The 447,030-nt window shown below is 37.4% G+C and overlaps 40 protein-coding genes, 2 long non-coding RNA genes, 2 other non-coding genes and 1 pseudogene across 56 annotated transcripts; 21 read left to right on the top strand and 24 right to left on the bottom strand.

Annotated features, from left to right (window-relative positions):
• Window positions 1-33,791: 33,791 nt before the first annotated feature.
• Window positions 33,792-41,136, bottom strand: LOC114525157 (coiled-coil domain-containing protein 6-like). 2 transcript variants are annotated; one of them, XM_028546378.1, is made up of 9 exons: window positions 40,877-41,136; window positions 38,300-38,449; window positions 37,747-37,875; window positions 37,499-37,602; window positions 36,866-37,029; window positions 36,473-36,629; window positions 36,331-36,395; window positions 36,051-36,166; window positions 33,792-35,845 (listed from the first exon to the last, which is right to left on the bottom strand). In XM_028546378.1, the coding sequence occupies exons 1-9, from the start codon at window positions 41,090-41,092 to the stop codon at window positions 35,762-35,764; spliced, it is 1,185 nt and encodes a 394-aa protein (XP_028402179.1). In that variant the 5' UTR covers window positions 41,093-41,136; the 3' UTR covers window positions 33,792-35,761. The 2 variants fall into 2 exon arrangements, with proteins under 2 accessions (XP_028402179.1, XP_028402180.1); XM_028546379.1 differs by having other exon boundaries at window positions 36,051-36,154.
• Window positions 41,137-42,509: 1,373 nt separating this feature from the next.
• On the top strand, window positions 42,510-142,012 carry LOC114525223 (alcohol dehydrogenase class-3-like). Its single transcript, XM_028546450.1, is given in 13 exon segments — window positions 42,510-42,745; window positions 44,350-44,593; window positions 44,953-45,040; window positions 46,449-46,581; window positions 46,728-46,742; window positions 46,744-46,815; window positions 85,920-86,049; window positions 86,731-86,792; window positions 87,122-87,190; window positions 140,358-140,493; window positions 141,031-141,175; window positions 141,354-141,392; window positions 141,981-142,012. Coding segments are annotated over 12 exon segments (1,140 nt in total). The 5' UTR covers window positions 42,510-42,724; the 3' UTR covers window positions 141,379-141,392; window positions 141,981-142,012.
• On the bottom strand, window positions 47,752-66,818 carry LOC114525225 (annotated as a pseudogene).
• LOC114525224 (collagen triple helix repeat-containing protein 1-like) lies at window positions 55,931-57,541 on the bottom strand. The gene is made up of 3 exons (XM_028546451.1): window positions 57,450-57,541; window positions 56,661-56,882; window positions 55,931-56,275 (listed from the first exon to the last, which is right to left on the bottom strand). The coding sequence occupies exons 1-3, from the start codon at window positions 57,528-57,530 to the stop codon at window positions 55,931-55,933; spliced, it is 648 nt and encodes a 215-aa protein (XP_028402252.1). The 5' UTR covers window positions 57,531-57,541.
• On the bottom strand, window positions 88,276-89,350 carry LOC114525228. Its single transcript, XR_003687171.1, has 2 exons — window positions 89,266-89,350; window positions 88,276-88,929 (listed from the first exon to the last, which is right to left on the bottom strand). It is a non-coding gene; the product is annotated as an uncharacterized LOC114525228 (long non-coding RNA).
• On the bottom strand, window positions 119,655-121,690 carry LOC114525229. Its single transcript, XR_003687172.1, has 2 exons — window positions 121,583-121,690; window positions 119,655-120,309 (listed from the first exon to the last, which is right to left on the bottom strand). It is a non-coding gene; the product is annotated as an uncharacterized LOC114525229 (long non-coding RNA).
• LOC114525227 lies at window positions 135,313-136,121 on the bottom strand. Its single transcript, XM_028546452.1, has 2 exons — window positions 136,006-136,121; window positions 135,313-135,844 (listed from the first exon to the last, which is right to left on the bottom strand). Exons 1-2 carry the CDS (start codon window positions 136,058-136,060, stop codon window positions 135,399-135,401), a joined length of 501 nt encoding a protein of 166 aa, XP_028402253.1. The 5' UTR covers window positions 136,061-136,121; the 3' UTR covers window positions 135,313-135,398.
• Window positions 142,013-142,211: 199 nt separating the features above from the next.
• On the bottom strand, window positions 142,212-147,311 carry LOC114525222 (methionine aminopeptidase 1-like). Its single transcript, XM_028546448.1, has 14 exons — window positions 147,046-147,311; window positions 146,881-146,932; window positions 146,605-146,681; window positions 146,239-146,293; window positions 145,749-145,840; window positions 145,504-145,587; window positions 144,863-144,930; window positions 144,094-144,164; window positions 143,875-144,006; window positions 143,581-143,686; window positions 143,287-143,324; window positions 143,111-143,176; window positions 142,947-142,996; window positions 142,212-142,665 (listed from the first exon to the last, which is right to left on the bottom strand). Exons 1-14 carry the CDS (start codon window positions 147,217-147,219, stop codon window positions 142,537-142,539), a joined length of 1,194 nt encoding a protein of 397 aa, XP_028402249.1. The 5' UTR covers window positions 147,220-147,311; the 3' UTR covers window positions 142,212-142,536.
• Window positions 147,312-147,601: 290 nt separating this feature from the next.
• Window positions 147,602-155,076, top strand: LOC114525154 (mitochondrial uncoupling protein 4-like). Its single transcript, XM_028546375.1, is given in 11 exon segments — window positions 147,602-147,820; window positions 148,010-148,129; window positions 148,629-148,691; window positions 148,799-148,883; window positions 149,504-149,626; window positions 150,303-150,415; window positions 153,532-153,616; window positions 153,919-154,010; window positions 154,013-154,032; window positions 154,278-154,337; window positions 154,634-155,076. Coding segments are annotated over 11 exon segments (927 nt in total). The 5' UTR covers window positions 147,602-147,726; the 3' UTR covers window positions 154,706-155,076.
• Window positions 150,659-152,874, bottom strand: LOC114525153. The gene is made up of 2 exons (XM_028546373.1): window positions 152,788-152,874; window positions 150,659-151,927 (listed from the first exon to the last, which is right to left on the bottom strand). Exon 2 carries the CDS (start codon window positions 151,908-151,910, stop codon window positions 150,942-150,944), a length of 969 nt encoding a protein of 322 aa, XP_028402174.1. The 5' UTR covers window positions 151,911-151,927; window positions 152,788-152,874; the 3' UTR covers window positions 150,659-150,941.
• An 85-nt stretch (window positions 155,077-155,161) lies between the features above and the next one.
• On the bottom strand, window positions 155,162-158,175 carry LOC114525155. Its single transcript, XM_028546376.1, has 6 exons — window positions 158,058-158,175; window positions 157,112-157,258; window positions 155,996-156,051; window positions 155,813-155,892; window positions 155,578-155,726; window positions 155,162-155,379 (listed from the first exon to the last, which is right to left on the bottom strand). Exons 1-6 carry the CDS (start codon window positions 158,164-158,166, stop codon window positions 155,336-155,338), a joined length of 585 nt encoding a protein of 194 aa, XP_028402177.1. The 5' UTR covers window positions 158,167-158,175; the 3' UTR covers window positions 155,162-155,335.
• A 5,204-nt stretch (window positions 158,176-163,379) lies between these two features.
• Window positions 163,380-177,222, top strand: LOC114525056 (pumilio homolog 2-like). Of its 2 annotated transcripts, none has more exons than XM_028546265.1 (11): window positions 163,380-163,607; window positions 165,966-166,256; window positions 168,500-168,586; window positions 169,617-169,931; window positions 170,240-170,430; window positions 171,153-171,762; window positions 172,147-173,244; window positions 173,342-173,479; window positions 173,932-174,179; window positions 174,463-174,546; window positions 174,958-177,222. In XM_028546265.1, the coding sequence occupies exons 2-11, from the start codon at window positions 165,975-165,977 to the stop codon at window positions 175,187-175,189; spliced, it is 3,285 nt and encodes a 1,094-aa protein (XP_028402066.1). In that variant the 5' UTR covers window positions 163,380-163,607; window positions 165,966-165,974; the 3' UTR covers window positions 175,190-177,222. The 2 variants fall into 2 exon arrangements, with proteins under 2 accessions (XP_028402066.1, XP_028402065.1); XM_028546264.1 differs by lacking the exon at window positions 163,380-163,607 and adding an exon at window positions 165,585-165,758.
• LOC114525242 lies at window positions 170,677-170,944 on the top strand. Its single transcript, XR_003687175.1, has one exon. It is a non-coding gene; the product is annotated as a small nucleolar RNA SNORA53 (small nucleolar RNA).
• A 192-nt stretch (window positions 177,223-177,414) lies between the features above and the next one.
• Window positions 177,415-181,033, bottom strand: LOC114525171 (ribose-phosphate pyrophosphokinase 4-like). Its single transcript, XM_028546394.1, has 8 exons — window positions 180,759-181,033; window positions 180,120-180,237; window positions 179,771-179,843; window positions 179,248-179,341; window positions 178,920-179,038; window positions 178,317-178,501; window positions 177,898-177,974; window positions 177,415-177,776 (listed from the first exon to the last, which is right to left on the bottom strand). Exons 1-8 carry the CDS (start codon window positions 180,846-180,848, stop codon window positions 177,546-177,548), a joined length of 987 nt encoding a protein of 328 aa, XP_028402195.1. The 5' UTR covers window positions 180,849-181,033; the 3' UTR covers window positions 177,415-177,545.
• A 227-nt stretch (window positions 181,034-181,260) lies between these two features.
• LOC114525147 (probable peptidyl-tRNA hydrolase 2) lies at window positions 181,261-184,654 on the top strand. The gene is made up of 5 exons (XM_028546369.1): window positions 181,261-181,632; window positions 182,437-182,529; window positions 182,741-182,946; window positions 183,029-183,143; window positions 183,547-184,654. Exons 1-5 carry the CDS (start codon window positions 181,471-181,473, stop codon window positions 183,631-183,633), a joined length of 663 nt encoding a protein of 220 aa, XP_028402170.1. The 5' UTR covers window positions 181,261-181,470; the 3' UTR covers window positions 183,634-184,654.
• A 682-nt stretch (window positions 184,655-185,336) lies between these two features.
• LOC114525144 (vinexin-like) lies at window positions 185,337-208,792 on the top strand. 6 transcript variants are annotated; one of them, XM_028546365.1, is made up of 20 exons: window positions 185,337-185,527; window positions 187,711-187,862; window positions 192,572-192,846; window positions 193,357-193,485; window positions 193,878-193,956; window positions 194,572-194,613; window positions 194,858-194,910; window positions 195,772-195,860; window positions 196,155-196,218; window positions 196,415-196,676; window positions 198,450-198,571; window positions 204,768-205,042; window positions 205,549-205,695; window positions 206,024-206,136; window positions 206,269-206,383; window positions 206,638-206,730; window positions 206,834-206,929; window positions 207,341-207,371; window positions 207,679-207,808; window positions 208,413-208,792. In XM_028546365.1, the coding sequence occupies exons 1-20, from the start codon at window positions 185,426-185,428 to the stop codon at window positions 208,579-208,581; spliced, it is 2,538 nt and encodes an 845-aa protein (XP_028402166.1). In that variant the 5' UTR covers window positions 185,337-185,425; the 3' UTR covers window positions 208,582-208,792. The 6 variants fall into 6 exon arrangements, with proteins under 6 accessions (XP_028402166.1, XP_028402163.1, XP_028402162.1 ...); XM_028546362.1 differs by having other exon boundaries at window positions 194,858-195,072; window positions 198,450-198,565; XM_028546361.1 differs by having other exon boundaries at window positions 194,858-195,072.
• Window positions 208,793-210,312: 1,520 nt separating this feature from the next.
• Window positions 210,313-212,685, bottom strand: LOC114525138 (renalase-like). 2 transcript variants are annotated; one of them, XM_028546354.1, is made up of 5 exons: window positions 212,416-212,537; window positions 212,062-212,098; window positions 211,845-211,987; window positions 211,182-211,532; window positions 210,313-210,857 (listed from the first exon to the last, which is right to left on the bottom strand). In XM_028546354.1, the coding sequence occupies exons 1-5, from the start codon at window positions 212,432-212,434 to the stop codon at window positions 210,496-210,498; spliced, it is 912 nt and encodes a 303-aa protein (XP_028402155.1). In that variant the 5' UTR covers window positions 212,435-212,537; the 3' UTR covers window positions 210,313-210,495. The 2 variants fall into 2 exon arrangements, with proteins under 2 accessions (XP_028402155.1, XP_028402154.1); XM_028546353.1 differs by lacking the exon at window positions 212,062-212,098 and having other exon boundaries at window positions 212,416-212,685.
• On the top strand, window positions 212,579-286,056 carry LOC114525137 (WD repeat and FYVE domain-containing protein 3-like). 2 transcript variants are annotated; one of them, XM_028546352.1, is made up of 66 exons: window positions 212,579-212,630; window positions 212,827-213,686; window positions 214,136-214,486; window positions 215,169-215,224; window positions 215,310-215,554; window positions 216,676-216,836; window positions 217,590-217,871; window positions 218,398-218,604; window positions 218,906-219,006; window positions 219,234-219,647; window positions 219,943-220,157; window positions 220,632-221,872; window positions 222,267-222,541; window positions 223,366-223,566; window positions 224,084-224,320; window positions 224,832-224,972; window positions 225,123-225,234; window positions 225,326-225,516; window positions 226,486-226,712; window positions 226,808-226,969; window positions 227,272-227,484; window positions 228,019-228,236; window positions 229,533-229,700; window positions 230,067-230,245; window positions 230,725-230,925; window positions 231,293-231,463; window positions 231,576-231,741; window positions 232,290-232,355; window positions 232,426-232,512; window positions 233,476-233,664; window positions 233,738-233,823; window positions 233,955-234,037; window positions 234,370-234,417; window positions 234,534-234,621; window positions 235,506-235,661; window positions 238,346-238,478; window positions 238,564-238,652; window positions 239,362-239,461; window positions 239,837-239,913; window positions 240,307-240,351; window positions 240,567-240,715; window positions 241,092-241,154; window positions 241,231-241,291; window positions 241,474-241,559; window positions 241,984-242,055; window positions 242,379-242,433; window positions 242,821-242,940; window positions 243,145-243,369; window positions 243,703-243,856; window positions 244,125-244,349; window positions 244,482-244,561; window positions 244,827-244,965; window positions 245,085-245,152; window positions 245,626-245,712; window positions 245,993-246,085; window positions 246,186-246,251; window positions 246,828-246,905; window positions 247,025-247,126; window positions 247,584-247,706; window positions 281,974-282,030; window positions 282,666-282,723; window positions 283,456-283,644; window positions 283,922-284,030; window positions 284,467-284,537; window positions 284,836-284,959; window positions 285,211-286,056. In XM_028546352.1, exons 2-66 carry the CDS (start codon window positions 212,906-212,908, stop codon window positions 285,317-285,319), a joined length of 10,926 nt encoding a protein of 3,641 aa, XP_028402153.1. In that variant the 5' UTR covers window positions 212,579-212,630; window positions 212,827-212,905; the 3' UTR covers window positions 285,320-286,056. The 2 variants fall into 2 exon arrangements, with proteins under 2 accessions (XP_028402153.1, XP_028402152.1); XM_028546351.1 differs by lacking the exon at window positions 212,579-212,630 and having other exon boundaries at window positions 212,778-213,686.
• On the bottom strand, window positions 248,281-250,106 carry LOC114525140 (collagen alpha-4(IV) chain-like). Of its 2 annotated transcripts, none has more exons than XM_028546356.1 (5): window positions 249,971-250,106; window positions 249,711-249,781; window positions 249,496-249,543; window positions 249,159-249,290; window positions 248,281-249,074 (listed from the first exon to the last, which is right to left on the bottom strand). In XM_028546356.1, the coding sequence occupies exons 1-5, from the start codon at window positions 250,057-250,059 to the stop codon at window positions 248,590-248,592; spliced, it is 825 nt and encodes a 274-aa protein (XP_028402157.1). In that variant the 5' UTR covers window positions 250,060-250,106; the 3' UTR covers window positions 248,281-248,589. The 2 variants fall into 2 exon arrangements, with proteins under 2 accessions (XP_028402157.1, XP_028402158.1); XM_028546357.1 differs by having other exon boundaries at window positions 249,711-249,778.
• On the bottom strand, window positions 250,934-255,283 carry LOC114525139 (short-chain collagen C4-like). Its single transcript, XM_028546355.1, has 5 exons — window positions 255,164-255,283; window positions 254,904-254,974; window positions 254,690-254,737; window positions 254,354-254,485; window positions 250,934-251,643 (listed from the first exon to the last, which is right to left on the bottom strand). The coding sequence occupies exons 1-5, from the start codon at window positions 255,250-255,252 to the stop codon at window positions 251,156-251,158; spliced, it is 828 nt and encodes a 275-aa protein (XP_028402156.1). The 5' UTR covers window positions 255,253-255,283; the 3' UTR covers window positions 250,934-251,155.
• Window positions 253,779-258,192, bottom strand: LOC114525141 (short-chain collagen C4-like). 2 transcript variants are annotated; one of them, XM_028546359.1, is made up of 3 exons: window positions 257,921-258,192; window positions 257,710-257,818; window positions 253,779-254,154 (listed from the first exon to the last, which is right to left on the bottom strand). In XM_028546359.1, exons 1-3 carry the CDS (start codon window positions 257,928-257,930, stop codon window positions 253,779-253,781), a joined length of 495 nt encoding a protein of 164 aa, XP_028402160.1. In that variant the 5' UTR covers window positions 257,931-258,192. The 2 variants fall into 2 exon arrangements, with proteins under 2 accessions (XP_028402160.1, XP_028402159.1); XM_028546358.1 differs by lacking the exon at window positions 253,779-254,154 and having other exon boundaries at window positions 257,331-257,818.
• On the bottom strand, window positions 275,917-276,907 carry LOC114525143. The gene is made up of 2 exons (XM_028546360.1): window positions 276,788-276,907; window positions 275,917-276,404 (listed from the first exon to the last, which is right to left on the bottom strand). The coding sequence occupies exon 2, from the start codon at window positions 276,397-276,399 to the stop codon at window positions 275,917-275,919; it is 483 nt and encodes a 160-aa protein (XP_028402161.1). The 5' UTR covers window positions 276,400-276,404; window positions 276,788-276,907.
• Window positions 286,057-289,451: 3,395 nt separating the features above from the next.
• LOC114525080 (short-chain collagen C4-like) lies at window positions 289,452-291,000 on the bottom strand. Its single transcript, XM_028546289.1, has 5 exons — window positions 290,906-291,000; window positions 290,683-290,753; window positions 290,222-290,278; window positions 290,015-290,146; window positions 289,452-289,939 (listed from the first exon to the last, which is right to left on the bottom strand). Exons 1-5 carry the CDS (start codon window positions 290,998-291,000, stop codon window positions 289,452-289,454), a joined length of 843 nt encoding a protein of 280 aa, XP_028402090.1.
• Window positions 291,001-301,685: 10,685 nt separating this feature from the next.
• On the top strand, window positions 301,686-310,563 carry LOC114525079 (myosin-2 heavy chain-like). Its single transcript, XM_028546287.1, has 10 exons — window positions 301,686-301,859; window positions 302,238-302,504; window positions 302,779-303,087; window positions 303,426-303,671; window positions 304,010-304,240; window positions 304,311-305,072; window positions 305,266-305,640; window positions 305,884-306,228; window positions 306,637-307,002; window positions 307,555-310,563. The coding sequence occupies exons 1-10, from the start codon at window positions 301,686-301,688 to the stop codon at window positions 310,561-310,563; spliced, it is 6,084 nt and encodes a 2,027-aa protein (XP_028402088.1).
• A 1,054-nt stretch (window positions 310,564-311,617) lies between these two features.
• Window positions 311,618-315,560, bottom strand: LOC114525065 (QRFP-like peptide receptor). 2 transcript variants are annotated; one of them, XM_028546274.1, is made up of 2 exons: window positions 315,198-315,560; window positions 311,618-313,219 (listed from the first exon to the last, which is right to left on the bottom strand). In XM_028546274.1, the coding sequence occupies exon 2, from the start codon at window positions 313,202-313,204 to the stop codon at window positions 311,774-311,776; it is 1,431 nt and encodes a 476-aa protein (XP_028402075.1). In that variant the 5' UTR covers window positions 313,205-313,219; window positions 315,198-315,560; the 3' UTR covers window positions 311,618-311,773. The 2 variants fall into 2 exon arrangements, with proteins under 2 accessions (XP_028402075.1, XP_028402074.1); XM_028546273.1 differs by having other exon boundaries at window positions 315,302-315,560.
• A 3,208-nt stretch (window positions 315,561-318,768) lies between these two features.
• Trnal-uaa lies at window positions 318,769-318,851 on the top strand. Its single transcript has one exon. It is a non-coding gene; the product is annotated as a tRNA-Leu (tRNA).
• A 361-nt stretch (window positions 318,852-319,212) lies between these two features.
• LOC114525078 (cytidine and dCMP deaminase domain-containing protein 1-like) lies at window positions 319,213-320,699 on the top strand. The gene is given in 2 exon segments (XM_028546286.1): window positions 319,213-319,632; window positions 319,635-320,699. Coding segments are annotated over 2 exon segments (1,485 nt in total).
• Window positions 320,700-322,911: 2,212 nt separating this feature from the next.
• On the top strand, window positions 322,912-326,398 carry LOC114525206 (melanopsin-like). The gene has a single exon (XM_028546426.1). It carries the CDS (start codon window positions 324,584-324,586, stop codon window positions 326,306-326,308), a length of 1,725 nt encoding a protein of 574 aa, XP_028402227.1. The 5' UTR covers window positions 322,912-324,583; the 3' UTR covers window positions 326,309-326,398.
• A 6,756-nt stretch (window positions 326,399-333,154) lies between these two features.
• LOC114525077 (cytidine and dCMP deaminase domain-containing protein 1-like) lies at window positions 333,155-334,603 on the bottom strand. The gene has a single exon (XM_028546285.1). It carries the CDS (start codon window positions 334,601-334,603, stop codon window positions 333,155-333,157), a length of 1,449 nt encoding a protein of 482 aa, XP_028402086.1.
• Window positions 334,604-337,614: 3,011 nt separating this feature from the next.
• LOC114525163 (cytidine and dCMP deaminase domain-containing protein 1-like) lies at window positions 337,615-339,043 on the bottom strand. Its single transcript, XM_028546387.1, has one exon. The coding sequence runs from the start codon at window positions 338,997-338,999 to the stop codon at window positions 337,755-337,757; it is 1,245 nt and encodes a 414-aa protein (XP_028402188.1). The 5' UTR covers window positions 339,000-339,043; the 3' UTR covers window positions 337,615-337,754.
• Window positions 339,044-340,656: 1,613 nt separating this feature from the next.
• LOC114525162 (cytidine and dCMP deaminase domain-containing protein 1-like) lies at window positions 340,657-342,523 on the bottom strand. The gene is made up of 2 exons (XM_028546385.1): window positions 342,401-342,523; window positions 340,657-342,323 (listed from the first exon to the last, which is right to left on the bottom strand). The coding sequence occupies exon 2, from the start codon at window positions 342,306-342,308 to the stop codon at window positions 340,896-340,898; it is 1,413 nt and encodes a 470-aa protein (XP_028402186.1). The 5' UTR covers window positions 342,309-342,323; window positions 342,401-342,523; the 3' UTR covers window positions 340,657-340,895.
• Window positions 342,524-343,785: 1,262 nt separating this feature from the next.
• LOC114525076 (cytidine and dCMP deaminase domain-containing protein 1-like) lies at window positions 343,786-345,174 on the bottom strand. The gene has a single exon (XM_028546284.1). It carries the CDS (start codon window positions 345,172-345,174, stop codon window positions 343,786-343,788), a length of 1,389 nt encoding a protein of 462 aa, XP_028402085.1.
• Window positions 345,175-346,897: 1,723 nt separating this feature from the next.
• Window positions 346,898-348,699, bottom strand: LOC114525075 (cytidine and dCMP deaminase domain-containing protein 1-like). Its single transcript, XM_028546283.1, has one exon. It carries the CDS (start codon window positions 348,697-348,699, stop codon window positions 347,242-347,244), a length of 1,458 nt encoding a protein of 485 aa, XP_028402084.1. The 3' UTR covers window positions 346,898-347,241.
• A 1,402-nt stretch (window positions 348,700-350,101) lies between these two features.
• LOC114525214 (stomatin-like protein 1) lies at window positions 350,102-353,019 on the bottom strand. Its single transcript, XM_028546439.1, has 8 exons — window positions 352,873-353,019; window positions 352,626-352,735; window positions 352,118-352,184; window positions 351,949-352,031; window positions 351,627-351,830; window positions 351,298-351,353; window positions 351,010-351,107; window positions 350,102-350,879 (listed from the first exon to the last, which is right to left on the bottom strand). Exons 1-8 carry the CDS (start codon window positions 352,943-352,945, stop codon window positions 350,356-350,358), a joined length of 1,215 nt encoding a protein of 404 aa, XP_028402240.1. The 5' UTR covers window positions 352,946-353,019; the 3' UTR covers window positions 350,102-350,355.
• LOC114525215 (50S ribosomal protein L1-like) lies at window positions 351,757-355,517 on the top strand. The gene is made up of 8 exons (XM_028546440.1): window positions 351,757-351,843; window positions 353,012-353,339; window positions 353,683-353,760; window positions 354,000-354,068; window positions 354,437-354,548; window positions 354,743-354,843; window positions 354,944-355,025; window positions 355,337-355,517. Coding segments are annotated over exons 1-8 (876 nt in total). The 5' UTR covers window positions 351,757-351,841; the 3' UTR covers window positions 355,441-355,517.
• Window positions 355,518-355,957: 440 nt separating this feature from the next.
• Window positions 355,958-358,221, bottom strand: LOC114525151. The gene is made up of 2 exons (XM_028546372.1): window positions 357,847-358,221; window positions 355,958-357,413 (listed from the first exon to the last, which is right to left on the bottom strand). The coding sequence occupies exon 2, from the start codon at window positions 357,392-357,394 to the stop codon at window positions 356,006-356,008; it is 1,389 nt and encodes a 462-aa protein (XP_028402173.1). The 5' UTR covers window positions 357,395-357,413; window positions 357,847-358,221; the 3' UTR covers window positions 355,958-356,005.
• Window positions 358,222-358,676: 455 nt separating this feature from the next.
• LOC114525159 (mitochondrial import inner membrane translocase subunit tim23-like) lies at window positions 358,677-361,003 on the top strand. Its single transcript, XM_028546381.1, has 5 exons — window positions 358,677-358,862; window positions 359,772-359,833; window positions 359,899-360,077; window positions 360,323-360,492; window positions 360,587-361,003. The coding sequence occupies exons 1-5, from the start codon at window positions 358,790-358,792 to the stop codon at window positions 360,709-360,711; spliced, it is 609 nt and encodes a 202-aa protein (XP_028402182.1). The 5' UTR covers window positions 358,677-358,789; the 3' UTR covers window positions 360,712-361,003.
• A 331-nt stretch (window positions 361,004-361,334) lies between these two features.
• On the top strand, window positions 361,335-364,528 carry LOC114525203 (60S ribosomal protein L34-like). Its single transcript, XM_028546423.1, has 6 exons — window positions 361,335-361,373; window positions 361,506-361,570; window positions 361,663-361,676; window positions 361,937-362,016; window positions 363,101-363,204; window positions 364,403-364,528. Exons 2-6 carry the CDS (start codon window positions 361,506-361,508, stop codon window positions 364,488-364,490), a joined length of 351 nt encoding a protein of 116 aa, XP_028402224.1. The 5' UTR covers window positions 361,335-361,373; the 3' UTR covers window positions 364,491-364,528.
• Window positions 364,529-367,467: 2,939 nt separating this feature from the next.
• On the top strand, window positions 367,468-369,709 carry LOC114525164. Its single transcript, XM_028546388.1, has 2 exons — window positions 367,468-367,640; window positions 369,137-369,709. The coding sequence occupies exons 1-2, from the start codon at window positions 367,586-367,588 to the stop codon at window positions 369,583-369,585; spliced, it is 504 nt and encodes a 167-aa protein (XP_028402189.1). The 5' UTR covers window positions 367,468-367,585; the 3' UTR covers window positions 369,586-369,709.
• A 4,432-nt stretch (window positions 369,710-374,141) lies between these two features.
• LOC114525219 lies at window positions 374,142-375,393 on the top strand. Its single transcript, XM_028546445.1, has 2 exons — window positions 374,142-374,281; window positions 374,850-375,393. The coding sequence occupies exons 1-2, from the start codon at window positions 374,227-374,229 to the stop codon at window positions 375,299-375,301; spliced, it is 507 nt and encodes a 168-aa protein (XP_028402246.1). The 5' UTR covers window positions 374,142-374,226; the 3' UTR covers window positions 375,302-375,393.
• Window positions 375,394-389,001: 13,608 nt separating this feature from the next.
• LOC114525180 lies at window positions 389,002-397,153 on the top strand. The gene is made up of 3 exons (XM_028546403.1): window positions 389,002-389,107; window positions 389,326-389,547; window positions 396,903-397,153. The coding sequence occupies exons 1-3, from the start codon at window positions 389,029-389,031 to the stop codon at window positions 397,136-397,138; spliced, it is 537 nt and encodes a 178-aa protein (XP_028402204.1). The 5' UTR covers window positions 389,002-389,028; the 3' UTR covers window positions 397,139-397,153.
• A 9,640-nt stretch (window positions 397,154-406,793) lies between these two features.
• On the top strand, window positions 406,794-407,849 carry LOC114525181. Its single transcript, XM_028546404.1, has 2 exons — window positions 406,794-406,941; window positions 407,220-407,849. Exons 1-2 carry the CDS (start codon window positions 406,887-406,889, stop codon window positions 407,675-407,677), a joined length of 513 nt encoding a protein of 170 aa, XP_028402205.1. The 5' UTR covers window positions 406,794-406,886; the 3' UTR covers window positions 407,678-407,849.
• A 3,947-nt stretch (window positions 407,850-411,796) lies between these two features.
• LOC114525179 (tyrosinase-like) lies at window positions 411,797-414,133 on the top strand. Its single transcript, XM_028546401.1, has 3 exons — window positions 411,797-412,649; window positions 413,338-413,547; window positions 413,627-414,133. Exons 1-2 carry the CDS (start codon window positions 411,881-411,883, stop codon window positions 413,544-413,546), a joined length of 978 nt encoding a protein of 325 aa, XP_028402202.1. The 5' UTR covers window positions 411,797-411,880; the 3' UTR covers window position 413,547; window positions 413,627-414,133.
• A 10,424-nt stretch (window positions 414,134-424,557) lies between these two features.
• On the top strand, window positions 424,558-425,483 carry LOC114525207. Its single transcript, XM_028546427.1, has 2 exons — window positions 424,558-424,736; window positions 424,996-425,483. The coding sequence occupies exons 1-2, from the start codon at window positions 424,676-424,678 to the stop codon at window positions 425,448-425,450; spliced, it is 516 nt and encodes a 171-aa protein (XP_028402228.1). The 5' UTR covers window positions 424,558-424,675; the 3' UTR covers window positions 425,451-425,483.
• Window positions 425,484-437,286: 11,803 nt separating this feature from the next.
• On the top strand, window positions 437,287-438,186 carry LOC114525074. Its single transcript, XM_028546282.1, has 2 exons — window positions 437,287-437,484; window positions 437,732-438,186. The coding sequence occupies exons 1-2, from the start codon at window positions 437,430-437,432 to the stop codon at window positions 438,184-438,186; spliced, it is 510 nt and encodes a 169-aa protein (XP_028402083.1). The 5' UTR covers window positions 437,287-437,429.
• The last annotated feature ends 8,844 nt before the right edge of the window (window positions 438,187-447,030 follow it).

The following is a 447,030-nucleotide window of genomic DNA, read 5'->3' as shown; positions in this document are numbered from 1 at the left end:
TTTACCAGGAGGGTTGAGCAAAAGCCTACTGCCTGTAAAGACACACAATTTCGATATCATGATTTAAAATAAGGGGAAACATATGCAAACTGTTTGTAAATATTTTATTGATCATATTTAAAATTATGTTCGTAGTCCAAAAGTCATTTTTTTTTCGAATTATTGTCGTAAATGGTGTATGTTTGTTACTGTTGGTGTATTACTGTATTGATACGATGTTCGGTTGTTACTTGCATTTTCCAGGCTTTACTCAACATTATATCTAGTCAAGGCATGCAGTACAGCAATTGTAAATGTTATCAAACATTTGTACAAGCTTTTTATTATCTTCCTATTTGTCAACGCTTATGAAATAATTGTACAAGCTTTTTATTATTTTCTTATTTGTCAACGCTAGTTTGGCAACATTTTGCTGGGACCGTTAGTGGAGAAAAGGTCTTAGAATTTTCAATGACGTTCTCTTTTCTCTAGTGCAGAAATAGTTGTTCTATTTGAGTTAAGTTATTTTAGTTTTTCCTTTGTTGTTTGCTGACTTTGAGAGTTAAGGTTTAAAAAATTATCATACTGAGCATCTCTAAACGTGAGAGGCGTATCTTACAAGGAGAACCTAAATAGTTTCATCTGGATATATTTTTCCACCTGTCCTGCGAAGGCTGCTTTCGTCCAAAACGATTTCTGTACGTGCGTGTTCTTCAGAAATTCACGATTGGGACAAAACTTGTTGACGTAATGACGTTGGTGATATATTTATAGAAACAAGATGTCTTAAAAAACGGAACCACCGATATTAACTGACTTTTATGTAGGATATACGAAATTTAGGGATTGACCTTTTTGTATGATGTACGAAACTTAGGGATATGAAAAAGCAATTCATTAGCTTTCCAATGACACTTATTTAATAACAGAAAGAATTATTCCAACACACCGAAAAAATAGAAAATAGTATTCGAAAACAATATAATTATGAGCTTGATGTGTGAATGCGCTAATAATAATGTCGATTCAATTTCCCTGCAGAGGTTTTCGACCGCCTGTAATGTATTATAATTTCAATTGACGAAACATTGAGTTACAAGTTCGTTCTAAGATTGTTCTTGGAATCGTTATATTATATTTATCTCTTGAAAGAAGACATTTAATATGCAGATTTAAAGCTTCGCATCTCTTGGATAAACTTGCAAAAGTAAACATGGAGACCATGAATAAGATATCTGAGTCACCGAACAGTATCTTAACACGTAAAATTAAGTAGAATACATCTCACAGTATAGCATATTTTATACATATTAGCTAAGAAATGTTTTTCTATTGATATATAAAGAAATCGTAAATTGTTGATAACTTGTTTGATCGATACTGCTAAATTACAAAACCACAGTTCATTACCGTTCATGCAACTATCTATTTGCATTCTGTTTTCTGAATGAGAAGCAGGACAGAACTATAAAATAATCGATCTATAAAAGTTGTCAAGCATTTGTACAGGATTTTTTATTATTTCTTATTTGTCAACGCTAGTCTGACAACCTTTTGCTGGGACCGTTAGTGGAGAAAAAGTGTTAGAATTTTCAGTGACATTCTGTTCTCTCTACTGCAGGGATAATTGTTCTACTCGAGTTAAAATATTTTAGTTTTTCTTCTGTTGTTTGCTGACTTTGAGAGTTGAGGTATAAAATTATCCTACTGGATCTCTAAACGTGAGGGGCGTATCTTACAAGGAGAACCTAATAGTTTATCTGGAATTATTTTTCCACCTGTCCTGCGAAGGCTGCTTTCCTCCAAACGATTTCTGTACCTGCGTGTTCTCAGAAATTCACGATTTAGACATATTATTGTCGTAAATGCTTTATGTGTATTACTGTTGGTGTATTACTGTGTTGATGTTTATTGTTAATTGCATTTTCCAGGCTTTACTCAACATTATATCTAGTCAAGGCATGCAGTACAGCAAATGTTATCAAACATTTGTACGGGCTTTTTATTAACTTCCTATTTGCCAAGGCTTATGAAATAATTGTCCAAGCTTTTTATTATTTTCTTATTTGTCAACGCTAAATTGGCAACATTTTGCTGGGACCATAATTGGAGAAATGGTGTTAGAATTTTCAATAACATTCTCTTTTCTCTACTGCAGAAATACTTGAGTCAAAATATTTTAGTTTTTCCTTTGTTGTTTGCTGACTTTGAGAGTTAAGGTATAAAAAATTATCCTACTGAGCATCTCTTAACGTGAGGGGCGTATCTTACCTCAAGGAGAACCTCAATAACTTGACCTTGAATGATTTTTCCACCTATCCTGCGTATTCTGCTTTCCTCCATTTGGACAAAACATGTTGACGTAATGACGTTGGTGATATATTTATAGAAACAAGATATCTTAAAAAACGGAACCGCCGATATTAACTGATTTTATGTAGGATATATGAAATTTAGGGATATGAAAAAGCAATTAATTGGCTTTCCAATGACACTTATTAAATAACAGAAAGAATTATTCCAACACACCGAAAAAATAGAAAATAGTATTCGAAAACAATATATTATGAGCTTGATGTGTTAATGCGCCAATAATAATGTCGATTCAATTTTTGGCAGAGGTTTTCGACCGGCTGTACGATATATTATAATTTCAATTGACGAAACATTGAATTACAAGTTCGTTCTAAGATTTTTCTTGGAATTGTTATAGTATATTTATCTCTAGAAAAAGGACAGTAACATTTAAAATGCAAATTTAAAGCTTCGCATCTGTTGGATAAACTTGCAAAAGTAAACATGGAGACCATGAATAAGATATCTGAGTCACCGAACAGTATCTTAACACGTAAAATTAAGTAGAATACACCTCACATTATAGCATATTTTATCCATATTAGCTAAGATATGTTTTTCTATTGAGATATAAAGAATCGTAAATTTTTGATAACTTGTTTGATCGATACTGCTAAATTACAAAAGTCCTGCGAAGGCTGCTTTATTTTCTTATTTTTCAACGCTAGTTTGACAACATTTTGCTGGAACCGTTATTTGGAGAAAAGGTCTTAGAATTTTCAATGGCACTCTCTTTTCTCTACTGCAGAAATAGTTCTACTTAATGAGTTAAAATATTTTAGTTTTTCCTGTTGTTTGCTGACTTTGAGAGTTATTGTATAAAAAATATATTGAGCATTTCTAAACGTGAGGGGCGTATCTTACATGCAAGGAGAACCTAAATAGTTTTATCTGGAATTATTTTTCCACCTGTCCTGCGAAGGCTGCTTTCCTCCCGAACGATATTTGTACGTGCGTGCTCTTAGAAATTCACGATTTGGACAAAACTTGTTGACGTAATGACGTTGGTGATATATTTATAGAAACAAGATGTCAAAAAACAGAACCACCGATATTAACCGACTTTAATGTAGGATATATGAAATTTAGACATTGACCTTTATTGTAGGATATACCAAATTTTGGGATATGAAAAAGCAATTCATTAGCATTCCAATGATACTTATTTAATAACAGAGAGAATTATTGCATTCTATGTTCTTTGTATATTCTTGCATTCTTGCTTGCATTCATTCAAACACCTGTATAAGCTGTAATTAATAATTACCATTTATAGTGCATTACATGACGCATCTGGCAATCTTGCTGTCAACGCTCACCGTTCGTTTCCGTGATGGCATACTTCTAAAGGGGCACTTGAGTGTGATCACTCATGGCGAGTGGCCTCGTCTCACGAGGGTTTAAATTTTTCACGATCACTTCATATATACTCATTCTTCGTTTTACATTTCCTGAGGCGAGACTATAGTTGGCGTTCAATCTGATAATGGATGTATTAATCTCGGCGCGGAGCTCTGCGCGTCTTCTCTTGATTACCTGTATTTTTATTTATTCTGGCTCAACAAGGGATAACGTTCAAGAACAAAAATTCCACACATTGAGAAGTAAAAGAGCTAGCGATGGCAAGAATTGTATCAGGAATGACACTGAAGTATTTCCTGGGATTGATTGTAACGTTGACAAAAAATATCCATGTCTTAAAAAGATATGCGGCCGACTGGATTTGCTCCAATCAAAGGCATCGATGTGGGAGTGTGTAAAATATGATAGATCACGCAGTGGTAGACTCGGGTGCTTTCTTGATTTTATGCGTGGATATTGGATGGTTTCTAAATGCCCGTCATACTGGCCTTTGAACGAGCTTAAGAGCAAGTGCGAGAATACGCCATCCAACTTCCCGCATCCCGTACGAGAGGATAATATTCCGGTCGTCGGTGAGAATGGTTTGACATATCGTAATAAATATTGCGCTTTCTGTCATGGGGTGGAAAACTTTACTGCTTGGAGAGTTTTGGTTGAAACACGTTTTCAACCTACGGGGGGATATGACCTGGATTCTCAGATAAAGAATAACTCGTTTTTGGCAATTGTCGTTGTACCCAAGCCGAATCAACCACGGAGAACATGTCTCGGAAGGAATTATGTACACCACTGCAGTATATCGACTACTAAATTCATTTACAATAAATGTACAAAGGGCCGGGTTAAATTCGTGAGAAGTCGCTACAGTTTCTTTAAAAATAAAGCATGTGCGAGGTGCAATGGTGTTTTGTCCTTTTCACCTCTTCGTCGTCCCAAACCATGCATAGTTTTCAGATTTCGGCCATATTCACTCGTTTTCAAATTAAGAAAAGTGAGCGCACTACGGAAAGCGAGCACTGTCGTCGCACAAAGTTGCCCCCCTGGTACAGTCTATGACAGAACTCTAAAGATCTGTCGAAATAAGTTGATGATTCCTTCCAGTCGTAAACTAACCAATGAGTATTTATTTCTATTATGGCTCAAAAAGACTACATATGTGAAAAGATATTTCAAGTTAGCGTTGATTTCTGAATTTTCGCTTACACCCTATCAAGTTTCAAATATTGCTTTTCACAATCAAGGCACAATGAACAATGAGTGCATCGTTGCAACATTTCATCTCACACTGACGCCATTTCAAAACTTAATGATGGATAATAAACGAAACGCTCTATTGAACGTAACAGATGACGAGACAGCATTTTTAAAACTCTTCAACTACAGTGGAAATTTTACCCTTCGTTGGGAAAATAAGAGTTTTGCTGTGGTCAAAATGGCTTCAAAACAACTTTCTTGTTATGGTGAAGTGAAATTTCAATCAGATGAATACGAAATGAATGAGAGCAACACAAGCTTTGTTGTAATAAAGATGGATGTGATGAAAGTATTCTCATTAAGGGATTATACTTTAGTTAAAGAAAATAAAGGCAATATTACTTTGTGTCGTAAACTGGTCGTTCCAGACTGTACAGAGGTGCTTTTGTTCCTTTAAAACGAAACGAATACATGGTTTTTCCCAATTTGTCTGTTTATCACAATGCAACACAAAATATGTTCAATTTTGGCGAATATCTAATCAGTATAAAGAAAAAGAATTGTGACATTTCCAACACAACTCAAAATTATCTTTCAAACATTTCTGTTTGTTTATCGTTTAATAATACTTATAATGGGACCGTAAAAAAGAACAGCACAGCCAAGACAAGTTATGGACTAAAAATTCTGACATTAATTGGTTTCATCGTCTCCATTATTTGCTTAATCCTACTTCTGATAACCTATGGATTGTTCCGAGATAAGAACTGTTCCAGGAATGAATTTAATGAACTTAAGCGTCTCAATGTTGTTGTCAAATCTCATATGGTTGATAGGAACCAGTCATTTCACAGAGACAACAGCGTGTAAAGTTTTCGCGATATTGGAACACTATCTTTTACAAGTATCCTTTCTGGCAATGTCCGTCATTTCATATCATTCACTTCGAGTTTTCTCTCAACCAATTGTCGGAAGACATTCTAATACATCTTCGTCGAGGTTCGTTAAGTATTCGGTAGTCGTATGGCTGAGTCCTTCGATATTTGTCGCAATTTGTGTCGTCTTGGATGAAACAGAAGTATTCCCAGTGGATTATGGTACAAACTGTTGGTTGGGAACTGTCAACAGTATCTTGTATCTATTCTTATTACCCCTGGCTATATCACTACTCTACAACATCTACACGTTTGTCAAAATAGCTCGTTTGTTACTTCGTCATGATGAGACCCGAGATATCTTACAACGCAAGGAAGGAAAACAAAATCTTCTCATCTGCATCAAACTTGCATCGTTGGTGGGTTTTCCCTGGCTGTTTGCGTTCCTTGGTGTCCTGTTTCCCGATGAAATCGCATTTGAATATTTGTTTGTCATCTTGGTTTGTCTGCAAGGATTGTACATCGGAATGGCGTTCTTGTTTAACAAGAAAACTTTGGGTCTTTACAGGAATCGCAAGAACCGAGTTAACATTCCTCGCACTCATTGATCTCCTGAACACTTTGACTGTAGAATATTGCTATTTCCGAAATTTGGATTAAAGAGTATACAATTTTTGATGAAATAAGCATTTCTAAATGTATTGCAAGCTAGTGATTCATGCATTGCATTTATTGTCTTGCTAAGTCTTTAATTTTGTCGAGCCTGTATATTATAAACTGCTAATATATGCTCAACGTAGTTAAAATAGTCCCTATAGATTTCAAGACTAGTTTACCTTTACCTATTTTTCATGCGATTTCCTTTCTCTAATGCATGTGAACGCTATAATTAATCATGATTGCTCCGTGTGGTTATATGAAAATTCATAACATTTCCGTTTTTCCGCACCTTTGAGAGGGCTAGAGCCAAAGGAGGCTATACAGTCAAAATCGCTGCAAGAACCGAAATGCATCGAGATTGGCGGTATTTTCAATAACATCATAATAGTGTAGAAGGAAGCATGCTTAAATAGAACAAAAAAACATTTGTTAGGGGGAAGATTTTGTTAGTTACATTTATACAGTTATTGTAATGTTAAAATTAAAGTAAGTTGTGTTATATTGAGGTTGTGTTATTTTATATATTAAGGATAAAATCATGACATGCATCATACATGTAGTTACACTTATATTTGACAAAAACATTGTTTTGCTGAAACCCGCTTTGCATGAGCAACTACAAATTTAGAGTGTCCCAAAACAAATTTGCTCTGCCAAACATTGACAGATACCTATTTAGACCAGTGCAGTTTAGAAATTTTTATAACATAATGAAAGTCTAATATCACATCACTTATGCTTCAAAATTTTAGATCAAAATGTTGATATGTATGGTTGTTATAGCGCTCAAAAGGCGCTACTAAAATCCTCACTTGTTCACGTTTTGCATGATAGTTTACTAATTTTAAATGAGTAACGTCCCCATTCTATTCGATCACAATTGCGTTTTTTATACGCCCTGTGTATACCCTAATTCTGTCATTTTTATTGCACTACGAATGGAAGTATTTGTATTTTGCATTGTATTCCTTTGTATATGGACGGAAGTGTGTAATTGCATGGATAATAATACACAAGGAAATGTTTCTCGACCCAGATTGGTTGATTTCAGTGCAGTTAATCCCAAACAGTAGTGCAAAAATGGGTAACAGTGCAAAATCCTGTAACAAATATATTCTCAAAGATTTCCTTGCATATCATTAAGACGTAATAGTATAATTTCTCGTGCAATTACGGATAAACACATCGTCCTTCGAACTCGCGCTATTTTGCAGCCTTTAAAAACCCACTCGTGCTTGCACTCGAAATCATACTATTACCTATACTTAGGTCTAGATACATGCGAATTTGTTGACGCCAAGCGAGGCGCCAACATTTGCAAATTCATGCCGCGAAAGTATAACTGCATGCATGACCTAGTCGAACAATTCTCTTGCGATCAACCGGACGTATTTGATCTTTTATTCCTCGCAAGATTGGAATAGGCTACATATTTGTATATGAATATCGATTTCTTTCACTCCAATCTACTTTACGGTCTTATCTTAACTGTCAAGCAACGTTTAACTTATCAATATTCTCTAAACAGATGTTCGGCGCTGCGGTCACAACCATTTATATATGAAAAGCACTAATAATCGGTATTCGGTCATTTAGATAGAAATAGATAGATATTTAAGAGTTACATTGCAGCTAGGAGCTGAATTACGTAATCATCGTTCGGAGCAGGCAAAATCGTGCAGAAATCATCTTATATTCATGTCAGGGCATCTTTACATTAGAGAACAAGTTACAGTTACGGTTACACCATTACGGTTAAATCCGGCTGAGAAATTTTTATTTTGAAGGCCTAAAGATGTTACACTAATTGGTTTGGTGTAATTTATTCAACTGTTCACGAACGGTCTATAATTACGATTATGCAAAACCAAATGTTTTTTCAGTAAATTTGTTTTGCCTCCTGGGCTTAAAGGCTTCCTCGATATATATACATATATATATTTTGAACATTTTGTGTTGCCACAAGGTGAAGCGGGTTTCATGTAGATATGTCGCTAAAATGGGCGATATGTCCTATCTAATTTTAATACGGTCTTATCTGAACTGTGCATGGGGACGCGATTATGTAATTATTATAGGCTCGCAACATGTTTTAAGTTGTATTTTGTCACGATTTCTACAAAACGTTTTCACGAACTTTCTGCTATGCCAATTTAATATTGTCGAAATCCCACTCGACCATCAACTTGCTGCTTGGCATCCGTCTTTTTATTTTTTAGTTCTAACCCATCCAAAATCCCACCCTAATTGTCTTTCGGGGGTTGTTGAGATGTCTCAGCTTTAAATATTCATTCTATAGTTTTTTGCAGTTTTTAGTTTTTTTGTACTTGAAACTAAAAGTGAAGAAAAAATATTGTTTCTCAGTAAAAATAAGTATCAAGAATTTAGGAAAATCTTTAAATTATTCCAGTAAAAGCTTTAACATAAAATAAGCGATCGAAATCAAACTTATCGAATGAAATGTAAAGCAAAGCTTCATTTTTAACGTGTCGTTGTCAACGGGTGTGTTATTAATATGTTATTATTCATTAACATGCAAAACCGTTGGCTGAGTGATCCTTTTAAGATGGCGTTCTTGGTCGGTTTCCTTCAAATCTTTGTATAATCTTTAAATGTAAATGTGAAAATCGATAATTTTATGATGAACCTTCGCGTATCTATGTCTAACGTATCTATATTTCACGTCCCATCCAAGCAACTTTTTATCTTATCAATATATTCTTTAAACAGATGTTCGGTGCCACGATCACAACCCTTATGATAGAAAAAGTACTGATAATCGGTATTCAGACATTTATTTTCGTAAATTCAGTATCTGTGTTTTCGTAAATTTCGTAAGGACTCAATGTTCATGGAAAACGTGTCGAAAAAACGTACATATAACAATATATTATGAGCTTGATGTGTGAATGCGCTAATAATAATGTCGATTCAATTTTCCTGCAGAGGTTTTCGACCGGCTGTAATATATTATAATTTCAATTGACGAAACATTTTACAATTACAAGTTCGTTCTAAGATTGTTCTTGGAATTATTATATTATATTTATCTCATGAAAAAAGACAGTAACATTTAATGTGCAAATTTAAAGCTTGGCATATCTTAAGTAAACTTGCAAACGTAAACATGGAGACCATGAATATGATATCTGAGTCACCGTACAGTATCTGAACACGTAAAATTAAGTAGAATACACCTCACAGTAGAGCAATTTTATCCATATTAGCTAAGATATGTTTTTCTATTGATATATAAAGAAATTGTAAATTGTCGATAACTTGTTTGATCGATACTGCTAAATTAGAAAACCACAGACATAAACTGTAATTAAAAATTACCATTTATAGTGCATTATACATCTGGCAATCTTACTGTCAATGCTCACCGTTTGTATACGTGATGGGCATACTTCTAAAGGGGCACTTGGATGTGATCACTGGCGAGTTGCCTCGTCTCACGAAGGTTTAAATTTTTGTTGTTGTTCGTTCAATTTGATAATGGATGTATTAATCTTGGCGCGGAGCTCTGCGCGTCTTCTCTTGATTACCTGTATATTTATTTATTCTGTCTCAACAAGGGGTAACGTTCAAAAATTCCGCACACTGAGAAGTAAAAGAGCTAGCGATGGCAAGAATTGTATCGGAAATGACACTGAAGTATTTCCTGGGATTGATTGTAACGTTGACAAAAAATATCCATGTCTTAAAAAGATATGCGGCCGACTGGATTTGCTCCAACCGAAGGCATTGATGTGGGAGTGTGTAAAATATGATAAATCACGCAGTGGTAGACTCGGGTGCTTTCTTGATGTTATTCCTGGATATTGGATGGTTTCTAAGTGCCCCTCATACTGGCCTTTGAACGAGCTTAAGAGCAAGTGCGAGAATACGTCATCCAACTTCCCGCATCCCGTACAAGAGGATAATATTCCGGTCGTCGGTGAGAATGGCTTGACATATCGTAATAAATATTGCGCTTTCTGTCATGGGGTGGAAAACTTTACTGCTTGGAGAGTTTTGGTTGAAACACTTGTTCAACCTGCGGAGGGATATGACCTGGATTCTCAGATAAAGAATAACTCGTTTTTGGCAATTGTCGTTGTACCCAAGCCGAATCAACCACAGAGAATATGTCTCGGAATGAATTATGTACACCACTGCAGTATATCGACTACTAAATCCATTTACAATAAATGTACGAAGCGCCCGGTTAAATTCGTGAAAAGTCACAACAGTTTCTTTAAAAATAAAGCATGTGCGAGGTGCAATGGTGTTTTGTCCTTTTCACCTCTTCGTCGTTTTGAACCATGCATATTTTCCAGATTTGGGTCATATTCACTCGTTTTTAAATTAAGAAAAGTGAGCGCACTACGGAAAGAGAGCAATGTAGTCGCACAAAGTTGCCCCCCTGGTACAGTCTATGACAGAACTCTAAAGATCTGTCGAAATAAGTTGATGATTCCTTCCAGTCGTAAACTAACCAATGAGTATTTATTTCTATTATGGCTCAAAAAGACTACATATGTGAAAAGATATTTCAAGTTAGCGTTGATTTCTGAATTTTCGCTTACACCCTATCAAATTTCAAATATTGCTTTTCACAATCAAGGCACAATGAACAATGAGTACATCGTTGCAACATTTCATCTCACACTGACGCCATTTCAAAACTTAATAATGGATAATAAACAAAACGCTCTATTGAACATAACAGATGACGAGAAAGCATTTTTAAAACTCTTCAACTACAATGGAAATTTTACCCTTCGTTGGGAAAATAAGAGTTTTGCTGTGGTCAAAATGGTTTCAAAACAACTTTCTTGTTATGGTGAAGTGAAATTTCAATCAGATGAATACGAAATAAATGAGAGCAACACAAGCTTTGTTGTAATAAAGATGGATGTGATGAAAGTATTCTCATTACGGGATTATACTTTAGTTAAAGAAAATAAAAGCAATATTACTTTGTGTCGTAAACTGGTCGTTCCAGACTGTACAGAAGGTGCTTTTGTTCCTTTAAAACCAAACGAATACGTGGTTTTTCCCAATTTGTCTGTTTATCACAATGCAACACAAAATATGTTCAATTTTGGCGAATATCTAATCAGTATAAAGAAAAAGAATTGTGACATTTCCAACACAACTCAAAATTATCTTTCAAACATTTCTGTTTGTTTATCGTTTAATAATACTTATAATGGGACCGTAAAGAAGAACAGCACAGCCAAGACAAGTTATGGACTAAAAATTCTGACGTTAATTGGTTTCATCGTCTCCATTATTTGCTTAATCCTACTTCTGATAACCTATGGATTGTTCCGAGAATTAAGAACTGTTCCAGGAATGAATTTAATGAACTTAAGCGTCTCAATGTTGTTGTCAAATCTCATATGGTTGATAGGAACCAGTCATTTCACAGGGACAACAGCGTGTAAAGTTTTCGCGATATTGGAACACTATCTTTTACAAGCATCCTTTCTGGCAATGTCCGTCATTTCATATCATTCACTTCGAGTTTTCTCTCAATCAATTGTCGGAAGACATTCTAATAAATCTTCGTCGAGGTTCATTAAGTATTCGGTAGTCGTATGGCTGAGTCCTGCGATATTTGTTGCGATTTGTGTCGTCTTGGATGAAACAGAAGTATTCCCAGTGGATTATGGTACAAACTGTTGGTTGGGAACTGTCAACAGTATCTTGTATCTATTCTTATTACCCCTGGCTATATCACTACTCTACAACATCTACACGTTCGTCAAAATAGCTCGTTTGTTACTTCGTCATGATGAGACCCGAGATATCTTACAACGCAAGGAAGGAAAACAAAATCTTCTCATCTGCATCAAACTTGCATCGTTGGTCGGTTTTCCCTGGCTGTTTGCGTTCCTTGGTGTCCTGTTTCCCGATGAAATAGCCTTTGAATATTTGTTCGTCATCTTTGTTTGTCTGCAAGGATTGTACATCGGAATGGCGTTCTTGTTTAACAAGAAAACTTTGGGTCTTTACAAGAATCGCAAGAACCGAGTTGGCCTTCCTCGCACTCATTGATTTCCTGAACACTTTGACTGTAGAATATTGCTATTTCCGAAATTTACATTAAAGAGTATATAATTTTCTGATGAAATAAGCATTTCTAGACGTATTGCAAGCTAGTGATTCATGCATTTCATTTATTGTCTTGCTAAGTCTTTAATTTTGTCGAGCCTGTATATTATAAACTGCTAAAATATGCTCAACGTAGTTAAAATAGTCCCTATAGATTTCAAGACTAGTTTACCTTTACCTATTTTTCATGCGATTTCCTTTCTCTAAAGCATGTGAACGCTATAATTAATCATGATTGCTCCGTGTGGTTATATGAAAATTCATAACATTTCCATTTTTCCGCACCTTTGAGAGGACTAGAGCCAAAGGAGACTATACAGTCAAAATCGCTGCAAGAACCGAAATGCATCGAAATTGGCGGTGTTTTCAATAATATTATAATATTGTAGAAGGACGCATCACGCATGCTTAAATAGAACAAAAAAACAGCAAGAACATTTGTTAGGGAGAAGATTTTGTTAGTTACATTTATATAGTTATTGTAATGTTAAAATTAAAGTAAGTTGTGTTATATTATAAAAGTTCACACTTAATTATATTAGCATTTTAAAAAGCCTTTTTCATTGGTATATACTGTATCTATGTTTATTATATACACAAGTGCTGGGTATGAGCTACTTGAATGTTATGTTATCCCTTAAATGTAGATCCCATCTTTGCCCCCCTTGTTCCTGCTCGTAAAAGGCAGGGGGGCAGCATCCCCTGTTGCCCCCTATTCTGGCGCTCTGTTTTCCACCTGTGTAGAAAAATAAGCAATTTCAGGGGTTTTTTTTGGAAAGGTGTGCAACTTTGTTGATATATATGTGTGTTTTCTACCACAACTTGTATAATGGAACACGCCATGGTGTTCATAAAAACCCCCCTAATTCTTTGAAAACACACCCTATGTACAGAGAGTGTTAAATCTAGAGAAGCAGGAAACACATGCATATAATGGTGATCTCAGGATGGAGAAAGATATCTTCGTTCTAAGCCACGACATGCGTGGTCCTTGCATATGTCTCCCCTTTCTTTCCCATCCAATAGTTCCGCCAGTTCATATCCAGCACTTGTGTATATATAATAAGTTTCTACCATCTGGGCCGAGTATAGTTTGTAAACTTTTATATACATCGTTCTTGGTCTCGAAACACCAAAGTTATTGCTGAAATTTCTTGTTGGTTAGTGTTATATATGCAGTAAAACAAGATGAATTATATACATCTTTTCCAACACAGCAAAAGGGGCTAAAGCCCGCAGTCGCTTAATATTTTTTTTGCATAAATTTGGTATTAAAAATCATCTGTTTAGTTCGTTCTTATCTTGATGGCGGGTTTTACAGCTGCTGGCTTTTAGTGCTCTTTCTTAAACCCTGAACGCTTAATTGATTGAAATCAATTAAGACGATACAAAATAACTTATCATTTTCATCATTGAAATTTACCAAATGATATCTTAACCGTGCAAGATTCACTCGTTTTAGTTTTCAATGTACGTTGCCACATTTCTTAATGGCATATTTCGTTTATCTTTAGTCTCCCATTATGTTATCAGCGATTTAGTCACCCCTTGTAGTATTAGGTTTGTCATGTGCGATATGTCCTTATAAGTTTTCTTTTTACTTCTTATAACAATTTATTAATTAAAGTATTAGTTAAAAAATTAAACAATTTATTAATTAAAAAATTAAAGTAAGTAGCCTATTCAGTAGATGCATGTTCTCAAAATGTTTAAGATGGAAGTCATGTCCGTATGTAAACAAACGGATTGTTTACATTATTTTGAACTTCTATACGATGTGCTGTCTGAAATACGATGTGCTGTGTGAATACATAATATACATTTATGTATGCTCCCGAGGGAAATAGCGAGTTTTGTTTTCCCAAGAGTCTGAAAACTAACTATTTCCCGAGGTAGTGTACTTTAAGTGTTTTGTTATATAGGAACGAAAACATGCATGTTACACAACAATTTCATTTAAAAAAAAACACTTTGTTATGACAAGAAGCGGGCAACAATTTTTCACTTATTTCCCTGACGGAAACATTGCATTTATTTAAAGTCATGTGATTACGAATGAACCAATCACATTTAAAATACACAGCACCTATACATAATAACAACGTTTAGGTTCACTAATTGGAATGAATATGAACTAGTGTTTTTGAAAGATGCGAAATTTGGGCAAACATTTTATCTCAGCACCTCACATTGTATGAATAGAACCGATGCTCTAAACGGACTTCACTTCAACTTTGACTTCTACAAAAGAATCCTTTTTATCTTTGTCGATCACTGGTTCTACATTACAATGCTTCCCTTTAGTGTATTTTGGACTCTGAACCCCGGCACACTGAGTCACATCCATAATGACGACACAAAATTATTTTATCATTCAGTTTATCATTTAACTTACCAATTAAGTGATATGTTATCGTGTTAGTTTCAAGCACTTCGGTTTTAACTGAAATGGTTCCATGTTTCTTAATAGGCTTACTTTTGCACTTAAGTAATTTCTCTTGCTTCTTCAATTATAATATCAGTAATTAGACGGATTATAGTTTAAGGTTTGTCACGATATGTTCTTTATAAGTTAGTCGCAATGCCGATTTCCAAAGAAAAAAAACAGGAATTTATATGAAATTATACCATAAAATACCAATGTCTGTTTATTCGTTTAATGGTGGTGTGCATGCTGTAGTCATAGAGACAAAAGACACACCAAATCTACGACGCGGACATGAAGTAACGTTGTATAAAATGTTATCTTCATTTCGCAGTTTCACGACAGGAGTAAAAATTATGGCACAAAGTCAGAGCTGTATGTGAAACTATTGAATCGCTATATTCTGTGAAATATTATGTTTTGTCGCAACATTTAACACCATATTTTGCCTCGCTCTGTCTCTAAATCAATATAAGAAAAGTTTATGAATAGAGACTATAAGAAATTCAAGCAATTTTTAATCAAATACACGCCTAAAAACGATCAGGTTGATGCAATATTGATGTGAGCAGGATGCAGCAATGTTGTGCTGCCCACATTCTTCAGAGTTGTTATCAACATTGAACAATATTGTTACACCCGATTCAGTTTCAACAATATTGTTCAATGTTGTTGACAAGTATGAACAATAATGGCAGCACAACATTGTTGCATGCTGTTAAACTGCAGGCTCAGAGTTTTCAGCGGTGTATCCAACCACTTGTTATGAGTTTCGAATGTTGTCGACGTTTGCTAGTTTATCGATTGTGTGGCTGCAATCGGTCCAACTGAAGTATTAATGGATATTTTTGTATCATCGATGTGCATTGATTATTGGTATAAACGAAACGCTAATGGACAAAGATTTTTTTTTTGCTGTCACCAGATGTTCGCGGCTGGGGGCACATGCAACACTCGTTGTCTATAAAAGCATGCACCGACCTTCGGTATATTGAATCATACATTTGCGTACATTCAGCTTAACCGGCTATATATGGATCTTCGGGTGTTATCGAAGAGTCGCGCAGGCTTTTTTCTAGGTATATGTTTATTTATAATCCTACGAAGCTATGAGTCCTCTCGTACAAGCTGTTTTTCCGCCCCATGCACCAAGAATAGGACGATATTTGACAATTCCTCGAGATTTGGTTGTTACTGCGATGAGGCTTGCTACAAGACATTCTTCGATTGCTGTCCTGACTACGAGAAATATTGCGGAAATCAGAATTTATCAGAACCTGGTAATTCCATGTGGAAATGTATCCAGTTCAACATCATGGAAGAGCCCAGCGAGTGTAGCGTATATGGAGCGACTGGTGTTTGGATGATATCTAAATGTCCGGCACACTGGAGTTTTGAAGAGTTAAGGAAAGGATGTGAGAATACTCCGTCGGAATTTTCTGGCCGTATTGATGAAGCTCACCTTCCTGTTGTAGGAGCGAATTTCCTCACGTATCGAAATGAATACTGTGCTTTCTGTAATGGTGTGAAGTATTTTACTTCGTGGAATATTAAAGTTGTAACAGAGTTGTACGTTGAACCTCGCAAAGAATATGACTTAAATACCTGGCTGGAATATATTGACAATGAGACTGAAGGAATGAATATTAAACGTGTTTTATCTGCGACAGGACAGCCACAGAGATTGTGCTTTGGTGAGAATTATATAGAAGATTGTGTTTTAACGGATAACTCATCCGTGTTCAAGGCTTGTATTGAAGGCCCAATTCAGGTGGTCACTCACGACTATCTTAACTTTAAGAACGAGGCCTGTGCACAGTGTAATGGATTTAGGACCAACTCTTTTCATCAAATGATATACTGTCCACAACAACCTAAAGGGTTTACTATTGAACTTAACTTGAGGAAAAAAACAAATGAGAAATCAATAACGTTCGTATCCGCAACCAACTGTCCCTCGGGTACTGTTTTCGACACTAGCCTGCACTTCTGTCGAAAAGAGTTTAATATTTCTTCCGGTAATAGACCAACGGGCGAGTATATGATAGTACTATGGTTTGCAGTAGGCGTAGTTTCGGTCGGACTAACACATGAAATACTTGGCCCAGACTACGACTTCAAGCTGTCTTTAATGTCTTTTTTTTCGCTTGAAAGCAATCAAATTTCAGGAATCCATTTTCACCGCCAAAATTCTTTGTCACCATTGTACCAACTCTACGTTGCAACGTTTCATTTGACATTGACGCCATTTCAGAGCTTAATAATGGCTAACCACCACAAGGCCGCCTTTAATGTGAGAGAAAAGAGTGCTGCATTCTTGAAACTTTTCAACCATGAATCATTTTTTGAACTTACTTTAAATCGAACATTAATTTTTGTGATCAGATTGAGACCCCATCCACTTGCATGCAACGGCGAAGTGAGATTTCAATCGAATTCAATCGATTTCAATCGAAAAGTCGATGAGAAAAACAGCAAATTTGTTGTTGACAAAACCGGAAAAGCATATTCACTGGACGATTACACTCTGGTCAAAGAGAAAGATTACATTACATTATGTCGAAAACTGGTAATTTTGGCCTGTAGAGAAGACGCTTGTGTTTCTTTACAACCAGACGAATACGAGGTTCTTCCAAATTTTTCTGTTTATCAAAATGCCACAGGGAATGTCTTCGGTTTAGGCGAGTACCTGATCTATGGAAAGGAACGAAATTATGGCAATCCAGAAACTTTCAACATATCTAATTCACAAAGAAATCTGACGATAGCCACTGGCCATGGTTTAACGAGAAATAACATTTCTAACGAGACGGCAACAAAATACCAAAATATTAACAATACCACAAGGTATGGTCTACACATTCTGACATTAATTGGCTTTATTGTGTCCGTAGTTCTCTTGATGCTACTTTTGGTAACCTTTGGATTGTTTCGAGAATTAAGAACTGTCCCAGGAATGAATTTAATGAACTTAAGCTTCTCAATGTTGTTGTCAGATCTCATATGGTTGATAAGGGCCCGTCAATCGACTGGAACCACAACGTGCAAAGTTTTTGCGATATTGGAGCACTATCTTTTCCAAGTATCCTTTCTGGCAATGTCCGTCATTTCATATCATTCTTGTCTTGTTTTCTCTCGACTGTCCGACGAAACAAATCTTAACACGTCTTTGCGGAGTTTTATCAGGTATTCTGCTGTCGTGTGGCTGTCTCCTGCGATATTTGTCGCAATCTGTGTCACGTTGGATGAAACTGAAGCATTCCAAGTGGATTATGGTACAAACTGTTGGTTGGGAACTGTAAAGGGTATCTTGTATCTTTTCTTATTACCCCTGGCTATATCACTCCTCTACAACATCTACACGTTCATCAAAACAGCTCGTTTGTTACTTCGTCATGACGAGAGCCGAGATATTTTACAACACAAGGAAGGAAAACAAAATCTTCTCATCTGCATCAAACTTGCATCGTGCGTCGGTTTACCCTGGCTGTTTGCGTTCCTTGGTGTCCTGTTTCCCGATGAAGAAGCATTTGAATATTTGTTGACAGTCTTTGTTTGCTTGCAAGGATGGTACGTAGGAATGGCGTTCTTGTTTAACAACAAAACGCTGAATCTTTACAAAAGTCGATTCAAAAGAGTCGGTCCTTCACTTGATACTCCGCCAACGGTAGAAATGACTCCTGCGAGTGGCCTCGCGATCGACCGGGAAAATGCTGACATCTAAACTGTAGCAGATATTTTAGGAAAATGTAGGCATTGTAGACTTAGAGCATCGGTTGTAGCAATATACGTCTTGCTTACGCTCACTTTTTGCTTTTATAAACAGTAAGGAACTGCTAATGTTTGATAGATTACTTTCATCGTAAAGCTCGATTGTGTTCACTAAAGGCCTTGTTACAGGGTGGTGCAATTTTTCCTGGAACTTACAATGCAATTCTTCTTTTGAGAGATGTAAATTTGGAAACTACCAAACTTCTGCCTTTATTACACTCCACGGCGTTTCTTACACTTACATTTTGAAAACTCTTTACTAATTTACATCTCTTATAATTGCATTGCAGGTTGCAAGAAAAATTGCACCGTGTAACGTTAACATAGCCTTAAAACGTTTGCTGCAATTTCACCCGGTGCAATTTCCATGTTTTTAATCTTGGATAAGCTGCTTATTATATATCAAAAACCATGACCAGCCGACAATTTAAAAAAGTAAAGTAAAAAGCAAATTCCGAATAAACAAGACATCTTGAGAATCAAGATATAATTCAAACAAGACTCAGATTGAGACTGTAAGTTTTTGACTTTATTACAAAGTCATCTTCAGACAGAATGAAATACAATACGTTACAACGCATTTATATACAACACAGCGCTCTCTCTCTCTGTGTCGAAAATTGCCTTGACGCAAGTAAAGGAAATTGCATCTAGTTTGAGCCTATAATTTTCTGTATAACTACACACTGTACATATACTCAATTATCAAAGGAAAAGCCTTATTTTAACTGACACTGCGCATGCTGCGTATATTATGAATGAGATATAGAATTTTATACTATAAATTATCGATATAAAATATATGTATCCAGAAGTGAGAAGCTGTTATATAATCCTTAAGAATGAAATATAGAATTATATAGTATAAGTATAGTATATATATAGAATGAAATATGAGATATAGTATATGTATCCAAAAGTAAGATCGAAACGGTTATATAATCATAAGTATAATAAAATGTTAGCAAAAATGAAATGCGTTTACTTTATCTATTTAACTAGAGTTGTTTAGCATGATAGAAAGGGTCCAAAAATATGAAGATGCCAAAAAGCTGACAATAATTACATAATTGACACTTCTTATCCGTCATCTCTTTTAGTATTTTAAAGTTTATTCTATGCAATTTTTACAATATTTACACGCAGGCTTAGTTTGAAGACGTTACCTTTGAAGCAAAGTTTGAGCAGGTATATTGTGAATATAAAACCAAGAATATGTCGTAAGCATTAACCATCTGTTTACGTGTCGTTTCCAATCCAGGGGCCGGTTGTATGAAAGCCGAATAGCGCTATCCAACGGTAGTGGGTTTTCAATCGCTTTAAAATCGCCCGTTGTTTGCTGAACTTTCAATAAATCTTAATATTACTAAATCGAGAAACCTCTTTAATAATTGTTGGTTCCAAAGATGAAATTTTATCGCTTTTTGAGAATTTTTAAAACGGTTTAAAAAATCACTATCCGGTGGGTAGCGCTATCCAGCTTTCGTACAACCGGCCCAAATTTTCAATGTCGACTTTCAATCAGTTTACAACAGACATATGACAAGAAAAGGGAAAGCATTTTTAATTGAACTACATGCAGGCAACAATATAGATACTGAATTCTTGTATTCTCTTCCAAAATAGCGGATTCCAGATTTATATGGACCAACCTTTTGATTTAGTAAAGAGAAATGAAAACTGACTCCACAGTTATAGAATTAAAAGAAACGAAAAGAGAACTCGGTTGCAAATCTTTTAAAATATGGAGTATTCCTGTTGAAATAATAAATTAATACCATTTTAGGGGAGAAAATCAGTTCACGAGGTATTTGCCTCAAGTAATATGTAACCACAGCATAGGAAACGAGAGTGTTTTGCGATCCTGGCAACATGCAAGTAAATAAAAAAGTGGCCATCGATAAAGTAAATGGTTTATTTGCGTGCATAGAAAGCAATTTGACGCTTTTAAATACAGAGATACAGCGAGATACAGAGATACAGCGAGTAGTAATCACGTTCCATTTAATTGTTGCAAGGTTTTTTAAGCTGTCCTTAAAGTGAGTCCGAGCTAGATATAATCAGATGTTTAATTGTCGATACAATATATTTTTCTTATTATGTATAATGGTCCATTTGGACGACGTATTCATTGCGTGCAGCTAAAAACATTTAATGATTGTGTGTGAATGCCATATTGTGATGACAATACTCTGAGTATAACTGCCTACTGCATGGGCAGTTTCCACCGTGGTCAAGCTGATTTTTCATCTTTTCTGGATAAAAATATAAAAACATTTATACGCTCGAATTTTGACGAACATACGATCCATTATTGCAAGGTTTTTAAACCTATCTTCAATGGAGATAGCTTATCTATCTGCTGTATGAGATATTTATTTGACGCTTTAGAAAAGCAAATATATAAACGGCAATGGTCATCGGTGTTCGCACATTGCTTGCATTCATAAAAGAGGCCTCGGTGATTGATATATATAATTTAATTACCAGTGAAATGTTTTCAAATATTTCTGCAAGTCTTTTTTTAATTACGTGTTTATTTCTCAACGCTGCATCAAAACAACATCATTTTCACGGCAACGAGTCCAAAACCTTGAAACGAATTTACAATCGTGAAAAAAGACACGGGAGTTTGGATTATCGTTCAAGCTGTCGCCTCTCTCCATGTACTGAGAATAGGACAATATATGACACCTCCTCGTATCCTGGTTGCTACTGTGATGAAGCTTGCTATAAAATATTCCATGATTGCTGTCCAGACTACGAGAAATATTGCGGACGACAAGAATCGCCAGGAAATTGGACGGTTTCGTTGTGGAAGTGTGTCGAGTCTTTTCCTGTGGGAATTTGGACCTCATTGTATATTTCAGGAGTGACTGGGTGTTGGATGATCTCTCGATGTCCATTGAACTGGCAGTTACATGAGTTGAGAAGAAGATGTGAGAACGCCCCGTCAAAATTCTCTTACCCTGTCGAAGACTATCTTCCTGTCATTGGAGCGAATTTTTACACGTATCGAAACAAACACTGTGCCTTGTGTAATGGTGTGGACAATTACACTTCGTGGAGTATTGAAGTTGAAACGGAAACGTACATCGTACCTCCTGAGGAACTTGACCTGAATGATAGGCTGAAGTTTATCCAGAGCAACAATGGGACAATTAACTATGTCTTTCCCGGGTTTGGACAAGCGTGGAGATTGTGCTTTGGAACAAATTATATCGATAATTGTGACACGACAAATGTCAGCATGTCCCTGTACAAGACTTGTGTTCAAGGACCGGTTGAAACTGTTACAGACGGTTATGGCAGAAGTGGTGGTTTATTTTTTAAGAACAACGCATGTGCCCGATGTGCTGGTTTTAACATAATTTCTTACAGCTTATTAACATATACTTTATATTATCCCAAAAGTTTTTCCATCATATTCAACTTGGAAAAAGCCAGTGGAGAATCAAGCACTCCAGTCACAACACGGATTATTTGTCCAAGTCGTATGGTGTATGATACAAACTTACTCTTCTGTCGAAAAGGATTTAGTAATTCCTCAAGTAGTGTACTTAAGAACGAGTATTTGATAGTATCATGGTTTAAACGGCCGCCAATACCAATGCATGAGTTAAAAAGGTGTTTTATCCAAGCTTTGATTTCGGACTTTGTGCTTGAGGCCAAGCAAATTTCAAGATTCTATTTTCACGAGCAAACTTCATATGGACGGTACGTTGCAACATTTCATTTAACGTTGACACCATTTCAAAGCTTATTATTGGCCAATCAGCATAAGACCATCTTGAATGTAACAGATGAGAACATTGCATTCCTGAAACTTTTCAACTTTACGGGAACTTTCACCGTGTCGTGTAATGGACACAGTTTCTCTGTGTATAAAATGACATCACAGCGACTTTCTTGTTATGGAGAGGAGACGTTTCAATCACACGAATACAGAATCAACGAAAAAAATAGCAATCTTGTAGTGTTCAAAACAGGGAAGGTTTTCTTTTTTAGGGATTATGCTTTAACTAAAAAAGAAGATGAAAAGATTACATTGTGTCGTAAGCTAGTCCTTTTAGATTGTGCAGGGGCTGCTTACGTACCTTTAAGACCAAACGAATACGAGATGTTACCAAATCTGTCCGTTTATCACAAGGCAACCGAGAAAATATTCAATTTTGGAGAGTATCTAATTACCGAAAACGAAAGGAATATTTTAAATATTTCTAATCAAACTCAAAATTCTACTTCACCTAAAAGTTCAACGATTGCTGTTTGTTTATCGTTCAAGAATAGTTTCAATAAAACTGTGACAAAATACGACACAATCACGACAAGTTATGGACTAAAAATTCTTACATTAATTGGTTTTATTTTCTCTGTAATTTGCCTGACACTACTTCTGGTAACTCACGGATTGTTCCGAGAATTAAGAACTGTTCCAGGAATGAATTTAGTGAACTTAAGTTTATCGATGTTGCTGTCACATGTCATATGGTTGATTGGAACCAGTCATTTTACAAGGAGAGGAATATGCGACGTTTTTGCGATATTGGAACACTACCTTTGCCTGGTGTCTTTTTTGGCAATGTCCGTTATTTCATATCACTCTATTCTCGTTTTCTCTCGACCATTCGATGGAAGACATCTCAACACGTCTTGGCAGAGGTTTGTCAAGTATTCTGCAGTGGTGTGGCTGACTCCAGCGATATTTGTCGCAATTTGTGTCGTCTTGGATGAAACAGAAGTATTCCCAGTGGATTACGGTACAAACTGTTGGTTAGGAACTGTAAAGGGTATCTTGTATCTATTCTTATTACCCCTGGCTATATCACTCCTCTACAACATCTACACGTTCATCAAAACAGCTCGTTTGTTACTTCGTCATGATGAGAGCCGAGATATTTTACAACGCAAGGAAGGAAAACAAAATCTTCTCATCTGCATCAAACTTGCATCGTTGGTCGGTTTTCCCTGGCTGTTTGCGTTCTTTGGTGTCTTGTTTCCCGATGAAGCGGTATTTGAATATTTGTTTGTGGTCTTTGTTTGTCTACAAGGATTGTACATCGGAATGGCGTTCCTATTTACCAAGAAAACCCTGAATCTTTACAAGAATCGCAGGAACCAAGTTGGCCTTCCTCGCACTGTTTTGCCAATGAAGTGACTTCTGAACACTTAACTTTGACTGTAGAATAAAGCTATTGCAGACATTTGGATAAAAACAGTACAATTTTCTGACGATGTAAGCTTTACAATTTGCAAATTGTTATCGGTCTTCTGTAGTCTTTTTCTTGACCGAGTATATACATAATGTACACTGCTATATAAAGCATGCTAAACGTAGTTGAGATAGTTCATGGATTTTAACACTTGAATTAAAGAGTACAACTGACGATGTAGGCATTGTAAATTTATTGCAAATTATTCTTATTAGTCTTGCATGTTTGGTCTTTTTATCGACCGCGTATATATATATATATATATATATATATATATATATATAATTATATATATATATATATATATATATATATTCGGTGAGGGGAAGGAATATTATTGTATGTAGCTAAAGTGGAATTGATCATGGTAAGCAATAGTGATATGTTGTCCTGCTTGTAGCTCCTCATACTATCTCAGTAAATTTATATATATATATTATATATATATATATATATATATATATATATCATGTAGCTACACTGCTATAACATTCTAAACGTAGTTGAGATAATTCATGAATTTCCAAAGTACGTAGTCTATCTTGCAACTTTTCATGCGATTTTCTTTCTTTTATACATTTGAACATTAAGGCGTTTGGAACTGATCGATATCTTGGATTTTAGGCTTAATCAAAATAAATTATGACACCTCCCACTTGAATATATTAACATTTTAAAGGAAACACTAAAACAAATTAAATTATAGATATTAAATTCCATTCTTTAGGAATTCACATCAAAATCAATTCATTTATTTTGATCAAATGCATGCAAGATTTAGGAATAGTCAAAACAATTATAACAGAACCCACTTGAATATATCAACATTAAAGACACACTAAGAACACACAAGTTAAATGATCAATAATCTAATTTTTAAATTCTATTCTTTAGAAATTCAGATCAAAAGCATCGATTTAAGCTTTATATTGAACAAAAGCAAGGATATAGGATTAGTCAAAACAAATTATAACAGAACCCACTTGAATATATTAGCTAACAATAAAGAACACAACACTAAGAACACACAAATTAAATTATAATCTAAATTTTGAAATTCTATTCTTTAGAAATTCAGATCAAAAGCATTGTTGTTTAAACATTTTAAATTTAAAATTTTGCTACAGTAATTTATTTTGATCAACGCTGGATAGCCACCGATGCTTCAAAATACATGACTCGAAAGAATACAACACGTTTGAATGTAGAGTTTAGATGTTTTGAAGATTGTCAAATATTAATTAGCCTTTCATATGAACTGTTGATATTTCACGACCTAAATAAATAAAGATTGTCGCTGTTAGTTTGCACGTAGCCAGCTAAACAAACCCTGATTTAACCTAATATGAAACCGAATGATTAATTTTCCATAGAAATATAGCAAGGACAAAGAGATTTGTCATTTGTAACAAATACTGTATGTATTTGCACGTTTGTCACATATGTTTGTATAATTAAAGTAGATTACACCAACATTGAAAGCAAAACCATATGATATTATACAGCACTAAGAACAATATTCCATGTTAAACCGCTGGAAAATACCACCAGGATGATGAATCTATCGATATTTGAAAGCAGCTCTACACGCTTCCTTTTTTTAATGGCGTGTGTATTCCTTTGCTGTTGTTCAACCCAGCGCCTACGAGGGAACGAATACGCCAAACTTAATCGCTTGTCAACGTTACAAAAGGACACGTATACGTCCCACCACGACAGATCTAGCCGAGAAGTAAAGAATCATGACAAAGAGTGTAGGGGAAATGAGACGGTATTTCATCGTAAGATTGGCTGTTACTACGACGAAGCTTGCTATAAAATTTTCTTCGATTGCTGTCAAGATTATGAACGGAAATGTGGCCCTCAGAAATCGTTCGATGATAGATCCTCGCTGTGGGAATGCATTGCAATGAATCCAAATGCACCAAGCTATTTCCGTGGCTTCAGATTGGTTGGAGTTTGGATGATTTCAAAATGCCCATCGGGCTGGCCTGTGAAACAACCGTGTGAGAATGCTTCTTCGAAATTTTCGTACCCTGTAGAAGATTATCTTCCTGTAGTTGGAGCGAACTCCAGAACATATCGAAATAAACACTGCGCTTTGTGCAATGGAGTGAAAAATTACACTTCGTGGTATATACAGGTTTCAACAAACGTTGTACCTCCCGACGAATTGAACCTTAACGCTAAGTTGAAGTTTATTGAAAAGATCGGCGGATATTTCACGTATACTTCGGCTGGGCGTCTGCCTCGTAGGTACTGCTTTGGAAAACGTTTTATTGACGACTGTAGTTTAGCTCACAAAACTGTTCCTAATGATACGCACAGGGCATGTGTTGATGGGCCAGTTGGAATCCACTTTAGTAACCGCGGTCTTTACGTGTTCAAAAACCGCGCATGCGTGACTTGTAATGGTCATGGCGTCGGGAGAGAGCCGCGTCTAAAGGTAACAGTCGGAGGTGCACAATTCTCGATGGTCTTCAGCCTAAAGAAAGCAAGTGGAATATCAAGTACACAGACAGTGGTCCACGATAGGTGTCCAAGAGGTACGGTTTACGACACTACTCTAAAGTTCTGCCGAGAAGGATATGTTATCAGTTCTTCTGGTAAGCTAACCGGCGAGTATTTGATATTATTGTGGTTTAAGAATCCAGTAAGGACGAAGAATTTCTCAAAGCTGGAAGATAATTTGGAATCCGCGTTGATTTCCGAGTTTTCCTTTCAAAGAAACCAAATTTCAAAAATTGCTTTCCACGAGCAAGACTCATCGAGAATTGGCACACTTGTAGCAACATTCCGCTTGACGTTGAAATCGTTTCAAAGCCTTGTATTGGCGAACCAACACAAATTGAATGCTACGCAAGAAGACACTGCATTTTTAAAGCTTTTCAACCTTACAGCGAGTTTTTCCCTGCATTGGAAAGGGGGTAGTTTATCTGTTATTAAAGTGTTTTCGAAACAGCTTTCATGCCACGGCAAAGGAAAGTTTCAATCAGACGAATACAGAATCGACGAGAAAAAGAGAAATTTTGTTGTTAATAAAACAGGCGAAGTATTTTTGCTGAAAGATTATGTTTTAGTTAAAGAGGATGATGGAAATGTTACAATATGTCAAAAACTGGTTCTGCCTGATTGTCGAGAAGGTGCATACGTGCCTTTAAAGCCAAGCGAATACGTGGTTTTCCCAAATTTAACTGTTTATCACAATGCAACCAAGAATATCTTTGATTTTGGCGAGTATCGAATTACCAAAAACAAGGAATACCTGAACAATTCGAATACAACAGGGAATACCACTCTAGCTGAAGAATTAACCATTGCTGTCTGTTTGTCGTTCAAAGATACTTTCAATACAACCGTGACAATAAACGAGACACTTGGAACAAATAATGCACTTGAAATTCTGACATCAATTAGTTTCATCGTCTCTATGATTTGCCTAATCTTTCTTTTGGTAACCTATGGATTGTTCCAAGAATTAAGAACTGTTCCAGGAATGAATTTGATGAACTTAAGCATCTCAATGTTGTTGTCAGATCTCATCTGGTTGATAGGAACCAGTCATTTCACAGGGACAACAGCGTGTAAAGTTTTCGCGATATTGGAACACTATCTTTTCCAAGTATCCTTTCTGGCAATGTCCGTCATTTCCTATCATTCCTCTCTGGTTTTTTCCCAACCCTTTGTTGGAAGACATGCCAACACATCTTGGCGGAGGTTCATCTCTTATTCTGTGGTCGTGTGGCTGACTCCTGCAATATTTGTCGCAATCTGTGTCATCTTCGATGAAACCGGAGTATTCCCAGTGGATTATGGTACAAACTGTTGGTTGGGAACTGTAAACGCCAAGCTGTATCTATTCTTATTACCCCTGGCTATATCACTTCTCTACAACATCTACACGTTCATCAAAACAGCTTGTTTGTTACTTCGTCATGACGAGAGCCGAGATATTTTACAACGCAAGGAAGGAAAACAAAATCTTCTCATCTGCATCAAACTTGCATCGTTGGTTGGTTTTCCCTGGCTCTTTGCGTTCCTTGGTGTCCTATTTCCCGATGAAATAGCATTTGAATATCTTTTTGTCATATTTGTTTGTCCACAAGGATTGTATATCGGAGCGGCGTTCTTGTTCAATAAGAAAACTTTGGATCTTTACAAGAATCGATGGAACAAGATCATCCTTCCACGTATTACATCATCGCATACAGTTGAAATGAATTCATTCTGAACACTTGGCTTTGGTTGAACAATGCTAGCTTTTGCTAATCTTTTCGTTAGGTAAATCATACCTTAATCCAAAAAACGGTCACTTCAACATCGAATTTTGGCCTTACAGAACTGGGGCCGGTTGCATCAAGAGCCTTTAGCTTAAACGGTGTATAAGTCAAAATTAAATAACATTTCTCTTACATCTCTCTTGAATGATTCAGCTTGAATTTCATTTACTGAATATGTAGTTGTAAACAGTTTCGGTGTATTAATGTTAAAAACATTTAGTTTTCTTGTTGAATAAAACGATAGATTCGCTTTCTACTTTAAACTTAACCATGCACCGTTTAAGCTAAATGGTCTTGATAAAACCAGCCCTTGTAAGTGCAGGACCGTGGGCCTACATATGCAGGGGGGTGGGATCAGTTGGCAGATGTACTATTTAAGTCAGACGGAGTATAAAGTGGTGAATATCATGGTGAATCAAGGTTTATTTTACATTACGGTGATTTATTATACTGTCTGTGTAGTATAGCTGGTTTGCTGTAGCGATATCTATGTCAATAACATTACTGGATCTATATATAGTACATTAACTTGCGACTCTCCAATTCGAGATTATTAAGTTTTTAACGTTTGAAAGTGGAACGGTCAAGTCCGTTTTGCGAATAGTTTCTGCTCATAACTAGTGAGGGCCCTCTGATGTGAAAATTGCCTAAACTTCGCATGTTTCTTTTTTCCTTAACAGAAACTCTAGTTCATATTAATTTAGAAGCGTAACGAACCTGAATAGTGTAATTGTTTGCGTTTACTTATATATAGGCTGAATATTAATGATATGTATATATTATTTGCTGCAAATATAGTCAAGAATTGCTTGTAACTTGCTTCAAAGGTCCAAGGTGAGAATTCGAAGTCCGTCAATCGATGCGGAATATTGCTTAGAATAATTGTGCCAAGTTTCATTCCGATCAAACAAGTAATGCTAGAGCCTTAGGGTTTTTAATATAAGACAAAATAAGAATAAAAGGAAGTGAAAAATAAGACAAAAGGAAGCGAAAAAAACTAGAAATACAGTGAACGAAATTCTATTTAAACAACAGCCTATTTTCTCGCTTTTATCGTTACTATTAACTACCTCTACAATGTTTACATCTTCACAAATTCACATCTTCTTACAAGCCTCATAAAGACTATATTAACTACATCTATAATGTCTACATCTTCACAAGTTCACATCTTCTCGCAAGCCTCATAAAGGCTATATTAACTACATCTACAATGTTTACATCTTCAAAAGTTCACATCTTCTCGCAAGCCTCATCAAGACTATTAACTACATTTACAATATTTAAATCTTCACAAGTTCACATCTTCTTGCAAGCCTCATAAAGACTATCAACTACATCTACAATGTTTTCATTACAACTAAAACTCTTCACGAGTGTTAGTTCATGCTACAGTCTAAATGTCGACAACAGCAAGACCACTGTTTAGCCAATGTATTCAATCAGAATGTAGTCATTTCAGTTGGCGGCGGTATGGTACGAGGAAGGCCAATTTGATTCCAGCGATTCTTGTAGAGATTCAGGGTTTTCTTGTTGAACAGGAATGCCATTCCAATGTATAATCCTTGTAGACAAGCAAAGACCACGAACAAGTATTCAAATACCACTTCTTCGGGAAACAGGACACCAAGGAACGCAAACAGCCAGGGAAAACCAACCAGCGATGCAAGTTTGACGCAGATTAGAAGATTTTGTTTTCCTTTCTTACGTTGTAAAATATCTCGGCTCTCATCATGACGAAGTAACAAATGAGCTGTTTTGATGAACGTGTAGATGTTGTAGAGAAGTGATATAGCCAGGGGTAATAAGAATACATACAAGATACCCTTTACAGTTCCCAACCAACAGTTTGTACCATAATCCACTGGGAATACTTTTGTTTTATCCAAGATGACACAGATTGCCACAAATATCGCTGGAATCAGCCACACGAATGCAGAATACTTGATAAATCTTCGCCAAGACGTGTTGAAATGTCTTCCATCGAATGGTCGAGAAAAAACGAGGAAGGAATGATATGAAATGACGGACATTGCCAGAAATGATCCCAGGAAAAGATAGTGTTCCAATATTGCGAAAACTTTACACGCTGTTGTCCCTGTGAAATGACTGGTCCCTATCAACCATATGAGATCTGACAACAACATCGAGATGCTTAAGTTCATTAAATTCATTCCTGGAACAGTTCTTAATTCTCGGAACAATCCGTAAGTTACCAGAAGTAGTGTCAGACAAATAATGGAGACAATGAAACCAACTAATGTGAGAACTTTTAGTCCATAACTTGTCGTGATTGTGTCGTATTTTGTCACGGTTTTATTGAAACTATTCTTGAACGATAAACAAACAGCAATGGTTGACTTTATACGCCGGGTAGCATTTTCAGTTCTGTTAAAAATGTTGTTGTTTTCGTTTTCAGTAATTACGTAGTCACCAAAATTGAATACTTTCTTTGTCGCGTTGTAATAAAGGGACAAATTTGGGAAGATCACGAATTCGTTTGGTCTTAAAATCACGTAAGCACCTTCTCTACAATCTGGAAAGAGCAGTTTAGGACATAATGTAATATTTCCATCTTCTTTTTTTTTAGTAATATAATCCTCCAACAAAAGTACCTTTCCTGTCTCAATTACAAGAAAATTTCCATTCTTCTCATCGATTTTGTATTCGTGTGATTGAAACTTCTCTCCGCCGTAGCACGAAAGCTGTTTCGAAATAACTTTGTAGACTAGAAAACTTCGATCTTCACATGTTACGCTGAAATTTCCTGTGAAATTGAAAAGTTTCAAGAATGCAGTGTTTTTATCTGTTGTATTAAAGATAGACTTTTGTTGATTAGCCTTTACTAAGGTTTGAAATGGCGTCAATGTTAAGTGAAATGTTGCAACGTGCTTTTTACGTGTTATTCGTCCATATTCTTGCTTTTGGAATGAAAGATTTGCGATTTGGTTGCGCCCAAGCATAAACTCTGAAGTTAAAGCTTGCATGAAACATAGATTTAAATTATCAGGGTCGTAAAAAGGTATTTTGAACCACGATATTATCAAATATTCGTTCGTTAGCCCGCCACGGGAAGAAGTAATGGTAAACGCCTTTCTACAAAAGAGTAAGTTGGTATCGTAGACCGTACCGGGTGAGCACAATCTCCGTGTGATTACTGAGGTACCAGCCAATCCACCCGCTTTTCTCAGATTAAAAACAATCGAGAAGGGAAATGCACCAGAATTGTAAATTAAAAGCAACTGGTAAGACATTAACTGTCGGCCATTACAGCGTGCACATACATCGTTCTTAAAGAATGAACCATAGGCTGCCACTACTTCCACCGGGCCTTTAAGGCAAGCCTTGCGCAAGGACATGTTAACATTTATCGGATCACAATTGCCGATATAATTCTTTCCAAAGCACCATCTTGTAGGTTCCAACTGGGGAAGAATATTCTTAATCATCCCTCCATTTTCCTCTACAAACTTCAGTCTAGCATTAAGGTCGGATTTCTCAGGCGGTACGATGTACGTTTCCGTTTCAACTATGATACTCCACGACGTGTAATCCTTCACCCCATTACACAAGGCACAGTATTTGTTCCGATATGTCCGAAAATTCGCTCCAACAACAGGAAGGTAGTTTTCCACGGGGTAAGAGAATTTCGATGGGGCGTTCTCACATCTTATCCTCGACTCGTTAAATTGCCAGTTTATTGGACATTGAGAAATCATCCATACACCAGTCGCACCCACAATAGTATACCCTTTCCAGGATGTCGCTCTCAAGGACTCGACACATGTCCACAATGAAACCGTCCAATTTCCTGGCGATTGTTGTCGTCCGCAATATTTCTCGTAGTCAGGACAGCAATCATGGAATATTTTATAGCAAGACTCATCGCAGTAGCAACCAGGGTCCGTAGAGGCCTCGAATAATGTCCTATTCTTAGTGCATTGGGAGAGGTGACAGCTTCTACGATAATCAAAAACGCTCTGTCTTTTTTCACGATCGTAAATTTGCTTCAAAGTACTAGACTCGTTTCTCGGTCTTCTTGTGTGATTACAAATCCTTCTCAAAGTATTGAGGCGTTCGGCTTGAACATGTTGAACTGTCAATCCAGCGTTGAAAAGCCAACATGTCATTAAGAAGAAGCTCGCACAATTGTTTGACTTCATTGGCGGATGCGTTCTTGGTAATTCTTTTTCTAAATAAGGCTATATTCTGGAACCACGCAAAGCATACGTTTCAACAAGCGTTTCAACAACACACCTGCACGGTTGACAATTATTCTTTCATTTGAAAGTTAGGTTTACTTAGGCTAAGTGCAGTAAATACGAAATATGCAAATATTTGAAAAAAGTGGCATCATTTAAAAATTGTAATAGTTCTGTTAGGGTAGATAGTTGTTGCACGTTCTCAATTAGTTTTTAATGCCAACGTGAGCAAATTACCTTCCGTATTTTTCTAAAAGCGGTTTATATTAGATAAAACGCGACTCGAAAACATTTAAGTTCAGGCAAAGAACACAGAAGCTACCCATTGTAATGTACACAGTCGTAATATCACAATGCGTGACACGGTTAAGAGAGGGGGGAAGAAACAAATTCATATCCTGAATGCTGAGCTGACGTAGCTGAAATTCCAAATGCGTGTTGTTGGCATAGGAATTTGTTATATGCAAAAAGTTATTTGCAAGACTGCAGCAGTTACTGCTTTATTTTCTTTTCAATTTTCTCATTTTCGAACCGTACAATTCCATGAAATTGAGTAAATTTGCATGAAATTGGCACGCTTGCTCCTGATTGGTTAGACACCCACTCAAACGAACAACCATTGTTTTTTGAGAATCGACAGGGGCAGTGCTTAATATTTAATTATCAATAATATTAAAGGCACCGAAAAAACCCTTTTAAAGTTCAATGTTTAAAGTTCATTCGCTTGGAATTGTTTTTTATTATGTAGAAAAACGATCATGTAAGGTTGAAACTTACAGGTTGAGGCTTTTTTTCATTTCAATTTTCACTCCAAAGTATGGGAGAACATGAAACGAAATGGGGTGACTGTGACGAGCAATGCATGGCGGCCTTTAATTTGGCTTCAAAGACAAAGTGGCGGCGGAGTTATCGACTTATCGTTCCAGTCTTTTTTGAGTTCACTGGGTTTGCGCTAACCGTAGGTTAATTTTAATCTGCTGTTTATCTCCCGCTGCACCAGTGTTCGGTTTAAAACCTTACAAAACGAGACTTTTATTAATTTAGTAAACATTTATGAGAAACATCAACCTCGCAGGCCAGGAGAAACATATTCAACTTTATAAATGATGTAGCGTCAACCTAGGCTAGAGTTGAACTGTCGACCGGCTTACCAAGGCCTAATTCTAATAGTTGCTGTAATTAAAACAGCCTTTTCGAAGTGTCTGTAACAATGGTGGTGTTGGTTCTATCACTTGTATAGCTAAAGGAAAACATAAGAGGTTTTTTATCGCAGAAGTAAACTTAGCATGGAATGCGCACAAAATAGCAGATTATCACGTCAAATGCAAGAAAAAATATACAAAGACAACTAGACAAGCCATAAACGGTTTTGGATTTTAATTTTGTTCATCGGTTTTTTACAATAGAATCATTTTACATCATTTACTTTGACAGAATTATCTCTGCCACTAAACACTATCATCCACACATCGCGAAAACAACTTCCAGAAGCCATATCATATATCTGAGAAGATATTTAATCCTCGACGGATTATTTTGGAAAGCTGATTACAACCAACGCATGCTGTGGCCCGCGAGTTGTTTTCGTGTTGAGCGGAGAAAAAACCGTTCAAGAATTATATTAGCACATCTTTTACGGTTTTTGATCAATTAAACATTTTTGTTCCCATTGGCATTGCTGTCTGCAGGCTACAATGGGTTATATTTTTGCCTCTAGATCGGCTGTTGTTACGTCTTTAATCGATACAATAGACGCAGTCAAGTGATAACGAGGAACTAAGGGCCTCCACAGACTATAGGGATTTAGTTGTCGACAACTATTTGAGATCGACAACTAAAAGTTATCGCCAACTAAAAAACGTAGTCTGTCGCGCAAGTTGTCGGCAACTAAAATCTAAATTATTAGTTGTCGACAATTAAGCAGTTTTCCTTTTCGAAAAGGCAAACTGCGTAGTTGACGGTTATTTCGGTTGCTAAGTCAGTTATATTTGAGCGCCAGTGTGTGGAATCCGTTATCGGACTTATTTAAGACTTTGTGTGAAAAACGGAAGCCAATTTAGTGTAGTTTTTATATTTGCTACATTAAAATCTTAGCAACATTCACTCTGGAACTTTTCTTTGCAACGCTGACTTTGCAACACAAAAAAGACCTAGGCTATAATTACTGCACATATTGCTTACGGTGTTGTAAAAAAATATCTCGACTCATTTTTAGAAAAAAAAAACCGGGTATACATGCAAATGTAGAAGGTAGCGTACACACAAATTCCAAGCGTTTTGAAATGAACGCTACACCAACTTATTCTCAAAAACCACGTATTCTTTAAAAAATCGAATTTTACTACTCAAACACTACGATTAATTAAAGTCGTTTGAAGAATACCGTCCCTAAGTTTTTTTTATCCAAGCTTTTTCAAGTAACCAGGATCAATATGTTTAGATTCTAGATTTCTATTGTGATATGTTCTTCCATTGTGGTGCTATACCAAAAAGTGAGTGCGACCTTTCATGCCCGTTTGCACTTTGCAGTTAAAGCGTTTTTTGCTAAAGCCATCCACAATACTAATATTTACATGTTTTTACTAATTCCTAATGGTTTCAAGGAGCTTTTGCTGAACAATTGGTGCTCGCCGAGGGTGAAAACCATACTATACTACATAGTACATGAAAGGCTACCTCCAATACGCCTTGGAAAATGAAATTCCTGCGTTCAAATTTTGTACATGACGGGCAAGCCATTGGTTTAACCGAAAGCCCCGAGATTACGTTTTCTGGTAGCCTTTCATCTATTGTAGTACAGCGATAAAACTGTTAACATTGGTTACCCTGATCAAAACAGGGTATAACCATTGCTGTCAGGGTTCAAAGCACTAGAGATTCAAAAGAATTCACTTTTCAATGTTTTTCAATGTTAAAAACCCTGTTTAGAACCTTCCTCAATATCTAATTCATGATTCACTGTTTTCATCAACTGGGAACAACTGTTCCGCAAACCATTGAATTGGGTGCTTTTTTAAAAGGGGGTGTGCAATCGCCAATTTGGCTTGCTGATAGGCAGTGATCTGAAAACTAGCAGCTAGTACATGCTGACGTTTGCGACATTTTGATTTGAATCAGCAAAACATGTGTCCGCATTTTCAATTCGGCTTTGGGGAAAGTAAACATGGTCAAAAATCCAATTTCATAAGAGGATACATCTATCCAGTGCTAGTTTTCAGACTGATACCGAAAGGTAACGGGTATATTTATTTTTTTTTGGAGATTTTCAATTCGCGTGAAACCTTTAAAAGGCCGTGCGCCAAACAACATAGACTATTATGGTACACACATTCTTCATCTGTCATACTGTTGTACTTGATGAGCTTGCCCCACTACCACCTGCCGCTGGCTTGCTTGGCTTAGGGCTCACGTGTTTGATATGCCTCTAGAGGATTAAAAAAATGGATTGACGGTTATCCAGAGCGCGGCGACTTCCTTTCTAGCTGGCGAAAGGTGCATTATTACTATTACCAAAAACCTGATTAGGAAAATTGATTATGCAATAGTCACAGGTTATTGAATATTTCTGATGACTTTCCAGGAACAGAAATAGGATTGTAGTATGATAATGATTACATGAAGTATCTCACCCCGGTTGGCGGAGAGGTTCCCATGGTTGGCAGACTTTGCGACGCCAGACTGCTTGTGGACGAGTGGAGACTGGAGCGAGGTGACGAGGAGGAGAAACCAAATGCTAAACAACCAACTAGAACAATATTAAGGTACGTTCATGATAAAATTTTATCTACAAACATCCTTAGTTTTTACGGTGATACATTTTTGTCCAGAAATTAAAGCAATGGAAAATTAATTTTAAAAGAAGTATAAAGTTGATTATGAATTACTTCACCTAAAAATATTCTCACTGACCTGGTGATAAGGACCTCGTCCTTTCGCGATGTCCACTATAGCTTGTGTTGTACTCATTGAAATGTCTAAAAATGATAAAGGTCTATGAGTTGAGGCAATTATTAATTGCAATGGATCTTTCCTCTATAAAGTAGTACAGAACCTCTCATCCTCCATTTCTAAACTGGACTCGCTCTCCGACAACTGTCTTCCTAAGTTTTCTCTTCTTTCTTGTTCCAACAACAACCGTCTTTGAAGACGAATATTTTCTTCCTTGATTTGTCTTTCTTCTTTCTCAAGCGCGGCCATCTTTTCGACATCTGTAAAAAGCATGCAAGGCTCGGTGATCTCTTAATACAACTGGAACGATCCCTCAGACGGGGGGGGAAGGGGTTTGATAAAGCCAGTGCTTTAAAATAGGTTTCTGAATTTTGAGAAGAAATATTCAGTGTGCAAAACTATTCGAAAGATTCAGAAATTATTTGGCTTAAGAAATTTCAAGACTTATACTATTTTGAAAGGTCAGGCGACAGGCATACAGCGGTAGTATACTTACGTTCTTTCTCTGAAGCAAGCAGTTGACCTCGTAGCCTTTTCACTTCGTCTCTGAGGGACTTAATTTTGGAGGTCATTGTTTTAATGGTGATGTCATTTGGATCATCTAGCTCCTTGGGTGAGGGTGGTTCTGATACGGGCTCTTCTAATCTCTCTTGAAGATTTCTTTTCCCAAAAGAGGAAGAAAATTATAGTTTTGGTCAATAACTCAATGTAGCATGACAAGAGTGCACGCCCTGCAGCATCTGACAGTGAAGTTTTAAATTTTGTAAAACGCTTTGCAAACTTTGTCAGAACAACGTGTCTGGTGGAAAGCTGTGAGTTGTACCACAAGCTGATATCCTGGGGGTGCCCCTCTAGAAAATCCCACCCTCCAAATCAGCACCACAAAAGGCTGAATTAAGAAGTAATTTTATATTCTTATTTCTATACCGTTTTTGACATGGTTTCCGCTGGTAGTGGATTCAGACAGTACATTTTTCTTTGATGAAAAACACTTTAAAGTCGTTGGAATTTGAGGAGGTTCCTGACTATTGACTGTACTGCTGATCACTACTATGGTGATATAGTTTGTTTCAAGTCACTCCTAAGCCCAGTCTGCACTAGCAAATAGCCTGGATGTACTTCTCCTTACCTTTTCTGTGATTCCAACCTCTCCATTTTCTTCCAAAGCCTGTTCACAAGAGATTCCTGCTCTTGTTCCAAAGTGTTCTCAAGGTCTACTTTTTCTTTCCTCAACTACAGTATAAACACACAAAACAATTCTGAACTGCTTTGCTTTCAACAGAAATTATTCAACATTATTCAGCAGAAATGTGGAATCAACAATTGTTATATCCTAGTCTAGATGTTAATGATTTATGGACAACACTGGTCACTTACCTGTTCAAGGCAGCTTTGCTTTGAGACAACATCAGCCTCTAGTCTTTCAATCTTCCTCATCAGTGTGTTCACTTGGAATTCTTGTTCTTGCTCAAGAGTTTGTTCCAACTGAAATTTCTCCTGCCTCAACTGAGGAAAAAATTATTCAAAAAAAAACATTCACTTCATTATATCTTTGCTATGTGTATGTAACTTCTCCAGATATTGTATTGGTTTATTGAGAGATTTATCTTACATAAAATTGCAAGAAAAATACTTGTATAGTGTAATACAGTATAGTAACTTTTATGAACAGTAGACGGGTCTGTAGTTTATGGTGGACAAGTGCCAACTGGGGGCCCAGGAGAAATTTATGAGTATGGATTCCTTGCTGGGCCCAATGACAGGCAATAGAAACCCTCAAGATAGAGTACATATTTCTAAGCTAAGGCCTCTTATGAGCACTGGGTACATATTTCTCTCCCACCTGACCCTTAGGCAACTTTAATTGCACATAGATTTTTGATTTGAGAATGCTGTCACATTGAATAGGATGCTTCAGGGAGCAACATACTTGCATCAATTTCCTGGACAAGTCATTTGTCAGGAATTCCTCTTCCTGCTCATAATTCATGGCCAAGGATTCCTTTTCTTTCTTCAACGATTGAATTTTTTTCATCAATGTGTTGGATATGAATTCCTCTTCTTGTTCGGCCTTTGCTTGCTAATGAAGGAATACACCATAATACAAAATGTTTTAATTTACACTCCATTGTACTAAAAACAATTATGTAAACGACTTTGTTATTGTTCCAAAGTGTTCAAAATGAGAATGTTCAAAGTCAGAAATGGCCAAGTAAGAGAGTTCTCAATTACCTGGAGCAAATAGCCAAAATGCTATGTGTTACCAAGGCTAAAAATTCTTAAACTTAAGTGGTATGTACTGTACTTGGTTTCACAAATAGACTCACATGGTGAAAGTAAAAATAGAAACCACTTCAATGGTTAAATGCAAAATACATTTTAGGCTGTTCAAGATGGGCTTGGAAAAGATCAAATAGGCTTTGAAAATGTCATATCTGTCATCTATCACCATGGTTTAGAAACAAATGCAAGAGAATTAGCTGTCAAAAACATGTGTCTAAAGGTCTTTTGCACAGCGTAATTTGTTTATATATAATAGTGGATTGTTATGGTTGATGCTGGTATTGTGCTGAAATTTTGGCAGTTTCTTAATATATGAACAAAGTAAAACATTAACAATTGGCTTCCGGTTAGAAACAGAGTTATTCTAGCAAACAGAGTTATTACTAGCAAACTTCCACAGTGATGCTTGCCCCACATATATATAATTCAAGCATCAATTTATACTGTGCATCTGAAATGAATTAGCCCAACAGGTCATTTTGTGCATAGTTTCCCTGAACTTGTTCAGATTTGGATCAGGATTAATTTGCCATATTGTATTAGTTGCCATGGCAGCTTTGCCCAACAGCAAGTAATTAATGGATTTATTCCGTCATTACTTAAAGGGCTTTTAGATAGTATTGTACTCAGTTGATGGGGACGAACAATGCATGATTAGAAATATGTGGCCTAAAATCAATATTGAATTTATTATTTATAAAATAATTACTAAAATTCCAATGTGATATTGTGCGAAAGTCTAAGCAAAACTAAAGGAACGATCAAATTTTCCATGTTTTCAAGTTGAAAACAATAGAATGAACTTTATTTATATAAGACAGGATACTTGTATAGATGTTCGATATGAAGGAGATAAGAAGCATCTAGGTCTGGACTTGTGCCACGCTCTTCAAGATATCATCAACTGACTCTGATAAGCTATTCTCCAACTTAGTGGGTAACGTTTTTCAAGAGGAATATTGCACATGCTGGTTTGCATGCATGTATAGTCAAAGTAAATTTGGTTACACATGGAATAGGTTAAAAGGTTTCAGTAAAACTGACTGGAAATTGCATTATTTGATGGCATTCATTCATGACTTTTCTTTCATAAACTGCTGAAATTGCCTATTGCAAAATGTTTACAAACAGTGGCATAGACAGTTTGATGATTTTAGTAATCAAACTATGCAAATTTCAATTTATTATCATTACTTATTTCTATATAAATTAATTTTTTTCAAAGTTAATAATAGAATAATGAGACTAAATTGTCCAACTGGCTATTCTGAACAAATACAAATACAGACTGAACCTAGGTTGATGTTTTAACTGTAGTGAATACGATGGCTATAACCCACAGTTGCCAAACTGAAATATGCACCTGTACAAGTAATTAGTAGTTCACGAATACTAAATAGAAGTGTTTCTTCACCTGTTTGAAATTTACACAAAAGCTTTTGACATCCCTGATGAAGGCCCTCATGTCAAAATGGCAAAGAGTTTTTTTACAATATACTATGAACCAAAACTTTATACATAAAGTTCATAAAATATCCAGCCCTTCCGGAACCAAAACCCTTTGCAATGTAAACAATGAAATATCATATATGAAAGAAATTCATCATATTTGAGAGGCCAACTTCATATCTTTATTCATATCAAGCCAGTCTGCTTAAGTTAAATACACTGGAAAAGCAAGTATGTATAGAAGTATGTTGTTGGCTTGGATTTTAGTTATGAGAAAACACAGTGTTCCATTATATGGCTTGCATTTGCTTTTAACGGTTTTGTGGTTATATTCAGAACCGCACAGATTGATATGAACAGCCTTTCATTATCATGCATATCTTCTCAAGTATTTGTCAATCTTTGAAAAGCATTGTTTTTCTGAGCGAGTCGCGTTCAGTTGCTGTAAACATTTTTGGAGTGTTTCCCAGTCGAAAATCACAGACACAACAGAATGCGAACGGAAGAATCCCGTTTCAACCGATGGCAAGGTTTTTTTTCCTCTTGCTTAAAACTGCTGATCAGCAAATATTTGAAACATAATGTTGTTTCAACAGAACTAACGTGCTTCTAATATAACCCCCTTGCATATTTAATGCTATGATCTTCACGAAATTTTAACGATACCTTTGGGGCAACGTATTCAATCGTTAAAGCAAGTTCTGCTATTGAATATTCACTTTATTGTGAAGCCTTTCTAAGCCCTTAAAGGCCAAAGAAAATCCGATATACTTACGATAAACACGCTGGCTTTTCGAAGTGCTTTGTTTTCCTCCGCCAGAGTTTTGCATTTCAGCTTGTACGTCTCGAGTTCTACGGTTAAAACACGCTTTTCTTGTACCAAAGAAGCGATTCTGCTTTTATCCGCCGAGAGACTTTCGTCTGCGCTCATATCGCTGTCGCTAAAGCCAGAAGGCCCTTCTGAAGATTGATTTGGAGAGGAATTCTCCATGTTTTGCTTCTGTCCTTGTGCAAATATAGCTTTTCGTGATCTTGCACGCGCGAGTGACCTCGATCGCGTGCCTGGAAGAAGGGTATAACGGGGTATATGAGGTAGTATAGGGTATAAAACAAATCACGGAAAGGTGGTATTGGTGGATATCATTTGATGCGAATTTTCTATTACAGTGTTGAATAAATTAGCCAACATATTACCATAATCGTTTTCTTTCGTTCAAGCAAACAACTCGGATTTTTGTTTTTTGAAAATCGAGCAACATCCCTAGTGCATGAACGACGCTATCCTGCACGAAAAACATTTGGTATTTTTTCTATATTGTTTTATAAAGTGAAAGAACAATATTTTGAGAATACCGCGAATGCTTTTAAATTGGCCAATCAAATTGCATGTTTCACTGTAGTTATTATGTAAATAATAAATTCGTTTCGTCCAAGGTCGAGTACACCATGTTATTACCATGGAGGGTTATGGACGCCATAACGGAGGCCATGCTGGGCTATGGTGCGCTGTCGGCTGTGAAGTAAAAAAGTAGGCAAATTAGGAAACGTGATACACTTCAAGAGGGGTCACTTACAGTAACTACATGTATGACACTTTATTGACAGCTATAAAGCCTTCCACCAGGCCAATATATTGAATGAAGCGATATATGGATCTGAAATCCAGTGATGTGATTGGTTTGCGAAAAAATTCGCCGCGAAGAAGTAGAATCGCTTCCTAGCCTTTAACTGTTCGTGTGAAAAAAGTCGCCTAGTGGAAAACGGGCTTTATTCTTTTGTATTGGAGCAATTTGTTCCAGATGGTCGCAGTTGAGAGCTCCGAAACAAAAGTAAAATGTCGCTTCGCATATGCCTCCATAGGCCTCCTCAACGCTCCATAGCCCAGGTTATTCTTCCACCATATCCTTCCATAGACCTCCATAGGCCTCTGTTCCCCTCGTTGTAACTGAACATAAAATACACCATACAACCCATAGTGTACATTGCTGTACTATACTTTACATTGTTTGTACCTGGTTTCCCGAATCCCGCGCATTGAACTGTAAACAAACTGAAACGATAACTCAGGAGGGGGAGGGGGGGGGGTGGTGGAAATTGAAGCTAGTGCTTTTTACTTTTTATGAGTTTTGAGCTAAATGTTGAGCCGAATATGAAATTTAAGCTTAAAAAGTTAAATTTCGTGTAGAAATTTCGAGACTTTAGCTTAAAAGGGAAATATCTAAAAAATATTTGAAAATTTTTTCCGGTTACTAATTAATTGTTTTTTTTTTTAATATTTCCTGTGCAGTTTAAGTCTTGAAATTTTCACATAAAATATAACTTTTCGATACCTTCAATTTTACAGATGGCCAACGACTGGCATCAAATATTTCGTGTCAAAACTCAGAAAAACTCTTTTGGCTTCAAGCTGAATAGGGATGTTTGTCAGGAGTTATCGTTCCAGTTGTATAGAGTTCACTGATCCCGCGTTATAAAAATATTGTGCGTGAGAAATATAGTAAACCACGTGTACTGGATTGGAACATCAATCTTTTATTTTAATCATCGTTGCAAACAGTCCTTTATTTGCTCCTTCGAACTGATTCTCTGACGAAAATCTGTTGGTATTTTCATAGATACTAAAATGTCAGCTACCGCAGGAAAGGTAGGCAGCTATTGGGTCTGATTCGGGATGATTTTACAGCAGGATGTAGTCTTGAATTGTATTTGAACGTTGCAATATAACATTTAATGCCGATTGCATAATCCGGCATTTTCATGATAAATGTTTGCCACTTGACTAAATATAGCAATTACAATAACCTGGAGACTGGTTTTGCCTCGGGTTTTGCGACATCTAGTCACATCAGTTTGAAATAAACATTGATTTCAAATACGGGACCGAACATCCGTATAGACAAACTTGAAGTTGGGCGGAAAGCCTCAGAAAATTTTGTTTATTCGGGAGAATTTTTCAGATAGTATTTCTTGACAGATGACTCGTTCGTTACGCAGAGTTTATACACCCATAATCTTGATCAATGTCTGGTACAAATCAAGTTTTCTAAATCCTTTTTTCAGAAGAATACATTCAGACAGGAAGTCTTATAAATAAATGCATGGTTTAGTAGCTAAGGTATTAATTTGTCAGTACACTTTGATATTCCGGCAAACATTGTCTGACAATACAGAGAGAAACAGGACTGTACCAAGCGGGGGGTGCATAATTATGTATTTGTATTTGCTTTGAAAGTTAAAACAAAATCATTGGTCTAAGCAATTGGCCTTAGCCCATATTGTTCACAATTGTTATTATCATTGCACAATATTGTTCAATGTTGTTGACAAATTGGGACAATATGGGCAGCACAACATTGTTCAATGCTGTTAAACTGGGGGCACAGAGTTTTTAGAGTCATGTACATGTAAATTAAATGAAGTGATTAAAATAACCACATTGGAAACTAATGTTCAATGCTGTTAAACTGCGGGCACAGAGTTTTTAGTCATGTGCATTGATTGAAATACCAAAGTGGTTAAAATAATCGCATTAGAAACTAATGTTCAATGCTGTAAAATTGCGGGCACAGAGTTTTTAGTCATGTGCATTGATTGAAATACCAAAGTGGTTAAAATAATCGCATTAGAAACTAATGTTCAATGCTGTAAAACTGCGAGCAAAGAGTGTTTAGTCGTGTTGATTGAATAAAACAGGGGTGGCACCAGGAATTCCCCGACACAGGGGCTAAGGTCCCTGACAGGGAGGCTGGTTGTTATTTAACATGTAATTGTAGGAAGCACAGTTTTTGGTTTATTGCTACAGTCTCTTGCCTTAGATTTGGAGCGTATGTTTTGAAATTTGATTGCTCTAGATCTTTGGAAATTAACATTTCAGAGTCTTATCACAGACTTCTTCATGAAAATTTTTATGCCACAAACCATGTACAATGTAAAATAAAGTTAAATTTTGATACAGTTTATCTGTTTTATTTGGGAGAACTAAGAACAACAGAGGGCAACTCAATATCTCCTGTTCATTCCCGACAAATTGTAAAATTTTCCTCGGCAGGGAGGCTAGAGTTCCCCAACAAGGGGGGCACCACCCTTGGAATGAAATACTAAAGTGATTAAAATAACCACATTGGCAACCAATGTAGGCAAGTTATGCAAGGTGTATAATGAGTTAGAATTCATTAATTAAATGCATGGAATTAAAGTCTATCATGTTGGCACATATTTTTAAAATACATATTTCTCCCATTTTCGCAGGTAATTGAATGCAAAGCAGCTGTGGCCTGGGAAGCAAAACAACCACTTGCGATTGAAACAGTTGAGGTTGCCCCCCCTAAAGCAAAAGAAGTGCGTATTCACCTTGTTGCAACTGGTGTTTGTCACACCGATGCCTATACATGGAGTGGTGCTGATTCTGAGGGACGATTCCCATGTATCCTTGGTCACGAAGGAGGTGGCATTGTGGAGAGTGTTGGAGAAGGAGTGACCTCTCTTAAACCAGGTTGGTGTGGGTGGTAGCATACATGGACGTTTTGTGGGAGGGTGGTGCAGGGAGAGTGATAAACCTCACACTAAGAGGTTGAGAAAGGTTCTGCACATATTCCCCTGCAGTTAACATATTTTACAAACTTATTGCTAAAATGGTGATAAAGAAATACTATACATACAGGGAGAAAATTGGTTTTTATAATGGTGAACTTCATAGCTTTAAATTCATTCAATTGAAATTTCACTCAGCTTGTAGTTTCCACCAATATCCCTGCCAAAGTAAAAATAACAACACCCCCAGGCAGTGGCAGTAAATTAGAATTGAAGCTGTTACATCAAATCACGTAAAATCATGTAAATTCTGTCTTTTAGGCGATCATGTCATTCCCTGCTACATTCCTCAATGTCGTGAATGTAAATATTGTAAAAGTGAGAAAACCAATCTCTGTGTTGCCATCAGGTATGACCAATAATGATTCTACAATTAAGGAATCTGTGGGGATTTGGGGGTAGATTTCTACCACTGGGGTTGGTTGTATAAAGCCCGTTTAGCCTAAATGGCGGATAAGTCAAAATCAAATAACACTCTTACATCTCTCTTGAGCGAGTCAACTTGAATATTACGCACTGAATATGTAGCTGTAAACAGTAACTTTGTATTAAGGTTAAAAACATTTTGTTTGCTTTTTGAATAACACAAGAGACTTGATTTCTATTTTGAACTTATCCGTCGTTTAAGCTATACGGGCTTGATACAACCGGCCCCTGGACTCCATCCAAACTGGTTTCTGGTTTTAAACTAGTTTCAATTTTCAACGAAAGCAATTCAATTCAGGAAAGTTTCATACTTTCCAGGAGGATAAGCAGCAAATAATAAGTCTTTTTAAGTCTTTTAAGCTTTTAAATATCATGAAAATGGCTAAGTATGTTCATAGGCAGCCCAATCACCAATGGCGAATGGTTTTATTTGAAATAAAAATGTACACTTTGATGAAATTCACACATGTCATTTATTCACATGCTAATATGATTTACCTATTTTCTGTTACTTAATATTTACTTAAGTCGCCCCTTGTAAGTAACAAGATTTAAGTATATTAGCATGTAAATAAATGACATATATGTGTGAAATTGATCAAAGTGTACATTTTTACTTCAAATAAAACCATTCGCCATTGGGCTGCCTATGGTATGTTGTAAAAAGTGTACGTGTAGTGTTTGTAAAAAGAACTCATGCCATTAATGGCGGATCTGAATTACTGCTTCGTGAATCGTGAGGTGTATTTTTATACGTTTTTGGTGGGGAAAAAACGAAAGGAAGGAAAATTCTGGAAGAACCATCGACTGCAAGTCACAGTTTATACTTTAAAAGCTGGCCATAGTTTATCAAAAGTCTCGGAAAAAGAACCGAATAGTTTAAAATATTTCTTACTTGTTTTCTCCAAGAATTCAAAGACTTTCTTGACGAAACACAGCAGTCTTTTCCCTAATAATTCTGCCACAATTTCGGCTCTTTTCCGCCCTCAATTTTTCCAAATTCTCCTGCGTTTTTCTTATGACAATTTTAAAAGTTTAGTTTCCCTGTTTTTCCCGCCTTTTTTCGTCGACAAAATTCACCGTGCGTGGGTGGTACAGTCGCAGTTTGTCCAGTTTTTAAAAAAATCCCGGCAAGTTTTTTTTTTAAAAACAAAAGATATGGAAATTTAGGTTTTAGTATTATGAACATAAGATATTATGTATTTTGTCGATGAAATAAAGATGATTATGATGATAATAATTATTATAGTTACACAACGGGTCCAATGAAACCTAATTTCACTCAACCTTCTACCCGGGGTAAATATATTCTTGTAAATATTTTTTGGCAGGGCAACTCAAGGAAAGGGTGTGATGCCTGACGGCACAACAAGATTTAGATGCAAGGGACAAGACGTTTTTCACTTCATGGGTACCAGTACTTTCAGTGAGTACACGGTTCTTCCCGAGATTGCCGTCGCTAAGGTGAGAAATTTCAATACATTTCCGAATTTCCGATACACTCTATGCATCTTCTAACTAGTGAAAACAACTAGTATTGAGGCTATTTTTCGTTGGATTTCCTTGCTATTTTTAGTTGGGTGTTTTGTAAGAATCTTTATTCCCTTTAGATTTCTGAGGCTGCTCCCTTTGGAGAAAGTGTGTTTGCTTGGATGCGGCATTTCAACTGGATATGGTGCTGTTGTTAATACAGCTAAGGTTTGAAATTTCGTTTGTTTGGTGGGTAAATGGGTTCATTGCAGGCCAGGGGGTAGGGGGGGGGGGGGGCAAAATCGACAACTCCAGCTAATCGCGTCGTCGTAGGGCAATGGGAACTACTAGCAACTTGGGCTTCTAGACCGCCAATCTACAAGCTCAACATCAAACTATCACGAGCATTCTTCATTGCGAATTGAAAAATTATTTTGGTTTGTCACGCATGCAACACGTGCCATGCTGCACGTGCTGTGTTTCAGTTTTTTATTTCAGAATCATTCTCATTCAATAAATCAAATGTTTGATTTCTTCCGAGGATATTTCTGAAATTGTTCAGTTTTCCGGCACAGAACAACGAGAATACGTTGTTCATATAGCCAGTGGCATCGCCAGTCCAGAAAAGGCTGCGAGCGAAACAAGGCGGACTATAATTTAAACATTTAACTTTAAAAATGAGAGAAAACAATATTATTTGCAAAAAAAAAACAACTTTTTAAACTTATTATCTAAATACATAATAATATATAGCTACATTCGGTGTATATACCATACTATAGCTATATTATATTCGTAGCTATAAATTCGGTGTAACCATCATCCACCCCTGTGCATTTTCTCAGCGGATTTGAAATAATTTTGTTAGTGGTCTGGGAGATAACTGGGGGTACACGACTCTCCTAGTTCCCCTAAACGTCTACCCAATCTTGATAGCCAAATAATATAAGTGAGTATGTACAAAATAATAATTTTTACAAGATTCAGTAGCTCTTGTACAAGTTCAGGTTTATATAATATACCGTTTCGCGATTTTAAACAAGAACAGCTTTTGTGAAAAAATGACTGTATTTAAAATGGCTCAATTTACTTCCGGTTGGATTTCGCTGCAGTGGAATCGTGCTAAATCGTAGCAAAGCAATTTGTGTAGAAATATGACTATTGATCTGTGCGCGATAATTGAAGTAAATCGATTGTTCAAATTGAAACGCTTTAATTTTATTTTTTCTACAAAATTGCGACTAGTATCTTCGTGTAATATTTGTTATGGTGATGTTTGAAACTCGTACGTATCAGACTATATATTGCTATTCTCCCCGACGAAGTTTTTAATATTAAGTTTGAGGAGGTTGTACTTCTTCAATCACAATACGAGAGACTGATTCCCAACCAGTGTAACCATCTGCGAGAGTCCTGCTTCCACACCTGCCTATCCAGAACCCCACGCGTACATGACCTTTAGGAACCTGGTCACAGTATCCTTCAATATGGCGGTGACGATGAGGGTTGATTTGGCTTGACATAGCATAAAGAAGCCCTTCAATTGTCGCTGGTTTTGCACATTCTGCGCCATCAAATGTAAAATACCAACGATCGCAAGCACTGTCGCCGCGTGAACGTAAATTTCCTTCGTAAAACACACGGAGTGAGGTGTTGTCATATTTCTTGTTGAAAATACAGTTCTATGCACGTGAGAAGAGGTGTTACATTCAAATATTAATATATGTAAAATATTTAATTGTGTAATACGAAATAATGTTCGTACTTGCGTTGGAGATTTTAGCACAGATTTTTTATGTATTATCCAGAATCCGGAAATTTAGTCACAAACTTTATCATTTACCTGTATCAAGCCAGTGTTTTTATGAATCGTCTCTCTTCCAAACACATTGTTTCCAATTTGATTTCACAAGGTCTGCGTAATCGCACCCTTTCTCTCGAAGCTCTCCTTTCTCCCCAGGCTCCCCTTTTGCGCCAGTAAGACCACGTGGTCCTGGCAGGCCGTGAGTTCCTGGAACACCAGGGATACCTGGGATACCCGGAGAATTACAGGTCGTCTGTGAAGGCTAACAATAACGATAGTTTTTAATTTGACTGTATTTGACAAATATGTAGATGACTAAATGTAGATGTAGATGGCTCGTCCATGTAAGACAAACGCAACGTACCGAAGTGATTTTACCCGTTCATATCTATAACGAATCATTCTCACAACAACGTATTCACTATAGATTAAATTTCAAAGATATTAGATTGCTTGTGTTTCTTCACCATATATGGTTCGTTGTTACAAGAAGGGTATTAAGCTGGGTTATGCACGGAATTTTTAGCTATAGCTATTAACATTTTTAGATGGATATATATGTTGTTGGAATTTTGAATCATGCAAAATATATATTGTAGGGCATGCCTTAACAGTAACAACCTAAATTTTTGAAGGACCGACATAAACAAGTCGTAATTCAAGCAATTTCAACAAAGCAGTTTTGTTCAACCAACAGTGCTTTACAATGATAAAGGTCTGTTTACTGAATTGGAAGCTTTGCAAAGATTAATCTATCGTGATGTATCGTCAAGCATTCTCCGAAATACAAGACTAGAAGTTCTAGAATCTTAAGTAAAGCCCCATCAATTATGAATTGTTTTTGCAAAGACTTGATATAGCTACGTTAACTTTCGCTCTTCATTCGCTCATAACTATTTGTTCAGGCAAATCATGAACTATTGCTTCCGTTCTATAGAAAGATAATTTTTTAGGAATGCCCTACCGTGGCCCTGCCTCGGCTTCTGACGACTGTTATTTCAGCCACACAAACAAATAAGAAAATAATCTCTAACTTTTTCTTCATCTTGAAATATTTCGTTGTCATTCCTTGATGAAACTCTTCTTCCAGTGATCTGTCTGCCCTTTGTCCTACCAGTGCATACACTGTCTCATTTTAACGAATTCCAAGTTGTATTACGTCCCAACCCACATATGGTGAGAGTCTTGAGCAGTGGCAATGATGTGCGTCATATATTACCCTTGGCTACTGTGAAATCTTGAACGAGATGAGTGCATCAGAGGCGACCAGAAAGACAATTGTAGAGATTGTATGGTAAACTAAAGCTCTTCCTCAAATGAAAAGCTTTTTTTTTTAATCAACAGACCAATTGAAGAATAAATTCAGCCTAAAATTAAAGACAGTCGCTGTTATGAGGTCTTACTACGCTCGCGGTTTTGAAAAAAGTATCCCAAAAATGGCGGCATATTCGTCATCGTGAGAGAGGCTAATTCTAACTGGTATTACGCTTCGATCAGGCATGGTGGAAAGTACGGAGTGCGGAGTACGGAGTCGGAGTACTGTGGGAGGAATAACTAAAAATGGCAATAAGAGATATATGCATCATATTACCAGGAGTACCATAGGAATTAACGCCTATAAGCCACCTGACACCTCTTATACTTCCTATGTAATAAACACAATTATGTGACTGAAGCAAAAACCCGAAGATCAAAGTCATGCGATGATACTCTATTTTCTGTCGTGATTCTTGGCTTGCTTGGTATTATCGATATCTAGCACCCTCGTGCAATTGTGTGTTGCTTATACTTACTACGAAACGATCTAAACGCTTAAACATCAAAATCGAACGATCAACAGGTGCTGGACGCGTTCCGCTCACCTGGTGAGGACCTTAGGAAGACGTATGCTCATATTACCATTGTCGTCAGCGCTTTTTTATAGAACGCGGTTAAAATGTGCAAAAAATTGTCTTTTCACTTCGATCTGATAGACAAACTCTCAGACCATTATTGACCGCCAAGTGTTCTGATCAAAGAATCTTATATTTCATATCTATAATAGTTTGTTATTTCTTGGCGCGAACTCTTCATTTTGATGGGCTGTCGATAGTTGAAAGAGATTTACACCTGTAATTCTGTTTGGTCTCTTGAATGACAATACTCACTTTCAGTCTAGATCTTCTGCTATTTATATTCAGGCTTATGAAGCTTCGTGAGGCGATACTTCCCAATTCACAACAAGGCATCGCCTTCAAACCAGTATCCGAATCTCCCGGACCACTGTTCTCTCATCCTTTTTTATTCATCCAACAATCGTCTTCGCTATATTGAAGGCTACTGTAACGCTATTATTTAATTAGTGACGGTAGCTTTCGAAATAGCGGCGAAGATCGGGTCGACTTGAAACTATACCGTCGTTTGCTGCGTCAAATGTAAACCTTAATTAATTGAAAACACCGTGTCTTTGAGAATGTTCGTTCGTAAACGTAAAAGCAGTGGTGGCGTGTCACAATTCCATCTTAGTAGAACTTGCAGTGGCTAAAGTTGCGATTATCATCGCATTTTTAGTGGATTTTGTATAAAACCTTGACACATATGAAACTTTAGGCGTGTTGGTGACAGACAATGGGGTAAATTTCGTCATGTCACCCCTATGACTAAAGTAACCTTGAACGAGAAGGGTGCATTGAAGGGCACCAGAAGCCGCGCACGAAAATCACTGAGGATGGACATCATTAAACCCATGAAAGGAGTTAACACATGCAATGATACTTCGATATTTTACTCGTACTCGTCTTGCAATCGTTTCCTATTGATATCTATGGTTCCAATTTTACAAGGCGTCTTGTTATAAAATAAGTGAAAGATTCCTAGAAATGTATCAAATATCAAAAAAAGTTAAAAAGGCATCTATTTAGAAAGGAACATTTATTGATTTATTCATTGATTCTCTGCCTCAACGATCTATATTTATAACTTATTAGGTAACAATTCATGCAGATCAAATTTCACTCTCACATCTATACATTTTGCATAAAAAAACTGAACGATTAGGTCTATATTTTTAATATATAATATAAAATTTGATGTAATGTAATATAATCATTAGTTTGTATTAAGAGCAATCGTTTTAATTGTTTTAATTTCTTGGGACAAATTTTGAGAACATGCACGTCAATGGATAGGTATTTGACAAGTATAGTGCAAGACCTTATTGTGAGGTTATCAATATGCAATTGAGACATAAAAATACAAGTAATAGGCCTCTCATAACGACGCCAAACGTATCTAAAAAGCCACCTATACTTCGTGTAATATCAGTCTTTAATACCTTTTAAATGATTTATTGCTATAAAACTGACTCCTTTATTGATGTAGTTGCATATTTTAAGAGAAAACTCGTGGAGAACTTTGTATATATGACACTTTTACTATATGTATGTGCGGAATGGCCTCATGGTGAGGTTATGAAGATACGATTGGGACAAAAATAATACAAGCAATTCCTTTCATTTCTGACATGGTTTTATTGATATGAGATGGACTCTTCTACTGATGCAATCTCGTATATTTAAAGGCAAATTCCCACGAGATTTGCATATTTAACATTTTATTCTTTTTTTCCGTGTGCAAAAGTCAGACCTTTTTGGGAGGTTATATATATTTGGGAGGGGCTAAAGTTGCGATTATCATCGTATTTTCAGTGGATTTTGTACTAAACCACGGCTGAGTCATATATAATAAAACTTTGGAAATGCTGATGACAGACGATATATGGGGGAAGTCGTCATATTACCCCTATCACTGAAGTATCCCTAAGGGTGCATTACCAGATGCAAAAATATCGTCGAGGATGAACATCCATGAAAGGAGTTAACACATGCAATGATACTTCGATATTTTACTCGTACTCGTCTTACAATCGTTTCCTATCGATATCCTTTGTTCCGATGCAATTCTCATATGATGCTAAATTCAGCAGATAAAACTATACCGACAGTGCCTGAATGGACACGTCGTAGCGCCATATCGTAATTGAAGTGAAAAGGTATATCTATGAAGGCATCACTTTACATCTATTGTTGTCGTCTGCTGATGATGGACCGGATTTGAACTTTATACTACGCATAACATTGAGTTAACCTTTAACGTTAAGGACCATAGAATAGCACCAGCTGAGGCAATACAACAAAAATTATCAAAGTGGCACAATCAGGGGTCAGGTGTTGCGGCATTAAATAGATAAAAAACAACTTGTGGTCGTTTTGAGAATGAATATATTTAACATATACCGACAAGAGTCTCTTAGGCTTAGCAGGAGACCTTTGCGGTTTCTTTGCTTATTTTGATCAGTTGTAATTCGTCACTCCAATCATCGCAATCATAGTTTTTCGTGAGAAAGTTTCTAAGTTTGAGGAGGTGGTACTTCTTCAATCACAATACGAGACACTGATTTATAACCAGTGTCACCATTTCCGAGAGTACCTCCCGGACACCTGCCTATCCAGAACCCCACGCGTACATGACCTTTAGGAACCTGGTCACAGTATCCTTCAATATGGCGGTGACGATAAGGGTTTTCATTGGTTGATGCAAGATAAACAATCCCTTCAATTGTCGCAGGTTTTGTACATTCTGCGCCATCGAATGTAAAATACCATCGATTGCAGACACCACTGCCATAGGATTGTAATGTTCCTTCGTAAAAGACACGCAGTGAGGTGTTGTCATATTTCTTAGTGAAGATACAGTTCTATGAATATGAAGAAATAAGTTGTTTTTTTTGACATTTAATTACTAACCCGGGATCTATATTTGGGTGATAATTCCTGGATTTTGGACATGAGCATACTACCTATATTTGTGTCTCACTTAATCTCGGGCTATTAACTGCTGATCGTTTAATTTCTTGTAAACCTCTTGACCAGTACTTATCTAAATCTATGTTACTAATCCATCCATCCATACGTAATCCCTACTTTCATCATTATCTTAATCGTAGTAATTAAACGTAGTATTACCTGTATCAAACCAGTGTTTTTACCATCCCGCCTTTTCCACACGCACTGTTTCCAATTTGATCTTACCAGATTTACGTAATCGTATCCCTCCGCTCCGTATTTATCTACGTCACAGTTTTGTCTCCCAAGAGGGTTGGTGCACAACTCGAAATCTTTAAATTTGGCTAATTTTCCGATGCGCGATTTAATTTCGTTCACATGATACAGCAATTCATCCAAGAGGAACAAATATACAGTTCTTTTGATGCTGTTCGATTAGTTTAGATTTAATTCGGGTAAGAATATATTTAATACATGTAAATTCTGGTCCTATTTTAATAATATCGCTGCTATTTTGCCGTTTAATCAGATGTGGTCGTGTATGGGCGCGTTGACATGTCGCAGTTTGCACAGGATTGAAGATTTAATATAGCGAGAATTCCAAAGTGTAAGACAAAGCCATTGTATCATGCGGTTTCTTTACATTTTTGAACAATTGAACTTCTATACTTTTTAAAGTACGATGTGCTTCTGAATTTCGCGATCCAACGACATTTAGGTTCGCAAGGCATCTAAATGAGTATGAACTGTATTGTTTATGTTCAGAAGTTTTATATTGAAGACTGGCACGTACGCGGCACGCCAGAACAGGCGTCTTGTTATAAAATAAATGAAAGATTCCTAGAAGTGTATCAGATATCAAATACAGTTAAAAAGGCATCTATTTAGAAAGGAACATTTAAATCGTTCGTTAATTTGAATTCATGCCCTCTATGCCTCAACGATCTATTTAACTTATTAGGTAACAATTCATGCCGATCAAATTTCACTCTCACATCTATACATTTTGCATAAAAAAACTAATTTGTGATTGCTGTAAACTTCACAAAGCTCTTTGCTAAAATGGATTATTTTTGTGTTCTTTTAATAACATAAAATAAACGAGGAAAGTTAAATTGTCAACACTCGGGGAATATTTAAGTCATTATAAGAATGAGGTTTGTAGCAGAAAATATTTTATGTGCGATTAGGTCTATATTTTTAATATATAATGTCAAATTTGATGTAATGTAATATAATCATTAGTTTGTATTAAAGGGAAATAGCAATATATTTTTTTATTTTCTCATTTTAAAGAACTTTGAAAACTGTATTTAATTCTCTTTTACCGTTTTTTTATATGTTGCTTACTTCTACAAATATTTTGATCGAAAGGAATGAAATATCCGCCATCTTGGATAATTTTTGATCTCATTAACGGTAGTTTTGGTGACGTCACAACAGGGGTTGGCCATATAAAAGTATTCGTTGCTGGCCAAATATTGATTGGTAGATGTTTTAAAGGTGTTGAGTGATCTTGATATTTCGAAGAGCATACAGAGTATAGTTTTGAGTGCAAAATGATTGGTGGTTGTCGAGATAGAAGTATTGCGTGACCCATGTTGTGACGTAACTGTATATCTACAAAAATCCAAGATGGCGGATATTTCATTCTTTTCGATCAAAATATTTGTAGAAGTAAGCAAGATATAAAAAAACGGTAAAAGAGAATTAAATATAGTTTTCAAAGCTCTTTCAAATAAGAAAATAAACAAATATATTGCCATTTCCCTTTAAGGTGGCTCGGGACAGTTTTCAAGAATTCCATTGATCATCACTTTGACACGTTCGAACAACGCATTTTTGTGATTTATTCCAGAGATATTCGGGGTTTTATATATTTTGATGTCTCTACTTTTGAATCGTATTAGTTTTAGTAACAGATCGTCCGTTGCTATGGCGACATACGTGTACAAAATTCACTCCAAAATGGCCAATTGCCTCGGATAGTTGGAAAACAAGCACGGTGTCTCCCAATTTTTTTTTCGTTCATTATTTTACTTGGAAGAAAAACTAACAATTGGCAAAATATAAAAAAATTCTATTATGCCAAATTTTTGAAAAATGTAAAAATGAATTTTTTTCAATATTTTTTTTTGCCATTATAGAATTTTTTTATATTTTGCCAATTGTTAGTTTTTCTTCCAAGTAAAATAATGGACGAAAAAAAATTGGGGGTCACCGTGCTTGTTTTCCAACTATCCGAGGCAATTGGCCATTTTGGAGTGAATTTTGTACACGTATGTCGCCATAGCAACGGACGATTTGTTACTAAAACTAATACGATTCAAAAGCAGAAACTTCAAAATATTTAAAAACCTCAATATCTCTAGAATAAATCATAAAAATGTGTTGTTTGAACGTGTCAAAGTGATAACGATGGAATTTTTGAAAACTGTATCGAGCCACCTTAAGAGCAACCGTTTTAATTTCTTGGGACAATTTTTGAGAACACGTCAATGGATAGGCATTTGCAAGACAAGCGTAGTGCAAGTTTAGTGCAGGTTTCATAATATCCAAAGCCCCGTTTACAATACACTCAATTTATTGCCACGGCATAGCTAAAGTGGGTAGCTTTGTTTTGGTAGCTTGAGCATTAATAAAATGGGCACGGGAACCCATTTTAGCCATGCCGTGCCGATAAATTGAGTGTAGTGTAAACGGGGCTTAATTGTTTTCAAGCTTGTGGAGGTGGTACTTCTTCAATCACAATACGAGACACTGCGTTCCAACCAGTATAACCATCTCCGGCTCTACGACCTTCACATTTGCCTATCCAGAACCCCACACGTACATGACCTTTCGGAACCTGATCGCAGTATCCTTCGATATGGCGGTGACGATGAGGGTTTTCATTGGTTCCAACGGAAACAATCCCTTCAATTGTCGCTGGTTTTACACATTCTGCGCCATCAAATGTAAAATACCATCGATTGCAGACCTCACCGCCATAGGATCGGAATGTTCCTTCGTAAAACACACGAAGTGAGGTGTTGTCATATTTCTTGTTAAAGATACAGTTCTATGTGAGAAAAGTGAAAATATGTTACATTAATAAATGTAATAATAGCTATTCGGCAGTATGTAATATTTGTATGTCACAAGCTCCGTCGCAGGGCATTTCCACGTCGAAAGTAAGACCCTGGGTACGAGGTTGCGTATTTCATTGCAAATTTTAGCTTATGATTTTTGAGCCTAATTTTCCCTAAACATAGCCCGTTAAAACTATATAGTCTTCCTACTGTAATATAATGAAAAAATCTTCGGTCAACAATTTTTCAAAACCGTGTTAAATTACGAGATATGTACAACTTCATTCAAAAAGGGGAAAGTTCGTCCTTAACTAATATTTAAAACATAGCAATATTCCGTCAAGCGGGATTATATACTAAACCTCATCGTTTTACCTGTATTAAGCCAGCGTCTTTTTCATCCACCCTCTTCCAAACACATTGTTTCCAATTTGACTTCACAAGATTCACGTAATCGCATCCTTCCGCTCCAGACTCCCCTTTCGCTCCACGTTCTCCTTTTGCACCAGTGAGACCACGTGGTCCGGGCAGGCCATAATTTCCTGGAACACCAGGGATACCTGGGATACCTGGCGAATTACAGCTCGCTTGTAAAGGCTAACAACCAATAAAAATATATGAATCGATGAGAGTAATACAATTCATAAAGAGAAATATCTCGTTTATACTTGCGATTTTTGCTGCGATTTATGTACGATTTTCTTCTTTTGATAGACGAGTAATTAGTTACGAATGCTCTGATGTGTACGAGCTACTATTTAAACATCCGTAACTAATTCACTCGTTCACATCTATCAAAGGGAGAAAATCGCACATGAAATCGCAGCAAATATTTGCAGTGTAACGAGCTCTTAGACGAGTATGCTCATTAATTGGATTATCAAATTCAAATTTGTAATCAAAATATTACGAAGCAATGTTTAATAGCAAATACCTCAAACAATTAGGACATATAATTGCGGTATAATTTGACAATTAAGATTTAACAAACGGTAGTTGCAGGGATGAAGGTCTTGGTTGATGGATAAAATCAAATTTACGTGATGAATCCTCAAGAACCATTGCTCATTTAGCAATCGATAAGAAAAATTCTAAACTCAATTTAATTGCATCCATACTGAGTGTAGCAGCTATTTAAAAATATATTCTTTCAAGAGAACCTACCGCAGGTATAGTTTGACTCTTGACGACTGTTACCTCAGCCACACAAACAAATAAGAAGATAATCACGAACTTCATCTTCATCTTGAACAATGTTATCCAAATGAAACTCTTTTGCCAATGATCAGTCTTTCCTCTGCACTGCCAGTATATATACTGTCTGATTTCAATGAGTTCCAACTCGTATTACACTTCCGACCTATGCATGGTAAGAATGCTTATAGAAATAGTATCGGAGGATGTGCCGAGTGCATGGGATGCTTGTAATTCTTATGTCACACAAGTCACATATATCTCTATTTTTGTATGTTCCGTCTGGCATTGAAATAATGCAAGTAAGACACATATTTATAGAATATATAAATCAAAGAAAATAATTTTTTAATATTCCTGACTTTATTATATAACGGTAAACCTTACATGGTAACTATGGTATTAATCCTGTATTATGTGGTGAAAATAAGATATAATATGAGAAATTCCTTTAATTCCTGATATCATCCTCGTATGGTAGACCTTGTATGGTAACTATGGTATTAATCATGTATTATGTGATGAAAATAAGATATAATATGAGAAATTCTTTTAATTCCTGATATGATTCTCATATGGTAGACCTTGTATGGTAACTATGGTATTAATCATGTATTATGTGATGAAAATAAGATATAATATGAGAAATTCTTTTAATTCCTGATATGATTCTCATATGGTAGACCTTGTATGGTAACTATGGTATTAATCATGTATTATGTGATGAAAATAAGATATAATATGAGAAATTCTTTTAATTCCTGATATGATTCTCATATGGTAGACCTTGTATGGTAACTATGGTATTAATCATGTATTATGTGATGAAAAAAAGATATAATATGAGAAATTCTTTTAATTCCTGATATGATCCTCATACGACGGACTATGTATTAATATAATCTACAAAGGGTCCCAAAAAAAAATCAGCTCTATTAAAATCAAGCCTTTGTTAGAATCTGATTGCCTTAATATTATGATAAACCCAATTGAAATCAAGACGCTTTATTTGAATGCCTCAACCTAATAACTATGCTATTTACACACTACTGCGTTGATCATGCATTCAAATTCCAACAAAAGCTTCATTTCAATAGGGGGGACTTTTTTGGGGACACCCTGTATATTTAAAATCAGACTGACAGTAGGTTATTGTGATTAAAGTATATAAACAGAGCACAACAGCTACCACATGTGGCATGTTATTTCACGAGTTACCACATGTTACTTGAAGGGGCTGCTATACGCTGCCCCTAGTTATATTGGAAAGAAACGAATTTAACTTTATGCACGTAGGCCTAGAGCTTACTTAAAGGTATATATAGGGGGCCACGTTAAAAAATGATTTGACATCCTAACGAATGCGAACGTTACAGTCGTGTCAGTTTTACAAATATAACGCGTTTAAATTTTAATTCCTAACAAGAACATTCTAATCAAATCAAAGTGAAATATTCTGAAGGTCAATTTTAGACGAACTCTCGTCCTCAAGATGTTTAAAAGCAAGCAAACGCGTTGAGGTTTTTTCTTGTATGACATATAATTCTATTATTGTATGTGCAGAATGACCTTATTGTAAGGTTATCAATATGCAATTGAGACATAAAAATACTAGTAATCGGCCTTTCTCATAACGATGCCAAATGTATCTAAAAAGCCACCTATACTTCGTGTAATATCAGTCTTTAATGCCTTTTATATGGTTTATTGCTCTAAAACTGACTCCTATATGGATGTAGTTGCATATTTTAAGAGCAAACTCGTGGAGAACTTTGTATATATGACACTTTATTACTATATGTATGTGCGGAATGACCTCATGGTGAGGTTATGAAGATACGATCGGGACAAAAATAACACAAGCAATTCCTTTCATTTCTGACATGGTTTTATTGATATAAGATGGATTCTTCTACGGATGCAATCTCGTATATTTAAAGGCAAATTCCCACGAGATTTGCATATTTAACATTTTATTCTTTTTTTCCCGTGTGCAAAAGTCAGATCTTATTGAAAGGTTATATAGAGTTAAAATTAGAGCCCCAAAAATAATTGCAGGTTTTCTGATATGAAATTCCTGATATAGTGCGTAAACGACGAACCTTGTATGGTAATGAAAGAAATGCGTTAACTTGAGCAGAAATACGGAACGGTTTTATCCAAACCAGCAGTGCTAATGGATAGCCTTTGCAACATTTGATACATGCTTAACAGCCATATTTACCACAATAAGCCGAAGTAAGATCACTTTCCACTTTATATTCTGTCATTTTCGTAATTTTCACTAATCTTGAAATTCGTATTTTTAAACTACAACTCTTCTTGTTCTTAAATGATTAAGTTTATTAAATTTTAATAACTGTCAACGTTTCAATTTTTGTTTTTTACAAAATTGTGACCAGTATCTTACGTCTAATATTTGTTATGGTGATGTGTGAAACTCGTACTTATCAGACTAGATATTGCTATTCTCCTCGACGAAGTTTTTAATATTAAGTTTGAGGAGGTGGTACTTCTTCAATCACAATACGAGAGACTGAATGCCAACCAGTGTTACCATCTCCAACTCCTTGACTTGCACACCTGCCTATCCGGAATCCCACCCGTACAAGACCTTTAGGAACCTGGTCACAGAAGCCTTCGATATGGCGGGTACGAATAGGGTTGACGTGAGTTAATTTAACATAAACAACTCCTTCAATAGTCGCTGGTTTTGTACATTCTGCACCATCAAATGTAAAGTACCATCGATTGCAGACACTACTGCCATAGGATCGGAGTGTCCCTTCGTAAAACACACGAAGTGAGGTGTTGCCATATTTTTTGTTGAAGACACAGTTCTATATGAAAAAAAGCTAAAATAAGCATTTTTTACAGTTGAACACTAGCGAATAATATCTACTTTAGAACATACCCAACTGAGTTTAATCTATGAAAAATTTACGTTCAATTTTGGCGAAACTGTATCAAATTACCGGGATGTACAAATCTATTCTAAAAAGAAGTATACTTCTTCTTATACTTAAAAAACACTCCATCGTTTGAACTTTCATCACATATAACTGAATAGCTGAGTATACTGTATAGCTTGAAACATTCGTATATATAGCTGAATTTTAAAAGAAAGCATGGCTTTTGACAGGATTTTAAAGCTATGCATACCTGTGGTCCCATAACAACGTTAGGGAGTTTACGATTTCCGACGCCGCCAGCTTGACGACGCGCATGAAAAACAAAGAAACTCGACATGCGAGACAATAGGTATGCATAATGCGTAATTAATTTTCCATAGCTTATTTCAAGCAAAATAATGTGACTAGCGACGTCTCAGATCATAAACTCCCTAATTCTTGGATCCTTAAGGCTGTTTTCCACTTACGCGTTTTTCATACGCACGTTCACGCACGTGAAAGTCTAAATCCTTATACATGTTACCTCTGAAAAAACTAAGTGAATAAATCGAAGGAACTTAGTTTTCTGCATATTTTAGTATGCATTAGTTGACCTAGATGTTAAATAATAAAAATTTAAAAGCATTTTAAATTTTCCGTACGTGTACGTGCGTATAAAAAACGCGTAAGTGGAAAGCAACCTTAAATTTCAAAAATTTGATCGCCTATACTTACTTTAATGCGTAATCGTAGCTTTGCTTTGCACTACCCAATTTAAACGTTATGGTTTTACCTGTATCAAGCCAGTGTCTTTACCATCCTCCCTCTTCCAAACGCATTGTTTCCAATTTGACTTCACAAGATCTGCGTAATCGTATCCTTTTGCTCCAGACTCCCCTTTTGCTCCAGGCTCCCCTTTCTCTCCGGACCCCTCTTTCTCCCCAGGCTCCCCTTTCGCGCCAGTTAGACCACGCGGTCCGGGCAGGCCATGAGTTCCTGGAACACCAGGGATACCGGGGATACCTGGAGGATTACAGCTCGCTTGTAAAGGCTAACAACCAATAAAAATATGTGAATCGATGAGAGTAATGCAATTCATAAAGAGACATGGCTCGTTTACACTTGCGATTTTTGCTGCGATTTTATGTACGATTTTCTCCTTTTGATAGATGTGAACGAGTAATTAGCTACGAATGCTTTGATGTATAAGAGCTCCTATTTAAACATCCGTAACTAATTCACTCGTTCACATCTATCAAAAGGAGAAAATCGCACATAAAATCGCAGCAAAGATTGCAAGTGTAAACGAGCCTTAAGACTGGTATGCTCATTGGATTATCACATGGAAGAATATTCAAATTTGTAATCAAAATATTACGAAGCAAGGTTTAATAGTGATTACCTCAAACAATTAGGAGACATAAATGCGTTATTATTTAACAATTTAAATTTAACAAACGGTAGTTGCAGGGATGAAGGTCTTGGTTGACGGATAAAATCAAATTTACGTGATGAATCCTCAAGTGGATACTGATATTGTTGTTATCGCTACGCCTAACTTTGCAAGAACCATTGCTCATTTAGCGATGGATAAGAAAAATTCTAATTAATTGCATCCATACTGAGTGTAGCAGCTATTTAAAAATATATTCTTTCAAGAGATCGTACGTACCGTGGGTTTAGTTTGGCTTCTGACGACTGTTATCTCAGCCACACAAACAAGAAAATAATCACGAACTTCATCTTGAACAATGTTATCCAAATGAAACTCTTTTGCCAATGATCAGTCTTTCCTCTGCACTGCCAGTATATATACTGTCTGATTTCAATGAGTTGCAACTCGTATTACAATTCCGGTCGACGTATGGTAAGAATCCTTAGAAACAGTATTGACAGATGTGCTGGTGAGATGCTCTGTTCACACGATCCAAATTTTGTTGAATCCATTCCAATGCACTTCTGACGTATGGAATGTAGTCTGTTATTGGTAAAGCAGTACTGCATTTGGCTTCAGGGCACTTGCTGTTCATATACATTGCAAGACAACAGACTATAAAACATCCATTGGAAGTGAATTGGTGTGAACAATTCACATGTTTTTCTATTTTTGTATGCTCCGTCTGACATTAAAATAATGCAATTAAGACACATATTTATAGAATATATAAGTCAGAGAAAGTAATTTTTTAATATTCCTGACTTTATTATATAACGGTATACCTTATATGGTAACTATGGTATTAATCATGTATTATGTGATGAAAATAAGATATAATATGAGAAATTCTTTTAATTCCTGATATGATCCTTATATGATAGACCTTGTATGGTAACTATGGTATTAATCATGTATTTTGTGATGAAAATAAGATATAATATGAGAAATTCCTTTAATTTCTGATGTGATCCTCATATGGTAGACCTTGTATGGTAACTATGGTATTATCATGTATTATGTGATGAAAATAAGATATAATATGAGAAATTCCTTTAATTCCTGATGTGATCCTCATATGGTAGACCTTGTATGGTAATGAGACGACGGACTATGTATTGATATAATCAACAGGGGGTCCCAAAAAAAGTCCCCTCTATTGAAATCAAGCCTTTGTTAGAATCTGATTGCCTTAATATTATGATAAACCCAATTGAAAGCAAGACGCTTTATTTGAATGCCTCAACCTAATAACTATGCTATTTGCACACTACTGCGTTGATCATGCATTCAAATTCCAACAAAAGCTTCATTTCAGTAGGGGGGGACTTTTTTGGGGACACCCGGTATATATCAGACTGACAGCAGGTTATTGTGATTAAAATATAGATATAGCGCAACAGCTACCACATGTGGCATATTATTTAAAGAGTTACCACATGTTACTTGAAGAGGCTGCTATACGCTGCCCCTAGTTATATTGGACGTAGGCCTAGAACTTACTTAAAGGTATATATATAGGGTGCCACGTTAAAAAATGATTTGATATCCTAACAAATGCGAACGTTATAGTCGTGTCAGTTTTAACGCTTTTAAACTTTAGTTCCTAACAAAAACATTCTAATCAAATCAAAGTGAAGTATTTTGAAGGTCAATATTAGGCGAACTCTCGTCCTCAAGATGTTTAAAAGCAAGCAAACACGTTGAGGTTTTTCCATATACGCATGACCTAATTCTATTATTGTATGTGCAGAATGACCTTATTGTGAGGTTATCAATATGCAATTGAGACATAAAAATACAAGTAATAGCTAGACCTTTCTCATAACGACGTCAAAAGTTTCTAAAAAGCTACCTAAACTTCGTATAACATCACTCTTTAATACCCTTTATATGATTAATTGATGTAAAACTGACTTTGTATATATGACACTTTATTACTATATGTATGTGCGGAATGACCTCATGCTGAGGTTATGAAGATACGATTGGGACAAAAATAATACAAGCAATTCCTTTCATTTCTGACATGGTGTTATTGATATGAGATGGTTTTATTGATATGAGATGGAATCTTCTACTGATGCAATCTTGTATATTTAAATTAAATTCCCACGAGATTTGCATATTTAACATTTTATTCTTTTTTTCCGTGTGCAAAAGTCAGACCTTTTAGAGAGGTCTTAGAATTAATTAGAGCCCAAAAATAATCGCAGGTTTTTTCTGATATGAAATTCCTGATATGGTGCGTAAACGACGAACCTTGTATGGTAATGAAAGGAATGCGTTAATTGAGTAGAAATACGTTACGGTTTTATCCGAACCAGCAGTGCTAATGGGTAGCCTTTGCAACATTTGATGCATGATTAACAGCCATATTTACCGCAATAAGCCAAAGTAAGATCACTTTTCACTTTTATGTTCTGTCGTTTTCCTAATTTTCACTAATCTTGAAATTCGTATTTTTAAATTACAACTTTTCTTGTTCGTAAATGATTAAGTTTATTAAGTTTTAATAACCGTCAACGTTTCAAATTTTTTTTTCTTTACAAAATTGTGACCAGTATCCTACGTCTAATATTTGTTATGGTGATGTTTGAAACTCGTACTAGATATTGTTATTCTCCTCGACAAAGTTTAATATTAAGTTTGAGAAGGTGGTACTTCTTCAATCACAATACGAGAGACTGAATGCCAACCAGTATGACCATCTGCGATATTATAACTTCCACACCTGCCTATCCAAAAGCCCACACGTACATGACCTTTAGGAACCTGGTCACAGTAACCTTCGATATGGCGGGTACGAATAGCGTTGGTGTGAGTTGTTTGAACGTAAACAACTCCTTCAATTGTTGCTGGTTTTACACATTCTGCGCCATCAAATGTGAAATACCATCGATTACAGACACCATTGCCACGGGAACGTAAGCTTCCTTCGTAAAACACACGCAGTGAGGTGTTGTCGTATTTTTTGCTGAAGATACAGTTGTATATGAAAAAATTAAAAGGCTAAAATAAGCATTTTTTCACAGTTGAACACTAGCGAATAATGCCCGCTTTAAAACATACCCGACTGAGTTTAATATGTGAAAAATTGACGGTCATTTTTGCGAAACTGTATATCAAATTACAGGGATGTACAAATATATTCTAAAAAGAAGTATACTTATTTTCTTCTTATCCTTTATGAACTGTCATCGTTTGAACTTTCATCACATATAACTGAATAACTGAGTATTGCTGTATAGCTTTAAGCGTTCGTATATATAGCTGAATTTTAAAAGGAAGGCATAGCTTCTAAAATGATTTTAAAGCTATGCCCCCCCCCAATTATCGATGTTGCGGCGTGCCTGACAACGTTCGTGAGTTTACGATTCACGACGCCGCCAGCCTGACGACGCGCATGAAAAACAAAGAAACTCGACTTGCGAGACAATAGGTATGCATAACGTAATTAATTTTCCATAGCTTATTTCAAGCAAAATAATGTGACTAGCGACGTCGCTGATCATAAACTCCCTAACTCTTAGATCCTTAATTTTAAAAATTTGCTCATACGATCGCTTATACTTACTTAAATGCGTCATCGTAGCTTTGCTTTGCACTATCCGATATAAACGTTATGCTTGTACCTGTATTAAGCCAATGTCTTTACCATCCTCCCTGTTCCAAACACATTGTTTCCAATTTGACTTCACCAGGTCTGCGTAATCGTATCCTTTCGCTGCAGAATCCCCTTTTGCTCCAGACTCCCCTTTTGCTCCAGACTCTCCTTTCGCTCCAGGTTCTCCTTTCGCCCCAGGCTCCCCTTTCTCTCCTGGCCCCTCTTTCTCCCCAGTTTCCCCTTTCGCGCCAGTGAGACCACGTGGTCCGGGCAGGGATACCAGGAGAATTACAGGATGTCTGTGAAAGCGAAAAAGTAATAAAAATATTTGATCTGATTAGCGAAATATTCTGGTATGTGATTCTTTGGCCCGATTTATACTAGAGAGATCATCCGTCTCGACGAACTTGGGCTAGCGAAGAATAGTTTGTCTTCTAGTCCGTCTGTTTGTAAACTCGGGCAAACACACGGATCATCCCTCAACGCGAGTTATCCGCATATAGTTCGTCTATTTAGACGAATTTCAATGGGTTGTTCGTCTTGACGCATCATCCGTCTATTAGTATAAATACGGGTTGCGTCCCGTATTATTACTACAAAATACTCCCGTACTACAAAATATTTATCATAAAATGGCTCTTGTTTGTGCGCATTCTTTTCACTACATAAATAACTATTTCGTTTAACGTATTCGACTATTCGTCTACATAGTTCGTCGTGTGTTTATACTCAGACGAATGATTTGGCAGACGGATAATTCGTCTGTTGTATAAATCGGGTTATTGTCGCACATTGATTGCGCGGAATTTTGGAAATTAGATATACAGATGGAAATGAAATTAGAAATTATAATCAGAATATAATATGCGGTTTAATAGTAATATATACCCTAATTTGTTTAGGAGACATACATGTCGCAATTTAGACGAACAACAACTCGTTGCAGAATTCTTCATGAATAATTCAGCTAAAAATTGTTGCAAGCTCAGCTAAAAGTTGTTAAAGGATTTCCATTCAGTGCAAAATGTTGCGCGATCGATTTTTTGCGATCGCTTTCTTTTGAATTGTTTTCATTCAAGCTCATCTAATCGTAATAGTGCCGCTTGGCTGTTTGCATTTCAAAAGAAAGCGATCGCAAAAATCGCACATCATTTTGCACTGAATGGAAATCCGCCTTTATTGTAGATTTTATAATCTCTCAATCATCAATATTGCCGTTCCTCGCTAACTGAAGGATGGATAAATTCTGAATCTAAATGAATTGTTTTAATATACTAATAGCTCTTTCAAAAATAACACTGCGATGACCTACCGCGGGTTTAGTTTGACTTCTGACGACTGTTATCCCAGCCACATAAACAAATAGGATGATAATCAGGAACTTCATCTTGAAATATTGTATTCAATTTCGAATCAGTTGAAACTCTTTTGCCAATGATCTAGCAGGTCTCTGTACTACCAGTATTTATACTGTCTCATTTCAATGAGTCAAAATCGTACTAAACGGATACTACTCTTGTTACCACAATGGAAACAAACGCCTACTTAAAATCGTTTTAATTTTACTCCGAGATAAAAGTAATGCCGCTAAATTTAATACGGAAATACCAAACCTGAGAGAATAAAAGCCAGGAGAGAGTGAAAGACTATTGAAAACAATCAAGGTACATCTTTTGAAAAAACAACAACAAACGTCTCTGATGTCAGTTCACGACATTCCAAAGTGGAATGAAAGTATTACTAAATTTATAAATCACTAAAATCACTATAAATTTAGTATCACTAAATTTACTACGAAATCCAAAAATCCATGAAAAATAAAAACAAATAATGAAATTAAAACAAGTGCATGTCGCTTCACAGGTATTAATCAGAAGTGATTATGATATTTGCATTAAAATTGAGGAGGGTGAGTTGAATGATTAAAAGAAGATGATCTATTAGTATAATTACAAAGGTGATTATTGAAAATGCTTGCTTCTGATTGGTCGAGCGACCTCGGATTATAACGCCATAATAATGCTGATGACAGATGTACGTCTGTATCGCTTCATATCGAATCCTTTGCGTATTTCAACTCGAATAACAGCTTGAGTTTCAACGCCTTACTTAAAATCTTTTCATTGATTAAGAAAAGGACTTGCTCGAATGAATGAAGTGGGTTGATTAAAGGGCACGAGATGACGCCAGGAAACATCATTTGCTGAATACTATTAAACCTATGAAACTAGTTCAGATTTACCATATCTTCACACCCCGAAGTTGGCGCTATTTCTAATTATCTATTGTTTGATTCAAAATACTTTTGAACTAATTAATTGTGGCATTTACTAGCGGATACTTCGTTTTTTCATTGGCGATTGTAATTTGATCATGTTTTTACTTCCACTTCATAATTTAACATCTTTAGTATTTAAATAAAATATCCAAAATAGATAATTGATTAAGAAGACATCCATATTTATATGCCCAATTTAAAAATTTGTCGATTTGATTAAGATACTTTGAGTATTCCCTTCAACGAGCTTAGCGTATTGAAGGGCATAGACACCGCAATCAGTGTGTCCATATACATGTACATTTTTTTCAACCAATGTTCCTCAAATCTAATTAGACTTCCCCCTGCTGGTCTCAATGTGGCATTTATTGAAATCAGGGGGGCTGTTTTTGCCCATCCGACCGGATCTGGTAAAAAACCGTAATAATTTGAAACCATTATACAAACTGAACGACATGCAATTATACTTTGATACATACCTGACAGCCTTTACACTAGCGATAGCTTCAGCTGTGATGCAATGATGTGATGCTAAATTAATTATACCTTAGTGTTGACAATGCATGGAAAGACGCTTCTATTTCCCAACGTTTCTTTGAGAAAAAGTATATCCATGTTTAACTCTCCCCTCCCCACTACTTGTCGTCTGCGCTGCAGTGAAACATAAAAATATTGTGCTTCTATTTCATCAATAAACTTGATTTGTGCTTAATTATTGTACTTCCGTTTCATTTCTTATAAGTGGTCCTTACATGCTAAGTCTTACCTAAACTTAATACTCTCAATAGCGCTTGAACGGACACGTTTACTCGTTGCTGAGCGTCGTGTCCTAATATTAGCCCTATCAATGAGTTGACCTTGAATGCGGAGGGTGTTTTGAAAGTCACTAGATGGCGCAATACTTGACAAAAGCAACATAATTTTTTGTGTGGTTCAAAAGTAGGGAACTGTGCCGACATAGGATTAGTGAGAACTTCACTTCTGTCTGCTTGTAAGACCAAATGGTCTCAGATTACCTGGCATAAACAGTACTCAAATTAAGTTGGCTTGTATAATTAATCTTTTTTTATATTTTCATGAATGCTGAAGTTAATATATTTCAATCAAGATTCTGATATTTTTCTAAATGTTATTAAGCTTGTGCAGGTGGTACTTCTTCAATCACAATACGAGACACTGCGATACCACCAGTATGGGCATCTCCGAGAGTATAGCCTCCACACTTGCCTACCCAGAACCCCACGCGAACATAACCTTTGGCAACCTTGTCGCAGTATCCTTCGATATGGCGAGGACGATGAGGGTTGACTTGATTTGTTTTAACATAAACAATCCCATCAATTTTCGCTGGTTTTGCACATTCTGCGCCATCAAATATAAAATACCATCGATTGCAGACATTACTGCCTATTGAACGGAATGTTCCTTCGTAAAACACACGAAGTGAGGTGTTGTCATATTTCTTGTTGAAAGTACAGTGCTATACGAAGAAAAAGGTGTGAACGGCCTTTAATTCAAGCTGAATCCCAATAATTATTTAATCGCTAAACCCTGACTTAATGCATAATCCTAGGCTTATCCAGCATTAACTAACACAAATCTTAATCGTTTTACCTGTATCAAGCCAGTGTCTTTAGAATCCTCTCTTTGCCAAGTACATTGGTCCCGCGCCAGCGGGACCACGTGGTCCGGGAGGACCAGGGTCACCTGGGGCAACTGGAAAACCTGGGGCACCTGGAACACCAGGGAGACCTGGGATACCTGGGATACCTGGGGCACCTGGGGCACCTGATAAAAAACAGGTCGTCTGTGAAAGCAAAAAAAAAAATAAATTGTTTTGCTTCGATTGGAGCAGTAGTATAATTTAATTCGTTTTATAGTCGTTGCTATCTAAAAGCTATTTTCCACTGTTGCGTTTTTCATACTCACGTACACGCACGTAGAAATCTAAATCCAAATCTAACGCATAATTTGAAATCCAAATCTAAAGTATAAATCTAAATTCAAATATAAAGTATAATTTGAAAGAGCTTGGCGAATAAATCGAAAGAATTTAGTTTTCCCCATATTTTAGTATGCATTTGTTGACCCATTTGTTGAATAATAACAATTTAAAAGTATTTAAAATTTTACGCCCTACACCATCATGTACCGTCCCAGTAGTAAAATGCTGGCTCAATAGGTTAAAGAATCTTCCAAAGAGAGTCCTAACTTCAGTCAAGTTCAATAACTCCGATATTAAATAGCTAAAAAATATCGGTTTTCTCAACAGATCCTACCTTGCGTATAGTTTGACTTCTGACGACCGTTATCTCAGCCACACAAACCAGTAAGAAGATAATCACGAACTTCATCTTGAACAATTGTATTCAATTTCGAATTGAAACTCTCTTGCTGGTGATCTGTCTGACAGTGCCCACTACCAGTAGCTATATATACTGTTCCACATCAATAAATTCCAACTCGTATTACACTTACCCCCGCATATGGGAAGAATTTTTGCAAATAGTAATGACAGATGCTGTTCATATTGCCAGTCATAGTTGAGTTGATCTTGTTATTTCTACTTTGGCTTTGCTATAACAAGCGATAATTGAGAACGATGAATGAAGCTTCCGAAAGTTCTTGAATAGGCACGTTTTTTGTGCCTATGGGTTTCAAGCGAGAATGTATATGAAAAAAAATTTCTTCCTCGAAGAATATTAAATGTGAAGTGGACGAAAAGTGGAGCAACATTCTTCACGATGCTTTGGGAGAAAATAGCGAAAACATGTCACATGGAAAGACTTATGTCCGAAAAGTTATACAATTCTGCATTTCTGCTGTAAGAACCTTCCTACTTCGAACTTGAGGAAGTTTTCTCTTTTTCTTTCATTGACGCCTGGTAGCGACAGACCAGACGTAATCTTCATTTTACCCTCACTGAGTTGATACGTGCAATACGAGACTTGTTTACTAGATGTATTTTGGGCTCTGACGTGTGATGAAGTCATATTACCCTCAGAGTTAATACGTGCAATACGAGACTTGTTTACTAGATGTATTTTGGGCTCTGACGTGTGATAAAGTCATATTACCCTCACTGAGTTAATACGTGCAATACGAGACTTGTTTACTAGTTGTATCTTGGGCTCTGACGTGTGATGAAGTCATATTACCCTCACTGAGTTGATACGTGCAATACGAGACTTGTTTACTAGATGTATTTTGGGCTCTGACGTGTGATAAAGTCATATTACCCTCACTGAGTTAATACGTGCAATTCGAGATTTGTTTACTGGCGGTATCTTGGGCTCTTACGTGTGATGAAGTCATAATTGTTTACAATTTTGTCTCATAGTTGCCCCATACAGCCTTAGGTAAATTAATACGAGTTTTAACCGAACAGTTTAGGTCATAACACAGCAGGGTTTTTATACCAGTGAAACTGGGAGTTCGGAGTAAATTCTTTTGGTAAATTAAGCGATATTATAGAGGGATATACCTTGAACCGTAAGGATTCATTGGAAAGGCACTATATATAAAAATAAATAGAAATCGTTATGACCCAGTAGCATAATCTGATGAAAACCTTTCAATCCATAATGCGCTCATCAAGATCTAAACATGCTATTTATTATATCTCTTATTTTCTGAATTAGCACATGTACTTGGGGATATATCTGGTGCGCAGATACTGATAAATTATATGTACAATTATACACAATTTATACCGTAATACAACAATTATATCTTAGCTATGATGCGATTGTATGCTTCAAAATTTAGTTTTATACAAAGATATTGACAAGGGCAATTAAACGGTATGTTTATTTCCCATAATGCCGAAACGAATCTGCATGATGTTTCGCTAAGCTAGTTCTTACTCTGAAACTATGTCAATATATATTAAGTCAGCATTCAATACTCAACAAGATAGCTTGATAGTTGTGTGTTAAACGACCCCCATTTCGTTTTGTGGTTTGGCTTTTGCTGTTTTGCATAATACCAGAATGCTCTTGCCACTGAACTACAGAGGTAGCTGACAAGAGCAAGCGTTGTTAATGTGTATAGGATGGTGATGCCGGGAATAGGCGAGGGTAAATCAATTGTGATTTTTGGCACTTCACTTGATGCACGTAAATTCTAGGGTTTAAATTGTCTTAATTTCGAGTGGAATTATACACACTTCAAGTTATAATAGCGATATATATATTGTTATGTTCGTATGCATGTATTGTAAGCGAGGTATAAATCGCATGCATATAGATATCATTAATGCACGCGCATGGGAAATTGATAGACTTCAAAACAAGCAATTGACCGCAACACGGAACTCACGTATCACATAATAACCTAAGCGGGCGCGAATGTGCATGGTTCACAGTAGAGCGTAGAACTATAAAAAAATCCCATATTCCTGTAATAAATGTGTCAGGGAAATACGTCATAACTGAGTAAAGTCTCTTGTTTTTTTATTATAAATATATGCGTTACAATTAGACCGTACCATATGTGAGAGGCGGAAATAACTAATTACTCCGGCGTCAGCGACGGAGTTGAAAATTCGCCTAGGTTTTTTTTTGTTTTTGTTTTTTTTATTATTTTTCGTCGTCGCAAGTGTGTTTTGGCGCGAAATATACTAGATTCATCTCTCTCATTTTTCCATCAACTGTTCCTGGCTTGAATTTGAAGTGTGTATAATTCCACTCGAAATTAAGACCCTTTAAACCCTGAAATACGTGCATCGAGTGAAGTGCCAAAAATCACAATTGATTTACCCTCACCTATTCCCGGCATTACCATCCTATACACATTAACTACGCTTGCTCTTGTCAGCTACCTCTGTAGCTCAGTGGCAAGAGCATTGCACCGGCATCGCAAAAGCGTAGTTTCTATTCCTGACGGAGGACCTATAGTTGACTCGTCTTTCTTTCAACTGTTCCTGGCTTAAATTTGAAGTACGTGTGTAGATAATTCCACTCGAAATTAAGACCCTTTAAACCCTATAAATAATTGAATAGGATAATCCCAACGATAAGTTTGCTCTTTTCAACTTATATTCTGTTATATTCTCTTTCATGTCAATTTCTTATAAAACCTACAACTATAGTGTCTTATTGTGCATAGTGTTTCCGTCAAAGTGTCAACCACGTGCAACCCTAACCTTTCCCTGTGCATAAGTTTAACAAGACGCCTGTTCTGGCGTTAACTCCGGCGTGCCGCGCACGTGCAAGTCTTTAATATAAAGCTTCTGAACATAAACAATACAGTTCATACTTATTTAGATGCCTTGCGAACCTAAATGTTGTTCGATCGGGAAATTCAGAAGCATATCGTACTTTAAAAAGTGTTAGAAGTTCAATTGTTCAAAAATGTAAATAAACCGCATGATACGTTCACCTTGTCTTACACTTTGGAATTCGCGCTTATATTTAAGCTTCAATCCTGTGCAAACTGCGACGTGTCAACGCGCCCATACACGACCATATCTTGTTAAACGGCGAAATAGCAGCGATATTATTAAAATAGGACCAGAATCTACTTGTATTAATTATATTCTTACCCCACTGATTAAATCTAAACTTAATCGAACAGCATCAAAAGAACAGTTTATTTGTTCCTCTTGGAGGAATTGCCCTATCATGCAAGCGAAATCAAATCGCGCATCGGAAAATTAGCCAAAGCTGTGCACCACAACTTTTGGGGGACAAAACTTGACATAGATAATTACGGTCACATACACTTTTCAAATACTAGTATATTTCGCACCAAAACACACTTGCGACGACGAAAAATAATAAAAAAAAAACCTAGGCGAATTTTCAACTCCGTCGCTGACGCTGGAGTAATTAGTTATTTCCGTCTCTCACATATGATATGGTCTAACCACGATCTTACAGTTCACGCTCCTTTTACATATTCACGACTAACTACCACAATTTTAACGTATATTTATAACAAGAAAACAAGACAATTTACTCAGTTACGACGTATTTTCCTGACACATTTATTACAGGAATATGGGATGTTTTTATAGTTCTACGCTCCACTGTGAACCACATTAGCACCCGCTGACGTTATTATGTGAAACGTGAGTTCCGTGTTGCGGTCAATTGCTTGTTTTGAAGTCTATTAATTTCCCATGCGCGTGCATTAATGATATCTATGCATGCGATTCATACCTCGCTTATAATACATGTATACGAACATAATATATATCGCTATTATATCTTTTGCTTATGGTGCCTAATTTCAGCAGCAATTGCAGCTCTCCGTTTACCGTAAATAGCTCTCCTATAGTATTTTGACTTCAACAATAAGCTAATGATACGAATAATAGAGAGGTTAAGATACCCCGGTTCCGGTGTACGGGTACGGGTGAATTACACGTACCCGTTTCCGGTAAGACGGGTACGGTTTGCAACTTAAGAATTTTCTTAAATTCCGGGTAAGAACAACACCGGGTAAGAACTGACTATAAAAGTAAATATGTATTATACATTTCCATTGTAAGTCCTACTTAACTTTTATAAAACTATAGTATTTCGTGTGTTTGTTTTGAAAATCAAAAATATCAAGATGGCGTTCATAAATTATGTTTGCAAACCATTTTTGAGAAGCCTGAACAATATGAACATCATATTAATACGTAAAATGTATTTTAAACGTGTTAAAGACACTCACCCGCTTCTCCATTTGTCCTTTATTAAAAAAACTTTGACCACTTTGTCTTTGTAGTTACCCGTTCGTTGTTTACGTGTAGACCGTCGTTTACAACGGGAAAACGGGTAGATATTACGGGTAAATATGCTGACATCAGCGAAAAATGGAAAACAAAATGGCGCTACCCGTACCCGTAAAACGGAACCGGGGTATCTTAACCTCTCTATTACGATTAAAATCCCACAAGTCTTAATGTAGAATAGATGCAAGCTTAAATCATTCAGGTCAGCAATGTCTGTGCGCTTGATCCTATTCAAGAGAAATTCCGGGTCAAAGAGCTGGCTGTGCAACATATGGTTGGTGATTGGTTTTTAGTGCAAAGTTTCTGTGAAACTTTGCAGTATTGTGGTGAGTGGCGAAAATTCACATCAGACAGTCAGACAGTCAGTCAGTCATAGTGTAAACTCCGGGGGGCGGAGTGTTTTTATGCGTATAGTAGCTTTTTGTATATAATCAGTAATTTAAAGTTTTTAAATCAGTTTAACTTGCTTTATTTATTAATTCTCTACATCCCTTTTGCTAAGTTCACCAAAATATTGAGGAATTTTGACGGTTACTGTAAATTTTAAAGCATTGCTTTTCCGCGGTTTGGGTTTTGTTTCAAAGGGATTTGCGCAGATTTACCCCCGGAACACCCGATTTTTTCCTATACGTCGCAACTGCGCATGTGCCGTCGAGCCTTCAACATTATTCACGATGTAAAGAAACGAGGAGCGACGAGCATTGCTTCAAAACATTCCGAGCGTAAAAATCGTGCAATTCTTTGAGAATCTACGCAATTTATCAACTTATGTTATGAATTACGAGCATTCAATTCGACGCAAATATAATTTGGAAGGTTTATTCCATAAATAGAGCTAATAGGTTAGGAAGAAACGACGCTGTGTTGTTTATGTATTGATAGATCTCTTACACGAATGACGAATATATATTATGTCGATATATAGCAAGTCGATACCTCGTATTCTGCATACAGTACATAAATGATACTATACAAAACGGACATTTTGTGCAGTAATCAAATCATTTTGGCGGTATACAGTATTGATTATATGTATATTGTTTTGTATCGATTTAGCTACGCGTCGAAGTATCCACATCATAGACATAATATGCACCGCGGTTTATTTACATTATTTACAACGCAACTATTTTGGCTATTCTTATGAAATGACGATAAATTGTTGCCATCATATAAATGTAGTGAATGTAGTCACAGTTGTTTGACGAAGAAAAGAGACTAAACTGAGAAAATCGCGTCCGGTTTACATGGGCAACTAAAATTATAATTTAATAGTGACAGTATCCGCGGCTAACGTAACTTGAGTACTTTGAATAATTTCCTTTTGATTAATGTTTAACCTAGTTCATTATATTTTTACTGGCATAAGTCAAAATGTTTATGTTGGGAAAACGTGTTGCTTAGGTATTACAGGGCATGAAAACTTTGCACTATCCTTGGATCCCTAGTTACCTGTTTTCCTATTGAAGTTCATACTTTCCCGGCTAAGCAAGTCCGAGCAATAGTCTAATACGTTGATCGAGGGATTTTTAATATTGCTGGCACTTTAATTTTCGTGATCTCTCCTGTTTTGTGCCGGTAAAGATTGCCCTCGGGATTTATTTTAATCCAAAAGATACTAGTTTCGTTAACAATATGTTCTTACTGCGCCCAAGTAGCCTTTCTCACGAGTCACGATGACGTTTTTGGGGTACTTTCAATTTTCTCAAACGGGTTATAGTTATAACAACATGAAAAGTACTTTTTTTAGAATCAACAGATCATTTGAAGAATAACTCCAGCCTAAAATTAAATTAAGACTGTGGCCGTTACGAGCTCTCGCGCTTGCTGTTTTGAAAAAAAGTACCACAAAAATGGCGGCATATTCGTCATCGTGAGAAAGGTTATTGGCTTTAATAATAGTGGTTGAGAAGTTTGAGAAGTCAACCTGGCTTGAAGCAAATCACATATATTTCCGTAGGGTAACCTCGGCAGTAAAATATCACTGGTATCAACGAAGGCCCCAAAGCAGCCTCTTAATCTCCTTACCTCTTTTGTCGTCCGCGCGTTCGCCACAGTGCTATTTATACCATCGTTTCACGTCTCAGATTTCAGAAGGGTCAGCTCGGACATGCGTAGACCTGTCCTCGATGAGCTAAGATTTGTCAACTAGATTTGCATTTGATACTTGAAACTGTCTTTTTATCTTTTATTATAGTTATACATTTGTCGATTATTTTATTACTGCTGGAATATGTGAACTACTTTCTATTTAGATATTGTTATTTTAAGAACATTATTAATATTAAGTTTGAGGAGGTGGTACTTCTTCAATCACAATACGAGACACTGACTGATAACCAGTATTACCATTTCCAGGATCAGAATGGGTCGGACACCTGCCTATCCAGAAGCCCACACGAACACGACCTTTAGGAACCTGGTCACAGTATCCTTCGATATGGCGGGGACGATAAGGGTCGACCTGAGTTGATCGAACATAAACAAGCCCTTCAATAGTCGCTGGTTTTGCACACTCTGCGCCATCAAATTTAAAATACCAACGATTGCAGACATTTCTGCCATAGGATCGTAAACTTCCTTCGTAAAACACACGAAGTGAGGTGTTGTCGTATTTCTTGGTGAAGATACAGTTCTATGTACGAACGAAAGAATTTCACACCATACATTTAGAAATTCTGTGAACAAAATATGTGCATTTCGAGTCTCACTTAAATCTCAAATTCAATTTTGGAATACTAAAATTCGAAATTTACCTGTTGATTCGTATTTAATTTCTTGCATACCTCAAATCCATGCATGTCATTAATCTAACCGTTAATCCCACTTAAATCTTTATCTTAATCGAAGAAATCGTCATCTAAATCGCCTTACCTGTATTAAGCCAGTGTCTCTCCCATCATTTCTCTTCCAAACACATTGTCTCCAATTTGATCTTAGTAGATCGATGTACTCGCATCCTTTCTCTCCAGGTCCCCCTTTTTCTCCGGGCTCACCTGCCTCTCCAGGCTCTCCTTTCACCCCTGCAAGACCACGTGGTCCCGGCAAGCCATGATTGCCTGGAACCCCGGGGATTCCTGGGATACCTGGCGAACCACACGTTGTCTGTGAAGGCTAACAATTAATCAATAGACACAGATTTAATAGGAGTACAGTAGTTGATAGATGATAGTATTCAGATGTAATGTATTCTGAGACTTATTAAAACGAACACAATAATATTTCTCCACAGTAGCGTAGCCAGCCTTTCGATTTGTCCCGCTATGCTAATATTTTGGTGTTCACTGACTGTGAAAACAATAGATTTCTAAAGGTATGAATAATTATAATAACTCGAAATTTACATAGCGGGACAAAATCGTCAGGCTGGCTACGCCACTGTTTCTCGATCATTTTTACAACTCTTTATGTGTGTTACAATATACAATTACTTTTCCGTGTTTGGATGGCCTGATCCAAACACGCGGGAATGCTGCGAGAGTTAACTTAACTCGAAATAACACATTAAATAACAACGACAAGGCCTGAATTTAAATTTATATTCTCTAAAACTTTAAGTTTCCGTGTTTGGATGGCCTGATCCAAACACGGGCTTCGACCAATCAGAACACGCGTTATATACATGTTATTGTATAATTTATTTTCGTATTTCAAATCATTTTCGTATTCAGCGAATTTATTATGGATCAAATCCTAGCGAAAGCTAAAAGATTTTTTGCCTCTCTTCACCATAATTTTATAATGATCATTGTTACAACGTAGCTATTACACGGAATTCTTAATAAGCTATTGATTCTTTCAAGAGATCCTACCGTGGTTTTAGTTTGACTCCTGACGACCGTTACCTCAGCCACACAAACAAATAAGAAGATAATCATGAACTTCATCTTCATCTTGAACAATTTCATCCAATTTCCAATCGAACTCTTCTACCAATGATCCGACTGCATCTATGCTTCCAGTTTAAATACTTCCGATTTCATTTAATTCCAACTCGTATTACACATCTCGCCCCAAAATGATAAGAATATTTAGAACTAGTGATGACAGATGTAGTCTTCATATACCGCTTATACTGAGTTGATCAGACAGAGCGAAGAGGGAAGTCGTATAAGACACCTTACAGAAAGCATAATATAAACAAATAAAAATCTTTAAATCCATGACTTATTCTATAACAAAATCACCTATTGGGTGTGTATTAGTATGCATAAGTTACGCTTACTATAGCGCGTTGTAAGTTGATACATGACTTGTGATTGTGTGATTTGTGTCGCGCTAAAACAGTGCTTAAACAAACGATTAAGCGATACGATGCTATTATATTGTTTGGTTCTAAATTTAGCGCTTAAACGACGATAAAAGCACAATTAGGGACTTTAAGTCTGTTATCCTCTAGGCGAAATTTTGCTTGCGAAGGGGAATTTTTCTTTATTATTTATTAAATTATTTACCAACGGTACTATTTCACAATGGTTAAATAATATATTTACAAAAGTGGAAAGTGATCTTCCAATAGGCCGTGCATTTACGTCTATAGTTAGAAAATAGGATTAAATTATATACAAGTATTAAATAATAGAATATAGTAAAAAATGAAAGTTACAATTCTCATACTAAGACATATTACTAATTATTAAGTTACTTTTGAAACACTTTAAAGATTCAGAGTTTTTTTTATTAGATGTTAATTTGTTCCAAGCCACTGCACCTCTGCACGAAAAAGATTTTTTACCAAAATTTGTATTTGGCATTTTGGCTTAGGTGTTATAAGATTATGCTCGGATTATGATTAGTTTGATAGTCATGCACCGCATTTGTTTTCGTAAAAAGGTCAATGAGATTGTCAGGAACTAAGCTATCTTTTACCTGATACATTGTAGTGTATAATTGGTTATTTCTTTTAACACTTAAATTTGGTATCTGAAGTTCATTAAGTATGTCTACTGACCTATAGTCATAACCACGCTTTGTAATGATACGGACTGCCCTGTTTTGTAAGCGCCGCAGTTTTTTTTGCAACGTAATTCCAAGGCATCCCCATATTTGTGAGCAATAGTCAAAGCGTGGTTGGACCAAGGCTTGATAACTCCTGTTTACTTTCTTCGTAATGAGTTCTAATTGAGAATACCAAGTCAAAGTCTCATCGATTATCAGACCCAGTGATTTAGTGGTGCTAACTCGCTTAATAGGCGTGTTTTCAACTTCAATCAGTAAATCGAAGGCACACTTTTTAATATTATGGCGAGAACCAATTATCATGTACTCAGTTTTGCTCTTATTTAAACTTAAGTTGTTGGCTGACATGCATCCAGTCTGAAATATTGGCCAGGTCAGTGTTTAAGCTTTCTGTAATTGATTTTATGTCTCTACCTGCAGTTCCTATTTGAGTATCATCAGCAAACATATCGCAGTCCACATTTTTTAAGCTGTTGGGAAGATCATTTTAAGAATGTAAATAAGAAACAATAGAGGACCGAGTATTGAGCCCTGCGGAATGCCAGTAATAATTGTGCGTGGCCCAGATAATTTACTATTAACCTGGTAGTACTGGATACGATTCGTTAGATACGACTTAAACCAATCGTTTTTCGATCCAGACCTGCCTGGATCCAAGGGCAAGGCACTCTTGTCATTCCAGGCTCCCCTTTCTCTCCGAACTTCCCTTTTTCGCCAGGATTTCCATCCCCACTCAGTCAACCTTTAATGATTGGGTGCATTAAAAGGCGTTACAGTATGATGCTAAATTAAGCACCTCAACAAATCCTATAATAGCGCTTGAACGGACATATTTACTTCCTAGAAGCACCTCGTGTACTTAAAGCGAAAACTGATGTCCCATCGAGATATATAATCTGCCTATTGTTGTCGTTTGCTGATGACATTAATATTACCTTCATTGCCAAGTTAACCGTGCATATCATAGCCATATATATATATATATATATATAATATATATATTATTATATATATATAATATATATAAATTATATATATATATATATATATATATATATAGTATTATATATTGTATATCATATCATAGCCATATATATATATATAATATATATATTATATATATATATTATATATATAATATATATATAATATATATATATTTAATATATATATATAATATATATATGTAAGCACTTTGCGAATGCCTTGTCTATGCGAGGAAAAAAGAAATGCAAACACTGATCAGCCATGCAAGTCACATGTGAAATTATTTGGAAATGCTGTTGCAAGACCAGATGTTGTCTTCATATTACCCTTGTTTTTACTGCGTTAACTGAAATGACTCTTTTGACACATACTTAGCTTGGTTACTAGCAATATCTAGAACTCTGATGCAATTCAATGCTATATTTAGCACTCGAATTAACCTATTGACACTGCTTGCTTCAACGGATATGCTTATTTCCTGGTGTGTTTGTATGCAGTAGGAAATTATGTCCAAAAAGCTGTAATTGCCTATATGTTACGTTTAACAAATTTAATGACAACAAAGTAAAAACTTTCCAGGCCCGGATGCTTCATCTCAAGGAATCTAATATTGCATATCCTTGAAAATCGTTTTAAAATGGTTTCTGAATTGTCTGCTGCATGGAAAGAGCGCGATTACGCCAAAATGAATAGGCTGTTGACAGTTGCAAAAATTAATATCTAGTGATGAAAGACAAAATTGGATTAGTGCTTGTTGAGGCTCATATACTAATATTGATTGCCATTAAACTTCAGAACGTGGTATATCCTTATTCACAATGCAAAACATGGACTTTCAAGCAGCATATTGACCCTCAGAGACAACTGTTGTCACATTTTGCACTCCATCCAACGATCGTCACCGCCATATTGAAGTCTATTGTACAATCACAGACAATCCTTTTACTCATCGAATGGACAGGTTTTTTCCCAGTGAGCGCTTTGTCTGTGCGAGGAAAAGTTTCGGTGAAATAGCGATTACTGATCAGCCTAGTCACATATGAAATTTTATGGAAATGCTGTTGCAAGACCAGATGTTGTCTTCATATTACCCTTGTTTTTACTGCGTTAACTGAAATGACTGTTTGACACATACTTAGCTCGGTTGCTAGCAATATCTATAGTCATTATCAAAAAGAAAAACAATGAAGTAATTTATAAATAAAAAACGAGTCGCGTGCCTTCATAATGCAATAATATACACGATGGGAGAAGTAGATGGGCGTACCTGAGTGTTACAAATTTCTCCTGTGCAATTCAATGCTATATTTGGTACTCGAATTAACCTATTGACACTGCTTCAACGAATATGTTTATTCCGTGGTGTGTTTGAATTATGTCCAAAAACCTATGTCATGTTTCTATTTCGATTTTAACAACAAACTGGAAACTTTGTAGACCACAATGGTATTCGAAATCCTTGAAAATGTATTCTGAATTCTCGGGTGGAAACTGGAAAAAGCACGAATACGCCAATTTGAATAGGCTGTTGATACTTGCATTTTGCTTTTTTATTTGCGTTTTGCGGGTTAAATTTAGCGCGAAACGAAACTAACACAGTGCTGGAACCATTGACAACCTGAAACCTGAAAATATACCAATAAAAACATGATTCTGGATGCTTTTACTTCCGCTTAGAACTTCGTCGCCGTAACTCACTGCAGATATCTACGTAGGTCAGTGGTCGGGTATTTTAGCATAACTTTTGCTTATATTAATGATGTTATTGTATGAAATATGTTTGTTGTCTTTTGCAAAGATTACGTTTAATCTGATTCGTTTTTTATTTTCACAAAAATGCGACAGGTTTTTATTCACTAGTTACTTAATTGATATATTTTCTTCAGGAGATTATTAAGATTAAGTTTGTGGAGGTGGTACTTCTTCAATCACAATACGAGACACTGCCTTCCGCCAACCAGTATGACCATCCCCGATATTATAACCCACACACTTGCCTATCCAGAACGCCACGCGTACGTGACCTTTAGGAACCTGGTCGCAGTATCCTTCGACATGACGGGGACGATGAGGGTTGATTGGGGTTGTTCCAACATAAACAATCCCTTCAATAGTCGCTGGTTTTACACATTCTGCGCCATCAAATGTAAAATACCAACGATTGCAGACACTACTGCCATAGGATCGGAATGTTCCTTCGTAAAACACACGGAGTGAGGTGTTGTCGTATTTCTTGTTGAAAGTACAGTTCTATTTGGGAAAAAATAATAAAATTGCATATTTTACATTGAATCTGGTGCGGTTTTAAAGGATGAAGACATCTTTTTAAGACTTAACCGAATTTGAAATTCCATCTAATAAGTTTTAAATGGCATTTTATATAAGACACGATTAGATATTTGTTGTGTTGCAAACCAAAATGACGATGTTTAAAAGAAGTCTCATGGGATTTATTCAATTTACTTTTTATTAGCTGCCGTCGTTGACAAAACTTCGTATCCTCTTTAATTCCTACCTGAATCCAAATCTAAATCCTTGGTCTTAATCCTAATCTTCGTGGCATAGACCAGAATAATTCTTATAGTCGTATTACCTGAATCAAGCCGGTGTCTTTGCCATCATCCGTTGTCCAAACACATTGTTTCCAATTTGATTTCGCACAGTCTACGTAATCGAAATCTTTAGCTCCAGGTTCTCTTTTTGATCCAGGCTCCCCAGGCTTTCCCGGAATCCCTATCGGTCCAGGCTTTCCCGGAATTCCTATCGGTCCAGGCTTTCCCGGAATCCCTATCGGTCCAGGCTTTCCCGGAATCCCTATCGGTCCAGACTTTCCCATCTCTCCAGGTTCCCCTTTATCTCCAGACAACCCTTTCGATCCAGACCTTCCTGGACTCCCAGGCGCTCCCGTCATTCCAGGCTCCCCTTTCCCTCCGAACTCCCCTTTTTCGCCAGGATTTCCAGATATCCCCATCCGTCCACGATCCCCTTTCCTTCCAAGCTCTCCTTTCACTCCAGACTCCCCTTTCTCTCCGGACTTCCCTTTTTGGCCAGGTGCTCCATGTATCCCCCTCCCTCCACGTACCCCCGACCAACCACGATCCCCTTTCCTTCCAAGCTCTCCTTTCACTCCAGGCTCGCCTTTCACTCCAGGCTCCCCTTTCTCTCCGGATTTCCCTTTTTGGCCAGGTCCTCCAGGTATCCCCTTCGCTCCAGATATCCCCATCCAGCCACGATCCCCTTTCCTTCCAGGCACCCCTTTCTCTCCGAACTCCCCTTTTTCTCCAGGTAACCCAGGTTTCCCTGGTGTATCATCACATCGATAGTGTGGACAAGGTCTACGATAGTCATATACCTTACTCTAGCAACCAATAAACATGTATTTAATTGTAGTGTCATTGTCAGGTATTTAATCAGATTGTCACGGGTTGGGATAATACTAACCGAATAATTTCTACCGAAATTGTAGCATAGGGAATAGATAAACAGTGTTAGCATATGAACACTGTTGAATGACACGCGAAGAAAGCATTTTAAAAGTTTAATTTAAACAAGCATAGCCCCATCAAAGATAAAATATTCTATTCGTAAGTCTTAAGATAAACGTCTCTTTTGTTGGACTGCAATATGATTATGGTAGACTAATTTGATGGCACTTAAGGCGAGTAGCTGTTTCAATAATATTCTTTCAAAATGTGTTACCTTCACGCTCTCGATCACACAAACAAGTAGAAAGATAATCAGGAACTTTGTCTTCATTTTGAACAATTTCATCAATTTCCAGCCGAGTTTTTCTTTCAAAGACCCGTCTGCCCTCAGGACAACCTGTATATTTATATACGTGTACCATTTGAATGAACTCCATATGATATTACGTTTCGACTCAATCAATGTCATATGAAAATTTCGAAATCCTGCTGATTAACATGTGGTTTTCATCACTGTGTTGACCTTTGAAAAGAAAATAATTTATTGAATGTTACCTTGACGAAAAGAATGCATTGAATGGCGCCACTGTGGCGCATCTCACAAAATCGTCTGACGCTTTTGATCGAACGCATTTGCTCGATTTATGCTAGAGACGGATCATCCGTCTGGACGAACTTGGGCGAGCAAAAGATAGTTCGTCTTCTAGTTCGTCTCGGTGTAAACACGGGAAAACAGACGAATCATCCGTCAACGCGAATTATCCGCATAGTTACGAATTTGAACAGTAGTTCCTCTGGACGTATCCTCACCGGGAGGGGGCGAACTACGAAAAATTCATTATATTTTGGTGTTAATGAAATTTTTACCTGAAAAACTCACTACTTCATATTCGTGCATTTCAAGACTCAAATCTTCAGTGCAAGACACATTTTGTTGAGCATTTATAAACGTTTTTAGCGTAAAGTATTTATAAACGTATATTTATAAACGTCTGTCTGTATTATCAGGCCCCGATGATGGCATCCCAGTGGTTGGTAGCCTGCTGATCAAATAACACTTACTACTGAGTTAACCTTGAACGAGCTGGGGCCGGTTGTATAAAACTCTTAACTACATTTTGAGTAGTTAAATCGTAGTTAACTAGAAAATCATACGACTCTGATTGGCTAATTTTGCCACTAACTATAGTTAAAAGTTAACTACCTTTTTATTCAACCGGCTCCTGGTCTAGGTGCATTAAAGAGCACCGGATATGCTGAAATGAAACAAGTAGTATGGAAAATGTGTTTCGTGTGGATATTATATGGATTTTAAATTTCACAGATTCCACATTTTTTGTTTTCATATTATAGTGAACAGATGTTCTAGCAAAACGTAACGCTAAAACTGTTCTTAGATTTCGGTAAGCCGTCGAATAACCAAAAGGTTGTTCATATTGTCTTGCAAATGAAGAATGCTCGAGCCAGGCATTTACCTTTTCCACACAGCTTCATAAATAACTGGAGTGGAAAATTCTGTCCTTCCGTTCCCCGCGAAGCGCATGCGTATTTCTTGCATGAAAACACTAGATTATAATGTGTGTCTATGCATACTTAAAGTTACTGCTGCGCATCGGTTCTGCTCATAACAATGAGTAGTCTACTTGTTTCAAATTGCTCAAATTTCGCTTGTTTCGTATATATCTGAACATAAACTCTCTCTTTCATTCATTTAGAAGTAGGGCGAACTAAGGCGTCTAAAATGTTCTGAAAACTCTCGATATTCTAGGAAATAGACCCTTTGCACATGACGTCACTGTTAATTGCCATCTGGAGGGCAAATTTAATTTCCAAATGACGTAAATTTGGGTAAAATGCAAAAATATTAACTAGTGAAAAGACTTTGCTTTGTTATAACTGTTTTTGTCTGCCAAATGAACCTTTACCGCTTGCATAACAATTTTTTTTAGTGATGCAAGTTTGTTTCTGTAGGACAAACCCTTAGCTACTATGACGTCAGTGCAATGGGTCTATATACGGATCAATTTACATTACAGACCGTACCGTTCCCTTTGGTGTGCGCCTGCGAGAATTGGCGATCTGGAAACGAAAGATAGTTGCTTATATTGATTGAGACTTTATTTTTGTATAGGTTGAACCGGGCTCCACGGTAGGCGTGTGGGGACTGGGTGCCATCGGCCTCGCTGTCATCATGGGATGTAAGATGATTGGCGCGTCAAGAATTATCGGTGTTGACATCAATCCTGAGAAGTTCTCTATTGGTAAGATTTAGGGATATGTGTGTACGATAATGTACATCGCAGAAATACAAAGTATAAAAAATTGTGACGGTCGGTGACAGAGGAATACGGTATCTTAGACCAGGCTGCTGAATTAAGCATTGCAAAGCAGTAAGTACTAGACTAGTCAGGCTAGTATTAGTAGCAACAGTCAACACTCAGTCAGACTAGCAGTACTACATTGATCAACTGACATTGAGGAAGGTTGAAAGTAAAACACTGAATAAAACATTGCAAAGCCGTAAGTACTAGACTAGTCAGGCTAGTATTAGTAGCAACAGTCAACACTCAGTCAGACTAGCAGTACTGCAATGATCAACTGACATTGAGTGAGGTTGAAAGTAAAACACTGAATGAAATATTGCAAAGCCGTAAGTACTAGACTAGTCAGGCTAGTATTAGTAGCAACAGTTAACACTCAGTCAGACTAGCAGTACTGCAATGATCAACTGACATTGAGGAAGGTTGAAAGTGAAACATTGAATAAAACATTGCAAAGCCGTAAGTACTAGACTAGTCAGGCTATATAACATGATAGTATATTGTTTTGTATCTTCATGCCTTGAAATGAAATGCGATATGTTGTTTTATTCTGCTGAAAATAAATTCATTATTCTCAGAAGTATTTATTTCGAAGTGTATAAGAATGACGTTGTTTTCCAGGTAAAGAGTTTGGTGCCACCGAATGTATTAATCCGTTGGACTACAACAAACCAATTAATGAGGTAATTCAAGAGTTGTTTTCATTTCCACTTTTATTTCAGTCTTATTTCAGTCTTTGTATGAACCTGGACTGAAGGGTCAAAGGCGGGGGGAGGAGGGGTGTAGTGGGGCCAGAGCTGGAAAAGAGACAGCGGAAGAGGTGCATTAAAACGGTTTAAAGGCCTGCTGATTTGTATAACGTCTAAAGTTTCTAAGATCTCGTTAATCCTTAGTTTCTGTGTTCGAAAAGTCGATAGATCAAATATTTTTATCGATCTTTATGTCACAAGATCAATGAATGATATTCTTAAGTTGAAAGCTTTGACAACGGTCATCTTCCTTTCGAAACCAGGTTCTTTCCGAGATGACCGGCGGAGGACTGGACTACACTTTCGAATGTATTGGAAATGTCAAGACCATGGTATGTTACATAGCAGTATACTTGATGTTAGTCGGCATGTATATGTTTTTATCTCTTTCGACATACGGTTCCTTACGGCTGATGGGAGGGTGGGAGTGTTTTTTCTGCCGAGTCTTTTAGACAAAAATTGTTTGTTTGGAAAAATGAATTTAAAAAAGGCATTTTGTCCAGATGTGAATACAAGAGGCGATTGTATGAAATATACTTTTGAAAGTTAAGCTACAGTAAACGAAAAATTTGGGTAATCGCGAATTTTGAAATTAGCTGCGATTTGATTACCCAAAATTTAAATACCATTAAAGTATTTAAATACTCGTAATTTTTATACAATTGGCCTCTGGGATACAGATTTTGTGAAGCAATTCAATGAAATGCCTAAAATATACTGAAAATCGTTTTATATAATAACCACAATCAAACACGCAATTTGATTGGTTCGTAGGCGTGCAGTATGAGACAATCCTGCACGGAAAGTTTACAATGCCGCTTAGCGCGGGAAATTTGACCGTCGTTTCGTTGTAGTTATTTTATAAAGAAAATACTAAATGGTTTTCCGTGCAGGATTGCGTGATACTGCACTTGGGAAATTGCTCGACTTTCGGAAAGCGTGAAAAAGTACTCGAAAACCATTTAGTATTCCTTTATTGACGTTTCGATTGAAGCGTCAGAAGCGTTAAGGCGATCCTGAAAAACACAGCGCGCCCGCGAGTGCGAATGTAATGACATTCGCACTCGCGGGCGCGCTGTGTTTTTCAGGCCCGTCACGATCGCGTGGGCAAATTTTAAGCCGCTTCGCCCGGCGGTAACGCAGAATCGCCTTTAGAAAGATGCGCACGAAAGCGCGTGTTTTGTAGAAGTACGAAACACGTGTTATTAATTAAACAGCTGAAGATCAGGACAAAAGAAATATGCGATGAATGGTGACGATTTGATCGAAGTAGAACCGTCTAGCAAGCTTTGCAAATGGCGAATAGCGAAAAGCTTTTCCCCTGTCATTCAAACAGATACAATATGTGTACGTGCTGAACATCCTCTTACTAAACACCGAGGTCTGATGTTTCACAATACAGATCGAACAAGCGAGGTCAATGTTTTTATATGCTGCTTTTATTATGTCCTTACTGACGACTAATTATTGGTAATATTTGAACAATCACAAGAAATATTACCAGGAAATAAAACTACGATATTTATCATTAATGTTTATCTTCCAATCAAGTATGAAATATGATATGAGAAGCAGATGCGGGCTTACTCAATATTCCAAGGTTCGTCTGCTTGGCGTTTGCCATTGCTGTCACAACCAATAGGGTTACATTGAAATTCCAATAGTGCATTCTTGAACTCCTTGCAATCAATTCCACCACTGCCGTCCTCGTCAACAAAGTTGAGAATGGCGGTCGCGTCTTTTACTGACAAGCTTGTGGTCTTCATGAGCTCATCCAAGCTGATTGATCCATCATCGTCGCGGTCGTACTTTGTGAAATCGCAGGGGAAACCGACTTCGACTTGAACTTTGGGCGGGGAAACAGACCGTTTGCGGCCGCAGTAATGCCAGTCGGTGTGACAAAGCAGCACTTTCGTTGTATAACGCGTATTTGTACAGTTGTCGCAACACGGTGCTGTAACGATCAAGTTTTTTATGCCACACCTTTTATCCCAGCACCATCCCGCAGACCCCATGTGTACTGCAACTAGCATAATCAAAATTACGAGTTCAAGCTTCATCGTTTTTCTCTCTAAGCAAAAAGACAAAAAATCCATTTGTTTACGGAACATATAACGTATACGTGCATGAAAGTAATTTAGAGCATGTGATTAATATGAACCCGTTAACATTCTTTCTTAACCCTGCATGAAATAAAGACCTTGACGCGTAGTAATAACACTGCGTGCATGCATATGGCTTATATGCCGAAAAAATATATATGCAGTGAAGTCATCGCAAAAAATTTAGACGCTACAGCAACCGTCGTGGAAGCAAATTCATTGCTTCTTGTTTTAACTACCAGGAGAAAGAACGTAGAAAATGCAGTACAAAAGTTGCATGAGAACCATTGATAATAACGTCGTACCTTAATCTTTTTACTTGAAGTAGCCAAGATTTGATTTGAAATCTTCGATTTGCTGCGTGTCTTCTGTCTTGAAAATTTTGTGATCATCTCAAGCCAAAGCCACTGTTTTATACTCTAGGATATACGATAATGAAAAAATGAAATGCACACGTGACTTCACTCTGACCAATCAATTCTTAGTATTGAAATTACCAGCAAGGACAAAAGAATGCCTTCCTCTTCAACAGCTTCCTCTTCAAAACTCTTCACTTTATCCTTATTGAGTGTAAATATGCTTTTCCAGAAGAATTCAACTGTTCTTTTTAATCCAAAATCTGCCAGTCAGTTGATTTAAAGTATTTGTTTGATTAAAGTATTTGTGGGATTTTACGTTGTAATGAGAAAGCTGCATATGGCAAATTCCTTGCCTATTTCTGATCTAAATTAAATAATCTAAATAGAATAAATGGACTAAATAAATTGAATTTTCATAAACTTACCTAACTATTTTCATAAATAAATTTTCATAAACTTACCTATTTTCATAAACATACCTTGTTGTGTCATTTTATGAATGTTTGAATCACTAGATTAAATATTCAGCTGAAAATATCGTGTGCTTTCGCATGCATTATAATTGAGAGTAAAAGCGCTTTCCTTTAGCGGTGAAACCGGTCGTACTTTGAATTTTGTAGAGTATTTTAAGAATATAAACAGCATTTTTCTTGCGTTTTTGAAACACTGTGAAGTACAAGCAATCTGACTGTACTAATAAAATACAACTGGACCGATCTGGCCACATAAAGAAAAGCGCATAGTTAGAGACAGAGACGAGAAACATCGAGACAAAGCATAGTTCATAGCTATTTTCGTAAACATACCTATTTTCATAAACATACCTTGTTGTGTCATTTTATGATAATTTTATGAATGTTTAATTTACCGATGCTAATTACTAAATTAGATATATAAGCCTGATACTGCTCGATATAGGTGGTGTGTATACTGCGTATTGCAATTGCATACGTATGTATGAAACGTGTGATGGCTTAAAGTTGAAATAAAAATTTTGAAGTTCGTATGAAACGAAGGGAACGTACATATCTATTTTCAAAAACATACACAACAGTGGGACTCGTTATTTACCAGTAATAAAATTCAGCTATATAGAGGTTATTTAGGGCCCGTTTCAGACGTCGAACTTTTTCATGTAAATGGAATGAAGTTAAACAAAGACTTTAGCTCATTAACATTAGGTTCGGCGCATGGAAAGTTCGACGTCTGAAACAGGCCTAAGAAATGGCATTCCTTAGGCGTTTGAAACATCTGCAAACTAGTCGTTTTTGGCACATGTTGGGTGTTGAAGTAATGAACGATGTGATTATTGCATGGTGTGACGCTTGTGTGGTTTAGACCAATCTTCGTAAACTTCAAGAATATTTTTACTACTTTTCGTTTGATATAAAACATTCTTGATGTGGGCATTGTCTGTAATGCCAAATCACACGATAGTTTCAGTTCAAAATTTAATCTTGTTAAGCACTGTTTACATTCTACCAGACAGGAATTTACATCCGTTATTTGGAAAATCTAGGCTAATCAAAATATCATATGATTTGGTGATAATATCTTTGTTATTTTAGTTATTTCATATTTTTCATGTCCCATCCCTGGCATCACATCCGCGAGAGATTTCATCATTTCGACAAGCATCCACCATTTTCTAAAAAAAATTACATATTTCACCATCTTTCACTTTGGCATAAACAACTCGCCGCCATTTTGAGAATTTCGCATAGGCGTCATAAGGCGTAACAATCCGAGGTCGCTCGACCAATCAGAGGCCAGAGATTTCAATAATGACCTTCGTAATTATACTAAAATATTGTATTCATTTTTCATATGTAATCATCTATACACATAATCATCTATAATATGAGAGAGGGACAATTCCAGATAACAATATACATTTATCATAGTCATCAATCCATGGATTAGATAAACGCTTACCAGTGCATTTGTGGGAACCTAAATCGTCGTATTTTAAACGACGTCCGGCGGAATGCTAAGATCACATCTGTTGAATTTAACCGTCATGTAACTGTCAAAATTAAGTCAATATATTTTGAAATACTAGATTTAAATATTTAGCTGAAAATATCGTGTGCTTTGGCATGCATTGAGAGTAAAAGCGCTTTCCTTTAACGGCGAAACCGGCCGTACTTTGAATTTTGTAGAGTATTTTGAGGATATAAACTGCATTTTTCTTGCTAGGCAGATTTAAAAAGACACATGCTTGAATGCAGGGTTTTTGAAACACTGTGAAGTGCAAGCAATCTGACTGTACTAATAAAATACAACTGGACCGATCTGCATGGCCACATAAAAGAAAGCGCATAGTTATGCCTAGTTTCCATTCAGTCGTTAGCTGTCGTTAGATGTCTTTCCGTGTCTTTGGAATAATCGTGAAAGACCGATAACGAATAATGGGAAGAATCATGTCGTTTCCTGTCTTTTTATGTCGTTGAGATAGGATTTGTTCTATCCGAGCGACACAGTCGTTTTCTGTTTCTCTCAGTCGTTACCGGTCTTTCACGATTATTCTAAAGACACGGAGATACATGTAATGACAGCTAACGACTGAATGGAAAAAGCCACAGACAAAGCATAGTTCAACGCTTTTGAAACCTGCATTTATTGAGGTATACAATTTCTTCGACTACTTGTGATACGAGAGATCGGATAAAATTCATGGGTTCGTATTTCTAAGCTGGTGAAAGTGTCGCGACATTCCGTATATCGTGTCGTCGCGTATCTGCTTTCCACTGTCGCGTTTTTTTACGCACAGAAAAATTGAAATGCCCTAAATTTCTATTGTTTAACATCAAGGTCAACAAATGCAAACTAAAATACGCGGAAAACTAAGTTTTTTCAATTTATTCCCCTAGCTTTTTCGACTATGACATGCATGTATAAGGATTTAGGCATTTTTACTGTCGTTTGAAGTGCAGAAGTCTTCGTATGAATGCCAAAAAATATTTTACCATTAATTTCGAATTGTTTAAATACACGACACAGCATTCGTACGATTTCGTCATCTTTCATGAGAGAAGCTTCATAATTCTTGAAACTATATGTATGCACCTTCATTCTCACATAATAAGCGAGTACACTTGCAATGCAATTCTACTGAGGCATCTAAAGTTGTCAAATACGAACATTTCTTATACGATCTGCTAACGTTTTCTTACCATTTCAAACGCTCTTTGCAAATTAACATCAGTCAAAATTATACTTGCATTGCAAGTTGTAAGGAAAATTGCATAGTGTAACAGCACCTTAACGGAAGTCGAGTCGCCTATTAGCTTACTTAGAAATCAAGAAATTCTCATCACCGTCACACAAATCTTCGCAGATTTCATAAGTATTTTCCTACGAAATCATTTGAGTACATGCATACATACAATAGTTTCAGCTCAAATATTTAATCTAGTTAAGCACTGTTTACACTCCTCAAGGCATACAGAAATCTGCGTGCGAAATTTGGGAAATCGTGACGTATCAAGTGTCGTATGACTTCTCGATAATAGCTAATTTTCATATTTTTGATGTCCCCGACACAAAATTTCATTATTTCAACACGCGACATTTAATCAGTTAGTAGGTTTTTCAAAGACCTAACGTAATACTTTCTGGATTGCGTCGCTGCATGGTATAGCTAAATTAATGTCTTTTGCATGTCTATAATAGTCTAGGTATATATACATAATATTCTTATAACCCGTTTGGCTTAAATGGTGCATAGATAAGTCAAAATTAAATAACACGCATACATCTCTCTTGAATGAGTCAACTTGAATATTATGCATTGAATATGTAGTTGTAAACATTCGAAAGATTTGCTTTCTTTTTTGAACTCAACCACCGTTTAAGCTTGATACAACCGGCCCCTGGCCTTTTGCGAGTTTGAATCAATTCAGACCAGCTTCTCAGAAGTGCTTATCTTTCAACGTAATACCTATTTCAAAATATAAGAATAACAATATTTATATGATTCCAGAAGTAAACTATATGTAAGGTTAATTAGTTAGTTAGATTCGTGAAAATATTATATTCGGATGCTGCAGGCTTGCAAAATACCTAAGGAGTCTCTATTTCGTTAAAATGATAAAATTATGTTAGGTGACTGTCAGGTTGGATGGCAAGAATAAATATTAAACTGACACTAGGCCTATTGTGTGTTTTTGCTTTGGAGATAATGTTCATGATGGTATATTGATGTTTATTGTCATAGAAAAACACGGTAGAATGGTATTGAAGCCAACTGGAATTTGTTAAGTGCAGTTTCGCACCTTATACAATAGAAAAATTTATTTAATTATGTACTGTTTATACAAGAGTACAGGACACTTTGTTTGTTTCTCGGGTTTTTCCGCCACTTATCGTGTCGTGTCGTGTCGTCGTGTGAATGATGTTTATCATGCACTTGTATACCACTGTTTACATTAGGAATGACTTGGTTTTGCAATAAGATATGATATGAATAATTGATTTTAAACTGTTTATATAGTCAACGATGTTTAAGTTTCATCGTGCAATATTCTGCGATATAAAAACAACGTTGTAAACGTCATCCACCATGGAGTAGGAGCCTAACCAACGTCGTTTTGAAGGCAAACGAATTTCAATTGTGTCCACGGCACAAGTACCAGACAGAATGAAAATATTTCGCCGTAAATAATGCGGAAATACACAACTTTATGACGTTGTGGCGTTTCATCACGTCATTCATTTTGTCGTTCGACTAATATACTCTGTTCACACTGAGGCTGTTTGTAAATACATTTTCTTCAGTTACTCGAGTTCTTTCCATTTCGATTTGTTGTTGAACTTGCCCTTAGTGTAGTATTAACACTAGACGACGAAATTTGGACTGCATTATGTCAAAATATAGAGGCATATCGTATAGAAAAGGATAATTAGGTAAGCATTTCCATAGCGCGGGCACCAACAACAACTGGCTTATCATTAAAGAAATTGTCCGTTTCATTGAAAAATTTTAGTGCTCTTATTTGAGGGAAACTATCCTCATGGAAACCTTATGGTAAAATTGAGAACTCTCACTCCATGAATTTGAGTGTGAGTGAGTTTTTAGAATACAGTATAGGATTCTTATATATTCATGCATATCATTATAGCACTCTGTATAATTCCGTTGCAGTCATTATACCTGCTCACGGTGTATCTATAGTTAAGCATTTTTGAAGACTATTAAACAGTTGATTTTTTAATGCAGCTTTTATTGGACCATTATATTTATACTACATTTCCCGGTAATGTACGAACAATCGCAAATCTTCCTGGAAATAAACTATATGATATTTACTATATGCTAATGTTAGGAATGCTATAACCGGTTGAAGTAAGTAAGTTTCAAACCACATTTTTTCCTGTGATTAGCCCCATTCGGAATTGGGACAAATCTCAAAAGCTACCACTTTAAAGGTCCTTTTGCATAAGGTATATAAGTGTTTTTGACGCTCGTTTAAACTTTCCCATGCGTAAGTGATCTGTTTCTAAGACGACATTTTTTATCAGAAAACATTCTCGGAAGGTCTATAGAAGTTTAGGACAGTCTTCATTATTCTTATATGCATGTTTATAATTATAGCACGCTGTGCTGTACATACTGTTGCAGTCTTATAGCTCCACAGTTAGTATAAAACATACATCATTAGCAAAGGGTTTTTGAAGATTATTCAACAGTTGGTGGGAATATCTTAGGCTTAGTCAAAATAAGCACGTCAGCGAACACCGACAGATATAAACTGTTTGATTTCGTCGAACTACGCTTTAAATGCTGGATACAATGCAATTGAAAATGTTGCGGCCCGTTTAGTGATGGGCACATAAGAACAAGTAATGCTTCAGTAGTTTATTGAATTTTCATTGAGGTACATTGAAATTAACTACTCAATATGTGTAATGTTATCATGCAATTAACAACACTAGAACTGAGGAACGTTCACAAAAGTAATGTTTTTTTCACGTACAACTTTTTGGAGCAAATTTTCGAACAACTTATCAACATCCTCCTGCTTCGCGTGTGAACTTAAATGTTGAATTTAAAAATTCGCCACAATCGAGGCTACCATCACCGTTTTTGTCCGTTTTATTAAAATCATCGGCCAATGCTTTCACCGTGGGGTTCATTTTCACCGTCGCATAGAATTCCCTGGCGCTGATGTACTCATGTACTCATAGAAGTACCATGGCATGCCAATTGTCATGTATGTCTTTGGTAAGGAATAGCCAAAGCACCAGCAGATGTGGCAGCACACTCTGACATAGCACCGATGCCAAGGAAAGAAAATGTAATCGCAATATATAAAACACGCCTCAGAGACTACCAAGGCAGCACCCATAAACATCAAAGCAAACAAGGCTAACTTCATTGTTCTTCCTTGTTTCTACACGCAACGAATAAAGAGCGTTAAAGTCGCTTTTATTGAAAAGGTCGTTAAGAATGAATTGGGAAAATACGATCATGTCGAAACTGCTTGATTAAGTGATCGTTTATCGAGTTTCACAGCATTAATGCAAAATCTACTTAACACTAACATGTATCGTTTTCTCCAAAGTTGGACACGACGTTTTAAAAAAGCTGCTAAACAATGCGAAATAACATGTAAAAGATTGAAAATTTACCTTTGAATTGACTTGAGGAGACAAAGATTTGATTGGAGATTTTTAATTTCTTGATCTTCCTTCGAGAGCTGTTCTGCAAAGAATGTTAGAATTTCACACCAAAACTACTGTTATGTACTCTCGGATGATCTGATAGCAAAACGATTTATTGTGCATGTGACTTCAATCTGACCAATCAGATATTACCATTCATAATAACGAAAAAAAACAATGGGATGTCAGACATTTTTAGGCTGGTCCTCGAAGCCAGTAAACATATATTTCTTTCAAGTTGTTTTTTTTTAGAATTCTTTCGTTTGTTTATACGGGCATATTGGCAAAAGTTTTGGCAAATATTGCTTCCTGTCGAACCTCGTATAATCCATTCATTGGCATGTTACTTCGCAATAGTTTTATTGTAAACCTCTTATTGTAAACGATCTGAACAGAGAAATTCCTAGAAACAAACTAATGAATTCCTGGAATTCGTCTTAGGATTAAGTATGTTAGGTTTGAGCCAAATGGATTTTTTTAAAATAATAGAATGGTTGTTTCAGCTTGTTCCTTGAAGTCCTCCTTTTTTATCCTGATTGACAGACACTAAGCATTTCCAGAAAATTCAACTATTCTTTTTTTTTCTTCTTTTTAGCCAATGATAACGCGCGACTTTCCGTAGGAATTTATAGAATGTAATACGATAAGCTAAATTTTCACACCACCTCTAATTTAATATCCTGTGGCTTATTTATGGATTAGATTTTTGCAGCACAGGTTTAGAAAGTAGGAACTTTAATGTGACACAACGAACTACGGGTACGGACTGCGGTTAAAGCTTTGTTTTCAGAGTGCTTAAACAATAAGGCGAGCAAAGACAAATAAGGCGAACAAAATTTGTATATTCCTGCATTTAATGTACATATTATACTTTGAATTATTTATGCGACCTTGACTACGATATAATAAGCGTATTATTCTGTCCACAGTTAAAAGAATATACATGGTTTGGAGACCACATAAAACTACAATACAACTTATTAACTATGTTAAGGAATGTTGAGGTAGATTTATGCAAAAAATTGTTCCTTTCTCATCACACATCTATTGTATTTAGCACAGATAAACCAATAGCAATCTTATAATTAACATATTTTTCAAGTCAAGGTTGATGAGCTTAGCAAGACGAATGCCATTGGTGTTAAATTTGGTTAAAATACAATAGACACGTGACGAGAAAGGAACCATTTTTTGCATAGACCCATGGACAATAACATAGTTAATGAGTTGTATTATTTAGTCTCCAAACCATGTATATTCTATTAACTGTGTTTTGTCGTAGCAGCAGAATAAAGAACGTAGTAACGAAACTAACTACGTGACGTTACTTGAATGTGAATGCACTGGAATATATATAACGTCAGATGAAATAGAAATAAGTTGTATTAATCCATAGCTATATATCACACGCCTACTACTAGCGATGAAATGTTGTGATGTTGAAAACGATCGTTATGCCAAAATACACAATAGATTTAGACCCCGTTTACGCTAAAGCGAAAGTTTCCGGATTCATCACGAAAGCAGAATGTTTTAGTACCAGATTCATGTTGCTGTTTACACACGCAGCAACGAATCCGATAGAAAATGTACTCGGTTTTAAGCCGTATCCGGAAACTTTGAATCCGTAAAAGTTTGTGTAAACTTTGTATCCAGAAACATTTGAATCCGGAAAATTTTCTTGTGTAAACGTTTTGCGCGACGAATCCGAAGAAATTCAAACGTGACGACCAAACAATTCTCCAAGAACAAGTAATGTGAGTGTAAACGGACAAATCCGCATACAGAGAAAACTAAAGTGTAGTGTAAACACTTGACGAATCCGATACATGTGTGTAACAATGAATCCGGAGAAATTTACAAATCCGGAAACTTTCGTTCTAGTGTAAACGGGGTCTTAGTTCCAGTTCGTTAGTTATTCCAGAAGAATTTTCGGGTCCTCGTCTCTCACTCGGCCTATTTCGCCACTTTTCGTATCGTATCGTAACGTTTGTGTGAATGATATCTACCACTTCATAGTACTGTTTTCATTGGAGACGGCGTCGCATTGCAAATAACAGCAAGGTTGAGATTTAAAACGGCGACGCGACGACAACCTTCCGTGAATTATTAATTCTATGATATAAGTACAATAATGAAAGTTAAAGACATCGTCGCTTAAAGAGATTGAAAACGTTTAGACTTTAACCGAACTCTTGACGTTTTGCTGGTTTTCTACATTCATGAGACGCGAGAATCTGTGATTTACTGTGTTGTAAACAGCGAAGACCGTCTAATACTCCCAATGGCAATGACAATAATTCAGTTACTCGATTAATTTGAATGATAAGTTATGTCATACTGCTTCAAGTTAACACATTTTCATGTCCCATCGCAGCACATCCTAGCGATTATATATTACCTGGTATTTGTAATCGCGTTATGATCTAACTAGTGACGTTCTTTTTTGGCTGGAAGACCGTTTGTTCGTTTATTTATCCTCATCCTAGTAAACGAGCTCAATTCACATAAATAGAAAGTGCCTATTAGTTTAGTATAGAAATTAAAGGAAATTCCTGTATTGTATCTCAAAGTGTGCCATTAACAACATATCACACAATTTACTGCAGATTTCGTGATATTAAACAGCCCCGATATCAGTATTGTTTTACTCTGTCGCTAAAACAAACAGTAGTTTCAGCTTGATATTTAATCTGGTAAGAACTGTTTACACATCCCAAAACATGTAAATCCTCTTGAAGAATTTAAAAAATCGGTGGTATCCAAAGGCAAATATCGTAAAAGATAACTCATTTTTCAGTTCCTAACTTCATCTTTCATGTTCCTTTGTTCAATTCACGCATGTTTCATTAACTCAACACCAAACAATTTGTTTAAAAGTATAAATTCGGTGCATTTAAACTAAAGTTTGAAGCATTGTCGTTTTAGCCGTATACGTAAACAAACGCTTTGTTTGCATTTTGAACTTCTATACTTCTCGAAATACCATCGATGAGCTGTCTGAATATCAAACACAATTTCTTTCGCTACGCTTCAATATGAATATGAAATAAAGTTATCGTTCAAAGAACTTTGAAACATGCGAAATTCGAAGTTTGAATGTGAACAACATTATATATGAACGATTTTTGACATCAATTGGCTCTCTTCCATCGTTATGAACAGAACCATGCAATGCGCTGAAAGGACTTGATTTCAATCTTTAAGGCCCCGTTTACACTATACCGGATTCGCTTGTGACGATATCTTCGTTTGCCTTTAAAGGGCAACGGTTAGTAGCCAATGCTTATTAGTTTGATAGATTTGATATATTTACTTTGATCTCCGACAGTAAAATTTTTACTGCCTTTTAAAAGCTACAAAATTTGACCCAGTCCGGAAGCAATCCAGTATAGTGTAAACGGGTCCTAAAGTTTATGTATAAGACGTTTTGTATATGTTGCAGGTTTAGTTCGAAAATCGCTTTGTATAACCACCTCATATAACTTTTCTATAGTTTAAGACTTTACTTTTGTGTTTCAACATACACACGGTGTCAGCTAGGACACAAAATGGGCGAAATACAGTTCTGATGCAATGATCGCCTGTAATTATATGATCGCCTGTATTTGAAAAGTTAACTTACACTCATTGAGTGTTGTGACATTTGAATTTTGTTGTTATAAATAAATGAGGATGCTTTTTTTAATCAATTGAAAGATTTAAGGTAAAACACTGAAAATCAAGCTCTTATTCGAGTGGAAATACCGCCATTGAAACGTTATGAGAATATTGACATCTCCCACTCAATGCTTTTTCATTATAACTAGCGTTTGAATTAAAATAATTGCCACGTTGTTTTAGAATATACTATGAATCCAAACAACTTTGTGAAAAGAAAATGCCACCTATTTTCAAACAACGTGCAACAACACAGCTTTAATATTCCTGTAACTTTGCATGGTGACATCAATCAGTAAATTAGTTTGTAAGTACACCGCGTATAAGTATTTAATACTGCATAAATTTAATATTGCATAAATTTAATACTGCATAAATTTTATATTACATAAATTTAATACTGCATAAATTTAATATTGCATAAATTTAACAAATTAAATTATTAAATTTGCAGTAATAAATACTTACGTGGTGTACCTACAAACTTATTTACTTAACACAGCTTTAGTTTTGCAAAACATTTTCATATTAGTGGGATTCTTTATTTGAAATAAAAACCTAAGTAAAAGTCAGGGGACGTCGACTATTAGCGATCGGATTGATTTCACAACTCAAGGCAAATACCGTCCAAAAATTTCATTGCAGATTGTTATAGCGCCTGCTTTATGATAGACAAGCGAGAACAATTATGATGCTGTGGTTAATATATTTTTATCGCTTAATTGAGATATACATTGAAATGAATTACTCGTTATGTCTAAAATTATGCATTTTCTAATCAACAACGCTATGACTGTGTCTATAATGGTAAATTTAGTTTTATAAAGTGTGGAACGTCCAAAAAAGATTCAGTTCAGTCAATCATTCCAGGTTAAAAACTCATCTTGCATGGGTGTCGTCTTAAGGCCACCTTTTTCACAACCTTTTGGTTCGCATGTGAACTCAAATCTTGAAGATTTGAACTCGTCACAATCGAGGCTGCCATCCTTGTTCGTGTCTGCATCAGCGAAATCTTTGGCCAACCCTGGTTCATTGGGGCCCATTTTCACTCTCGCATAGAATTCTTTTGGACTGATAAGACCATCTTTGTCGGTGTCGTATTCCGAGAAGTTGCATGGCATGCCAACTTCGATGCGTGGCTGTGATATGGACCTCCTACGGCACTGTATGACGACGCACACTCTGACATGGGTAGCTTCCTTCGTAATTGTTACTTGCACGTAAACGCATTTTACACGGCACGGCGGCTTATAAGCTACAAGAGTTGCACCAAAAACCAGCAAAGCAAACAACACCAACTTCATTGTTCTCGCTTGTTCTACACGAAACGAAAGAAACCCGTTAAAAGTTGCTTTCATTGATTAAGTCAAGAAACTGAATGGGAGATGAGCTGGTTACGAATAAAGATATTGTCATCATATTAAAGAGATGAGCATGTCGCAACTGCAGGTCGTGAATATATCGAGATTCACCCGATGCTTTATATATATATATATAAAGTGGGATACATGCAGTCTGATTGAACTGAGGCAGTCCTGTACGTCTTTAAAGCGCATTGCGTTGCTAAATAGTGTATAAGTAACATGACAGTATGAAAATTTACCTTTTGACTTTGATTTAGTACTTCGAGGGCTGTCCTGCAAAGACTGTGGTAATTCCACACCAAAACTCGTGTTATATACTCTCGAATACTATGATACCAAAATGATTTATTGCACGTCTGACTTCGATCTGACCAATGAGATTTATCAATTATATGAAAAAAGGAGTAGAATGTCAGACTAGTTAAAAAAGGAGTAGAATGTCAGATTAGTTTGGTCCTTGAAGCCAGTAAATATCCCGAAGAGTTCGAGTATTTTTTCCTCATCCAAACCTCCAGCCAATTTAAAACAACTGTTTTATTCCCTATTAATTAATATTGGTCGAATGTATTACATTATCCAAATGGTAAACATGCAAAATTCCTAAACTTTAATGTTTTTATTTCCCGTAAAAAATACGTGGGAAACCAAAGTAGGAATTTACAAGCAGACTATGCACTTAAGGCCTGTAGCGATTTATAAGCAAATGCGGAATTGTATATCGATTGTATTCAAATATCGTATGATTTGGCAATAATAAGCTTTTGGTAATTTTGAGCTGAAACTATTGTGTGTTTTGGCATTGCATGTGGACAATGCTAATTAATATGGAAAACATTTACTATAATATCTTACAGACGGATGTTAAAATACTTTTGAAGAATGACGTGAATAATGTTTACTATACCGTAATTACTCGAATAAACGCCTCCCTCGAATAAACGCCGCCCTCGAATTAACGCCGCAGATACAAGCAAAAATATCATTAAACGCCGCCCTCAAATAAACGCCGCAACCTTTTCGTCATTGCGGCGTTTATTCGAAGTATTTATTTATAACCACGGTTCAATTTTCATATATAATGATATAAATAGAAAAGACACATAACTTTTATACGTAGTTTTTTTGGGGACTGATTGTATTGGTTGAATTGGCGTTTAAATTACACAATAAATTCAGAGTTGTTACGAGTTTGCAATAAACGCCTCCCTTGAATAAACGCCGCCCTCGAATAAACGCCGCATCTTATTTGCTAAAAATTTAATAAACGCCGCGGCGTTTATTCGAATAATTACGGTATGCACATTGTTTACATTGGGAAAAGGCTAGATTTCGAAGTATATATACGAAGTATATATACGAATTTCTGACCGTTAGTTAAAATAACGAGTTGTGTAGACTGTTTATGGTTCAAATGCTCGTGTTACATCACGCCATATATCGTCAAAGCGTCGAGTCTGAAAGAACGCCGTGTAAAGGAAATTTCATTTGTATTAGCGCTAGCGAATTCTTTCACAAATGCATTCATCACTTGACGAATCCTAGGGAGCCAGAAATCAGCATAGCAAACCGCGTTATTGTTGTGTAACAAATTCAAGAGGACACAAGTTTGCTTTTAAGACTTTATTGACAAAAATAAATTCAAGTCCTTACAATTACTAACAATAATATTCTCAAATTGAGATACGTTGGCGTGCAGTGAATAACGCTAAGACAGGTATTTCTTGTTTAATGTAAAATTTAGTTGTAAAAAAAGTCTGATGAAAGAATCACTCCAGTTCCCAAGGTTCGTCTTCGTCGTTGCCGCCAGTGCTTCCACATCCATGTGGTTTGCATTCAAATTCAAATCCTGAATTTAAGAACTCATTGCAATCCAGGCTGCCGTCGTTATTTTTGTCCGCATCAGCAAAATCTTTAGCGAGGCCTGGTTCAGTGGGACCCATTTTCACGGTGGTATAGAATTCACTTGTGCTAATAAGACCATCTTTGTTGGCGTCGTAGTCGGCAAATTTGCACGGGAAACCAACTTCGAATTGTTGCTCTAAGGATCGTTTTCCGCAGCCAATCAGGTAGCACAGTCTGAAACGGATAATTTGTAGTCTCCAGGGGCAGCATATGCGACGGTACACGAATCTGTAACGACAGATCCTTCGGCAGGCATGGGAAATCGTGAAGGCGACGCCAAGTAAGAGAAAAGCGATGAAAGCAATCTTCATTTTTCTTAAAAAAACGTAACAAAAATGATACGAAAACGCTGCCTTCGTTCATAGGAAAGGGAGAATATTCATGGCGCTATAGGCAATAATCATTGTACTTCTTTTCTGCTATACAAAGCGTAACGAAATATACTTTTTAACTGTTCGAATAGTTCTTGAGTGAAAACAGAACAACAATAACAAAACTACGGTCAAAAAGTTGCTTTAGTTCATACGAATGGCGAGAATATTCAATAAAACCTTTAGTGCTATTTTCACGGTTAGTTTGTGCAGAGAAAGTCACAAGAATTGAAGACACGTGAAGATATTTCATGCTCTCTCAGGCTGTTTCATGCAACAAAATTATACATTACGATTTTAAAGCTAAATGATCTGTCATTGAAGACATAATAAAGTTAGTAAAATTAGTCCATTACATTCCATTTAAATATCTCTGCTGATAGTGATAAAGAAAAAATCACAGACAATTTACTTAACGTGTAATTTTTAAAGCATTTATAGCAACTTACGATGAACTGAGATAGCGAAATTCGTAGATGTTGTGACGACGATTACACCCAAGCTGTAGCGTTGTTCTTGAAATGACTTCAAACTTTGATATCAGGTCCCCTGGGCGTCCTGCTTTTATAATCAATTCGGCCTCATTAATTCGCCCATAAAATTTACATTCACGTGAGGGAAAGTTACGAAAACGTAAATTGATTTGCTAAAACGGACACTCAAAATAATGGCCATCGTTTAAAACGCTGAAACGCTGGACAAACCTGGATATTCAGTTCAAAATTAAAAACCAAATTTATATACCTTTCTAACATAAATTGAAACTTATATTTTAAAACCATTCACTTTCATGCATATATACGTGTATATAGTTTAATCATTAATCATTGCGAAAATTACAGTCGTAAATTTCTCATTAGTCGCGCGATTAAATAAAATTAATCCTGCATGTGTTTCAATTTCGGCGGAATGCACATAAAAAATACATGCTTCTAGTATTTTCAAGCAGTTGTGATAAATGCGTATGAGAAAAAAAAGGCCGTGTATCACGATCTCTGGCTGGACTATCTTTTTATCATTATATTTTTGTCTAGATAATTCCGTGTACCAAAATATAGTTGCGTGCAAAATGTGCAAGGGGACAATCCCGCGCATAGATTTCAAAAGGTACCGATTAATTCAAGTGCTCCCAAAGTGGGCTGTTTTCAACAAAAGGCGTCAGTTCTTTGTGCTCTTGAAACAACGCTGATGCGGAAATAACAGGACAATTGAGGCTGTGCCTCAGAGCCGACGCGTGCGTTGAATATTGCACACATATATACAAAGTGTTCGCATACCTAAACAAAACAATCCGTGCATGCTGTGCAGCACAACTTCAAATGAGCAGTGCATTGTGTTAGTAACTATAAACGAAATAATTTCCTATTTTTCATCAAGATTCGCTAAATAGGGACGCACCTTTTAAACTTAGCTATATTAATAGCCTTTCGGCATAATTCTTTTAAGATAACAGGCAATTTTTTAACTAAAACCCTTGCAGCCTTTTTGCGTTAGAAAATTAGCGCATATTTGCGTAGAGAGGCATTTTTGAAAAGATGGAAGTGCACCACATTGTACCAAAAAACTTATAACATTCATATTCCATCATGCACATGCGTCTTTATAAAGAAAAGCAGACAAGTGGAACACCCTCATCATTTTTAAATGACTCCACATATATAGTGCACCGTTTTTTTTAACCCGTGTGACGTTTATCGCAGCTCACAATATGCAACAAATGGTAGTCGTTAATGCATGGGAATTGTTCTCTAACAGTAACAGCGTCAGGGGAAATAGAATTTAATATTACATATCGATTTGATCAAATCAGAAAAATAATGGCGCAAATGATAGGTAAAATTAATATAATTGACAGTTTCAAAGCTAAAACAACCGCCTTCCTAGTTCTTGCCAGCTGGTTCCTGGTAACTCCGATATAGCACCTGTGACATTGACGTCAATCCTCGCATGTCTTCTTGCATGATCATGAAACACCATCGAAAGTTATACTGCTTATTGCATCCAGCTTCGTATATATGTGCCTTCTAGGTTTTTTCCATGTAAAGTACAATGTCAATTTTTTTCAATTGATGAACAAATACTGATTTAATGAACTATATATCTGCTTTAGTTAATAGCCCAGGCTACGCTGTTTACAAGAGTAATGAAGTAAATTTAATTATCGATTTGTTTACGTGGGGGAAACACGGCTTTTGAGCGTAAATATAGCTTCAGATTTCCTGGGACGACACTCCAAGTATTTTATATCGTACACGGCTCTCCCGTCAACTTGGGAATAACTAATGGAAGCTTCGTCTAACCGATGTGTTAGAACAACTGCCCAAGTAGACAAAGTAACTCGTCGATGTTTCGACCTGATGGCCAACGACAGAAGAGTTGGTGCGGTGAGTTAGTATGATATTAACTGCCCTGAAGAAGGTCCTTAGGTCGAAATTTCGAGAAGTTTTATTTATCTATTTTGGGCAGTTGTTATATACCACATTTAATGCGAAGTTGTTTGAACACGCGCTGCGTGCGTGGAATGTAACTGATGGAGAATCTGTCAGCCAATCAGTTAGCTTGAAATTTCAAGCGCATGAGTATGCACATTCATGCGCGGTTTGTGTTCATGGGGATCTTGTTATTAAGGTCGGCATCGTGAAGCTTGAAAACGAACCTCAGTTGGTCCATTGTCGATTTAATCAATTTAAAGATGTAGGTTGACATTTCTTTTCTTGCAAATCACGAGTACATTTTGTCCTTAGTGATCATCCTTGAAAATGTCGTCTTCAACGCTGAGGTCCCTAGTTTACACTGTGTAAAAGTAACAATAACACCTGCAGTGAATTTTTCCCCGGGATTACTAAAACCAGAATTCTCTGCAGGCGCCTCGGCTTGATACGTCATTATGCATAAGGTCTATGCGCCACAATACATGCACTTGGACAATATATTTTGAAATAACTCTTGCCAAATATAAGGCTCGTGCATACAGAATGTAGTCGAGGATGCTTCAGCTTGTTCATAGAGAGTAGGATTTTAAACCAGAAACGAGAAAGTTTAATATTGCGACTTGACTAAACCGCGTTGAAATTAGGAAATTAACATTTGAACAGTGGAATAACAACATCATCTGTATAAGAGGTCAAACCAAACATGATCAAATTAGTTTTCTTTCTGGGTACCCACGAAAAATTAGCACAGTTAATTTTATTACCGTGTTTCGCAATTATCTCACTGACATTTCTCATTGTCACACTCTCACAGCACTTGACAAGTCCTCAGGGATCCACAAATAGCGTAATTGCAAACCGCATGATTCTTATATAATAAATTGGCAAGAGACAGAAGTTTCTGCAGAAGTTTGCTTTAAGCATTTTATTGACACTGATGCATATACAATTACTGACATTTATGCTCTAAAAAATAGGTACATTGAAATGAATTACTTAATACGTTTAACATTATGTTGCCGTCAATATAAAGTTCTCGTTTAATGGTAAATTTAAGTTGTAAGAAATATTCTGCGAGGATTAAATCACTCGAGGCTCCAAGATTCATCTTCGGTTTCGTCGTTACCGCCAGTGCTTCCACATCCATGTGGTTTGCATTCAAATTCGAATCCTGAATTTAAGAACTCATCACAATCAAGGCTACCGTCGTTATTTTTGTCCGCCTTAGCAAAATCTTTAGCGAGGCCTGGTTCAGTTGGACCCATTTTCACGGTGGTATAGAATTCACTTGTGCTAATAAGACCATCTTTGTTGGCGTCGTAGTCGGCAAATTTGCACGGGAAACCAACTTCGAATTGTTGCTCTAAGGATCGTTTTCCGCAGCCAATCAGGAAGCACAGTCTGAAACGGATAATTTGTAGTCTCCAGGGACAGCATATGCGACGGAACACGAATCTGTAATGACAGATCCTTCAGCAGGCATCTGAAGTCATGAAGGTGACACCAAGTAAGAGAAAAGCGAGAAAGGCAATCTTCATTTTTCTTTATCTTTCTAAACGAAACGTAACAAAAACAAGGTGAAAACGTTAATATTAATAATAATATTTACAATTTATATAGCGCAAATTCCATTCGGAAATATGATCAAATGCGCAATACGTTAATTGCCTTCGTTCATAAGAAAGGGAGAATATTTAAAGCGAGGAAAACAATCTAAAATATAAATATTTCTTTATCGTTCTATAAATGCTTTCGTTCACAGAATGAAAGGAATACTAAAAGAAGCTCGATTAAGAATTTTCACGGCTTGTTTGTGCATGAAAAATAAACAAGAGTTCAAGACACGCCTGCACTTCGCAACTTCAAAACGAAGCTGCATGTGCTTTGGGAACGTCTTCTTTAAAGCAAAAAATGCTATTTCAATATCCCTGCAATAGTTTATGAAAAAAAAGCGCCGACAATTAACTTGACGTGCGATATTTCTGAAATTTTATCAACTTACGTTGAACTGAGATAACAAATTTCGTTGACGACGAGACGATTACACCAAGGTTGTAACGCTGTTCTTGCAATGACTTCGCAGTTTAAGTTCAGGTGCCCAATGAAGCCTCCTTTTATAATCAATTCCCGCCTCATTTTTATTCGTAATTTAACCTTAATTATTCAATTTACATCAGGGGATGTTAGGAATATTTTGTTTAAAACGGAAACACTTAGATATTGGAGGTCATCGAATTCTCGAGCGTTATATGCATGCCAATAAATCCGATCTATATTTAAAATATTAAAAAAGGAAATTTTCATATAACATTTTCCTTTTTTAAACATTGTAAATTATACATCTAGTTTCCATGTGAAGAGAATCATAGATTTCGTCTTAGCCTAACGGAGAAGAATCGCTGTACAAATTCAGGTGTTGCGCTTTATACCACAACAATCCACAAATGTCCCAGTTATAAAGTTGACTATTTGAAAGTTTTTGTAGAGAGTGATCCGATCATAATGAAAAATCTCGTCCTCGAGACCGCTCTATGATGCATTACAAACAAGTGTTTAACCAGAATCGTGAAATATACAAGAAATACAAATTTTGAGTACTTCATCATTGCAGATATGTCACTTCAGGCGTATAGATGTTAAAAAACAGGTCACTTAATTCAGGCGTAGATGTTAAAAAACAGGTTACCTAAAACTGTTGTATCATGTGCGTTGACTGGTCTATTTTTTATTGAAGTTACTATGTATGAGAACTAATTCTTGCTATACAGAATCATTTTGTTTAACATGTGTAGTGTGCGTAGAAACATGTTTCAAAAAGTCCTGACTCGATCCAGTGGCACTTCTGTTGTGGAATTGAGCCATTTTTCGACAAAAAGCGTCTGTTGTTTGTGTTCACAAAGAGGGTCTCATTTCAGTTTTCCGTGATAACATAGAGGGTGTGCGTAAACGCACAACTTGTAAGTTAATATAAACAACAAACACTACTTATATACTGCATGCATACCGTCTGCATACAGCGAAAAACTTTAAATGCTCCCAAATTTCTATTATTTAACAAATGGGTCAACAAATGCATACTAAAATACGTAGAAAACTAAGTTCTTTCGATTTATTTAAAGCTTTTTCAAAAATGAAATAAAAAATGATTTAGACTTTTTTATACGTACGTCTACGTGCGTACAAAAAACGCGTTTAAACGGAAAGCAGTCCTAATTCATATATGCAGATATAAGCGCAACATTTGTTTGCTAATTTAAGGCGAGCCTTTTTAACTCGGGAAACATTTTAGCCGAACTCCCGACCAAAATGACAAACGCTATTTTCAGTCACACAGCATTTCCATTATAATATTTAGGAAAGCTAGGACATTTTCTATGCCATATTATGATACATCTAAAAATAATTAGCTATAGCTGGTTCATTCAACCCATCCAGTTTGTAAGTTGCACACTGCAGTCTGCGCATTTCCAATGTACCGAATTTTACATAGCTAGAGCCATAACCCATAATTCCCCGCGCGCTCAGAGTTGAAAGTTTATGTTATTGTTTTGAAAAGCGTATTTGAAATATACGTTCCAATACAACCAGAGAGCTGCGTGGTAGCGTCTTTTAACAACTTTGCATCAAATGCGGTATAGAATCTGCCTAAAATAGACAAATGATGAAAATTAATGGTATTTAATTTGGTGCGTAGTATTTCATTATTTTCAGTAATAATTCAATGAATTCCAGAAATATTTTAGTTTTAGTATATCATAAGAACTCAGGTTTTCTTGCTTTTTTTCATAAATTTTTCGATTTTCGAATTTCCCCGAATCGCACGTGGATAAAACTTGCATCGTTAAGACAAAACAACGACGTGCTATTTTGTTTGTTTTGCTTAGAAATTCGAGAATATTTGTGATGTAAAAAATGTGCCAATCCACATGTCTGCATGCATGGACACAATTTCTGAAGGCCGCCACTCAAGTGGTCCTTCTCCATGAAGTGAGCCATTGATTTCACTTCCGTTTTTAACTCTTATTTTGACTTCCCCATGCGTACGTTCAAGTGAATTATTCATGCCATTTTTGGATTTTACATGTTTTTAGTCATTCGAAAGTTGCATGCATGCATGCATTCCGCACTCTTCTCTTTACTAGCATTAACTTTGTTGGGTTACCCTGCAGTCGAAATGGTTATATTTGTATCCAGTCATAAATGTATAGTATTTTCAAATCTATAGTTGTTAGTGAAAAGTTTGAGAAAAATCTAATCACTGGTTCACAATTGTGCATTTCTGTATCGCTATCAAAGCGAAAACTATTGAATAACTTTAAAAAGTTCAATTTGTTTTCTGAGTACGCATTCTGCAATCTTTTGACAGCTTATCATACACATCTGACAGCAGTAAAATGGCCATTTTGAAGCTTAAAGTATGCGTTAGGTTATTAATTCAGACCGTTCGTTTTTGGCATGTGCAAGCTTCAAATCTTCTGCGCAAGTCATATTTTGTTATGCATTTCTAAATCTTTTTCTCGCCAAATTTGAAGTCTAAGTATTAAAACTGGCGATGAAGTATATATATTTTCGCGGTGTCGGATGTACAGAGCTTATTTGAATTTTTATCTAGGTATATACTTTTTGATAAAGGCACATACACTATATACTAGATAGATTGCCATATTTATAGTTGTAATGCTAGGGCTGTGCTATTCGCTTTGCAGTGTACTGAGACAACAATCACTTGTACACTACTTTGATGTCAGCTCAAGCGATGAAGCGATCATATAATAAACAGACACATTTTTACCGTGTGTCACAGCAAGTCTTGAAAGCGTTTTCACTGCATGAATCAAATGCATGTATAATTAATTTGGATGTTCTGGTCAGTTTAAGATGTTTTTCTACTGCATGACTTTCCCCATATCCGAACACTCTCAGCTCTTTATAGTATCCGTCTCCTTTCAGCTCTTTATACTTTGAAGGACTTTGTTGTGTTTTGTGAAAAGCTAGTAAAACTGTTTCTTTATGTTTACTTCATGACGTACCGGGATACTTCCTGCATGTGCGTTGATTGTTTACCAGGAAATTTCATTGAACTCATAAGCACTTGAAAAAACCCAAGTATTAAACAATCGTGCAGTTAAACCTGGTATATTTATAGTGTATTAACTCAGTTTTGCTGGCGAATATTATATTGTGTGAAACTATAGACAATATATTTTGAGGAAATGTTCGTTTAAAAGAATTCTTTCGTGAACATACGAAACTTGCCTCATATACGTCTCGACAATTCAAAGTTTTTAAAAATCTCTTTCTCTCTGAAGATTTAAATATATATATATATATATATATATATATATATATATATATATATATATATATATATATATATATATATATAATAAAATAAAATAAAATCAATGAAATATTACAAAATTTTGAATATATTGTTCGCTACACTCTGTGTTTCACATTTCTTCTGAAACGATCATCAGGCGAATTCGCCATTCAGAAGAAACGTGAAACACAGAGTGTAGCGAACAATATATTCAAAATTTTGTAATATTTCATTGATTTTATTTTAATCGCTCTATTAAATTTTGATATCGAGCACTCTTTCTTCTTGGATACTTTACTTAATTGTATATATATATATATAATATATATATATATATATATATATATATATATATATATATATATATATATATATATATATATATATATAATATATATTAATATAATTATATATATATATATATATATATATATATATATATATATATATATATATATATGAAGACATTATAAGTAAAATTATGTGATGGCATCGTTTGAAAAGGTCAACTAATAGTCTTGTTAACGACTTAGATTAAAGTGTACAATTTTAGACATAAAAACTAAAGAGAATTTCTGATCTAATATCGATGCTTACATTGTCCTATAATACTAACTATATATCGCACCAATATACTTAAAATCGTTCATATAGTAAAACTAAAACTAAACTAAAGTAAAGTTTAAAACTAAAGTTTTCCTACAATCGAGCAGGCATACATAGAAGTTACAAGCTCGTTGACAATCCTACCTGCAGTTAAAACCACATTTTGGTATCTTAAATTTTTAATTATATTGGTAACTATCAGTTTGAGACTTTCCTTTGATCATGGAGCACCTTTGATCGCTGGGCGCGAATGATTTCAATAACTTACATATCATACACCTCATAATATACCCGCCCAACCATACTTACTGAACCGTGCCTAATTCATGCACGCAGAAGTAAGTTTTGACCCAGTATATATATATATATATATATATATAATTATATATATAGTTTTGGTAAGGTGGTCGGTTAAACGCCACGTTGGTCGGTAATAGCGCGCAAGAGTTGGTGAAGAGTATAATTTTGCTCAACTTGCTTAGTTGCGTGCGATAATTTGACAAGTCGTCTCACTCATCTGTTATTAAATCGTTCGTGAAAGTGACAGAACAGATTCGCAAAGTTTTGCATGTGATATCGACGAAAAATCCCGTGTTTCCCGGGAAAATTCCCGTGTTTCTATACAATTATAGAAACACGCTTCTCGACCAATCAGAACGCGCGTACTACAAATGTTATATTATAATTTATTTTAATTCATGCATAATACTAGAATCAAACCTTACACCACCAGAAGGCTATATGCTTTCCTTAGACGTGCCACGTGTTCGCCGGTAAAACTTGGGGGTTGGATCCCACCCCCTAGTTAAGATACGCCACGCCCCGCAACCTCTTCTAAATCAGTGTAGCAAACTATTCCCACTATCTACAATAAATGCACACGAACAAAAATATGCTTAAAGTGGTTTATTGACTAAAACTAATTGTAATTACTAACGATTATAAACTGTTAATTAAGGTAGAATAAAATGATTAACATTATGTTTCGGTGTGAATATTGCTTAGACTAAATTCTCATCTGTGGTACAAAATTTTATTCGTTATGAAGTTAGGACCGTGCGGATATAAATCATGTCCGAAGGGTAAATTAATCCAGTTCCAAAGGCAGATCTTGAACTTCGTCGTTCATGCGGCTCTCTGCACATGCTTTGGGTTTGCAATAAAATTCAAATCCTGATTCCAGGAACTCACTACAATCGAGACCGCCATCTTTGTTTGTGTCGGCGCGATCGAAATCTTTATCCAGTCGTTTTTCACCGGCGTCCATATTCAACTTCGCGTAGAATTCCTCTTTGCTGATGAGACCATCTTTGTTTGTGTCGTACTTGGCAAACTCGCATGGCAAACCAACTTCGACTTCTGGTCCTGATGTTGATCTTTTGCCACCACAATTATAGCGGACACACACTATAACGCGATAAGCAATAACTCTCCCGGGGCAACATACATAGCGGTACCTAATTTCTACACGGCAACGTATAATGCACGCTTCAGAAGCCATGAAAACCAAACCAAAAAATAAGAAAGCAGATAAGCCAAACTTCATTGTTCCTTCTTCTTTCTGAACAAAAAAAAAATCGGACCAAAGTTGAAGGCTCCAAATACATAAGAATCCAAATTACGAAATCCAAAAACGTAGTATATGATACTCATGATATATGAAACTACTATAATATATAAAACGTAGTATATGCATGTATATATAGGTTGTCTCCGAATATGTTCGTCTTCCAAATTTAAGGCCAACACTGTATCTATAAACTGACTTGTCTCGATACTCATGATATGTGAAACTACTATGATATATAAACATAGTATATGCGCGTATATATAGGTTGTCTTCGAATATGTTCGTCTTCTAAATTTAAGGCCAACACTGTATCTATAAACTGACTTGTCTCGATACTCATGATATATGAAACTACTATGATATATAAAACGTAGTATATGTATATATAGGTTATCTCCGAAATATGTTCGTCTTCCAAATTTAAGGCCAAAACTGTATCTATGAACTGACTTGTCTCGAATTGTGGAAAGCCTTGAATATATGAACTCATGCAGTAATTCGAAATTCTTATGTATGCCCTTTTTGCTTTCCATGTAAGTAGCTTGTAGATAACGTATATAAAAACAATTATATTAACTTAACAGACTATTCGTTTACAAATAAGTTTAACTTACCTTTAACTGAGATAAAAAAAATTTGCTGTGTCGATATCTTCCAATTCCAAACGTTGTCTTTAGAAGGACTCCAAGTTTTGATCTAAAGTGGTGTGCATGGTAGCCTTGCTTTTATAATCAACTCCCAGACTTGGCCCCACTTTTTTCGCAAGGAATTTTGGGACAGCAAAAAGAATTTTGCTAAGACGGAAACTTTAACGGAGTGGCCATAATTGTATATTCTTGGACGGTGTGGTTATTTAACAATATAAAAGCTATATTTAATATTAAAACTATTTCTATGACGCAGAGAATTTGAAGGGGGCACAAAGTCGAAAAAGGATAGAAGAAATTTTAATTAATAATCCCTCCTGTAGTTTATTTTCCTTGAAACAATGATCCATATATACATGCAGACAACGCCGGCATTTTCAACAAGCGTCGTCGGTCTCCGAAAGTCGCTTTTTAGCTACTATTAAGTCTAAAAATTAAACTAAAAGTCATTTATCGCTTCCCTTCATTAGCTTCATATCCAAAAGATACCTTGTCACGACGAGCTCTGTTCTCTGTGTTCTAGATCTCGTACAAAAACAACTCAGACACAGGGTTGGAATAATTTTGGCAATGTGCGTAATTGTCTAACGCACATGCCGATTTATTAGGGAGCTTTAGCAGTGACTACGAGTACGACTACGAGTACGACTACGAGTACGAGATTCGTCATTCTCGCGCGTTGTTTGCTTACGGCATCAGTCAAAACTGGTATTCGCCGAGTTTTTTAGTATACGAGTTTTTTGATAAATTTCGTACTCAAACGCCCAACGACTACGAGTTTTGGCTGATGGCGTAAGCAAACAACGCGCGAGAATGACGAATCTCGTACTCGTAGTCGTACTCGTAGTCACTGCTAAAGCTCTCTATTAATTTTTACTTAACAACAAATTAATTATTAATCAACAAACAATAAATTCAATTACTAAGCAATTCGCACAGAAAAGGTGCATGGGGCTAATTTAAACGCCCTACCGAATATACTAATATACCTTTACATTAGGCTCGCGTGAGAAAACGGGGGGGGAGGAGGGCGGGTTTCAAATTCGATCTGTAATGACCTTGTCGAAGCGAGGAGCAGAATGAATTGGCAGCACATTCTGCTCTTTATCTATATTGACCCTCATCTCCGCTCTCCCACGCGTTACCTATATGCATGTCATCAGAATTCTAGGGAAATTACCCGCGTGTCAAACTAAAGTATTTAATCTACTTTAAGTCTCAAGTGCAGGAAGCAATAAATTCTTTATTGGTATGCCAATAGTTCCTTCAGCCCCGAATCTTATTTAAATATCCTGTACTTTTCCAAATCTGAAAATGCAGAAATTTAACAAACGGAATTTTCCAGTTTCGTACCATTTTAAAATTCGGAGTTAGGATTTATATATTGGCAATTTTATATATCTGAACAGCCCTGAAGTTCACTTTTATTTGTAGAATATTGGCTGCGATCGATTTGGACAAAACGTGTGTATTTGCATGCGATTAGGATAAACACCGCTTTACTAATATTTTGGCATCAGACGTCGCCAGATCAGACGTGACGCTTTGCCCAAACTTTAGTCACGATAGCCTAGCTCTCTGTTTGATTTGTATGGCCCATTTATATAGGATGAAGTAGTATAAAAGTAGGATTTTTCCCCTGTCTGAGGAGTATATCAACTTGAGATCAATATGTCTTCTATTTGGTTTACCAGCTTCATATATGATACCTCGTGTTGTTACACACGCAAAGATATATAGACGTGAGTAGCTTTTTAGAAATGATGTCTAGGCCCCTATATATACATTGCAATTCACTCGTCTGCCATGCATCATTCGCATATATTCCCATGGCAAGATTGTGGCGCATATATATGAAATCGAAGCTCCATACATCGTTTATGTATTGACAAAAATAGATTTAAAATCGCACAACGGAAGCTAAATGAAACATTCGCATGTGATGGTTCTAGGGGGAATTAAGTTACGTAACAAGGCCAAGTAATGTGAAATGTAGGCGATCAAAACGACGAGTTTACAATTAAACTAGCTACCGCCAGCGAAAAACGTCAAAAGTCTAAATGAAAATTATTTCAACTTTTATATATGTGGTTAAGTATATAAGTTTAACTCTTCCGTTCTTATAAGATTTTAAAGCGTATACGTTATATATAGACTTCCTCATGTTTTTATATATACTGACTTCCTCATGTTAAACTATTGTATGCGAAGCATGTGTTATACTCGTGTGTAGATCGATATTAAATAAATTCGCAATTCTTGCAATGCATTAAATTGTTTGCTCCTTCATTTGTTTGGGTATTTTGAAGGTTCCTTAAAGAACCTGATTACGCGTTCGTCTACGAGTCGACCCATACAGTTTCATCAATTACGATTAATGAATGAATGACACCAAATGAATGGATGGAACTATTCGGGTGGGTGCGTGAGTGCGCGCATAATATCAGGTTCTTCCAGGAAACTGACAGCGCAAATTTGACTTTTTCAGACGCAGCATCTTCGTATTGCAAATTTAGCTTTCAAGTTCTCATCCCCAAACCTATATCGAATGACACAAGAACAAACCCGGAAAATTCAGAATGATTGGTAAATTCAATTTCCCCCCTTGGTTGCTAAATGTTCAACCACCTAACTAAGATCATCAAAAGTGCACTCTTGCACCTTTTATGCGGATGTTGAAGTTTACCCCGTGGTGAAGCTTATAACTTGTTGTTCTGTTTCAGAACAATGTACCTTCAGCACTTAATGAAGTCTTGAACGTACTAATTGTCTGCAGACATCGTTTATACACAAGCCGATATGAAACTCTATCGTTAGAATAAAAATTACTTATTGGTTTCCGTGTTTGGTAGCCTGATCCAATTGGACACGAGTTATTGCGAGAGTTAGAAAAATGCGCGATTTTTCGAGCTTTTCCTATACTCAAGCAACGTTTCCAGGTGTTCAGATATAATATAATATAATATAATATGTATGCAAATATAATGTCATAATCATTTGTATTTGATGTTTTGTTGTCTGGCTATACTGAGTATGTGAACAATAAGTCTAGTAAGGGAACGCAGTATTGCTTTTAACAATGCTTGCCTGATACAGTGCTGTAAAACAGACCTTTATTCACACGATTGCTCATTAAATGAAGCACGAGGGATTTAATATCACTATAGGGATTGTGTCCTTAAAGGGATATGGCAATAAAAATTATTCCTGTTTTATTGAAAAGAAAGTTTACACTTCTTATGCATATCCAAAATGGCGGATGGAAGATTATTCCATTCGAAAATATCTTCTTCTCAACAAAACATAAATAATTTTTATTGCCATATCCCTCTAAGGACACAATCTCTAGTTATTCCTAAATCCCTCGTGGTATATAAATTTATACTTGCACAGGATGTAATTCCTGTTACATTGGTGAAACCACCCGTCATCTCGCCACAAAGATCAAAGAATACACCTCCATGCACTGACAAAAACTGACACGTCTACAAACACCTACAAAACCCTAACTGCAAATCTAATCACATCCGCTCTGCTTCACTATCCTAGACACTGCTAACACTTCCTTCTATCTCAAACGTAAGGGCCGGGGCTCTGTATATACGCAAACATAAACCAGATCTTACCAAACAGATTCAGGATTTTAATACTATTTTTCAGTTATAATTTTTGTCTGTCGTCTTGTTCTACTTATTATATGCATATCTTGTATCCTACTATTTTGTCAATCATTGTTGTTTAAATAACCGATTCATTCGCACTGAAGATGGTTTAGATATGCAAATAATACATATCAAAATAGCCATAATTTGAAGATTTCAGGTCTTTCAAATTTCAGAAGCAACTATCTCCTTAGGAGATGAGACTTAGAATTTGTGTTTTGTATTTAAACAATATAATGTAACGAAAAAAGCAAGATTGTGGCGCATATATATTGGCATAAAATTACGTCCATCTGCTGTTTAGGCTTTTAATAGCATGCTATTATGAAATCAAAGTTCCATACATTGTCTACGTATTGAGAAAAAAATTTTGAATCGCGCGACGCGGGGATTAAATCAAACATGCGCGGATGTGATGGTTCTACGGGCAAGTTGTATAGACACAAGATTACATAACAAGACCAAGTAATATGAAATGTGGGCGATAAAAACGACGAGTTTTAAATGATTATATGTCATAAATGTGTGGTATTTTCAAATTTATAACTTACTATTGAGAAAATCCTATATCACTGGCTCACAATTGTGCAAAATTTATAATTGGGAAAAATATAATCACTGGTCCACAATTGTGCATTTCTACTGATAAATATATATCGCTATCAAAGTAAAAACTATTGAATAATTCATTTAATTATTGAATAATTAAAATAATTCAATTTTTCTTCTAAATACGCACTCTGCAATCTTTTGACAGCTCATCATACACATCTGACAGCTGTGAAATGGCCATTTTGAGGCTTAAAGTATGCGTAAGGTTGTTAGTTCTGACGTTTTGTATTTACCGTTTGCAAGCTTCAAATTTTTGTGCAAGTCGTATTTTGTTAAGCATTCGTAGTGTCGGATATAGAGAGCTTATTGGAATTTCCATCTAGGTATATACTTTTTGATATAGGCACACGCACTATATAGATAGATTGCTATATTTGTAGTTGTAGTGTTAGAGCTGTGCTATATTCGCTGTGCATGCAGTGCCTAAGAGGTTTTCGTCAGGCCTGTTGTATGTGGAACAACCTAAATTCAATTTTCCGACAGTTCTTTCGAAATAACGGATACAGCGTATGGTACCAACAACAACTTGTACATTACGATGTAAATCCTAGCGGTTTAGCGATTAATATAAACAAAAACATATATTATTAATCACATAGCATGCGGCAAGCGATGCGGATTTTTACCGTGTGTCACAGCAAGTATTGCACGCGTTTTCACTGAGTCAAATGCATGTTTTTAAAATTGATTTTGACGTTCCAGTCTGTTTAAGATGTTTTTTCTACTGACCGCAATTATATCCGAGCACTCTCGGCTCTTCATAATATCCGTCTCCTTTCATCTCTTTATACCATCAAGGTCTTTGTTGTGTTTTATTGAAAAGCGTGTACTGAAACTGTTTCTTTTATGTTTACGTTGAATGTTTTACCAGGAAATTTGATCAAACGCTTGTCACAAACACTTAAAAAACCCAAGTATTGAACAATCATGTAGTTAAACTTGGTATCTATATTAATACAGTTTTACAGGTAAACAATATTGTTTGAATATATTATAGATGATAAATTTGGGGAAATGTGAATATGTGGTTCTTTCGTTTAAAACAGTTCTTTCGTCTTTTAAGAAACTTGCCTCGTATTATTTCGTTTCGACTATATTCAAAGTTTTCAAAAATCTTCGACCTTTCCCTCCGAAGATTTGAATATATATGAAGCCCTTGGTAAAATTATGTGTTGCCATGTAAGCCAACTAATAGTCTTGTTAAATTAAACTTTACAATTTTAAATATAAAAACTAAAGTGGATAGTTTTAACAGTTCTGTTTTAGCAAACATGACCGATATCCATATAATTGTTTAGGCAGTCTATTACCTGCTTTTAATTTGTATATTATACAACGCATTAGTGGGACGGTTAATAAGCGTATTACTGCATACGTATTAATTTTATAATTTTATGAACGGAATGAGGCCAATAGCTGTACCTTTTTACAATTCTACCTTCCCCCCACCCGCAGAAAAGAAATATACGAGTTTCCCTTTAAATAGCCCTTTCAAACGCTGAGGAAACATACCTTTCGTATTAAACAAGAAAAAAGCTATTTTTTATTCATTTTTTTTTGTTAGAACGTTGCTTATTATAACAAGATCATATATGTGAGCATGCATTCACATGGAAAGATACAAGTTTTTTTCATTCAATGTTTTATACGATTCTATAGTCCTAAAGTCCATATAAAGTCCATTCTACTTAGATGTGCTGGATTTCAATTACTCGTCATCCAAAAATTCATCTTCACTTTTATCATTGCATTTTTTGGGTTTGCATTGAAATTCTAAATTTGATGATGTGAACTCGTTGCAGTCGATTCCACCATCTTTGTTCTTGTCCACTGCTTCGAAAAGTTTCTTCCCATCTTCGTGTAGTTCTGTGACTGTCTTGAACTCTTGAAGGCTAATCGATTTGTCGTTGTTGCCGTCGTACTTTTTGAAATCGCAGGGGAAACCAACTTCGACCTCGTTTTGCCGGCCAACGGACCGCTTGCGGCCGCAGTAATGCCAGGCTAAGTAACAGGTTCGTACTTGCAGCTCATGAAGAGTGAGAAGGCAGCATTGTGGGTAGAAATACACCTTCCTTAGGACACACGTTTTTCTATAGCAAAAGCGGCCTGACGCAATTCCTGCTATAGCCAGCATAAACAAAGTGAAGATTGCAAGTTTCATCGTTATTCTTTCGGCTAAGAAAAGATTGGAGGCGACAACGATTTGAATTGTATACCAGGATTAATTAAATCAAAATATAGTTGTACGCGATAGAACTTGATTTTGTTTAAGTCGAATAATGCATGTTGGTAGCCCAAAGGTTACTGTCCGCCTTAAAATGAGTGATAAATTAGATTTCTTGTTTAAATTAGAGTTTAACTTGTCTTGGCTAAGGATTCGTATGTGTGTATAAAACTTTGCCACAAATGAAGCAATTTCCGTCGACGTTATAACATTTACTCAAGTGTAAAATTAAGAAATGTTATGAAATTCCTACACATAGTGAAATTAAATGAATCTCCTTCGTACAAAGCAGTTTTTTTGCAGTATTATAATAACATATATGTTGAAAAGCTAACACTTTACTGGTCTTAAAGTAATGCTAATATGAAATTTCTCTTTGATGGAAGATTCAATAACATATATAGCCTTAAACTCTAGATGGAACGAAATCTAAAATCTCGGAAAATCGAAAGTTATCCATCAACTAAGCTGCAAATTGAAATTCTGTGACAGACTAATATTCTTTTCTATAACTAAACTGATATTTTACAATGGATACCACAAAACGTGAAAACCCTTTACTGAATTTTCAATTTTTTAACAACTTACTTTAAACTGAAATGGCAATAATTTGTGAAGATTTCACCCAAGTTGTAAAGTTGTTCTTTGAAATCCAAAAACGTAGTATATGATACTCATGGTATATGAAACTACTATGATATATAAAACGTAGTATATGTATATATAGGTTGTCTCCGAATATGTTTGTCTTCCAAATTTAAGGCCAACACTGAATCTATAAACTCACTTGTCTCGATACTCATGATATATGAAACTACTATGATATATAAAATGTAGTATATGCATGTATATATACGTTGTTTCCGAATATGTTCGTCTTCCAAATTTAAGGCCAACACTGTATCTATAAACTCACTTGTCTCGATACTCATGATATATGAAACTGCTATGACTATGATATATAAAACGTAGTATATGCATGTATATATACGTTGTTTCCGAATATGTTCGTCTTCCAAATTTAAGGCCAACACTGTATCTATAAACTCACTTGTCTCGAAATGTGGAAAGCCTTGAATATATGAACTCATGCCAGTAATGGGAAATTCCCATATATATATGCATGCCCTTTTTGCTTTCCATGTAAGTAGCTAGTAGATAACGTATATAAAAATAATTATATTAACTTAACAGACTATTCGTTTACAAATAAGTTTAACTTACCTTTAACTGAAATAATAAAATTTGCTGTGTCGATATCTTCCAATTCCAAACGTTGTCTTTAGGACTCAAAGGTTTGATCTAAAGTGGTCTGCACGGTAGCCTTGCTTTTATAATCAACTCCCAGACTTGGCCCCATTTTTTCGAAAGGAATTTTGGGACAGCATAAGGAATTTTGCTAAGACGGAAACTTTAACGGAGTGGCCATAATTGTATTCTCCTGGACGGATGTGGTTATTTAACAATATAAAAGCTATATTTAACATTAAAACTATTTCATTGACGCAGAGAATTTGAAAGGAGCACGAAGCCGAAAAAGGATAGAAGAAAGTTTTAATTAATAATCCCTCCTGTAGTTTATTTTCCTTGTAACAATGATTCATATACAAAGTCGGCATTTTGAACAAGCGCTTTCATTAAGTCTAGAAATTAAACTAAAAGTCATTTAGCCCCGAATCTTATTTAAATATCCTGTACTTCTCTAAATCTGAAAATGCAGAAATTTAACAAACGGAATTTTCCAGTTTCGTACCATTCGGAGTTAGGATTTATATATTGGCAATTTTATATATCTGAACAGCCCTGAAGTTCACTTTTATTTGTATCTGAAGTTCACTTTTATTTGTAGAATATTGGCTGCGATCGATTTGCACAAAACGTATGTATTTGCATGCGATTAGGATAAACACCGCTTTACTAATATTTTTACATCAGACGTCGCTAGATCAGACATCGCGCTTTACGTAAACTTTAGTCGCGATAGTCTAGTTCTCTGTTTGATTTTATGGCCCATTTATATAAAATTAAGAAGTATATAAGTAGGATTTTTTCCCTATCTGAAGAGTATTTCAGCTTGAAATCAACATGTATTCTATTTGGTTTACCAGCTTCAAATATGATACCTCATGTATAGCTTTGTAAAAATGATTTGCATCATTTGCATGTATTCCCATACTTGCACGTATATCAAAACTAAACGCACATATATGACATTAAACCGACTAACGTAAAAATTATGGAAGAATAAACGCGTTTGCAGACGTCATATTTCAACTTTCGCATTCGACGAAACGAGCAGGATTGTGGTGCATATATTGAAATCGAAGCTCCATACATCGTTTATGTATTGACAAAAATAAATTTAAAATCGCGCAACGGGGGTTCAATCGAACATGCGCATGTGATGCTTCTAGGGGCAAGTTACGTAAGTCACACAATACAAGATCAAGTAATATGAAATGTGCGCGATCAAAACGACGAGTTTACAACTAGCTACCACCAGCCAGCAAAAAACGTCAAAAGTCTAAATGAAAATTATTTTAACTTCTATATATGTTGTTAGGTATATTAGTTTAACTCTTCCGTTCTTAAGATTTTAAGCGTACGTTACATCTTATTATATATAGACAACTGACTTCCTCATGTTAAACTATTGTATGCAAAGCTGTGTTATACTCGTGTATAGATCGACATTAAATTAATTCGCAATTGTTGTAATGCATTAATTTGTTTGCTCCTTCATTTGTTTGGGTATTTGGAAGCATAGCTGCGTCTTTACAAGTCAAATTTGCGCTGCCAGTTTTCTGGAAGAACCTGATTATGCGCGCACGCACGCATCCACCCAAATAGTTCCTTTTATTCATTTGGTGTCATTCATTCATCAATCGTAACTGATTAAACTGTCATCCCCAAAAGTCATCCCCAAACCTACAGTAGCGAGGTTCAGATTTGATTATCACTACGACTACCGCAACCTTTGAGGGAATATAAACCAATCAAATGCGATAGGTCAACCAGACTAACCAATCACGAGCTTAATAGATTAGCGAGAGGTAGCGGTAGTGGTAGTCAAATCTGAACCTCGCTAGCATATCGAATGGCACAAGGACAAACCCGGAAAATTCGGAATGATTGGTAAATTTAATTTCCCCCCTTGGTTGCTAAACGTTCAATCACTTAACTATAAGATCATTCAAGATGCACTATTGCACCTTTTTAAAGCTCATATTTGAAGGTAAGGAATTATGCGTGCATGTCATGTCTAACGACAGCAAAATGAAAAAAAATATTTTATGCGGACGGTGCGATGTTGTTTCAACTGACTTTTATATCGAGATGTGTTTCCAAGTATTTTGTATAATTGAAAATCAGCATTACAGGCTATATATACTGGCAATATCGGTACCTACAAGGCTTCGTAATGTGATAAGGGTATATCTTATAACACCGCAGAAATTGGTGTTTATCAAGTTTCGACCTTTCGAAAATTTTATCACTGGGTCACAATTGTGCATTTCTGTATCAGTATCAAAGGGAAGACATGCATGTATAGCCTTATTTTGAAGTGCTCTATAACTATAGAAGTAGACATGCATAGATAAACACACTTAAGTCCATATCACGCACGATTTCGATCAGATTTATCAGTTGAAACACTAACACTACATATATACGTCTTTCCTATATTTACGTTGAATCTAAAACATCTATCGTGTATAAACCAATAGACGATACCAGCTATAGACTATAAATCTTGTTTAAGACAAGAAGAGCGAATTCCACACTACATGCAGAGCAATGTGTCCATGAATGAAAGATAGATACTGCAAATTTCCTAACTTATCTACCACAGTCAAATTTGAATTTGCCCAATTGTAACTTTAGTTCTTTAATCTAAAAAATAGGCAGTTGAGGATCTTTTAGAAGCAAATTAGCTAAAAATAATTTCAGTATATAGCTTTATACCATTTTTAGAACAAAGTCATAGTCTTCGCAAACAATTAATCTTGTTGCGAAACCTTTTATGCGGATGTTCAATTTTACCCCGTGGTGAGGCTTATAATTTGTTGTTCTGCTTCAGAACAATGTACCTTCAGCACTTAATGAAGTCTTGAACGTACTAATTGTCTGCAGACATCGTTTACACAAGCCGATATGAAACTCTACCGTTAGGAACACGAGTTGTTGCGAGAGTTTTTTCGAGTTTTTCCTTATCTCAAGCAACATTTTCAGGTGTTTAGATATAATATAATATAATATGCAGATATATTTATATATAATGTCATAATCATTGAAATTTGATGTTTTGTTGTCTGGCTATACTGTGCATGTATAAACAACAAGTCTAGTAAGGAAACACAGTATTGCTTTTAACAATGCTTGTCTATACATGATACCGTGCTTTAAAACAGACCTTTATTCACACGATTGCTCATTAAATGAAGCGCAAGGGATTTAAGATCACTAGAGATATGGCAATAAAAATTATTTCTGTTTTATTGAAAAGAAGATTTACACTTCTTATAGTGCCGTATATGTGACGTAAGGCATATCAGAGCAAGAATATGCATATCCAAAATAACGGATGGAAGATTATTTCATTCGAAAATCTTCTTTTCAACAAAAATTAAACAATTTTTATTGCCATATCCTTCTAAGGACACAATCCCTAGTGATCTTTACTCCCTCGTGGTATATAAATTTACTTGCGCAGGTTGTAATTCCTGTTACATTGGTGAAACCACCCGTCATCTCGCCACAAAGATCAAAGAACACACCTCCACTGACAAAAACTCACACGTCTACAAACAACTACAAAACCCTAACTGCAAATCTAACTACATCCGCTCTCCTTCACTATCCTAGACACATGCTAACACTTCCTTCTCTCTCAAACTCAAGGAGGTTATGTACATACGCAAACATAAACCAGATCTTAACAAACACGTTCAGCATTTTAATACTATTTTTCAGTTATAATTTTTGTCTGTCGTCTTGTTCTACTTATTATATATCTTGTATCCTGCTATTTTGTCAATCATTGTTGTTTAAATAACCGATTCATTTGCACTGAAGATGGCTTATATACTCAGATCACATGCAAATAATACATATCAAAATAGCCATAATTTGAAGATTTCAGGTCTTTCAGATTTCAGAAGCAACTTATCCCTATCTCCTTAGGAGATGAGACTTATAGAATTTGTGTTTTGTATTTAAACAATATAATGTAACGAAAAAAGCAAGATTGTAGCGCATGCATATATATTGGCATAAAATTATGTCCATCTGCTGTTTAGGCTTCTAACATGCCATTATGAAATCGAAGTTCCATACATTGTCTACGTATTGAGGAAAAAATTTTGAATCGCGCGACGCGGGGATTAAATCAAACATGCGGATGTGATAGTTCTAAGGGGGGCAAGTTGCATAAACACAAGATTACATAACAAGACCAAGTAATATGAAATGTGGGCGATAAAAACGACGAGTTTTAAATGATTATATGCCATAAATGTGTGGTATTTTCAAATATATAACTTACTATTGAGAAAATCCTATTACTGGCTCATAATTGTGCAAAATTTATAACTTACTATTCGGAAAATCTAATCACTGGTCCACAATTGTGCATTTCTACCGATATATATATATATATCGCTATCAAAGAGAAAACTATTGAATTAGTTCAAAAAGTTCAATTTTTCATCTAAATACGCATTGTGCAATCGTTTGACAGCTCATCATACACATCTGACAGCTGTGAAATGGCCATTTTGAGGCTTAAAATATGCGTAAGGTTGTTAGTTCTGACGTTTTGTTTTTACCGTTTGCAAGTCGTATTTTGTTAAGCATTCGTGGTGTCGCGGATATATAGAGAGCTTATTGGAATTTCAATCTAGGTATATACTTTTTGATATATAGGCACATGAACTATATAGATAGATTGCCATATTTATATAGTATAGTTATAGTGTTAGAGCTGTGCTATATATTAGCTGTGCAGCGCCTGAGAGGTTTTCGTCCGGCCTGTTGTATCTGGAACAACCTAAATATAATTTTCCGACAGTTACTTCGTAATGACGGATACAGCGTATGGTACCAACAACAACTTGCTCGTTACTTTGATGTCAACAGCGGTTTAGTGATTAATATAAATAGAAACATATGTTAATCACATATCAGCTAGCGATGCGGATTTTAGTCATTTTCACCTTGTGTCACAGCAAGTATTGCACGAGTTTTTACTGAGTCAAATGCATGTTTAATTAATTTTGACGTTCTAGTATAATTAAACATGCGTTTGACTCAGTAACCTTGCGAAACCTTTTGTGCGGATGTTGAAGTTTACCCCGTGGTGAGGCTTATAATTTGTTGTTCCGTTTCAGAACAATGTACCTTCAGCACTTAATGAAGTCTTGAACGTACTAATTGTCTGCAGACATCGTTTACACAAGCCGATATGAAACTCTACCGTTAGGAACACGAGTTGTTGCGAGAGTTTTTTCGAGTTTTTCCTTATCTCAAGCAACATTTTCAGGTGTTTAGATATAATATAATATAATATGCAGATATATTTATATATAATGTCATAATCATTGAAATTTGATGTTTTGTTGTCTGGCTATACTGTGCATGTATAAACAACAAGTCTAGTAAGGAAACACAGTATTGCTTTTATCAATGCTTGCCTATACATGATACAGTGCTTTAAAACAGACCTTTATTCACACGATTGCTCATTAAATGAAGCGCAAGGGATTTAAGATCACTAGGGATATGGCAATAAAAATTATTTCTGTTTTATTGAAAAGAAGGTTTACACTTCTTATAGTGCCGTATATGTGACGTAAGGCATATCAGAGCAAGAATATGCATATCCAAAATAACGGATGGAAGATTATTTCATTCGAAAATCTTCTTTTCAACAAAAATTAAACAATTTTTATTGCCATATCCCTCTAAGGACACAATCCCTAGTGATCTTTACTCCCTCGTGGTATATAAATTTATACTTGCACAGGATGTAATTCCTGTTACATATGATGAAACTACCCGTCATTTCGCCACAAAGATCAAAGAATACACCTCCATGCACTGACAAAAACTCACACGTCTACAAACACCTACAAAACCCTAACTGCAAACCTAACTACCGCTCTTGCTTCACTATCCTAGACACTGCTAACACTTCCTTCTATCTCAAACGTAAGGGGGCTCTGTACATACGCCAACATAAACCATAGATCTTAACAAACAGGTTCAGGATTTTAATACTATTTTTCAGTTATAATTTTTGTCTGTCGTGTTGTTCTACTTATTATATGCATATCTTGTATCCTGCTATTTTGTCAATCATTGTTGTTTAAATAACCGATTCATTCGCACTGAAGATGGTTTAGATATTCAGGTCGCATGCAAATAATACATATCAAAATAGCCATAATTTGAAGATTTCAGGTCTTTCAGATTTCAGAAGCAACTATCTCCTTAGGAGATGAGACTTAGAATTTGTGTTTTGTATTTAAACAATATAATGTAACGAAAAATGCAAGATTCTGGCGCTTATATATAGGCATAAAATTGTGTCCATCTGCTGTTTAGGCTTCTAACATGCCATTATGAAATTAACAAATAGATTACAATGAACCGTTGTCTGTTCAGTTATAGATACACGGTATGACGTCATATGTGATAAGAACAAAAAAAGTGGCCACGAGCCGCCGGGGGGAGTTTTATATAATAAAACTGAAAAAAATCCAAAATTAATTGAATTATTTGTTTGCAATTTGAAAACAAGAAAATTGCTGTGACGTCATTCCGTGCGTCTGTCCTCTTATAGATCATGGCTCTCGACCAATGAAATTGCTTGAATTCTTTACGTTATTATATACAATCGAAGTTCCATACATTGTCTACGTATTGAGAAAAAAATTTTGAATCGCGCGACGCGGGGATTAAATCAAACATGCGCGGATGTGATGGTTGTAAGGGCAAGTTGCATAAACACAAGATTACATAACAAGACCAAGTAATATGAAATGTGGGCGATAAAAACGACGAGTTTTAAATGATTATATGTCATAAATGTGTGGTATTTTCAAATTTATAACTTACTATTGAGAAAATCCTATATCAATGGTTCACAATTGTGCATTTCTACTGATATATATATATATATCGCTATCAAAGAGAAAACTAATGAATTAGTTCAAAAAAGTTCCATTTTTCCTCTGAATACGCATTCTGCAATCTTTTGACAGTTCATCATACACATCTGACAGCTGTGAAATGGCTATTTTGAAATTTTGAGACTTAAAGTATGCGTAAGGTTGTTAGTTCTGACGTTTTGTATTTACCGTTTGCAAGCTTCAAATTTTCTGTGCAAGTCGTATTTTGTTAAGCATTCGTGGTGTCGGATATAGAGAGCTTATTGGAATTTCTATCTAGGAATACTTTTTGATATAGGCACACGCACTATATAGATAGATTGCTATATTTGTAGTTGTAGTGTTAGAGCTGTGCTATATTCGCTGTGCATGCAGTGCCTGAGAGGTTTTCGTCAGGCCTGTTGTATGTGGAACAACGTAAATTCAATTTTCGGACAGTTCTTTCGAAATAACGGATACAGCGTATAGTACCAACAACAACTTGTACATTACGATGTAAATCCTAGCGGTTTAGCGATTAATATTAACAAAAACATATATTATTAATCACATAGCATGCGGCAAGCGATGCGAATTTTTACCGTGTGTCACAGCAAGTATTGCACGCGTTTTCACTGAGTCAAATGCATGTTTTTAAAATTAATTTGGACGTTCCAGTCAGTTTAAGATGTTTTTTCTACTGACCGCCCTTATATCCGAGCACTCTCGGCTCTTCATAATATCCGTCTCCTTTCATCTCTTTATACCTTCAAGGTCTTTGTTGTGTTTTATTGAAAAGCGTGTACTGAAACTGTTTCTTTTATGTTTACGTTGAATGTTTTACCAGGAAATTTGATCAAACTCTTGTCACAAACACTTGAAAAACCCAAGTGTTGAACAATCATTTAAACCTGGTATCTATATTAATACAGTTTTACAGGTAAACAATATTGTTTGAATACATTGATGATAGATTTGGCGAAATGTGAATATGTGGTTCGTTTCGTTTAAAACAGTTCTTTCGTCTTTTAAGAAACTTGCCTCGTATACTTTTCGACGTACTATATTCAAAGTTTTCAAAAATCTTCGACCTTTCTCTCGGAAGATTTGAATATACATGAAGCCCTTAAAGTGAAATTATATATTGCCATCGGTCGAGAAGGCCAACTATAATAGTCTTGTTGAATTAAAGTTTACAATTTTAAATATAAAAACTAAAGTGGATGGTTTTAACAGTTCTGTTATAACAAACATGACCGTTATCCATATAATTATATAGGTATAGTCTGTTACCTGCTTTTAATTTGTATATTATACAGCGCATTAATGAAACGGTTAATAAGCGTTTTACTGCATGCATATTTATTAATTTTAATTTTATTAACGGAATGGGCCAAATAGCTATACCTTTTTGCAATTCTACCTTCCCCCCACCCGCAGAAAAGAAGTGAATATACGAGTTAATTCCCCTTTAAATAGCCCTTTCAAACGCTGAGGTAACATACCTTTCGTATTAAACAAGAAAAAAGCTATTTTTTATTCAATTTTTTTTATTAGAACTTGGCTTATTGTAACAAGATCATACATGTGAGCATGCATTCACATGGAAAAATACAAGTTTTTTTCATTCAATGTTTTATACGATTCTATAGTCCTAAAGTCCATATAAATTCTACTTAGAAGTGCTGGATTTCAATTACTCGTCATCCAAAAATTCATCCTCATTTTTATCATTGCATTTTTTGGGTTTGCATTGAAATTCTAAATTTGATGATGTGAACTCGTTGCAGTCGATTCCACCATCGTTGTTCTTGTCCGCTGCTTCGAAAAGTTTCTTCCCATCTTCGTGTAGTTCTGTGACTGTCTTGAACTCTTGAAGGCTAATCGATTTGTCATTGTTGCCGTCGTACTTTTTGAAATCGCACGAGAAACCAACTTCGACCTCGTCTTGCAGGCCAACGGACCGCTTGCGGCCACAGAAATGCCAAGCTGAGTAACAGATTCGTACTGGCAGCTTATGAAGACGGCCAAGGCAGCATTGTGGGTAGAAAAACAGCGTCCTTAGGACACACGTTCGTCTATAACAAAAACGGCCTGACGCCATTCCTGCTATAGCCAGCATAAACAAAGTGAAGATTGCAAGTTTCATCGTTATATTCTTTCGGCTAAGAAAAGATAGGAGGCAACGACGATTTGAATTGTATACAAGGATTAATTAAATCAAAATGCAGTTATACGCGATAGAAGTTGAGTTGGTTTAAGTAGAATAATGCATGTTGGTAGCGCAAAGGTTACTGTCCGCCTTAAAATAAGTGTTAAATTAGATTTCTTGTCTAAATTAGAGTCTAACTTGTCTTGGCTAAGGATTCGTATGTGTGTATAAAACTTTGCCACAAATGAAGCGATTTCCGTCGACGTTAAAACAATAAGTCAAACGTAAAAGAAGGCGACGTAAGAAATGTTATGAAATTCCTACTGACATAGTGAAATTAAATCAATCTCCTTCGTACAAAGCAGATTTTTTTGCAGTATTATAAAAACATATATGTTGAAAAGCTAAAACTTTACTGGTCTTAAAGTAATGGTAATATGCAATTTCTCTTTAATGGAAGATTCAATAATATATATAGCGTAAACTCTAGATGAACGAAATCTAAAATCTCGGAAAATCGAAAGTTATCCATCAACTAAGCTGGAAATTAAAATTCTGTAACATACTAATGTTCTTTTCTAATGCTAAACTGATATTTTATAATGGATACCACAAAACGTGAAAACACTTGACCTAATTTTCAATTTTTTAACAACTTACTTCAAACTGAAATGGCAGTAATTTGTGAAGATTTCGCCCAAGTTGTAAAGTTGTTCTTGAAATGCCTTTGCAGCTTGAATTCAGGTGAACTGGGGGCCTTGCTTTTATAATCAGTTTCCCGCCTCATGCATAAATTATCCAAATTCACAAGGAAGTTACAAAATACACAGGAACTCTGACATATTGGTTGTCAGCTGAAATACTCTCACTTTTTGTTATCTCCCATGACAATTCAACATTTTGAAATGAGATTTTTTCTTTGTTTACAATTTTTGACATACAAAGCGGTTTTTAAAATCCAAAATATGCAGCTAAGGCTCGTGTTAACTATATATACGTTGTGAAAACGTGTAGTAAGGGATCTCTGGGTGTTGAAAAGTGGAATATATTGATTTATTTATCCTGCACAATACTGAATACTATTTATTACACTGTATATTGTGACAATCTTTAACGTATCGTAACTTGTATCCTATTGTTTTGGTTTTGTTTTTGACGTTATATTTTACCACACATGTCGAAGATTTTACGTAATTTTATATCAAATAGGACTTTTCAATGATTAATCGATCGTAATGAGTCTTAAAAGTAATAAGGATGACTCTGTAATAAAGTGGAATGTTGTTTTTGAAAGCATGCATGTTTCTACCTTTATTTCATCAAGTTGTCAAAATGTTTTTTAATATTTAATCGTGTGAACGTTACCTTCAGTTCTTTAATGTTTTTTTAAAACAAGCATTTTAGCATTTTTCTCATGTTAACTATAAGACCAATTTTTCGTTAGTCCTAATATTGCCTAACAAGCACTTTTCAAGTGTGGTTATATCATGCGTGGCGAAGCTCTTACACTTAATCATGTTTAAATTACCTTTGCTCTTTGGTCTTAGTGAAGTCACTTGTTCGACCAAATTGTTTCGCACAATTTATCGCGCCGTTTGATTATATCTGCGTGATTAGCAGATTCCGATATATGAAGTAATGAAGCGATAAAAATATCCAAAGCAGAGGCGCATTTGATGCGACTAAGGCTACGTGCACACTGTAACGTTTTCGAGCGTTTTCACCCTCGTTTTCATCCCCAAACGGTTTCAAATACCGTCAATTTACAATAGAAGTTGAAGCTAATTTAACATATTAGGCATATTTTTCCTTGGACCGTGTGGACAGGGCATCAAAACAATAAAACAGACGAAAACGATTCTGAAAACGCTCGAAAACGACGCTCGTTTGTAAACATAGGCTAAAACCTGCATACTTGCCATGGCGTTTACAAAATGGTGGGGTTAAAAGGGTTGTGTTCATGATATGGATACCATCCATTATTAGATTTATTAAAGCAATAAGCAAATGTTAAGAAATAGTCAAAGTTAGAAAACGAAAAAATATTATTAAAGGATTTCAGGTACTTGAAATGCTGCTGTATACAAGAAAGCAACATGTAATAGGTCAGGCGCTACAGCGCTCCCTCTTCTTGTTGCTGAGCAACCAAAAAGTAATCCTTTGTCTTTGTTAGTCATTTTTACATAGAAAGTGATGCTTATTCCTCTTTGTTACGAGCGTGCACGAGTTTTAAGCGGAACTCTAGAGAGGAAAAATAGGAAGTGGTCATAATCTGAACTTTTCTTAAGCAGTTTCAGGAGCCGGTTGTATAAAAAGGTAGTTAACTTTTACCTATATAGTTTGTGGCAGAATTGGCCAATCAGAGTTATGTATTCTCTAGTTAACTACGATTTAACTCAGTACTTAATGTAGTTCAGAGTTTTATACAACCGGCCTCTGGGTTTAAATATACAACCACTAAATTCTCGAATTAAAAAAACACATGAGAAAGATCGACACTATTTACACAAACGACTCACATTACATTTACAAACGATTTACATTAAAACTTAATTTGAATGTTAATTTGATTTTAATTTAAATGTTGACTCGGCTCCACTCGGCTCCACAAAACATAATGTTCTTCGGTCGCGGTAAATAAGTGTTAAATGTTACATGATATCATGCAGTATCAAGAGTGCCGTTGGCGTTGCTATAGCGTTTAAATACGCTCAAAGAGTTTCCAATTTAGGTACACGTGAGAATTCGTTTAGTTTCACAAATAGATTAATGAAGCAGTCGAGTGGCCTCAGCTTAAGAGGCTTTAGGTATTTCTGTAAATAGAACTGTCCCCCCGATAATCAGTTGGTGAAGGGTTTCCGCTTTGAAAGAATCGCAAGTGCGCGCGTGTAATAAAATAGGTCTCTTTTACATCACACTCAATTTATCGACATGCACGTCACAGCTAAGATGGGTACCTGCGGCTGTGCATTTCATCCTAAGCACTAATTGATAAAGGGGGCTACAATAGATACATAGATAGACATAAATAGAGATTCTTATCTATTTTTATAATATAACATTTATAGTACACACGTGCTGATTGGTCGAGAAACGTGCTAGCTATATCCGCGAACTGCGGTGAGACAGAGGTTACTTGATATTGTGTTGTCGTTCTGCGCTGTTCAAACATAACATTTCGTTCGGAAGCGAACATCAACCGCGATCGTATTTTTTCCCTTGCGGTCGTTTGCGGTTTCTATCGGTCGACTGCAACCGAACCGCAACGGCGGCGTCAGGCAGTGGCGTAGCTAGCATTGATAATTAGGGGGCCAAATATTCATATATTCATGGTAATAGACTGCAAAGACAATAGATTTCAAAAGAAATTGATAATGCAGAACATGAATATTTGAATATTGCCCTCCCAATTATCGATGCAGGTTATTTTTGGACATTACTGTATTTAGCGCATTACATTTTGAGAAATATGGTACCTCAAAATGTAAGTGAATTAAGCGTTTACATACAATCTCGATCCTTTTTTCTTTATGGAACATTCTCAACCATATTTAATGTGAAATCTCGTTGCATGTATAGATTGACTAGTTTTTATATCTTTTTAAAGTTTTCTTGCATGAGAAATCCTCTGGCCCAGAAAAATTGCGTTTAATATTCGTTATGCGACCTGCGTAAAGATAACTATCAAAGCCTGCAATTCGAGAGGTGCTTCTGAACGAAGTGAGCCTATTCGTTCAACTTCCAAAGCGTAAAGTGTATTATCGACGCTTATTTAAGTTCCCCTGTAAGTTCAGTGGAGTTTAACTTCCCCCAACAACTTCAATCCATTTTTGGATGAAGTAATTGAAGTTAGCCAATATTTGACTTAGTAACTCTATGAGTTTGTATGACCTTAATTTTCAAAGAACAAGCTGGTGACTTGGCATAACTTACTATATGGAAAATCTATGATGTACTACAACATGCACATCATTATAGTTCCGGTTATAATAATTAATAAATAATAATCTCATAGCTTCAATCACAACAAACAATTTAACATCCAATGTTACTTCACAAAGTTAAAGGTGTATCTTGTACGTAAATAGACTTTACTGTGTGTTCATGAAGCATCTTTGTCCAGAAACGATATTCTGAGTCAGTAAGATTGCAGTCATCATTCGTATTTTGACATGCTTGCGTGAGCCAAATTTCAAAAGCTAAGATTCAAGAGTTTTTCTGCATGAAATGAACCAATTTGACTTCCGACAGGTCAAGTTTATTGCTATCAACAATTTTCAACTCCCCTCTTCAAATGCATTATCCTAGTCTCCGGATGAAGTAATTAAAATGGGCCAATATATATATTTGACTAGTTAAGGTCAACTGCATGCATGATTAATACAAAACTGATCTCATAACGTCGCGTTAATTTTCTGTGATAGCCATTGAGCTTCGTATCTAACTGGAGTGAGAAGGAACCGCAAAAAGTGAAGCCAAAATATTTACTTTTTCTGTCGACTTGGCTGGGTTAAAAATTTGGCTTTAAAAGGTGATTTTTTTGTTGCCTGCAGACAAACTACGATATAAGTTTTATTAACAGGTTTTTAATAGATCAGAATAAAGAAAACTTCAACATTACAATGTTATATATAAGTTCTATGCCTCTAGAAAGAGTTCAACTTTGATTGAACTAAAGAATATAATAATGCGTACAATTTTTCATTTCAAAATCATTTTAATGATGCTAATATAAACGTTAACATCCGGTCAAGTGAAAATACACTCGCATGCAGGCTTTGCCATGATTGTCGCTTTCTGTAAATCCGCTCCAGTCTTCCCCATACCAAATTCTGATTTTGTTGCCTTTCTCGAAATACTGGGGTGCTCCGGTATCGCTGAACACCAGGTTAGGCGATACCCCGGTGTATCTTGGCAATTTGTACCAACCATTGCTGCTTACGGTGGTCACGCGGGTTGATGGGTAGACGATGCGGTTCAAGTCGTCTGTGATGAGCATTGCAAGAGCTGTGACAGTGTTTCCTCCCCAGTATGAGCCTTTCTTTGCCGCGCTGTTTGAAACATAACCTGAAGTGTGAACCAATTTAACTGCACCAACAAATGAACTTGGTCCGTTGTAGGTTAATTCGTGGAAGCTATTATCCCTCGTGCCAACGCAAGCGTGTCCAACATCAAACCATACACCTAAAATATTGAAACAATAATATATTATTCGAAAGTTTTCACGTTTAACTGGTTACAAAAAGAAATACTTTGCAAAATATTTTGTACTTAGAGTGTTCGTTACTTAACACAAATAATATGTCTTTATAAATATTTAATTTTGAAGCCAACTAAAAACCTACCGCACGCACTACTAAGTTGAAGAAAACACAGCAGGAGAAACACTTTATGGAACATTTTTCAGTTGATCAACTCTTCAGCCAATTAATTCTTTAGCGAATTGTTTGGTCCCGTTTCGAACGATAGATGTAAAGTACTGCACAGGTTGCCTGCTAAGACGAGTTTATATAGGATATGGGAGTTATTTCCCATCATTAAATCAAAACAGTTGCTACATGCTTGAACAATGACAATCAGTTTCCGAGTTGTAGGAGGAGCATTCAATGCCCGAGGGGGAAAGGGAGGGACTAACTTTTTTGTCAATATTGAACTCTTTCAACTGACATCATAATATTATATGCTTCCTACTTTATGCCTTTCACGGAGTTTCACCGAATGCTTCCTACTTTAAGGCATTTCTCCATTACCGTTCGCTTCACCCGCGCGGCGAAGTGTCTTTTAAAAATTTGCCCATGGGACCATGACGGGGCTGAAAAACAAAGCGCGCTTCGCCCGCGCGGACGGAGCGGACGTAATAGAGAATTGCCTTTATGCCTTTCACGGCATCTATATAGCTAGCAAGATCATGAAGAACAACTTATAGAACAACTTATAGAATTACATCTTTACATATTCCTTCATCAAGCGTATCTGAATCAGTATCCCTGATAACTCATGCAGTTCAACCATATAATAAACAATTGTTGACCTCGCTTGTTCGATCTGTACTGTGAAATATCAGACCCAGGTTTTTGCATGAACCTCGCTCCTTCGCTCGGTCCATATACTAAAAAGCCTCGCTCTGATATTTCACAGTACAGACCACACACTCGGTCAATAATCAGTTATTCTCGTATACCTTACATAATTATAGATATCATATATTGGATATTTTGCTATTATCGACTCATTTTTTATTTTTCGGGAGCTTTAGCAGTCATAATTCAATTTTTTTCGTGCAGAAAGCCCCTTTTACACTATACACTCGATTTATTGGCACGGTCAAGGACGGCACGTATCCGTGCCAATCCGTGCCAATATCATCCGTGCCAATCCGTGCCAATATCATCCGTGCCAATATCATCCGTGCCTGACCTTTGTTTTTGTAGCCTGACGGCGGTTGTATGAAACTTAACCGGATAGAGCTATAAGCCCCGTTTACACTACACTCAATTTATTGGCACGACACGACATTTGTGCTCGGCCTTTGTTTTGGCAGCCCTAACAGTAATAAAGTTGGGCGCGGGTACCCACTTAGCTGTGCCTTGCCAATAAATCGAGTGTAGTGTAAACAGGGCTTACACCACTGGTACCCATTTTAGCCGTGCCGTGTCAATAAACTCAGTGTATTGTAAACAAAGTTTAAGTTTTGTTTCGCACTTAAATATTTTGACAAATGGTACAAAATGGTAAAAGCCCACATCATTGCGAAGTGGTCGAAGTTTCAGTTTGTTTTCGTGACGATCCGGTATATCGTTTAACTGGATGGATTCTAATTATCGGTATCATATGTATTCGAAGGTTCACGTTTAATTGGTTATTAAAAGGAGTACCTAGCAAAATAATTTGTATTTAACACCAATAAGATGTCGTGTAACAGGTAGTTGCATTCATTCTTATACCTCCGTATGGATATAAATATTTAATTTTGAAACCAATCAAAAACCTACCGCACGCATTACTAAGTTGAAAGAAACATAGCAGGAGAAACACTTTATGAAACATTTTTCACTTAATATCGATTAACTCTTCAGCCAAGGAATTGTTTGGTCCCGTTGCAAACGATGGATGTAAAGTACTGCACAGGTTGCCTGCTAAGATCCGTTTAAGATATGGAGCTTATTTCCCGTCTTTAAATCAAAATACTAGCTGCGTACATCAGCAATGCCAATCAGTTTCCGAGTGAGTTGTTGTAGGAGGACCACTTAATTCTCGAGGGGGATACTGTTTTGTGTATATTGAGCTCTTTCAAGTTTCAACTGACGTCAAGTGCTTCCTACTTTATGTCTTTCGCCGTTTTGAAATTATGGATGTCTCTATATAGCTACCAAGATCATGAAGAACAACTTTTAGAACAACTTATAGAATTATATCTTTACATCCATATTTCTTCATCAAGCGTCTTTCATTCTTTCTTTATCCATTTCATTCCTAACTTTCCTTCTGTTCATTTCCTTTCACTGATGCACGTTTCTTTAAAGCTAGTTGGTTTGTTTTTGTTCGGGATATTTGATCTGCCAGCATCGAACACAGTCATAATTAGACTGATAAGTATACTATGTAGATATGCACACGCTATAAAATTTTAGAAAGGCTATTATAATTTTTTGGTAAAGTTTGTTATGTAATTTGCACTTGAAAACACTGATGATGTGTTATATAACAATGAAAAGATTAAGTAAATCAGTTTGTAGGCACATCACGTATAAGTATTAAATATTTATGTGGCGTACATGCTAGCTACTTTGCCTGCTGCATGGCTAATTTACTTATTGATTTCACCATGCAAACTTACAAGAGTTTTATTAATGAAAATATCCCTCACATATAAAATATGCATATCTACTTCCTTAAGCACGTCAAAAACCCTTGAAGTAAAACCTACATGAAGTACGATGCTCGCTTGTGATTATAATACATCAAATACTTTTATCTAAAATTCATAGAAAGTATTTAATTTTGCTAACTTCTTAAGAATTGTATTCTATTCCTTCATTCTTTCTTTCTTTCTTTTTCCATTTCATTCCTGTCACAATTCGTTTCGACGTCGTTTACCAGCGTTTAAAGTTAAAGCGGGATTTACTTATTCGGAACCTTCTGAAGGTTGTTGAAGAATATTTTAAGCTTCTTTACACAATGTTATGATAATATTTATTTATTTGACTTCGCCAGTAACATGCATTCATGGCAGAGTCACCACAACAGCGGGGCACCGATTACTGTGGACCCTATATAAACTAAGAAGATACAAAACACGCTATGCACAATGCTCTAAAAACATTAAATTAAATATATATACTTATAAATTTTTAGTAAAGTTTGTTAAAAACATTTCAACAGCGTATAATTTGCACTTGAAAACACTGATGATGTGTTATATAACAATGAAAAGATTAAGTAATTTGGTTTGTAGGCACATCACGTATAAGTATTAAATGCAATACTTATGTGGTGTACCTGCTGCATGGCTAATTTACTTATTGATTTCACCATGCAAACTTACAAGAGTTTTATTAATGAAAGTATTCCTCACATATAAGACATGCATATCTACTTCCTTTAGCACGTCAAAAACCCTTGAAGTAAAACCTACATGAAACACGATGCTCGCTTGTGATTATAATACATCAAATAATGTTATCGTAAATTCATAGAAAGTATCTAATTTCGCTAACTTCTTAAGTAGTTAAGTTCTTCCCCGTAAAGTTTTAATCTTTCTGAATTCCTAACTGCTCGCATCAATAAACAGTAATGCAGCATAATTATATGCAGGCTATGTCGATATCATCGTTTTTAAATTGTATTGCCTTGATTTTTATGAGCTTGAGAAGTATATAAATACAAATGGCGTTTCTCGAATCATCATAAAATTCATAATGGCAATATAGCTCGTTGCAGTTAGTTTGTTTTTTGCTTCGTGCCGTAAAATTTTAAATAACCTATTATTTGAATCTTTCAAGTTTGGATTGTTCTCTTTTACAATAAAATTGAAAAGCCGAATTTTAAGAAGAAAAAAGCTTTCTTAGTCAGCTCTACCGACAATTAGTATTTTTAATTCCTGCTGATTTGTGTTTGTATTAATCGAAAACTTTGTTTGGAAGCTGTCAAGTGGGCGGGGAAGTTATCGGTTTCGTTTTGTAATTTGCAACGAATTTCTGAAGTTCAAATCGAACTTTGCGGGCAATTTGACTAAATCGCTATAAAATGGCCACTGTAAAATACGAGGGCAAAGCAATTTCATTGCTGCAAAGAAATATTATTGTAATTGATTTACCCTGGTATTTTATAGTGGCCATTTTATAGCGATTTATTCAAATTCCCCGCAAAGTTCGATTTGAACTTCGGAACTTCGTTGCGAATTACAAAACGGATGTAACAACTTAACAGATTCCAAACATAGTTGGCAACTGGGGCTTCAAAAATTATCTGAAATCAACTGTAAAACCTATAGATAAGGTTAGATATTCAGAGAGCTCATCGTATTTCAAAGAGTATTGAAGTTCAAAATGTAAACAAACCGTTTTTTTACATGCAGACTTGAAATCCACTTTCATTTCCACAGCTATATATTCTAAACTTTAGATTTTGTCTTATGAGTACTGGGTTGGTAAATAATATACATATTAACTATATAATTGTAATTTACTTCATATAGCGTGCCGCTCTGGAGTCCGCTCATCGTGGTTGGGGTACATCTGTAATCATTGGAGTAGCCGCTTCTGGCGCTGAGATTTCTACAAGACCATTCCAGTTGGTCACTGGAAGAGTTTGGAAAGGAACTGCCTTTGGAGGTTTGTATAGACCTTTCTTGTGAATTCGCATGAAATGACAAACCGTCTTAGGTGAGTACTCAGTATACGGACGTTTTCTTCAGCAATTTTCAACGCTTTATCGATAAATCAATATTTCTGTTATATTGATATGTGACAAGTGCAATAAAGTGTTCACGATTATGTGTCGTTGATTCATTTTGTTGCCTTGGAGAAAAAGTGTCGACGAATTGCTCAATTCTTGAAAATTTCAGCTGTAGTAGATTGTTGAAATTCGAGTCTTTTACCAACATTAAAGCTATCGTATTCTCATGCAAGAGATTATACAAAAAATTGTATTGTATTCAATGGTTTTGTCGACTCAAAAGCGATCTATCGTTATGAATGCTAGAAGGCTAAACTTTTTAGAAATTAAAATCCTGTTTAACATAAATTAGAAATACTTCGAGAGAAGATTACATCATTAAGATGGGGAACAACTTTAAAATAGATCTATATTGCCAGCCATGCATAACTCGATGAATCTTTTATAAGTTCTTTAAAAACTCGTGTCTATAGGATGGAAAAGTCGTGATGGCGTCCCTAAGATAGTGGATGACTATATGGCTGGGAAGGTGAAAGTTGATGAGTTCGTTACATCAAACATGACACTGGATCAGATCAACGATGCCTTTGAACTGATGCATCATCCAGTTGGAAGAAAGTAAGTTGACTTGCTGATTCTTATACTCGACCTTGCAAGTTGCAGCAAAGTTGCAAAAATACTGATCTAGCTTTCTATGAAACAAATCTCGACTGCCATAATAATACTTTAACTAAAAGTAATAGCATCTGTATTGGAGCAATATTTTTATATTCCTTGTTTGTTTCTGAATATCTAGCTTGCGAACTGTTATCAAATATTGAGTTTCTGAACACTGGTAAGTGGGTTTATATATTTTTATTGGAGACCTTAGAAAGTGAAGTCTGGATTTGTCCATTAATTCGCCAAAAACAGAAGAGATGGTCGCAAGCTGATCTTAAAAACAGCTTTTTGCAAAATTAAATCAGTTTAAAAATTAAAATGTTGCTCACATCAATTTAGTAAGAACTAGCCAGCTTTCTTTAACGAGCTTTTCCTTTTCCTATACCGGCCTATTTTTGTCTGCAAACAGGAAGTGAATAGTATGTTTCTAAGGCCTAGGTTATACGTCGCATTTTGGTCGCGTCGAATGCAATTCAAACAATAGATAATAAGATGATAATGAAGTCTAATGAGGTTTATCATCTCATTATCTATTGTTTGAATTGCATTCGACGCGACCAAAATGCGACATATAACCTAGGCCTAATAGGAAACCAATGCTCACCTCTGCGATGTGACATATTAAGCATTTCAACATTGCTATTATAACCAATTTAAAAAGATCACTGGTATTTTTGATCGAAATGCCACCATCTTTTTTGTTGTCATTTCCTGGCATATGCTTTTTACAGTGAATTACAATTTAATTTTCCATTCGCTATAGCTCCTGTGTGTTGTCTGCGTAAAGGTTAAAGATAAAAAAAAAACACCTCGTATATTGGTGTCTAGTTTACAATACTTTGTTGATTTACAGTTAAGCTTGTCAATTACATATTTTCTGAAATTTGAAAACGCTCCATAAGTCTGGCACAATTCTTGAAGCGATTTCGCCATCTTTAGGACATGAGCACACGTAACGAGGATTATTTACGGTGTTTAACCGCTGAACCTAACTCTGCGCCTGCGATGTTTCGTGAGTGTAACATGAACTTAGCACTCGTTTGAGGAACCGCGGACAGGCTTATTTGTGGGCTCAATCTTGCCCATGCAAGTTTTTACCGCAATATCCGTATTTGAAACATATTTTTGCGTTTTGCAAAATGACAAAAAAATTCCAACCTCAAGTAAGAAAAATTTATTCAAATTTATTTCCATATCATATCATCAGATGCGTGAACCACCGTATAAGAACACTATAGACAGTCGCGTTTTAATTTTCCTCACTCAATTGACAATTTTTGCGGGAACTTTTTTATCGGATAAAAATGTATCAATATCACTCATGTAGTCCTTGAACTTTGAGTTTCGAAATAAGGCGCCCCATCAGCATCCAATCTCTTAGTGAGTATATCACATCCAGTGTCCGTAACCAGCAATGTTTGTTCAAACTGAGCAGATCTTTTACCATCCTGGAAAAATACAGTAGAAAAAAACATGGTCAAAGCTCATACAAATGGTAGTTAGAAACTAAGTGATGTGTTTTTGTATAAGTTCGAGTTATGCTGTCCTAAAGAATTAACTTTTACGGGCTCCCTTTGCTCTCAGACGTTGTAAAATTTGATCACAAAGTTAGCAAACATTTGTAATTTATATTTTCCTGCCAAAACTGACCGCTCAGAAACCAAATGTTACATTTTGCGCAATGGTGTACTTGGTTGGGCTAGTATAATATTATTGGGAAACGCATTACCTGGGTTACAGCAGTCCAGTTGTCGGGCCATACATCCTCCCGCCACGTGCCTTTGAAAATTAAGTATGTAACATATGAGACTACAATTTCACTAAATCAGGGTACATAAAAGTTAAAACCGCATTTCAAACACTACCACACTCGTAAACGTGATAAAATTTTACCCATGTTTATCATTGGCTCAATCGTGAACACGTGACCTTTTTTCATAACCCCGACCGCTTTGTTTTCTAGAATAGATCAAATATTGTTTTTACAAATGCATAAAACGATTTCAAGAGTAAAAACTATTTCACCCGATAACCATGCAATCCTTCATATGTAAAACGTATGTACTCACTCGAATAATGGGGAACATTGGGTGCTGTGTGGAATAACCTGGAAATTTTTTAAAGAAATTTAATACCTGTGGTAAATACGAGTGGCTAGGAAAATGCAATTTAGATTGTGTACTTAAGGAATACCAAATAGATTTCCATGGTTGAACCTGACTTGAGAAGGCGTAGACAAAAACTGATTTCAATTAAAAACTGTGTCTTAATTATGAAGTGATTCGAACGTGATTTTCAACAAATCAACGATTACGTGGACTAAAAATGATTTTAAACAATAGTTTTAAGTTTAACGGCTGTACCTATGAATGCCATGGCCACAGTAAGTTCTCACGACAGATAGACCATTGTTATTAGCGTGTTTTTGAATAATGTTACCAACTTCTCGATAGCGGACACCAGGTTTCACTAGAAATGTGCAATAAAATTTTAAAGTGGAAGTCAAGTACGTAAAGAAACGGTCTGTTTATATTTTGAATTTTTCTGTGCTTTTAAAATACGATTTGTAGGAGTAATTCTGTTCAATGGGCAGAGAGAATTAAAACTTGATATTTGTTATCAAATATATACATTGAAATGCCGCTTTTCGGCCTCACCTAGTTTAATAGCCTCGTAGAGACACTCGTGGGTAATCTTGACAAGCTTTTTACTCTCCTCGTCAACATCCCCCACAAAAAACGTCTCATTCAGGTCGCCATGGAAACCATTGTGGTACACCGTGATGTCGACTATATACAGAAATTATATCATAAGTCATGAGCTAAAGTTGATAAGAAACATGGCTTCGAACTGTGATATAGTGAATAACTTCATACTGTTTAGAATATCGCCATCGACCAATGCTCGCTTATCTGGAATACCATGACATATAACTTCGTTGATTGACCTAAAAGTTTATTTCAAGTCTAGCCGTGAATGCTATTAAAATTTTTCATGGAATATGACTGATAAAAACTCGCCAGTTTCCATCTACTTTCACTCAGCATGCACGTATATTTATATAGAATACAATATTGAAACTGATTCTGGCCTCTGATTGGTCGAACGACCTCGGATTATTACGTGATAACTTATGCGGATTTTTCAAAATGGCGGCAAATTGTTTATGTCAAAATGACAGATGAAGAAATAGCATAGGCAGCCCAGACATGTTTTCGTTCTCGTGGTGCTCGCGCGAAGCGCCCTGCTCGCGTGTGTACACGAGTCTACTTGGTCTATTAATAGACCAAGTAGACTCGTGTACACGCGCGAGCAGGGCTAATAGACCAAGTAGACTCGTGTACACGCGCGAGCAGGGCGCTTCGCGCGAGCGCCACGAGAACGAAAACATGTCTGGGCTGCCTATGGAAATAGGTTATTCTAACGCAAATACTTATACTTGAAAGTACAAGAAGCGAACAAATTAGGCCTAAAATTATTTCAAGGTAAAAAACTACGTTGTACAACGCCTTTTAACTTTATTTTGGCGAGAGTTCTTGTTTACCAGTCATATTTTAACAAAAACTGGTCTAGCATATGCGAGAGCATATGTGAAAAAGAGCAACAAAGCTCAATTAGCAAAGAAGGAACCTTTGAGATACTTACGTACAACATGATTTAGGAAAGCCGTGATAGTTTAATGGCGATGGATAACAATTTCTTTTGATACAAGCCTATCAGTAAATTGATATTTATTTTAACGAAAAAACCAGCAACGCTTGTTTGGGTGAATCGTTTTTGTAAAATAATTCATTCAAACTATATGATTTAAACTATACTTAACTGAATTGTTAACAATATTAACTCTATCAATAAGCTGTTTGAGAGGGGCTTTTGGGAATCGCATTTTTCGAAGGTAATGTTTCTTGTACAATTCATTATTTCCCCCCCAAAAAAAAACAAAATGGCGGAAAGTTGTTTGAAATGAAATGCAAACAAGAAGACTCAGGGAGGACTAAAAACCGGAAATTTAAACGAAAATACTGGCAAAGGTACATCATGTTGAATCACAGTCTGGCAGAACTATTCCTTAACAAGAAACTATGTCGTTTGCGTTTTGAATTATGCTTTTGAAATCTCGTTGTTAGAAGCGTTTCAAAATGTTTTAAATGATGTTATCATGCTAACAATAAACAAGTAATCATGCGATATTGCTCGTAAATTAGCCACTACTATCGCATTATTACTATACTTAGATTTTAGAGGGTATAATTATGATTAAAAAGCGAACCACATTCCAACCACACCTCGTGAACAACTTTGTCAATTTCATCTGTTGTTATCCCAACTTTGACCATTTTGGCTGCTTCGTCGAGAACCTCACGTCCCAACTATAAGTTAGTTCAGCAGAAAATTATTCATCAACTGCTGAACTGGGGGAGTGTGAAAATGGCACCCCCCACCTCCCATTTAAACATGAAGAATGGGAATGGGAATATACATAAAACTCTTGAACGGAGAAAATTATTCAGCTATAGTCAGAGAAGTATACCTGGCATGCAACACGCATTCCTTTAATCTCCTCTTCATTTAAAATTTTGATCATGGTATTTCCTCGAAGTTCCAATTCACTGATTGGATTTCCTAGCATGTCAACAATAAAACTTGTTATTGTTTGAAGCCCAGTGGTGCTGACAGACTCTTGGCAAATTGCAGAAATTTAAGGAAACTCAATTTTTGGTGGGGGCAGTTTCTGCATTTAAAGGTAGCTGTGAGGCAATCTCCCTTCCCACGAGTTCCTAGACATGCAAGGTTTGAAGCATTGAATAGAAATTATAAGTACAGTATACAGATGTAGCTCAAGACAAAGGTATGCATTTGAATTTGATGGTGCTTGATAGGTTACATACTCTGTATTACCTATAACTCCCTTTACCCATCCAACCACCCCCATCCCATTGGTGATACTTTTGAATCACACACCCCTACCCCACATTCCAAGATCCCACCCCCAACATGACAGACTGGGGCATAGTACAAACCTGTTTCAGCGTAATCTGGACGTTCTATATGAGCAGGAACTTCCCTTTTTGCACTCTTTTTGGAAACAGAAAAATCAAGTTGGCTTAAAGGTTGTGAAATATATAGTTTAGGTCTGTTCACACAATACAATTTTGTTGAATCAAATTCACTTTTGATGTATGGAATGTGGCTTGTTGTTAATAAAGTAGTACTGCAATGGGTTTTATTGATATAAACAGACCCTTATTCGCTTATTGGGTTGAAAAATGAAATCTTGAAGATATAGAAATTTTGTTTCCTTGAGTATCTAAAGAGATTCTCTTTTACTGGATTCACAGGAAACAATTCCTAGGGGACAGTTATATATAGCAATGATTTTTAGGTACCAGTTTAGCTGGACGTAGCTGACCAGTAAATCGATAACCAGGCCACGGATCATATCTATCAGCTGACACTTTATTTCCTTGAAATGTCAAAAATAGAGTTGAAAATTACAAAGCTCCTTGAGAGATGAGTGGGATAAATATATGGTTAGTGGCATGGCAGCCAGTTTATATTGGACTAATTGCAGTGAGGAGCAGGGCTTCAACATCAGTCATATGCATACTAAGATGATACAATCTATCCTATAACAGTCCCTCAAAGGCCTATTCGGATCCTACCAGATTTTTTGTGCTTCTTTTTGTGATCGTTCCACACATTCTTAAAACAATCCTATATAAATGCACGTGAAATATCCCAGCGTTAGATTACATCATTTTATATCTACAAAGTCAGCAAAAAGTAGTGATCTCGTACATTATAAAGTCCAATGGAAGAACCCTTACTTGTGAGCAGAAATAGCTCCCTTGTATGCCTTGTTTTAAACATGTTGGACACTGGAGTTTAGATTGATTTTCGCATCCTTCCCTCGTACAAAAATGCGTCTCTCCTTCGCTCGCCATAATTTGTTTTGGTGTAAGAAATTTGGTATTCAGATTCTCATTGAGATCAGTCGCCATATTTTGCAAACGGTTTTAAAAAATCCTTCCTATAGAGATTCGTTTTCCCAGATTTCCTTACAAATTTCATTCGTAAAGCTTCTTGAATGTAGTTGGGGGAGAATGTACAAAAATGCTTTGCTAATTTGCTTGCTGACTGTGGGGCAATAAATATTATTTATTTGTCAGATTATATGAATTAGGAAATCGGAAATTGTTAGAATTGAATATCATCCACGCAAATAACCATTCACTTTGTGAACCCTTATGGGATTGGAAACTGTTTACAGCATAACTGTAATAAAAAGTTTCAAATAGTATTAATTTATCATCTTGTATTTTCGAAAAACAGCCACATTTTGCACGAATGGCGTTTCAAGGTCAAGGTCAGGAAAATTGCTGAGCAAAAAGCGGATTTCACAAAATGTACGAAGGAAATCCGATCTTTTGAAACAAAGATGGCGGTCAAAAGGAGTGAAAAAATATTAATTTAGTTTTAGTAGAATTTCTTTACCTATTTTCTTTGCAATGACGTCGAAATCTCGACAGGGTAGTGGGCATCGCGACGGCTTTGTATTCAAGTATTGTTTAAGCAGTATTTCAGCGTCGGTTGCCGAATCTGGTAGGTTTTGCAGACAAGTTTTTAATAAAATCTGTGCAATATGTACGTAGACCAACGTACTCTGATATTCGTGCTTAGATAATGTAACTTCATAGATTAAGAAGAATTCTAGCTGTCTTGAGCTTAGATCTTTCAAATTGATTAGATTTTGCAGTAATAATTGTGATTTTTTACTGTTTTCTTTATAAGTTACATTTCCATTGGACATTACCAAAACCCGTCTTCAAATTCAGGGAGAGACTGCCTCGTTGGTTTCTGGAGCTAAACGTCAGCCTTACAGAGGAATGATAAAGACTGCCATTGGCATTGGTATGGGTTGACTTGACATCTAGGGTGTGCTAGTAAAGTTTTAATTGATAGGAGGGGGAAGGGGGGCACCCTGATACACATCACCAGGTATGTGAAATTATGTGAAAACATATAATTTTGCTGGGATGGCTATTTTGGCAAGGTGGCCATTTAAATTATATATTAGAGTGGGTGGTAGGATTTCCTTAATAATCAATTGCTTAGTCCCAGTACCTCATCTGTCACATGGATATCATTTAGTCGCAATATAATGATAAATATCTCTATTAGAGTAAGTTGGGACATAACAGGTATTAACAGCCATTAATGTTTGGGGGAGCCAGAGTTTAAAACATGCCGATAAATTAGGTGTGGCATGGGTTTCGATAAGTTGGCATGGTGTGCCGAAACCAATTAAAACTTTTGATCATTGTTGTGGGAACAATGTTTTACAACAGAAGTTGTCCAGTACCATAGACCCCCATATTCTAACTGCCCTGACTTCATCTTTTCTTTGTAGTAAAGGAAGAAGGATTTCTGTCATTATGGCGAGGCATCACTCCAGCCCTTCTTCGACATTTAGGTATTGAATTGTAAATGATTTGCTGTCAATGGTGGCTTAAATGTTGACAGAAAATGGTAGTAGAGAAATTATGATATTTACTGATCAATTATTTAACACTCGTGTAGTGTATTCCGGTTCACGTATGGGAGCATATGAAGTAATCCGGGAAAAAGTTTTGCTGAGAAACAAAGATGGATCTTTTCCCCTCTGGTAAACCACGTTATATAAATATATGTTATTACGTTACTACGGCAACGGTCTAATACTGCGGGATTCCAGACCGGCAAAGAACCAATCAGCGCACGTCATTTTAGTCACGAGACCGCGTGCCATATAATAAATATAAGTTATTTACCAGATTGGAGGTCCGAATAGGGAAATATTTCCCAAGGTCTCAAAAACAGCCCGAGGCCGAAGGCCGACGGACGTTTTGAGACCGAGGGAAATATTTCTCTATACGGACCGACTAAACTGGTAAATAATAGATTTATTTTTTCTTGCTGCCTGAATTCATATCTTAGCGTTGGCTCTTTGCTTTTAAATCTCGCGCGGTCCGTACGGCCTCACACGGACCGCTCGCGTAGCCAATCAGATTGCCGGAAACGCTAAAATATGAATTCGGACCGCAAGAAAAAAATAATAGCGTGATTATTTACTTTGATGTGCAGTACCCAATGTAGAAAAATGCTTTGTTTACATCTGAAACTGCTATTCATAATAACATATATTTTGATACATTTTCAAAATATTTAGGATCATCTTGACTCGCAAGAGTCTAGATAAATATGTTATAAATTTTCTTGTGCAATTTGCAATGTTTTTGACAACAGGAAAGCGGTTGTTGGCGGTATGAGTTCTGGTGCTATTGGACAGTTTTTGGCCAGTCCAACTGACTTGGTCAAAGTTCAAATGCAGATGGAAGGCCGGAGAATCCTGGAGGGAAAACCACCAAGGTAAGATGTCGTTTTCATTCATTATTTTGATTATGGACTAAATTTTCGACCTAGTTAAAGCCTTGCAAATAGATCGGTTGCTAAGCCTGCCTGTTGACTTAGAAACGTTTTGGGCTATAATCATTCATTTCTTTAAAAATCGATTGTATTTTCAGTCGTTGAACTCTAAACTACTTGCACAGCAGGACTAAGGGGCTGTTTACATGAGCCCAGTTACCCGAGATTCAACGAGGCGTGAGAGGACTTTGATGTATTGAAAAAAGTCTTTATGACACCAAACAAGCACATGCTATTGTTGTGGTGATTATACGACTGCCGCGATTATGTTATCTGCTCATTTCAATATCTCAAAATCATCTTACACGTCGTTGAATCTCGGGTAACCGGGCTCATGTAACCAGCCCCTAAATCGTCACGCTGTCCTTGCCTCTGAATAGATCACAACTGGTGGAGCATGGTAAAATGGCCCCTTCGCCCTATTGCACCCTTGCAAAATACAACGTAACTTGTCGTGTATATCTTGGGTTTTCATTTCAGAAAGAACGCATAATAGCAACAAATATAATTTGTTCTCGAACGCTTGAAAGGTCACAAAACTAAAAATAATTTCCTTTCGGTTGAGTTTCAGTCTTTGATTCATATGCAAAAGTAAAGAGTAAGGCCATTATATTTCTAGATATCGCGGCACGGCTCACGCCTTCTCCAGTATTGTTAAAAACACTGGAGTGACCGGATTATGGAAAGGGTGGCTACCAAACGTCCAGAGGGCGGCGCTTGTAAATTTGGGAGGTACGTTTTGTTGAATATGTTGTAGTTGAGGTATATATCCTCATATATATACTAATGTATCCTTATATGTCTTAACATATCCTAACATATCCTGATACATCCCAATATATCCTTACATAACCTAATATGTTCTGGAATATAGGCAACAGCAGGGAGGGTATAAAATACTTTTGAGGTGTGTGTCGGGAGACGACTCCAACAATAATTTTACATTTGTTAAAAACATATCAATTAATCCGGTCATTAAAAAATATAACTTAAAGGCACCTTCATATTTCTGCGTTCCTTCCAGAGCTTTTCGAAGCCTATTCAGAATTATTTGCAGACTTTTCATGGCTTTCTGAATCTTCGGGCAATTTCGAAGTATCTTTGGTGCTGGTCGAGTTTTTTGTAGCCTCGTCTTCGATGCTTTTTGTAGTACAGTCATGGCTTTCGGGAGTCTTTTGAGCATTTTCTGAAACTTCTTCGGAGAATTTCGAAGTGCCTTCAGAACTTGTGGAGTTCTTTGGCTTCTCTTCAGAGCTTTTTATTGTCCCGTCAGCGCTTCCAGAAACTTTTTGATAAGTTTTCTGAGTTCTTCGGCGCTTTTCGTGGTTTTTTGAACCCCTTCAAAGCCCCTTTCCTCTGAGATTTCAAAAGGTTTTTTGGGATTTTTTTCATCGGAGCTTGTCGAAGTGTCCTCGTGGATATTCGGAGTATCTTCGGGGCTTTTCATGGTTTTTATAACCTCTTCGGAACTATTTCGATTCTCCTCGGAGCTTTTGGAAGCCTCTTCGGAGCTATTTGGGGTAACTTTTTGTGGAGTCCCGGGTTTTTCAACCTCGGGCATGTGTCCACTGACCGCTACCATCAGACCCATTCCCACCACCGCCCCTGGGTCGTCAATTTTATCATTATCTATCATCTGCATTGCCGCGGTCGAGCCCACCCCTGCAGCCCCACCTACGATAACCCCACCGGCAGCGGCCGCCACCCCGTGTGCAGCAGCAAGTCCCCCAGATGCTACAACTGCAGTGACCGTAGCAGCCGTCACGCCAAATCTTTTTCCCGCCTTTCCGCAGGCTTCCGTCAAACGTTCGGCTTTTTCGTCGTCGCCGTCGATTTTGGCGGCAAGCGCGCCAAGTCCGCTACCGATTACGCTGCTCTCGCTGTATGTTTTCCATCGCTCTCGGGCTGATTCGTCATCACCTCCGCCGATCATGTCCCCAAGAGATTCACCACAAACGGCCAACTCGTGGAAGCCCGGAACATCTTTTAAAAGTCCACCTCCTAGGACCGCCTTACCAGTTGCTCGCCCCATGCCTTTCAAGTACTCTTTCGATTTCTCCTCATTCCCCTTTGCCGCTTCAACCGTCGCGGCCACACACGAGCCAATCACGCTCTCCTCGGCATACGTTTTCCATCTTTCCCGCGCTTTTTCTGGATCACCTGTGATGACGTCACCCAACGAGAGGAAACTGGTTCCTAGCTCATGAATCACGGGAAGATTCGCCATTTCGCGGCTTCTATAATCTAAAATTACCAAAAGAGAAGAATTGTAGCAAGGTCGGGATTCAAATCCACATCTCTCTACCTTTCGCTGATCTATGGCGCTCGTGATTGGTCAATCAATTTTACACATATTGAAATTTGGAAATGCTTTCCGACCCTAAAGGCCTAAACAACCCGCTATAAATGAATTATCAAAATTGCCTAGGTTAGTTCAAAAGGCTGGTTTGAAAATGCTCGAAAATAGTCTCGTATAAACTTAACGTAATTCAACGTTTCAAAACTTCAATGTTCGACTGTTCATTTCCTTTGTGTTTTGACTTCAGGCCTGGTTTCCATTGAGTCGTGACTATCGGGACAAACAATTTTCTGTATTGAAATCAGTTACTGTTGACTGCACACACATAGAAACATATAAACTACAGTATCACAAACAAGAAATTAATACTTATGCTAGTCTCACAGTGAAAGATTAACAGATTCTTGCTCGAAAGAGTGACAAAAGTACTCTTTCAGGCAGACATTCACAAATTCACAAATTGTATTTGGCAGTATCACCATACATAAATTCACCAAATTTTATTCTATAAATACATCAAAATTTCGATATTATAAATAATATTTCAGTTGACACTTTCATAAACATCTCAGGAATCCAGTTTCTACATGATTGAAAGATTCAATAACTTATTTCAACAATATAAAACCACTATCAATAAAAACCACAGCTTACGGGACGTAAATATTAGCGAAATGCTGAACAGTAGGTGTCAAATTCAACTGTCAGCTGAGGCTGAGCGTTTGAAACTCGACCGAATAATATATTTTATCACATGCTGTACCGTACACGGAAATACATATCTGAAAATTGAAGTGTTTCTTACCATGAAACGTCTGTCGTTGGTTCAAACAACTGCATGAATATCGTCGTTCAGAAGTGTTATTTTAAGTACGTATAAACACAATTTTATACCGACTGCTGAGCGGAAGTGTTGCGAAATCACTTCGAAATAAAATATGCGTGGTTTTATGTAAACACCGTGCTTGCAACAAGTACAGTCTATAGACGGGAGATTTATGAGTTTTTCCTCGCAAAGAAAATAATTAAGAAATTCAATTTTTAAGTGTGTACTTCATAGAACCCCCTTTTACAAAATAACCATCATAAATGTAACTCTTCTTGACATTTTTTTCATACAAAATGCCAAAATTGGTACGTTTAAGTAATAGTAAACACAATAACACACATAGTAAATGCAACCCGTAATCATTTTACAATGCCTTAGATATCAGTTTTAAAATGCTTTTCTCATAGCTGATATGTATTGAAGTAAACTGTGTAAACAATGATTCATGTTGTAGTCAGATTATCGAGAGATGTTATATGCATTTCTTACAATAAAATCTAAACACCTTATGCAAACTCTTGAATTTTGTCTTAAATTTATGTTTTCGTTTGTGTTCACTGATATTCAGAAATGTGATCTCTAACACGGGCACTCAGCTAAAGTAACCTAAAAATTATTAGTTTAAAAACTGAATAAACTGAAAATTTAAAAACTGAACAGAATAACAAGAGAATTGATGTTATTTGCTTTGGTGAATATTTTGTTTCGACTTTTGTCCAGATCTTACGACGTACGACACAGCAAAACAATTTCTCCTGAGAAACACGAATTTGGGAGATACCTCTGCTACGCATATGCTTTCAAGGTATGTACTGAAGATGGCGGTTTGGAGATTGGCGCCAAGTTGCAGTAGGGAGTTGCATCATGGGGCTGTTTTAGCGCCTAAGAGTACGCGGCCACTTACATATACGATATTTGTCATGCGCACATTCATAAACAGGATTTATTTCACGATAAACTTGTCCGTGACCTTTCGACCAATAGGAATACGAGAAAATAATACAACTATAATAATCGATGTTATGAGGATCATTACGTATGCCCAGCCCAATGTTACAGTCGCAAGTTCTTGTGTGGGCCTCAAGAATTTAATTTATTATTTTTTAGCATCACCGCTGGACTAGTAGCTGCTACCATGGGCACTCCAGCTGACGTCATCAAAACTCGAATCATGAACAATCCCATGGCTTATAGAGGAGTCATGATTGTTTTATAACTGCGGTCAGTATAACTGTAGCGTTTGCGAATTTTTTTTTTGAGCCATTAAATACTTGGTTTCACGGTTAACTATGATCCAGCAGAAAGCGGTCAGTCCCAAATCAATGAGACACAAAAATATTTTTATTATCTGGTGCATGTAAACGATTCATGTTCACAATTTTTACATGCCGCCATCTAACTTCGTAAACACGTCGTAAACACACAAAATATTTCCTCCATGTGCTATACGATTTTCTTTTTTGCAGGTAAGAGAGGAAGGATTTTTCGCTCTCTATAAAGGATTCATACCCACCTGGACACGAATGGTACGTTTTTTCACAATCAAATTTAAAGCTTGCATTCTCATTTATGCTAAACGTAAACAGGCTGCCATATCAGGATTTTAAACTGGAGTTTAGAAACTTTTTTTTTACATTCGAGTTCAAAAAATCTCTGAATTCCTGCAAATTTTTTCGCCCTAAATTTTTCGATTTTAAAGTGAAATTTTAAAATTGTTATATTTTTCTCATACCCAGTTGTTTTCTTACTCGCGCAGTTTGCGTAAACCTGGGAACGGGGATGATATTTTACTCACTTGAGATACAATCTTTATCGTTACCAGGCCCCATGGTCTATGACATTCTGGTTAGTTCACGAACAAATTCGTAAAATTGCTGGAACCTCTGGCTTTTAATACCAAGTAATGAATAATGCAGGTAGAATTATGACAATTATCACATATATTACCCAATGAACCGAAAGGACTGGAAAGGCCGCCAGCCCGCCATCTTTGAAGCAAATTAATTAATGGCCGCCATGAATGACAACAGTTAAAATTACACGTTTTTTGGCCGCACCCAATAATTGGGTAAGATTTTTCCCGGGCAGTTAATACAAAATACACATTTACAGACTACTCATATACATACTTTTCACAGCCTCGTACCCAGCGCGCGGGGGTGCTTGTGGTGGTTTTGTTTACCCACGTGCTCGCTTTTTTTTAGCTGACCTCTATACAATAACTGAATGCAACGTTTTATATTTCACTATTAAAGCGCCTGGGTACGAGGCTGTTCTTTGCATACATTCCACAATCATCAAACTTAAATATGGCGAGCAATTAAAATTTAACACCTCTGTGCGATTTTATTAACTTTGTACAAAACAATTTATCAGTTCCCAATGTGTGATTTCAATTAATCGTATTATTTACAAGTGATGTAATTTAATCTATAATATTTTAATTATGCTGTTAACCATGGATCCAGTGCTGCGATCTTTTCTAATCCAATAGCCTGTTTTCAAATACGTCAATCCAGTTTAGCTACCTTTGGTATACTTTCGGTGGGACTATCAACGAATCTGCAACTGAATGTAATTTTCGGTTAGGAATTCGGGATGAAACTCTTTAATACATTTCCAATACTTAAATTTTAGTCAACTCCCAAAGTTAGGTTTAAATATTTCCGGGGGGTTGCAAAACAATTCTATGGAGGGTTACACCTCCTCATACCTTCTGATACAATCTGAGCTTCACTGATTGATTAAGGTGGTTCATATACTTACAACTCTCTCGAATCAGCCTGGATAAGATTAATCCAGCAAAAGAATATCTTTTTGGTTTTTGGTACTTATCAATTGGCCTCTCAATATCGTGATCGTCATCATCATCGTAATCTTCCTCGTCATCGTCTTCGTCTGTCGACGTGAATGTCCTAGGATACGAAATATCATTATTGCACCGAACCACGTGACCAGTATAGTTGCTATATCCAGTGTATAATAAGATCAGTGACCCTACCATCCTAAATGTGCACGACATCTTGGGCAACCCGCCAACTTCCACGCGTAGCCTGGGAACCAGGAAAATTTCTCATGGGCCTGAAAATTTTCAGTCGCAATTTAGAGAAATTATGTATAAAATTATGTATAAAAAAATTAATGTCAATCCGAAACGCTATGAAACTTTATATCCAAAACTTACATCCCCATGCTCCTGTATGCTTGCTTTAGAAACTGTGATCACGTCAAAATTTATTCCTAAAGAATTTGTTAAAATCAAATTAAAAATTGGATTATATTGCTAGTTTCAGGCTTTTTTCTAATACACGGTCATTTAAACAGCAAACTTTTTCCGGCTTTTCGCTCGAATTACAGAATATGGGTTCCAAAAAAAACGAAAGTCTCTAGTGCTCCCAATGATTGGAATTTTTTTAATTCAACTGGTAAATCATGATTTATCATTCATTGAGATTACGTTATTACGTTATTAGCATTGCCATTGCTCTTGATAAGGTGAAGAAAAAGTTAATGCGTAATCAATCAAATTGAAAATGATCAATTTGAAACGTTTCAGCTCTCCTTGATTCCATATTTTCACTCGAAAAAATGGTTTTTAATTCACCTCTGTAGCTATTACTAGAATGCTAGAGCCAGTTGTATAAAAGGCTAGGTAACTTTTAACTGTAGTTATTGAGGACAGAATTGGCCAATCGGAGTCGTATATTTCTGAGTCAACTGGAATTTAACTATGCGAAATGTACTGATTGATCAATAACACTACAGTACTACATTGGTACTGCATTGTTTTATTTTATAGTCTGTTAACTTGCAAGGTATATGCACAGCAACAGCAAATTAACTAAACTGCTAAAGCCAATGCAGTACTGCATTATCAATAACAAACTACATTCCATACGTCAGAAGTGAATTGAATCCGACAAAGTTGGATCTTGTGAATGGGCCTTTACACTGAATATATAAAGTTCTGTGTAATAATAATCAAAATTTTTATTTCATTTTATCAAAATTATTTTATTTCAATGTTTTCCTCAGTATAAGGAATATACAGTAAGACCCACTTTAGGTTGTACCCTTATTGCATTATTATACTCAATGTTTTCCTGAGTTTTAGGAATAGAATATACAGCAAGACCCACTCAAGGTTATCCCCATGTTACATTACCATACATTGTCTGTCATTACTCTGGCCAGTTAATTGTGAGGTAAGGATGATTCATCACAGGTCCTGTGGTTTTTTGATTTCTTGACCTAACTACACAATTTGAGAGCTTACATGTACTGTATTTGTTTCACAAACCTTCAGGGTTTTTAAAAGTCTGAACCAATGTTCCTTTTGGACCAAGAACTGAAGCATTTTTGTATTTAAGGGCCAGGATGCTTTTTATGTCAACCACTTCACGGCTGTCGACTATATTATGACCACATTGTCGGCATAACAAGACCTCTGAAAAATATTGTAGCCTTCTTGTATTCGATTGCTGAGATAGAGGCAATGTATAGCTGGGTCCAATTGGTTCTACTATAGAATTTCAATATTCCTAATGCTGGACAATTATGTTAATTGTAAGCAGCTGGGCACTGCTAGTAATGGGAGAAAAAACTTTTTAAGTACTAGTCTTGTCATGCATTTATTCGGCCAAAATGGGCCTGGCTTCAGTATACAACTTCATTTACTGCCAGATTACATACTTTTGTAAGTCTAACAATGGTTGCTTAACTTACTACCCAGTGCTATCAGAGGTATGGAAGATCCACACTTGTTATCTGGTAAACTGCAGAATTGGGATTGAGGTAAAATATTATATTATTCAACTTATTCTTGCACAATATGAGTACAATGCTTGACCAATTTAGACAGCAATAATTTGCTAATAAATTCTCAAGCCACCCTGGCTAATGGTCAGTACTCTCAGTAGATCCCATACTCTACAATGCTATTAGTCCTGAGATAATACAGAAATGGCAAAAATTACCATCTTTGTAGAATACCATCACAGGCTATGTGAATTTTTCCCAGGCAGTTGGGCAGATGAATTATATTACTCGTTTAAGTGTCAACCTTTCCTCAAAAGGAGATATTCACGGGGATAAAAGAACGCAGTATTACAAAAATTTAATTGTCTGTTTTGTGTGATCAGTGATCACGATTTAAGACAGCGCATGCGATAAAATTATATTGATAGGTTTTCAGTTTTGTCAAACATGGACGCTCAAAACAATAACATTTCTGTCTAAGTAATTACCAGACTCCTCGCTTTTCTTTCCAAAGCAAACTGGGCCAAAATAGAGAAACAGAAGCACCCAGAGACACTTTGCTTCCAATGTTGACATGACCAAATAAGAACACGTCATTTTGTTGGAACAAAGTCACAGGCAGGGGGATCCCCTTAGAACAAAATGTCGCAAATATCTGTCACAATCTAAATGTCACGCTATTGGTCATAGACCGCCACAGCGGGAAAGGACATTTTCAAATTGCAAATTTCTGCATCGCTATCAAAGAGAAAACTATTGAATAGCCTTAGAAAGTCCGTTTTTATTCTAAATACGCATTCTGCAATCTTTTGACAGCTCATACACATCTGACAGCTGTGAAATGTCCATTTTGAGGCAAATATACTGACACAAGGTTATTAATTCAGAAGATTCGTTTTTGCCATGTGCAAGCTTCAAGGACTTCAAGTGTTTTGTGCGAGACATATTCTGTTGAGTATTTATAAATCTTTTTTCTCACCAAGTTTGAAGTTGTTTGAAACCTAAGTATTGAGAATTGAAGCCCATTTCCGCAGTGTCCCTCGATCGTACCGGCGTCTTCGCCTTTCAAGGCAGTGAAGACACCTTATCGATATAGGTTTTAGGCGCGTCATTATTTCCGAACTGCTATAATCAGAAGTAAATTTGCTCTTTGAAACAAGGAGAAAGCTTGCTACACAAACATGGTTGCGTCATCAGTAGAACGAGTTTCGCGCCAGGCGATTATACCGCTAATAGTCTTTGTGATAAACTGGCATTCATAGTTATGTCATAATATATGTTCTTGTTTACCATGCCGGCAATATTGGCCGAAAACTGAATTCATTCAAATCTTGCAATCGAAAGTCGTCATATAACTAGCGAGCGACAAATTTTGACAGTACATTCGCAATAAAAGAATGAAGTTTTCCGCTATTACCTGCCTATTATGCATCTTATCTGTGAGCCGTGTAGCTAATGGCGAAGGTAGGTTGCTTTTAAGATGGTCCAGCCTGTTTTTCTTGCTCTTTACCCCAAGACTTTCTTTGCCAAAATCTTTTGTTGAAGCCATTGGATAAACGACAAGCGACCGATTCACTCCTTTAAAACTTTTTTGATCAAAGTTGCCGGAAGTTTCAATTGGTATAAATTCCACCGGTTTTTCTACAGAATTTCCAACACTGAATATCATATGAAATAACACAGTTATATAGTCATTTATCCAATTTGAGCTAATCATTGTTCCAATTCCTGCTTCCACGTGAACCTTTCAAAGGGAACTTTTAAATTTGGCATATTCTTAGTGTGATCACAGAAGCTTTGTTACGGGAAAGACGCGCCATGCCTATAAGTATAAGATATTGATGTCCAAGTCTACTATAAAAACAGTATATTGTACTAGTGTATTGTACTAAATGGTGTTAGCAACTACAATCTAGCTGTGATAACTATCAGCGTGTGGAAGGCCAATCTGGTATTTTATCATTGTTCAACAAATGTATTATCTGACATGGTATTGTCAACTCTTCTGGTAATTGGTGAAGGTCCTTAGGTGAAAACGTGAAACGTGAAATATACTTCAACACGGCAAATTTATCATTTTAGCCCGCAAAATACACCGCAATGCCCGCCAAAGTTAATATAATGTTAATTTTGCTTATCGTCATTTTAGAGGGCAGTTCCGAGTCCTCACATCAAAATGAAGTGGAGGCAAGAGTAATAGGAATAACGGACTCAACTGAACCAGCTTCAAAACTCAAAGATGAGAGACGGCGAGTGAAACAGTATTCTGAAAATGGATGTAAGTTTGTTCTGTTAATCAGTTTAGTGAAATTATATTTTGGAGTGCATTGGATCAATAAGAGATGATCCTTACTGGACCTCTAGGAAGAACAGTTTAGAACTGATAGAGATATCCAGTATAAATAAACTTAGTTTTGTTTAGGTTTCCTCCTGTAGTAACACTGGATCAATAAGAGATTATCCTTACTGGACCTCTAGGAAGAACAGTTTAGAACTGATAGAGCTATCCAGTATAAATAAAGTTAGTTTAGTTTAGGTTTCCTTCTGTAGTAACACTAGATCAATAAGACACGATCTTAGATCCTTGGATAAGAGATTTCAATGCTATGAATTTGTTCCTATTAGCCTATAGTTTGTCAGTGGGGCATCAAGGAGTGGTACGAAACAGGATCTTATAAGAGATGCAATTGTATGAAATGGTGAGTTTCACAAAATGGAGATGTTTTTCCCTAGAAATATTATCATATTTGTTTAATGGTCTCCGCTTTGTTTTTAAACCAGTATCTGTGTTCACGGAGGGACCTGGAACTGTTCATTCTTCTTCGACTTTTGTCCTCACTTCGAATTCTGTAAGTATTTTAATGTTATTTACTTTATCACTTTGGCTTTGCAAACACAGGTGATATTCCAAGTTTTCGAATTTGTCCACGACATGCATGATATAATAGTTAAGAACATGCACTCATGTAAACTCTCGCTTGCTAACTGCAGTCAAATCTTAGCATCCTTTGACCGAAAACACTCATGTAACTCTCTTGATCATAACATGATAGTTGAGAAAATGCTTTTGTAAGTTGTAAACTCTCGCTTGCTAACTCTTTATAATTCATCCTCGTGTGACTAGGATGAAACCGTCGCTTACTTACTCCCAACTCTCATTCTCGTTTGAAAAAACACTAAAATTAATGATAGTCGAAAGAGATAATCAATAAGAAACACTCATACGAACTTTACTGCTGCATGCATGGTCGCTCAATTCTCTCGTCTTTAACTATGAAAGCTGAGATAGCTACCTGTATATAAATTAAAAAACGCACAATTTAACTCAAATGTTCTTCATTTATAGATTGCGGAAATGAAATCTACGATCCTGTGACTGAGTTATGCTGTTGTGGTAAGAGATACATGAAGAGAGATCATTTTCAATGTTGTGGGTATTTTTATTACAACACGAAGGCCTCAAAATGCTGCCATTTTTATTCAGTGAAACCTTTGAATGCTTCCTGCCCCAAAAATCAAGTATGACTACTTCTCGTAACGCTTTTATTACTTGTGAACGCGCTATAGACATTCATTCTTTGTGCAAGACAGATTTTGTTGGGTATTTATAACTCTTTTTCTCATCAAGTTTCAATGCAAGCCTAAGTATATTGAGAAGTCTTACCAGTTTCCGCGGTGTCATATGCCAGTGGGACTGACGACTTGTTAAGGCCTGTTTATACTTGTGATTTTTGCTGCGAATTTCTTCTTTTGATAGATGTGAACGAGTAATTAGTTGCAAATGCTCTGGTGTGTAGGAGCTCCAATTTGAACATCAGTAACTAATTCACACGTTCGTATCTATCAAAGAATGCAATATGCCGAGAATGCAATATGCGATTCAAAACCAGATACTTTAATAGATGAACTTATTTTGCCGCGTTTAAAACTAATATTATGGCATATTGTTAAGTCTGTTGACATGATCCAATTTTGTTGGATCCAATTCACTTCTGACGTATGGAATATAGTCGGTTATTGATGCAGCAGTGCTGCATTGCCTTCAGCGCATTTGATAAAAAGGAAAATATATTTCTTTCAAAAAGCACAAAATTTAGCCTTAAAGGCGGGTTACAGTCGGTAATGTAAACAAACACTTTGTTTACATATTGCATCGCTTTATCTCTTAAAATATGAGTATCCTGTCGACCTGTCCTGTCGGAATATTTATTACCATTTCAGTTCACTATATTCCTAAATGAATAAGAGATTGAATTCATGTTCGGAGAAATTCAAAACATACGAAATTTGGGTAATTTCAACGTCATGGAGTGCCCCAATGTTATATGAGCAGAGCCGATGCGTTATTCGTGATATTTTAATGAGTACACTCATAACAACATCACTTCAAGTGTTGCGGGAACATATTGCGGTACATTTAAAAGAGGCGTGCATTTCATTCATATTCACACTACTAGTAAAATACGCTGACCGAGATGTAAGATGCGCTGATGGCTGTCTGGAAATCTACAAACGCTAATCTTCGTGGAATGTCGATTATCATTGACGTGGTTACTCCCGTTTTTACTCAGAAGAATGTTTAGTAAACACACTGCCTTTTTTAAAGTGAATTAAACCCTTTGATAAGGATTAATCTGGATGACAGGCGATGTGAAGAATCTTGTTGTTATGCGACAGTATGCGACGTTTAACGACGTTTTTTTCAATCAAAATTTACAAAAAAGCACGTTGCGTTTTTTTGGTCAAATATATTTTAACTCGTTTGCTGGAAAATAACATTCACGAAGCGATGTAACACCTCCAACCCCCCTTGTTGCTCCGTGAATTTACAGAGGAATTCTAACCGGGAACGGTTTTATTATGTGTTTATTTTCTTGTACTTAAACGTGATTCGCAGCATGATTCGTGAATTCGTGGGCAGAGCCTAAAGTGTCGAAGAGGGTCATGTCAACAATAGCCCAAAATACACCAGAAATCTTCTTAACGTTCCAAACTAAGAGCCACAGTCGCCATAGTAACACTCCTAGAAAAGCGCCATTTGTAAAGGTCTGTTAACACGATCGAGTTTCGTCGTATCCAATTGACTTCTGACATATGAAATGTAGTCTGGTATTGAAAGAGCTATGAGCAGTACCCAGTGAACTCTATACAACTGTTTGTTTACAGTTCAATGGCAGTACCCCATTGCAATTCAGCACACTATGTGTATATTGCAGGTCAAAAGACTATAAAACATCCATCAAGAAGTGAAATAAATGCGACAAAATTAGACCGTGTGAACAATTACAGATGGGAGTTTTATGCATTACATCCTAAAAGTGGTCGCGTACTAGTTTCCGTGCAAGTCCAATTATATCCGGCCACTTACGACTCCTTCCGACGTACTTATGTTTATGTAGATTGTATTGGCCAAAATTGTAGACATCATATGATGGGATATATAATTGTTTTTTTCCGCCTGCCTCGTGACCATAACAACTTCGCTTCGAAATATTAGGCCAAAAAACTTTGTTTTAATAGTATTTTCAAACTCATAACCGACCTTTTTGAACTATTTTAGAAATTATATTTCATGCTCTGGTATGAAGCACACAAACTCGAAAGTTCTAGCATGAATGTCTCACACTATTCTCCGCATTGTCTCGTAGCCATTAAGATTGAAATTTAAACAAAGACCTCTAAATAATTGTTTAATGTTTATTATTGAACTCAAAGAAGAATATTGACGTCACGTCGACGCGTTTCCGGTCTGAACTGCAACGTCAGCACGTGTGATAGTCTGACCTCGGAGCTTGTGACTGAACTGACAACTTTCCCCGTACTTGGCAAACTCTTGGAGGATATTGAAAGTCTAGCAAGATTTTTATTTGAAAGCTGCTTCCACAGAAATTGCTGGTAAATCTGGTCCCCTTGGCTATACTAAAGAATGACACAGTAGCGGAGCAGAAAGATCGATTTCGCTTGGATCAATTTCAAAGCTCGAACATTCTTTTGTGTTGGTAGTTTGAATACAAATTCTTTGTCTCTGTAAATAACAGGTATGATGAACGACCTTTGGTCAAATTTTTGAATATATTTCCAATTTCGCTTGAAGTATGTACGTATTTTCAGCATATTCCTATTTCTATCGCAACATCGCATCGATTACACAATTCTTTAGTTATTTGACTCACTGGCCGTAAAATTTCAACATTTCTGAACTATGATCTCATGGCAAATGCAACTCGAGAATGTCGTCAACATTCCAGTTGAGCAATTAAGGACTGGCTAATGTAACAAAATAAGCAATTAGAAACATTTTGTAAAATTTTGCAATTTCTGACAAATGTTCGAACTTTGTGCGTGTGATTTCGAAATAAAATATATTTTGACGGTGCGAAGTCCCGTGAAATATTGATTGAAAGCCATTATTTATTCGTTGGCATTGCAATTCTTGCGGGTGGTCGAATTATTAAATGTGTTGAGTTTATATATAAACAAACATTTGGTGCCATTCAAATGGATGCTTGTTCTGCTAACACGTAAATAATGCGATTTTCGTTGCTGATTTCACACGTTGCGTGTTTTAAGCGATATTGTTGGATAATTGCACGATATTCGTTAATATCAACGCCTTCCAAATTTGTGTGAAGCTCGGTGTAATGTTGTCTCGGGAATTTGGAAATTTCATACTACAAATTCCTTGCGGTTTTTGTCTTGTGCAGAAAGAGCCATCTTTCTCTTGCATAATGAGCTACGTTTAGCCGGCAAAACCCGCCATTTTTATTATGCGATTACTACACAATTAAATAAGAACTTCGACAATTCTTTGTCGTAAAAATGGTTCAAAACTGATCATGACCGATAGCAATCTTGGCCTTGGGCGAGACCATGATTAAAATTCGGCAGTAAAATTAAATTTCAGTAACCGTTGGCAGTTGGCTGCAAAAGATAACTCCTGATAATTGATGTGAAATAACTGAAATTTTCAATGTGTCTCCAATGAGCGGTCGCGTTAAAGTACTACTTCAAATTTTTCTAAAAATGTATGAAAATATTTGTTTTATATACACTTTCAAAAGTCCGCAGATACAACTTTTTGTGATCATCTGGAAAATTACTCTTTATGTACTTTTTGGCTGGGGATTTCGATCCAATATCGTATCGAATATGAAGCGTGTTCCGACATGTACCACTCTTGACATATAAGATAGTGGCAAAATGTTTTCATCAGTTATGCATTAAAGCGATATTGGCCATAGTTTCTACGTCAACTTTAGGGGCGTAATAGATGCGATTCGTTTCAAACCTCGTGCCGTTTATGGCCATATGAATTCAAGTGGAATGCACTGCTTTGCGAGGCATGTTGTGTAAACAGCCTATTGCCTATTGTTTCACCCGGGCAAGGCTTAAGGGCCAAGGCCTAACCAATTAAACTTTCAAACTTGTCGAGATGAATCTGGGAGAGATATGGGAGATTTTTGGCATAATGTGAACTCACTGAACTTCGCTAAATAAAGCAATGCTTTTGCCTTGAAAATGCCAAAAAAGAAACTTTTGAAGGCTTAGTTTTCAAAAACATTTGAGGGTCAGTTAGCCAGAAATTAAGAATGAAAAACTCTAATTTAGAAATACCAGGGTTTCGTGTGGGCTGTGCCGAAAGAACTATGTCTATGGCAATTTTGAGACGATTTACAAAACTGCTATCAAATGTCCGTGTCCGTGAATAGCGCACAGGTTTTTTTAGGTTTTTGTATGTCAAAGTGGACTTGACCTGCTTCACTAGTTTCGTCATTACTTCTTTCTGCAGTATAATGATGACGGATCAGTAAAAGGTATAAAATAATATATGGCAGATGACGGCTTCTTGAGGGAAACCCCAGAACGGCATGAGAGGTCCCATGGGGGTTTTATTGTGGCAAAATTGTTACATAATATGCATGTCATTGTTCCAACTGAAGTCCCTGTTACAAATTCTTTGAATTTAACTTCCAGTGTCTAAAACAGTTCCACAAACTGTTCACTATTAAATTAAAGTGCTAAATTAAATGTCATTTGATCTTCGAATCTCGACGCAAAGCACGTGCGTTGTTTACGAGAAATATCGAACACTTTGCCCCAACCCCCAAAGCATTATGGTGTGTCTCTGAGTAATTTTATCAAGAGGAAGTCATGCTTTGTGGCCCCTTGATCAAAGAACAATCCATCGTGTAAGTTTCCAATCGTTTGTCTTACAAAAAATCTATGTGTACTTTTTATTTCTGCGGGATTTAAACTCGGGAATGCCGGCTGTATTTCATGCCGAATCGACGGACAGGCGTGTGAAAAGCGAAGGAGTATACGAGCTGTTTTGTCACACCCTCGGGATATGATCAAAAGAACACGTTCGTAACTCAGTGTTGTTGTTTTTGTTTTAGCTTCTTTCGATGAGTTTTGTATGTGTGCTGGGTATGCATGAAGTTGGCTGGGAAGGTGATAGATACACTCCTGTCGAAAAGAATGCAACTTTGGCCAAAACAACAAAGGGAACAGCATCTCCGGTGACTACGAACGGCTATGACCTATCCAACGGTAATGGCGTGAACGGGGACGTGGCTAGCTACCTCTTTGAACGGCAAGGCGTCGCAACGAGCTTCACGAAATCGGTCACGATGGACGAGAATACATTTGCTGGCAAACACTGGGCCGTCAACGAGAAATCGGAAAACGTGAGTCGATTTTTCTTGTCGTAATACATGCCCCTTCTTTGTACACACAAGCGTATTTGTGTTAGACGTTGAGATCTTTGATCGTTTCAAAATATGTATCAAAATAAAACTATTGTCTTGTAAACACGCTACATTTCACTCGGATTACAAGGGAAATAACAAAATCTTATGTTTGCTTAAAGCGGAACGGGAGAGCTTTATCAAAGTAGGCACAACGATATTGGTTTATTCGACTGCGTCTGCATGTGCTGTTCCATAAGATAAATACACGAAGCGTCTTTCAAATAGGTTTTAAACCGTCCTCAACTGTTACCAAATTTGAAACGAATATTCCTGCCGTTTACAATAGCAAACGGACAGCGTGTTGGGGTAGGATCTTAAGCGTTAAAAAGAAATTATTCTAGCATATTTTTGGTGTGACTCGAACTTTTGTTTTCGTTTCAAAATGAAATCGTCGAAAATATGCACGAGTGCTCGAATTAGCCGTGTATTTAAATTGTTGTGGAAATAACATCGTTTAGCAATTATTTGCCCAGTTTGCGGCCGTGGGATTCTTTTGTATAAGTTTAGAATTGCTTCGGTATTCCTACACGACTGCTTTATGCTTAAAAACAGTCGTCTAAAACGGTTCAGCGATTGCTATCAATGTTTGAAGTTCTCCAACAAAGGCAACGTGAGTCTTTGTGAGGCAGCTAATGGCATCCCCCATATGAGCTAATGGCCGAAAATTAGATCAGATTTCTTGTCGAACAGAGCTCGTGAGCGGTGTTTGGGTGTAATCTTCGTTTGGTTCCGTAGTTCCGCTTAACTAGTCAAAACATGACTGAATTGAATTCTCATGCATAATCTGGCCAACATATTATATCACTACAGATCTATTGACATAGCACTCGTAAATTTATCCAGGCAATGCATGGACAACCTGCATATATAAAATTAGAGTTAAGCATGGCTGAAATTGATACCAAGTTAAGCTCCAAGAAAATTTGCACCAATTTTATCTGTGTCAAACCAGGACTTTAGGGGTTGCATGAGATTGGGCCATCATTTCATCCTACATTATAGACCAGCCAATTGATGTGCTTGACCATTTAACAGACATTTTACTAGTTTCACTGGGGTAAAATTATCTAACATTCGATTGAGTATAATACAATTAAAATGGTAAGCGTCCCAAAGTATTGCCCCCCTATCATATACCTTTTCAATTTTAAACTCTGTAAACTTGTTTCATTAGTTACAAAAAAAGGCGATGAATCAATTTATGGCAGTTTATTTTGAGGGTTTCTACTGCCACAAGGTTATTACGTATATCAACATAAAGTTGTTGATTCGTAACAAATACAGTGTTATTTTCAGCAGATTTAAATTCTTTTAATGTTGCCACAGCCTTTTGGCTAAATTACCTTAAAAAAGTACTTGAGGAAGTTTCTTGGATGTTTATGTCATATTGTTTACATTACATAACTAGAACTGCTCAATGAATATGCTGAAGCAAAAAGATTATCCCAAGGGTATTGTCTCCAATCAATCGTTCCATCGTTAATCAACTAATTGACTTGTTTTCACACAGGATTTTCCAAGTTGTTTTCGTTATTATTTTTAGCAACATTTTAAACCATTATCGTGTTTGAAGTGTTGTTACAAAAGGTAGAAATGAGTTTACGAATCCTGCTTTGAAAGTATATTTAGTCATTTTATGAACTTCTAGTCTTATTGTCAATTTTGATATGTTTTTTATACCAATCCTGTACTTACCTGGATGTGTAAGAAGAAATTTCCATGTGTCATGCTGAGGAAACTATTTAAATGTATAGATCTAGTTATAAACATGTATCATACAACATGAAAAGCACAATATTCAAGTATTAATAAGGCTGCAATAAATTAAAAACAAACTTTCAGACAAATGGCATGATTTTAGAAAGTAATAAAGTGTTGGTTCATCTTGTTGGAGGCATTACGTAGGAAGTTCTTATAGAGGAATTGGCTTTGAATTCCCAAAGGAAGGAAATGAGTTTGTAAACATATCTTTTAGCTGTTATTGCTGGCATGCTTGTAATCATGATTGATTACGTCAAACCGTTCGAATATGCTTCATTGTTTACTGCAAGCTGTGCATTGCTGCGCTATTCTTGTGCCGACAAACATATATAAAGTTGTGAGTGCTGTGTGAGACATAAAGTTGTGTATATTTGAAATGGCTCTTGTTTCACATTGATTTTATTTACATTATCCACTAGACAAACAATAATGTTTCTGATCTGGAAGAAAACTTTCAAGGAATGAGTATGAATGATGAGAAGGAGCCAAAAGCCAATATGCAAGAGGTAAGGGAGTTTTACTTTGAAAAATCTCTTTTCTCTTCAAAAACAACAAGCTTGGCAATGTTCATCCAGAGCTTAAGATGGGTGATCAATGTGGCATGATTGAACATGAGTGAATATTTTATAGAATACAGAAAATGTATATCAATGAAGAAAGTTGTATTTGTAGATTTTGGCAACTGCCAGGTGCATGAATATGGTTGGTCTCTGCTAAGGACTGCATTCAATTTCATGAAATATCTTTTTCAATATTAGAAATTTCCTTCTATCCAATGAGGTCTTTTGTAAGCAGATTATAAAACTAACTTTTAGTTTAGTATATAACAAATGTAGAAGTGCACAAAACCTTTTTATTCGCATTTCAAGTTGTTCGATCATGTAACCTGTTCATGTTCTTAGACTAATGGGATACGTAACTTTGTTTGTTATAAAAATAGCCTCTTATGACCTCACATAGCATAATAGCCTTTGAACAAGCCTCATTAGTGATGAATTTAGTCATCATATTCCTATCAACATACATAATATTGAAACTTGATCGGTGAACGTGGCTTGTGCACATGCAGGCTCCCTAAGTCTAGTGTAATCATTCCAAAAAAAAATGAGCATTTTTAGAAAGCTATTTTTTGTGTTATTTGACAAAGGTGAATGTTTATAAAATATTAAACTGAGGATAGTATTTCTATGCAGCAAATAAAATATTGTTTATTCTTCATGACCCAAATATTTAATCAAATAAAGCCTCTGTTTTGAGCTCTTCTGAAGTGTATCAGCTCATCATATTAAACACTGAAAGAAATTGATTATTAGTTATTACTAGTTAGTCCTCCAGTTGTATATAGAGGTCACTGTCGTGCGTGAGATCACGTGTCCAGTAAGCTCTCTATAAGAGGACTGAAAATTAGCTCCAATAATGCGCCCAAATTCCGCCATCTTAGACCTTTGACAACAAAGTTCGTACTCCAGACATAATTGAGCTCAGTGGTTAGGTCACTGATCTTATGTGATTCATGTGATTCACTGGATTCACTAGATTGCGTCAACGGCAAAAAATCTTTGGCCTGAGGGTGACGAAGAGGCTGACGGGAATGGCATGTTCAATGAACCATGGGATTCCAACAATTTGTTGCCGTCCGTACCTCGGGTGACGTCAGAACATGCGATATCGCAGCCAATCAACATGGCTAGACCTGTGAACGGCCGAAACTATAACGGGGTGGACCAGCACGGCGTCTTGTCGCCGCGTTCGACGGACGGCGTGGGTATGAGTGTAGCTGAGTTTGTTCTTGGGTCGTCGCCAGGCGTTGTCGATATTGAAGCACAGTTAACAAAAATGAAAGCTAGGATGGTAAGTCAGGGTTGTGGGATCTCGGTGGTTAAAGTTAGGACGAGGGTTGGGAGGGGGATTGCTTGGCTGGGGAGTTTTGTGTGTTTGGAGTTATGATAGGGCTTTTGGTAGGGTTTAGAGTTAGGGGGTGGTTAGAATGAGGGTTTGTTTGGGTGGGGTTATACGGCAGTTGGAGTTAGAATGTGCTGTTTGGGGGGGTGAGAGTTGGAGGAGGTGGTTATGGAGTTCGATTTAGGATGCCATGGGTAGGTGGGTGGTAAGAGTTAGCAATTCTCAAGCAATTTCATTCATTCTTACCCCACCATTAGAATCTACCGGAGAAAGACGAGAAGGAATTGAAACCAGAGGTCTCCATTGCAAACCAGGCCGAACATTCGAGGTTACCGTTTGAAGATGAGACCGCTGATGAAGTGAGAAGTCTTTTGAAACGTGAACAAAAGAACAAGTCACCTCAGCCGGTACAGAGACCGCCGCCTGATGAAAAACCTCTCAATTTTAGGTAAACTTCTTTAATGTCAACCTGTGAATTCTGTTTATTTTGACTAGAACGTTAAATTTTAAGAAGAATTTAGGATTATTTCTTGTTGCTACCTATTGTTTTTGTTGGCGCGATCAGCAACCGTGAAGGCAAAAACATTAGAAATAGACTGGCACTGGTATTTCTTTTCGCCTCGATGCTGCCGAGTTATCATTCCAGTTTACATAGAGTTCACCGATCTCAACCGAAAACAATCCTATACCCCTCCACACGCTTCCTTAGATCCACTTTCAGAATGTGTTGTCATGGCATATGACGTGCTCGTATGATCACCTGATTTCACGTCATTTTCCATGACGTCATTCAACAGCCTTACGCTGCCTCATTGAAAGTGCATGAGTCATTGGTGTGTGACAGCAACATACCCCCTTTGTGCTCGTCTTTCTGGCTGATGTATTGTTGAACATTTTTGAGATGGTTCATCTCATCGATGGCTTAACTTTTGTTACACCCAGCCGACGGCACAGGGGACATTTAGCGAAATAGAAGCATGTTATTAACACACTTAACTCTGTAATAACTGGAGCGAAAACTGGTGATACGGAGAACATTAAGACATATCTATCAAAGGCTCAATGGCAGTCTATAGTAACTTCTATTGTTTGTGCCGGTACAATACTGCTGGGCTTCTACTGGAAAGCGATTAGCAATGTTCTGAAACATTTCAATGTTGTTTTTTTCAGCCGCACACCTGGAAGCCGGCAGTCCTCTCCGGCAGAGCAACAAGCCTTTGCCGACGCTCAACCAAACCAGGTCCCAACAACAAAACCGTCGACGCCCGTCAAACCACTCGCCAAGCCAGATGCCAACGATCAAATCCTGATGGACCCTTTGGAGAGCAATAATTTCGATAATTTTCCAATGAACTATGGGAACGCACTCCAGAACGACATGGTCGTCAGCGCTTCGTCATATTTCAACGGTCAGCCGGTGCAAATGGTTGCCTCGCAACGATCACAACAGCAGATAGCCATGGCGGCACAACAGCAGCAACAACAACAGCAACAACAACTCGGTATGCAGTCGACGGCATACCCCGGGAATTCGTATTTCATCGCGGCTTCCCCCACCCAAGATCCGTACGGGGGCGTCCCCATGGCTACCGTCCCCAGCCCCGGTCAGGCGCAACAGGTGGTTCACCCACAGTACCAGGCAACCTACAACGCTGTGCCCTGGGGCGTGTACCAGCCATCGAGCACAGGGCAGTTTGCTGTGCAGCAGCAACAAGCGCAGCTCCTCAGAGCCACGCCCAGTTCAGGTCGACCAGCCGGGAGTGAAGTAATACCACAACAGGTAAGCTTACGTTAAGGAGAATCCAGTTTTCTCCTGGGGTGGATTGTACGAAAGCTGGATAGTGCTATCCACCGGATAGTAGTTTTTTAATCGCTCTAAAATTTAGCTCATTGGCTGGATTTAACCTTAGCATCCATAAATTGGGAATTCTCTTTGGTAATTAAGCCCTCTAAGCTTTTGTTTTACTGCTTTTTAAAATGGAATTAAAGTCCGTATGTAAATAAACGGTTTGTTCATATTTTGAACTTCTATACAATGTGATGTGCTGACTGAATAACTATCACTTTTTGGGTTCACTACGTTTCTATATGAATCTAAACTGAAGTTTATGATTAGGAACAGGCAACCCTCGTTGAATTAGATCGATTATCTTTTTGTCTGTAGCAAAACACGCTGTCGCTCGGCAATTATCAGCTGCTTGCAGCCCCAGGAGCCTCGTTGAACATCGGTAATGCGTACTACGATCAGTCGGGGAACGTCGTCGTCGGAACAGCCCAGGGCCTCGCGACTGCGCAGATCGCCAACCAGTCCGTCCGTATGATCCAGCCGTTGATGATCAACGACGTAGGACAAGCGAGTGGCCGCGTTGCCAACGCTCCCAATGGTCTGCGGTTGTTCAGCCAACCCCAGGGTCAGCAGCAGTTGACGGCGATTGGTAACCAAGGATCGTTGGGGTACCTCACGCAAAGCTCCCCGGGCAACGCCATGTCGGGCTTGCAGCTTAGCAACGGGGGCGTGATCAACAACGTCGGAGGGACGTCCGGGAACTTGGGGAGCATTGGAGGTGGTGCTGGTCAACCCGAGGGACTGATGAGCGACCTCGGCCGACGTCAGCCTGTGCCAATGTATGGTGCATCCAGCCCTCTTGGTAGTATATCGGTCAGTTCACAGCCGCAACCCATTGGTATTCCAGAACTACAAACACCACCCTTGAGCAGTGGATTTCACGTTGGTAGCCCTATTGGTAGTGGTATGTCACAGTACATGCCGTCCCCTGCACCTGGCAGTGATCGAAAATACACCAGCGCTTTGAACGGCCTCTCGAGTGCAGGGTTGTACAGCGGTAGTCCACTATCCTCGAGCGCGTTTCGTGGAAGTCGCCTGAAAGAGTCCAGCCGTAGCAGGCTGTTGGAAGACTTCAGAAATAACCGCTTTCCAAATATCCAGCTTCGAGATCTCGCCAACCACATCGTCGAATTCTCGCAGGATCAACACGGATCTCGTTTTATACAGCAGAAACTGGAGCGCGCCTCGCCGAACGAGAAGCAGATGGTCTTTAACGAGATTCTCCCCGCCGCCTACAACCTCATGACGGATGTGTTTGGGAATTACGTCATACAGAAGTTCTTCGAGTTTGGCAACAGAGAACAGAAGCAACATCTCGCGAACTGCATTCAAGGTCACGTGCTGCCCCTGGCGTTGCAGATGTACGGCTGTCGTGTCATCCAGAAAGCCTTGGAGTGTATTCCCGCTGACCAACAGGTACAAGGCTCGTTCAGATTTTTCTTCGTATCTCAGCAAGAATTTCTTCTTTGATTGATTGGTCTTTGTAAATGAGACTCTTTCTTTGTTTCTGCAGAAGGAACTTGTTAGAGAACTGGATGGTTATGTGTTGAAATGCGTAAAGGATCAGAATGGAAATCACGTTGTCCAGAAATGCATTGAATGTGTCGACCCAGTCTACCTGCATTTCGTCATCATTGCTTTCAAGGGACAGGTAGGTGTCCAGTTTCGCATTTGCGGTCTGTAACTCATATCGTATCGTGTCCAGTTTAATATTGCGCTCTGTCGACGCAAGGCTAACGTCTCCATTACGTATGTATCTTTTTGTCATGTTTCAACTCGCAGATACAAAAAAACTATTTTGAATTCAGTTAGGATTTTTGGCACCCGATGTAGGATCATTTCTAAAGGATTTAAGGCCTTAATTTCGAGTGTAAATCATACACGTGTGAAATTTAAGGCAAGGACAGTTAAGGAAAATGTGTCCAATATCGGTCCTCCGGCAGGAATCGAGCCGAACTGAATTCATTATTACAGTCTTGTCATTAACATTAATTATCATTCCAGTTGTTTTATAATTCACTAAACATTACTTCGGCGATCTTGCTATATTTCATTTCGACCAAAAAAACTTTTCATAATTATAATTTTCATTTATTTTCCCAGGTTGTAACGCTATCAACCCATCCTTATGGTTGCCGCGTGATTCAACGTATCCTTGAACATTGCAACCAGGAACAAACCTCCCCGATCCTCGAAGAACTCCACGATAACATCGAGAGACTGGTGCAGGACCAGTATGGCAATTACGTCATTCAACACGTCCTTGAACATGGCACTTACGAAGACAAAAGCAAAATAGTCATGCAACTCAAGGGGAATATTGTACTGCTTAGTCAGCATAAATTTGCAAGGTAAGAATGTCCGGCGATGACCTCGCAAATCAATTTGGCAAATTCTCAGTTGAAAATCTTCGTATAGTAATCCTGGATCGCAGGGATACTTTCACTGGCCTCTATATAGATCAGTGACACATCATCCAATCACAGCACTTACACTCTGGTCGCAACATGGCGGCTAGAAATGTTTTAAATGCTTATACTGGACTCTATATAGATCAGTGTGCATTTGAATCTGAATTCTTTCAAATGATCTTGCAAACAAAACAGAATTGTACTCAACTCAATCTCTTTGCAGCAATGTTGTGGAGAAGTGCATCACGCATGCGTCGCGGCCAGATCGTGCAATTCTTATTGAAGAAGTTTGTAACAGCACCGATGGGTATGTAACAAATTATATGTTGAGAATTCAGGAAATTCCAATTTCAGTATTTTGTTGGATTCCCAAACTCCCTGTGTATCCGTTGAAAAACGAAAAGGTTTCGAAGAAGCACGAGTTATATTTGATTAAAATATTAATATAGTATTGAATTAAGTTGCGAAAGAGAACTAGTAGTTTCCTTCGAGAATAATTCACTGCTTTGCACTGTGGATCATCATCTGTTAGTGGTAGGTAAATGTCTTTGAAACCGATGCTCAATTTTTTCAAACGTGCAATTTTTGGAAAGAACGGAAACACAATGGCGGCTTTTGCTAGAGCTTTGGCGCGAATTTTGAAGTTCAGAATATTTTTTCGCCTAACGAACGCATGGCAATTGTTCGTAGCGTAAAGCAGCTTCTATTTCCTTTGCAGACCACAAAGTGGTTTATTTAGCATGATGAAGGATCAATTTGCAAATTATGTCGTTCAAAAAATGATCGACGTTGCCGAAGCGCCCCAGAGGAAGCTCCTCATTGTGAAAATACGACCATATGTCGCGACCCTAAAGAAATACACGTATGGAAAACACATTTTGGCCAAGCTGGAGAAATATATGATCAAACCCGGCTTGGAGTATTCGCCGTTTGGAAACACGTTGCTATGACAACGTAATCGCCCGGGGGCACCCCCCATCCCTCCCAACCTATATAGGGAGAGTGGGGACCCATTCAAAGAGGTGCCCCCATGTCGGCCAGTGCAAAGCTACTGGCCTTCACTGTGTACAACGCTAACCTGACGAATTTTTACGACATAGCACAGTTTTTATCTCTCGTGTAATGATAATGCTCGTGGTGCCAAATGATGTATAATGCGGTTGTATGTTTGTAACTAGGCAACAGTGTGTATTATTTGTGGGTCGACGATTTTTAAACCTTGATTCAATCTCGCCCCGGCCTTAATAATTTGTATTTAGTGTAAGAATGTTAATATGGCACTACCATCGTTGTATAGCCGTTATATAGATAGTGTGTAGACAAAGTAAAGGTGCAGAAATCTTTGGCCTAAAGTTATCTATGAAGATTTTATACCCCAAAATTATCAGTTAAATTAGCTAGGTTTTCTCCTTTCGTGGCAAAATTCAGAGATTCTAAACATCAAAACAGCAATATTTTTAGAAACAAGCCACAGGGTGCATAAAGACCCGACTTTAAAAATTCCAAGAATTCCACAATAATGTGAATTTCTTGGGAATTATAAACACTATTTCTTTATCATGTTCGTCATAGATTGGACAGGCGTGGAAAGATTTACAAATATCGTTTACTTAAAACCATCACAAATGAAAATTGTATATTACAAACTGTCGAAATTAGATGTTTATAAGTTATAAAAAGCGACTTCTTCAATTAAAAAAAGCCTGCACAAAATTTGCACTGTATTATATTTTTGTAAATGAAAATGCTATTATAAATTGGTTTTAATTATAACTTTCCTTGTTTAATAACTGTGTGAAAAAGAGTAATAACGCCAAAGATTTTTAAACCTTTCGTAATTATTTCCCCTCCCCCCATGGTATAATTTGTAAAAGTGTGTAACAATTATTTAGCAACCAATGAAGTGTGATATGAAAATTTCAATTTGTACAAACGATGTACATTTGTGCATAATTTAGGATTTTTGAGGATATGTAAGGTAATCTATGGACCTCGCTGTACAATATGTATTCAATTGTGTAGACAACAATCTAACTCAACTGCTGCAGAATATTTAAGTCGTCCAACTCACGGGTTATTTTGGGATAAGAATTTTTTCTGACATTTGAAGAACAGCGGAAAAAATTCATTTTGGAAACAGTACGGGGTAACTTAGGGTAATTGAGTCCTGTGAGCTGGATGGTTTAAAAACTTTGCATGTAGCAATAATTTTTTGACTATAATATCGTATATAATCTGTGCATATGTTAATTTGAATAGTTGATAAATATACTGTAAAAGAATGTGAATAGTATGCTTGTCTAAACTTTGTAAACACATTATTGGGAATATTTTAGCCGAATCAAATGCTATTTTTTGTAAAACTTTCATAAATAGTTCCTTGTCGCATTGGAAATTATTTGGAACGAACTGTTCACCTCACACAGGTGAAATTATGCCGTTATTCTTCTGTGAACCTCGGTTGAATAGCCTAAAATACTTTGTTAATCTCAGCAAAGTTTTGCCATCTTCAACAAAACTGTTAATAATTAAATAATTTGATTTGATTTTTCTGGAGAATTAATTTATTTTAATTCCAAGTGTTTTTGTACAATACCCCTAAACTTCCTGGTTGACTAGTATTGACCAATTTTTCGGTTCCAAATCATTTTCCGTGCGATATAATTAATATTGATTCTATTCTATGATTCTAATACAATAATTTAGCATACTTCAGATGGACGTAATTGACACTGGTGACTAATTAAAGTATTCTAATTAAGGACTTGGAATTGTTTCTTCATCCAAGGACCGTCAGTAATTTGTTACAGTTGTGTAGTTCAGGCATCGCGTTCTCGGGGGGTAGATCTCGAGTTTTTTGGTGCCTGTAGGTTTAAGGTAGTGTGTAGCGAATGAAGATAGATAGTTTATCAGTTTTCAATGAAATGTAATATTTCCCGTATATGGGTAATTAATAAAAATCAACTGCAAGTCCTTGTGTATTGTGTGGTATTGTTTAAAAATTAGTAATTACTGTGTAAATTGATCGACATGCATTTCTAGGACCAGTAAGTAGTACGAAGGCTGGGTGGCGCTTTCCGCCAGATAGTAATTTTTTTCAAAAATACTTGAAAAGTAATAAAATTGTAGATATTGATTAACAATGTAAGACAAACATTACTTCAAGAGCAGGAAGGTTCAATTTACATTGTACCAAAACACGGGTAATTTCAGATTTTAGAGCGATCCGGTGGATACCGCTATGCGACCTTCATACACCCACCCGGCCCCTGATTGCAGATTAGCTACACTTATGACCTGTTAGGATTAGCTTTGTTTGAGATCAAAGCCAAGCAATGCCTCTGCAATGCAACTCGTCAGAGATAACAATTGGAAAGGCTTGTGTTGAACTATTTCCTCAGCATAAGGTAGAGAGTCTGTGATGAAAAAATTCTCGAAGGGAACGTCGGATGTTGTGAATCGTTTCCAGGATTCTTGTGGAAACACGCCGTGCGTGACGTAAGCGCTGATTTTCGCCGCTCCGGCTTTTTTAAGAGCCTAAAATTGCAAAAGAAAGTATAATTTTGCAAACTTCGTCAGCTATGAATTTCCTTTTTTTTTCTATAATTCTTCAAAACTAGCAGATATTGTCAACGATTTTTTCGTAATAATAAGATACCTTTGCGCATTCAAGGATGGTGCCTCCTGTTTTGATAAGATCATCTACAATGACAACATGTCGGCAATCTGGTTCGCCTGAAATGCATAGAAACCACGCCTTGATGTGTATATTTTTATAGCGGTATAGCTCATATTAGACATTATTAGACTTTAATATCAAACGATACAAGATTTGCTAACTTATTCGCATATTTTACTCCATGTAAACTATTTTGCACATTTCAAATTTACGCAGCGAAATTTTGCGAACACAAAACTTTTCAGACCAAACTCCGTCGCCGGGCACTCTTCAGGTATTCTGAAACAAGCAAGTTTTGAAAAGTTCTTTATTGCGCAACAGAAGGGTCCATTTCATACGCCTTGCATTAGAAAATAGGGCTGCTTTAAAAAGAGGTCTGAATTCAAGGCCACACCCACCATCTTTAATTTTGACAATTCTTTTGTTTTCTTCTCTCTGTTTGATGCAAATAATAGTTGGATATTCCTCAAACTGTGTGTGAAAACGTTTGAACGCTCCTTCGTCTGGAAACGCGATACTTATCTTCTCTTTATCTGGAAGCGTTTTAAGTTTGGCAAGTAAAAGCGGAATGGCAGTTTCCAACCTGTTTTGAGAAGAATTACTTTTACGTAATAAATCATTGCCCGTAATTAGAAAATATCTATTAACAGATGCTTGAATCAAAGTGCGCTAAAATGGGGGTTAAAAATACTGGTCCTTGACCTTAGGAAAGCCTTGGTAACTGATGATACAAACGAATCAAGTATCATTCAATGTTTCTTAGCAAAACGTATACCTTGATTCAGTTCTTATAGAGGTCAGTTGGGAAAAAGCAAGCGCGCGGGAAACAGCACCCCGGAGAGATTTTTTGAGTTTTGACATTTGATATTTTGATTTCAAACTCAAAGACCCTTTGATTGACAAGTCAAAAAAGCAGAAAAGCAGCTTCGTTGCTAAAAACTTGTTTTATAGTTGTGAGAATCATCACACGAGCTCAAAATATATCTGCTGTCATTTCATACCTTGGTATAACTTCATCTGAAAAATAAAATCTTTCTTGTAAACAGTGTATATCGTAGATAACGACTTGTGCAGGACCTCTAGCTGTTAGCGGGATTGAGGAAATCATTCTTGACAATGTCTAAATGCAGAATTAACTCATAAGCATCTTTCCTTATTCCTTAGTTTTATCGCCGATAGGGTTAAATTGAAGTGTTTGTGAGCCTTACAAAACGAAAACAACGAATGAAAAACAAACAATCTTCGAACTGTGTTTTACATTTTGTTTTGAAGTTGTTGGCTAGTATTGATTTCTCGCTTTCTAAGTTGTGTAGGGATAAGAATTTTAACCTTTGCTGTTGCAATTTGACCCTCTTTATCCACTCTTTCCATCGTTCCAGTTGGAAAATACGGAAGGATGAATGTAAATGATCTTGCGAGATACCTACGGAAGAACACTCTAACTTGTCAAACAAAGCTATCCTGGGGAAGGACGCATTGCAAATAGGCTATGACATTGGGGTAACGGACGGAGGTGGGGCCTTTAGTTATATTAGTTATCGTGGGGGGGGGCTGTTTTTCAGTAATCATACCATCATGTTTCTTTACCTATCCAGGTGTAGACTACACGAATGATGACACTAGTTCCGCAATTCAAAATTCCAGAAAAGTCTCTCCAGTAAGTCTCTAATCTAATTTTAAATGGCATGTTCTGTAAATCCTGAATACAAACTTAATTTATGAGATTAGGTCTGGATTAGATTTAGGATTAACCCTAATCAGCCATAAACCTAATCTAAAACCTAATCCTAATATAATCCATCTAGGAGAGCATAGTATATGGGGGTGGGGGAGGATAGAGTATCCACTTTACCTTGGGATGTTATACACTATGGAAAGTTGCTCAAAAACAACTTCTGGTGAATGGAAACTTCCAAGGAAGATAACTAGAAGAGAAATTATTTTAAAATATGGCAATTTTACAATATTTCAGATGTTTTACTTTCTAACAAGAGATCAGGAGTTATTCCAGTTGATTCTCCTTATTACTTATTAGGCTATATGGCAGATTGTCAGAACATTGATAGAATACACAAATAGTGAAAGAGATACTAAAGTTCTGTTATTCCCAAATTGGCCCTATTGACTAGTGGTTTAAGCTAGGCTGCCTTTAAAAACGACCAGGTCCTGAAATATATGATCCTATTGGATAAGTGTTATACCATCTCTTCCAGCACAGTTTTCTTTGACATTCTCAATGAACAAGTTTGGCCAGCCATCTTCAAATGATTTCCATTGAATGTTGTGCTTGAGACTCACTGTTTCACCTCCTGATTTGCACTATAGTTTTGAATGGATTATGCATGAAAAATGGCAAATTTGATTGCACATGAAATTAATTGCAAAATAAAAGCTGTAGGTTGCCATCATAGATGTCATCATTGTCATGCAATTTGGATAAAATGGTTGCAAACATATATGTGTTATGATAATTTTGATTGATAACAATACTTGAACTTATAACGGAAGGGTATAAGAAAGAGTACGAATGGAGGTTTGGTCAATAGAAGGCCATTGCACCCTCACTCTCGAATACTAGAGTAGAACCACACAATTGTCACAAATCAAGTGTACTGGGCATTGGATCAAACCAATATGCACATAATTAGGGGTGCAATTAGGTAACTGCAATCGGACTTTGCTTTTTAACTTCAAAACATTATTTAACTTACATGTAGTTGATAGAAGTGTAATGGAGAAAACAGTATCTTTAAAAAGTAGGCTCAGTTAAAACATGCCATCTGGCTTCATTTGTAAATGGTCATGAGGCCAGTATTTATATAAGGAATGGGACTACCAACCTGGCAATGTTCTGCAATAGATTTTGCCAATTTTTCCATTGAATTGTGATAGAATAAGACAGAGGGCAATCCCCCTCCGTTTTGCCCCATTTCAACGAGAAGTAAACACAAACGTTTTACGAATTATGATGAATTATTTGTAAAATATGAATTATTTATAACCAAAGCTGCTTAAATCAAATTTCACTTTCACAATTGTAAATTGGAATTTAAAATTGAATAAATGCCCCCCGGTGAGATTATACGAAATTTATCCCACAATGCCCACACCTCTTGGTATCCCACCGCGATCCCCCCACCACACATTGCAAAAAGTTTAGGTGGGGGGGACTTCGTAAGTCGCCCCACCTCCCCACGGAGAAACATTGACAGGAACTTTAGAAAGTGATCCTTGATTACGGGAATTCACAATTCACAATTAATATAAATCATAAAAGAAGTTTTCAGACAACCACGGAATTTTAGTACAAGCGTTAAGGAATTCTCGAATCCAATTTTGAACTTTGTTATCCGAACAATCAAAGAACGTGGCAAAAATTGAAATGCAAAAGTTTGAAACCAAAAGCAAAAATAAATGCGTTTTTAAACCGGTATTTTTCATAAATTACCGGCGAGAGCAGCGCGGCGTTCCGTTGTAAAGCTAGCTTAATGTTGGAGAGTCTTTTGAGAATTTATAAAAGGGTTAAAAAGCGTTTTTAAACGGTTTTGAATCATGGACATTGGCGAGCGAACTCCAGCAGAAGGCATTGAAGGCGATAAGAGTCCTGACCAAGCTAATGCTGCTCTTGGCGCTTCAGGAACGAGTTGGTCTCCGAACGAAGAGTATGTCAAAGCTTTAATAGAAATGGGAGTGTCTCGGAATGCTGCAGAAAAGGTAAATTCAATTCAGTCATAGGCGTGTTTTATGTCTCCATGAACACCACCGCCCTCTGCAGGGTTTTTCTCCCACTTCCCAGAGGCAGAGAGAGGTGTGACTTATATCCAGGGTACTGCAAGGTCGCCTGATGTCATTCCACAGTGGGGAAAAAATTAAAAACTAATTTCACATTTATGCTAACATTTGTTTAGGGCTTCCAATTTGACATTTTTTTCATGAATCATAATTAATTAATTAGTGGAATTTTGGAAATCTTATTGTCCATTGAAGGCACAACATAGTTCACAGTTAAATTTAGCGATGATAAAATTTCCACTTAGGAATGTCAAGTTTTAAGCTGTGAGGAAATGTTTAACGATGCATGTCACACAGTCAACAGACCTTTCTCATAATGACATCAAACACAGGAAAACCTGTTGTTACAGGAAGGTTGATTTGCTTGTTAATTTTGCGGGAACAATTAAACTTTGTGTAACATCAGGCATTCTATGTTTGACATGATTATGAGAAAGATACATTGTAATTAGCCAGAACCCCTGTGGATAGTGGCAAATATTTTGTACCTCTGGATCATCAGACTGTCTTCTTTGAACCTATATTTAACACTTTATATGTTAACTACACTTGTATTTCATCAGTTTTCTGTTCAACACATGTTATCTCTTCAAAAAATCCTATTCTCTGAAACCTGGTTTATGATCTTCCTTTAGTATACTTAAACTCTGAATTTGTGTTGGCATTGCAATCTTGTGGTATATGTTAATGAATGCTGAGGCTTGTATTTTGCTTTAACTTTCAAAGGGTCTGTATTACACTGGTAATGTCTCGGCCGAAATTGCAGCGGAATGGGTGTTTGAAAATATAGATCATCCAGAATTAAACGATCCATTTCAGGTTAGCAACCATACATTACATCGGGGGTACAACTTGTCAAAAGAGAAAAAGTCATACTTTTTATGGGAGATTTGGGTATGACATAGCTTGCAAAATTAGGATGGACTTGTATTTATGAGTTTAAGGAATTGCATTTGGCTATTAAAGTAATTTATTAAAATTTTTAGCAGTCATCTTCAGCTTTTTAACTAATTTTGTGTTCTGTGACCAGGTTGATCATAGCCTGAGTGGTTTCACAACAGTAAGGCCAGACATTCAATCCTCGCATAGAATGGTGTTTGTCGTGAACAGCAGCCTGAAAATGGGTGTGGGTAAAGTTGGCGCACAAGTTGGTCATGCTGCCATTGGATTGTATAGAGAACTTTTGGAATTAAGGGGGCAGATTGCCCCAATGTTGGCCCAATGGGGTGAAGATGGGTAGGTGTGAGATGAGTGAGGATAGTATAATATTTGTACACTAGGATGATGATCTTACAAACTTTGACTTTTCGTTCTGAAGAGAAACAAAAGTTGTGGTAAAAGCAGAAAGTACACAGGCTGTAATGGATATTGAAAACCAAGCTATGAGCAAAGGGCTGCCAACATTTTTGGTGACCGATGCAGGCATGACGCAGGTCAGTGCTAGCTAAACTTTAGTACCTTCCATTTGGAATCTACCTACTGTCGTAAGTCCTATCATGTTTTTATTGTGTATTGGGACACAGGGTTTTTTCCAGAATCATTATACTCACACTTTAGGATTCACTGATCTAGTATTATACTGGATATAGCAACCATACATATATTAGATAGAACAGACTGATGTCCCGACAAAAAGTGAATACTTCTATAGGAATACTTCTTTCTATAATAGGATTATTTGATTGCTTTTTCAATTGGGTCTCTAGATTCAGTTTTGATTGGTATAATTCCCATGTCCACTGTAATTTCAGATCAGTGGCTTAAAATATTACATAATTCACTTTACTGATGTTTTCTCACTTTTCTGTTCTACAATATTTTATTCACCATTTTAAGGTTGCACCAGGCTCGGTGACTGTTCTTGGATTATTTGGAGAAAAATCAGTTTTGGGCAACATCGTAGGACACCTGAAACTCTTGTAATAATACAGCATGTTTGATGCACCGAATGACCACATTGGGACAAAGCTATGGCTGACACTTTTTCACACGAAAGAAAAATGATTAAATGAATGAAAAACTAGCAATAAGTTTTCCCAATGATTAATGAGTGAATATGGAACTTGCTCTGTCTGCAAACAAGGCTTTTATCCTAAAATTTTGGCACAGCTAATGTGAAAATGTGCCTGGTTAATGTGAAAATTGATTCTGGCAATGATTTTCATTAAAAATTAAAAAAGAAAAGAGGCTATTTTGACAAAAGCAACATGGATGCTGACCTTTAAAGAATAAATGTTTATCAATGGAAAGTACTGGTGACAGCTCAATATTATTATGGTTTTTGTTTGGTAATGCACTCAATGGAGTGAATTTGACCAAACTGTGATTTGATTTAGACCTGCATTTTGAGGGCTACAAGTTAAACAGTTTATCAGATACGGTGTATGTAGCAGTGCCTTTATGGTCGTGGCAATCGACGAAAGTTTTTGGAAGTTTGTTTTTGAGGAACGAAGGACTTCAACAACAAAATGTTTTCTCCCACACACTGGCTGAAGAAACTGAAAATGGAGCCTTTGTCTCAGCCCTGAAAAAAGAATCCTCACATTTTCTCTGCACTTGAAACGTTTCCGAAATGCAGAGAAGTGATCGAGTGTTGCGCTGGCTACGGAATACACTTCGTCCCAACAGGACAGAATGAAGCATGTACTGAGGTTTTTTAAAACGGTGCATAAAAAATTGAAAGCAAAATCGAATTCAACACCATGATGAAATGGTGTGTCTTCGTACCGATGAATATAAAACGAATGTTTTTCCGGAGGGTAGAACTCATTTCAGGTTGTAAACTTGTGGCCCTTAAAATAGAGTATCTCCTCAAAAAAGAAAAGATTTATCTCACTTGTTAAGCCAAGTGTTTTGTAAATCACGTCCCATGACAGTATGAAACAATTACAGAGATTTCTGGACTATAGAAAATCGAAAAACACCATCGAATTCAGTCAATTCACCCTAATAATGTGACCATTTTTTCGCGCCAAGCGCTTTTGTTTATTTCCGAAATACAAAGTTCAAGATTTTTTGCATATATAAATCATGTAAAAGTTGATGTGATTTCTGAAAACACCCCTCCATTCGTCGTCAAATAATGCATCTTTTTCATACCAGACACTTTAGTTCATTTCCGACGTGCTAGGAAGTTGCGATGCACTTTATTTGTTTATTTTCAAGGGCCGGAAGGACGCACGTTTACGCATGCGTATTTCAATTGACGTATTAAAGAAGGATAATGGTCATGTCATGTACTTCATATTTGATTACGAGAAAATTGTCTCCAAGAGGGCGCAAACGCTATATTTAAAACCAACCCCTTTCCTTAAATGGACTGAATTGCTTCCTGAATGAATTCAAAATATTGCTAAAATATTGGTTTATGGATTCCTTTTCGGCATTTTTCAATGACGCGGGCGAATTTCCGGGCTTTCTGATTGGCTAATCCTTCTCGCCTGGAATTCCGTGTTATTTGAGAGGTGAAGCAATTAAGTACTTATCCTTGTAATAAGGAATTCTAAATTACTTGGAAAATGCGGTCATCTTTAATACGTACCTTGCTCTTAGGAAATCTTCGGAAAATTAAGGAGCTTTCGGGTTCGCGCCGTAGAATTTTGAGAATGCATCTGAGGACGCTGTTGAAGCATTCCGCCAACGTAACTAACCGAAGCATTGTATACAAAAAGTTGTGAAATTTTTTACCTGGAAAAAGCTCAAATTACAAGAGAACATGGCTTCAGAGACCTTCGAGGTTTCGCTACACGGTGGCTCTCCTTGGGGATTTCGTTTGCAAGGGGGAAAGGAATTCAGGGCTCCTCTTTTAATCGCGAAAGTGAGTATGTTTATAGTTCGGGGTAAAGTGCTTGTCACCACCAAGCGCCATGTTTGGTGTGAATTTACTTTGCCTAAACGTTCCAAAGAACACACGCTGATTCATTTCAAATCTTCCCTGTTCTTTTACGATGCTGCTCGCGTGATCTAACTGCTATCTTGTAATATGAGACCTTTTGAAAGGCATTTTTAAACGCCGTCTAGACGACAATTTATATATATGTACTTTACTAACTATTTTTGTATATGCATTTCACGTCTTCGTCACACCGGCAATTTTTTCAAGAGAGACTTGAACCTTGGGCCATTTTATGTAGAACTTTTTAAACTATTGCCTACTTTTCTCTGATTTAAAGGGTCCGAAACCAAGGTTTAAAGATTTGATAAGCCCCTATATTCACATAAATTTGTAAATACCAAAGCGATTTGGAATGTGGTTTTAAACCAAACAAACATCTATTTCCTTCAATAAAATTGCGGTGAATCGATACGTTTTAGGGTAAGTTCTACTCAGAGTGTTTAAAGTTGAACGAATTTAAGGTCTTGCGGTTTATTCGATCAAATTTGACAATAATTATACAGCGCTTGCCTAAATAGCTTGAATATTAATGTCGAGTAACACACTTACACATAATTGCTTGGAATTTACGAGTATGAAACTATCAATATAGGCCAATGCGATTCATAACAAATTTCCTGATCGACAGAAATGTTTAGCGATATAAATATCCTGTAAAAACTTGGCAATCGCTCGAAACTAGAGTTCCTGTTAAATTCTTTATGGCCATTTATAAACTAACCGCAAAATGACATTAGTAAACATTTGAGATAGTTTAAAGTATTCGTATTTGCAATTCGTCAATGGCATACGATGTCAACAAGATTAATAAAGATAATTTCCTGTCATTTCACGATATTTTTGTGTCTAATTCTATAAAAATATCGCGTCTTACAAGCGCATTCGCCAATCAAAAGTTTGTTTGAAGCAAACTACTTATTGCGAAAATATTCCTTTATAAACACTGGATTACCGTCAAATATTTGCGCTTGTTGTGGTCTTTGGGGGGGAAATCGTTGTTTGCGGGGTAGTGTAATGTTGAATTCACAAATAGGGGGTATTATTTAGCCGATAAAAAGGCAGATTTTTGAGATTTTTCGAAATAATAATATGGAAGTATTGAAAGTCGACGTGAAATCGAATTATTCTAAAATTCAAAAAAGTAGCAATGATGTTGAATTGCTACATTGTTCGTAAATTTAATTGGCCGAGAAGAAACTACATGTAACTATTTACTGGAAAATTGTTTCGAGGTTCCCCTGGGAATATTTTCGCTTAATATGTCAGCATATGTCATTCTTTACCCCACAGTTAAACCTCTTGACCCATTGTTTATAGGGCACAAAATTTCTAAGTGTAGTAAACATGGATTAATGTATGGATCTCCGAGATGTGAACATTTTGTAAGCAAAAATTTTTTGATTCAATTGTTGCCAATATGAATTAAACAATATGGTGCTTTTTGAAGGATGTAACATACTACATAGAATCGCATATTGGTGCAGTTTATGTAAAAAAGCTCCACTTATTGTGAAAATAAGCTGTTGACATTTGATTGGTTGATTTGAATTCAACATGCAATCAGATGCTTGTCTGCAGTCAACTTTTATAGAATATGGGAAAACCATCTGGATTGTTCCACATTTGTTGAATAGTCTTGTGACTGCATGGATGGATCTCAATTTATGATGGATGGTTTTGGCAGTTTGACATGATCTTCCTGAAGTTTAAGCTAGAGTGTCACATTTATCAAGTATATGTCAAACATGAAAAAAACAGAGGACTTTTCAATTGAATTTTTTCACAGGGGTCAAAGATGCCTGTGTGCTAGTGTGGTATACATGTGTAATTTGATGTCAAATAATGCAAATATGTTCTTATCAACTTTGAGAAACATATGGCAAATTGTTCACTAAGGGCCTTCCTGTGAATATATTGACATAATCTCATATATCTGAAAGCATTGGGCCAGTATCTGAAAGCATTGGGCCAGCTGGTGTATGAAAAACAGTTGGATGTTGCAACAATGACATTGAAATTTATTCACAGTGATAAACATATGGTACTTATAATTTATCCCGTTCATAACTGTTTTTAATTGTGGAAATGTCTTATACTTCATGTAGGTAACAGCAGGCAGTAAGGCTGCAAAAAATGGGATAATTGTTGGAGATATACTGATCCGTATTAACAATGAACCCTGCGAGGATATGACGCACAGCAATGCATTGAACTGTGTAAAGAAATCTGGTAAAGATCTTATCCTGACCTTGGAAAGGTAACACCCAAACTTCATTTTTCTAATTGTGTATAAATTGTTAATATCTGAGCAAGTGCATATAAATTTTCCTCTCATGTGGAGAAATTGCTGATGCATGCACTAGCTTTTGCGAAAATTAAAATTACTCAAAAAAATTGGACATTCTTCCATTCAAGAATCATTGTGAGCAAGACCAATTAATCAAATTTCTTGAGAATTTTTTGGCTGAACCATGTGAAACATATTTTCTATGACTTCTAACTGGACCAAATAGGCATGCAAGTCCAGAGAGCTCAAGAAATGATTAAAGGATTTACCTGCAAAGTGACATTTAATCTCTTACATACCATCTCCCAGCTTCTCCAACACTTGCTGAAAGTTTCTGTCATCATAAAGTTTCTGCAGTCATTTGCATGATAGCCCTGGGTACATGGTTGCCTTTTGGTGTCTTCCGGTTACAGAAGACCGAATTGCCCAGCGGTTTATGGTATCTGTTTATGACCAAGGATTTAGGTACTTCCATTCCAATTAACATCCTTTTTTGAGATCTTTTCACACCTCGTATACAAGGTGTGAAACATTATCTCATAAGCTGGCCTACAATGATTGATAGATATTCAGCATTTTTCTAATACCATGGGACTACTAGTATACTAGCTTGTACATATTTTATAATGAAGAGTTGTTACTTGAGACTTAAACGAAATCCGTAAGCACCCATATCAGAAAATCAAAAGGCTTCCAATTTGATAAATATTCCGATGGTTAAGACAAGATGTAGGTTTAATAGGACTTTAATAGGATTAATGGGCTTATTAAGAATTTAAATCTGTAGGCAAAATGATGTTTTCTTGTTTTGAATAACAGTTCGTATATTGTACTCTTGTTATGCTCAAGATGTGTTTGTTTGATTCGGAAATCGTGCTGTAATGGTTAAGTTTATTGTAAGGACTTGTCATAGTGACAAGAAAACAATACATCGAATTCAATATCTCAGTGAAAAACGTTCAAACAAAACAAAGAAATACTGTTTGAATTCTTACTTTAAATTGTCGTGAAAAAACCTTTTGAAGGTCTGTTATCGTAAATCACTTTCTGTTGGGTTTTCTATCTGTTTTTCTTCGGTACATTTGGTTTCTATATCGTCTAAACTTCACTTTAAAAACTAACCGCGGGGAAGCCATTTTGCAAATGGCAAACATAGTATATTAGTTCCCGCCTTTTTTCCCGCCTTTATCAGTTAAAATCTATGCGGCATTAATCGGTTGTGAACATATTGTCATATATATTGAAAAAATATATATTAAAAATTGTTTAAAAGTTATAAGTTTCGGTTTACAATAGCAATTTTTATACAGAAAACTAGAAAATTTGAATTGAAGCTTAAAAACTAAAAAGATAAACATGTACGCACAACTAGTTCATAGGCATAGCATAAAAGCGACTGAAGTGACTGACGTATGCATAATATCATTTTATTGACAGCATGAGCTTTATCAAAATATATCACCGATTCTATGACTATATTGCCCAATTTGGAAAAGACGTAATAAAATTATTCGTCTTTTACACTCTTTTTACGCACTTTAAAAAAGAAATTAAAACTCAGTTAAAGGTTGAAAAATTTCCAGACTATTAAGTTCTGTAGTGGTAGGTTTTACGCTGAAACTCTGAAATATATTGTATGTTCCACCATTCTGAAACTGAATACTTGTCAGCAGTGCTGTGCGGCTCCTATTTATACATACACAACATTCTTTATCCCTCGTGGTGAATTTTCTGAGCTTAATGTGCGTCAAGTGTTTTGGCTACTTCGCTGTTGATAAATTGTGGGAGAGATTAAATGTCACTGTATAGTATTGAATTTTGACGTAGATCTTATCGTCCTTACGACGTATGTGATTTTACACAAGGTCAACGTCGATTGCACTTCTCATGAGGTATAAGCCAATAGGGATACTCTATTGAGCAAACCGAAACAATCACATCCACCAAGAGGAGTAGGCAAGCAAGGCAAACTGATATAATTTCATGCAACTCAAATTTGAGTCTGTGACAAAATGTGACAAAACGAAGTTTCTGAATTTCATTGGAAATTTTCCTTATAAACTTGTGAAAAATTCTTAGCTTGACAGATTAACGAGAGTTTGAGTGAAATATTGTTTATACCTACTCAATATCAAACTATATCAGACTTTTCCATACTCCTATCCTTGGAATATATTACACTCCACGCTTAAGAACAAAGATGGCGGATGGTTATACAAAATACCAATCCCTTTTTCAACAATTTTTGACTGCATGCATTTTGGTAAAATGTGAACACACCATGACATCTTTTAGCGGATTAAGCTAGTCAAGTCATTTCAATTGAATTACAAAACATTTAAAAGGGAATATGATATCTGTGTGACCTTAGGGCTATGCATATTATCCCATATTTGCTGAGTAAAACGTTTAAAAAATTTACGTTTAAATACTGTGTTACAACTCGGGCACTCTGTTTTCTTCAAACTGTAGGCCTTTTCTTCCAGAATTGCATTTCCAGCGTGTATTTTAACATATCCTTAAGTATATTAGGTCTTTTTCTTCCAAATCAGACCACGCAAATATAGAAAGTCGCAGATAGAGTCTGCATGGTTTTGACAGCTACTGTTATTTATCTGATTGTAACATAACACTCGAATATCGTATATCACCAATTGGCGTGTTTATGTCGGGCGTTCGAGTGCATGGCATAACTCGAAACTTCTACCCTGTGCGCAGTACAGACAGTCATAACAAATTGATTGTACAAATATCTATACCGTGGGATGTCTAAACAACAAGTTTTCACATCACAAGTTGTCGTCAGCGTTAACAGGTTCGATAAATTTACACGTTTTTATAGAGAAATATATTTGGGTCACGAAATATAACCTTTTTGTTTACCAAACCTGTGTTTAATCACGATTTTCTCGGCTAAAATTTTGTTTACAATGCAAGCTTCCTTCCTGGTCAATGCACGACTCTCGTATATCGCTGGGGTGTGTGTGTGGCGCTTTTGATAAAAGGTTTACGAGAAATTGTGTCTGTGAGCGCAATTTAATTAAACTGGTGTTTTAGTTCAATGCCGTGGTCATCTGTTGTTTGGCTAATCACTGGGAAGCGTAAAATACCTTTTAAACTTAATCTAGAACTGTGAATAGATTATAATCTACCATCATATTTTGCTCGCGTAGTGATGCTTTTGTTGAAAACGGTTTCAAGAAATGAATTATTCCAACAGTGGAATGAACTTTGATTTCTATATACGCACGAAGATTGAGATCTAACACCAAAAGAGCATCATCGAAATGAGTAAAACTGCAAAATTCGGTTTCGAAATGTTGTTAAACGCGAATAATATAGTCATGCAAAGTTGGCAACTTTCGTATATATTTGTATTGTGCACGGAAAAGATAAATATCAGCTCAAAAATAGTTATTTTTGCGCAGGTAATACATATATGAATGCATCAAAGTTTACGAACTTTTCAGGACAATGCCTTAAACATTTCACAACCTTTTACGAGGAAACATTGCATTTTAAGTTATTCTAAGATGCCCTTTTTAATGTGATGTTGGATTTGACTATTATTATTCTAGTTATATTTGCCTCGATCAAAATTTAGTATACTTTGACTAATAGGCTAAACATGAAAAGCGACCTTCGTGAGCCGAGCGCTCTCGAACGTGTATTCCTGGCCATCTGCCGTTGTGAATCCCTGTCGACACTTAAATATCGTTTACACCTAATTCAAACAGGAAGGTAAACAATATATCATCCGGGTATCGATATGATTTGTGGAGTTTGTGGTTTTTTATCTTGTTCTGATTCTTCGAAATTGCCTCATTTAATTCTCGTCGAATTGGCATAAAAACGGCCTTGAAATAGACAAAAACGTTTAGAAGTTTCGACCTGTGGGCCGTGACTAAAAAACTCAAACTCTCTGATCCTGACGAAGGCTCGTCATAGGCAGAAACGTAGAGACGTCTTCTTGTTTATTTTAAGCAGTTGTTATACCACATTTCATGAAAAGTTGTTTTGAAGACGCTGCCAGACGCTCCCTTAATTAAATTAGGTTCATCTAATGCAGTTGCCCTAAACTCGCTAAAGGTTATCTTTGAAAGTTGATGTAGAATCTTATAACCGCAAGAAATTCTGCTTAATGTTTTAACTCTTTTTATTTGACTTTAATTTCCGGGCAGGATCTTGAGTTTTCCCTCGGAAATCAACTGGACATTTTCCAAAACATGATGGCAACGTGCATATTTTTGTCTGGGTTAGATTGGAAAGCACTGCTAGCCTGATCGCCGGAGTGCTAACTGTTGCCATTAATACCAGCCTGACTAGTCTAGTACTTACTGCTTTGCAATGTTTTATTCATGCATGGAGTGTCTCTCTTTCAAACTTCCTCAATGTCAGTTGATCATTGCAGTTCTGCTAGTCTGACTGAGTGTTGACTGTTGCTACTAATACTAGCCTGACTAGTCTAGTACTTACTGCTTTGCAATGTTTTATTCAGTGTTTTACTTTCAACCTTCCTCAATGTCAATTGATTATTGCAGTTCTGCTAGTCTGACTGAGTGTTGACAGTTGACTGTTGCTACTAATACTAGCCTGACTAGTCTAATACTTACTGCTTTGCAATGTTTTATTCAGTGTTTGTCAATATCAACTTATATCATTACTTCTTAAATTTACAGGCGGCCATTCGATGCCAACGAGGCTTACTCGTACAAATCGTTACCGCGTGGCACTAAAATAACCAATGGAGATGTCTCGAATAATAACAACGTCAACGAATACAAGAGTGTCGAGGGCTATGCAACCCTTCCAAGATCCAAGCAAAGTAAGAACAACCCTGGTGTCGAGGCTGAGTTGAAACAGAGAAACGAGAGGCCTGACTCCCTGGATACCAGGTCTTCGTCAGGAGTCTCATCGAAATATACTGAAGAAGATGATGATTTACTGACAAGAGGTGAGAACTGACGTGTTTCTTCACTTCATTAACCGCACTTGAATACCATGCGTTTCTTCATAGTCCTCAGATTATCCATGCCTCTCTAGGAAGGACAGTTTACTGATACAGCTATGCAGTATATATAAAGAGATTATCCTTACTGAACCTCTAGGAAGAACAATTTAGAACTGATAGAGCTATCCAGTATAAATAAAGTTAGTTTAGTTTAGGTTTCCTCCTGTAGTAACACTGGATCAATAAGAGATGATGCTTACTGGACCTCTAGGAAGAACAGTTCAGAACTGATAGAGCTATCCAGTATGAATAAAGTTAGTTTAGTTTAGGTTTCCTCCTGTAGTAACACTGGATCAATAAGAGATGATGCTTACTGGACCTCTAGGAAGAACAGCTTAGAACTGATAGAGCTATCCAGTATAAATAAAGTTAGTTTAGTTTAGGTTTCCTCTTATAAACTCTGGATTCAACCGACCTTTTGATTCAATTGTCCTCAATTAATTTCTATTGTAGGTTATGGAGTGATGTCGCCATCAAATGAGGATTGGTCGCCAGATTTGATATCAGATGCGGTTCGGACACCTCAACCAATCAGACTGATCTCTATGAACGAGCCTGTTTCAATGCAATATTCAAACACAGGTACAGAATGGAATTACATTCATCACGTTTGTTCATAAACTGTTGATATTATCTGAAGCAAGCTTATATACATTCAAATATATAACAACCAATACACAACATCAATATACAGTGTGTCTCAAAAAAAACGCAACCACTTAAATATGCAAGAATATTAATATTGTTCGGGTTTGCAACATAGTTCAGCTAAAATGACTTTTGGCATTTTAAATAAAGGATTAAGAACCATTTTCAATTCCCAGAGGTGCTTATCTATTGCGTTTTAGAGCTGTATTAATGTTCTTGCATATTTAAGTGGTTGCGTTTTTTTTTGAAACACCTTGTATAACAACCAATATCAAAACACAATTATAGTCGTTACAAGATTTTAATACTTGATTTATTTCACATAGAAACACCACGCGTCAAGTCACCCACGACCATTCACGGTTTCACAGACAAACCCTCGCCCGTGGGTCGTGGAGCCAGAAGGTAAGGGGAGTGACAATCAAACCAGCACAAAAAAAATCGTCGACATTTTTATTCTGCCAACACTGTAACATTCTTCCTTCAATACTATTTTGGGACGAAAACTGTTAAAATTAAGATTTCTCAAACATAATTGGATGCGTTCGTTATCCAGTCGTAGTTTATATAGATCAGTAGTTGATAATTAGATGCGTTCGTTATCCAGTCGTAGTATATATAGATCAGTAGTTACACTGAGTTCATATTATCTTCGATTTCTTTTTTATTCCTTGACCATTTTTATTTTTTTACTGACAAGTCAATACATTCATGTAGTTACCCGATTTATTCTCCAATATTAAGTTGATTCATTTTGTCGTATATTCCTATCGACTCTTACACTGGAAACCCAGGAGTCTGTACGTCCAGTTTCATATTGCGGTCTGTAACACACGCATACTAATTTTAATATACCATCACAGAGTATAAAACTGGACGCAAATGTATCTGGACTACCTAGAGCGTCACCGTGGCTTTTATTTATTAACATTCGTTTACTAACATGCTTATACTAACCGCTTGTTCGTAGCTTATTTATCAAAACACATGGAATTGATTTCTTCAAATGATATTTTACAGAAATAATGATGAAGAAAATGCAGATTCCACAGATAATGACTTGTTAGTACTAGGACATTTTTATTTTTATGATTTTAAAGGAAATGGGCTTTATTTTTTTAATTTATTGTCTGAATGAATTTTTAAACCATATATAATAAGGAAATAGTGAGTTTTGTTTTCCCAAGAGTCTGAATGTTTCGAAGTCGGGGAAAGTATTAATAGTAATGATAGTTTCGCGGTCAATAAGAAGTCTTTATCTCCAAACAAGATCCACAATTCAACGTCTTTTGTGATTCGTTGCCAGGTTGACGTCTGGTTCTACGGCCAACGAAAATATCCCGGATGATGACGAATCAGGTAACCATAACAACTCTGCTAACTATAGCCCAGACTCCCACTCGCGGCCGGCGATCACGCACATGGTGAAACGGCGCGAAGGTGTGCCTATGCCGCTACCTGATGCTAGCGCGGATAATTGGCACAAATATCATTATGTTGATGATGAAAGGAAGAAAAAAGGTGATCTTGTTTTGTCCGTATTCCGTATCCGTGTCGCTGATATTCGTGCTGTAGGTATTCGTTTTCGTGTGGCCTAAAATTCGTGCTGTTGATGTTCGTTTTCGTGTTGCCTTAAAACGTGCTGTCGATGTTCGTTTTCGTGTTGATTAACATTCGTGCTGCTGATGTTCGTTTTCGTGCTGTCAGTCTTCGTTATCGTGTTGCGTAAAATTCATGATGATGGAGCAGTTCTCGTGCAGACACATCGTGTTATTCGCGTTTCCAATGCAAATATGAGCGTGTTTGTCTGGAAAGTTTTGTTACACCGTAACAACAATTGGTTTTACATGAAATGAATTAAGCACAAGAAGAATACTTGCCCCCTCCTCAGTTGGGTGTCTAGCGCCACCTCTGGGGGTGTTAACTCAAAGGTTGATGTATCTTTCTAAATTTCAATCATTCTGACACTCATTCCTACTGTTCGCTGAACTAATATTGTCCAGTTTCCATTTGGTCAGTGCTTGTCTCTATCGCGACAGTTGACGGATGTGAAAGAGTGTCACTATATCTCTGCGATCAGCGAAGAGTGATTTGCATACCGCACTGGCGTACAAGATAGACCTCTATAGATTATTTCACATCTGCCACACGTCACTGTAGCCATAATGGTAAAAGCCATATGCCATATGGAAGTTGCTAACGATCGTTTACCTCATCTAGCGGCCGAGCAACCATACAGGAGATATTCATATCACGGCTCGGTTTTACGAGACGACGAATCCAAATTAGCGGATACAACAGAACGTCCGGTAAGTACTCTACCAGAGTAGGGCCCCTCAGAGGGAAGGAGAGGGGAATTATTCCCCGTATAATATATATTATGTCCCGTATTCCAGCCTTTAAATAGGGAGACCTCCGAATTGTGAAAGTGCAAAAGAAGTGAGGGGGGGGGGAGGGTTGAACGGGAGAAGGCCCTTACTTCTTTTTATCTTCGCCCTTAACCACAAAATTTTTCTGAAAGGCCCGCTACGGATGCATCACATTTTAAGCGGGGGGAAATAGTTTTCTCATAAATGACTGGGACTTTTGCATGTTTTTAACAGCGTATTCAAGCCGGAAGTGGTTGGTATAAAGAACTGTTTAAAGAAATGCACACTGGGGCCGGAAGTGAGTATTGACTAACGCTAGTGACGAACTTGCATACGACTATACAAGGCGAATATTTCGGGAAGTAAATTGCGGAAACTGGAAGACTCCTACCACTGTACTGTGTTTTGTAGAGATAAACAACTCATCCCAGTCACAAGTAAATAACTACATTAGAAGATGTTATATAACGAATGCTCAATATTTTGTCATATAGATTCCACTGGCCTGTCCTCGTTGCTCGCGGGCGATGTTTCCCCGCCTCCCAAAAATGACGCCCGCGGTCTCTTCAAAAGCTATCGTGAGCGTGCTACCCCGGCCCAGGAAGCTGGACTCCGCGCGACCAAGGTGCAGGAAACCCAAGCGGATCCAACAAACTCCGGCCGATTCTCTCGTCCTGAGGCGAGCATTGAAACCAATAATTCGTACAGACATTCAATGTCTTCGTTTCCGTCATCAACCGAAGGTGTCAAAATGAGGTAACGAATCTTTGTCATAGATTTCCAGCATAAAAACAGAACGTGACATGCCTTATCCTACAATTTCCACAATCTTCATCATTGTAATCTCTTTATTACAAGACAAAACAGACCTTCAAATCGCTTCTAAAATGGAATATTACCTTGAACATTCCTTCAACGTTCCTTTTGAAATTTAAATTCGAGTTATATTGATTTTTTGGCAAAATCATAACAATTCGAGCAGTTCTTACTTGATTATAATATAAACATTTCGTGTTATCTTGAAAAGACAATGCACTTAGCACAATTAAACTTTCGTGAAATACAATTTATTGATTACCTATTTCTCGTTCTCTCAAACTGTTTCTGTATCTGTATATATAGAAACACAGGAAAAAATGTTTTCTATTTCTTTTATAATATAACTCAATAAAAAGATTTTATACAAATATTATAATTCGATTGAATAAATCGTTGTATAATATAACATTTATAGACTTATAGTTCTCGTTTTCCCACTGATTATTTCTCGTTCTCCCAAACTCCCACGCGTGTTTCTATAATTGTATAGAAACGCGGAAAATGTTTTCTATTTCTTAAATATTATAACACAAAATGTAAACCGCTTTCCTTTCCTTAAGTACCCAAAATAAACGTAGTAAAGTTGCGATCACTCAAAACATCTTTTTCTGTATAACAATTTCAACAAAGTATATGAAAATTCACAAATATTTTCATTACAGTTTTTCCCGCCAAAACTGAGCGGTCCGGGCTGAGGTTACTGACCTCTCGGGAACTAATCAAAATGCCCCGTTCTCTTGCACTTAAAGCAGTCGGTGACATAATGAATATATAAAGTATTTTGGCTCAAAGTTTAGCTAAAAAGCCCTTATTTCCTGGTTCACACGGGCTAACGGCACGGCATCTATGATATTTTCCGCATTAACCAATAACGCCCACAAATTGTCTAGAAAGGATTAACCCAACCTGTTATGGTGTTGAAATATACGTTTGAAAAACCGCTTGTTAGTTTTCACAAGACGGTAATACTCCTCGCTCGATATCCCGAAAGGACTGGAAGTGAAACAGCCCAGAATTGATCTCAATTTTACGTTTATTTTGGGTGCTTAAGGAAGGAAAAGCTGTTTACATTTTGTGATGTTATCTACATTGTATTTCTCGTAAGTTTAAACTGTGTTAAGTGGTACATTGTGTATTCAAGATAACACTAAATGTTTATAATGCTTAAGAGCTCGTATTGATGCATAAGTGTTCAAATTGTTAGGATTTTGTCAGTTTTATCCGCTTTTATCGTTCCTGTCCACTGTTGAAGCCCCTAAATCATTTTAAACACACGAAATTCATGATGTATACCAAATTCGAATGTACATTTCAAACCGGCTGTGCGTAAGTTTTTGTCTCGGCATTCAGGAACAGTATACAATAGCTATATAGGCTAGACTGACGTTATTTTCTGTGTGTTTTTTTTAAAGTGCTAATAGACTAAGTGTGTATAAAATGCTTGTAGTGTACAAGTATATTTCATGCCTTATTCATGAGATAAGGGAAAGTCAAATAAGGAATTTGACTATTCATTCAAATTACTTTTCAACAACTTCAAGTTCGAATTTTGTATCTTTGTTTGCCCGGAGCGCCGGTCGACGAAGGAAAAACAGAGATTAATCAACAGCTCGAAGTGATTTGGCCATTTGGTTTATGAAATGAACATTGCCGTCTCAGTTTCAAGTAGCCTCAGTTTCAAACGTGTTGATATTTGTTTCGTTGTTATAGGGAGAAGCCCACCACCCGAAACAACGTGCCATCTTGGTATAAAGAATTTCAAAAAGGCAAAGAAGTGTCTGAAAAAGAGATCACTGATGATCAAAAACAACCAAGAAATTACCAAGGACAAGGTTAGTTGAATCATTCGTATATAGCTTCTGTCAGTGTTGTTAAATGTCACATAAACAATGTGTATTTTAGCTATATAAGTCATTTTTATAACAGTTCCCCCTTGAGGGACACCTGCATCTATATATTCGCTGGTCTTTACTACATTGCTGCCCTGGGAAAAGTGTGATATTTCGGCAGGATTAACAATTTCAAGCACTCTTTTCGTGAGAAATTGAGACCGGACAACTTTAAAAAACTCTAAGAATATTCGTATTTGTCGAATTTAAATCCGTTGGAAAAACAGTTTTATAATGTTTGTTATGTTACATGATCCTATTAATTTAACGAGGTCTTCCCTTTTAAATCATTTTGCTCTTCACCGACTTCACATTAGCCTAATCAGTCTTTCAACAAATTCAAAGTCATATATCTTTGCAAGCAGAAAGATATTGACATTTCAACATCAACATCCTCTTTTGCAGAAAGCATGCAAATCAAAAATTTTTAACGGTAAACCTTCGTCAAAAGTTCGTCATAGCCAAGCCTCGCTTAATTGATGTGACGTATATATATATCAAACATTTTAACATTGCTATCATAACAGATATAAATTCGCAAAAATAACCATTTTGTCGACTTTTCAAGTTTCAACTATGTTTATAATATGGCGAGTTTGAAACTTATTAAGTGGCCCGCTAAACTCAGCAAGCTAATATCTCAGTAGCGCAGCCAGCCCGACGATTTGTTCCGCTATGCTAATATTTAATATTTCGGTGTTCATTGACTGTGAAAACAATAAGTTTACAATAAGTTTCTAAAGACATGAACAATTATCATAACTCGAAATTTACATAGCGACAAAATTGTCAGGCTGGCTACGCCACTGAATACACTCTTCAACGGCGTTCTGATTTTAAAAACGTGGTTCCCAGGATTAACTGATAGTCTGTAATAACAACATGATCCATCATATTTTAAAATCTTTGATTCAAACATGACCCCGAGCATCGCTTTCAACTGTCATCATCGTATTAAAGAAAGCCAAATTCCAGGCATTTTAAAAGCAAGCTTATCACAACAAAGAATTTGTTTTTCCTCATGCCAGAGTTTGTTGTCACACAGATGTGACTCATGTCTATATCTCATTTCCGCAAAGGCTTTGCATGCAGTCCAAATCGAGGTTCGCGAGTCTGTCTGTCAGGCTGTCAGCTAGGGGTTGAAATTTAAAATGGTGAGTTGTGTTGACAGGATTTTTCTAATCATGTTCACAGAACCATTCTCAGTATAAAACATACTGCATGTTCCTAGCAATCTGGATCTTCAGTTAGACGGATGACTTGTCTGTACATGTAAAAATTGAAGCAAGTGATCCCGGCTATAGGCAAGGTGAAAACTGTATATATAATGAAAGACTAATCAGGTTAAGCCTTTGATGCATGTGATAGGCTTTTTACCTCGCCTAGCGGGGATAACGCGCTCCATGTAAACTGGGCCTTAGTTCAGATTACCTGCACAAAGTCATCACCATGCAGTGTAGCTATACCTTATACCATGCAGAGTATATAGGTTGCGTGTATACCAGCTAATGAGCCATATTGCTCATACCTACCAGCATATACCCGCTCACATTTATAGCAGAAAAAATATATCTAATTGATATTTACCAGCATATTGGTCACATTAATCGGCATATATAGTTCACTTTACTAGCATATACTGTATCAGCATATAGTTTATATTTCCATGCAGCGATATAGTTACACATGCACTTATACCAGCAAATATTGATCACGTACCAGTATTATATATAGTTCATATTTATCAGCATTTATGCATGGTAACGTTAACCAGAGTTTATAACCGATTGGTCTTTCTGGTCATATACCTTCTTGGTCATATTTATATACGATGGTCAATGTGACCGGCATACGCTGGTATATATATATTTACCATAATACAGTGGTCACCTCCATCAGAATCAGTGGTTTCATATTTACCAGCATATATTGTAAGTCAAGTCTATAATCTCTTATAATATATTAGTCATATCTACCAGCATATATTGTAGGTCAAGTCTATAATCTCTTATAATATATTAGTCATATCTACCAGCATATATTGTAGGTCAAGTCTATAATCTCATATAATATATTAGTCATATCTACCAGCATATATTGTAAGTCAAGTCTATAATCTCTTATAATATATTAGTCATATCTACCAGCATATATTGTAGGTCAAGTCTATAATCTTTTATAATATATTAGTCATATCTACCAGCATATATTGTAGGTCAAGTCTATAATCTCATATAGTATATTGGTCATATCCACCAGCATATATTGTAGGTTAAGTCTATAATCTCTTATAATATATTAGTCATATCTACCAGCATATATTGTAGGTCAAGTCTATATTCTCTTATAATATATTGGTCATATCTACCAGCATATATTGGTCGCATTTGTCAGCATATAAATATAGTGCACATTCACCAACGTGTCATATATACGTCGACGCTAAAAGTACAATTTCCACTTTCCACGACACGATACCCACGACAATGTAAGTTGGTATGAATAAAAGTTTAATTCAGATAATTTATCATGATGTAAGCGCATACCAGAGTGCCGTAAACAGAGTTCTAGGTAGAGTGTCAGCCCGAGTTATATAATATCAAATTACAGCAACATGCATACAACTTTTTCTCCATACAACACCAAAGCACCACTATAAACTTTGGCGGCTAGTTTATACAATCAAGGAATTAACTGAAGATTATCTACAAGCGTAAGTCAATGCGATACGATATTTTGTCTGTTTATTTAGTAATTCTTTGATCAGCCAGGAGGAACCTTACACCACGACATAGTTTGTAGGTTATTGGAGTTCATTTCGCAAGTAAAATCAAGCTATTGTGATACCATTCGCTTGCAAAATAATTTCATTCGCTTTAAAACGACCAATCTATTCTGTGCAACTGTTGCAGTTTTCGATCTAAGTCGCTTAAAAATGGATTTTAATTTATTTATTTTACAGACCAACGCAGTCGAATTATCATATCATGTCTCTTTGCAAATGAGCTCGTTGCAAACAACATTAAAAAAACAACATAGCTGTAGAGCAGATGATAGTCTATCCCTTTTCTATTTCTTTTCGTATTGTAGTTTTTCCTTTTAGAATTACAGATTGAAAGCGATAGGCTCCTATTTTTACACTTTACGCAATAGGTCTACACAATATATAATTCTCAACACAATTTTGCATTAATCTTCCAAGAAGACAGCTAGGCTTTGGGCCTTTGGTGCTTTAATGCCCGTGCTGACAACTTCACGACCTAAAAACCTCATTCACTAACGCATGCTGTTATCACCCAGAGACTCCCTGCGTCAAAGCGTTATTTCGCACCGAGGTCTAAGTATAATTAATCCCCCGAATTCGTGCATATATATTCACTAACATATCCTCGAGGACTGTATTATGTATAATGTCATAATATTGAGCACCCTTTCTCCTTTATTGACGAGTCGTTTCCGACTCTGCCTTTAACAAACAAAACCTTTTTTGACCGCGGAAAATTTGCATGCATAAAGTGATGTACTTTTATAGTAAAGTCGTCGAGACGAAGGGAAGTTAGAAAGAGTGTATGTAATTCTTTTGAATCCGGCTTTGCGATTACGAGTCGCTCTTGAACGGCCGATTAGTTTGACGAATTTGTGTGTTCATTGCCACAAAAAGTTGCAAGATATTAATCGTATCATTGAGGTATGTTTCATTTGTAAATTTTAATGATATTCGCTTGAGATTTGATAAGAGCTCACTTGATGCTTTCTGGGCTAATTTAACATCATAAATGCTGTGTTTAAGGGTATAATTCGAGTCGATGAAGTCGCTAAGAGTGTAATTTGAAATACCTGTTTTTATCTCGTTAGATAATCGAAATTTTGAAGTAGTTCGTACCAAAATATGTAAATATACAAACGAAATTCGCGTTGCTACGTTAAAGGTCGAGGATGTGGGATTACCCCCGGATATATTGTCTACCGGGTAAACGTTCCTATAGGGGTATTGACCCCGCGCACAAGTTTCGTGTTTCGGCGCGGCGTGACGTCGTAATGTCAATATGGGGCTATATTTATCAAATTTCACAGCGCGTGCATGCGATAAATAATGGCTGCCATCAATTCCTGTACGCAAGTCTTCTTGCCCGATATGATGATTTTAATCAGACCTATCAAGCTTTTGACTTGAACGTAGATGATTAGCTTGCTGTAGTGACAGCTAAAATTTAATCTTAGGTACAGAGTTGGAACCATGTTAGAAGTTAGAACTATGTTGGAACTATTTTAGTTACAGAGTTGGAACGCAATACCTCGCAACCAAACCGCAGAGAAGTTGCTTATTTATTGAGAAAAGTTCGCAAACGGATAAACTGTAAAAGTTTTAAAATATCTGTTCTAAACTTAAGCGTATATACATTGATGGACGCCATTATCTATAATACCCTGATATAGGCGTGTTCTGTAAAGCTCTGTCATCCAACAAAATATTGCCGTTGCGGTTTTTGAGTTAAAAAAGATCACGTTTTAAAAAGTTTTTCGGCGGTATTTTGTGCCCAGAAATGTACAAGCTTACTATATCGTCGGTTTTAAGGCCCGTTTACACTTGCAATTTTTGCTGCGATTTCATGTGCGATTTTCTTCGTTTGATAGATGTGAACGAGTGAATTAGTTACTGAAGTTCAAATAAGAGCTCTTATATTCAGAACATTCGTAACTAATTACTCGTTCACATCTATCGAAAGGAGAAAATCACACATTAAATCGCAGCAAAAATCGCAAGTGTAAACGAGACTTTACGAAAACCATTTGTCTGTCGCCAGGAGTGCGTGGTTTAAATACCTCCGTACTGCAAGACCTCGCCTTTAATTAGTTTGTAACAGCGTGAGTCCTAAGGTCATTATCCGATATCTTGCCAGCCATTCGACTGTTTAACATATTTTCCTGCTATTCTGCTGTGCTGGCTTGCCTATAACGTCGAAGGCATACCATGTTTAACTCCGAATAATATCTCAAAAGTTGGGCGGTTGGCAGTACCTTATATCGTAACGAAAATGGATTTCAATGTTTACGTAAAAGTCGGTATGTAGCAGTATTTGGGACGAGTTCGTTGCCTGTTGCAATGTAGCGATTGTGTAGCATTATTTAACAATATACAATGCATTGTTCTGCTAAATATCCTCAATCTGTTGTCAAATTTGTGCTGTGCTATCGCTGAATTTGCTGTGAAATTCCATCGGTAGTCGGTAGGCTAGCGTCATGTTTGGGTCAAATACATTGCAAGTATAATCTGATATGGTATTCGGTTGCGTTTTAGACGTGCAGTCGATGGCATTCAAAACGCATGAATTAATTGTGAATTGCACCGGGATTTTAGACCTAAATCCCTTAGTAGTGTATGGTTTTAAAACCGGTAAATGTGTACTTGTATAAATAAGCAAAGATTTCCCCGTAAAGTAGTGTACACGATTGGGGGAAGTGACAGAATTTGAACTTCGCCTTTCGCTTTGCAAATATGTCGACACTCAGGACACACAAAGTGATTAGGCGCTTATCATATATTATTATTATACGTTTCATTGTTAAGACATAATTCTTTAACATTGTTGCGTGGTCTATACGGGAAAATAGACATGCTGATTTCGTTTATAACCTCTATTGTGTAGTTCGGTGTAATATTAAATGTGGCATCAGCGTTTTTGTGAATTGTTGATGTGCCAAAAGTTCGATTACGGCTATATCCCGCCGTTGATTACTTAGTTTCTCAACCGTACAAAGCCCTGTTTATTCACTTGCGAGTTTATATGTGATTTTCTCTCTCTGAAAGATGTGAAAAAGTTGATAAGTTACGGATGTTTAAATCGGGCCACTTTTTATTCAGAACATTCGTAACTTTCCGCTCGTTTCCATCAATTGAAAGAAGAAAATCGCGCCAAATTCGTAGCTAAAATCGGCGTCAAAATATGGCACCACTGATATCGATAACAATTAATAGAATATACTTCAACAACACCACTTAATCCGGTTATCTTTTATACAAAAGGAAACTTTAATGCAACTTAAATAATCACAATTGATTGTATATCGTTACTGTGTTGCTTTCCTACAGTCGGCCATTTTTTGACGACAATTTTGTCTTACAATTTTTTTCTCTTAGCTCCAGGCTCGACTCGTCCTCCCGGCGATATCGGACCGGAGTATCCAGTGGTACGAAGTTATTCCCTGGGTACAAGACCCGCCTCGGGTCCCGTCGTGCACCGCGAGCCTCCGAAGCGAATGCATACACATAACTATCAGCAAAAAGCGAACGTGACGAACCCCACGAACCGCGAGACAATGACCACGCGCAGAGCCGGGCCACCGGTACAAAAGGAACCGGAAAAGCCGTCCGCGAGCAATTTTTACGAGGATCACATGAAGAAAAGACAGTTTGTAAGTGTTTAATACAGTGATCTTAAATAAGACCGAAACGCTCATTCCGTGGGGAGTTTGAAGCCAAGATGGCGGACACTGAAGCCTTTCTTGTAGGTATGATACAGGCCTCCGGTGCGAAAATTTCGTAGGTATAATGGTGGCAATTATGATTTTTCTTTGAAATTTCCGCGCCAGAGGCCTGGATCATACCTACAAGAAAGGCTTCATGATCCGCCATCTTGGCTTCACTCATTAATGAGGGAAAGTCAGAGAGTGAGCGTTCCAGTCTTATTTGAGTTCACTGGTTTAATATGGTTAGGTACCGATGACCTCTAATACAACTGGAACAATCACTGGTGATAAACATGCCTGCATTTTTGCCGGAAGCCAAAATATTTTTTTGATTTTTTGTCTGGCGTACTTGACCCCAACGTTGGCTCTGTATCAAACTGAAGCTTTAAATAATTGCTTTCCGGTGTGAAATCGCAATTTGGCTGGTCTTAATGCATCACATTCTCTTGCAGAGTCCACATCCGGAAAGAAGGGCATCGTACGAGCCCGTGGATTATATCAAACAGTTTGAAGAAGAGGAGGAGAAGATACGCGAAGATGAGAGACGAGCGAAGGAAGATCTGGAAAGAAAATTACGCGAGGAAGAGAAAGCTAAAGAGGTAAACGAATTTTTGGTTATCTTTAGAAGATGTTGGTGGGTGAGTGGAATGTTTGTGTGTGAGAATAGCGCCATGGAAATTCTGTCGGTTGGAAAAAAAATTATAGGTGACCCCTTCCCCATAAAAACTGACCCATTTTTCTCTCCTTTGTCTGTCACCCCTGACTTACTTTTATTGGACACCGATTTCCCCCCTCCTTTCTGTTCTTCACCACCCCCCTCATCCCGTTGTATATCGTTGCAATTTGGGAGGCTCCGCTTTCAATCTTCCGGAATCCAGGTGCGGTCGTTCAATTGCTTCAACGTCCACCAAAATTCTGTTTTGCCAGGAAGCTGAACAGAGAAGACGCGAGGCTGAACGAATGAAAAAAGAAGAAATGGAGGCGAAGAAGAATCCGAAACACGCCAGAGCATTGTATAACTTTAGTCCTCAGTCATCCAAGTAAGAATTTTGGTTCACCCATGTGAGCGACTTAAGGAATTGCCGACGAATCTCACAGCCATCACTGACGTCATTATTATTCCCACACTCAAGTGCCGTGCTCTGATATTAGCTCTTTTTGACTCTTTACAGAGAAATTGGTTTCAGGAAAGGTGACATCGTGTTATTCTATCGACCTATTGATACCAACTGGTGCGAAGGAGAAGCTCAAGGACAGATTGGACTTTACCCAATATCTTATGTTGAGGTAAGTCTTTGGATCATTCTAAATCACTCTTCCGAAATTCAGTGTTACTACAGAAGGAAACCTAAACTAAACTAACTTTATTTATACTAGATAGCTCTATCAGTTCTAAACTGTTCTTCCTAGAGGTCCAGTGAGGATCATCTCTTATTGATCCAGTGTTACTACAGGAGGAAACCCGAACTAAACTAACTTTATTTACACTGGGTAGTTCTATTATAACTCGAAATCTCAGACTAGCTATGTCCATATTTTAGATCATAGAGGAAAGCGCCAACCAATTAGAAGGCGAAGGAAAGGTGAAATATAATTTCAAAGCAGAATCTCCAAGAGAACTGAATCTGCAAAAGGTTTGTTGAATCAAATGCCAGTGAGCACAACGCACGTAATACATGTGTTCCTTACCTCGAGATGTAGGACAGCCTTTCATACTTTAAAACGACTTCTTTAAAGGGTGATATTGTTGGAATCATAAGACAGATCGACAACAATTGGTTCGAAGGGGTGAAAGATGAGAAAATTGGAATATTCCCCGTCTCATATATTGAGGTATATATAAAACCTTTGTGAGAAGGACTGCCCTGCGACGTAAGTTGTAGAAGAAAAATCGCGTTCCTTTTTGGCCAACTGCTCGCAATGCTAATTAGCCAACCGTCAGCATTCTTGATTAGCTTACAGTTCTCATTCCTGATTGGCTAACTGTTCGCATTCCTTATTGCCCAACAGTTCTCATTCCTTATTGGCCTACTGTACTCATTCCTGATTAGTCAACTGTTCGCATTCCTGATTGGCCAACAGTTCTCATTCCTTATTGACCAACTGTTCTCATTCTTGATTAGCCAACTGTTTGCATTCCTGATTGGCCAACTGTTCTCATCAGTTCACGATTGGCCTAGCTACTGTTTCTAATTTTTGGCATACTGTTTCTAATCCGTTTCTAATTTTTATGTCTTATTTTAGGTACTCAAAGAACCTGAAAATAGTCAAGAAGGTGTGTTTTTTGTGGACTCTGTCAGGATTTGTTACACGATCCAATTTACTTCTGACGTATGGAATGTTGCATGTTATTGATAAAGTAGTCCCGCATGGCCTTTAGTTGATTTGCAGTCCAAATACATTGCATGTCAACGGATTATAAAGGATCCATCAGAAGTGAATTGGATCTGACAAAATGAGATCATGTGAATGGACCTTTACCGTAACAGGCATTGGGTGATTATACGGCAATGTATCCCAATATACGGTAATGTATCCCAATATGCGGCAATGTATCCCAATATACGGCAATTTATTTTCAGGTTCTCCAAAACGAGTTCAAGAAGAGGTTATAGCGAAACAAAATGGTCTTCCTGAAGTTGAGAGCGCTGTGGACGGATTCCCAGAACCAATCTCCCTGGAACCTGATATTAACAGCCTTGATGGTGAAAAGTAAGAGCAAATATGACAGTTGTCTGATTTCTCCTCAGTCACGAAAATTGCTTCCAGTTTGACACTAGTATTGGATCAATAAGAGATGACACTTACTGATAGCGCTATCCAGTATAAATGGAGTTAATTTAGTTAACATTTCCTCCCGTAGTAACACTGGATGAATAAGAGATGATGCTTAATAGACCTCTAGAGAGAACAGTTTAGAACTGATAGAGCTATCCAGTATAAATAAAGTTAGTTTAGTTTAGGTTTCCTCCTGTAGTAACACTGGATCAATAAGAGATGATCCTTACTGGACCTCTAGGAAGAACAGTTTAGAACTGATAGAGCTATCCAGTATAAATAAAGTTAGTTTAGTTTAGGTTTCCTCCTGTTGTAACACTGGATCAATATGAGATGATCCTTACTGGTTTTTACTGTATGCTGTGTGCGGTATGGCAACAGCAAAGTGCATAGATATAGCTTCTAATTACAAATTTTATTCATGAAATTCTTATATTGCATTTCCTGAGTAGAATTCACACATACTATCAGATTACCCCCTACTTCACTGGGTTACCCTCATGAACCACACTGACCCCCTCATCTCTGGGTATTTCAGATTCACAGTCGTGTTCACATATGCCCCTCAGAACGAGGACGAACTGGAGTTACAAGAAGGGGATATCGTAAAAGTTGTCGAGAAATGCGATGACGGTTGGTTCGTAGGGATTTCGGAAAGAACCGGCGAGTTCGGAACATTCCCGGGAAATTACGTGAAACTATTATAATGAACAGTCTCAAGATATGAAAAGAACACACAAAGAAAATGCTTTAAAGAAACGCGCGCAAAAGTTGAAAGGTGAGGTAGCAAAATACGAAACACGTTATTCGTTTGAAACTAATTAGCCGACATAGCTGTGAAGATACGGAAAGGTATGATATCTTTGGAAGAAACCGACTAGACTTTCTTGATGGATGGGAAAACATGTGGACAAACAATAGCAGAAATGGTGGTCGACTGTTCGCGATAATTTGAAAGATGGCGATTTTTTAATCAGAATTACTTTCGAATTAAAGTCGGGTACGATGGTAATGGTAAGATTTCTGATATTTCACATCGATTAAGTGAAGATTGGCTACTTTTTAAGAACCTTTGTGTCTTCGAGGTGTAGTTTTGTATTAAAAATACGACGTTTACTTTCTGCATCTTTCTGCTTGCAAAGAATTGCGCCTGTATTGATAAAAATACGATGACAGAAAAGTAATAAACCTGGTTAGAAAGACGTCAGTCTTCGCTAAATTGATGTGACATCAGAAACATTTTAAAATTGTTTCCTTGACTTATTTTAATTCGCAAAAAATATTTTCAAATCGACATGCCGCCATCTTTAGTATAGCGGATTGTCGACACTTTTGATAGGAATGAAGGAACTAAAATATAAGCCTTTTCCAAAAAAAACAACAGGTCAGAGTGCCTTGTGGGTTTGTTTGGAAGAAAAAAAAACATATCAGCGTCAAATGTTTGAAAGATCAGGGGTGGCTGAAAAGTGAAATATCCAATTTTCACTAAACATTTTATTCAAATGAGTTTTGACATATTTTCTTGTACCTCCAAATATGTTATTTGCTCAAATAGGACTGGAACGCTCACTCTCTGACTTTCCCTCATTAATAAGTGAAGCCAAGATGGCGGATCATGAAGCCTTTCTTGTAGGTATGATCCAGGCCTCTGGCGCGGAAATTTCAAAGGAAAAATCATAATTGTTGCCATTTTACCTGCGAAATTTCTGCGTGGAGGCCTGGATCATACCTACAAGAAAGGCTTCATGGCTGTCCGCCATCTTGGCTTCAAACTTCCGACAGAGTGAGCGTTCCAGTCTTATTTGAGTTCACTGGCTGGACTTGACCCAGGACTTTGGGAATTGGCTAATTACCACTGACCCGAGAACTACTGGATTATGCATCTGCTATGAGCAATTTTACATTTTAAAATGAGATGTTGATAGCTTTATTTTTCAAATCACAAAATATACATTTTTTGTAAATAATCGAGCAGGTTTCAAACTTTACCTCGGAATATTCTGACTTCAAAATTACCTTCGCCTCAAAAGGATGCGCGATCCAGTATTTTAAAGATCAGTGTTTGTCATCCACGTTGACTTTTAATCACATTTTGGATTCTCTATAAGGAATACCCCGTGACCATATTAACGGGGATTTAAGGGACCTATAGAAACCTATAGGGGAAAGGTGGGATTAGCTAGGCACTGTTGATTTTTGTCAATGCAAAATGTTTTGCTGTAGTGGTTCATTTCTCAAGTTATAATATCCTAGAACTTCTAAAAAGCTACAGGAGACAATGTTGAAATATTTTCTAGCTTGTAGTGTAATTATATTCGCATAATCATGCATGTATAAGCGATGTTTTTCATCCGAATTTTGTGTAAAAATAATTATATATAAGCATATTGTAGTAATTTAAGTAAATAAATGTAGTCCAGTTTTCATTTACAGTCCTTTATTTCATGTTTTACCATTATTTTGCAATATCTTTTTCGGCCGGATTAAGCAGTCTTTATTAAAGACTTTTTTCAATCATCAAGAACTTGTCTTTTCGGGGAAGTATTTTCAAACCAGGTAAACATCGTATATGTTTTAAAGAATCTTCTTTGAAAATTCATTCTTTTAACTTATCCTTTTTGTCAAATATTACTACTCTGACAAGTATTACTACTTTTCAACTCTTTTTGAAGAATTTTTAGGACGGCATTTGCAGACTCCACACATCCACTGAAGTTTGAATGGACAAAGCAATCTCCTGCCAACACAAGCAACGGTTTCGTGCTGACGTCAAGCGCTCCTGGTTGCCCTGGATATGACTTGTACACCTGTGAGTAGCGCCAGCGGATGCAACGGGTGGATGTTGGGGGAGGAAGACTGGGAAACAGTTCTTGGAAATGTTGATAAATGATATTCTCAACTTCACCAATGTCCGATTCTAAATTTGCCAATCCAAACGGGACGCTTGTGTGAATCAAAATAGATAAACCAGATGTTGAACTATCTATTTGAAAAAAATAGAAAGAATTTGAAAATCTCAGCTCGGTTGAGACCATGTTAAACCATATCAAAAAGTATGTGCAAGAGTCAGACGACTACCAAATTCAAAAATTTAAAACTTCAACCCGCATCTTGTTTTAAATCGTTGCATTCTCATTCAAAATGGACGTGATATCCTTTCGATAACACATGAAGTTTTTCAAGAAAATGTCTTAGACTACTGCTTTAACTTTTAAGATTTCAAACAGACAAAAGCAACTTTCATGAACTCATTCATTTAAATTTTTGGTCTATCATTACTTATGCCATAAAAGTTCGCAAAACTAACCAAATCCTCTCTTCACAGAGTCCAAAGAGACGAAGCGAATGCAAGGATTATCTTTGACATATTTCGCGATCCAGGAAACATTCAACTTCGTATCCTCGGGGAAAAACAGCGCCAAGGCGTAGCGAGAGGAATACTCGACTTGTTGAAGCTCGCTTTGGTAATTTTTGAGAACATCTTGGAAGGTTCCATTGAGTTGTAAGATTTGTGGAACAGGAATGGTTAATATGACACCATTAAACTCTTCAGAGTTCCCGTCTTTTGTTGTGACTGTCCAGACGTGCTTTGAAGTTTCTTTATTTTGACATGTCAGGTTGATTTCTCGACAAAATGTGTTTAGCTTTATTTTCGCATCTGTAGGTGAAGTGAGTTTGATGTCAACAATGTCAATGAGACAGGTATTGTAAATGGGATATTACTTTATGCTAAGTGCTGTAAGTGCATGGTTTAGACACTTGGAAAACAAATATCAAACGAAAACATCATCTCTACGTTTTTAAACTTTGACACGAGTGTTTTGAGATCTTGTTATTAGGACTTGTAAAGAATAATCAAGGAGCAGTGTCTCAATGTCTTTGAAAAAATATGGGAGCCATGTTTTGCATGAGAGTAAAACACGTGATGAAAATAGGCCAATAAAAAACGGACATTGCAATCATTTCGTACCCGAGGAACTGAAGAAATATTTTACAACGCTGTTTATTCCATTTGGAGCCATGAAGTCTTCATTGTTCTGTTCAATCGTTGCACCTTCTATCATTCCAGGAAGAGGTTTCAGAACGTCGTTTCGTATTAAATCATCAAAAAATCTACCAGAGATTAAACCCATTATTTTCCCTTTTTATTTTTAAAACGCTTATTTAGAAAAAACTAGATTATGTACAACAGGGATCGTGAATTCTGCAAGGTTTTGACGCGTCCTAACAGAAGAATAAACAGTGGCAATTTCAACTGCTAGCAATTTCAGATATTTGCTTGATATTAAAGTTTAATTTAGATAACAAACAATGCGGTTTGTAAAGAACTTCAAAAGAAATAATATTGATCCAGTAATTTTAAGATCAGTGTTCGGAACAGACTTGTATGTTGACTGCGCATGCTCGAACGCTGAACTAAAAACACAATTAATTACTGGACCGGTCTGTTAGGAAATCACCGTTTGAAACTGTTCATAGACAATCAAAGGAACTGATTGTCTATGAGCTGCTGAAGGAAGCATTTATTTATGAAATACAACCTCTTGTGCTTTTCTGCATACTGAGAGCTTCTAGTAATGTATTGAGCACCAAGATCTACCCTGCCACCAGATGATGATCTATGACTATTCATTCTACCACCAATTCCTCGAGATTTCTCCCAGACGTGAATTTCAATATTTCTACCAGGAAGACATTGTTTTATCAAAGCACTTGTAACAGCAGCCGTCAGCCCCGCACCGACTATAAGCAATTTGTAAGGTTTTACGCTCATTATTTGTGGGAAACCTTAGTATATTATGTCTATAAAATGTTTGCCATATGGTTGGTTGGGGGGGGGAGTTCTTCTATTCCGAGACAGGGGGGTGAAAACCACAAAACATCAATATCAAAGTTGGCCAAGGGCATGTATTATATTTGAATGAGGTAACAAGATTTGTTTTCCTTGACAGGAGCTGTAAAAACAGGCCGAATTCTTGTCTAAAATGAAAAGAAATAAATAGAAGCCCTTTCCAAAATACATCAACGGCAATGAATCCGAAGGGAATCGTCCGAATGCTGATGGGCCGCCGTCCAACTGTGGATGACACTTCGACATTCACTGGCGATGCCGGCCTAAGTTTGATGCATCTTCGTAAGCTTTTCATGGAGTTTATCCACTCATCGGTGCCTCTAACGTTGAAAGAACAAGAGGAGAAGCTCTACGCTATGCTACCTGTGTTTAACAAAGTGTTCTCGAAAGCGGGAGGGACGGAAATGACCGAACGCTTTGGAGACGTCCTTCAATTTGCAGCACACACTTCGCGACTGATGGTCAACGAAATACGAAGACATGCAGTAAACAGATCGAACGACAACGCTAGCACAGCAATCATGAACTTCCTCATAGAAAGACGAGATAACAACCCGCAATCTGGCTGGAACCTCCTGAATAGTTTAAGCATTTTGGCGAACGGGGAAAGCGCGATAATTTCGGACATGATAGCGACTCAATTGCCATCAACTTTGGTGCATTGTTTGTACTTGTTTTTTGAACTTCCTCGGCCTTCAGCATCGTCAAACGAGGAATCGGACGCCTTAGAGATCTCCTATTCGACAGTGCAGAGACTATTTATACAGTTGCTTGTCCGTTTATGCAATCAGGGCATCACAGCACAGGAACTTGTCAGGACAGATGACTTGTTTATTCTGTTCACTGCAATGACTTGTAAGTGCCAGCCTCACAACATTGGTTGGCGGACGGGAATTTGTGAGGTTCTAACGAGCATAACTCGCCACGGCTTCAGAGATGATGTCTGCAATTACATTCACGGTAAAATATTGTTTATTTTGTGATCGTTTTTTTACTTTGATTTCATTCATTGTCTGACATATGTCTGGAAATTTCTGTCGTATATTTAATTGCAAATTAATTAGTTTTTTATTAAATGTATCAACTTAGATACTTAACGTGTTGCAACATTATTCTTTTTTACAACTTGTATTAGTTCAGATTTTGGATGATTTTTTTGCCCAAAATATTCAAGAGAATTTCTCAAAATGTTTTCACCAAAGTTCATGATTATTAGTAAATGATAATATATCTCTCCCAAACTATTTCCCTGGTAAATGGCCTTAGGTCAAAAGTTAAGGGAGAACTCCTCTAAAATGAGACATGTTAATTCCATGAAACAATATTTAAACAAGCCACCATATCATATTTCACTCATTTATCATGTTTGTCTGAGATGTGTTTTTAATTAAAAAACATCGAATTTTTAGGTAAATCATGTGTCAGTCTATGTGTTTCAAGTATGCGGCAAATTCAAACTGAGACGCCTTTGGAACTTGTCGAGATGTTCATCACCATCTTTAGAATTCTGCAAGACTCCACTGCAATTTCACCTGTGCTGATGGACGACTTCCGCTCATGCCAAGGTTATCTGTTCCTTCAAGAGTACCTATTACAACTTGGGGAAATGGACGACCATTTAGCCGCAGAGGCTTGTCGTAGTATGGTTATATGTGTATCGGATTTTGCCATGGTTGGTTATACGCCATTGAGGCCATCTCAGAGCATTGGTGCCCCATTTCAAGATTCAGAATTTCAGATGCCTGAGGCAACAGAAAATGGTATTACTAATTAATAGATATACCTTATAAATAAAGTCAGCTTAGTTTAGGTTTCCTCCTGTAGTAACACTAGATCAATAAGAGATTATCCTTACTGTACCTCTAGGAAGAACACTTTAGAACTGATAAAGCTATCCAGTATAAATAAAGTTAGTTTAGTTTAGGTTTCCCCCTGTAGTAACACTGGATCAATAAGAGATGATCCTTACTGGACCTCTAGGAAGAACACTTTAGAACTGATAAGGCTATCCAGTATCAATAAAGTTAGTTTAGTTTAGGTTTCCTCCTGTAGTAACAATGGATTAATAAGATCCTTATTGTACCTCTAGGAAGAACACTTTAGAACTGATAAAGCTATCCAGTATAATTAAATTTGGTTTAGTTTAGGTTTGTTTCTGTAGTAACACTAGATGGGGTTTTTGTTGCAATTTTTCATGTGATTCGATCTCTTCTTTTGAAAGATGTGAACAAGTAGACAGTTGTAAAATGCCTTTACTTGTTCATTTAAAACCTATCCACTTGTTCACATGTTTCAAAAGAAGAGCACAAATTGCAGCGAAAATTGCAAGTGTAAACAAGTCTTAAGAGAAGATCCTTACTGGGACATCTAGAAAGAGCAGTTTTAAATTCATACATAAACCTGTCCAATATGAAAATACTACTGTTTTGCATTTCTTTGCAGGAAAAACTGTTCGAAATATCGAAGCATTTCATGTTTTACAAGCAGTATTTGTTAGGGTTTGTAAAAAATTCAATATTATTATTTTCTCACTTTTCTTAGCTTTGGCTGAATGATTCTTACTTTTTAACACTTCATTTTCAGAGCGATGATGGTCTTTTATGTCAGCACATTCTCGACTCAATACGACGCATCTACACTTCGGATCCGGTGAATTATTTCATCCTCGAACAACAGAGAACCATCTCAACATTCATTGGAAAAATTAATGAAAAAGAAGCCCCAATTCAGGAAAAAGTTTTAAAATTAATCGAGTTTGTCGCATGCAACCTCAACTGGACGCCTTCACCAGAGCTCATTTCCCTAAGCATGTTGTTTAAAAATACAAGGTAAGTAATAACATTGTTACTGATTCAAGACAAGACTTGATGCAGATACAAAACTTCTCCAATACAGACACTTCTCTAATGCAAATTTCTCTCTAATAGACATGCCTCTTTTATACAGGCACTTCCTTGATACAGGTTTCTCTTTAAGACACACCCCTCTCTAATATGCGCACCTCTCTAGTACACCTCTCTGATACCTTTCTACTGTAACAGACACACCTCTCTAACACACACACACACACCCCTCTAATACACTCCTCTTTAATACACACACCCCTCTGATATACTCCTCTCTAATATAGACACCTCCCTAATATGCGCACTTCTCTAATACGGACATCTCTGTAATACACCCCTCTCTAATACACTCTTCTCTAATATTGTTTCCTCTTTAATACAGATACCTCTCTAATATAGACACCTTTTTCAAATGCAGACACCTTTCTAATATGTTCACTTCTCTAATACAGACACCTCTCTAATGCATTCCTCCCTAATACAGACACCTCTCTAATGCGCCCCTCTCTAATACAGACACCTCTCTAATGCACTCCTCTCTAACACAGACACCTCTCTAACACAGACACTTCGCTAATACAGACACCTCTCTAATGCCCTCCTCTCTAATACAGACACCTCTCTAATGCACTCCTCTCTAATACAGGCACTGCTCCAATACACGCCTCTCTAATACAGACACCTCTCTAATGCACTCCTCTCTAATACAGGCACCTCTCTAATGCACTCCTCTCTAATACAGACACCTCTCTAATGCTCCCCTCTCTAATACAGGCACTGTTCCAATACACGCCCCTCTGATACAGACACCTCTCTAATGCTCTTTTCTCTAATACACGCCTTTCTAACACAGACATCTCTCTAATACACGCCTCTCTAATACAGACACCTCTCTAATACACTCTTCTCTAAAACAGATACCTCGCTAATACAGCCTCTCTAATACAGACACCTATCTAATACAGATACCTCTCTAAAATGTACTCAGGCCCGCTCTATAATACAGCTCTGTAATTGTAATGCAAATGCTTCTTTAATACACTTATACCAAGCCCTTTCTATATGCCAAACATATCTTAAATCAGATGCATTCTTATATTTAGGGTACATAGTTCATGGATTTTCGCATTAGAAGTTCTTATTCAACTGGTAAACTACAAGGATCAATATAAACATGTTTTTCGTGATGTTGGCCTTTTGGAAGTGTTGACGAACTGCTTAGTTTATTATTCTGTTGCATTGGAAAAGATGTCAAACATGGAGGGTAAACTTTTCTTTCAAGCTAGTCAAATGTGATAATATGATTCTGTTCTAACCCTCGGTAACAATAAAACAACGAGAGATGATCCTTACTGGACCTCTAGGAAGAACATTTTAAAACTGATAGAGTTATCCAGTATAAATAAAGTTATAGTTTAGTTTAGGTTTCCTCCTGTAGTAACACTGGATTAATAAGAGATGATCCTTACTGGACCTCTAGAAAGAACAGTTTAGCACTGATAGAGTTCTCCAGTATAAATAAAGTTAGTTTAGTTTAGGTTTCCTCCTGTAGTAACACTGGATCAATAAGAGATGATCCTTACTGGACCTCTAGGAAGAACAGTTTAGAAATGATAGAGCTATCTAGTGTAAATAAAGTTAGTTTAGTTTAGGATTCCTTTTGTAGTAACACTGGGTCGATAAGAGATGATCCTTACTGGACCTCTAGGAAGAACAGTTTAGAACTGATAGAGCTATCAAGTATAAATAAAGTTAGTTTAGTTTAAGTTTCCTTTTGTAGTAACACTGGGTCGATAAGAGATGATCCTTACTGGACCTCTAGGAAGAACAGTTTAAAACTGATAGAACTATCCAGTATAAATAAAGTTAGTTTTGTTTAAGTTTCCTTTTGTAGTAACACTGGGTCGATAAGAGATGATCCTTACTGGACCTCTAGGAAGAACAGTTTAAAACTGATAGAACTATCTAGTAAAAGAAAAGTCGCATTTTCTTCACAGAAATAAATCTGACTTACTAGGTTCAGAGAGTGACGATATTTCAGCCAAAGAAACTAAAAGTTTTAAGGTCGATCCTGAACTCATCCCAGATGAGGACACTTTGGCAAAATATGCCGATTATCCCATGTTACTGATGGAGTGTGTTCGTATAATGCTCGAGAAATGCTCGGAAAATGCCGCGATGTTTCGTCATTGCGGCGGAGCACAATGTGTCCAAGGTTTGGTAAAGTACGAGAACTCCCGAGGAGAGGCGTTGAAAATTATTCAAGAGTTAATTTTGGATGGTGGAAGAGATGACCTAGGTTTGTATAAATATTGTAGATTTCTTGTAATGAGCGATAGCCAAATATTCAACTTTAAACATAACAAGAGTAATTTGTTCTATCCAAATACAAGATGACAAATACAGCAGGAATTTTTTTCCAAGAAATAAGCGAACAGTGGTTTCTCGAAGTAGTCTGATCTGAACCGATACCATGTTTTTCCTTTTGTGTAAAACATTACAGACTTTCTATCTCTTTAACTCCGCCCGGACGAGTTAACTCTTCATGAAAAACCTTATCCTAAGTAAGAATGATAAAGCCAAGAAAATTGCTTTAAAGGCCAGTTGATATTTGCAATTTTTGCTGCCATTTTATTAGCGATTTTCTTCTTTTGAAAGATGTGAACGTGTGAATTAGTTACTGATGTTTAAATAAGAGCTCTTATACGTCAGAGCATTCGTAACGAAATACTCGTTCACATCTGTCAAAAGAAGAAAATGCAGCAAAAGTGGCAAGTGTAACAGCCTTAAGAATCGAATTTGAACTGTCGAGTTTTTCTGTTCAGGAGCGTTGCTGAGATCAACAAACACCTGCACCACGCTGGTCGTCCCGATGAAGATCGCCCTCTTACGAACAGTAATAAGAGTGTTTGCCTTGGAGCCTGGGACGAGGGCAATGTTTCGTGACGTCGGCGGGTTTGTTTACGTCATATCCGTGCTCATGAGCATGGAGGGAGCTTTGAGCAATAACCCCAACCCGATATGGAAGGATGGTAAGGAACATAAAGGGATAATCGTGAACATGATATGACATAAGGGGCTTTTCGTTTCGTTAAGATAAATTCAAACCCAGGGTCATAGGATGCCTAAATTTAAAGGACATATGATCCATTAGCTGCCCATGCGCGTGTCTTAATGCCCGGGGCTTGTTGTTGCCGAACAATCGCGGGCGCACTTAACTGACAGCCGTCTAATTTCAAACCAAGACTTCAAGTAAGATAGACTTAAAGAGTCAGCTTTCTGATATTGATGCCATCGCTTGTGTCATGACATATCACCCCATCTCTTGTTTAGTTGAAAGATCCGACATTTTGGAATTATTTCGTGTCGTTTTCTACGTTCTCACAAGCGCCATGCAGGATGAACCCGCAAACAAAACTTTTTTCATGGATGAGGTTAATAATTTTATTTTCTTGTTGTTTTAAACAAGAGTTAGTCCTTAGGAATCCCAGATTAGAACTGATTGAGCTATTCAGCTTAAATTAAGTAGTTCAGGTTTCCTCCTGTAGTAACACTAGATCAATAAGAGATGATCCTTATTGGCCCTCTGAGAAGAACAGTTTAGAACTGACGAATCTACAACATTAAAATCATTTAATAGAGCAATTTTCGTTATTCACAGGTGCGTTACAAAGGTTTAGCAGACAGCCTACGTCTTCTTGGGTGTTTCGATACGAACAGCACAACGTTATCCGAAGGACGGATAGTTTCTCCGACCGGAATGAAGACCCGCCTGAAGCGCACCCGCTCAGCCCGATCATCAATATACGTCGACCCGCAGATCCCTAAATTTCATCCCGCATCTTCCCTATTCGCTGCTTTACATGTCCTGCACTGCCTGCTGGATATGGCGATGGATTCGTTCACTCTCAAGTCAGACACATCAATCAGCGATGACACCGACACAAGTCGTGTTTATCCGTTGGACGTGTCTTGCATCTGTCACCCAGGAGCTGTCACCGTTCTTGTGGAGCTGTTGCCGTCCATTTTTGAGTCTCAGGAAGATCTGATTTTGCATGAGGATGGGGACTATCAGGTACAGTGTTGTTCAGATGTTGTAGATTTTGTAGTGTGTGCTTTGGTTGGCTTCGTTTAAACATGTGTCTTTCATCTCTGTGACTGAGGTTTGATTTCTGTAATATGCAGTTGTCTGATTATAATTTCACCTCAGTCACATGTGAGAAGAGTGCTTCTAGTTTGACTCTACCAAACACAGTGGTTAATTTAGTTAAGGTTTTTTCCTGTAGTGACACTGGTTCAATCAGAGAATATCTTTACTGGACATCTAGAAAGAACAGTTTAAAACTGATAAAGTGTTTTTTTCGTTACAGGATGCTCTTGATTTACAGCTTTATGTCGCGAACAAAGTGCAATCGTGTTTACGTTCAGAACGCAATCAACAAGTCATGTGTCAGGCTGGTCTCCCTCAGCAGATGCTCTTGCATTGTCAAGCTGCCTTGGAGCTCGAGGAACATCCACTTCACTTACCTTTACAGAGAGTATTTGAGCGTCTTGCAACCCAGGCACTCACCCCAGTTGTACTAAGGTGAGAATATTGTCCACAAAGTGCAAGATTTTGCAGGAATTTGCAACTTCGGAGTTGCATTCGAGGACTGGTGATAACGAGCTTGATAAGGCATCATGGGACTATTTCGGAAAGAAGCCTCTTGTTCGCATCCCCCAAACAGTCCCGTGATGCATCGCTAACCTCGCTATCACCAGTCCTCTTGTAATACCTCAGAATGGCCACTGATCTGAAAATGCACTGGATGGACTATACCTATCATAAAAGAAATTGGGATTAATTTATGAAAAAGTGCATTTCTAAAAATCGGTATTAGTCTCTGGAGTAATACATCCAGTGTATGGTAAGATCAGTGGGAGTAGCTTATAGCCTGCATTGTTAAAGAGATTTGTCTTCTAAAATTATTCCGGCTTCTAATGCGATATCCAGTCTTAGTATAAAGTTCAGTGGCTAGTCTGAATTACAAATGTTATTTTGTTTTTTGTAATTACAAAGGGATTTCATGAGACTCGCGCTTCCGCTTCGTTGCGCCGACGTGGAAATTCACGAAGTAACGAAACGAGAGGATAGAAGAAAGGCCGACATGATAGACGGCGGCTTGACCAATAAGAACACGCCAGATCACGTCAGCAAAGATACAAACCCGGATGTACACAAACAATCTTTGATTAAAGACTTTAACGAGGCAATATTCCCATCCGGAAATCGTTTTTCTGGCAATCGCTCAAGGTCAAGCTCGGCCAACAGTTCTTTGTCAGGGGGTGAAGATGGACTCGATGGGAACAGTGAGGATAATCTTCACCGTCATCTAAAGTCCCGTGTTATCCCTAAGAGTACTAAGAGACCTCGCAGGAAACCTCGAAGTAAATCAAAATCCAAGTTTTATACACCGTCTCCAAGTTCTTCAATCGATGGGATTGATGATGATATAGGGTCACCAGAGGGTAATAAGGGACCTTTAGAGTCACCTGACAGTTGTTTAGGATATTCTGTGAGCGATGCAAGTACCCCAGTGGGTATTCCTAATTTAGGGTCACTTCGGGGTAACGTAGATTTAACTGCTATGAATAATACGCTTCCCGTTGAGACCTTGATAGTGAATGAACGACGTAGGACTAAAAGGGATTGTAAGGGATCGAATGGTATTTCTAGGGCTATAATTGCTGGACAAGACAATGAAAATAAAAAAAATGACGGGCCTTTATTGGATACTGGTGGTCAACAAGGTACCTCAGGAGTAAACGAGTATGATATTGTTAGTATGTCAAATGAGGGTTCTCTAGAGAGTATTCAGGCAGAACACGCTGGGTCTGAGTTTTCAAATCAATTATCCAGAGGTAATGAAGGATTATCCCTTACTAATGACTCTGGAGGAGTTTTTAGGAGTCCGAGGAATAAGAATACATACTCTGATTTAATTTCTGGAACTCACAATGTGATGGGATCTTCAGTTGACAGCACTGGTGGTGGTAATAAACTAACCAACGGTCCCCCAACCAAGCTGGATCTTGGTTTGAACACTCTGACGGACATCAACTCGGTTACCGAAATTGCAACCCGGCAAGGAGGCGGCCCTGTGGCCTTGTCTAGGATCAAATGTTTAGTTTCCATGACAACGCCACGTGATATGCATCTGTGTGGGACAACCAGCTTACCTGGGTTCGTTGAGTTTAATATGAGTTTGGATGGTTATGGATGTCTGTACTTTCCCTCCATCGCCCCTCATGTACCACCAGGTGAGAAACTCCACTAAACTGACTTCGCTTATATCAGTTTTAAACAGTTCTTCCCAGAGGACCAGAAGCCATCTCTTATTGAACCAGTGTTACTACAAAAGGAAACCTAAACTGAAGTAACTTTATTTACACTGAATAGCTCTATCAGTTCTAAACTGTTCTTCCTAGAGGTCCAGTAAGGATCATCTCTTATTGATCCAGTGTTACTACAAGAGGAAACCTAAACTAAACTAACTTTATTTATACTGGATAGCTCTATCAGTTCTAAACTGTTCTTCCTAGAGATCCAGTTATTTAACTAGTGTTGCTACAGGAGGAAATCTAAACCAAACTAACTCTTTTCATACTGGACTGCGCTGAATGATTGTAACTTCAAATTTCTACTTACTCTCAGATACAGCAATAGTGGGCGCAATGACGGGAGTCTCATCAGCGATGATTGGCGCCGTGCATGGAATGGGCGCTAGCGATCGTAATTTCCCGCCACAAGCTGGGCTCACGTACATCGCGTGGTTTTGTGTCGAGAGATTCAGCAGTCCTTTCCAGGACCCACATCCCGTTCGGTTGCTCACGATACTCTGGAGAACAAAACAGCTCAACAAAACCCACCGTGAAGACACGTGTTTAAATATTCGTCTGTCAGCAACAGACTTGGATCGCTCGCTTGTGGTAAAGATGATGTTTCTTTGAAATATAGTTTGTGTTCTTCAAGTTATTAAGGATTTTGGCTTGGCGATTTTGTTGGCGATTTTCTCTTTCTAGCGTATGTATTGTTATTACACAGCTGTATAAGATTGTCGAAAAAAGTAAGCTAATCTGTTAAATGTACTCAGTGACATACACCAGGAGGAGAACATCGCCGCTAAAAATCGCTTGTCTACCCGAGGCAATGACTACGAGTACGAGTACGAAACTCGTCATTTTCGCGCCAAACGTGCTGCTGCTGCTCACGCCATCTGACGACACTCTCCTTGTACTTACGACTACGAAATTATTCAAGAAAGTCGTACACAAAATTTTAACGTCTATACATGCAAAACTCGTTGTCGTCGAGCTTTGGTGAGAGAGTACGCTGATCAATTTCTTGGTCAAATGCTGACGACTAGCAGTTTCGTCAGATGGCGTGGGCAAACAGCACCGAATTTGGCGCGAAAATAACGCATTTCGTACTTTCGTACTCGTAGTCACCGCTAAAGCTCACAATATAGGTCAGTCCTGTTGAAAAGAGTCAAAACCAGTGAATTCTTATATAATTGATAAATTACTGGTTGAGTTGAAATATATTTGACGACAAATTTTAGGCTGTATATAAGTGAAGCCGTTAAAAACTGGAAATGTCAGAAATTTAACAAAAGGATAAATATTTTACTCTCAAAACTCTCGAAACAACTGCCATTTCGCAAAAAAACAACCCGTTGAAATTGTCGAGTTTAAACAGTAGTTTCGTACGAAGAAAAACTCAATCGAAATTATCGAGGTGTGCATGATTTTAGGTGACAACAGAGGAAGAATTAACCGGACATACACCGCCTGGGAAGAAATCAAAATCTCGAAACGAGGCAAGATTTTCCCTTCGCGACCGTATCAAGGAGGGATACTGGCATCATGTTGTCGTGACCTTGAACAGAGGATTCATTCACAAACCCAGCACAGCCACCGTATATCTTGATGGCGGATTCGTCGGGACTGAAAAGGTTAGCTAGGGTGTCATGGTGGTATGCTAGAATATTTTGGACTACTGCATTGATACTGGATAGCTCTATCAGTTCCAGACTGTTCTTCTCAGAGGTCCAGTAAGGATCATCTCTTATTGATCCAGTGTTACTACAGGAGGAAACCTAAACCAAACTAACTTTATTTATACTGTATAGCTCTATCAGTTCTAAACTGTTCTTCCTTGAGGTCCAGTAAGGATCATCTCTTATTGATCCAGTATTACTACAGGAGGAAACCTAAACTAAACTAACTTTATTTATACTGGATAGCTCTATCAGTTCTAAACTGTTCTTCCTTGAGGTCCAGTAAGGATCATCTCTTATCGATCCAGTGTTACTACAGGACAAAACCTAAACTAAACTAACTTTATTTCCCTGGAGAGCTCTACCAGTTCTAAACTGTTTTTCCTAGTGGACCAGCATTGATCATCTTGTATTGATCCAATGTTAGTTGACCTTAGAAGCTAACTAACGTACAGTATATTTTAACTTTCAGCTACGTTATATTCAAAACACATCACCCAGCAATGCTCCGTACACGGTATCAACAATTGACACTTACATCGGCACTCGTCGTTCTCTCAGACGTTGTTCAAAGTTAATATGGCAGCTAGGACCATGTCATCTCTTAGAGGAACCAATTCAGGCAACTGAAGCTGCACTTATGTATCAACTTGGCCCAAGCTATCTTGGTAGCTTTCAAGCACCTTTTATTAACAAGAATAGTCACAGTGTAAGTTTCACAACAAACTCTATAATTTCATCCTGTACCTCACAGTACCTTTAAAATGTTTATACGTTAACTTGTTTTGCGTTTATTTTTACTGCAAGAGTTCAAAAATAATAGGCATAAGTTTATTAAACTATTGTCAATAATAACTAAAATTATTGTGAATATTAATCAGATTATAGTGAATAGTAATTAGGTTATAGTGAATGGTAATTAGATTATAGTGAATAATTATCAGGTTATAATGAATAATAATGAGGTTATAGTGAATAATAATGAGGTTATAATGAATAATAATGAGGTTATAATGAATAATAATGAGGTTATCGTGAATAATAATGAGGTTATAATGAATAATAATGACGTTATAATGAATAATAATGAGGTTATAATGAATAATAATGAGGTTATAATGAATAATAATGAGGTTATAATGAATAATAATGAGGTTATAGTGAATAATAATGAGGTTGTGGTGAGTAATGCTTTCTAAAGCCCTTTTGTTTTTATTCAGGGCGAACGTGAAATACGAGAGCCACTCGTAGCTGAAGCTAACATCGTGTTTGGTCTCCACGCTCATGCAACCTCGCTGCTGACCATTGCGAAGCTTAGAAAACATTTCTCAAAAGCTGAAAGTCGCACTGTTGCACACAAGGTACTACTGTTGTTTCATTATGATTTGGCTTACTAGGATTCATTCTTAAAATTAAATTCGGTAATTCGTAGATAAAAGATGTGCGTTTTACAGTTCTTAAGAAACTGTACGTAGCCACCTTAAGCTGACCACATTCTTTGTCTTTCGTAGCTTGGTTTGTCAAAAAAGGATAACTCAACCCCAGTCCGCTTGGTTCACAACACGGCCGGTCACCTTCAAGGTCCTTCAAGGTGTCTCGGTGGAGTTATTATTGGGATTTCAGGTATGATGACGTCGTTAATTCCTGATAACGATGACGTCATTTAGTTAATGTAGCGATGACGTCACCCGATTGACATCTCACTCTGTTCTAGGTGTGAGAACATTCAACCCCAGGCCCGTGGCTGAGCTGATATGCTGCGTTGGCGGGACGATTACTTTGCTCGGGCTCGTTGCCATGGCAAATGACGTGGAAATGTTGTATGCCGCTGTGAAGGCCCTCAGCTGTGTCCTGAAGCAGAGTTTTTCGTCCAGACAGGATATGGAACGAATCAAAGGATATCAGGTTTGTACAAGACTTTAAAAACAAACAACTTCGTTTTTTAAAATGTTACATTACTTAGATAGGAATCAAACCTCAGTCACAGAGATGAAAGACACATGTACTAACCACTGTGTTTGGTAGAGTCACAGAATACCTATCAGAAAAATAACTCTATACTATTTTTTCGTAAGTGTGATTCGTCATGATTCGTCACTTAGCAAGTGCATTATATTGGGGCAATTACCCCCCTGCCAATATTAAAAATGGGGTCATTTTAGACATTCGCAGGGGGGTGACTGCCTTAATTTAATGCACTTGCTAAGTGACGAATCATGACGAATCACACTTACGAAAAAAGTACAGGAGTTCTACTTCTGATAGGTATTCTGTGGTAGAGTCAAACTAGAAGAACTCTTCTCACATGTGACTGAGGTGAAATTATAATCAGACAACTGCATATTACAGAAATCAAACTTCAGTCACAGAAATGAAAGACACATGGACTAACCACTGTGTTTGGTAGAGTCAAACTAGAAGCACTCTTCTCACATGTGACTGAGATGAAATTATAATCAGACAACTGCATATTACAGGAATCAAACCTCAGTCACCGAGATGAAAGACGCATGTATTAACCACTGTGTTTGGTAGAGTCAAACTAGAAGCACTCTTCTCACATTGCACTCTTGACTGAGGTGAAATTAAATCACACAACTGCGTATTACAGAAATCAAACCTCAGTCACAGAGATGAAAGACACATATACTAACCACTGTGTTTGGTAGAGTCAAACTAGAAGCACTCTTCTCACATGTGACTGAGGTGAAATTATAATCAAATAACTGCATATTACAGGAATCAAACCTCAGTCACAGAGATGAAAGACACATGTACTAACCACTGTGTTTGGTAGAGTCAAACTAGAAGCAGAAATAAAAGGAACGCATCAGTACAAAATCCTATTAAAGATTTGCCCCTTTTTCTCGCTAGATCCTTGCGCTTTTATTCAAAAGAAAAAGTCAACTTTTAAACACGCATATACTTCATCTTACATTCGCCCTCGTCGGGACAGTCGACAGCGAAAGAGAAATGTCTACCATCCCGAATGAAATTGCTTTCAAAGATCTGTTGTGTGACTTCGAAGTTTGGACGCGAGCTCCAGAGAATTTACAAAAATCGTTGGTTGCCCACTTCCTGGAACTGCTCAGTGTTCCAACGTAATTATTATAGATGAATTTATATACTTTTATACCGGATAATTTTATCAGTTCTTCAGTCAATCATTACTTGAAATATCAAATTTCATTTGTAGTCAGCTTTCCATCAACGTTAAACTCATGCAAGAACTGGGTGTCATTTCAAAACTGTTGTTCGTTTTGAAAGATGACACAATTCCCGTGGCAACGATCAAAATGACGTGTGAAGTTTTGACCATATTACTGAATCATGGCAATGACAAGAGAAATATACTGAGGTAAAACTAAACTAAACTAACTTTATTTATACTGGATAGCTCTATCAGTTCTAAGCTGCTCTTCCTAGAGGTTCAGTAAGGATCATCTCTTATCGATCCAGTGTTACTACAGGAGGAAACCTAAACTGAACTAACTTTATTTATACTGGATAACTCTATCAGTTCTAAACTGTTCTTCCAAAAGTTCTAGTAAAGATGCAGTGTTACTAAAGGAGGAAACCTAAACTAGAATATGCATCTTTGTAAACCCAGTGCATGTCCCTCGTCACTTTGAATCACAATGTCTAAAATTTCCTCAACAGATTTGGTCAGTTTCTAACATGGACGCTAAGTTCTCCGGACCAAAAGGAATCTCTGATCGACATCAATGCCATCGAAAACACGCTTTTATCACCAGAAGCCAAGGCGGAAACCGCAGAACAGCGAATGGGAAAGAAGATCATTTTGAGAAATTCTTTGTTGGAGATCTTCCTTGTCCTTGTCGCTGGTGCTAAGAAAGGACAGGTCAATGAAAGGTGGGCGAATATTTTCAATTCATATTGTATTTCATAGTGTTATTTTCTCAAAACAATGGACCGTAAATTGTTGCGTTGTTTGATGACTCAAGATATGACTCAAGAGTGAGCCTATTTTCTCTCTTTTTGCTAGCTTTTGGTCGCCGTGAACTGAAATTAAACGTGGAATAATAATAACTTCTATAGTTCAGTACCTTCTTTCGTGGACGCTAAAATATGAACCAAAAAACTGGATTTTTTACTCTGTTGCCTGTTCTGTTTTTCTAAAAATTAGCAGAACAATGTATTCTACTTATTTCTAAACATTCCCAGATATTTAGGTTTTAAAGTCTCGTTAGGTAGTCTCGAGTAAGCTAGTCGGTTTTGAGCTAGTCTCGAGTAAAAAACTCCGAAAAACCACCTTCAATTTAGGCATCAAAGGTGGCGGCGTAATTATCGTTCTAGGTTTTATTATATTTCACTGTAACGCTGTTTGGTTGTCACCTGAAGTAATGTAATGTACCATCACCTCTTCAACCGGCCTTTTTCTTGCAGATTTTCGCTTTTGATTCAGGAGATTCTTGGCTTTGACTGGGTCATGTTATTCATGAAAGAGAATATTCATAGTTCCACCGTAGTGCGAGCACTGAGACTCCTCGTCATGATTCTCAGCGAGAGCAGTGCTTTGGGTCGATTCAAAGAAGGCTCTTGCAATGGCGGCTGGTTAAGAGGAACGGACGCTCTGGGAAGTAAATCTGTTCATGTTGTTGCAGGTAAGTTGATGATGCTTCTGTTGAGCTTGTCTTCGTTCAGGTCTAGTGAAGATCTTGTCTTTTTTATATCCAGTGTATTGCAGGAGGAAACCTAAACGAAACTAACTTTATTTATACTGGATAGCTCTATCAGTTCTAAATAAAACTGTTCTTCCTAGAGGTCCAGTAAGGATCATCTCTTATTGATCCAGTGTTACTACAGGAGGAAACCTAAACTAAACTAACTTTATTTATACTGGATAGCTCTATCAGTTCTAAACTGTTCTTCCTAGAGGTCCAGTAAGGATCATCTCTTATTGATCCAGTGTTACTACAGGAGGAAACCTAAACCAAAGTAACTTTATTTATACTGGATAGCTCTATCAGTTCTAAACTGTTTTTCTTCGAGGTCCTGTAAGGATCGTCTCTTATTGACCCAGTGTTACTACAGGAGGAAACCTAAACTAAACTAACTTTATTTATACTGGATAGCTCTATCAGTTCTAAACTGTTCTTCCTAGAGGTCCAGTAAGGATCTTATTGATCCAGTGTTACTACAGGAGGAAACCTAAACTAAACTGACTCTATTTATACTGGATAGCTCTATCAGTTCTAAACTGTTATTCCTAGAGGTCCAGTAAGGATCATCTCTTATTGATCCAGTGTTACTACAGGAGGAAACCTTAACTAAACTAACTTTATTTATACTGGATAGTTCTATCAGTTCTAAACTCTTCTTCCCAGAGGTCCAGTTAGGATCATCTCTTATTGATCCAGTGTTACTACAGGAGGAAACCTAAACTAAACTAACTTTAATTATACTGTATAGCTCTATCAGTTCTAAACTGTTCTTCCTAGAGGTCCAGTAAGGATCATCTCTTATTGATCCAGTGTTGATACAGGAAGAAACCTAAACTAAACTAACTTTATTTATACTGGATAACTCTATCATTTCTAAACTGTTCTTCCTAGAGGTCCAGTAAGGATAATCTCTTATTGATCCAGTGTTACTACAGGAGGAAACCTAAACTAAACTGACTCTATTTATACTGGATAGTTCTATCAGTGCTAAACTGTACTTCCTAGAGTTTCAGTAAGGATCATCTCTTATTGATCCAGTGTTACTACAGAAGGAAAACTAAACTAGACTAACGTTATTTATACTGGATAGCTCTATCAGTTCTAAACTGTTCTTCCTCGAGGTCCAGTAAGGATCGTCTCTTATTGACCCAGTTTTTTTACAAGAGGAAACCTTAACTAAACCGACTTTTTTAAGCTGGTAATCCGCTAATCTGTTTTTCGATACTGTATTTTCAGGGTTTGAAGTGAGGGCTTCTTCAAGCCAGGAGGGGTTTTGTGAAGTGAACAAAAGCGTTGTCAATGTTCCTGGTTTTGTTAGTCTGAATCAACTTCTATCAAAACATGTTGATATCCCGGAAATTTATCATTTGGTCATCAGTCTTTTGCTGAAACATCCTGTCGCAGGTGAGACAAACGAAGAAAGCTTTTGAGTTTATATTAGAAGAGGGTGGTGGTGTGGTTTTACGGAGCTGGACGTCAAAGGGGTATCGGGTTATGGGATTATCAATGATGTATGATTGATTTATGAAGGGTGAAGTGTTTGGGTGAGGGAGGGTATGGGTAAGGCGGTAGGGGTAAAGGGGATATAGGTAAGGGGGTAGGGGTAAGGGGGAGTATGGGTAAAGGGGTAGGGGATGTGTAGGGGTAAGGGGATAAGGGATAGGGGTAAGGGGGATAAGGGGGTAGGGGTAAGGGGGATAAGTGTAAGGGGGTATATGGGTAGACATGGGTGAAGGGTATATAAGTGTATTAATCATTGTATCTCTTCAGATGTGGACGCTGGGAAGCAGTTTGATTGGGACAGTTTGTATCATGTATTTTGGGTGTCACAGACCTCCATATCGAACACCAGTCCCCCACCTTCTCCACTCGGACCAGAGAAACATTCCATCTACTGCGCCGAGGCGGCCTGTGTTCTGCTGACTATGGCGAGGATGGTGTGTGCCAAGGTACGTTCCCACCCCATCCTTATTCACTGCGGTACAATTTGAAGACTTGTGTGTCAGTGATTTCTACATAATTCGACTGTTTTAAGCCCGCCGCACACGAGAGCTATCAGCTGAGCCTAGCGACCTCGCGAGGCAGTTAGCTCAGCCCGAAAACCATCCGCACACGTGAGAAACTTGCCTCTCGAGGCGAATTATTCACAAAAAACTATCCGCACACGAGAGTAACTTCGAGCAACGCGTGGTCTTTGCCTCAGCTAATAGCTCTCGTGTGCGGCAGGCCTAATGCCGTATTACCCGGTGCAATTCTTATAACTTGTAATGTAGCTAATTCTATAATTAATGAGTGTAAGTTCGACAACTTCAAAACTCTCGTGTTTATTTACACTCAAATGACGTTTTCTTGTACACATTTCGAAAGCTCCTCACTAATTTACATCACTCAAAAAGGTAGAATTGCAATGATCGCTTGTTCTCTCCAGGAATGGCAGAACTGTTCCCAAGGCTCTTGGCTTGAAGAGTATCCAATCACAGTGATCCAGTTTCTAACATTTCTCTATCACAACGTGGATCAGTTCTCAGCGATTTCATCAAGCCACGATTTTATTGAACATTTGGTTGCTATCGCATTCCCTGAAGTTAAACAAGTGCGAATTACCTCGAAAGATGATGCCTCTCTTGAGGTATGACCTCCCTATTCACTGGATAGCTCTATCAGTTCTAAACTGTTCTTCCTAGAGGTCCAGTAAGCATCATCTCTTATTGATCCAGTGTTACTACAGAAGGAAACCTAAACTAAACTAACTTTATTTATACTGAATATCTCTATTAGTTCTAAACTGTTCTTCCTAGAGGTCTAGTAAGGATCATCTCTTATTGGTCCAGTGTTACTACAGAAGGAAACCTAAACTAAACTAACATTATTTATACTAACTGGATAGCTCTATCAGTTCTAAACTGTTCTTCCTTGAGGTCCAGTAAGGATCATCTCTTATTGATCCAGTGTTACTACAGAAGGAAACCCAAACTAAACTAACTTTATTCACTTAGATTTTAACGCGTGCTCGAGGAACTGTTGTTTTGTGCAACGATGACATGGAAACTCTCATACGACATCCGGTTAAGAAGTTGATCATGGATTTTATCAGGGTTGTTATTACGGATGCTATTACAACCCCGCCATTTTTGAAAGCTGCCAGTTTGCTTGATATGATTCTGGAGGTAAACACAAATCTCGAGCCGAAAGATACGTGTCAGTCTTGACGCATTTCGCGAGGAAATGGAGCAAAGTAGAAGCGAATTGGTTTCATTTTCGTATTTTTTTGTATTCCAGAGTGTTCCACAATCTAGCAAGCTTCATCAGATCCAAGAATTCCAAACAGAAGTTCTCAATTCGCAAATGGAATATCTGCTTGCGGGTAACCTCTTGAGTAACCCGGGAAAGGTTTTAGTGTCCATTTGTAGTTTCACAGCAAAAGTCGTCGACAAACTGTGGCAAGGTAAAAAGCATCAATTTGCGTTTTTCTGTGTCCAGCATTGAACTCTCATGACTGAGGATAGCCACAGTATCTTTGTAGAATAAATATTGTTTTTAGAATGAATTTAAATTCGCGTAATTTGTGCTCAAAACTTGGTTTGTATATTATCATCATGCAACAGTACTAAAATTCTCAACGAAAAACGTTTGGAAGCCTCAAATGGTTTAATCTGAAACTCAATGTGGAAATGAAGGGATTTATCGTGCTCAAGGAAAATGGCGTTTAATGAATAAACATGATACTATTTTTGTATTAATTTCAGTGATAATGGCGTTGACATTTATAACATTGTTTATAGGCGCGTTATATAAATAAATAAACTCCCTCGTTTTGTGTTTTGGAACCACAAAATCCGCTTCAAATCTTAGTTTCCAACATAACCGAAAGAGGAAATCTTAAATAAATGAACTTTGATTAGTATACTGAGAAAAAATTGTGTTTTGAATCTTTTCCCGCCAAAATCAACGACCTAAGATTTCTACTCTTACAGTGATGAAATTCCTTTTCAGAAACGTTTAACCTCGGCTACAAACCAATTTTTCACTTCATCATTTCAATTATTAATTCAAGCAAAGGTACGTAAATTAGTCTTGCCTAATATATTCACTTTTCGGATAGTTTTCTTATACAACTTCTGTATTTTAGGGCATTCTGCTGCCAAAGACGGGGCATTTCATTCGTTGAACCGAGTAATTTTATATCAATTATCAAGACAGCTTAAGGAATTGACAGGTTAGAGTTGATTTCAACACCAATGATTTGTGTTTACCGATCTGATAATATTAAAATTACAGAGAAAATGCAGGTGTATTTATCGGAAACGAAGCCAGAATTTATGTGGACTTCCAGAGAGCCAAAACGGGGAAAATTGGCGGGAAAGGAATGGGACTAGTTGTCAAATGAAAATCCAACTCTCGGCTGAAAAACTTTTAAGTTGAAATATCTTAAAATATCTCTAGAAATCTACTTTATTTCTGTTTCAAATTTATGCCAGAGCTAAATAGTTCTTATAACTAAACATTATCACAAAATTTCGAGTAATTTTATAAAGAATAACAGAAGATATAATTGATTAAATACTGCAAAATTGATTTTGATTTGCTCAACCTTTTTGAGCGCTGATCGACTAAGATATAGGCGCGAGATCACTTGGATCAAGGCACGATTAACGATTGATTTAGAACCTGTAAAACAAACTGAAACTCTGACTCTTAAAAGGCATCGTGAAACTCAGACCCCGTTTACACTAGAGCGAAAGTTTCCGGATTCATCACGAAAGCGGAATGTTTTAGTACCGGATTCATGTTGCTGTTTACACACGCAGCAACGAATCCGATAGAAAATGTACTCGGTTTTAAGCCGTATCCGGAAACTTTGAATCCGTAAAAGTTTGTGGAAACTTCGTATCCAGAAACATTTGAATCCGGAAAATTTTCTTTTGTAAAAAACGCTTTGCACGGCGAATCCGAAGAAATTCAAACGCGACGACCAAACAATTCTCCAAGAATAAGTAATGTGAGTGTAAACGGACAAATCCGCATACAGAGACAACTAAAGTGTAGTGTAAACACCTGGCGAATCCGATACATGTGTGTAACAATGAATCCGGATAAATTTACAAATCCGGAAACTTTCGTTCTAGTGTAAAAGGGGTCTCAGGAATTACGAACAACGCTTTCTTTTGCTTTCATTTAGACTTCACAGTGATGTTGGACTTTCTTCACATGTTAACTGCGAACAATCGCATCGTATTTTCATCCGTTAACAACAACGCTGAGTTCACCGCTAGTTTATGCTACCACCTGTTGATCATGACCGGAGCTATTCTGCCAGAATACACGAACCACGAGGATGGGCATTCTGGTGGGAGTAGTCCAGTTGCAGGTATTTAACTTTATTCCATACAAAGGTCAACGTTGGTGTCGTCTCAGCTTTCTGCTGCTTCGTTTTTTTGTAGGACCCAGCGACCTGAGCCACAGTGGTGCCTTGTTGAGTGCTGCAGCTGAACGAGTATGGGAGGTTTTTATTCAGAATAAAAGAGAGGTTCGTATTTCGGATGCCTTTATCAGCTTTAAACTGTTCTTCCTAGAGGTCCAGTCTTTTATGGATCATCTCTTATTGGTCTACTGTTATTGCAGGAGGAAACCTCTTTCTTACCTTTTTGAATTTCTTAGGTGATCGAAAGTGTGTTCAAAATAGACTTTCCGAAATCAAATTTCACGAAATATCCTTATGGCTCCGAAGGCATGGGAGATATGTAAGGAAAACTTTTAACTACAGTAGTTTTAGTGAAGATCTACTCTTATTGATCCAGTTTTACTACAGAAGAAAACCTAAACTAAACTTCTTGATACTGGAAAGCTTTATCAGTTCTAAACTGTTCTTCCGTAGAGGTCCAGTAAAGATCATCTCTTATTGATCCAGTGTTACTACAGGAGGAAACCTAAACTAAACTAACTTTATTTATACTGGATAGCTCTATCAGTTCTAAACTGTTCTTCCTAGAGGTCCAGTAAGGATCATCTCTTATTGATCCAGTGTTACTACACTGACAGGTGGACCTAAACCTTTCTGTATTTACTTTTGTAGACCGACAAAAACTTTTAAAACAATGAATTTGGATCCGAAATCTCTGGGGTACGAGATTTGTTTAACTTAGAGCTTCCTCAGGATCTATTCATTCACCATTCGAATGGTCAGAGTATTTGCACTGAATGATGATAGACTGGCTAATATTTTTTATTTTATTTCAGTCCCACCTTGTTAGAACCTTCTAAAAAGGTCTGGGACGCTTTCCATAATTCTCAGCTCAAACATAAAACAGAAAGTCCAAAGATCCAGGTATTTATATGTACAGCAGAGTTTATTTTTTCTTATATCCCAGATTATAATCAGACATATTTCATATTACATGAATCAAACCTCATGCAGTCACAGAGATGAAAGACACATGTACTAACCACTGTGTTTGGTAGAGTCAAACTAGAAGCACTCTTCTCACATGTTACTGAGCTGAAATTATAATCACACAACTGCATATTACAGAAATCAAACCTCAGTCACAGAGATGAAAGACACATGTACTAACCACTGTGTTTGGTAGAGTCAAACTAGAAGCACTCTTCTCATGTGTGACTGAGGTGAAATTATAATCACACAACTGCATATTACAGAAATCAAACCTCAGTCACAGAGATGAAAGACACATGTACTAACCACTGTGTTTGGTAGAGTCAAACTAGAAGCACTCTTCTCACATGTTACTGAGCTGAAATTATAATCACACAACTGCATATTACAGAAATCAAACCTCAGTCACAGAGATGAAAGACACATGTACTAACCACTGTGTTTGGTAGAGTCAAACTAGAAGCACTCTTCTCATGTGTGACTGAGGTGAAATTATAATCACACAACTGCATATTACAGAAATCAAACCTCAGTCACAGAGATGAAAGACACATGTACTAACCACTGTGTTTGGTAGAGTCAAACTAGAAGCACTCTTCTCACATGTGACTGAGGTGAAATTATAATCAGACAACTGCATATTACAGAAATCAAACCTCAGTCACAGAGATGAAAGACACATGTACTAACCACTGTGTTTGGTAGAGTCAAACTAGAAGCACTCTTCTCACATGTGACTGAGGTGAAATTATAATCACAGAACTGCATATTACAGAAATCAAACCTCAGCCATAAAAATTTCTTCGTTCGTTTAGAGACCCGTTAAAATGGGTTTAAGTCGGCGAACAGTTAATACTAAAAAGGAGAAAATTGTTGATCTGCCACAAACTGCCAGCACTGACGTATGGACGAACCAACACATTGATCTGGCCAAAAAATTGTTTTTACATCAGCATCGAAACCATTTGCAGGTAGACAGAACAAGATCTAGTTCTGAGGATCGTCTCTTGTTAAACTGGTTTTGAGAAAACTATCACTTTATTCATACCGGATGACTCTAAAAGACTAACAGTTCTAAACTGTTCTTTCTAGATGTCCAGTAAGGATCATCTCTTATTGATCCAGTGTTACTACAGGAGGAAACCTAAACTAAACTAACATTATTTATACTGGATAGCTCCATCAATTCTAAACTGTTCTTCCTAGAGGTCCGAAAATGGCAAATACGAATAATAACCAGTACATAATAACCATGCCAATTACAAATACAAATACGACCATGGTCATATTTGCCGGAAAATAACAAATACGACCATGGTCATATTCCCCGGAAAACGGCAAATACGACCATGGTCCTATTCGTCGGAAAATGGCAAATACGACCATGGTCATATTCGTCGGAAAAAGGCAAATACGACCATGGTCATATTCGCCGGAAAATGGCAAATACGACCATGGTCATATTCGCCGGAAAATGGCAAATACGACCATGGTCATATTCGCCGGAAAATGGCAAATACGACCATGGTCATATTCGCCGGAAAATGGCAAATACGACCATGGTCATATTCGTCGGAAAATGGCAAATACGACCATGGTCATATTCGTCGGAAAATGGCAAATACGACCATGGTCATATTCGCCGGAACATGGCAAATACGACCATGGTCATATATATATTCGCCGGAAAATGGCAAATACAACCATGGTCATATTCGCCGGAAAATGGCAAATACGACCATGGTCATATTGGTCAGAAAATGGCAAATACGACCATTGTCATATTCGTCGGAAAATGGCAAATACGACCATGGTCATATTCGCTGGAAAATGGCAAATACGACCATGGTTATATTCGTCGGAAAATGGCAAATACGACCATGGTCATATTCGTCGAAAAATGGCGAATACGACCATGGTCATATTCGCCGGAAAATAGCAAATACGACCATGGTCATATTCGCCGGAAAATGGCAAATACGACCATGGTCATATTCGCCGGAAAATAGCAAATACGACCATGGTCATATTCGCCGGAGAATGGCAAATACGACCATGGTCATATTCGCCGGAAAATGGCAAATACGACCATGGTCATATTGGCCGGAAAATGGCAAATACGACCATGGTCATATTCGTCGGAAAATGGCAAATACGACCATGGTCTTATTCGCCGGAAAATGGCAAATACGACCATGGTCATATTCGCCGGTAAATGGCAAATACGACCATGGTCATACTGGCCGGAAAATGGCAAATACGACCATGGTCATACTGGCCGAAAAATGGCAAATACGACCATGGTCATATTCGTCGAAAAATGGCAAATACGACCATGGTTATATTCGTCGGAAAATGGCAAATACGACCATGGTCATATTCGTCGAAAAATGGCAAATACGACCATGGTCATATTCGCTGGAAAATGGCAAATACGACCATGGTTATTTTCGTCGGAAAATGGCAAATACGACCATGGTCATATTCGCTGGAAAATGGCAAATACGACCATGGTCATATTCGTCGGAGAATGGCAAATACGACCATGGTCATATTCGCCGGTAAATGGCAAATACGACCATGGTCATACTGGCCGAAAAATGGCAAATACGACCATGGTCATATTCGTCGAAAAATGGCAAATACGACCATGGTTATATTCGCCGGAAAATGGCAAATACGACCATGGTCATATTCGCTGGAAAATGGCAAATACGACCATGTCATATTCGTCGGAGAATGGCAAATACGACCATGGTCATATTCGTCGGAAAATGGCAAATACGACCATGGTCATATTCGCTGGAAAATGGCAAATACGACCATGGTTATATTCGTCGGAAAATGGCAAATACGACCATGGTCATATTCGCTGGAAAATGGCAAATACGACCATGGTCATATTCGTCGAAAAATGGCAAATACGACCATGGTCATATTCGCTGGAAAATGGCAAATACGACCATGGTTATTTTCGTCGGAAAATGGCAAATACGACCATGGTCATATTCGCTGGAAAATGGCAAATACGACCATGGTCATATTCGTCGGAGAATGGCAAATACGACCATGGTCATATTCGCTGGAAAATGGCAAATACGACCATGGTCATATTCGTCGAAAAATGGCAAATACGACCATGGTCATATTCGCTGGAAAATGGCAAATACGACCATGGTTATATTCGTCGGAAAATGGCAAATACGACCATGGTCATATTCGCCGGAAAATGGCAAATACGACCATTGTCATATTCGTCGGAAAATGGCAAATACGACCAAATACCAGTGTTACTACAGGAGGAAACCTAAACTAAGAGAGAAACTTAGAGAAACTTATACTGGTTAGCTCGATCAGTTCTAAACTTCTCTTCCTAAAGGTGCAGTTAAGATCATCTCTTATTGATCCAGTGTTACTACAGGAGGAACCTAAACTAAACTAACTTTTTTTATACTGGATAGCTCTATCAGTTCTAAACTCTTCTTCCTAGAGGTCCAGTAAGGATCATCGATCTCTTATTGATCCAGTGTTACTACAGGAGGAAACCTAAACTAAACTAACTTTATTTATGCTGGATAACTCTATCGGTTCTAAACTGTTCTTCGTAGCGGTCCAGTAAGGATCATCTCTTATTTATTTGGTTTTCACTATTTAGAATTACAAGTTAATAGAAAGATCCATAGCACAAGAGTGGTCATCCCGTGCGGATGACTTGACGAGGATTCGAGGTCTCTGGGGTCCGCCTTCTGACTCTCGTTTGGATAAATGGATGTTGGACATGGTCGAAGGTTGGTGTCGACAATTTTGGTAGAAAATTTGAAATTTTACTAGGTTTAACGTGTGATAAATTCGATATTCTCTTTCACCCGACAGGTCCTTGTCGCATGAGAAAGAAAATGTGTCAGAATGACAACTTTTATGAGCATTACTGTTACAGAACTCCAGAGAAACAGTCTGAAAAGGTGATCAATCAAAAACTGAAACACGCTGTCTTGATTCACTTTTCGCGATTTTATGTGGGATTTTCTTCTTTCAATAGATGTAAACGAGTGAATTAGTTACGGATGTTCAAGTAAGAGCTCTTATACATCAGAGCATTCGTGACTGGTCACTCGTTCACATCTATCAAAAGAACAAAATCGCACATAAAATCAACAAAAATTTGCAGTGCAATTTTGACAGGGACGCTGGAGGATGCGAAGGCAAAGAGGGGGGATTGATTGGCATCGTGAAAGGACACTTTCGTGAAGTCGCATACAATAGAATGTTTGCAAAACATCTTCTGTTGAACTTCGTGTTTTCATTCCGAGATCATTTCGGGAGTTTTTCACCAGACGATTGTGTTATTCTTGAAGCTCGTGGATTACACTTTTACAATGAAATCCCTTAAAAGAAAAAGGCATCCTTGTCTTTGCTCGTGAAAGACAAGGGGCCAGCTGTCCCTGCTGCTGCCCCCCCCCCTGTTCCGGCGTCCCTGAATTTTGACAAAAATAACAACCACAGAGGTTGACTTTAGTGATGTTAACGTTATGTTAATTCGATGTTAAATCATGTCAACATTTCATGTTAATTCGATGTTAACGCTCTCCAGGATTGCTATAAAGATCAGTAATCATAACTGATTGAACTAAATCGAATTGAATTCACTAAAGCAGCTGTTTTTCATTACAGCCTTCTAAGTTTAAGATTCCGATGAGTTTCGACAGCAGATTGTATTCAATGTTATCAAACCAGAAGATCAGTGCGCTTGAGATGAAGTCTGACAACAAATGTAAGTCTGTGATTTTAAGTCTATTCTCCACCAGGCGAATTTATTCGCGCCGCGCGAAGCGATATATGAAATCCAGTGATGTGATTGGCTTGCGAAAAAAATTGCCGCGAAAATGTAGAATCGCTTCCTATCAAAACTGTAGGCCTGTTTCAAACGCGGTCCTTCTCATATGCTGAAGGTATTGACAAAAATAGATCATTAGGTATCTCAAATGATTGCCAATAGCATTTAACGGGTTCTCCATTAGGCACCAAGCGTTATTTTGGTATAAAGAGAATATATTGCATCAAAGTGAGTCTTGGTGGTTAAGACAATAGGATCACCGTATCTCTACATTCAAAAGTGTAAACCCTTTTTTATCTTGCTACGTCATAGATGAACGTTCGGTCAGTGAAATACAGCACTCTGTTTCCACAGAGTACAAAGAAGTGGAAGAAAATGAAATTAACGATGTAAGTGGAAGCAGTCGTTATCTTTTTGCCGGGGTAATCATTAGAGTGATAATTCTGAGCATTCGCATCAACTGCCATGCCTTGCAATGCTTACATCTCGCCGGGAAAGTCTAGTTCGCATATGAAGGCATTTTATACTTCAGAGAATTAACAACTGTTTTTGTGTTTATTCGTCTTACAAAATCGCTCGAAAAATTGTAAATGAGTATGTAGCTATATCTTAAAGAAAAATAACATCCATGACAAATATTTTATTGTTGAAATGGTCTTGAAGTTGGCTCACAGGATATTGTTGACCCGACAAAGGTCAGCTCTCCGAATCTCGGCTGTTACAATATTGAAGCACGTTTTGTGAAGTTAACGAGTATTTAAATGTAAACGCATCACTTTTAGATGGAAGATCAAACGATATTAAAGTTACTTGAAGCTGGTGAAAAGGTAAACATTGAAACAATATGCTTTAAGTATTCCATAGAAAAAAGGATAAAATCTTGTTTTCAGCTCTTATGTAATATGTGACCATTGAGATGAATAAAACTTTGTTTACTCATCTCAAAGAGTGTTAGCCTACGGTTTATCATTTACTGCGCACGCTATAAAATTATATTACCTGGGATTAATTTTGTAAAAATTTTTTTTTTCATTTTCATTAGATTCGCTCAATGTTCCGTTGTGCTCGTGTTGAAGGTCTTGACCACGCTGAAGGATTGTTTCTTTTTGGACAATTGCATTTTTACGTTGTCGACGGCGTGACTTTGTTATCGACGAAGGAAATCAAAGATATCGATTCACTTCCCGATGGGTAAGTGATGAACTATGATCATCATCTCCACTAAGATAATCTCTAGTAAGATAATCTCCACGAAGTTAATCTCTAGTAAGATAATGTCTAGTAAGATAATCTCTTGTAAGATCATCCCTCGTAAGATCATCTCTAAGGCGATCATCCTCAGTAGATCATCTCTGATTAGAACATCTCTTCTGGGATCTTTTTCAGTAAGATAATCTCTAAGGGATCATCTCTGGTGGGATCATCTTGAGTATAAGATCATCTCTTAGGATCATCTCTTTAAATCATCTCTTTGGATCATCTTTTAGGATCATCTCTTAGGATCACCTGTTACGATCATCTGTTACGATCATCTGATAATCTCCTATGAACTGTGTATTTTCTTTAGTGCCCATGACCCGATCATACCAAGAAGTTCACATGATTCTGGCCTGTCTGCATTTAAAAAGATGTGAGTGTACTTTGACCAAAAGGCAACACAAAAGACTTTAACAAAGAAATGTTTAACAACTTTTGTTGTGTTTCAGATGCACCACGTGGGCTTACGAGGCAGTACGTGAAGTGCACAAGAGGAGATATCTTTTACAGGTTAGAACGAACCGAAAAGCTTACCCCAATTTCCTTCAGCAGAGGCCGGTCGTGTAAAACGTATATAGTTAACTTTAACTATAGTTAGGGACAGAATTGGCCAATCAGGGTCGTGTATTTCAGAGTTACAGTAACTGGGATATAACTATGCAAAATTTGAAGACTTGTGGTGTATTTTTCAGGACACAGCATTGGAGATTTTCTCAAGCGATGGAAGGAATCATTTGCTTGTTTTTCCCAAGTCGGTTCGAGATAAAGTTTACAACAAGTAAGTTTGGGATTCACTTCAGAAGAATGCTTCCAGTTTGGTTCCACCAAAGATAGTGGTTAGTACATATGTCTTTCATCTTGTGATTGAGGTTTGATTTCTGTAATATGCAGTTGTGTGATTATAATTTCACCTCAGTCACATGTGAGAAGAGTGCTTCTAGTTTGACTCTACCAAACACAGTGGTTGGTACATGTGTCTTTCATCTCTGTGACTGAGGTTTGATTTCTGTAATATGCAGTTGTGTGATTATAATTTCACCTAAGTCACATGTGAGAAGAGTGCTTCTAGTTTGACTCTACCAAACACAGTGGTTAGTCCATGTGTCTTTCATCTCTGTGACTGAGGTTTGATCCTTAAATAAGAAGTTGTCTGATTATAATTCACCTCTGATATTGTACACAACATTGTTTTCGTTATTCAGAATGCTCTCCCTGATACCAGCCACTCCAATTGATTACGTGTCAGGACAAAAACCAGATACGGATGTTGAAAGGTGTGAAATTTTCAGTGAATAAAATGCCATGCGATGCATTTCTTTAAAGTGGAAATCAAGTGTGTTTTGCGCATCGGTTCTGCTCATAACAATTGAGGACCCTCTCTATAAAAATTTGCCCAAATTTCACATGCTTATAATTTTTCTGCGCACAAACAAATAATATACGATCATTTGGAAGTGTAGCGAACCTCAATACAGAATTAAATATTAACACAGCGATTTTATTTTGAAAAGTATAGAAGTTCAACATGCAAACAAACAGTTTGTTTACTTACGGACTTGACTTAAACTTTAAAATAATGGCGTCTTGTTTTTCGTAGTTTGGGATTCATAAACGCATTCATCGGCGAGAAATCGGTAACCCAAAGATGGGAGGTTTGTGCGACGGATGATATCAGCTATAGACTAATTTTGAATTTTCCAGCAAACTCTTTAAACTCTGTTTACAGTTTGTTTATCGTCTAAAGTGCAGGGGCCGGTTGTATCAAGCCCGTTTAGGTTAAACGGTGGATAAGTTCAAAATAGAAAGCATGTCTATCGTTTTATGGCAAGAAGCAAACAAAATGTTTTTAACCTTAAAACAAAGCTACTGATTACAACTACATATTCAGTGTATAATATTCAAGTTGACTCATTCAAGAGAGATGTTAAGCGTGTTATTTAATTTTGACTTATCCACTGTTCAAATTAAGCGGGCTTAATACAACCGGCTTCAGAATACAAAAAAATTCATAATTCAATTGCTTATTTTTCTTGGTTTAGAAAGGAGAAATCTCCAATTTCCAGTATCTGATGTATCTCAATACGTTATCTGGACGTTCGTACAACGATCTTATGCAGTATCCTGTCTTCCCATGGATCATTGCGGACTATGACAGCGAGGTAAGCTCCTCTATCTCACAATGACTCGAAAAAATTAGGTTCCCTCTTAAATTGTGTTCCATCACTAAAAGAACAACTCTGTGGTTTGTGGAACCGTAGAAGCACTCCATTACAAACGTCACAATTCCACAAAAGTGAAAGTCCCATTTATTAGAACCAATTTACTAAACATTTACTATTGTGCTATGAAATTCTCGTTGTTAGGAACTTGACTTGAACAATCCGGCTACATTTCGAGATCTGTCTAAGCCAATGGGAACGCAGACCGAAGGACGCAAGAAAGATTTTGAGAAACGTTATCGTGAGTGGGATGATCCAACGAGCGAGACACCAGCCTATCATTACGCTACTCATTATTCGTCAGCCATGGTCGTTGCTTCATACTTAGTCAGGATGGAACCATTTGCACAGCATTTTCTTCGCTTACAGGTGAAGCCCACGTCAAGGAGGGTGGAGGGATAAAGGTTGATAGAAGGGGAAGATAGTTGATGAGATTTCTTGTGAGTTGATGAATGTTGTTGAGACGTATGGTAAGGGTGAGTGCGAGTGGATAGGAGTGGATGAAGGTTGATCAGGGTTGATGAAAGTGGTTGACTAAAGTGGACTAGACGAAATGTGAGCCGTTGACAGTACGTGAGGGGATAAGAATGGGTGTGTGTGCAGGTTGAAGGGGATGGGTGTAATACGAAAGTGAATATGAGTTGATAGGGTTGGATGATGATGGATGCGAATTTATTATAAAGAATGATAATTTTTGTCTAGGATGGCCATTTCGACCTTCCTGATCGAATGTTTCATGGAGTTAAGGACGCTTGGTTCTCTGCTTCTGAAACAAACATGGCGGACGTTAAAGAACTTATACCAGAGTTCTTTTACCTTCCAGAATTTCTTTTGAATTCAAATAGATTTGATCTGGGTAGGCATACTAACTATATTTTATTGATCAAGTGTTACTACAGGAAGAAACGTAAATTAAACTAACTTTATTTATACTGGATAGCTCTATCAGTTCTAAACTGTTTTTCCTAGAGGTCCAGTAAGGATAATTTCTTATTGATCCAGTGTTACTACAAGAAGAAACCTAAACTAAACTAACTTTATTTATACTGGATAACTCTAACTTCCTAGAGGTTCAGTAAGGATAATCTCTTATTGAGACTTCACTTCATCCTTATTATATATAGGTCAGAAGCAAAGTGGAGTGGTACTTAATGATGTTGTGTTACCTCGATGGGCAAAAGGGGACGCACGGGAGTTTATCCGTCAACATCGCAAGGCGTTGGAATGTGATTACGTCAGCAGCCGACTTCATCTCTGGATTGACTTGATCTTTGGCTACAAACAGCGAGGAGATGCTGCCAGAGAAGCTGTTAATGTTTTTCATCATTGGTTTTACGCTGATAGTGCTGGTAGTTAACTTATGAATTGTTTTGTTTTGATTTCTACTTTTCTTATTATTCGTTTCACACACAATAATTGCTTACGGCGATAAGCGAATAATTTGCTCTCAGCCTTGTCATTCCCTTTACTTTCTTTTACAGATATAACCAATATTCACGATCCTGTGAAAAGAAATGCTAAAATTGGATTCATCAACAATTTCGGCCAAACTCCAAGACAGGTACTAAAGTTTTTTTTATTTAGTTTAGGTTTCCTCCTGTAGTAACACTGAATCAATATGAGATGATCCTTACTGAACCTCTAGGAAGAACAATTTAGAACTGATAGAGCTATCCAGTATAAATAAAGTTAGTATAGTTTAGGTTTCCTCCTGTAGTAACACTGGATCAATAAGAGATGATCCTTACTGGACCTCTAGGAAGAACAGTTTAGAACTGATAAAGTTTTCGATCATAGTAATAATTTGTAGTTTTGAAATTGTTTAGCTATTTAAGAAGGCTCATGTAAGCAAAAAAGCTTTCCTGGTTCAAGATCAGGAACAATCAAACAGCTCGTTTGTTGTCAATGCCGACAAATTGGTTAATAACTTCACGAAAATGATGCCAAGCACTCAGCCAATTAAAGGTAGCTGTTGAGCCAGCAATTAGGACTACGGGACTACGATACTTTGAAGTTATTCGATTTTTTCGTTTGAGGCCAATATAACAGCGTTTTAAAATTGAATTGCTGTTTTCTCTTTTTAGAAATTAAAGGTCCAGTTGGTCAAATCATTCAATCGGATAAAGGGATTTTGGCGGTAAAGAAGAATCATGTAAGTTCTGTAACTAACCATACACACATGTATTAACCACTGTGTTTGGTAGAGTCAAACTAGAAGCACTCTTCTCACATGTGACTGAGGTGAAATTATAATCACACAACTGCATATTACAGAAATCAAACCTCAGTCACAGAGATGAAAGATACATGTACTAACCACTGTGTTTGGTAGAGTCAAACTAGAAGCAATCTTCTCACATGTGACTGAGGTGAAATTATAATCAGACAACTGCATATTACAGAAATCAAACCTCAGTCACAGAGATGAAAGACACACGTATTAACCACTGTGTTTGGTAGAGTCAAACTAGAAGCAATCTTCTCACATGTGACTGAGGTGAAATTATAATCAGGCAACTGCATATTACAGAAATCAAACCTCAGTCACAGAGATGAGGACGTGTTAATCAGCATCAATCATAATCAGCGAACTTTAACCATTCACATTATCACTATTATTCTTAGATAATGTTTCCTCCTCCTTGTAATCAATACGTCGCGTGGGGCTACGGTGATCTCAGCTTAAGAATCGGGCAACTGGATGGAGATAAGGTAGTGCATCGCTGTGCATACGTCACTTACATATTTGAATTTTTACGTTAAAGGTGTAATATAATTAACATATTTAGATAAGTTAGTAATTAGTCATGCACTGAGGTTGACAGTTGTATGATAAATGACTCTTAAATAGAGCAACGCATGTGCGAAGTCGCAGATTGAACTCGTTGTGCACGTTGGTGGTGGTTATTTAGTAGCATTTGAAAACTATTTATTAAATTTTTATTTTCAAACTACAAAAGGGTTTGTTTATGCACATGTTAAATGTTTTTAGATTATCGCTGTGATGGAAGATTCCCAAGTTGGTCAGATTCTCTGCGCTGCTTGTCCCGACTCAAGAACACTCATTACAGGAGGAAGGAACACTGTGAGTTATTATAGTATTTCATTAACATGTTATTTGATCTAATGTGAGTGTTTTTGATCTTTTTATTAAAAACTTTATTTAAATTCTTGTTTTTCTTAAGCTGGTGTACGTGTGGATAGTTGATCGTGAAAACAAAGATAAGAGACCTCAACTTGCCATACACGAAGTGAGTCTCATTTTCCTACATATCACTATTGAATGCGTGGCTTTACATTGCCATCAGTGCCACCATTACTCCTCCGTAAATATCACCAACTTCACCATTAAACCACCTTAATAAACACCACCATAGCTAACAACATCCCCATTTAACAATCACATCAACCGTCACCAACAGTACCACCATTGCACCTTCGCTAATATCACCAACTTCACCAATAAACCACTATAACCAACTCTATCACCATTTAACCACCTTAACTAAATATCATCATTGCTAACAATATCCCCATTTAACAATCACATCAACCGTCGCCAACAGTACCACCATTACACCTCCGTAAATATGACGATTTCACCATTACACCAATATAACCAACTTTATCACCATCTGACCACCTTAATCACAACTATACCCAGCGATATCCCTATTTATCAACAACGCTCAGCAATATTCTTAATAGACCACCATCACCGACATATTCACAATTATCAACCAACATCAACCGTTATCACCGACATTATCAACAATAAACCATCATTACGAAGGTTATCACCTTCACCCTCTAACCTCTTATTATAGGTTCTATACGGCCATCTGCAACCGGTCACGTGTCTTGCTGTTTCGAGCTCTTACAATCTTATTGTCAGTGGATCTGAGGTATTCAATTCTAAAGTATTACCGTATGACTCACTTTGCGTGCATTGCACGACCTTTTTTAGAAACGGCCGAAAATTTAAACAGCGGATGTTTCTTTAGACGAATATAATCTTTTTTAGGATATGACGTGCATCATTTGGGATTTGAATAAACTGACGTACGTACGACAACTTCGCGGCCATGTTTCGCCAGTGTCAAACATTTCCATAAACAATTTGACCGTAAGTTTTTGTTTTTTCCCATTTTCCCATTTTTTTTCTTTTGATAGATGTGAATGAGTCAATTAGTTACGTATGTTGTAATAAGCGCTCTTATACATCCATTGAACTATATATAAAAACTGGAATACGACAATCTCACGGGGTGAACTAGCCGCCATCTTTGAAGCCAAATTGGGTACCAGTGCCAGTCTCTTTCTATCATTGTCACCGTGATCGTCGACCGTGAGGACAAAAACGATAGAAATGGACTGGCACTGGTGCCCGATTCGGCTTTATATAGGCTTCAAAGATGGCGATCAGGGTATCGTTCCAGTTCATATAGAGTTCACTGGATACATTAGAGCTTTCGTAACTCTTTCTCGTTCACATCCATCAAAAGACGAAAATCGCACCGAAAACTGCAACCAAAATGACTAGTGCAAAACGGGCTTTAAGGTTGTTGTGTTATTCCACGCAGGGTGATATTATCACGTGTGCGGGCACATATCTGTATCTCTGGTCTGTGAATGGTCAACTCATTGTTGAGGAGAATACTTGTCTTAGACCAACAAACCCTATTCATTGCTGTCTTATGTCAGAGGTAAGTGGGGAATAATAACTTTCATAATTAATAACTTTGTAAAATTTTGTCGCCCGAGTTCAGGTGCACGCTGATGATATCTAAACTGTGGGCGGTAAACGTCAGCATGACGTCATCGAAAGGCATATTTAACGTCTTCCAAAAGCTAAACCCGCTCAAAACCCGCACATGCAGGTGCAAACCACTGACCTTTATTAGATAATCTAACATAGGTCAGTGGTGCAAACATACATGAACATGTTTGCAAATATTTTAATTCTAATAAAATGGTATCGCAAATGGTTTGAAGTGTTATCTACTTCATACGATCGTCAAGAATAGGCCCGGAACTAGCACCAAAATGAAAATCCATTCTGATTGGTTAAATTCGGCTCATATCCTTCAATGTTTTCCATGAAGCTTGTTTAAACTGTTTAAAAATGCTTAGTAACGGGACACATAAATTTCGTAGAAGCAAATAAGGTATATAGCAAATAAGTTATATATTTTAAGTTATATCAAGTCGTTTAATGCAAAAAATTTTTATTCAAAAACTATGCTAGGGATTTTTTTCTTGTTGACAAATTAATAATATTATTACATTATATGTGATTGGAAGAGATGTATTTCCGTCCACTGCATCTTTCACATCAAATCGGTTCTCTTGCGTTTAACGCCTAAACAACTATCGTGTTGACTATTTTTATTGCGACAGAAACTATTACGGTGATTGTGAAAATATGCTATTAAATGCGATATATTTTGTAGAAAAGAAGGTGCTTTTGGTGCTAATATTGTCTCATTGTTGCAAATGGTTATTATGAGGTTAACTGTGCAGCTTTGATGATACTAAATTAGTGTCGTTAAATGTTAGTCAAGTGATGAAAAATCCTTGTAGGTTTAGTTACTGTGTACAGACGACACAGGTCAGCTCTCTGCCATGAACGTAGGGTGGACATGGTAGGGAATGACCACAATAACCTTCAACAAAATAAAGCAATGCTCCATTCGTATCAGCGTGTGATCCATGTGTTGCCTCGGGATCACCATCAACACAAATGAACTGGGTTCGTTTGTGATTAAAACGTTCTGCCATGAGGTAACCTTTGTACTCCATTGTCCAACCAGAAGGACACACGTTACGAGCTGGGATCATCATGTGACTAGCACGTGATTTAGCTAGGCACACTGCGCATGGTGCGTTGTCATCGTGAATATTTGTGTTTGGAAATATTTGGTTTTGTCCACCATGAATGTGATACTCGACGCCGTGCATATACGTTGACGCTTGGATCCCATCGACGTATTTTTCAAAAATCGGATTCAAAGGTAGACAGAGGTAGTTTGAAGCTCCACCAGCATCATTGTAATATGATCCTCCCATCACACCTGTGATGAAGATTGAAAACCTAACTGTATGGTTGTCATTCTAGCTAAAATTACGACTGATTATAAAATGAAATACTTTCTTACCAGAATACATCTCGATGCTTTTCGAAGGGCAATGTTTTCGTCCCCATCTGGTGTAAACCACACCTCCAGAGGCGTTTCCTGGTGGCCCCGGGGGGCCTTGTGGTCCTGGAGCACCTTTTCTTCCGCGTTCACCTGAAAAACAAAATCAATTATAAATCATCTTTGTACAAATGTCTGTCATTCTAAAACATTGTTGTTTCAATTACAACAATCATCTTTCAAAAAGGATCATTTGCATATGAATACTGGAATATATTTTCCAAACCAATTGATAGATTATGTGACGTGTCGTTTGTGGCAAAACTCTTCAATTTTGACTTTAATTTAAAAAACTTACCGCGTAGCGAGGCATCTCTGCCATCTCTGCCGTCTTTACCATCCTTTCCTGAAAACGGAATTTTAGACAATATCAACTTCTGGTATATTGGAGCTATTTGGGGCCTCTAGCCTAAATTGAGCTAATTCTTTGTTACAGAGTGATTTAAGAATTTGTAAAAACGGAAAGGATTATTAAGCTCGCATGATGAGATATTTCAAAGCAAGGCCACATACCATCACGACCTGGCAATCCTTGAGGTCCTGTACAAGAGGATGGATTTGTTGTTCGCTTTACGAGGCCGCTGCTGGAAGAAAAGAACATGACAGCGTCTGTTATTATCTGAAATATTCACTTGCTCTTACCAAGCGATATTTCCATCACTCCAAGTTAGGCACAGTCTGTCTACACTGGCAAACAACTTTCAAGAGAACTGACAAAGCCGCCAATGTGAATATTGTTCGCTAAAATCAAACGTAATAAACTTGTGAATTACCTTCGTTGTGTTAATTCACGTTCATCTTCCTTGGCCGAAACCAGCGATAAACACAGCAGAACGAACCAAAAACTCAAAATATTCTTCATGGTTTACACTTTTTTCTTAGAAAAATCTAATATAACGTGTGATATCTCTCGGCTCAAATCGTCAGAATGATTGTGTTTTGAAATAAACAATTCTTTTGTAATGAATCAAGGAAGAGAACAGTATCGTGGTTCTTAGCCAATCACATCATTTTCTGTCAACCTCATCCAATCAGAATCATCTTTGAAACCACGTGAACATTTCATTTATGAACTATTTAGCTGAAGGAAGAACAGCTTTCACATTCTTGGAGAATTTTTTACATATATTTGTGAAGCCAAGCTTAATAATTACTGTGTCAACTTGATGTTTCATTCCGAACAGGATTGATTGGAAACGATAATTATCCAAAGTTTCGCTGAAATTTTGAGGTTGCTTGGAAATTTAAAGAATAAAAGTAAACTTTGGCGCGTTTTTCGGTATTTATTTCTCGTATTGAAGTGTTTAGTGAAAGTAATTTGTGACGCTCTGATGGTTGCACAGGATAAAAGACGCTACAAGTATTTTAAAAAGGAAGTCGTTGTCAAACTTGATGCAAATTAGGATGAAGTATTAGTAGCTATATAAATATAATAATAAACATTTTGTCACCAATAGCACGATTGCATGTTTTAGATTATCTTTTGAAATAGTTTAGTTGGAATGCTCGTGAATTAATGAGTGTTTGAAATATTTCATCAATTTATTTTTAACGACAATCCTTTATTGTGAGTTTATTTATCAGACAGCAAAGCTCTAATGAATTAACTATGATTTCGAAACATTAGTTAACAATATATTCATATTCCTTTGGCATTACGTCATCATCCGCTTCCGACCTTTCTTTTTTTAACATCCAGCAAGAGCCTTCACCATTTTGAACAGCACGTCTGTAAACAATTATTGGTTCAACTAATTTTATTGCGACAAAAGCCTTTACAGTGGTTGTGAAAACGTGCTATTAAATGCGATATATTTTGTAGAAAATAAGGTGCTTTTCTTGCTAATATTGTCTCATTGTTGCAAATGGTTATTATGAGGTTAACTGTGCGGCTTTGATGATACTAAATCAGTGTCGTTAAATCTTAGTGAGGTGATGAAAAATCCATGTGGGTTTATTTACTGTGTACAGACGACACAGGTCAGCTCTCTGCCACTAACGTAGGGTGGACATGGTAGTTCACGACTGCAATCACCTTCAACAAAATAAAGCAATGCTCCATTCGTATTAGTGTGTGATCCTTGTGTTACCTCGGGATCACCATCAACACAAATGAACTGGGTGCGTCCTTTGTGACTAGAACGTTCTGACATGAGGTAACCTTTGTACTCCATTGTCCAACCAGAAGGACACACATTACGAGCTGGGATCATCATGTGACTACCACGTGATTTAGCTTGACACACTGCGCATGGTGCATTGTCATCGTCAATATTGGTGTTTGGAAATATTTTGCTTTGTCCATAAGGTGTTTCATACTCGACGCCGTGCATATACGTTGACCCTTGATTCCCATCGACGTATTTCTCAAAAATCGGATTCAATGGTAGACAGAGGTAGTTTGAAGCTCCACCAGCCTCATTGAAATATGATCCTCCCATCACACCTGTGATGAAAATTGAAAACTTAACTCTATGGCTGTCATTCTAACGAGAGGAACGAAGCTGAATAATATTATGGCTGATTATAAAATGAAATATTTTCTTACCAGAATACATCTCGATGCTTTTCGAAGGGCAATGTTTTCGTCCCCATCTGGTGTAAACCAAACCTCCCGAGGTGTTTCCTGGTGGCCCCGGGGGACCTTGTGGTCCTGGAGCACCTTTTCTTCCGCGTTCACCTGAAAAACAAAATCAATTATAAATCATCTTTGTAGAAATGTCTGTCATTCTAAAACGTTGTTGTTGGAATTACGACAACCTCTTTCAAAAAGGATCATTTGCATATGAATACTCGAATATATTTTCCAAACCAATTGATAGATTATGTGACGTGTCGTTTGTGGCGAAACTCTTCAATTTTGTCTTCAATTTAAAAAACTTACCGCGTAGCGAGGCATCTCTGCCATCTCTGCCATCTTTACCATCCTTTCCTGAAGACGGAATTTAAAACAATATCAAGTTCTGGTATCTTGGAGCCTATTCGGAGCCTGTAGCCTAAATTGAGCTGAGTACTTAAAAGCGTGATATAAGAATTTGTAAAAACCGAGAAGAATTTTGAGGTAACATAATGAGATATTTCAAAACAAGGCCACATACCATCACGACCTGGCAATCCTTGAGGGCCTGTACAAGAGGATGGATTTGTCGTTCGCTTTACGAGGCCGTTGCTGGAAGAAAAGAACATGACAGCGTCTGTTATCATCTGGAGTAATCACTTGCTCTTACCAAGCGATATTTCTATCACTTCAAGCTAGACACAGTCTGCCTACTCTGGCAAACAGCTTTCAAGAGAACTGACAAAGCCGCCAATCTGAATATCGTTCGCTAAAATCAAACGTAATAAACTTTTGGATTACCTTCGTTGTGTTAATTCACGTTCATCTTCCTTGGCGGAAACCAGCGATAAACACAGCAGAACGAAGCAAGAAATCAAAATATTCTTCATGGTTTAGATCTTTTTAAACAAAATCTAATATAACGTGCGATATCTCTCAACTTAAACCTTCAGAATGATCGTGTGTCGAAATATACAATTATTTTGTAATGAATCAAGGAAGGGAACAGTATCGTGGTTCTTAGCCAATCACATCGTTTTCTCTCAACCTCATCCAATCAGAATCCTCTTTGGAACCACGTGAACATTTTATTTACGAATTACTTTGCTAAAGGAAGAAAATGTTTCACATTTTTGGAAGAATGATATTTACATTTCCTTTAATTCAACCTTTGTTAAAACCTCTCGTGTTGTGTCAATTGTGGATTCGATTCTGAGCAGGATTGATTGAATACGATAATAATTTCCAAAATTTCGCTAGATTTTAAAATTGCCTAGAAGTTTAATGATCAATGTAAAACAGTCAGGCGTTTGCGCAGTATCTTTTGAAGTATTTTATCTCGTGTTGCATGTAATGCATGGGTGATGCTCTGCTGAGCGGATTGTGCTGGATAAAACACGCTGCAATTACTTTGCATAGAAAATCTTATTTACCCTTGATGCAAATTAGGATTGAATGTTGTATAAACGTGATAATTAAGGTGCGCTATACTTTTGATATGAAATATTGTCCGTATACAAATTGATTTTATGTTGTTCAACGCTAGTTAATTCATGATCATAGATGTTTTAGTCATTTATTCAATGATAACATATGGAATGCAATAGAGTTATATATGTAATGTACTATTATCAGTTAGACAAGAAAGCTCTAAGATTTGACCCTTTTAGCTAGTTGGCAATACACCCATATACGTGTTGAGAAAATCAGCGTGACGTCACCATCGACTTGATAGCGTGACGTCACCATCGGCTTGAAATGTTGATGTATTCGTCATTCACGGTCTTGCTAACACTGCTAATTATATTTTCAACTGTTTTATTGCGACAAAAACTATTACAGCTGTTGTGAAAACGTGATATTAAATGCGATATATTTTGTAGAAGAGAAGGTGCTTTTCTTGCTAATATTGTCTCATTGTTGCAAATGGTTATTATAAAGTTAACTGTGCAGCTTTGATGATACTAAATTAGTGTCGTTAAATGTTAGTCAAGTGATGAAAAATCATTTTAGATTAAATATATTCACTGTGTACAGACGACACAGGTCAGTTCTCTACCATGAACGTAGGGTGGACATGGTAGTTCATGATTGCAATAACCTTCAACAAAATAAAGCAATGCCCCATCAGTATTAGCCTGTGATCCATGTGTTGCCTCGGGATCACCATCAACACAAATGAATTGGGTGCGTCCTTTATGATAATGATGTTCAGCCATGAGGTAACCTTTGTACTCCAATGTCCAACCAGAAGGACACACATTACGAGCCGGGATCATCATGTGACTAACACGTGATTTAGCTTGACACACTGCGCATGGTGCGTTGTCATCGTGAATATCAGCATTGGGAAATATTGTATGCTGTCCAAGAACTTGATACTCGACGCCGTGCATATACGTCGACCCTTGAGTCCCATCGACGAATTTCTCAAAAATCGGATTCAATGGTAGACAGAGGTAGTTTGAAGCTCCACCAGGATCACTGTGATATGATCCTCCCATCACACCTGTGATGAAGATTCAATTAAATTAGAGTGATTTGATTTGGGGAGATCATTACAAAATATGCATGCTTCACGGAAAATAGGACTTCTTACCAGAATACATCTCGAGGCTTTTCGAAGGGCAATGTTTTCGTCCCCATCTGGTGTAAACCACACCTCCCGAGGCGTTTCCTGGTGGCCCCGGGGGGCCTTGTGGTCCTGGAGCACCTTTTCTTCCGCGTTCACCTGAAAACAAAATCAATTATAAATCATCTTTGTAAAAATGTCTGTCATTCTAAAACATTGTTGTTGCAATTACAACAATCATCTTTCAAAAAAGATCATTTGCATATGAATACTCGAATATATTTTCCAAACCAATTGATAGATTAAGTGACGTGTCGTTTGTGGCGAAACTCTTCAATTTTGACTTCAATTCAAAAAACTTACCGCGTAGCGAGGCATCTCTGCCATCTCTGCCGTCTTTACCATCCTTTCCTGAAAACGGAATTTTAGACAATATCAAGTTCTGGTATCTTGAAGCCTATTTGGAGCCTCTAGCCTAAATTGAGCTGAGTACTTGAAAGCGTGATTTAAGAATTTGTAAAAACCGAGAAGAATATTGAGGTAACATAATGAGATATTTTAAAACAAGGCTACATACCATCACGACCTGGCAATCCTCGAGGTCCTGTACAAGAGGATGGATTTGTCGTTCGCTTTACGAGGCCGCTTCTGGAAGAAAAGAACATGACAGCGTCTGTTATCATCTGGAATAATCATTTGTTCTTACCAAGCGATCTTTCTATCACTCCAAGCTAGGCACAGTCTGCCTACACTGGCAAACAGCTTTGAAGAGAACTGACATAGCAGCCAATCTCAATATTGTTCGCTAAAATCAAACGTAATAAACTTGTGGATTACCTTCGTTGTGTTAATTCACGTTCATCTTCCTTGGCGAAAACCAGCGTTAACGTCAACAGAAAGAAGCAAAAACTCGAAATATTCTTCATGGTTTACACTTTTTTCTTAGAAAAATCTAATATAACGTGTGATATCTCTCGGCTCAAATCGTCAGAATGATTGTGTTTTAAAATAAACAATTCTTTTGTAATGAATCAAGGAAGAGAACAGTATCGTCATTCTTAACCAATCACATCCTTTTCTGTCAACCTCATCCAATCAGAAACCTCTTTGAAACCACGTGAACATTTCATTTACGAACTTTGTTGCTGAAGGAAGAACAGTTTTCACATTCTTGGGGAATTTTTTACACATATTTCTTAAGTCAAGCTTAATAATTACTGTGTCAACTTGATGTTTAACTTCGAACAGGATTGATTGGAAACGATAATTATATCCGAAATTTCGCTGAGATTTTGAGGTTGCCTGGAAATTTAATGATTAAAAGTAAACTTTGGCGCGTTTTTTCGGTATTTATTTCTCGTATTTAAGTGTTTAGTGAAAATAATTGGTGACGCTCTGATGGTTGCACAGGATAAAACACGCTACAAGTATTTTAAATAGGAAGTCGTATTCAAACTTGATGCAAATTAGGATGAACTATTAGTAGCTATATAAATATAATAATAAACATTTTCTCATGTATAGCACTATTGCATGTTATAGATTATCTTTTGAAACAGTTTAGCTGAAATGCTCGTGACTTAATCAGATTAATGAGCGTTTGAAATATTTCATCAATTTATGTTTAACGACAATCCTCTATTGTGAGTTTATTTATCAGACAGCAAAGCTCTAATGTAATAAATAGTTAAAATTGTTTAACTGTGATTTCGAAACATCAGTTGACAATATATTCATATACCTGTAGCATACGTCAGCATTACGTCATCTTCGGCTTCCGACAAATTTTATTGCGACAAAAGCCTTTACAGTGGTTGTGAAAACGTGCTATTAAATGCGATATATTTTGTGTAAAAGAAGGTGCTTTTCTTGCTAATATTGTCTCATTGTTGCAAAAGGTTATTATGAGGTTAACTGTGCAGCTTTGATTATACTAAATTAGTGTTGTCCCCGAGCGGGCGCGGAGCGCCTGCGAGGGTACTAATTCCGCTCGGAGATTAGGAGTTACACCCGGAACCCGGTAGAACATAGCCGAATCCAAAGTTGTCCAAATTCTTTGTCATGGACGGTCGACGTTGGGTGGTTTTGTAAGTTATGCGCATGCGCGAGTGACGTCTGGTAATCAACGAACGTTCTGATTGGCTAAGACAGAAAGTTTGTATTTCAATGAGAACGTCAGCAATTTAAATTAACTGTCATTTCGTAAACATTTTTGTAATTTGTAAAAGCGTTTCATAAACTTTGTGCAAAGAAAGTAAAACGAGAAGAAACAAGATATATGAAGCATGACAGTTAGCAAAGATGAACGTGGATACGGTCAAGACAAAGCCGTGTAAGAGGAATAATTCATAATCTGCAAACTTATAAATGTTTTCAAAGACAAAGGGTACGTGTTTACTTTGTTTATTTCGTATTTGTTTCGCGATAAGAAAGCCGTATTTGTATACTTTTCAGCTTTGTATGGCGTTTATTTGTAAAATTTTCAGCTTTTTATGCAAACGCATAAACCTGTGAAAGGCTATTACACCTTTGCTTTAACTTCAAAAAGTGTTTTTGAAAGTGTAATTTGAATTTTGGTATCAAAAATACACACTATTTATAAAGTATAAAACTTTTAGCCGCCGGCGTCGACTGCAATTACAGAATAAAATAACATTTGAAGTTTTTTCTTTGTCTGTGAAGATTTTGTACTGTTTTAATCGTTTGAAACTTCGATTTTAAACCGTTACTTAATTGCTGGCATGGTATAATGCAGCAAAATTGAACAGGCAATGTTTACACTAGCTTTATGATTATTTTTGTATTGAATGATGGAAACATTAGCTATAATATACTCGGTAAAATATAATAAGACTGATTTGAGTTTTGTGTCATTTCATAATATAAGTTTAGGTCAGGTTAACTCAGGAAATTGTGTACTTGGTTTGAAATAGCGAGGGGTTGCTGCATGCATGTATTTCTAGTTAAATGTTAATCAAGTGATGAAAAATCATTGTATGTCTGTTCACTGTGTACAGACGACACAGGTCAGTTCTCTACCATGAACGTAGGGTGGACATGGTAGGGCATGATTGCAATAACCTTGAACAAAATAAAGCAATGCTCCATTCGTATCAGCCTGTGATCCATGTGTTGCCTCGGGGTCACCATCAACACAAATGAACTGGGTGCGTCCTTTGTGATAATCATGTTCAGCCATGAGGTAACCTTTGTACTCCATTGTCCAACCAGAAGGACACACATTACGAGCCGGAATCATCATGTGACTAACACGTGATTTAGCTTGACACACTGCGCATGGTGCGTTGTCATCGTCAATATTGGTGTTTGGAAATATTTGGTTTTGTCCATCTATCGTTTCAAACTCGACACCGTGCATATACGTTGACGCTTGTAATCCATCGACGTATTTCTCAAAAATCGGATTCAATGGTAGACAGAGGTAGTTTGAAGCTCCACCAGCATCATTGAAATAGGTTCCTCCCATCACACCTGTGATGAAGATTGAAAACTTAACTCTAGGGTTGTCATTCTAGCGAGAAGAACGAGGCTGAATAATATTACGACCGATTATAAAATGAAATATTTTCTTACCAGAATACATCTCGATGCTTTTCGAAGGGCAATGTTTTCGTCCCCATCTGGTGTAAACCACACCTCCCGAGGCGTTTCCTGGTGGCCCCGGGGGGCCTTGTGGTCCGGGATCACCTTTTACCCCGGGTTCACCTGAAAAACAAAATCAATTATAAATCATCTTTGTACAAATGTCTGTTATTCTAAAACATTGTTGTTTCAATTACAACAATCATCTTTCAAAAAGAATTCATTTGCATATGAATACTTGAATATATTTTCCAAACCAATTGGTAGATTATGTGACGTGTCGTTTGTGGCAAAACTCTTCAATTTTGTCTTCAATTTAAAAAACTTACCGCGTAGCGAGGCATCTCTACCATCTCTGCCATCTTTACCATCCTTTCCTGAAAACGGAATTTAAAACAATATCAAGTTCTGGTATCTTGGAGCCTATTTAAAACCTTTCGCCTAAATTGAGCTAATTATTTGACAGCGTGATATTAAGAATTTCTCAAAACCGAGGAGAATATTGAGGTAAAATGATGGAATATTTCAAAACAAGGCCACATACCATCACGACCTGGCAATCCTTAAGGACCTGTACAAGAGCCTGGATTTGTCGTTCGCTTTACGAGGCCGTTCCTGGAAGAAAAGAACATGACAGCGTCTTTTATCATCTGGAATAATCACTTGCTCTTACCAAGCGATATTTCTATCACTTCAAGCTAGACACAGTCTGCCTACGCTGGCAAACAGGTTTCAAGAAAACTGACAAAGCCGCCAATCTGAATATTGTTCGCTAAAATCAAACGTAATAAACTTGTGGATTACCTTCGTTGTGTTAATTCACGTTCATCTTCCTTGGCGAAAACCAGCGATAAACACAGCAGAACGAAGCAAAAACTTGAAATATTCTTTATGGTGTAGACTTTTTTAGCAAAATTTAAAATAAGGTGTGATATCTCTCAACTCAAACCGTCAGAATGATTGTGTTTTAAAATAAACAATTCTTTTGTAATGAATCAAGGAAGAGAACAGTATCATGGTTCTTAGCCAATCACATCGTTTTCTGTCAACCTCATCCAATCAGAATCCTCTTTGGAACCACGTGAACATTTTATTTACGAACTTTTTTGCTGAAGGAAGAACAGCTTTCACATTCTTGGAGAATTTTTTACATATATTTGTTAAGTCAAGCTTAATAATTACTGTGTCAACTTGATGTTTCATTCCGAACAGGATTGATTAAACAAGTAATTATATCCGAAATCTCGCTGAAATTTTGAGGTTGCCTGGAAATTAAATGATTAAAAGTACATTTTGGCGCGTTTTTTCGGTATTTATTTCTCGTATTGAAGTGTTTAGTGAACGTAATTGGTGACGCTCTAATGCTTGCACAGGATAAAACACGCTACAAGTATTTTAAATAGGACGTCGTATTCAAACTTGATGCAAATTAGGATGAAGCTATTAGCTACATAAATATAATAATAAACATTTTGTCACGAATAGCACAATTGCATGTTGTAGATTATCTTTTGAAACAGTTTAGCTGAATTAATGAGATTAATGAGCGCTTGAAATATTTCATCAAATTATGTTTAACGACAATCTTCTATTGTGAGTTTACTTATGAGACAGCAAAGCTTTAATGTAATAAATAGTTAAAATTTCAAACTATGATTTCGAAACATCAGTTGACAATATATTCATATACCTGTGGCATACGTCAGCATTACGTCATCTTCGGCTTCCGACGAATTTTATTGCGACAAAAGCCTTTACAGTGGTTGTGAAAACGTGCTATTAAATGCGATATATTTTGTAGAAAAGAAGGTGCTTTTCTTGCTAATATTGTCTCATTGTTGCAAATGGTTATAATGAGGTTAACTGTGCAGCTTTGATTATACTAAATTAGTGTTGTTAAATGTTAATCAAGTGATGAAAAATCCTTGTGGGTTAAATATAGTTACTGTGTACAGACGACACAGGTCAGCTCTCTGCCATGAACGTAGGGTGGACATGGTAGTTCACGACTGCAATATCCTTCAACAAAATAAAGCAATGCTCCATCAGTATTAGCGTGTGATCCATGTGTTGCCTCGGGATCACCATCAACACAAATGAACTGGGTTCGTTTGTGATTAAGACGTTCTGCCATGAGGTAACCTTTGTACTCCATTGTCCAACCAGAAGGACACACGTTACGAGCTGGGATCATCATGTGACTAGCACGTGATTTAGCTTGACACACTGCGCATGGTGCGTTGTCATCGTGAATATCAGCATTGGGAAATATTGTACTCTGTCCACCAAGAATTTGATACTCGACACCGTGCATATACATCGACCCTTGAGTCCCATCGACGTATTTCTCAAAAATCGGATTCAATGGTAGACAGAGGTAGTTTGAAGCTCCACCAGGATCACTGTGATATGATCCTCCCATCACACCTGTGATGAAGATTCAATTAAATTAGTGTGATTTGATTTTGGGAGATCATTACAAAATATGCATGCTTCACGGAAAATAGGATTTCTTACCAGAATACATCTCGATGCTTTTCGAAGGGCAATGTTTTCGTCCCCATCTGGTGTAAACCACACCTCGCGAGGCGTTTCCTGGTGGCCCCGGGGGGCCTTGTGGTCCTGGAGCACCTTTTCTTCCGCGTTCACCTGAAAAACAAAATCAATTATAAATCATCTTTGTAAAAATGTCTGTCATTCTAAAACATTATGGTTGCAATTACAACAATCATCTTTCAAAAAGGATCATTTGCATATGAATACTCGAATATATTTTCTAAACCAATTGATAGATTATGTGACGTGTCGTTTGTGGCGAAACTCTTCAATTTTGACTCAAGGTAATTAACGTACCTCGTAGCGAGGCATCTCTGCCATCTTTACCATCTTTACCATCCTTTCCTGAAAACGGAATTTTAGACAATATCAACTTCTGGTTTCTTGGAGCCTATTTGGAGCCTCTAGCCTAAATTGAGCTGATTACTTGAAAGCGTGATTTAAGAATTTGTAAAAACCGAGAAGAATATTGAGGTAACATAATGAGATATTTCAAAACAAGGCCACATACCATCACGACCTGGCAATCCTTGAGGTCCTGTACAAGAGGATGGATTTCTCGTTCGCTTTACGAGGCCGCTGCTGGAAGAAAAGAACATGACAGCGTCTTTTATCATCTGGAATAATCACTTGCTCTTACCAAGCGATCTTTCTATCACTCCAAGCTAGGCACAATCGAACAACTTTCAAGAGAACTGACAAAACCGCCAATCTGAATATTGTTCGCTAAAATCAAACGTAATAAACTTGTGGATTACCTTCGTTGTGTTAATTCACGTTCATCTTCCTTGGCGGAAACCAGCGATAAACATAGCAGAGCGAAGTAAAAACTCGAAATATTCTTCATGGTTTACACTTTTTTCTTAACAAAATCTAATATAACGTTTGATATCTCTCAGCTCAAATCGTCATAATGATTGCGTTTTGAAATAAACAATTCTTTTGTAATGAATCAAGGAAGAGAACAGTATCGTGGTTCTTAGCCAATCACATCGTTTTCTGTGAACCTCATCCAATCGGAATCCTCTTTGAAACCACGTGAACATTTCATTTACGAACTATTTTGCTGAAGGAAGAACAGTTTTCACATTTTTGGAGAATTTTTTACATATATTTGTGAAGTCAAGCTTAATAATTACTGTGTCCACTTGATGTTTAACCTCGAACAGGATTGATTGGAAACGGTAATTATCCGATATTTCGCTGAAATTTTGAGGTTGCCTGGACATTGAAAGATTAAAAGTAAACTTTGGCGCGTTTTTTCGGTATTTATTTCTCGTATTGAAGTGTTTAGTGAAAGTAATTGGTGACGCTCTAATGGTTGCACAGGATAAAACACGCTACAAGTATTTTAAAAAGGAAGTCGTATTCAAACCTGATGCAAATTAGGATGAAGTATTAGCTATATAAATATAATAATAAACATTTTGTCACAAATAGCACAATTGCATGTTGTAGATTATCTTTTGAAATAGTTTAGTTGGAATGCTCGTGAATTAATGAGTGTTTGAAATATTTCATCAATTTATTTTTAACGACAATCCTTTATTGTGAGTTTATTTATCAGACAGCAAAGCTCTAATAAATTAACTATGATTTCGAAACATTAGTTTTGCAATATATTCGTATTCCTGTGGCATGACGTCATCACCGGCTTCCGACTTTTCTTTTTTTAACATCCACCAAGAGCCTTCACCATTCTGAACAGCACGTCTATAAACAATTATTGGTTCAACCAATTTTATTGCGACAAAAACTATTACAGAGGTTGTGAAAACGTGCTATTAAATGCGATATATTTTGTAGTAAAGTAAGGTGCTTTTCTTGCTAATATTGTCTCGTTGTTTCAAATGGTTATTATGAGGTTAACTGTGCAGCTTTGATGATACTAAATTAGTGTTGTTAAATGTTAATCAAGTGTTGAAAAATCCTTGTGGGTTTAGTTACTGTGTACAGACGACACAGGTCAGCTCTCTGCCATGAACGTAGGGTGGACATGGTAGTTCATGATTGCAATAACCTTCAACAAAATAAAGCAATGCTCCATTCGTACTTTTGTGTGATCCATGTGTTGCCTCGGGATCACCATCAACACAACGTGTGTGATATCTCTCAACTTAAACCTTCAGAATGATCGTGTGTCGAAGTAAACGATTATTTTGTAATGAATCAAGGAAGAGAACAGTATCATGGTTCTTAGCCAATCACATCGTTTTCTGTCAACCTCATCCAATCAGAATCCTCTTTGGAACCACGTGAACATTTCATTTACGAACTTTTTTGCTGAAGGAAGAAAATGTTTCACATTTTTGGAAGAATGATATTTACATTTCTTTTAATTAAACCTTTGTTAGAACCTTTCCTGTTGTGTCAAATTGTGGATTCGATTCCGAGCAAGATTGATTAAATACGATAATAATTTCCAAAATTTCGATAGATTTTAAAGTTGCCTGGAAATTTAATGATCAAAGTAAAACAGTCAGGCGATGTGCAGTATTTCAAGTGTCTTTTGGAGCATTTTATCTCGTGTTGCATCTAATGCATGGGTGACGCTCTGCTGAGCGGATTGTACAGGATAAAACACGCTACAAGTACTTTGCATAGAAAATCTTATTTACACTTGATGCAAATTAGGATTGAATGTTGTATAAACATGATAATTAAGGTGTACTATACTTTTGATATGAAATATTGTCCGTATACAAATTTGATTTGATGTCGTTCAACGCTGGTTAATTCATGATCATAGATGTTTTAGTCATTTATTCAATGATAACATGCATATGGAATGCAATAGAGTTATATTTGTAGTGTACTATTTAACAATTAGACAACGAGTCCGAGTTGTCTAAAGGCGGTGTTACGCTATGAAACTTTCCTTGCAACTTGCAATGCAATTCTACTCCTGAGGCACCTAAAGTTGACAAATACGAATATTTCTTACGATCTGCTAACGTTTCTCAGCATTTCGAACACTCTTTACTGATTAACATCCCTCGAAATTATAATTGCATTGCAAGTTGCAAGGAAAATAGTGTAACACCGCCTTAATTGTTTTAGTATACACCCTGTACCTAAATTTTCTCGATATATTAATTTCGAGAAAATAATCGATACGCCGCAATTACACGGAAAAATAATTTAATTAATTCAATTTTATCCGGTCGCGCGAGCGAATTTTTTCCAAACGTTCACCATCTAGAATAGACAATGGTTGAGTAGCCCAATCAGAATGTAGGATTTGTAATAGACAATAGTCGGGTGTATACTAATATGAGTTAGACAAGAAAGATCTAAGATTGACCCTTTTAGCTAGTTGGCAATACACTCGTATACGTGTTGAGAATATCAGCATGACGTCACCATCGGCTTGATAGCGTGACATCACCATTGGCTTGAAATATTGATGCATTCGTCATTTAACGTCTTGCTAACACTTCTAATTATATTTTCAACTGTTTTATTGCGACAAAAACTATTACAGTGGTTGTGAAAATGTGATATTAAATGCGATATATTTTGTAGAAAAGAAGGTGCTTTTCTTGCAAATATTGCCTCATTGTTGCAAATGGTTATTATGAGGTTAACTGTGCAGCTTTGATGATACTAAATTAGTGTTGTTAAATGTTAGTCAAGTGAGGAAAAATCCTTGTGGGTTAAATATAGTTATTGTGTACAGACGACACAGGTCAGCTCTCTACCATGAACGTAGGGTGGACATGGTAGTTCACGACTGCAATCACCTTCAACAAAATAAAGCAATGCTCCATCAGTATTAGCGTGTGATCCATGTGTTGCCTCGGGATCACCATCAACACAAATGAACTGAGTGCGTCCTTTATGACCATAATGTGCGGTCATGAGGTAACCTTTGTACTCCATTGTCCAACCAGAAGGACACACATTACGAGCCGGGATCATCATGTGACTAACACGTGATTTAGCTTGACACACTGCGCATGGTGCGTTGTCATCTTCAATATTGGTGTTTGGAAATATTTTGTTTTGTTTACCAACTGCTTCGTACTCTGTCCCGTGAATATTTGCCGATCCTTGAAATCCATCGACGTATTTCTCGAAAATCGGATTAAATGGTAGACAGAGATAGTTCGCTGCTCCACCATGATGGTTGTAATATGATCCTCCCATCACACCTGTAATTGTAATGAAAAAGTTCACTGTGCGCTTGCTGTTCCCTAAATTATTTGTTTTCATTCTTAAATATCAAGAAAGTCTAGCTCATAACGTCTTGTGTTATATATCGTACCAGCAAAACAGTTCTCTTCAAATAAGAATTCCAGGAATATACAAACTCTTTAAAAGGCAAATTCAAACGTGTCATTTCGCAGGTTCGAGTAAACTTAACTCAACGGTGGACAAATGTAATTTTAATCAATAATCAGAGATTATTGCCAAACGGTCTTGCTTTCAAAATCATATAACGAACGAGTCCCTTCAATATGCGTAGGAAATCTACGTATACAATATATTCTGGCTGAGTGAAATATGAAATAGTTTCTTACCAGAATACATCTCGATGCTTTTCGAAGGGCAATGTTTTCGTCCCCATCTGGTGTAAACCACACCTCGCGAGGCGTTTCCTGGTGGCCCCGGGGGGCCTTGTGGTCCTGGAGCACCTTTTCTTCCGCGTTCACCTGAAAAACAAAATCAATTATAAATCATCTTTGTAAAAATGTCTGTCATTCTAAAACATTATGGTTGCAATTACAACAATCATCTTTCAAAAAGGATCATTTGCATATGAATACTCGAATATATTTTCTAAACCAATTGATAGATTATGTGACGTGTCGTTTGTGGCGAAACTCTTCAATTTTGACTCAAGGTAATTAACGTACCTCGTAGCGAGGCATCTCTGCCATCTTTACCATCTTTACCATCCTTTCCTGAAAACGGAATTTTACACAATATCAACTTCTGGTTTCTTGGAGCCTATTTGGAGCCTCTAGCCTAAATTGAGCTGATTACTTGAAAGCGTGATTTAAGAATTTGTAAAAACCGAGAAGAATATTGAGGTAACATAATGAGATATTTCAAAACAAGGCCACATACCATCACGACCTGGCAATCCTTGAGGTCCTGTACAAGAGGATGGATTTCTCGTTCGCTTTACGAGGCCGCTGCTGGAAGAAAAGAACATGACAGCGTCTTTTATCATCTGGAATAATCACTTGCTCTTACCAAGCGATCTTTCTATCACTCCAAGCTAGGCACAGTCTGCACACACTGGCAAACAGCTTTGAAGAGAACTGACAAAGCCGCCAATCTAAATATCGTTCGCTAAAATCAAGCGGAATAAACTTTTGGATTACCTTCGTTGTGTTAATTCACGTTCACCTTCCTTGGCGAAAACCAGCGATAAACACAGCAGAACGAAGCAAGAAATCAAAATATTCTTCATAGTTTAGATCTTTTTAAACAAAATCTAATATAACGTGTGATATCTCTCAACTTAAACCGTCAGAATGATTGTGTTTCGAAATAAACGATTACTTTGTAATGAATCAAGGAAGAGAACAGTATCGTGGTTCTTAGCCAATCACATCGTTTTCTCTCAACCTCATCCAATCAGAATCTTCTTTGGAACCACGTGAACATTTTATTTACGAATTACTTTGCTGAAGGAAGAAAATGTTTCACATTTTTGGAAGAATGATATTTACATTTCTTTTAATTAAACCTTTGTTAAAACCTTTCCTGTTGTGTCAAATTGTGGATTCGATTCCGAGCAAGATTGATTAAATACGATAATAATTTCCAAAATTTCGATAGATTTTAAAGTTGCCTGGAAATTTAATGATCAAAGTAAAACAGTCAGGCGATGTGCAGTATTTCAAGTGTCTTTTGGAGTATTTTATCTCGTGTTGCATCTAATGCATGGGTGACGCTCTGCTGAGCGGATTGTACAGGATAAAACACGCTACAAGTACTTTGCATAGAAAATCTTATTTACACTTGATGCAAATTAGGATTGAATGTTGTATAAACATGATAATTAAGGTGTACTATACTTTTGATATGAAATATTGTCGGTACACAAATTTGATTTGATGTCGTTCAACGCTGGTTAATTCATGATCATAGATGTTTTAGTCATTTATTCAATGATAACATGCATATGAAATGCAATAGAGTTATATTTGTAGTGTACTATTTAACAATTAGACAACGAGTCCGAGTTGTCTAAAGGCGGTGTTACGCTATGAAACTTTCCTTGCAACTTGCAATGCAATTCTACTCCTGAGGCACCTAAAGTTGACAAATACGAATATTTCTTACGATCTGCTAACGTTTCTCAATATTTCGAACACTCTTTACTGATTAACATCCCTCGAAATTATAATTGCATTGCAAGTTGCAAGGAAAATAGTGTAACACCGCCTTAATTGTTTTAGTATACACCCTGTACCTAAATTTTTCTCGATATACTAATTTCGAGAAAATAATCGATACGCCGCAATTACACGGAAAAATAATTTAATTAATTCAATTTTATACGGTCGCGCGAGCGAATTTTTTCCAAACGTTCACCATCACGAATAGACAATGGTTGAGTAGCCAATCAGAATGTAGGATTTGTAATAGACAATAGTCGGGTGTATACTAATATGAGTTAGACAAGAAAGATCTAAGATTGACCCTTTTAGCTAGTTGGCAATACACTCATATACGTGTTGAGAATATCAGCATGACGTCACCATCGGCTTGATAGCGTGACATCACCATCGGCTTGAAATATTGATGCATTCGTCATTTAACGTCTTGCTAACACTGCTAATTATATTTTCAACTGTTTTTTTGCGACAAAAACTATTACAGTTGTTGTGAAAACGTGATATTAAATGCGATATATTTTGCGGAAAGTAAGGTGCTTTTCTTGCAAATATTGTCTCATTTTTGCAAATGGTTATTATGAGGTTAACTGTGCAGCTTTGATGATACTAAATTAGTGTTGTTAAATGTTAATCAAGTGATGAAAAATCCTTGTGGGTTTAGTTACTGTGTACAGACGACACAGGTCAGCTCTCTGCCTTGAACGTAGGGTGGACATGGCAGGGAAAAACTGCAAGAACCTTCGACAAAATAAAGCAATGCTCCATTCGTATCAGCGTGTGATCCATGTGTTGCCTCGGGATCACCATCAACACAAATGAACTGGGTTCGTCCTTTGTTCTTATAGTATTCTGCCATAAGGTAACCTTTGTACTCCATTGTCCAACCAGAAGGACACACATTACGAGCCGGGATCATCATGTGACTTGCACGTGATTTAGCTTGACACACTGCGCATGGTGCGTTGTCATCTTCAATATTGGTGTTTGGAAAAATTTTATTTTGTCCATTGGGTGTTTGATACTCGACACCATGTATATACATCGACCTTTGATTCCCATCGACGTATTTCTCAAAAATCGGATTCAATGGTAGACAGAGGTAGTTTGAAGCTCCACCAGGATCATTGAAATAGGTTCCTCCCATCACACCTGTGATGAAGATTGAAAACGTAACTGTAGGGTTGCCATTCTAACGAGAAGAACGAGGCTGAATAATATTACGACCGATTATAAAATGAAATACTTTCTTACCAGAATACATCTCGATGCTTTTCGAAGAACAATGTTTTCGTCCCCATCTGGTGTAAACCACACTTCCCGAGGCTTTTCCTGGTGGCCCCGGGGGGCCTTGTGGTCCTGGAGCACCTTTTCTTCCGCGTTCACCTGAAAAACAAAATCAATTATAAATCATCTTTGTACAAATGTCTGTCATTCTAAATTATTGTTGTTTCAATTACAACAATCATCTTTCAAAAAGGATTCATTTGCATATGAATACTTGAATATATTTTCCAAACCAATTGATAGATTATGTGGCGTGTCGTTTGTGGCGAAACTCTTCAATTTTGACTTCAATTTAAAAAACTTACCGCGTAGCGAGGCATCTCTGCCATCTCTGCCGTCATTACCATCCTTTCCTGAAAACGTAATTTAAAACAATATCAAGTTCTGGTATCTTGGAGCCTATTCGGAGCCTCTAGCCTAAATTGAGATGAGTACTTGAAAGCGTGATTTATGAATTTGTAAAAACCGAGAAGAATATTGAGTTAACATAATGAGATATTTCAAAACAAGGCCACATACCATCACGACCTGGCAATCCTTGAGGTCCTGTACAAGAGCATGGATTTGTCGTTCGCTTTAGGAGGCCGCTGCTGGAAGAAAAGAACATGACAGCGTCTGTTATCATCTGGAATAATCACTTGCTCTTACCAAGCGACCTTTCTATCACTCCAGCTAGGCACAGTCTGCCTACACTGGCAAACAGCTTTGAAGAGAACTGACAAAGCCGCCAATCTGAATATCGTTCGCTAAAATCAAACGTAATAAACTTTTGGATTACCTTCGTTGTGTTAATTCACGTTCACCTTCCTTGGCGGAAACCAGCGATAAACACAGGAGAACGAAGCAAAAACTCGAAATATTCTTCATGGTTTACACTTTTTTCTTAACAAAATCTAATATAACGTGTGATATCTCTCAACTCAACCGTCAGAATGATTGTGTTTCGAAATAAACAATTCTTTTGTAATGAATCAGGAAAGAGAACAGTATCGTGGTTCTTAGCCAATCACATCGTTTTCTGTCAACCTCATCCAATCAGAATCCTCTTTGGAACCACGTGAACATTTCATTCACGAATTATTTTGCTGAAGGAAGAAAATGTTTCACATTTTTGGAAGAATGATATTTACATTTCTTTTAATTAAACCTTTGTTAAAACCTTTCCTGTTGTGTCAAATTGTGGATTCGATTCTGAGCAGGATTGATTGAACAAGATAATAATTTCCAAAATTTCGGTAGATTTTAAAGTTGCCTAGAAATTTAATGATCAATGTAAAACAGTCAGGCGATTGTGCAGTATTTCTAGTGTCTTTTGGAGTATTTTATCTCGTGTTGCATGTAATGCATGGGTGACGCTCTGCTGAGCGGATTTTACAGGATGAAACACGCTATAAGTACTTTGCATAGAAAATCTTATTTACCCTTGATGCAAATTAGGATTGAATGTTGTATAAACATGATAATTAAGGTGTACTTTTAATATGAAATATTGTCCGTATACAAATCGATTTGATGTCGTTTAACGCTGGTTAATTCATGATCATAGATGTTTTAGTCATTTATTCGATGATAACATATGGAATGCAATAGAGTTATATATGTAGTGTACTATTTAACAATTAGACATCGAGTCCGAGTTGTCTATGAGCGAATAGTCAACGAAAGGCGAAGCCTGAGTTGACTATTCGCTAATAGGCAACGAAGGCGGGTTTTCTAATTGTTTAGTAAACACCCTGTACCTAGATATATTAATTTCGAGAAAATAATCGATACGCCGCAATTACACCGAAAAATAATTTAATTCATCCAATTTTATACGGTCGCGCGAGCGAATTTTTCCCAAAAGTTCACCATCACGAATAGACAATGGTTGAGTAGCCAATCAGAATGTAGGATTTGTAATAGACAATAGTCGGGTGTATACTAATATCAGTTAGACAAGAAAGCTCTAAGATTTGACCCTTTTAGCTAGTTAGCAATACACCCATATACATGTTGAGAATATCAGCATGACATCACCATCGGCTTGATAGCGTGACGTCACCATTGGCTTGAATCATGACGTCACCATCAGCTTGATAGCGTGACGTCACCATCGGCTTGAAATATTGATGCATTCGTCATTTAACGTCTTGCTAACACTTCTAATTATATTTTCAACTGTTTTATTGCGACAAAAACTATTACAGTGGTGGTGAAAACGTGATATTAAATGCGATATATTTTTTAGAAAAGAAGGTGCCTTTCTCGCTAATATTGTGTCATTGTTGCAAATGGTTATTATGAGGTTAACTGTGCAGCTTTTATGATACTAAATTAGTGTTGTTAAATGTTAATCAAGTGATGAAAAATCCTTGTGGGTTTATTTACTGTGTACAGACGACACAGGTCAGCTCTCTGCCACCAATGTAGGGTGGACATGGTAGTTCACGACTGCAATATCCTTCAACAAAATAAAGCAATGCTCCATCCGTGTTTCTGTGTGATCCATGTATAGCCTCCGGATCACCATCAACACAAATGAACTGGGTTCGTCCTTTGTGACCATGATGTGCAGCCATAAGGTAACCTTTGTACTCCATTGTCCAACCAGAAGGACACACATTACGAGCCGGGATCATCATGTGACTAACACGTGATTTAGCTTGACACACTGCGCATGGTGCGTTGTGATTGTGAATATTTTTATTGGGAAATATTGTATTTTGTGAACCAACTTGAAACTCGACGCCATGCATATACGTTGACCCTTGAGTCCCATCGACGTATTTCTCAAAAATCGGATTCAATGGTAGACAGAGGTAGTTTGAAGCTCCACCAGCAACATTAAAATATGATCCTCCCATCACACCTGTGATGAAGATTGAAAACTTAACTGTAGGCTTGTCATTCTAGCGAGAAGAACGAGGCTGAATAATATTATGACTGATTATAAAATGAAATAGTTTCTTACCAGAATACATCTCGATGCTTTTCGAAGGGCAATGTTTTCGTCCCCATCTGGTGTAAACCACACTTCCCGAGGCTTTTCCTGGTGGCCCCGGGGGGCCTTGTGGTCCTGGATCACCTTTTCTTCCGCGTTCACCTGAAAAACAAAATCAATTATAAATCATCTTTGTACAAATGTCTGTCATTCTAAAACATTGTTGTTGCAATTACAACAATCATCTTTCAAAAAGGATCATTTACATATCAATACTCGAATATATTTTCCAAACCAATTGGTAGATTATGTGACGTGTCGTTTGTGGCGAAACTCTTCAATTTTGACTTAAAGTAAAAAACTTACCGCGTAGCGAGGCATCTCTGCCATCTCTGCCATCTTTACCATCCTTTCCTGAAAACGGAATTTTAGACAATATCAACTTCTGGTATCTTGGAGCCTATTTGGAGCCTGTAGCCTAAATTGAGCTGATTCTTTGTTGCAGAGTGATTTAAAAATTTGTAAAAACCGAGAGGATTATTAAGCTCACATGATGAGATATTTCAAAACAAGGCCACGTACATACCATCACGACCTGGCAATCCTTGAGGGCCTGTACAAGAGGATCGATTTGTCGTTCGCTTTACGACGCCGCTGCTGGAAGAAAAGAACATGACAGCGTCTGTTATCATCTGGAATAATCACTTGCTCTTACCAAGAGATCTTTCTATCACTCCAAGCTAGGCACAGTCTGCCCACACTAGCAAACAGCTTTGAAGAGAACTGACAAAGCCGCCAATCTGAATATTGTTCGCTAAAATCAAACGTAATAAACTTGTGGATTACCTTCGTTGTGTTAATTCACGTTCATCTTCCTTGGCGAAAACCAGCGATAAACACAACAGAACGAAGCAAAAACTCGAAATATTCTTCATGGTGTAGACTTTTTTCTTAGAAAAATCTAATATAACGTTTGATATCTCTCGGCTCAAATCGTCAGAATGATTGTGTTTTGCATAAACAATTCTTTTGTAATGAATCAAGGAAGAGAACAGTATCGTGGTTCTTAGCCAATCACATCCTTTTCTGTCCACCTTATCCAATCAGAAACCTCTTTAAAACCACGTGAACATTTCATTTACGAACCTTTTTGCTGAAGGAAGAACAGCTTTCACATTCTTGGAGAATTTTTTACACATATTTGTTAAGTCAAGCTTAATAATTACTGTGTCAACTTGATGTTTCATTCCGAACAGGATTGATTAAATAAGTAATTATATCCGAAATTTCGCTGAGATTTTGAGGTTGCCTGGAAATTTAAAGATTAAAAGTAAACTTTGGCGCGTTTTTTCGGTATTTATTTAAGTGTTTACTGAAAGTAATTGGTGACGCTCTGATGGTTGCACAGGGTAAAAGACGCTACGAGTATTTTAAAAAGGAAGTCGTATTCAAACTTGATGCAAATTAGGATGAAGTATTAGCTACATAAATATAATAATAAACATTTTGTCACGTATAGCACTATTGCGTGTTATAGATATCTTTTGAAACAGTTTAGCTGAGATGCTCGTGAAATAATCAGATTAATGAGCGTTTGAAATATTTCATCAATTTATGTTTAACGACAATCCTCTATTGTGAGTTTATTTATCAGACAGCAAAGCTCTAATGAATTAACTATGATTTCGAAACATTAGTTAACAATATATTCATATTCCCTTTGGCATTACGTCATCATCCGCTTCCGACCTTTCTTTTTTTAACATCCACCAAGAGCCTTCACCATTTTGAACAGCACGTCTATAAACAATTATTGGTTCAACCAATTTTACTGCGACAAAAAATATTACAGTGATTGTGAAAATATGCTATTAAATGGGATATATTTTGTAGAAAAGAAGGTGCTTTTCGTGCAAATATTGTCTCATTGTTGCAAATGGTTATTATGAGGTTAACTGTGCAGCTTTGATGATACTAAATTAGTGTTGTTAAATGTTAATCAAGTGATGAAAAATCCTTGTGGGTTTAGTTACTGTGTACAGACGACACAGGTCAGTTCTCTGCCATGAACGTAGGGTGGACATGGTAGTTCATGATTGCAATAACCTTCAACAAAATAAAGCAATGCTCCATTCGTATTTACGTGTGATCCATGCGTAGCCTCGGGATCACCATCAACACAAATGAACTGAGTGCGTCCTTTGTGATCATAATGTGCGGTCATGAGGTAACCTTTGTACTCCATTGTCCAACCAGAAGGACACACATTACGAGCCGGGATCATCATGTGACTAACACGTGATTTAGCTTGACACACTGCGCATGGTGCGTTGTCATCTTCAATATTGGTGTTTGGAAATATTTTGTTTTGTTCACCAACTGCTTCGTACTCTGTCCCGTGAATATTTGCCGATCCTTGAAATCCATTGACGTATTTCTCGAAAATCGGATTCAAAGGTAGACAGAGGTAGTTCGCTGCTCCACCATGATGGTTGTAATATGATCCTCCCATCACACCTGTAATTGTAATGAAAGAGTTCACTGTGGGCTTGCTGTCCCCTAAATTATTTGTTTTCATTCTTAAATACCAAGAAAGTCTAGCTCATAACGTCTTGTGTTATATATCGTAGCAACAAAACAGTTCTCTTCAAATAAGAATTCCAGGAATATACACTCTTTAAAAGGCAAATTCAAAGGTGTGATTTCGCAGGTTCGAGTAAACTTAACTCAACGGTGGACAAATGTAATTTTAATCAATAAGATTATTGCCAAACGGTCTTGCATTTCAAGATCATATAACGAAAGAGTCCCTTTATGTAGGGAAATCTATACGTATACAATATATATTCTGGCTGAGTGAAATATGAAATAGCTTCTCACCAGAGTATATCTCGATGCTTTTCGAAGGGCAATGTTTTCGTCCATATCTGGTGTAAACCACACCTCCCGAGGCGTTTCCTGGTGGCCCCGGGTGGCCTTGTGGTCCAGGAGCGCCTTTTCTTCCGCGTTCACCTGAAAAACAAAATCAATTATAAATCATCTTTGTACAAATGTCTGTCATTCTAAAACATTGTTGTTGCAATTACAACAATCATCTTTCAAAAAGGATCATTTACATATCAATACTCGAATATATTTTCCAAACCAATTGGTAGATTATGTGACGTGTCGTTTGTGGCGAAACTCTTCAATTTTGACTTAAAGTAAAAAACTTACCGCGTAGCGAGGCATCTCTGCCATCTCTGCCATCTTTACCATCCTTTCCTGAAAACGGAATTTTAGACAATATCAACTTCTGGTATCTTGGAGCCTATTTGGAGCCTGTAGCCTAAATTGAGCTGATTCTTTGTTGCAGAGTGATTTAAAAATTTGTAAAAACCGAGAGGATTATTAAGCTCACATAATGAGATATTTCAAAACAAGGCTACATACCATCACGACCTGGCAATCCTTGAGGTCCTGTACAAGAGGATCGATTTGTCGTTCGCTTTACGAGGGCGCTGCTGGAAGAAAAGAACATGACAGCGTCTGTTATCATCTGGAATAATCACTTGCTCTTACCAAGCGATCTTTCTATCACTCCAAGCTAGGCACAATCGAACAACTTTCAAGAGAACTGACAAAACCGCCAATCTGAATATTGTTCGCTAAAATCAAACGTAATAAACTTGTGGATTACCTTCGTTGTGTTAATTCACGTTCATCTTCCTTGGCGGAAACCAGCGATAAACATAGCAGAGCGAAGTAAAAACTCGAAATATTCTTCATGGTTTACACTTTTTTCTTAACAAAATCTAATATAACGTTTGATATCTCTCAGCTCAAATCGTCATAATGATTGCGTTTTGAAATAAACAATTCTTTTGTAATGAATCAAGGAAGAGAACAGTATCGTGGTTCTTAGCCAATCACATCGTTTTCTGTGAACCTCATCCAATCAGAATCTTCTTTGCAACCACGGGAACATTTGATTTACGAACTATTTTGCTGAAGGAAGAACAGTTTTCACATTTTTGGAGAATTTTTTACATATATTTGTGAAGTCAAGCTTAATAATTACTGTGTCCACTTGATGTTTAACCTCGAACAGGATTGATTGGAAACGGTAATTATCCGATATTTCGCTGAAATTTTGAGGTTGCCTGGACATTGAAAGATTAAAAGTAAACTTTGGCGCGTTTTTTCGGTATTTATTTCTCGTATTGAAGTGTTTAGTGAAAGTAATTGGTGACGCTCTAATGGTTGCACAGGATAAAACACGCTACAAGTATTTTAAATAGGACATCGTATTCAAACCTGATGCAAATTAGGATGAAGTATTAGTAGCTACATAAATATAATAATAAACATTTTGTCACCAATAGCACGATTGCATGTTATAGATTATCGTTTGAAATAGTTTAGTTGGAATGCTCGTGAATTAGTGAGTGTTTGAAATATTTCATCAATTTATTTTTAACGACAATCCTCTAGTGTGAGTTTATTTATCAGACAGCAAAGCTCTAATGAATTAACTATGATTTCGAAACATTAGTTTTGCAATATATTCGTATTCCTGTGGCATTACGTCATCATCCGCTTCCGACCTTTCTTTTTTTAACATCCACCAAGAGCCTTCACCATTCTGAACAGCACGTCTATAAACAATTATTGGTTCAACCAATTTTATTGCGACAAAAACTATTACAGTGATTGTGAAAATATGCTATTAAATGCGATATATTTTTGTAGTAAAGTAAGGTGCTTTTCTTGCTAATATTGTCTCGTTGTTTCAAATGGTTATTATGAGGTTAACTGTGCAGCTTTGATGATACTAAATTAGTGTTGTTAAATGTTAATCAAGTGTTGAAAAATCCTTGTGGGTTTAGTTACTGTGTACAGACGACACAGGTCAGCTCTCTGCCTTGAACGTAGGGTGGACATGGTAGTTCATGATTGCAATAACCTTCAACGAAATAAAGCAATGCTCCATTCGTACTTTTGTGTGATCCATGCGTAGCCTCGGGATCACCATCAACACAAATGAACTGAGTGCGTCCTTTGTGACCATAATGTGCGGTCATGAGGTAACCTTTGTACTCCATTGTCCAACCAGAAGGACACACATTACGAGCCGGGATCATCATGTGACTAACACGTGATTTAGCTTGACACACTGCGCATGGTGCGTTGTCATCTTCAATATTGGTGTTTGGAAATATTTTGTTTTGTTCACCAACTGCTTCGTACTCTGTCCCGTGAATATTTGCCGATCCTTGAAATCCATTGACGTATTTCTCGAAAATCGGATTCAAAGGTAGACAGAGGTAGTTTGCTGCTCCACCATGATGGTTGAAATATGATCCTCCCATCACACCTGTAATTGTAATGAAAGAGTTTACTGTGTGCTTGCTGTTGCCTAGATTATTTATTTTCATTCTGAAATACCAAGAAAGTCTAGCTTATAATGTCTTGTGTTATATATCGTGACAACAAAACAATTCTCTTCAAATAAGAATCCAGGAATATACAAACTCTTTAAAAGGCAAATTCAAACGTGTCATTTCGCAGGTTCGAGTAAACTTAACTCAACGGTGGACAAATGTAATTTTAATCAATAATCAGAGATCATTGCCAACCGGTCTTGCTTTTCAACATCATATAACGAAAGAGTCCCTTTAACATACGTAGGAAGGATGTAGGGAAATCTACGTATACAATATATATTCTGGCTGAGTGAAATATGAAATAGCTTCTCACCAGACTACATCTCGATGCTTTTCGAAGGGCAATGTTTTCGTCCCCATCTGGTGTAAACCACACCTCCCGAGGCTTTTCCTGGTGGCCCCGGGGGGCCTTGTGGTCCTGGAGCACCTATTCTTCCGCGTTCAGACAAAACAAAAATCAAAATTAATTATTTTGTACAAATGTCTGTCATTCTAAAACATTGTTGTTGCAATTACAACAATCATCTTTCAAAAAGGATCATTTGCATATGAATACTCGAATATATTTTCCAAACCAATTGATAGATTATGTGACGTGTCGTTTGTGGCGAAACTCTTCAATTTTAACTTCAATTTAAAAATTTACCGCGTAGCGAGGCATCTCTACCATCTCTGCCATCTTTACCATCCTTTCCTGAAAACGTAATTTAAAACAATATCAAGTTCTGGTATCTTGGAGCCTATTTGAAGCCTCTAGCCTAAATTGAGCTGATTACTTGACAGCGTGATTTAAGAATTTGTAAAAACCGAGAAGAATATTGAGGTAACATGATGAGATATTTCAAAACAAGGCCTCATACCATCACGACCTGGCAATCCTTGAGGTCCTGTACAAGGGGATGAATTTGTCGTTCGCTTTACGAGGCCGCTGCTGGAAGAAAAGAACATGACAGCGTCTGTTATCATCTGGAATAATCACTTGCTCTTACCAAGCGATCTTTCTATCACTCCAAGCTAGACACAGTCTGCCTACACTGACAAACAATTTTCAAGAGAACTGACAAAGCCACCAATCTGAATATCGTTCGCTAAAATCAAACGTAATAAACTTGTGGATTACCTTCGTTGTGTTAATTCACGTTCATCTTCCTTCGCGAAAACCAGCGTTAACGTCAACAGAAAGAAGCAAAAACTCGAAATATTCTTCATTGTTTACACTTTTTTCTTACCAAAATTTAATATAACGTGTGATATCTCTCGGCTCAAATCGTCAGAATGATTGTGTTTTGAAATAAACAATTCTTTTGTAATGAATCAAGGAAGAGAACAGTATCGTGGTTCTTAGCCAATCACATCCTTTTCTGTCAACCTCATCCAATCAGAAACCTCTTTAAAACCACGTGAACATTTCATTTACGAACCTTTTTGCTGAAGGAAGAACAGGTTTCACATTCTTGGAGAATTTTTACACATATTTGTTAAGTCAAGCTTAATAATTATTGTGTCAACTTGTGTTTCATTCCGAACAGGATTGATTAAATAAGTAATTATATCCGAAATTTCGCTGAGATTTTGAGGTTGCCTGGAAATTTAAAGATTAAAAGTAAACTTTGGCGCGTTTTTTCGGTATTTATTGAAGTGTTTACTGAAAGTGATTTGTGACGCTCTGATGGTTGCACAGGATAAAACACGCTACAAGTATTTTAAATAGGAAGTCGTATTCAAACTTGATGCAAATTAGGATGAAGCTACATAAAATTAATATAATAATAAACATTTTGTCATGTATAGCACGATTGCATGTTATAGATTATCTTTTGAAACAGTTTAGCTGAAATGCTCGTGAATTAAAGAGATTAATGAGCGCTTGAAATATTTCATCAAGTTATGTTATTTAACAGACAGCAAAGCTCTAATGTAATAAATAGTTAAATTTTTTAATTGTGATTTCGAAACATCAGTTGACAATATATTCATATACGTGTGGCATACGTCAGCATTACGTCATCTTCGGCTTCCGACTAATTTTATTGCAACAAAAGCCTTTACAGTGGTTGTGAAAACGTGCTATTAAATGCGATATATTTTGTAGAAAAAAAGGTGCTTTTCGTGCTAATATTGTCTCATTGTTGCAAATGGTTATTATGAGGTTAACTGTGCGGCTTTGATGATACTAAATTAGTGTCGTTAAATGTTAGTGAAGTGATGAAAAATCATTGCAGGTTAAATATAGTTACTGTGTACAGACGACACAGGTCAGCTCTCTGCCATGAACGTAGGGTGGACATGGTAGTTCACGACTGCAATAACCTTCAACAAAATAAAGCAATGCTCCATCCGTATTTCTGTGTGATCCATGTATAGCCTCGGGATCACCATCAACACAAATGAACTGAGTGCGTCCTTTGTGACCATAATGTGCGGTCATGAGGTAACCTTTGTACTCCATTGTCCAACCAGAAGGACACACATTACGAGCCGGGATCATCATGTGACTAACACGTGATTTAGCTTGACACACTGCGCATGGTGCGTTGTCATCTTCAATATTGGTGTTTGGAAATATTTTGTTTTGTTTACCAACTGCTTCGTACTCTGTCCCGTGAATATTTGCCGATCCTTGAAATCCATCGACGTATTTCTCGAAAATCGGATTAAATGGTAGACAGAGATAGTTCGCTGCTCCACCATGATGGTTGTAATATGATCCTCCCATCACACCTGTAATTGTAATGAAAAAGTTCACTGTGCGCTTGCTGTTCCCTAAATTATTTGTTTTCATTCTTAAATATCAAGAAAGTCTAGCTCATAACGTCTTGTGTTATATATCGTACCAGCAAAACAGTTCTCTTCAAATAAGAATTCCAGGAATATACAAACTCTTTAAAAGGCAAATTGAAAGGTTTGATTTCGCAGGTGCGAGTAAACTTAACTCAACGGTGCACAAATGTAATTTTAATCAATAATTAGAGATAATTGCCAAGCGGTCTTGCTTTCAAAATCATATAACGAAAGAGTCCCTTTGACATACGTAGGAAGGATGTAGGGAAATCTACGTATACAATATATATTGTGGCTGAGTGAAATATGAAATAGTTTCTTACCAGAATACATCTCGATGCTTTTCGAAGGGCAATGTTTTCGTCCCCATCTGGTGTAAACCACACCTCGCGAGGCGTTTCCTGGTGGCCCCGGGGGGCCTTGTGGTCCTGGAGCACCTTTTCTTCCGCGTTCACCTGAAAAACAAAATCAATTATAAATCATCTTTGTACAAATGTCTGTCATTCTAAAACATTGTTGTTTCAATTCCAACAATCATCTTTCAAAAAAGGATTCATTTGCATATGAATACTCGAATATATTTTCTAAACCAATTGGTAGATTATTGACGTGTCGTTTGTGGCGAAACTCTTCAATTTGACTCAAGGTAATTAACTTACCGCGTAGCGAGGCATCTCTGCCATCTTTGCCATCTTTACCATCTTTTCCTGAAAACGGAATTTAAAACAATATCAAGTTCTGGTATCTTGGAGCCTATTTGGAGCCTCTAGCCTAAATTGAGCTAATTATTTGACAGCGTGATATAAGAATTTCTCAAAATCGTGGAGAATATTGAGGTAAAATAATGGAATATTTCAAAACAAGGCCACATACCATCACGACCTGGCAATCCTTGAGGTCCTGTACAAGGGGATGGATTTGTCGTTCGCTTTACGAGGCCGCTGCTGGAAGAAAAGAACATGACAGCGTCTGTTATCATCTGGAATAATCACTTGCTCTTACCAAGAGATCTTTCTATCACTCCAAGCTAGGCACAGTCTGCCTACACTAGCAAACAGCTTTGAAGAGAACTGACAAAGCCGCCAATCTGAACATCGTTCGCTAAAATCAAACGTAATAAACTTTTGGATTACCTTCGTTGTATTAATTCACGTTGATCTTCCTTGGCGAAAACCAGCGATAAACACAGCAGAACGAAGCAAGAAATCAAAATATTCTTCATGGTTTAGATCTTTTTAAACAAAATCTAATATAACGTGTGATATCTCTCAACTTAAACCCTCAGAATGATTGTGTTTCGAAATAAACGATTATTTTGTAATGAATCAAGGAAGATAACAGTATCGTGGTTCTTAGCCAATCACATCGTTTTCTCTCAACCTCATCCAATCAGAATCTTCTTTGGAACCACGTGAACATTTTATTTACGAATTACTTTGCTGAAGGAAGAAAATGTTTCACATTTTTGGAAGAATGATATTTACATTTCTTTTAATTAAACCTTTGTTAAAACCTTTCCTGTTGTGTCAAATTGTGGATTCGATTCTGAGCAGGATTGATTGAACAAGATAATAATTTCCAAAATTTCGGTAGATTTTAAAGTTGCCTAGAAATTTAATGATCAATGTAAAACAGTCAGGCGATTGTGCAGTATTTTTACTACCTGTTGGAGTATTTCTCGTGTCGCATGTAATGCATGGGTGATGCTCTGCTGAGCGGATTGTACAGGATAAAACACGCTACAAGTACTTTGCATAGAAAATCTTATTTACCCTTGATGCAAATTAGGATTGAATGTTGTATGAACATGATAATTAAGGTGTACTTTTAATATGAAATATTGTCCGTATACAAATCGATTTGATGTCGTTTAACGCTGGTTAACCCATGATCATAGAGGTTTTAGTGATTTATTCAATGATAACATATGGGATGCGATAAAGTGGTTGTAAAAATGTGCTATTAAATGCGATATATTCGGTAGGAGAGAAGGTGCTTTTTGTGTTAATATTGTCTCATTGTTTCAAATGGTTATTATGAGGTTAACTGTGCAGCTTTGATGATACTAAATTAGTGTTGTTAAATGTTAGTGAAGTGACGAAAAATCCTCCTGGGTTTAGTTACTGTGTACAGACGACACAGGTCAGCTCTCTGTCATGAACGTAGGGTGGACATGGTAGTTCATGACTGCAATAACCTTCAACAAAATAAAGCAATGCTCCATTCGTATCAGCGTGTGATCCATGTATAGCCTCGGGATCACCATCAACACAAATTAACTTGGATTCGTCCATATACGTCGACCCTTGAATCCGATCGACGTATTTCTCAAAAATCGGATTCAAAGGTAGACAGAGCCCAGAGGTAGTTTGAAGCTCCACCAGGATCATTAAAATATGATCCTCCCATCACACCTGTGATGAAAATTGAAAACTTAACTGTAGGGTTGCCATTCTAGCGAGAATCTCCATCCGGGTTATCTTTTCCTCCCCGTACGCGTTGTTGAAATATCAGAAAAAACGTTTGAATAATTCACTGCATGGAATATATTTATAAACTTTCAAAGATGTCAAATTAAGTTATATGCCGAGTTTGATCTCTACTTATTCTTCAATCGTCTGTTATCAAACCGAGAATAAATAATTACGGCATGTAGGTTGCATGGTGCGTCCGCCTTTGCCAGAGATAGTTTCTCAAGATTCGATTATTTTCTTTCAGTTGTCTGAATGGGATGAAGACGTGATACTCACTGGGGATCAAGACGGAGTGGTTAAGGTTAGTCTCGTAAAAAAGGGTCGTTACTTATACCCGATTTATGGGTCGTTACTTATGCACGATTACGGCACGGCTAAAATGCCGTTGCCTTTGTTTTGGCAGCCTGAACACTAATAAAATTGGGTTCGGGACCACCGATACGAATATTTTTAGCCGTGCCGTGCCGATTGAGTGTAGTGTAAAGTGGGCTTTAGTCTATATTTTAGAATTTACAAGATGGTGAACTTCGAAAGGCTCGTTTAAGGTTCGGCCAATGAAAAATTTGACGTCTGAGACAGGCCTAATAGTCAAGGGGCCAGTTGTATTAAAGCTGGGCAGCGCTATCCATTGGATAGTGTTTTTTTTTCAATCGCTTTAAAATCACCCGTTGTTGAGTATAAATTTGATTAAATCTTAGTATTTCTTAATCGAGGATCCCCTTTAATAATTGTTGGTTCCAAAGCTGAAGAACGAGAAAACATTTTCTTATTTATTGCTTTTCAAGCAATTTTAGCGCTTTCCGGCTTTCATACAACCGTCCCAGATATACTGTATGTCGCATAGAAATAAGGATATCGTAAATAGTTCCTCGTTCACATCGATCAAAGGTAGACAATCGCATCTACTTTTCTCTTATTCTTATCTTTTCTTTCAAGATGTGGAGTGTGGAGTTCTCTGAAGAAAGTGCCAAATTATCCAGGACGAGCGACCAAGGTATGTTGATGTTATAGTTAATTGACGGGTTGGCTTTGCCTGTTCGTAACCCCCATTGTCAAACGAAAACTTTCAAGTGCAATAATTGTTCTTACACTAGCAACATAATTTGTTTCCCTATTTCTAAACTTCATTACGACACCATATGCACCTTCCGTCCTTCTCCAACCACACCAGAACGTCGTATTTATTCATAGCAATAAATTATTTTTTAACATTTCGCTCTAGTAGTTAAAATATGTGACTTTGTAGCATATTTTGTAACATATTGCATATAAATGTAACATATTACTTTGTAACATATTTTGTAACATATTTTGTAACTTTATATTTTACTGTAACAAATATTTGACTTTGTTATAGTAAAATACATATATTTCATTTTACATTTTAATCTTAGACTGATCTATACTATAAAAAACTCGCAACCTCGTACCCATGGTCTTCATATGATGACTTTGATCTCAAATCTATCAAATCAGTTTCAGAGGAGACCCTGGGTACGAGATTGCCATTATTGCTGTATACAACCTTATATTAGGCCTATTTAGGTAGACTGGTAGTCATTTTCTAATCTTATTTAAATAATTCAGTATTTGTATGATATTCAATACTATTATCATAATGATATGTAATTCAATTTTTACTACCATACGAATTTAATGAACTAATATTATTAATAACGTAATAATTCCCGTCACGCTGAAATCAACCGTGGTGTTTCCATTTAAGGATCAAGAAGCACAATTTCCTCTTCAGAAGAAGCGGCAGAAGAGGCGGAGGAAGAGACCGAATTACAGCAAAACGAATTAACTGTTCCTGGGCAGGACATTGCTAAGAGCCTCAGTCCTTCAGAAGACTACGTAATCATCGACGATTCCGAAACTCCAACAGTAAAACAGGAAAAACCTGTTGAACCAGGTAGATCCTTTCCGGTTTCCCGAGCTTATCCTTCCACATTTAGGCCTTTCCAAAACAAAATGCCTGCATCACAAGTTTGCAATCCAAAATTAGGATCATCTTAGTCGAATCTATCCAATCAAATTGGGATATGTGATCAATAGTCTTTTCACAGAAATGCTGAAAGGATTTTTAAATTTATTTTTACCATTGCAAATTATTGTTGGACAACTTCTTTCCGGCCTGGACTATTCTGCGCTAAGGAACAACGCACTAACTATCGTATTCTTTGTTTTAGCCGTATGGAAAAGAAGACTGGTAAAGAGATCACAGCTGACCATGCATACCGCATGCACTCGTGAGGATAACCGCATGCCAGCAGCCGTGACCGCAATGCTTATATCCAAGTAAGATCGGCAGAGCATTTGACCACCGGGCATCACTGAACAACTTATGATTTAGGCGACAAAAAGGAATTTCCGCAAAGGCCATACTAAACTTAGTAAAATTGCCAAGTTTGGCTGTGAAAGTACCGAAGACATAGCAAAGCGTAGCTAGCAAATTTTGTGTACTCTTGTATTATGGAAAAAAAGTCTTAATAAAATAGTCACACACTTCTGCCCATAATACAAAAGTATACAAAAATTGACTACTTTGCATGGCTATATTTTCCGTACTACATAATATTTTGCAGCCAAACTTGGCAATTATACTAATCTCAGTACGCTGATCTACTTCCTCGTTGTGACCCAGATCATAAGATGGTCTATTTTGTAAGTGGTCTATTGGCTTGATACGAAGTGCACATTTTTTATATTTTTGCTGTTTCTTGTTTTCGCGTAGAGATCATAAGAAATTGTTCGTCGGAGACGCCCGAGGCCGCGTCTATAGTTGGTCCGTAAGCGATACCGCAGGTTGGTGGTATATTCCATAAAACTTCTTAGACGACTACTTCAGTAAATAATTAAGCTTGTAGGCAAGCTACAAGTCTAATTAAGCCAATTAGCCTAATTATCAATAGTATTAGCAATTAGCTTAATTAAGCCTAATTAAGCATAATTAGCCTAATTAGCTATTAAGCCTACAAGCTTAATTACTTATCGATTGTCACCATGCAAACGTACAAGAATATTAAGACTAGTTCAGTTTATGTTTCCCGCCAGTGTGTTTTATTACGAACACAATATAAACTAGAGTTGGTCTGTAACGCAGGTCGGATTGCCGATCATTGGGTGAAAGACGAGAGCAGTTTCAACTGTACCGGGTGTCATGTGAAGTTTTCAATGCGAGAAAGGAAGCACCATTGCCGCGACTGTGGAAATGTCTTCTGCTCAAAGTGAGTTTAACATTTATAGTACGCGCCGGCCGATTGGTGGAGAAGCGTGTCTATAACTGTATAGAAACACGTGACTTTTCCCGCCAAAATTCACAAGCGGGATAATGTAATGAGAATTTGTAATTGAAACTCCCACGCGTGTTTTTAAACTGCATAGAAACACGGAAAATGTTTTCTATTTCTTAAATATTTTATTGTTTCTTCCTCGATTCGTTTGGCTGGGCCAATAGTTTTCCCTTTCTTTTTCTCAGATGCAGTGGCTTTCAATCCAAGATCCCTTCGTTAAATATTTTAACTCCGGTGAAGGTCTGCGTCTCATGTTTCACAAAACTAAATGCGCAATCCAGATCGAAAAGGTGACGTGACGTTAACATGTTACTCGAAATCCATCCAATCAAATTGGGAAATATGATCACGTGAATCAATAACGATCCAATAAAATCGTCGCGGGCATTTAAATTGGGGCTTTACCAGGAGTAGCTACGGTCAGATTATGTTGGTCATAACGATATTAGTTGGAAATTAGCCTCTTTTTATGCAATATTGGCAGCTAACAATTATGATTTTTCAAGCGATAAAGTTAGATAGCAAATAATTGAAAAATATCAAGGATTCTTCGATTCTTCGTCCCGAAGCCACAAGGCTAATCAAATATTCTTATGCTGAAAGACTCCTCGGTCGTGAAATAGCGGGCTAAATCACTCATTTCTTTAAATAGACGAAAGAATTAGAATTTTCAGTTCAGTTACGTGTTGAAATGTTTAAAATAGATCCAATGGAACTATAGATTTACGAAACTTATGTCCACAATGCAACTTCGCGGTAAAGATACAAATTTACCTGTAAAATACTCGTCCTACTACGTTATGAAATGACATATGATGCGGCATGTTCTGGCAAACTATCACCGGAGATTATGAACTAACTGTTGTAAACGGAATATAGGTGATTGATATTGTATTATTTAATATATTTATCGAATTTGAAGTTAATTTGGATTCCAAACTATCTCCGAAATTTATAGAAAGATTTTAAGTTTATGCCATTTTGATGTAACTTTCTACTTTCGGTAAGATGTTAGTAAGCAACTTCTTAAGATTTTAAGAGCAAAGTCCAGCCATGTCTAACCTCATCTGCGGCACAAAGAAGATATCTGTGGTAGCATTTTCGTTAACTGCGGGTGCATGCATGAAAACTACTAACCAGTTTCCGTACCTTTCACGTACCTATCCTTATCCGAAAATTTACTTTTTTTTCGCGACAAAGTTCGTCACTTCGAACTTTCTCCTTTAACAGCGTTGCCAAGTTCGGGATTCGTACCGAGATCTCGGGATTTTGTGGAGCAGTTGGGAATCTTTTGGGATTTCTTTTTTTAGATCGTGTGTGGATACCAACTTATATTATTATACAAAAACCCGCAGCGTCCCGTTTAAGAATGCAAGAAGTACGGGTATCTAGCAGAGACCAAAAAACGCAGTGGGTCATAGGCGGCCCAAAATTGCGTTTGTCAATGTAATATAATGATATGAGTGGGTATGGTCGAAGGCTCAGTAGCTAAATATGACATTGCTCAATGTGCTGATTTTAGGACCGCATACATAATGCCTAGTTTCCATTCAGTCGTTAGCTGTCGTTACATGCATGTCTTTCCGTGTCTTTGGAATAATCGTGAAAGACCGATAACGACTGAGAGAAACAGAAAACGACAGTGTCGCTCGGATAGAACAAATCCTATCTCAACGACATAAAAAGACAGGAAACGACATGATTCTTCCCATTATTCGTTATCGGTCTTTCACGATTATTCCAAAGAGACGGAAAGACATGTAACGACAGCTAACGACTGAATGGAAGGAAACTAGGCATAACTTTCAAGCAGTCTCAGATCCAATTGTTTGCCACCTGCTTAAACCCGAGCTTATGCAAATTGAAAATTTAATCCAAAGAAGGTGAATAACGACATCTCAAAAGGCCGTCCATATCAAAATATTTGACATCATAACCAAAGCATGCATGTTATATTGTTTAATGTTTGTATATGAGCACGAAACATGCTTGAAACTTTACATAAGGCAAGCATTTGACCATTAAAACAGCGTGGTTATCCATATCAAAATATTTGACATCATAACCAAGGCATTGTTATATTGTTTAATGTTTGTATATGAGCGCCAAACATGCTTGCAACTTTACATACGACAAGCATTTGACCATTAAAACAGCGTGGTTATCCATATCAAAATATTTGACATCATAACCAAGGCATTGTTATATTGTTTAATGTTTGTATATGAGCACGAAACATGCTTGAAACTTTACATAGGACAAGCATTTGACCATAAAACAGCGTGGTTATCCATATCAAAATATTTGACATCATAACCAAAGCATGCTTAATATATTGTTTAATGTTTGTATATGAGCACGAAACATGCTTGAAACTTTACATAGGGCAAGCATTTGACCATTAAAATAGCGTGGTTATCCATATCAAAATATTTGACATCATAACCAAAGCATGGTTATATTGTTTAATGTTTGTATATGAGCACGAAACATGCTTGAAACTTTACATAAAACAAGCATTTGACCATTAAAACAGCGTGGTTATCCATATCAAAATATTTGACATCATAACCAAAGCATGGTTATATTGTTTAATGTTTGTATATGAGCACGAAACATGCTTGAAACTTTACATAAAACAAGCATTTGACCATTAAAACAGCGTGGTTATCAATATCAAAATATTTGACATCATAACCAAAGCATGGTTATATTGTTTAATGTTTGTTATGAGCACGAAACATGCTTGAAACTTTACATAGGGCAAGCATTTGACCATAAAAACAGCGTGGTTATCCATATCAAAATATTTGACAATTGACATCATAACCAAAGCATGGTTATATTGTTTAATGTTTGTATATGAGCGCCAAACATGCTGGAAATGTTACATAGGACAAGCATTTGACCCATTAAAACAGCGTGGGGCACGTGGTCCTGGAACTCCAGCCTTTCCGCGTTCACCTAACAACGAAAGCAATTATTCGCGTATAATGATATAAATATCCCTCCGTATATATTACTTACCGCGCAACGTGGCATCTCTACCATCTTTCGCTGAAAATAGAACCTTCAGTCAACATTGAAGATTTCTGATATTGAGGGACATTGTTATGAAATATTTACTTCGTCAACCTCAAACTCCAGTTCACTGGGCCCCAGTGGTCTTGTCTTCTGTCTTTTCCAGGAACAGCAGCGCATGGGGCATTTGTGAAATGGGCAACCAGAACTTCATCGGCGATAGCTCCTGCAGATCGAAAGAAGTCTTCCATGGCTTTGGCTTTCACCTCACTGATTATCTATACCAAGCAGAGATGATCAAGAAGACAAATATTATGACACGTAGATACAAGGTGTTGACTTTTGCCATGTGGAACCGTTTGCACATTTCAAGTATTTTTACCCTTGTTTCCTTATTATTAGTTGGTCACTATTCTTGTATCAACTGAGACTTGCGGAAGTCATTAACTGAATTTGCGTGGAAAAACAGAGATGGATACAGAGGTGAGTTACCTTGTGTGTAATTAAATCCAGTATTGTACGCAACATTTGTCAAAACGCCTCCGGCCGCTTGCAATTTCGAGGCAATGGGTGAAAATATATACGTGAAATATAACTAGCTTTCTGGGGCTGGTTGTATATATGAAAGCCGGATAGCACTATCCACTGGATAGAAATTTTTTCAATCGTTTTAAACTCACCTGTTGTTTGCCATAATTATAACTTTGATTAAATCTTAGTATTCGTAAATCGAGGAGTCTCTTTAACAATTGTCTGTTCCAAAGATGAACTTTTATCGCTTTTCGAGCATTTTTCGAACGATTAATGCCTGTTTTCCACTAGCGATATTTTTCGCGCGAAGCGAATTTATTCCTTTGTATTTGAGCAATTTGTCCCAGATGGTTGCAGTTGAGAGCTCTGAAACAAAAGTAAAATGTCACTTCGCGCGAAAATTATCGCTAGTGGAAAACCGGCTTAAAAAAATCACTGTCCGGTGGATAGCGCTATCCAGCTTTCGTACAACCGGCCCCTGGACTAGACAGAAAAACTCCAAGGGTTGTAACCAGTCATAATTTTTTAACCATGTATCAGTGACATAGAGGCTATCAACTTAGATTACTCCGTAAACACAGCTTTCATAGGGTTGTACCCCCGAAACGTTGTCCAGGCTTAAACCATCCCCCCAAACATTAACTACCCATATAAAAGCAAAATTTCATCGAAATATTAAATCAACGAAAAAGGGTTTTTTTGTTTGAGAGCTGGAGTATAGAAAGTGATAGGAAAGGTTCTATTTAATTAGGTAAAAATATATTTTCTTACTGCTAACTTCTACTTTGTGCTTATGTGTATAGCTAAGTTTTTGTGAATATGTTGAATTACGATCCTTAAATGTTAGATAAATGAAAAATCCTTGTGGGTTTAGTTACTGTGTACAGACGACACAGGTCAGCTCTCTGCCATGAACGTAGGGTGGACATGGTAGAGAATGACCACAATGACCTTCGACAAAATAAAGCAATGCTCCATCCGTATTAGCGTGTGATCCATGTGTTGCCTCGGGATCACCATCAACACAAATGAACTGGGTTCGTCCTTTATGACCATAATGTGCTGCCATAAGGTAACCTTTGTACTCCATTGTCCAATCAGAAGGACACACATTACGGGCCGGGATCATCATGTGACTAACACGTGATTTAGCTTGACACACTGCGCATGGTGCGTTGTCATTCACAATATTGGTGTTTGGAAATATTTTATTTTGTCCACCATTAATTTGATACTCGACACCGTGTATAAGCGTTGACGCTTGAGTCCCATCGACGTATTTGTCAAAAATCGGATTCAATGGTAGGCAGACATAGTTTGAAGCTCCACCAGGATTATCGTAATATGATCCTCCCATCACACCTGTGATGATAATTCAATTAAATAGGGTGATTTGATTTGAAAAGATCCATGACGGAAAATTAGCGGATTTCTTACCAGAATACATCTCGATTGTTTTCGAAGGGCAATGTTTCCGTCCCCATCTGGTGTACACCACACCCCCTGGTGGTTTTCCTGGCGGCCCCGGGGGGCCTCGTGGTCCGGGAACACCAGCTTCTCCGCGTTCACCTAACAACGAAAGTAATTATTCGTATATAAATACAATATGTCGTAAACTAATTGTGAGATTCAGTGATTACTTACCGCGTAACGTGGCATCTCTACCATCCCTACCATCTCTACCATTCTTGCCATTTTTACCTGAAAATGAAATCTTTAGTCAATAATGAAGTTTCCTGATAAATTTTCCGAAATATTTTATATTGTTCTGGTCAATGTCTCGTGTAACTCAAATTCTTCAGTGTCAAAAACTAAGTGCCACTGCAGTACTTGTTTGTTTAGCTCTTGGAACACAATAGGGCAAATTTGGGTTTATTTCATATTACAACAATGGTTTTTATCATCTAAACTATATGACTGTGGTCAGCAGCAAGATTATTGTGGTATTGTGTTTTGGTCAATCTTGGTGAGATCGAGTGGTTTCACTTCCTCTCCTCAAACTGCCAAATTTTTGTAATCATTCAAATACTGAGAGACATCAAATACATGTTCTGCGTACAAAAATATTGAGGTAGCATGAGATATTTCAAAGCAAGGCCACTTACCATCACGACCTGGCAATCCTCGAAGCCCCGTACAAGAGGTTGGTTTTGTCGTTCGTTTTACGAGGTCGTTGCTGGAAGAAAAAAAAACACCGTCTGTTATTATCTGGGATAATCGTTTCCTCTTACCAAGCGTTCTTTCTCAATGCAAGGAGGTCGTCGTTTATCGAGAGAACTGATCTAATTGAAGAATATAGCCTAAAAACGTAATGTGCCTTCAGATTACCTTTGCTGTGATTCAAGCTCATCTTCCTTGGCGAAAACCAACAATAAACTGAACAGAACGAACGCAAAGATCAAAATTATTCTCATCGGTTTCATCTTTTTTGAAAGGGAATTCAATGTAACGTCTGACACTTTTCATGTGTTTCTCCAAAATGATTGTGTTTTAAAGTGAATTGTTCTTTTGCCATGAAACAAGGAGAACAGCATCGTTGGTTCTTAGCCAATCACATCGCTTTCTCTCATCCTCATCCAATTAGAATCAATTTTAAAAACACGTTAACATCCAACTATCTTGCTGAAGGAAGAGAATACTTGGCATTGCTAAATTATTAATTATCTCTGTCAAAAGAATTGATTGCCGATTTCCAGCAAGTTATTTCCGTTCAAAAGGTTGATCCGATTTCCAGCAGGATTATTTCAATCTGCTATTTATATCGAAGTTTAAGAAATCTTTGAAAAATCTTCATCGCTAATGCGACCCATTTGTTTCTAATATGAATAGATAGATAGGGTTTAATCTTTCATTGCCCTCGTCAGAAACTAACCAAAGATTCAGATAGAGATTCAGGATGCCCACCTGTGTAAATAGCTACATGGATAATTTAATTAAAGATGATGTAAAGTCCGTTCTGCGCATATATTCCGCGCTGCAACACATGCCATTAGTGGGGGAGCAACTTTTGGAATATTAATGATATGCGATATTAGCGCGTTGTATTACAAACGGAAAGTTCGGGGGCACAATTATTTTATTTATGTTGCAAGGCGAGGAGGCTCGAATTGCGAGTGTTATGCTGAAAGTAATATTATGCTGAACGTAGTGCTTCAAGTATTTATTTGTTGAATGAGGCCCGAAATGGCGAGGCTATTTGTCGTCGCTACAGACGCTACTTTCTCGCTTGTCCTACAATTACAAATACATAAAGTTTTAAATAACGGTTTATTTACAAGCTTCGCTTTATATCTTCTTCAAAATATAATATGAAATAAGCATATTCATCACAGTCGGTCGAACGGGAACGAGAAGAAAATAAGAAAATTAAAACAACACATACGTCATGTAAAGATTATATAACAAACGTAAACAAACTTTGTTATGCGCGGTATATATGCGCAGAATGGATTTTACATTATCTTTAAATGTCAAAAGGAGACATAATTACATACATAATAAGCAATATAAACGTTCATCAATACCAAAAGTTAATACCTAAATCGTGAACTAATCAACGGACATGCGCAGTCAATGTAGGTTCCAATTTCCTACAATCAGCCAAAATCATAACAAGGAGAATAATTTATGAACATTTTGTAAACCCAAATAAGTCTGGTCTCTCGCCGACAGGTAAACATAATAGTTTTCACACGATGCATCGGATGGAGGGGGAGTAGTAGGCTGGTTTTAGGGGGGCATCTTAGTGTTTCTAAGTCACCCTCCTTGCTAAAACCTGTGTGCAAGCATAGATTCGAATAAATTTATTTATAAAGTATTTTAAACGTTTTTTATCATAGCATGAGGCTATCAAAATTAACGTATATTTTTATCTATTTTACTCCTAAATACATAGAAACATTTTAATAGCTCAATACTAAGCTATACCTATCTAATAAGTCCTCCAGGAACTATTATATAGCTCAGTGTTATAAACCAATAACCAGCTTCCGCACCTTTCGCGTACCTATTCTTATCCGAAAATTTTCGCCAGAAAATTTCGGGCTGAAACATTTTTCTCGATATTTTTTTCGCGACAAGTATTAGACAAAAAGCACTTCGAACTTTGCCCTTTAATCGCTAATGCACATTTGTACAACGTGGAGATTTAGCAAGCAAATTTAGACCAATTTTTAAAACATTTTTGCCCGGGAAAGCGAAGTAAAACCTCTACGAAAGTGCAGTAATGCTTAGCTTACGTTCAACTCGTCCGTTTATATTGTTAAAGAAAGCTTTTGGCCCACAAATGGCAGCTTCTTTTAGCTCAACTTCTGAACGATTTTCTGCAGTAAAAAATGTCACCGTCATTGGCAGTGGTTTGATGGGGTCCGGGATCGCTCAGGTTTGTTTGGGGGCTTTTCTTTTATCAAAGTAGATTCATTAGATAAGTTATGAAACGAAACCTTGTATAACAATCTGCAGTAGATGGTATGCTTTCAAAACCGCCCTTTATTTCATTAATAGTTTAAAAAAGTTGATGCAAATGCTATTATTTCATTAAACCAGGGCTGGATTTACTAGGGAGTGCAGCAGGGGTGCAAGTTTAGGTATATCAATTCTATTTGGGGGATTATTTACGAAAATCAGTGCTTAAGTTATAAGTATTTAAACCTGCTATTTTTGCTACTCATTGGGTCATTGCCCCTTTTATTTATCGTACAATGTCATACCCTCTGTTAAGGGCATTAATTCTCAAGGGGTGAATTTGTAGTATTAACCAGATGGGGTACATGCCCGACTAAATATGGTGCTAACTGTTTCTCGAGGGATAAATCACTAAAATCATCTTTCCAGGGGGGGGGGTTGTGTTTTGTGACTCCTCCAAGGGTGGTAGAAGACTTGAATGAAAGTTTCAACCACCATGAGTTTACCAAGCATTCGTAAAATTGTAATTCTTGGTAACAATGGAAAATTTATCATCTCGATTAACATGCAGGTTGCAGCCTCTACAAACCATAATGTTGTACTTGTTGATCAAACTGAGGATATTTTGGGCAAGGCTATCAAGTCAATTGAGAAAAGTTTACAGAGAGTTGTTAAGAAGAAATTCAAAGATGATGCAGAGGTCATATGTGCTGTTATATTTAATACTTTATTATAGTGTCTTTCATCTCTGTGAGTGAGGTTTGATTCCTGTAATATACAGTTGTCTGATTATAATTTCACCTCAGTCACATGTGAGTGCTAGAGTGCTTCTAGTTTGACTCTACCAAACACAGTGGTTAGTACATGTGTCTTTCATCTCTGTGACTGAGGTTTGATTCCTGTAATATACAGTTTTCTGATTATAATTTCACTGAAGTTAGATTCCTGTAATATATACTTTTAACTTGTTTAGTTAGATTGATTTTCATACTTCTTTAGGCTGGTGGAAAGTTTATAACTGATATAATGTCTCGTATAAATACAACTGTTGATTCTGGAGAAGCCGTATCTGAATCTGACCTTGTTATTGAAGCAATTGTTGAAAATATGAATGTCAAGCATAAGTTATTCTCAGAATTAGACAGCAAAGCTCCAAGGTAAGTAACATTTCTACCAAGTTAGTTTTTCCTCCCAAAAAAAACACCCACCCTTCATTTCTCTTTCCTAAACATAGAGCATTCTCCTACCCCAGTAACACACCTGTTCCTGGATGTTTTTTAACTCTTGCATAATTGTTTGTTTCAGTCACGCAATATTTGCATCCAACACCTCCTCATTATCAATTTCTGAGATTGCCAAAGTGACGAAAAGAAAAGACAGATTTGGTGGCTTGCATTTCTTCAATCCTGTTCCTATGATGGCATTAGTCGAGGTACAACCCTAGGAAACCTAATATTATGCAAGAACCCCAGAAGCAGCTTAGGCTTAGGGGGAAGGGGGGTATTGTGGGGGTAGAGCTTTTGAAAAGGGCACATTCACCCTTACACACAGAAGGAAAACATAGAATTACAAGAATGTACATATGTGAAGGTCCATATGATAACAAACAGCTCCAGTGCGAAGACCATACATCATAATATTAATATAACCTTGCATTAAAAATGGAGATCAAATTGGGAAATGTCTATGACACATGCTATTATAAGTTTGCAAGGGGCATAGGGATGATGGCCACCCCTATAATAGCCACACCGAGACCCCTACCTTTGCAATTACATATTGCAGTCTTGTGTTGCGGGCAAGCTGATACATTGCAAAGCTTATATATACCATAAAAGAATGAAAAATTTTTAAGCATGAAAAATTTAAACATATCAGTAAATATCACTCCAGTTGAGTTGTGCTGTTACCAAGGCATGCAGATTTCGAATATGTAATGTCTAAACTTGTGACACAGAAATTATTGATCTGCATACATGTGCTGGATGCATGAGAATTACATTCTAACTAGATTCATGAGGTTTTAACAGACGAATAAATATTATATCCTTAAATGATAATATTATTACACATGCAATTAGCGATTTTTCTGTTAAATTGTTGCAGTTATCTTCAAAACCTGTTGAAAATATCATAAAAAGTTTAATTCGGCTCCAGCTCTCGGGACTCCGGCTCTCTATTAGCTAGAAATTGGAAGCAAATTCCAGGAATTCCGGTATGCGGAAGCGATTTTGTCATATGACATATGTATGATTTGCCCTCACAAGTCATAAACTGATAATTTTTGTGAAGATTTTGCAAGCAAATAAAGTCACACGTTTCACCAAGAACGAACACTGCATCGATATTGAGGCTATAGAGCGAGGTATAAACTCCAGAGCGATAAATATAAACACAGAAATTGCTTTATTATTACGACACAAGAACGACGTGAAATATGGCTTCATTTATACAAGGCTACGACGAAGAAAGGTTTGACAACAAAGTCAATCAAAACTTCCTCTGTCAGATTTGCTTCAACGTCTTAAAAGAACCGGTCGTTTGTCCGATAAACCAACATTGTTTTTGCCGTTCTTGTATCACGAAACATCTCGAAAATTAGAGACTTTGGTCGAACCACCACGGATGGTAAAGAATCTTATAAATGAATTGAAAATTCGTTGCGTTTACATCGAAAGAGGTTGTCCAGAAGTTGTACAATTACAGCATCTTGATCGCCACGAGGAAACGTGTGGATATACACCTGCCGTTTGTACAAACCAAGGCTGTGGTTTAATTGTAAACAAGCGTGATCAAATTCACCATGAAAGCGAAGTCTGTAAATTCCGAAAGTTGAAGTGTCATTCGTGCGAGGAAATAACGAAAACTTTGGCAGGTGTGGAGGAAAGAATAGCGAAAATAGAGAAGAATAACATAACTGTTGAAACTAAATTCGCAGATTTGGAGAGAAATGTTGCCGGAAATATTGAAAGGAATACTGCAGAAATTAAAGCAGATATTGAAGAAAAACACGAAGCGGTTAACAATGAAGTCAAAGGATTGAGAACTGCTTTGGTCGAAGCCTTTAATGAAATGAAGGACGTTCTTATCATGAAGGAGGGCAAGATGATGGATAGCACAAGAAAAGTAATAAATAGACCAAGCGGTGATAAGGAAAATATAATTGTTGCTGGAGGTGTAGGAATTAACTCTGTAGAGATGTTTAACTGGCGTCAAAGAACACGGTCGCCATTACAATCATTGCCAACGAAATGTCGGAAAGCAACTTCATTTATTTATAACAATCATATGACTATAGTTGGGGGTCGCTATGGTCTGTTAAATGTTCTTGATGATATGATTTCAATGAAGATTGACCCAAACCCTGATCTCTCAAATCACTGGAGGAACTCCCCAGTTAAACTACCTGATAAGTTGGCTGACCACAGTAGCGTGTTGTATAATGGTCAGTTGATAATCACTGGGGGTGAAAAAGAAAATGGTACAACTGACCTGATAAAATCAGTCCAGCTTGTTCCTCCCTATACTGTGAAGACCTTGTCAAGAATGCCAGAAAAAAGACGAAGTCACAGCATGGAAATATTTGATGATAATTTGTTGATAGTTGGTGGAGGTACTGGATATTACAATGACAAACTCAGCAGTGTTGTACAGTATGATATAAAGAAAGCTAAGCTGAAACAGTTGTCACCACTTCCATATGAAGTATGTGATATGGGAACTGTAAGGTGGGGGGACAACATCATTGTTCTTGGTGGTAAGGGCAAACATGGTACGCCATTAGATGCGGTTATCATTTACAATGTCAAGACGGAACAAAGTCACATGCTGCCATCAATGAGATACAAGAGAATAGGGTGTACTGCAGTTATTATTAAAAACAACATTGTAGTCCTGGGAGGACGGGGTGAGCAAGAAAAGCTGAAATCAGTTGAAAGTTTCAATTTTGAAAGATATTCTTGGGAAGAACTTCCAGAAATGTCTGAAGCAAGGTCGTTCCACACTGCTGTTGTTGTGTGAACAATATCTGAAGTAATATGTATAAACTACAAACATATCATAAACAAATGAAATAATATCATAACATCATAGACATAGTTTGTGTAATTTAAAGCTAATTTTCAGACATTTTAAAATAATTGAAATTTTTGTTATTGAACTTGATTGAAATCATGTCAGTTGTCATTAAAAAAGCTTTCAAAGACTTGGCTATGATGATATAGTATTGTAACTAGACATGGCCACCTGGGGAGTTATATAAAATACCTAACCACATGAATAAATTGTAGTCAACTCTAAAATACACTATGCTGATTGGACTATTCCTCCGCTAACTATTGGTGAAAGTTGACTAGCTTATTATTGTGGCAGTATGATAACTGTGGTTACTGGCTGCAATGGTAAGATTGTGAACTTTTTGAGTCTTGTAAGAATTTTTAAGTAAATAGTTTTTAACATGTAAACAAATATACTTGTGCCTATTTTGAACTTCAGTACTTTTTAAGAATGCCTGAAAGCAAACACCATTTAGGTTTACTATGCTTTTAAATGGATACAAATTTTAGTTTATATTTAATAATTCGGAAAACTTGGATAATTTTTACATCACTGGTCCTCACATTGTTATGAGCGGAACCAATGTGTAGAAAGGACTTCACTTCACTTTAACATGCATGAGACTCCCTAGGCCTAGTTCTTCTCAGTGGCGTAGCCAGCCTGACGATTTAGTCATGCTATGCAAATTTTATGTTATTATCATTATTCATTTCTTTACAAATTCATTGTTTTCACAGTCAATGTCAATGAACACCAAAATATTAGCATAGCATGACTAAAATGTCGGGCTGGCTACGCCACTGGTTCTTCTCAAACTAGCAAAATAACTTAAATAGCGTACAGTACTCAGTATGAAAGAAAATCTGGATTGATCATTTCAAAATATCTTATTTTCCTCAGGTGATCAGGATACCCGAAACTAGTGATGATACTTTCAATAGGCTTACAGAATTTAGCAAGAATTTGAAAAAAACTCCTGTCTCCTGCAAGGTAAGCGGGAATATTCAGAGTTTATATTATAATATAATTTAACTTTTATAGTACGCGCGTGCTGATCGGTCGAGGAGCGTGTTTACAAACTGTATAGAAACACGGGACTTTTCCCGCCGAAATTGACAAGCGAAGTAATGTAATGAGAATTTGTCATTGAATCGAACTATAATATTCGTACAAAACTTTTTATTGAGTTATATTACAAAAGAAATAGAAAACTTTTTTCTGTGTTTCTGTACAGTTATAACTCGAAATAGGAAAAACTCTCCCTATGGGCCCAGGGCGAAAAGCAATTTTGGAAAGTGAGGGGGGGGCGCTGTTTGCATAGAACAAGCATTTGACCATTCAAACAGCGTGGTTATCCATATCAAAATATTTGACATCATAACCAAAGCATGGTTATATTGTTTAATGTTTGTATTTTATGATCACGAAACATGCTTGTTCGTTTTCCAAAACTTCCACAAGTGTTTCTATAACTGTATAGAAACACAGAAAATTTTTCAAAAAATTCTTTAGTAAACCTTCAATTATAGAGAAAACCCACAGCTATTTTTTAATGTGTGACTTATAGGTGCATTAATGTTGTGATATTGCTGCTCTAGTTCGAAGTTTTCAGTGTGGTCAAGCTAAATTTTTCAGCTTGCCTGGTTTGTAATTAACCCAGGATACCACCTTCACAAAATTAAGATGGTTGAAATTTCTGGATGAAATATTTAGCTGAAACTTCTATGACGTACTGTATTTTATTATATATGTTTTATTTTCAGGACACGCCTGGTTTTATTGTCAATCGTCTGCTTGTGCCGTATATGCTGGAGGCTGTCCGGCTGTTTGAAAGAGGTAAGACGCATCATTCGTTTCTAAGCAGCTTTTGAAGTATTGAAATGAGTAAATAACACGATTCTGGTAGTCGTGTAGTCATAGTAACAATAGCATGTGCTTGTTTGCTTTAATAAAGACTTATTTTAATACGTCCAAATCATCTCACGCTTTGTTGATTCTCTGGGAACCGGGGCCATCTTTGGGTGGGTAGTTGGGGGATTACAAGGGTGCGCACCCTGCAGGGCTTGCTCGGCAAAAGTGCAAAAGAAATAACTAATAAATATTTCTATGTATGTATAGCTCATTGCTGAATCAATTATGATCAAAATGATGAAATAGCTACCTGCATCAAAAAGTCAAAAAACTTAAGTCTTGCGTGTCCTAGACATAGGGTCCTAGACAAAATTTGAGGACACAAAATTAATCTCTAGTTACACTTCTGATAATACGTATTCTGTGCCTAGGTGATGCTTCTCCCGAAGATATCGATACAGCGATGAAACTTGGTGCAGGTATGTCCTTGTCTTGTATACTGTTACAAAATTATTGTCTGGGAAAATTTGAAACGTTCAAATATCCGTAGAGAGGGTCTCTTGGTTCTTTTTTGACACCCATGCACAGTATCTTGTAGTGGTACCGACCCAAGTTGGGTCGAAAAGTTATTAATTGCATGGCAATTCTGTTGGTGTTTCAAAACAGAAATTAAAACTTCTTTTTACATAAACAATAATCTTCCTTCACGTTATTCCGTTTAAAACATGACCTTCTTTGAGAAAATGAAGAGTATCTGGTCCGTCTTCTTTCTCGTGTCTTTCAATTTTGTCCTACAAGACAAAATTTCTGAACAAAATAAACAATAAAATGTCGTCCATCGAAAGTTTGAAATTGAAATTTTCCCGCCAAAACTCTGCGGTCTTTTTAACTGCAGGTTATCGACCGCTCAGGAACTAGTCAAAATGCTCTATCTGTTTAATTTCGCACTTGCATCGGCTTGCCGTGTAATTTTAACGGCTTTGACGGTTTAAAAGAGTTCTGTGTTAGCTCTTTGAGTATTGCGATGGATGATTTTAACTTCAGACTAAATTTTTAGAACAAAATCAAACAGCACAGGCACAAAACTAGCACAAATATTATTACTCTTAGAACGACTAAAACTGCATGCAATGTTTATTTTGCGAAATGCTTTAGATGTAAAGAAAATAATCATGTGAAGCAGACAAATTTTGTATATATTTGTTATACGCATTAAAAAAATAGATTCAGTTTGCTTAAAAATGGTTATGTTTACCGCGCGTTATATATAAACATATACAACGTTTGCAAACTTATCGGACAATATTTTCAAAATTCTACAACATTTTGCAACCAAACTTCGCTGCTTCACACATTTTAAGGTTTTAGAATTCAGGGCCCGGTTGTATCAAGCGCGTTTAGCTTAAACGGTGGATAAGTCAAAATTAAATAACACTCTTACATCTCTCTTGAATGGGTCAACTTGAATTTTATGCACTGAGTATATAGTTGTAAACAGTATCTTTGTATTAAGATTAAAAACATTGAGTTTGCTTCTTGAATAAAACGATAGACTTGCTTTCTATTTTGAACTTAACCACCGTTTAAGCTAAACGGGCTTGATACAACCGGCCCCTGGTGATATAGCTGCAAGCCTGCAAGCATTTATTGCATTAAAAAACAAAGCTTGTAATATGTAATGCCGCGGTTTTAGCGAAAGCGGCTATAGTGACCGTTACAGGTGGTTATATGTAAAACAATCTATTTTCTGCGTCTGTTTGTCTTCGCGGTTTTCATCAACTCACGAGAGCGAACTACTTGTCGTAACGCGCGAGGAATGAATATATTTTCCAACGCTCCGTCGTGAATTACGCTATGAATATTTATCGAAGAAGGTGCATAATTTTAACGTGAAGTCCCTTGGGAGCATTTAATGAACTGATTTTTGGAATATGGAACTTTTTCGTGGATAACTTATATTTGTTGTTGTTCTGGACGTATTTTGTTTAATACTTCTTGTTTTTTTTGTCGATCAATTCGTGGAGCATCTATTCGTTTAAGAAACGAAAGAATTGCGCTGGCACTTGGAGCATTTAGCTTTGAGTCAACTTGCAGAGTCGAGTGAAGTTTAAGGCAAGGTTTTGATGAGCAAACGGTTTTCAATCTTATTGTATTTTTAAAGTACTGTTTAAATATTTTGGTTTCTGTTTACCGGTACAAAAGATATCTGGACTATTTCACGAAGATACGGAATCGCACCAGTTTTGAGCAATTCTTATTTTCCAAAAGCCTGTTTGTTTTCTAAAGCAGTGCCCGTTTAAAGTTTTATATTTCGTTTCGATTTATACACGATTACTTATAACGTGGATTGTTACGTGTATTTATCGCTGTCTCGAGCATCCGGAATCGAACCACGAACGAAAATTTCCCGCGCATTATGTCTGAACGATATCGCACTCCTAGTCCGATGTCTTACTACTCTTCGTCTCGTCGTACTTCACCGGATCCGCGCGGAAACGACCGTTACACGAGAGCTGGCAGTCCAGATGGCCTTAAGTCATCGCGTCATTCAATGTCTCTCGGTGACATTTCCTCGCTCGGAAGCGACAGTTTAAACTCTTCCCGCCGAAGGGACTCGCTCCTCTCGTGTCCATCGCCGAGGAACGCCGCGTTTTCCGAAAATGACAGCGGGTTAGACAACCCCGGATTTTTATCGCCTTCGAGGCGTAGTGCTTCCCATGAGGACATAATCAAGGGACATAAACACGTCTCGAAACTGCAGCAAGATTTGATGGCGGCAAACAAGAAAATTGGAAGGATGGATGTCCTCTATGAGGAGGCCAACAGACGTAAAAGCAAGTTGCAAGACGAGTTGCTAGAAGCTTGTACCAAAGTTGCTAAACTTGAAGCAACTTGTGCTTCGTTGAAAGAGAGAGAAGCCCAATGGCAGAAGGATATCATGGCTTCACAGCAGCGAAATAGCAAACTCGAGGTAATATTGCATGGAGTGTCTGTGTTAGGCGTTACAAGTTCTTAAGTTGTGTTTAAGAAGAGCAGTTCAGAATTGATAGAGCTATCCAGTATAAATAAAGTCAGTTTAGTTTAGGTTTCCTCCTGTAGTAACACTGGATCAATAAGAGATGTTCCTTACTGGACCTCTTGGAAGAACAGTTTAGAACTGATAGAGCTATCCAGTATAAATAAAGTTAGCTTAATTTAGGTTTCCTTCTGTAGTAACACTGGATCAATAAGAGATGTTCCTTACTGGACCTCTAGGAAGAACCGTTTAGAACTGATAAAGTTATCCAGTATAAATAAGTTTAGTTCTGGTTTCCTCCATATTATCATTGAAAGCGTCGCTCTACTTAAGGTGGATGTGCTGTCGGCGTTCAAAAAGGTGGCGCATTTGGAGTCGGAATTGGAAACGTTGGAGTCAAAGAACAACAGCATTCAACATGATCATGTCGCGGCTCGTGGCAAAATCTCGCTCCTCGAGACGGTCATCGAGAGAATGAAACAGCACCGTACTAGCATGACCCACAGTACTGACAACTGGAGTGTTGAAAATCACAAACTTCTAGAGCTTGAAGCAAAGAATGAACGAGTTACGAGGGAAAATGATGATCTTAAGCATGAGGTAATGACCGCTGACGTATATATTCTTTGCTGGACTGATCAGTCGAGGTGAAGAAGTGTCCCCACCTTACACACCCAGATTGGTCCGTGTGTTGATGAAAATGACCGCATACCAGTCATTGTGTTGGTGCGTGGGCGCATGATATTTCTCAAATTCTATCTGGTGTTTTTATCGTTGTATGCTCTCAAAAGTAGTATAAATTTCCTATACCTAATATGCTCAGATTTTTTGGAAAACTAGCTTTAACATCTTTTCCTATTTTTCCACTCTTCAGCTTCGGCGCGTGAGGAATAAAGGTTTCTTGATGGAAGACAGATTAAGCAAATCTTTGATCGAACAGGCAAGCGCTAGTGGGGGGATTAGCGAGATGAAAGAGCCCCAAACAGACAACAGCGTGAAAATATTGTTGGATGAGGTGAATAAATACAAGCAGTTGTATGAGAATGCTGTGAATGCAAGTTCCGAGAACGGTGATTGTAGAAGATTGTTAGCTGAGGTGGAGAAATACAAAGATCAATGCAGTAGAGCTGAGGAAAAACTGTTTGGCATGTTAGAATATGAAGTAAAGTTTAAGGAAGCAAAGGTAATGTCGGTTATATGCCATTAACCGAAACTAAACTAACTTTATACTGGATAGCTCTATCAGCTTTAACTGTTCTTCCTATAGAGGTCCAGTAAGGATCATCTCTTATTGATCTAGTGTTACTACAGGAGGAAACCTAAACTAAACTAACTTTATTTATACCGGATAGCTCTATCAGTTCTAAACTGTTCTTCCTAGAGCTCCAGTAAGGATCATCTCTTATTGATCCAGTGTTACTACAGGAGGAAACCTAAACTAAACTAACTTTATTTATACTGGATAGCTCCATCAATTCTAAACTGTTCATAGTTAACTTCTTTTATTATTATTTCTTTCAGATGAAATGCGAGGAAACGATTGTTGAACTGAACGGAGCAAAACGTAAACTAACTCTGGCCGAAGAGCAGTTGCAGAAAGCGTTACGAGAGAAAGCAACCATTGCTATGGAAGTGGGGAAAAGCAACGATAAAAGCCTTAAAGCTCATGAGACTTTAAAATCCATGGAAAACGAGATGAATAATTTCAAACTCTCGTTAGAAAAGGCAGAAAAACGTGCAAATGAGACGGAAGCCAAGTTACAGAAGGTATGGACCTCAAGAGAGGAAGTTTATAATGTTATTTTGTGTAAACTGAGGCAGGAAAATAAGTATTTTTATGGTATTATTTTGTGTAAATTGAAGCAGGAAAATAAGTTTTTTTTATGGTGTTATTTTGTGTGAATTGAGGCAGGAAAATAAGTATTTTTATGGTATTATTTTGTATAAATTGAGGCAGTAAAATAAGTATTTTTATGGTGTTATTTTGTGTAAATTGAGGCAGTAAAGTAAGTATTTTTATGGTATTATTTTGTATAAATTGAGGCAGTAAAATAAGTATTTTTATGGTGTTATTTTGTGTAAACTGACGCAAATACTTATTTTAGATTTTTGGTGAACGGCAATCGTTGGCAGAACATTGCCAAGATTTGAGCAATGAAATGCGAGAGTCGAACGCAGAACTAGAGCAGGTTTTAGCTGAGGGTGAGCAGTTGAGGGAACAATTGGAGAACACGAGGGGGTCACTTATGGATAAGGAGGAGGAATGTTCACAATTGATCCACAGCAAAAAAGCACTGAAAGAAGAAATGGAAGAGTGCAGCGCCACCTTAAGTCAGGTATTTGTACTATAAATGTGACTTGACAGAGAAGAAATCATTTTTGTAACGATATTTCGCTTTTTATCAGCTTGAAAGCGAATTGTTGCGATGTAAGAGACAGCTGGGTGAATACAAGGATAACGCGGACATTTGGGAACACAAGGAGAACGAAGGGGTAAAGAGGGTTAAACAGTTGACCATGGAGATAGACGACTTAACCGAGCGATTAGATAAAAAGACCAACGAAAATGTTGAATTGAAAAACAAACTGAAGAGTTGCTTGGAAGATAAAGAGAACGTCAGCGAGGAACTGGAGACGACGCAAGACAAAGTGGTTGCCATGGAGACAATTTTGAACCGCGCAGAAAGAGAAAAGCATGGGCTCGAGGAAAATGCAGCCGAATTAGAATCGACGGTATCCAAACTTGGTGATGAGGTCAGAAGACTCCGGAAGGAATTGGAGGAGCAGAAATATGAGTCTGAAAGTATCTTTAGACGAAGTCAGGATGAAATTATGAAAGCCAGACATAGTTCTAGCGAGTTTGAAACGCTGGAGACGAAGTGTGCTGGTTTGGCGGGAAATTTGGCAGAGTTAGAGGGAAAGTATGACGCCATCGTTGCCGAGCGACAAGAGCTACGGCGGGAAAAATTGAAATCTGAAAGTGACATCAGTCAACTTGAGCGCTCGCTGGCTCTTGTGAATAAGGAGAAGATTGAGTTGCAAAGTGAGAATGAAAGTTTGAGTTCTGCCAAGAGTAAACAAGATGGCGTCGTTATGAAATTGGAGAAGGAATTATTGGAATTAAAGGAAACACGTCAAGAGCTTTTTGAAGAAAATCAGGACGACCAGGTAAGGAAAACAACTAGGAAAATGGAAGCATTCTTTACACATGATACTGATGGGAAATTATAATCAAACCATTGCGTTTTAGAGGAATAAAACGCATTTATTGTAACTGGAAACACTCTTCTCACAATGTGAAAATGACTGATTATGGAATTGTATTTCGTATAATAAGTATTTTTCTCAACCTCTTTTCTAGGTAAAGCTGAAGAAACAGACGCAGGATTTAGTAGCAGCCCTGGAAAGATTAGATGCTAAAACTATTCAAGTCGACGAACTTATCGAGCGATGTGAAACGTTGAAACACGAACGCAAAACCCTCCGTGAAGATTTGCTTAACTCAAGAGAACTGTCTTCCAATGTTCAAATTCAACTCGACAAAGAAATACGCGAAAAGCAAAATCTCACGGACGAGTTAACAGAAGCGAAGAAGAAAGTTAAACGTCGCGAAGATGAAATACAAGATCTCGAGAACAAACTAGCGGAACAGGCTGACATTTTAGAGAAGGGGAACCGTCGCAGTCGCGAAGAACAAGGACAGATGAGAGTTGTTAGGCAAGAACTTGATATTCAGGTACATAACACTGTATTTTTGTAGATAATTAGGTGTACATTGAGATAAATGTCGTGGATATTTAGGGGTATATGGGGATATGTTTATGGATGGTTATATACACAGTGGGATGATTGTAGATTTTCAGGTACATGTAGGGATGTATTTTGTTAGGATTTGGGATATGAGAGGATATATTTCATCGGCATTTGTGTGCATATGAGGGTATATATATATTTTTTTTTCTTTTTTAAAACTGCCTAGGTTGAGAACTACCAGGAGAAATGCAGTGAACTCGAGCACACAAAGGGAAAACTAGAATCACTGCAGCTTGAGCATGAGAACAAAAAGAAAGAAATTTTGAATATGGAAGTTTCAACATCGAAATTAGGAAGTCAAGTGAGTAAACTCGAAAGAGAGAAAGGCGAGTTGAACGCTGAACTGGAAAATCGTAACAATGGAATGGCAAAACAGAACGAGAATCTGGTGAAATTACAGAAACAGGTCAAGGAAATGAAAGAGAAACTGGAGAGTTCAGAAGTTCAAGTGGACGAGCTACGGGCAGCAAACCAGAGACAGATCGACGACAACCGAAGTTTGTTTAAACAGGTTTGTTTGTTGTTTTTCCACTAAAATTAAACAACAATATTGTTTCTCCACTTGGAAGTATTAGAAGTATTGGAACTATAATAGGCCCTCTCAGGGATTGATTCTGTGCGGTTTAGTGCTTTGGGGAGGTGTCCAGCCCAGCCACCATCCATGTTGTAAGGAAGTGTGGTATCAAGTATCATGTTTGACCGAGTCAGTGAGATGAAAACTGCTCATTTGAGGCTCTAAATGCGCTAGTACAAAAATAAAATATGTTTGATTTCCAATTTCTTTCTATATTTCACTTTCTATATTTGCACCTCTTTGGCCCAGGCTTTGCACCTCTTTGGCACCCTCAAGTGAAGTCATGCATTCATATCTTTTCAGGATCAACGATTTGATTAAATCTAATGTCTGTTCTTTTTCTAGGTTACACAGAAAAATTCCGATTGTGCTGAGCTTGAGGCTAGCGTGAAAGACCTCAATTCAAATAAAATCAACCTCATGAAAAACCTCAAAAAACTGGAGGAAAAATGCCAGAATTTGGAGAAACAAGCGGAGGTAGAATTCCGTGAAAAACTAAAACTCTCTGAAGCTCTGAAAGCCAGTAACGAGAGCAGAGAGCATGCGTCGAATGATGTGACGAAATTGAAGGACCAGGTGAAGGAGTATAAACAGTTGTATGAGGCAAACGTCAAGGATTCTGTTGTCAGGAAAGATAGTTTGGAAAAGAAGTCTTGGCAGAACCAGGAATTACATAAGAAATACAGCAAGCAAGCTATGAAGTTGTCTGAGGTTTGTGATATTCGTTGCAATTTGCAATTGTGTGATTATGAGGTTTGATTCCTGTAATATGTAGTTTTCTGATTATAATTTCATCTCTGTTACGTGTGAGAAAAGTGCTTCTAGTTTGACTCTACCAAACAGAGTGGTTAGTACATGCGTCTTTCATCTTTGTGACTGAGGTTTGATTCCTGTAATATGCAGTTGTGTGATTATAATTTCACCTCAGTCACACGTGAGAAGAGTGCTTCTAGTTTGACTCTACCAAACACAGTGGTTAGTACATGTGTCTTTCATCTCTGTGACTGAGGTTTGATTCCGGTAATATGCAGTTGTCCGATTATAATTTCACCTCAGTCACATGTGAGAAGAGTGCTTCCAGTTTGACTCTACCAAACACAGTGGTTAGTACATGTGTCTTTCATCTCTGTGACTGAGGTTTGATTCCTGCAATATGCAATATGTAATATCTACGAAAAATGAGTAACAAATTCCTCTTTATCAAATTGTCAGAGATTTAGTTGAAGAGTCACCCTGCTAACACTGAATTATTCCAAATTTTAGGTGGAGAAAAATCTGGAGGAAATAAAGTCGACAAACAACAGGCTATCCAAGGAAAATTTCATGAAACAAACAAAACTAAGTAAAGTTGAAGAATTACTTCAGAAGACGATGGAGGAAAACACAACCCTTAAATCCACTGAAAGAGAAGCACAACGACTCTTAACTGAGATGAACGAGGACGCAGACGACTACGAACTAGAAATACAGAACCTCAAACTTCGTATTTGTGAAATACAAGCGGCCAAAAATACGCTGGAGAAAACGAATTCGGTTTTAACCAAAGCAAGTGAGAGCGAACGCGTTAAAGACAGTCTGAAAAAGTTGGGCCAACTGGAAAAGGATTTTCATGCCATTTCGTTTGCAAAGGAGGAGCTGGAAGTTCATTTGGCCAATGCAAATGAATTATTGAATCAAAGTGAAGCAAAAGAAAGCGAGTTCAGGAAACAGCGGGAAGAACTTAAGCACACAGAAAGTTGTTTATCAGATATTGAGTTTGAGTGTTCTGCTATCAAGAAGGAGAACACGCTTTTGAAGGAAAACGTCGTTCGTTTGGAAGACAGTTTGAAAGCATCGGAAACGGATTTGAATAAACTAAAGAATGAATTAAAGCTTGCTCAAGTATCTAGAAAGACCGGGTATTCAAGGGGTGGTCTATTCATTGCTAAACAAGGGGGGAAATCAAATATAAACTCGAATGGAAAGCCTAACATGAAGTTAGAAGAACCTCTGACAAGCACGCCGCTGACCTCACCTCGCGGAAGCCTTCATTCGAGGTCGTGTGAAATTCCCGCCCCAAAACAACAAAAACGAGTTTTGAAACGACATTATAGTCTAGACTCGATCAACACTGCAAATTATTTTAACCGTGGCATCAACGATAGACTGAGCACAAGCCTAGAAAATTTAGGTAATGATTGGTCGAGGGATAATGACGTCGAAGTGATGGATACGTCATTTGACAGTCTGACCGGGAGTGAATATTCCATAGATCCGTCGGAAGTTAGAGGATTTTCACGAAAATTGCACGAGAAAAAGTTTAAAGAAGCAGGGATCGAAGACTGGGAGACAGTCTCTGACGTCAGCAGCTTGGCGTTTAACGCTGACACAGCAGTTCTGGCTGACCTTGAACCTGATGTGGATCAAAGCGATGCAGAGAGTATTAAGGCTCCGAAACAACGTTTTGAACACACTAGTGCGAAACCATCTCCCAAGCCCAGGAGAAGATCAAGTAGTCTGACCAGAACACCTTCTCTTACAACATTAGTTGAAAAACATGAAGAGGTGGTTCGTGATTCCGAGCCGATTACGAATGTCCCTGAAAAAGTAGCGAGGAAATCCGAATATTTGCCGAGTGCTCTCGAGCTAGTAAGAAGCGCTGTCAATGCTAATAAAGAATCGCATGAAGAAAGAAATTCGAGTTCCCCTGATTCCCGTACAAAAACAGCCGACATTAAGACGAAACCCACCGACGATCCACCAGACAAGTTCAAAGTTGATGCGAGAAACTCAGATGAAGTCGTAGAACTTACCGATAGGCAAGCGAGGCATTCCGATCATAGTCCGAATCTTCCCGATATTTCCCTGCAGTTGTTTCATGACGAGAAGATGCCAAATGTTGAAATGAACAGGGAAACTCCAGTTTCCAGTGTTTTGTCCAGTCCTGGCGATGGGGCGGAGGAAAGTCATAGAAATACCATGTCAAAGATTCCCAGAAAAACGGATCTCAAAGAAATTTCGAATTTTATCACAGACACTACTCAAAGTTCAATTTTGACTACATCTCCGAAAACCTCCATCACTTCAAATGTGAATTCCTCTCATGCAGGTGCATTTGAACCATCCAAATCATCTGTACCATCAGGCTCGCTTGTTATACCATCTAACCCATTTGAATCACCTTCCAACCCATTCTTGGTAACTTCTGACTCATCTCCATCGTTTAACCCGTTTGCAGAAACATTTGAACAGTCTGTCTTACCTTCTAACCCATCTGTTGTACCATCTAACCCTTTTATTGTTCCATCTAATCCATCTGTTATGCCTTCTGACCCATCTGTTGTATCATCTAACCCATTTCTTGCAGCTTCTAACCTCTTTGTATTACCCAACTCATTTGTGGAACTATCTAATCCATCTGTTGTACCATCAGATCCATTTGTCGTACCGTCTGATCTAGCTGTTGTACCATCTGATCCATCTGTTGTACCATCTGATCCAGCTGTTATATCATCTAAATCACCTATTGTACCATCTGGTGCATCATTCAATTCATCTGTTGTATCATCAGATCCATCTGTTGTATCCTATGATCCATCTGTCGTATCATCCAATCCACCTGTTTTACCATCTGATCCATCTACTGTATCATCCAATCTACCTGTTGTACCGTTTGATACATCTGTTGTATCATTCAATCCATCTATCATACCATCAGATCCATCAGTCGTATCAACAAATCCATCAGTTGTGTCATCACATCCATCTGATGTACCATCAGATCCATTTGTCGTACCGTCAGATCCATCTGGTGTACCATCTGATCCATCTGTTGTACCGTCTAAAGAATTTGCGGTGGCGTCAAAGCCGTCTATCTCCTTTACCAACACTCAGACTTCTTCTTTAAACCCCGCTCTTGCTCTTAATAACTCTGAGAGCGTCATAACTCCAGCTTCGAATGTACCAGTTGGCGCCAGCCCTTCAGTAAACAGAAAGAAACTTCAGGTCGTTACTGACGAAACTGGAGAAAGTAAGCGGGTGAGAAAGGTGAAAGTAAAAGATATGAAGAGCCTATGGGAAGAAAAACAAAGCAAAAATGTCGATTCTCAAAAAGTTAAGTATAAGAAAAGGCAAGAAACTAATGTTAGTAACACTCCAGTTGCAACGAGTTCAGCGGTAGCAGTTAGTGCTCAGACTTCTGGAAGTGCTGACGACGGCGATGAAGGTTCTGGGGAAACTCCAAAAATACCAAAAGTATCGGAGTTAGTCTCTCTCTGGAACAAGGTCAATTAGAAAATTTACTTGTTAATAATGACTAATAATAATAATCATAATATACGATTACTTCAGATATAATCTGGATATTTAAATAATTAGCTAATGTAGCATTTGAATGTAAAGTTTAGTTCGTATTAATAAAGGTAACTAAATCATGATCATGAATTGTTTTGATTGTTTCTTAAACTTTCATATGGATATTGGATACCTATTTTCGGCAGTTGTTATTCCGTGTTTGTTGATATGATTTTATTTAATACATGTGCCTATGCATTTTGGTAAATTTGGTGGTGGGACCTGGTGGAAATAATGAAACTATTCTTCTTTTGCTTGTCTTCAGCGGAAAACATGATACTCGTGTATGGACAATATTATTCCCCACTTAATTTTTAACGTTTATTTTTAATTCTCAGGATATCCCATGGGCCCATTCGAGCTTGCCGACTATGTTGGACTGGATACAACCAAATTCATAATTGATGGTAAGTTGTTTTTTTTTGCGTTTCAACTTGTGTTCCTGTAATGCGCAGTTGTTCGATTATAATTTCACCTCAGTCACATGTAAGAAGAGTGCTTCTAGTTTGACTCTACCAAACACAGTGGTTAGTCCATGTGTCTTTCATCTCTGTGACTGAGGTTTGATTCCTGTAATATGCAGTTGATCGATTATAATTTCACCTCAGTCACATGTGAGAGGAATGCTGTCGTCTCGAATCTGGCAGAGGTAAAACAACAAGGGTATCTTCTAAAAATTTAAATTTTGCACAGGGTGGCATGAAACGTACCCAGATGTGGCGCTATTTAATCCATCAGAGAAAGTAAACCAGCTGGTGGAAGCAAATAAACTAGGACGAAAAACTGGAGAGGGATTTTATAAATACGATTAAAGATTTACTGCAATTGGTAGTTCATAAATGAAGAATTGAAAGTGCTGAAGGTATTGCTTTAATATATATTATGTGTGATTTTTATAACCTAGTGTTTTGTACTGGTTTATCGATATCTTGTCCAATCGGTTGGTGATTGTGAGAGATTGTGATTTATTTCTTAAAAACCATGCCCAGGCATATTTTGTTACCAGACTCTGTAGACAAACCAAGGAACATAATTCTCGCAACAAGAAAATGTTTGGAAAAGATATATTTCTTTCCAAGAAACCTCCAATACCTAACAAAGAGACTATAACATTTATATTACACTAGACTCTGAAATTTTCTATTTTCTTTCAAAAAGATGTTACGTAAATATCCCAATTTCTTGATGTTTTCTTTGTGTCGTCGATACCCAGTTTCAAGAATTTATCTCTGTCTGTGTTTCTGCGACATCGATGCTCTTCTTCTGCCTCTCCTATTGACCCCTCGATACACGCATGCTTTTCCAACTGACTATCGCTGTACGAATGCCGTAGGGTGGACTGTCTCGCCGGGGTAAAAGACTCCGAGATGAAAACATCCGGTGTTGATGAGAGACGCGACAGCCGCGAGGGGAACCTCGACTTGCGGGATTCTTGCGCGGACCCACGCGAGCTTCTGTGACATTCGTGCGCGGACCCACGCGCGTTTCTCGAAAAATGAAAGTCTATGGAGTTCTCCGTGCACGTGGTGGCGCCAATTATGACCTGCGCACCGCAAAATAGCTTCGCGACGCATTTTTGAAAGCGATGGTTTACCATAGCATACGCCACTGGGTTAATAATTATTACTGACTTCGTAAGCAGTATTATGATTTCTTTCGCTTTGTCGTTGAATATTTCTCGTCTATTAAACGCACGGCACAATGTACATATCATAAAGGGGGTCCAGGTCACGAGGAAGAAAGCCACGAGCATCACAATAACACGAAGCGTTTTTACCGGTGTGTTTCGCATTGTGTATGTACTCGCGGGCCTTACACGCGTGTTGTCCTCGAATGACGTTACACGCGTTTTTACACGCGTGTTGTCTTTGCCGGATTTGACGCGCGTGGTGTCCTCCGACGACCGGCCGTTCCCGAGCTTTCCCCGACCACTCACCGAACCCTGCCGACGATTTTGCAAGACCATGAAGATCTTCCAATAGTAGTGGACCATAGTTACTAATGGAACGATGTAGAGTAATGTCAATATCACGATGGAATACGAACCGCTTCCGAAGTTAGACGAAGGAGTGAAGTCGACGTAGCAACCGCTGATGTACATTTTCACTTTGAGGCCTGTGGGCGCATACAAGACAGGTGATGCAATTGCAAGCGTGTAGACGTATACAACAAGAATGACCAGTAAAGATTTTGTTCCAGAGATGGGCGCCCGACCCTTGGGGCGAGATATCACGTGATATCGATCGATTGCGATCACAGCAAGCATCACCATGGAAACACTGACCAGTAGAAAGTAACTGAATGCATACAGAGCGGCCAAGACCTCGCCAAAGACCCAGTCGGAAGCGAAGAGTGCTGGAAGTGAAAAAACCAACTCTAACATGGCCAAAGCTAAATTACATGCAGCTAAGTTGATGATGAAATTATTCGTGACCGTTCGTAGAGATTTGTAGTTGATGAAGAGAAATATGACCAAAGTGTTTCCAAGAAGTCCTCCGATAGTGATAATGGTGGTGTAAGCAAGAACTACCATCTTTCCATCCCCCCAGGTGTGGTAACTGTCAGCCTCTGCCAGCGTCATGATGGAACAAGGAGTCTGTAAAAAAAGTAAAATATGAGTTGAGTTGTGCCTAATAACAGCCGATAATTACATGTTCAGTAAATCTCAAGTACACGAATTTCACCCCTGAGATTAGGATGAAGATTAGGATTAAGATTAGGATTCTAATCCTAATTCTAATCAACTGTAAACCCTAATTAGAAATCCTAAATACACGAATATAACCTTGAGATTAGGATTAAGATTAGGGATCATTCTAATCCTAATAAACCTATTTAAAGACGTTATCCTGACTCTAATCCTAACTTAATTCCAGGTTCGTGCATTTAGGATTTACTGAACATTATTACCTAATATCTAAGGAAAATTGCTATAGATAATCGTGATAAATTACTGACATAATCAGTTTAACTGGATACTAAATCTTGGAGGCAACCATTGAAAAGATTTCCAACCAACATTTTTCTTGGCATTTTTCATAACCCGCCGATGTAGATACAACCTCTCGGCACATAATAGAAAAATCTACGAGGTTTCTCGACTCGCATGCTAATAATTTTAACTTAAGGAACGAAACTTTACAGTTTTACTTATTGCAAGAAGCTCGTTCTATTTTCCAGATTGTCCATCGACGCTAACTCAATTCACTACCTTTGTTATTAAGCCACGATTAATACTGGTCAACGCGAGATATATATAGCTCAGCTGTCACCAGGTTACAACGGCATTTGTTTACGAGAGCGTACAATACAATTTCGCCGTCAATCGCCAACCAAACCGCGAAGTGCTAAGCCGATTTATTTCGTGTTCGAAACGCGTCGTGTCGTATTTTTGCCCATTAATCAAAATTGTAAATAGCTTAGTCGTAAAATTAAACAATCGCTAACCATTACAGAATACATTGCAACACGTCACACGTGTGACAAACAGCGATGATTTCATCAAACTCCATGCAACCAAACTTAGACAAAATGCTGTAATTATTATAAATGGCTCTTGGCCTTGCCTCAAGGCTAAGCGCTAATTATTTGAGCCAATTTCCCAGCTCATTTGCATTTAATGCGATATATCATCGAGATCTTTTTTCTCCCCAACGAGACGTTAGAATACAATTTGTCTGAGATTGGCAAATACATATTAAACTACACTCGACATAAATTAAGTGCTGTGTTGATTTGGTGATAGATGGCTCCATATCGGTGTTATTGAAAAAATACCGCTTTTGTCGTGGCAGTACAATTTGCCACATTTGTTGTCGGGTCAAAAACCTTGAAATATATTCTATTAAATTCAGTGCGTGATACAGAAATTTGACAATAAAACCCGTAGGCGGTCTCTTAGATCGCTAAAAAGATTGGTAGTCTTAAAAAACCTCGACAGATAACAGTCGATGTTGTATATCCATTAGATATTTGATACTTCATTAAATATTCAGAGTTCTCGCAACGGAGTTTTATAAACAAACGGTCAAACGCCACGAAAATGGGCCACGTCTAGAGAATTCGGCGTTAAAATCCCTTTGGCATGTAGATATCCTAAAATTTCGTTAGTTTTCATCCGGTATTAACAGAACAAACAACACGATATTATGTAAGAAGAGATAAAATGTTAGCCACAATTACAATACTGTACAATTCTCGTTCGTTAATTTGATGCGGTGTAAAATATATTCTATGATTTCTATATCGAGTACATTTCAAAGACTTTTCGCACCGACAACTCGCTTCAAAGCTCGGCGGTATTTATAATACGTGAATGTATTCCGATAATTATTTAAATGCGACAATGGCGCAACTAGTCCACCACCTACGCTCCTATTGTTCAAAAGAATCGATATTTCTGTTGAATTTTTAGAGTTTAACCTTAGTTTTTTCCTCGTAAAATCGTTCTATACAAACACTACCTTTACCGGAACATGAGACTTGTGTATTTTATATATTCTGATCTGGTATTACAACACATATTTTGAGTCAACAGCCGTAAAATATATTGTGAATTTATGCCCATAAATTACCTTGGAATCACTCTGACGGTTTTGGTAGTTCAGTCGCAACTGACTGCAGCTTTTCGCTCGACAAAACCGACGAATTTTGGAGTAACATTTTCAAAATACCATACCTTGCCCTGTTGAAGTATTAGATTTCCTCTCGTACGATTGAAATCCGATTGAAATGTTTATCTTATCTCGAGATCTTGTTGAAAATACAATAATTTACATCAGTCATTGTCTTTCATTCGCAAAGCACTCGTATCGTGGCTGAGTGTAAGCAAACAGAACGACGGGTCTATCAGGATATGCGACGGAGTCCGGCTGACACAACCCAAGACCGCATCACTATTTTGAAAAAGCGTTTAATCATAAAATTTAATCCGAAGATATTGCACCGTCGTGTCCGGTGTCACGCTGCTGACCCTAATGGGGGCTTAAAATAACTCGAATCACCCTCAAATGGTTTTATATTTCCATAGCGAAAATAGCATTGACTGTGTTTTCGAAAAGGCCTCAACGAACGCACATATTTTCATATATTTTAACCTCTGTGACAGACAGAAGAATGGTTCTTGCAATATGCTCTTGATTGAGTGCTCTAGCGTCACTTAATCTTTCCTCAATCCGGTGTGAATAATATTTGCGGTTTCCTTATAAAGCAATAATACTTGTGTAATAGTAAATTTTTGCTGGGTTAATTATCAGTTTGGGAAATAAAACACCCATTACAAGGATTTCGACCATTTTGAATACCTCTCACTATGTTTAAGTTTTTTCGTGAGAATGTCTTTTACTATAGTACAATAGTATATATGAACACTATCGTAATGTTATCGGTATCAGAGTCCATCTGAATATCATTATTCAGTTTTACTGGGGTTAACTCGATAAAGGAAACCAGGAAATCCTGAAACCTGATTAATCTGCAGTAAAGACTTTTTGTCACCGTTTCGTACACCCATTTCAACAAAACGTTAAAAGCTCTCGTAAAATACTTCTTGTTCCCCGTAAAGATTCGCTAAGGATTATCCTTATTGATTATTAACCGACAGGTTAGGTTTCCTCTTGTAGTAAGTAACACTGGATCAATAAGAGATGATCCTTACTTGACCTCTAGGAAGAACAGTTTATGGAATTCGTAGAGCTATCCAGTATAGGCTGAGCATAGTGTAGGTTTTCTTCTGTAGTAACACTGAATCAATGACAGATTTCCTTGATATATATATATATATATATATATATATATATATATATTATATTATATATTATATATATATATAACTGATAACAATTCTAAACACTCCTTCCCTGATGTCCATTAATGATCATTTCATATTGAACCAGTGTTACTACAGGAGGAAACCTAAACTAAACTAACTTTATTTATACTGGATAATTCTATCAGTTCTAAACTGTTCCTCCTAAACCTCCAGTAAGGATCATCTCTTATTGATCCAGTGTTACTACAGGAGGAAACCTAAACTAAACTAAGTCTATTTATACTGGATAGCTCTATCAGTTCTAAACTGTTCTTCCCAGAGGTCCAGTAAGGATCATCTGTTATTGACCCATGCAGTGTTACTACAGGAGGAAACCTGAACTAAACCAATATTTGTGCTGGCCTCGTCTTAGAGGGATTAAAGCTAGAAGATAAAAAGGTTAAGATTCGCCATCGCTACCCCTCCCTTATCTTGATGAACGGCTCCATTTTCAGTCGAGTAATATATTTCCGTTTTCCGGACACAAATGAAGCATAAGAGCATGAGACGATCAATCTGTCATCGCTTTAGGGAAACTCGTTTTAAGGCCCGTTTATCGTTAAGACCCGTTCTAAGGCCCAATTTTTGCTGCGACATTATGTGCGATTTTCGTCTTTTGATAGATGTGAACGAGTAATTTAGTTACTAATGTTCAAATAAGACCTTTTATACATCAGAGCATTCCTAACTAATTACTTGTTCACATCTATCAAAAGAAGAAAATCGCGGCAGGAATCGCAAGTGTAAACGAGCCTTTATTTGATGATTGGTTTCTTTTGAAAATTCGGGAAAGTGATGTTTGGGCACATTCCCCCCACCCCCTCCCCCCTATCTTCCCCTGGCAAACGAGATTTGGCCCGTATAAAATTCGCTGTAGTAAACTGACCAGGATTTTAATTAATTGTGGAGACAAAACCATTTGCAAAAATAGAAAAAAATCACTCAACTTTATACCCAACGTATTCATGTTCAGATAATCCGTGTTCAGCAACAACATTAAAAGCAGCTGCAAATGAATAAATTGTCCGCTCCAAAAATGGAATCACATTTCTTGCATATATTTTATATTTAAAAAACTAGTTTTAATTTGCGTTTTCTCATAAAATACAACGTCCAGTTCGCTGGATTGTGCGAATTCAAACCAGTTGAAAAAGCATCGCGTTTAGAGGATTTGCTTTTGCTTTGCCTTGTCAAGATTTTTTCGTCAGATTGAGGGGTAATTTGAATGAAATAATCATCATAGTATTTATCTGTTATTTGGGAAGTTCACCAGGCAGGTGTCTGGTGATTAGCTGGGCTGTAATCTTCCAGTGACGCACGCAATACGGTTTGCGTGTATCCGACAGGTTTTTTTCTATATTTCTCAGCTACGTGAAGGATTACCATCTACAGATTTTAATTTGGATAAAGATTGGAAAGTGGCAATGTCTACCACCTCGCATCTTCTTCTGATCTCTTTATTTCATAATACTCTGACTATCCCTCCTTCATCTCTTCTTATTACAGTCCATATCATCTCAACCTTGCTTCCCTCATCTTCTCTGCAAGTCTGCCATCTCACATCTTCTGATCTCTTCATTTCATAATATCTCCTTTATCAGCTCTCCCTTATCTCTTCCTATCACGTGTCCATATCATCTCAACCTTACTAGAGCTTACTGCCCAATACGACTGCCCGAAGCGATATTCATGTTGTGCAAGATTAATTTCTTTTCAAATCCATTGTCTTTACCAGGTCTGTTAACATGAATATATGAATATGTGCCTTCCCCCCCCCCCCAATTATCGTCTCCCGTACCTGGGGACGAGTCAGCTCCCGTACGCCACTGTTTATATTATACGTTCTTCGTTAGTAACCTACAACCATGCCTTAGTTAAAAACTGGGCTTTTAGGATCTAATTGAATTATTCCTTGTCTATTTATGAATGTTCGGAAGAAAGCTTTGCGACTTTTGCTTTGATAACTCTTTTGCGATAGAAATTTTTAGTTCCCCCTAATTATTACACTAACCCGCCTGTACATGTAGAGCGCCCGTGCGCAGGCGAATAGTCCAGTTCAAATATGAACTTTGTAAAGATGATAAAGTTGTATCAGAAAAGCATACTTTTCAAACACCTGAACGCGGCTTGATTTAAGCTATATACCCCTAATATAAATTAATAATTAACTAATAAATTGACATGTTTGTAACATCATTTCGGCTCTTTTTTATTAGCGAATAGATGATAATTTGTGGCGCCAAAATATAGATCAGTGGGTTAATCTTGTTTATCACAGGAATATCGACATTGCCATTGCTTTATATACTTATTTTAGAGCAGGATACCCATGTGACACCAGGATGGCCGAGTGGTTAAGGCGTTGGACTTAAGTTCCAATGTGCGATTGCACGCGTGGGTTCGAACCCCACTCCTGGTAATAAATTTTTAAATTTCTTTTCTTTCTTTTAGCTTCGAAACGGCAAGTAATACTAAAGGAGATCAGCGTAATCGATGTTGTTATGATTACAATTTTGTTTTAAAGACGTTACGGTAGGTAAAGAGAGAAAAATGAGAAATATGTTTCGTTTCCAGACTCCAATAAGATCTCGGCCATTAATTGCGGCGGAAATACTTCATGTAATAAGACTGAAAATCAACAGGTGATATTTTCCGGTGGATATTTCATGCTTATCGGATCAATACTTCTTCCGCGCCTTACGCGCACAGTCGTGTGCTACAAACACTGTAAACAGGGTAGATAATCGTACATTGTATCATTTTTTACATCTCAACCGAATATGTCGTCAAGTCCAGAACGAAAACGCCCTAAAAGGTCGACTGATATAAGTGATGATAAAACTAGTGCTTTATATGCCAAAAGCTATAAGCGAGTGACTAAGGACGATCTTTATATGATTATTGCTCTTTGGATGCAGGATATCGCTAAGCTTCCTGGTGTGAATAAACGTTCGAATACGCTCAGATCTGATGCAGATAAGCCTCGCTACCACAATGTCGGAGCAGTTCTTGTGTTACCAAACGATGTGATTTTCGCTGCCGATTGCTCTCGTGATGGTGCCCACGCCGTGGCCAGACTGTTGATGCAGCACAGCGATAAAGCAGAAGGTTGTAAGATTTTCGTGTCTCGAAAGCCTTGTCCTTTGTGTGCGAAGCTTCTGGTACAGTCGAAAGTGAAACGAGTTTTGTATCTGCCTTCCAAGAACCGGAATACTATCCTTTGGATAAAGCAGATAAAGTTAAAGCAGAATTAGATAAAGCTAAAGCAGGAGCAGATAAAGCTAAAGCAGGAGCAGATAAAGCTGATGATGATGAACGGAAAGCAGCGCCGGTTAACAGAATGAGCCAAGTTGATAACATGTTCACAGCAAGCGCCATTGCACAGACAATATTTGTCTTTCAAGTCGAGAGTGGTGTTCTCACAGATGCATCGAGCAGAAAGAATCCTGGGAGGGTGAACGAAGTAAAGGAGATTATCGAAGGTAAAAAGAAGGAATTTGTCCGGAGATACGGATTTGAAGGGAACCCAGGGTGGAAGGAGGTGATGAAAGAAGAACTGCCCTGGCCGGCGTTCAACAGCGATATAGATAGTCAAGTTCAGAAGTACTTTAACAACGCCATGGAGTGGATGGCTCAGACAATGGTTTTGTCGGGCAAAGGCTTGGACTACGACTTCAAACTAAGTGGACCAAGTGTACCGCGGAAATCTAAGACCATATTCGATCCAGTGGATCCTGATCAAGCCCGTCGTTTCATTGTCATTGCAAGGTTCTTAGCCGAGCGCACGGACGACCCGAAAACCGGTGTTGGTGCGGTGATTGTGAGTCCCAAGATGGACGTCCTCGCGTTTGGTTGGAATGGCTTTCCGTTCAAAGCATATTACAGCGAGTTTGCCAGAGCCTCAGATGACGATGATCCCACACTTGATAAAAAGTATCCTTACGTGATCCACGCTGAGCAAAATGCTATTTTGATGCGAAATAGCAAAAGTGTTGAAGGTGCAATTCTGTTTGTCACGAAGACTCCGTGTGATGAATGCGCCCCCCTGATTGCCATGGCCGGAATCAAGACCGTTGTCGTTGATGAAGGTGAACGTAAGAAAAAAAATCACGAAAAGAAGGAGCTGAGCTATACAATGTTTCGCGATATGGTCAAAGATAGCACCTTTGTTTGTTACGAAACTCGAAAGCAAAACAATCCTGAAGATGCCAATATCTCTAAAGCACGGAAGAGACTTTCTGTGAAAATGGAGCAATCATTAGATTAAATATAGTTAATACTTGTTTGCTAGTAAATTTAGATAAATACTACATTTGTGTGGGGTTTTTTGTTTGTAGTCAGAGTGCAGGTGATAAATATTCTGTGTAGACACTCTTTTAGTTTATTCAATTAAACCAGGTATAAATCAGTCTAATGAGTGTAATCTAATTATTGTATTTTAAAGTATTCCAAAATTTCATTAAATAATTAAGTTTGTGTTGCCCATGACTACTGACAATTCACTTCACCCCTCAAATCTTTTGACTTAACCAATTATAAACCCATTCAATTTTTTCAGTTTTATTAAATTTGATTCAAATTTAATACTCCCACATTCTGAAGACTTCTGGGCTGTTCATGGAAACTTTCAAAATATCCGTAAACATTAATTGGCATGTTACCTTGACAAGATCTTTAACGAGTTCCAGAATGCTCTCATACTAAGCGCGTGGTCTTAATCACAGGAGAAGAGGGCCACTTGAGTGACTGCAAACCTCTTTCAGGCACTTCCGACTAGGCTTTGTGTGGTCGAACTTTGTGCGAAATTTGTGCCAGAAAATTAAGGTCAACTATAGTAAATGCCGGAAAGTCAACCAATTTCAATCACAGATCATGGCCAAATAATGTATTTTTATAAAATGAGCAGACGTCTCCTATGCCGGGTCTACCCAATACGTATGAGATCTGTTACACTGGATTGATCTGGAAAGGATTCGAGATTTGGAGCATGTTTTGATCATAGATTTCATAGTTATCAGTCTATCATAATGGTTCTTACACCCATCCAGTGAATATATGCGATCTGTTGTTAGACTGATCTCGTAATGCAACACTGGATAGACCTAACAAAATCCAATCGATGGGACAGACATTATACAGGTCTAAAAACCTAAAAAAAACTCTTTCATGTGACTTTGAAAGTTCTATATCACCTTTAATCTCACTCCTCTCCACTTTATTGTCGTAATTATCGGCTTAAATCTCTTACAGGGAGCCCAGAGCAACACTAAATTACAAGGATATTGCCGGAACTTGGAAGAACTTGGGTATGTACATATATCATAAATTTATGACATATACTTCAGTCTCTAATTGCCCACCCTTTATCATCAGTCTATCAGATTGTTGAAACAACCAAATTGAAATTAACCTTTTTTTGACAATTCCGTTTGATAAAAACAACTAAAAAATTGGTAGTTTTTTAGTCACTTTTTATCAATAAAAAATTGGTCCAGTTCGCAGGGCGATATTTTTCACACTTTTCAATATTTTGCAACGAAACTTGCCAAATTCCAATCCAACTAATTTTTGAATGGCCATTAGAGGTGCACCGTTAAATTTCCTTATTTTAAAATTTAGTTAAACGAGGGAATGGGCTGTTTGCGCGCTGGATTAATATGATATCATGGCTAAGGCAGCATATTTATTTTCAAAGCAGGATATTTTCAAAGCTTTGTATTAGCATAGTTTCCCGCTGTTTTGTATTGACTAAACCCGTCTGTATCATCGCTCTCGTACCTGCAAGGTCGATTTGTTTTTCAGCGGGAACCCGCGATGTCCAACGGCGTTGGAAAGCTCGCCTTATAACAAAAATTATTGTAATTTCACTGGGCGTGTATTGGCGTAAACACATAAATTAAACGCAGACCGTGCGAATCGAAGCATATGTCCTCTACGCCATTCAGAAGCAAATTACGTTGGGAAAATTATATAGTGAAATTTACGGCTGTCGTTCTCCGTTAATTTGTTTCTCTATTAATTTAAAATTAAATAGCAGCGAGGACTATTTTCGGCGTCCGTACAATGCAATATATGCGTTTCATTCGTTAGTGTGTTTGTGTGTGTGTGTTCCCGATGCCATTAAATACGGAAGGTTTGAGTATTCAAGTGTACAATGTCGCAAACATAACATTGGGTCTTCTATTGAATGTCTTCGGGGGGTCTCTGCCGAGATCAGTTATTAAGAAAAAGATAACTTTAAACGTTTAGTAATCTTTGTTCCCAACTGTGGGCATAACTTAAATACACTGCATATCTTTACAACAAAGAACATACTGAACAAGCAATCTCCTTAGAATGCTAAAGGTCTTAGACCCAACTCTGGGGGTCAATTCGTGGTTTAACGGGTGATTCGATGTAGTATTTCGCCCGATCATCGCTCGTCAATGTACAACTTAGCGGGCAATTCTGTACAATCCACAAAGAACTGTTGTTGGTTTCACACTTTGAGATATTTAACGACGCCTCTAATAGCTACGGAAAAGGCGGTTGCGTTTGATTTTAAGGACGGAAATGGGAAAAAATTGAGCGCAATTTACATGATATAGGGCAAGTCTCAATGAGATTTTAATTTCAAGACCCACTTATGTCAGACGTAAATAACCCAGGCATTCAGCGACCGATCGAGTAGAGCAAGAACGCTCAGAGACGAGAGGACAGGTGGTATCTTAATATATTAAAATTGAAAATAATATATTATACAATATTACTGTTGGAAGACGCGGGTCTTCGGGATATTAATTCCGAGACGTATTAATTGGAACAGAGTTAAAGCCCGTGAGCGGAGCATAACATTGTGCCTCGTATTATACGGTTTGCGAAATTGGCCGGCTCGCCGCTTTGGGATTATATTGATAACACACAGTGATAATATCTCAAAAGGAAAAGAATCGATATTCACATTTTGTAGCTGTTTAAATAGATGAAAGCAAAGATCTCGGATATATGTATTTTACAGATTGGCGCTTTTTGGAACGACTATATGCGATGATTGAGAACTGAACGTATTTATACAAACTCATTGGCGAGTTCTCTGAACAAAAATCTGCGATATTTGAATAAATCAGGTCAAGCATTTGGCAGAGCCGGTTTGGATTCATTCCTATATATAGCGATATACTTGAATTGGATCGAATAACGGCGTTCAATTTGACTGTAAGACGATATCTAGGAACTGACTAAACTGTTTTGGTTTTGTTACATTTTATCCACGAACTTGATTGTGTGAAATTGGCAAGCGACGCGCCAAATCACATGTAACAATTGTAAACAGAAATAAACTGTCCTTGCACTTGTGTGTGTTCGTCCGCGGGCAATTTGTTCACTACAGTGTGGTACTGCTTCACGATTTCGTGGGCGAAAAATATTTATAACCCAAGTTGAATTTGATCGATAAACATAGCTATATCACAGATTTTATTTCATACAGTTTACCTAACACAGACTGCTGGATAATATCTCTGCTTGCGATAAAGTATTGTGTAAACTTAAAGTGGGATATTGGCACATGCATAAAGTAAAAAACCTTTGGTTCTCGTTTCCGATTGGGCGAAATTTTCATTGATTACATACTATCATACGGTAAGGTGAATATATCATATCGTATCTTTGTGACGTAGACATTGAAATGAAGTGTTGAAGTGGGAAGTTTTTGAATATATTGGAATATATACTGGATCGACCTTGGCGGAGCGTTCACTCGCATATAACAAAAATAGTTGTGACTCGGAGACGATTTTAGCGAGTTTAAACGAGTCGATTCGAGTTGGCTTTTAAAACTGCAGTTGTATTATCATCAAAGGTCACGTTTGAAAGAAAAAAGGATATCGATCTGACTGCCAAAGCCAACCAAAGATTATACTGTGTCTTTCAAGTGGTAAATCGTCCATTTGCGATTCAAAGATAAAAGAAACCGGCGAACATTCAGTTTTCGCGGAATGAAAGCTCTTCGACGTATATTTTTACTCTGAATAGTAAAAGACTCTTTGGAAAAAACTATTTGGATTCTAAGACTTAAATCTTTGCATTTTTACGCGCAGAAACATTTGATCGAGCAAGTGCTTGTCTGCTGGTATAGTGTGCAAGACTCAGAGGGTAATCCTTTCCAGTTAAATGACAAACTCATTGACAATGGACAACATAAGCCGCGATAATCACAGCCACTCTTCGAAATCTACTGACCACTTCGTATTTTTCTTGTCAGTTTGCCTTGTGGTCATCGAAATATTGGGACTGTCATGTAATGGCATAATTCTTGCGGTTTACTATAAATATTCGCGATTACGTACGGCTACAAATTTGTTCATATTGAACCTGGCTCTTTGTAACCTTCTCTTGGCCTTTCTTCAGCTAATGCTGTCCTCTCCATCGTTTTTCAAAGAAGAATGGCTGTACGGTTATGATGGCTGTATCGCGTATGGATTTCTGCATCAATACTTGATATCCGTCGCTGTGGTAACATTGGGTTTGATAGCTTTCGACCGCTTCTGTGTCATTACCAAACCAGTGCACAAACTCAAAACGTTTATCATTACAAAACCTCGCGCAAAATTGTTTATATTGCTAATACATTTATACTCGTTGGTGTTTACCTTTCCATTGTTGGTAGGCTGGGGTGAACTCGTACCAGACTCTCGATACAACACGGGCTGTTACATTCATTACTCCGAACAGAGTCCGAGTTCGCTGGCCTACACAGTTACATCGACATTATTCGCGTGTGTTCTTCCCTTTGTTGTGACCGCGTGTTGCTACGCGAAGATCTACAAGTCCGTGCGCAAAAGCTCACGGAGATGTACGCTGTACAAAAGTAACCGCAGTTCGATTTACAAAGAGTCATGCGCAAGACGAAAATCTTTGTACCACACAAAGACCGCGAGAATGATTTCCATCGTGATGTTCTTCTTTCTGCTCACGTGGTTGCCGACGAGAATTGTCGAATTGCTTACGGCGTTCGGGTGCCCTGTGCCGCCGCTGGCCGCATACGTTTGCATGTTCCTAACGAAGTCGTGCGTGATGTATAACGCGGTCGTGTACGTGTTCCTGAATCATCGTTTTCGTGCTGCGTTCTTGCACATGACGTTCGTGTTTCGCGACGACAGTCGACCGCGTTTCAACACGAGCGCTACAACGAATGCAAGTATGCGAAATCTCGGAGAGATTTTCGCGACTTCCGCTGGCGAGACTAAGAAGACATCGCGGGCTCTGTCGCGAAAAACGTTGTCTCAGCTCTGCTTCGTCTCTGCCGTAGAGATGCCAGAATATTCCTCCAACGTGGACTTGTCGCGAATGTCTCGGAATCCGACGATCACTCGTCGTGAGGAATCGCCTCATAATCGTAAATCTTCGTGTTCAGATCGCGATTCGGCGCTAAACGACCGTGAACTATCGGGCATTTCGCGTGGAAATCCAAAGGAACACGAAGGCTCCCGCGTGGAGTCTGAAGCATGGGAAAAGGATTATGGGAATGGGGCTTATTTGAATCGCGGGCTCGATGAGGAGGAACCAGAGAGTGGGGTTGAAAATGATAGGGTAGGGTCACGCTTACCCTCTGTGGGGGAAGAAACAAATGAAGCGGACAGCGGAATAGCGGAGGCAAGCAATGAGACATGCTTAACGGCCGTAGAACTACACTCGATGTCTGATTCAAATCCTCAGCACATTAGCCCAAACAATGACTCGCAGATCTCAAGTGATGCCTTTGAGAAGGGTAAAATTGACTATAGCTTCAATAATCCAGGGTTATTCCAAGACGATGAACGCTCCTCCGGGAAATCTGAGGAACGTTTTGAGAATTTTTTAAAACTGGATATTAACTCGTTGGAGGACATGATTTAGGCTGCTCGTCATTACCAAAAATATATGCGTTATGTGTGTTAAATATTAAAGAAAAATGTGTGTATATAATTTGAATATTTTTAAAAATAGAAGCACTTAATCGTTGGCAATTTAAATTGTTTAACACCAGGGTATTTTTGTTGCAATTACTCTATGTACCGCATAAGATTGCGACTTTTGTTTTCAACATAGTTTTGTTTACATCTTGAGATGCTATTATTTCAACACGAGATATTTTATTTGTCGGCATATGCGAAGTGTCTATTTCATTAAGAAAACACGCGATGACGCGTTCAATATTAATTACGATAACAAATACCCTATATCAATATTATCGTCTCCAAATGTCTTTGTCCTAATTTCGAAAGGAAGGAAGAAATTATTGCCCTCATAAAGATATAATATCCTTGGAGACTTCAACTAAATTATCCACTTTAAATTGGCTCATTTTGTGATTCGTCTATTTATTATTAGCCCTGATTGTTTTGTTTTCAAAAAAATATATTATTCTGTCTCCACGGCTTTCCGAAAGCATTGCAGTTGTGCGTCTCGATCGTATTGTTTGTTCGATAAAGGCATTGTAGCTACTTTAGGCAATTGCGTGTAGCTCATAAAACAGGGTTGAAAACACTATTTTATATTCATAAACTGATGTACGGCTTTTTCAGTGGCAATAGTTAAATAATGCACAATGTGGGCGCTAAAAAGTGATAAATTTAGCTGCAATAAATTTAGCATACATTGGTTAAACTTAAGATAAATCGAGATGCAAAATTCGTTCAGTAAATAATTTATGTTCATAGTAAAGATTCGTTGACCGGCTGGTTGTAATCTAAGGTTTTGTAATCTAACTTCGTCTGCGCGATAACTCTTGTTGTAGTGAATAGCGAGCTTCAGAGTGTTTACTTGCTTCATCTATTTGGCCTTGGAAAGCGTTTCGTGATATTCCCAGGGGAACTCAGCTGAATTGCTGGTATTGAGTGGTATAATATAAATATATTTATTGACTCTACATGAATTTTCGTTCGGTTGAATTCCGTTGAGAAACACTCCGTGTCTCAACGATTCGATGCGTTCAGGAACCCACTGTTGGGTTCAGAATGAGTCATGCAGAGGCAGTCCATGCAGGGCATGATTGATGTCAAAATTTGTGTGTTAGAATTGCTTAAATCGTTGTATTGATCATCAATCCTCGTTAATCGTTAAGCTTTGTTCTAATTCTGGAAGCGCGATGCAAACAGATCTAAGTCCAGCGGGTTTCCTACACAGTCACGAGTTTCACAAGTCAAGTTCGCGTTTCACCTGCAGAAAGCGCTTTGCTGGCTTAAGTATTTTTGATTGTGGTTCAACCTCGCAACGCAGTACAAACGAAACTTAGTTTATTTTTCAAAGTTAACTTTAATGACTAATTACACGTGTACCAAATTACAAAATATACTCAGAGTAATAATTAAAACTATTCTAGAAACTGTTTAATTTTAATACAAAAAGTTTTATAGCGGTAATCCTTTGAATACTTATTCATTACGCATAGTTTTCCCGCGATTTCTTCCAACCTCGCGCATGCGCGCGACGTTAGGCCGCGGTGTTGCTCAGAGTAACATAAATTATAGAAAGAAATGTGACTGAACATGCAACCTTCAAAAATTGCACAAGTTTGATTAAATCGGTAGGTTATAAATAACTATTTATTCAAAATTACTAAAGGCAAAAAACTTGTTATTTCTATCACTATGTATCAGTTTTATACTTTTCGCTATGTTACTTTTCGCCGCCATGTTACTTGTTACTTTTCGCTATGTTTTTGAAACAAGTGAATGTGCCGTCATCGACCTTATCGACAAACCAGTTGTAGCCCAACTTTTGACCCAACTCGTGCCGCTCTAGTGGTTCTCTACGCTCGACTTTACCATCAACGAACACGGTTTTGATTCCTTCCATTGCAATCAAGGGAGCGCATTCGTCACACGGAGATTTTGTCACATACAATACTGCATCTTTGAAATTCTTTGTATTCCGCATCAAGAGTGCATTTTGCTCGGCGTGAATGCTATACGGATACTTCTTATTGGATGTATCTTCCTCGGGCGGATTCTTATTAGATTTATCTTCCTCGGGTGGATTCTTATTGGATGTATCTTTCTCGGGCGGATTCTTATTAGATGTATCTTCCTCGGGTGGATTCTTATTGGATGTATCTTTCTCGGGCGGATTCTTATTGGATGTATCTTTCTCGGGCGGATTCTTATTGGATGTATTTTGCTCGGGCGGATACTTCTTAGGTCCATCGTTTTTGGAAGCTCTTGGAAACTCCCCGTAATGTGCTTTGAAAGGAAAGCCATTCCAACCAAACGAGAGAATTTCATTCTCTGGACTGACGATCACCGCACCAACACCAATTTCTGGGTCATCCGTGCGTTGGGCGAGAAATCTTGCTATTTCCATGAAACGTTGGTCAAGTTTGGTGTGGTCCTTAGGTTTCTCAGTTTTGGCGTTCTCGAGCTGTAGTTCACGATCACCTGGCTGAACCAGGACTGCTGCTATCCACTCCTTGATTTTTTTGAAGTATTCTTTAATTTGTTCCATCATATTTGTGTCGAGTTCTGGCCACGGTAGATCCATTTCCATACGTCCCACCCATTCAGAATTATCTTCAAAAGCGCTGTATTTCTCAATTAATTCCTTTGTGCAAGTTTCTTCATTTCCTCCATTTTCTTTACGGGATTTTCTTGCTTCTGTGATCACGGGATCCTCGACTTGCAAGACAAACTTTGTCTGAGCAATGGAGCTTGCGGTGAACAAAGTATCCACTTGTCTCATCTGCTCTTTGTTGCACTTTATTTCCTTTTCTTCACTGCTGTACAAATAGTATTCTGGTTCTCGGGTCGGCAGGAAGAGAACTCGTTTCACTTTGGATTGAACCAAAAGCTTCGCGCAGAGCGGACATGGCTTTCGAGACATAAACATCTTACAACCCTCGGTTTTGCCTCTGTGTTTGATCAACAGTCTGGCCACGGCATGGACATCATCTCGTGAACAATCAGCGGCAAAAATCACATCGTTTGGGGACACGAGCACTGCTCCAACTTGTTTGTGATGCTCTGGGGCTTCTTCTACAAAATCTTCCATCCACAGAGCGATGATCATGTAAAGATTGTCTTTAGTTATTCGTGGAGGATTGCCCGCGTGAGATTTGTTTGGAGTAGTTGTTGTAGTAGAAGGATCGACCTCTCCTGTGTCTTTTTTAGGATATTTCGCCTTGGACGCCATACTGATTTATAAGGAGAGCATCAAAAGTGACAATGAGTTACGTCTTCACAAAACTGCAGCGCTACGTGGTGGGATCTTTGTGTGCATGGAAATATTGGCATAGCGTCTATTAAGCGTCTTAACAAATTGGCATAGCGTCCTAACAAATTCAGACAATGCGATTGGTTGGCACAATAATTGTTTGCGAAGATGATTGACAAATACCCGTCGTCAACATCCATGGAGCTTGGAAAAAAAGGAAAATTCTATCTATAGTGCTATGATCATTATAGATTGTCTTTACTATCTATATTGAGATTTACGTCAACGTGAGATTTGATACTCATTGACATCAGGATAGCCGTACACTTGCCATGGCTCGCATGCTAATGGCACTGAACAATCTACGTACTTATTTGCCATGATCTCGAAAGTGAAAGAGTTTGCGGGTAGGATGCGTTGTTTTTGCAACAGCCATCCGGTTGTTGTTGCGAGATGGAACCCGCGTTATACCTGTAATTTTCTGTTGGTTTTTCTGCATTTCATTCATCATGAATTTTTGTTCTATTGAATTCCCATTTACAAGCACTCCTATCTGAGTGATACCGTGCGTTAAAGGAATCCACTGTTGAGTTCAGAATGAGTTGTGCAGAGGTGGTTCACATAGGCAAGATTAAAGGACTTTTTTCCAGGATTGGTCGCAGATACCAGGAAGAAAGAAGGACTTTAGGGTTGTTATCACGTTAACACTTCTATCAGCCTTTCTTAGACAAAAGGTTCACTAGGAACACCTGTTCTTGTATCAAGCCTTCATAAGGTCTGTTCACACGATCCAATTTTGTTGGATCCAATTCACTTCTGACGTATGAAATGTAGTCAGTTTATGATAAAGCAGTACTGCATTGGCCTCGGTGGATTTGCTGCTGATATACATTACAAGACGAGACGACAGACTATAAACCAGAGAGGTGCTGAAACCACCTAACGCTCGCCTGCACTGTTTGTCTAGAATAAGGAATGTATGAAAGGTATCTGTATGAAGCACAAATTACCGATCTTTTTATTAGAAACTACAAGGCTAAAATCCGCTTTGGAAGGTAATATTAAGCACAAACTTCAGATATTAGTTGTGACCTCAGAATTACTGGCCAAAACTGGCCTCGGAATTACATTAGTTTTATTTGTGACCAATATTTCTTCCGTTTCTCACAATCCGCGCACGTGATATCAACAGGTAAGTTAACGGACCAGGCAAAAGGCCCTGCTTTAAGCCGGGCGCACCGCGCACACACAACGATTTTACGGTAGTTGGTCCATTCAGGTTTAGACATATAGGCAGCCCTTGCCCAGACATGTTTTCCTTCTCGCGGCGCTCGCGCCTCGCGCGTGTACGCGAGTCTACTTGGTCTAATCTGACAAAGTATAGATTGCCAGTCGCCACATTTTGATGAAAACATCCATCTAGACAATCTAGACAGGAATCGGCCGACTAAAATCGTCGTGTGTGCGCCTAGCTTTATGAAATAAACAAGATTGGATTTTTATATCTACACAAAAAAGGATTATGCATCAAACAACGAAAAGGTATGTACATAAATCTTATAGGTGCTTTAATAATATATTTGCATGTGTATCTACATAAATAATATGCAAATATATGTCACATGCGTTGCCATTTGCCTTTGCATTCCGAGCCTATCGGCTTTCTACTTATAAATACTTATGTGCTAAAGCTTGTAATTGCGAATTATCTGACAATATTCTTTAAACTTTAACGTTGGACTATGTTTTATATATATTCACTCCCTGAATGATTTCTATATTAAGCGATTGAATTTTGATACGGCATGTCACAACACAATCTCATAATTTATAATTGTACATGTACAATACAAACATATGGTAGCATACAGGTGAAAATATTTGAAAGTTTCTCATTTGGCTTAAGGTTGTACAAATACTTTCGTTAAATATGATTCAGCTACAACTTTGAACTAAAAAAGACAGGGCTACACAATAGCCCTGAAAATCGTAATGAGCGTGATAACTCTGGATAACTCTCACATTGACCTTATCATGATGCTAATAAGCTTAACATTTGCCTTATCATTTGATAATTTTGAGCAAAGCTCTCTTTATTATTGTATAAATGTGTACCAAATGGCACTGAATAGTTACAATGCATATCGATGACTTATATTTATGATGATTCCTCTGATGTAAAGCCATAATATTTAAAAAATATAGCATCTTAACATTGACCTTATCATTATGCTAATTAGCTTAACATTCACCTTATCATTTGATAATTTTGAACAAAATTCCCATTATTTTGTGTAAATGTGTACTAAATGTCACCATATAGTCACAAGACATATCGATGAGCTATATTTATAAAGAATCTTCCAATGCAAAGCCATAATATTTAAAAATATAACATCTTAACATTGACCTTATCATTATGCTAATTAGCTTAACATTCACCTTATCATTTGATAATTTTGAGCAAAACTCTCTTTATTATTGTATAAATGCGTACCAAATGGCACTAAATAGTCACAATGCATATTGATGACTTATATTGATAATGATTCCTCTGATGTAAAGCCAAAGTATAGAAAAAATATAGCATGTTAACATTGACCTTATCATTATATTTTGTTGTATAATGTTCACTCCCCCCTGGTAAATGGTTCTTTTGCAACAAATAGACTCCTTAAGTAGATAAGTTGAAAATAATGGGAAAATAAAAGTGGCATCTTAACATTCTACTTATCATGTAGTGTGGACGCGGACGGGGACAGTGACGGGGACAGTGACGGGGACGGGGACGGGGACGGGGACGCGGACGCCAAGACTATAGCAATAGCTCTCTTGCACTAAAGTGCAGGCGAGCTAAAAATCCATCAGAAGCGAATTGGATCTAAGAAAATTGGATCGCCTGAACAGACCTTAAACAGGTGATACTTGTGGCAAACAAATTTTAAATAATCGCAGTTTCACTAAGTTGGAAACAAGTCACAATCTCCTTACCTATATCAGCTCACAGTTAATAAAATTATCATCGCGGAATCGAGCTGCCTGCGAAAGAGACTGGGGAAAATTAAACTTATTGCAGCAAGTCCGCATAAATAATATGAGGATTTAATTATAACTTCTCACAAAGCTCTAAGAGTGGCATATATATTCAGTTAAAATTTAAAATAAATGAAAACGAAATACCATTGCATGACAATGGCAAAAATATCATGTCATCTAAGGTAATCATGTTACATTTCATGTTCTGATTAAAGTAATCATGTTGCATTTCATGTTCTAATTAAAGTAATCATGTTACATTTCATGTTCTAACTAAAGTAATCATGCCATTATAATGTTCTAAATGAAGTAATCATTTTCTATTGTTTAGCAGCACTCACAGTCCTCATCTTAGGTTGAAAATGCTCTTCATGCCCTATGATAAATCGAATGAAATAATCACCTTACAATGTTAACTCTACTTAGTAATGTTTTTACCGATGTGTAATATTTAAACTTGTATCAAGTGTTATTAACTTTTACTTTTCGTTTTGTTCCCTGGTTTCGTTGTCTTTGTTTTCATTCTATTTTTTGCAAATTTTTCCTTTTTTCGCTACTAGCGGGGATGTTCTTTGGGTCAGGGGACTTTGTCGTTTCGTAACAAACGAACTTGTTATCTTTTACCATTTCGGGGAAGATTTCATAGCCTGTTGTCCTTGTTGGAAACTTGATATCATCATCAGCAATCACTGTCTGGATTCCTTCCATGGCAAGCAGGGGGGTGCATTCATCGCACGGACATCTTGTAACAAACAGAATTGAATTTTTAAGATTCTTCGAATTCCGCATCAGGAGAGCGTTCTGCTCGGCGTGAATGACATAGGGATACTTCTCATCAATCTCTTCGGGCAGATTTGTTTTAACTTTGTTGTCTTGTCTTTGTTGTTTTATCTTCGTTGTCTTGTCTTGCACGTTTTGGTTATCTTTTTGAGAAGCTCTGGCAAACTCGCCATATTGTGCACCGAAAGGGTAACCATTCCAACCAAAGGCGAGAACTTCCATTTCTTGACTGACGATCACCGCACCAACACCAGTAGTCGGGTCGTCTGTGCGTTGAGCGAGGAGTCTTGCTATTTCTAGGAAGAGTCTGGCTATCTTTCTGTGGTCAGGATTACTGACTGGATTAAAGTCTTTCGAATCTTTAGCTTTTTCGGTGCAGTCTATAAACTTATCCAATTCTCTTTTTTTCATGACGAAAACTCTTGCTACCCACTCCATAACGTCTTCAAAGTTGCTGTGAACTTCTCGATGCATCTTGTCATCGTAAGATGGCCAAGGAAGGTATTCTTTAATGGTTTCTTTATCCCATTTCTCAGGCATATACTTGGCGATCAATGAACGTTTGTGCTCCTCTACTTTCTTATCTGGTGTCAATTCCTTCGCAAGATCTCCGACGGGCTTCTCGACACGCAACACGAACTTTGTCTGGGCAATGGCGCTTGCGGTGAACATTATTTCGACTTCTTTCATTCTCTTTTTGTTCTCATCATTATCAGTGTTATCGTTTTGGGACTGAGCACATGCGGTATCTTTTTCAGGCGAGCGATAGTATTCTGGTTCTCGGGTCGGCAGGAAGAAAACTCGTTTCACTTTGGATTGAACTAAAAGCTTCGCGCACAACGGGCATGGCTTTCGAGACATAAACATCTTACAACCCTCGGTTTTTCCGCTGTGTTTGATCAACAGTCTGGCGGCAGCGTGGACCTCATCTCGTGAACAATCAGCGGTTAAAATCACATCGTTTGGTGACACAAGCACCGCTCCGACGTTGTGCTGTTTGCTCTTCTCTGGAGCTTCGTCGTCGTCGACAAAATCTTCGATCCACAGCGCAATGATCATGTAAAGTGTGTCTTTACTGACGCGCAGATGACTTTTCTCGTAAGACTTCTTCAAATAATCGGTCTGAGTCGTTGAATCAACCATTACTATTTCATCTTGCTTGCTACTAGCTGCTTCCTCTGACGCCATATTGATTTAAAAACCCTTTGAAGCACGACAACACAAGTGCCACGTTACACGTTGCATGAATTTTATGCAAATTAGAAATTGAATTAGCGAACCTTATATATTCTAAGACTTAAATCTTTGAATTTTTACGCAAAGAAATATTTCATTGCTCAAGTGTTCGCCTGCTGGTATAGTGAGCAAGACTCAGAGGGTAATCCTTTCCAGTTAAATGACAAACTCATTGACAATGGACAACATAAGCCACGATAATCACAGCCACTCTTCGAAATCTACTGACCACTTCGTATTTTTCTTGTCAGTTTGCCTTGTGGTCATCGAAATATTGGGACTGTCATGTAATGGAATAATTCTTGCGGTTTACTATAAATATTCGCGATTACGTACGGCTACAAATTTGTTCATATTGAACCTGGCTCTTTGTAACCTTCTCTTGGCCTTTCTTCAGCTAATGCTGTCCTCTCCTTCGTTTTTCAAAGAAGAATGGCTGTACGGTTATGATGGCTGTATCGCGTACGGATTTCTGCATCAATACCTGATATCCGTCGCTGTGGTAACACTGGGTTTGATAGCATTCGACCGCGTTCTTGCACATGACGTTCGCGTTCCGCGACGATAGTCGACCGCGTTTCAACACGAGCGCTACAACGAACGCAAGCATGCGAAATCTCGGAGAGATTTTCGCGACCCCCCGCTGGCGAGACTAAGAACACGTCGCGGGCTCTGTCGCAAAAAACGTTGTCTCAGCTCTGCTTCGTCTCTGCCGTAGAGATGCCGGAATATTCCTCGAACGTGGACTTGTCGCGAATGTCCCGGGATCCGACGATAACTCGTCGTGAGGAATCACCTCATAATCGTAAATCTTCGTGTTCAGATCGCGATTCGGCGCTAAACGATCGTGAACTATCGGGCATTTCGCGTGGAAATCCAAAGGAACACGAAGGTTCCCGCGTGGAGGCTGAAGCATGGGAAAAGGATTATGGGAATGGGGCTTATTTGAGTCGCGGGCTCGATGAGGAGGAACCAGAGAGTGGGGTTGAAAATGATAGGGTAGGGTCACGCTTACCCTCTGTGGGGGAAGAAACAAATGAAGCGGACAGCGGAATAGCCGAGGCAAGCAATGAGACATGCTTGACGGCCGTAGAACTACACTCGGTGTCTGATTCAAATCCTCAGCACATTAGCCCAAGCAATGACTCGCAGATCTCAACTGATGCCTTTGAGAAGGGTAAAATTGACTATAGCTTCAATAATCCAGGGTTATTCCAAGGCGATGAATGCTCCTCCGGGAAATCTGAGGAACGTTTTGAGAATTTTTTAAAACTGGATATTAACTCATTGGAGGACATGATTTAGGCAGCTCGTCATTGCCAAAAATATATGCGTTATGTGTGTTAAATATTAAAGAAAAACATGTGTATATAATTCGAATATTTTTAAAAATAGAAGCACTTAATCGTTGGCAATTTAAATTGTTTAACACCGTGGTATTTTTGTTGCAATTACTCTATGTACCCGCGTAAGATTGCGATTTTTGTTTACAACATAGATTTGTTTACATCTTGAGATGCCATTATTTCAACACGAGATATTTTATTTGTCGGCATATGCGAAGTGTCTATTTCATTAAGAAAACACGCGATGACGCGTTCAATATTAATTACGATAACAAATACCCTATATCAATATTATCGTCTCCAAATGTCTTTGTCCTAATTTTGAAAGGAAGGAAGAAATTATTGCCCTCATAAAGATCAGATATCCTTGGAAACTTCAACTAAATTATCCACTTTAAATTGGCTCATTTTGTGATTCGTCTATTTATTATTTATTATTAGCCCTCATTGTTTTGCTTTCAAAAAAATATTATGCTGTCTCCACGGCTTTTATGAAAGCATTGCAGTTGTGCGTCTCGATCGTATTGTTTGTTCGATAAAGGCATTGTTAAGCTACTTTAGGCAATTGCGTGTAGCTCAGAAAACAGGGTTGGTTTGTTCGTCGCTATTTTATATTCATTTACTGATATACGGCTTTTTCAGTGGCAATAGTTAAATAATGCACAATGTGGGCGCTAAAAAAGTGATAAATTTAGCTACAATAAATTTAGCATACATTGGTAATACTTAAGATAAATCAAGATGCAAAATTCGTTCAGTAAATAATTTATGTTCATAGTAAAGATTCGTTGACCGGCTGGTTGTTATCTAAGGTTTTGTAATCTAACTTTGTCTGCGCGATAACTCTTGTTGTAGTGCATGAATAGCGAGCTTCAGAGTGTTTACTTGCTTCATCTATTAGGCCTTGAGAGCGTTTCGTGGTATTCCCAGGAGAGCTCAGCTGAATTGCTGGTATTGAGTGGTATAATATAAATACATTTATTGACTCTACATGAATTTTTGTTCGGTTGAATTCCGTTGAGAAACACTCCGTGTCTTAACGATTGGATGCGTTCAGGAACCCACTGTTGGGTTCAGAATGAGTCATGCAGAGGCAGTCCATGCAGGGCATGATTGATGTCAAAATTTGTGTGTTAGAATTGCTTAAATCGTTGTATTGATCATCAATCCTCGTTAATCGTTAAGCTTTGTTCTAATTCTGGAAGCGCGATGCAAACAGATCTAAGTCCAACGGGTTTCCTACACAGACACGAGTTTCACAAGTCAAGTTCGCGTTTCACCTGCAGAAAGCGCTTTGCTGGCTTAAGTATTTTTGATTGTGGTTCAACCTCGCAACGCAGTACAAACGAAACTTAGTTTATTTTTCAAAGTTAACTTTAATGACTAATTACACGTGTACCAAATTACAAAATATACTCAGAGTAATAATTAAAACTATTCTAGAAACTGTTTAATTTGAATACAAAAAGTTTTATAGTGGTAATCCTTTGAATACTTATTCATTACGCATAGTTTTCCCGCGATTTCTTCCAACCTCGCGCATGCGCGCGACGTTAGGCCGCGGTGTTGCTCAGAGTAACATAAATTATAGAAAGAAATGTGACTGAACATGCAACCTTCAAAAATTGCACAAGTTTGATTAAATCGGTAGGTTATAAATAACTATTTATTCAAAATTACTAAAGGCAAAAAACTTGTTATTTCTATCACTATGTATCAGTTTTATACTTTTCGCTATGTTACTTTTCGCCGCCATGTTACTTGTTACTTTTCGCTATGTTTTTGAAACAAGTGAATGTGCCGTCATCGACCTTATCGACAAACCAGTTGTAGCCCAACTTATGACCCAACTGGTGCCGCTCTAGTGGTTTCCTACGCTCGACTTTACCATCAACGAACACGGTTTTGATTCCTTCCATTGCAATCAAGGGAGCGCATTCGTCACACGGGGATTTTGTCACATACAATACTGCATCTTTCAAATTCTTTGTATTCCGCATCAAGAGTGCATTTTGCTCGGCGTGAATGCTATACGGATACTTCTTATCTGGTGTATCTTTACCCGCTTTGCTGGAAGCTCTTGGAAACTCTCCGTAATGTGCTTTAAAAGGAAAGCCATTCCAACCAAACGCGAGAATTTCATTCTCTGGACTGACGATCACCGCACCAACACCAATTTCTGGGTCATCCGTGCGTTGGGCGAGAAATCTTGCAATTTCCATGAAACGTTGGTCATGTTTGGTGTGGTGCTTACGTTCCTCAGTTTTGGCATTGTAGAGCTTTAGTTCACGATCACCTGGCTGAACTAGGACTACTGCTAACCACTCCTTGACTTTTTTGAAGTATTCTTCAATTTGTTCCATCATTGTTTTGTTAAGTTCAATCCATTCAGAATTCTCTTCAAAAGCGCTGTAATTCTCAACTGATCCCTCTTTACAAGTCTCTTCATTTCCTTTAAGGGATTCACTTGCTTCTGCGATCACGGGATCCTCGACTTGCAAGACAAACTTTGTCTGAGCAATGGAGCTTGCGGTGAACAAAGTATCCACTTGTCTCATGTGCTCCGTGTTGCACACATTCCTGTCCAAATTGTATTCTGGTTCTCGGGTCGGCAGGAAGAGAACTCGTTTCACTTTGGATTGAACCAAAAGCTTCGCGCAGAGCGGACATGGCTTTCGAGACATAAACATCTTACAACCCTCGGTTTTGCCTCTGTGTTTGATCAACAGTCTGGCCACGGCGTGGACATCATCTCGTGAACAATCAGCGGCAAAAATGACATCGCTTGGGGACACGAGCACTGCTCCAACTTGTTTGTGATGCTCTGGGGCTTCATCTACAAAATCTTCCATCCACAGAGCGATGATCATGTAAAGATTGTCTTTACTTATTCGTGGAGGATTTTTTGCGTATGATTTGCCCTCCTGATTCGAAGAAACGGTCGCTTGTTTGTCATTTTGTTGTGTTTCATTTGCTTCCTGATTGGACTCCATATTGAGCATAAAAAGTGACAATGAGTTACGTTTTCACAAAACTGCAACGCTACGTGGTGGGATCTTTGTGTGAAAATATTGGCATAGCGTCTATTAAGCGTCCTAACAAATTGGCATAGCGTCCTAACAAATTCAGGCAATGCGATTGGTTGGCACAATAATTGTTTGCGAAGACGATTGACAAATACCCGTCGTCAACATCCATGGAGCTTGGAAAAAAAGGAAAATTCTATCTATAGTGCTATGATCATGCTAAGATTGTCTTTACTATTCGCAATTGAGATTTACGTCAACGTGAGATTTCATTGATACTCATTGACATCAGGATAGCCGTACACTTGCCATGGCTCGCATGCTAATGGAACTGAACAATCTACGTACTTATTTGCCATGATCTCCGAAAGTGAAAGAGTTTGCGGGTAGGATGCGTTGTTTTTGCAACAGCCATCCGGTTGTTGTTGCGAGATTTCCATTGCACCCGCATTATACCTGTAATTTTCGACTTTGTTGTCGTCGACAAAATCTTCGATCCACAACGCAATGATCATGTAAAGTGTGTCTTTACTGACGCGCGGAGGACTTTTCTCGTACGACTTCGTTAAATATTCGGTCTGAATCGAAGCAGAAACGGTGGCTTGTGTGCCATTTTGTTGTGTTTCATTTGCTTCCTGATTGGACTCCATATTGATCTAAAGGGAATGTTTCAAGAGACTTCGATTCATTGTGAATAATTGAGTGTTCTTACTGCTCTTCACAATAGCTGTGCTGTGAAGCTTGTCATGCTTCCTTATAGTTTGAATTCCAGAAATAGCGTATTCTGACCTCAAAAACCTGTCATCAGAAACCCGACATATACCTTTCAGAGTTTCCAATATGCGCGAATAAATTTAGACGCGTGTATTCCTAACCAGGGCTGGTTTTTCGAAAGGCGTTTAGCTTAAACGGCGAATAAGCCAAGGCCCAAAGTTTACGAATACTCTCATACATCTTGTGTATTACTGAACCTACATCTTATGCATTAAATATGTACTTCCATTGAAAATTAAAGTGTTTCGACATCGAAATATTTCAGCTCAGCTATTCCTGGCATTTAAAACCCAGCAATATATGAATATAATACGAGAACCTTTATTTAAGCAAAGTAATTCTTTCACTGGTATCAAAATGAACCCTTTAATTTCTAATCTAAGGATATGAAATTATTTACCGAAAAATTGCATTGAAAATATAATCTTCAAAATATAATATAATCTTCTTATAATGTAATGTCCATGGGCCGGTTGTACGAAGGCTCGGTAGCGCTATCCACCGGATAGTGTTAGTCAAAAAATGAAAAATGATTTTGAAATTTTGACAGCAGAAAACCTGACTAGCCTCGTTCTCACGTAACTCGTAACAGGCCTCTTGCTCTTTGGGGAATAGGTCTATACGTTACTTTATCAGGGCCTGGTTATCGTGATAGAGGAGGGGGGGTCGGAGAGGTATATCTAAGTCCTACTAAGACACAAAACTAAACCCTATTTTTGAAGAAATTCCTGGCTAGACACCCCAACGTTTTCTGGCCATTGAGGGAGGGGACATTTTAATGTTTATACTCATACCGAAATCGCACACACACGGAATTATACTAAAAAAACGTTCAGATATATAAGATTGTATAGGTGTATATAAATTAAAAGTCATTTAGCTAGAGTAGTTTACACATATTCAAATACCAACTATAATCAATTTAATTATGCGAAGAATGTTTATAATCCATATTTTTGTTTTATGACATGCAAATTCTCCCAATGTTTCCAGATTATGCCGTTTTTTATCATTTAGTTAGTTTAATTGAATGAATTAATGTTCTAATAGTTCAATGATACTGCAGCTAACTAGAACAGTTTATGGCGCTAAAGTGTTTTACTCTAAGTGATCATCGGGCGTTTCAAAATCTATTTCTTGGATTGTTTCATCAGTGGGCACGACCCCTGCTTCAGGAGCCTGTTTTTTCTGTGTCTCAAAACAAACGAACTTTTCTTCAGCTACCATTTTGGGAAACCTTTTATAGCCTAATTTCTTTTCCGAGTCAACTCCCATACGAGACAAGACATCGTCATCAACGACCACAGTTTTGATTCCTTCCATGGCAATCAGGGGGGTGCATTCATCGCAAGGACATTTTGTAACAAACAGAATTGAATCTTTCAGATTCTTCGAATTCCGCATCAGGAGAGCGTTCTGCTCCGCGTGAATGCTATAAGGATACTTCTCATCTATCTTTTCGTGCGGATCTTCGTCGTCTTCCGCGTTTTTGTTATCTTTATCAGAAGCTCTGGCAAACTCGCCATATTGTGCACCGAAAGGGTAGCCATTCCAACCGAAGGCGAGAACTTCCATTTCTTGACTGACAATCACCGCACCAACACCAGTAGTCGGGTCGTCTGTGCGTTGAGCGAGAAGTCTTGCAATTTCTATGAAGCGTTTGGCTTTCTTCTCGTGGGCAGAATTACTCAATGGATTAAAGCCTGTCGAATTTGTTGACTTTTCATTGCAAGATATAAACTTGTAATCCAATCCTCTGTCGTTTGTCACCAAAACTCTTGCTATCCATTGCATAACTTCTGCAAAGTCGCTGTGAACTTTTTTATGCATCTTTTGATCGTAAGATGGCCAAGGCAGCTTTGTCTTAATAGCATCTACACCCCATTTAGAGCTTTTGACAGGACTGTACTTCTGGCTGAATAAACGTGTACGCTCCTGTACAACTTTTATTTGGTCTTCTGGTGTCAATTTCTTCGCACGTTCTCCGACGGGCTCCTCGACTCGCAAGACGAACTTTGTCTGGGCAATGGCGCTTGCGGTGAACATGATTTCGACTTCTTTCATTTTCTCATCGTTGTATAGTTTGTCAGCTGGCGAGCGATAGTATTCTGGTTCTCGGGTCGGCAGGAAGAGAACTCGTTTCACTTTGGATTGAACCAAAAGCTTCGCGCAGAACGGGCATGGCTTTCGAGACATAAACATCTTACAACCCTGGGTTTTTCCGCTGTGTTTGATCAACAGTCTGGCCGCGGCGTGGACATCATCTCGTGAACAATCAGCGGCAAAAATCACATCGTTTGGTGACACAAGAACCCCTCCGATTTTATTATGTTGTTCTGGGGCTTCATCTACCAAATTTTCCATCCACAACGCAATGATCATGTAAAGTGTGTCTTTACTGACGCGCAGATAACTTTTCTCGTAAGACTTCTTCAAATAATCGGTCTGAGTCGCTGAATCAACCATTACTATTTCATCTTGCTTGCTAATATCTGCTTCCTTTGACGCCATGTTGATTTAAAGACCCTTTGAAACACCACAACACAAGTGTCAGGTAGCACGATTTATGAACTTTAGGCAAATTAGAAATTAGATTAGCGAACCTTATATATTCGGATTGGTTCAGACAACAATCAAATGCGTTTTGTTTAATAACCTTTTTCATCGGGCGCCAAATTAATTTACAGGGATTAATTTTTGACCTTCAAGCAGAGCGATAAATAACGCACTAGTTCGCCACAGTGTATATACTTTGTCAAAAGATATCTAACCTGCGTGCACCCCGACTTTCTACCCCCTTTTTGCGGGGGTAGAAAGTCGGGCTGCACGCAGGCTGAAGATATCCGGCTAACCGGCTTCCTTATAATTTGAGTTCCGGGAAAAGTACTATATGGTCACGAGGCAGCATTTCTCACACGGATCCATACATTTTTGATCTATTAATTCCGAGCCAGAGCATTGTGCGCCTCATTGCCAAAGCAAAAGTCCTGCGTGGTGGGGAGGGACGGGCAGAAAGCTCTTAGTACTGGCATAAAACTAGTCCCTGTTTTTAAGACACCTTACGCTTTTGCCAGTTGGGGGGGGAGGGAGCATTTTAATGTTTATACTCATACTGAAATAATGGATGATCAAAATTTTGAATAAATTTAGCATATAATTGGTAATAATTAAGATACATCAATATACTGTCTACGATACATAATTTGTACGTTACAAAGCTTTTACAATAGTTTACGTTTATAGTAATGATTCGATGCGTTCAGGAACCCACTGCTGGGTTCAGAATGAGTCATGCAGAGGCAGTCCATGCAGGCATGATTAATTGATGTCAAAATTTGTGTGTTATAATTGCTTAAGTCGTTGTATTGATATCAATCCTCGTTAAGCTTTGTTCTAATTCTGGAAGCACGATGCAAACAGATCTTCAGCATTTTACAAGCCTGAGATAGGCCTGGGGCTGGTCTACGTCCCGGTTTCCTACACAGTCACGAGTTTCACATGTCAAGTTCGCGTTTCACCTGCAGAAAGCGCTTCGCTGGCTCAAGTATTTTCGATTGTGATTCAACCTCGCAACGCGGTGCCAACGAAACTTAGTTTATTTTTAAAGTTTAATGACTAATTACACGTGGACAAAATTACAAACTATACTGAGTAATAATTAAAACTATTCTAGAAACTGTTTAATTTTGAAAGAAAAAGTTTTAAAATGTCCATCATCCATAGTGGTAATCCTTTGTATACATATTGATTACGCATAGTTTTCCCGCGATTTCTTCCAACCTCGCGCATGCGCGCGACGTTCGGCCGCGGTGTTGCCCAGAGTAACATAAATTATAGAAAGAAATGTGACTGAACATGCAACCTTCAAAAATTGCACAAGTTTAATTAAATCGGTAGGTTGCAAATAACTATTTACTTAACTAATTTAACAAAGGCAAAAAACTTGTTATTTCTATCACTATGTATCAGTTTTATCCTTTCCGCTATGTTACTGCATGTTTTTGAAACAAGTGAATGTGTCGTCATCGACCTTATCGATAAACCAGTTGTAGCCCAACTTATGACCCAACTCATGCCGCTCTAGTCGTCGTTCTTTACGCTCGACTTTACCATCAACGAACATTTTTTTAATTCCTTCCATTGCAATCAAGGGAGCGCATTCGTCACACGGAGATTTTGTCACATACAATACTGCATCTTTCAAATTCTTTGTATTCAGCATCAAGAGTGCATTTTGCTCGGCGTGAATGATATACGGATACTTCCTATTAGATGTATCTTGCTCGGGCGGATTCTTATTAGATGTATCTTTCTCGGGCGGATTCTTATCAGGTGTATCTTTCTCGGGCGGACTCTTATCAGGTGTATCTTGCTCGGGCGGATTCTCTTTACGTGTATCTTTAACTTTGCTGGAAGCTCTTGGAAACTCTCCGTAGTGTGCTTTGAAAGGAAAACCATTCCAACCAAACGAGAGAATTTCATTTTCTTGACTGACAATCACCGCACCAACACCACGTTCTGGGTCATCCGTACGTTGGGCGAGGAATCTTGCAATTTCCATGAAACGTTGGTCATGCTTGGTGTGGTCAGGAGGACCGTTAGTTTTGGCGTTGTAGAGCTTCCGTTCGCGTTCACCTGACTGAACCAGGACTACTGCTATCCACTCCTTGACTTTTTTGAAGTATTCTTGAATTTCTTTAATCATATCGTCGTCGAGTTCTGGCCACGGTAGATCATTTTTCATACGTTTTATCCATTTAGAATTATCTTTAAAAGCGCTGTATTTCTCAATTAATTCCTTTGTGCAAGTTTCTTCATTTCCTTTAAGGGATTTTCTTGCTTCTGCGATCACGGGATCCTCGACTTGCAAGACAAACTTTGTCTGAGCAATGGAGCTTGCGGTGAACAAAGTATCCACTTGTCTCATCTGCTCTTTGTTGCACTCTATTTCCTTTTTTTCATTGCTGTCCAAATAGTATTCTGGTTCTCGGGTCGGCAGGAAGAGAACTCGTTTCACTTTGGATTGAACCAAAAGCCTCGCGCAGTGCGGACATGGCTTTCGAGACATGAACATCTTACAACCCTCGGTTTTGCCTCTGTGTTTGATCAACAGTCTGGCGGCGGCATGGACATCATCTCGTGAACAATCAGCGGCAAAAATCACATCGTTTGGGGAGACGAGCACTGCTCCAACTTGTTTGTGATGCTCTGGGGCTTTCTCTTCAAAATCTTCCATCCACAGAGCGATGATCATGTAAAGATTATCTTTACTTATTCGCGGAAGATTTTTTGCGTGTGATTTGCCCTCCTGATTCGAAGAACCGGTCGCTTGTTCGTGATTTTGTTGTGTTTCATTTGCTTCCTGATTGGACTCCATATTGATCTAAAGACTTATTCTAAAGGGAATGTTTCAAGAGACTTCGATTCATTGTGAATAATTGAGTGTTCTTACTGCTCTTCACAATAGCTGTGCTGTGAAGCTTGTCATGCTTCCTTATAGTTTGAATTCCAGAAATAGCGTTTTCTGACCTTAAAAACCTGTCACCAGAAACCCGACATATACCTTTGAGAGTTTCTAATATGCGCGAATAAATGTGGATGCGTGTGTTCCTAACCAGGGCTGGTTTTTCGAAAGTCGTTTAGCTTAAACGGTGAATAACCCAAGGCCCAAAGTTTAAGAATACTCTCATACATCTTGTGAAGTACTGCATGAACCTGCATCTTATGCATTAAATATGTACTTTCATTGAAAATGAAAGTATTTACATCGAAATATTTCAGCTCAGCTATTCCTGGCATTTAAAACCCAGCAATATATGAATATAATACGAGAACCTTTATTTAAGCGAGGTAATCCTTTCAATGAACACTGGTATCAGAACGAACCCTTTCTAATCTAAGGAAATGAAACTATTTACTGAAAAATTACATTGAAAATTTATGCGGTCACCTTGCATCTGATTAAAATAAACACAGTTGATTGGATGGAGATGACGTCTTTATGATGCCGTCAGTGTTGTTTAAATCACGGGCTATGATCGTTAAAACGCGGAATTTCCGATTTCTGTTTTTTAAGATTCCGCATTTTCCCATTCCGTTTTTTAAAGATTCCGCATTTTCTCGTCTCAATTTTAAAGATTCCGCATATTCACGTTCCATTCCCCGATTCCACATTCCGCGTTTCAAAGATAGCCACAGTTAATCGCGTCAATTTAATCATTGAGCTGTTTATATTGGGCATTATTTTCCCTGCTGTCTGGATTCAGGAAAACCGGCGAACTTTCCAACTTTCTTCTGGCGAGCGAGAGAGTATCGATCGTTATTTCCGGTCGGCAGGAAGAGAATACTTTATAAGGAAAGCATAGAGGGTGACAATGAGTCTCGTCTTCACAAAAGTGCCACGCTACGTGGTGGTTCCATTATTTTATTTTCTTGCTTCAAGGATAAAGAGTTGATCTTTGTTTGAAATTTTCGCAGACTCCATTTGTTAGCATACGTCATGTTAACAAATTCAGGTGATGCGATTGGTTGGAACAATAATTGTTTGCGAAGCACCTGTCGTCATGATCCATCGAGCTTAATTTGGCGACGCGAAGTATTTTCAGACTTCTGAAAAATTGATGCTCACTGCCATCGGCATAGCTACAATCGCCATGGTTTCCACACCAACAAAAAACAATCAACGTACTAAATTTGCCATGGTCTCCGAAAGTGAAAGAGTTTGCGGGTAGGATGCGTTGTTTTTACAACAGCTATCCGGTAGTGCGAGATTTCCATTGCACCCGCATTCTATTTACAAACACGGTGTATCTGAGTGATACGATGCGTTAAAGCACAGTTGTTAAAGGAACCCATTGTTCAGTTCAGAATGAGCGGCGCCGTTGATGCAAAAAATTAAGTCAGTTTTTTCTCAGAATTGTCGCAGATACCGGGAAAAAAAGGACTTTAGTTTCAGAGTTGTTACAACGTTAACACTTTAATCAGCCTTTAAAATCTTTGACAAAGTTTTACTAAGAACACTTGTTCTTTTATCAATCATTATGAAAAGCGTGTCTTCACTAATTTTAATGTCTATACTTAAACTGAAATCACACGGTTGAAATAGTACTATTGACAGGCTTTCTCACTCACTACATATTAAACGTTCAGATATATGAATTAAGATTATATAGGTATACAAATATGAATTTAAAGTTATTTAGCTATGGAGCAATTTTTACGTATTGAAATAGCAATATAAATAAACTGAATTATTTGGAGAATGTTTACAATTCATATTTTTGTATTATGACATGCAACTTCTTCCTAAATTTCCCCCGTTCTTTTTAATCGTTTGGTAAGTTTAATCGAATAAATTAATATTCTAATAATTCAATAACATGCAACAGCTAGCTAGGATATCTTAAGACGCTAAAGTGTTTTGCTCCAAGTGATTATGCTCCGTTTACAAATCCACTTTTTGTTTTGCTTTACCTGGCGCGATACCTGTTTCAGCAGCTTGCTTTTTTTGTGTTTCAAAACAAACGAACTTTCCTTCTTCTACCATTTTGGGGAACCTTTTATAACCTAATTTCTTTTCCGAGTCAACTCCCATACGAGACAAGATATCGTCATCAACGACCACAGTTTTGATTCCTTCCATGGCAAGCAGGGGGGTGCATTCATCGCACGGACATTTTGTAACAAACAGAATTGCATCTTTCAGATTCTTCGAATTCCGCATCAGAAGAGCGTTCTGTTCGGCGTGAATGCTATAAGGATATTTCTCATCAATCTTTTCGTGCGGATTTGTATTATCTTCGTCGTCTTCGGCGTTTTTGTTATCTTTATCAGAAGCTCTAGCAAACTCGCCATATTGTGCACCGAAAGGGTAGCCATTCCAACCGAAGGCGAGAACTTCCATTTCTTGACTGACAATCACCGCACCAACACCAGTAGTCGGGTCATCTGTGCGTTGAGCGAGGAGTCTTGCTATTTCTATGAAGCGTAGGGCTTTCTTCTCGTCGTCAGAATTACTCAATGGCAATGGATTAAAGCCTGTCGAATTTTCTGACTTTTCATTGCAAGATATAAACTTGTAATTCAATCCTCTGTCGTTTGTCACCAAAACTCTTGCTATCCATTCCATAACTTCTGCAAAGTCGCTGTGAACTTTTTTATGCATCTTTTTATCGTAAGATGGCCAAGGCAGGTTTGTCTTAATAGCGTCTATATCCCATTTAGAGCTTTCGTCAGGACTGTACTTCTTGCTGAATGAACGTGTACGCTCCTGTACATCTTTTTCTATCTCATTTGGTGTCAATTTCTTCGCAAGATTTCCGACGGGCTCTTCGACTCGCAAGACGAACTTTGTCTGGGCAATGGCACTTGCGGTGAACATGATTTCGACTTCTTTCATTTTCTCATCGTTGTACTCTTCAAGGGACTTAGCACCTGTTACATCTAAGCTTTGGTCAGCTTCGATATCTTCTGGCGGTCGATAATATTCTGGTTCTCGGGTCGGCAGGAAGAAAACTCGTTTCACTTTGGATTGAACCAAAAGCTTGGCGCAGAACGGGCATGGCTTTCGAGACATGAACATCTTACAACCATGGGTTTTTCCGCTGTGTTTGATCAACAGTCTAGCGGCGGCATGGACCTCATCTCGTGAACAATCAGCGGCCAAAGCCACATCGTTTGGTAACACAAGCACCGCTCCGACTCTCCTGTGTTGCTCTGGGGCTTCTTCTACAAAATCTTCCATCCACAGAGCGATTATCATGTAAAGTGTATTTTTACTTACTCGTAAATAACTTTCCTCGTATGGTTTTTTCACTTTTTTGTCAACCTCGGCTGAAGAGCCGGTCTGTTGTGTGTTATTTTGTTCTGTATCAACCGGACCTTTGTTCTGGTTTGACGCCATGTTGCTTTAAAGGGACTCTTATGAGTCTTTCAATTTATAAACTATGATAAATTAAACCGGAAATGTTGCAATATGAATTCTGGGAACTTGCATTCTGGGAACGGCGATATGAAAACAAACTTAATCTGCCCTATTGGCTGTAAGCCCAGAAAACAAGACGCCTGCTCTGGCGTTAGCTCCAACGCGCTGCACGCCCCAGTCTTGAATATAAAGCTTCTGAACATTAACACTACAGTTTATACTCATTGATTTAGAAGCCTTGCGAACCTCCATTCAATCCAATTCAATTTAAAAAATAAATTTTCCACATACAGAACACACAAAAAGACGTAGCACAGTATGTGGCAAGGAAGTCAAACAAGAAACCATAGGGGCTTATGAGGATATTTGACGAACCTAATCTTGCGAACCTAAATGTTGTTCGATTTATATTCAGACAACACACCGCGTGTTTTAAAAGTATAGAAGTGTTGTGAACCCGCGCTAATGGCTGTTCGACATTCTGAAACACATCGTACCTTAAAAAGTATAGAAGTTGAGCGATATTATTAAAATAGGACCAAAATCTACATGTATTAAGAGGAGATATTTTTATGTCGCGTATTTTGGCGGGAAAACGCTCAAAAGCTAAAATCTTTTCGGCGTACCGCTCAAAATTAATTTATTTTACAAATGCTGAAAATTTTAGTGCTGTTGCATGAAGATCAAGTCGCGCATCGGAAAATGTTTTCTTTTCAACTCTTGCGAGACAAAACTTTTGACGTAGATATATACACACATACGCTCTTCAATGAGCGTCGCATATTTGATTTGAGAGTTCACTGGTCGCATCCAGTCAAGTCCTGGGTACAAATGAGCATAAGTTTTCAATTGAAATACTAGTATATATTTCGCGCCAAAACACAATGCTAAGGCGAAAAATAATAAAAAAACAACAACAGAGAAATAGTAAAACAAAACCTAGGCTAAGCGAATTTTCAACTCCGTCGCTCAGGCCGGAGTAATGACGTTCTCTTTCTGTGCATTTTTTGCTAATAAGTTATAACAAACTAGGCAACATCTGAAACGTTGCTCTTCCAAAAATGGGCTCTTGCAATTACATCACAATATGAGTGATTCTACGGTCGCACCCATTAACCCATTTGTGCAGTAATAAATAAAATTTGGGCGGTCATTGCAGAATTTGTCCGCATGGATTTAGTCAATTCTCTAAATGTAAATTTAAAGTTGCAGAACATCATTACATAACCTTATGCCGATGCAGGGCAGCTAGAGCCTAGAGCTTTTCGGAAACAACGTTATTTTTAAGTAATTTAGCTTGGAGGTACACCACGTAGTTTAATACCGCGTTATTTTTACATAAAATTTTACCATTTTATGTGCTTTTAGTTTAGCGATGAAATTTCGTCAGAATAATTCCAGCATCACAGTGTAGGAATGAAATGAATATGTCCATGTATTGTCAGCGGTTGTCTTATGTAACATTTTAGGATTAGTGGGTGAAATACAAGGCTAGCGCTTTAGATTGCTCGTCTGTGAACCGCTGAAATACCAAGCCTGCTGTATTGGGAGAAACCCTGACGGTTCAAACCAACGTGAGCTGTTTACTGTTATGGTGCAAATAAATTTAAATATAATATTAATTTAAATACTATTCTAAATAATCATGACGTCATTTCGCGCATGCATCGGAATATCATTCTGCGCATGCGCAGTTCTCGTCGTCATGCGCGGTTGTTTCATTCGCTCGACAACGGTCTGTAATTTCATCGCCATCCTCACATCACCATCGACAATCACCTTGCTTTGCATATAGGCATCAAAAGCCGTCATCTCGCCCGCAAACAGGGCGCGCATATCGTCGGACGAGAGCGAGATGATCGCGTCGGGCTTGCATCCCGAAGGCGGGCCCTTGCCCGCACACCCACGGCCATATTTCAGGTCTAAGTACCAGACTCCTCCGTCGCCGGTGATGTTGAACTGATAGACGCAACCTATCTCTTGCACCAGCCGTTCGTCCGTCACATGATTAAATACGGCCACCAGTTGATCGGGGTCGAGGGGCCTGGGCTGAGGGGGTTGTTCACGCGATGCTGGCATGGATTGCACGTGATGGGCGGCTGGAGCACTTTGCATCGGTAAAATTTGTGGAGCTTGACCGCTTGTTGCTCCCTGCATAACTGTAAAAAACGAATATAAGCAATACAACAGTTTAGAACTGATAGAACTGTCCGGTATAAATAAAGTCAATTTAGTTCCTCTTATATTAAGTACTAGGTCACGTAATGATGGTTTTTTTCTTGTACTTACCTTGAAATATAGTACTTATTGGATTGTCAGCTCCTTTGAACATGGTTGAGAAATCAGGGTTGTACTCAGGTGGTGCACAGATGACTTGAGGTTCAGAGCTGAGATGAAGCAAAGTCAGATGTGAAATTACAGGAGGTAAGAAGTAATCAACTTTTGGTGTGATTTTCTCACAAATGTGATTGAGTGGGCAAGTTATAGAAATTCAAACAAGAGCACTTTTACACAGAGTACTCAAAACTATCCACTTGTTTGCATCAGTCAAATGAATATCGCACTGAAAATACTCACATTTCTATTCGGTGGATCTGCACTCCCCATGACTTTGTGGCTTTGTTCAGCTCATCCTAAAAACAAGGAAAACAAGAATGAAGCCTTTGTGGGTCAAAAGTCGATGAGAGTTGTAACTCTGGCTTGAAGTGGGAGGGGGAATCTTACCCCAGGACAAAGAGTGACCCCAAAAATGTTCAAGGTACAAGGGAATGGGGAGGAAGGTGGTGCAAATGGTGCAAGCCCCCTTCATATTCCAGTCCAATGCCAGTTTCTGGGATGAATGTATAATGTACCAATATATAGTCTCAATCATTGTGAGCCAGCATAGGTAATCAGGAGTGTCATACCTGAGCGTGTATACCAATAAACTTTTTATCATTTTGTAGTTCAACCAGTTTCAGTGTCATCATGATATTGACCAAGGTTGTTTGCGCTAACACACGCATGGAATGGTTCAAATCCTGCACAACACCTTTCGATGCCACTGGATTGGTAATCAGAAACTGGACTGTCGCCCCAACTAAAACTGCAGCCTGATCTTTCGTCAAAATCTGGAAAGAATATGTAAGTACTGGTCAGAAAGTTGTAACATGTGAGGAGTAACAGAATTTGCATGTACTTCTTCAGTATTATTATATCATAACATAATCATCAGATCTGAAGTTATACCTTTTGTGGTGGGACATTGAAAGCTTTCACACGCATGTCGACTCTTTCAAACTTATCAATGCAAGGCAAGATGAAAATGACTCCTTTGAAAACAAAAAATGAAGGAATACAGTGCAAGAAATTCACTTTTTTCATTGGAGCTAACTTTGAAAGAGTTAGAAGAGCATACCTGGCTGTTTCATAGATTGCAAGCGTCCTAAACGAAAAATTACACCTCTCTCATAGTCTTGGATGATCTGCAATGAAAGGTTTAAGCAGAATTTCAAACAAATAGATAATTTTGAATGCTAGATTTGTGACCCAAACAGCAATAACCTAAGGGTAATTTGCAATTTTTTGATCGAATTTTCCAATGACCATTTTCCTCTTCTCAAACAGTCCTGTTGCACATAGAGTTCAGTATATTTAACGAGACATGCGCATAACGTATCGTCAACCTCCCACAAGCACAGCACAAGTGTAGTGAAAGGACTATAAATACGACACCCCCAAATTCATATATTGGCTTCCCTTCGTTGAAGGATAAGCGCATTTAAATCTGTTCCGTGGTCGAAAGACCGCAACGTTGGGTTTGCCATGAAACGAACACACGAGCTTCGAAACGCAGTCGCCTCTGCATTTTTTAGTTGGTTTCTTCTCAAAACTATCGTTCCAATTCGCGAGATATTCCCTCCTACCTTCACGCAGCAAAACACGGACACAGGAAACGTTAAAACGGCAAAAAGATAGGCCAGAAACGTGATAATCCATCCCACTATGTCCGCCGTTTTGTTTGCAGATGTACGCTCTGTTAAAAACAAAACATATCGTTTATCACCAGCAACCTCCGGCTTCTATAAACAGAGTCTCCTTTCAAAATCACACAGCTTTTCAACACGAGACTTTGTTATTTAGACACGGAGATTTCAGCAATTCCTAATCTACCTGTGTACAGCTGATCCTCCGAATATAAACCCAAACGATCTTGCCCTCCTAAAACACTGTATTTTGATGCCATTTTGGCGAAACCTTTGACAATATTTTGAAGGTTGTTTTTTTTTGTTGATTTGTTTACATTTTGCAGGAGGAAGAAGCTTGATGCTCGACAAAATTTTCCCGAAATATTTTTCGTCAAGATGGCCGCCGCGATGATGCAAAGAACATATTGTGTTTTGCGATCTTTTCGCTCGCCTGGAAAGGTTTTGGCTTGTCGCGGCAAGGTGAAATCGGCAAGAAAGACCGTTCAGGTTACCGAAGGCCCCAGAGATTATGTGTACTTCTTGCACAATCATGTTGTGCCTTTGTATTCGTTTGAAGAAGCGATTGATAAGTTGAAAACGCACTCTGTTGCGGAGGGGAAAAACCCGGAACAAACTGTTACGATGTGTGTGAAATGCCAAGGATTGGATAAAGTAAGTTTAGAGATGGCTAGGGATTTACTAGTGACATTCTGTAAAAATTGCAACACTATGAGATCTACCTATCTGTGGGACTGTGCAAGAAGTGCGCCCCCCCCCCTAAGCCCCCACTCAACCATCTCAACCACCCCCACTCAACCACCTCAACCCCCACTGAACCCCCACTCAATCACCTTAGCCCCCACTCAACCACCTCCACCCCCACTCAACTGCTCCACTGCTTTGGATTAAATCCCAATACAGACTGTAAAGTTTTAGCTTTGAAAGGAAGAAGTGAAGTTTTCTATAAATATTGAATTAATTTTCATGCATGATTAAATTTTTAATATGTTTACAGGAAATCCCTTCTTTCCGTGGGACGCTTTTGTTACCCAGACCATTTGGCATAACAAAGAAGGTCCTGGTTTTTGCTGAGGTATGGTTCATCTGATGTGAAATACTCAGGTGTTTTTTATAAATTGAACTGTGGCTTGTATACAAGTCTTTCCAAGTTTCCTAGGCTGGTTTACTAAGAAGAATTTACCTTGACCTGTCATCCTCATAATTCACAATAATCCCAAAGCAGGATTAATTTCTTGCATTTGGAACTCTTTAATTTTGCATGCTTATTGGTTGTGTTTCTATGCTTCAACTTTTTTTGTGTTTTCACTTTAGGGCGATGAAGCGAAGGCCGCAGCAGATGCTGGTGCAGAGATTGTAGGTGGAGAGGAGCTGTTCCCCCAGGTTAGCAGGTTAACGCATATTATAAGCCCTGTTATATTAGTCTTAATTGGGCATGTAAACAGAGAACTAATAAATTTACTAGTAAATTAGTGTCATTGCATGTATGAGCAGCACCTTTGCCCCTGTGCATACCACTGATCTCAAAATACACTGGATGTACCAGCTATATTTATCAAACACAAAACTGGGATAACAAACTTTTAGAGGAGACCATTAAGAATGACTTAAGCATCACACAAACCCCAAGAAGGCTATTTCTATGTAAATACGTATGACTTGTTTGACCATAGCAAGATTTGCGTAACTAAGCATATTGCAAGTCATAGTTTTAAACACTAAGAATGCTGATAGTTTATTATGATCTGAAGGTGGAAAACAATGAACTGGAGTTTGATCATTGTTTGGCATCATTGGATATGGCAGAAAAAATCAAACATTTGCAGAAAGTATTAAGAGAAAAGATGCCTCACACTAGACGAGGTGAGAACTTTATTTCTGGGATTTTGAAGATACTGAGAATATTTTCAACAGAAATAGGCATATCACATTCGTAAGAAAAAGCTGGATATTATGCTAACTACTCGAAAAGGAGATTTTCACAAATACTTCCTTCCTGTTAAGTTATCATCTGACAAGCTTAATTGTTATAACAAAAGTCAAATCACTTGTTTTAGGTAGTGTGACCGATGACTTGGCAAATGCAATTCAGGCATTCAAAGATACCCGGGTGTACAAAACAGACAAATATGGATATGTAAACACAGCTATAGGCATGGTATGTATGTTGACTAATTCCCATGGTTTGTGCATATATAGTGTTCACATAATTAGACTGCCAAGTTTGGAAATTTGTGCTAATTTGTTTTTCTCTTCAGCTTAGTTTTTCATTGGAAGATCTTCATTTGAATGCTGCCGTAGTCATTGATGCTGTCCTGAAAAACCGCAGAACTAACAAAGGTAAAAAAAAATTGTAGAAAAATATATTTCCTGAAAGAGTTAGTCTTACCTGTTAGGCTATTTTCAAAATAGTCTGGTACCGTAAGCTTTTCTATTGCCTTTTTATTCCCATTCAAATGGACGAGTAATCGTATAGAATATTTGAACTTATTTCTTTCCTAAAGTCAATGAAATTCGGATCTACTTATCACATTTTCACACAGATGTGAAATTAATTGCACTTTAAGAGAGCCAGACTTCTTACTTCTTGTCCTGTCCAGCCACAGCATTATCTGAACAAGGCCTGAATATTTCATTATTCCTATACCTAGGAGAGTTTATCCGAAAGATTAGTGTGACTTCAACCCAGGGACCTGGATTTAGACTTTATCACGAGAAACTTGTTCCGTCTTCGAAAATGCGGTCCAAACATTGATTGTTACAAATGTGATTGAATGAATATATTTATATGTATGAAATCCATAATCTTACATAATTGAAACCGTTTTTACACAGTTTCATAATAGACCTTTCTGGTATCTGATATTCTATTGAACAGCTTTGTACAATGTGTGCCAGCCACTACCCCAATCTCTCCTGAATCTCTCCGCCCTCCCACTACTTCCCCCCACCCCATTCTACCTACTCACATACTCATCATCCCCTTTCCCATGAACTCCATTCCCCCTCCTACTTGCTCTCCCCCTCCCACTAACTTCATTCCCCCTCCTCCCACTTACTCTCCCCCTCCCACTAACTCCATTCCCCCTCCTCCCACTTACTCTCCCCCCCCACTAACTTCATTCCCCCTCCTCCCACTTGCCCTCTCCCCTTCCACTAACTCCATTCCCCCTCCTCCCACTTACTCTCCCCCTTCCACTAACCCCATTCTTCCCCCTCCCCCTTACTCTTCCCCCCTCTACTCCTCCTTCCTTAATTCTGGAGAGCAGCTCTGCATACGACACACGCTATTCAATTTATCTCTTCAATCAGTCGCCAAGTCAATCTGAGTCAAAGACGCCGACTGAGTCAGATGCGCTTTCAAGGGTTTCCCTTTCTCTTCGTCCATCACTGCTCTCTCTATCTCCAGTCCCTTCTGCACTCGATATTTTAGAATTTTGTTGTCCAGCTTTGAGTGTTAACATTTTCAGCCCGTGTGCCATTAACGCTCTGTCCTGACCGCAGCCCACAATCTCAGCCATATCTATAGACTCTTTTAACAAAGATGCTGCCTCCCGGAACCTCTGTTGTCTATAATACTGTTTTACTCTGATGATCATGAACTGCACTTGCGGGCCACGTGCGACATTCTCCAACAATTCCGTCTCGATCTTGTCCAGGTATTCGCCGGCTTTCGTGACGTCACTGTCCGGAACGTCGCGCTGTTGACCAAATATGGTATTAGCGTCGAGGAGCGTTCGCGCCATTTTTAACAACGCGTGAAATCGCTGGCTGTAGAGCGTCTTTTTTGTTTCCCTACCAGCCGCTTCCAGCTGTTTGGAAAAGCATTCTTTTGCATCTTCGAGGACCTTAAGGCCCGGTAGTGTCATGGTATCGCTTATTCCATTCAGATAACTCCCATAAGCGTCGTAATATCGACACCAATCTTCGTTGTTGTCAATAGTCGCTAGATTTTGCCACGCTTTGTTCAGGAAAGCTTTAGCTTTTCCCAATTTCCCCTTTTTTCGGTAACACGCGCTGAGCAGGAGACAGGCCCGCGCGATGTACAATCCCGGACACGCGGTGCTCGTGGCCAACTCGAGGGACGTCCGTGCGAGGAACTTAGCCTGCGGGAGCTGATCTCTATAGAGCATGCAACGCGATTGCTCGACCAATATTGCGACGGTGATATCCGGGCTTTCGTTTTTATAGCGATCGTGTTGTTTTGACGAATACCTGTCGAATTCATCAAAGTCGCCGTTGTCCTCAAGCCACGTTAGTTTCGCCATTATTTCATCGTACTTGGGGTGTGGCTTAAAGGTTGCGCGCTTGGGGGACTGGAACAGGTTTAGGACTATCACGTGATTAAAAGACGAGGATGATGCGGTTTGTGGCGGTTCATAAAATCCTGCATAAACCTCTTTAAAATGCCGGCCGAGGACTTTTAATACATCCTTGATACTTGTAACATATATCTTGTTCCCATTATGACGACGATATTTGTTGCCATGGTAACAACGCTCTATTGAAGTCTGACAACTCTGATCTTGTTTTTCCATATTTGTCAGATTTTCATGCTGGGTGTGTTCTGTGATGACGAAGGCTTTTTTAACTGAAAGTCTAAAAGACTTCGTTACCATTCTTAATAAATAGGTAAATACCGTCCAGATATATCTCAGAAAACCAAATTTCCCGGGAACAGCATTCTCCAATTCCGTTATTGTCGCCATTTTCCGGGAAAGTTTATGACTATAAAATATAAGATATACAATATGTAGTTGACTGACTTTATATATTGACCCCTCAAATTTAGTGAAATACACCACTGTACGCAGTAGACGGTCAAAATATGACATTAATTTATTAAAGTCTTCTTGAGAAATTACAAATGAAAGTTGACAAAGTAATTCGGTTCAAGAGATAAAGTTTTATTGTACGTTTGCTTTCGAAATTACAAAGTTTTCATGTATTCTTTAAAACGGACTGATGTGTCGCTTAATAAAACACGTCTGACAGTCATGACTCGTGAGAAAGTTACGACTACAACATATTGACATGACGATGTATGCAAATATTAGGCATGAATTACAAATATTACAAATACAAAGTCATTCCTTTTTATACACTTAGATTAGAAACACATAGATTAGACACGATAACTCGATAAAGAAGGTCAATATACCGTTTGATAGGCCAAACTGGCCAATCGTTAATCCAACAATTCTACAGAAGAGTTACTTTTGCCCGCTCAATTCGTTTAGCGACACTTTGCCTTGGTAGAAACATTTTGTTATTTATAAAACCGAGTTATATTGAAAACAAAACATGACGTATGGCTGTCAATGAGCAATTTTCGTAGGAGGTCTTCCTGTTCGTCACAAGACATGCATATGATGTGATCAGTAGAACCATGCGGAATGCGGAACTTTGAACTTTGGAGCTTATGCGGAACTTGTAAAGATAGTGTTAACCGACAAATGACAAAAGTAATGGAGTTCCTTTAAAGAGTACTTTTGTTGTTTTTTAAAGACAAAAATCGCGTCTATAGAACAGTTATATGCCACGACTGAAACTTATGTTTTTCCGCCACACTTTGGCAAATATAAAAATGAAATGGCGGTGCCTATAGTAAACTTGTACATTGCAAAACAAGGAAATAAATAACTGGATTTGTTAAACCAGAAGTTGTCGATACATTTTGCATTTATTGTACCACGTATTCTGTTACGAAACCTGATAAAACTCCTGAAAATACACGTTCTCCTGTTGATCTGCATATCCGTGTGAACTTTGGGTTTAAGCTTCCTCTTCGTGTGGTTGCTATGGTGAAATGAACATTCTTTTCACCATTTCACCATACCATCTCTGAAACACTTCCCCGCCGCGCTAAACGCATCCGGTGCCCACTGAAATCATTATGAGGTCATTGAGATGCCATAGCGCGAGTTAAGACCCTAGGAAATTATTCCCAGGGTAAATTACATGATTTACATCGGTGTTTTGTACCCGGCGATTGTGCAATTTCGTAACACGCGTGTTTCGTCAGAAAATGTGCATTAATTTGAGAAAATGGCCTGAAAGTTGTTGAAAATCGTTTGGAAAACTATCTTAAATCGTGGTCAGTCATGAATTTTGGTCGATCAGATGGCCGCTACACCGAGGAATACTCGTCGAATGACCCGACAATGGGAGTTTCTGGTAAGAATCAATGACTTTCATATTTAGTTTTATTTGACGTGACAATTATATGTGGTCGGCTTTAGTCGACGAAATTGCCATGTGTTCGCTTCTGATATTCCTAAAATTGGCATTTGGTGAGTGAAATATACCTTCAACTATCCGTTAAAATTTTGTTTGAAGAATTACCTTCCTGTTTCAACAGAATTAGGTCAATAATCGAACTTTGAAGTATATATTTAAATATACCAACTCATAACCGACCCTCTGTTTTTCCATTCTGAGTTAGCTCTGTAACCTGGTATCATTACAATTGTCATTCACCAAATGGCAATCACCTTTCTTTCAATATCAAAGCAAGCAAATGGGGGGACTTTATTTCTAGTGGAAATCATGCACAAATCAATTCCAACAATTCAAAATTTCTTTGATATGGGTCTTTGAAATGACAGAAATTGAACCTTCCCAGGCATTTTCTGTGCAGTGCTTTGACTGCTAAGTTACTGAGATAGCTTATCTTCTCATTCAATAAATTACATTTGATGTGACCAAAATGTGATGTTATAAGTAATAATTAACAGCAATATAAAAGAAAACATAATCCGAAAATAAACATCTTGTAAACCCAAGATATGATTTGTTAATATTGTGTCTTGTTTTTAACAACTCACATTTTGGGTTTACAAGATGTTTATTTTCGGAGTATGTTTTCTCTTATATTTCGCAAAACTGTCTGCTGGAAAAGGTGTTTGAACTAACAGCAATCCCCTGCTAACAAGAAAAATCAACTGGCATTAGATTTGATAGAATAGGAGAGTAATGGTAATAATGTGAGGTCATCTTAGCTGCTCATGCATTAGTTGACCTCTTCGTACTTCAACATTTAAAATGAATAGAACTTGTTTTAATTTTGTATTTCCTTTCCAATAGTTAACGCAAACACGTCATCATTATCGCCATATTTAAGTATCAATCCTTCATATTTACAACAGGTAAGGTTCTAACTTCTGCTGTTCATGTGAGAATGCAGTGGTTAATTGTTGGTTTGAATTTTCAGGGTAGTGGCGCGGAATTTGTATTCCCTGCGGATCAAAAAAAGACGCGGACATGGGGTGAAAGAATGTTCTCAGGAATTGGTTCGTCCTATCTCACAGGTTTAGTCATTGGCGGCAGTTGGGGTTGTTATGAAGGTCTCAAGAATCCTGATGGAAAAACGATGAAACTTAGAGTAAACAGGTTTGTTTGCTGCAAAATTATCACTTTATTTTCTATAGTTTAAATCTGGTTGCTGTTGGTCCATAATATTCAATTCATGTGGTATAGCTAGCCCAAAATAAGAGGGGTCCACTGTCAAGTACACAATGTCGGTGAGATGTGTTTGTTCCCCCCCTAGTTTTAGAACAATAATTAGGTAGGTGGGTCTTGATCCCCCCTTCGTTCCCCTGTTGGATGCCACTGAAAGTGTTACCTCTTTTTTTTAGTGTGTTAAATGGTTGCACACGAAGAGGGCCATTTGTTGCCAATAGTCTAGGAGTTTTAGCTTTAATGTACTCCACATTGGATTACGGCATTGGCAAAGTACGAGAAAAAGAGGACGAATACAACTCGATTGCTGCCGCCGTCTCAACGGGGGTGATATTTAAATCAACAGGTAAAAGAATTGATTTTCAAATGAACTTTTTCAAACAAATTTAATGTGTTTTTCGTGCTAACCATTTAGTTAATGATTGTGTTGCGTTTTTTAGCTGGTGTTAGAGCTATTGGGATAGCTGCAGCCGTCGGAGGCAGTTTGGCCGTAATTTATAACTTTGGTGAAAAACTTTGGGTCAGGAAAGGAAGCAGTGCGATTTCGCACCCTGGTTGGGCCTAAAATGTTACGTTTTCAAGAAATAGGCAAATAGGCAAAGAAAATATATTACACTGAGAATGTTATTTATCATAAATACAGAGATGTCAGTGTATTGAAAATACATTAGAATTTGCTGCACTTTCTCACTTTTGAAGATGAATAGTTTTTTTACCATAATTTTAAAGGATTATGTATTGAGGTTGCTGTGAACAATAATACATTTACATGCACAAGTATCTAAACATGAATTATCCTATTAGTGGAACCTGCTGTATATTATAATAATGAAATATACTATGAAGTGGTAATAGGTGGTTAAATAGAATTATTTTCAACCGTTTGGAAAAGTAGACTATGGGTAAAAATAATAGAGAGAAAATATTGAGATAAATGAACGAGGAAATTAACAAGAAATACTCAAGTCATGATTCCTTGACCCACACAGAAATATCCACATATCAAAACTTATAATTTGGATTCTAATTACGGATTTACGGTAAATCTTTATTGGAAGTTCCAATTGGTTGGCAATCAATTAGCATTATTTCGTATTCTAATTAGATGCAATTATTCTAATTAGATGCAACTTACATTTTCCAAAAATTCCTTAAAATTTCCGCAATCTCCCATGAAGCTCCGCTGGCTTGAAGCTCGTTCTTTTCCGCCATATTGGCAACTGCAAGGTATATTTTTATTATTTAAGTTTACAATCCCTTTGAATCAAGCTATTTCTGTTTGCTTTTTTCTACTTTTACGAGCGAAATTTTAAAATGCAATAAGCACCCTTCAATTTCGTGTCATTATTTTCCTCGTAGATGGCCCAACGACTTACTTTGAGGCGACGTTTGTCTTACAACACAAAATCCAACAGCAGACGAATGTAAGAGTAATATGCTGGAAATTCTTGCTTTGCTTTCTGTTTTGTGATTCTGATATTAAATTTATTAATTTCTTTTAATTTTCTTTCTACAGCTCAAAAACACCAGGTATAGTGCGATGTTTATTCTTTACTAAATTGTATTCAGTGACAAAAATTATCACAAGAACCCACAAAGTTTGAAAACTTAAATAGTAATGCACTATTGTACTCATGGTCTCCGAGGAGATCGAAAGATAACAGTTTGACAATGAATACTATCAACTAGTGTGACATATTGTGACGCTCTCTGATTGTAGTCTTTGTAATTGAAGTATTTTAATACGAAGAGCACGTTTTTTATATATTGAATTTGTGTTCATTTCACAGGAGGTAAACTTGTATACCTTTACACGAAAAAGAGAGGTAGTGTGCCAAAATGTGGTGACTGTAAAAAGAAACTGCAAGGGGTAAGCATTTATCAAGCACTAATTGACAGGGGCCGGTTGTATCAAGCCCGTTTAGCTTAAACGGTGGATAAGTCAAAATTAAATAACACTCTTACAACTCTCTTGAATGAGACAACTTGAATATTATGCACTTAATATTTAGTTGCAAACAGTATCTTTGTATTAAGATTAAAAACATTTAGTTTGCTTGTTGAATAAAACGATAGACTTGCTTTCTATTTTGAACTTATCCACTGTTTAAGCTAAACAGCCTTGATAAAACCGGCCCCAGAAGTATAGTGCAGCTAGCATAGATCAATCAGTGATTATCAACCCTCTATGCCAATCAGTTGATCAATGGAGTCTAATACCTTTACAACCACTGCTGTATTAAACTATCCCAATACAAGCATCTAACATTGAGAATTTTGTTCAACATGTGGTATCTTAGCCCATTTTCAGATGTTGAACTTCTTGTGTGCCGAATCAAATGCAAATGAACTTAAACAAAGTACATGAAAAGTTCCACATCTGAAATAGGCTTACGGTTCTTGTTCTCTTTTATTTTTACCATGCTCCTATTCCAGTATAACTCAATGTATTTAGTACGCACACTCATAACCAGACAGCAAGTTAATGACCATTTGCTGAGTTCCATGATATTGCCAACATGAAAATGTACTGGTCACTTATCTCCATAATCAACTAATGATCCTAGTCAAATATATTGTTGTACAATACATAAAGTTCATCAATGATTCAAAAATGCACACAAACGGACACCAATATGAGTTTCGACACAAACACAAGAGAATAATCCACATGGGTTTTTTTACAAATTGATGATTTATTTACACAAGAGAGTTCAGTTGTATACTTTCATCTGAAAATTTGTTGTTGGATAATTAATTCAATTGTGTTGGCATAGTCGGGCTGGATAAAATGTTTACAGAAAGTTGGGAGAATCTTCTGTAAATGTTCTTTAGAAATGCTTGCTTTTGAAGTACAGTGTAGACTATAGAATGCTATGAAACCATTCTATGGTCAGCAACTCAATTCTACGGTTTATTACAGTTACCTAATTTTGCTGTTTATATCATCCTAGTTGCCGGCAGTTCGTCCTAGGAAACTTAAACAACTATCCAAGCCTAAAAAGACGGTTTCAAGAGCCTACGGAGGTTCCAGATGTGCCCAGTGTGTGAGGGAAAGGTAAGTAAAATATGAAATGAATGTTTATCAGTCTGGGGTATTTGCATCACTAGTGGCTAGGCAATGCTCTTCTTTTGTTGCATACAAACATAAATTCTATGTTCAATCATAGTTTTTCAAGTGAACGTTGAAATTGAAAGCTGCATAGGCATAGATCTTACTCCTACCTGAGGACCTCAGTTGTAATTTTTGCAATGTTTATTCTGCCCTTGGTCTACTGAACAACACTCAACATTTCATTTGCGGGGTGATGTCAATGATAATTTGACATTGACCAGGCTTGAATAATAAAATAACATGTACTTGTTGGATACGAAAACATTGCATAAACAAAGACCAGCTTTGTTACAATTTGACCAACCGAGATTCAGTATTCATTGTGGTTTAAGGGTTGGCTTGTTTTTATCAAAATTACTCTTATCACAATGGAAACTTGGTAATGAAGTCTAAGTTTCAAAGAGTTTTTTAAAATATCAGAGTTAAGTGCCTTTGTTGATTAAAGGTAATTTACTTTTGGGTCGGCGCATTTGTTCTGCTCTGAAAAACGCGGGTCCAGCTTACTGAAAATTGCTCAAAACAGCAGTTTTTAGATTTTTCTGAACAAAAAGTTAGCAGTTTGTTATGTAAACAAAGAATTTGTTTACATTACAGCCTAGGTAACCTCTTTATTAGATCCATTTCAGCTTGCTCAAATATTTCTAGCAAATGTTTGAAAATCCGAATAATATCTATTGTTAAAATAGATAATGAAAAATATTACAATTTAATGTTTCCAATGAGGATTTTGCAGCAAAAATGATCAAACTTCTTAAATTTCAATACCTAATTGCTAATATTAAATGTTTCCATTTTTGCAAAGAAATTTTATAGCTAAAAAAATAACCAGTTCGAATGTGGCAAAATAACTGCTTAGACTAGACAAACTTCTCAATATTTTAACCTAAGAGCCTTCAGCCTTCCTCAGGAGAGTCCATTTTACTCAGTCATTTCACTGATTTTACTATACGAACTTCCTTAAAATTTCCACGCAAATGTAAGGAAATTGTGAAAGTGGAAGCACTGTCTTAATATGATGACGAATCACTCTTTAGAAAATCTTTTAGAAAGAGCTACACAAAAGTTTACACTAGAGCAATCTTGGGCTGGGGGCTAATGCTGTTTATATACAAATAACGGGTACGCATTACGTCTTCCTTAGAATTGTACGGGCATTTTTAATTGAAGAACAGAAGATTGTTGTTCGCGTATTAAAGGCGCAAAGTGGAAACAAGGGAAAAGGCCAATGAATTGTTTAAAATAAAAATACATATTCTTTATGTACAAATATTGTTGTCGTTTTTTGATTGCCTTGCCTTCGGACACCTGTTTCTTGACCTGTGATTCCAAACCTCCTTTTTTCTCACAACTCAGACGGTATGCAATTTCCTATATGACGACATAATGATCCTTCTATAATGGAGTGGAATATTTACCCTGATCCAGTTCACAATAAAGCCTTCAATATGAAGTTGACTAAAGTCAAATGGGAACTAAATTATTGCAAATCGTAAAAGCGATGCATTGTTTAAAAAAATCTTTCCCTTTGTATCTTTCCATCGCTGAATATTGTCTGGCAAATGCAACGTTAGTTTAACTTAGCAATGCGAATGTTGAGTCGCCCATATGGATCAAGTTCTTTATCCAGTTCGGTGCTGCTGCTTTTTCATTCTATTTGTGGCTCGTCCTTAATACTTCCTTTGAGTGAAACTGTGAAAGTAGATGACGAATAAAAAAATCCTGGCATTTTGACCTTGGAACTGACTTCCAAAAGTATAGACAAGGAGGTGCCTGCCCTGACTCTGTGGTCATTGTGACATGCATAGAAAAATTATGCAAGCACACACCATCTACAACGCCGGTCTTTATTGTGGGAAAAAGAATACTTCCTACGACTGGGTTTTTTTCCCTATAACTGCCAGTGGCCGGTTAGATATAAAAAAACTGACCGGGTGGATTTACTGATGGTAGTAATGTAAATCATCAGAATCTTCAGAAATTTAAAACCCGAAACGCGCGGCAAACATGAAATCTCATTAGATTTCATTAAGAATTGATAGACATGCACTTAACTTGATCTTTGGTTTATATCTAGTATAAATATTTACTCGTGTGAATAAACATCTAAATGTTGTGCAATGTCAACAATTGAGACATTTACCAGCTGAAGGAAGGTGCCCGGTTAATTTCCGTGCACGAAGCGCTGCAAAAGAAATGCACAGTCGGCCTGGAAATCCGCACAAATCAATTTTGCACTGGCACTGAAAAAAGGCTTTCGACCGTAGTATGAACAAACGTGCAATGCGGAAGCATAACTAAGGTTGCGGCTGGTGGTGCGGCAATAGCCATTTCCCATTTTAGCTTTCAAGCGCGCAATGCGTGACGGTAGTTGATCATCAAGGTCAACTTGAGTTGTTATTTCGCAATGTTCAGGAACGATTTAGTTTAACAAAGAAGCAGAGGAATCGGCAAGGTTCTCTTACAAACAAAATCGCTTCAAAGCAGAGCGATATTGCAACTGAAAGTTGTTTGATAATCAACTACCGTCACGCATTGCGCGCTTGAAAGGGGAATGGGGTTTACACACACGTATCTACATAAAAATCGAGTTAACGGGAACTAAAGTTAAAATACACTTGATCATATTCTGAGCTGTTTGAGCAACAAAAATGTTGTTCAGGTAAAATGTAGGCCCAGTTTCCGTAGCCGTAGGAAAATTTAGGCAATTTCATTAAAAGGTTGATCATCATCATATGACACTCCCCAATCCTGACTCGCTCGCCAAGTGCAACGTTAGTTTAACTTAGCAATGCGAATGTTGGGTCCCCCATTGTCCCCCATATGCATCCAGTTCTTTATCCAGCTCGGTGCTACTGCTTTTTCATTCAATTTTTGGCTCGTCCTTAATACTTCCTTTGAGTGAAAGTGTGAAAGTAGATGACAAAAGAAAGCCTTGAAGCAATTCTCGAGTTTTCGTTTCTTTGACCTATTCTTGCATTTTGACCTTGGAACTGACTTCCAAAAGTATAGACAAGGAGGTGCCTGCCCTGACTCTGTGGTCATTGTGACATGCATGGAAAAATTATGCAAGCACACACCATCTACAACGCCGGTCTTATTGTGTGAAAGAATACTTCCTACGACTGGTTTCTTCTTTATAACTGCCAGTGACTGGTTACATATAATAAAAGAAACTGACTGGTTGGATTTGCTGATGGTAGTAATGTAGCAGAATTGGCTGATCAGAATCTTCAGAAATTTAAAAACCCGAAACGCGCAGCAAACATATGAAATCTCATTAGATTTAATTAAGAATTGATAGACATTCACTTAACTTGATCTTTGGTGCAAATCTAGTATAAATATTTACTCGTATGAATAAACATCTAAATGTTGTGCAATATCAGAGACATTTACCAGCTGAAGCAAGGTGCCCGGTTAATTTCCGTGCACGAAGCGCTGCAAAATGAATGCACAGTCGGCCTGGAAATTCGCACAAATCGATTTCGCACTGGCACTGAAAGTAACGGCTTCCGACTGTAGTATGAACAAACGTGCGATTCGGAAGTTTAAGGTTGCTGCTGGTGGTTTGACTATTCCCATATTTGCTAACATTTAAACTAACCAAAGTACAAAGGTGTAGACATCAGGGGCCGGTTGTTCGAAAGGCGTTTAGCTTAAACGGTGGATAGATTAAAAATGGAAAACCAGATTATCTATTTATTGAACAGCTAAGCTGAAATATTTCGATGTAAATAGTTTAATTGTCAATAGAAGTACATATTAAATGCATAAGATGCAGGTTCAGTCATTCACAAGATGTATGAGAGTATTTTTAAACTTTGGCTTATCCACCGTTTAAGCTAAACGCCTTTCGTACAACCTGCTCCAGAAAATTATCTCGAGCGAAGATTGTACCGTCGTCTACCGTACAACTGTATTTTCTGGGATACCATCTTGATTTAACAAATTTCACGAAGCTTTCTTGCCATTCATTTATTTGATACAAAAAAATGTTGCTCAGGTGAAATCTAGACCCAGATTTCATTAAAAGGTTTATCATCACAAGACACTCCCCAATCCTGACTTGTTCGCAACGCCCCTAGATATTTCGTTAATTGCCGAGGGCAAATAAATGAACAGCTACCTGGAGAAACCAGCTGAAGGAAGCTAACGCCAGTCAGTAATTCCCACGATGAGACATCCCAGTCAATTTCCAAATCGATAGCATAAAAGTCGTGTGTTCGTCAAGCTCGGATCAATTCCAGTTTGGTCCGAAAGACAACCTTGAAGAAATAAGAGATTGAAGAAAGAAGACTTTGAAGAAGACAAGCAAATCGAGAAGATGAAGTTTGGCATCGCAATTATTGTTGCTTTGGTGATTTTTCTTTCCCCATCAGGTGTGTGTAGCATTATTCTTGCCTTTAGCTGTGTGTTATTGCTTGTTTTTCTAATTAATGCATGCCTTTCTCGCCTTTATCCTTTCTTATGATGACGAATAGGCCGCCTTTTTGGGGGTACTTTTTAGTGCAAAGTTTGAGAAACTTTGCAGTATTGTGATGAGTGGCGAAAATTCAAACGAGTCAGTCAGTCAGTCATAGTGTAACTTTACGGGGGGTAGTTGATTTATGCGTATAGTAACTTTTTGTATGTGATCATTAATTTAAAGTTTTTAAATCAGTTTAACTTGCTTTATTTATTAATGCACTATATCCCTTTTGCGAAGTTCACCAAAATATTGAGGAATTTTGACAGTTACTGTAAATTTTGAAGCATTGCTTTTCCGCGGTTTGGGTTTCGTTTTAAAGGGATTTGCGCAGTGTTACCCCCCGGAACACCTGATTTTTTCTTATACGTCGCAACTGCGCATGTGCCGTCTAGACTTGAACGTTATTCACGTTGTAAAGAAACGAGGAGCGACGAGCATTGCTTCAAAACATTCCGGGCGTAAAAATCGAGCAATTCTTTGAGAATCTACGCAATTTATTTATCAACTTATGTTATGAATTACGAGCATTCAATTCAACACAAATATAATTTGGAAGGTTTATTCCATAAATAGAGCTATAAGAGGTTAGCAAGCAAGTCGATACCTGATATTCTGCATAAAGTACATAAATGATACTAAACAAAACGGACATTTTGTGCAGTAATCAAATCATTTTGGCGGTATACAGTATTGATTATAAGTATATTGTTTTGTATCGATTTACGCGTCGAAGTTATCCACATCATAGACATAAATATGCACCGCGGTTTATTTACATTATTTAGTAACTTATTTACAACACAACTATTTTGGCCATTGGTATGAAATGACGGATAAATTGTTGCCATCATATAAATGTAGTGAATGTAGTCACAGTTGTTTGACGAAGAAAAGAGATTAAACTGAGAAAATCGCGCCCGGTTAGGCTGGTTTACATGGGCAACTAAAATTATAATTTAATAGTGACAGTATCCGCGGCTAACGTAACTTGAGTACTTTGAGTAATTTCCTTTTGATTAATGTTTAACCTAGTTCATTATAGTTACTGGCATTAGTCAAATGTTTATATTGGGACAAACGTCTCTGGTTGCTTAGGTATTACAGGGCATGAAAACTTTGCACTATCCTTGAATCCCTAGTTTCAAAACTGTAGGCGTAAGACCTCGTAACGGCAACTATCTTTAATTTCAGGCTGAATTTATTCTTCAAATGTTCCGTTGTTCTAAAAAAAAAAAGCTTTTTATGTTGTTATAATTTTTAAACGCATCTCAGAAAATTGAAAGTACCCCAAAAACGTCATCGTAAGAAGGGCTAATTAAGGCAACTTTTTTTCGGTACTGTCTATATAGCACAGGTAGATTCCGCCATTCCGGTTTCCAGCGCGACTTACCTCAATGTTTTTTTTAGTAAACGGTGCGGAAAGCGACGTGGTTCGTGTTTTTGACAAAAAGACGCAGATGAGTGGCGAAAAGGTGCTGGAAATCCTGGAGAAGGCTGACCTCGAGAAGTATGGATTTAAGAAAACCGTCGAACAATCCACGAAGACGGATGAAAATGGTAAGATAGTCAAAAAGACGACCATTTACTATTTGGCCACCGATGATTGCTCTAGGGTTTGGTTCTGGGAGAGCATTTTGGAGCAACGTTTGCCAGCAGAGTTGAGAAACTCGAAGTTCGCTTCAACCATCGTGAAAGAAGTCAAAGATCGTATCACCGGTCGCAAGACAAAGACCTGCAAAGTTGGCCTGGAAATTCATCCAAAACGTTGCTTAGGCAACAACAGTGGTAAACGTGGTATCGCAGATTGTTCGTGGCATCTTGTCTGTTGGGCTGCCTCCATTAAGTACACTGATTAACTAGCTTACCAACTGTCACTTTAAAAGCTTAAATATAATCCTTTGGAACTGATAAGAACTGATCAATAATTGTGTAGTTTTTTTGTAGTATTTTTGTAGTGACCACTCTATACTATAGCGGTATAGTTTGCTAGTATATCTAATAAACACATATTCACCCCGGCATATTGTTTAATTTCGCTTCAAAATACACTATATTAGGGGCTGATTACATGGAGTGTTTTCAGCCGTTATAAATTCCTAACAAAATCGCGCATGCGATTACATGACAAGAATTTCAGCCCGCGCGGGCTGGAACTTAGTGTTGTTGTCATGTAATCGTAAATAAACTTTAACCCGGACAGCAAAATTCACCTTGACAATGCTTTTTCGTTTGTTTATTTCATTTTTATGTGCAGTCATAGTCTCTTAAAGGTCAGGTTATTGTCGTTCGGGATTTTAAAGCGCTCGAAGAATCGAAATAGGTCTACTATACCAGCCTTTACAAACTCAGCCCGGGCTGAAATTTCAGCCTGGTTTTGAAGTAATTCTGACGTGTCATAACACAACTCGGGCTGAAACTTGCCATGTAATTGAAAACTGTTTGCAGCCCATTCGTCTCCAAAATCATGCTTTCGTTAACGCCGAGGCAACGACTGCCCCCGCTTTCACCAGAAGCGCGCAGATTGTCCCGTGTCACAAGCCAAAGTTGCGAGTGTCACAAGGCGCAAAGTGGAAACAAGGGAAAAGGGAAAAGGCCAATGAATTGTTTAAAATAAAAATACATATTCTTTATGTACAAATATTGTTGTTGTTTTTTGATTGCGTTGCATTCAGACATCTGTTTCTTGACCTGTGATTCCAAACCTCCTTTTCTCTCACAACTCAGACGGTATGCAATTTCCTATATGACGGCATAATGATCCTTCTATAATGGAGTGGAATTTTTGCCCTTATTCAATTCACAATAAAGCCTCAATATGAAATTAAACTAAAGTCAAATGGGAACTAAATTATTGCAAATCGTAAAAGCGATGCATTGTTTAAAAAAATTCTTTCCCTTTGTATCTTTCCATCGCTGAATATCGTTTGGCAACGTTAATTTAACTTAGCAATGCGAATGTTGGGATCCACTTCTTTATCCAGTTCGGTACTGCTGCCGCTTTTTCATTCAATTTGTGGCTCGTCCTTAATTAATACTTTCTTTGAGTGAAACTGTGAAAGTAGATGACGAAAGAAAGCCTTGAAGCAATTCTCGAGTTTTCGTTTCTTTGACTTGTTCTGGCATTTGGAACTGACTTCCGAAGGATATAGAGAAGGAGGTGCCTGCCCTGACTCTGTCATTGTGACATGCATGAAAAAATTATGCAAGCACACACCATCCCTAACGCCGGTCTTTTCATGGAATTACATCCAAAAGGTTGCTTAGGAAAAACTTCAACGGCAACGACTGGGGCAAACGTAGTATCTCTGGCTGTTCGAAGCATGTTGTCTGCTGGGTCAACCTTTAATACTGTTGATTGAGGCCTTAAAGGGCTTAGAAAATGGACTTAATTGGGGACTAAGAGCTGATCGATGAATAATTCTGTAGTTTATTTTAATAGTAGTGTAATTTCTCAGCATAAATGAAATAAGCTGAAAAAACTCATTTGTATTTAGCACAAGCATATTGTTTATTTCTCACTTATATATAACGGTTGCTGCAAGAAAATTGCTTTAGACATTAGATAACGCTATGATTAGTTTCATTACTGTGCCATGCATCTTTCAACGAATATTATAATATGCATGTATGGTAAGGGAGAAAACTATATGTATGAAAAACTGTTCCCATCCTATCCGGAGTCTGGCAAAGGCGACATATATTTACTACAAATTAAATCATTTTAATAATAAATGCTATCATGTATGCGTATTTCCAACTTTTCCTATTAAAAAGTGCCACTTACTTCATTAAAACGAATTTCATTTGTTAGTGTCAAAAATGCACAATACCGTATATGCCTTATCATATACCAATTTCATTTGTTATTGTATATATTGTCAAACACTCGGGATTATGTCGATGTGTGGCCGTCCCATTGCAGTCGAACCTAAAGGTTAAGTTGTTAATCCATTAAATGTGTTTTTGAAATTACACATCGCTGGAGAGATCTAACCAGCTTAGTCCTAGATTATTTGATTGCCATGTGGCTCTCGATTTAGCCAAACACAACAGATGATTTCATTTATTTCGGCTCTAACTGAATCTTGTTATGTAATATAATCATCTTCCTTGCTAATCCCCTTCAACTGTAGTCTGTCAGACTTTTGAATTATCTAATTCGCTTTCTAAATATTTACCAGGGGCCGGTTGTATCAAGCCCGTTCAGCTTAAACGGTGAATATAAAGTTCAAAATAGAAAGCAAGTCTATCGTTTGATTCAACAAGCAAACTAAATGTTTTTAACCTTAATTAATCCAAAGATATACTGTTTATAGTGGTTAACTACATATTCAGTGCATAATATTCCAGGTGACTCATTAATACAACCGTCCACCCCCAGTGCCTTAGAATAGCGTTACCAGCTGAAAGGAAGCTTTGTTTTTCTGAGATTATATTTTTATTACCAAACGCCGCCTAGCTGATGAGATCGATATAATAATCATATCACGAACAAGTTTTACCCAATTATATATATATATATAATGTTTGAATGTTTGCCCGCTGTGTATTGAGGAAAAAAGGCTTATCATGTTATCTAATAAAGAAGAGTCGTTGAACAAAAGATCTGAAATATTCAGTAGATGCCGACATAGATTTGGCTTTAAGGCCTGTTATGTTAAGCGCGCGCAAACTGGTACATTTAAGCGCTTGCGTTAACAATCAGAAACGCGTGTGCATAACCGTTACATCTTAATTGCGTGTTAGTAATCGCCTGATGATCGTACACGGTAGAAGCATAGGTAGCCCAACACTCGTGGTCCGCGCGCGTACACGCTACTCAGTGATTGCATATATTAATTTATCCTAAGGTTGGCAACTTTATCAACAATTATCAATAATATATCACATACATACATGTCAAACTTCGATAAAAACTGAAAAACTACCACAAAATACTGCAAAATTAATAAATATAAATGAACTTGGATATATTTTCTAAATTTCGACATAGTTTTTAGCTTCAAAATGTATTGGGAAATACGGAAATTTGTTCATTTAAAATAAAGTTTTTGAAAATATATTGTCGAAATTTTCTTGTCGATAGGCGGGATCCAATTTACTCTACATTACGTCACCTTCGGAGTCAATCGGAGAAATCCCGAGTCAATCCTATTGGCTGTTCTCTCATGGAGCAATCTTCGGAAATTTTCCGACTTTTCAGCAGCCAATAGGATTGACTCGGGATTTCTCCGATTGACTCCGAAGGTGACGTAATGTAGAGTAAATTGGATCCCGCCTATCGACAAGAAAATTTCGACAATATATTTTCAAAAACTTTATTTTAAATGAACAAATTTCCGTATTTCCCAATACATTTTGAAGCTAAAAACTATGTCGAAATTTAGAAAATATATCCAAGTTCATTTATATTTATTAATTTTGCAGTATTTTGTGGTAGTTTTTCAGTTTTTATCGAAGTTTGACATGTATGTATGTGATATATTATTGATAATTTGTGATAAAGTTGCCAACCTTAGGATAAATTAATATATGCTAATCACTGAGTAGCGTGTACGCGCGCGGACCACGAGTGCTGGGCTACCTATGGTAGAAGTACGTGAAACACAGTGTAGCGAAATAAAATTTTAAAAAATTTTAAGATTGTAATTTGTTGATATATATATATATATATATATATATATATATATATATATATATATATATATATATATATATACTGTTAAAAATACAGTTAAACTACGACTATCTTGAAAAACCAGCATCGTGACTCGTGTGCAAAATGTTGTTACAATTTCCGATCTAACTTATGCGACTTATTGCAACCTCCTAATGTACATTTATAAGAGGCACAGCTATAGGATCCAAAATTAACAGGCAGGATGGTGGATGGTGGCGATTTATTCGACCAATGTGAAAGTACTCAAGGAATCTAACCACACACATTGCCGCAACAAAAAATAAACTTTACATAAGGACAATATTTAATTAGTATATTATTATTAATCACACTAATCTTCGCAATTTTGGGGCGGATTAATGCTGGAAAGCGCTGTTTTAATTGCTTTTATATTATTATATAATCCACCCTGGATTATGAACATTGCATATCTCATTCGAACAAAGATGCTATACAACAAGTGCTACACATTACTCCGGCGCATGAAATGGCCTTGAAATGGTGGTCATCGACCTGAATATTTGAATTGCTATACCTTTGGAAAGACTCTAGACTATCTGGGGAATTTGGTAAATCAAACTGTTTGTTCATATGTAACATGTTTATCGATGGTAAATAAACTAAAAGCTACCTGCATGAGAAACCAGCTGAAGGAAGAAAATGTCAGTCAGTAACTTTCAAGACGAGGCATCCCGGCTAATTTCCATATCGACAGCATAAAAGACGGGTGTTTGGCAAGCTGGTTCATATGCAGTTTTGTCCGAAAGAAGAACTTGAAGAAAGAAGACTTTGAAGAAGATTTAAATCAGGAGAGAAAATGATGTTTGGCATCGCAATTTTTGTTGCTTTGGTGATTTTTTCTTCCCCATCAGGTGTGTTTCGTATTGTATCTTTCTATATTCCTAAAATTACCACTTTCATTATCTAAAAAATGAAAATATCTTCAGAGATTCTAAGTATGGTTTTCTATGGTCGTAAGAGAGACTTTAGACTTAAGAACTTTAGACTCAAGGCTAACATCTTACTCCTTTGCACAGTCAAAAGCGAAAGGTTTTGGATCTTTTAGAATGTTTAATAAACTACTGGAATGTTTAATAAACTAATGGAATAAACTACTCGCCCTACGGGCTCGTATTCCCACTGATTATTTCTCGTTCTCCCAAACTCCCACGGGTGTTTCTATACTGTTTAGAAACACGGGAAATGTTTTCTATTTTGTTTATAATATAACTCAAAAGAGATTTTTGTACAAATATTATAATTCGATTCAATTACAAATTCGATTTAATTACAAATTCTCATTACATTGCCTCGCTTGTCAATTTCGGCGGGAAAATTCCCTTCAGTTTATACAGTTATCGAAACACGCTTCTCGACCAATCAGCACGCGCGTACTATAAATTTTATATTATAAAATATTTCATCGTATGTCATTTTTAGTGTATGGAGCAGAAAGCGACGTGCTTCGAGTTTTTGACGAGAATTTACAATTGACCGAGAAAGAGATGGAAGAATACATGAAGCAAGCGAATCTGGAAAAATATGGTTTTAAGAGAACCGAGGAGACCACGACTGAAACGGATGAAAATGGAGAGAAAAGTACAAAGAGAATCATCTACTACAAGGTCACCGATGATTGTTCTCGAGTCATGTTCTGGGAAGGAGTCCTTGAACAACGCTTGCCAGAGAAATTAAAAAATCTGAAAATCTTTTCAACCACCGTGAAAGAGATTCAGAATCGTATTGCTGGCAGGAAGACAAAGGAATGCACAGTCGGTTTAGAGATCCATCCAGGTCGCTGTCTCAAGTCCAGTGGAAGCAAACGTCGTGTGGCTAGAGCTTGCAATGGGTGCGGTATCTGTTGGGGTGCAGCCATCGTTTACGGCAACTAAGGAATATAAGATACTTGTACTAATAATCTACATTTGATTATCTCTGTAGTATTTCTGTCAATATAGACAGCAGTAGTTGGATTAATAAATGATCGTTGCATTGACTCGTGTTATTTTATCATTGTTACTGAATACATAAAGAATTGATTTGACCTCGTCGATTTTTCCACTATATGTGGTGAGTTTCCAATCTTCTATTATAGAAGCCTTCAGCCTCTTGCTTTTCTGACCGATACTAAGTGTGACACCGAGTTTCAGGGCCTTGAAACTTTTAGTCATCATTCAAGATGATTAAACTTGTGACTCTCACAATAAAATCAGTGGCGCAGGCAAGGGGGGGGGCAAGGAGGGGGGGCAAGGTAGGGGGCAAGGAGGGGGCAAGGAGGGGGGCAAGGAGATGGGGCAAGGTAGGGGGGCAAGGAGGGGGGCAAGGGAGGAGGGCAAGGAGGGGGGCAAGGTAGGGGGCAAGGAGGGGGGGCAAGGGAGGGGGGCAAGGAGGGGGGGCAAGGAGGGGGGCAAGGGAGGGGGGCAAGGAGGGGGGGGCAGTGACCCAATGATTTCTAGAATCGGCTTTCAGATTTGTCCAAATTCAATGAAACGGAAGAAAGTTAACAATTTTGAAATTTACTAAAACTCTAAAGTAAAAATTCAATTCATTCTGAACCTTCCCCAGAATTTGCCCCTCAAAAACAATTGCTGGCGGCGCCACTGAATAAAATACAACAATTCAGTAAAGTCAGGGTGTATATATGCGCCTAGTCAGTGTCCCCCCCTCCCGACTTTCAAAGTGATAAGAAAAATCACCATTTGAAAAGTGAACTTTTCCCGCCAGTTCTAAATTTCCAAAAATAAATTGCCGTGCCCCTAAACACAACACCCGTCCTCCAGCCTCCTATGTCCCTGAATAAAATATTGACGCATAAACCATCAAGGTCGCAAGACTCGCCTTAACCCCCTCCGCGCTGTTCTTACGACTGGCGATATTTGAGAACTCTGGGAGTGTTCAGTTTAACATGCGGATTACGACGCCGAACAGATTTTATTCAAATGCTTGAATCGGGATTTTTAAGAAACGTCCAAACTTTGCTTTTAAAATGATCTTCCTGATAGTACGGCTCTGGTTCATATTATATTGAGTGGGTATCAAATTGATGTGTCGTTGGGTCTGGATCTCCAGGATCCAACGTTTTATGTATAATCGTTTTACGTTTTGTCCATCGTTCTCATAGAAACACCTGCATTCTGTTGAACAATGAATAAAATAAACTTGCAATACTGAAAGATTCACGAATGTTTACGCAATTCTACAATACATCACAGAGTTTCTGCATAACGTTTGATTAACTTACAACTTGTTTTTCCCAAGAGTAAATAAAAAGAGACTCGAATCCTTCCAAATTTCGTCATTCTCGTGGTATGGCATTTGTTTCAGCTTTTTTTGGATCTATTGGGGGATTTTGACCTTGCAACTGACTTAGGGAAGTCAACAAGGAAATGGTTGTGAACATTCTGTCATTTGAGGAAACTATTATTGTTGTCAGAGTTTTGGGAAAATTCTGCCATCGCAGAAGCGGGTCACATACAGTGTTGGTTACATTTGTTCACCAACTCTTTTACGAGTCCTTCATCTATTGGGCATCCTCACGATTCGTACTCTCTGCATTTCATTTCCGAAAGTAGAATTTTCATATGAATGACCTAAGTTTCAAATTTCTGTATGTTTATCTTCAAAATAGGCTATAGATGAAATATCAGAACTCGAAGTCCAAATATATCATATTGTTGGACCGATTCAAACTGGATCCAACTTCATCTGCAGGTGACATTTATTCACGAACTTTATAATACGATTCCTTGCATGATCTGTTGGCATATTTTTATAATTCCTCCCACTGAATTTCAATTCCGTATTAGCAATACAAGTACAAATGTATATTTCATGCATCTTCATCGCCCCCAGTTTCCGTGCAAATCTCAGTTTATCTTCATAATAAACTGGATGAAGGGACACCCGCTCGAATTAAGGAAATAGATTGGTCGAAGATGAAATTCAACTCGAAGAAGCTTTGCGTTGAGTTGCAATACTCGTTGCAAATTTGCAAAACAACTCGTTGCAGAGAAAAGAACCGCCTACTTCTTGACAATGACACTTAATTATGATGTCATATTGTGTTGAGTGGAAATTCAATTTATGAGTCTTCGGGTCTGGATCTCCAGGATCCAACTTTCTGTGTGTTTTCTTTTTACATTTCGTCGATCGTTCTCATAGAAACACCTAAGATAAAATACTAAACTTGCAATACTGAAAGATTCACGAATGTTTACACAATTTCTGCAATACATCACAGAGTTCTGGCATAACTTGTCAATCAACTTACAACTTGTTTTTCCTGAGAGTAAATAAAACGAGACTCGAATCCTCCCAAATTTCGTCATCTTGCGGTGTGGCATTTGTTACAGCTTCTTTTGGATCTGTTGAGCATTTAGACCTTGCGACTGACTTGCAGGGAAGTCAACAAGAAAATAGTTTTGATGGTAAAAATTTTTTTGTCCACAGTCAAAATTCTTCTATCGCGGGTCACATGCAGTGCTAGTTACATTTATTCACCTCTTTTCTATGATCCTTAATCTATTGGCTAATTGGCATACCTTTACTATTCGTGTTCTCTGCGTTTCGAAAATATTCAAGTACAATTTTCATATCAATGACCAGGTTTCAAATTTCCTTATGTTTATCTTCAGCATAGACTAGATGAAATGTCACAACTCAAAGTCCAAATATATCATATTATATTTTGGGCCGATTCGAACTGGATCTAACTTATGTGCACGAACTCTGGTGAAGGGCCACTCGCTCAAATTAAGAAAGAAGATTGGTCGAAGATGAAATTGAACTCGAAGAAGATTCGCGTTGAGTTGCAATACTCGTTGCGAATTTGCGAAACAATTCGTTGCAGAGATAAGAACCGCCTACTTCTTGACAATGACACTTTATGATGTCATATTGTCTTGAGTGGAAATTCAATTAATGACTCTTCGTATCTGATTCTCCAGGATCCAACTTTTTGTGTTTTTTCTTTTTTATGTGTCTTTTTACGTTTTGTCCATCGTTCTCATAGAAACACCAACATTATGTTGAGCAATAAATAACATAAACTTGCAATACTAAAAGATTCACGAATGTTTTCACAATTTCTGCAATACATCACACAGTTAGTTCTGGCATAACTTGTGACTCAACTTACAACTTGTTTTTCCTGAGAGTAAATAAGACGAGACTCGAATCCTCCCAAATTTCGTCATATCGTGTTGTGGCATTTGTTTCAGCTTCTTTTGGATCTGTTGAACATTTTGACCTTGCAACTGACTTATAGGGAAGTCAGCAAGAAAGTAGTTTCAATGGTAAAAACTTTTTTGTCCACAGTCGAAATTCTTCCATCGCGGGTCACATGCAGTGCTAGTTACATTTACTCACCTCTTTTCAATGATCCTTAATCTATTGGCTAATTGGCATATCTTTACGATTCGTGTTCTCTGCGTTTCGAAAATATTCAAGTACAATTTTCATATCAATTACCAGGTTTCAAATTTCCTTATGTTTATCTTCAGAATAAGCTAGATGAAATGTCAAAACTCGAAGTCCAAATATATCATATTATATGTTGGGTCGATTCACACTGGATCTAACTTATGTGCACGAAATCTATTGGCATTGCCATATTTTTATAATTCCTTCCCTCTAAATTTCATTTCCCTGTTATACAAGTACAAATGTATATTTCACATATTCATCGCTCCCAGTTTCCGTGCAAATCTCAGTTTATCTTCAGAATAAACTGGGTGAAGGGACACCCGCTCGAATTAAGGAAATAGATTGGTCGAAGATGAAATTCAACTCGAAGAAGCTTCGCATTGAGTTGCAATACTCGTTGCAAATTTGCGAAACAACTCGTTGCAGAGATAAGAACCGCCTACTTCTTCACAATGACACTTTATGATGTCATATTGTGTTGAGTGGAAATTCATTTCATGACTCTTCGGGTCTGGTTCTTCAGGATCCAACGTTTTGTGTTTTTTCTTTTTTACGTCTCTCTTTTCACGTTTTGTCCATCGTTCTCATAGAAACACCAACATTATGTTGAACAATAAATAACATAAACTTGCAATGCTAAAAGATTCACGAATGTTTACACAATTTCTGCAATACATCACAGAGTTCTGGCATAACTTGTGACTCAACTTACAACTTGTTTTTCCTGAGAGTAAATAAAACGAGACTCGAATCCTCCCAAATTTCGTCATCTCGTGGTGTGGCATTTGTTACAGCTTCTTTTGGATCTGTTGGGGATTTTGACCTTGCAACTGACTTATAGGGAAGTCAACAAGAAAGTAGTTTTGATGGTAAAAACTTTTTTTGTCCACAGTCAAAATTCTTCCATCGCGGGTCACATGCAGTGCTAGTTACATTTATTCACCTCTTTTCAATGATCCTTAATCTATTGGCATATCTTTACGATTCATGTTCTCTACGTTTCGAAAATATTCAAGTAGAATTTTCATATCAGTGCCCAGGTTTCAAATTTCCTTATGTTTATCTTCAGAATAGGCTAGATGAAATGACAGAACTCAAAGTCCAAATATATCATATTATATGTTGGGCCGATTCAAACTGGATCCAACTTATGTGCACGAACTCTATTGCCATATTTTTATAATTCCTTCCCTCTAAATTTCATTTTCGTTAATATGCAATACAAATGTACAATTCTCATATCCATCGCCTCCAGTTTCCGTGCAAATCCGGCTCAGTTTATCTTCAGAATAAACTGGGTGAAGGGCCATAATTCATTAGGAATCTTAAGCATGTAGGAGGACGGTAACACGACGACGACGTCGCTGGAATACTCCTTTCAATAAATGTTATGATAAAGCGTTGTTCTATATTATCAACTGTAATAATTTAATATAAGATGTTGAAAACATTGTGTTTACGTTTAGGGACAATTCTATAGAGCCTAATTCGAGGTAGCGCTCATTAGGTCCTGAAATGCAGACGTTCTACATAAAACGTAATAAACGACGTTTTGCCGTTGTAAACAGAACGCAGATCATGTCTAAAGCTCCCATAGGTATTTGATAATTCATTTCTTTTCAATCATGAAGCATTGTATTGATATAGTTGCCGTCGTCGTGTTCCTGTCCTACATGTTTAAAGTCCCTACTGTTTAAACGAAAACGGGGAAAAAACTATATAAGTACAGATTGGTCGAAGATGAAATTCAACTTGAAGAAGCTTCGGGTTAAGTTACAATACTCGGTTGCGAATTTGCAAAACAACTCGTTGCAGAGATAAGAACCGCCTACTTCTTGACAATGACACCTTATGATGTCGTATTGTGTTGAGTGGAAATCAAATTTACGAGTCTTCGGGTCTGGTTCTCCAGGATCCAACTTTTTGTGTGTTTTCTTCTTACATTTCGTCCATCGTTCTCATATAAACACTTGCATTATATGGAAAAAAAATAAAGTACTAAACTTGTAATACTAAAAGATTCACGAATGTTTTCACAATTTCTGCAATACATTACAGAGTTCTGGCATAACTTGTGACTCAACTTAAAACTTGTTGTTCCTGGGAGTAAATAAAACGAGACTCAAATCCTCCCAAATTTCGTCATCTCATTGGTGTGGCATTTGTTTCAGCTTCTTTTGGACCTATTTGAGGATTTTGACCTTGCAACTTGCTTTCAAAAATAAACAATTTTTATTGTGGTTTTATTGTTACCGCATGGAAATTAATCGTTTTATCAGGAAACAAGGCATCTTTCTGGAGCTTTTGGAATCTCAACTTCCGGCATATCGAAAGCATAAAAGTGAGATGTTTGCGAACTCAATCTATATTCCAGTTTGAAAACCGAAGAGGAAGGAAGATTGAAGATTGATGAAAGTTAAAGTGAATCCGACAATGAAACTTTGCATTGTATTATTTGTTGCTCTGGTCGCGTGTCTCTCTGAATCAGGTCAGTCCACAATAGATCAGTCCATTGTGAAGTTACTTTTTACCAGCTGAGGTACTCCTGCATTACAAATCTCATTACAAACATTATAATCAAATCATTACAAACACTCCTGAATTGATCTATCGTGTACACAACCAGTATAAAGTATATAAACTAAACCAAACTTATAACATGCATTACAATACAGAATTGAACAGTTTATCGTTTGTAAATTTTAGTTTATGGAGGAGAAAGCGACGTGCTTCGAGTCTTTGACGAGAATTTAAAATTGACTGAGAAGGAGATGGAAGAATACATGAAACAAGCGGATCTGGAAAAATATGGTTTTAAGAGAACCGAGGAAACCACCATTGAGACGGATGAAAATGGAGTGAAAAGGAAAAGGAGAACCATCTACTACAAGGTCACCGATGATTGTTCTCGAGTCATGTTCTGGGAAGGAATCCTTGAACAACGCTTGCCAGAGAAATTGAAAAATCCGAGAATCCTTTCAACCACCGTAAAAGAAGTTCAGAATCGTATCTCTGGCAGGAAGACAAAGGAATGCACAATCGGTTTAGAGATTCATCTAGATCGACGTCGCAAGTCCAGTGGAAGCAAACGTAGTATTGCTCGTGCCCGTGGGTGCATTTTAGTTTGCTGGAGTGCGGCCATCGTTTACGGCAACTAAGGTGTGTCATCATTGAACGGTTATAAACGGAAAACGGAAAAAGTGCTTGATAGAATAATGTACTAGTAGTAAGCTACCTTTAATGTTGTAGTCTTTCTTTCAACATAAATAGCAAGAGAGTCAAATAAATCATCATTTCAAAATTCATCAAAATTGTGTTATTTTTATCAAATGCGTTGTGAAGTATATAGGTACCCGGTTCTTGAAGTCTTAATAATTATATTCTCTCCTTAAAAATTACTCTAATATATTAATGTGTTTTTGAACCGATAGCACTGAAAAGAAATTAGGATCTTGAGAATTTTCAAGATATTTTCAGGGATTATCGCATATATTTTAAAAAGAGGGTATACAATAAAAATTCTGGTTATTTCTGGTCAATGATGAAAATGTAAAGTTCAATGAAAAGATTGAATAATGAAAATCAAGCTCTAGTATTCGAAGGGAAATACCGTCAGCGAGTTTTTACGAGGTGATTGTGATTAAGTCTTCCCCTCAATGAGTTTTGAGTGTGAGTAAGATTTTAAAATATACATGCGCTAGTCTCCAACATGTCGCTATGACGCGGAACTGTATTAGAAAAGCAGCGATACGGCTGAAATTTTAGCCCAAATGCTGGATTTGGGGTTATGAAAAACGTCTTCCTGGAAGCGCTGGGGAAGGTTGTCTAAGAAGAAACTTTACTGGCTTCGTACCGGACGCAATCACGGTTAAAAATGTGATCACAATACTGTCAAATTTCAACCAATTTGAATATGTATTGCGTATCGCATTCCATAATGGTGTTCATTGCTCTATCGGCGGAACAAACGAAGAAACGAATTATGTCAATCGTATTTTAATAAACTGCAGAACCAAAACACAAGCTGTTCAGTCTTATTCCTAATAGACGGGAAGACATACGTAATTATAATTTACGTAATGATCAACATAAATTATTGATCTTATTAATTGTAGAACTAGTAGACTTCGTAATTCGTTTATCCCGTCCAGTATCGTAGTTCATAATAACTCTTTATCATGATAGTTTTTAATATATATAGTTTTAATATATACTAAACTTGTAACAAGTCCTGTACAATTCAGCTTACTAGCTGCCTCTCAGACTTGGTTTTTTAATAAAACTCTAAACAAGCATTGATTCAGCGACAGCTCCTGAATTTTTACCTCTCGTGAATATACCTCTCGTGAATTTAACTACACAGAGCGTTCAGTTACTAAATTCGCCCTTATCTCGGCGTCAATACTATGTTCCTTTTTTTAATTCCTTCTCTCTGAATTTCATTTCCGTATTATACAAGTACAAATGTACAATTCACATATTCAGCACCCCCAGTTTCCGTGCAAATCTCAATTTATCTTCAGAATAAATTGGATAAAGGGCCACTCGCTTAAATTAAGAAAAAAAACTAGGTACAAATTGGTTGAAGATGAAATTCAACTCGAAGAAGCTTCGCGTTCAGTTGCAATACTCGTTGCGAATTTGCAAAACAATTCGTTGCAGAGATAAGAACCGCCTACTTTTTGACAATGACACTTTATGATGTCATATTGTGTTGAGTGGAAATCAAATTTATGAGTCTTCGGGTCTGGTTCTCCAGGATACGGCAACGCGACGCGAATTTTCCGTTTTCAGAAGCATATAAATTTAATTGGATTCTATTGACGCCAGAGCAGTCAAAATGTATTATCGTAAAGTATCTACAATAATATTGTAGTAACTTCAAGTTTATTTGCTCTTGGAAAACGAAAAACTGAAAAATCGCGTCCTGTCTGTGTTGGCCTTAGAACTGCCGGTGGCCGGTCACATGTAAAAAAACCAGGCCGGATTGACTTGCTGTTGTTGGTAGTGATGTAGCAGAATTGGTCCATCAGAATCTTCAGAAATTTAAAAACCCACTGAGATCTGAGTTTAATTAAGAATTCACAGACATGCATTTGAACTTGATCTTTGGTATAAATCTTGTATAAATATTTACTCATGAACAACGTCCAAATATTGTGCAATGTCCCAGACATATACCACCTTGAGATGAAAAACTCACAATTTTTTTACTGTAATACATATATATTAAAATATTTTGCAAATAATACTTGCTATTTCTAAAGTTTTCTTTACATACAGTTTCATCGCTCTGCGTCACCTAATATATGCTGCCTTATACGAGGTGATGCCATGGATGGCACAAGAGCCAGATTAAGTCCACATAAAAATCGAGTTTCCCTGTGTTGAGGGCAGGGGGGTGAAATGCAGTTGGCCGTATTCGGTTGAGCAAAAACGTTGGGTAAAAAGTAGGCCCAGATGCGGAAGGAAGATTTGGACATTTTTTTTGAATAGCTGATCATTAGCACATTGATACCTCAAATCCTGACATTCTCGCCACGCCCTTAGAGATTTAATTACTTGTGAATGGTAAATAAACGAACGTCTACCTGAAGAAACCAGCTGAAGGAAGATAATGCCAGTCAATATTTTCAAGATAGATATTTTCAAGACAAGATATAATTTTTACATCGACCGCATAAAAGTCGTGTGTTCGGCAAGCTGAGATCAATTTGAGTTTGGCTTTGAAGAAATTGAAGAAAGAAAATCTGAAGAAAGTAGAAGATAAAACAGTCGAGAAAATGAAGTTTGGCATCGCAGTTCTTGCTGGTTTGGTGATTTTGGGTCACATACAGTGTTGGTTACATTTGTTCACCAACTCTTTTACCAGTCCTTCATTGGGCATCCTCACGATTCGTACTCCTCTGTATTTCATTTCCGAAGGCACAATTTTCATATGAATGACCCAAGTTTCAAATTTCTATATGTTTATCCTCAAAATAGGCTAGATCAGATCTGGGAGTCCAAATATATCATATTATGTTGGACCGATTCAAACTGGATCCAACTTCATGTGCAGGTGACATTTACTCAGGAACCTTATAATACGATTCCTTGCATGATCTGTTGGCATATTTTTATAATTCCTCCCACTGAATTTCATTTCCGTATTAGCAATACAAGTACAAATATATATTTCACATATCCATCGCCCCCAGTTTCCGTGCAAATCTCAGTTTATCTTCAGAATAAACCGAGTGAAGGGCCACTCGCTCAAATTAAGGAAAAAAACTAACAGATTAAACTAACAGGAAAAAAAAGTACAGATTGGTTGAAGATGAAATTCGACTTGAAGAAGCTTTACGTTGAGTTACAAATTAGCAAAACAATTCGTTGCAGAGATAAGAACCGCCTACTTCTTGACAATGACACTTTATGATGTCGTATTGTGTTGAGTGGAAATCAAATTTATGAGTCTTTGGGTCTGGTTCTCCATGCAGGATCCAAATTTTTGTGGGTATTTTCTTTTTTACGTGTCTTTTTACGTTTTGTCCACCGTTCTCATAGAAACACCAACATTATGTTGAGCAATGAATAACATAAACTTCCAATACTAAAAGATTCACAAATGTTTACACAATTTCTGCAATACGTCACATAGTCTTGGCATAACTTGTGATTATAACTCACAACTTGTTTTTCCTGAGAGTAAATAGAACAAAACTCAAATCCTCCCAAATTTTGTCATCTCGTGATGTGGCATTTATTTCAGCTTTTTTTGGATCTGTTGGGGATTTTGACCTTGAAACTGACTTAGGGAAGTCAACAAGGAAGTAGTTGTTGACCTTCTGTCATTGGATGAAACTATTTTTTTTTGACGGAGTCTTGGGATAATTCTGCCATTGCAGAAGCGGGTCACATGCAGCGTTGGTTACATTTGTTCAACCAACTCTTTTACCAGTCCTTCATTGGGCATCCTCACAATTCGTACTCCTCTGTATTTCATTTCCGAAGGCACAATTTTCATATGAATGACCCAAGTTTCAAATTTCTATATGCATGTTTATCCTCAAAATAGGCTAGATGAAATATCAGAACTCGAAGTCCAAATATATCATATTGTTGGACCGATTCAAACTGGATCCAAATTCATCTGCAGGTGACATTTATTCACGAACTTTATAATACGATTCCTTGCATGATCTGTTGGCATATTTTTATAATTCCTCCCACTGAATTTTATTTCCGTATTAGCAATACAAGTAAAATTGTATATTTCACATACTCATCGCCCCCAGTTTCCGTGCAAATCTCAGTTTATCTTCAGAATAAACCGAGTGAAGGGCCACTCGCTCAAATTAAGGAAAAAAACTAACAGATTAAAGTAACAGGAAAAAAAAAGTACAGATTGGTTGAAGATGAAATTCAACTTGAAGAAGCTTTGCGTTGAGTTGCAAATTTGCAAAACAATTCGTTGCAGAGATAAGAACCGCCTACTTCTTGACAATGACACTTTATGATGTCGTATTGTGTTGAGTGCATGGAAATCAAATTTATGAGTCTTCGGGTCTGGTTCTCCAGGATCCAACTTTCTGTGTGTTTTCTTTTCACATTTTGTCCATCGTTCTCATAGAACCACCTAAAATGAAATACTAAACTTGCAATACTGAAAGATTCACGAATGTTTTCACAATTTCTGCAATACATCACAGAGCTCTGGCATAACGTTTGACTCAATTTAAAACTTGTTTTTACTGAGAGTAAATAAAATGAGACTCGAATCCTCCCAAATTTCGTCATCTCATTGTTGTGGCATTTGTTTCAGCTTCTTTTGGACATATTTGGGGATTTTGACCTTGCAACTTGCTTTCAAAAGTAAACAATTATTATTGTGGTTTTATTGTTACCGCATGGAAATCGTTCTATCAGGAGAACAATACATCTCACTAGAGATCACGGAGTCTCAGCTTCCGGCATATCGAAAGCATAAAAGTGAAATGTTTGCGAACTCAATCTATATTCCAGTTTGGAAACCGAAGAGGAAGGAAGATTGAAGATTGATGAAAGTTAAAGTGAATCCGACAATGAAACTTTGCATTGTATTATTTGTTGCTCTGGTCGTATGTCTCTCTGAATCAGGTATGCCACAATAGTCCATTGTGAAGTTACCAGCTGAAATACTTCTGGATCACAAATCTCATTACAAACATTATAATCAATGCATTACAAACACTCCTGAGTTAATCTATCGTGCACACAACCAGTATAAAGTATATAAACTAAACCAAACTTATAACATGCATTACAATACAGAATTTAACAGTTTATCGTATGTCAATTTTAGTTTATGGAGGTGAAAGTGACGTGCTTCGAGTTTTTGACGAGAATTTACAATTGACTGAGAAGGAGATGGAAGAATACATGAAGCAAGCGGATCTGGAAAAATATGGTTTTAAGAGAACCGAGGAGACCACCTTTGAAACGGATGAAAATGGAGAGAAAAGGAAAAGAAGAACCATCTACTACAAGGTCACCGATGATTGTTCTCGAGCTATGTTCTGGGAAGGAGTCCTTGAACAACGCTTGCCAGAGAAATTGAAAAATCTGAAAATCTTTTCAACCACCGTGAAAGAGATTCAGAATCGTATTGCTGGCAGGAAGACAAAGGAATGCACAGTCGGTTTAGAGATCCATCCAGATCGATGTCAGAAGTCCAGTGGCAGCAAACGCCGTGTGGCTCGAGGTTGCACTGCAGGTTGGTGCTTTATTTGTTGGAGTGCGGCCGTTGTTTACGGCAATTAAGGTGTTTCATCATTGAACGGTTGTAAACGGAAAACGGAAAAAGTGTCTTGATAGAATAATGTATTAGTAGTAAGCTACCTTTAATGCTGTAGTCTTTTTTTCAACATAGATAGCAAGAGAGTCAAATAAATTATCATTTCAAAATTCATCAAAATGGTGTTATTTATATCAAATGCATTACATTACTGGCTTAAAAATTTGATCACGATGCTGTCAAATTTCAACCAATTCGAATATGTATTTCCACTTACAGCGAAATCGTTCGCTAGCGAAATATTAGCATATTTTCTTATAGATTAGTGCGACTTGAGTGTTCTCAATTCAAAAGAAAATATGCAAATATTTCGCCAGCGAACGATTTCGCTGTAAGTGGAAATCCGCCTTAATGCAGCGACGCGGCTCCTGAATTTTTCTTCACCACGGCTTCGTTGATAAAATCTGCATGGTGGGATTGGCAGAAGAGCCACACGTGCAAGAGTTACGACTTCTTTCTCTGCAACGAATTGTTTTGCAAATTCGCAACGAGTAATAAAATGCCATTCACGCCCCATCGTTGACGCGAGATTTTCTCGATTTAAAAAGATCAACCAGATTGTGTGTGCATTGAATACGTTGATCCAAAAAACGACGTGTATGGAAGAATTAAAAGTTCCCCTTTCATGCTTTCTACAACGTGGAAAAACTTTAATGATTCCAATACACACTGGGGAGACTGGGGTTAAGTTCTGAGTCAGAACCGAGTACAAAGTCAAAGAATATGCGTGTATGCATTGTCGTTTAGTTTCGATCGAGTTAACATGCAGAATATATGCATTCATTCGTATATAGTTTTGATCGAGACACAGAATATGTATGCTGCAGGATGCTGCATTGTCGTTTAGCTTCGATCGAGTAAACATGTAGAGTATGCGTTCATTCGTATAGTTTACTAGTCGTACAATTTACTAACTTTTTGTGTGTTTTTCACATTTGGTCCATCGTTCTCATAGAAACACCTAAAATACTAAACTTGCAATACTGAAAGATTCACGAGTGTTTTCACAATTTCTGCAAAACATCATAGAGTTCCAGCGTAACTTGTCAATCAACTTACAACTTGTTTTTACTGAGAGTAAATAAAATGAGACTCGAATCCTCCCAAATTTCGTCATTTCATTGGTGTGGCATTTGTTTCAGCTTCTTTTGGACATATTTGGGGATTTTGACCTTGCAATTTGCTTTCAAAAGTAAACAATTATTATTGTGGTTTTATTGTTACCGCATGGAAATCGTTCTATCAGGAGAACAATACATCTCACTAGAGATCACGGAGTCTCAGCTTCCGGCATATCGAAAGCATAAAAGTGTGATGTTTGCGAACTCAATCTATATTCCAGTTTGGAAACCGAAGAGGAAGGAAGATTGAAGATTGATGAAAGTTAAAGTGAATCTGACAATGAAACTTTGCATTGTATTATTTGTTGCTCTGGTCGCGTGTCTCTCTGAATCAGGTCAGTCCACAATAGATCAGTCCATTGTGAAGTTACTTTCTACCTGCTGAAGTACTCCTGCATTACAAATCTCATTACAAACATTATAATCAATGCATTACAAACACTTTTGAGTTAATCTATCCTGCACACAACCAGTATAAAGTATATGAACTAAACCAAACTTATAACATGCATTACGATACAGAATTGAACAGTTTATCGTATGTCAATTTTAGTTTATGGAGGTGAAAGCGACGTGCTTCGAGTTTTTGACGAGAATATAAAATTGACTGAGAAGGAGATGGAAGAATACATGAAGCAAGCGGATCTGGAAAAATATGGTTTTAAGAGAACCGAGGAGACCACCTTTGAAACGGATGAAAATGGAGAGAAAAAGAAAAGGAGAACCATCTATTACAAGGTCACCGATGATTGTTCTCGAGCTATGTTCTGGGAAGGAGTCCTTGAACAACGCTTGCCAGAGAAATTGAAAAATCTGAAAATCGTTTCAACCACCGTAAAAGAAATTCAGAATCGTATCTCTGGCAGGAAGACAAAGGAATGCACAGTCGGTTTAGAGATCCATCCAGATCGATGTCAGACGTCCAGTGGCAGCAAACGTCGGGTTGCTAGAGGTTGCCCTTGGTGCCTTTTTTGTTGGAATGCGGCCATCGTTTACGGCAACTAAGGTGTGTCATCATTGAACGGTTGTAAACGGAAAACGGAAAAAGTGCTTGATAGAATAATGTACTAGTAGTAAGCTACCTTTAATGCTGTAGTCTTTTTTTCAACATAAATAGCAAGAGAGTCAAATAAATTATCATTTCAAAATTCATCAAAATTGTGTTATTTTTATCAAATGCATTATGAAATATATAGAAACTTAAACTTAAAAAAAACTTGATTATTATTATTATTATTACTGGCTTAAAAATTTGATTACGATGCTGTCGAATTTCAACCAATTCGAATATGTATTGCGAATCGCATTCCATGACGGTGTTCATTGTTGTATCGACGGAACGATGTGCACCAGTAAAGGCGGATTTCCACTTACAGCGAAATCGTTCGCTTCAGAAGTATTAGCATGTTTTCTTTTGAATTTTAACAGCGTAAATAGATAAGTGCGACTTGAGTGCTCTCAATTCAAAAGAAAATATGCAAATATTTTGCTAGCGAACGATTCGCTGTAAGTGGAAATCCGCCTCAGAGGCTGTTTACATGAGCTCGCGGTTACCCGAGATTCAACGAAGTGTGAGATGATTTTGATGTATTGAAATAAGCAGATAACAGTCATGATCCTGGCTGTCGTATAATCACCACAACAATAGCATGTGCTTGTTTGGTGTCATAAAGATTTATTTCAATACCTCAAAGTTCTCTTAAGCTTCGTTGAATCTCGGGTAACCGGGCTCATGTAAACAGCCCCTTAATGCAGCGACGCGGCTCCTGAATTTTTCTTCACCACGGCTTCGTTGATAAAATCTGCATGGTGGGATTGGCAGAAGAGCCACACGCGTGCAAGAGTTACGACTTCTTTCTCTGCAACGAATTGTTTTGCAAATTCGCAACGAGTAATAAAATGCCATTCACGCCCTATCGTTGGCGCGAGATTTTCTCGATTTAAAAGATCAACCCGGTTGTGTGTGTGTTGAATACGTTGATCCGAAAAACGACGTGTATGGAAGAATTAAAGGTTTGTCAAAATGTAAAAATACATTTTGAAGTTCCCCTTTTATGCTTTCTACTACGTGAAAAACCTTTAATAATTCCAATACACACTGGGGAGACTGGGGTTAAGTTCTGAGTCAGAACTGAGTACAAAGAATATGCGTGTATGCATTATCGTTTAGCTTCGATCGAGTAAACATGCAGAATATGCGTTCATTCGTATAGTTTTGATCGAGTAAACATGCAGAATATGCGTTCATTCGTATAGTTTTGATCGAGCACACTTGCAGAATATGCGTTCATTCGTATAGTTTTGATCGAGTACACATGCAGAATATGCGTTCATTTGTATAGTTTTGATCGAGTACACATGCAGAATATGCGTTCATTCGTATAGTTTTGATCGAGTACACATGCAGAATATGCGTTCATTTGTATAGTTTTGATCGAGTACACATGCAGAATATGCGTTCATTCGTATAGTTTTGATCGAGTACACATGCAGAATATGCGTTCATTCGTATAGTTTTGATCGAGTACACATGCAGAATATGCGTTCATTTGTATAGTTTTGATCGAGTACACATGCAGAATATGTGTTCATTCGTATAGTTTTGATCGAGTACACATGCAGAATATGCGTTCGTTCGTATAGTTTTGATCGAGTACACATGCATGCAGAATATGCGTTCATTTGTATAGTTTTGATGGATGACACAGAATATGCGTTCATTCGTATAGTTTTGATGGATGACACAGAATATGCGTTCATTCGTATAGTTTTGATGAAGTACACATGCAGAATATGCGTTCATTCGTATAGTTTTGATGGATGACACAGAATATGCGTTCATTCGTATAGTTTTGATGGATGACACAGAATATGCGTTCATTCGTATAGTTTTGATGGAGTACACATGCAGAATATGCGTTCATTCGTATAGTTTTGATCGAGTACACATGCAGAATATGCGTTCATTCGTATAGTTTTGATCGAGTACACATACAGAATATGCGTTCATTCGTATAGTTTTGATCGAGTACACATGCAGAATATGTGTTCATTCGTATAGTTTTGATCGAGTACACATGCATATGCGTTCATTCGTATAGTTTTGATGGATGACACAGAATATGCGTTCATTCGTATAGTTTTGATGGATGACACAGAATATGCGTTCATTCGTATAGTTTTGATGGAGTACACATGCAGAATATGCGTTCATTCGTATAGTTTTGATCGAGTACACATGCAGAATATGCGTTCATTCGTATAGTTTTGATCGAGTACACATACAGAATATGCGTTCATTCGTATAGTTTTGATCGAGTACACATGCAGAATATGTGTTCATTCGTATAGTTTTGATCGAGTACACATGCATATGCGTTCATTCGTATAGTTTTGATGGATGACACAGAATATGCGTTCATTTGTATAGTTTTGATCGAGTACACATGCAGAATATGCGTTCATTCGTATAGTTTTGATGGATGACACAGAATATGCGTTCATTTGTATAGTTTTGATCGAGTACACATGCAGAATATGCGTTCATTTGTATAGTTTTGATCGAGTACACATGCAGAATATGCGTTCATTTGTATAGTTTTGATCGAGTACACATGCAGAATATGCGTTCATTTGTATAGTTTTGATCGAGTACACATGCAGAATATGCGTTCATTCGTATAGTTTTGATGGATGACACAGAATATGCGTTCATTCGTATAGTTTTGATGGATGACACAGAATATGCGTTCATTCGTATAGTTTTGATGGAGTACACATGCAGAATATGCGTTCATTTGTATAGTTTTGATGGATGACACAGAATATGTGCATGTGCAGTGTTGTTTAGCTTGGATCAAAATTCACCAACTTTGCATGCATGGCTATGTTTTCCGTTTTCGGAATATTCGCCGCGAAAATTGGCAAGCGCCAGGCGACTATGTCTATAATAATAATTCAGTTAAATCGCAGACAAGCAATTTGCATGGGTATAATTCAACACTTGAGGGGAAAAAATATTTAGAGCGAAGCGCGTCGGTACAGACGGGAAAATGTAAAATATTTTTCCCAAGATAAAAAATGAAATGTTTCAATATTGCATTTCATGTAACCACAATGAAACAACGAAATCCTATTTGGTTTACCAGCTTGTTGCCTTTGTGTTTGAAAGCACCGGAAGACAAACATCTCAGTGTGTATTCCTATACAGCTACGTCAAAATTTTCGGGTTTCAACTGTAGTTTCTGTTCTTTGAACGTAGGCAGAACGTTGCTAAACTCACTGATTCAAAACAGATTCGCAAATTACATGAAAGTTCAGTGGGTTTAAATTTTCTGCAACAAGTATATCCACTCTTATGGCTATAGTTAATAGCCTTCTGAAGTGCTTACGTCACACAGTTTTCTATCTATACAATTTTGTCCCACTTGTTTCCCAGATTGCATTGCGATTTATTGTTCGAGACCGACATGACGTAAGCACCTCAAAGGTCTATTAAGACTCGTAGATTCGTGCTGTGATCACATGCACGAATTTGACCAATCAGAATGTAGGATCTGTTATATTCACTTGTGCAAAAATACTAATACTGAACATTGTTATGTAACATCATCGGAGTGACGGAGTATAAAGCATGACAATGTTCATCTCCCTTAACTTCAGGTCTATATTCTTTCGGATATTTAATGAGTTGTGTCATATAGAGATTTCTGATCTATATACGTACAAGTGCACTGTACACTTTTAATGCGCTTCGACTCTTGGCCCTCATACAGATCCTTACAACAAACTCGGTCATCACTCGACCTCATTTCGTCTCATTTTGACTTGTTTTTCTAAAGAGAAAATAAAAGAGACTCGGATGCCCCCAAATTTCGTCATTCTTGTGGTATGGCATTTGTTTCAGCTTTTTTTTGGGATTTTGACCTTGCAACTGACTTAGGGAAGTCAACAAGGAAGTAGTTGTGAATATTCTGTCATCATAGATGAAACTATTATTGTTGTCAGAGTCTTGGGAAAATTCTGCCATCGCAGAAGCGGGTCACATGCAGCATTGGTTACATTTGTTCACCAACTCTTTTCCTTCATCTATTGGGCATCCTCACGATTCGTACTCTCTGCATTTCATTTAATCCGAAGGCACAATTTTCATATCAATGACCCAAGTTTCAAATTTCTATATGTTTATCTTCAAAATAGGCTAGATATGAAATATCAGAACTGGAAGTCCAAATATATCATATTCTGTTGGGCCGATTCAAACTGGATCCAACTTCATCTGCAGGTGACATTTATTCACGAACTTTATAATACGATTCCTTGCATGATCTGTTGGCATATTTTTATAATTCCTCCCACTGAATTTCATTTCCGTACGTATTAGCAATACAAATACAAATATATATTTCACATATCCATCGCCCCCAGTTTCTGTGCAAATTTCTGTTTATCTTCAGAATAAACTGGGTGAAGGGCCACTCGCTCAAATTAAGGAAAAAAACTAACAGATTAAACTAACAGGGAAAAAAAGTACAGATTGGTTGAAGATGAAATTCAACTTGAAGAAGCTTTGCGTTGAGTTGCGAATTAGCAAAACAATTCGTTGCAGAGATAAGAACCGCCTACTTCTTCACAATGACACTTTATGATGTCATATTGTGTTGAGTGGAAATAAATTTACGAGTCTTCGGGTCTGGTTCTCCAGGATCCAACTTTTTGTGTGTTTTCTTTTTTACGTTTCTTTTTACGTTTTTTCCACCGTTCTCATAGAAACACCAACATTATGTTGAGCAATGAATAACATAAACTTGCAACACTGAAAGATTCACGAATGTTTACACAATTTCTGCAATACATCACATAGTCTTGGCATAACTTGTGATTATAACTCACAACTTATTTTTCCTGAGAGTAAATAAAACGAGATTCGAATCCTCCCAAGTTTCGTCATCTCGTGGTGTGGCATTTGATTCAGCTTCTTTTAGACCTGTTGAACATTTTGACCTTGCAACTCGTTGCAGAGATAAGAACCGCCTACTTCTTGACAATGACACTTTATGATGTCATATTGTGTTGAGTGGAAATCAAATTTATGAGTCTTCGGGTCTGGTTCTTTAAGATCCAACTTTTTGTGTTTTTTCTTTTCAAATTTTGTCCATCATTCTCATAGAAACACCTTAAATAAAATGCTAAACTTGCAATACTGAAAGATTTACGAATGTTTTCACAATTTCTGCAAAACATCACAGAGTTCCAGCATAACTTGTCAATCAACTTAAAAACTTGTTTTTACTGAGAGTAAATAAAACGAGGCTCGAATCCTCCCAAATTTCGTCATCTCATTGGTGTGGCATTTGTTTCAGCTTCTTTGGACATATTTGGGCATGTTGACCTTGCAACTCGCTTTCAAAAGTAAACAATTATTATTGTGGAAGGTTTTATTGTTACCGCATGGAAATCGTTTTATCTGGAGAGCAATACATCTCACTAGAGATCATGGAGTCTCAGCTTCCGGCATATCGAAAGCATAAAAGTGAGATGTTTGCGAACTCAATCCATATTCCAGTTTGGAAAACCTACCGAAGAGGAAGGAAGATTGAAGATTGATGAAAGTTAAAGTGAATCCGACAATGAAACTTTGCATTGTATTATTTGTTGCTCTGGTCGTATGTCTCTCTGAATCAGGTATGCCACAATAGTCCATTGTGAAGTTACCTTCTACCAGCTGAAGTACTTCTGGATCACAAATCTCATTACAAACATTATAATCAATGCATTACAAACACTCCTGAGTTAATCTATCCTGCACACAACCAGTATAAAGTATATAAACTAAACCAAACTTTTATATATATATATATAACATGCATTACAATACAGAATGAACAGTTTATCGTATGTCAATTTTAGTTTATGGAGGAGAAAGTGACGTGCTTCGAGTTTTTGACGAGAATTTACAATTGACTGAGAAGGAGATGGAAGAATACATGAAGCAAGCGGATCTGGAAAAATATGGTTTTAAGAGAACCGAGGAGACCACCTTTGAAACGGATGAAAATGGAGAGAAAAAGAAAAGGAGAACCATCTATTACTAGAAATACATGCATGCAGCAACCCCTCGCTATTTCAAACCAAGTACACAATTTCCTGAGTTAACCTGATCTAAACTTATATTATGAAATGACACAAAACTCAAATCAGTCTTAAAGTTTCCATCATTCAATACAAAAATAATCACAAAGCTAGTGTAAACATTGCCCGTTCAATTTTGCTGCATTATACCATGCCAGCAATTAAGTAACGGTTTAAAATCAAAGTTTGAAACGATTAAAACAGTACAAAATCTTCACAGACAAAGAAAAAACTTCAAATGTTATTTTATTCTGTAATTGCAGTCAACGCCGGCGGCTAAAAGTTTTAGTATACTTTATAAATATAGTGTGTATTTTTGATACAAAATTCAAATTACACTTTCAAAAACAATTTTTGAAGTTAAAGCAAAGGTGTAATAGCCCTTCACAGGTTTATGCGTTTGCAGAAAAACTGAAAATTTAACAAATGAACGGCATACAAAGCTGAAAAGTATACAAATACGGCTCATTCTTACCGCGAAACAAGTACGAGATAAACAAAATAAACACGTACCCTTTGTCTTTGAAAACATTTATAAGCTTGCAGATTATGAATTATTCCTCTTACACGGCTTTGTTTTGACTGTATCCACGTTCATCTTTGCTATCTGTCATGCTTCATATATCTTGTTTCTTCTCGTTTTACTTTCTTTGCACAAAGTTTATGAAACGCTTTTACAAAAATGTTTACGAAATGACAGTTAAATTGCTGACGTTCTCATTGAATTACAAACTTTCTGTCTTAGCCAATCAGAACGTTCGTTGATTACCAGTCTACACTCGTTCGCATTTCACGCATGCGCACAAGTACCATGACCATTGAACGTCCACGGTCCACGGTCCACGACATAGAATTTGAGCAACTTTGGATTCCGCTATGTTCTGTCAGAATACCCGGGTGTAATAAATCTCCCAGCGGAATTAGTACCCTCGCACGGCGCTTCGCGCCGGCTCGGGGACAAGGTCACCGATGATTGTTCTCGAGTCATGTTCTGGGAAGGAGTCCTTGAACAACGCTTGCCAGAGAAATTGAAAAATCTGAAAATCTTTTCAACCACCGTGAAAGAGATTCAGAATCGTATTGCTGGCAGGAAGACAAAGGAATGCACAGTCGGTTTAGAGATCCATCCAGATCGATGTCAGAAGTCCAGTGGCAGCAAACGTCGTGTGGCTCGAGGTTGCACTGCAGATTGGTGCTTTATTTGTTGGAGTGCGGCCATTGTTTACGGCAATTAAGGTGTTTCATCATTGAACGGTTGTAAACGGAAAACGGAAAAAGTGTCTTGATAGAATAATGTATTAGTAGTAAGCTACCTTTAATGCTGTAGTCTTTTTTTCAACATAAATTGCAAGAGAGTCAAATGAATTATCATTTCAAAATTCATCAAAATGGTGTTATCTATATCAAATGCATTATATTACTGGCTTAAAAATTTGATCACGGTGCTGTCAAATTTCAACCAATTCGAATATGTATTTCCACTTACAGCGAAATCGTTCGCTAGCGAAATATTAGCATATTTTCTTATAGATTAGTGCGACTTGAGTGTTCTCAATTCAAAAGAAAATATGCAAATATTTCGCCAGCAAACGATTTCGCTGTAAGTGGAAATCCGCCTTAATGCAGCGACGCGGCTCCTAAATTTTTCTTCACCACGGCTTCGTTGATAAAACCTGCATGGTGGGATTGGCAGAAGAGCCACAGGTGCAAGAGTTACGACTTCTTTCTCTGCAACGAATTGTTTTGCAAATTCGCAACGAGTAATAAAATGCCATTCACGCCCCATCGTTGACGCGAGATATTCTCGATTTAAAAAGATCAACCAGATTGTGTGTGCATTGAATACGTTGATCCAAAAAACGACGTGTATGGAAGAATTAAAAGTTCCCCTTTCATGCTTTCTACAACGTGGAAAAACTTTAATGATTCCAATACACACTGGGGAGACTGGGGTTAAGTTCTGAGTCAGAACCGAGTACAAAGTCAAAGAATATGCGTGTATGCATTGTCGTTTAGTTTCGATCGAGTTAACATGCAGAATATATGCATTCATTCGTATATAGTTTTGATCGAGACACAGAATATGTATGCTGCAGGATGCTGCATTGTCGTTTAGCTTCGATCGAGTAAACATGTAGAGTATGCGTTCATTCGTATAGTTCTGATCAAGACACAGAATATGTATGCTGCAGGATGCTGCATTGTTGTTTAGCTTCGATCGAGTAAACATGCGGAATATGCGTTCCGTTCATCGTATAGTTTTATCGAGTAACAGAATATATGTATGCTGCAGGATGCTGCATTGTCGTTTAGCTTCGATTGAGCATACATGCAGAATATGCGTTCATTCGTATAGTTTTGATGCATGACACAGAATATGTCGTTTAGCTTCGATCGAAATTCACCGACACCAACTTTGCATGCATGGCTATGTTTTCCGTTTTATTCGCCGCGAAAATTGGCAAGCGCCAGGCGACTATAATAATAATTTAGTTAAATCGCATCACAAGCAGTTTGCTTGGGTATAATTCAACTCTTGAGGGAAAAAAATATTTAGAGCGAAGCTCGTCGATATAGACGGGAAAATGTAAATATTTTTCCTATGATAAAAAATGAAGTGTTTTAATATTGCATTTCATGTAACCACAATGAAACAACGAAATCCTGTTTGGTTTACCAGCTTGTCGCCTTTATGTTTGAAAGCACCGGAAGACAAACATCTCAGTGTGTATTCCTATACAGCTACGTCAAAATTTCCGGGTTTCAACTGGTAGTTTCTGTGCTTTGAACGTAGGCAAAACGTTGCTAAACTCACTGATTCAAAACAGAATCGCAAATTACATGCAATTCAGTGCCAGTGGGCTTAAATTTTCTGCAACAAGTATATCGTGACATTTTCCACTCTTATGGCTAGTTAAGCAGATTCATGCTGTGATCACATGCAGGTGCGAATTTTAATTATGGCACATCTTTTTTTGTGTGTTTCAATGGAATGAATGAATGGCTTGTTATATATTATGAAGTTCGTTATCTGAACATTTAAAACTCTTTCTCTTCCTTACATCTATCTGAAGAAGATGATCGTAGTACCGCGAAGTCCGCCGGTTTGAACTGGCGTGTTTATGTGTGTCAAGCATTGAACTTCCGGCATTGCCAACATGTTGGTAAATTCCAACAGATCACCTCATTTTCGGAAGTTTGAAAGTACCGAAGTTGGCGGTTAATTTGTACCCAACCATTTCTTCATTGTGCAACCTAATGGTATGTAAAATACATAAAGAAATGAGCTGAAGGAAGACGACGCTTGCAACAATCTTCACGGCGAGATATCTTAGCTAATTTCCATATCGACAACTTAAAAGTCGTGTGTTCGGCAAGTTGAGATCAATTCTAGTTTGGACTGAAAGGGGAACTTGAAGAAAGAAAAACTGAAGAAAGAAGATATTGATCACTCGAAATAATGAAGTTTTCCATCGCAGTTCTATTCGTACATGTTTTGGTGATTTTTCTGTCCCCATCAGGTGTGTTCTCGTATCATGTCTTCATCTTTGTGTTATTGCCGCGTAACTACAATCAATGCATATGGGAGTATTTAAACACTCCTTAACAGTCAGAATTATCAGAATTCTGTACTTTTCAATGGTTTTCCAATGAGAAGACTAATTCTTCACTATGGTTTAATTACAAAGGGCAACTTCTATGATTCTACATTCGACCTTTTTAGATTATCGAAAGCATTACAGAATAAATAATTTGACTATTTTTATCCGTATATAACTTTTTAGCGTATGGAGCAGAAAGTGACGTGGTTCGAATTTTTGACGAGAATTTAAAATTGACCGAGAAAGAGGTGGAAGAATACATGAAGCAAGCGGATCTGGAAAAATATGGTTTTAAGAGAACCGAGGAAACCACGACTGAAACGGATGAAAATGGAGAGAAAAGTACAAAGAGAACTATCTACTACAGGGTCACTGATGATTGTTCTCGAGTTATGTTCTGGGAAGGAATCCTTGAACAACGCTTGCCAGAGAAATTGAGAAATCTGAATATCTTTTCAACCACCGTACGAGAAGTTCAAAAACGTATTGCTGGCAGGAAGACAAAGGAATGCACAGTCGGTTTAGAGATCCATCCAGATCGCTGTCTCAAGTCCAGTGGAAGCAAACGTCGTGTTGCTAGAGGTTGCAGTTGGTGCGGCATCTGCAGTAATGCGGTCATCGTTTACGGCAACTAAAGTTTTTTATTGGACGATTGTAAACGGAAAACGGACTAAGTGTCTTGATAGAATAATGTACTAGTATTCTAGTAATCTACTTTGTAGTTTCTAAAGTTGTGTAGTCGTGTAGTTTTGTAGTAAAGTTGTCTTGCAACATAAATAGCAATAGAGTCAAATAAATGAACATTTCAAAATGCATCAAAATAGTGTTTTTTAATTTATATCAAATTTTTGAAGTCCTAATAATTATATTCTCCTCAAAAATTGCCCGGCTTAGCCGCAAAAATTCCTCTCTCTGCGCAAAACTTGGCGTATTCTCGCAAAAATGATAATAAGCAAATATATCAATGTTTTTGAACCGATTGATAGTACTGAAAAGAAAGTTAAGGATCTTGAAAATTTTTATAAGTATTCCAGAGATTATCACATACCACTTAAAGTTAATTACTCCGGCGTTAGCGACGGAATTTTTTTTGGGTTTTTTTTTGTTTTTTTTTTGTTATTTTTCGTCGTCGCAAGTTTATTTTGGCGCGAAATATACTGTATTTGAAAAGTGCATGTGACCGTATTTATCTACGTCACAGTTTTTTCTCCCAAGAGTTGTGGTGCACAACTCGAAATCTTTGGCTAATTTTCCGATGCCCGATTTGATTTCGCTCGCATGATACGGCAATTCCTCCAAAAGGAACAAATAAACCGTTCTTTTGATGCTGTTCGATTAAGTTTAGATTTAATTGGGGTAAAAATATATCTAATATATGTAGATTCTGGTCCTATTTTAATAATATCGCTGCTATTTCGCCGTTTAACAAGATGATGTGGTCGTGTATGACCACATCGCGTAGACACGTCGCAGTTTGCACAGGTTAATGTAAGTGCGAAGTGTAATTTCAAAGTGTAAGACAAAGTGAACGTATCATGCAGTTTATTTACATTTTTGAACAATTGAATTTCTATGCTACGATGTGCTTTTGAATGTCGCGATCGAACAACATTTAGGTTCGCAAGGCATCTAAATGAGTATTATAACTGTATTGTTTATGTTCCGAAGCTTCACATTGAAGACTGGCACGTGCACAGCACGCCGGAGTTAACGCCAAAACATTGCAGAGATAAGAACCGCCTACCTCTTGAAAATAACACTTCATGAATTCATCTTGCGTCTGAAAGGAAGTTCAAATTATATTAAGACTCGCTCTGAGGCGCTGAATCCTCAGAATCCAACTTTTTATGAATCGTTTCACGTTTTGTTCAACGTTTTCAGAGATTCTTAAATTGAATAATTAATGACTGAATTAAATAAACTTGCAGTATACTTAAATACTAACGTTTACTATAAATAATTCGGTTTCACTCAACTTTCACAATACATCACTGTCTGACTTTTGCCGAGGGTCTAAGTTCGAGGATCGAGGGCTTAAGTCGAGGGACGAGGGAAATATTATATTTATAATTCAATTAAACATGGAAGGTATCTCAAATGAAATGCGACTAGTATTTCAGTTGCTAGGGCTGCTTTCCACTGTTACGTTTTTTAACGCGCGCAAAAATTTAAATGCTTCCAAATTTTTATTCAGGCACGGGTCGAGGAATGCATACTAAAATATGCGGAAAACTAGGTTCTTTCAATTTATTCGTCTATAGCGAAATACACAATGATTTAGGCCCTAAGTATCTTGCGTCAGACCGTGCTACGGTGCAAATATTTTGACATTCGACCCTCGACAGACACCAAAACTAAACTTTTTTAACAATTTTTTATTGGTACGCGGTGGATATAGCGGCATCCAGCGACCAGCTTTATTCCATGCATACAACGTTGAAGACTTAACTTTTGCAAGACCGAAGAAAATTTACTTGTACATATTATCACTATACACAGGGGTGGATCCAGCACTAGTGCACTAATTTGCATGTCACAAGAAAACTGCTAAAAATAACCACTTTGTTTTGTAATGCAAATTTGTGCACTAGTGCTGAATCCACCCCTGACTATACATGTCTAGAAACATTCTTTCTCATAAAGCATCTTTCTCATAGTGGGATTTAGAATGTATCGATGTTCGTCTCATTTTAACTTGTTTTTCCTAAGATGATATAAGAAGGAGACTCGAATCCTCCCGAATTTCGTCATCTTGTGCTATGGTATGTTTGTTTCAGCTTCTATTGGATCTGTTGAGCATTTTGACCTTGCAACTGACTTAGAGAAGCCGACAAGGAAGTAGTTGTTGACCTTCTGTCATTGGATAAAACTATTTTTGTTGACGGAGTCTTGGGAAAATTCTGCCATCGCAGAAGCGGTTACATGCAGTACTGGTTACATTCATTCGTGAGCTCTTTATACGAGCTCCTAGGCGATCTGTTGATATCTTTACATTCGTATTCGCTGCGTATAGCCATTACAGTGTGACCATATATGAATATCTTATAAGCAAAGCTGCTTAAATCTTGTCTGATGCCCCTTCCTGGGATAAATTTGGTCATTATTAAAATCCGACCGAATCTAGTAGCATCAAGTTCAAAGTTCATCTCCAAAAGCCAGCGAATGCATGGTATATTTCTTTTTAGTATAAACTGACTAATAGGCTATCACTTTTCCTGCGTTCTGATTGGCTACGCTACTGGTAGGCTATTAGTGATAGCCTACTAGTAGCAAAATTCAAAACAATGGCGGAAAATTCGCGTTTCGCCGAAGTATCTGAAGATTTTTTGGACGACTTGTTGGACAATTCCGTACCAGAAAAAACAAAAAAAGCAACAAAATACGGAATTGCAATTTTTAAGGGTAAGAAAATACATAAAAATAACGTATACTCAATTGAATTTTTATATTTAAACTGAATTTTAAAACATTTTACGCGAACAACAATTAAAATATTTTCTTCCTTTAATATACGAAATAAATTTCAGAATGGTTTGCAAGCCAACAAGAATTTTATATTGTGTTTCCTAGTTGTAAATTAATGTTATAGTTTATACTAAAACAATTAGACAACTCGGCCTCGTTGTCTATGAGCAAATAGTCAACTCGGCTTCGCCTCGTTGACTATTCGCTCATAGACAACTCGGACTCGTTGTCTAATTGTTAAATAATATTATCAGAACTTTATCAAAATAAATGTGTAAACTTTTGTTAAACTCCTCGTCACAAATTCTGACTGAAATATGTCAGTTGACATGAATACACATTGAATTTAGCAAAGCCAATCAGATTACGCCAAAACTCATATACATACAGTAATTAGTCATATTGTGAATATGTTTATTCTCAAAACTGTACATGCAATGGATGTCATCACTCAAAATTTCTCATTGAATTTTCCTTGCACCTCAATTACTACTTTGTTGTTGAAACGAAGAAGACAATAAAGTGCAGATAAATTGGTCGAAGATAAAGTCGACTGGACGAAACTTCGTATTGCGATATACTCGTGCGAATTTACGAATCAACTCGTTGCAGAGATAAGAACCGCCTACTTCTTGAAAATGCCATTATGAATTCATCTTGCGTTTGAGAGGAAGTTCAAATTGTCACTCGCTCTGAGGCGCTGGATCTTCAAAATCCAACTTTTTATGTACAATTGTTTCACGTTTTGTTCAACGTTTCACAGACTCCTAAATTATATTGAATAATGACTGAATTAAATAAACTTGCAGTATACTTAAATGCTAACGTTTACTATGAATAATAGGTTTCACTCAACTTTCACAAACATCACTGTCTGACTTTTGCCGAGGGTCGAAGTTCGAGGATCGAGGGCTTAAATCGAGGGTCGAGTGAAATATTGAATTGATAATGCAATTAAACATGGAAGGTATTTCAAAAGTCCCAAACTGAATCCCGTTTTCCGCATTTGATGCCATTTCGATTTTTGCATGAAATGCGACTAGTATTTTAGTTGCTAGGGCTGTTTTCCACTGCTGTGTTTTTTACGCGCGCAAAAATTTAAATGCTTCCAAATTTTTGTTATTACACGGGTCGAGGAATGCATACTAAATAAAATATGCCACTATCTGACTACGGCATTTTAAGAAAACTTCGTAGTCCTCACTACGTAATTTAAAAGCAATAAAAGTTGACATTTTCTCGTTTTCTCCATAAGATAATTTGCGAGAACTGTTTTTCATGACCGTTGCTTTTGATTATGTACTGATATTTTTCGAAATAGCAAGCGTAAAATTTCCGAAATATTTGACAGGTTAAACATGCGTGTTTCCCAAGCTTTATCATGTCGGCACGAGGTGGCGTATGCATACAACGTTTGTTTCGCGCCACAGTGACGAATCTCGTAGACGTAGCGGGAACCGTAGTCGAATCTAAAGCTCTCTACTTGCGTCAGGCCGTGCTGCGGTGTACATATTTCGACACTCGACCCCCGATCCTCGACAGAAACTTAAACTAAACTTTTGGCACACGGTGACAATTTTTTTATTGGCACACGGTGACAATTTTTTTATTGGCACACGGTGGATATAGCGGCATCCAGCGACCAGCTTTATTCCATGCATACAACGTAACCCCCGCCAAAATGTCGCATGTCTTATTCAAGAAATGGATATGATCCTAAATATTTTCATAGCTATACTTTCGGGAAGTCTTTAGAATTCCCACGGAAGTTGACATCGCGAATTAAATTGTGGAAGGCAAATAAATGAACGGCTACCTGGAGAAGCCAGCTGGAGGAAGACAAACACCTGTCGATAATCCCCAGGATGAGACATCTCCGACTCCGGCGCACGTGCCAGTCTTTAATATAGAGCTTCTGAACATAAACAATACAGTTCATATTCGCATTTAGATACCTTGCGAACCTATAATTATAAATGTTCGATCGCGAAATTCAGAAGAACATCGTACTTTAAAAAGTATAGAAGTTCAATTGTTCAAAAATGTAAATAAACCGCATGATATATTCGCTTTGTCTTACACTTTGCCTTTGGAATTCGCGCTTATATAGTTATATAAAATCTTTAATCCTGTGCAAACTACGACGTGTCAACGCGCCCATACACGATCACATCTTGTTAAACGGCGAAATAGCAGCGATATTATTAAAATAGGACCAGAATCTACATGTATTAAATATATTCTTACCCCAATTCAATCTAAACTTAATCGAACAGCGTGAAAAGAACGGTTTATTTGTTCCTCTTGGAGGAATTGCCGTATCATGCGAGCGAAATCGAATCGCGCATTGGAAAATTAGCCAAAGCTGTGCACCACAACTCTTGGGAGACAAGACTGGGACGTACATAATTACAGTCACATACACATTTTAAATACTAGTATATTTCGCGCCATTACAGACTTGCGACGACGAAAAATAAAAAAAAATAAATAAAAAAACAAAACAAAAACAAAACCGAGGCGAATTTTCAACTCCGTCGCTGACGCCGGAGTAATAACGGGTATATACGCATTACGTCTTCCTTAGAATTGTACGGGCATTTTTAATTGAAGAACAGAAGATTGTTTTTCGCGTATTTGAGTGAAACTGTGAAAGAAGATGACGAAAGAAAGCCTTGAAGCAATTCTCGAGTTTTCGTTTCTGTGACTTGTTCTGTCATTTTGACCTTGGAACTGACTTCCGAAAGCATAGACAAGGCGGTGTCTGCCCTGACTCTTCATTGTGACATGCATGGAAAAATTATGCAACCACACACCATCTACAACACCGGTCTTTATTGTGTGAAAGAATACTTCCTACGACTGGTTTCTTCCTTATAACTGCCAGTGGCTTGTTAGATATAATGAAAGAAACTGACCGTCTCAATTTGCTGATGGTAGTAATGTAGCAGAATTGGCTCATCAGAATCTTCAGAAATTTAAAAACCTGAAACGCGCGGCAAACATGAAATCTCATTAGATTTAATTAGGAATTCATTGACATGCACTTAATTTGATCTTTGGTATAAATCTAGTATAAATATTTACTCGTATGAATTAACATCTAAATGCTGTGCAATATCAAGCCCCGCGTTTACACTGCACTCGATTTATTGGCACGGCACGGCTAAAATGGGTACCCGTGCCCATTTAATTTAAGGTGCCCGGTTAATTTCCGTGCGAAGCGCTGCAAAAGGAACGCACAGTCGGCCTGGAAATCCGCACAAATCGATTTCACACTGGCACTGAAAAAACGGCTTCCGAGTGTAGTATGAACAAACATGCAATGCGAAAGCATAAGGTTGCCGCTGGTGATCTGTCAATGGATCTTTCCCCTTTCAAGCGCGCCTTTCAAGAGTTTTCAAGCGCGCAATGCGTGACGGTAGTTGATTCTCAAGGTCAATATGAGTTGTTATTTCGCCACGTTCAGGAATGATTTAGTTTAATAAAGAAGCAAAAAGAATCGGCAAGGTTTTCTTGCAAAAAAAATCGCTTCAAAGCTGGCGGTATTGTAACTCAAATTGACCTTGATAATCCACTACCGTCGCGCATTGCGCGCTGGAAAGCTAAAAGGGGAAAGGTCTATTGCCATATTTGCTAACATTTAACGGGAATCCTGACTCGTTCGACACGCCCCTAGATATTTCGTTAATTGTGGCGGCAAATAAATGAATAGCTACCTGGAGAAACCAGCTGAAGGAAGCTAACGCCAGTCGGTAATTCCTCGATGAGACATCCCAGTCATTTTCCAAATCGATAGCATAAAAGACGTGTGTTCGGCAAGCTCGGATCAATTCTAGTTTGGTCCGAAAGACAACCTTGAGGAAATAAGAGATTGAAGAAAGAAGACTTTGAAGAAGACAAGCAAATCAAGAAGATGAAGTTTGGCATCGCAATTATTGCTGCTTTGGTGATTTTTCTTTCCCCATCAGGTGTGTGTGTAAGCATATTTTTGCCTTTATCGGTGTTATTGCTTTTTTCTTTAATGCATCTTCCAAAAACGCCAAATGCAGCTATACACTTAGACACAAATTAGCCTTTCTCACGATGACGAATATGCCGCCATTGCAGGGGTACTTTTTTTCAAAACTGTGAACATAAGACCTCGTAACGGCAACTGTCTTTAATTCTATAGGCTGGATTTATTCTTCAAATGATTCTAAAAGAGTCCTGTTTCCAGCGCGACTTACCTCTTTATTGTATGTTTTAGTAAACGGTGCGGAAAGCGACGTGGTTCGTGTTTTTGACAAAAAGACGCAGATGAGTGGCGAAAAAGTGATGGAATACCTGAAGCAGGCTGACCTCGAGAAGTATGGATTTAAGAAAACCGTCGAAGAGTCCACGGAGACTGATGAAAATGGTAAGATAACCAAAAAGACGACCATTTACTATTTGGTCACCGATGATTGCTCCAGGGTTTGGTTCTGGGAGAGCATTTTGGAGCAACGTTTGCCAGCAGAGTTGAGAAACTCGAAGCTCGCTTCAACCATCGTGAAAGAGGTCAAAGATCGTATCACCGGTCGCAAGACAAAGACCTGCAAAGTTGGCCTGGAAATTCATCCAAATCGTTGCTCAGGAAAAGCTTGCGGAAATGACCGGGGCAAACGTGGTATCGCAGGTGCCATGCATTTTTTCTGTTGGTCTGCCTCCATTAATTACGCTAATTAACTAGCTTACCAACTGTCATTTTAAAGGCTTTAATAATCATTTGGAAATGGGACGAGAATAAGGACTAAGAGTTGATATTAAATAATTGTGTAGTGTTTTGTAGTATTTTGAACTACTGTACTAACGGTATAGTTTTTTGTCAGTATATCAAATAAACGCATATTTAGCTCGGCATATTGTTTATTTTTGCTTCAAAATATACTATTAGTATATAGGCACAGTGGTCAGTAGCGTAACTGGGGGGTTAGTACGTGTGATGGCTGCTTTCTATACTGTCGCGTATTTTACGCACGGAAAATTTTAGATGCTTCCAATTTGTTATTATTTCACAACCATTTTCAACAAATGCATACTAAAATATGCGGAAAACTAAGCTCTTTCAATTTATTCACCTATTTTTAACACCTGAAATTCCGATTCGTCTCGCGTATTCGCTCAATCTCAGACCAAACCATTAACTTTGACAGTAGCTCATTATTTGCTGTCTGTTTATTATTTCGGCGAAGTCTTGAATACGACGACAATAATATACACAGTAAACTGAATCTAAACGCGCAGTTTTGGCAATGTAAAGGCAAACATTCATTATCGAAGCACAATAATGTCAATATATAGATATAATTAAAAACTGCGTGCATTTAAAGATGACAGGATCTCTGGGGGTCTTGAGTAAAAGTGGCGCCCTTTCAAGGACTCCTTCAATTAGGTAAATATCCACGCGGTATACAATTAAATCTCCTGTCGGCCGTCTGCAAAGGCGCACGACTGTATACCCATGAAAATATGGATTATGGACGCCAGATCTCTGACGCAGTCTGCATGCTAGCAGTGAAGATGTTTATTATTAATTCTGTGGCTAAGGCCCGCACACTAGAGATGCGATTCGAATTTTCAGTTTTCAGAAGCAAATAAATTCAATTCTGGATGAAAATTTTAAGAGTTATGGCATAACACCAGAAAAATTCGTAAAATTAAATCACGCCACGTCGCGTTGATGTCACCACGGATTCATCGATAAAAGCTAGTGGGATTGGCAGAAAAAGAGCCACTCACGCAAGGTCTACGACTACTTACGAAACCAAACCGAGACCATGTCATCCACGTCTTATCATTCTCGAGACTTTCTGGATTTGAACGACCAACCCGGCTGTTTGTGTGTTGAATACGTCAATCCCACGAACGCCGTGTTTAGAAGAATTCGAGAATAGTTCTCTAAATTGTTTTACAAATGTTATTTCACCTGACCTGAACTGCATGGTTGTCCGTTTCAAATTTTCCCATAAGTTTTCATCCTCTACGGAAATCTCGCCCCAAAGCTGAAATTTTTATAATTGCTATTTAATTCCCATACACACTTGGGTTAACGTTCTGAGTCGGGCTAAAACCTAATACATATTCATTCCCGCGAACATAAACGGCATAAGATAAACGGTTGATACCATAGGCGGCCCAAAATTGGCGGCCGAAAAATTTTTCGGCAATTTGTCAATGTAATGTATAATATATATAATTATATATTATACATTACATTGACAAATTGCCGAAAAATTTTTCGGCCGGTAATTTTGGGCCGCCTATGTTGATACTTGAAGCGCTGATTTAATTAGCTCATTAGTTTAAAATTGTCTGAATTTTTAAATATATTTTTATCTCTAGGCTGGATTTTAATTTTAAATAAACTCCTTCCAACTCAGGCAAAGCAGTATTTGTTAATCAACTTCATGCCGTAACTAGTGTGGCATTTTTTCGCCTCAATTCTTCGCCTTGTTTAACCGGTTTAAATTAACTCAACTCGTTATGCCGTTGTAATACTCGCCATGCAAAACAATACATTAAGGCCCGTTCACACGATCCGATTTGTCGGATCCGATTGTATCGGTTCCGATTTTTGGCTGACTGTTCAGACGATCCGATAGTTTTTTTGACGGGCTTAAGGGGGAGGTAGGTGGCCTGCGTATAGGTGTTTCAACCATGAACAAATACCCAAAATGAGGTTTAAATCAATGGGTTTAAATGGCTGACGAGGAAGCTAAGAAAATAATTGGGATTGTTGGTGTGGAATAAAAGCTCCCTTTCGCTCCACAGAGAAATAAGCTTTTCAGTTTCTTCGTCTGCATGTCCATTTTCTTGCTTGGTCTTTTCTCTTTCCTTTTGCTTTCGGTTGCTGTTCTTGCACCGTCGTTGGCGTGTTTTCAACAACACCAGAATTATCAGTCAATCCGGGAGCAGCAGCCATTTGTGTTATCTAATTTTTCGCGCCAAATTAAATTTGGGAAGTATGGAGAGTGAGAAGTCTGGGGCTAGTCGGCTTTCTTTCATCTTGTCGGATGAAAATAGAGCAAGTTCTATTTCCATCCGATTTTTTAGACTGACGGATCCGACTGTCGGAAAGTAACTTTATAGGTGTTCACACGATCCGATTTTTCGGAACCGATACAATCGGATCCGACAAATCGGATCGTGTGAACGGGCCTTTAGAAAGATAAGAACCGCCTACTTCTTGAAAGTGACAATTTAAAGGAGTAGCATTTTACGAGGAAATTGAATTCGGGTCAGGATCTTCAAGATCCAACTTCATGTGTATAATGATGGTTTACGTTTTGTCCATCATTAATATTGTCATAGAAACACTAACATTATATTGTTTCCAGTTTCCTATAGATATTTCGCACGTGTAAAGCCTTTCTGTTCACACGATCCAATTTTGTGTGATCCAATTCACTTCTGATGGATGTTCTATAGTCTGTTGATTGGCAAAGCATATATGAGCAGCAAATCAACTAAAGCCAAGACTGTACAATTACTGTTATCTATCACTTTTTGGGTGGAAATATGGTCTATCGTATAGTTTATAAGTCATTTTCTAACATGAAAATTGTTTGCTCATGCAGTATATGTTCGATTGTATTCAAATGAGTCTGTCATCAATATTCATCAACATTCAAGTACATCGGTCCGTTTGAAGCACTCGCATCTCATTTAGTATTTGACAGCTTAGACTAAATGTAAACCAGTAATATATTGTGTAGAAATGTTAGTTAAGTTTACTTACCGCAGCGTGAAATGACTGAAATCGCAGACGTCCATTTTGCTCGAGATTACACCCCTTGCAATTTTAGACCGAGATCTTCATAAATCTTGCACCAATGGCCAGACTTTGTATGACGCTTGTGGCAAACGTTGTACGTGCCAGAATGGAAAACTGGTCAAATGCTGTAGACTTCAAAAATAACAAGACGCCTGTTCTGGCGTTAACTCCGGCGTGCCGTGCACATGCTAGTCTTCAATATAAAGCTTCTGAACATAAACAATACAGTTCATATTCATTTAGATGCCTTGCGAACCTAAATGTTGTTCGATCGCGAAATTCAGAAGCACACCGTACTTTAAAAAGTATAGAAGTTCAATTGCTCAAAAATGTAAAGTATGCTCTGAATCAACTCTTGTTCAACCTAGCCGCCGGGGCAAGAGAGGATGCCAAGAAAATACTTATCTCTCTAGTGCACGGCAGATCCAACGCGGGAGTCCAATTAGAGGCTATAGCTACTACAATGCGTAACTACGGTGTGGCGTCTTATGTTATTGGTTTAACGAAAGATAGGAACATGGAAAGTGAGCTAAAGTCGATTGCTGGTGGATACTCGTCCAGAGTGCTTTATGAGTCCGATTATGGAGGCTTAAATGAAGTAATTGACGAAATATATGGAGGTGAGCGGATTTATAGTCCAAATGAAATACATGCCTGTGATAAAAATATCATTAGTGGTGGCGTAGGAGAAACATTTTTTTTTTTAATCAGTCTAGATTATAAATTTCCAAAAATGCAAATATTTCGCCTTTGAAGCATCTCTAGCGCATGTAACAAGTTCTTCTCGACTGTGAAAAATAGTCTCAATATATATCTTATGTCTTAAATTGTATTTAAATCATCCCGTCATTCGTGTTTATTATCACTTAAATACATCGGTCACATTTGACGTATACTCACGACGGCTTGAACTAAATGTAAACCAGGCATATTATGCAATGTATAGTTATCCTAGCCTTGGTGTTGTTTGTGAGATTTGATCCTATTTAGACGTGGATCTTGCATATCAGTCCTGCACCAATGGCCAGACTTTTTATGATGAATGTGGCAGACGTTGTGAACTACAGGATGGGAAATTGGTCAAATGCTGCAGACTTCGTAAAGAATTCACTGATATGAGCTGCGAAGAGAGGATCCGCTACATCAACACTGTGAAAACAGCCTCCACCCACCCAGTGTACAAACCTCTGTACGACAATCTTACAGGACTGCATAAAACTGTCTTTTATGGTTATGGAATCCACCAAAAAGACTTCTTCCTTCCCTGGCATCGCTGGTACATATTACAATATGAAAATTTGCTTCGAAAGATCGATTGTCGCGTCACCGTTCCGTACTGGGATTGGAGCCTGGTAGCTGGTGATCCTTGGTCGAGCTCAATATGGAACACTGGTGACGATGGATTTGGTGGAAACGGAGTGCCGTGGCAGAGGTGTGTTAATACTGGTCCCTTCAAGGCAACGGTTTGGTCGCTTCCTGCAAGCGCTGGGGAAGGTTGTCTAAGAAGAAACTTTACTGGCTTCGTACCGGACGCAATCACGGTTAAAAATGTGATCACGATACTGTCAAATTTCAACCAATTCGAATATATATTGCGAAACGCATTCCATAACGGTGTTCATTGCTCTATAGGCGGAACAATGTGCAGCAATGATTCAGCGACAGCTCCTGAATTTTTCCTTCATCACGGCTTCGTCGATAAAATCTGGTGGGATTGGCAGAAGAGTCACACGTGCAAGGGTTACGACTTCTTCCACGACCAAACCGGAAAAATGCCATTCACGCCCTATCGTTCACGAGATTTTCTCGATTTAAAAGATCAACCAGACTGTGTGTGTGTTGAATACGTTGATCCGAAAAACGACGTGTATGGAAGAATTAAAGGTTTGTCTTAAAAATACATTTGAAATTCCCCTTTTATGCATGCTTTCTACTGCGTGGAAAAAACCCTTTAAAAATTGTGACTTGAATTCCTGTGAACTGATCTGTTAAAAGAAATAAACACATGGGCCAAAGACGGGAAAACACAACGGAACTAAATTTTCTTGAATAAGTATAAATCGCCTAAGTCAAGAAAATTAAGTGTATTTGATTTCATTGTGTATACATTCATATTACTAAGACTAGCCTAATTTCTAAGGATCTGATCTTCTGCTGTTTTATGCACTAAAAATTTCTGCATATATCGGATTTATTTGTATATAAATTTTAATACAGACAACTCTCTAATTCAAACATCTTACCAATAAGTACACCTCTCCCCTTCAATCCCATAAAAACAAATCTCAAAACAGATTCAGTCTGCATTCAAATACATAATGAAGTCATTACATTAATACTGATATCAAACTCAGACTTAATGTTAAGCCCGTTTTCCACAAGGTGAATTTACTCGCGCGACGCGAAGCGATATTTGAAATCCGGTGATTGGTTTCAGTAGGAAGGTAGAAACCTTCCTACTTTTTATGCGTTTGCGCGAATAAATTCTCCAAGTGGAACACGGGCTTTAGACCTGTTAGCTTGCTATTACAAAAATAAAACGAAATTATATTGCCAATATATTTTATGATAGTTATGTCCCAGAAAATCATTCCGAAAACGCCACGATCAAAACTTCCCCCGGTATCCGACGATGCAAAGAGTTTGTTCAATGTCTCCGAGGCGGAAATGGGAACACTTTCACAGTTCGAAGCTAAAATTCAGCCCAAACTTGTTCAGGAAAGGAGCTCCTTACGTGGAAAGGAAGCAATGCTTGGTTTCAATTCAAGTTACTTATACTAAGGTAAATACTAATAGTAATGTAAGAACTATTACTAGCACTAGTATACCATATAACAATAGTACCATATTCTTTACTTCAGGGAAAGATCATTATTCATAACTACAACATATAGCAACAATTGGGACTCCTTAATTAAGTTTAACTTAGTCAGTGTGATTAGTCTTAGCTATAGAACGTTATATATAATTTTGAAGATAGTAAGCAGAATTTATACGTTTTGTTTTGCGGATCAGCTTTGGCCTCAAACCTCAGCCACATAATTCATCAAGTACGTGATGCAGAAATGCAATCATGCTTGCACAATTTCCTTTTTCATCTATAACGCATATGATAATTATATATGCCCTAATTATATATACTCGCATAGTCGTAAACTTATAGATAGCGATAGTTTCAGCATGCAGTGAGACACATTGGTAACGGCGAAAAATAGGCGGATATACTTACACCTGCATGGGCATTAACTCTAATTCCTATCAACAAATCTCTACACGTTTAAATCTAGATGTTATCAAATAATGAATAAAATAAACTTGCAATACTGCATGAAAGCCTCGCGAATGTTTATACAATTTCTACAATGCATCACAGAGTTAATTCCGGCATAACCTGTGACATAACTTCTAATATGTTTTTCCTGAAAGTAAATAAAATGAGACTGGAATCCTCCCAAATTTCGTCATCTCGTGGTGTGGCATTTGTTTCACTGCTTTTTTTGGACCTGTTGAGCATTTTGACCTTGCAACTGATTTAGGGAAGTCAATATAAGGAATTGTTTTGAGCATTATTCTGGCATTTGATGAAACATGTTTTTGTTGACATGGTCTTGGCAAAATTGTGCCATAGCAGAAGCGTGTCACATGCAGTTCAGGTTATTTAAAATTTATTCGCCAACTGTATTACGAGTCTTTAGTCTATTGGCATCTTTACAATTTGTTTTCTCCACATTTCAACTTTAACACATATAGGCCTGGACCTGGTCCAGGCCAGGTCAAAGCATGCACGTGTAAACGCGGCAATCTAATGATCCGTGTTTCAAATTTCTACATCCGGTTTATCTTCAAAATAAGCTAGATAAAATGTCATAACTCAAGGCACAAATATATCATATTATATCATATCACAAATATATAATTCCTTCACGATACCTGACCTGAACTGCATGGTTGTTCATGGTTGTCTGTTTCAATTTTTCTGGTAAATTTTCATTCTCTACTACGGAAGTCTCCGGCTCTCGGCTGTCTCGCGCACAAGTCTCAAATTTTTAAATTTGCATGGTTAATAATTCCAATACACACTGGGGAGACTAGGTTAAAGTTGGAGAGTCGAAATCGAGAACACAGAATATGCGTGCATGCATTGTTGTTTAGCTTCGATCGAGCACACATGCAGAATATGCGTTCATTCGTGTAGTTTTGATCGAGTACACAAAATATGTTTGCAGTGTTGTTTAGCTTCGATCGAGCACACATGCAGAATATCGGTACACTCGTATAGTTTTGTGGATGACACAGAATATGTATGCAGTGTCGTTTAGCTTCGATCAAAATTCACCAACTTTGCATGCATGGCTATGTTTTCCGTTTTCGGAATATTCGCCGCGAAAATCGGCAAGCGCCAGGCGACTATAATAATAATTCAGTTAAAACGCGGGCAAGCAATTTGCATGGGTAAAATTCAACACTTGATGGGAAAAAATATTTAGAGCGAAGCGCGTCGGTACAGACGGGAAAATGTAAAATATTTTTCCCAAGATAAAAAATGAAATGTTTCAATATTGCATTTCATGTAACCACAATGAAACAACGAAATCCTATTTGGTTTACCAGCTAGTTGCCTTTATGTTTGAAAGCACCGGAAGACAAACATCTCAGTGTGTATTCCTATACAGCTACGTCAAAATTTTCGGGTTTCAACTGTAGTTTCTGTTCTTTGAACGTAGGCAGAACGTTGCTAAACTCACTGATTCAAAACAGATTCGCAAATTACATGAAAGTTCAGTGGGTTTAAATTTTCTGCAACAAGTATATCCACTCTTATGGCTATAGTTAATGGCCTTCTGAAGTGCTTACGTCACACAGTTTTCTATCTATACAATTTTGTCCCACTTGTTTCCCAGATTGCATTGCGATTTATTGTTCGAGACCGACATGACGTAAGCACCTCAAAGGTCTATTAAGACTCGTAGATTCGTGCTGTGATCACATGCACGAATTTGACCAATCAGAATGTAGGATTTGTTATATTCACTTGTGCAAAAATACTAATACTGAACATTGTTATGTAACATCATCGGAGTGACGGAGTATAAAGCATGACAATGTTCATCTCCCTTAACTTCAGGTCTATATTCTTTCGGATATTTACTGAGTTGTGTCATATAGATATTTCTGATCTATATACGTACAAGTGCACTGTACACTTTTAATGCGCTTCGACTCTTGGCCCTCATACAAATCCTTACAACAAACTCGGTCATCACTCGACCTCATTTCGTCTCATTTTGACTTGTTTTTCTAAAGAGAAAATAAAAGAGACTCGGATGCCCCCAAATTTCGTCATTCTTGTGGTATGGCATTTGTTTCAGCTTTTTTTGGGATTTTGACCTTGCAACTGACTTAGGGAAGTCAACAAGGAAGTAGTTATGAATATTCTGTCATCATAGATGAAACTATTATTGTTGTCAGAGTCTTGGGAAAATTCTGCCATCGTAGAAGCGGGTCACATGCAGCATTGGTTACATTTGTTCACCAACTCTTTTCCTTCATCTATTGGGCATCCTCACGATTCGTACTCTCTGCATTTCATTTAATCCGAAGGCACAATTTTCATATCAATGACCCAAGTTTCAAATTTCTATATGTTTATCTTCAAAATAGGCTAGATATGAAATATCAGAACTGGAAGTCCAAATATATCATATTCTGTTGGGCCGATTCAAACTGGATCCAACTTCATCTGCAGGTGACATTTATTCACGAACTTTATAATACGATTCCTTGCATGATCTGTTGGCATATTTTTATAATTCCTCCCACTGAATTTCATTTCCGTATTAGCTATACAAGTAAATATGTATATTTCACATATTCATCGCCCCCAGTTTCCGTGCAAATCTCAGTTTATGTTCAGAATAAACTGGGTGAAGGGCCACTCGCTCAAATTAAGAAAAAAAACTAAGTACAGATTGGTTGAAGATGAAATTCAAATTGAAGAAGCTTCGCGTTGAATTGCAATACTCGTTGCGAATTTGCAAAACAATTCGTTGCAGAGATAAGAACCGCCTACTTCTTGACAATGACACTTTATGATGTCATATGGTCTTGAGTGGAGATTCAATTCATGACTCTTCGGGTCTGGTTCTCCAGGATCCAACTTTTTGTGTTTTTTCTTTTTTACGTTTCTTTTTACGTTTTGTCCACCGTTCTCATAGAAACACCAACATTATGTTGAACAATGAATAACATAAACTTGCAATGAAAGATTCACAAATGTTTACACAATTTCTGCAATACATCACACTATAGTCTTGGCATAACTTGTGATTATAACTCACAACTTGTTTTTCCTGAGAGTAAATAAAACGAGACTCAAATTCTCCCAAATTTCGTCATATCGTGGTGTGGCATTTGTTTCAGCTTTCTTTGGATCTATTTGGGGATTTTGACCTTGCAACTGACTTAGGGAAGTAAACAAGGAAATGGTTGTGAACATTCTGTCATTGGGTGAAACTATTATTGCTGTCAGAGTCTTGGGAAAGTTCTGCCATCCCAGAAGCGGGTCACATGCAGTATTGGTTACATCTATTCACCAACTCGTTTACGAGTCATTCATCTATTGGGCATCCTCACGATTCGTGCTCTCTGCATTTCATTTCCGAAGGCACAATTTTCATATGAATGACCCAAGTTTCAAATTTCTATATGTTTATCTTCAAAATAGGCTAGATTAAATATCAGAACTCGAAGTGTAAAAATATCATATTATGTTGGGCCGATTCAAACTGGATCCAACTTCATCTGCAGGTGACATTTCTTCAGGAACTTTATTTTACCATTCCTTGCATGATCTGTTGGCATATTTTTATAATTCTTCCCACTAAATTTCATTTCCGTATTATACAAGTACAAATGTATATTTCACATATTCATCACCCCCAGTTTCCGTGCAAATCTCAGTTTATCTTCAGAATAAACTGGGTGAAGGGCCACTCGCTCAAATTAAGGAAAAAAACTAAGTACAGATTGGTTAAAGATGAAATTCAACTCGAAGAAGCTTCGCGTTCAGTTGCAATACTCGTTGCAAATTTGCAAAACAATTCGTTGCAGAGATAAGAACCGCCTACTTCTTGACAATGACACTTTATGATGTCATATTGTCTTGAGTGGAAATCAAATTTATGAGTCTTCGTGTCTGGTTCTTCAGGATCCAACTTTTTGTGTTTTTTCTTTTTTACGTCTCTTTTTACGTTTTGTCCACCGTTCTCATAGAAACACCAACATTATGTTGAATTATGAATAAAATAAACTTGCAATACTGAAAAATTCACGAATGTTTACACAATGTCTGCAATACATCACAGAGTTAATTCCGGCATAACTTGTGACTGAACTTACAACTTGTTTTTCTTGAGAGTAAATAAAACGAGACTCAAATCCTCCCAAATTTCGTCATCTCGTGGTGTGGCATTTGTTTCAGCTTCTTTTGGATCTGTTGAACATTTTGACCTTGCAACTGACTTATAGGGAAGTCAACAAGAAAGTAGTTTTGATGGTAAAAACTTTTTTGTCCACAGTCAAAATTCTTCTATCGCGGGTCACATGCAGTGCTAGTTACATTTATTCACCTCTTTTCAATGATCCTTAATCTATTGGCTAATTGGCATATCTTTACGATTCGTGCTCTCTGCGTTTCGAAAATATTCAAGTACAATTTTTATATCAATGACCAGGTTTCAAATTACTTTCTGTTTATCATCAAAATAGACTAGATGAAATGTCACAACTCAAACTCCAAATATATCATATTATATGTTAGGCCGATTCAAACTGGATCTAACTTATGTGCACGAACTCTATTGCCATATTTTTATAATTCCTTCCCTCTAAATTTTATTTTTGTTAATATGCAATACAAATGTACAATTCTCATATCCATCGCCTCCAGTTTCCGTGCAAATCTCAGTTTATCTTCAGAATAAACTGGGTGAAGGGCCACTCGCTCAAATTAAGAAAGAAGATTGGTCGAAGATGAAATTCAACTCGAAGAAGCTTCGCGTTGAGTTTCAATACTCGTTGCGAATTTGCAAAACAACTCGTTGCAGAGATAAGAGCCGCCTACTTCTTGACAATGACACTTTATAATGTCATATTGTGTTGAGTGGAAATCAAATTTATGAGTCTTCGGGTCTGGTTCTCCAGGATACGGCAACGCGACGCGAATTTTCCGTTTTCGGAAGCATATAAATTTAATTGGATTCTATTGACGCCAGAGCAGTCAAAATGTATTATCTTAAAGTATCTACAATAATATTGTAGTAACTTCAAATTTATTTGCTTTTGGAAAACGAAAAACTGAAAAATCGCGTCCTGTCTGTGTTGGCCTTAGAACTGCCGGTGGACGGTCACATGTAAAAAAACCAGGCCGGATTGACTTGCTGTTGTTGGTAGTGATGTAGCAGAATTGGTCCATCAGAATCTTCAGAAATTTAAAAACCCACTGAAATCTGAGTTTAATTAAGAATTCACTGACATACATTTGAACTTGATCTTTGGTATAAATCTTCTATAAATATTTACTCACGGATAAACGTCCAAATATTGTGCAATGTCCCAGACATATACCACCTTGAGATGAAAAAGTCACAATTTTTTTTACTGTAATACTTACATATATATTACAATATTTTGCAAATAATACTTATACTATTTCTAAAGTTTTCTATACACAGTTTCATCGCCCTGCGTCACCTAATATGCTGCCTTACGAGGTGATGCCATGGATGGCACAAGAGTCAGATTACGTCCACATAAAAATCGAGTTTCCCTGTGTTGAGGGCAGAGGGGTGAAGTGCAGTTGGCCGTATTTGGTTGAGCAAAAACTTTGGGTAAAAAGTAGGCCCAGATGCGGAAGGAATATTTGGACATTTTTTTTGAATAGTTGATCATTAGCACATTCATTTGATACCTCAAATCCTGACATTCTCGCCAGTGACGCCCTTAGAGATTTTATTACTTGTGAAGGGTAAATAAACGAACGTCTACCTGAAGAAACCAGCTGAAGGAAGATAATGCCAGTCAATATTTTTAAGATAGATATTTTCAAGACAAGATATAATTTCCACATCGACCGCATAAAAGTTGTGTGTTCGGCAAGCTGAGATCAATTCGAGTTTGGCTTTGAAGAAATTGAAGAAAGATAATCTGAAGAAAGTAGAAGATAAAACAGTCAAGAAAATGAAGTTTGGCATCGAAGTTCTTGCTGGTTTGGTGATTTTGGGTCACATACAGTGTTGGTTACATTTGTTCACCAACTCTTTTACCAGTCCTTCATTGGGCATCCTCACGATTCGTACTCCTCTGTATTCATTTCCGAAGGCACAATTTTCATATGAATGACCCAAGTTTCAAATTTCTATATGTTTATCTTCAAAATAGGCTAAATGAAATATCAGAACTGGAAGTCCAAAAATATCATATTTTGTTGGGCCGATTCAAACTGGATCCAACTTCATGTGCAGGTGACATTTACTCAGGAACTTTTAAATACCATTCCTTGCATGATCTGTGGGCATATTTTTATAATTCCTCCCACTGAATTTCATTTCCGTATTAGCAATACAAGTACAAATGTATATTTCACATATCCATCGCCCCCAGTTTCCATGCAAATCTCAGTTTATCTTCAGAATAAACTGGGTGAAGGGCCACTCGCTCAAATTAAGGAAAAAAACTAACAGATTAAACTAACAGGAAAAAAAAAGTACAGATTGGTTGAAGATGAAATTCAACTTGAAGAAGCTTTGCGTTGAGTTGCGAATTAGCAAAACAATTCGTTGCAGAGATAAGAACCGCCTACTTCTTCACAATGACACTTTATGATGTCGTATTGTGTTGAGTGGAAATCAAACTTATGAGTCTTCGGGTCTGGTTCTCCAGGATCCAACTTTTTGTGTGTTTTCTTTTCACGTTTTGTCCATCGTTCTCATAGAAACAGCTAAAATAAAATACTAAACTTGCAACACTGAAAGATTCACGAATGTTTTCACAATTTCTGCAATGGAGTCACAGAGTTCTGGCATGGCTTGTGACTCAACTTACAACTTGTTCTTCCTGAAAGTAAATAAAACGAGACTCAAATCCTCTCAAATTTCGTCATCTCATTGGTGTGGCATTTGTTTCAGCTTCTTTTGGACATATTTGGGGATTTTGACCTTGCAAGTTGCTTTCAAAAGTAAACAATTATTATTGTGCAAGGTTTTATTGTTACCGCATGGAAATCGTTTTATCAGGAGAACAATACATCTCACTAGAGATCATGGAGTCTCAGCTTCCGGCATATCGAAAGCATAAAAGTGAGAGGTTGGCGAATTCAATCTATATTCCAGTTTGGGAACCGAAGAGGAAGGAAGATTAATTGAAGATTGATGAAAGTTAAAGTGAATCTGACAATGAAACTTTGCATTGTATTATTTGTTGCTCTGGTCGCGTGTCTCTCTGAATCAGGTCAGTCCACAATAGATCAGTCCATTGTGAAGTTACTTTCTACCTGCTGAAGTACTCCTGCATTACAAATCTCATTACAAACATTATAATCAATGCATTACAAACACTTTTGAGTTAATCTATCCTGCACACAACCAGTATAAAGTATATGAACTAAACCAAACTTATAACATGCATTACGATACAGAATTGAACAGTTTATCGTATGTCAATTTTAGTTTATGGAGGTGAAAGCGACGTGCTTCGAGTTTTTGACGAGAATTTAAAATTGACTGAGAAGGAGATGGAAGAATACATGAAGCAAGCGGATCTGGAAAAATATGGTTTTAAGAGAACCGAGGAGACCACCTTTGAAACGGATGAAAATGGAGAGAAAAGAAAAGGAGAACCATCTATTACAAGGTCACCGATGATTGTTCTCGAGCTATGTTCTGGGAAGGAGTCCTTGAACAACGCTTGCCAGAGAAATTGAAAAATCTGAAAATCGTTTCAACCACCGTAAAAGAAATTCAGAATCGTATCTCTGGCAGGAAGACAAAGGAATGCACAATCGGTTTAGAGATCCATCCAGATCGATGTCAGACGTCCAGTGGCAGCAAACGTCGGGTTGCTAGAGGTTGCCCTTGGTGCCTTTTTTGTTGGAATGCGGCCATCGTTTACGGCAACTAAGGTGTGTCATCATTGAACGGTTGTAAACGGAAAACGGAAAAAGTGCTTGATAGAATAATGTACTAGTAGTAAGCTACCTTTAATGCTGTAGTCTTTTTTTCAACATAAATAGCAAGAGAGTCAAATAAATTATCATTTCAAAATTCATCAAAATTGTGTTATTTTTATCAAATGCATTATGAAATATATAGAAACTTAAACTTAAAAAAAACTTGATTATTATTATTATTACTGGCTTAAAAATTTGATTACGATGCTGTCGAATTTCAACCAATTCGAATATGTATTGCGAATCGCATTCCATGACGGTGTTCATTGTTGTATCGACGGAACGATGTGCACCAGTAAAGGCGGATTTCCACTTACAGCGAAATCGTTCGCTTCAGAAGTATTAGCATGTTTTCTTTTGAATTTTAACAGCGTAAATAGATAAGTGCGACTTGAGTGCTCTCAATTCAAAAGAAAATATGCAAATATTTTGCTAGCGAACGATTCGCTGTAAGTGGAAATCCGCCTCAGAGGCTGTTTACATGAGCTCGCGGTTACCCGAGATTCAACGAAGTGTGAGATGATTTTGATGTATTGAAATAAGCAGATAACAGTCATGATCCTGGCTGTCGTATAATCACCACAACAATAGCATGTGCTTGTTTGGTGTCATAAAGATTTATTTCAATACCTCAAAGTTCTCTTAAGCTTCGTTGAATCTCGGGTAACCGGGCTCATGTAAACAGCCCCTTAATGCAGCGACGCGGCTCCTGAATTTTTCTTCACCACGGCTTCGTTGATAAAATCTGCATGGTGGGATTGGCAGAAGAGCCACACGCGTGCAAGAGTTACGACTTCTTTCTCTGCAACGAATTGTTTTGCAAATTCGCAACGAGTAATAAAATGCCATTCACGCCCTATCGTTGGCGCGAGATTTTCTCGATTTAAAAGATCAACCCGGTTGTGTGTGTGTTGAATACGTTGATCCGAAAAACGACGTGTATGGAAGAATTAAAGGTTTGTCAAAATGTAAAAATACATTTTGAAGTTCCCCTTTTATGCTTTCTACTACGTGGAAAAACCTTTAATAATTCCAATACACACTGGGGAGACTGGGGTTAAGTTCTGAGTCAGAACTGAGTACAAAGAATATGCGTGCATGCATTGTCGTTTAGCTTCGATCGAGTAAACATGCAGAATATGCGTTCATTCGTATAGTTTAGATCGAGTACACAGAATATGTATGCTGCAGGATGCTGCATTGTCGTTTAGCTTCGATCGAGTAAACATGCAGAGTATATGCGTTCATTCGTATAGTTTTGATCGAGACACAGAATATGTATGCCTGCAGGATGCTGCAGTGTTGTTTAGCTTCGATCGAGTAAACATGCAGAATATGCGTTCATTCGTATAGTTTTGATCAAGTACACAGAATATGTATGCTGCAGGATGCTGCATTGTCGTTTAGCTTCGATCGAGTAAACATGCAGAGTATATGCGTTCATTCGTATAGTTTTGATCGAGACACAGAATATGTATGCCTGCAGGATGCTGCAGTGTTGTTTAGCTTCGATCGAGTAAACATGCAGAATATGCGTTCATTCGTATAGTTTTGATGCATGACACAGAATATGTGCATGTGTAGTGTCGTTTAGCTTCGATCAAAATTCACCAACTTTGCATGCATGCGCGGCTATGTATTCCGTTTTCGGAATATTCGCCGCGAAAATTGGCAAGGGCCAGGCGACTATGTTTATAATAATAATTCAGTTAAATCACAGACAAGCAATTTGCATGGGTATAATTCAACTCTTGAGGGAAAAAAATATTTAGAGCGAAGCGCGACGATATAGTCGAGAAAATGTAAAATATTTTCCCTAAGATAAAAAATGAAATGTTTCAATATTGCATTTCATGTAACCACAATGAAACAACGAAATCCTGTTTGGTTTACCAGCTTGTCGCCTTTATGTTTGAAAGCACAGGAAGATAAACAGCTCAGTGTGTATGCCTATACAGCTACATCAAAGTTTCCCGGTTTCAACTGGTAGTTTCTGTGCTTTGAACGTAGGCAAAACGTTGCTAAACTCACTGATTCAAAACAGAATCGCAAATTACATGCAAGTTCGGTGGGCTTAAATTTTCTGCAACAAGTATATCGAGACATTTTCCAATCTTATGCATGGCTAGTTAATTGAGACTCGCAGATTCGTGCTGTGATCACATGCCGGCGCGAATTTAAACCATGACACATCTATTTTTGTGTATTGCAGTGGAATGAATGAATGGCTTGTTATATATTATGAAGTTCGTTATCTGAACATTTAAAACTCTTTTTCTCTTCCTTACATCTATCTGAAGAAGATGATCGTAGTACCGCGAAGTCCGCCGGTTTGAACTGTCGTGTTTATGTGTGTCAAGCATTGAACTTCCGGCATTGCCGACATGTTGGTAAATTCCAACAGATCACCTTATTTTCGGAAGTTTGAAAGTACCGAAGTTGGCGGTTAATTTGTACCCAAACATTTCTTCATTGTGCAGCGTAATGGTATGTAAAATACATAAAGAAATGAGCTGAAGGAAGGCCACGCTTGCAACAATCTTCACGGCGAGATATCTTAGCTAATTTCCATATCGACAACTTAAAAGTCGTGTGTTCGGCAGGTTGAGATCGATTCTAGTTTGGCCTGAAAGGAGAACTTGAAGAAAGAAAAACTGAAGAAAGAAGATATTTATCACTCGAAATAATGAAGTTTTCCATCGCAGTTCTATTCGTACATGTTTTGGTGATTTTTCTGTCCCCATCAGGTGTGTTCTCGTATCATGTCTTTATCTTTGTGTGATTGTCGCGTTACTACAATCAATGCATACCGGAGTTGTAAACATTCCTTAAACAGTCAGAATTATTAGAATTCTGTACTTTTCAATGGTTTTCTAATGAGAAGACTAATTCTTAATTCACTATCGTTTACAAAGGGCAACTTCTAAGATTCTACATTCGACCTTATTATCGAAAGCATTACAGAATAAATAATTGGACTATTTTTATCTATATATAACTTTTTAGTTTATGGAGGTGAAAGTGACGTGCTTCGAGTTTTTGACGAGAATTTGAGATTGACTGAGAAGGAGATGGAAGAATACATGAAGCAAGCGGATCTGGAAAAATATGGTTTTAAGAGAACCGAGGAGACCACCATTGAAACGGATGAAAATGGAGAAAAAAGGCAAAAGAGAACCATCTACTACAGAGTCACCGATGATTGTTCTCGAGTCATGTTCTGGGAAGGAATCCTTGAACAACGCTTGCCAGAGAAATTGAAAAATCTGAGAATCCTTTCAACCACCGTGAAAGAAATTCAAAATCGTATCTCTGACAGGAAGACAAAGGAATGCACAGTCGGTTTAGAGATTCATCCAGATCGCTGTCTCAAGTCCAGTGGTAGCAAACGTCGTGTGGCTAGAGGTTGCACTGGTTGGTGCCTTTTTTGTTGGAATGCAGCCATCGTTTACGACAACTAAGGAATATAAGATACTTGTACTAATAATCTGCATTTGATTATCTCTGTAGTATTTCGGTCAATATAGACAGCAGTAGTTGAATTAATAAATGATGGTTGCCTTGACTCGGTGTTATTCTATCATTGTTACTGAATACATAAAGAATTTGATCTCATCGACTTTTCCACTATATGTGGTGAGTTTCCGATCTTCTATTATAGAAGCTTTGCTTACCTCTTGCTTTTCTGACTGATATTGAGTGTGACACCGAGTTTCAGGGCCTTGAAACTTTTTAATCATCATTCAAGATCAAAACTTTTGACTCTCACATAAAATCAGTGGCGCCAGCAAGGGGGGGGGGGCAGTGAACTATAGAGTAAAAATTCAATTCATCCTGGACCTTCCCCAGAATTTGCCCCTCATAAAAATGCTATAGCGCCACTGAGTAAAATACATCGATTCAGTAAAGTCAGGGTGTATGTATGGGGCTAGCCAGTGTCCCCGCGCCACCGACTTCCAAAGCTGGTGGTATTTGAGAACTCTGGGAGTGTTCAGTTCAACATGTAGATTATAACGCCGAACAGATTTTACCGAAATGCTGGAATCGGGATCTTTAAGAAACGTCCAAACCTTGCTTTTAAAACGATCTTCCTGATAGTTCGGCTCTGGTTCATATTATATTCAGAGTGGAAATCAAATTGATCTTTGGGTCTGGATCTCCAGGATCTAACGTTTTGTGTACAATCGTTCTACGTTTCGTCCATCGTTCTCATAGAAACACCTGCATTATTTGTATTGAATAATGAATAAAATAAACTTGCAATATTGAAAGATTTACAAATGTTTATTCAATTTCTGCAATACATCACAGAGTTAATGCCGGCATAACTTGTGACTTAATTTACAACTTTTCCCGATTTTTTCCTGAGAGTAAATAAAAAGGGACGTCTCGTGGTGTGACATTTGTTTCAGCTTTTTTTTTATCTATTGGGGGATTTTGACCTTGCAACTGACTTAGGGAAGTCAACAAGGAAGTGGTTGTGAATATTCTGTCATTGGATAAAACTATTATTGTTGTCACAGACTTGGGAAAATTCTGCCATCGCAGATGCGGGTCACATGCAGTGCTGGTTACATTTATTCAAGAACTCTTTTACGAGTCCTTCATCTGTACTCTATTTTTATAATTTCCTCCCTTCCTTTTTATAATATTCCTCCCTTCAGAATTTCATTTCCGTAATACACAAGTACAAACATATATTTCACATGTTCATCGCCCCCAGTTTCCGTGCAAATCTCAGTTTATCTTCGGAATAAACTGGGTGAAGGGCCACTTGCTCAAATTAAGGAAAAAACTAAGTACAGATTGCTCGAAGATGAAATTCAACTCGAAGAAGCTTCGGGTTGAGTTGCAATACTCGTTGCGAATTTGCAAAACAACTCGTTGCAGAGATAAGAACCGCCTACTTCTTGACAATGACACTTTATGATGTCATATTGTGTTGAGGGGAAATCAAATTTATGAGTCTTCGGGTCTGGATTTCCAGGATCCAACTTTTTTGTATTTTCTTTTTACGTTTTGTCCATCGTTCTCATAAAACACTTGCATTATATTGAATAATAAATAAAATAAGCTTGTAATTAATTCTGAAAGATTTACGAATACATCACAGAGTTCCGGCATAACTTGTCAATCAACTTAAAACTTGTTTTTCCTGAGAGTAAATAAAACGAGACGTGAATCCCCCGAAATTTTGTCATCTCGTGGACGATATTTGGGATTTTGAGATTGCAACTTGCTTTCAAAAGTAAACAATTATTATTGTGGTTTTATTGTTACCGCATGGAAATCGTTTTATCAGGAGAACAATACATCTCACTAGAGATCATGGAATCTCAGCTTCCGGCATATCGAAAGCATAAAAGTGAGATGTTTGCGAACTCAATCTATATTCCAGTTTGGAAACCGAAGAGGAAGGAAGATTGAAGATTGGTGAAAGTTAAAGTGAATCTGGCGATGAAACTTTGCGTTGTAATATTTGTTGCTCTGGTCGCATGTCTCTCTGAATCAGGTATGCCACAATAGTCCATTGTGAAGTTACCAGCTGAAGTACTCCTGTATTACAAATCTCATTACAAACATTACAATCAATGCATTACAAATACTCCTGAGTTAATCTATCGTGCACACAACCAGTATAAAGTATATAAACTAAACCAAACTTATAACATGCATTAAAGGCTTTGGCATGAAGTTAAAAGACGCTGTTTTTGCGATGTTGTTTTAGTAAACGGTGCAGAAAGCGATGTGGTTCGTGTTTATGACGAAGACCTGAAGATAAGCAACGAGGAGATGCTACGATACTTGAAGGAGGCGGACCTTGAGAGGTTTGGCCTCAAGAAAACTGTCGAAGTCGCCACGAAAACTGATGAAAATAGCCAGAAAACAAAAAAAACGACCGTTTACTACTTGGTCACCGACCTTTGCTCTCGAGCCAGGTTCTGGGAAGCTGTTTTAGAACAACGTTTGCCAGAGGAGTTCAGAATCTCGAAGCTCACGTCAAAAATTATGAAAGAGATTGAAAGACGCATCAAGGGTCGCAAGACAAAGAGCTGTACACTTGGTTTGGAAATTCACCTCCATCCTGGTTCAAGCGAGGGTCAGAACAAACGTGGTTTCTCTACAGTTTTTGATCGTCTTATTTGGTGTAGTTTTGCGTCCATTAAGTACGCTTCATAGATGACTTTGCAGTGTTTGATGGACGGTCGGTGAATGTTTTGAACAAGGACTTGAATAACCGCTGAATAAGGACGAATAACTTCTTCATTTGCAGTGTAATTTAGCATAAATCCATAAATGTAATGGTGGTCATGTTATAGTTTGCTTCAGTTGTGGTTTGCCTCAATTATATGCTTGGGTATTTGGATATTGTGGTCTACCAGTATATGTGTTTGACTTGCTGGGGTGGGGTGGGGGTCGGTTTTATGCATTTGTTGAATTCAAAAATCAACTCGTATTCACAGCTGAAAATTCCCATGGCCCATGCTACTTGAACATGACACCATAATGTCAAGCTGCACTATCGCATTCAATACTGTACCGGAACTGAATTCATTACAGATATTATACAATTACTAAATGGTTTCCGTGTTTCGATGGCCTGATCCAAACACGCGGGAATGTTGCGAGAGTTCAGAAAAGCGCGCGAAACACGAGTCGAATTTATAAAATAACGACAAGGCCTTGAATTTAAATTTAAATTCTTAAAACTTTATATTTCCATGTTTGGATGCTCTGATCCAAACGCGGGCTTCGACCAATCAGAACACGCGTTATATACATGTTATTTTATAATAATAATAATAATAATAATAAAAGTATTTCTATAGCGCACAACCAAATTGTGTTCTGTTCTAGGCGCTTTACAGTAAAATCTAATATTAAAACTATTAAAAATCTATATCACTAACAAACCTAATAATATAAATGTTAAGACCAACGTCATACATTATTCAAAAATAAGTTAAAAAGATATGTTTTAAGTTTTTTTTAAAAACAGTAATTGATTTGCACATGCGAAGATTAATGGGTAATTCGTTCCACAACCGTGGTCCTGCGACACAAAATGATCTATCCCCAAATGTCTTCAGTCTAGAACAGGGAATCTGGAGCAATTCACAGTTATTTGATCGAAGTGAACGCTGCGAAGTATGATAATGCAAGAGTTCCTTCAAATACGGCGGAGAAAGGTCGTTCATAGCCTTATACACATGAAGGATAATTTTGAATTGGACACGATATTCGACTGGTAGCCAATGCAATTAATAAGTACTGGTGTAATATGTTCCGATTTCCTAGTACCAGTTAATAGACGTGCTGCAGTATTTTGGACTCTCTGTAGCCTCTGGAGTAAATATTTTGATACACCATATAGCAGTGAGTTACAGTAATCCAATCTTGAAGTTATAAAAGCATGAATGATTATTTCAAGACAGTCCCGAGACAAATACTTCTTTATTCTTGAAATGTTTTTGATATTATAAAAAGATGACTTGCAGATACCATTAATATGTTCCTCCAATTTAAAGAACTCATCAAAAATAACCCCCAAATTTCTAGCTGAACCAGTTGGTACAATTCTGTCATCACCCACCATGATATAATTCAAGGGAGGCATTGGGCGATAGCGTGAATGGACTAATATAAGTTCTGTTTTTTCACTATTTAGTTTCAATTTATTCAGCATCAACCAGTTTCTAATTTCAAATATACATTTTTCCATACGAATCTTAGATGAAATCAATTCACCAGGATCATTTGTTTTGAATGCAATGTAAAGTTGTCCATCATCAGCAAAAAAGTGAAAACGGAGATCATGACGCCTAGCCACATCTGCAAGCGGAGCAGTGTACAATGAATATAACAGCGGACCTAATACCGATCCCTGCGGTACACCACATTCAAGATCACGCCATAGCGAATCTGTTCCCTCAACACGAACAAATTGTTTCCTAGATATAAGATATGAAGTAAACCAATCCAAAACACGACCCTTTATACCAAATCGCTTCCATAATCGTGTCAATAAGATCGAATGATCACGGTGTCAAACGCTGCTGACAGATCCAGTAGAACGAGAATGACAGAGTTTCCATTGTCGAGGTCTTGGAGAATATCGCTTTGAACCCTTAATAATGCTGTTTCTGTACTATGACGAGGCTTATAGGCAGACTGGAACTTCTCATGTAGTTTTTTCGTCAAGATAATTCATTAATTGTACAGCAACTGCTTTCTCAATAGATTTCGAAACAAATTTCAAATTAGATATTGGACGAAAGCTGCAGAATTCTTCATAGGAAAGACCACACTTTTTTAATAACGGTTTAAGAACAGCAATCTTTAGAGAGTCAGGCATTAAACCATTTTCCAAAGATAAATTAATTATTCTCGTTATAATGGGCACGGTGTCTTTTAGGCAATGTTCCAGCATAACCGCTGGAATAGGATCTAGAACACATGATTTCATTGCAATCTGTCGAATTAAATCGAACATCTCATTGTTACCAACTTCCTTAAAAACACGAAGTTCATGGGGACATGAATCACCATCGGGAAATGGATTTTCTATATCATTAATTAAGAGGGTGTCATTGATTTCATCTCGTATTTTAACAATTTTCTGCGTGAAAAAATCACAAAATGAGTTTGCCAGTGACATTGGGTCAGGAGATGATGGATATCGGGTAGTCGTATTTTTGTGCAGCAAATTACTTACGGTCTTAAAGAGAGTTCTTTGATCAGATGACCCATCCTTGATTAAGTCAGTATAGTAAGCCGATTTTGAGGAGTAAATCAGTTTATTCACAACATAACATTGTTGTTTATACAGATTCCTATCAGCATTCATCTTTGTTTTACGCCATTTTCTCTCAAGTTGTCTCCGTTTTCGTTTTTGAACATTGATTTCATCAGTATACCAAGGTGCCTTTGGGCGCAATGTAATTTCCCGGAATTTAGCCGGTGCATGTTTATTTAAGATAGTACGGAGACAGTTATCATATTCACGTACCAATGTTTCCAGATCCATAGTCATAAAATCTTTAAGGGAAGAATTTAGAACATCTGCTTTAAATTTACGCATATCAATCGCCCGCAGATTACGAGAAAGCAAACGTTTCTTCGCAAATTTTGGTTTCCTAAACAAGAGATGTAGATGCACAGCAAAATGATCAGAGATCGAAGGATCAACGATATTACAGTGGTTAACAATATTTTCTTCTGATCGCGTTATTACCAAATCCAGGGTATGACCACCAGAGTGCGTCGCTCCAGAAACGTGCTGCTTCAAGTCAAATGAAGCTAAAAGATCTAGGAACTGCTTAGCAAGAGGGTCATTTGAATTATCCAAATGAAAATTGAAATCTCCAACGATCAAAAGTTGTCTGGGTGATGCAATAATTCCTTCCATGAAAGATGAAAACTCTTCAAAGAATAAAGTGGATGTCAGCGAGTTAGCCGATGAAGGTGGCGGTCGATATACAACTATAACTCTAATGGGTACAATGTCCAAAAAGGAACAGTCAAGATATTCAAACGATCTAAATTCCTCCTGTACATTACAATTGATATTAAGGCTCTCTTTGAATAAGAGACCAACACCACCACCAATTGATCCATGCCTTGGTGTATGCAAAAATTTGTAGCCTGTTGGACATAAGTCTCCAATAGTTAGTTCATTCCCATTTGGAGCGAGCCATGTTTCCGTTAAAGCAAAAACGTCAATATTATTATCCACAGCAAAATCCTTAATCATCATGGTCTTGTTTCTGACAGATCTGGCATTAAGAAGGAAAAAATCAAGCAGATTAGTTTCATCACATTTAAAATTTATAGGTTCTATAGGCACTGTAATTAAGTTAGAGTGAAAACTGTTCATGTCCAAGTTCGCCTGCGGACCAATTCCAGGTGCCTGAGCCAGTCGGTCTGATACCGATGCCAATTATTGATTGTCGCGTATTTTGGCGGGAAAACGTTCAAAACATAAAATCGTCTCGGCGTACACTCAAAATTCATTAATTTTAGCTTTATTCTTTAGATTGCGTTGTGAACTAAGTCTTGAAAAGTATTTGGTGATTATAAAACAGCAAACGACAAGAGTTATCTCAAAATACAATGCGGCAATCAATCATCAACAATCAGTGTTATAAATGTCAACGCCATTATCACTGAAATGAATACAAAAGTAGCTTCGATTTAAGTGTCAATTTCTTCTCGGCGTATCCCGAGAAATCTTTTCATATTTTCAGATTATACAGTAATTAACATACTTTGTAGATGCTTTCGGGATTTGCAAAGCGTTTCTAAGTCGAAAATCAATTTAATAAACTCTGGCTTAGACGAAATAGTCTTATTACGATCAATCAATGCATGCAGGGTCATGTTGCTACAAATTAAATCATTTATGACGTATATCTTGCAATGATTACGCACGCGTGGTGATAATTTGTCCTAAAGTTCAAGTGCCACTTTTAAAAATAATCCATTATGTTTTATGAACTTGTCTATATTACAGTGATAATTTTTTGCAGCGAAACAAAATAGTTGAATGGCTGTTTTATTGCAGCGTCGAAACTAAAAAGTTAAAACAGAAGCGAAGTTGTTATTCTATAAAATGTTTTTGAATTTCATATTAGCGGTGAAGGAGATCCAATTCAATACAAATAAACGTCGCATATTTGGGCGGGAAAACGTTCAAAACATAAAATCATTTCGGCGTACCACATAAAGTTCATTTCTTTTGTCTTTATTCTTTATATTATGTTGTGAACTAAGCTTTGAACTGTATTTGGTGGTTGTAAAACACTAAACGACCAAGAGTTATTTCAAAATATAATGCGGCGGCTATCAACCATAATATCGAAAATTCGAAATAAAATTATGGTATCGATTGCATGGACCTTGGTATAGTTCGAATATACCGGAATATGGTATATTCGACCTTGGCATAGTTCGAATACAGCTAATTCAATTAAGTTTGTGACAGGCAATAGCCCAATGTATATTCCAAGCGCAAGAGGCATGAAGGGATTGATGGCATTTTATGCATAATTATGCAACGAATGAAGTTATTATTGGAAAAGCATTGTTGAGTATAAATATAATCATCTGGTGGGAATAGTGTGAGGATGAACTTAAGGCTGTTATTATACTGTATAGCGGTAACGTGGAATACACGTTGTTTTGTATTATAGAAATAACCAAAATCTGCTAATCAACCGTAGCGTAAAAATGCCCCGTGCGTACAGTGCAGACCTGCGATGGAGGGCGATTTTTTTTACTTTTCCTCTTTAAACTGCTTGAACAGGAACTCACGTAGCGCTTTCACATCGTTAAAAATGTCGACGTTTTGACATGTATAATGTGCCATTCTGCCTTTTATTACCTTGCCGTGTAACTTTTAACATGATATTAACGCTCTCTTCCTCGTAATTTTCCATGACTTTGGAACCGAATATCCACCAAATGCATTATTTATCAATCTAACTGTTTGCTCGCCTGCAAAGTATAACCACAAACTATTGTGATAAATGCAGATGTTTCTTTGGGAATTGCAAAATCACCGCATTTTTCATATGTGTCTTTTGTACTCTGATGTTCGCATAGTGTCATTGTTTGGTCGAATGATAAATATTAATATAATAATAACATAATAAAATAATTAGCGTCCATTAACGACACCATTCAAAATATGTCGATGCATTAGTTAGTCAAATGCACTGGACCCATGACATTGTTCGCGCTTACAATTTACATTTGCCTAATGCCTGTCACAAACTTAATTGAATCAGCTGTATACCGGATTATGGTATACTCGACCTTGGTATGATTCGAATATACCGGAATATGGTAATTTCGACCTTGGCATGGTCGAATATACTGGAACATTGTATATTCGACGTTGGTATTGTCGAATGGGGAGCTTTAGTCAGTATTGTTAAAAACATTGCAACATGCAGTCAGCCAAATGCTGGATCCCTCCTATCAACAATGATATGTTTTAAACGTCATTATCACTGAAATGAATACAATAGCTTTGATTCAAGTTTCATTTTCTTCTCGCTGTACCAAAGAAACCTCTTCATTTTTACAATATTTTTATATTATATACTAAGAATACTTTTTAGATATCTTCGGGGTCAGATCGATAAAATTGCAAATGACACCTTTTTATTTATTTTTTTCATTATTACTAAAAATTACAATTCAACCACATGCCAATCTACCATGTTATGTTCGCAAGTACTTAAACTGGCTACAAAGTTCTAAAAGTTTTAAATATAGCTTTTTTGAGATTATTTCCATAACCATGTTCCATTGAAGATTAAACTATCGTATTTACGACCATTCACGTAAATACCGCTGTACTGAATTTTAGAGGTACCGCAGACGCCAATGCAAACGAAGCAACCTTTAGGGGACTTTCCACCCTTAACCACGCATCGTTTGTTTACTCGAGAAGCTTTGTCGTCGTCGGTGGAACAGGGATTTGTGTGGATTTCCAAGCCAAATGTGCAACTCTTTGTCTTCCGTCCAGAGATTCGACTCTTTCGCTGCTGTGGAAAATAGTTCCGAAAGTCCACATTTCTTTCGCATGAGTTTGTACAAAACATCGTCCCAGTACTTGACTCTGGCGCAATCATAAGTGATCCTGTAGTGGATTGCTCTCTTTGTGTTTTTCTTTCCGTGTTTGTCTGTTTCGCTGGTGACTTCAACGGTCTTCTCAAAACCATGTTTTTCCAGGTCGACTTGATACGGTCTTAACACGGTTCAATGTTATTTGTAAATAATTTTTGACTGAATTAGTTGAATAATGTTTACCTGATGGCGACAAAAAGGCTATCAGAAAAAAATCTAATTCTACTCTGGAAACTTCTTCTTACGTTTTTCAAATAAAGTGATTTTAGTTTGCTGTGAGCACCGCCGTCTGATGCGAAAAACATAATAATATCTCCATGGAGTCAGGAGATTTAAATCATCGCATGAGCAATGCATCGCATTTTTTGACCATCGTTGATTAACTCTAGCTTGAAGCGGATGTTTTCAGTTCCTTTCAAGTTTACATTAGTTTCCTAAGCTATAATGATATCCCCATGCAATTTCTACAACACATTCGGATAAAGATGCCCCTTACAATATTTATACGAACATAATATATAATTGCGCATACTATGCAAATTTATGCTACTAATTTCCGATTGGTTTCCCAACCCGTGCTAACGGCAGATGGAATCTGGCATAGATGAAATTTAATAGATTATTACCCGAGCAACATTTGAAGTTAATACGGGGTCTGTTTAATACAAATTAAATCATTTGATTCATTTCAATAATTTCAAGTGCCACTTACGTAATGTCATGCAGTGCAATCACTGCAATGAGTATGACAATGCTCACCTATTGGCCCGATTCGTATTATTTGTGATCTATAATACAACAAGTTCACTGACTAGTTCAAAACAAAACAAAACCCGAAGATTAACATCTTGAAACCCAAAATATAGGTTAAAACAAGACATAGAATAAGTTCGAGATATTTTGATTTTATTGCAAAATCATCATTAGCCTACCTGATGAAATATTAATCACCAGTTAGTCTAATGATGATTTTGCAAAAAAATCGAAATATCACGAACTTATTCCTTGTCTTATTTTAACCTATATTTTTGGTTTCAAGATATTAATCTTCGGATTTTGTTTTGTTTTTTACTTCTTGAAATTGTCGGCTGGTATTGGGTTTTTTACACCAAGTAATGCTTTCAGTTGGCTTTCATACAAATCTTCACAAAAAATTAGCTCATCACTCACTTAGGAAAGTAGATTACGTCGGCGTTTTTTGTTAAGTGAAAAAAAAATAGTACAAAACCCACTCAACTATGTTTGCCTTTGAATATATGTCGTCTACTGCTTAAAAGGACTGTAGACAAGCTAGGATACTATATTACGTTGGACATTGTTAGGGTTGGACATCTCTCACTTCTTCTTCATCTCAAGCTTTCTTCGCTAAGAGACTAGGGCTAATTTTGCACTAAATTTTCCAAATGTAGTGTTTCAGATTTTCTGTACATCAAATGTTGAAGGGGCTTTTCGTTATAGTCATAAGCTGTAGACAATGCTTTTTTGTTAAAATGGCTGCACATTGTTTTTTGCTGTTTGCATTCTCATTGCATGTTAGGTTTCTTGGCTAAAAAGAGGTCGTTGTCAATTTCCTCATGCACTTGGCTTTTTGTTTTTTTTGACCATCGTTGATTAACTCAAGCTTGAAGCGGATGTTTTCAGTTCCTTACCTTGAAGCGGATATTTTTAGTTCCCTTCAAAATCTACATTAGTTTCCTAAGCTATAATGATATCCCCATGCAATTTCTACTACACAGTAATTCGGATAAAGCAGCCCTTACAATATTTATACGAACATAATATATAATTGCGCATACTATGCAAATGCTACTAATTTCCTTAACTCTGTTTTCCACTAGGCGGGATTTTTCTTTGTTTTTCTCAAATTAGTTCTGCATGAAAGCGCGCAGACAATAAGAAATTCCGCTTTGCGCGCAAAATTTCACCTAGTGGTAAATTAACAGCTCTAAATTGTTCCACGGGCGAAATTTTCAAGCGAAAATTCCGAAATATTGCGCTTGCTCCTTTTGAATTGTGAACAATCAAGCAGAATATATTTATTCAAGTGGTCGAAGTTCAAAAGAAACAGGCGAAATTTTTCCCATTTCGTCGAGAAAAATCGCCAGGTGGAATCAGACCCTTATGGTTGTGGTACGTTGCGTTGTACTACAATAATCCATTCCAACCTAACAAAAACCGCGGCTGAACCGAGGTGAGACGGAGGTTTAACCTCGGCGTAGCTCGGTCTGACAGACATTTCTTGTGGTGTTTTCGATGCCTCGATTTGTGTGTTGTCGTTCTCAACTGTTCATAAAATTCCGTTCGGAAGCGAATGGCAACCGTATGTAGTGTTTCAGAATTCGTCTACATCAAATGTTGATGTGGCAAACTCTACACTCGGAAATGTAGTGTTTCAGAATTCGTCTACATCAAATGTTGATGTGGCAAACTCTACACTCGGAAATGTAGTGTTTCAGATTTCCTGTACATCAAATGTTGATGTGGCAAACTCTACACTTGGAAATGAAGTGTTTCAGATTTCCTGTACATCAAATGTTGATGTGGCAAACTCTACACTTGGAAATGTAGTGTTTCAGATTTCCTGTACATCAAATGTTGATGTGGCAAACTCTACACTCGGAAATGAAGTGTTTCAGATTTCCTGTACATCAAACACATCTCGCTGGGGCCTATGGAGTTTCAATTTCCGGCATAACGAAAGCATAAAAGTGAGATTTTTGCAAACTCAATCCATTCCAGTTTGGAAAACCTGCCGAAGAGAAGGAAAGATTGAACATTGATTGAAGATTGAAGTGAATCCGAAAATGAAACTTTGCATTGCAATATTTGTTGCTGTGGTCGCATGTCTCTCTGAGTCAGGTATGTCACAATATATCAGTTCACTGTGAAGATACCTTCTATACCAGCTGAAATATTCCTGCCTTACAAATCTCATTACAAACATTACAACTTCTGAGTTAATCTATCCTGCACACAACCAGTATAAAGTATATAAACTAAACCAAACTTAGCTATAACATGTGTTTAAAGGCTTTGGCATGAAGTTAATAACTTCATAAAAGACGCTGTTTTTCAAGTTAGTGATAAATGTGCGATGTTGTTTTAGTAAACGGTGGAGAAAGCGAGGTGATTCGTGTTTTTGACAAACACCGAAATATGTGCAACGAGGAGATGCTACGATACTTGAAGAAGGCGGAGCTTGAGAGGCTTGGCTTCAAGAAGACTGTTGAAGTCGCCACGGAAACTGATGAAAATGGCAAGAAAACAAATAAAACGACCATTTACTACTTGGTCACCGACCATTGCTCTCGAGCCAGGTTCTGGGAAGGTGTTTTAGAACATCATTTGCCAGAGGAGTTCAGAAGCTTGAAGCTCACGTCAAAAATCATGAAAGAGATTGAAAGTCGCATCAAGGGTCGCAAGACAAAGAGCTGTACACTTGGTTTGGAAATTCACCTCCTTCCAGGTTCAAACGAGGCTCGGAACAAACGTAATGTCGCTAGAGATTCTCTTCCTCGTAGTCATAAGTGTTGTTGTTGTGGGGGTATTAATTACGATTGATTGTAGTGTTTGATGGACTGTCAGGAAATGTTTTGAACAATGAACAAGGACTTGAATAAGGACGAAAAACGTCATAATTTGTAGTGTAATTTAGCATGCATCCATAAAATTAATGTAATGTTAGTCATGTTATAGTTTGCTTCACTTGTAGTTTGCCTCAAATATATGCTTGGGTATTTGGATATTGTGGTCAACCAGTATTTGTGTTTGGCTTTCTCGGGTGGGGTGGGGGCGGTTTAGACGCATTTGTTAAATTCAAAAATCAACTCCTATATTCACAGCTGAAAATTCCTATGGCCCATGCCACTTGAACATGGAACATGACACCACAATATCATATTACGTTGGACATTGTTAGGGGCGATTTAAACTTTACGCAACTTTACGTGTATAATCTTTCTACGTCCTGGCTATCTCTCACTTCTTCATTTCAAGCTTTCTTCGCTAAGAGACTAGGGCTAATTTTGCACTAAATTTTCCAAATGTAGTGTTTCAGATTTCCTGTACATCAAATGTTGAAGGGGCTTTTCGTTAGTCATAAGCTGTACACCATGCTTTTTTTGTTAAAATGGCTGCACATTGTTTTCTGTAGTTTGCATTCTCATTGCAGATTAGGTTTCTTGGCTAAAAAGCGGTTGTTGTCAATTTCCTTATGCACTTGGCTTTTCGTTTTTTTTTACCATCGTTGATTAACTCAAGCTTGAAGCGGATGTTTTCAGTTCCTTACCTTGAAGCGGATATTTTTAGTTCCCTTCAAAATCTACATTAGTTTCCTAAGCTATAATGATATCCCCATGCAATTTCTACTACACAGTAATTCGGATAAAGCAGCCCTTACAATATTTATACGAACATAATATATAATTGCGCATACTATGCAAATGCTACTAATTTCCTTAACTCTGTTTTCCACTAGGCGGGATTTTTCTTTGTTTTTCTCAAATTAGTTCTGCATGAAAGCGCGCAGACAATAAGAAATTCCGCTTTGCGCGCAAAATTCCACCTAGTGGTAAATTAACAGCTCTAAATTGTTCCACGGGCGAAATTTTCAAGCGAAAATTCCGAAATATTGCGCTTGCTCCTTTTGAATTGTGAACAATCAAGCAGAATATATTTATTCAAGTGGTCGAAGTTCAAAAGAAACAGGCGAAATTTTTCCCATTTCGTCGAGAAAAATCGCCAGGTGGAATCAGACCCTTATGGTTGTGGTACGTTGCGTTGTACTACAATAATCCATTCCAACCTAACAAAAACCGCGGCTGAACCGAGGTGAGACGGAGGTTTAACCTCGGCGTAGCTCGGTCTGACAGACATTTCTTGTGGTGTTTTCGATGCCTCGATTTGTGTGTTGTCGTTCTCAACTGTTCATAAAATTCCGTTCGGAAGCGAATGGCAACCGTATGTAGTGTTTCAGATTTCGTGTACATCAAATGTTGATGTGGCAAACTCTACACTCGGAAATGTAGTGTTTCAGAATTCGTCTACATCAAATGTTGATGTGGCAAACTCTACACTTGGAAATGTAGTGTTTCAGATTTCGTGTACATCAAATGTTGATGTGGCAAACTCTACACTTGGAAATGAAGTGTTTCAGATTTCCTGTACATCAAACACATCTCGCTGGGGCCTATGGAGTTTCAACTTCCGGCATAACGAAAACATAAAAGTGAGATTTTTGCAAACTCAATCCATTCTAGTTTGGAAAACCTGCCGAAGAGAAGGAAAGATTGAACATTGATTGAAGATTGAAGTGAATCCGAAAATGAAACTTTGCATTGCAATATTTGTTGCTGTGGTCGCATGTCTCTCTGAGTCAGGTATGCCACAATATATCAGTTCACTGTGAAGATACCTTCTAAACCAGCTGAAATATTCCTGCCTTACAAATCTCATTACAAACATTACAACTTCTGAGTTAATCTATCCTGCACACAACCAGTATAAAGTATATAAACTAAACCAAACTTAGCTATAACATGTGTTTAAAGGCTTTGGCATGAAGTTAATAACTTCATAAAAGACGCTGTTTTTCAAGTTAGTGATAAATGTGCGATGTTGTTTTAGTAAACGGTGGAGAAAGCGAGGTGATTCGTGTTTTTGACAAACACCGAAATATGTGCAACGAGGAGATGCTACGATACTTGAAGAAGGCGGAGCTTGAGAGGCTTGGCTTCAAGAAGACTGTTGAAGTCGCCACGGAAACTGATGAAAATGGCAAGAAAAAAAAAAAACGACCATTTACTACTTGGTCACCGACCATTGCTCTCGAGCCAGGTTCTGGGAAGGTGTTTTAGAACATCATTTGCCAGAGGAGTTCAGAAGCTTGAAGCTCACGTCAAAAATCATGAAAGAGATCGAAAGTCGCATCAAGGGTCGCAAGACAAAGAGCTGTACACTTGGTTTGGAAATTCACCTCCTTCCAGGTTCAAACGAGGTTCGGAACAAACGTAATGTCTTTGCAGTTTCTTCTCCTGGTAATCATAAGTGTTGTTGTTGTGGGGTTATTGAATACGATTGATTGTAGTGTTTGATGGACTGTCAGGAAATGTTTTGAACAATGAACAAGGACTTGAATAAGGACGAAACACGTCATAATCTGTAGTGTAATTTAGCATGCATCCATAAAATTAATGTGATGTTTATTCATGTTACAGTTTGCTTCACTTGTAGTTTGCCTCAAATATATGCTTGGGTATTTGGATATTGTGGTCAACCAGTATTTGAGTTTGGCTTTCTCGGGTGGGGTGGGGGCGGCTTAGACGCATTTGTTGAATTGAAAAATCAACTCCTATATTCACAGCTGAAAATTCCTATGGCCCATGCCACTTGAACATGGAACATGACACCACAATATCATATTACGTTGGACATTGTTAGGGGCGATTTAAACTCAGTTACGCAACGTTACGTGTATAATCTTTCTACGTCCTGGCTATCTCTCACTTCTTCTTCATCTCAAGCTTTCTTCGCTAAGAGACTAGGGCTAATTTTGCACTAAATTTTCCAAATGTAGTGTTTCAGATTTTCTGTACATCAAATGTTGAAGGGGCTTTTCGTTATAGTCATAAGCTGTAGACAATGCTTTTTTGTTAAAATGGCTGCACATTGTTTTCTGCTGTTTGCATTCTCATTGCATGTTAGGTTTCTTGGCTAAAAAGAGGTCGTTGTCAATTTCCTCATGCACTTGGCTTTTTGTTTTTTTTACCATCGTTGATTAACTCAAGCTTGAAGCGGATGTTTTCAGTTCCTTACCTTGAAGCGGATATTTTTAGTTCCCTTCAAAATCTACATTAGTTTCCTAAGCTATAATGATATCCCCATGCAATTTCTACTACACAGTAATTCGGATAAAGCAGCCCTTACAATATTTATACGAACATAATATATATTTGCGCATACTATGCAAATGCTACTAATTTCCATAACTCTGTTTTCCATTAGGCGGAATTTTTCTTTGTTTTTCTCAAATTAGTTCTGCATGAAAGCGCGCAGACAATAAGAAATTCCGCTCTGCGCGCAGAATTCCACGTAGTGGTAAATTGATAGCTCTAAATTGTTCCACGGGCAAAATTTTCAACCGGATTGCGCTTGCTTCTTTTGAATTGTGAGCAATGAAGCAGAATTAATTTATTGAAGAGGTCACGATTAAAAAGAAACAGGCGAAATTTTTCCTATTTCGCCGAGAAAAAGCGCCAGGTGGAATTAGACCCTTATGGTTGTGGTACTTAACGATGCGTTGACCTACATTACTACTTTCCAGAAATAACCTAACAAAAACCGCGGCTGAAACGAGGTCAGACGGAGGTTTAACCTCGGCGTAACTCGGTTTGACAGACATTTCTTATGATGTTTTCGATTTTATTATTGTGTTGTCGTTCTCAGCTGCTCATAACATTCCGTTCGGAAGCGAATGGCGACCGCGTTCGTATTTTTTCCCTTGCGGTCCTCTGCGGTTTCTATCGGTCGACTGCAACCTAACCGCAACCGCAGTGTTTTGTTATTTCTGGACAGTACTGTAATTTTCGCAGTGAGATTATAAGCACATGCGTATACTAAGTCATAATTTACGAACCGAATGACTCAAAATTGCTTTTTTATCACCACCACGGGGGTATTTTTCGAGGGTATGAGGAGGTTTGATAGATTGACAGTTTTTCTATTTAAAATCAACACATCAAGGCTTCCTTCAGCTCAATTTTCATAATATTTACTTGTGCTTGAGAGGACCAAGTGTTTAAGACCAACATATCTTTCGACAATGTGATGAAATCACCAGGTGTTTGCTTGCATATCAATAGCATAACTGCGCTGCTCGGCCTGCTAAAATCACTTCATCTTGGAAAGCGCACGAAGAAGTTTCAAAGAAAATATTTAAAGAGAAACAATCAGAGTTAAACAATGAGTTTTGTGGTCGCTATATTTGTTATTTTGGTGGTCTTTTTGTCACCTTCAGGTAAGTAAATATTTCTCAAAAAATTGTTGAGACTTTGTCCTTAAAAGCAAGGTTTTGAATTTTTAGTTTATGGCAGAGAAACCGACGTGGTTCGAGTGTTTAGCAAAAATACGCATCGCCTAACAGAGATAATCGCGTATTTGGAGCAAGTCGACCTGGAAAAACATGGTTTTGAGAAGACCGTTGAAGTCACCGGCGAAACAGACAAACACGGAGAGAAAAACACAAAGAGAGTAATCCAATACAGCGTCACTGATGATTGCTCCAGAGTCAAATACTGGGACGACGTTTTGTACAAACTCATGCCAAAGAAATGGGGACTTTCAGAAATCTTTTCAACAGCGGAGAAAGAAGTTCAGAGTCGAATCGCTGGACGAGAGACAAAGAGTTGCACATTTGGCTTGGAAATCCACACAACTCCTTCTCGTGTGAGCAAACGCATGGCGCCTATTCCGGGATCCATCTGGACGCCATCTACTCAGGGATGGATGCCTACTCAGGGATGGATGCCTACTCAGGCATGGGCACCATCTCCAAAAGGCTATTATACCTGCAGTATGGGGGGTATGTACATGATCAAATATTATGATGAATAGTGTCGCCAAATGACGGATGAAACAAAAGATTTTGGAACTTTTTATCTTAATGATTGTTTTGTTATGAACTGTATTAATTGTAAGTTTTAATATTTTGATAAATAAAGCCATGCTATACTTCTATATGTAGATCGTTTGGTTATATACAGTTTTTCTATCATCACGACTCAACTTAAATCAGATCATAAATAAAGTTTAGCCGACAGTTTTTTCTGCTTGATTATTCAGTTTTCTGTCATAAAACGGGGATCCTGGACTTTTCTGTGTTTTCTAGCAAATTTCAGTATTCATAAATCGAATTTTACTTTGCCCCCCAGGCAAAGAGAATTGGATTTCAATTCGACTGTGAACAGCCAATGAAGTCACAATATGCAATATATATGTGGCTGCTTGAGTCTATCTTCTTTGCAAAACGGTTTAAAGCCTGTTGAGAGGAATTTTTTCAGCCATATAAACAAAAAAATTCCATTGATAGTAATAAAGTTGGTTTGGACACCTAATAATTCTGTTTGTGAGTCATTATTTACCAGGATTGAAAATGTCAACGCATCATTATTCTAACTTCAAATATATCTTATTTTATTCAAAATTAAATCATGCGCGATTCAGCAGTGGACTAAGCGCGAGATTATCTCCTACGCCCTCAAACAGCTCTGTCGGCCAGCCTGCAACACCTGAAAATATTAGCATGATAATATATTACAGTAAAGTACATCTGGGAGACTTGGAATAAATATTATGCATGCCTTTTATGCAGGTAAACGCGTAAAGCATACGGTATTGAATATATTAGTTATAACTGTTTCCTATCCAATGCTAAAGACAAGATTGAGTCTGGCAACGACGAAATATATCATTACTCGATCAGAATTATGCAATTTTGCGTGCGCGCTTCCAACTTTTCCTAAACTTAAAGTGTTTTTTGTTACTTAGTTAAAAAAATCCTATTGTATGTCACAAAAGGTCTGTATTGTCAATTTGACCTCACCGAACATATGTCGCCTAGTAATTTTTTTTAAGCGAGACAAAAGTAGTTGAACGGCTGTTTTATTGCAACGTCGAACCTAAACTTAAAACGAAGTTGTTAAACTATGAAAAGTTATTGAATTTACACATTTAATCAGCGCTGATAACAGCCTAGTCCTTGGTTACTTACTTGCTGTGGTTTTCGGATTGAGCCCGAACACAACAGACGATTAAATTTTATTTTGGAATATTCTATTACAGCTGAATATTATTGTCCAAGATATCGTAGTATGACAATCCTAACCTCTACAACAAACAAGGTCATCACTCTGATTCCCCCTATATATCATATTACCTCGGTGTTTGTTGTAAAAAGGGGAAACAGTTGGTTTAAAAGCAACTCAAAGATGTTTAATTTTGCAATAATACTCGCTGTATTAGACAAATATTCATGGGCATGCCGTCTAATCCTTGAAATTACCTAATACAGGATGAGTAAAAAAAACTGACAGTTTTGAAAGTCAAATCAGCCGCGCACTTATGGCTGGAATTTGACAATTCCCATGTGTACAGGTACAATCAACAGCAGGTGTCAGTCTTTTTTACTCACCCTGTATACTAACAGTAATCACAGGTTAATGATGTGCGTTCGGAATGTATTGATTTGGGTTCACATTATCATTCACGGATCATTAACAAAAATGTTAACATTACAACGTCACGGGTTCACAGCGTATGTGACTCAAAAGGTTACCCGCAAAATGAGTAATTTAACAACAGTGATGGCTCATATATGCTTTAATATGGTCTCCAGTTACTATGACGACACATCAGAACGAGGCAAATCTGACATCGCAAATCTCGATATGGCACGGCTAGGAAGCGTTCTCCTTCGTCGAACGCAACAATGATATCATATCATGTTGGTCAGAGGCGGTTCGATCAAATTGGATCAAACATTACGTGTATAATAGTTCTATACGTCTTGGCTATCGTCTTCCTAAGCTCACCCTGGGCGTTAAAAAATCTTTGAGAGTTGAAGACTGAACTTTTGCAAGACCGAACAAAATTTACTTGTACAAATTATCACTATACATGTCTTGAAACATTCTTTCTCAGAAAACATCTTTCTTGTAATGGGATTTAGAATGTATATCGATGTTCGTCTTATTTTAACTTGTTTTTCCTAAGACGAATTTCGTCATCTTGTGCTATGATAATTATTTGTTTCAGCTTCTATTGGATCTGTTGAGCATTTTGACCTTGCGACTGACTTAGGGAAGCCGACAAGGAAGTAGTTGTTGACCTTCTGTCATTGAATAAAACTATTTTTGTTGACACGGTCTTGGGAAAATTCTGCCATCGCAGAAAAGCGGGTCACATGCAGTGCTGGTTACTCTCACGAGCTCTAAAAGACACGAACGTCTGATCTATTACTATCTTTACGATTCGTATTTGCTGCGTATAGCCATTGCAGTGTGACCATATATGAATGTTCTATAAGCAAAGCTGCTCAAATCTTGTTTGATGCCCCCTCCTGGAATAAATTTGGTCATTATTAAAATCAGGTTTGGCTGGTTTATGTGCACGCGCGCATTCGACCGAATCTAGTAGCATCAAGTTCAAAGTTCAATATCCAAAAGCCAGCGAATGCATGGTATATTTCTTTATAATATAATCGGAATCTTATTAAAATAAATGTGCAAACTTTTGTTAAACTCTCGTCACAAATTCTGACTGAATTATGTCAGTTGACATGTATACACATTGAATTTAGCAAAGCCAATCATATTACACAAAAACTCATATACATACAGTGACTAGTCATATTGGGAACATATTTATCCTCAAAATAGTACATGTAATGGATGTCATCAGTCATCACTCAAAATTGTTCACTCAATTTTGTTTGCACCTCAAATTACTACTTTGTTCTTGAAATGAGGAAGACAAAAAATGAAATGCAGATAAATTGGTCGAAGATGAAAGTCGACTCGACGAGACTTTGTATTGCGATATACTCGTGCGAATTTACGAACCAACTCGTTGCAGAGATAAGAATTGCAGAGATAAGAACCGCCTACTTCTTGAAAATGACACATTGTGAATTCATAATTTTCTGAGAGGAAGTTCAAATTATGACTCGCTCTGAGGCGCTGAATCTTCAGAATCTAACTTTTTATGTACAATGAATGGGTTTTACGTTTTTTTCAGCGTTTCACTAAGACTCTTACATTAAATTGAATAATGACTGAATTAAATAAACTTGCAGCAAACTTAAATAACGCTTACCATGTCCATGAATAATTAGGTTTCACTCAACTTTCACAATACATCACTGTCTGACTTAAGGCGAATCTGAATTTTTGTCGCGGGTCTAAGGTTCGAGGATCGAGGGTTTAAGTCGAGGGTCGAGGGAGATATTGTATTTAGTAATGCAAGTTAAACATGGAAGGTATCTGAAAAGTCGCAAACTGAATTCGTTTTCTGCATTTGATGCCGTTTTGATTTTTGCATGAAACGCGACTAGCATTTTAGGGCTGCTTTCCACTGTTGCGTTTTTTACGCGAGGAAAAATTCAAATGCTTCCAAATCTTTATTATTCAGTTAACACACGGGTCAACAAATGCATACTAAAATACGCAAAAAACTAAGTTCGTTCGATTTATTCACCTAGCTTTTTCAAAAATGACATATATAAGGATTTAGACTTTTAGCTTTTACGTGGGTAAATACGTACGTACAGAAAATGCGACAGTGAAAAGCAGTTCTTCGTATGTTGCGTCAGAGCGTACTACGGTTCGACCCTCGATCCTCGACCCTCGACAA

The sequence above is a fragment of the Dendronephthya gigantea genome, unplaced genomic scaffold, assembly GCF_004324835.1.
Source record: "Dendronephthya gigantea isolate DGI-Jeju-01 unplaced genomic scaffold, DenGig_1.0 000033F, whole genome shotgun sequence".
NCBI lineage: Eukaryota > Metazoa > Cnidaria > Anthozoa > Malacalcyonacea > Nephtheidae > Dendronephthya > Dendronephthya gigantea.
This window is presented reverse-complemented; position numbering and strand designations above follow the sequence as displayed.

Bases quoted from the DNA above. Each gene is read 5' to 3' on its own strand.
- LOC114525157 (XM_028546378.1), bottom strand. From the start codon at position 41,092: ATGGAGAATTCCTCTCCAAATCAATCTTCAGAAGGGCCTTCTGGCTTT. The intron at 37,876-38,299 runs GTATGTTGCTCC...TTTTTTCCTCAG, and splicing joins TGTCCAGGAAATTGATGCAA to TTGAGGCAGGAGAAATTTCA. The intron at 37,030-37,498 runs GTAAGGAGAAGT...TTTTGGGAAAAG, and splicing joins AGGTTGGAATCACAGAAAAG to AAATCTTCAAGAGAGATTAG.
- LOC114525224 (XM_028546451.1), bottom strand. From the start codon at position 57,530: ATGAAGATGAAGTTCGTGATTATCTTCTTATTTGTTTGTGTGGCTGAG. The intron at 56,883-57,449 runs GTAGGTTCTCTT...ATTGGTTGTTAG, and splicing joins AGAGTCAAACTATACCTGCG to CCTTTACAAGCGAGCTGTAA. The intron at 56,276-56,660 runs GTAAAACGATGA...TTTCTCACATAG, and splicing joins AAGACGCTGGCTTAATACAG to AACTGTATCTTTAACAAGAA.
- LOC114525227 (XM_028546452.1), bottom strand. From the start codon at position 136,060: ATGTTCCATAAAGTGTTTCTCCTGCTGTGTTTTCTTCAACTTAGTAGT. The intron at 135,845-136,005 runs GTAGGTTTTTAG...TCAATATTTTAG, and splicing joins TCAACTTAGTAGTGCGTGCG to GTGTATGGTTTGATGTTGGA.
- LOC114525222 (XM_028546448.1), bottom strand. From the start codon at position 147,219: ATGGCGACTGATCTCAATGAGAATCTGAATACCAAATTTCTTACACCA. The intron at 143,177-143,286 runs GTGAGTACATAC...GATCTATTCTAG, and splicing joins CAATGTTCCCCATTATTCGA to AAAACAAAGCGGTCGGGGTT. The intron at 142,666-142,946 runs GTAATGCGTTTC...GTATTTTTCCAG, and splicing joins ACTGGACTGCTGTAACCCAG to GATGGTAAAAGATCTGCTCA.
- LOC114525153 (XM_028546373.1), bottom strand. From the start codon at position 151,910: ATGGCGAATCTTCCCGTGATTCATGAGCTAGGAACCAGTTTCCTCTCG.
- LOC114525155 (XM_028546376.1), bottom strand. From the start codon at position 158,166: ATGACGTGTTCTTATTTGGTCATGTCAACATTGGAAGCAAAGTGTCTC. The intron at 156,052-157,111 runs GTTTGTGAAACA...CAAATTCTTTAG, and splicing joins GACTTTTAAAAACCCTGAAG to GAATAAATTTTGACGTGATC. The intron at 155,727-155,812 runs GTAGGGTCACTG...TTCGTATCCTAG, and splicing joins TGTCGTGCACATTTAGGATG to GACATTCACGTCGACAGACG.
- LOC114525056 (XM_028546265.1), top strand. From the start codon at position 165,975: ATGAGTTTTGTATGTGTGCTGGGTATGCATGAAGTTGGCTGGGAAGGT. The intron at 166,257-168,499 runs GTGAGTCGATTT...ATTATCCACTAG, and splicing joins TCAACGAGAAATCGGAAAAC to ACAAACAATAATGTTTCTGA. The intron at 174,180-174,462 runs GTAAGAATGTCC...ATCTCTTTGCAG, and splicing joins AGTCAGCATAAATTTGCAAG to CAATGTTGTGGAGAAGTGCA.
- LOC114525171 (XM_028546394.1), bottom strand. From the start codon at position 180,848: ATGGGGCAAAACGGAGGGGGATTGCCCTCTGTCTTATTCTATCACAAT. The intron at 180,238-180,758 runs GTTGGTAGTCCC...TCAAAACTATAG, and splicing joins CTATTGCAGAACATTGCCAG to TGCAAATCAGGAGGTGAAAC. The intron at 179,039-179,247 runs GTTAAAATTCTT...TTCTGCATTTAG, and splicing joins GTCAAATTGCAACAGCAAAG to ACATTGTCAAGAATGATTTC.
- LOC114525147 (XM_028546369.1), top strand. From the start codon at position 181,471: ATGGACATTGGCGAGCGAACTCCAGCAGAAGGCATTGAAGGCGATAAG. The intron at 181,633-182,436 runs GTAAATTCAATT...TAACTTTCAAAG, and splicing joins CTCGGAATGCTGCAGAAAAG to GGTCTGTATTACACTGGTAA. The intron at 183,144-183,546 runs GTCAGTGCTAGC...CACCATTTTAAG, and splicing joins CCGATGCAGGCATGACGCAG to GTTGCACCAGGCTCGGTGAC.
- LOC114525144 (XM_028546361.1), top strand. From the start codon at position 185,426: ATGGCTTCAGAGACCTTCGAGGTTTCGCTACACGGTGGCTCTCCTTGG. The intron at 194,614-194,857 runs GTTAGTACTAGG...ATTCGTTGCCAG, and splicing joins GATTCCACAGATAATGACTT to GTTGACGTCTGGTTCTACGG. The intron at 205,043-205,548 runs GTAAGTGTTTAA...ATTCTCTTGCAG, and splicing joins ACATGAAGAAAAGACAGTTT to AGTCCACATCCGGAAAGAAG.
- LOC114525138 (XM_028546353.1), bottom strand. From the start codon at position 212,648: ATGAGCGTAAAACCTTACAAATTGCTTATAGTCGGTGCGGGGCTGACG. The intron at 211,988-212,415 runs GTTGTATTTCAT...AATCTCTGGTAG, and splicing joins TATGCAGAAAAGCACAAGAG to ATTTTTTGATGATTTAATAC. The intron at 211,533-211,844 runs GTACGAAATGAT...CTTCACCTACAG, and splicing joins ATATTTCTTCAGTTCCTCGG to ATGCGAAAATAAAGCTAAAC.
- LOC114525137 (XM_028546352.1), top strand. From the start codon at position 212,906: ATGAATCCGAAGGGAATCGTCCGAATGCTGATGGGCCGCCGTCCAACT. The intron at 238,479-238,563 runs GTTGGTGTCGAC...TTCACCCGACAG, and splicing joins GATGTTGGACATGGTCGAAG to GTCCTTGTCGCATGAGAAAG. The intron at 246,906-247,024 runs GTATTCAATTCT...AATCTTTTTTAG, and splicing joins TTATTGTCAGTGGATCTGAG to GATATGACGTGCATCATTTG.
- LOC114525140 (XM_028546356.1), bottom strand. From the start codon at position 250,059: ATGAAGAATATTTTGAGTTTTTGGTTCGTTCTGCTGTGTTTATCGCTG. The intron at 249,544-249,710 runs GTATGTGGCCTT...TTCCGTTTTCAG, and splicing joins AGGATTGCCAGGTCGTGATG to GAAAGGATGGTAAAGACGGC. The intron at 249,075-249,158 runs GTAAGAAAGTAT...TCTTCATCACAG, and splicing joins AAGCATCGAGATGTATTCTG to GTGTGATGGGAGGATCATAT.
- LOC114525139 (XM_028546355.1), bottom strand. From the start codon at position 255,252: ATGAAGAATATTTCGAGTTTTTGCTTCTTTCTGTTGACGTTAACGCTG. The intron at 254,975-255,163 runs GTAATCCACAAG...CTTTTCTTCCAG, and splicing joins CGTGAATTAACACAACGAAG to AAGCGGCCTCGTAAAGCGAA. The intron at 251,644-254,353 runs GTAAGAAGTCCT...TTTTCATCACAG, and splicing joins AAGCCTCGAGATGTATTCTG to GTGTGATGGGAGGATCATAT.
- LOC114525143 (XM_028546360.1), bottom strand. From the start codon at position 276,399: ATGGGAGGATCATATTTCAACCATCATGGTGGAGCAGCAAACTACCTC.
- LOC114525080 (XM_028546289.1), bottom strand. From the start codon at position 291,000: ATGAAACCGATGAGAATAATTTTGATCTTTGCGTTCGTTCTGTTCAGT. The intron at 290,147-290,221 runs GTAAGTAATCAC...TTTCGTTGTTAG, and splicing joins TAGAGATGCCACGTTACGCG to GTGAACGCGGAGAAGCTGGT. The intron at 289,940-290,014 runs GTAAGAAATCCG...TTATCATCACAG, and splicing joins AACAATCGAGATGTATTCTG to GTGTGATGGGAGGATCATAT.
- LOC114525079 (XM_028546287.1), top strand. From the start codon at position 301,686: ATGGATGTCCTCTATGAGGAGGCCAACAGACGTAAAAGCAAGTTGCAA. The intron at 302,505-302,778 runs GTAATGACCGCT...TCCACTCTTCAG, and splicing joins ATGATGATCTTAAGCATGAG to CTTCGGCGCGTGAGGAATAA. The intron at 306,229-306,636 runs GTTTGTTTGTTG...TTCTTTTTCTAG, and splicing joins ACCGAAGTTTGTTTAAACAG to GTTACACAGAAAAATTCCGA.
- LOC114525065 (XM_028546274.1), bottom strand. From the start codon at position 313,204: ATGACGCTGGCAGAGGCTGACAGTTACCACACCTGGGGGGATGGAAAG.
- LOC114525206 (XM_028546426.1), top strand. From the start codon at position 324,584: ATGACAAACTCATTGACAATGGACAACATAAGCCGCGATAATCACAGC.
- LOC114525077 (XM_028546285.1), bottom strand. From the start codon at position 334,603: ATGGCGTCAGAGGAAGCAGCTAGTAGCAAGCAAGATGAAATAGTAATG.
- LOC114525163 (XM_028546387.1), bottom strand. From the start codon at position 338,999: ATGCTCAATATGGAGTCCAATCAGGAAGCAAATGAAACACAACAAAAT.
- LOC114525162 (XM_028546385.1), bottom strand. From the start codon at position 342,308: ATGGCGTCAAAGGAAGCAGATATTAGCAAGCAAGATGAAATAGTAATG.
- LOC114525076 (XM_028546284.1), bottom strand. From the start codon at position 345,174: ATGGAGTCCAATCAGGAAGCAAATGAAACACAACAAAATCACGAACAA.
- LOC114525075 (XM_028546283.1), bottom strand. From the start codon at position 348,699: ATGGCGTCAAACCAGAACAAAGGTCCGGTTGATACAGAACAAAATAAC.
- LOC114525215 (XM_028546440.1), top strand. The intron at 354,069-354,436 runs GTTAGCAGGTTA...TATGATCTGAAG, and splicing joins GAGAGGAGCTGTTCCCCCAG to GTGGAAAACAATGAACTGGA. The intron at 354,549-354,742 runs GTGAGAACTTTA...CACTTGTTTTAG, and splicing joins GATGCCTCACACTAGACGAG to GTAGTGTGACCGATGACTTG.
- LOC114525214 (XM_028546439.1), bottom strand. From the start codon at position 352,945: ATGGCATCAAAATACAGTGTTTTAGGAGGGCAAGATCGTTTGGGTTTA. The intron at 352,032-352,117 runs GTATGCTCTTCT...TTGTTTTCAAAG, and splicing joins GCAATCTATGAAACAGCCAG to GAGTCATTTTCATCTTGCCT. The intron at 351,108-351,297 runs GTGAGTATTTTC...GCTTCATCTCAG, and splicing joins CAGATCCACCGAATAGAAAT to CTCTGAACCTCAAGTCATCT.
- LOC114525151 (XM_028546372.1), bottom strand. From the start codon at position 357,394: ATGGCGACAATAACGGAATTGGAGAATGCTGTTCCCGGGAAATTTGGT.
- LOC114525159 (XM_028546381.1), top strand. From the start codon at position 358,790: ATGAATTTTGGTCGATCAGATGGCCGCTACACCGAGGAATACTCGTCG. The intron at 358,863-359,771 runs GTAAGAATCAAT...CCTTTCCAATAG, and splicing joins CCCGACAATGGGAGTTTCTG to TTAACGCAAACACGTCATCA. The intron at 360,493-360,586 runs GTAAAAGAATTG...TGCGTTTTTTAG, and splicing joins GGTGATATTTAAATCAACAG to CTGGTGTTAGAGCTATTGGG.
- LOC114525203 (XM_028546423.1), top strand. From the start codon at position 361,506: ATGGCCCAACGACTTACTTTGAGGCGACGTTTGTCTTACAACACAAAA. The intron at 362,017-363,100 runs GTAAGCATTTAT...ATATCATCCTAG, and splicing joins GTAAAAAGAAACTGCAAGGG to TTGCCGGCAGTTCGTCCTAG. The intron at 363,205-364,402 runs GTAAGTAAAATA...CGTCTTCCTTAG, and splicing joins GCCCAGTGTGTGAGGGAAAG to AATTGTACGGGCATTTTTAA.
- LOC114525164 (XM_028546388.1), top strand. From the start codon at position 367,586: ATGAAGTTTGGCATCGCAATTATTGTTGCTTTGGTGATTTTTCTTTCC. The intron at 367,641-369,136 runs GTGTGTGTAGCA...TGTTTTTTTTAG, and splicing joins GATTTTTCTTTCCCCATCAG to TAAACGGTGCGGAAAGCGAC.
- LOC114525219 (XM_028546445.1), top strand. From the start codon at position 374,227: ATGATGTTTGGCATCGCAATTTTTGTTGCTTTGGTGATTTTTTCTTCC. The intron at 374,282-374,849 runs GTGTGTTTCGTA...TGTCATTTTTAG, and splicing joins GATTTTTTCTTCCCCATCAG to TGTATGGAGCAGAAAGCGAC.
- LOC114525180 (XM_028546403.1), top strand. From the start codon at position 389,029: ATGAAAGTTAAAGTGAATCTGACAATGAAACTTTGCATTGTATTATTT. The intron at 389,108-389,325 runs GTCAGTCCACAA...TGTCAATTTTAG, and splicing joins CGCGTGTCTCTCTGAATCAG to TTTATGGAGGTGAAAGCGAC. The intron at 389,548-396,902 runs GAGTCCTTGAAC...TGTTCTGGGAAG, and splicing joins TCGAGCTATGTTCTGGGAAG to GAGTCCTTGAACAACGCTTG.
- LOC114525181 (XM_028546404.1), top strand. From the start codon at position 406,887: ATGAAGTTTGGCATCGCAATTATTGCTGCTTTGGTGATTTTTCTTTCC. The intron at 406,942-407,219 runs GTGTGTGTGTAA...TGTATGTTTTAG, and splicing joins GATTTTTCTTTCCCCATCAG to TAAACGGTGCGGAAAGCGAC.
- LOC114525179 (XM_028546401.1), top strand. From the start codon at position 411,881: ATGAGCTGCGAAGAGAGGATCCGCTACATCAACACTGTGAAAACAGCC. The intron at 412,650-413,337 runs GTTTGTCTTAAA...ATTTTATGATAG, and splicing joins CGTGTATGGAAGAATTAAAG to TTATGTCCCAGAAAATCATT.
- LOC114525207 (XM_028546427.1), top strand. From the start codon at position 424,676: ATGAAGTTTTCCATCGCAGTTCTATTCGTACATGTTTTGGTGATTTTT. The intron at 424,737-424,995 runs GTGTGTTCTCGT...ATAACTTTTTAG, and splicing joins GATTTTTCTGTCCCCATCAG to TTTATGGAGGTGAAAGTGAC.
- LOC114525074 (XM_028546282.1), top strand. From the start codon at position 437,430: ATGAAACTTTGCATTGCAATATTTGTTGCTGTGGTCGCATGTCTCTCT. The intron at 437,485-437,731 runs GTATGTCACAAT...ATGTTGTTTTAG, and splicing joins CGCATGTCTCTCTGAGTCAG to TAAACGGTGGAGAAAGCGAG.